This window comes from Colletotrichum phormii, assembly GCF_030913505.1.
Source record: "Colletotrichum phormii strain CBS 102054 chromosome Unknown BDP81scaffold_4, whole genome shotgun sequence".
In the NCBI taxonomy this organism is placed as follows: Eukaryota; Fungi; Ascomycota; class Sordariomycetes; order Glomerellales; family Glomerellaceae; genus Colletotrichum; species Colletotrichum phormii.
Genome location: NW_026851446.1, coordinates 453,922 through 947,306, shown reverse-complemented (window position 1 = coordinate 947,306; position 493,385 = coordinate 453,922). Strand labels below are relative to the sequence as shown.

Sequence of the window (493,385 nt, the reverse complement as noted above, 5' to 3'; positions counted from 1 at the left end):
CCTTAGGTAGGCACGCTGGCACGGTCGGTACTTGGAGCGCTGACGACGGTTGATGCCGAACAATTTACTGAGGTGGGGACAGCTTGGCAACCAATGACCCGACGGTAAGGTACCTACCAGCCTTGGGATTGGGGCACCTCGCCAGATGGGAGATGGAGGGGCGACGAAGGTGCCTGTATGAAGTCCACTGACGCTCCTTCCCTTACCTAATCACTCACGTGCCATCAGTGGACCCGGGGGTACGGACAGGTACCCTCATCAGCCTCACAGTGCTGGTTCTGAAACCGATAACCCTACACATCAAGTGGCGCAGTGCGCGTAAAGTGGTCTTGGGTAGCAAGGGCACGCGTTAAGAAACGCGCGAAACGCGTCCAGCTTCAATTTCTCTGAAAATCGCGGGGCTGGTAGCGCACTGCAGTTCGACTCCTGTCGGAATGGGAGAGTGGCTCGACTACTTTCGTTACTCCTTCAACATCACCATGATCACCTCCAAGCTGCAAACTCAACCCGGTTTCTGATCCGTCAAACATACACATGAAGCTCAGTTAACCTTCATTATTCTGTCCCTACTGTCGCAATCCCTATCGAGACTCTCCCACGATTCATTGGTCACTGTCTTCACTATCGCAACCTCGTCTTTGCCATCGCACTTCCCCGGCTCTCCTTTCGCCGCGCAACTTGCCTCCGGTCCATATAGGATCTCCCGAGCGGATCTCTGCACACCACACCTCGGAAAACTCCAGCTATCACAATGCCCCCGAAAAAGAGACAGTCAGACGCTGTGCGTCGCAAATCGCGACAGAGCGATATTCAACGTGAGGATCCTGCTACCCAGGTCGCGCAGGACGGGTGCTAACGAGGAGCAGCTGGCGATCCGATCCCTAATCGAGGAAAGCGACGCTACAGACCAGGAACGGTCGCTCTCAGGGAGATCCGGAAATACCAAAATGGCACCGACCTTCTGCTGCGGCGTCTTCCCTTCTCACGCCTTGTACGTTCAGACGAATCCAGTCAATATCCAAGAGCTTCACACGCTAACTTTCCCAATAGGTTCGCGAGATTGCTGAGTCGGTGAGGCCTCGAGGCGAAGCTATGCGGTGGCAGTCACAAGCAATACAAGCACTGCAAGAAGCTGCCGAGGCTTTCTTGGTTCACCTCTTCGAAGATACCAATCTCTGTGCGATCCACGCTAAGAGAGTCACCATCATGCAAAAGGATATTCAGCTTGCAAGGCGGATACGCGGCGTGTGGGGCGGCCTTGGCTGAGCTTCTCATGGTCGACGAGGACTACCGATCTATGGGGCTCGCTACGGGCAAAGGGGACCGAGCCGCCGTTGTGACTACCCTTGCTCGCGGCTATTCGCTCCCCTGCGCTGGGTCCTTTCCACGAAATGTATAATTTCTCTGGCTTCTGTTTCTGTTTTATAATGGTTGTGCGGATACCCATTCTGGGATGGCGGTTTCTTGACTTTTCTTTTTTTGAGGGTGGGGAGTTCGAGGCGTTGGCGATGCTTCTTTATAACTTGAACCAAGCTAAGCGATGCGCGTGTCAACACCTAGTGGGATGACCATGCGGTGTGACATGGATAGATGAAAGGTTACGTTGATGGGTAGAAAAACGTCAAGGCAATGACGTATCATACCTTGACGCCCTTGAGATCCTTTAAAATAGGCACGAGACTTAATCATCAATATGAACACTTACAACAGTGGCTAAATTGACGAAGATCATATGCCTCAACGTGCGGGAGAATTGACTCGAATGTGGCGTATCCGGGGTAGTTATGTTGGAAAATTACCTGAATGAATTGGATGTGTTCAACTGTACTTACGTCATTCACAGGGTGATACAATGCACCTTATGTACTCTGGCAAAGAAGAGCAGCTTAGGTGTAGTAGGTGCCCACGGCACCTAGGCTAGTAGTACCTTACCTAACATAAATCAATCAATGTAAGGTACCTTAGAAAGGTGCACATAATAAGCGTGCCAGATAATCCGCCGACTCTTCGCTTGTACACAACCCGCTGAGTCTCCCTCGTCCCTTCCCCAGATGCAACGTTGATCAACTTCGTTTTCCATCTGAGCTCATTCGATTCAATGAGCGGCCTCCTTTCAGCAAGATTCGCCGGCCGGCGCCTGGCTTGGCCGATCGGCACTGGCGTTTGCGTTGCGTACTCGTTGGTCTACCGACAAACGCCTGGTAACTTTGGCTCTCATCTCACCTCGACCGCGCCGTCCCCCAACCGCGTGCAGCATCACCGTTCATATGGAAGCTTGAATCCAGAATCGATGAGGCAGCTTTCGCGCGGCAGCATTTATGGTAAAAGATCCCCCCCCCCAAGCGGGTTTCTCATGTTGGGCGTGCCTTGTTAATGCTGCCATAGGATTTGGAGCTGGACTTCTCGTCGGCTTCCTATCGCACACTCTGGTTTTACTTACCGGCCTAGCCATGTTCACCGTTTATGTACTTGCTACCGCCCCCCAGAGAGCTCACTCGTCAGGTTATGATTCTTTTATTTCCGTGCTAATAATCGTTTTCACAGCTTGCGCATCGATACGGCTTGGACTTGCCCCAGCTTCTCGGTTTGAAGAAACATCTAAACAAGGCTATTCTGACGAAACCTTTCCACAATGCTGTATTCCGACTATCTTTTGCAGCTACCTTTACTCTCGCCGCCTTCGTCCGTTTCTAGGCCTGGTAGCCTCAGAAAGGCTGCGTTTCCCGTGTCAACCACGCTAGGGTCAAAGGGTCATTCTGGAAATAGTCCTTCGTTTTCTGGAAGATGTCCGCGTTGTGCTTGTTGAGCCACGCCTTCTCTTCCGCTGTCAAGAGACTGGGCTCAATCAAATTTTGGCAGTATGGGACCATAGTGACGTGCTCGAACCCTAAGTAGGGCTTGTCGCCAAAGGAATGCTTTGTCTTGACTTCGGTAACCATTGCGACGTTCTCGATCCGAATGCCATATGAACCGTCTTCGTAGAATCCTGGCTCGATCGACACTACGTTGCCTGGTGCAAGAGCGACTTCGGCAAACTGAACTCTAGTGCCGATACCGATGGGCCCCTCATGTACGTTGAGGTACGACCCAACGCCGTGACCAGTTCCATGGCGATAGTCGAGGCCCTCTCTCTGAGGTACAAGCAAAGTCAGTTACCCATCTCTGCGAGTCAAGGCTATGATTCAACACATACCCATAAGTGCTGGCGAGCCAAGCAGTCAAGCGCAAAGCCAGTTGTGCCCTTGGGAAATATCGCGGTGTCTAATGCAATATTTCCCTTGAGCACCAAGGTGTAGGCGAGCTTCTCAGCTTCCGTAGGTTGTCCAAAGTGCAGGGTTCTCGTAGTATCGGTGGTTCCATCGAGATACTGAGCACCAGAGTCGCACAGGTAGATGGAATTGAGGTCGATGGTGCTGCATGCCCCTCGCTCCGGCTTATAATGAATCACAGCGGCACTAGGGAGAGATTAGCAAGAGCCAGGAAGGTTGGTTTCACATAGTGTTGCCATGGCCCAGGCAAAGTGATGTTCACCAGAGGCAAGAGAAAACCGAACTCACTTTGCGCCAGTCGAGGAAATGGTGTCGAATGACAGGCCGACGTAATCTTTCTGCTTTGCGCGCAACTGTTCGAGCTTATCGCCTGCCTCAACTTCGTCCAGCTTGGCTTTCTTGGCTACAAGCTGGTCTTCCAGCCAAGCAAAGTACTCGATCAAGGCAGCGCCATCGCGAATGTGACAAGCTCTCATGCCAGCCATCTCGTTCTTATTCTTGACAGCCTTGGAGTCCCCGATAGGACTTCGTACCTCATCAACTTGACCGTCTCCGCCCAGGGAGCGCTTCAATGCCCAAGACGCCTTGTTGGAGATCATGAACCTCTGAGATGTCTCTCCAGTTGCTGGCTCGGCTGACTTGACTTCGGAACGTAGAGCGTTAATTGCATCGAAAATGGCTTCGTAGGGCTTGACAGCGACGTCATTATCCGCAAGATAGGCCTGGGTCTCTTTTCCGAGCTTGGAATCATCAACGTACAGGGTTGCTGAGTCGGGAGTAACGATTGCGTATGAGAAGAAGACGGGATTGTAGGGAATGTCGTCGCCGCGGAGATTGAAAAGCCAGGCAACCTCGTCAAGCATTGACACAACAAAGGCAGGCGAGTTCTTCATTTCCAATTCTTGGCGTAAGTCCTTGAGCTTGCTCTTGACATCCTTGCCATTGAATCTCTCGGGCAACACTTTGACGGGGTTCTTGGGGCGAGCCGGGCGGTCAGTATCCCACACGAGGTCTACCAGATTTTCATCCAAAGGAAGAAGATCACGGCCGCCAGATCTCTTGACCTTTTCAGCGAGCTTCTTGGCTATGGAGCCCGTGATGAGTTCGGGGTCAACACCGACAACCTTGCCGCCAGTAGATTGTTCAGCAGACCATTCTTGCCATGTAGGAACATCTTGGAGACCTTGCTTCAGCAGTAACCAGTTTTGATCAAGCTGTTTAGAAGCCTGGTTGAAGTATCTTCCGTCGGTAGCCAGCGCAGCCTTATCCAAGGTGACGACTGCGCAGCCGGCAGAGCCACTGAATCCAGAGATGAATTCCCGGCGACCGTCGCAGCCAGCGATGTATTCGGAGGCGTGAGAGTCTTCGGAGGGGATGACTACCACGTTGAAGAGGAGGGGATCAGCAACAATACTACAGCAGCGCAATCGGGTGAAGATTGGCTTGCGGTGATTTATCCATACCGTAGACGTCGACCTTGCGCTCCTTCATCAGCTCCCTGAGCCTCGAGAGGCGGCTGGTAGTGTCAATCCGCTCCATATCTCGGGCTGGGACTTGGTGTAATGCTCGATGGCAAAGGCCAGGAGAAGAGATATGAAAGCCGGCGGACGATGGGGCGGGCGAGGCCCAGACGCTGAGGCTATTTGTAGGAAATCGGTTGCTGGTTCGGCAGACGAGACGAAAGGTAGGGCGAAGATTGATCCAGAGCATGAGGAGAGGATGCTCGAGGAACGACCAGGACGGTGTAATTTCTCTAAGAAGCGGAGGTTAAGGCAAAGGTGAATGGAATACCCAATGTGGCTTGACCTGCGCGGGGGCAACTAACTCCACGGGCAGCAGGTGACTGTGACGACTCCACGTCCGGAGAATGCTGCAGCTCAGGTAGGTACCTACCTGACAGTGGGCCTTGACGACAGGTACAAATGCACAGAACCAGCTCTTTCCACATTCGACGGTGCCCCGCACCAGCTCACGTTCAGGGAGAGGGGCAGATTTCCGTGACTGCCCGCCCGCCCTCAAGACAGCGGGGAGTGCGAGCATGTGGCGTGGTAAGGTGGGTAGGTACGAAGTACCAAGGCACCACGTTAGGGACCTATGCACTTTAGGTAGGTAGGTAGGTAGGTAGGTGGATAGGCACGTAGGTAAGCTTACAGAGAGACAGTCTGGTGCCTTCCCACTTACCATGACTTGTTCATCTCTTTAATTGTATAAACAGGAACTTGAGCTGATTCTCACCAGGGGAATTCTTTTGGATAGGCGTTATTCCCTTGTAACCGGTTTGGAGCAGAATCAAGGCAGCAAGTCGAAGCAACACCAGGTTCTCTGTAGAAAAGAGAACAAATAATCTGCAACCATCTAGAGCATTCATCTTGTTGATTTCCCAGTTTTTTTGTTCTTCTTTTTTAGTAGAAACCATTTCTTTTTCTATTCCTCGCGAGGTTGATTTGTCCAATGCCTCTGAAGCTCGTGTCACTTAGTCCTCTAGGCGACCCACCCGCATCTTCTCCGAGCTTTCTCACACTTCACTTTGGGTATTCGGCCTGCATTTATGTTTACCCATAGCCTCAACTTCAAACTGTGCACTCAGCAATACGAATCCTGACCTCGCACGCCGTACTGCGCCCGCCTTCTCACGTCGAAGAACGTACTCATTTTCGAGGATACACTTGGGTATCAACATGAGAACAAAACGGACCAACATTTGAGTGCTTCATCATTATACGCAAACATGGAGCCCCAGCTGCCATCTACTATACAAGAGGCAGAAGCCGTGAGTCTCGCACCCATCCTCGACAAGATAGCGACGATGCTGACAGTCGCGTCACAGTTAGTCTCGGCTCTCTACGAACCGTCGTCCCCCGAAACCATTGCGCGCATCCAAGAGACGCTACATCGCATGCAAAGATCCCCTTCCGGCTGGTGGATCGCCCGTGATCTCTTAGGCTCCGCCGATGACAAGGTCAAGTTCTTCGGTGCCCTCACCCTGATTGTCAAGCTGAACACTGAAAGGTTGTATATTTCCTTTCCAAATTCGACCAGCACCACTACTAACATCGAGACTAGCTCCTCACTGTCAAAGGGCGATGCTTCGGAGTTGTTACAAAACCTCATAGGCTGGTTTGTAAGGTCACTGGACGACGGTTCTGGTGCCATGGTCGTTAGGAAGCTATCCTCGGCTTTGGTAACCTTTTCCCTATGCTTTCCCACCCAGTGGGAGCTTTGCATCCGCCACCTCTGTTTCTCCTTGTCTGAGGGTGTAGCGTTGTCTCAAGACAGAGTTGATGAAACCATTGATTTATCAAGCGTCCTCCAAACACTCCAGCCTCGAAGCCTTCAGGCCGCACTATGGTTTTCGGGAGCACTGATAGATGAAGCAACGAAAGTGGAAATGAACTCGGCAAAACAGTGAGTATCGCAGTCTTCGTGGTCCTATTCTTTTCACTAACGGCGCGGTAGCATGGGTTTGTATGAGAATCTCATGCGCAATGTTCCAGACGCCATGGTTCTCATGTCTCACGGATTTTCATGCCGAGAATCTCCAGGTCCAATGAGCCACAGCTTACAGAAAGGCACCATAACTTGTTTACAGGTAGGCAGTCATCTCCGCCCAATAGCGCGAATGCCTCATTGTTATGGACCAGTCGCTGACCACGTGTTGTCTAGTCATGGGTTTGGTTTTCTCAGAGGGTGTCAGCACACAATGACGAGCTAGTCCATTCTCTTCGGGCACTGGTACAGCCTACGATCACAGCTTTGAGCGACGACGAACTGTACGAAGTGGCCGTGGAGTTGCTCTCCGAGATACTTTCAAACTACTCGGGCTTCTTGACAGATGATCATTATGAGTCTCTCTTTTCTCTTTTCGAGACCCAGTGGTCTCATGAGCGATACCAACGTCTTGTCCAAGGGGACTTTGACTTTGATTCCGTCCAATTCGGGCAGCTTATGATCGCTCTTGGCGATTCCAAGGTTGAGAATCTCATCCACGGCGTGGATGCCCGCTCGTCGCGTTTTATCGCACATCTTCGTGGGCTCCTTTCGGCCCAAGGATATCCTGTCAGCGAGGACAAGATCTTCGTTCCTGCCCTCGAGTTCTGGTCCACCTATGTTGAGACATTGACAGACTGCATTTACTCAGAGGAAGAGGGCTCAAAGGCATGGGTCTCTACGGCTACCTCCCACGTCCTGGAAGCTATATCGACCGTTTGGCAACGAATTGCATACCCAGCTGCCAATGTTCTTGCTGATTGGGACTCGACTGACCGCGCCGGTTTTGGCGATGCAAGGAAGGATGTTGCTGACCTTCTTCAATCGACCTTCACCGTGACTGGACCTCCCTTGATCTCAACTTTCGCCAACCTGACTCTTCAGTCGTTGTCACCAAGTGCCTGGTCTAATCTCGAGGCTGCAGCGTTCTGTCTGGGGTCTCTAGCCGACTGCGTAACTGGAGATGCCAGATGCGACGAAAGCCTCAGAGCTGTTTTCTCCTCGCCCCTGTTCGACCTTCTTCAGACATCGGGCGATTCCATGCCAGGTCGCACCCGCCAGACCTGCATATTCCTGATTGAAAGATACTCTGATTACTTTGAGCGCGAGACCCAAAGCCTTCCAGCTGCCCTGAACTTGCTCTTCTCTGTCCTCGCTGATCCCTTACTGGCTGGGCCGGCCGCAAAATCCATCTTACAGCTTTGTTCGTCGTTACGTTCCATCCTGGCATCTGAGGCTAGCGCATTCCTTAGTCAATATCAAGGCATTGCTGCGCAAAGCCAGCTGGATTGTATGGCTGTTGAGCGGATTATGGGAGCCATAGCCGCTGTCATCCAAGCCATCCCAGACGAGGGTACCAGATTCGATCATCTTGACTTCTTACTCTCGTTCGTCCAGAAGGATGCTCGCCTATCGATGCATCTACTGTCCTTACCTAGACCTCAGAGTGACGCATCAGGCAGCGGAACGGACATTCATCGCTGCTCGACGCTGGGCGACCCGTCGGAACTTCCCCTTCACATGGCCTTGAAGGCTTTGAGATGCCTCATAGGCATTAGTAAAGGTCTGCAGGCTCCGGGTGACGTGCCTTTCGATCTGGATAGTGAGAAGGATATGCCAACGACCGACGGCAGCTCCAGACTCGGTCAATTGCAGTCTGGGATTATGTCAATGATAGTACAGCTTCAGAGAGCGTTTCCACAAAGCGACGAAGTTTCCGAGAGCATTTGCACCATTTTTCGATCGGGGTTCTCAGAGTCGGACGCTGGTCCTTTCGTTTTCCCTCCAAGGCTGGTATGCGACTACCTCACTGAGCAGACACCTCAGACACCTCGAATCGGCTACTTTGTGAACACTGCTTGTTCATTTCTCAGCTCATTGAGGAATATGAAGAGTGGCGACGTGGACGAAGTAAGAACGAAACTTCTCCGATGGGTCATTACTCTACTACAGCAACAACCAGGTAAGGTCGTGCTTGTCTTGATTCCAAAGCCATGCTGACAGTATCGATGGAATAGAGCCAGACAACGATGTAGAATTGGCGCAGAACGGCATCGAGTTTACGAACCGCTTGGTCTCGCGAGAGCCTGGTTCACTTTTCCGTCCGGATTGCCTTCCGCTTACCGAGTTCTTCTTCATCTATGCCTTGCGGATACTAGAAGGGCGCGAACCACTGCCTAAAGCTGCAGCCGCGGATTTCTGGGTTCGTTCGCCAATGCGCAACGTATAATCTTCAACTGTACTAACCAGCACCAGGCCACATTCATGACTCTGAAGCCCACAGATGCGACGATAGATCACGCAATAGCTCAGTTAGGCCCGTTGCTAGCTCAATCTATTATTCGTAACATCGGCGGAACTGCCTCAAGGAGCGAACTCGACAGGCTAAGTGAGCCCCTGAAGAAGATGGTCAGCAACCAAGCCAAAGCTCGTACTTGGCTTGAGCAAGCCTTGTCGGACCCATCATTCCCAAGCCGGCAGCTAGCTGGCGATGAAAAGGCGGTGTTTCTCAAGAAGATTATGAAGTGGGTTTGATTTTCTTTATGAAGAGTGTGAAAAGACTATGGGAATTTGTCGCTGACCATCTCTGACAGTCTTCGTGGAGCGAGGGGGACCAATCAGGTGGTGCGAGACTTTTGGCTTGCTGCGCGAGGCTCAAACTTCGCCTATGCCTCGTGAAGAACATGTTCCAGAACTACAATGCCTCAACAACCCGTCGGCCTTCCTCCTACAGTCATAAATGACTCCCATTGACGGTGTTCAAGGTTGTGGTTCACAGGAATGAGAAGTGATGGTACATTATATTACAAATGCTTTACAGCATGACAGGCTACGAGGCGCCTCACCGAGCAAGTCCTGGGACAGAGCAAAGGCTTCACAGCCCGGTGGCTTCTCTTACTAAGACCATGGTTTCGTTGGCATTAAGGCGGGCCTTGCTGGCACCCTTTGCTTCGACAGCATCGAGATAACGTCCCTCGTCAACAGAAAGAAGCTCCATGTAGCGCTCACGGATTCCGCCAAGTCCTTCAATGACAGCCTTGGAGACGGCTTGTTTAAGATCTCTGAGTGACGCATGGGAAAGAGATTCGGCGAGCTGAGTTGGGTTCCTGGCCTGAGCATCAAAAATAGAGAGGATCTCCAATAGGTTTGATACCCCCGGCCGGTTAGTCGGATCATAGGAAACATTATTAGAGGAGTCTGTAAATGCACTCATAACCTTGGCGTGGATCTCTTCCGGCGTGTCGGTAATAAGGATACGTGACCTCGGGTCCTTGGCCGATTTCGACATCTTCTGGGTTGGCTGTTGCAACGACATGACCCGGCGTGTCGGGGCTACACCTCATTAGGAATTCGTGCCCTGAAGATAGATGACGACACGAAAGATGGCTAGACAAACTCACACGTGATGGTCTCGGGAGATACCAGGAGAGGGCCGAAGTTGTGGTTGAAATTTGTCACACATTCGCGAGCAAATTCCAGGTGCTGTCTCTGATCATCGCCGACGGGTACATGAGTGGCCCTAGACAAAACATTAATCAAGTGCGTTGCCCCTAGTTTCCATAATAGCTGTAGCTGGCGGGTGAACAGTATGAAGCGCTTCGGAACAATGTCAAGTAAACATACCGGTGGACGAGAATATCGGCAGCCTGCAGGACGGGATATGAGAATAGACCTAGCTTCAGCGAGGCTTTTGCGCCTTCATCGAGGATGGTGGCATCAGTTGAGAGCGACAGCTTGCTCTGTTAATAAATGTCCGGTGTCAGTAAGTTGTTCTATTGATTACGGAACGGCAAAGTATTAGACCTTCCATTGTGTCATTCGTGACAAGTAGCCCATCGAGGCTGTACAGCTCAAGATCCACATGAGCTCAGAATGTGCCGGGACCTGATGTGTGATTTGTTAGTATCTTCGGGGTCAGAGCGGCTATAGTAACGGAGGGATGAGTGCCCAAAAAAACGGCTTCGTATGTATGTGTGTGTATGTGTGTGTAAGTGTGTAAGAGAAAGATATAGAGAGGTTCGTCGTAACATACAGACGATTGATAGAACAAGGTCGAGCGTTCAGGGTTGATACCTGCAGCCAACAAAGCTGCCAGTGTTTCCCGTTTCCATTGCCTCAGCTGCCCTGCCTTCTGAGGCACAGTGATAGCGTGCAAGTCGACGACAGAGTAAACAAGCTTGCAGCTTTCAGCTGGCTTGCCTTGGAGCTGCACCCATTGTCGGATCGCACCGGCGTAGTTGCCCAAGTGCGGCGTTCCTGTAGGCTGAATGCCCGAAAAAATGACTTGGTGGTTCCCAGTTGACGCGTCGCGGCGTCCGGCTGGAACCTTGAGCCGGTGGACTGCCCGCCTTGAATGCTGCCACATGAGAAAGAGCCGTGTTAATGTTTAGAGTAGAGAGGCCTGGCTTTAATGGTTAATTTGACTCGAACTAGTACTTAAGCCGGTACGCTTACTTTATGATCTCAATGATGGGCAAGAACCGGAGGCGTCGGGAGGTATAATCGAAATCACATATGGCCACAACCCCCGAAGATTGCTGCAAGCCCAATGCCAGGTCACATCTGCCGTTTTGTAAGTTCAGGATCGTTAATAAACATGAGCCCACTAGCCTTAGAAGTAGAGGTTGAAGAATCCAGCGCATGGGGCAATGGACCGCTTATTGCTATTCAGTCCATATTGCTATAGCGGGGCGCAATGGACTTTGGGCGCATGGCGTACCTGGTTACCTTAGCCTCAGCCTCTTCCGGGGGACGGTCGAGGGCCCTGTCAGGATACATAGCAAGTAGATCGAAGGCGCGCAAGCCCATGTGAACACAATTAAAGTAGCAGTCTGTGACACCATTCGACGAGAGCCAGATTTGATGTTTGCTGATTTACAGAGGACAAGCTCACAACAGGGTCCCTTTTCAACTATTTAATACACAGACAGAGCCTTCTATGACCTTTTTCTCGACCGCCCTCAATCGTCTCCTCCTCAAGCACTACACACCAGCTTACACGTCGACCCATGGGTGGCCCGGTTTCTCAGGCACTCGCGGCTGCCTTCCTCTTGGCCGCCTCGTCTTTCTTCCATTGGGTCTGAAGGAACCGCCGCTCACCCTCTGATCGCTTCCCACTGTCCTTATCGAACCGGACCGTGGCCAAGAACTCCTCCACTTTCTCAACTGTATCAAGCTCCCGGTTTTGACCAAGGTGTTTCCACTGCGAGTCGATTGCCTCAGTCGCCTCTGGATCGATGGCATCCATAGCCTTGCCGACACCTGGGAAAAGATTAGCACATTAACATTTGTATCAAATGAGCAAGTATGACCCTGCTCGCTAGACGTCATGCTTTGTTGCAACCTACCAAGCCTTCCAAAGTCCCACACATTGGCCTTCATACCAATGCCGTAGTATGCGTGCTTCTGGAGAAAAGCTAGCCACAGCTGGACCGTCTCAGGGTTTCCATCACGGATTTGGACGAGACGACGCATCGTTACACGCTCGAAGTTCTCCTGTGACTTTTTGAAAATGAAACTACTCCGGGGAACCGTCCATCTTTCAGTGATTCGAGGCAGGGGCACCGGGCCGAACGCTGGGAGCTTCAGGTAGTACGCTGCGCGGAGGGCAAAGTCGGAGAAGAACTCGAGGTTCCTCAAACTGTATGAGCGCAATTGAAGGTCGCATGAAGGAATTCCGTACTCGGCTTCGCGACGTAATGGCTGGAGATAGAGTGCCTGGACGCCTCGAGGGTATCTTGGTTCGTTTTCTTTCGTCTTTCCGAAGAAATGTCCCCTTGGAGGCGATAATCATTAGTACCATCACTGCACGCAATATGACCCGGTTGGGGCGAGTGCTTACACAGGGTCAGACTCGCTCAAAGCCTGCGGTTTTCTCTTTGTGTCGAAATCTTTCGAGGGTTGCGTCGCTGAGGTTTGCGGCGTCTCTGTGTTGAGTGAACGAGTCCATGATGGTCTCAGGGTGCCCTGTAGAATTGAACAGTCAATGAGGGAACAGCTTCCGCCGCGTCCACGCAACGTAAACGCCGCGGGAGAAGTACCAACAAACCTGTAAATGTGACCGCACCAGGCAGCGGGCGGTTGGCCTCAACAGTGTCGGAGCGCGCATCTTCTTCACATTCGTAGCAAGATTGATGAGCAATGCTATGCTGTTGACACGCGGAAAGGGTCGAGTATGGATCTCCACGGTAAAATCTCGAGGTACCCGCAAATTATGCATATGTGAGGTAAGCTGCATGGGCATTATCGTATTTCGAAAAAAATGCTATCCACTTTATTGAATACCATCACTCTATGCATATGTTGATTTGTGACCTCCCTCTACTCAACTCCATTACATTTGCTTCACTGGGTGATTCAGATGGAGCGCTATATAGCATTCCCAAAACTGGTTGATTGTAAGGTGGTGATTGGATTTGATACTATGTCACTAAAACATTTCCATCACTCATGTCTTGCGTTCTTTACACCAGCTGCATGGAAGTCCATATTTAATTGATTTGCGCGACTGTCTATCAGCCAGCGACTTCGGGTATCACAAAATTTAAAAGAGACATGTCCAGACACGAAAAGCAAAGCGTGTGCCTGGCTACTGGCGGCTGCGCCGACGGCGCTCAACCAATTTCTTGTAAAACGCCTTCTTGCCGCTCGCCTTCTTCGTCTGGATCGCCTCATATTTGGATCTGAACTTGCCCGATGCCTTTTCTGCGCTCAACAACTCATCCACAAGGGTCTGCTTTCTCTCCTTGCGCGTCAAGCGGGCGCTGTGGAACTCGGTCGGGCCCTCGACAATGCGTCCGACATGAGCGTAGCGAGGCACCTTGGCCTTGAGGGATTCCTTCTTGTAGTGGCGCTTGGAATCGATGGCAGTTCCTCTCATGTGAAGAATCTGGAGGTCTCGCTTCAGCTCGGGATCGTTGGGATCCGTCTTGGGGATGCCAAACCAGCCCGGGCCGGCATTATCTTTGGCAGTCTGTCTGTTGTTAGTGTACAGGTCCATTCAACCTTGCAAACAGGGCAGAGTGTCGTGGGAGAATCTCAAGTCAGAGTAACTATGAAATAAATGATCATTTTGGCGTGGCAGGTAACCCAAGACGGGCACCGTCACCACATCAAGAAAATAAAGCAGGGTTTGCTTCTCATCAGAAGAGGTGCGTGATGGGGGGATAAGGAGTAGAAATTGCTCAAGGCGCCGCAACGTACCTTCTTCTCCGCTGGCCTAGGATCGCGAAGCATGATGCTTTTTGAGTCTTGTGCCTTGGGCTGCACCTTTGAATCCGCAGTTGGATTGACAGGTACGGCCTTGATGGCAATCAAGGCGCAATCCTTGGGCCGTGGCGGCTGCTTCGTCGCAAGGCGACTAGCCGCTTCTCTCAGGAGATCATCAAGACGCCCATCGCACAGCTCTGGCATAGCGGTAATGTGCGATTGAACCGTGGGAGCTGAAACGGGACTCAGCAGTGTAAGGAAAGGGATCGAGAGGAGAAGATTGGGCAAATCGGCTTTGAAGTAAGATTTTTTTTTTCCGTCTTTAAAGGTCTGGTGGGGCAGTGGGACTTGACACGAGTGGACGCACTGGATGGTGAGTTGAGGCGCGTCGCCTCGAGGTGGGTACCTTTGGCATTAGGTAATACTCATACCCGCAGGACTGTTATGTAAGCTTGGAATCATGAGAGACCCGCACACCCGCTGGCCAGCTTGCAGCCTCGCATTGAAGCAAAGCACTCATTGACAGTTACGTCGTGCCTCGATCCTCAGCCACGTCATCGGGCACATGCCGCTCTACGTAATAACCCATGTGTTTTGTCCACCTTGGCTTCAACCAAGAGCGAAGATAGAAGACTACAGCATATTTTGGACGGCTCGGCCTTTCAAGGGCTACGTGATGGCGAGGTCGCAGGATGCCCAATAGGCGGCTAAAAGGAATTCGGTGTGCTCTGAGAATCGAGGCTGCCTGTCGCCCCTACATTATCAACTTACCTACCACCCTACCTTACCTGACCTTTGAGTACCAAGTACCTTATGCTACCATGCCCAATGGTCAAGTGCCCAATACCTCTAGTACAGGTTTACCTGACGCGGCGGTCGATTACCTACCAAGAACGAACCTTGGATTGTTGGGTATCATCTCAAGTCTTTGTACGGATAACCAAAGTATCTCGCTTGAAATACCCGGGGCACGTTGACAGCTCAGGTCCCCAAGGAACCTGAACCTGAGCACGTAAGGTGGTAAGGTGAAGGAGGAGGTATGGCGGCGCTACCTACCACCTTGCGGTCAGGCCTCGCCTAGTTAGGTAGGTAGGTAGGTCATTCACCTAGAGGTACCTGCCTAGGTACCTTAACTACCTTACCGTAAGGCATCTATAACCAACCTTGATCATTGAGGTGCCAGCCTCCATCAAGGTACCTTGGAAATGTACTACTGATACCTAACTGACGCTGCCCAAGAGGCCGTTACATCGGCACCTCCACGTAGCCATGCTCCTTGATGTTTCCTCACGGTCAGCAAATTGGCCTTACCGTCCCCACGATAAGAGGACGGTCAAGCCCACTCACCTTACCTACCGTACCTATAGGCGGTAGCTAGTGTCGCGTTCAAGTTCGCCCGTCGCAAACATCAACCGGATTCCAGTGTTATCCTTTAGGTCACTGACGTCTAGTCATCTACTCGCCCACCTCCCATCTTTACCTAACTCCAGATCGCTCTATCTTTTGTCCTTGGCTCCTTGGGATATCTTGTCTACAGGCAAGTACCAAACAAAGGCATCCCATCCCGCGGCTCCAAACCAAGTACCTAGGTACCTACCTTGCCCTAGGTACCTTACCTTGGTACCTACCTGCCTTGTGTCTCGCTCTCTGGTCTTCGCTCCACCGTCCTCCCCAAGGTACTCTCAATTGCCCGTAGTCAGTAGCCCGTACATCACAGTTCCACCTCTGAGCATCTCGTTTGCGTAGGTAGGTATCCCACCACCCCGAGCCGAGACGCGCCAGAGCACTGATCGCAAGTCTAGAGTAGAGCAATACCCTTCCGACGGACGACCCGACAAACCCCACACACCATTGATTCGCGGCTCTCGTCTTGCCCACCAATTCCACGCTTCAATCAATCCTTAAACACCATAGGTACCGTCAGTCATCGCTGGTTCTCGCGACAGCTACCATGGACCCTCAAAATCAACCTGGCTCTCACGCCCAGCAAGGTCGCCCGCAGCCTGTATATGATACGTCTCATGGCGGCCATTATGGTAAGCGGAAATACAGCCCCCTCACCTCTCCTCCCCGATCGCGCGCAAATGCGCGAAAGCAGCGCGCTCTCGACGCGAGCTACGTTCTTCACTTCATCTCAGCCTCGTCTTACTGCCGGTGTGCTAATATCTGTCTTCAAACTTAGGCGCGAGTGCTGCGGTTCGTGTTTCCTCCTTGCGACTCGCAAACGACGTCTTCTACAACGAATGCTATACATTTCATGAGCCGTTTCTAATTATTTTCACAGCTGTCAGCCCAGGGTTTCGCTCCCGCCGAACTTTACACTGGCCCATGGGCAAATGTGCGGTCACAATCTCATCCCCTTTGAAATCGGCCTAGAGTCGACTGACGCGCATTCTCCACATAACAGGTTCATCAAGGCTTAACCGGCCAGTACAAGGACATCTTGACAACCTACTGGCAGCAGACCATCAACCACTTGGAAAGCGACAACCATGACTACAAGCTGCATCAACTGCCCCTGGCACGCATCAAGAAAGTCATGAAGGCTGACCCCGAAGTCAAAATGATATCCGCCGAAGCACCCATCCTATTCGCAAAGGGTTGCGACATCTTCATTACAGAACTTACGATGCGTGCGTGGATTCACGCCGAAGAGAACAAGCGGCGCACTTTACAGCGATCTGACATTGCGTCTGCCCTTGCCAAGTCGGACATGTTTGATTTTCTTATTGACATAGTTCCCCGTGAGGAGGCTTCCTCGCATGCCAAGAGAACAGCAGGTCAGACTGCTCCCACACCCCAAGGCGTTCCAGCCCAAGCGACTCCCCAAATGCCCGGCCAGCATGGTTCCATGCCACAGCCAGCAAACCATTCGTCCTCCTCGCATCCCATGGCGGCCACTGACTACGGCCTCGCTGGCCATGCTCTTGGGCCCGATCAGGATTACCGCCAAAATCCCAATATGTACCCTGGCCAAGTACAGCCTGGTCCCTCCGCCCCCTACGGACAAGCCCAACAACCCATGTATGGCGAGATCGAGGGCATGTATGGCTATGGGGCTATGCAGCCACAGCAGGTGAGTATTTGTCCAGTATTGATGACTTGCTACGCCACGAATGGGCTGACAAATGTGGTAGCCGCCTATGTCCAACGAGGAGTTTGAGTAGACGATGGGCATCCGCAGCGCAAGTGTGTCTCAAACGGCTGTCTTCAGTTTGTCCCTCACAGGTAACGCAAAATGAGAGGCATGGTTATCGTTTCGATTTGGATCTGGCGTAGCGGCGTTCAAGGCATTTTTAGCGACGAGAGCCATGATGACGGAACAGCATCGAATCTGCCAGTGCTTCACGATGGATTGATCCTCTTGAGTAATTAGCAGGGTGCGGGGGTGGGAAAACACGAGCTCCATATGTGAGTCTAGTAACATCCCGCAGAGAATACAAATGGTTGTTTGCTTCAGCAAGACTCGGATGTGACGTGTGTTGGTATGTCGAACCGTTTACTCCTCCACGCCCTAGGTTCTGTAGGCAGTATGTGTGAGGCAAACGGCTCTCACTTCATCATACCGAACCTGGATGAAAAATTGGCGAGAGGAGCGCTGCGCGTGGGACCTTGGGCATTCGAGGTAAGCCTGTAGAGAAATTAGTGTTTGAGTTTAGGAAGATCACCGGTATCTCGAGCCTTACTTTTCCAGCAGGATGGGACCATTCAATGCATCTACGCGACCAAATTTCTTGTTGCGAATTGAAATATCAAAAAATTCGTCATGGTTGTCAGACTGCATCAGGTTGATTGTTTGTTGGAGTTCGTCCAGGTTCTCTCGTAGCATGGCTCCGTTTTCAAGACTGTCGACGAACTCGGTGAGATATTGGACGTCTTTAGCTAAGGCTGCGACGGCATTGGTGTTGATATGCTTGACATCAGGAGAGAGTGGTAACGCCTGCACAACGACATACGTCAGTAATAGAAACAACCAATTGAGCCTATCCTCAGCATCAAGAAGCTCACAAGAATCTTGTTGGCGGCATGACTGAGTGCATCAAAGTATATGAGCTCCTTGATCTCTCTTGGCAAGCCTAGCAGCGTTGAGTTCATGATAGTCGAAAGATACCGGGTCATGGTCTGCATGTAGCTGCTTGGATCGGGAGATGTAGTGGTCACCATCCTGTATATCATTGTCAGTTGACATCAACAAGGCATTTCCTTTCCAGTCGAAAATAGTCTTATTCCACATACCAGTCATATTCAGCTGTATCCACGAGGTCATCGATCTTTGAGTTGACAAGTTCGAAAATACGCTTCTCGGCTGTCTTTTTATTGTTTCGGAATTCTTCGGTAGCAACAAGCGTGACTGGACCGCCGGCTGACGTGGACGATCTTGCCCGGATGAGAAGCTGCTCAAGCTCCTGGCATGCGGCTTCAAAATGCTCGAGATTGATGAGAATTTGCACAATCTGCCCGAGATACTGTGAGCTCAGCCTCTCGACGAGAGACTTGCAAACCTTCTCGGTCAGAAGTTCGTCAAGCGACTACAAGTTAGTGAAGAGTCAGTTCCTTTCCTCAAGCTGTACTACTCATGTTACTTGCCTTGCGAAGTGTGTCATCGATGACATTTGGATGCTGGAAGTGGTCATCGGAGAAGAAGTAGAACTGATTCAAAAAGTTGCGAATGTCTATGCAGCAAAGAGGGTACATCTGCGAGAATGGCAAGACGCAGGGGAAGCTGAATGATTGTCAGACACTTGAGCCAAGTCAAAATCAGATATATCGCTTGCTTACCTGAGCTCCTCGAGCGATTTTTCTTGAGAAAACCAGCTGACGTTCACCACTTTCTCATACTCTTCACGGGTATTGATTGCCATGGGCATGTAATCGTCCGTTGACACAATCTAGGATGCGTTAGCCACCGAAGACGATTCATATGCGTTAAGGATTTCGTACCTCTTGGAAGTCTTCGCTGAAACGACGCTTCAAAAGCTCTGCATACTTATCAAATAACGTAAGCAGGAAGTTGTCCAGCATTGATACAGAATAGCCCCAGCCCTATCACGAGTTGAATGTCAGGAAACGTCTGTAGAGAGGACAAGACTCAATGAGACTACATACCTCCATGGTTTGGATGAAAAGAGCTATGACGCCTTTGATCTTGAGTAGTATTTCGGCGTTGCTGACTTCATTGAGAGCCTGAGAGGTCAATGTGATAGCCGTGTGACACATTGAGTCCCATAGCTCGTCCACCTAACTAGATTTCAGCACCAGCACAAAGGGATGATGGGGAGGAAGTCAGCCCACATCAACTGCAGAGCGCAAGTTGGGGACGCGTCTCATGGTCGCCTTCTCGATGATGGCAAAACCAGCAATGCCTTCGAGGAGACTGCTCAGTGAGGATTCATCCTCTGCAACGAGGTTCACCGTGCTGGGTAGCAGTAAATCTTTCTGCTGGCGACGGGTTGTAGCATATTCTGCACGGAATTTCTCGCTTTGACCCAGGGCATTGTGGATGTGAAGGCACTCGAACAATGGGGTAAAGTCAACCCGTAGCTCCTCGTTGTCGAGCACGTCGAACTCCTCGCTTTCGTCAAAGACCAGCTCGATTGATGAATTGAGTCTGAAGTTGTTGAGGAAACTGTCTCGCTCCACGCGTTCTCTCTGTCTCGCCCTTCTAAGTTCAGTATGATAGAACGCGACCTCGCCTAGGAATTGGGAGGTCTCGCGGATTCGAAACAGCCAGGTATTTAGATCGGTCATGACGGCTTCAGAAATGATTTTCTGAGATGCGGGTATCGATTTTTGGATCACGTCGGCCAGTCTGTGCTGAGTAGCATACTTGTTCTGGATTGTCGGGATCAGATGCTCATTCTGCAAGTCCTCGAGAGATTTGAGCGCCGCGTAGTACTTCTTCGTACGGATCAGGTCATGGGCATGATTGACAGCGTGGAGGATCTTGAGTGACTCCTTCAGGACATCCGAAGCGTCGGCGATGTTCTGTCGAACGGCTCTCGTGTTGACTAGAGCTTGCTTTTGATCAGCAAGCTTCTCGGTGCTGGCCTGGATTGACTGGTTTAATCTGAGGATCTCTGCTGTGAGAGTGACGGTGCCTTCGCGCACGTTCTGAAGTTGGTTCACGGAACCTAGAAACTCCTCGTGCTTTGTCAAGCCTATTCTCTCGATATCGGACTCTCTGTCTTCGGCATATCGCACGAGATTTTGCATCAGGGAAGGGGTTCGATTCGAATGCGAGGCATCTTTGAGGACCGGAATGAGCTGGTCGAGGAAGTCTGTGTCGGACGAAGTGATGATAATCTAGAGCGACTTCGAGTTAGCTCGGGAATGACGTAGATTCGATTGGTATCACGGCTTAGACATAACCTGTTGGACGGCTGCGCCGTAATCATCGTAGGTCTGCGGGCGCCGGGGCATCTTGTTCCATGCCTTGCGCGGCACGCGTTCTCGTTGGTGTAGACTAGACACGGAGTTCGTTTGATCGGTAGGCGGTAGCTGTTTGACTTGTAGAAGCAACTTCGCGGGGCAGGCTGGGACTCGGCAAGTCCCCAAGGTAGAAGCGGTCAATCTGAGGGCACCTGGCGGGACTGGAAGAAGAGACGAATGGGCCCGGGTTGTGTCTGTGGCCCTTTGGTAAGGTACGAATAAGGTAGGTACCTGGCGTGCCAGGTAGGTCGATAAGCTAGCTCCACCTGGCGGTTGGAGATGTCGGAATGCTGAAGTGCGAGGATTGATGTGTATGCGGCGCAGTCCTGAAGAGGCTCCCTTCTTCCCTTTCGGACTAGGCTTGGTCAGCGCCGCTAATGCAGGTGCTCGCATGGGAAGTAAGGTACTCCGTACCCTGGCAGCACCACATTGACGTGGGTGACCTTCCATCCCGGGGCCGTGTCCTCCGCAGCCAAGGACCTTGTCTCCCGGTCTGCGGGGTGGGTGGATCCCCGTCCCTCACAACGTATCTCCAACTTCGCACGGGGCAACGGTTATCTCAAGGTCATCACTAGCGAATAGTGAACGGTGCCTTACTCTTCTGGTCTTCCCACGTCTATCCCGTCAATCTCGATACTTTATCTTTGAGGAACTATCACCTTGGCCCGCTCACTATATTTCCTTCGGGAGCCAGGCAGGAACATCAACGGCATCTGTAAACACTGAGATCTCTCTCTCTTCATATCGTCGCCCTCGACTTACACACCTCACAAGAAGACAGGCATATGACGGCAGCACGATTATGTCGTCTGTAGCTGCCTTAAATTCGGTACAGACGATATCACCTCCAGCTGACCCAAGTGACCCCACTTCACAGTCGTTCAGAGGAAGGTACGAGAGGCCATGAACTGGTTCATGTGCACCTCAAATACCTCAACCGAAGTGGCCGTTCCTAGATCGCCTTTCTACGCTACCTTACCCTCGTTTACCTTAGGATGATTGGAAGACTAAGAGAAAAAGATGCCATTCCCTCCGTAACTAGGTCGACTTGAGATGAAGTTCTTGAGGTAGGTAGGTGGGCACCTAAGGTAGTTGAGGTGAATATGTAGAAACCCAAGCAAGCAGTTGCCTGCCTTATCGGTGTTCTTTCCTCTCCAGTCAGTGACGACTTCCTTCTGCGGTGGGCAAAGGAAGGAAGCCCCCACGCGACGCGCCTTCCTGCTTTCCATAAGCTGCCCACCCACCAACTGCCAGATAGTTGCTTCCTTCCCCCGCTGCCATCAATAAGGGCGGGCTCTTTCCTCCTTGAGTTGCGCTGACCCAATGTCCACGTGCGCACACTTCACACCACAAGTTTTTCCACGAGACCCCCATTTCCATACACATCCCTCCTACTTTCACATTACCTTTTCTACCTGTTCATCCTTGTCGGCACAGAGCCAACGCAACCTCATCTTGTGCTGGAATTTCCCTGTCGGCCTCTTTCAAGGTGCAAATCATTCGGTTTCGTCCCAACTTTGTGTCTTCTGCAGAAGCACAGCTATCTCGAGGCCAAGCGAGAGAGTGCAATCTTCTACCTATCGCGTGTTCACGCAAGTCTGTCAGCTCTATCCATCATCCCCTGGGTCTCGGTACTTCGGTTTTTTCCTCTACTGCCCAGAAGCCACTACATCGTTTCTTTCCCCTCGTCTTCACATATTGGGTTGAGTACCGACATTCGGTGAGAAGCATCACGACAGACAACATGGCCCACAACCACGAGAACGTCATGTTCAACCCCTCTTCACCTCACTCCTCTGTCGGCGGTGCCGATTCCTTCAAGGGAACGCCGGACACAAGATTGACAGCCTTCTCTCCGGAGGAAAGCGCGACTAGGTCCTCGCGTCTGCTCAAATCAATTGCGCAGACCTCGCCAGAGACCACTCCTTCGAGGTTTCCCTCGAGTGCCTTTGGAAGTGTCATGTCCAGTGCCGACAAGGACCCTTTCATCACTACAGAGTCAAACAATAACCTTCAGAAGTTGTCGCCGACTGCCTCTACTTTCCAGCCCTTCTCTTCGCCGCTGGACAGGAACACTGATTTCACCAATCTCGACCGAGACAGACAGTCAGTTTCCAGCGTCTTTTCGGCCGGGCTTAGAGATGTTGGTGAACTCTCGGAATGTCTCATCATCGGCTCGCAAACCCGAAACCTTGGCATCACCGATCTGAATGCTTGTCTCATGGTAAGTGCTCTGTCTCCCGTCACGCAATATCTTGACTAAAGAACTCTTAGAAACTTCAGCGCCTTGGTCTCTCGGTCCAAGAGCCGAGACAAATTTTCCACAGAGGAGGGCGAATCTCTGTCCAGTTCAGCGATATTCGCGATGCCGTTCTCGTCCACGACAACGTTTATCGAGTTGAAGCTGAATTTGAAGTCAACTATCTATCTAGTGTTGACTTTTCAGAGGTGTGTCTAGTTGGATCCCTAACCAAAGCCTCGCAGCTGATATCCGAGAAGCTTGCCATCAGGAGCCGTGTCAAGTCTGGGGTTTGGGTCGCCATTGTTGCCCTGGCTATTCCTCCCTGCCCGCTCGACGTCATCCGCACTGAAGCAGTTCTCAAGCGCATGATGCAATCGCGGGGACAACTCCTCGCATACCATGCCCAACAGAACAACGACTCTTCGGTATACAGAGCCATCGTCCAATTCAGTGACCAGGCTGAAGGTGCCACAGCTGTGGTTGTGTTCAACAACACGATCGTCGAGGTAAGCTCACCTGGCGCTGGCAAGTTGAACGGGGCCGGTTTTGAACGCGAGCTAATGGTCTTTCAAGGGAATCCATGTCACCTTGTCACTTTTGGATGGAAGTGAAATCCCTCATGCCACTCAAGATCCCCAGGAAGGCTCAACCGATGACCACAGCCCCTCCTTGCCTGGCCACGATCTGACAAGCGCCCTTCATGCCCTGTCTCTCTCCAAGCAAGCTAACCAGGTGCACCTTATGCCCCAAGGAGCGCCTATGCCTGTTCCCGGCTCGCCGTACCCTCCTCTCGGTATCCAGGTTTCCCCTTTGGCGATGTGGCCCATTCTATGCCAGCCGCAGTTTCAGCCGAGCACAGCATACGTTCTGAATGGTGGTCATCGCCTCTCGGCGCCTCCGTCTACATCCAACTCGACGGGGTATCAGCTCACAAACCATCTTTTCTCGCAGTCTTCCCAGGGCATGTCGATGATGGGATCGATGTCACCCGGCTCCAGAACTGAGCCCCGAAGACAGAATGCAGCCAGGGTCAACAGATCACCCTACTATAATGTTGCTAGCCACCACAACCATGTCGATGTCAACCGCATTCGTGAAGGAACAGATGTTCGCACCACGGTGAGTACTGTGTCAATGTCTCTGGACGCTCAGACTGACAATGGTCAGATCATGCTTCGCAACATCCCAAACAAAGTCGACCAAGCAATGCTCAAGCGGATTGTTGATGAATCTAGCTGGGGTAAGTATGACTTCATGTATCTCCGGATCGATTTCGCCAATGACTGCAAGTAAGCAATACCGCCAGCCTCAAAACTCACCATGGATCAAGGCACTAATCGCGGTGGACTCTACTAGTGTCGGATACGCTTTCATCAATTTTGTGGACGTAAGTAGGACCTCGGAGAATTCTGTGATATGTTGCTGACATTGTGCCATAGCCGTTGGACATCATTGATGTCGGTAAGCCCAAGCCTTGCGTTCACGACAGTGCTGATCATCAGGATACAGTTTGTCAATACCAGAGGCAACCAGAGATGGTATGTTGAACGTAGTGATCAAGCTAGATGACTTTTTGCCAGCTAACATCGATACAGGAACTGTTTCAAGAGCGACAAGGTCGCTGAGATTTCCTATGCCAGTGAGTGCCGCGAGATAGGATAAGTGTCAAACCTGCCTGCTAACGTGCTCTCCCAAAGCCATCCAGGGCAAGGATTGCCTTGTTCAGAAGTTCAGAAACAGCTCTGTAATGCTCGAAGCAGCGCATTATCGTCCCAAGGTCAGTGAGCTTCCACTCAGAACGCGAGGGAGTTGAAACTGACCAGAATGTAGCTGTTCTACACCTCCAATGGGCCCGTCCCAGAACTCGCGGGAGAGGAGGAATCCTTTCCGGAGCCGGACAACCAGTCCAAGATGAAGCGAAGCTGCGAGAATGCAGAACACGTTGGTACGGCAGGATCATCAAGCGCTTGCTGGGCCATGCTAATAAAATCCTCATAGGGCTTTTCACGCCCAACGCTGGACAGCATTTCCGCGACGAGCAACGCCGCAGACGGTCGCAGTATGACCGAGGCACGAGACTGGCCGCCCTCGAAGAACATGACTTCGAAGCATCTATGCAGCCGTACATGTATCATGCGTAAGGTAGTAGACGGTGTAATCTGGAAGGCAGTTTCAAGGGATAATGCAGGTTGAGTGAAGGTACTGGCATCGCAATACTACTACGGGGAATCGAGACATTGAAGTTCTGTCCACATACATGGGGCTCCAACTTTGATTGTTATATACTGGAGCTTTCTGGAAGCGTCATGAACGTGTAATCATTAGTACCTAGCTATTCTCTGCTAAGATATCATGGCTGCATAATTTCTCGGCCGTGCCAAGTATGTTCCTGCGCTTTGTCTCATGCCATTGACAATATTTCCTACTTGCCACGATGCTGCGAACACTACGCAGGCCAGGGCAATTGGTAATGGGGGCTCTCAACCATCAGTGCGACGACAAGGATGTGAGAAACCCAACGCAAAGTCAAGTCCAGTTCGGTAGCAGCTGGGGATTGGTAAGTCCCATGTGAGTGAGATATTTACTCTGGTAATGCTGGGAGTGGTTTGCGAACTGCGGATGAGACGATCCCAAGAGGTTGGTTTGGTAAACGAGCCTCAGCCTCTCTCTCTAGTGGCGAGTCTAGGAGGACTCCAGCCGAATGAAGTGGATTTTGGGGTGAAAACCCGCGACCATGCTGCATTACATTATTCGATGTTAGGGTCGTCTCTTCGGCGATACAATGCTCGCCAAAGTCCAAGGATGAGCCTCGGTAATTATCAGCAGAGTCATCCTCGGGGATTGTATCAACTAGGTGTGTTTGCGGCATCATGATCCTAGTGGGGCCACATTGGTTGCTCTCTGGGGGTCCGTAATTGTAACCATCTTCTGATGCCGGCGTGAGGAGCCTTGCTGGCGTGCCCGGCAAGTTTTGCAACGCGCCAGAATCCCCCTTTAGTGAGCCTCTTCCACCATGGCCTTCTTGATCGCACGGCCGGCCAAAATTGTCATATGCGGAGGTGTATGTGTTCTGAGCAACAGGTTCTGGTGATATGCCAGGCTCAGGATGGTTCAGGTTCGAGGTTCGACCGAGATCAAAAGAACCAGCTAGGATAGGTTGTGTCATTGCTCGGGAGAAGATAACGAGAATGAGGCATGATAGCAGGAGAATGGCCTGAACGATAGCCATTCTCTTCTGGAAAACAACTTCGTCGGCAAGAATGTTGAGCCGAGAGCTAAGTGCAACGGTTTCCCTCTGTGACTGTTCCCGCTGGCTCTCTAGCGCAATGACAGTCGATTGCCATATCTGATCATACTGCTGGCGAACGGTTCGCAGTTCCGAGAGTACCGTTTTGTTGAGACTATCCAGGAAGATGTCAATTCTAGACAACTGCTTCCTCTCGGCCAATTTCTGGATCTCTTGTAGGTAGCGAGATTGGTCCTCAATGTACCTGAGCGACAGTGACACATTTGACTCCAAGTACTGGAGGCGCTTGCTAACGGCTTTGAAGAAGCTCTCTTGGACAGTAGGGGATGCAGGCGCTGCCGTTGAGTTGTTCTTGTTTCGGGACTGGACGGTGGCTTGTGCTGTCTTAGTGGAAGACGTGCCCGACATCGCAGTGTCTCCTCCTCCTGGCCTTGGGTCGGTGTATATGCTGCTTTGGTGTGCACCTGCAGAAACAGACTTCGCCGAGGATGAAGTGTATGGTTCGTCAATCTGATCTGTTTGGTTTGCAGGGGCAAATGCCGACCTGTCCTCTGAGGTACGTTTGGCAGGATCTCCGCCCCGAATTCGATCATACGTGGATGGTTGGTAGCCTGACTTTGCACGATCGCTGGCCTGTAGTTCTGGGTCTAATGGCCTTGTTTCTGAATGTGGCAGTGGCATCAAAGGAGGGCAAGTCGGGTTCTCCCAATCCAGAGGCGAGAAGATGTGGCGTGGCATAAGCAGGTTTGGTGTGGTGTCAGATGCCAAATCTGATGATCCTCCTCTTGGGGGGGCAAATGTTGTATTGTCTCCCGTCTCGGCGTTGGTGGCAGAGCTAGGCAACTGGCCGACAGGCTCTTCCACCACTTCTTCTTCTTCAATCGGCGTCTCTTGGTCCTTCCATGACTCTAGCATTCGCGTGCCATGTACACGTAATAATGAGACAGGACAATAGAACTCATTGCCGTAGTGGGTCAGGAACTCTATCCTGACGTATTTGGCCCAGATCAAGGGGTTTTGCACAAGGAAGGGCTGGATGTCCCGCGAATTCTTGGCCTCGAATGTGCCCAAATCTTTCCACTTGTCAACCTTGACAGGATACCTGTCGCTCACGCTAATTCGAAAGTGCCGTACCATGCTGGAAAAGAACTCGAAGTTGGCCAGCACAACGGTGTCAACCAGAATATCGTCACTAAGCTCAACAATCACGAACTTGTTTCCCGCAGAGCATTCCAGTAGCATGTACGAGTCCTTGTTCTCAACCAAGATGGCCTTGGCATTCTTTGCCCCTTTGTTGGTCTTAAGAACCGTTGCGCCTGCGTCGAAAGACGAGTATGAAAACCTTTCCTTGCAGGTCTTTCCAGCATCTTTGCTCCGATAGTACTGCGTCCTGCCGTCGTCGTAAAGAACAGGCTCTTGCTGTTGATCTGAAGTTGCCACGTCTGTCGGGATGGCTTGGGGTGCTGATGCAATATTGCTGATCTTTTCAGACACAACATCGAAATTCAGGTCAATCTCCCCATCGTCGATACCGAGACTGTCCAGGCCCGAACTCCTGGCTGCTCTGTCATGCTCAGTCGCGCGCTCAACTGTTTTCCGGGCCTTGAGTTCCGAAGGGTCTTGGCCAGCCTTGCGGAGCATCATCTCCTTCCATTCTTCAAAGGACATGAAAGGCCTCGGTGTGACTTCATCGTCGGTCGCGGTCTCCGTGAGAGACGGATTTGGGTTGTCGTTACCGGTCCGGTCAGATGTCGGCACGTCGGTGACAGCGACCACGGTATCTCCAGCGCTCGGCGTAGTTTTCAGGGAATTGTCGGGAGGCGGTCTTGTGCTGTCGTTTATTGGTGTCGAGCCATCGCTGATAGCCTTGCTGCCTGGCCAGCTAGTTGTCAGACACTGTTGAGGAAGTGTGTGCGTGATGTAGTTGATCGTCTTGAACTGGCAAAAGGCGATCTGGGTGTTGGTAGGTGTGGTGTCTAGTTCGTCGGACACGTGGCTCGCCATTGAGGTGCTGAAGAGTGCCAATATCGACGTGACAACTGGGAGACGCCTAGCCCACGGTGCCTGGCAATGAGGCCACATGTTGCCGCCGAGCCGAGTTCGACGATGGCAGTGATGAATATGTAGCCAGGGAATCGATCATGATCTAGGAGAGGGTGGACGTTGGGTATCGAGCTTTCGTGCTTTCGTGCTTTCGTGATGTCGGTCGACCAAAAGCCGGTACCTTCTACGCTGCAACGCGGGGCCGCTATTGCAGTTTCGAGAACTGATCGTAGTGGGTTGGGTAGCACTTTTGAGTAAGCCGTTTTTAAGTCTCTATTAAATTAAGCACATATTTAGGGTCAACTATTTGTTTATTTTCTCTGCCCTATTGCTCATAAGGCGGTGCTCAATACGTGATCTACAATATAAATACGTAATATAAGTGGATACTCTCACTATCTTAATAAAGTTTAAAAAGAATTAGATTAAAGTGCATTATATATATTATATAACTATAATAACTAAAGGCCTATTAAAATATATAGTGGTTTTGTTTCTAGCTTTATAAGCATAAAATTTCAACCTTAAAAAGTAAGTAAGTTATTTATTATTTATATAATAGCGCGGGCCGTTAAGGACAATAATAAAAGTTAGTTATTAACGTTAGCTATAAAAATTAAAAGTAGCCTCATTTATTAAAGATATTTTAAACTATAATTTTAACGTAAAAGCTTTTGAAGAAAAGGCTAGTATAATTAATATTTTTTATACTAGAGCTCATGAAAATTCTTTCTATCTTTATTATATTTTAACATTTTATATTTTATGTAAATATTTTATTACTTATAAGTAAAACTACCTTATAAGCATTAGGGTAGAGAAACTAAAACAATTGAATAAAACTATTGAATAAAACTATTACTTAAATAAATATTATAATAACGTACCTGCATAGCGAGTGGGCCACTTTCCTCTACCTTTCTACCTTTTATGTAAGTTAATTTAGCTACAACGTACAAAATTAATTAAAACTACTCATCATCCTCTTCCTCATTACTGTCCCAAACTACTTCACAGGTTCGTGCGTTATGTCCAGTCTTTCCGCAATTGCCACATCGTCGCGCGCGTGGTTCAGCGCCTTCCGTACGACCCTCCTTCTGAGGGTTATTCTTCCCTCCAACATCAACACCACCCTTTTGTCCTTGTAGTGCCTCTGCTTCAGCAGTATTAAGTGACCCTCCAAGACGTAGTCGGGTCTTTTTTGCCCTCCGGCGCTTACTTAATACCTCTATCCCCGTACGAAGCTTACGGTTCTCAGCCTCAATAATAGCAAGCCTATGGGCTAACTTGCTAATACCTTTGGCCTGGAAGTCAATTACTTCGTACATTGCTGTTGGTGAGCTACCCTGATGTGCTTGGATCCTCTTGTTAAGGGATGTAGCACTTCGTACGCCCTCTAGTGCTGTAGTTGGTGTCTTTGCGTCCCAGGAGCCTTGGCTGCTTGGCCGTGAGGTTGAGGGTGTTGGCGTCTTTGGCTTGAAATCCAGGCGAGAAATGACTACTTCTGGGTCTAATGGTACAAGGCCTGCCTGCCTAAAACCAGCTCGTACGTTGTTTTCGCCCATTGAAGCAAAGAATGCTGCTTTAAAAGCAGGAAAGAAGTCGTCCTTTGTACTATGCGAAATCTGCATCCGCATCATCTTCTCGATTTCCTTGCCGTACGAGTGCTTTAACGGGCTAAAACAACCAACGTCAAGAGGCTGAAGCTCGTGCGATGAATGGGGAGGCATGCAAAGAGCGATAATGTTTTGTTCCTTGCAGTATACTTTGTAATTGTGTTTCGCACGAGTGCAAACCAGCCTTGTATAATCGTAGGATCTTCAGCTAAGGCCCTCTGATAGTCGATTCGACGTCGAAATCGCATTTTCAATTGGGGTTGTCGTCGTACGAAGTTCTCTGCCCATCGGGGTCCAACACGCGTCGCGTCGCGCTTAGAAAGGAGTCGGTCGGCCATATCTCGTACGTCTTCTTGTCGCGGGGGAAAACCTCGATTAATTAGGTCAATAACGCATTCAAGAATCACCTCCTCTTCAGATATAGTCATCTTCATTGAATTTGGACGCGTCTCGCCTCGTACGACGCGTCCAGCGCGTCGGTTTTGGATCGACGTTCGAGGGACCTCAAAGGTAGAAGCTGCTTTTCGTATAGACATTTTTGGGTCTTTTTCGATAGCCTGGATGGCAAGGATGATACGACGTTCAATTGAGGTAGATTGCATGTTCGTACGTGGAGGAATGTTAGTGTAAAGGTGAAAGAGGTAGAAAGAAGGAAAAGTGGCCCACTCGCTATGTTGGCCCACTCGCTATGCAGGTACGTTATATATTAATAATAATTAATACTTATTAATAAGTCTAACCTTCTCGGGCTGTCACAGACTCGCTGTCCTAGCCCCCAACCTTGAGGTTGGTGTTGAGTAATCCGGTGGCCGGGTTACGTAAGCCTGAGGCTGGATAAAAGCCTGCATCCTGTATTCTGTCGCGCATGTCCAGAAACGTAGCTCCTTGAGCTACGTTTTGTCAACAAGGCCTTTACCTGCTTAGGATAGAGCCTGCCCGTAGCAATAGATTGTCTGATCCGCCTGCCCAGCATCCACCTGCCAAACAACCTGCCTGCTACCGTGACACGGGCTTAGCTCCTTCTTTGGCTAAATTTATATTATAAATCTTATAACTAACGTCAACGTAAATGTATTAATAAAATAGTATAATGTCTTTTTGTATTACAAGTTTTTTTTTAAACAACTCTATTAATATTACAAATAATTGGGCGCGCGCACGCTTATATAATAATACTAAAGATTTCCGGAAAACCTACTTAATACGGTTCATTATCTTAGTATATAATACGCTATGCCTATATCCGGGTAATCCAATTTAAGTTAACTAGTTCAGCCGTATTTATTTAACAGATTATAATATTTATATAACGTATATATTACTAATCAGCCTATATAACGTATTAAAGATTTTAAGTTATATAACGTATAGTTTATATATAACTAGTATATAATACGAAATTATATTAATTTATACGTATATATATAAGCTATATACTACTCTACTTAACCTAGATACTAAGCGCATCTATAATAAAGGATTAACCTTAATCAGCCGTAATGCTAGCCGCCTTATTATGTATATAGGACCTTATAGGTACGTACCTATTGCTCGTGGTCGCTAATAAATAGTAGAAACGGTAACTACGCCCTGGTTCGAACCGGGCATCTATAGGATTCGCTAAAAAGCGAGCGTGCATAGGCGTAGCCTCACTTACACCACTAAGCCACGCAGCCATAAATATAATAAATGTAGTTAGTTAACCTTATTATTATTATTAATAATAAGGTTTAAATAATAAGCTAATAATTAAAATAGCTCTTATAAGCCTCTCTAAATAATAATAATATTTATAATAAAAAGGAAATAATTTTGTTAAATTTAATTATTTATACGGGCTAATTGTAAGGAGCTGGCCCCTAGGCTTATTTAACGTAGAGGTGCTGTCGATTAACTATTCTAAGCTGAGGAGGAAAAGGAGGAATTATAGGGGTTTGCATATAGGTATAGTATAATATACCTAGACCTGGTAGTATATTACGGTAGAATGATAGCTCCCGCAAAGCCGGACATCTTGACCAGCTCCGGCCTATAATATAATTAAATTTAATAACGTGCTTAATAAGCGAGTGTCGCAACTGATTGCAGCTGTAAGATAAATGCAACCAAGGAGCAACCAAGGAGCAACACTAAAAACATAAAAACAATCAAGACTTCTCCGAATCCTGTTCCTCAGACATTTATTCATTAAACTAACATGTTCGCGCATTATGGCCAGTGTTTCCGCAGACGCCACATCGCCGTTAAGCTATTTCCGTCCTCGGCCGGCGACCACTACTCCGACAAGTTTCCTCCCCAAGCTGGGCTATTGCCTCCCTCTGGGACTAAATGTCCTCTCCCTCAGCTATAGTAAGGCTTCCTCCTTGTCTGAGACGGGTTTCCTTAGCTCTCCGGCGCCGGCTAAGTAGGTTCTTTTCCTCCTGAAGGACTCTAATCTCAGATTCCATTAAGGCAAGCCGATGCATAATCCCTACTGCCCCCTTTGTAAACTGGTCAACAGCGTCGTTAATAGGCGTTGGGGAGCTGTTGTGATGACGGGAGATTCGATCCTTAATTAAGGTAGACTGAGAAGTAGCCTCAGTTGGGTTGTTTGGTATCTTAGAAACCCAAGGAGCTGGTGACCCAGGGAGTGATCCTGGAGGTGTTGGAGTGTGTAACTTCACGTCAAGCTTCAATAGCACACTCTCTGCACTTAAGGGGACAAGCCATGCTCCTCTGGAGCCTCCCCGGATGTTTTGATCTATAAGTGCTTTCGTGAAAGCCTTATGGAATGCAGGGAAGAAGTCCTCCTTCGTAATATGGGTATTACCCCGTCGCATCTTATCCTCAATTTATCGACCATAAGCCTTCTTTAGTGGCCTAAAACACCTAACGTCTAAGGGCTGAAGCAGATGAGACGAATGGGCTGGCATACAGGGCGTAACGATATTGTTTTCCTTACAATATAACTCAAAGTCGGCGGCATGGTGACTTTCGTACCCATCGACGACGAGGAAGCGATAACTGCCAATTACACGCGGTTTTATATGCCGATCAAAGTGCTGGAGCCAATCTAGGCCTCTTTCGTTTGTTATCCACCCGTTTTCAGATGTTGCGATGACCCAGTCGCGTAGGAGACCTGCTTCCATATACCAGGTAGAGAGGTGATGTTGCCCTATAACGATAATGTACGGCGGGACGCTATAGCCCAACGAACTGATAGCCTGGATAACTATAACCCATTCGCGGTCACCAGGCTGCATCATCTTCGTATTTGAACGCCTTTCGGCACTTATAACAACCACTCCGGATGCAATCTGGCCCATCATAAACCCAGGCTCATCAAAGTTATAGATATCGGAGTCCACGATGCCGTACTTCGCGATTGTGTTTGCTATAAGGCGAAACCACGCGTTTATCGCGTCTGGATCTTCGCATTAGGCCCTCTTATAGTCATACTTCCAAAAAGAACGCGTTTGGAGCCTTGGTTGTCTCTTAAAGAAGTTTGAAGCCCAGCGCTTGCCAACCGGGGGCGCGTCGCGGTCAGCAAGCAGACGATTGGCCATATCTTCCACACCACTAATCTAGGGAGGAAATGATCGGGAATCCAGATCAAGAACATACTCAACCAGCTTCTCTTCTTCAAGCGCTGTCAAGTTCCGTGAGTTAGGTATCGTGTCGCGTCGTGATAGAATGCCCTTCATTCGCCGATGTAGCGTCCTAGAGCAGACTGAGTATATCTTAGCTGCAGCCCGAGCGCTAAGATTTGGGTCATTTATGATAGCTTGAAGGGCTAGTTGTATTTGGGATTCTTTATTACTTAGCGCCATGGTTTGTTGTGGAAGAAAAGTCATCGATTGCGTTGTTATGCTGTAGCTGCAATTGGTTGCGACACTCGCTTATCAAGCACGTTAATCCAATATAATAATTAGTTATTATAGGTCACGGTCGGACAGCTTCTTAGCAGAGGGGTATACGTACGGCTCTAGTAAGGCAGGAGATCTTAACCGGGCTCTAACCCGTAATATCACCCTCCTATCCCCCTCTAACGGCGCGCTCACGGCGCTAACACCAGGTCTTTATTATACTTTGTTATTAGGCTATAGCGGTATTTATAAGGTTTTATTACTTTTATATCCTAGAGCGCCTCGATAGACTCCTAAGTTCGCTTTATATATCCTTGCTATTTTACTAGTACCTTTCATTAGCGCTGTTGTCCTCGATGCTTCTAGGTAGCTGCATTAATACTCTCGACCACCTAAACCTCTTCGCCTTTATCATCTAGGACTAGAGGCGGCTGGCTGTTGTCTGTTGCTTATCTGGGCAAAGGGTTATCGCCAGCATGCTTTAGCACGTCGACATGGAATCATGGGTTTAAAGTACTCGGTAAATCGAGCTCGACCATATACGGCAATATAACCTTCGTAACGCTGTACTTATAATATATCTAGTCCAGCTTCTTATACGGCCTAGGGGACCTATAATGCCCTATGTGTAGCTAGACCTTATCTCCTACTTCTAGTCTTTCCGTTGGTTGGTGCTTAGTATTAGTAGCTTCCTTGTAACGCTACTGAGTTATAGCGAGTATTGACTGGGCTATATTTATTATATCCTAAAGTTTCGTAACTAGCTTACGTACGGCGTCCTCTTGGGGGCCCTTAGGGTCCATCGGGGCCGCCTCTTTAACTATAATAGGTTCTAGATAGTATCCGTGTTTTAAAAATAAACTATTTATCCTAATAGTGCTATTATCGCGGTTATAAAGCGCTAGTTAGGCTGCCGGAAGGTTCCATGCCTAGTCCTTTTATGAGTAGGTAATATAGTTATATAAGTAGGCCTAGATCTCTTAGTTTATCCTCTCTAGGCTTTCGTTAGTTTATAAGTAATAAATAATATTTAACCGCTACTCGACCTTTAATAATTTATAAAAGTACTACTAAAAGCGGCTTATCTAATTACTCCCTCTATCGCTTATAATTAATATAAGGATAGTTATTATAAAAATAATAAATAATAAATAAAGAAACGTTCGGTATAGGCCTCGGCCTCTATACTCTCTATCGGCTCAAGAGTTACGCCTTTAACTAGTTAATTGATAATTATTTATAAAAACCTCTTAATCTTATCTATAAAGGGTAGGTCTATAATGAAATCTATAGTAAGGTCGTTTTGTAAGTATTATAATATTAATAAGGGTTTTAGGAGTCCCTTTCGTCGCTCTCTCTAGATATGGCTTTATCTATAATTATCGTAGTTACGGTAGAAGCGTCGTACTAGTCGCGACTAACTAGGCCAGTAGAAGTATCTTTTAACTAGCACCAAGGTATTGTCTCTTCTTAGGTGGCCGCTAAGTACTGAGTCGTAGGTACTCTAGATAATATAGGTACGTACTTTATTATTAAGATCTTTACTACCCGGTACCTAGATTCGGGTTTTAAATAGTAGTCGGTTATTATTATCGATTCTATATTCAGTAATCTAAACCCTTAGCTTAAGGCTCAGAGGGAAGCTTCTTTCTTATTATTTCATAATAATATAGACCTATTAATAAACCTCGTCCTACTCCTAAGTCTGATTTTAGAGTTGCTAAAGTTCCTCGTTATTAGTAAATATTAGTAAAATAAGATATTTTTCTTTATAAGAGCTATAAAGGGTCTAGCGATCTCTAAATGTATTAAGATAAAGATCCGGTAGTAGTTTGTAAATCCTAGGAAGCTTCGGACTCCTTTAACCGTCTTTAATATAGCCTACTCTTTAATTATTTATAACTTCTTAAGGTCATAAGAGATACTAACCCTAGCTATTATTACAAAGCCTAGGTATTTAACTATTTTAACTAAGAATTCGCACTTCTTTAGGTCTAGCTATAGGCCTACGTTAGCTAGCTTACGTAATACTAGCCGGACTTTTACATTATAATCTCGTTATAAGCCGCTTAAGTAGATTAGGATATCGTCCATATATACCATTACAAAGTCGTCGAGGTATTCTCGTAATATACTATTAATGTACCGTTGGAACGTAGCGGGGGCCCCTGTAAGCCCGAAGGGTACAACCAGCTACTTAAAAAGGCCACATCTAGTCCGGAAGACTGTTTTATGCTCCTCTCTTTTAATAATTTGGATCTTATAGAACGCTACTATTACGTTCAGTTTTATAAACCACTTAGTAATATTAATAATATATAGTATCTCTCAAATTAAGGGGAGGGGATATCGGTCGTACTTTATAATTTTATTAAGTACCTAATAGTCTATATAAAAGTATATCCCTCCGCCCGGTTTATATATGAATAGTACTAGGGCGGAGGCTTTGGAGCTACTAGTACGGATAAATCCCTTATCTAAGAGGTCTCGTAAGGTCTTATAAAGAGTAAGGAGTTCCTCTCGTAATATACCGTAGAGCGGTCCCTAGGGTAATACGGCCTTATTACCGTCATTATCCTACTTAACAAGGATCTCATAGTCGACTCTAGGGCGATATAGTAGCAAGTTAGTAGCTTCGTCGGGCTAGAATAGCTTACGGAATTTAATAAGTATAGCTAGGAGACGAAGGGCCTCGAGGTTTACCTTCTTTATTCTTTTCGTAAGTGCTTTCGCTAGGCCAATAGCTCGGATTTCGTATATTAGGCTTTCTTTACTTTACTATTAACGTACCTGCATAGCGAGCGACGCATCATAGCGAGCGACGCACGTCCTCCCAATTCTACCCTCTTCATCTTTAGGTCACCTTTTCTCCACGTACGAACATGCAATCCTCCTCAATTGAAAGTCGAATTACCCTTGCCCTCCAAGCTATTGAAAAAGACCCGAAAATGTCTATACGAAGAGCTGCCTCTATCTATGAGGTCCCTGAATCAACCCTCCGCCACCGACGCGCTGGACGCGTCGCACGAGGTGAAACACGACCAAATTCGATGAAGATGACTATAACAGAAGAGGAGGTGATTCTTGAACGAGTTATTGACCTAATCGATCGAGGGTTCCCTCCGCGACAAGAAGACGTACGAGAAATGGCCGACCAACTCCTAAACGCACGCGATGGGACGCGTACTGGACCGCGATGGGCAGAGAACTTCGTACGACGCGTCCCTGAATTGAAAATGCGGTTTCAACGTCGAATCGACTATCAGAGGGCCTTAGCTGAGGATCCTACGATTATACAAGGCTGGTTTGCACTTGTGCGAAACACAATTGCAAAGTATGGGATACAGGATAACGATATCTATAATTTTGACGAGACTGGTTTCCTGATGGGAATGCTATCGCACGCAAAGGTTGTTACGACTTCTGACCGTAAGGGAAGGCCTCGTACGAAACAGCCTGGCAATCGAGAATGGGTTTCTGTCATTCAGGGTGTATGTGCGGATGGCTGGGCGCTGCCTCCGTACGTCATCGTAAAGGGCAAATATCACCTCCTCTCGTGGTATAGTAATGGCCAATTTCCAGCCACATGGCGTATCCATCCAAGCGAAAATGGATGGACGACAAATGATATTGGCCTAGATTGGCTAAAGCACTTTAATCAGTGTACAAGGACTCGTACGAAGGGCTCTTATCGCCTCTTGATCCTTGATGGCCATAATAGCCATAAATCGACTGACTTTGACGAATACTGCAAGGAACAAAACATTATTGCTCTTTGTATGCCTCCCCATTCATCACACGAGCTTCAGCCTCTTGATGTTGGGTGCTTTAGCCCGTTAAAGTACTCGTACGGCAAGGAAATCGAGAAGATGATGCGGATACAGATTTCCCATAGTACAAAGGATGACTTCTTTCCTGCCTTTAAAGCAGCATTCTTTACTTCCATGGGCGAAAATAACGTACGAGCTGGTTTTAGGCAGGCAGGCCTTGTACCTTTTAACCCTGAAGTGGTTATTTCTCGCTTGGATTTCAAGCCAAAGACGCCAACACCATCAAACTCACGGCCAAGCAGCCAAGGCTCCTGGGACCCAAGGACACCAATTACAGCACTAGAGGGCGTACGAAGTGCTACCTCCCTTAAAAGGAAGATCCAAGCACATCAAGGTAGCTCACCAACAGCAATGTACGAAGTAATCGACTTCCAGGCCAGAGGTATTAGCAAGTTAGCCCATAGGCTTGCTATTATTGAGGCTGAGAACCGTAAGCTTCGTACGGGGATAGAGGTACTAAGTAAGCGCCGGAGGGCAAAAAAGACCCGGCTACGTCTTGGAGGGTCACTTAATAGTGCTGAAGCAGAGGCACTACAAGTAGAGAAGGGTGGTGTTAATGCTGGAGGAGAGAATAACCCTCAGAAGGAGGGTCGTACGGAAGGTGCTGAACCACGCGCGCGACGATGTGGTAATTGCGGGAAGCCTGGACATAACGCACGAACCTGTGAAGTGGTTTGGGATAGTAATGAGGAAGAGGGTGATATATAGTTTTAATTGATTTCGTACGTTGTGGCTAAGTTAACTTATACATAAGGTAGAAAGGTTTGAGAGAGTGCGTCGCTCGCTATGATGCGTCGCTCGCTATGCAGGTACGTTATTTCTTTTTATATAATATTATAAAAGGGGCTCCTAGGAGCAAGCGGGCGGCTCTAATTTAGTATACTTGTTCTAGCTCTTCTTTAAATTTTAGGTATAAGTCCATGCTACCTTTCCTATACTTTATCCATTATATTACGGTATTATATAAAATACGGTTCCGCTCTATCCATGGCTTCCCTAGGAATAAATCGTTACCGAGGCCTCGGACGGTATATATAAAGATCTTTTTATTATAACTAGCTATATACTTCTAGGTTAAAGACGACTATTTTTATTACTTTTATAGCGCCTATAGCGTCGCTAAAGCTACCTAATAGCCGCTCGGAGCGGTCTATTATTAATAGATAGAGCTTATAGGTAAGATCGTGGTTAATAAGGTTATATAGGTCACACCTAGTATCTATTAATACGTCTATATAGGTGCCTTTATATATAGTTATAGGTAATAATTATTATTAAGTTATTGCTTATACAATACTTAAACTTCTTCCATTCCGTAATATCACTAGGCTTAGCCTTTAACGCCCGATTTTACGTTAGAGTTACTCTTTTCCCGAGCTTTCTTTTACCTTAGAGCTCCCTTGCTCCTCTATAGTACTACTATCGCTACTCTCCTTTAATTTTGGGTTCTTCTTAACCTTCTTAGTCTTAGTAGAGCCTAAACTAATTAGTTTAAGATACCGTAAAATAACATAACCGATCTAATTATAATTAAAGTACTTATGGTTATTTGTTGGAAAGGTAAATCTTTTACCTTATTATTTCCCTTATTATTCATATTACGTAATCAATATATCATATTAATATATAAGAGTAATAGACTAATATATATATTGATCACGTAAGCAAGATTGGTTATGTAAGCTTACGTGCGCGAAAAAGGCACTGGAAGGTAGTAGAATGCGCTGGAATTTACTTGAAAGGTATTACGTATTATGATTACGCATCCACTTACGTATAACGTACTTTACCAGTCAGCCGCGCACTTTTTCCATGACGCGCTTTGTTCTCAGCCACTTAAACATTTGACGCATAATAACTCAACAACGGCAATGTCAATTTACACCCAAGAAGACAAGATCATTCTTACTATTGAGGCGATCCGAACGACACGCGCTGCCGGCCAGAAACTAAGTACACGACGCGCTACGAAGATATACAGTATCCCTGAAAGCACCTTACGCGACAGAATAAATAATCGACTACGCCGCGACCATACCCAGCCCCAATAACATAAACTTAATCCGATCGAAGAGAAAATACTTCTCCAATACGTTATTAAGCAGGATTCCAGAGGATTTCCTCTACGACTCGCTAGTATAGAAGATGTAGCGAATCTCTTACTTCGGACGCGGAATAGGACGCCCGTTAGGAAGTACTAGGCTAAGAGGTTTATTAACTCGCAGCCGACTCTAAAGACTAAATTTAATCGTCTATATAATTATCAAAGGGCCCTTCAAGAGGATCCAGAGGTTATTTCGAAGTGGTTCGCGTTGTTGGGCAATATGATGACCAAGTACGGTATTAATAACGAGGACCTATATAATTTGGACGAGACCGGCTTTATAATAGGCGTTATTACCGTATTAATGGTCGTTACGCGTACCGATAGACGTAGAAAAGCGAAATCTGTCCAGCCTAGTAACCGTGAATGGGCTATAGTTATTAAGTGCATTAATTCGAGGGGGTAGTGCATCCCGCCTTTCGTGATCGTTCGAGGGTCCTATCACCTTATCAACTAGTTAACGGAATCCGGCTTCCTAGGCGACTAGGTAATTAAACCGACTATTAATAGATAGACCGATAATAAAACTAGCCTAGACTGGATTAAGCATTTCGATAAGTATACTCGGGCCCACGTAAAAGGTATCTATCGGATGCTTATAATCGATAGGTACGAGAGCCATTTATCGGCCAAATTTGATGAATACTGCAAGCAGAACAATATTATAACTGTTAATGTACCTCCGCATTCATCTCACTTACTCCAGCCATTGGATATTACGCTTTATTCGCCATTAAAACGAGCATACGGGGATAAGATCAACCTATTTATCAAATCCTCTGTCAACCATATTACGAAGTCCGAGTTCTTCGTTGTCTTCCGTAAGGCCACAACTAGGTCTTTTCAAATGAAAATATTAAATCCGCCTTCCGCGGAGCTGGTATTTTACCGTAGGACCCAAATCATATAATTAGGAAGCTCGATATGCATATACGGACGCCTACACCTCCTATAACCGACCCCTCAACACCACCAGTCTAGCAATTGCAAACGCCCTCTAACCGCCACGAAGCGCTCTCACAGTCCAACTTTATTAAAAATCGGATCTCAACCTATTAGGGAAGCTCTCCAACACCAATAATCAAGGCAGTTACCTGGCTAGTAAAGGGTGCGCAGGCAATGGCGCACTCGATCACTATTTTGACGGATCAGGTACGCACACTTCAGGATACTAATGTGGCGCTTGTTAAGCGGCGGTGGGCGAAAAAAACGCGTGTGTAGCTTGGAGAAGCACTTAGTATAGATGAATCCTAGGTTATTTTAGAAGAAAAGAGTAAAGGGAAACGCCTAGCGCCTTAAGAAGGTAAAGAAGGTGGTCTATCGAAGAAGGGTCGGTCGGCTTAAAGGCGTTACGGTATATGCGGCAAGACAGGCAATAATACGCGAACGTGTTCAAAAGATGGAGAATCGTCTAGTGATTTAGATGCCGATGAAAGCTAATTAAACTTTTACGTTCTAGTTATATAAACTTATAAGATATTTGCGATGTCGGGAAAAGTGCGCGGCTGACTAGTAAAGTACGTTGTATTTCTTAAATATTTAGTTTAGTATTTCGGCTATTCACTTGATTACAAGCTTACTTTTTATAATCATCTTTATATATGTAATGTTTATAACATACCTAAAACCCCTATAAAAACGTTTTCATAATAATTTTTATAAGTTAATATAAGTATTAGATTTCATAGGTAATATTATAATACTTAGAAGGGGGCGGTTAGTTTTAATATCCGTATATGTTAGGTTATATAGGTTAAAAAGGGGTTATTATAGCTAGAATCGAACCGATTATATATATATACTAGGTAGGGGCGTTACTAGGCTTATATTACTAAGCTACATAGGCATATTCATATTTATATACATAATAAATTCTTTTTAACTTTATAAATATAAAAGATTAACCTTAACGGTGTTAGCTTTTAAAGGAAGTTATATGATATAGTACGTAGTCTAATGTTACGACCCAACATGCATAACAAGGCCAGGGGGCCCACCCCGCAGGCCTGCGGCGGCTATCTACAAGATATATATAGAGAACCCGGGAACTCAGGTGACTCCTTAGGGAACGGAAGAACTATAGTATATGTTACGTGATAGTAAGGAAAGTGAGCATACGATAAGGTTAGAGTGAGCGCTTACTAGTATCTAGTTAGTGATCACTAACGAACATGGTGATTAGGTAGATAAAGGATATGTTCAGGATCAGGGCTTGTATATAGGATGGACTTAAGCCGGGCTCAAGGATATATTTCCTATAGCTTCTTCAGTAATTAACATCGTGTTAGATATTATAATCGCTCTTAGCTACCTTCACTAAGAACCCTTGATAAGACTACGATTAATTACCGAAGCCTTACCTACCTTACGACTTATAGATATAACCTACCTGAGACTATTTAACTAAGTATAATAATCATCTGATTATTATATCCGGGCAAGAAGATTATTTTTAGTTAAGTATACTCTAAACTATACAGCTAATTAAGTCTCTACTCACCATTACTTACTAAAATCTCCTACTTGCTCTTTCGCCTCTAAATACTAAGTTATAGTGGCCGTTTACTTATATTACCCCCTATTATCTTCTATCTATTAAGAATACCAGATTAGCTCCTTATTTACCGGTTTAATAAAGTCGGCGCCTAGGTAGAACTTAGTTAACTAGGATCCTATAAGGAGCCTATTAAGTTCGACTTATTATAGCTTCCTGGCGGGCGGCCTCGCTTATGGCCAGTCGAGCCTTAGGTACTACGTATTATAGTAATTTAACGAGGTAGCTAGCTTTTATTAAGGTAGTATAAGCTCCGTAAGTACTAACTATATAACGTTCTTTAATCTACTATAGAGAGAGGTAATGATCTTTAGGTCTAGGATCCGATGGTATAGATTAAAAGAAGATATCTCCCGAAGCCGCCACCGTAGGTGAACCTCCTACTTATTAAAAATCGATAATTCCGTTCTTTTTAAAAAGATCTTATAGTAGCACGGGATACTAAGCTTAACTAATATAGAGTAATTATTACCGTACTCCCCGATAGGGGGTGGAAATGGCCTCTTCCTAAAGGGCATTCATTATCTTATATATAAGTTAACTTAGTATTATTTAATAATTAATCTAAGATACCTTAATAAAACTATAATCCGAAGTTCGCTAAGATATTCCAACCGGGGACTAAGACATTCTTAGCTAGTAAGTACTTCGTCCTTTATATAGGCCTAGCGAAAATATAGCTCCTAATTGCTAATTATATCCTTTATAACGTTAACGAGCCGATATAAGTAACTAAGACTATTAAGAAGGTAGCCCTTGATATTATTATTATTTAACTTAATACTAGACGTAATGCGAATACTAAAGTTTTAATCCTGGCGGATAAATTAGCGAGCCTATTATGCTCTTATAAGTAAGTATATAAAATAGAGGTACTATAAGATCGGGCGTTCGTTATCGAACTCGCTATAAAGCTTCTTTTATACTTTCTTAAAAGATTACTCAGTTTTAGTAAAAACAACAAGCTTTCATATAATAAATACCCTACGATAGGTATACGAAATAGCTTGGTCTACTATAATATTAATATAGGCGCGGTCTTCGTCGCTTAGCTCCGCTATTGCCTATGTTACCGAGCGAGGATCCTCTTTATTAGACCTACTGCTATTATTATTATTACCGCCGGCTTTAACCCACTTCAGCTTAGCCTTTAGCATAACGTTAAAATTAATATAGTGGATATAGAGTCATTATTAGACCTTAGGGAACTTCTCGTTTAGCGCGGCCTTTATCTACTTATCATAGTCGGTAATAATAACAATAGGCTAGCGTATTAAGTGTTGGTCGAGGAGTTGGCGGATGCCTATTAAGAGAAATCAAAAGCCCTTTAATTATTAGTTATTAATAAGACCGAAAGCTGTGTTATAGACGGATCCTAAATATATCTACCTAGTTACCTAAAATAGCGGGAGCTTAAAGTAGTTAGTATTATATATGTTATTAAAGCTTATCATTTTAAGGAACCGCTTCTATATTTATAGATAGTAAGGGAAGGTCTACATAAGGCCGACTAGGCGGTTCGGATCATTATTCACCTACTTTATAATGTATGAGATCTTTCGTTTATTAAATAACTTAACTAACGCCGTAGTTAATAAGTACCTATTTAGCCGTTCCTACTTCACGCGAGCTTATACGTTATAGATATCTCGCCTAGTAAATATAGAACTTAGGAACTACTCTTGGATAGTAGCGTGTATATTATATGCCCAGATCCCAGCCCATCGATTTATAGATATAACGACATCCTTAACTAGCTAGTCTAGTCTACAGTAAGATAGGTATATAGACGCTTAGAGGCTATCACCGTAATTATATTAATAGTGTTCTAGGTTAGGGTATTACCGTAGAAGCCATTCCCCTCTTTTAGGGACTTAGTAATAAGTTGCTATTTGTATCCGTATTTACCAGACCTCCGATATCGAATACTAGCACCTTCCGTTGGCCTCGGGTCCCTAAAGCGATTGTATTAAAATAAATATCTTATAAATCGACCACTAGATTTATGCCTATTACGTCGGATAATTCTAAACCTATTTTCCTTAATAAATATATTTACTTAATCAAACAAGGCTTTAATTTAAGTATAGGCTCTAGTTTATTAAGGACCGATAGGTTTAGAATTTCGATTAGGGGAGGAGATGACATTTTATCGCTTTCGGGGGGTTGGAGGCCGCAGTTTAAAATAAAGTCGGACTTAAAGGGAGATTCTCTGTTAGGCTAATAAGACTAGTTCCTCGGGGAGGCGAGTAAGGTAGCGGGTACGTATACTCACCCCGCGTTTATTATTAGAGATAGCTTCCTTTAAATTATTAGACAAACATAAAAGTTAACTTTTCATTTATCCCTATAACTCGACCGATAAGACTAAGAAGAGTATTAAAGTATTCTATAAAAAGCTCGGAAGGCTAGGTAGGTTAAGGTAATACTATTTAGGTAGGCGAAGGACTTTGCTTAAGTATAATTCGGGGTATAAATATAGGCTAGAAAGTTTATGTGCCCCTTAGGAACCTACGACGAAGGTAGAGTAATAGTCCCTCTAGAGGAGGTGGCACGTTATGCTTAGTTAAGATTCATAGTAAGGTGGTCGGTTATGAAGATTATGTCCCTCGGGGGAACCAGCGGTCGAGATAGAGGCTGGGCTTTATGACGGGATAATATAGTTAATAATACGTAAGATGGTAGGTTTCTTGTAGAATCCCTAGCGGGAGGTCGGAAATGAGGTCCTATCATTTATAATAATTATTTGCGCTATGGAAATTGCTAATACTAGGCCGGCTAGCGTCTAAGAATAGGGATAATGGTATATTACTATTATCTTGGCGTTAACGTTTAAACGATCGAGCTTCGTCTAATGAGCTATTACCTCTAGTTCGGCAACGTAAAGACATGCTAATAGTAATTGTAGGTTAGTTATTAAAGTAGCCGCGAATGTACTTGCTCTAGGTCGGTAGAAAAGGCAGTGGTACATTTGAACGTAATAGCAGAAAATGTTTATATTAATAATAAAGATTCTAGCTAATAAGGGCACCAGACGGCGGCGCCCGTATAAGAGCGGCGCCCGTATAAGAGCGGCGCCCGTATATTAATTACCTTATTGATATGACTAAAGGCTTTTAAAAAAAGACCTAATATAATTAATATAGTAGTATTATTTAAAGCTCGTTAAGACTTTTTATATTTCTTTATATTTTATTATTTGTAAATAAAACTATTACATAAATAGGATAAAGTAAATATTATAATATATATTATAATACATATTGACTTATTTAATAGTATTAATTAATAAATCTACTGTTACGGCCTAAACAGTTGGTCCTGTCATGGCGTAGCTATATAATGCAGAACAAGGGAAAATGATGTGGAGTCATCATTATCGAAGCTTTTGATTTGTGCCACAGTTGGTTGCCTTGACCTGCTCGTAACATCTACCTCTTTTAGGCTAGGTGCCCTGTTTAAGTAGCTTAATACTGAAATAATTGTAATTAATAAAAATGAGCCTAAAGATTAGTTTAAAGCCATTTAATAATATAAAATCTACCTGAATAAAAACTATTGATATTGTAAATAACTAGGTTAATCTAAATTAAAGAATTTAATAGATCGATATTGAATTAAATTATATTTATAATTCTTTTAATACAGAGGTATTGTATTATAAAATACAAGGTATTTAATAAACGTATATTAAATTTTTAGTTCTTTTAATTATTCTAGGTATATAACTACGTAAAGAAGCTTACCCTTTTTAAATATATTTATATTTAATTACTTTTCAATAATATTTATTAATACATATATATTTATCTCTACAGTTAAATTTAATAATAAAACTTTTTAAGTTACATAGAGCTTTTATAAAAAACCACCCTTTTATCTAGCTGTATTACTAATTATATCCTAAGTTCTGTATTATATAATCCCTAAATAAAAAGATGATAAGTTATTTATTTAGTTATAATAATAATAATATTAAAGTTAAAGCCGTTTAAAACTACGCCGGTATATCTTTTCAAACTTTTAGCCTATAAAGTGCTAAAATTGTAATTAATATACTAAAAATGTCCTTAAAGGCAATTATAATATCCTAATATATTAATAAACTTCATAGCACTACAATACTTCCAAAGTAAGTATAAGAAACTCGTTTATAAGCTATTAAACTATAAATAGATCTCATTTCTTTTCTAATATTTATAATACCTTAAATTTTATTATAATTAGCCGATTACTTAATACTATAGGTAGTTAGCATATATAATATGTTAAATAATCCCGCCTAACCTATTAGGCCCACCTATATTTACTAAGTTCTATACTTTAGACTTTATTTATTATTATTTAAATATATACTATTAACCTAGGTCTATAAATAGTTAAATATTTATACTTATACGTAGTATAGACTACAGTAAGAATAGAAAGAATCCTTATAAGATTTAATCTTAATAGTAAATATTAATTATATTAGCATTTTCTTTAGATGCCTTTATATCAATATTAAAATTTAAAATATCTTTAATAAATATAAATAAGTCCTCTCTATTCATAGGCCGTTTTTAACCTTTGTTAATAAAATGAATAATTAATCTTTACTATTAACCTCAATGGCCCGTACCGCTATATAAATAACGTATTTATATAGCGAGCGACGCACTCTCTTAGACCTTTCTACCTTTTATATAAGTTAATTTAGCTATGATGTACAAAATTAATTAAAACTATATATCACCTTCTTCCTTATTATTATCAGTATCTTCCGTACGACCCTCCTTCTAAGTATTATTCTCTCCTCCAGCATTAATACCACCCTTTCTATTTATAGTACCTTTACTTTAGTAGTATTAAGTGACCCTCTAACACGCAGTCGGGTCTTTTTTGCCCTCCGGTGCTTACTTAGTACCTCTATACCCGTACAAAGCTTACGGTTCTTAGCCTTAATAATAACAAGCCTATGGGCTAACTTGCTAATACCTCTAGCCTAGAAGTTAATTACTTCGTATATTAGTATTAGTAAGCTACCTTAATATACTTAGATCTTCTCTTTAAAGGAGGTAGTACTTTGTATACCCTTTAGTACTATAGTTAGTGTTTTTGGGTCCTAGGAGCCTCGGCTACTTGGCCGTGAGTTTGATAGTGTTAGTGTCTTTAGCTTGAAATTCAAGCAAGAAATGACCATTTTAGGGTTAAAAGGTATAAGGCCTGCCTGCTTAAAACTAGCTTGTACGTTGTTTTTACTTATTAAAGTAAAGTAAGTTGCTTTAAAGGTAGGAAAGAAGTTATCCTTTATAATATACAAAATCTATATCTATATTATCTTCTCGATTTCCTTACCGCATAAGTACCTTAACGGGCTACAGCACCTAATATTAAGAGGCTGAAGCTCGTATGATAAATGAGGAGGTATATAAAGAGCAATAATGTTTTATTCGTTATAATATTCGTTAAAGTCAGTCGATTTATAGCTATTATGGCCATTAAGGATTAAAAGGCGATAAGAGCCCTTTATACGAGTCCTTATATACTAATTAAAGTGCTTTAGCTAATCTAGACTAATATTGTTTATTATTTATCTATTTTCACTTAGATAGATATACTAGATAGTTTGGAATTGGTCTTTTTCGATAGCTTAGAGGGCAAGGATAATTCGACTTTCAATTGAGGAGGATTGCATGTTCGTACGTGGAGAAAAGGTGTCTTAAAGATGAAGAGGGTAGAATTAGGAGGACGTGCGTCGCTCGCTATGATGCAACGCTCGCTATACCAGTACGTTAACTTATTTATTCGAATTATATTATTTGGTTTTTGAATTAAAAGTTATATATTAAGTTAAGCATATATTTAGGGTATGTAATATGTATTACATAATTAAATTACGTACTATACTATATAATCTTCTTGAAAGTATAATCTTATTAAGGTTAATCTTTCACACTTACAGAGCTAGAAAAAACCCTTTATATAAATTTGAATACTACCTTATTATTTATAAATATAATTATTAAATGAACTTATTAAATAGTAATATAAACTAACTAAGTAATTAATTAAGTAAGTAGTTTAACAGTAAGCTAATTAATTAGCCATATTGATCTATATTCATGTATTTAATATATTACTAGTATTTAGTAAGCTTATTTAAGAATACTAATCGTCCTAGATATATTTACCCACCTTGGGCTTAATCAATTTAGCTTATTTAACATCTTAATTATGATAGCCTACGAACCTATATTAATACAATAGAATAATATTTTCTATACATCCGGTATTTAATTGACTAAATGACAAATATTATAACTATATAATGATGTCAAATATAATGTACATGCATAGCAAGCGGCCCACTTCCTTATCATACTTAAAAGGGCACTTCTTCATTCGTTTTTAAAAAAATCGAACCTTTCTTTAAAAGAGTTGGAACTTAGAGTTAGGGCTACGATAAGAGTTATATATTAATAAAGAATATATCAAAAACCATTAATCTATTCCAACCCGTATTTTTACTTACCTTTTCTTATCGGAATAGATGATAAGGTTTCTAAGAGTTAGGGCTACATGATAATGTATTAAAAGTTTTTTGTATGAGTATGTAATCGTTATCTAAAGCCAAGTACTGAACTTTATTCATTTTAAATATAAATTCGATTTTTTAAAAATAGATAAAAAGTGTAAAATTTAGTAAGTTAATATTAATTTTAAAATTATATTTTAAAAAACTTATTTTACAAAGATATTTATATTAGAAAATATTACTTGAAAGACCTTAAAAAAGGCTCTTATATTAAATCTAGCTATTTATATAGTGGTCTTTTTCTAGCTTTATAAGTATAGAAAATTAACTTCAACGGGTTCAGGTTTAAAAGTCTTCTATATAATATAATACGTAATTTAATTCCGTAATATATCTAATATACCATATGTATACGCTTAACTTGATATAATATAATATAAGTAAAAAGTTACTTATATAGACTGGAAAGATTAATAATAAAAGTCAGCTATTAAAGTCGGCCATAAAGGTCGAGGGCGGCCGGAGATGTTTTTACCTTAATGTTGATATAGAGGTTTCTATTTAGCTATTTATATATGTTAATATCAAGAGGCTTTATTTTATATATATTAAAATAAATAAAGTTAACTGTTCAAGTATATGTCTTTAATGTAAAAATATTTTTATAATAGAAGGTTAAGTATATTTATATAGTAGAAGGTTAAATAAAAGGTCGGATAGAAGTTAATAAAAGGGAATAATAATCGGAGTTCGGTTACCTGTTAATGATTAAGTATATTGTATAATATACCTAGTTTCCTGTTATATAATATGCTATATATATTAGTGCCCAGGTAGATACCTCTATTGAGGGTTATATTGATATATATTATAAAGTATAATCAATATTAAATAAACTAAAATGCTTATAAAAAATAAATAAATTAATTAAATTGAATATTGATTTTTTAATAAGCTTTTAATAATAAATTTTTAACTGTATTAGCTCTTTTCTATAACCCTTAGATTAAAATAAGAAAAAAAACATTTTTAGCCGTTTTCAATAATTATAATTAACTTTAATAACCGACCTTTATTATTAATTTTCAATTTAATTATTATCATATAAGCTATTTTTAATTCCATATTACTTTATATCTCCTATATTAAGAATATCATATTATATATAATATATAACGTAGTTTACTAGTTAGCCGCGTATATTAGTTAGCCGCATACTTCTCCTAGCCTTATAAATATCTTATAAGTTTATATAACTAGAATATAAAAAATCAATTAGCTTTTATCGGCATCTAAATCGCTAGACGATTCTCTATCTTCAAAATACGTTTATATATTATAACCTATCTTACTATATATACCGTAACGCCGTTAAGCTAACCGACCCTTCTTCGATAGACCACCTTCTTCAACTTCTTTAGGTACTAGACGTTTCCCTTTATCCTTTTATTTTAAAATAACCTAAGATTCCTCTATACTAAGTACTCCTCTAAGCTATATACGCGTCCCTTTTACCCTACGGTGCTTAACAAGCGCCACATCAGTATCTTAGAGTATATATACCTAATCCGTTAAAATAGTGATCAAGTGCGCCATTACCTACGCACCCTTTACTAGCCGGTTGACTACCTCAGTTATCGGTGTCGGAGAGCTTCCCTAGTAGGCTCAGATCCGATTTTTAATAAAGTTAAACTATAAAAGCGCTTCATAGCGGTTAGAGGGCATTTACGATTACCAAGCTAGGAGTATTGAAGGGTCGTTTACAAAAGGTAGAGGCGTCCATATATACACATCAAGCTTCCTAATAATATAATTTAAGTCCCATAGTAAAATACCAGCTCCGTAGAAGGCAGATTAAATATTTTCATTTATGAAGATCTTATTACAGGCCTTATAGAATGTAACAAAGAACTCCTCGTACTTAGTAATATAGTTGTAGAAAATTTAATAAATAGGTTAATTACATCCCTATATACGCGTTTCAAAGGCGAATAAAGCGCAATATCTAATGGCTAGAGCAAATGAGATAAATACGGAGGTATACTAATAGTTATAATATTATTATACTTACAATAATCGTCAAATTCGGCCGATAAATAGCTCTCATGCCCATTAATTATAAGCATCCGCTAGATACCCTTGACGTAGGAACGAGTATATTTATTAAAATACTTAATCTAGTCCAGGCCAGTCTTATTATCGGTCCACCTATTAATAATCAGTTTAATTACCTAGTCGCTTAGAAAGCCTAATTCCGTTGACTAGTCAGTAAGATCATAGGACCCTTATACGATTATAAAAGGCGGGATGCACTACCCCCTCAAATTAATATACTTAATAACTATAGCCTATTTATAGTTACCAAGCTAGATCGATTTTGCTTCACTATATCTATCGGTATATATAATAATTATTAATACGGTAATAACGCCTATTATATAGCTAGTCTCGTCAGAGTTATATAGGTCCTCATTATTAATACCGTTTTTAGTTATTATATTACTTAATAATATAAATTACTTTAAAATGACCTCTAGATCCTCTTAAAGGGCCCTTTAGTGATTATATAAATAATTAAATTTGGTCTCTAGGGTCGACTACGAGTCGATAAGCATCTTAGCCCAATACTTCTTAATAGGCGTTATATTTCGCATCCGAAGTAGGAGACTCGCTATATCTTCTATATTAATAAGCCGTAAAGGAAATCCTCTAGAGTCCTGCTTAATAACGTATTATAGAAGTATTTTCTATTCGATCGGATCGAGTTTATATTATTAGGGCTAGGTATGAGCGTGGCATAATCGATTATTTATTCTATTATATAAAGTGCTTTTAGGGATACTATATATCTTCGCAACGCGTCGTCTACTAAGTTTCTAGCCTGCAGCACGTGTCGTTCGGATTGCCTTAATAGCAAGAAAGATTTTGTCTTTTTTTAGGTATAAATTGGCATTACCATTGTTAAGTTATTACGCGTTGAAGATTTAAGTGGCTGGGAACGGAGCGCGTCATAGAAAAAGTGCACGGCTGATCAATATGCGCGGCTGACAGGTAAAGTACGTTATCCGTATTTATAAATACTTTCGATTATTAAATCTACACTTATCATATTAAGTAAGTAATTTCTTTTTAAAAATATATTTATTAAATTAAATAGGGCCTTAAGCATAGGCTCTAACTTATTAAGTAAGGACTAAGAAGTTTATAATTTTAATTAAAAGAAGAGAAAATAATTTTATTTAAATAGGGTTTAAGGTACAAATATAGGCTAGAAAGTATATATGTATATATATATAAGTTATAGGTAATAATTATTATTAAGTTATTACTTATACGATACTTAAACTTCTTCCATTCCGTAATATCACTAGGCTTAGCCTTTAACGCCCGATTTTACGTCAGAGTTACTCTTTTCCCGAGCCTTCTTTTACCTTAGAGCTCCCTTGCTCCTCTATAGTGCTATTGTCGCTACTCTCCTTTAGTTTTAAGTTCTTTTTAACCTTTTTGATCTTTTTAGCCTTAATAGGGCCTAAATTAATTAGCTTTGGACCTTATATGATAATATAACCGATCTGGTTATAGTTAAAGTACTTACGGTTATCTTTTATATGCTATAGGGTATCTTTAGATGAGGAGGAGCTACTATATTAGCGACGTGCCTTTACCTTCTCCTTGCCCTGGGTACGGCTGATGCCTGACATTACTATGTCTCTATCTATATCTCGTTAGTTGGCTCGTGGTACCTTTGGACGAGATAGGACGTCTTTAGATGCCTATTAAGGTAGGCGTTCAAGCTTCGTAGCGAAGTCTTGAACTTTGAGAAGCCATTCGTGGTAGTCGTCCTTAGGAAGCTCGATATAAATCAGACCTCTCTTGAGTCGAGTGCTAAGTGCTCCTTTAAGGAAGGCTATCTCAGCCTTATTTACCTAGTCGGCACCTCTAGCCTCAGCTAATATTCGCTTAAATTAGGGAAGGAAGGAGGATAAGGACTAATTATCTCATTAATAAAAGGTTCGTAGTATAACTACTAACGTGGTTCATCAGTCAGTCGGCCGGACCAGTCAGCCGGACGTTTTTTTCTAAACACACTTATGTCCAAACCACTTAAACCTTTAACGCGTAAAATCTCAACAACCATAATGCCAATCTACACCTAAGAAGATAAAGTCATTCTTGCGATTGAAGCGATCCGATCGATACGCGCTGTAGGTAGTAACTTGAGTATTTCACGTGCCGCAAAGACCTACGGTATCCCGAAGAGCACCTTAGCCGATAGGATGAATAACCGACCGCGACGAGAACAAACTTAACCCCAACGATATAAACTCGATCCGATCGAAGAGAAAACACTTCTCCAATACGTTATTAAACAGGATTCCAGAGGATTTCCTTTACGCCTTGGCGGTGTAGAAGATATGGCTAATCTCCTGCTGCGAGCGCGTAATACCGAGCCTATTAGTAAGCCATGGGCCAGGCAGTTTGTGGACTCATAGCCTGCTCTGAAAACAAAGTTTAATCGTCCATACGATTATCAAAGGGCTCTTCAAGAAGACCCAGAGGTTATTTTAAAGTGGTTTATATTGTTACGTAGTATGATGACTAAGTATGGAATCCAAGAAGAGGACTTATATAATTTCGACGAGACTGGCTTTATGATGGGCATGATTACCGCGTTAATAGTAGTAATACGCGCCGATCGACGCGGCAAAGTAAAGTCTGTCCAGCCGCGTAACCGTAAATAGGCTATAGTTATTGAATGTATTAATTCGGGCGGGTAGTGTATCCCTCCGTTCGTGATCGTTAAGGGCATATATCACCTTGCTAGTTGGACCACGGAATCAGGTTTTCCGGGCAACTGGGTCATCAAGCCCACTGTTAATAGATGGACGGATAATCAGACGGGTCTTGACTGGATTAAACACTTCGACAAACCTACTAAGAACCGAACTAAGGGCGTCTACCGGATGCTCATTATCGACGGCCATAAGAGCCATTTATCGGCCGAATTCGACGATTACTGTAAGTAGAATAATATTGTAACGGTTGGTATGCCTGCACATTCGTCGCATCTATTACAGCCATTGGATATTGCGCTTTATTCGCCTTTGAAACGCGCATACGGTGATGAAATCAACCTATTTATCAGAGCCTCCATAAATCACATTACCAAGTCTGAGTTCTTTATTGCCTTCCACCAGGCCCACAACAAGGTTTTTAATGAGGAAAACATCAGATCTGCTTTCCAAGGCGCTGGAATTTCACCATGGGACCCAGAGCATGTCATCAAAAAGCTTGATGTGTTTTTACGGACGCCTATACCTCCTATGGCTAACCCTTCAATACCACCACCTTGGCAGTCGTAAATGCCATCTAACCTATAACAAGCCGTCTCGTAGTCTAACTTTATTAAAAGCCGGATCTCTGCTCACAAAGGAAGCTCACCGATACCAATTATTGCTGCAGTTGAGCAATTGTTAAAGGGTGCGCAGGCAATGGCGCACTCAATCACTATTTTGACTAATCGGCTTCGTACCCTTGAGGATGCGAATGTAGCACTTGCTAAGCGTCGGAGGGCTAAAAGGTCGTGTGTGCAGCTTGGAGGGGCACTTAGTATAGAGGAATCTCAGGGTTTGCTGGAAGAGAAATAAAAAAGTAAACGTCCAGCACCTCGAGAGGATGAGGAGGGGGGTCCATCAAAGAGAGCCCAGCCGACTCGGAGACGCTGTGGTGCGTGTGGTAAGACTGGGCATAATGCACGAACCTGTTCCAAAGATGTCGAATCATCAGGAGATTCTGATAGCGATAACCAATAATTGACTTAATGCGTTGTGGTTGAGAAATACTAGATGTTGTTGTGGACGTGGGAAAAAACGTCCGGCTGACTGATGAACCACGTTATAGAACTAATATTTTAACATTCTATTAGTGAAACGTCTCTACCAACGTTCAAGGCTATATTAAGATTTATCATATATATTAAAATACTTAGATCTTGAAATATAAACTAACTATATAAATAACAAAATAACAACATAAAATATAATAAGGTCTTAATTATTATATATTAAATAACTAATTTCATTTATTTTTATTAACAAAAAATAACTTTTAGCTGTTTAATTAGCTAGTATCTGATAACGTGGTTCATTAGTTAGCCGGCCGGACCAGTCAGCCGGACGTTTTTGTTACGACCTAATATGCATGACTAAGACTAGGGCCCGCGGCCTGCGGCGGCTATCTACAAGATATATAGAGAACCCGGGAACTCAGGTGACTCCTTAGGGAACGGAAGAACTACAGTACAAGTCACGTGATAATAAGGAAAGTGAGCATACGATAAGGTGATCACGGTGATCAGCTAAAGTGAGCGCTCACTAGTATCTACTCAGTGATCACTAACGGATATAGTAATTAGGTAGATAAAAGACATGTTTAGGATCAGGACTTATATATAGGTTAGACTCGAGCCGGGCTCTAGGACAGACTTCCTATAACTTCTTTAGTAGTTAACTTCGTATTAGATCTTACGATCGCTTTCAACTATCTTCCCTAAGAACCTCTTTAATAAAACTACGATTAATCACCAAAACCTTACCTACTTTACAAATATAACGAACCTAAGACTACCTAACTATATATAATAATCATCCGATTATTATATCCGATTTTACATCCGGTTATTATATTCGATTATTATTATTAATAGTTCCGCAACCTCAACTTTTGTAAATATACCTCATTATGACTTGCTGGCCGTAACACTTTAATTGCTCCTATTTACTAAGTTAACCCTACGAAACTGCTAATAGTAAGAACGACGACATCTTTTAAAGCCACCCTGTCTACCTCTTCTAACGACTCAAAGGGTAAAGCCCCCTATGCCTACTAAGACCCTAGACAAAGAAATGAAGGACATAATAGACTTAAAAGAAGAACTTAACTTTACCTAACTATAAGGTTTATAAAGGCCTATAAAAGAAGACTAAGAAGAACGACTTTAATATCGTTATTATATAATAGATACTTAATAATGCTATTAAACGATTCGAAATCAAGACTTAGAAAGCGAATTACCTTATAAAAAAGGTTAATACCCTCTATACTACCTTTAATATTATTACTACGCCGCATAATAGACGAGAGAAGCTTAAACTTAACTCACTTTAAGCCTTTAACAGAACCCTAGGATAACTCAAGGGATTCCTTATATAAGTTAGAGCTTATTGACGTTTCTATAGAATAAACTTTAAGGACGAAGCCGAGAAGGTCATCTATACCGCCTCCTTCTTAAAAGGGAAAATTCTTATATAATTCGAACCATATATTACTGACTTTATAATAACTTATAATTAAAACACTCTTAAGCTAGAGACTCAAGGCATTTTTAAAGGACTATACGGATTTATAAACGCGCTTCTATTTTTATTTTAAGAACCAGATAAAGAACTATAATATAAGCGAGAACTCTCTAACCGTCGATAAAAGGGATTAACTTTACTCTATACCGCAGAGTTTAGACAAATCTATGCCCGACTTAACTACTCCAATAACGCTAAGATCTTCATATTCTATAAAGGACTTAAAGAGAAAGTTAAGGATAAACTATCTAGATAAGATAGAACTAACGACTTCTTAATATACGTTAAACTAGCTATTAAGCTTAGTAACCGACTTTATAAATAACGAAAGGAAAAGAAGTACCTTCCTTAAGCAAATACTGGAAAACGCTATTAACTACGCTTTTAAGAATAGAACCGCCCTAAAAACCATTAGTAGTAGAACCGACAAACTCCGTCTTACGCATAGTATAGTAGACCAATAGACCTCAGCATAGCTAAACGAGAACAACCATATTAAAAAAGTCTTTAAATGTTTTAATTATAATAAGTTAGGATATACATTCAGAAATTATCACTTACCTAAGAGAATTTAGTAGCGACCTATCCCCGAGAAGTAGATTAGGATCGCTATTAAGGAAGTCCCTTATAAATAACTCTCCTAGACAGTATACTATAACGATAATTATCTTATTTATTAAGATAGTAAGGAATAAGTAGGATGGTATCTAAAGAAACCGCTAAATACTATACGATTAAGGTACGATATTATATTATTACCTGTTAAGATAGTGGCTATAATAATTAAGAAAGATAATATCTCTACTAAGTCTATCTATACAATACGACGAATCCTAAATAATAAGTTCTAATAGAAGGTACTCGAGCAGCTCAAAGACCTTGATTACGAATATAAAATCTAAACCATTAAGGAACAAGACCTCGATTTCGAAATAGATAAGAATAAAAAGATCGACTTCAAAATAGATAACTAAGAATCGGTCTTTTGGTTCTAACTTATATATATTTAATAAAAGTAAAAAATCATTATATAATTTAGACGAATCTTACGACGTTATTTGATAACGTGTTTAGATAGAGATCGATTATAAGGCACCGCCTAGCATTAACTATACCAGTACTAAAGAGGATTTGATAAATCCCGGTATAAGTATATTTATCTATATAACGATAATTAAACGGTCGAACTTTATAGGACTTTTAACCGTAAAAAGGATCCTATAACGCCTTATGTATCTAAAGATTACCCCTTATTCGACCCTAAGGATCCTTCTTGTAAGGAACTCTTCTAGGTAAAATGCTTGGACGATAGGTGCCTTTAGTACCTCTTACTTAAAAAGGACTCTCGATTCTATCTATAAAAAATCAACGATAAGCTAATCAAGGACGTTTATATAGATGAATAACTTACGAGCTAGATACTACTATCCTTTAAGGATAATAACTAGGCGACCTTCAGTTCTAACTTAAACTTCCCTATATAATACCTAAATAGCGAATATATAGAATAGGACGACTATAAACACGACTAGTGCCAGATCCACTACGTACCTAAGGCAAGGGCTTAGAGAGAATATTAAGAACGAATTAAACAGGATATTAAATAATAAAGACGGATAATAAAAAACTAAAAACGGTAATTAATAAGAACCAAAAGGCGGAAAGTAATGACAAGCGCCTATACTTAATAACATGTCTTAACGACGAATATCTAAAAGTAATACTCTAAATAAATAGATATAATATACGTGTAATTATCAATAGCGGCGTATAAGAAACCTTTATATTACTAAAGATAGTGAATAGGTTAGACCTACTATAAATAAATAAATGAAAACTATATACCCTATAGAATATAAAAGAAGAAAGAGTTAGGCATAATAAAGGACGTATCATTCGGGAGACCGTATACCTTATAATATATATTAATAATTATCTGAAATAACTCTCGTACGATATTTTAAAGATCGGAGATATCGACGTTATCCTGAGAATCTTATAGTTATAGAAATATAGTTTATAAATAAATTAGGTAAATAGCTATAACGTACTTTACCAGTCAGCCGCGCACTTTTCCCGATATTGCAAACATCTTATAAGTTTATATAACCAGAACGTAAAAATTCAATTAACTTTCATCGGCATCTGAATCACTAGACGATTCTCCATCTTTTGAACACGTTCGCGTATTATGGCCTATCTTACCGCATATACCGCAACGCCTTTAAGCCGACCGACCCTTCTTCGACAGACCACCTTCTTCACCTTCTTAAGGCGCTAGGCGTTTCCCTTTACTCTTTTCTTCTAAAATAACCTAGGATTCCTCTATACTAAGTGCTCCTCCAAGCTACACACGCGTTTTTTTCGCCCTCCGCCTCTTAGCAAGCGCCACATTAACATCCTAAAGTATGCGTACCTAATCCGTCAAAATAGTGATCGAGTACGCCATTGCCTACGCACCCTTTACTAGCCGGTCAACTACCTCGATTATTAGTGTTAGAGAGCTTCCCTGATAGGTTGAGATCCGACTTTTAATAAAGTTGGACTGTGAGAGCGCTTCGTGGCGGTTAGAGGGCGTTTGCGATTGCTAGACTGGTGGTGTTGAGGGGTCGGTCACAGGAGGTGTAGGCGTCCGTATATGTACATCGAGCTTCCCAATTACATAATTTGGGTCCCACGGTAAAATACCAGCTCCGCGGAAGGCGGATTTAATATTTTCATTTGAAAAGACCTTGTTGTGGGCCTTACGGAAGGCAACGAAGAACTCGGACTTCGTAATGTGGTTAACGGAGGATTTGATAAATAGGTTAATTTCATCCCCGTATGCGCGTTTCAATGGCGAATAAAGCGCAATATCCAATGGCTGGAGTAAGTAAGATAAATACGGAGGCATACTAACAGTTATAATATTGTTCTACTTGTAGTATTCGTCGAATTTGGCCGATAAATAGCTCTCGTACCCATCTATTATAAGCATCCGATAGACACCTTTTACGTAGGCCCGAGTATACTTATCGAAATGCTTAATCCAGTCTAGGCCAGTTACATTATCAGTCCATCTATTAGTAGTTAGTTTAATTACCCAGTCGCCTCGGAAGCCGGATTCCGTTAACTAGTTGGCAAGGTGATAGGACCCTCGAACGATCACGAAAGGCGGGATGCACCACCCCCTCGAATTGATGTACTTAATAACTATAGCCCATTCACGGTTAACAGGCTGGACAGATTTCGCTTCACCACGTCTATCGGCACGTATAACGACCATTAACGCGGTAATAACGCCTATCATGAAGCCGGCCTTGTCGAAATTATATAGGTCCTTATTATTAATGTCGTACTTGGTCATCATATTGCCCAACAACGCGAACCACTTCGAAATAACCTCTGGATCCTCTTGAAGGGCCCTTTGATAATTATATAGACGATTAAATTTAGTCTTTAGAGTCGGCTGCGAGTTAATAAACCTCTTAGCCTAGTACTTCCTAACGGGCGTCCTATTCCGCGTCCGAAGTAAGAGATTCGCTACATCTTCTATACTAGCGAGTCGTAGAGGAAATCCTCTGGAATCCTGCTTAATAACGTATTGGAGAAGTATTTTCTCTTCGATCGGATTAAGTTTATGTTATTGGGGCTGGGTATGGTCGCGGCGTAGTCGATTATTTATTCTGTCGCGTAAGGTGCTTTCAGGGATACTGTATATCTTCGTAGCGCGTCGTGTACTTAGTTTCTGGCCGGCAGCGCGTGTCGTTCGGATCGCCTCAATAGTAAGAATGATCTTGTCTTCTTGGGTGTAAATTGACATTGCCGTTGTTGAGTTATTATGCGTCAAATGTTTAAGTGGCTGAGAACAAAGCGCGTCATGGAAAAAGTGCGCGGCTGACTGGTAAAGTACGTTATCTAATAAACAAACTTAGTTACTAAACGACCTAAGAAACAGGGTGTAAAAGTAACCTAATTTCTATCTATTATACTTTATAAACTAATAAAAGTAAGAAGAGCTTAACGAGTACATCGATAAAAAGCTCGTAAAGTGATATATTAGACCCTTATTATTACCCGCTAGAGCACCACTTTGTTTTATCTTAAAAAGGGGGAAAAAGAAACTGAGACCTATAATCGATTATAGACGACTTAACGCAATTACTAAGAAGAATTACTACCCCTTACCCCTTATTACTAAACTTAGAGATCTATTATACGGAGCCTAGTAGTTTACTAAGATAGATCTTAAAGAAACATTTAACTAGATCCGAATTAAGGAAGGAGACGAATAGAAAACAGTGTTCCGAACCTGTGAAGGGCTCTTCGAGTACCTCGTTATACCCTTTAGACTCACTAACATACCCGCTACGTTCTAGACGATAGTAAATTATATTTTTAGAGAACATATAACGTGGTTCATCAGTCAGCCGGCCGGACCAGTCAGCCGGACGTTTTTTCCCACGTCCACAACAACATCTAGTATTTCTCAACCACAACGCATTAAGTCAATTATTGGTTATCGCTATCAGAATCTCCTGATGATTCGACATCTTTGGAACAGGTTCGTGCATTATGCCCAGTCTTACCACACGCACCACAGCGTCTCCGAGTCGGCTGGGCTCTCTTTGATGGACCCCCCTCCTCATCCTCTCGAGGTGCTGGACGTTTACTTTTTTATTTCTCTTCCAGCAAACCCTGAGATTCCTCTATACTAAGTGCCCCTCCAAGCTGCACACACGACCTTTTAGCCCTCCGACGCTTAGCAAGTGCTACATTCGCATCCTCAAGGGTACGAAGCCGATTAGTCAAAATAGTGATTGAGTGCGCCATTGCCTGCGCACCCTTTAACAATTGCTCAACTGCAGCAATAATTGGTATCGGTGAGCTTCCTTTGTGAGCAGAGATCCGGCTTTTAATAAAGTTAGACTACGAGACGGCTTGTTATAGGTTAGATGGCATTTACGACTGCCAAGGTGGTGGTATTGAAGGGTTAGCCATAGGAGGTATAGGCGTCCGTAAAAACACATCAAGCTTTTTGATGACATGCTCTGGGTCCCATGGTGAAATTCCAGCGCCTTGGAAAGCAGATCTGATGTTTTCCTCATTAAAAACCTTGTTGTGGGCCTGGTGGAAGGCAATAAAGAACTCAGACTTGGTAATGTGATTTATGGAGGCTCTGATAAATAGGTTGATTTCATCACCGTATGCGCGTTTCAAAGGCGAATAAAGCGCAATATCCAATGGCTGTAATAGATGCGACGAATGTGCAGGCATACTGACCGTTAAAATATTGTTCTGCTTGCAGTAATCGTCGAATTCGGCCGATAAATGGCTCTTATGGCCGTCGATAATGAGCATCCGGTAGACGCCCTTAGTTCGGTTCTTAGTATGTTTGTCGAAGTGTTTAATCCAGTCAAGACCCGTCTGATTATCCGTCCATCCATTAGCAGTGGGCTTGATGACCCAGTTGCCCGGAAAACCTGATTCCGTGGTCCAACTGGCAAGGTGATATGCGCCCTTGACGATCACGAACGGAGGGATGCACTACCCGCCCGAATTGATACATTCAATGACTGTAGCCCATTCACGGTTACCCGGCTGGACAGACTTTGCTTTGCCGCGTCGATCGGCGTGTGTTACCACTATTGACGCGGTGATCATGCCCATCATGAAGCCAGTCTCGTCGAAATTGTATAGGTCCTCCTCTTGGATTCCATACTTGGTCATCATGTTGCGTAACAACACAAACCACTTTGTAATAACCTCTGGGTCTTCTTGAAGAGCCCTTTGATAATCGTATAGACGATTAAACTTTGTTTTCAGAGCAGGCTGTGAGTCCATGAACCGCCTGGCCCATCGCTTGCCAACAGGCTCGGCATTACGCGCTCGCAGCAGGAGATTGGCCATATCTTCCACACCGCCAAGGCGCAAAGGAAATCCTCTGGAATCCTGTTCAATAACGTATTGGAGAAGTGTTTTCTCTTCGATCGGATCGAGTTTATGTCGTTGGGGTTGAGTTTGTTCGCGTCGCGGTCGGTTGTTCATTCTATCGGCTAAGGTGCTCTTCAGGATACCGTAGGTCTTTGCGGCACGCGAAATGCTCAAGTTACTACCTACAGCGCATGTCGATCGAATCGCTTCAATCGCAAGAATGACTTTATCTTCTTAGGTGTAGATTGGCATTATGGTTGTTGAGATTTTACGCGTCAAAGGTTTAAGTGGTTTGGACATAAGTGTGTTTAGAAAAAACGTCCGGCTGACTGGTCCGGCCGGCTGACTGATGAACCACGTTAGACATTTTCGTTATTATATATATCGACGACGTCCTTATCTTTTCCCCTAATATAAAGATATATAAGGAATACGTCTATAAGGTATTTCAGAAACTCTAGGATGCGAAACTCTTTACTGAACCTGATAAATACGAATTCTATATATAAAGAGTCGACTTCCTCGGATATACGATCATACCCGGAGAAATCCATATATAAGAATCAAAGGTAGAAGTAGTTGAGGACTGGCCCATACTATAGAACGTTAAGAACGTTTAAGAATTCTTAAGATTTATTAATTTCTACCGACGATTCCTTAAGGACTATATAAACTTAGTTAGACCTCTTAATAACCTAATATAAAAAGACACGCCATTTATATAGGACGATAAATATAAAGAAGCATTCGTTAAGGTTAAGAACATAGTAGTTTTAAAACTAACTACTATAATCCCAGACCCAAGGATACTATTCGGAGTCGAGACCGATGCCTTAAACTTCGCCGTAGGGGCGGTCTTAGGATAGATAATAAGACGACTAAAGAAAACTTCATCCTTACGTATTTTACTTTAAAGTATTCTATAGAGCAGAATTAAATTAGCAAATCTATAATAAGGAACTAATAGCTATAATCGAAGTATTTTAAGAATAGAAACTATAGTTATTAAGAATTAAATATAAAGTTAAGGTCTATATAGACTATAATAATCTTATAAACTTTATAATAAACAGGAACCTAAATAAACGACAAGTTAGATAGAGTGAATTAATCTCTAAATTTAACTTCCAAATTATCTATAAAAAGGGTTAGAGAATAGTAGAGCCGACGCTCTCAGCAAAAGACCTGACCACGAGGTTAAGGTCCTCAAGGAAAGATAGATTATCCTTAAACACAATAACGACGGTAACCTCGTACCTACTACGAAGCTCCTTATGATAGCTAGAAGAATCAATACCAGCCCGACTAAAAGAATAACTCCTAAGCTCATCATAGAAATTCATAGTGCCCGGGCACACGGTCACCAAGGCGTTACGAAGACATAGAAACAGATTCAACAATATTATAACATATCCGCAACACGAGCAGTAGAGCTATTAGGGACTACGATATCTATAAGAAGAGCAAGAATAATCGCCATAAACCTTATAAAGAACTATAACTACTACTAATATTAAAAGAAAGATAGGAGTTAGTCTTATTAGACTTTATTATTAAACTACTAAAATCTAAAGAACCACTTATAAATATATAATATAGTAGCATCTTAATTATTATCGACCAATACTCTAGGTTTATATACTTTATACTTTATAAAGAAGTAAGTAACGCCGAAAGTTAGCATATACCTTCCTTAAGATGATCATTTATGACTACGGCTTACTTAAGGAAATTATATTAGAGATAAGCTATTCACCTCTAAGTTTTAAAGATCTCTAATTTTATAACTAAATATAAATTATAAACTATCGACCTTCTTCTACCCATGAACCGATAAACAAATAAAAAGAATTAACTAGATTCTCGAAATATACCTCCATTACTATATAAACTTCGATTGGAATAACTAGGTACTATTATTACTGATAGCTTAATTCGTATATAATAATATAATTAATAAAAGCACTAAAGAATCCCCGTTCTTCTTAAATTACGGGCTTAACTTAACCGCATATAAAGAAGTATATATAGAACCATATACCGTTTAGGCTATAATAGACGTAAATAAACTAAAGGAGATCTAGAAGAAAACAGTCCTAGACCTCGAGTTTATATAGTAGCGTATAAAGAAGAACGCCGATAAGATAAGGATTAGAGGGCCAACTTTAAAAAAGGGGAATAATATATATCTCCTTTACTAAAATATTAAAACAAAACGACTAAGTAATAAGCTAGATTATAAAAAACTTAGACCTTTCAAAATCATTAAGAAAGTCTCGAACGTTAATTATAACTAAGACTCCTAGATACTATAAAGTATTACCCGATATTCCACATCTCACTCCTCGAGCTAGTACTACGAGGCTCTTATACGAATAATTATGTTATTATAAAATCAAATTAACTAAAATATAAAGTCGAATAAATTATCGGCTATAGAGTCAGAAATAAAACACAAGAATTCCCAGTTAAATAGAAAAACTACGGATATAAAGAAAATATATAGGAACCTATTATAAACCTCTAGAACTCTTAGGAACTGCTCTAGGAATACCGAAGTTAAAGTCGAGTATAGGATCCCTTAATAATACTATATCCTAATTAACTATACTAAATACGCCACTAGACTAAGCCTCCCTAGCTACAGTAGATTCCTCGGACGGACCATCACCTTTAAGCAAATTAGGGATCGCAACTTTAATAAAGATTCGTCTATCTTAGCTTGTTCCCGACGCAAGGCTTCGGCTTGCTTATAAAGGAGAAGCTCCTCTATTTCCTCTTTACGCTCCAATCGATTGGCCTTTATAAGAAGACGATCTACTATATACGATTAGTTAAAACCAAAAAAAAACCAAAAAGAAGAAGAATAAGAAAACCCATAATCGTAAATAGTACTAGCTGCCGTATCATAGGAAAGACCATGATAAGTACATTTATAATACTTTGACTTTCCCTTTAATATCTTATATATTCGGCCCGACGACCGATAGTACGAACAAAGTATCTCTATTTCGAACCTATGCTCCTTTATGTTACGAGCAGGTCAAGGCAACCAACTGTGGCACAAAGCAAAAGCTTCGATAATGATAACTCCGCATCATTTTCCCTTGTTCTGCATTATATAGCTACGCGCCCACAGTGACAAGTTGCGGCGGGCGTAACACCTAGCTGGCCGTAACATTTACCTATAAGAGCATAGTAGGCTCGCTGTTTTATCCGCTAATATTAAAACTTTAGTATTCGCATTACGTCTAGTATTAAGTTAAATAATTATAATATTAAGGGCTACCTTCTTAATAGTCTTAGTTATCTATATCGACTCGTCTATGTTATATAGAATATAATTAGCGATTAAGAGCTACGCTTTTACTAGGCCTATATAGAAGACGAGGTACTTACCGGCTAAGAGCATCTTAGTCTCCGGTTAGAATATCTTAGTAAACTTCGGATTATAGTTTTATTAAAGTATCTTAGATTAATTATTAAATAATATTAGCTTATAGGTAAGGTTATTAATACCCTTTAGAAAGAGGCTATTTCCACCCCCTATCGGGGAGTATAATAATAATTATTCTATATCGGTTAAGCTTATTATCCTGTACTACTATAAGATCTTTTTAAAGATGGCCGAATCGTTAACTTTTAATAAATAGGAGGTTTACCTACGGTAGCGGCTTTGGGAAATATCTTCTTTTGATCCCTACCGTCGGATCTAAGACCTAAAGATTGTAAGGTCTTTCCGTGGTAGACTAAAGAACGTACCATAGTAGGTTCCTATATGTCACGGACTGGAGCCCGGTTGAGATCTCTGGCCTTGCCGGAGCCGCACGCACACCTCTCTGCTGGGAAGCTGTCCGACCGCGACCTGTAATAACCGATTATTACATTGGATTGTTACATTCGGTTATGCTGCAGGCCGGAGCCGGTCGAGATTTCCGGCTTTGCCGGAGCCACCATTCTGCCGCAGTACACCGCCGAGTCCGGGCATGTCATGTCGTAGCTGTACGCGAACCCCTGTAATTCCTCCTTTTCCTCCTCAGCTTAGAATAGTCAATCGACGGCACCTCTACGTTGAACAAGCCTAGGGGCCAGCCCCTTACACTATAGAACTTGCACTACCTTAGTAGGGCCAATAATCTCGATACTAAACTACCATAATATATAATAGCCAAGGCTCGACCGGCCGTAAGCGAGGCCGCCCGCCGGGAAGCCGTAATAAATCGTCCTTAGCTAGGGGCTTATAGGGGACCGGCTAACTAAGTTCTAGATAGGCCCTAGACCTATCTTAGCGGTAAATAAGAAGCTAGTCTGGTGTTCTTAGTAAAGGAAGGATAATAGGGGGTCGTGTAAGTAGACGGCTATTATAACCTAGTATTTAAAGGCGATAGAGCGGGTTAGAGATGGTATTAAATGACGGCGAGTAAAAGATTTTATAGCCACGTTATTTTAAATATTATTTAGGTAATCTATTATTATTTGCCGCTATAGTTAAGGTAACTAAGGGTAACGTGGTTCATCAGTCAGCCGGCCGGACCAGTCAGCCGGACGTTTTTTCCCACGTCCACAACAACATCTAGTGTTTCTCAACCACAACGCATTAAATCAATTATTGGTTGTCGCTATCAGAATCTCCTGATGATTCGACATCTTTGGAACAGGTTCGTGCATTATGCCCAGTCTTATCATACGCACCATAGCGTCTCCGAGTCGGCTGGGCTCTCTTTGATAGACCCCCCTCCTTATCCTCTCGAGGTGCTAGACGTTTACTTTTTTATTTCTCTTCCAGCAAACCCTGAGATTCCTCTATACTAAGTGCCCCTCCAAGCTGCACACGCGACCTTTTAGCCCTCCGACGCTTAGCAAGTACTACATTCGCATCCTTAAAGGTACGAAGCCGATTAGTCAAAATAGTGATTAAGTGCGCCATTGCCTACGCACCCTTTAACAATTGCTCAACTGCAGCAATAATTGGTATCGGTGAGCTTCCTTTGTGAGCAGAGATCCGGCTTTTAATAAAGTTAGACTACGAGACGGCTTGTTATAGGTTAGATGGCATTTACGACTGCCAAGGTGGTGGTATTGAAGGGTTAGCCATAGGAGGTATAGGCGTCCGTAAAAACACATCAAGCTTTTTGATGACATGCTCTGGGTCCCATGGTGAAATTCCAGCGCCTTAGAAAGCAGACCTAATGTTTTCCTCATTAAAAACCTTGTTATGGGCCTAGTGGAAGGTAATAAAGAACTCAGACTTGGTAATGTGATTTATGGAGGCTCTAATAAATAGGTTAATTTCATCACCGTATGCGCGTTTCAAAGGCGAATGAAGCGCAATATCCAATGGCTGTAATAGATGCGACGAATGTGCAGGCATACTGACCGTTACAATATTGTTCTGCTTGCAGTAATCGTCGAATTCGGCCGATAAATGGCTCTTATGGCCGTCGATAATGAGCATCCGGTAGACGCCCTTAGTTCGGTTCTTAGTATGTTTGTCGAAGTGTTTAATCCAGTCAAGACCCGTCTAATTATCCATCCATCCATTATTAGTAGGTTTGATAACCCAGTCGCTAGGAAAACCTGATTCCGTGGTCCAACTAGCAAGGTGATATACGCCTTTAACAATCACGAACGGAGGGATGCACTACCCGCCCGAATTGATACATTCAATAACTATAGCCCATTCACGGTTACCCGGCTAGACAGACTTTGCTTTGCCGCGTCGATCGGCGCGTGTTACCACCATTGACGCGGTGATTATGCCCATCATGAAGCCAGTCTCGTCGAAATTATATAGGTCCCCTCTTGGATTCCATACTTGGTCATTATGTTGCGTAATAACACAAACCACTTTGAAATAACCTCTGGGTCTTCTTGAAGAGCCCTTTGATAATCGTATAGACGATTAAACTTTGTTTTCAGAGCAGGCTGTGAGTCCACAAACCGCCTGGCCCATCGCTTGCCAACAGGCTCGGCATTACGCGCTCGCAGCAGGAGATTGGCCATATCTTCCACACCGCCAAGGCGCAAAGGAAATCCTCTGGAATCCTGTTCAATAACGTATTGGAGAAGTGTTTTCTCTTCGATCGGATCGAGTTTATGTCGTTGGGGTTGAGTTTGTTCGCGTCGCGGTCGGTTGTTCATTCTATCGGCTAAGGTGCTCTTCAGGATACCGTAGGTCTTTGCGGCACGCGAAATGCTCAAGTTACTACCTACAGCGCATGTCGATCGGATCGCTTCAATCGCAAGAATGACTTTATCTTCTTAGGTGTAGATTGGCATTATGGTTGTTGAGATTTTACGCGTCAAAGGTTTAAGTGGTTTGGACATAAGTGTGTTTAGAAAAAAACGTCCGGCTGACTGGTCCGGCCGACTGACTGATGAACCACGTTACTATATAAGTTCTTTTAAAAAAACTATTTTATTAAGTTTAATATTTTATACTTATAAAGCTAGAAAAAAACTATTATATAAAGTTAAATAACTATTAAATATTATAGTTCTAGAGTGATTAGTAGCAAGATAGGAAATTAAAATAAATAGTCACGGGCTCTATCCCCGAGAAGGCCAAGGACGACTTACTACTCACGCTCGGGGCCGATGGGTACACACATTTATGGATAGACTTACTATCCGCCCGACCATATATTCCTACACTTATGTTACGACCCAACATGCATGACCAAGACCAGGCCCTGCCCCGCAGGCTTACGGCGGCTACGACACGCCATATATGCAGACACAGGAGTCACCCCAACGGAACGGAAGAACTATGGACAAGTCACGTGATGATAAGAAATGACCGACATACGATAAGCGGTCCATGATATGGACCGACAGGATAAAGGCGGTCCACCCCTGTAGGACCGACAACACGATGTCGGTCCCAACCACAAAGGAACTGTTCAAATAGTACACGGGACTTGTATATAAGGATGGACTCGAGCTGGGCTCTAGGACAGACTTTCCATAGCTCTTCAGCAATTAACTTCGTATCAGATCTTATGATCGCTTTCAGCTATCTTCCCTGAGAACCTCTTTGATAAGACTACGATTGATCACCGCAGCCTTCCCTTACCTTACGACTTACAGACATAGCTTCCCTGAAGCTATCCCCGACTACGAATACTGTTACCAGTTCCGCAGCCTCAACTTCTGCAAACAAACCTCACTACGACTAGCTGGCCGTAACAACTTATGGGGAGGGCTCCATTTTCAACATTTCTCTTACTCATAGACCCGATTGCGCCATCAACCCACAATAAGACATGATGGCAGAGAAGAAAATGTCTGTCTACAGAAGCATGCCTTGATAAAAAGACTTTTGAGGCCCAAATCCCACGTGAAATTGTTTGGCTTGAGCCTCTTTCCTCATTTGTCTCCCTGCAGCTTGCTTTGTGGCCGATAAAATTCAGATCGATATTACCCGCTACCAGTGTTCGTAGGCAGTTTTTGAACACGACTGAGCCATGTCCGGAACCACCCACACCCACGACCGGGACCCGGGTCAAACGAGCCGTAGTCCGAGCCCCGTCCCGAAAGCCAAGCCTTTCTTTCGATCAGTGCCTTTCCAGATTCTCGTCGCTTGTGGCGTATCTTTCACAGCCCCTGGCATGTGGGATGCCCTGGGCGGGCTCGGGGCCGGTGGCGCCGCTAAGCCATATGCTGTAAGCGCAGCCAACGCTCTTGGTATGACTTCCACTCCAACAAGCTTTGTTTGATTTCTTGGCTTGATTCATTAACTCCCCTACGAAGTCTATGGCCTATTCGCGGTCGTCTGTGTCGCTGCAGGCGCCATCAACAACCGTATCGGTCTGCCGTATGGGCTAGCTTTGGGTTCCATAGGCTACCCGCTCTACGGAGCCGGCTTGTATACGAATAACGTCAGTGCCAACACTTGGTTTATGTTATTCGGTAGCGCTCTTTGCGGCATCTCTGCTGGATTTTTCTGGGCAGCTGAGGCCGCCATCATCATCGGCTATCCATCCCCCGGAGACCGAGCATTCTATCTCGCTATCTGGCAAACAGCCAAGGCTGCAGGTCCCATCGTGGGTGGTGCCATCAACCTGGGCCTGAATGCGAACCGGAAGACCACGGGATCCGTCTCGTCATCAACTTACATCGTTTTCATTGTCATCATGTGCCTTGGTCTTCCCATTGCGCTGTGTTTATCACCTGCTAACAAGGTCTGGCGCAAAGACGGAACCGTCATCTTAACACCGAGAGCTCCAACATGGGGGGCAGAGTTCAAGGCCGTCGGGAAGCTGTTCACCAGCCGCAGGATCTTGCTACTACTGCCGGCCTTCTTCATAAGCTACTTCTATAACGGTTTCATGAGCACTTGGCTCGCGACCTATTTCACCGTGCGCTCGAGGGCGTTTTCGAGTTTCTTCACCAATTTTGCGGGCATCTTCAGCTCCTTCATGATCGCCGCGCTGTTGGACAACCAGAGGATCCATATCAAGAGCCGTGGCCGTATCGCATTTGTTTCCATTGTCTTTGTTCTCGTGGGCACATGGATATGGGCTACCGTACTACAGAAGCAGATCTATGACGCGAGTGAGCCGCCTGCTTATGACTGGTTTCAGGGGGGGTTCGGAAAGAGTTATGCCCTCGTTTTCTTCTGGCAATTTGGTGGCCAGGCCTTTCAACAATTATTATACTGGCTCGTCGGCCAGTATGCGACAGATCTTTCAGACTTGAGTCGTCACACTGGCATTTTAAGAGGTACAGAGGCTTTGGGTCAAACTGTTGCCTGGGCGTAAGTCATCCCTATACTTCTCTCCCTCGTTGAATCTCTATACATCACCAAAACGATTCTCGGATGCTGACAATGTACCACAGTATGCAATCCGAGGGCAACGCCAACCACTTTGTTAGCATTGGTCTCAACTTTGGCATAACAATTCTCTGCGTCTTTCCCACCTGGCTGGTGCTGTCTGCACTCGAAGGAAGCCACGAGGAGAGAAAGACTAGCCCCGAACGCCCCATAGATGATACTGAAGAGGAGGAGATTGGAACAAAGGCAGCGGCCAAGTAGGTGCCCCAAGATCGCACAGATACGCACCCAGTGGCTTGGGGAATGGATTCAACTCCTGGCAGCTACCAAATTCGGACTGCCCATACCTTCTACGCGATACCCCAATATTAGATAACGCACCAAACTTGAAGTTTTGGTTCCTTATGAATGAAGACGTGGTTTTGTTCCTTCAAGGCGTGACCATTTCCAAAGATGCGATTGGGGGCACCGCATCTTCATCAACGATGTCGGTAAACCGCGTGAGGTTAACGCTAGCTTGATCACGGTGATGAAACGAACCAATTGCCTTCAAGTCAGGCAATGAAAGCTAGAGTCCACAGAAGCATTCATCGTTGGCGATGCTGCCCTAACTAATGGAATGCAAGCTGCAAGGACGGGTGGCTAGGCCGATGGATATGGCACATAATGATCAAAAACCTGGACAGGGGTAGAAATTATCAGTTCTGATTGTGCTTTATTGCACCATCATGTGGTATATTTCAACTATCTCTTTTGTTTAACGCCCATCCCAGTTTTCCTTGCCGTTTCCCGTTCTCTGTTTCATAACTACAATGCCCAAGTATCCAGATTAATCACTCTGCAGTGCGGCTCGCTGCCCGTCCTCTGCACCAGTTGTCCCAATCGAAGGACCTTCTCACCGGCAGCTTCAAGGGCTGCCATGGTAGCATCAACCGTGGCCGCATCTACCGCAGCCACCATGCCCACGCCAGTGTTGAAGGTACGGACCATCTGGTATGGTTCCACGTTACCGCCCGTCTTGAGCCATCTGAAGACAGCGGGCATTTCCCAGCTGGTCAAGTCGATCTCGGCAGCGAGATGCTCCGGCAACATGCGAGGAACATTGTCAATCAAGCCGCCTCCGGTGATGTGAGCCAGGCCCTTGACGAGGCGTTTTTCAATGACGCCACGCAAGCTCTTGACATAGATCTTGGTGGGTGTCAGCAGGCTCTCGCCCACCGTCTTGCCAGCATCCCACGGAGCAGGATCGGTGTATGCGAGACCCTCGCGTTCAAGAATGCGGCGGACCAAGGAAAAGCCGTTGGAGTGAACACCACTTGAGGCCAAGCCCAGCAGCACATCTCCGGCGACCATGTCATCTTGACGCGGCAGTCTTTGACTGTTGATCATGACGCCGACTGCGCAGCCTGCAGCATCATAATCATCCTTTTGGTACATTCCAGGCATCTCAGCAGTCTCGCCGCCGACAAGTGTACATCCGGCATCGATGCAGCCTGCCGCAACACCTTCGACAAAGGCAGCAGCCGTGCTCATCTCCAGTTTACTGCAGCCGTAGTAGTCCAAGAACATCAGAGGCCTGGCACCCTGGACAACGAGGTCATTGACATTCATGGCGACCAAGTCGATGCCCACGGTATCGTGCTTGCCCATTTGTTGAGCAATCATAAGCTTGGTGCCAACACCGTCAATAGCTCCGACGATGACGGGAAGTTCACCATTTTTCAGCCCAAGGCCGCACTTGGCCAAGTCGAGCTCACCACCGAAACCTCCAATCTCAGCATCAGCTCCCGGCTGCTTGGTGGAGCGTACCGCTTTCTTGATTCTCTCAACGAACTCATTGCCCGCATCGACGCTGACACCAGCTCCAGCGTACGTCAGAGCTTCCTTTCCCTGCTGCGACCGGAAGGCACGATGGGCAATATCCTTGCGATAGTACATCTTGTCGAAATCGATGAGCGTGAGACCTTGCTCATACGCCTTCTTCACGGCGGCTTCGAGAGAGTCGGCAGTGGCGTTGACTGCAATAACACGGCCGCCTGAAGTCTGTAGTTGGCCCTGTGGGGATAGCTTGGTTCCTGCGTGGAAGACAGTGATATCCGGCGACGATGACTGGTTGACCACCATGGGCGTACCCTTTGCATAGGAGCCAGGGTAGCCACCCGCAGCAACGACTACAGTGGCACTGTATTTGTTCTCAATCTTGATGTCGACACAGTCAAGGCGGGCCTCGTGAGCCGTGCAAGCCATCATGATCTCGGCGAGATCCGTTTCGGAAGAGAGGAGCGGAAGAACAGTCTGCGTCTCGGGGTCGCCGAATCTAACATTGTACTCGAGTACCTTGGGGCCTTGGCTGGTGATCATGAGGCCGGTGAAAAGAATGCCACGGAAGGGATAGCCGGCCTTGCGCATTCCGGTGATGGTGGGCTGGATCACATCCTCTTCGATCTGGCGGATGAGCTCCTTGGTAGCGATGGTCGTCGGAGCGTAGCAGCCCATACCTCCAGTGTTGGGACCTTGGTCACCATCCCCGATTCTCTTGTGGTCTTGAGCGGGAGGGAGAGACAGAGTGTGAGTGCCGTCGCTAAAGGTAAGGATGCTCAACTCGTCGCCGGTCAGGAATTCCTCGATGACGACCTCGTCACCGGCGGTGCCGAAAGCCTTGTCCACCATGATCTGCTTGAGGGCATCCTTGGCCTCTTGCTTGGTTTCGGGGATGATGACGCCCTTACCGGCAGCGAGACCGGTGGCTTTAATGACGACGTTGTGTGACACTTGCTCAATGTAGGCGACGGCTTTCTCGTAATCGGAGAAGTTCTCGTAGGCGGCAGTAGGAATGTTGTACTCTTTCATGAAGTCCTTGGAGAAGGTTTTGCTTCCTTCCATCTGTGCTGCTTCCTTGGAGGGTCCGAAACAAGGAATGCCGGCGTCACGGAAGTACGCCTCAACACCGTCGACGAGAGGAGCCTCGGGGCCAGGAACGACTAGATTGACAGATTGGGCCTTGGCGAGCTGGACGAGGGCGGGATAGTCGTCGGCGGCGATATCCTCCACATTGGTGGTCTTGGGACAGGTGGCGGTACCTCCATTGCCTGGAACCGCAAGAATGGAGACGACACGAGGTGACTGGCTGAGCTTCCACGCAAGCGCATGCTCGCGGCCTCCGTTGCCAATGAGCAAAACGCGCACACTATCGGCCGAAGTCATGGTGAGGACGGGATTTAGAACGAGAAGCAGCACCGAGGGACCTGGAGAAGGATTGATCAGCCTCAAGGTAGAACACCAAGGAGCATAGACAGACACGAGACTGAGGAAATCGATCTAGCGGGGGGGGTAACGAACGTGGATCGCGTAATTAAACGTCCAGGTATGAGCACCAAGCGTGAGAATGGCCGAAGATGCAGTGAGAAAGAATACTAGAATGTGCCGTCTGTCTCATACGTGCATAAGAGCATTGGTGATGACGGACGGATGGACGATGATTCACTTTCGAGGCGACTCAGTGACGTGAAAAGTTTCTTTGCTGCACCTCCACCGTCGGAGGGGGGGAATTTGGGAGACCTGAACGAGGGGCAGCTAATAACGGTTTACTGTTGCGACGCCGGCGCAAGGAAAAAAAAAATGGGTTGACTGCCCCTCCAACACTAATTTGGCCTAGGGCGGGGTGACATGGATGGGTCAATAGGGAAAGAAGAGGGTGATTAAAGAGCGCGACCGGGATGGATTAGCGCGAGAATTTCCAGCGCAGGGTGCGAAATAACCCCCGCACCTTCCCTTTCTGTCCTCCAGACAGTGTCTGTCACTGTCAGTGTCATTTCGACCGTGTGGTGAGCCACCAACCTCAGGGTACCTACTTTCAATGAATGAGGTAAGGCAGACAAGGTAATCTGGCAGGTACCTTACTTTTGTTACAACGCTGTCGAATGCCATAAGGTATTAAGATAAGGCAGATATTGACAATGCTCCTGCTTAGGGAGCCCAAATCCCAAGCCAATCGGCACAGAAACACAAACGTCTGGTCTTGAGAAATTTGATTGTCCTTAGTCCGATGTAAAGCAAAATGGCCAGTTTCAACCGCGTGAACATCTAAGGTATTTCTCCATCCTGTAGACCTAAAGAACCAGCCGAGGCAGAACAGACTGTTCCAGCTCGTCGACACTGCCACTGCTAATTAAGAGCGCATACTCGTTGTACGCCGCATTGAGTATTACATCCCGACTGCTCGCATTTCCCCATGGCTCAGCGCCATCTGAAGCACCCGCGCCGATGACTTTTCGATACCACTCTAGAGCCAGGTGATGCAGACCGAGCATATGGAAAGTTCTCGCCACACCGAAAAATGCCTCCCTCCTCTCGTCCGGCGTTCCGGAAAGTTTGGAGTGACAGAATTCAAACACGCAGGCGAACCCTTGCATGATAAGATACTGACGATTATCAGCCTGCCGCTTGAGAGCGTGATGGATGTATCCTAGTCCGACGCTGAGACTGATCATGGGATTCAAGGGGTCGAGAGTTCGTGCTCTGAGGAAGTAATCTAACGCAAGGGCTCACATGTCAGCCCAGGTCCCTTTGGAAAAAAAGTCCGTTGTTGGTTTGACTCACTCAGTGCAAAAGTGTAGCTAGTCGAAGTGAAGAGAATATGCCCGTAAAGCATCAGCAAACAGGTATCGAGCTGTTTGGCCTCGGCAGTGCTAGTACGATCACCGACTGAGACATCATAGCCCCTGTCCGTCTGTGCCGTACCAAGGTGAGAAGCGTCAATGATCTTGATCTGGCGCAATATGTATTTCTGCGCAGGCCCTGAATTGTACCATGACGCTGGAGACTGGCATAGTCTGCATAACGCGGCGAACATGCGGTATGAATCCGAGTCTAGCTGCCGTACCTTCATAAAGAATCTAGCGACAGCTACACACATCTCCTCGTCAGAAAGATATATGGCGCATGCTGTTTCATCATTCCATCAGTCAATCATGCATCTCGAACAGCACTGGAGGAAATCTGGCGTACCCGCCCATGCGACATGGATCAAGAACATGTAGTCCTTGGAGTTGACGAACACGATGGAATCTCGAGCTGCTTCGCAGACTTGGTAGGCTTCCTCGGCACGGTTGTCGAGGGCAAGACTGATGGCGTAGTCAAGGAAAAGTTCGAGCCATTCGCCGAAAGGAATGCCCCTATAGCCGTCGTCCTCGTACATCACGTTTGTTCTCCTCTCGTCTGTGAGGGATGGTGCCATATCTGTAGAAAATTAGCATGAGTACATAGGTAGAAATTGATCGGGAGGCGATCAGTTGCATACTCTTTGACAATCTTTCCGCCAGTTCAGAAAGGCCAGGCTGAGTTCGGGATGAAGCGCTAAACACAACATCATTGGCAGCCCCAAGAAACTTGAGGTACTTGTCCCAAGGATAGAACTTCCTGAAGGATCTAAACTCGCCCACAAGATCGCCGGCAGCGGCCATCCATGTTGGTATCAGGGAGTGGTCGCCTGCTTGTATCTCCTTCTTCAGGCTACGCACGACTTCGTACCGCCTAGTGAGCTCATCGGCCCGGGCCCGTTCCTCTTGCATCCGTTGATCGGGAGCTACAAGCCTCTTCGGGCGATATCTGGGACGAACAATTCCGGTATTCGCAGGCCGACGCTTGTATTCCCGTCTGCGCCGGGATTTGGTGCCATCAGCCAAACCGGAGGCTGATAAACGGTGATTTCCAATGCCACCCATATATCCACGGCCATCACCAGTCATCCCCCCTTCGTCGTTGATGCCCTGAAGGGCAATGGCCTCAGTTACGAGAATGTAAGCTTCCTCTTCCTCCTTTTCTTTTTCGTACATCGTGGCTAGTTCAAGACGAGCGTCGATACTGGTCTCGTCGACTTGGATAGCCTTGAGAAGGCAGTCCTCTGCTGCAGCGTTGTCGGATTTCCTTAGGTAGCAGCGGCCGAGTTGAAGCAGTAAGGTAGCGTCTTGTCCGTATATGGAATTTCGCAGCAGTTCGTAGTAATCCAGCGCCTCCTGGTAGCGTTGGACAGCGCAGAGTTCATCTGCAATATCTCGAACGAGGTAGGGAAAGTCCTCAATCGCTGTAGCCGTTGCAGATTCATTCGGATCTAACCACTGTAGATGTAGCTAGCAGAGTATCAGTGAATGCTTGAGACATCTTGAGTCACCAGAAGACCATAGTGAACATACATTCGATTCCTCCTCGTCGCGGATCTTCAGCCGATAGAGAGCAAGACGGGCCCTGAATTCCAGAGGCAGTCCCAGGCCATAGGCATACATGTTGTAGGCAGAAGGGTCGAAAGAGGGGAGTTGAACACGGCGAGAATGGTCACGATCCCACTCCCTATCGTCGAAACAAGCATCCCACGTTTGATCGTTCGGTCGTCCGAGCAGCCAGCGTGAAAGCGACTTCAGATCTGCAATGGCGGTTGCGAAGTCTCCAGCGCAGGCGAAGAGCTCCACGTAAATTCCGATGTCGTGCCATGATAGCTCTCCCCCTCCTTCCTGCTCAGTACCTCGTGCGTGTGCAAAGTACGTCTTGTAGGCCGAGACAGCCTTCTGGATATCTTCTATGCTCTCAGAGTCGCTGCAAGCTTCGGCCAATCGCCGAACGACATCTATGTCCAGCGGTCGGCGCTCAAGGACGTAGGTGAACTCAGTTATAGCCTGGGAGAAGAAGCCCTGGCGGTGGCTTGCTTCGGCTCTACCTAGTCTCGCTTCGAGGTCTGTTGGTTGAGCCTTGATTGCAGATGAATAGCACATGAGAGCAGTCTTGAGAGCGCCGTCTTGACCCTCTTCGGCAAGACTCATGGCAAAGGAGGCACAGTCCATCCATACTGGGAAGTCTTTGGGCCTTAGATGAGCAGCAATGACCATGGCCATCAGCGCCTGGTCGTTGGCGCCTTCTTCTCGGAAGATGGATGCTAGAACCGTCCATGCCTGATGAGTTTCGGCGTTGATCCTGATGATCTCGAATACAAGATCCCGAGCGAGGGCATAGTTTCCACTGATAAACGCCTGATTCACACCCGCAAGACGAAGCTTGATGTCGCCTCTGGGCTCAGCAGCCTTTCGGGGACCTCGGATGGAGCGCGAAGCATGCTTGCTCCTCGATATCGGTTGAGCCTTCCTCAATCCTCTGTCATCGTCATCAATGCCGGTGCCAACGCTGCCCCCAGCAGTTTGACGTGAAGAGAGAAATTCTCGTACGGACTGTTCCCACTTGGCGATATCGCCTCGGAGCTCCATTTCATCTGAATCGGCATCCGAAACGAAATCCTCCTCTTCGTCATCAACGTGGGCATCGTCTCCAGCCTCGGCTTCTTTCCATGTCGGATCCATGGTGGGCAGGCTAGACGAAGCAGACCGGTGTTGATATGTTGGAGGGGCCGAGATGCTGACGCTGTGCGAACTAACTGGTCTGCTGGAAGAGGTAAGGATTGCAAGTGAGAATGATGCTCAAGATCAGCTGTCTCGTCAATATTAGTCTAGGAACGTCCTGCCTTGGGATCTCTTTCTTTTTTCCGCCGATAGAAGATGTGGTCGGAAGAATTCTCAAAAAACAACCAAGCTGTCTTGGGTTGTCAGCAAAGGTCCGGTGTTCCCTGCGAATCGGGTTGTCGCGCGTGCTAGAATTGACGGATTGACTGCGAAGTGGTGTAGTCTGTAGATGGTAAAGTACAAGCTGAACAGCTCTAGTGGAAACGCCACCCTGCCGTTGACAATGAGAGCAGCTGCGCCTCGGGAATCTGGGCAGAATAGTGTGTCCGAGACCGAAAGTACCCAATGAACCTTGGAAAAGTAAATGAAGAGGTCGTCGTAGCTGCCGGATACGAAGCTGATCAAGCACCTCAAAAAGGCTGAAAGAAAGACAACGAACGGTACGTGCACCTAATACCCGTTTACCTCACCTTTTGTATTACCCCACTCAAGTTTTGTCTGTCAGGTAATTTTTGACATGTCTTCGCCAACAGCTTGTTTTCTCCGGCGAGTAGCAATAATGGCAAGCAATAGTACCAACGAAACTAGATGCACCCTCAATTACATATCGGCATGTGTTTGTTGTTTGATTCTTCCAAGTATTAGGAATACTTGAACTTTTGCTTCTTTCACATAGAATCTTCTCAAATATTGGTCACAAATGCTGGTTAACAGATCCAGGGGTACGATGATGACATTCTAGAACAGAGAATTTACACCAGCACACTCGACGCGGGCAGCCGCCCAAGACACCATCGCTCCTTCTCAAACTACCAGCAACGTCTTGTGCGCAGCCGGACACGTTGTGTTATCTTCTTATATATGTACAGAAGCACAGAGTGAGCGAAAACCAACCCTTGGTAAAAGTTTACCTACCCCCCGGGTTACTACCTGAATACACATCCGCGATCTTTCATGCTTATACCCCCTTACTATGCTTGTTGTCTATCCAACAATACATCGATGCCTGTGGGCGCGTGGGTGCGTGAGTGCGTAAATGTGTCTGTGTGTCCGTGGTGTGGTAAATGGGTAACAACAACCGCACACATCTTCCTTGCGTCAACCGTCATATCCCTTTTCAAGCAATCTTGCCATCATTTTTGGCCTCTGTTCAAGTAGTGTCAGCACTGTTGCCTCAAAACAGCTGGCTCAAAATAGTGCTTACCCTTCACTTGCTCAAAAACCTTGAGCATCTTCCGCCTAGCTCCGAGGGCGTTAACTCCACGATCCTCCAAAGCTTTGTCGTCGAGCTCGATCAACTCATGCCACTTCATGTCTTTGAGATTTTCAGTGTACTTGTGCAACCGCAGGCTTCTCAACCAGCTAGGGATATCCTGGAGAAGGGTCGGGTCTGTCGGGTCTTCAGGCGGCTTTGAGCTACCTCTGCGGCCCCGGGGAGATCGGCCACGGACCATGTCGGAATGGTCTGAAAGGTATCCTTCGTGGTTCCCTAAACCTAACTGGCCCACATTGACTGAAGGAATGCCATTGTTGAGAAGAGGAGAGGCGCCATCATAGGCGCTGAGGAAACCGTTGTTTTGCGGAGAAGCGAAAGCCATGGGTCCGAAGCCACCAGGCTGCATGGCAATGCCTGGCGAGCTGGGTCGAGATCGATGTTGGCCGAAGCCCATGTTTTGTGCCTGCAAAGCAATCATCTGCTCGCGACTAAGCACCTGGCCATGCTCGTTGATCATGACCACGTTGGTGTTGGGCATATGCCCACTATGAGGCAGACCCTGCTGGCCTGGAGCGCCTGGGGCATCGTTGGATCGGGCACGGCGATATTTGCGAACATCATCGAGAGCGAAGCGGTTGTTGACTGTCGACAAAGCTGCTAGTTTCATCGCGGTGGCATTTGCGACCATGTCAGCCTGCGTGCCGCTGGTATTGGCGTTGAAATTCGCAACGAGCGGAGTATTGACCATCGATGCCCAGTTGCCTCCGCTTGGGTTGTACGGGGACAAGAGAGGAAGGTCTGCCGGCTTATCATTGGTCGTCAAGGTGGTGTTTTGAATGTTTTGGTTGCCCGAGATCTGGGGCGGGCGAGGAGATCTTAAACCACTAGAAGGGGGCGGCTGGACAAACTGGCCCATCGGGGGTTGACCACCAGGGGCTTTGGATCCCTGATCGCCTCCAGTCCACTGGTTTTGGCCATTGGAGTCGTGGTTGTCGGCAGGGCCCGCGATTGTCGGGGCAGCCATGGACTGACGAGAGTCACCTACAGCACTGTTGCGGTTGGACGAGGGAGGGTTGCCAGTCTGCTGGGTGAACTTGGCCTTCTCCGTCGCAATGGCTGCGGCGGCGTCAGGAAACATTGCATTGATGGTGGAGGGGTCGAGTCCCGATTGCCGTTTGCCGGTCGCAGTGCTCGAGGGGCGGGCGAGCGAGTTCCTGGATGGCTCGACATTCAGCTTGTTCATGGCGTCGCTCAGGCGGTTTGACATTGGGTCTGGGATAGACACGTTAGCTGACAGCCAGCAGGATGGCAAGAAGTGTGTCATGAGGCTCACCTTTGTCAAAGTTGGCTGGGGACAAGACGCCCGACATGGGGTGGCTCTTGCCCATTTGCTGTAGAACCTGAATGAAGAATCGAATCTGAACCTGGGTGGTCTGCTGCAGCAAGGCGTACAGAGCAGCAGTGCGCTCGGCCTCGCTGAGGACCCTGAACCACTGCTCAATGGCACTCAGTTCATCCTTGAAGTCCTGGTCGAGAGTGGCAGCGGCCATTTCTTCCAAAGTCGTCTCATACTGATCGATATCGGCAATCCATTGTTGCGCGATCTTGTCTTGGGGATCGGTATCGGGGTTATTATGGCCTTGGCCCTGCTGAGAGCCGTAGAAGTCGGATGACGGACGGATCCGGCTTGAGGGAGATGCGTTGGAGAGCGCAGCCATGTCGGCAGAAGCCCGAAGGTGGCTGTTGGTTCCCATAACTCTCGAGGAGGGGGGGCGAAGAGACGGGTTCGTGTTGGCCTCCGGGGTGCTATTGCGGTTTCCCGCAATGTGGCTGCCAGACATATTGAGCATTGTCGACAGACAGCGCAATTATAGCGAGGCAGGAATCGCGCTGGTAACGGCGGCGAAGTTGATGTCGTGAAGACGGTAGAAAACTGGCAGGTGGCAGATGAAACGATGCCGGCGACCAGTGAAGGGCGTTGTGTCTTTGTGTAGTGATGGAAGGGGGGTCGGCCCGGGCAAGGAGGGACCAGCGCTGTTTCGAGATTTCGAATGACGGTAACGTCAATCGAATCAGCAGGCAAACGAGCCTAACCTCTCTGACTCTGTGACTTGAGTCGAGAGTGGGAGGGATGGACAGAAGCTTCAGCAGCTGTCGGTGCAAATCCAAGTTGGCGATCACAGTCGCTTGTCAAGAAGTCCAAAGGGTCCTCCTGTTGACTTGGTTTGTTCAAGTGAAGACAATAGCCCTGAACGGCCTGTTCTTTTTTCGTGTCTTTGGCTGCGGCAGAGCTCAGACGGCGCAAGTAAGGTAATGAATCGTAGGGTACGTATTCGCTGCCCAAAGCTCCTGCAGAAACCTGCTGACCTCAAAGGAGTCGGGGATTAAGTCTAATGAGGACCTGCTGCTTAACACATGTCTTTCCGAATGGATGACAGGGTCTGGTTATCGGGCCAGGATTTCGGGTTTTGGTCGAACGAGTAGAGAGAAGGGTCGAAAGAGACAGTGGCCGGTGGCGCAAGCCGGAGTCGCTGGTATGGGAGTCGAGGCGAATGGCGGCGTGCTTTGTTCTGCTTTTTTCTGTGTACTACCGCAGCGAGGAACGCGGACGGCGACAACAGCGGAGGCGGAAGAGATTGGGGGTGGAAGCGGAGTGACGGAGGTAATGCACTTCTGGCAAGCGGGCAGAAATTATTCAACAAATGCTGCTTCCAGGCAGGTAATACGATATTCAAGGCTGGCGTCGTCTGAAAGTATTACCCAGATGTAGGGGGTGGTGGGAACAAAAGGGGAACGAACAAAATTCGCTTCTCGAATTTGCAGGAGACGTACTCATTCATGTACTGCTGCACTGCGGGAGAGGAGGGAAAGAAGAGTTCAGCAACGTGGCGTGGTCGCTGCTTAGTCACTGGTTTGCCGCAGTTTGTCCTACCTAACCTTACTCCGTACCGCCTCAGGTAAAGTGCCTCAAACCCGTACTCCGTAAAGTCAGTATCTCAGGTAGGAGGTACCTACCTGAGTCCAACCTCGAGACGCAAGATAAGAGGCATGGGAAGCTCTGGTCCCATTACGAAGTGTAGGCAATACACGTCTTTGCTGAGATCTTACCACTGGTTCTCGATGAAGGTATACCTAATACCCATCAGCCAGGCAATTGCTAGTTGCAGCTTGTTGACCACATTAGTTCTACGTCTCTCGGACATGAAGGCATAAACAGCGGGTATTCCCAACTTCAACCTCAGATCCTTTCAGAGAGCTATGCGTCTCGCTCCGGGCCCCCGCCCTCTCTCTCACACTCCCCAACCCCATTTACTTGCCTGGGTCTTGATACAAAAATAGACAAGAGGGAACGGCCTAACAAAGATGCCGACCCATCGAGTAAATGTCACTGTTTCTATATATAGGGGCCTCATTCAATAGAGTTCGCGGAACGCCTCACTGATCGGAGAATAGACGCCGACTAGCATTGACTCCTTGAGGTTCATTTTGAGGTTGTCAGTATGCGACAATGCCCCTGGCGACAAACGCCGCTCCTCCTTTACCGGTGAACCGTTAAATGGTATTGCGAGTACTCACTTACCGAGCTGCAACTTGACAACGGAGGCAACTCATCCATGTTGAGCATTTCCGGCCCACGGACTTGGTGCTAGCAAAAGTACCGCAGTTAAGGTACCAAACATGGTGCAATATCACCGCGATTCAATGTCACGACTTGCTGGACTGGGCCTTTCCGAAGTTTGCCGGGAGACTATCGTACCGCAGCAAGACGGGTTCGTGGAATGCCTTCGACCCTAGTATCGCACTCGATACCCGAACAAACTGGACCATACACGGAGGCACATAGAGCCGCCATGGAACTGGAGGTTTGGTATTATCCGTTGTTCATTGACCAAATTCGACATTGGGCAACTGTAGGAGGCTGGCGTAGTGTTTTTATCTACTTTGTAAAGATCCTCGAACTGGTCTGATATCGCACATCACGGTTCACCTGTTGGGGCATGGCTGATGGACGCAGAGTAGAGCCTCGCTGCACCCATCATCTCGTTGCCAAGACCCTGGCAGGGTCATCTTTTTCTCTTGTCGGGCGTCTTCGTGTAGACCTCAAAGCGGCATGTGCCCGACTTTCGTGGCTTGGTAGGGATTCCGAGAGGGTTAAACTGTGGTTGATTCGTTTGCTGGCTCTTTCAACCTAATTGCCAGTTCCATTTGATTCCCTAGTGCCCCAATGCATCGCAGCCGTGCTGTAGAAGAGACCAATAACCATGCGTCCAAGTTCTCGTTTATGCCGTCTCGCGCTTGCCCTCCTTCAGCTCCTTCTGTAAAATTTGTCAGCAACCGTTGTGAATGTAATCGTCGTAGTGGGATTTCGCGGGTGCTGTTCTTCGGAGGGTTCGTACCAGGGCCTTCATGGTGCCGTGCAGAGCGTGACGATGGTTACGGCGGAACTTGGGGTCGGTACCCTTAAGGGAGGGGTATCTCGACGTCTTGGGCTTCTTGATACTACACGAGAGAAAGAAAAACTTCGTCAGCAAAAGGACATCTCGGGGAATGGTGGGCATGTGAATATCTGAATCGTACCCGTTGCGGTGCGCCTTGCGCGACTGGTTGTGCTGCGAGGAGTTCTTTGACTCTGCCCTCAGAAATTAGCTGAGCTCATCCGGAGCGAGCGACGAGGCTCGTAGAATCGGGCTATCATGACATACTGGCCATTGCTGCGGTCGGAAGGTGCCCCTGACGTTGAATACTAAAGCCTGGAGTTCGTGATGCGGTCGGGGAAATTTCGAGTATTAGGATATCGAGGCTGGCCGTGGGGTGGTTTGGTGCATGCTAGGCTCTGCGGTGTTGTGGGTCGAAATTCTGTGCCCTAATGGACTTGCTGAGCCACGGTGTGGCTGAATCGAATCGCGCCACTGCCTTACCTACCTGAGGTAAGGCACCTTGTATGAGTGATTGGAGCACAGTGTGCCAAACTTTTAACTCCATACTTTACTTCAGATTGTCACTGCATGAATGCCTGCATGTCTTGACTGGTAAGACTGCAAGAAGGGCTCACCTAACCCAGACAGCTACTTACCTTCCATCTGTTGGAATGTTACATTTCTCTTTCGGGTTGCCATCACGGAAAGTCAAGCATAGATAGGTATTGCAAGTTGTTTCTGATTCGCACAATACGATAATTCCCAAGACTTTCTTGACTCTAAGGTATGTACTTCCAAGACATCCTTGTAAGATCAAATATGATGAACTGAAGTATTGTTTACTCTATCCTAGCTCTCTCAGATTGTCGATTGCCATCTCTCTTGCGCCAACCTCATGTAGTGCCCATGCAGTGCTCTCGTGTTCTACCCTTGTTACGATACAGATAAGTCCACATCTTTGCCCGCGACTCGGTCTACGCCCTATCAGGGATTATCCCACTTCGCTATACACGATGTCGAAAGGTTCACCGCCCTTGGCTTCTTGACGACGTTGTTTAGTCAAATGTACGCACTTTGCCGCTCTTCTCTCAAAGAGGTTTGATGGCAGACGCGCTACGAATGACATCGGGGCTCCGTGCAAAAGCCTGCAGCCGCTTCGACCTCAGCGTCCTGAGGTAGCGGAAGAAGAGGACAAACAATAACTCCATGCTATTCCTGGATTAGCGCTCTTACGATATTTCAGGTTGCATGGTATCGTGCTTACCGCTCCTTTGTCATCATGAGGATGCCCTGGACAAGAAGACCCTTGAGAATCTGTGGTCCCATGCCCTTGAATAGACCAGAAACGCCCTCTCGCTCCAAAATGAAGTTCATGACTTCGATGAAGCTGCCGAAAGGCTTGCCCTTCCTTTCAGGCGGTGGCCTCGACTGCAAACCTACCTTAGCTACAATCAGGGGCTGTGTGGCAATCGTTGCAAGTGACTTGGAGATAGCACCGAGAACTAAATGAAATTCAGTCAGAGCCGGCCAGTGAGAACTGTACAGACAAGGAGGGTTCAACAACGTACGGAATGCCTCCCAGGGCTTGAGGTTATTCTTGCCAGGAAAGATGACTTCCTTCAGCCTCTCGTAAGCTCCGTAAGTGATTGCAGGATTCACAACGAGCACCAAGCTAGCCTTGAGACCCCTCCAGAGCCCGAATGGCCCATCCTCTCCATGGACGACTTCCCGCGCAGTGTCGACAAAGCCTTTCCTCTCGGTCTTGCGCTGGGTTTGTTGCCTCGTCGTGATGACGGCGACGGGAATTGTACAGAGCTGGGCTACAGCGCCAGCGGTTGCGCCGAGACTCAGCTCGATGAGTGTCGAAGGTGGTGCCGAAGTCTTGGCAGAACGAAGGTAGAGGGCGCGCACAACGGAGTACCAGTAAAAGTATGCAAAGTTGGTAGACGCGACGCCAAGAAGAGAGCCACTCATGCCGGCGTAAAGACCCTTGGCACCATCCTCAGCAACAATCTTGCTCAGAGCATCCCAGGTAGACGAATAATGGGGTTCGACGGGATCGGAGGGGTCAGTCGCTACTGCGCCGGGTTGCGACTTGACTTGGACCTGGAGGCGCGTCTTGACGCTTTATCAAGGAGAGGTTAGCCAAACTCGATTACCATGGAAGAATACGACAGGAAAGAATGGATTTCGAGGCAATGGGGAAGACAAGTTATGCGAGCGTGTTGGTATCGCGGCAGCATCGTTTCTCTCACATGTCAAGCGGGTAGACTAAAGCATTGGCAAGCACGGCACCGGAAGCGCCAGCAACTGCCTTGCCCCAGGGGGAGATGGAGGCCGATTTCGACTGGGCAGCCATTGTATTGTTGCCGTGTTCAGATTGAAGAAGCAATGCGTTGGCACACAGATCAGAGTTCTCTTCGAGGCGTTTGGTCGAATAATCGGGTCACGAGTAGGGAATTGTCGCCCACAATGTCGGTGACGGTGACGGTATCGGCGTTGTCGTCGGCGTTGGGGTTCTGCACCGATCAAGATCCGAGGCAAAGGGCGGGACGGGAAGTGGTCAGGACAGGGAAGCGGCAACGAACGAGCAGCGATAACCAGCAACTACTAGAAGGATGCGCGAGCGCGAGAAGTGGCCCAAGATGTTACTGACGACGAAGACATATATGGTTTACTGTGCGCTGGTCGGGACGAAGGGTCCAAACTGAGAAGGCCGCCCATGGGGACTGACGTGCCGGCCACTGCGCCTGCGCGGGTGCCGGGAGTGGCACTTGAGTCGACGACCTCGGCCCTTGGAGATGACGCTAGAGGCCCGCCATATGCTCGGTTAACCGGTGAGGTCACCTGGTGGGGTTTCGGCACAACGAATGCTTAGGTAATGCATCGCAGCGACTGACCAGCGCGCTAGGTAGGTACGTTAAGGTATTACCTGGCACCTTTAGAAGGTACCTTACGGACAGTTTATTTGTGGCACGAGCCGGTACTGGCGCATCACGTGTTCGAAAATGCTTGGGGAGGATCATGGATGCGAAGCAGCATAACGGCTCCGTACTAATAAGGTAGGCGTCAGTATCCGTACAAATATGTGGCTGGCCCTGAATAATCGTCGCCGGAGACATTTGATTAGCCAGACTTGGGCATGCAAGAGCGGAGCAGCGGGGGGGAAGGGTTCAGCGGTCCTGGCCCGGGCCCGTGGGTGACAAAAGAGACAGGTTGGTGATGGCCTAGGGCCGAGGTGATACAGTCAGTCTGGCTTCAAATGTTTCATTTGGCCAACACATCCAGATAAGGAGAGCTGTCCACTGGCATTCACCACAGACGGCACCTAGTTTGGCCCATGGTGTTTACCATATTGCGGAAAAAGCCCATTTCCCCTTCACTTGGATTAATCCACCAAGAGTTGAAATGATAGAGGCAAGTTGAAACCCGACGGAATAGCGCCGTATCGTAATCTTAAAAGTTGCCGTCCACCATGTTTTGTGCTTCGCGTGCGGATACTCGTGTAAGTCCTCGACAGTTTCCGAGCGGCATCCACAGTAGCGTGAGTAGGTAAGGCAGGAAGAGAAAGAGGAAGAGGAGGGCGCCCCGTATCTTACCTAAGATACCTAGGGTGAGGTAAGGTAAGCTCTAATCATAAGGTATTAGTAGTCTACTCCGCATGTTCGGGCAAAGAAAGCCAAGAACCTATCTGTACAGATGCACAGGTTTCTCTATAAAATTGGTGGGTAGGTATTGTATTAGGTACTTAGCCCATCCCTCCTACTGTCCTCGTCCAACGGCAACAGGTAAATGGACGCTACCTTCCCGTTCATTGTTCATTCCACCCCTCTAGCGCATGTTAACCTCGAACCCGCCTTCTTTCCTACCTACCTTACAGAAAACCCATGGACCGATATCAAGCAGGCCACATCTTGCCCGTCAATCCGCATTCTGGTACACCAAGGTAATATAAGGTAGGTAGGTAATCGTACGGAGAGTCCTTAGGCTCTTTGAAGTTCGCATTGCCCTCCAACGTTTCTAACGTTTCCGTCGCACCCATTTCGTAAGCTTAGGTTGGTGTTGACCAGGGGTAGGGGTACATAACGGTAGACGCTTCTGATTCTTTTCCCAGCGTTTGCTTCGCTCGCTCTGGCGCCTGGCTTGCTTCAACCCGACTCGAGCTGGTTTGGTGAGTGAACTGAACGGATCTCTCCCACGCTCCTACAGTCCGATCACGTCTCCTAAAACTAGCTATCTGGCTCGTTCCGGTCTTGGTCTTGAGAGCAATTAGGCCCCGTTTCAACATTTTGACCTGGCCGGCCCTTGGCCGCCCGACTCTGTACCGTTTTTGGGTTTTGCTTTGCACAGCCTCAATCTGGTGCCCGCTCTCTGTCGTCTCACCCCACGACGAATAATGCATTTCACGCTAAGACTGCGACGCCTTCCCCGCGCCCATTCTCACTCATAAATGCCCTCGCCGTTGATACCGACGACATCGCGTTGGATCTAAAATCAGAATCATAACCAGGCCTGAGGTCACGAGGAAGTTGGGAGAAACTGTGATAAAACAGTAGTCAGCCAGAGACATACAAAGGCCAGCCCTTCTACTCAACCTGCTCTCGCTCCACTCACTTCTTCGAATCTCGACTTGTTTCCCGCCGTGTCGGGTCTCGACGCATCGATTGCCTTACCTTACTCGTGACCTCGACATTCGACTTGAATAAGTCCTTGTTCTGGCCGCTTGTGTAGGATTTCGGGTTTCCTTGTTCAATTACTGTTGCGCAGTCGGCATTATCGCCCTGACTTGACATTGACGGCTGGATGCAGTTCCAGTAAGCTGCTCATTAGCGGGAAGCATGGAAGCCAAAGCCATCGTGAGTGAGTCTCCAAGTCACAGCGCGACGCACCTCAGAGACCTGCTTCAGCTGACCAGTGTTGCTCGGTATTTAGAGAGAAGAGGCCCTTGTGGCTAGATCGACGGGGCGTGAAGCTTTGAATCATGCAATTGCCGCGGCCGACTTATACATGAAGGCAGCACACGAAGCTACCTCACCAGCCGACCGCTCTCGTTTCCGGAAAAAGTGCGCAGGTCTCATTTCTCTCGCCGAAAAGCTCAAGTCGTCGCCCAAGACCGCATCTTCGTCTCTGACCCAGACGACGGCTGCGACCATCACCTCTGCGTCTAATCCTAGCTGCCATGTGCGCCATGTACCATCCAACGAGAGGACCATTCTTCTGCGCTCATCTCGATTACATGGCAACATTTTCCCGCCCTGGCAGGCTGAGCCTAATGATGACAATTTCTCCCTATCTCAGGGCCAAAATGTTTTCTCGTACGTTCGCATAACCGCCACATCGGCTAGTCAACTTATACATAAACCAGAGACCCTGCAGAATACACAATGTCGGCCAGACAGGAGTCCATTCTCGAAGCCTGGCAACGCCCCGTGGACCAAGCGAGAGAAGATACCATAGACGAGGACTTCATGCATTCAGAAAGCGACTGTGATCTCGTACAGGATGTCACGACTGATTGCTCAGTTGTGGCCAGTCTATGCGCCGCCATGAAGATTCTCCAAGGTGGCAGACAATCGGTCAGTCAAGAGTGATACGCACAATACCGTTGATCACGCCCGCTTACCAGCCTCGTCAGATCCTCAGCTCTATCATGTATCCCTACAACCACCAAAAAGGGCGACCTATGATCTCCAGGAGTGGCAAGTACATATTTCGCATGCACTTCAACGGCTGCTTCAGACAAGTCGTCGTGGATGATCGGCTGCCTGTCTCGCGGAACAACCGCACCTTATTCGTTGTTGATCGCAAGAACCCCAATCTTCTGTGGCCAGCTTTGTTGGAGAAGGCTTATTTAAAGGTACGCGGAGGGTATGATTTTCCCGGCAGCAATTCGGGCACCGATTTATGGGTCATCACCGGTTGGATTCCCGAACAGCTGTTCTTGCAGAGGTATGTGGAAACCTGCATGTGAAACCCGGCTCAGGGCAAGACGACCAACGGCGAGAACTAATGCCAAGACGTAGCGAAGACGTAGACCTTGAGAGCGAATGGGACTTGATCAAGGAGGCATACCATGCCGGGAATTTGATCATGACCCTAGGAACCGGTCGTTTGACTCAGTCGGAAGAAGACGCCTTGGGTCTCGTCGGCGAGCACGACTATGCCGTGCTGGAGATCGATAGCTCGCCCGGCGCCCGTCGTTTACTTGTCAAGAACCCGTGGTGTGATGGTCTCGTCTGGAAAGGCGTCGGTTCATCTGGAATAGTCGAGCAAACGGCCGCCGTGTCGTTATCAGACACACTGGTTTCGATCGAGCCAAGGTCCTCCGAGCATACCAGGCCCGTCGGGTCCTTCTGGATATCAGTGGAAGACGTTGCGCAGAACTTTGAGTCCATGTATCTCAACTGGAATCCGGATCTGTTTACACATCGGCAGGATCACCACTTCACGTGGCGCGTGCCCACCATAAACATGACGTCCTCTCTTGCCTACAATCCGCAATACTCAGTCCTGTCACATACGGGACAGACCGTGTGGATTCTGCTGAGTCGACACTTTGCGGACGAGGAACTGGAGATTGCGCGGAATAAGTCTGCCTCCTTATCAGCGGTCTCGAGACAACTTGGCTTCACAAGCATATTCATCTTTGAGAGCGAAGGCAAAAAGGTCCAGGTCAGGGAGGGCTTCGTCTACCAAGGCCCTTATGTCGACTCGCCACAAACGCTGGCCAAGTTCAAACTTCGCAGTGGAACGCCCTACACCATTGTCATGGCCCACCAAGACCTCCCGCTGGACCAATATTCGTGTACGTTTACTCTCTTCTCGAAAGCACCTCTCGAGGTCAAGCCAGCCGAGGAAGCCATGAGCCACTACCAAGAGCTTTCGAGTGCTTGGACCAGGAGAACTGCTGGAGGCAATGCGTCGTCCATCACCTACTCGCAAAACCCGCAATTCAGCATCTCCATTCCCCGTGCCACGCCCCTCTCCATACTCCTCTCGTCTGGAGACCGAGAGGTAGCCATTCATGTCGATCTGGTGTGGGCACACGGGAAAAGAGTCACATCGATCGGGGTCAAGGATGTTGTGGCCAGCTCTGGCGACTACCGTAGAGGCAACGCTCTTGTCCAAGTCCCTCTAGTGGAGCCTGGCACATATACTATTGTCTGCTCCACGTGGGAGCCGGGGCAGCTCGCCGACTTTGGCATGCGCGTAGGGTCTCAGGTGGAATGCCAGATTAAGCCCGTATTGAGCGATAGAGCCGGTCTTTTACGAACTTTGGCGCCGGCCTTCATCTTTAGCGAAGGAGAGGAGAACAAACGAGCCTTGGTTACGGTATCGCGGTTGTCCCGGGCCCAGGTCGTGGCACGGTGCCCGCTGCAGACTGGACGAAGTAGCCAATCCATTGCTACGACGGCCGTCCGCGTCTCCCTCGTCTACGGCCGAGGGCCGCAGGAATCGGTACTCGCCATGTCAGGCGGCGGCGAATTCCGGGAACTGACCATGGCTATCCGGACACCCGAGTTCGACCTTGAGCCCGATCGTCTCCGACAAGACAAACTATGGCTCATTGTGGAACGGCTCGGGAGTCAGCAGGGTCGTCAGAGCATCGAGGTGGAGGTACTGAGCGAAAACCCGGTTCATGTTGGCGACTGGCAGATGGCTGATTCATAGTGGCCATGGCACGGGTTGGAAACTAGACGAAGGCCTTGGTTCGTCGCCACAAGTGGAAGGCACAATTGTAATGGCCCGGTAGATACCTAAGCCTTGCTCATAGAATTTACTACGGATCGGCAATGCCCCTTCCTTCCTCTTCTCCTCCGTCTCCACCTCTCCCTTTACCCATCTCTCTCGAGGCGATGAGTATAAAAGCAGACAAAATCGAAGGGCAAAAGCGACTTGCCAAGTAGATGCCCAAGTACCCAAAATGAAACAAAAGGGATCTTTCCGTGAATTGCCGCTTGAACAGAAGGCGACCCCTATGTCGGCTCTTGTCAAAGACAGTTTGTGACTTTGCCTTCTTCTGGCTAGTCATCACCCATCGAGAAAGAGAGAAGAGAAAAAGAGGAACAGAATACCGCGAGAAAAGGGACAAAACGTGACGTGACGCGAACGACTCGTCAATGTGGTATATGATCCACCGCAACGCCAGAAACCTTGTAAAAAGGCAGAAACAATCCCCCGTCATGAACTCGTGCCGTGCCATTTCAAACAAGCTCCAAAACAAGTACCAGCCCTAGACAGCCGCCTCCTCCCAAGAAAAGCCAAAACCAAAGAAAGGCTGGTGTCAACCACCTTCCCAACCTTCGCTCGCCTCCCCCTCTCGGAACAAAAGAAAGGGGGAAAAAAAAAGGTTCGAGAACGACAGTGATATTCGAAGACTCACTCCGAATATCCTTCGACTATGTACATAAAACCTCGTTCCTTGTGCTTGTACCAGCATATCGACAAGAAGTGGTCGATGCCGAACAGGCGAGGAAACAGAAAAGGAAGAAAAAAAAGTATTTACGTGAAAAGTATCAGCCAGTCTGATCGCTCAGCTGGTAGACAGGTCCTCCTCTGCGCCGTCGGCCGCGATTTGGCCCATCTGGTCTCTGTGCCAACACATCTCGCAAAGCAGGGTCGTCCTTATCCTTGTCCACATGGTGTACCCGGACATGTCTGCATAATCGATTAGTTGGGTCCCCGGAAAAAATTGATTGCCTGACAGCTGCGCCGAGTTTGTAGGGAGGTCGAGTTGGTTAGGATGTGTGACAGGCGTGGGGGATTATCTTACCTCTGAAGATTATCTGGCCGAGGATACTTGTGCTCTCGATCAGGACAAAAGGGGCATACATACCCCGGAGATTCATGCACAAGCCCGTGCCTGATCATCTCATTTTTTCTCTTGAATCCCTTGCCACCTTCACTCCGAGGGCAGCCTTTGACGGAGCAGTAGTGTGGCCGAGCAGATGAGTGTACGTTCGCGTGCGAGTTGAGTAAGTACTGTGTCTGGAATGGTGCCGCAGTGCAACCCGAGAAGTTGCAGATATAACCTGCCTGAGGATTTGTAAGACCGTCGATACTCATGCGATCTGCCACGGAGGTGGCGGACGTTGACGCAGTCTGATCAGTGCTTGCGGTTTCTGCCGTACTGCTACTATAGTCGGTACTCTGTCGGTGATGGCCACCGCTCGATGAAGACGGGTAGTAGTAAGGACTGACAACGGCCATGGGGTGTGCGGGCGACGGGTGCTCTCTACGAAAGCCTTCATTGGGTGAGATCGGAGGTGATGCATGGCCCATTGGCAGTCCGGCTGGGAGTCCGGCTAGTGAGGGCAGTCTGGGCATATTGGTAGGTGGCGACCTGGGATATGAAGCATTGTGTCGCGCAGAACCCATATCATGCTCAGGACTTCTGGCAGTATCTGCCAGGCGTTGCAAGTCCCCAAGCTGTGATCTGATAGATGGTAACGGACCATGACCGCCGCCATCAGATTTTGGGGAGTCCAGAAGTGGAGGAAGACCACTGGGAGCAGACTGTGGAGGGCTCATCGGGGACGTGACCTCGGCCTGGCAAAGACTAGTTGCGGAACGATGAGAAGTGTACTTGTCCCCGGCAGAGTAAAGGACGGCTGGGGAAGCTAAGCCTAGACTTGGCCGATCATCGCGAATTGGCAACACCCGACTACTGGCCCCCAAAGGCAATGCCTCATGTTGAACCCGGGACCTCTCTCCTGAGCGCGATTGATCGATTTTGAGTGTCCCGACAGCGGGATTGGTGACTGGGACAGAGGATTCGGGAGCGCCAGGTGAAGTGAAAGCCAAAGCGCCGGCAGCGAGGATTTTGAGATCGAAAGGTTCCGCCGATTTATTCATGTCGCGCTCAGGAGAGGTTGGGGAAGACGACTCAGATTCGGATCCGTTGTCAGAGGCCAGGGGTTCAAGAGCAGCGGCCTGGGCGACGTCTGGCGCTCTGCCGTTTCCGAGGTGAGCCACTAACACAGCATCGCCTTGGATGGGTTCGACCTTGTGACGACCGCGGAACGACTTTCGGCTAGGGCTGAGAGCAGGCGGAGGACTGGGTGAGGGCTGAAGTCTGGGGCGGTGAGCTTGCATTTGTGGGCTATCGTGAGGAAGGACGTCATCGGGGTCGTAGCAGTCGCTCGCAGCTGTGTGGTGCAGATGGCTTTGAACAGCCGACGCAGTCATATTTGTCGCTACCGGAGAGTGTCGTGGCTCACAGCGCAAGCAATATCAAGCCGCCATGGGGCAAGTTGAAGGGTACGGGTCGTAGCAACGACGGGTGATTTGCGGCAGAGACGGCCGCAATGGTTGCAGTAACACTGACGGCAACAGCGGCGAAGAAGGGTCGACTTTGGCGAGAGCGGTAAGAGAAAGATGATTGTCGCGATGCGCCACGAGGTATCCGTAGATTGCGCTTCTATGGTCCCTGTTTGCGCAAGGCGGCAGCTGTTGGGGCCGAGGGGAGCGACGAAGACAGCGTCGCTACGAGGATGATGAGATCGGAAAGTAATAGAGGGAGAATTGCGCGTCGCGAGAAGTCGGCCCCGAGACAGCTATCGCCGCCGTCGTGGACTCCGAAAGAAAGCAGCCGATGAGGGAGTCGAGAAGGTAATACCTATGCAGGTGTAGGTTGGAGGACTTGGAGGGAGAGCGGACTGGAAGATGAAGGGCGGCCGGGAGTTGGAGGATGGGATGCGGCGACGTTTGGATGTCAAAGACGGAGGTCGGTGTGGCCTCGAGCAGGGGGTGTGGGGGAGAATGAGGAGCAAGCGCGGGAGTCAGTCGGGTGCGTGATTCTTTGACGGATAAAAGAGGGCGCCCAGGGACGACAACCATGCAGATGGATGCACCAGGCCGAGCGAGGGTAAGCAATAGTAAAGTATAGAATGGAAGTTGAGTGAGCGGCAGCGGCAGCGGTAGCGGTAGTGGAAGCGGTAGGACGGATGGGTTGGTCGATATCTGGGTCCGTCGTCGGACGGGGTACCGGTGAGGCAAGGTCAGGAATCCGTACCTAGGTGAGAGTTGTTGGGTGAGGTAAGGTACAGACGAACAGCCTCGTCTATCTTAGACAACAAGGTAAGAGATGAAGCATCAAAGAGATTGAGGGGAGCGACAACAGCACTTCAGAGTCAAACAGGAGCGAGTTGTTCATGTTGCAACAGGGACTACGGCACCGGGAAGGTATTCGGTTCTTGCTTCTGCAAGGTATTCAGCGGGAGGGAGGCTACTGCCCTTTGCTGTTAGCGCATAATTTCTTGGAAGCGTATGAGAGATTCGCCCAGTGCCACAGATAGATTCAAGGGACCGCGTGACCCTAGCGATGAGCAAAAGCGGATTTTGGGGGGAGGGGAACGTGGAGGCGAGAGAGATGAAGAAGCCGAGTCACCAAGAAAGTGGACATGGGATAGACGGAAGCGCGCATAGGGGATTGGGGGCACACGGCACACCTTCAGATGGCGAGACGGGGTAAGGTAGGTATCGACCTAGGTATTCATAGTGTACGGATACTTAGCACCTCGAGGCACTCCGTAATGTGCACGAAATAGGGAAAGGATACCTTGGAATATGAGGCTAAGTAAAGGTCAGGCAGTCCGCAGGAGTACCACCAATCCAATCCATAGGTCGAGGTACCTTACCTTACTTCACAAAGTACAGATACCTACAAGCAGGTAGTGAGGCACAGATTACCTCGAGATATTTCGGTGGTAGTACGCAGTAAATGTAAGTCTACGTATCTTTTCCCCTTTCTCAGCCGCCCTCTCTGCCCCCTCGGCGCTCTTGCCCAATCTCTTTCTCCTTCTCATCCATCCTGTCATTGGTACTCCGTACCCCTCCCTGAATGCCTACCCGTTGCGCCTCACTTTTAGGCTTGGGAAACCACGTTTGGTAGGTACAAGGCGAGGCGCCGCTTCTGAGAGACCAGCATGGAAATGGATGGCCAAGCTGGAAGGGTCGCGCTGCTAAGCCAGCAGGGCAATGCTGCTATTAGCATTCACTGGGTGGGCTATAGATAGGTAGGTTGAAGAGCAAGAATGCCTCATGCGATGAGACGTGCAAGAGCAGATTGCTGTGCCTCTATAACAATAGTATTACATCGATGATGAGTGGAGGGACACTGACTCCTGAGCCTTGTTTAACCAGGGTAGCAATGTGCCAAGTCAGGTGTATGTATTTTCGTCGCACTCCTGCGCCCTCGACGTGGGCATCCTCTAGAGGTTTAATCAGAGAATCGTCTCAGCGTTGACTGGACGCCGACGGCTTTCTTCATGGACTTGGTTCTTATGTGCTACCTAGGTAGACGGGCTTATCTCGGCAAGGAATGAACCCAGGGTTGATTCAGCGCCGAGCTAAGAGGTTACCAAGAACCTGGAGCAGCAGTTTTCGCACAAACTGACAAAGCCGGGCATGCAATGCTTTATTTGTGTCTAGCGCGGGGACAAGATAGAAGGCGGGGAAAGAGAGAGAGAGAGATTGATCTGATCTGATCAAGTGATATTGTGACAGGCAGCTGAGAGAACTGGTTTCAATATTACACTTGTCAGATTGTCCCCCAGCATCGATGTGCACTCGCGCACTCATGATGCTGGTGGGCTCAAGGATGAGAATGCCGCGGCGGGAACCCTAGACGGCGATTGGGGAAGCTCCATCGGGAGTGGACTTGTAAAGTATAGGTATGTGTACGGAGTATGAGCAGGATGGGCAGTACGAAGTAGAGGTACTTCATGTCGAATAGGGGTCAAGATGGGATGGAACGGTCTGGGGGATCGGATGGCAGTATTGTCACAAAGGGAAAAACTTGGAGTAGGGGAGGGGAAGACCACCCTTCGATGTTCTAGTAATGCCGAGTAATAACATCGGATAAGGAATTTCCCACAGCAAGAAAGTGCTTCCTACTGTACGTTGAGAGCAGCATCATTCTATTTTTCTTCGGGAAATTGGGAAGACACTCAGGTAGTCAGTCCTCGGTCCTTTTTTTTTCTTTCTTCATCCTTGGCTCTGAGCAACGCACAGTCGCGGAAAGACGGCACCGCAAGTCCATGATCCACTGGAAAACAGCATCATGCGCAAGGGCGAGAAGGAAGGAAACGGCACCATTGTGTAAGGTATACTAGAAAGCCGGTGGCTGGTGGACGAGCACAAGATGGATCGTGGAGGAAATGAGGGCTGACAACGACCGGGATTACCCCAAGGTACACGGGAGGTACATTAGGTTCACTAGGTTCAGCACCAGAGCATTCTACACCTCATTGTGAGCGGAGTGGAGTTTTCGCATAGAGTAAGGTACTCTGGAGGCACTTTGAGCATTGAGCCTTGAGGTCTACCGATGGTATCTCACAAGTTCGCAACAACTTGTATTCGTACTCCGTACACTAACAGGAGGTATTTCATTTTCAAGCGTGTCAATTAGCCGCACCCAATGCAATGGATGGACGAACGGGACGGAAGTGGAGGCTCAATCCGAGGCATGGGGGCCATGTCCCTGATCATGACAACTTACTGGCCGTCGGCGGGCCAGACCCAAGCTGGAACTTGGAAGCCCTACCTTCTTACACTCTGTATCACTTCACGAGTCACCATACCTGACGATCCCCCGACCACCCATCTTTCCAGATTCGTTTCTTTTGCAATAGGTACTCCGCTCTCCGGCAATGTTTCCGTCAATGAGCCTTTCCAAACTGCCTTGTTGCAGTGCTGTGGAAACTCAACCTCTACTTGAGATGATGAAGAACTTCGAACGGAAATGAAAAGATTTGGATGAAGAATGCGCTTGGACGTGGTGTGTGTGTGTGTGTATATTCTCTTGTGTGTGTCCAAGTAAACAAACACTTCCAATTGACCAAAACATCAAGTCATCCGCCGAGCCACCCCGCGCCTTAGCCTCGCTCGCACCTTACCGTAATCACTGCATTTGTCTGCTGGTTCGAACTCTGTCTGGTAACCCTAGGCATGCGTGTTTTTTCTCTCCCTCTTTGAGTGTCGTTTGCGCCTACCTTACTGCAAATTGGCAGGTGCAGACCAAGATGCCGGGCTGGTGCGCAGCTATTCGGACGGATACCTCATGGCATCGTTCGTTATTACCCCACACTCGATGAAGTGTGCTCCTCTCCAAGTCCAACATTTTAACCCCTCACCCAAACTTCCATGGAAGACCTACCACTCGCTGCATCAATCTAGGCGGTACCCGCCATTCCCCCCTTCTGTCCAATCGTGCAACAGGACAGCAAAGAGCCCCCCCTGCCGTGCCACCAATGCCCGCGATTGATCCATGCGTCCAAGCCGCTAAGCCTCTAAGCCTCAATCATCCATACATGCAATCGGGCTAGAGCGAGTTAGCTGCGGTGGCTTAATTGGCCAGGTTCAAGGCGGTCAAGCAAGGGGACCCTTCTTTTCGCTACTTCTCTTCTTTGCGGAGTAAAGTACCTATACTTCGTGCTTTACTTCCAAGGTAGGCTTTCATTGCCTATCAGGGAGTCGGGATAGGGAGCTAATCACCAATGCCAGAATTGCAACCAGCAAACGGCGACAGTCCGGCCCTGGACTGATAGTTCCAAAATTCCATCTGGTGTCGCGTGTGATAACAAAAACCTCGGCTAGGTTATTTCTTTCCCTCCCTTCCTTTCCCAACCTACTTTAGCTAAGGAGCATAGCGCGGGGTACTTCAAAGGTAACTCGAGGGATTGTCCATCTATAGTCACAACGGATACCATCACCACACCACAAACCAACGAAAACGATACAATTCGACTTGAGCACTAAGAGAACAGGGCCAGACTGACTGTCTGGCTCCATCATATTGTCTTTTGTCGCCAAGACGGCGGCTGCCCAGGGCATTCTCAGTTCCCCGACCGGCGATAGGAGGGACTTTTGTCCCCTACCTTACCCGTCTTACCCCAGACGAGGGGGGTTCTTCAGCAAAGTGGTCCCCGGTTTTTGGACTGAGGTGGTGGCACGTACGAGCGGGGGATCTAGCTCAGGGTGGTAGGGCCACCACCCACAGACACTCACACACACCTGGGTAGACAGAAAGCCAAGGTAGGTTTCTAGAAGGCGCCCAACCATTCCAGCCCTTTTCAAGGTTGTGAGCTGTCAGATAGTCTGTCAACTTTGTACTTGGGTTATATTCGTAGGTCCATCGGGCCATGTGAACTATCAGGACTTTGTTGGAAGCCTCATTGGACACCAACCCAGATAACAGATTCGAGACCTCTCCTGGCATGAATTATACCCCTGTGTGTTTTACTCTCATTGCGGTCCCGGGCACTTAAACTCGGAGCCGCGGCTGTTCAACTTAGTTCTAACGCAGCGTGCTTTTATTGCCCGCCAAGTCAATCAACATGAGCCGCAGCCATCAACTCAACGCCCAGACGAGTTTGTCAAGCCTGCCTTCCATCTTGTCGCTCTTTGATAAAGAACAATCCGACGCATGAAGTTAAAGGTTAAGGTTAAACCACATATCGTAGGAATTATATCCGTAAAGAGCAGAGAGACCACCACCCTGCATACCTCTACCCTGCCATCCGCGCTTATCATTTCTATCTGCCGATTCCTAGTCAAGTTCTAATTCGGAACCGTACCCAGAATATGCCATGCCGGTCTTCCATCGCCATTCCCCAGGTACACTACAACAACCGCTGCCGTAAAAGACGTTTCCTTCATCGCGTACTTGCACGTCTTGTCTAGTGAAGCGCGAATAGCTCCGATACAAAACTACTTTAGGTAATTGCACGGGGAAGGCAGATTTTGTTCCTCTTTTTCACTTCGTCTCTATTCGTGCACGTCAACTGCCCGCCCTGTGTACACGTCCACTCGCACAGTGATGCTCCGATGAACGACAGCGGTAGCGGGGCCGAGGTGATTGGCCCAGCCCGCATACCAACTGTGCCTCACCACACCTCACCACCACATCATCCATCATCGCCAAGGACCAATACGATTGTGTTTTTTTTGGCTGCGTGCCTCGGCTTCTTATTGCTCCTCACTACCTCTGCTTCGAATACTACAACCGCCCGCGACCTTGGACCATTCTCATCTGGGAGTTCTCGCACCTCCGTCAACGCCTTTACTGCTTCGTGAGCCAGTTCCAAATACACCCGAACGAACCCCGCAATGTCTACCTCAGGAACCATGCGCGCCGTTGTCTTCAACGGACCGCAATCTGTGTCTGTCGAGCAACGCCCGATCCCTACCAGTCAGTTTGCACATACTTCCAACCCCTGATGAGCTCCATGTCAACCTTCAGTTGTCGCTGACCAGTTCCATAGTCCAAGACGATGGCGACGTAATCGTCAAGGTGCAGGCAACGGCTCTATGTGGCTCGTAAGGCATTCCCAAGACCAAAGTGCTCCTGTTCCTTCCTTCTCACACACTTCCCAGAGAGCTGCATGTCTTCCGGGGCCACCAGCCATCTGAGACAGGCTTCATCATGGGCCATGAGTTCACCGGTACAGTTGTCGAAAAGGGCGCTGCTGTGACCTCCTTGGACATTGGTGACAGGGTTGTCTCTCCCTTCACCTCGTCATGGTAGGTTCTCTTCACTCTCCTGTGCCGAATAATTTCCCAACATGGTTCTCTAGCATGCAGTGCTTCTACTGCAAGAACGGGTACACATCCCGTTGCGTTCGTAGCAAACTCTTTGGTTGCGGTAAGCTGGATGGCGGCCAGGCCGAATACGTGCGTATCCCTGATGCCGACGGAACCGCCATGAAGGCCCCAACCACCATCTCCGACAATGCTCTGGTTCTCATGGCCGATATTTTCCCCACCGGCTTCTTCGGTGCCAAGTCTGGCTTCAACTTGCTCAAGGAGGAAGAGAGATCAAATGCCACCGCCGTTGTCATTGGATGCGGACCCGTCGGTCTCTGTGCCGTCATTTCGGCCCTCGAGTACCGTCCCAAGCATCTTTTTGCCATTGACAGCGTAGACAGTCGCCTAGAGCTTGCTAAAAGTCTGGGTGCAGAGCCCTTGAACTTCATGACTGATCGTGCAGGCATGGAGAAGCGGATCAAGGAGGTGACTGATGGCCGTGGAGCTGATGTCGTCATTGAGGTTGTCGGTCTGAGCCCAGCCCTCAGAACTGCCTTCGACATCACCAGACCATTTGGTGTCATTGCTAGCATTGGCGTCCATAATGGCGAGGTTCGCATCGATCTAAACCGTGAGGCTGCGGTTCGTCTTGCTGACACATGACCAGATTCCATGGACCGGGACCGAAGCGTATGGGTGAGTGTGATATTGACAACTATTCGGAGGATCGATGGCATGAATGGTGCTGATTGCCTCCATAGCAAAAACCTTCGGCTGCAGATGGGCCGATGTCCTGTCCGGGCTATTTTCCCCGAGGCTCTCGCCCTCCTGGAGAAGAAGCAGGACAAGCTTGGGTGAGTGCTGACCATACCCCATGGCCACGTTGATTCCCACGCCATTGGGGCACAATATTCGCGCCCTCAATCCTTCTCCTTGTCGGAACTGACGTTGGTTAGGTTTATGTTCGACCGCATTATGCCATTGAGCGAGGCGGTTGAAGGATATGCGTTATTCGATCAGATGAAAGTTCAGAAGGTTATCTTCACTCCTTGATTTGGAGCATAACCCTCGTAGCCACAAAATCTGTCGCCTCCCTACTCAACAAGACAGCAGGAGAAACATGGAGTCTGCGGTTGAGATGATGGAATGTTGAGATAGAAATAGGATCAATGCCTTAATTCTGTCTTGGCTTGACAATACCATCATGAATGAGGTAGTAAGACACGGTCGAATCATCGTGGACCACGGCAAGGAGTAGCCTCTTTTGGCGGTCTGCACCACGCCAATCCCGCTTTCTGGATCTATCGATGGTGCTTGCTGGATCAAGTGGTCGTGGTAGAGTGTCGATGGAGTCGAAAATTGTAGCGAAAGAGCTCAGGGTCCATTGTTCGCTTAGATGCACTGGGAGAACCCACTCATATTCGGGCGCCTGGCTCGAACGCTTGCTGTCCATCTCCAAAGCCTCAATTTGTTCGTCTGGATGCATGTACAGCCTATTGGGCGGGAGGCCGGTGATGATGGGACGCGATCGGCTTTTCCCGTCACTGCGAACTTCAACATTAGTCCAGTCATGCTGATCTCGGAGGTTTCCAAGGACCAGAGCGGTAAGGTTGGTAAGATGTTCTGCGGCTGCCATTGTTGTTGTTTGTGAAACTTTGACAAAGTGTTGGAGAAAATGAAGTTTCTAGGTCGCAATGAGTGTTTGGAAAGACCAGAGTCACACAGGAAGATATTGTGGTTATGATTACTGAAGAGTTCTCAAGGTTCTCAAGGCAGGTGGCTCCAACAAGAATGCCGGTATGCCAATCAGATGTGCCCCTTGACCGACGCTTCGGTAGGTCCTCGATAAATGCATATATAGCACTCGATGCATTTATGTATGTACTGATGAGGTGCCCTTCGAGTCGCCCGCTATGTTCATGTACAATCGAGCTCAGGAAATTCAATTCCATTATCCGTACCAGGACCTCAATCATGTCACGTACCTACCTAAGGCAAATCTACCACCTGGCCTAGCTTATGGATGCAGGCGGGAGCGAGCCAGAAGAGTTGCTCTGACAGGTTCACTCGTCTGCTGCTAGCCCAGCGCAACTTCTATGCCGAGCGGATGGATGCGGTCATCGTCATAAGTAGGTCTCAAAACGATCCGAAGTGTGCATAACATCCATGACTTGTCAAAGCCACACCTATGTTTCCCATTCTCCAGCCCCGCTCTGAGGCTTGTGAATCTTCATGTCGTTTCTCTTCCCAGGCCAAGCTGATCTTTAGCCAGGCACACAACAACCAACGGCTTCTAACCGTCACAGTTGGCTTGTCTCACTTGAATCATAAAAGGAATGGCAGGTGCCGATGATTGCAATACTGGTCCATTCTGCGGTATTCCTGAGCGAAAATATCGTACTTCTCTCAGCCACTTGAACAGGAGTAACTAGACGTTGTGATCGTCATGTATACAATAATGTCAGAGCTTGAATTTCTGAAGTCCACCGGCAGGCCGGTAACTCAAATTCAAATGCTCTTAAGAGTTGAGACAAGAGTCCAAGGCCGACTGGAGCAAAGCACAGCTCATCGGCATCCACGGTCCACAGAACTTCTGATAATCCTGGTCAGCCTACGTAACCGACCGAAATGCGAGCCAACCAGCACCCAAGGTTTGGGGCAAGTGCGTGCACATCCCTCTCGGATCCCGTCATGAGTACGTACCTGATGTCAGGTTGTTTGGCTGTGTCGGTGACCTCACTGCGCGCGTATGGTCATACAATCTGCAGTGGCTGTGGCCGTGCAAAGTAACAAAGTGTATTCCTGGTCCATCGTACGCGTATTGACGTAAGGGTCCAGATTTGCGACGGCTGTTTAGTGGTTCCTGCCCCCAGATCACTTGAACCGGACACCAGCGTTTCCATGCGGACCAGTGTCTATTGGCTACAACCGAAGGTAAACGGGACTCTAGCCTCTGATAGACTGACAATGAAGCAGCCTGAGAGCCTGTCATGCCTGGACGGAGTACTTTGGCCGCCCCCCTTCGGGTGCACAGGCGTACCACTAATCCACCACACTCAGCAGGGCAGGCATAAACGGAGAGTCCAATCCGTCCGTCAATGGAAATCCAATGTTCCTTCACAAGGTCGGTGCTTAGCGTCTAATTCTATTACGCATTTCGCATGTCCCGCCCCTTTCCACTACCAAAGGTCTAGACTCAGCCCGTCTCTTTCCCCCCAAGAACTCTTTGGCACTTTGCTATATCCTCCGACCCTGGCTCATCATTGTGGCTTGTTGTTCTTCCTTTTCTCCTGCTTTTCTTCGACATCGGCCCCCACATAACACGTCTTTGACACTCCCCGTACCTTGATTTATTTCTTTGATTGAATTCTCCGAATCACTTTTTCACTCCCACGCAGCGCCACCTGCTTTCCCATTTACCAGGCCGGACATTCGAAGATACCCTTTATTACTTTACCCCCGCCGTCCTTCGTCGCTACTTCCCGGACGCAGTCTTCTGCCACCTACCTTACTCGACCTCGTTGGTCGCTGTGTTAGTGCCTAATATTTGACCTCACCTCAACAACACCCGGCGATACATCGTTATTCGACAAAACATACCTTGATCAGGATCTTTCTGTTTTCGACGCCTTATCGAAGTTGTTGTCCATCGTTCTAGCCAGTTTCCAAGCCAGAACCTGATAATCGAATCCGAATTCGACTCAAACTACTTACGCAGTCAACCACACGGGTGCCATTTTTACGAATTACAACCAAATACACAGCGGGCTATACTGAACAACCTTGCTATCCCCTCCGGCTCAGCAGCAGGAAATACATTTCGAGGGACCGAAGGCCCCAGAGGCTTGTACGTCACAGGGCAACGAAAGCTTCTGCAATCCGCCGCGATGTCTCGCCCAGATTCTTCGCTGGCCGGCAGCGAGAAAGAAAGGAACGCGCAGCTGGATCACCCCAATTCTGATCAATCCACAACCGAGACGAAGTTTTCCGACAACAACAATCATACCGATGAGAACAAGAAACAAGATGTCGAAGGAAGAATACCAACCAGTGCCGCCTCCGCTACCGTGGCGACCGCAGAGCACGAACTATACGAACCGTACGATAACGGCTACCACTTCCCACCCGCACACACGAAATCGCAGTCCATGAAGATTGGCGCAAAGGCATTCTGGAACTACACATGCACGCCCCTCGGCTTTTTCGTCGTTCTTTACGGCTTGAACGTCGTTGCCTGGGGTGGAATGCTGTTTCTGCTACTTTGCAATGCATCCCCGGCCATGTGCTATCCGACATGCAACGATATCAACTCTCCCCGGCGCAAATGGATTGAATGGGATTCCCAGATTTTGAACGCTCTGTTCTGCGTAACAGGTTTCGGATTGGCACCATGGAGATTCCGCGACTTGTACTTCTTGATGCAATACCGCATCCTGAAGAAACCTGAGGCTCTTGGCCGGCTTGCAGGCATTCATCGCGGATGGTTCCGCCTGCCTGGTTCTGACCAACTCCCAGTCCACATTGGCCCCGAGAACGTCACTGAACTGGCAAACGAGCATCCAGTGTTGCACATCCCGCACCCCGAGAAAGCTATTCCAAACGCGCCCCTCACTGGTGTTCGAGCACCCCCAACGGCAATCTGGAAAATGGACTTCGTCATCTGGTTCAACGTGTGGAACACGTTTTTGCAGTGCGTTCTCTCAGGCTTCATGTGGGGAATGAACAGATTCGATCGACCCAGCTGGTCCACCGGTCTCTTCGTTGCGCTCGCCTGTTTGGCGGCTGCCATAGGAGGCTTGATGATGTTCTTTGAGGGTAAGAAAGTGAAGAGCATTGAAGGCGTGCCGCTCAGCAAAGAAGACGAGGAGCGTCTGTCAAAAGATAAGGAAATGGGGGTCCACCATTACAACAACATCAAGGACAAGAAGCCCAAGGAAGAGAAGTAGGGGAGAACGTGGGTTTGGGCTACAGATGAGATACCTATACACGACGAGTAATACATTACGCAATGACAACTTCGTCCGCGGACAATGACAACTGCAATCGCTGCGGTGCTGCAACACTCCGGCTAATGATTTTGAGCCACTGATAATTATACATTATTGTGTAACCTGTAGGGTTCATGTCGGAAAGGCTTATGCAAAAGAGAATGATTGACGGTGATGCCCTCCTGAAGTGTGTCGCTTGCAAGGAGGCTTTGCTATTCTAATCCGATTCGATGAGCGTTGCTGGCCCTTTGCAAACTGACTTGGGCTACTCCTGACTTCTTCACAATAGCAGAAAATGACATGAGGCTATTCTTCTTGATACCCAGAGGAATATCCACGTTGTTGGTCATAGATTGAGGGTAGCTAAGGTACCTTACCGTACCTTAGCTGGTCAGAGTCTCACATGGACGCGTTACTTGCTCCGGGACACTAATCAGCCTCAGGTACCTACCTACCCAACCTGGACGCGGAGTGGAGGTCAGAAGGTGCATAGGCACGGGGCCGCGGGCGTCCATTTCAGGGAGTAGGGTGGGTTGCGGATGTGCCATTGGCGATGCTGAGGTACTCTGACACCTATGCGCAGCACTGGAGGTACCCGAGGTACGAGCCCGACCACCGGCGCCCACCTTACCCACTGATAAGCGGCTCGTTCCATCGCCCAGCTCGACACCTCCGCCATGTCCAGAGACGACTACAGCCGCTACGAATACATCAACCTCCATTCCGACCGTCGAGAACGATTGTGCCGCCGGCCGTTGACCAAAGAACAACCCCTCTTCCTCCAGCCTCTTCCTTCAGCGCTTTTCCTCGCAGTAGGCTCATTCAATATCGCAATTAGAGGGCACTGGATAGGATACGTTTGGTCCTTCATCATCTCTCCTCTTACAACTCTACCCTCCCGTAGTCGTCACGCCGGTCAAGTCCGACAGCTCACTCAACATGGCTTCCCGGGCCCTTATCCCCCTTCTTGTCGGCATGATGCTGTTAACAGGCGTCTGCAATACCCTCCTCACAAAGTATCAGGTACGTTGGAACTCCTTGGCTCCTAGAATCTAGACGCTAACTCGGCTTCTTCCCCAGGACATGCAATGCGTACGCAACTGCGATGCGAAGGACCCTACGAAACGGGCCTACTTCAACCAGCCCGTCCTCCAGACGGCACAGATGTTTGTTGGAGAGATGGGTTGTTGGCTGGTCATCGGTTTGATGAACCTGTATCGTCGCTACGGACCCGGAGCCGACCCCTCGTCTAACGGCTACGAGGCGGTTAACACGAATGATACCGATGATGCAGGTGCTCCTCTTGTTGGCAGCGTGGATGGACACCCGAAGCCCCAAGAAGAGGAAGGTGGTGCTATTCTGCGCGGGCCTCGCATCTTGCTGTTGGCGCTTCCAGCCATCTGCGACATTCTCGGCACAACGCTGATGAACATTGGTCTTTTGTTGGTTGCGGCCTCCATCTACCAAATGACTCGCGGCGCCCTCGTTCTTTTCGTCGGAGTATTCAGCGTCATATTCCTCAAGCGTAGACTCTTTTTGTTCCAGTGGATGTCTCTCGTCGGTGTTGTCACGGGCGTCGCAATTGTCGGCTTGGCTGGTGCCATCTACCATGAGAACACAAACGAGGCTGACGTCGAGGAAGGCTCTCCCGAGTCTAATGCCTTGTTGACTGTTGTGGGTGTTCTTCTCATTGCTGGCGCGCAGATCTTCACCGCGACACAGTTTGTTTTGGAAGAATGGATCCTGGAAAGGTCATCCATCGAACCTATCCGTGTTGTTGGGTTCGAAGGTCTTTTCGGCTTCACTGTCACTGTCATTGGCATGATTGTCTTGCACCTAGCTATTGGCCAAACCGACGCTGGACGCTACGGATACTTTGACATGGTTGAAGGCTGGAGGCAACTCACCCACAACAGAGCCATTGGAATCTCCAGCATCCTGATCATGATCAGCATCGGGTACGTTTATCCATATTGACCTGACAAGCAGGCGTCTTACTAATGTGCTTGGATGCAGTGGCTTTAACTTCTTCGGTCTCTCCGTCACCAGAAGCGTCAGCGCTACCTCGCGATCTACCATTGACACGTGCAGGACTCTATTTATCTGGATTGTCTCCCTCGGACTGCGCTGGGAGACCTTCAAGTGGCTGCAGGTTGTTGGATTTGGCCTGCTTGTCTACTTTACCTTCCTCTTCAACGGAATCGTGCAACCCCCCTTCCAATTCCTTGTCCCTGATGAAGAGGTGGAGGAGCTTCTTCCGGAGGAGCCCATCGAACACCAGTAAAGAGGGGGGCGCATGGTGTGTTATGCTCAGCGGGGCTGCGAATGGCTCCATGTTGTATTAGGAGTTTATGTTCTGTGTTGTAGCTTGAATTAGATTAGGGATACGGAAGCGGCTGTATTTTAGGCGTACGAGAATTGGTTACTCAAAGACATGGCTCGGTTGCATTACACACATCGTCTCTATTGTGCTCCAACTAAGACCGAATAAGGAAACCCGATGCAATGTTTCCCAGTAGCCCTACAAAGATTTCCTAACTTCTTGGCTGAGCGGTAGGTGTGAATGCTGACAGAATTGAGGGATCAGCTGACAGTGGACTGACAGGTATATGCCACTCTCACGTAGTCAGATGAAACCCGATCGCCTGGTCAGGCGCTGCGATCGACCCCAAACGAAAACCGTCCTATACACCAAGAAACGCCGCCTGTATGCAAGGCATCATGATGCCTTTGCCCCCCAAAAAAGAAACCCGACGAACTGAAACTCAAACGCCATATTCCCAAGATCGTACCCTTTCCCGCCAGGCAGGGAAGCTTTGCTTGTCACGCGAAAGATCTAGGTGACGTTGCAGAGAAGCTCAGCCTCGAGTATGAATTTGCCCTCCTTGTACTTCTCCGTAGCCTCGTACGCTTTATCATACTTCCAGCCAACGACATCCTTGCACTGCTTACAGGTGATATCACGTACGATATGTCGTCCGGTCGTCATGTTTCGTTCGCTCGGCTCGCCCGTCTCGATGTTGACGACGCTGTTGAATAGGTAGGCTTTGCCATGCTGGCCTCGGAAGTTCTGTTGGCGACACACCCGTCAGCACGAGGACGTGGACATAATGTCTGCTTGCAAACGGTCCAAAGCTTGCTGGAGCATTTGACGTTGTGCAGCAGCAGCGGGAGGAGGGAATCGAATGTCCTAACGTACCCGGCTTATGATGTCTTCATGGTTCGACAGATGCGCCTTGCATGTTTTGCAGCCGTAGACCTTGTTGCTGTTCAAGTACGTGTTGTACGCCAAACCCATCGTGTCCAAAGCCTACTTCTACGTAGGCAGGATACGGCGGGAGACGGAACAGTTGTATCTGACTGATCGTGAGGCCTTGCCACGCGGGAGCGGCAGGCAGCTTTGTAGTTCGTCCTGTCGTCGATAGAGCTCTTGCAAAGTCGCAATAAAGAAAGATGGCTTTCTCCTCGTAGCACTCGACAGAAGGGTAGGGTGAGGATGACGTGAAGGGGAGTGGGAGGGTTTTTCGGGTTGACGTGTCAGGTGTCTTGAAGTTTGGAAAGGGACGTAGTCAGGCAGGCGGGTGTGCGGGAGACGGGAAACGGGAGGGGGGGATAACATGTGCCAGGCCGGATGGATGCGGCGAACGCTCAGGTGAGCAGGTGAGGTAGAGATAAGATAGCCCGCTGAAGCGCGCGCGCCGTGGACCCTCCTGAAATCACCAGTCCGATGTGTGACGGATGTCAGCAACGTTCGAGTTTCTTGGAATGGGGACCGAGCTAAGCTGGACCTCGGAGGGAAGCACTGGGGGCCGGGTTGGGTCACGGTTCGACAGTGTCTTCAGTTCAGCTCAGAGACCTGTTAGCTATCTCGCAGTTTTCGTCTTAGGCCGTCAGGATGCAGATTCAAAGACCTGGCCACCAAAGAATGCGGAGGACGGGGGCTGGTTTAGCTGACAGAAGGTAACGGGAGAAGGAGGGGTCGGTGAACGAGCCGGGATGGTCGACAGGGGACCTGACACTTGGAGTGCACTGGTGACATTCCGATGATACCTTAGGTAAGGCAAGCAAGGTAAGGCCATTCATTGCATACGGTACCTATCTGGAGGTAGTGACGTACCTCGCTCGGGTTTCTCCTCTATATCTTTTAGATGCATGAACTGTGTGATATCACATATACATAGAACTACGGTCTAAATCGATCCCCTATATGTACATTGAACTAACCCGTTGTGCCTCGATCCTAAGATAGATACGTAGGTGCGGTAACCTCATCCGAATAATTCACCCTTTACTCGTGTCTTAATCGATGTGGCTTCGCATCATGTGGACCTCTTCTTGCGCAAACGCGCTTGAAGCTTCATTGTGTCCCTGCTGCAATTATGAGACCATGTTCTGTCCGTCTTACCACGAGAAAGCCTCCTCGTTGAAGTCAATGGCCGAGTCGTGCTGCCGATCGCGAACGGCGCGGCGCACCTCGTCGCTAAGAGCGCCAGGACCGCAGACACTGATGCCCATGGTGCCAACCTGCGACTCCTGCTCAGCCTTGATGAGCGTCTCGATGTTGGGGCGGCCAGGGAACATTTGGACAGTAGACGAAGGGCTGTGAATCTCCTTGGTCGATCTTGGCCGACTGACGAAGAGCATGATACGGAGAATATCTCTGCGTTTCTCCATCGCCAGGATCTCCGTCATCCAAGGTCGAATCCACTCAAGATGCTCGGGGCTCTGGATGGTCCAGATGAGAATAACCTTTCTCGCGGCGACAGTTCCGTTCGCATAGCCGGCGACGAGATCGCGGACGTGAGGTACTTGATGAGTAATGCCAACGCCACCAGCAAATAGCATGACGGTACCATAAGAGCGCATGCTGTGCAGTCCACCATAGGGTCCCTCTACCATGCATGTCGTAGTCATCTTGCCCTCGGGACAAGCAGCGGCCTTGCGATACAGTGTGTCGGTCATTCCGGTGCGGGCGCGAATGATGAAGGACATGGTAGTCTTGCGCAAGGCGAGAATGTCTTGACGGTTAAGAGAACCCTTCTCGGCCATAGGATCCTCAGCCTCCTCACTCCAAGCGACGGAAAAGGGATGAGACTGCAACAAGCTGAGGGATGGCATGTACATGTAGGCATGCTGGCCAGGCCCAAAGGTCCAGGGTCGAGCCATCGTGACCGTAACACGGCATGCGTTGCCGGGAAGAGCTTCAACAAGAGCCTTGCTGCCTCCGTGCCCGACGTTGCCGTAAAATACCCTCCAGGCACGCCAGACGCGGTCACCGGCCCAGAAGATGATTACGGGCCACATATACTTGAGCTGGGGCAGAGCCTTCATCTGTAAATGGTACCAGGTACCAACGACAGCCGTGATGGCAAGCAAAATGTGAAGGAGCTTGAACGTCTCGTAGAAGGCGTGTCTGATCGGGCTAGAAGCCTGGATTAAGATGGACGCGAAGGCGCATGTAGCCTTTCATCGAGGTTAGCCTCAGTGTTTTTATCTCGTTTTACTTGGGGCCTTTTTTCCACTTACAACAAAACCGAAGAGCAAGAAGGGAACGGTCGTTGCTGAGGTGATGGCGGTTTGCCAGCTGCTCTTGTTGGCGGTGTTGGCCATCCAAGCCAGGGTGTGCGCAAGAGCTTCCAGAACGACAATACGACCGAACCAACGATGCAGCAAGTTGAAAGTGTCGAAGGACATGCCGAGCATGGGAATCAAAGGGTTGTTTCGGCCACCCATCAGGAACAAGGGAATCTGCATCCCGGTTAGCGTCATTGAATGAGTGTTGTCTCAAGTTTGACGAGCACAAGTTTCCCTGGTGTCTGAGACTCGATCTCTAAGAGAAGGTGGATGCGACTCACCATATTCACAACAGCCAAGGTACCAGTACGGTTTCTAAGCTGCGAGGCGGCTGCGGCAAAAGAGCCGGCGAACGGGATGTTAATCACACAGAAAGCGATGTTCGTGGCGAAGTAACCGGTCAGAAATAGCAGCTGGAGTCGGCTGGGCAGGGTGCCAACGTTGATAGCAGCGCTGAGCTGAATTTCGCGGTTGTGACGTTTGCTCATAACCGGAGCGTAGAGGATGTTCTTCTTCATCCAGGAGACCTTGGAGTCCGACTGGGCAAAGTACCGCTGGTTGTCGTTGTTGAGACAGGCGACGGTACGAACATATCTGACGATGACGGTCCATACTCTCCAAATGATGACGGCTGCGGCAATGGCAGCGCAGATGTAGTACAGATAGTTGGAGAGGGAGACATTCTCGTTGGCGGCATCGATAGCCGCCTGTTGCTCCTCGGGAGACTGCTTTGCGCCTCCAGCGGCCATGGCGAAGGTTTAGTTCGAAGATGTGAGAGGCTTAGACCGGAAGGTAAAGAGAGAGTGTGTGGTTTTGTTGACCTGTCGTCGTGATTGGTTGTCCTACTTCCAATATCCCCCAAGTTGCACAGCAAGTTTACCGGGAGTCGAAAGAGAACGTGGCACGTTTGCGCGTTATCGAGAGTAAATCGCCTACAAGGAGATTTGGTCGATGCAGTCGATCAGACACTAAGTCGTATGTGTTTATTTGTTTTGAGTTTTCGTTATTATTTCCCGTCTTTTGGAAGATATTTCGAAGCCGGCACGATGGGTACTTCCAAAAGGGGTGGGCCGGTGGAAAGAAGCGTCAAAAAGTGCAGTCAATGCAGAAACGGAACTGGCGTCAGTGGAAAGAGAATTTGGACGTCTTTGGGTCAGAGACGTCAGCTGACAGCCCAAGTCTGGTAGGACGAGGGAGTTTGTGAAAGGGAAGGACGAGAAGGGAACAAATGGCCGTGGAGTAGAAGGAAGGAAAGAGAGGGGAGAGAGAGCAGAAATTGTGAGGAATAAGAGGCGAGAGATATCAGTGATGTAAGTACCAAACACACCACTGAGGTAGGTAGGTATTTCGTACCTTGGTCTGGGTAACTAACAGGACGGGAATGACTGGACTGGACCTGCGCAAGGCAAAGGGGAGTCCGACTAGGAATTAGTCGACCCCGGGCCCCAAGATGGTGCGTTCCTGGATCCTCTCTGGGAGGGCTGCACCGTGTGGGCCGTCACCCGAGAGGGTGTGGGTGGAGGTGTATGAACTGATACGGCCCAGTTGATGGAGACTAAAACACCGTTTTCCACAAGACAAGGAGGGGCTGCTCTCTCCGCAAATGTGGATGTCCCCAGATAGACAGAGAGGAAGCGCTTCCCAGTCGCTCCGAGGCACCACATCCACAGTTCTCCTAGGGTACGAAGTACATGTCATAAGAGGCGAGAGCAGGGTATCAGTTACGGATATTCCACCCGATGGCACTGGAGTACGGATACATTCACAGTGGGCGCTGTCAACCTGGAAACAGAGAACACATGATATTACGCAAGATTCTGGCCAAGTCAAGTCGAGACGAGGCGCGGCCCTCGGGACATGCAGGGCAGGGCATGACTGTGCGATTGTAGGGTGCATGTTGACAGGCAAACAGGGGTGGTCTCGGCAAGGGAGTTGGACTTCCATATCGTACACGGCATTGGTACGGCAGTTGAAGGGGAGGAGAGAGTGTGTGCGCGCCGCGCGCGTGGGTGTGCGTGGTGTGTGTGTGACCGCAGCAGCTGAGAGATCGGATTCCTTAGTAATAAGAGGAAGGGCCATAGAAGAGGCAAAGAACCTAACAGAGCAGCAAGGGCCGCTGACAGGTACGGAACGACATTGAGGTGAGAAAAAGAGGACGACAGGCGGCAGGGATAGACGAGGCGAGGCGTTGCCATGATTAAAGGTACGTACTGGCCGCAGCAGATCAGGGAGCCACGACGCAGGGGCTCGCATGCGCAAGTGGTGGGGTTCCAGGTTCAAGGTTGTCGCCCGAAAGGCACGTATTCGGATGTACGTACTATTTTTCAAGTCTCACCTCACTTTCCAACTTTCCATTTCCATTTTCGAAGGGAGACGACGACAACTTGACAAGGCACGCTGACGCAAGGCAAGGGCCTCACTACCCCTTTTGGCCTCTACGATGCCATGGCTGCGTGTGGTCTTTCCGGCCCTTATCTGTCTCCAACATAACTCTGTCGGTCTCTTGACTCTTCCATACCTATGATGCGTGTCTTACATGGCTTCGATGGCACCTAATGCTGGCTAAGCCTGGCGGTTGTGAAGCTGATTGGCTGTGGGATTGATTCGTACCTTGCAGATGGTGAGCTGGTGTCGTGGAAGGGCCAATGCTGGGCGGATAGTCAGGGGCCAGCACTTTACACTTCACACAACCTAACGCCATCAACGACGTCCCAGTTACCACACCGCACACACACCGGGTCAAGGCTCATTTAACAGTGGTGTCGCCAACTCGCCGTTATTCATAGTGCCAGCAGCCATGCAACGGAACACATGGCTAAGGTTGTGTGCCAAGTAACAAATATGCACTTCTGCTGTAAGACACGGCACCCAAAAGGAAGGGTATCCGAAGAGGGGAAACCTTATGGCGCACCCATTCAGGGGACGATTTCAGGACTGCCTCTCTTATACGATGTATCCGTAGCCGGTGTGTCTTTTCTTAGACCTTGACTCTCTAGACGATGCAGAGGCAGGGGCAACAATGGTAGTCTTGTGACTCTTGTCTGTCCTCGCGGCTTCCATCTAGACATCGATGGCCTTTGCGAGTGTTCCTGGACCTTACTTACTCGGTCTGACACGGCTAACTGTACCGACAGGACGTTCTGTTCAGTGGCAGGCTGGCAGCGAGAGAAGGAACTTGGGAAGAGGAAAGAAAAAACAACTTGGTGGTCCACTTTTCCAGAAAGCCTCTGAAACAAGCCGCTCTCAAGACCAAGGCTACGTTAAGCCAAGTAGGGCAGGGATCTGGTGGGGTTGCTCACGGGGCTACCTAGCCGTGCTGGACTGCTAGTTTGGTCAACCGGCCGGCTACGAATACCTTACTGCGTAAACAACCGACGCCCTACCCATTTTTTCCCCATCATCCCACCAATACTGCAAACTTCTGACTTGGCGCTACCAGCCTTGATCTCCGAACAGCCAATCTGTTATTACGACATGCATCCAATTGCGCACTTCGAAATGGGAAGATGCAGGAGCTGGTACCTGTGCGTCTCGGTCTTGTCACACCAAGGAAGCACCGGTGGAGGCCCGCAACCACCTTGCAGTAGAATATCTCCATGGCTCCGAGACTGAGGGCTTGATCCAATCTTAGAGACCGCATCAAGGACACATCCAGGAAACGCTCCCACACCACTACACAAGGAGTTACCGAATTCCCCGTCGATCGGGTCCGCGTCTCATCCGTATCGTCGTTGCCCACTGTCTTTGCGCTCTTCGTCCGGTCTTCTGACACTGAACCAGGCGCCAGATCACTGCACAACATCGTCACATTCGACTAAAACAGCCAGAACGAGCGACTCGCCGCCCACTTTACGCCTGCCTGAAGCAACCCGACCCGATCTATTCGGTTATACTTGTCCCTCTGCGACAAACCGTGTCGGGGATGTGGTCTGGCACACCGCGGGAGAGTGGGGGTTGATGCACGGCGGAAGCCAACGAGAACCAGGGCATTGCACGACGCAGCATTCTCCCGAAGGAGCGGCGTGGCGGCGTAGCTTTGGGGCTGATGCGAGATGCGAGCAAACAATGAGAACAAACCGCGATCGGTCTCAATTGCTGTCCGAACCACTGCATGATATCGTCATCTGGAGTCACACAGATCCCCCGCCCGCCATGTCGTTGTCAACTTATCTCGCCCGTATTCCGCTAAAGATGTTTTCCTCTGCCAAGACAGTCCATGCTAGATGTCGTTCTGTACACATCGTATCGGTTTTACTACGGTAACCTTTTCGTGTTTGCTTACTGTTTAAGTGAGCGAACTTCGGATCATCGCCACCTGAATTGCTGGCCGCATGTGGCGATGCTATCGACGCGAAATTTCAACCGCAATAGAGAATACGTCCTGTGTCTTACGGGTCTCCGAGGTTTCTTTTTATCTCTTGTTTCTCTTTCTTGCTTTTCTGCCTACCTAGTCTACCGTCAGACTCAGCTCCGAGGTTTCAGTGCCCACGAATCCCGGGGAAATTTAAAGGAACGTACCTAGGTTAGCTACACAACGAAACCTGCCGCCGTCAATCGTTCTTTGTAAGTCGAATGCGCGCTGCTGGGCTGCCAAAATATCGACATTGAGCCGCAGAGAGCGAAAAGGTCTCGCTGCTTAACTCCAGCCGCCAGGTCGGTTTCTAGTGTGACACTGCTCGGAATCTGACCGGCGACAATAAGTGTTTGCCATAATCTCTCTGCTGGTGTGCACCCCTGGCAATGCGCGTAGACACGATACGCCAGAGTCCTCTCGCCATAGGCTCTTGGGATGACGGCGTTTCAGTCGGGTAAAATCTCTGAATTTTGCATGATCGATGAACATGGGATAAGTCACCTCCTCGGTCCTCGCCCGCGCGGGCCTTGACTCAGACGACACAGCGAAAGAAGAAACGCCCCAGCCTCAGTCGGTCGGTCTGCGAATACATATCGCCGTTTGTCACGGCCATGCCGCCGTCGTCATTGGATCGCATTCTGAGACGAGTGCGGTGATAGACTCTAGAGATCTGAACAAGTCCATTCTATCAACGCAACACTGGCGAACAGGTCGTCTGCCCACCCATCCTTCTTGCCGCCTTATCACGACCGATCCCTGGTTCCAAACGTGCTCACCATCGAGAAAACATGGAAGTTTCATGCCATCGTCACAACGAAGCATGCGAGCTGTGGTGTGCGTAATATGTTGCGAATCATCAAGTGCAGAGTCGTATGAGTCTCCTGTCTCGAATTGTGGCCTAGTAAATCGCTGCCTCCCTTTGCAGGCTCTCGCTCTGTATCCCTGAGAGTGAGCATACCATCAGCTTGCCATGCCTCAGCTTTGAGGTCTCCTAACCGCCATCTATCATCTACTACTCAAAGACTGAACAAGCTATCTCAAGCTCTCATGCTAGGTTCCCGGGAAACCGCTAGAGGGACCAAGCAGGCCCGTAGGTCCCTGCAATTTTTGTACGAGCACGCGACACAATGTCATTGACAGCATGCTTGTACGGTTGGTTATCTAGTACGCATTTCAGTAACTCACGCGGTACAGAATACTGCCCTATTCAAAGCCTCCAGCAAGGTTATCATGATCCACTGAATGGGCCCCAGTGCCCGCCGTTGGCCTCAATGATCTACGGCCGTTTCCTGGTGTTTCTGATGGTCATCAATTGCTCAAATGGCCCGTTTATTCGCCGTGATGCCAGCGCATAACCAAAACATATCGCCCTGACAGGAAGCGCATCACGTCTGCTACAGGTACTTTGTCTGAAGTTGTGAACAACCCAAACCGTCCGATTTCGACAAACGTTCTTCCGTCAGTCGCCGTTGGACCTCACCTTCAGATCTCACTGTGACTGCTTCTGTACTACCTGCCAGCTCCTGGAGTCCCGAGTCAGAAGTCCTCCGTCTCAAAGGGCTTATACAGATGCGTCTACAGCCAATCACTCTGGAAAGTCAAGATGTCTTGCTCACGCTGCCACGGGCCTGCCGCACCATTACGAGAACGTCGGATAAGCAACTCAAGAGACGATTGATTGGAGACGAAGGCGACAGAAGAAAAAGAACGGTGAGGTCCACATTGGCGACAACCCTATGCCATGTTCCCAGTCGTACCTCCACACATTGGCAAGGATCTGAAACGCAGCTGATGGCTATTTTGCATCCTGTTGACTCGCACAAAAAAATCTACTGACATATCCATGCCCAATGGGCTGGACTGACATGGCCAATCCAATCTACATGCCGCAGTCGTCATTAAATTCCCAGCTCATCCTCGTCGTTGAAACCGCAGTCATTAAGGGTGGCCTGCACGCCCAAGTCCGCCAAAACCTTGCGAGACCATGTCTCGCTGCTCCGGATAGCCCGCCGGCACCCGTCCCGTTTCATGGCTCCTGCAACATGGCTTCCCAATCGGGACTTGCCCAGAACTCGTGGCCAGTTCTCTGGGCCCATGCCAAGCTCGTCAAGTCCGTCAATTCCATCGATTCCAGCGCCCGAGTCTCTCTTGCGGCTGCCATGATCCTCGCTCTTTGCTCTCTTCCTTTTCCCCGCCAGTCGCCGGCCCACTTGGTCACCAATTGACTCACCCGTCGGTCCGGGGCTTGCTGTTATTAGAGGTCCGGTTTTGTCGGCTCCTTCCGTCGTCGGATCCGGCTCCGATCGATCCGCGAGAACCCGGACGTCGTCTTTGCCATTGCTATGTCTTCCGCTTCGGCGCCTAGGTAGAGCTCCTCGAGTGAAGTGTTCTTGCCTTCTTGCCAATGGGCTGGTTGCAATCCATTCGCTGATGCCTTCTTCCCACCGAAACCCTGAAAAGTTGCCATTGGCTACGACCATGCCGTCTTTCTCGGCCAGGTCTTCCTTCAACGTCTCTGCAAATACCAGATCGCGTAAGTCGTCCGTCTTTTGGGCCAGAACAAAGGCACCATTGCTTCTCAAGCATGCAAAACCTGGCTCATCAAGCGTATCGATGAGTTCGCAGAGTTTGGCAAAGTACGAGTTGGATGGCTGGCCGGTGGCTCTGCCACAACAGTGAGCAATCGAGCAGGTGATGTCGACCGTGGTATCGAGAAGCTGGCTGTCGTTGTTGCCCGTGTTTGAGGCTCTTCCCATGCTCAGAGCGTGTCCGAAGCCGTCGATCGCCGCCTTCAGTCTGACCCGCGTGGCATCATGCGCCGCTTTGGGGGATGATGATAGGAACAATGCCAGTAAAAGGGGATATGCGGCTTCCTTACTACCGACGCGACTTCTCACCAGTCGCAGTGCTTGATGAAGGATGTGAACTACTACCCTCTGGGTTCGACTTCTGTGACTCGCACTGATACTGGGTGCAGTACTTCCAAAGTCCTGCGAAATCATAGCCATGGCTGACAATGCACCAAGTACACTCATCAAAGTGAGCTTGGCAGATTTTGATTCCGTCGTGAGCCCCGAGGAACGCCTTTGACGTCTTGGGTAGGCGTTCATACACAGTATTGCAAGTCCGGTGGATGCAAACTCGGTTGCAGAAGGGCGTGCTCTATTTTCGAGTACTGCGGAAGCTGCTATACTCCATAAACCCCCAAAGCCTCTCCCTGAGACCATGTCGACGGGGAACCGTTTATGAAGCAACAATAATGGAAATATTTCGAGCAAGTGAGATTCCACAATCGGATCGTCTGCAAGGTCTAACAAATAGGCTGGTAGCTGGCTTTGCCTGTTCACTTTGGATGTCTCTCTTGGTTCTGGGGGTTCGCTGTAGAGGAAGCAAAGCAACGCGTCCGTGAGGTCTGCTGTTTCATGGAGGAATTCCATAGCCTTGCAATGGTCGATCAAGATGCGAACAAATGAGACATCTAGCAGACCTTCCCCAATGACTCCTTTCAGAAGATGGACAGCATGTGCCCGAAGAAGTGTGCGCAGATGACTCCAGCCATTGTCGGTGCCTCCAAGGGTCTGTAGCTCATCGTATACTCGTAAAGAATAGGCCATCCGCTTGATTGAGGAAACCGGGCCGTTATTCGCGGTCTGGGACTTCTCCCAGTTCTCAATCTCCGTCGCGCACTGAGGCACTCTGTTGAGACACATCGATAACAACGACTTCTTGCCGATGGTAGGATGGTTGAGTATTGTCGAGCGTAGCAGAGTGTCCAGGTCATGTAGTATACCCTCGTAAAGCTGATACCTCCCCGGCGATAATGTGCCTCTGAGGCGCGTTAACTTGGACATGGAACTATCCAGAGGCCCACGCCTCGCAGTCTTGGGGCGCATACAACTGCTTTCTGTCTCCAGGCACTCTGCTAGACCCATACTCGGTGATGTTGTGATATGGCGTCTGACTTTGCGAAGAATTGGTGTTGAGACGCTAGGCATTCCTGAAGAAGAAGGTTTCGGTCTCTGACGAAGATGGCTCTTGGATGGGATGGTAGGCTTTGATGACATGTTGTTGTCGTCTTCCAAGAAGTCAGCCAACTTCCTGGAATATGTACGGCGCGGGCGCTGTCGCTGCGTCCTGGAAGGGTTCGAATCGTCCACCAGTTTCGGGTTTTTGGCCGTTTGGCGATCCAGCGCATTGTTGAGGGCTTTATCCCCAGGTTCACTCTGTTGTCCGCAAGCAGCTTTCTCAGCTATCACGATCTTCCGCAGTAAAGCAATCCGCGACTGAAGAGGACGTAAGAGTCTTCGACATCTCGAAGAAGTCCAAGATAGACCTGAGTGACTGGGAGGTCGGGCACCATCTCTTTCTGCCCGGTTCTCGCCTCTCCGAGTCTCGTCGCTAGCCCTCGCCATCTCTCTTCACCAGTCCCCCCACTTGCGCCAAGCCCAATACTCTGTAGTCGATAGTGGTGGTTTTGAAATATTGGACAAGAGATGTTATGGCGTATAAGATATTGTTGATTTATGTTGTTGGTGGACAGCGAATCGACTCTGCTGCGTTGCTTGACCAGTGTCGATGTCAATTGGTGACGGAGACTACCTTACCCAAGACTGAAGCCACTCAATGAGTAGTATAAGAGGAAGCCGAGTGGTAAGCAAATGCTTGAAAGCTCAATAATGTGAGTGCGAAGTAAAGATAGCCACGGAGTCAAGCAAAATTGAATAAGTGTGCAGTGTGCTGAAGTCGGGGACTCAGCTTAAGGCATACTGAGCAGGGTGGTGAGTGAAGCCGGGATGGGATATTTCCCATCACAAAGAATGTTTACAAACTCCCTAATCGGGTATGGTGTGTACATTGACAAGGGTATCTAAGTGTAGTCGCCAAAAGGGATAAAATTGCGTAGTGCAGCGCTAATAGAATGGTCACGTGTCTGACCCACCCCAGCTTGAGAAACCTGGAGCCCCAGAGTGCCTTACGTAAAAACGGCTGAAGGGAAGCATCTTGTAATTCTGGTCGTCCCCACCATGCCCGGTGAAGGTAATCATAGAAACTGAGATCTCGACATATATCTTCAAAAGTGTGTAGTAATCAATACAGATAGATGCTGTGAGTATGTTACACTTGGATAAGCATTATAGAGTATATGGCTCTTGACAGGGATAGGAGGCGCAGAAAGATCCGTACCTCACCTTACTATTTGGTGGTGACTTTTAGTGAGGACCGGGACCTCGCTACGGGAGGCTCTGTCAGGGCTCGTTACCTTCCGGGGCAGCTTAGGGAGAACCGACGACGACTGACAGAGCTCCCCCAAGCGGAGTGGGCCCGAAAAAACCGACAGCTCCAGCTTTGCCGGGCCGGTGCATTGCCGTCAATTGATGAATGACAACGCGACTTTTTTTCTGCCGTGAATTTTTTTCCCCGATCGTTCCCAAAAGGCACTCTACCCTCTCACCTTTCCTCTACCACCCCCCTTTCGATCCGCAACTGGCCATTGAGTTGGAACCCTCATATTCTCTCTCTCAGGCCGATTATTCCCTTCTGCCACCCGTCACTTCGGAGCTGCGCATCCATATTCCACAGACCGCTACTTACACCGTTCTACCCTATATTAATTGCGTATCTGCATTGATTTGTGCGATTGCTCAATTCTTCCCAACCCTCTCCGCTTCGAAGCTTCGATTACATATCTATCCCCTCCCAGGATTCTCTTCTCCGTCAAGACTATATCGGGAATCAAAACTCCAGTTCCCCGTTGGTTTTTCGCTTAAATCGAGTACCAATGTCCCCATCCGACCAACCCAAAGGCAAAGGTACAAAATACCCACGAGCAAAACCAATATACGCATTGCAACACTGGAACAGTTCCAAGCTAAACGTTGAGTCTTTTCAGAAAATGCCGAGAAGGAGCTAGCGCCCCCCGTTGAGGCGGAGACCGAACTCCAGGCTGAGGGCGAGATCGAGCAGGGCCTAGACGGTGAGTAATGCAAGCTTCCATGGAATTGGGATATCTAATGCTGATGCATAATAGCCTTGGTCACCCTTACGATCAAGCTTCCCAAAGAGCCCCGTCAGATGCAAATCACGGTTAGCTGTGCTTAGTCCACTCGCGAATACGTCCACTGACCAGTTCTATGCAGGTGTCCCCACAAGAGCAGGTTCACGAAGTTCGACAGTCCATCATCGACCTCCCTGTGGCGTTCCAGTACACTTGCTTCCACCTCGAGCACCACGGCCAACGTATCAATGACTTCCTCCCGATATCCGAGATCGAAGGCCTGGTCGAGAGCCCTGAGGTCACATTGGTTGAAGACCCATACACCGAGAAGGAGGCCCGTATACACCTCGTGAGAATCAGAGAGCTTATTGGTGCCGCCGGAGACCGCACCGACGCCGTCCAGGGTATTCTTCCCGGTCTTTCTCTGCTTGACAGTGTCCTGCCGCCATCCGAAGAACAGACCAACGGAGAGCAGACAGAGGCTGCCAAGGAGACAAAGGAGGACTATAGCTTTGGGACCCCGGTTCCCATTTCGACTTTGCTGCCTCCTGTCGAGGAGGAAGAGGCGCCCAAGACGGTCAAGACCATAACTCTTTCACCGTGGAATCCGCCTCCTCCCCACCTGAAGCAAAAGGGACACCTTTTGTACCTGCTTGCTACTACTAACGAGGGTGAGCAACATCAGATCACAGCCCACGTCGGGGGTTTCTTCATCAACAAGTCTTCCAATGCCAAGTTCGATCCTTTCCCTCGCCCAGCACCCAAGGCCGCTTCCAACCACTCCCTTCTCGGGCTCCTCGACGACATTTCGCCGTCCTTCTCGGCGTCTTTCCTCAAGCTACAGGAGTTCAACAACCGCAAGGACCCTCTGGCGACCTTCCAAATCACCAACGCGATACCCTCTGCGCCATGGATCGTGCCGTCAGCCAACTCTCCCCTCTCCGCTCACACCCCTGACTGGACACGTTCCCAGGAGACGTATCTCATTGCGGGCGCCGACAACACCGACACGCTGAGGGACTGGAACGAGGAGTTCCAATCCGCAAGAGAGCTTCCCAGTGAAACCGTGCAGGACCGAGTCTTCCGTGAGCGTCTCATGTCTAAGCTCTTCGCCGACTACAACGACGCGGCTACTCGCGGTGCTGTGCTCGTCGCCCGTGGCGAGATCCCTCCGCTGAACCCCACGGAATGCAAAGATGCCCAGATTTTCGTTTACAACAACATCTTCTTCTCTTTTGGTGCTGATGGCGTGAAGACCTTCACTTCCGAGGGAGGCGATGAGGCAGCTCGTGTTGCTACTGGCAAGGACGTTGCGGGAGTCAGACTAGTGAACCAGCTTGACATTGATGGTCTCTTTACTCCTGCCACGGTCGTTATTGACTACCTCGGCAAGCGCATTGTTGGTCAAAGCATTGTCCCGGGTATCTTCAAGCAGAGGGAGCCTGGTGAAAACCAGATCGACTATGGTGCCGTGGATGGCAAGGAGAACGTTGCCGCGGACGAGCGATTTGCTGACGTTTTCTCCAAGCTGTCTCAGGCTATCAAGGTCAAGAAGCACGCTGTCTGGGACAAGGATGGCAAGCGGTTCGATCTTGAGGCCAGTGTGGAAACCAAGGGCTTGCTGGGAACCGACGGACGCAAATATGTCCTCGACCTGTACCGTGTGACGCCTCTGGATATTGACTGGCTCGAGGAGGAGGGCGATGTCGAGTACCCCCACCGTATGGCCGTCCTTCGCCCGGAGCTGATTGACTCGTATGGGAGGAAGAAGATGAAGGCTTGGGTTGACGAGGAGCTGGCACGCCGTGGGCAGAATACCAAGGGCGCGACTGACGAAACCCCGGCCGAGCCCAAGAAGAGCAAGGATGCCTCTGCGAAGGAAGAAGACAGTGATGACAGTGACGAAAGTGACGACAGCGAGGAGAGTGAGAGTGAGAGCGACAGTGAAAGCGAGAGCGACAAAGAGTCGGATGCCAACAAGAAGGAGATCAAGGCGGAGAAGTCCAAGACAAAGGAGGCAGAGGCACCGAAGGAGTCGAAGGATTCGAAAGATCACATCGACCTCTCCAAGTTCGCATTCTCGCTCAACCCCGACGTCTTCAGCGGCCAGGTCCCCCAGACCGATGCTGAGAAGGAGGAGATGAAGAAGGACGAGGAGGATGTTCGCCTTGCATCTAAGTACCTTCGCGACCAGGTCATTCCTGACCTCGTCCGTGAGCTCACCGATTGCGACATCAGCTTCCCCATGGATGGCCAGTCCCTGGGTCGTCTCTTGCACAAGAGAGGTATCAACATCAGGTACACTGGAAAGGTGGCACAGCTCGCCTCCGAGCCTCGCCTGCAGTGCCTGAAGGATATTTGCGTCCAGGACATGGTCGCCCGTTCCTTCAAGCATGTCGCCTCAAACTACCTCAGACACTTGCCGGCTCCTTTCTCATCAGCCTGCATCTCTCACCTTCTCAACTGCCTCTTGGGTTACAAGCTGAGCCCTAAACCGGCAGCCGAGTCCGACGCTTTCCTGAAGTCGCTGTACTCTGATGCTGATCTGTCCTTTGAGAAGGTCACCCCGGAGTCTCTCCGCGAAAGCATTTCCCAGGAGACGTTGAAGAGATTCCGGTACAAGCTCGATTCCGACTTCTACACCAACCTTAAGCCTCTGCAGGTGCTTCGTGAGATCTCTCTCAAGCTGGGTTTCCAGCTGCAAGCAAAGGAGTACAACTTCACAGACAAGCCGGTTGAGCAGGCTCCTGCGACCAACGGTACCCCTGCGACCAATGGACAGACAAACGGCGAGGGAAACAAGAAGAAGAAGAACAAGAAGGCGGCGACGAAGGAGGCGACTCCAGCAGCCCCGGCTCCTCCTCCCAACACCACATTCACAGCAGACGATATCGTCAACGTTGTGCCTATCGTGAAGCACTCATGTCCTCGCAGCACTCTTGCAGAGGAGGCCTTGGAGGCTGGTCGCATCTCCATCATGCAGAACCAGCGCAAGCTTGGCCAGGAGCTCCTTCTCGAGTCCTTGTCTCTGCATGAACAGATTTACGGCATCCTTCACCCCGAAGTCGCCCGCGTCTACAACACCCTGTCTATGCTGTACTACCAGCTGGATGAGAAAGAAGCGGCCGTCGAGCTCGCCAAGAAGGCCATCGTCGTCTCCGAGAGGACTGTTGGTGTCGACTCTGCCGAGACCCTGCTCAACTACCTCAACCTGAGCTTGTTCCTCCACCAAGCTGGCGACAGCAACGGTGCGCTCATCTACGCCAAGCACGCGCTGAAGCTGTGGAAGATCATCTATGGCGCCGACCACCCCGACTCCATCACAACCATCAACAACGGCGCCGTTATGCTCCAGCACCTCAAGGCGTACCACGAGTCCCGTCTGTGGTTCGAAGAGTCCCTCCGCATCTGCGAGAGCGTCTTCGGCAAGAACTCTATCAACGCCGCCACTCTCCTTTTCCAGCTTGCCCAGGCTCTGGCCCTTGACCAAGACTCTAAGGGAGCCGTCAGCCGCATGCGCGAGTCCTACAACATCTTCCTTGGCGAGCTCGGACCCGAGGATAAGAACACCAAGGAGGCCGAGAGCTGGCTCGAGCAGCTGACGCAGAACGCCGTGTCCATTGCCAAGCACCAGAAGGACGCGCAGGCCCGTCGTTTGCGCGCAGGCATCCGCTTCACACCCAAGGGTGCGCCCTACCAGGCTTCCGCTACTGCCCCCAGCGTGTCCGCTGGACCTAGCAGCAGCTCGCCGTTGGGTAACCCCTCAGGCATGGACTCGCGCAGTATCGATGAGCTGATCAAGTTCATCGAGGGTACTGACCAAAGCAAGCCTTCCAAGGGAAGACCTAGCCGAGGCAACCCTAAGAGGAGGGGCAAGTCTTCGAAGTAAAGTCTCCAAGCTTCAAACTATGAATGATCGGGCCAGCGGTTTCTCTTTGGCTGTAACGGACCAGGCACTCGCGTTTGAATCTTTGAATCTTTGAATATTTGAATCTTTGAATGTTTGAATGGATGGCGATGGCGCCTAGGCAGGCATCTGTACTTGTAAACATTCGGACGGGAGTAGGAAAAGCATTGGTCGGTGCATCTGTGGATACTACGACGTATATAAATATATATAAGTATCACGTAGGAATGGTGGCATGAGCGGGTGGAGCCCTTCAGAATTAAACTATCTTCACTCTCACGTATGCTCTTGATTTGCACATTCACTGTAGCACATCAGGTTGAGGAGGAGGCGTTGGCTTTATTGTCCTGCCAAAAGCGGCTCATCATTGCCTCAAGAGTGGCCGTTCATGGCGCTAGCTACTGACAATCCCCGGCCAACAGGTGCGTGATATGACCCAATACTTTGGAACCCCCTAGATTGAATGTCAGTCAAGTAAACAAGTGTGTAGGATTGCGTTGAAAAATACTCACTTTGCTAAATCGAAACCTTGGTCTTCTTCAATTTCGGGTGGGTTCGACGGCTCACTCGGCGCCTCCCGTGATGATTCCTTGTGTTGTGACCTTGTAGGGCTAAGATTTGGTGACTTCGCAGGAGGTGGACTGCTACTTTGCGGTATGCCGCCCAAAGACGGCTTAGATGGACTCATGTCGAAATGAGCAGCAGGCTTCAAAGGGGTGCTGCCGATATCTGCATATTTCCAGAAGGGCGCTGGTGAACTGGTCGGCATGTGCTGGCTGGGCCGCTGTGCGGTGCTTGGCGGCGCCAGTCGGGGATGAACACGGTGAGGGGCCGGCGTAACGAAAGACGCGCCCTCGTCTGGTAGGTAGGATGAGGTGAGTGTGGGTGATTGATCGTGGTAGCTGGTGGAGGGAAAGCTGTTGGATGCAGATGTACCGCCCTTTCGCGGCCTCGGTAGAGGGCTGCCATCAATGGTCATCGCAGTGCTCGGAGGGGCAAGGCGGCGTGTGCTGCGATCTGGAGTCGATTGCACGGCGGCTAATGAGGAGCTCGGAGGTGATCCTGTTACGGATACCTTCCTCTTCCGCGCCGACGCCGGCTCTCTGGCATTCACGTCCCTCGGTCCATGTGTAATGTAGTTGAGCTGGTTGTTGGGTGATGATGGCGCGGAAGAGCCTCTGTGGCCGCCTCTCCCGCCCTTATATGCGCTTCGGGTCATCTCTTCCCGGGCCTCTGGGACAATCTGCCATTTCATGCCCTTCCCAGGCTCGTCTGTCGACCTGGCAACCTTGTCAAAGGCCTTATTCAACGACAAATTGTGGCGAATCGAATTCTTTGAACCATTAGTAAGAGTGAGTTAAGAGGGGGATCTGGTAGCATTGAGCCTTACTTGCCAACCAGCAGCCTGCTGGTGTTTATAATATGCATAGTTGTTCATGATGAAGTTGTAGATACCATTGAGATTCAGCTTCCTTTCGGGCGTATTGATGATTGCCTGGGTGATCATTTGCGCATAGCTGTACTGAGGCTTGATGTGTTTGTTCTCGTCAAGGCTGAGATCAATGTCGTTGGTGGGGTTCATTAGCAGAGTGCCTGAGCTTGAGTAGTGTGGTGACTTGTGTTGCGACGGCGTAGGCTTGCCGCGGATGGCAGAAGGAGGGGTTCCGGGCCGCTTGTAGTCTGCCGGAGCCGGCGCAATCGGTTGGCGAAATTGGGAGCCACGAGAACTTCTAATGGTCGAGCCTAGGGCTGACGATGGCTCATCCGGCAGATCCATTCTCGGTTGAGGACTCGTCATCTGTTGACGCGATAATCCAGCCCTCTTGAGGTAGAGAGGATCGATGTGTAAGGGGCTGATTTCGGTTGGAAGAACGAAGATCATCTCCGTGCCACCGGCTTCTAAAACCTCACCACCCTCTAGACGCCTCAGACTCTTTTGCTTCATGGGGACATTGTTAACCTTGACACCATTTCTTCCCTTGACCTCAAGGAACCAGATTTCTTCCTTGGAGCTGAAGTAAATACGGGCGTGCTGTCGAGAGATCATCTTGCTCGGGCCGAGATCGATGTGAATGAAGTCTTCGTCGTCCTCGGTGACGCCCTCGGATGGGCGTCCAATATTGACGATCAGTTTTGTGATGTAGAAAGTCCAGTCCTGGGCCGCGATCTTGGCGTAGGCCTGAACACCGCTGCCATTGGCTTCGTGTATCGAGTTCGCATGATCCTTGCTGGCTTGGGGCGCGCCCTCCTTGGGAATTTGAAAGTGCTGAACTACTTGCGCGAGCAGCTGATCATCGTCGCTAACAGGCTGAGCCGACTGGTCGGCAGTGAGGTTGGATTCGTCATCGTCGGCGGGCTCGGTAGGCGGAGGGTCATCGACCTGGTCGAAGCGACGTTTCGTCAGTCATCGATAATCAAAGGGCCGGAGTGTCAGAGTGAGGGATGAATCAAATTACCTTCTTTCTGCGCTTTGCTGGCCGAGTTGGGGAGCTGTCTTCTAATCTTGCGGGGGAGGTATCGCGGCGAGTGTCGCGACGAGTGCGCTGAGAGCGCTTTGCTGAGGCGGGCATGGTGGAGGAGCCTCGAGCATGCGGCACCTCTGTGCGAAAAGGGCCAGAACAGGACGGAAGGCGGAGCGCGGGAAGGTATAAACAATGGCGGGCGGTTGATTGAAGTAGTTGGTCTCAGACGTGTAAGGAATGAAGGAACGGGAAAGTCGTGTCTCGTCAAGTCGTGAAGGGTGAAGGGCTGGATGGGCTGGTTCTCAAGTCCGGTGCAGGCAAGTGCCACAAAGAGGTATGGTGTCTATATAATTTCTGCGACAATGTGAGACGGGGGTAAGGTGACTGTAGTAAAAATTTGGCGCTCCTATGTGGAAGGAGAAATGGTAGTAGACGTCGCGAGGTTGGTAAAGGTGGGCGGGCGGTGGTGTTGAGCCGCGCTTGCGACACGCTCTCGGGATGTATGGTAGAACAAGGCAACTAGGAACGTTGCTTGTAGAGAAGCGACTGCTATTGTTGTGATGTCCGTTCCAGTGACGCCACTGAAGGTAGGAGAGTGGTAGGTCTTCCGTACTGGAAGGTATAAGATAATGAAAGGAAGATAACCCGAGTGGTGGGAGCTGAAGTTGTGTGAAAGCCACAGTTGGATGTGCAAGGGTTTGAGAAGGTGTCGGTCGCGAAATTCTGGTAAACGCGTCGCTTTTTTGGGAGAAGGGGGAGGCGTTAATTGGTAACACTGCACTGTACGGGGCCTATGGTAGAGCACCTCAGTTGAATGGAAGGGGGGGTGAGAGGGGGGGGCATAAGGAGGGGGGCGCGGCCCCAGCCCGTCTCCTAGCACGTACTCCGTAAGGTAGGTAGGTATCTTTGCTGATCGGCCCGTGCTCTTTGCTCCACAGCGCACCTCTTTCCCCCCCATCTGCCCTCCCATTTTCCATGTTTTCAGGTTATCCTGCTGGTCGGGCTACCACTTCACGCGTACAGTGTCATTGAAGTTCACTGAACAGTACGACGCACCGAGAATCTGGCTGCCCTGAGCTCAGGTGAACCTTCCCAAGCATTTTCTTTGAGCCCTCCACTGTCCCCTTCAGCTCTCACACACCTCATTTTCAGCAACCTACCTACGAACTGGATTCCATCCCGTACGCAGGTCAGGGACCTTCATGTGCCCAGAGCCACCTCCATCTGACGTAATGACCTCCACTTACATAAGGTATTAAAGTCAATACGGAGTACGGATACCTCCAAAGGTCCAATTAACAATAAACCGTCCGCCCTGCCATGTCCTAAAGCCAAAGCTCTGAACACCAGTCGATATTGGGGGGTTTTGGACCAGCCCAACTGCTTCTACCTACCCCTTGCTAATATGTCTGAATGGGCCTTGGCCGGTCCAACACCATACTAAGGCGCCTCATTCCTTGCCTTGGTGCAGCGGCGCATCTCGCTCGCCGAGGTTGACTCAAACTCGGCCTGATGACTTGTGTATGACCTCGAAATGGGAACCCCGATTGGCCCCCACTCAAGGGGGAAGAGACTGTCTGCTCCCATTTTCGTATTTCTCCTTGTGCTGGAATCTAAAAACCTCCGTGCTGTGAGACAACTCGGACGCGTGCCAGCCAGCTTTCCTATCCTAGATGCCTGCTGGTGGTGCGCCAGCTCAGTTTCTGCTAACGCTCCCTTGTTTTCAATAAGGACCAACATGGTTTCGCCCTTGATGAGAAAACCATTAGTCCATTCACAAGCCGATCATGAATCACCTACCTGCCCATGAGCATCTACGGATACCTAAGTTGCTTACCTCATCGTGATGTGGAAAATCTCGCTCCTGAACTGTGGTCAGTGGTAAACAGGTGCGGCCAGACGAGGTGCACTGATAGATTGAAGACGGGACGGTACAGCAGCGTCCGTTCCCTGATGGGGTCGGATGCCGTCGCCGGTCGCCCTAAGCCCGGCCCACGCCCAAGACCTACCCCACTACCCGGGTTCACTTGACGCACTTTAACGGCCCAAATGGACCTGGCCATGAGATTGCAAAGTCCAAGTTCCCGTTCCGTTCCCTACCAGTTCCGGGATCCATCCGCAGTAAACCCCCGGCTCACTTTGCCGGACCTTCCATGATTGGTGCAGCCTGACATAGCCTTCTCGTCGGGTAGTAATCCAAGCCAAGTCGGGACAAAGACAAGATGCACGAAATCATCACTCTCCAGCTAGGCCAGTTGAGCAACTATGCAGCAACTCATTTCTGGAACACACAGGTATTCAGATATATAACTTTAGCACCGACGAATCCCATGCGTCTTAATACGACACACACACGCTGACCCTGTTGCCCAGGAATCCTACTTCACCTATTCCGACCAGGACGAGTCCCCGGTGAACCACGACGTCCACTGGCGTCCGGGTGTGGCCCTAGATGGCTCCGAGACCTTCCTCCCGCGTACCGTCGTCTACGATCTCAAGGGCGGCTTCGGCTCGCTTCGCAAGATCAACGCCTTGTACGACGCAAGCCAGGAAGAGGCACCTGCTCACTTATGGTCCGTAAACCCGCGCCCATCTTTGATCTCCAGCCGCCAGCTTTTCCTCCCAAAGTACCCTAGAACCAGCCATCTAACATGTCATTGTCGGCCTCAGGGAAGGATCTGCTCAAGTACACAAACAACCTCTGGTAGAGCCAAGCGCCTACCAGCAGAGTCTTGACCGCGGCACGCCTGCGCCGAAGCTCACGTCCTCTGACGTGCGGTACTGGTCCGACTTTTCACGCGTCTACTACCACCCAAAGTCTCTCAATCAGCTCTACGACTATGAGATCAACTCCTCCATCAGGCCCTTTGACAAGTGGTCCCTGGGGAGGGAACTGTTTGATTCTCTAGACAAGGAACATGACATCGTCGACCGGGATTTCCGTCCCTTTGTAGAGGAGTCTGATCAGATGCAAGGCCTCCAGATCGTGACAACTATAGACGACGCTTGGGGAGGCTTCGCGACTGACTACGTAGAACGCCTGCGCGATGAGTACGGCAAGACGACGATTTGGGTCTGGGGACTGCAGACTCCTGTACCCGCTGCGCGCATCGTGAGTTTCAAAGATCTGTTTGCGCGCTTACTATCCCACGAGTTTTGCTAACGAAAACGCCAGGACCAAAGACGCCTCCAACTCGCCAACACTGCGAGAACGGTTAAGGATATGTGTGAGCACGCCTCGATGCTGGTTCCCATGGCTCTCCCCCAAACCCGGTTGAGCTCCAACCTCAGCATCGACATGCAATCACCATGGCAAACCACAGCCCTCCTGAGCACCGCCATGGAAACAGCAGGACTCGCTTCCCGACTCAACTCAAGCAGCTCAGGCAGCGGTCTGCAGGCAACGCTCGGCGAACTAGTAAGTGGGTTGAACCTACGCGGCCGACAGACCATGAGCCGCCTACAAATGAGCATCGTCGATCCCGCCTCGGAAACGAAACAAGACATCCGCGCACCAGAGTCAGCTTCCGGCGAGGACGAGGCTGGCGAGAACACCAAGCTGGACACGGACTTGTTCGACATCCTCCGACTCAAGTCCACTCCTGGAAGAAGGAATATGAATGGCGGAAGCAGCGGCAAGCCTCACCTTTTCGGGCAGACAATCACTACACGTGGTTCACAGCAGGTCTCGGAACAAGACGAGAGCGAGGGCGGCGATGGCAGGCAGCGGCCGAGGGCTGCGCTCGTAGAGACCAGCACACAAAGGTATTTCAGAAAAGACAGCAATGATTATAATCTCAAAGTCCCGTACTTCGATCACTAACTGTAGATGGCAGGTATCTCACCGATAAGGGCTTCCCCATGCTCGACAGTTTCCCCGAGATTTACCTAGACGGAAGCGGCAAGCCGTTGAGCGAGTCGTTTGGCGTCAAGACCAGTCTTTCTACCGACACTTCAGTGTCTGCTGCGCTGAATGCTCTGCGTACTACCGTTGCATCCTCTCTTGGTGTGGAGGACCGAGAAGACATTAGCAATGAGCTAGCCGACTTTGCTGAAGCGTATCGAGAGGGATGGTCAAGTGGCAGCGATGACGATGATGATTGAGGGAACTTGACACTGCTCTAGTCAATCCTGACTAATCAGTACGTCAGGCCAACGGCTGAAGGATGGAGGAATCCTCAGATATTGGGTCTCACATCGCATCACCTCGGTTACATCAGCACTTAGGTTGGTCTGGCACAGAGGTACAGATGCCAATACTCAGGGGCCCTTGGATTCACAAGATATCAGAGCAAGGCAAGGGCAAAGTTGGGGACAAAGCATAGTCAATCCTCTAAACCGATGGTATCTAGTATCCAGCTGGCCTCGCCTTGACCCAGTGGTCTGCCCGCGTGTGGGTAGAGAAGCATAGAGAAGCATAGAGAAAATGAATCCGCCCCGCATTACAAAGCGTACGTGTCCCAAAGTGCATCCTCGTGGGCGACAGTGTTGTTCCTGATGCTCTTTAGCAGTCTCCGCTCGTCTCAGGCCAGAACGAGCTACCTACCAAAGCCCATAAGACATATCAGGTATACTGTTGCTTTTTCGTTTGTGATTTCCACCTAAGCCGGGTTACTAGAAGGGGGGTCTTGCAAATAACGCGGACATAATGGCAGCAGAATACTGCCAGGTCGTCGATGGATATCTTTTTTTTCTTTCTTTCCCCATCCGCCCCCCTTTTCTTTTTTTGGTCTATTTCGCTTTCTCTCTCTGGGTGTGTTATCCAGTTTTCGGTACGGTACGAGACAGTCCGCGTTAGAGAACGTCAAACTTGAAGAAGTGAATTGGCCTATTGGTCAGTGGATCAGAGGCAAAAGATGCTACCAATGCTGACGCAGTAAGACATGACTCTTAATTAGGGTCGAGCATGATGGTATGGTACGCTTGCGTCCAAAGTCCATACTCAACCGGCAGCCGTGACGGAAGCTTGCTGGCGCTTGGCGGGTGGTTCTTGGTTTTCCTATTCAATGTGTCAGCCATGCGCTTACCAAAGCTTCGCTGATCTTGCGATGAGCCCTCCGGCGTGGCCGTGAACTAAACCAGTGCAGTACCTCTGAAGCACTCCTCTTTTTAATCTGTGCTGCGCCATTCGCATTCGGGTTGGCGTTCGGATTGATGTTCGGGTTGACACGCTTCTTCTGAGGCTTCTGAGGCTTCGTTTCGTTGGGATCAAAGACGTCGTCGGGAAGGTTGAAGCTGTCCTGAACTTAGCGAATACCATCAAAGGGAGCATATCTGTCTGTATCGCCTACCTCCGCACATGCTGGACATTCAACGAGTTGAGAGTCGCATCATACTTCTCCCACTGCGTACATAGAGCTTTGAAGTTCTCGACCTGATAAGACAGATCAAGTGATTTCGCGCCTAGATAGTCAGCTTCCATGCTACTTTGAGCCAGACAGGGGGGGAAGCGTGAAGAGCCCGGGTTTCGAATTTCTTGTCGTGAGCGGACTTACCGTCGCTGAGGGTCAGCCCGATGTAGTGCGTGGTGGTGAAGACGTCGGTGTAAGGGTTATGCTTCGGTATCTGACTGAGAGCATTGGACTCATCGCCTTCCGGCTTGATTCCTTCCATCTTCACTCCTGGCTGTGTCTCATCTTCAGTCTTAAGCCCAGGTATGTCATTGGATTCCGTCTTGAGCCCTGGGATGCTTCCCAATTCGGGTTTCGTGTCAACCGTTTCCACTTTGACCCCTGTCTTGACCTCCTCCTTGACCTCTTCCTTGATGTCCTCTTGTTTGATGTCGCTGTCCTTTGCTAGGAACGAGAAACTTCCAGCTTGAACCTGGGAAACTTCTCCCTCGTTCGCACATCTGTGCCGACGCTCGTAACCTTTGTTGAATGCATGGGCCAAAGCTATCGATGCGTGCTGTTCCAAGCCTTGAACCAAAACACGGACCTTGGATTCCACATAGCCTGACCAGATCTTGTGTGCTTCCTTGTCTGTGCTGGCAGTGATGACTGAGATGTAGTACTTGTATCCCTTGGTGAAGAAGGTATGCTTGACAAACAGATCGCTCCAGGGGCTTTTGCCCATCATAATGTTGTCGGTAATGTCGCACCCTCTGGAGAGCTCTTGCGAGATGACAGTCATTGCTGACCGGGTAATGTTGTAAGTGGCGCACATGGAAGGGTAGGCGGGGGTGATGACGGGCATGAGATGGAACTGATCTCCCTTGTACAACTAGATGCTGAGTTTAGCACATACGGAGCCAGGGTTAGGGAAGTAGTGAGTGCAAACCTTGGGGTTCCAAACGCGGACCTGCAACGGGCCGGGTTCCACGTGCTTCAGAAGGACAGGCTGTGGCCATGGCCAGCGGCGCATGATGTGGAAGAATTTGTTGACAATTACAGAGCTTGCGGCTTTGGGGTATAGTTGGCAGACGCGGGCAACCAGCATAGCCCAAGCCACGCCACCAGGAAATCCCATGATGTTGGCGTAGATGGCCCGGCGCTGTGCCCAGAGCTTGATAGCACGCAAGGCCAACTTGAAGGTGGTTTTCTCGGGAACCAAGCTGAGAATCTCGTCTGTGACTCGTGTGCCATTAAGCGATCGCAGCTCCGCCTCGTCCAGCCCTCGAAGCAGGCTGGAGTCCTGAACACTGAACTCCTTGTTTAATTGCTTTAGCATGGCAATGCGAGAGAAGATCAGGTCGATGCTGATGCCGGAAAACTCGAATTTGATAATCGGAACGAAGGCATCGGCTACGACAGCCATGTCTGTAATTGAACCAGGAGGCGCCATTTCCTTCAGCAGGTTGGGGAAGATTTCGAAGTAGTCGGCGCGGGTAACGTATTTCGGGGCGACGACGAGCGTGTCGATATCGGAGCCAGGACCAAAGACGCCCAAACGATAACTGCCATATGTGAAGATCTTTCCCCTGGCATCTCTGATGAGAGCTTCGTTGCCTGCCTCCCTCTTCCGGGCCACTCGTTTCACGAACTCGTCGCATATCAGCTGGAGATGTTCGAGAACATCCTCTCTATATTCAACCACGCAGATCGTTAGCAAGAACAGGCATGAAACATCCAGTTGTCTGCCAAAAGATGGAAAACTTGCCTCTTTGCGGTATCCGCAGCGCTCTCGAAGGTATTCTGCTTCCTCAACTCTTGCAAGAGCGTTTCCTTAGCTTGGATTTCCGCCTCAGTGGGAAGAGCAGTGGAGATGGGCGGCGTCACGCCCAAAGGTCTTTCCTCGCTAGCCATGACTGATTGTTGCTTTGGAAGAAATAGAGACGATAAGCAAACACAGAAGGACTGGCCTAGCTGGAGAAGCGACGGTTGGGCGAACCTGGCGATGGAAGGAGGATAAGAAAAGAAGATGTAATCAATAAAGGAAAAGGTTGTCGAGAAGGAAGCTTACGCTGCGAAAACAACCAAGCCGAAGTAGGCGTCGCTGCGATCACTTAGCCCAAACTAGATGGTCGCCAAGTACCTTGCAGCTGAAGAGCTTAGTACCTTTCACCTCTGGGACGCGAGGCACAAAGGTCTGAGTAAGGTAAGGCAAGGTATGGTAGATGGTCAAGGTTGTTCAAGTGGTAACCCGGGAAAGCAGGCGCGTCTGCACAGTGGAGAACAGACCTAAAGCAGGCAGACTTCAATTAGCCAATGAATGGTAGTACAACCGACCCACACACTTTCTATGCTGGGCAGTGGGCCTTTCAAGTTCAGGGTGGTCAATGTCATCACGACTCAAAGGCACTGGGCGAACCTCACTATCCTATCAACTGCAAGATGGCGTCGATATATCTATACGTACCTTTATAAAAAAGTGGTAATATATTATATATTACGTTAGCCCCATTTTCCTCATATCCGCCTACAAATAATGTAGAATTAGAGCAGAACTACCTAGAGAGAAACTGGAGACGGTTGTACGAATGCCATGTAGCAGTTGATTGGATAGCTTCACTAGTGCACTCAGGCTCTCCAGGTCACAACTTCAACGAACCCCATCGTTTAAAGCGAGGTACCATTGGTGAGTGATATTTTGGTCAGTCCATGCGCGTGCCGAATAAAGTAGGGTATGTATGCTCCAGAGTCACTATCATTTCAGATAAAACGCCTTCTCCAGATGCCATCATCGATCCAGTACTGCCGCCTTCGACTCTAAACAAGTAACCACGCCAAACCTCCTAAGATTCCAATGCCGCCAACCATTTCCAACGTCTTCCAACCCTGCCATCTAAAGTCGGCATTGAGCTGAAGCAAACCCAAAGGATCCTGATGTCTTGCAAGCCCCCAGTCTACGCCAGAGCCTGTACTGTGTCTCCTCTTCCGAAGGGACTGCCGACGTTCACCCCTTCCTTTAGTTCTTGTCAACGCCATATCTGCGCTATCACCGCCAGAAGTAGAGCGGCCATCTCTCCAAGCTTCCCTCGACAACATAGCCGCGTGCTCCCATGCCCTACGCTCTTGCACCCGCTTTTCGTTGGCCAGACTACGTTGTAAATCTGCCGCCCAGTTCGTGAGTTGCACCCGGCAGAGTCGTTCGTCACAAGTAGCATAGTTTTGAACGCGACTCATGGCAAGAGGCGTCAGTGATCCGGCTCGAGGACGCATCAACCACATATCCCTTGAACCTTCTGACTTCGAGGCGAAGCCGGAGACGTTACTGGGGCCAGGATGACGAGTGCGCCAACCCAAAAGCTTTGCTGCTGCAGCATGGCGAAGCCAAGTTGCGCCATTCGCGGAAAATATGTTTTCCATTAGCTGTGAGAGATCGGAGGGCACAAGAGGTTGCACGTATTCGGAGCTCATGAGCAGACTGGCGTCCATGACCTCAGAATCTGATCCCAACTCGCTAGAAGCAGCATAGATATGTTGTTCTCCCACACTAGTCGTCGAGGGATCGAAGGAGAACAACCCGAGGCCAGCCTCAGCAAATTGTTGGGCAATGTGTTTCTTGGTTGCCGCTGTCTGCTCCGATGTCAAGGTGTCGGCATGCGCGATGAGTGGTATGATGTTTGTCAGGGCATCCAGTTGACGGAGATAATGTATATCAGTCGCGGACAGGCCTAAAAGCACTTAAGTGTTTGTGCTTTCAACTCTTGATAATGTAGGCTCTTACCTGAACTGGGGATCATGTAGAGCACTGCGTCAACAAGTAAGCCGCCACTTCCACTGATTGTTTTTAGAACATCGGGGTCCTCTAGACCGTCGAGACGACTCTTTTGAAGGTACGATTCAATGTATTGTGAGACTTGGCCCACAGTATCTGTAGGCTATGATTCCGTTAGCTCGTTGTGTCTCGTGGAAGATGGAAGACTCGCAGAACATACGCGACATGTTTCCTGATATCCAGGCGTATCAACAAGACATATGTTTCTGTCTAATACTGTGTCCTCGGGTTGACTCGGAGTGGGCGCAGGGGATGTAAAGGCCGAATCTTTCCACCAGGACGGGTACGGCTTGGTGCTGGCTAAAGTCTCCGTGATCTGAAAAGTGCCCTGAGATATTGGAGGACTATTCGGCATCGTCTTTTCTGGCAGGAAACCTTTGGACGCCATTGCTACCGGCACAGTAGGATCAACGTGTACAATGTGCGAGCAAGTTTGTGTTATAGTTCGGATCAAAGCTGTCTTCCCTACGCCTGGAAGCACATGTTTTATTAGCGAATGCATCATTATTGGAGGCAAGTCATCATTCAATACCTGATCTGCCAGCTACGAGAAGCTTAAGCCTGCCAAGGCCCTTCCCAGCTTCTGTGAAGGGTCTCCGACTTAGGACGTTGATGGTGGGCATAATGAACTGCTGAGCAACCTCGCCACTGTATATGCTTTGGGGGCGACCAGCGTCCGACGTCCCGAAGGCACTCATGACAAAGCTTTCCTGGTATTCGGAGAGCGATCCAGCTAGCGAGGTGGGCCGCGACGAAGAACTGCTGATAGCGGAGCATGGTCCTGACACGCCATAGAGTATGGGTGTCATAGGTTGAGACAGAGACGGTGGAGGAGGCGTCTGTATACCCGCTGGTGATGGATTGCTGGTACAATTTGGCCGATGAGAAACGACATCATGGGGTTGTAAAGACGATGTATATCGCGGAGTAGGTGGTGGAGCTGTGCCAGATTCACGTTTCTGCGCTGATCCGTCGCCGGGGGTCGCGGATGTAGCTTGTTTCCGCTGTTCACGCAGTCGATGAGCAGAAAGGGAATGCGATGGCAAGGAGGCTTCCATGGTAGCTTCGTCGGCGAGGATGAAGGACATTTGTGAGGCGGTAGATTGTGAAGCCGAAGCGAGGCTTTCGGTGGCCCCATCACCTGAGGAGACATTCCCCGGGAACGAGTCGCATCCAGCTAAGGGTCGCATATCGACGCGATAGTATCATCAGATCGTTACTAGTTGGAGCGTATATGTGGTTCACGTTGATATTGGAAAAAGCTTCGCAGTAGGGCTTTCAAGCGCCACCTATGCATCTAGTAGCGTTGACGGAAGGCCAGGCCGAGATAGTAAGGTAGGGTAGGGAAGTAAAGTAATCTGGAAGGTTAGGTAGTGTCGTTGACCGACGACACGAGAGGGGTCCGATGGCGATAAGGTCATCCCGCAAGGGTGGAGAGGCGATAAGAGGCCCAAGTGGAGCGAGTGACTCCTTCTGTACTAGTGCGGGGTGATAATGGAGAATGGGGGCGGCGGGAAACAGCTGGTCGGTCACCAGTCCCTTGCCCACGCGCCGAACCTAGGTACCTAAGGTGAGAGCCGTTGATTTGCTTTGCCTTTATAACGCGCTAAGTTAGGTACACGTTGCCACAGCAAGAAAGTGATGTTGATTTTAATACTATGTACCTTGGCATTTATTTTTCCTAAAAATATATACATATTTATTTTATCTTCTTCTTTCATTATACTCTTAAAATCAAGTTGGACTTTCTCTAAAATCTGTCTCAGTTGTAGCTTGGAAAAATGTACCTTAATACTGCACCGGTACGGATACAAGATAGCAAAATTGGGTAGTAGGTGGTGGGGTCCCGGTCTCCTCTTCACGTCTCCGCAAGGTGCAAGGTCGACCGACAGGCTGAATGCGACCCAACAGTAACCACGCCGCTTCCGCACCACTTTCTGTCGTCACTTCTTTCAGCTCCGACAACAATTTGAACAGACACTTGGTTATCCGCACTGCACTATTGCTTGATCATACCATTAGCAGTTGACCACAAATCACACTGTTGATTCCAAGCAAATCAGATACAGAGTTTTCAGGCAACCTTACTTGTCGTGCGAGCCCCTATCGCAGCACACATCTTGAGCCAGCGCACATCGCAGCTCTCTATTTTTTCCCTCTCCCAGCCAGCCTCGTCGACGCCTGCCTCTACGATCTCAAGCCGAGCCTCAGAACCTTGTTCTTCGGACCCGTTCATAACGGCGAAACCCTTCCGCACTACCCACATCCTCAACATCATTGTCAGCTCCCACCAGCAGACATGGACGGCAAGAGACACCCAAGCTCGTTCCAGCAGCTTGAGAAGCTTGGCGAGGGCACCTATGCCACTGTATGCCCTTTCAGTTCCACAGCTTCATTTGTTTAGAGACTGACTGTTTATTTTTAGGTATTCAAAGGTCGCAATCGGCAGACAGGAGAGCTCGTCGCCCTCAAAGAAATCCACCTGGACTCGGAAGAAGGCACCCCCTCGACGGCGATAAGGGAGATCTCGCTCATGAAGGAGTTGAAGCACGAGAACATTGTCGCCCTTCACGATGTTATTCACACCGAGAATAAGCTGATGTTGGTGTTTGAATACATGGATGGTGATCTTAAGAAATACATGGACACCCATGGCGATAGAGGCGCCCTCAAGCCTCACCAGATCAAGTCGTTCATGTATCAACTGCTGAGAGGCATCGACTTCTGCCACCAGAACAGAGTTTTACATCGAGACTTAAAGCCCCAGAACCTCTTGATTAACGGCAAGGGACAACTGAAGCTTGGCGATTTCGGTCTTGCTCGCGCCTTCGGCATTCCCGTCAACACGTTCTCAAACGAGGTGGTCACGCTGTGGTATCGTGCACCAGATGTCCTTTTGGGCAGCAGAACGTACAACACTAGCATTGATATCTGGTCTGCGGGCTGTATCATGGCGGAAATGTACACGGGCAGACCGCTGTTCCCTGGCACAACAAACGAGGACCAGATCATTCGCATTTTCCGCATTATGGGAACCCCAACCGAACGAACCTGGACTGGCATTACGCAATTCCCCGAGTACAAGCCCACTTTCCAGATGTACGCCACCCAAGACCTTCGCCAGATTCTTCCTCAGATTGATCCCACGGGCATTGATCTGCTCCAAAGAATGCTTCAGCTACGCCCCGAACTTCGCATCAGTGCTCACGAAGCCCTCAAGCATCCCTGGTTCAACGATATCGTCATGCAACAGCATCAGCAGCAAGCTTTGCAAGCACAAGCTAGAGCCTACCCAGGACAAGGGTCTTACGAAAATTACTGATTCTCGAGCTTCGAACCGCGGCTAGGCGCCCGCATGCATTTGTGGTTTAGGGGTTTACAGGAACGGGGATCTGCTATGCATCATAGGCATTGGCAGCGATGAGTGATAACTTCATGGTGGAGGATACGGCATTGTTGGCAGGCTTTGCCAAGGGGCATTGCGGGCGTTACTGAGGACTGCGCTTCTTTCGGCGTTGTGTGCGGAATCGAGGATGATTATGACAGTCGCGAGTATTACTCGCAACCAAGTAATAAAGAATGCATTCCAAGAGTTCCGCTTATTGTATTTTTAAAAGGTGTGGAAGATTATACACATGGCGTGCCCTCTATGAGCCGCCATCCAAGTCGAAGTGTCATTATTCTTTGTGAACCAGGCTGTCATCTACAGGACTCTTGAACTGCTTGTCCTTGGGCTCGCGCTCCCATGTCTCGGCGAGAGCGTATGCCGGGTTGTCTCGAGGATAACCCGCACTTATCCTCAACTCTTGTACCATGTCTCTGACAGTCTTGGCGACCTCTATACGCAGCTGAATCGCTTCGGGATGGTCCTTCAGGGACTCTAGTACTTCACCGACGCTCAATGGTTTGCCTCGGGCCTCCACCTCTTTCTGCACAATGCGTTTCCACTTTTGACGCTGCTCTTTGAAAGCCTCGCCCACTTCAAGGGCCTCGCCGTAAAAGACGCGGATCTTGGCGCCGATGCGTGGAAGGAATCGCAGCCATTTCCTGTCCTCTGGCATGATGTCTGAGAAACCGTCAATGAACATGGGAACGAGCTGGGGAGCCGGGTCGGATTCGAGGATCAACCGTGAGACACCCCACTTGAAGTATCGGAGGGTCCGTTCGGGGTTCTGGTGTGTACAGCCTTCTGGGAACACGTGAACCCACGCGCCGTGTTTGCTTCTGTAGAAGGTGGGCGCGGAGAAGGTCTCGTTGTTCCCAGCTTCAAAGGCCGCTTTGAAAGGGAACAGTGCTCCGGGGCCGGATACTAAGCGAATCGCCTGGGTCATGGTGGGTTGGAATAAGCCGCCATAGGGTGAGTGCAGCAAGCGATATGTCGGCAAGACCTGGCCGAGTGTGAAGAAAGTTTTCAAGGCACTGTTATCTTGTTAGGGGTAGCTCCTCGTTATCAAACTGAAAGATGGTATTACTTACGGGTTCTTGAAGCAGATGTCGTGAGCACCTAGACCCCATCTCGCGCTCAGAGAGTACATATTGTATTTGAGCGGCAGCACACCCCAAATTAAGGGGTCATCTAAACTGTTGATTCAAGATTCATCAGCTCGACACGAGAGACAGAATCTTTTCTAAATAACTCACACGCTGATGTGGTTTGATACTACAATTGATGGCTGTCAGTCATGACTTCGGTCATCTTAGAGAAAAAGGAAAACGGGCAAGAAGTACCAGTGATGAGACCACGCTCAGGGGTCTCTGCTCGACGCTTGTCTAGAACTTCTAAGAAACGAGCTTGGTTCTCGGTCTGAACGTCATGAAAGCTGTATAAGAAGGCTCGAGAGATGGCACCAGTGAGGCCCATTATAGCCGAAGACGCCATCCGCCATGGCAGACTTGGCTCACTCGGCCTCTCCTCCAAGGCTGTCATGTTTTCCTACGAGTGTGGAGCGCGTGTGAAAACAGTCTTTGACCTTCCCCGGCCCGAACTGGTGAAAAGAGTGAAAGGGATGAAAAGTGACCGAGTGACAGTAGGTGACACGGTGATTGGAGCGAATCAACCGCGTCATAAATCCACCGCTTCGGGCCAATGACAAACACGTGATTAGGAAAGGTAATTGACAAAAATTTCACACGCCGTGTATGAACAGTAAGAAGAAGATCGTATATGCCATTGGCATTCCGAGTTTGGCCGTCGATTGGAATCAAGATGAGAATCGAAAGAAAAAAAAGCTGTCTGCCTTACATTAGAGTGGGTCGTTGTAGAACGATCATCTCGCTAAGAGGGTAGACACGCTCGATATGTGCATATGTATCCGTACCGCGGACACGGCTCAGCGCGCCTGGGCCATGTTCCCTGTCATTTGGAGGTGTCTTTCTGCTTTGCCTAGACAATGGTATCCTTACCTGCCTCAACTTCCTTACCCACTCATCTATTCAGATACCTTGCTTTAGTACTTGACTTCTTCACAATCGACTACTTCATTCCTCAAACCAACCAAATCGATAACCCAAAGTCGTCGAACAGCAAAGCATTCATACTACGCCTGTAACGTCAGGGTTGACAACCTTTTTTGGTCGATTCTTGCAGATTTATCTGTATCGCCAAGTTCCCCGTCACAAGCAAAACCATGGCACACAGTAAGCCTCAACTTTCAAGACGACCCCCCTATATGTATTTGCTCATAGTTCTAACGGCATCTAGGCAAGCGAAATACGTCGCGTGCCGTCTTCACCTCTTACGAGCGTGATATGGCCAAGGCTGCATGGGCATCTAACTCAGCCCGTTTGTCGCGAGACTCTTTTCTCCCCTTTGGCTCCTGCTATCTCTGCCTTGAGATAGCCAGGGACCCAGTCTCATGCAGTCACGGCGATATTTTCTGTCGAGAGTGCGCCGTAGCCAACCTGCTCGCGCAGAAGAAGGAGATCAAGCGCGAAGAAAAGGCCCGGGAGAAGGTTGAGCAGGCGACCTTGGAGGCGCAAGCACAACAGGATGCCGAAGCCCAAGTACGCGCTGTCAAGGACTTTGAAAGTATTCAAGCAGGGTTGAAACCGTCGTCTGCTGCGACGGCATCTTCCTCATCCAGTCTACCGACCAAAGTGACGGCCGTCGAGGGCGCCGACGCCAACCCCACCAGAGACATTCAGGTTACAAAGAGGAAATTCATGCTGGACCAGGACGAGCTGGACAGAATCGCCAAGGAGGATCGCACGAAGGCCAAAAAATTGATTAAAGACGAGAAAGTATGCTACCATCTACCCTAAACCAAGGTTATGCAATTGTTCCATGCTAATTCCACTCAGGCATCCAAGGAGAGTATACCGTTCTTCTGGACGCCATCGCAAACACCGGACGCCAATGCAGCCCGTATGGCAGAGGGTTTGGCAGCCGCTCCCAAGAAGATTAAGCTTGCGCCCATCTGCCCGGCTTCGGCAGACGATTCCCGGCACTCCTTGTCACTCAAGAGCCTCACTTCGCTCCAATTCAAAGAAGAGATCGACACGAAAACCAATGCCAGCCGGCGCATCTGCCCATCGTGTGTCAAGACACTCGGCAATGCCTCGCGACCTCTCATGGCCGAGAAGTGTGGCCACGTCATTTGCCGCAACTGCGCTGCGAAGTTTATGACACCGCAAGAAAATGCTTGCTATGTTTGCGATGCTAGGCTTCCGGCAGCCCGTCCAGACAGCAAGCAGAAAGAGCCCAAGCAGGAGTTTGCTGGGTTGATAGAACTCAGATCCGAGGGCACTGGGTTCTCCGCTCGAGGAGCAAGCAAGGTTGAAAGGAGCGGCGTCGCTTTCCAATGCTAACACCATCTTGCCCATGACCTACACATCATGGTTCATATGAACTGGAGACGGCACCGTCCATGCGCTGTTCGTTGAAATGACTGTCTTGCATGCCTGAGCATGCTCTCAGAGACAGTTACGCAGCACTGAACCCTCGTAGCCTCGGAACGACGAGAAAATGAACAGAAATCCTTTCATCGAAGTCTGAAGAAAATCCGTCTCATGTGCTGCAACTTAACATCGCGCGACTGTCTCCGTAATAAGGACACCAACAGAAGACCAAGACGAATTACAAACGTGTGAATGACGCCTTTGGATACCATCGTCAGGCCATGGCTGAAGAAGCTCTTGAGCACTTCGCCCTGGAGCCCGGCGTATAAGGCCGTCATTCCGTCAGTTCTGGCAATGGACAAGACGATGGCGAGCACGCTATTATTAAGCGCCTCCTTAGTCTTGGCCAGCGCACCTGGAATAGAAGGCTCCTTGCCGAGGTCCTCGGCACGAGGTCTTTCTTGGGAATCGGTACTCCTCCGCGGCGAAGCAGTACCACGCATCTGCAGTCTGGCCTTGGCCGTTTGTATGGGATAGCTGATAATGGTCGCAATGGATTTGCTCGCAGCAGCGAGGAGGAATATAGTGTGGGTGTTGTGCGTGACTTCGTCCGAGTCCGGTAGTAGAGTCTTTCTCAACTTGTCATTGAGGAAGAATGTGATGCTAGGGTTGATTGTCAACAGCAACGACGCAGAGTAACCGGCCCAGAGACCAGCCACGCCGTTCTCTGCGCGAATCGACGATAGTATCTCCCAGACCGACGCGTCCTCGCCCCCTTCATTGCCCTCAATCATCGCCGATGTCTGTTTCCGCGCGACCACGTTCGCAATGGGCGTCGTGCAGGCCCTCGCACAGGCGCCCGCCAACGCGCCCACCGCCAACTCGTCCAGGACCGACAGCCGATTTCCACGCGAGCGACGGCGCGTACCTCGAAAGTACTCGTAAAAGAGAAAGAAGAGAAACGAGTCCGCGATGGACTTGAAGACGTCTTGGGCGAGACCCGTGTAGAGCGCCGATATGCCGCCTTCCTGCGCCGTGATGGCCCTCATGGCTTGCACCACGCCCTTGTACTGGTCCTTTTCGGATATCGCGTCCTCGCTTCGTAGCTGCCGCTGGACTTTGAGGCGTGTGGTGACGAGGTCAAGGGGATACACTGCGGCTGTCGAGAGGGCGGTTCCCAGAGCGCCTGCGAGGGCGTGGCCGAGGGCATCGAGGACGCCCGCGGGCGCCATGGTCTTGGAAGAGTAGTATGCGATTTGGAAGGATGGACGAGTCTGGTTCAACAACGAGGAGTAGTTATCATGCAAATGTAACCAGAAAAACAAAGAGGCGGAAGACACCGCAGGTCGGCGCAGTTCAACAGATCCTTGTTGTTCTATGCGACGCGTGGAGTGTAGACAGTATATAATGCAAGACGGATATCATGTAAGTGGCAAGGAGCAGAGATCAACGAGCTCAAAGATCGAAGACGGAACCCCTTCGTCAATGGGGCAGATGTGTAGGTAGTACCGAGGTCAGCTCGGCGCCGATAGTGCTTGCGGTCACGGCGAAAATCCGGGGTAAACTAGCCTGGCTACAACGACGTCATCATCGCGTGAAAGTGTTGTAGCGGCGCTAATCCGCAGACGGGGGTAGCTTTGGATGCGCAGAACAACAGACCCACCGCCTTTTCAATCCCAGCTCTATATCACATGCCTCACAGTTGACGGTTCGTGTCGTTGGATCTGGATGGCATTTCTACGCCACGGCACGCGGGGTTCAACTTCATTATTGTTCCTCATGCTTTCATGAACTGGAAATCGCAGATCTAAGTTTTTTTTTTTTTTTGACTTGTCATTCTTTGCGTCTTACATGCGAAACGCATCCTTCATATGTATACACACATTCGCTGCTACTTCGCCATACGTAGCGGCGAGCGAGAGACCTAGTGCAGAAACCACCAAACGCCGCTGCTGAAACAGAAACCAATGAGCAATTCGAGAAACAGAGAAAGGGGGAAGAGAGAGAAGCAACTTCTTTCCAGCTGCGACCAATTGGTATACCGCCTAAATTCATAACGCCGTCCGTCCTTGTCGTAAAAATTGCAAGAGGCCGCTCCATCCCACAAGAAAATCCAACGGTACCCCCGGCCTGACAAAAGTGTCTGGAGAACATGATAGGTGAGCTTCTTCCCCACGCTCACGCCATCACCACCCTATCCTCTGCTTGTTACAGACGGCCGTCGCTGGGGGTGGCTTTGGATGCTGAAGCTGGAAGACCTGCGGGCGCCTCCAAAGTTCACGTCCTCAAGCTCGCCTGGCGCGTCCTCCGTGTCGTTAAGTCCCGGATGACCATGTGGCAGTCTCTGCGCCCCAAAGCCGTTGACTTTGAAAATATTTGTCCTTCCACCATTCGTCGCCATTTGCAGCTGCTCGTGAAGTCGAGCGAGTTGATACTGCCTCTTGATAGGAATGAGCACTGGCTGCGGCACCACGGGTTGCGGATTCCAGTGCGCCAGCGCACTCATAACAGCGGCCGTCTCTTCGTCTGAGTCGACCGGCCCGGCGTTGGCTTCGTCTTCGTCCTCTAACGGGGCATTGGCGTCGAGAGCAGCCTCTGTGATGATTTGTTGTCAGTGAAAATTCTCCCTAAATTGTTCAAGGGACCACGTACTCTGCTGTTTGGCCTGGTTCTTCTTCTGGTACGCCGCCAGAAGCATGTCGTAGGGAAGAGATCTACCAGCAACGGCGCGTTTTGCGCCCATGCTATGACTCTTACACGTAAGAGATCTTGCGCAAGGCTGTCCGTTGGGCAACAGAACACCACATTGTCGTTCAACATCCACGGGACCTATACCTAGTTAGAAACCAGAGATGATTCCCGCTGACACCACATTCCATACCTTTCGGTTTCGGGGCCTTTGGTTTTGGTTCTTCCTTCTTCTTTTTCTGCTTAGGCCCCTTCTCTGCGTCCCCGTCCGCTTTGCGCTTCTTGCCCTTGCCGGTATCGCCGTCCGTCTTCTTCCCCCCAGTCTTCTTTGCGGTTTTGTTGCCGGTAGCCTTCTTGCCGTCGCCGGCATCTTCGTCGCCATCGCTGTCATCGTCGCCCTTGCCATCCGGATCCTCGTCTGCCTTTCTAGCTTCCTCTTCACGTGCAGCTTCCTTGGCTCGCTCGCGGGCCTCTCTGGCCTCTTTTTTCCGCTGCGCCTTCTCCTTCTTCAGCTTGAGACACTGGGCGATGTGGGCCTTGGCGGCTGTTTTGAGGATGCTCTTCTTGCAGTGCTTGCATTGTTGTAGGTCAGGGGTATCCTCCAGCGGCCGGCCAGTAGCGAAGGCTTCGCGCGCGATGTCATCGAGGGGGTTAACGACGGGCCCGGGAGAAGCGACTGATATCGATGCGGATTCGTCTTTCTTAGATTTCTTATCTTCTGGTGGTAGTCACATCGATCAGTCCCCAAGTCTAGCTTTCGTCACGCGGTCCAGGTCGACTCACCTTCGACAATGCTTCCTTCTCTCCAGTTTCCAGGCTTGTTATACTTGGGCGCAGGTTTCTTAAGCTTGATAGGGCCATCGGGCTTGTTTTTGGGGTCCCTCTTCGATGCGACTTTGATCGTCTGCTCGTCGTCTGTATGCACAAGCTATGGTCAGCGTATTGTCACACCTACGTTGGAGTTCGAGAAGCGGGCGCATTACTCTTTTTAGAATCAGAAACAGCGGCCATCGTTTCTGTAGGCTTCCACGCCTGGTGAGGTGGTTTGGTGCGGTAGTGGCGGCTGAAAGCGATGCGATCGCGATGGAGGGGTCTCTAAGGGTGATGTGGGTGGCGATGGGCCACTTTGGCGACGGAGACGCGAGATATCAATGTCCGGCGATGAAACTCTGCCCGTGAGGGTTACTTCATGGCAGAAGACTTGGAAGGAATCTTGAATGTCTCATCGGATAGCAGGCAATACTGATTTGATGGCTGATGGAATAATTGCGATGCGCCGCGCCCTGGCCCTGTCGTAGCCGTCGAATGTCGTCGTCTGGCCGCCTTTGGTTCGGTAAGGTAGGAAGACGGGGGCTGTCCCAGTGGAGGTCACGCGTGGGAGCCTCGGGTCTCCACATGTAAGAGCTCATAGGCCATCTCCCGCTTGGACCGTGCTAGTCGACTGTGCCCCAAGTCATTACGCACTGTTGATATATCAGAATATCGTTCCTCACCTCCACCCCGAATATGGCCGAAAGAAAGGACTATTTGTTTTTCATTTGCCACCTCACACCAAATGGATATTGTGAAGAACTATCACAGCACAATGTACTCAAGTTGTCATCAACATTGCGAAGTGCTGATAGTATTGGAACTCATCGGCTATATCGTCGAGGATTACCTCGTCAAGAACTCTTGCAAGTCACCACCTACTTGGTCTGCCGCTCACCAAGTTGCTCCCGGATATTTCTCACACCTAAGATTTCATCAACTTGTCATGTCATTTTTCATGCAGCTCGGGAGAAGATATCCGCTTCAAAACCGATGGTATCACCCAGCCAGACCTAACCGCTGCTCCAGACCCTTGCAAAGCCGTCAAAACCAAAACCCATCCTTATACCCAATCCCGTTGCGCCATTTCCTTTTTCCGGTTCCCCCGTCTACCAGTCGTCTGCCAAAATTCCAGCTGCCCCAGTTCTCAGCACCGTGTCTTCGTGTGCTCGCATGGCTTCCATCATCGATCGTGCGGCCAACATCCCCATGTCGCCCCAAATTGTTTGGATGATTCCCAACGCCCATTCCCAGTATTCTTTGGGCACGCCAGGAGCGCAGCCCGCCACTTTTAGATGGAAGAGCAACGCCGGCAGTCCTGCTGATCCAGCTCCTCCTCCGCCGGGACTTTCCACTGTTATTTGCGCCGGTCCGTCTAGGGCCGGATGTCGCCAATGTGTCGGCGCACTAACAAGTATATCCCTCGCCAAATGTCGAATCAAGTTCAAAAAGTTGTCCCGCGTAGCCGCTGATACCAGCGATAAACTGGACACCGGATTCTTGTTCGTCAGATCCAGCAAATTCTGATTGACTAGAATTCGGCACCATCGGTAGTAATTCCAGATTCGAGCGGTCCAGACGTCATGGTATTTGTGGTATTCGCACTGGAATACCGCCTTGGGAGGGAGATGGGTAACGTGGACGGTGCGGTAGATCCAATCCCCCTCCGGCCCATTCTCCCACGAGGCCAAATCTTTATCAAGATCTAGAAGCTGCTGAATCACGCTGGCCGTCTTCGGTTTTCCATCACTGATGACATGATTGTGAATGATCGACGATGTTTCAACGAATCGAGCAATCAGAACGGCTAGGTCGGTCGATGGTCGGTCGATGGGCAGCTGGAGTTGCGAACCGTAAGAAACCCAGTCGTAAAAGTCCGGTGGCATGGGCATGCCAGCAACGTGTAGAGGAATGAACTGCAGAATAAGTCAGATTCACGGAACAAATCAAATCATCAGGGGCAATTACCATTGAGAAGCAAAGCTGCAATAAGGCTCTGAAGCCTGCAAAAGGAGCACTAGGCATGGGACACCAGCTTCTCATCAACGCAGCTCCGCCCATAACGTGGGCGTGTACGGTGCTTGTGGAGTGATGCGTTCCTTTCACGACCTGTGCGATCGAGAAGCCAGGTTAGCCAACATGAACAACAGTAACAAGCAAAAGACGCATGGCCCTAGTAGAGAGAAGAGAGTGGGCGACGAACCTCAAACATGGCGAGGGCCACCACGGCCCTCATCGTCACATCTATGCTCGGTGTATGCGGAGGCCGGATCAGCTTTCCAGTATGTCGTAGTGCTGAGCCATACTTCTCTCGCGCAGTAGACATCATCTTGGGGTTACCAGTCAGGTTGTGCAGGCCAGCAAGGCCAACAGCGCACATGACGTCTTGTACTGCTGGATGCCATATCCACCCCTCAGTGTTCAAGTCTTGGCCGTTTTTGGGTTCATCCGGATGCCCTATCAAGTACCTATTGACGTAGAACTGCACGCCCTGTTCCTCGAGAGTGGGACCAATCTGGAGTGTCGGAGGGCTGGACTCGCGGTTGTGTTCTTCCTTGACAGCTGGGAGGGCTGGTGGAGATGAAGAGCCTGCAGAGCGGTGCGTCGACGAAGGCGAGGCGGAAACGGATGCCGAGCTTGAGGCCGGCGAAGGTACGTTCGCGGCTCCTGATCGTGATGCAGCCCTCGTACTATTTGGCGAGCCCTTCCGGCTGTAAGCGGGCGAAGAAGCAGGCGGTGACGGAGCCGTCGAGGCCGAGGCGCGCTCAGCACCATTCTCAGCACCATCGGTAACTCCCCATTGAGCATGTGCTTTCTTGATAACCTTGGTGCTTTCATCGCGGAACATGAGCGAAAGTTGATCTCGATACCCCGGGCACTTCTTGCCCACGCGGATGCATTGTGAACATTCGGGTTTCACTTTGTCGCACTATGACGGGAAACTTTGTCAACAACGGACCAGTTTTGGGCGATTTTGTCCAGCGAAGAAGCTGAAACCTAGAATTGCCAAGCCAGAGCCTTTTTCCAAAGAGCCGTTCGGGGGTTTTAGGGGATCATTGCTACACACCTTAATGCGACGGGTTCGGCAGTTTTGACAGCCCTGAGAGGCCTTGCCGCAGTAGACCATTCTCGAGGTGGATGTTTGAAGAACCTAGGTCTGGTAAGACCGCGGGATCAGAGAATGGTTTTGTTGTTGGCTTTAGTGGTTCGTTAAAAAGAGATGCAAGCAGGTTTAGGCGCTGGAGCACTCGGTCCATCACGAGTCGTTCGAAACACAGCGTGATGCCATCCGAATCCCGCTGCCTCAACCCCGCGGGCAGAGAATCAGGACGGGCGAGCGGTTGTAGGAGCTCGACAAGAACGGTCAGTGAACCGATGTCTTGCGGATGTGCCTGGAGATTGAGAAGTAAGAGGCTGCGAATTGCGGGCAGTGGGCGAGGCGAGAGGAAAGGATGGATAGATGGGACCGCGACAAGTCTTCTAGGAAAGAAGGACGGCCGGTGCGTCTAGTAGTAGAGGACTGGGGGGTTGCTAAGTGGAGGTTTTGGGAGCTGTCCCAACCTTGTACCACGTTTGCGCGGAGCACGAGCAACAGAAAATGAAGGGGTGAACAGGCAAGAGGAACAGCAGTATCTGTAAGGTAAGATAGGTACTTCGTACTAATGAGCCCTTGAGCCCTACGTATGCGGGATGAAAGGCGTTAGTTGAGTTCAGTGAGAGAGGGGAACGCAGGCGACACAGGCTTGGAAGCTCCCGTCGCGTATCCAAATGACACTAGGGCCGGGGTGGGACAAAGCAGCTGAGTCGTCAATGCTTGTGAAGCCTGTAAGGCAGGGCGGATGGAAGGCTTGAGTCTGAGTTCTAGGCTTTTTAGAGTGTCTTGTTTTCCGCCTCGGTGACTAGTCTTCCAGATTGTGATTGACCAGGCTGAGAGAGGATAGGTGGGCTGAATCGATGGCCATAAACAGGAGAATCAAGGCAAGGTACGAGAAAGGAAATGCGAGTGAACAAATGAGAAGAAAGCGGATTTGGAGGTAGGATGAGAAGAAGTACGGCATTTGTGAGGAAGGGAAGCAGTGGTGTGAATGTTCGTACACTCTAGACGCGTATCCGTAGTCTGTACTGTAACTAACTGTACGGTACCTCACGCTAGGCAAAGCAAAGCAACCCAGACTCAAGTATCCTTACCTTTGGGATACCTAGCACAGGGGCAAGTTATGCTCCTCCAGCAGCAGATCCAATGCTGGAGAGAGAAGTGGGCGGGACCGGACCGCAGACGTCAGAGCTTTGCATTAGCATGTTCGCTGCGCCTGTACGAGGTAAAGGCTGTGCGGCAAGACAACATGAAGCAAGGTACCTAAGCAAAGTTAATTGATAATCAAACCATGGACGTACGAATACCTGTCCACTTGTCGATCGGTGCCCGGTGGGAGAGGCTGAGTGAGGAAGAAAGGGGGAGGGAGACTGGAGTCAGAGTGATATTGGAGACTTGGGGACTGGACCTTGGCTGCTTCGCACACTTCGCACTTTCAGACGCAGCGTGGCAGCGAGCGCAGCAGTGTACGAAGTAGCTCGGACTTGGTAGAAAGCTCCGGGAGAGTGCAGCGGGATCTGTCATCGAATCCCGCCCCAGTCTTTGCCCTTGTCACCCGATCCCAAAGACCCAAAACCCTCGTTAGTGCGGTCATTGTATCCAGTACTTTGGGGGATCCCCATGCTGCTTGGCTCAGTTGACTGGACCTCTATAATTCCGTACAAGGAAAGATCGCTTGAGCCACCGACCTGCTATGTATGTAATGTATTCGTGAGGCACGTACGAAGGAAGGTAGTAATTATGTCAGAATCCCAGTAAGGTACTTCCATAGAACGACTGTAAAGTTTCCGAAAGGTCGGTCACAGAGGTAAGGTAGGCTGCAGCAAGTTGTTGGATCCTCCCACCCTCGTTTTACTGTAGTCTTTCCAGATAACCCTAGGCATCATCTATGATATTTAAGCCGTGGGCTGGTTGTGAGCCAAAGTCCTTTGCCCTTCACGTCGACTGCTTACAGATAGGACAGATAGGTACTGCGCATAGAATAAGCTTGGGCATTGTCCGTTTTGACGTTGATGACGTGGGGCTCGGGCCATCGACACGAATATCTGACGCAGGTGCCCGTAGCCTAGACCTTGGGTCGAGTTCCATTGGAAGAGTAAGTACGGAGTAGGTTCTTCAATACTCAACTTCTCTCGCCTTGCACTATAGACTCGATCATCGTACGGACGATCTAGCCCACGGCGTGTAACAAACAGTCATGCAGCGTGGCAGCCCGGAAACCTGCAAGTGATGAGCTCAACACTCGGACTCAGTACCCCAAGCCTCTTTGGCATACGATATGTTCTTGCCACTTGCAAGGGTAAATGTGTCAAACGTGGGCATGCAGGCACGCAAGCACGCTCCATTCTTCTTCTTCTTCTTCTTCTTCTATCTGACTCTTTCTCGAGCAAGCCAAGCAGGCCAAGGTATGTACCGCTCACCTACTCTAGGCAGGTGAAAACGCCCTCGACTGAGGATGGAGGGCATGTTCCTGGCACTGGGCACACACAGAGCTCGCAGTTCAGCACTATCTACCTACAGCACAAGGTTCCGTGCCCCCTTCGCTGGATCACCATGTAAAACGTGCGTGGGGTGCCAGCGGTAAGTTCCTAGCGTGGCCCCCTCTGGTGCTGCCAATCAAGACGATGCAGACGGCAGCCCTTACCTTGCCTGTATTCGAAATAGCGCCTGTGCAGGAAACATTCCCCCGGTTAAGCCGCGTCTCGGGGGCCGTAACTCTGTGCCTTGGTTCGTGCCATGTGGCAATGGTCCCCTTCACCACTGAGTGCAGTATCGTCTGGATAAACTACCGTACCGTACGTAGGTGATTAGTACAGTAGCAAAGCAATAATTGTTAGAACAAGTGATAGTGCTGACAATGGCTACTATTCGACACCAGCACACTCAAGTACTTGTACTCCGTACGGGTTCTTGACAATCTTCACCTCAGAGATCAAGCATGCCTGAACCAGGTACGAGGTACGGCTACCTACGGTGTGTACCATAGCGAGGCACATTATTCCCGAAAGTTGCTGGCCGTGCTGCCCGGGCAGTTCTCCGTTTCCCGTCAGAAAGTGGACCATCAAGATGAACGGCCCAATCTCGATCAATCATCAGGCTCCTCCTCAACTTGCACCCCCGGCTCGTCCATCGGCTTCCCTCCGCCTCCCCTTACGGCACGAATAGCACCCCGAGAATTTCGAACCCGCTGCCCGCGCATCGGGGATGTGCTGCACCAGTATGCTGTCACGGCCGAGGGTTGGGTGTGCAACATGCAGGCCCGTACAGTAGGCATGCAACACAAACCAAGTTGCCATCTGTACGGATATCCCGTAGTACCCTGTGGCTACACGTTTACCATCAATCCCATGTTCATTGCTGGCTGCAGTGTACACCCACAATCTCATCAGGCACATTCTCTCTTCTTGGTTGTGTTCATGGGATGGCCATGCCGTCGCTCTCGACATATTCTGTTGCGCGGCACAACAACTAATGGATTTGGAGACCTGCTCGGGGGCACCGTATCTTGAGACTCATCGAGACTCAAAGTGGTGATGATGTACCAAGCAGAACCTCGATACGTTGCTGTCTTAAGGATCTCATCGGACACATATCAGAGCCTCGTGCTCGCAGGCTCTTCTTTGTCGCACTTGTCTCAAAGTGTAAATCCACTCGTCAAGGACATAGGTAGCAGGTAGAATGCCACTTAAAGGCCGATCTCATGGTACCCGGCTGGTGGTTACGGATCACCGCCTAATGACGAACTCTTGACAGGGTTGGTTTGGAATCATCAACGGCCGTTATTCCAGACTCGGTACTGTCTAGGATGCTCATCTGCAGCTGTATCCGTATAATTGTGGCAAAACGTGTGAATTAATAATTGAAGCTCAAAAGGCGGAACCCCCGATATGGCTCAGCTCTGAGTTGGGTAAAGTGTACGACCGTTCCAGACTTTTTAACATGCAGAGAGACATTGGAACCAAAAGAAACCATACCTACCTACTCCGCAAGCTCCGTAAGCATCACTGATACAGCCTAGTCATGTGTCACGGGCATGCTTTGCCTGCCGTGAGTCTTGCCCCCCCCTTTGCCCATCCGCATCGTCGGATTCTTGTCGTATATTCCTACCTGAACTGTAGCAGGCCATGTTGCCACAAAAGTGTGTAGAAATTAGACACCAAGTCATTTGCTCCGAACGGAGACTTTAGGGGTACGATAACCGTCGACTGGGGCCGAGACGGGGCATCTCTCGGTTGATCAGTTGAGTTCGCAGCGATGTTCGGGGCGATGTTCGGGGCGATGTTCAATGTTCCAGCGGTCGGAACGACACCGCTCAGTCAGTCCAAAAAGAACGAGGTGGAGCGGAGGAATACTACAATCGGACTTCGCGATCCTGAAGCCTTCCACTTTTCTCTGGGGCTTGTCGTCTGTCTATGACTCTATTGGGCTGCCTGGTATCAGAATGGATGGACCGTAAGACACTTTTCGGAAGCTCCTCCGCCTACCCCATCCAAAATTTCCCAAACAATGTACATCAACTTCGTTTTCACTCAAGATACCTCGCCTCAAAGGCCTAAACGACATTCATGCTGCCACGCTTGCAGCTCAATAAATCAGCGTACATTGAAAATAAGACAGCATCTGCCAACGAAAGCTTTCCATCTTGCCGAAAGTTTCTCCGGGCCAAGAGAACAACCCCGCCAAACGGGTGCATCATTCACCAAAAGGGGCCGCCCACCTTCCCCTGCAGCATGGGCCCCGGTCTCTCTCTCTCTGAAGCATTTGAGCGGAACTTCTGTGTAACCCGCGATCCAGAGCAGACAATCTCCCCGACTCGGATCCGGTGAGAAGCAGACGTGGCCCTGCATCTGCGTATATCTTGCCCTATGAAAAACGGGTATGATATACAAGGGGAAGAGATGAAGTTAAAATGATCGACAGTGAGTTAACCGTATATTTCCCGGCAGAGCGGCCTTTTGGTATCTTGTACGAAGCACAGTGAGTGAGTGAGTGGTGTTACCTGACATCTGATGGACAATAATAGGCTTTGCCCCCCATTCATATGCTCTTTCCGGGTATGTTCTGTACAGGTGACAGTCCCCAAACTACTGCGTGCAAGTCCTACCTTGCCATATCCAGTCGTGACCAGATCCTATAGATTTCATCTCTAATCACCTCGTGGCCGAGGCTCCTCTGTAAGTTTTGTCAGCTGCAGTTTCAGGACCAGCTGTCAAACTGGGAGAACGAAAGCTTACTGGATGGAAGGTTTTCCCATAAGATGTCGGGACATACCACATGGAATTCCGAATCATGACATCCTCCGCGGCAAATTGCAGCGACGGATAGTCGCGTTTAGCTCTCGCCATGTAACACAGAGCCAGCAAACCCCAGTCTCCCGATCTCTCGGCCGGGCCCAGGCATGTCTCCGGGTCCGCGAGCGGTGACAGCGGAGACAAGGTATTGCTGCTCGCACCGCCCTCAGTACTCACTGTCGTGCGATTCGGGGCCGGCGTCGGATCCGTCATGTTCGGGTTGTTGTCTTTACCTCCGACGAGGAAGAACCAAGTCTCGGTCCTGTTGTACGCTGGTTCCATGACGCCCGGTTCACAGAAACGATGCCCTTCAAACTCGGCGTCGTAATCGACGAACAGAACCTTTGGGGTCGTAAACCTTGAGTTGACGGCTTCGATGGAACTCCTCAGTTTCTCGTTGACTGCCACGACCATGTCGTTCATCCTCTGGCGTACGTCCTTCTTGAGTTTTGGCCCCTGCCACCAGACACCGAGAGTACAATTGTCGCACTCATCGGTCTCCACGCTGAAGAATCGAGCATAGCCAGTCACGGTGATGATGAACCACGGCCGCTTCTCCCACTGCACTGTGTCCAGTATTTCCATAATGACCATCTCCAGCCGCTGCGAGAAGTCCGAACTCTCGATCTGATCGGTGACATACTGCAGAGCTGTCTCGCAACTGCCAGAGTTGAAGCTGTAAAAGCGGAAAATGCAAGCATTCATCACAGAGAAAAAGCCCAGGTCGTTGCCCCCGATAGAGAGTACCGCGAAGTCAGCGTTGACCGACTTGTTGAAGCTGTCGACCTGGCTGTGATCGCCACCCGATAGAACATTACTAGTGGTAGACCCGGTGCAAGACAAAAACTGAAATGTTGCTGTTCCTGGGGCTTGGCTTTCGGCCAGGTCGGTGAAGATTAAGACGGGATATGCGTGAGATCCTAGCCTGCATTCGTCCTCGACGCCATCAACGCCGGTGCCGATGCCGGCACTATACGAGTCACCAAACGCAACAAAACCAGGCGCCTGTTGGGACTGTCGGTGGTCATTCCAGAGTGAGTGCTTGAAGTAAGCAGGAGAGCGCGCTACAGAAAGTCTCAGTAGACCGTCTGAGAAGCTACAGTATTTGTAAGGGATTATGGAGCCATGCCTTTGTCAGAAGAAAGCAGTATATGTTGGTCTCTGGTATAGTCTCCGGAGTAAAAGACTTGTGGCACTGCGGAGGCCAGTCTAGCTCCCACCAGCCAGCATAGCCCGAGAATAGTAAATGATGTGAAAAGCATATTGAAGTTCGCGGCAAGACAGAAATGTGAATGATACTAGATCACCGCGCGCCAGAGCGAACTTTGATGTGTGAACCCAGATCCATGCATTCGAGGTATGGTTCGAGTTGCAGGAAACACCGAGAAGAGCAAACAAAGACATGTAGTCTAGAAGTTGTAGATAACGGTAGATATATTTTAGAGACAGCGGCAACGGATGCCGGGCGGCGCAGCGTCAGCGTGACCGACGATACGCTTATCTCAGCCATTTTAGCTCGTTGGGAAGGAATGGCGCTGGACCAGTTACTTGGACGAATGGCTGCACGAGGGATATTTCCGACCGATGGCAGGTCCTCCCATTCATGATTCCAGGCACCCAGAGGTTGTATCCCCCACCCTCTCAATGGGCGAGATATTGCAGGTGACACAATTGTCATCTTATCTCACAATCTATCTACCTAGGTATATCACTTCTTCTATTTCCGGCGTCATGATCCCGGAGGCGGCTCCGAAGCCGGGTCTTCGCCGGAGTGGACGGGAATTGCGGCCCCTTCGGCCCGTATTAGTCCGTCGCATTTGTTGAGGTCGGTTATAACGGAATCCTACCTACAGCTCAGGCTACCCTTTTGTCGTTGATGTAGCTTCACAAGGGGCTGTTCAACGCGAGGTCCAACGCTTTCTTCCTCGGACGCCATGGTGTGCGAACAAGGGGCATTGGTCATTCTTCGGTCCATCTCTTCATCTCGACTTCTAGCTTATCGGCTTCCCGACTTGGCTTGCATGTGAAAAGAGGAGCTACGGTCTTCTAGTGTCCTGGCGAGACAGCTTTACCGTCGCAAATTGCAAGCAGCGACATGCACATTTTCGGGAACATCTTGACAGCCAAGGCCAAGCTTCGACAGTACAGGGCAGTTTGCGGGATGGCGTGTCCGGGGCCTCAAGTTGGTGGGTGAGGTGGACTGCGCACATGCGTCCTATGCAAAGCTTACCTCCCTTGGCTGCCAATTCGTGCATCGTGCTGTAAGATATTAACTGTTGATATTCGGAAATTTTCCCTTCGACATTGAAATGGTAACTAAGGATGAGATGGCCAGATGCTAAAAGGTCGAGACCTCTGAAGTGGTACCTTGGGAGCGGGTATTGTATTCGTGGGCACCTTCCGAGAACCGATCAAAATAGCCCAGTGACGTAATCGTACCTATCGCTGCTTCCCGCCCAGCCTGGTTTCCCGTGACTGCATTTCCAACCGCGCTCAACGTCATAGCTTCCTCCTCATCCCAGACTCGTCCACCCCGCCAGCTGCTGATCGCCAGATCCCGCCTCATTACCTTCCCCGTTAAACTAAGGTAGATGCAGGCAGCACAGGGTTGACTTGGCAGATTGGTGGACAAGATGACGACCTATGCAAATCAACTCGCTAGTTCCAGGCCCGCTCGTTGGCTGGTCTTCCCCTCCATGTGCCACATCAGGAGCCACCGTAACTCGTCCGTTTGCGCCAGCTTTGACGTGATCTCGTCTAGTCTCTCCGTGCCGGGTTGTCTACGGCCAATCCAACGTCGTAGATGAGCTCATTTGCATCTGTTCTAACCTGTCGTGCCTTGCCTTGCTTTGGCCATGTCCAAGCCACCTTTTTTTTCTTCCTCGTTTCTTACCTGCGGCAACGATACCGACCACAGTAGAACCAAGGTGTGGCTGCTAGGATGTACATGCCTGGAGAACAATGGCATTAGCCTGGTCAGACCCCTCATTCCTATTCTCGCGCGTCACTTTGGGCAATCCGGTGGCTGCGAGGCATACGTGTGCCGCTAGCTGGTCCAGCATGACGGGATAGTTGGACAATTCAAGGCCAAGATATATCTCCTTCTGTCTCGAGCCGTCGTACCCGTTAGGTACGTTACCGCGTTGTCTCTTGCCTCGGGAGGGCAGAGAAGTACTTGTCTACCCCGTACCTGGCCATCCCGTCTGTTGCGTGCCCACCTCAGCCGTCCAGGTTGACCACTGTGATGTATTTCCAGGTATCAGAAGCAGGCGGGGATATTCGAGGCCCAAAAGACGTCAGACCTGCAGGCTGCTTGCTATTCGAGGCCTCCCACGTTTACCTTAAAAGACACCTCTTTGCCCAGTCTCACCCCGCCTTCTTGGAATTCTCTCTTACATCTAGAACATAAACAACAAATTGTCGATACTGTCCGGAACACTCAGGACTAAATATCCAATCAATTGTGCGGATTACAAAAACACAAAGGCTTTCACACCAACCCATAGTATTCACCGATCAATATGGAGACCATCAACAACATCGCGGGCGCGGCGAGCAAGGCCATCTGGGGCACAAACGAAGCCAACCAAGAGCCCGTCTCTGGTGTCAAGGGCAACACTAACCAGGGTGAACCGTACGACGCTGGCAATATCGGTATGCGATCACCATGGAGCTTCTGCTTTAAAACCTAGCTTCACATAACACCGATTCTGACTCCCAAGTAGAAGACCCCGTGAACAAGGAGAAGAAGGCCAACGTGGCCGACGCTCACGCCTCTGAGCCGGCGACTGGATCGACAGCAACAACGACCACTGGGCTGTCTACCACCACTGCCCCAACCACAAGCACCGGCACTGCGACGACTGGCACAACCGGTACAACTGGTACTGAGACCGGAATCGAGCACAACTTGACCGACAGGTCGCGTGCTACCGAGGAATCCACTACGCGCAAGGCGACAGAGGAGTTGTCCCCGAAGGACAAGGAGGAGATCGGCAAGCCAGAGCTCAAGCACACATCACCCAACGAGGTCCCCTCAGCCGACAGCGCCAAAGGGAAGACTGAGACGCGAGCCCCCAGCGATCCAGCCACCGACCCTGCCCCTAAGGGTCAAGATGTGAACAACAGCGCGTCCGGCCCGACTACTGGTGGCGATAAGCTTGACGGCCCAGGTCCGAGACCTCTGGAGGCCGTTGCCAAGGAGCGTGGTGGTGATGCCGGCAATGTCAAGGGATCCTCAAAAGGTGGCCTTATTGGAGGCGAAGAGTCCACGACTGGCACCGAAGAGAAGAAGGACGAGGAGGACCCCAATGCAAGCCACGGCGAGGAGGGCACAGGTGAGAAGCTCGTCAAGGCTTCGGGACTGGCCGCGGATGGCGGCGACTTTGATGCGACGAGGCCTGGTGCCGGCCGCGAGGCGGAGCGTAAGTGTAGACCCGGAAAATATGGTGGTAACATGGTAAACTAACACTTCGTTCAGGCCTCCTAGATGAGAAGGATCCTTCCCATGCTGCGGCCAAGGCATCTGCCAAGTCCGGCGCCGACAAGCCCAGTGACAATACCAGTGACAATACCAGCGAATCTCACAGCTCCAGCACGGGCACTGGCACGGAGAAGGAGAAGGAGAGTCTCAAGGACAAGATCAAGGCCAAGCTTCACCGTCACTAGGAGATGGGCGTGTCGACTTCTCTATAATCTTGTCCATTTTGTATCATCAACGACTCCTAGCACCAGCGCCGGAACACGATCATGACGGCTGTTTAATGATTTGTAGCACCGAATGATTAAATTAATAAAATACCAACGTTTAATCATTCTAGTTGACATGTATATGATATATGTGCGTGAAGCACTCTTACTGAGATATTTAAATCGTGCTCTTATTATAAACGTCTAGGAGACAAGCAAATACGAAGGAAACCCGTATAGGCAGACCAAAAGCATTTACATTGACTTATACAATCATCAACACCTTTTACGTCTCATCCCATCACCGTCCCTACGCCATCCGCATTCTCCTAGTTGAGGTTGATACCCAATACAGCCCGCGCATGGCTCGCAAAGCCTTCATAAACACCAAAGCTGTCTTCATGAAAAATTTACCCCTACAATGCCGTTTTCGACAGTTCAAGGAGCCGACATACACACCCATTCAAGACGACAAAACGGACATGGACCTCAATGGAACAATTCTCAGGGTCTTTGAATCTGATTGATATTATAAAAAAAGCCACGACCTAACAAGGAGCGTGATGGCAAACCGGCCGTACTGGCTCGAGGTTCCCACGTCCAATTCCAACATCTGCTTACATCGTATGATGCCAGTGACTTCTTTTCCCAGCTCGACATATTTCATCCCAGAAAAAACCCATATATCAAGATGTCTCTTTCTCTCTCTCTCTCTCTCTCTCTCTCTCTCTCTCGTTCACGTTTCACCAGACGCCGTTTGAGCTTTTTTTCATTTTCCGGTTTTTTTTTCGGTTGGCTTTCCACCCCAAACGTCAGGTTCCCTTCATATCTTTCATTTTCCCTGCTGGCTCGCGTTCATGTCGAACATATCTGCGAGTCAAGTCGTTCTTTTCCAACATCGCCCTTGCTATGGTATGGACGGGAACCCGTCGGCCAATATGCAGGAGCAGTGGGCTTATTAGTCCCACGTCGTTATATCATCCAATCTCCCCATGTCGGTTGATCCCTTTTGAACAAGGAACAACCGACATCATTCATCCTCTTCTGCATGGAGCAGGTGTCTCTATTCGGCACTACTCCGTCGGATTCATCGTCCATCGGCTAAAGAGCCAAATTGGCGACCTATCTCCTCCGCGCTCACCGGTTGAGAAAGCTCTGAATCTGACCACCTGATATGCAGTTGGCACCTAAACCAAGCTCTGAATTTTCATCACAACCACGGCGGAGCGCCTCAAAGGGCTCGGGCTCATGGTGTTGATGGACACCTCGTGCGCCTCGAGTATTTCTTCGACGCGTACAACGTCCAAACCTGTAGCAGGCCCCCCTGATCATGCTGGGATTGCCGGCATGAATGAGGCATGATAGGATGCTGTCTCCATTCGAATAATCGCCGATCATAGGAAGCCAGATTCAGCAAGAACTCTGTATCAGAGTTAGTAAAGGTGAATCAAGGTCTCCGATTGAAGTCCCGCATTGGACACCCAGTGCTACGTACCTCACGATCTTTTCGTCTTCGCGCTCGCGTGGTTCCACTTGCAAGCTCTTGTCGTACATCTCATGCACGTCTCCAGCAGCTTGCATATTACTTATTATGTAATCTTGCAGCTCCGGGACAGGCTGTAGTGAGTAGCCAACAGCTTGGTACTGTTGGATGTCACGGATAACTTCCGCCGTCTTTGCCCGCTTGGCAAAGTTGATGAGGTTGGTCTTCTTGATAATGGACGGAATTCCGTCCTCAATGAAGGTCAAGTCGGTAAGGTAAACACCTGCAAGGGCGGGAATGTTAGTACCGGCTTTGAGGGTTCTTTCGCAGGTAGTGAAAGAAGCAATGTTACGCACCGAAGAAGGGAATACAAGGCGGGTTTGCCACGTGCAAAGCCTCTCTGTACTCGCCAAAGTTCTTTGTGCTGGCCATGAGCTTTCTCATGGTTTCCAATACACCCTGAGTTCTTTGTGGTACTTGATCCCAAGTTCTCTTCAAGCGAGCAATAGGCGCTGTTCCGAGAGCTGAGATGATTGAGGTTAGGGTGGAAAAGTTGTTGAGACTGCGGCATTTCTGTGGACTGTTAGCTTCAAAGTTCATCCATGGTAGTAGGTTTTACTCACGTCGGCGACAGAAACGAAGTGCTTGATCACGATCACACGCTTCTTCACATCCATCTGAGCCAAGATCATCTCCGCCACCCAATTCGTCATTTGGTTGGAGTGCAGAATGAGAGCCTTGACATTGGGTGCCGGTTCCGGTTCTCCTTCGCCCACCTTCTTTTGCCATGTCTTGTTAAGACATTCCGTGGGCTTAATCTTTCCATAGAGCCTCGACTCGATTATGGTGAGCTGGCGAGCGAATTCCGTGACATCGATATCCAGGAACTTGAGCTTCTTCATGTTCTTGGGCATGATGGGCGATGGCGTATTTTGGTTGAGCGTCTGGACCATACGGCGAGCTCCAGCTTGTTGACCACTGAGCCGTTGGTCCAGGACTGCCATTAGTGGCGCAGAGCCTGGTGTCTCTGTAGACTTGACCGTGTCCCTCGCGAAGGTGTAAACATCTCGGATGAGCTGCTTCGATTCCTCGTTATGCTCTTCCATCCAGAAGTTATCGAACCAACTCTTCAGAATGTTGACGACACGGAAGCGAATGAGTTTCTGTTTCCTGTCTCGCCAGGCCTCGAAATCCGATTGTGAGAGACCTTCAGGTGGCTGAATACCAAAGCGATTGACAATCAGTTTGAAAAGATCTTGAGCGGTTGTGAAGGACCTGTATGTGAGCAGGAAGGTGTTGTTGAAGTTCGAGTCAAGCTTGTCGTGTCGTGTCAGTTGCTCGACGAGCGCCTCCAACGTACCGCCCTTGACGATGGGCGGCGTCAGCTTGTTGTCCCAGGCAAGATCTGGCTCATGGTCCAGTTTAAGGAACTCGGGCGTATCATCAACAGGAGGCATGTTGCTCTGAGGGTTGGGGTCGTCACCCAGAATTTTCTTAACCTTTGAGTAGTCGCCTCCTCGAAAGTTGCCAGTGGTCTCTCCCTCGGTAAAGGATTGTGAAGTGATCATTGGGGGTCGCGATGCTGAGGGAGTGGTTCGTGATTCCGTGCGCTGATGGGGTCTGTCGTACGGAGCAGTTTCTCCCCGACGGAGTTGTTCGCGCTGCATAGCGTCTTCTCTCTGTCTCGAATCGACTTGTTGCTGCATGTTAATTTGCACCTGTTCAGACAACAGCTGTAATGAAAAGCCGATGTGCGAGGAATTCGTCTCGAGGGCCTTGGCACATTGTCGGACATAGTCCAGTCGGTTCTCGAGGGCCTCGCCTCGAACCTCGGCCCATTCGTCAGCCAGGGGCCCGGCCACGGCCTGGCACCCTAGCAGCAGGTCTGACATGTTGTCATACAGACTCTGCTTGTTGGCGGCGAAGTCTGCCAACTGGGGCGTTTGGAAACTGTTGCCGAGGGATGAGAGGTCGATAGACTCGATGAGTGCAACCCAGGGCTTGAACGTCTCCAAGACCTTGCCTCCAGCCAAACAGACATTGTTGCCAATAACTTCGTGCTTGAAAGGTGAAGTGATCTTGTCCGCCACAACCAAATTCTTGTCCAGTTCTCTTATGCTGAAAACAAGCATCCGTTTGAGCTCGTCCAATCTCTCGAGCTGCTTGCCATCTAGAATTGCCGTGGGCTCGACCACGCCCTCCTCGTCTTCCAAGAAATTCGCAGTGATGGGATCGCGGGTCCCCAGTCCGTTATTCTGCCAGCTGCCGCCAGTAGAACTTCCGATGACAAACCCAGGGAAAAGGCGCGGAATCTCCTCTCCTCGTTGTTGGCGGGCAATTTCGACATAGCTGAAAACGCCAAGTAGCACTCCATCGGCTTCCTGGAGACACTTCTGTACAGATTCGGCATTGGGCCAGTCAGCAGCAGCGATGTGAGATGAGATTACGAGCTTCGAGAATTTTGACATCATGTCTCTGAAATGAGGATAAAGGGCCTTGTTCGTAGAAATAATGGAGGGCTGGCCGGAGTGATTATCGGTCGTGCCAGATCCAGCAGCTAAAAGTAGTCTCAGGTGGTCTGAGATGTCCTCTGCGCGCGCAACATATTCGGAACGGTTGCCACTGGTAATGGCATCGCGATAACGGTCAACAGCTCGGCGCATGTTGGAAACCAGGCGTGTCCAGGTTAGCGGTGGTGCTGAGCCATCATCGAAGAAGGAACGAGGCACGGTGCTGGTGGGCGGCGTGTTGTAAGAAGTGCTGGTGAACGAGGTCGCCGATGCAATCATTGGGGTTGCGTTGGGTGCCAAGTTCGGGTTCAGGTACGTGCCGTCTTTCTGCCGGGTGACAGGTGCGGCACCGTTCATAGAGTCCATCGAAGTGGAGGGTGAGAGCATTTCGCTACGAGACCGACGATTACGAGGCTATCATGCACATGTACAGGTTAGCAAAAGCTCCCCACGGTGGTGCGGGCTTTGCGGCATGCGCTCTTACCAAAGACCCACGAGATGCGAGCATCAAAGACTCGCCCTCCAACTCGGATGCGGAGTTTGCTTCAGAGTCTTCGTCTTCATCTTGCGTCAAGCCCCTAGCCATCATCTCTGGTGGTGGCCGTGTCTTCTCGGGGACATTGACGTTTATCCGGTTACGGGGTCCCGTCTCATTGGTAGATACTGGAGACTCCAAAGGCAATTCCATGCTTCGATCGCCCGTCATCATATTGTAGTAAAAGAGGCGCCCGTCGGGGGTTGCTTGCGGGATCCAGAAGTCGGCCCTTGATTTGTCGCCGAGATCCGTGCCTTCGAGCGGGAGGCCGGTAGAGTCGTCCAGCTCCGATTCGTCATCTTCTTCCAGCTGCTCGTCGTAGACCTCCTGGTTGTCCTCCTCATCGTCAACATGGTCAAGGTCGCCGTTCTGGTCATGCTCGGGGATTTCGTCGGGACTCGTAACGATTTGACAGTAGTTACTGGGGAACCAGCCGCGCACACCGTTGATAACACCGTCCCACCATCCGCTTTCCAGCTGTGTTATAACTTGAATAACGTCTCCTTCGTGGAAACTGAGACTCGTGCGGTCGTCGGCCTCGTAATCGTACAAGGCGCGGACGTACATGGTGCCGGGCGGGGCAGTGCCCGCAATACCGTTCATCATGGACGAGGAGGAAGTGATGGCCTGTGAGTAGGGTGAGAAGGCGTGGCCGACGTTGGATTGATCCAACGCCGGTTGGGAAGGGTAGTAGTAGTTGGTAGCGTCGTGATTGAGGTTTTCGCGCGAAGGCTTTTTGCGGGAATTGTAGTTGTTATTCTGACCCTGGAATAGTGCCGGCACTGCGGTCTGTGTCATCAGCATGATGAGGCGGTCGCGCTGATAACCCAAGGAGGGGAAAAGGGTCAAGTCATGATCCGGGCGCGTCTACTCTGTTGTTGCTTGGACCTTTTTTCGGCGGGGGTCGGCGAGGGAGGTTTGTTGAATCGTCAATCGTAAGAAGTCGTGAAGAAGAAAGCAGAAGAAGGCGTAGGTAGTCAGATGGGAGGGAAGCGACAAGTTGTTGAGTTGCAGAAACCCACAATCCAGGAGTCGCAGGTTTGGAGCCGGGGGGGGGTAAAGTTGCGGGGGCGACGTTCGTCTCGTCTGGCAACAGGCGCAGCCGTGTGTCGACGAGGTCGGTGGATTGGATAGGATTGGATAGGCGCAGGCGCTGGTGCCGGCGCTGACACTGAGGTGGACAGTCAGGTCGCTGTCTGGGTCGGTTGTCGCGTTGAAGAATTGGAAGTTCGAGCGAGCGAGCGGTCGCGACTCGGAGAGCTCACTGGTGGGATGAGATGAGAGAAATCAGTCGGCGGGTAGAGATGTGTGGGATGCGAGCGACGATTCGCCGGATATTTTTCTCACGTCGTCGTGTGTGCTGATGCTGGTGGACAGTCGGGACGGGAGGGGGGACTCGGGAGGGGAGAGGGGGCATGAGAAGGAGGATCGCCTGATGAGGGAAGGCCCCCCGAAAGACCAATGTCGCCTAGGCGATCTCTCGGCGGGTGTATCAGACCGTCTCTGTAAATGCCTCCCCTTTCTCACACTCTTCTCTTTCTTCTCAGGGTGCGCGACCTTTAGTGGTTGACGGCCAGTGTCGAATATCGTGCAAGCATCACGGCAACCGTTGGAGGGGTATCAAATGTATAACTAGATAGTAGATACGGATACCTTTGAACAAGGTATGGTGAACAGGTGTCTATCGTCCTCGTCCTCGTGGTCGTTCTCGTGGTGGTTCACTGGAGGTAGTGGTCAATGGCTGTATGTAGGCTGTGTGGGCGGGCTGCAGAGTCGAGGGGATTCGTCTGGCGACAATGGTGGCACGGGGGTCAACGGTAGGGTAGGTACCTGAAGGAGGATATTAAGCGCGATAGTAGGATGTAGTGTCTGTACCTCCAGATGCTTAATAGCCTAGCGATAACAAAGGCATGAAGAAGTCTCTCTGGGGGATGGTCGTTGGATGCCCGCGGTACCTCGATGGCGGAAGCTTAACAGCCCGGGGGGTGGTCAATGAGACGGACGGGACTGAAGGATTGCAACAAGAGGGGGGGGGCAGCCACGCTGCACGGGGTACCAGAATGGGGACCTTCCTCAGGCTTGGTGCCAGTGTAAGCCTAAGCCTGTAAGGTGAAGGGAGGTTAGGTAAGCTGGCTCCTCCCGTCCCGTCTTGTCTCTTTCCCTCGTGCTTTTTCCAGGATCCTGCTTGTCCGTCTCGTTGGGGCGGGTCTTTGAGTGCTCTTCTCAGTCTCTCATTGGCCAAATCTGTACCAACCCCTCCCCCTCCCCCTTGGAGGAAACACAAGGTGAGGAAGTGAAGGACAGTGTGGGTTGAGGTAAGGCAGGGGCATCAGTATGGAAGGCACTTTGGTCAACCTCCAGCCAGAATGAACCGTGAAAGGCGGGCAGAGCTTGAGTAGGCAAGGTAAGCCCGGGACGCGTGTTTGGCATTTAGGTGTCCTCAGCCTGTTGGCGGTTCCCTCCGACCATTGGATGTCTGTGTTTCTTCCCAAACCATGTTTTGAACAAGCAAGGCCGAGTCCGACTTCGTTTGGGTGGGTTGATTTCTCTCTGCGTCGCAAGCTGCGTCCCTGACAATGACAATCGACTTTCGAGATGTCCCTCACTGTACGGAGTATACCATTCAGATTGGCCTATATCTTACCTCAAACTGTCTGCAGGTTTGCTCGAAACAGAGAATCCTCGGTCAACTTTCCCAGCGAAACGCATCTTCCACTGTCCACAATACAGACGGGACGGAACGCAGACACTACTTAGTTTTGCAAACAACGATATCCATATCCCACGAGGCATCCCAAAACACCTTACTTTGCAGCTTACGGAGTACTACTTCCATTAGGTGTCACCTACCTTCCTTGCCTGAGAGAGAGCACCGGACGCAACGGGAGCCGGGAGCTAGGCCTCAGAAAGGACACTGTGCGGTCGGCAGGAGAGAAAGAGTGCAGGGGCCACCATACACCGATGTGGAGCCTGGGCACGAGCTTGACCGACCAAGAAGGAAGGAGGAAGGAGGAGGAAGGAGGAGGAAGGAAGTCCAGGACTAACCCGTCGAAAAGGCAGGTGGACCCCGCCGACCTGTTCAAATTTCACCTCATCTTCCATTTCGACCATTTCTCACACGGCCATCTTCCACCGCACTGTGCTCGGTTTACACTCGACGTTTCCAGGACGACAGATCACTCATGAATCCTCCGAATCCGAGTCCTCGTCTGTTCCCACATTGTGCTACGCGCGAGGGATCGTCCATGGCTTGATGATGCCAAAGCTGTCCATCCCCTCCTGCCACAGGGCAACGAAATGCGCGCGCTATCTACGTGATGATGCTCACCTTGACTCATCCAGGGTATCAAGTGGCATCCTCAAGTGTCCAGTCTCGCTCGCCATCCTGCTGCCCTCGAGAGTCGAGCGCCAACATGAGGTGTGCGCCAGGGACGGTTCAGATCCAGGCGCCGGCCTCAAGACGTTCCATCCCAGCCTGACCTCCTGGCTGCAACTCCAATCAGCCCGCACTCACTCTTCGTCTGAAGATGATGAAGGCGAGCCTGCGTTCACCACCTTGATATATCCCTCCGCGCCTGCCGACGGCTCATCGACTATCCATTGCCGACCGGGAGTAAGATGATGTCGCTGCCGTTGCACTCCGGCAAAGTATAAACCGGCTCACCCTGATCCGCCTTCACCCACTTCGTGTCCGGCCACGACGGCCCGGGAGAAACCACCGAGTGTATTGCAGCCGAGAGGAAGGATATGGGACATCGTATCGCACTTGATCCAAGCTTCGCCGCCGGAACAGCATTCCTCATGACGGCGATCCTGTGTGTGTGTGTGTGATTCCCTCTTGGCTTCTTCGTGTGCGCCGCGCCATGCCGTGATAATCAGCCGGATTGCCCGTTGCTTCGATGCCCATGCGTAATGCGCCGATGATGGGCGGTCATCCAGGACACTCCCACGCCTGACCGTACTCAGTACAAGGCGAGTGTCGGCACCATCGACGCCCTGAATCCAATCGATGAAAAAGGTTACTATGCTTCCGTTAGACGCTGTTGCTTCGTCGTAGTAGTGGATGAGGGAGGGGGGCTGGTGTACTGTACCTTACATCGAGGCCGAAGCAGGCGGGTCGGGTATTCCACTGTCGAGATACTCGGGAGAGCACCATCTCACACGACTCGCTGTGTATCTTGTCTGAGAAAGGTTACAGAATAGCTCCAGAGGGTATGGCTACCTACGAAGTCGAATAATAACGAACCCTCCCTCATCCACGCGTTCGTGAACGGGTTACGGTGCGGGGCGTTCCGTGAGTGAGGGGTGCAATCCGTGAGGAAAGAAGAAGAAGGGAAAAAAAAAAAAAGGGGTCGCCATCCTTTTCCCAGAGAACCCCTCCTGTGTTGCAGATCGGGACGATGTCAGATGTTCTCACGAGATTCCATTGCAACAATGGGCTCGGAACGAACCAGAGGTGATCGGTAGGCCGCAAGGTAGGCGTCCAATGCCAACACAGGTGGTCAGGCCGGGGCCACTGGCAGAGAGGCAACCTGCCATTTTCCAGTGCTTTTTTTTTCTAGAAAAAAAGCACACTTGCGAACCAGAGAACTCGAGCAGTGCGGTTTCAGGTCGTGATTCGTTCATGTTCCGGGGCCTTGGACCGGCGCCGCGATGACACTGACGCCGCTGATCCCACCTCACATCACCTCCCCTCCAGTCCATCGGCTATCCGTATGTAGCGTATGACTGTGATGTGACTTTGCAGATGTGATGTGCAATAGGCCACCCGTGACCCGACGACGCCTTATCAGGAACAAAAAATCCAGTCGTCAGGCACGCCGCACCCGACGTCAGGGAAATACCTACCTACCTACGTGCCTACCTACCTATCCGTACGTACTTCGTACTTTGCCAGTCCGGCTCAATGATCGTCAGGGGCCAGCTGCTCATCGCCTTCAGCCTCCCGCCGTGCCCGCCACAAGTTGCTGATCTGCAAGATGCTCGCTCGTCGGGTCGTTCTTTAGACTCTGTCAATGGTGCATCAGTGACTTTGCGAATCGAGCACGGAGTACGGTTAGATACAAAAGTCACCCAGTATGAAAGTTGCTGGTGCCAGCATTCCCCTTTACGCAAACCACATGTTCTCTTCTCCCTCTTGGCCCGCTACACTTATTCAGGGACCAGCACCGAGACCGCTATGATTGCTCGCCTTACTTTCCAAATCGCCTCACGGAGTCACGGTCTTTGAGAGGCAAATAGAAACTACGGAAACACTAGAAGAAGAAAAAGGTCCAAAGGGGGTACCCGGGACCAGCGGATGCCGGGAGGGGGAGGGGGGGGGGGGGGCATTCAAAGTACCTACGCTGACGCAGTAGGTATTAAGGGTAGTCCAGAAGTTCTGATGGCAACCCTTGAGCATGCTATTAATTAGACAGGCCCACCACACCTCCTCCACCGCGACCGTTCCAACAGCCATCCTGGAGCCCTGGGCCCCCTGGCACAAACGCGGAGCGCAAACAGGCACGCCTGACGCCGCACTGTCAACGGGGAACCGGTTGACCGGAACCCGTGCCGCGGCGCGAGGTGGGCTCTGACTCCCTCCGTGCCCAGGCATGGAGGCGCGCTCCATTTTAGCTGTTCCTAGTGCCCCGCCATCCTGGAGGGTTTCTGAACTCTCTCTAGCTTTTTTTTTCTTTCCTTTCGAACCCCCCCCCCCTCCATACGGATACTTTGGAACTAAATATCTTCTTTGCGATATCCTCGTCCTTATTTAGGGGTAAACACGAAAAAACGAGAGTGAGAACCCGTGGAAGGCGATACGTGCGCCGGGATTGTCCTATAAGCGTTCCCATATGGCAATCGTTGACGGCTCGCCCCAACAACGGCACCCAGCGCCTTACCAACATCAGACGAAAACTTGAAGACTGATAGCACATGGCTTATTATTGCAAAGTCAATAGAGGGGTCAATGAACGAGAGATTCCCGACTCGGCCGTCCCGGTCATGTATTTTGTTCTGGCTTGGCAGGCCTTGCCCTATGCCGAAGCTTCAAATGAAGGGCACCGAAAGCCCGGGTTAGACTGGGTCCTGGGCTCCTGGCGACATGTTCTCCTCCCGGCTTCCTTTCGTTGGCCTGGACCACTTCTGCTTCTAGATCCTCTTCCGGCGTCCGCTCGTAGGGTTAATAGATTGCCAGGTAGGCGGCGGGGACCTGGCTTGCCCTGGGTTAAGTTGGATTCGAAGGGCCCATATATTACAAGAGAGGGACTATTGCAGGTGGTAAATGGAGTGCCGGACTGGGGTGCATGTTAACCTGGTTGAGCGGTGGCCGGAGACGGAGCTGGACCATCGAGGGGAACTCTGACTCTCTGAGCCCGAAGTTGTATGCGATACAGAGTAAGGCAAGTACGGTGTACGATATCCCCTCAAGGTATCGGGATTCTAGATTCCCAATGCGCATATTCGTCGTGGCAGACACGTCAATGCGTTGGGAAATGGCTTTGTCGGTGAGGCCCATTGCTTCCAGATTCATCGATCGAGCCAGCAGCACGTCTCCCAAGGCTAATCTGGCGTGCGCTGACGCCGACGCCGACACCGCGGTGACTTGCGGCGTCAGGGAGAAATGGTCGATGTGAAGCGGGTGATATCGTGAGCGTAAAAGAGAATAGAAGAGGGGATGTCCACTCTCTTGCTGCGACCCAGCAGTCGAAGCGCAAGTGTTGTTAGTTGGCTCCCCACAGATATGACAGGACTTGCCCTTTCGGTTCTCTAACCCTTGAAATTCAACATCTGTCCGCCATTTCGTGTACCCACTCCGACATTTCGTCGTTCGAGACCGACAAGGTGAAAGACGCGCTTACAAGGACTCACCGCATCGTTGGTGCTTGACAGGCGATGGGATGCCCCTCTATCTGTAGAGTCCAGGGCTCTGTATCCGTACATACTCGATAGGGACTCGGTTGAATGTGCGCTTTTGTCCCTGCAGTTCGAGGGCCCCGGAAGCGCCAGTTCACGATATCGACGGGGGGTGCTTGAGGGCGGTGACGCCCGGAACGGTGAACTGTAAGTACAAGCGAGCGAGCGACGGACCTTGCAAGGTCTAGGATGACAGTACCCGTAGCGCAGCATGATGCGTGACAGCGAATTCTGGGTCATCATCCATGGGTTCAGACTTCAGAGAGGGGGAGGGGCGCGACGGTCGAGACTCGAAATTCAAGGTGGACGTCTTGGAGGGGGAGGGACCGGAGGGTGACAGCGTAAAGGCAGGTTTGTGGCGCCAGGGATGCGAATGAGAGAGCCGAAGAATCGACGAGGCCGATAGGGCCAGAGCGGATTCCGAGGGAGTTGTGAGGATTTCCGTACGGATACCATGTTTGACATATCGTGACATGCAAATGATAATCGCAGTGGAGCGTTGCTCGATTTCCCCTAGACTTCGGCGGGTTGGCGACATGGACAGGTCAGTAAGGAACAGATCCGTAATGACGGGACATTTGCAATGGAAGCATTGGACCCAGTCATGGAAGGCGTGTAGAAAATTGTGTAACTCGCTTGGACAAGAGAACGGGATCGAGAAACAATGTGGCACATCCATGATACCTACCCCCAGGGCCCTGACGGTTCTAGGATGGACCGTTTGGGACCGCAGGCCCGGGGAGAACAGGGGACGGGGCGTGTTTGGGTTGTAATTGTATCAACATGATGAAATGACTTGGGAGTATGCACAAGTTACAACTCGTGAGGTGGAAACTTGGTAAGTTCGAGGGACAAAATACTGTGCCACCTTATGGAAAAAGGAACCGGCCTCCGCCGCACTTGAGAATCCAAACCCACCTGGAGGTTGGAGAAGGGGAGGAGGTACGGATGGAAGGTGGCAGTAGCACTGGCACCAGCGTCAGTTTCTATCCCTCATTTTTCTACGGATAGTAAGGTACGGAGGGAGTACTTGCAACTTGCAAGAGCACATGAAAACCCTTGACGAATCTCTGCAGTGCAAATCTATCTCAGCGCAACAGGGACTCTGACGGACATAATAATACCTAACTACTAGGTACCTGATTGAGCAAGGGGTCTAGAGGAGTCAGAGCAGAGTTGGAAAATTTTTCTCAGCCGTATCAGAAAGCGGGAGGCAACCTCAATTTCCAAAAGCGAAAAGGCCAAGGGAAAAGAAAGCAAACAGTTGGGTCAGAATGGCAACATAAAAAATAAGAAAAAAAAGGAAAAAGGGGGGGGGGGGGGGGGGGGACGAAAAGGGATGAGACTCATGAGAGAAAGGAGGGGGAGGGGCACACTTGTGACTATCCATGGACCAAACTGGCACATTGGCCAGCAGCATCGAGAGTCGAGACAACGACGTCGACATCATCTCGTTTGGCGAAGATCGCGGGAGCGCTTCCGTGGTCCGCGATGGAGCCGTGGGTCGGTTGTCGCCTTTCTCATTCCACTTGTTGATTATGCCCAAATCCAATACTCCGTACTCCGTGTTGTGGTCTGTGTTGCGCATAGCGGCATGGCATGGCTGGTCATGCTTCGTATCATTTCAGATCGTCTCGTCGTCTCCTTTTCCATCTGCTGCCGGCGACCACGACCAGAGCCCTGTCTCTGGAGCCCTCTCTTTCCGCTTGTTAGTCGACTAATGTAAACAGTGGGAGATTGACCCGCTTGCCCGGATGCTTGTTGCAGGTCAACCGTCTGGCAGTCGAGCAAAAAACTGCTCCCAAGGACCCAAGGACCCAAGCAGGGCTATTGAGCATCTTGCAGCAAAACAAGTCCCGACCGCTTCAGACCTGACTGACCGCCTTTGAGGAATGAAAGAAACGAAGAAGCGGTCGGGCATTTGGCATCCCGAGTGATAGTGTAAGTGGCTCTCTCTCTCTCTCTCTCTCTCTCTCTCTCTCTCTCTCTCTTTCTTTCATAGCCATGGGCCTTTCAACAGACGTAGACGTGTCTACGGACAGGTGACCGTAGGCTTGTCTCATCAAAATGATGATTCAGGTGCATCCCAAATCGAACTGCAAGAAAATGCGTCCCGCTCTCTCGGCCGGGTACTAATTCGCGGTACGCACGCGGCAGCGGTGCGGGTGCGGGAAGCGGTACGGGTTGACGGGTATCCCAAACGCAAGTCTAGCCCAGCCAGCCCAGCGCAGTGGTTCAATTTTCTGTCATTCCTGTTTTATGCTCCCAGCGCGTCTGATTGCGTTTTGTCTCGATCGTGGTGATTGGTCAATGCAAGCCGAGCAGACGCGGCGCGTGAAGGCCGCGTTCTCGAACCACGTTTGAAATGGTGCAAGACCCACACGAACGCCGTGGTCCGTGGAATTGGCCGTTTGGCGTTTGCTCATCCAGCCGTGTGCCAGCATCCACCCACTTCAGACCTGCGACGGGCCCCGTATGGATAGTGTACTCCGTAGAACCGTTTTCCCACATCCGGGATGCGAACACCAGCAACAGGTGCATGTGAGCTGCAGCCTGAGACCCGCGGCGAGCAGATGCGAGAAGAACGGCGGGGCGGCCTTGGTGTGGGACTGGGAGGATGTCTTAGTGCACATATTGGAACACATCCTCAGCTACTCCCTGCTGGTTCCCACAAAGTGCACGTGTATTGGACCGCGTACTTGCGCTTGAGCTCCTGCACGACGGAGGTACACAGGGATACCTCTGCTCACCGCCGTGAGTGACAGGATGGGTCTCTGTCCACGGGAACAAGCATGTATTCCGCCGGCGCGCGTTAGTGCAGCTTGTCGAGACACGTATCATCCGAGTACCGGATGCACCCTGGCTGCGCTCATGTACCGTCCGGGGACCGGGAGACGGGGTCTCTGCCCATTGGCTCGAGGTAGGGGATGCCCGGTAGGAATTTGTTGCTAATCCCAACTTGTCCGTTGAGCATCCCATCCATCCCATCCCATCCCGTTGGACGGTTTTTGCCAGCTAGGTAGGTACCCTCGAAACCTTGGCCAGCACGACCAGCTGCCGGCTTCATATGGCGCGGATAGAGCCTAGGCAAGTACTGATTAGCAGCTGTCCGTACGTATAGGCATTATGGTTCTGTACGAATATCGCTAACCTGTACGTGATATGAGTTAGAGTGTTATTGCAAGACGGTTCAATGACACAAACAGTGATAGAGGGGGAGGGGCCGATGACCAGCTAGGTGGGGGGTTTGTCATACTGATGAGGGGTGCTCTGAGGAGTCGGAGACACGGGAAGGGATGTTAGAATCATTGGATTCTGGAAGCTGTGCGAGGCTTCTTCGCCAGCCAGGCCCTTCGCGGCTCGCCCTGGTTCACATCCTCCCTTTCAAGTTCCGGAGCCGGGGCGAAATTGCCAACCAAATAGGCGGTCCGGGTTCTAGCGAGGCTAGGCCTGGAGGGGCAGCGAGCTGCTGGGAGTTGAAGCTGTTCGTAACTGCAATTTCTTTTCCACGTTGCCTCTCCTCAAGACTCGGGTTCTTGCGCGACGGTAATCTGCGAACTTCTCTCGGTAGCCACCTCGGCGACGTCAGTGCTCGTTAGCATCCGCCTTCCTATTATTGTGTAGGCAAGGCATGTTGTTTCGCTTGATCCAGAAGCAAGTAATGATGAACCAGAACAACATAGTCATGTCATGGCCTAGTATGGAGATGATGCATGCAACTGGGGACTCGAAGCGACTAGTCGTCTGTCATCTTGCTTTGAGCAACAATGTCATGTCGTTGCATGCCTTATTATTAGTAAGGTGAGCGAGCTATGGGACGGGACGAACTGGTGAAGCGGGTACCATGCATATCTTGACTTACCTTACCTCTCAGCTGCCCCGACTTGCGTCTCTCACCGCACACCTCTCATCATCTCATCTTTCCTCTTTTTCCTTCTGGCTGGACTGGCCTGAAGCCTAGAGTCTCTGGAGTCCTGGACAGCTCAATGATGATGACCCAACCGGCCACATCATCGTCCCTGGATGATTCCCATCACCAAGCCCAAGGCACTTGAGACCAGCACATCAGTGCTTGCCTTAGCGTCGCGTACCACTGCCTTGGTCCAGTCCACCCCGAATGGGACCCTCCCCTAAATAGCCCGGAAGGCCAGCGCCGCCTGCCATTAGCCCGTGTGCCGTCGTCGTGTATAGTGCACTATATGTGTGTCTTCGTAGGTGCTCGACCGTCGACAGGCTCTTTGCCACGGGCTCACGCCCCCCCTGGGCGTCTTGACGCACCCCAGCAAATATCCTTGAAGCGTCCCATAACCCGGCCATCCGCCCTCTGGCTTTCCCTGCCATGTTTCTGTGGGCACTGGGCACCGGGTTTGTGATGTCTGGAAGTGGCTAGTTGTGTTCCGGACGGATCGGGTACGTGCCAGGCCTTGCAAATATCGTGCGCTCCATTTCACCATGCCGCGGCACAAAATTTGAGCGCTGTGGCTACGGTTGGGATGATGACAATGGCGGGACGAATAGTTGATACTTCGTGCAGTGGTATGGCACACTGCGCGAGCTCAAGTATCTTCTTGAAGTTCTTGGGCTGTTGATGGCTTGATGCCTCTGTGCTTGAAGCAATCCATCCTCGTGGTTGCTAAATGTAGACATACAGATCGTTAGCGGCCGCGAGAGAAAGCTGAGCCCCCCGGTCTGGCGACAAAATTTTACTGGCAATCCCTGAATCCTGTAAAAGTGCCATGTCGCGTCGTGTTCGCAAAGGGGCCAACCGATACGGATAGACAGTGATGACTGGACACTACGGATGCGCTGTCCAGCGGGATGGTGAAGTGAGCGTCAGTATCCGTACGAATAGAGCAGAATCGTTCTCCCTCTCGAGCTCGAGTGGTTGGTATTTGCCCCGATCCGTTCGTTTGTCTCTTGACCCCTAAGATTGTCTTGGATGGCGATGGCGATGGTGATGGCGAGCCGCGACACACGACCCAGTCAGATTCCTCGCCTCTTATGTGTCAGACGAGATGAGGGTACTATACGGATACAATGATGCATACCTCCATGGTTCTGAGAAATTTGATGGAGATTGGACAAAGGCAAACGTTTTAATTGCGCTGGCTAGTTGGATGGATCGTGGAGCTGGCTCGGAGGTTTGGTGACTTTGGTCCTCGGTCATGAATATGATGTGGCGAGGTGTAGGTAATGTAATGCTATGGAATACTTTTAGACTCCCGTCGACTCGTGCTGTAATTGAATTGAGACATTTGAAGGCTGAATAAGAAGCTGAAGCTGGATGTTGGAGCTGAAGTTGGATGCCCTGCGTGATGCAGAGTGGCAGAGAATGAAAGTGTTTCCAGAAGTATCTTGTGGGGAAATTCACGGTTGAGAGTGACTTCGAAGTGGGATCGTCGGTGCCTGCTTACATAGCTCCAGCCCTCCCTTCCCGTTCCCTACCAGTCTATCCGTAATAGGGGAGGTAGCTAAAAAAGAAAAAAAGAAAAAAAAGAAGAAAAAAAGAGTGTTTGCATTCCGCCTCTGACATAACAGCACACCAGGCACTTGGGGGATTACAGGTAGAAAGACGTAAGTATGGAGCCAGGAATGGCTAACCGACCTGAACCTTACCTCTCGTCATCTGCTATGAAAGGGAGGAGGACAGCCTGGACAGGGTACCTTGTGGAGTACGTACCTCCTTCCCTGCTCGGAGTGGTTTTATTTTTGTGGACAGCATGCGTGTGCAGCGTGCCTTCTCTGTGCAAGTGTGCATTGGTGCCAACAGCATTGCAGCGGCCTCGGTCTGGTCCATCTACGGAGTACGTACCTAAGGTCGGTTGACCTTGACCTAAGGCACGAACACAACGACAGCGAAAGCAACAGCAGCACGACAGGGTCTACATGGAATGACAGTGCAGCTACTGATTACTGCGTAGTACTTCGTACAGGAGGAGGAGGAGCAGCAGAGGCACAGTGGAAGAAGACGGGAGGAAGGGAAAAGAGGAGGCGGAGAAGGATGAGGACAGACTACCTAATTACGAAACCGAAGCCGATGAGAAGACAGATGTATCCGTACCTTACCTAAGAGCCAATCAGTGGATGTGTACCTTCCATAGTAGAATCTATCACCTCTACAGTCTATCCGTACAGCAGCTTGCCGTCCCTCCTCTTTCTCATCTTTTCACCCCTCACTTTTGATGGTTCGTTCGTGGTATCCTAACTTCCTATAAGTTGTAAGCAATCTTACAGCACAGCGCAGCAACGCAACGCAAGCACCGCCGCCGAGGCCCCCCTCATCTTCTCCCGAGTCTGCCCCCCCCTTCTATTCGTATCGTGGCGGGTTGCCCCTCTCCACTCCCACTCACTCGTGACCTCCAGCTGGCCGCGGACGTGGACACTGACGGCGTGGTGGTCACTGGTGCACCTGCTTTTGCGGCTTGCCCACCACGCTCGCCCTGCTCGTTCGGGGTTACAGGTTGGCTGGTTGCCGGTTGCTGTGTCACTGGCAGGCCGCTTGGTAGACGACAAGGGGGTCGGTCCTCATCCACTCATCCACTCCCACCTCAGGGCTCCCCTTCCCTCCCCACCACATCCTCGGCCAGCAGGCCCATGACCCAGCACCGCACCTCAAGTTCGAATACCAACTCACACATCCCCCCCCCTTGCTCATTCTAATGGAGCCGGCCCAGCAGGCCCAGGTCGGATCGGTTCTGCTGTTCTGGTGCCCGGTGAACAAACAATGGAGCCCGTTCCAGTTTCCTAATCCCTCCCTTCCCGTCCGTCCTCTTCCCCCCTCCCCTCTCTGTGATGTGTGCATTGTGCAGCGCCCTCCCACTCCTCTCCCCCCTCCCCCTCCTTCATCCATCTCTCAGCGAGTCGCAGTGGGGTCCAATGTGCTTGGATTAAGATAAATAAATAAAGATATATATATAATAAAAAAAAAAGAGGGAAGGGAAGACCTATAGCCGGATGTACCTCTCAGGTTGTTCCGTCGACCTTCCTTACCTGTGCTTGATGCTTGATTGCCTGAGAAACCTCACACTTTAGGTACATCACCTTAGGTACATCTGATCAGCTAGCTGAGGTACCCAACCCACCTCAACTTTTCCCACCTTAGCTATCTAAGTACCTCCCCTCAGGTATTTACCCACCTGGGAGAGAACCATCGATAGAAGACATCCGGCAGTACGTACCATGCAACTTTGCTGCTGCCCGCCTCTTTCCCGCCTGTTCCCACTGAGGTGAGGCGGGAGAGAACACCCAAGAGACGGGGAAAAAAGGTACTTCGTTCAAGGTATCACTTTTCCAGCTTCGGGGGCCATCGTCGTCCTCCCGGTCAGGGCTCTCTCTCCCCTCTCTCGCTCTCTCTCTCTGCGCCCTGTCTGGCCCCCCCCCCCCCCCCCCCCCCCTCTCTTTCGTGCTCTCTTGCGCTCCCTCCCCCCTCCCCTCCCCTCCTATCCAATGAGTCCACCCCCTCCAATACACCAAGTCCCTCCCACTGTCGCAGTCCAGTGTCCCCACCGTTCTCACCAGAGACGCCTCTTTTCCTCTTCTTCTCCCCTCCTACTTTTTCCTCGATTTCCCCCCTCTTCCGTTTTTCTTTCCCACTCTCGTGATCATCATCCATCTCCAACAACGCGCGCACTCTTCGCCTTTCCCGGCCCATCATCACCACTCAAGCGCGCCTGTCGCCTCTAGACACGCCGCTTCAACACTGGCTACTCGCCAGCTTTTTCCCTTCAACCACACATACGTCCTTCCTATGACCAGAATATCGAACCAAATGACCAGCAACATCTACCAGTCTAATCAAGACACACTTTAAACTCCACGGGAGCGCGCCGAGCGAGGAGGAAACCCTAGGAGCCGGGCGATTTCAACCATCGTTTTCAACAACAAGAGAGCCGTCGTGCACATCGTCCAAGTCGTTACATCTGGTCGTCGCAGTCGCAGTCGCAATAGCCGTCGCCGTCGCAGCAGCTGGCCCAGCCACCCGACATACCTTCAAAAAACGCGACCACCACCCGCACCTTCAAGATGCCTGGCGCAAGCGTCGCAGTCCTTCCGACGTCAACAACATCGACGCCGGCCTCACGGAAAGCCTCACTCGCACCCGAACGCAAGTACAAGTGCCAGTTCTGCAACCGAGCCTTCAGCAGAAGTGAGCACCGCAGCAGACATGAACGATCCCGTAAGTGCACCTATTCTCTCGGAACCCCTCTTCTCCCCTCCTCCTCCTACATCCCAAAGCTTCCGCTCGACTGGGAACCCCTCTCGACACTAAGCAACCCCTCCTTCCGACCCTACCTCGATGCATCATGCGACAACAACTCGCCGCAAAGCAATACTCGCTCCCAGTCAGCTCATATTTGGTCATCTTGCTAATTCGACTCCTATTAGACACCAAAGAGCGCCCCTTCAAGTGCATGAAATGCCGCAGCACCTTTGTCAGACGCGACCTTCTCCTTCGTCACGATCGTACCGTGCACGCCAAAGATGGAGGCGTTCCTCTTCACAGCGATGGCAAGAGACGTTCAGGCCCGAAGACGAGGGCCATCGGCGGCCCGGCCAAGACACCCATGCTTGACCAGTCTGCGATAGATCAGATTGAAGCCGCCTCTCACGATGGCACCTTCGACCTCGAGACAGCTGCCATGCTGGTTGCAGACTTTCAACACAAGGCCGCCGCTGGCGCACGCGCAGGAGGCAGTCCATCGATGCCCTACTCGTCACATGCCATGGACTCGTCTGCCACGTACCCCTCAGGCGCCATTCCTGTTCCGCAGTGGGAGAGCTTCATGTCTCAATCGTCAGAAGCAAAGGCGCACTCCATCGCATCATCAGCATCTGGCTCTTTCGAATCTCAGCAGTCCTTCAACAGCTCTAGCACCATGCAGCCTCGCAACGTTCAGCTTCCGCCCATCAACGGACAAACTTGCAACGGCCTCGTCCCGGCGCTGCAGTCCATGATCAACTCATTGCCAAACTCTGAAGCCGGTACGCCTGTGCCGCAAAGCCCTTTCGTCACCGAGGCGACGTTGTCAACTGCTGGATTCCGGGCCCCTCAGGTTGCAAGTGACGACGAGCGCAACCAGATTCTCGACAATATCCGCGCCCAAGACACTGAGCATGCTATCCCCGATGGTTTCCGCCTCCCCAACCTGGCCTCCTTGAACCGATTTCTGTCGACGTACTTCGGGCTGTTCCACCACCATCTCCCATTCCTGCATCCTGCATCCTTCGACTCCACCAAGGTCTCTCCGTCTCTGCTTCTCGCAGTGCTAAGCATTGGTGCGCTCTATGCGTTTGACCAGGACCAGGCCTACATGCTGCACATCGGATCCAAGGTGCTCGTCAATCAGTTCCTGCAGAACAAGGAGAACTTCAGCTCGCGCAAGTGTCCTCTGTGGACGATGCAGGGTTCGCTTCTCAACATGATCTTCGCCAGCTGGAGTGGTGACCCGAAGGGCCTCGAATGGGCCTGTTCAATCAAGAGTCTGCTCGCTAACATGGTTGCGGGAAACCGCTACGAGCTCAAGCTTCGTCAGGAAGCCCGCACTAGTACTCAACCTACCCGCAACGAGTGGATCGAGGATGAAGGTTGCCGGCGCACCTACTACGCAGTCTACATCTTCTTTGGCCTGCTGACCTTGACGTACAACCACACACCAGCAATCAGCTTCAACGAATTTGAGGATTTGCAGCTTCCTTCCACCGAGGGACTCTGGAACCTCAAGGTCACCGATGAGGCTTCTTGGCATGAGCATTTGAAGGCGTCGCCTGTGGTCACTTTCATGGAGGCGCACGACAACCTGTTCCAGGGAGAGACACTCAGGTACAGCGCGTTTGCGTCGCGGGTAATGATCAACGCCTTGTTCCTCGAAGTGTGGTACCACAAGCGCAGTCCCGAGGCACTTCAGGATGTTGTGACCGAGTACAAGCTCAGACTTGCGCTGGAGACGTGGGAGAAGTCCTGCGAGCTCTGCGAGCCTGAGAACGTCTCGGTCCCACTGAGTGCTCCTCACAAGGGACACCCTCTCATCTTCAATGCCAAGGCTTTGTACCGGAACGCCAGAACTCGGTTGGAAGTCGATCTGAAGTCCGTGCAAGAGGCGCTGCGCTACCACGACTCCTACGAAGTCGCGGCTGCCATGTCAGCCGCGCGGGATCGCGTGAAGCGCTCTAGTGAGATGATCAAAGTCATTCAAGAATGCTACAACTGTATCGAGATTGCCGTGGTCCAGGGTGTGCGCTGGGTTGCACGAACTTCGCCAACAAACTGGAGCGTCGAGCATGCCTTGTGTGGACTTGACCTTATGATCGTCCTCTCACTTTGGCTCTACCGTCTGGAACATGACGAGGAGCCAGCCACAGAGGAGGAACTGGCCATGTACAACAAGGTTCGACAGCTTTTCGACAAGGACCTCGACGAGGCCTATGCATCCCAGCTTAGCTCTGTTGTTGCCCGTCTGTGGGGCAGCATGTTGGACGAGGTCGTGGTCTGGGGGTAAGTGACTGATAAGTATCCTTCAACAAGACAACAATGCTGACAAGACTTCACAGAATCACCCGACTTATGGGAGAATCCTTCCGCCTGCACGCACAAGCACTCGTCGGCTACCAGGTCGAAATGGAAGCTTCCTCGAGCGTATCGACCCCTTCGATGATCTCACAAGGGGCCGATGAGGACAGCGTGTACTAGTTGCAACATGATTGAACGATTTCCTATGTCTCCCTTCTTTTTCTCGCGTTATTTCCTTGCGCTTTTTTCTCCTTGGCATATACCTCTTCGTCTGACGGGTTGATTCACGGCGTAACGGATCTGGAGTGGGTTCATCGAACACTCCCTCTCGGTCTGAGGCTTTTTCCCCTTGACTTTGCAGGGGACAGGCGTCACAGAAGAGAGGTTTCTGAATTTTGGGATGATTATTACGCGTATAACCGGCCTGCTCAGCTGGTCATTTAGTATCTTGTTTCCTTGGCTTGGTTTTCCTTTTGAGCGTCCCAGCATTGGACATGGTCACGGCAACAACGGGGGGGACAGGTAAACGGTGAAGGGTGGGGGGGCATTGGGTTCGGCACGGATTCCTGGGCAAAGCAACCCTAGGACATTGGGATAATTCGGGCCCTGCTCACGCATCCCAGAGACTGCCTCAGGGCACTGTTGGCTGGTCCAGGGTGGGCTTGGTGATGACTGTTGCGCGTTTGTTCTATTAGCTCATACTAATGTTTTGTGCTGCTGATATCCATTTCATCTTTCTCTTCTCCTTCGTCCTTTTCCTCTGCTGATATTGCGTCTGCTTGTTGATCTCTACTCTGTTTTCTCTCCTGCTTTGTTATGCGCTGTTTCCTATCATTGCTATCTTTCGCTTCGCTTTGCTCAGATACCTTGTTCGATATACAGATTGCAGTATTTGCTTATCCTGGAAGTTACGTCTACTCTGATTTGATCGTCTGCTGTGTAAATTTGTCGTGGCATGAACGGATTGTATTGGATACGGTTTGCTCAGAACGGCTGGCTTGGTGGTGTCTACTCGATAAGAGAAACACCAAGCCTGGCTTAATGAGAGACGGAGAGAGAGAAAAAAGGTGTGGAGCTGGTTCTTGAGCATAAGTGTATAAATAGTTTCCTGTCCGTTAAGCATATTTTAAGAATATCACTTCTCATTGGCATTACATGCTCAGCTTTCCTCGATGTTTGACTGAGGCGACACCGAGGTATTTATTTGTTATGTGAGTCCTACGCCTTTGCTTGATTTTAACATTGCGTCAGACATTCCACCATCCGCGCTAGAGGGCCTTTCCCCCTCACCATAAGAAGTCTAGGTAGTTGGGTGACAAAGAAGCCCGAGTTTGATGTTGAGCGTGAGCCACAACAAAGAGAGGATGAGGTAGGTTGAGCGGAGCTGGGGCTGGACGCTAACCGGCAGTTTTGGGGGTTTGAGACTGGAGTGTCCAGAAGACGAGCGGGCGTACTGCGGGAAGCCAGCGCAGCCATGGGTTTCGTTCGACGATTCTAGAGGGAGTAGGATTGGGCGAGGCCCTCGAGGCAGCGTCTCTTGACAGATGTTGATGATGGACTTCTAGCCGCTGCTTGACGAAGGATATCACGATGACATCCCGTCTAGATTCTCGTGTTCTAACATTCTAATAGGAAATGCCCAAATGTAGTTACAAGGCTTCTATGCCCTCTTACATTCTAAACTTGGATGTTCTCGCCAACCGAATCCCGACTGCACTGTCACTCAGTTTCCGCCGGGAAGCAGCCATCTATCATACCAGAGCCTGGTAGTGCAATAGTCGAGTAAGGTGGATCAGGACGAGGTGGAATTTGGCATAGCCAAAGTGGCGGCAAGACGGTTTCCTCATGAACTCCACGATATGCTGAGCCTCCGACAGCTGAACTGTAGCCCCAGAGAAAGAAGCCTCTGGCTGAGAGGCATCGAGGCATCGAGGCATCGAAGCACACAATATACGGCACGCCCATAACTTTTCGACGGAGCAATTTGGAACCAACGGGCCAAGGGAGCTGCTTTTCATTGTCTTTTGCTCTCTGAGACAGCCGGCAGTCCATCGGCGGGGTCTTCTAACCTAGTGGCTTTGGCCTCTCACTCACCCCGCCCATGCCTAGACTCTAGACACAGTGAGAGAGTATTACTACGGTACTCTATGATCCGTCCAATCCCAAGATAGGGTGCGGTGTGTTGCGCGGGTTCCTGCAGGGCACACGATACGACGTCGAGGCGACACGACGTAACACCACATGTGGCTGGCCGCCGCCGCCGGAACGAAAAAGTCCAACCCAGCCCAACCCGAAGAGAACTGGACGGGGGAGACACACCCACTCTCTCTCTCTCTCTCCTTCTCTGGAAGTTTCTCTGCCCGTTCTTACCAGCGAATTCCCTTCTTTGTCCCATGCGGTCCTATTCTTACCCGCTATGCGTTTCAAAGCCGCTTCTGGTATCACGGACGGGAAGCTTGAGACACCATCGGTTAGTCATGGCCATATGGTAAATCTTTGACTTCCAACTCCTGCTTTACTCCACTTGAGCAACGGTTGACAACGATGCCGTTATGTTCGAACGTCGAGGCAATTCCTTTGTCTGTCTTTGACCTTTTGCCAGCCCCCCCCCCTCCTCCCTGGTGCTCCTGACTTCGAGTCCGTCTGTGGACCATGCCATCTAGGGGGTGGTCGAGTGTGTGTATGATGGATACCTACATTGGGCAAGTTGAAGGGAGGGTTGTATTTTCGGCTCCGTAGATGAAGCACCCCGTCCAGCCAGAGGCCCAGGCACGATGGTCTGGTTGCACTGCATGGCCCTCCGCTCTTTGGAGCTACTACATAGTCAACCGATGATCCTGCCCCATCCTTCGTTTCTTGTATCTGCCTGCTCATCCGCTTGTTGTGTTGGTGTTGTTGTCTTCCTTCCTGTGTGCGCCCATCTTGCGCCCGTTGCTCTGTCTGTTCTTCCACTCGCCCCCGTCGTCACTCACCCCGTCTGAGCGTCATCCTTTGCTTCACTTGCATCCTGTCATCCCTTGGCCTCTCTGCATGTCTTGACTGTGTCACAGGCGTGCTCGGACTGGCTCTACTTCTCTGTCAAAAAACTTTGGATTTCTTGTACTACTCTGGCAGTAGTAGATATATTCGCAAACCCAAGTCACTTACACGATCCGCAACGACCAACAATCTTTGCCTACAACCACTTTGTTTATACACATATATCCCGTTACAAATCACCATGAGGAACCCTACAACAATAACAACAACAGCGTGCCTGCTTGCGGCTAGCTTGCTTCCCTCACTTGCACGCGCAGCCTGCGAATGCGGGTATGCCACCAACATCACCGGCACCATGGAGGTCTTCACCGACCTCATCGAGACCGACTTCACCAAGGTCAAGAACATTACAAACAACACGGACTGGGCCCGTCAAGAGTTCAACAAGACAAACACAAACGCCCGCGGGCCCCTGGGAGAAAAGTTCATGACGGAAAACGTCGCTTCCGTCCACGAAGGGTCGAGCTCGTACGGGCTCAGCTCGACAAAGGCGGACGCCGGACTGCAGCTGCTCGTCGAGAGCGCCACGACGAACGGCCTAGTGCCGGGCGCGGAGGTCGACTCGGCGCGTCAGGATGTGCAGTACGGTTCTTTTAGGGCGATGATGAAGATTCCGGATGTTGCTGGGACGTGTGCTGCCTTCTTCTGGGTACGTTGCCATTACCCCCCCCCCCCCCCCATGTGCCCCTTTCCAACTGAAAGCAGGTTCACTAACACCAGGAACAGTATCACAACGACACACAAGAGATCGACATGGAGTTCCTCACTAGAGAATTCAACTCTTCAAACAACACCTACCCCGTCAACATCGTCCTCCAGTCCCGCGCCTCACTCGAAAAGGGCTACAACGCCGCCGGCACAGGCAACTTTTTCAAAGTCAACCTCGGCTTCGACCCGACCGCCAGCTTCCACGAGTACCGCATCGACTACCTCCCCAACGCCGTCACCTTTTACGCCGACGGCAAGATCCTGGGCTCCATGAACGGCAGCGCCGTGCCCACGGAGGGAGGGCACCTGATCCTCCAGCACTGGAGCAACGGCAACCCGTTCTGGTCGGGGGGCCCGCCTAAGCAGGACGCCATCTTGACGGTGGCGTCGGTCAGGGCTTACTTCAACTCGACGCTCGAGGCGCGGAAGGCCGACCACGAGGGCCGGTGCGCGGACCCGACGGCGCCGGACGCCGTGTGTATCATCCCGGACGCGCCCGACTTCTTCTTTACGAAGCAGACCAACATGACCAACAACCAGACCGTTTCTGGTACGCCCGGCTCGGGCGGAGGGGGTGGTGGCGGCGATGGTGGTGTCGCGGCTGCTGCTGGGACGGTGGAGGCGCCGTCGTGGTCTCTTGTCGTTGGCTTGTTTGTGTTGGGGATTTGGTTCATCTGATCTTTCTTCTCCTTCTTTTCATTACCGGCAGGTTGGGTCTGCTCGGTCTTTTCTTTTTCGGACAATGGGAAGCTTACGCACTCTCATTGTTTACCGGCATAGCATAAGGCGTTTAAGGGTGTTGTGTTTTGACCTGAGAAGGAGGGCAGGCCGTCATACGATCATGCTCTTCGTACATCAGATGATGTTGTTTCTCACCTACTTACGATGCCCACGAATGATATCCACTTTACGTTTCTTCATACCTATATTCTGTCATTTGAGGACTTGACCATCACGCTGTGATATGCCAAGGGACTTGGTTCCCCAAGTGAACCACCGTTCTCATGATGGGGCGGGTGTCGCCAAATGTGGGAGCGGCCTTTGACGCAAAAAAAGAAGCCGATAGATCGGATGACCAAGGAGTTCGTCGCAGAGAGGAACGTGTCTCTTCCATTCTCACCAACGACTTGCCAAAGAGGTTGAGACGTCAGCTAATATTGCAACACTTCTGAGACCACCAAGAGCCCAATAAGGCGAAATCGTCGTCGTTTCGCGCTAGGAAGTAAGCAATGGGTTTACCACATTTAGTCGAAAAGGCCCGTCATCTGACTCCAGCTTTTGACAGGCAGACGATCTAACCCACCGGCAGTCAAAAGAATGTCTCGCGATTCCCCAGGAAATCGCGTCTCCAAAAAACTGTTCCTTTGGAGGGGGATCAGCCGCCCGCACATGCATGCCCCTTTAGCCCACTCCATACCCCAAAAGAAGGCACATGGACAAGGAGGGATCGACGCCTAACTGGCCTCTCACCGTCCGCCTCGGAGGCTCCCGCAGCTGTTTGGTAGCGTCGCCGGGAGTTGGGGCGCAACCTTCATTAGGTAGTCTGTCGAGTGAGCTTGAAGTCTCTTCATCCATCCCGGGGGGGCCGGTGATCGTTCCTACACCCCACAAAGGGTTCGAGAAAAGAAGCCCGGGCCGAGACATTGTTACCCCGGGTTCTGTGGTTCTGACTTGCAGGATCGTGCAGATATTGGTAAGTTGGCTCGGGGTTGAGTGCCGTGCGTGCGTTGCAGATGAATATCTGGACGACTACCGATACATACCTCTTCGAGTCGAGCACACTGTCTACATCCGCCCTCACCCTCTCCTCTTGCTTATTTGTGACTTGGACGAAACTAGGCGTGAAAATAACTGACGCTGCTTTCTTACACTCCACCAGTTCTTGAAAACCAAAGCACAACACCTCACCCCAAACCACGAGGATGAGCCTTATGGGGGTCTGCCGGACGGAACGTGGAGACCGTCTCGTCCATAGAAAACAGGGCAAGACAACACGACCATTGCTAGTGGGGTCAAGAGGCGAACTAGTCCCGCCTATCCATGTCGACGATTCCGTCATATCCAGCCGTGCCAGCAAAGGGAGAGAGTCCAACACATCACACTTGCGCGTCGCGGTACGGGTACTGGGCTGTTGATACCAAGTTCGAGCCACCCAATAGTCACCTGTAGATCCTGTTGGAGGGCAGGGGGGGTCCCCAAAAGAAAACTTGCACATGGCCACCCTGGCTAGCTAGAACGTAGTCACGCTTGTTGACGTTCCAAGGTACAGTGCCCATCAAGCTTGAGACCTGACAGGACGGCCATCTTGGAGAATAAAAAGGGCTTGCATCGTCATTTCTTTGGGGGAAATAGCTTGAAGAACCCCTTGGCCTCCAGAGAAAACGCATAGAACAAAGCACAGCAACACATCAACGTAGAAAAAAAAGAAGAAGCCATGACGAGACCAACCCTCGACATCGTTCTCAAGAACAACACGGGCTCCGCCAACGCCTACGCCCACGTAACCGGCCTGGACCTCAACCGCAACAACGCCATCTTCCTCCTCCAAGCCGACGGCGTCACCGGCTACTACCCGAGTTCGCCCTCGGACATCCTCCAGGACGTCGGCGCCGACACCGCGATCCCGCTCGGCGCGCCGGGGTCGACCAAGAAGCTGACCATCCCCCAGATCGCCGGCGGTCGCATCTGGTTCTCCCGGGACGGCCCGCTCAAGTTCTTCCTGAACCCGGGCCCGGCCGTGGTGGAGCCCTCGGCGACTAACCCGGCGGACGCCAACTACAACCTCAACTGGGGCTTCTGCGAGTTCACCTTCAACAGCTTCCAGGTCTACGTCAACATCTCGTACGTCGACTTTGTCAGCATCCCCGTGTCCCTGACGCTCGAGAACGACGCCGGCACCGTCACCAACGTCCAAGGGTTCCCGAGCAACGCCCTCGACACCATCTGCGACAAGCTCAAGGCGCAGGATGCGGCCGACGGCGCGGGCTGGAGTAACCTCGTCGTGCGCACCGCAGACGGGTCCGCCAACCTGCGCGCCCTGAGCCCCAACTCGGGCATCGTCATGAACCAAAACCTCTTCAACGGGTACTACCAGCCCTACGTGGACGCCGTGTGGGACAAGTATCGCTCCGCCGACCTCACCGTCAACACGCAGGCCGAATGGGGCGACGTCGCGGGCCGCGTAGGCTCCGATAACCTCTTGACATTCGGCAACGTCGGCTCCTTTGCCCAGCCCGCCGCCCGCGACATCTTCAGCTGCAGCACGGGACCGTTTGGCGGGTACCCAAGCAACCAGGCCGAGATGGGGGCCATCGGCGCCCGCATCGCGGCGGCCTTTAACCGGTCGACGCTGCTCATCAACGACCGGCAGCCCGAGGGGGAGAGCGTGGCCAACTACTACAAGGACGTCCGGACGAACCACTACTCGCGCATCTGCCACGAGGTCAGCCCCGACGGCCGCGGCTACGCGTTTCCCTACGACGACGTCAGCTCGTCAAACGGCACCGACCAGTCCGGGTCGCTCTTCGACGGGAACCCGAAGCTTCTGACCGTTGGAATCGGCGGCGGCGACAGTACGACTGCTGCTGCTGCGACTGAGGCTGCGACAAAAGAGGCTGTAACTGCTCCTGCGGCGACGTCAGAAAAGCAACCGCAAAAGGAACTGTAAGTGATTGGCATCCGTATTTCGATGCAAGGCCCCTCCTCCTTGATAATTTGGAACTTTGTCTAACAAGTTCCCCCTCATTCATAGCCGCCGGAGCAATACCAAGAGTAAGAGGCAGAGGCTGTGGGCCCGTGTGAAATCCTTGGTGTAGGTCGATCGATTGATCGATTTTTGGATTGCATTTTGGCGTGGATATTCGTAGATACCAGACAGTTTGTGCGCATATGCAACCATCACATGTCACATATCATCATTCTTCCTTAATCAAATAACGAGCTTAAGATCCCAACCAGAACTTGCGCTCCGTATTGTGCGCTGTGTTGCCGGCGGCAATGCTCCGTATGTCTCTGCCTATGACAGTCGTTCGGGCTCCATCCAAGGCTCGATGGGGGAACACCAATCCTGGCGGCGTCATCGCTGTTGAAACTTGAACGAATAGTTGCTGTTTGTCTCAGACAACATCCAGGGCACCGTTGCTTTTTTCTGCAGTAGTAGACCAATGCAGCGGGAGGAAACGCAGCTTTTCGTCGACTCGGACCCGGTCTCTGGTGACGAGGCCTCCGAGAATACCCAATCAATTGTACAGAGCATAGACAGAAGAGCAGGCAGATACTTTGCATCCGTATGTCTCTTCTGCAGTGATACCTCCTCTGACAGCAGAAATGGTTCGAGAACCTGGACAGGACATGGTTTCGATTCAACCCTTTTTTCCCTCTGGAGCTGCGACAGGGAAGCGAACCCGACAGATTGCCAGATCACGGCGTGCCGCCCCCGGAAAGCGACCAGTCACCTTTCGGCGGGCACCGCAGACTGCAGAGTCGCAGAGGAAACTTGGAAGAAGCGAGGCGTGTGGGCGTGGCATGCAGGTCTGGGCCGCTGTCTCCCAGTCTCTCTGTTTCTCGTGGAGCCCACCGGAATTGGACGAAGAACGGGATTGGGAGAGACCGTTAGAAATCAGCATGCAGCCGGCAGCGGTAGGCTGTACTCGTACTAACTTCATAGAAAGGGCTGGGCTTTTGGCTGGGAAAACGGAGCTAAAACATTTTCAACCCTGGCTGAGCTCCGCTGGAAGCCCTATTCGATGCATGCCGCACGCGAGCCGCAGCCATTCCCGTCGGTGACATGGGCGAGACGTACGGATACTCGTACGGAGGGAGATTCGTACGTATGCTTTCACTTTGAAGGCACTCCATGGGTTCAAGTCTCGACTGGCGATAGGTGGCGACGAGTCACAAAGACCGTAATACGGCAGAGGATAATGCCGGAGCGAAAGGGGCGCAGACCGACGATCGATCGGGGACGGCCGTTGAAACGTTCCCGAGAGATTCGAGAAAGACGGAAAGGCGGCAATAGGGCCGCGGACCGCGGACGGATGGTTTGTAATTTGCTGCTCGACCGTTGGGACCGGTGACAAAATGTCTGAAAAAGATCAATAAAAATGCAATATGGATCAAACCTCGGCACCTCCCAGGGCTCCAGAAGACCCCAGGAGGCCCCAGTTCGGCGCTCACGAACTGTCCGTCACTGCAGTAGCTCCTCCGAGGGGTTCCAGTCCCGCGAAGCCCCCGGTCGGTCGTTTGTTCCGAAAGGGCCTAGACGCGGCCAAAAAGACGATGTGCAACAGTGCAAACCCGCGGATAGTGAAAGTGCTGCTGCTGGTCTGCTGCAAACCAGAAGATGACAGCTGCTGGTGCGGTGTGCCGGTGCCGCGGAGGGGAGGCGAATAAGGCGATAACGCACACACATCCCACTCTCAGGTCATCTCTCCGTCCTTACAGGAGGAGGAGGCCAGGCTTAGGCTCACTCTCACTCTCACTCTCACTCTCACTCTCACTCTCTCCTCAACTCTCCGTCTCCTCACTTACTCTCCCACATTTTTCACTCTCTCATCCTTCAGTCGTCCAGACCCTTTCGCGGCTCGCCGTACGGATACCTTCACACACAACAAGGCGTGCGTGTGTGTCTGTGTGTGCCACTTACACGCTCAATATCCAATTGCAGACTGCAGCCGTTGTCCCTCCTGATCGACCACATCAAGGAAACCTGCCACCCCTCCTCGCCGCCGCAGTCCGTCATCTCGCATTCTCGACCCCCAAAGGACCCGGGAGGATTCTCCCGTTGAGAGGATGTGACCGCCTTGTTTTTTTTTTTCTCATTCTTCCATCGGGCTGCCCGCGGTTTGCTCCCCAAATTAAATCTTCTGCCCGGTCGTCTTGGCCTCGCACCTCCCCGCTTCGATCGCCATTGCATAACGGAGTAGATCCAGTGTCATGATCTGATCTGACCATGGCACCCACATGAAGCGATCCATCTCATTACTCAGCTCTAACCTAACACTGGTCCCTTCTCAACTTCGCATCGTGGCTTTTTTCTTGTTGTTGGTCTTTTTCTTCTCGTCCTCACGGCTGCTCTGGGCGAGATACCAGTGTCTCCAGCATGGTATACTGCGGTAAGCCGTCGAAAGGCTGTTCCAATTGTCGTGAGCGTAAGATCAGGGTAAGTTCCCTATCCTTGGTGTAGATATTCCGCAACTCGTGCAGCTAGGTCTGCCCTCGTTGTTGCTTGCCAAAAGGCTCTCGTTTGGCCGCGAGTAGGCAACGTCTTCTCCAACGGCGGGAGAGTCCTCTGACTTTAGGCTAATGATGCCGCCAATAGTGTGATCAAAAAGAGCCCGGCTGTGGCCAGTGTGAGAAGCGACAGCAACAATGTCCTGGCTACCGAAACCTCGTCGACCTCATGTTCCGAGATGAGAGTTCCCACGTCATCAAGAAAGCCGCCAAAACGAAGGCAAGGGGCCGCTTAAAGAATGCACAGGCCTCGAGTGCCGGATCGTCTTCCGAAAATGTAGTAGCCAGCACCGACCCCGAGAGCTCCGATCCGAGTCCTGGAACGGCCGTGAAGACCGGCGTTCGGCGCCAATATCCACCTCGTCCCATGGATACCACAATGATGACCATCAGGCATCGGCCACGTCAGATCCAATGGTCTTCCTCCTCCTCCGATAGCGATGACGACGAAGACGGTCTATTGCCATCTTCTCCAGAAGATGGGCCCTGGTCGACGGCTCCGCAGGCAAGGCCTTTGTACTCTCTGTCGCCCTCATACCAGGAACGTGGCACGGCCTTCTTCTTTTCTCGCTATGTCTCCATGGACGAGAATGCCTGCCATCAGAACTATGACTTCATCTTTGATGTCTGGCGTCCTGCCAGCATGCTGCCCAGTCGACAAGCGGACGGCGTGATGGCGAGTGTTGCCGCTGTCGGCTTGGCCGGCCTTTCACACTTGACAATGTGTGCTGAAATGATGGACTGGTCCCGTCGGAGCTACGGTGCCGCTCTAAAAATGACAAACGATGCTCTGAGGGATCCGGTTGAGGCAGTCAAGGACACCACCATGTTGTCCATCCTCGTCTTGGGCACCTACGAAATGTTGAGCGGTCGTACGAACCAGACAGTGAGAGCATGGCAAAACCATCTCAACGGTGCCTCCGCTCTAGCCAAGATGCGGGGCCTCGGCCAGTTCAGAACCAGAGCAGGAGCACGAATGTTCATGATGCTGACGCAGATCGTCCTCATCAACTGTATGCAGAGAGACATGCCCATGCCGCAGTCTCTAATCGACCTCCGGAACCAGCTGGGTATGCTTTCGGGCGGAACTGATCCTGGCTGGCGATTGTCCGGCCCTATATACAAGGTCATGCAGTTGCGGTACGAAATCAACAGCGGGAAACTTAACCAGACGGCTGATATCATCAATCAACTGTCCAACGTCGATCAAGACTTCGCGGATGTCATTGCCGATTTGCCTGAAACATGGAGGTACAGATCCGTGAGGATTACGACTGCACACCCTGCCGTATTCGATGGCCATCGCTGTGATGTATATGCCACGCTAGGACTGGCTGCAACCTGGAACGGCGTCCGATCGATAAGAATGATGGTACACGAGACCATCCTTGGAGAGCTCTTCAAATGCTTCCAGGGTCAACACATCATGCTTTGGCCGTACGAAGCAAAATTGCAGCTGGCAAAGTCTGTCGAATTGTTGGAGAAACTTTGCGAAACAGTGTTGGCGAGTATTCCTCAACATTTCGGCGTCGTCAACTTCAGAGACGCCATGTTTGGAGGCGGCGGCTCAACGTCAGCCATTGTTCCAGCAACGAGATCACCGTCTCGAATTGTGCGGTCTCCTTCAATTTCTGCATCGTCGTCTTCGCCGTCGTCCGTGGCCGAGTCAGCGCCTAGCCCGAGGGTTTTCAATGGCCCAACTTTGCAAGACCCAACCTACGCAAAGGGCCGCAGTAACGATGCCGAGCGGTTCATGACTCTCGCCTCCGCGAGCAATACAATCGTGTGGCCGTTGTACTTGGTTGGCGTGTCATCATGTTGCACGCAAGTGGTCAAAGACTTTGTCGTCGACCGATTGAAAGCAATACTCGAAGAGTCGGGGTTGATGCAAGCTCATGGAGTGGCACTCATGGTTCGGGACAAAGAGGTGTATATACCGTGGTCTGATGTATCCTGGAACCGGATGCCACAGACACATATACCGTCAGACTTGATCGTGTAGAGCTGGAGAGCTAAGTGAGGCGTGGACGAATCGCTTGCTGCCTTTGTATCAATAGACATATACATAGATGGTGCGCAGATGATCCGGGTAGCCTTGAATGTGCAGTGAAATGGTCAAAAGGGGTATCATGTCTTTTCTTCGTCCCGTAGCCTTTAAACTATATCAGCGTCAATTCGGCCACGATAACTCACCAGTTATCGAAATTGCTGAATCCACCACTTTTGAACTTCTTCTTGGCCGGCTCTTCCCAAGTATCCAGGTCGGTCGCCCCCGTATCTATGGCAGTAGAGCCCTGCGACTTCAGATACTTGCCCACGCCAGCATCGGCACTCCCGCTGTCCACAGTACCGTCGGCTCGGATTCGCTTGCCCGTCCACGTTGTCTTGTCGTCTTCCGTGCCTCCACTCAATGCTATTGCCTGCCTCTTCTTTTCCAGATTATCGGTCTCGCTCTTTTCTTTGAGGAACTCTTGGAACGGATCCAGATAAACCACCACGTCTTTCATAACAATCTTGTTGAGGGGTCTGTCGGACCCGTCGGTAGGAACGTCTTCCATCTTGGAAAGCACGTCGAGTCCGCCAACAACCTTGCCAAATACAGTATGCTTGTTGTCCAGGTGCTTCGTTGGCCGATAGATGACAAAGAATTGGCTAGAGTTGGTATTCTTGCCTTTGTTTGCCATACTGAGGATGCCGCGGGCATCATGCGTCAAAGGTCCATCGAACTCGTCTTCAAAGTTCTTTCCCCAGATGCTAGTGCCGCCCTTGCCTGTTCCCGAAGGATCGCCTCCTTGGAGCATGAAGTTCTTAATGTTTCGGTGGAAGGTGACACCCTTATAGTAGCCCTTCTGGGCTAGCCTCGTAAAGTTCCATACCGCGCGAGGTGCGTATTCGGGATACAGTTCGATGTTGAGGTCGCCCAAGTTTGTCTCTATACGAACATATCCTCTGATCTTGACCCGTTTCGGCTTGAGCATGTACTCTTCGTCAGTCAAGAGTGCCCGCTCGCCACTTGTCTCGGGCGTGAGGCCTGTGCTGGTGAAACTGGCGGCAGCTCTGCCATTGGTGTAGACCGCAGCATTTGATGGGATCTTCTTCTCCATGACCATGGACTTCCTTTGTGCTGCCGACACCGCCTTCACAACGGCACCAGAAGAGCGGTTGACGTCGCCTCCATCGCGTTCCTTCCGCGCTTTCTCGACAGCCTCCTTTGCTCGTAGAACCTTGTCACCGATCCTGCCGAGCGCATCAATGTTGACGTTACCATTTTTCCGCTCCTCCTCTTGCTCCTTGCTTAGGATAGCATCCTCACCATCCTTGAGGTACTTGAACTGACTCAAGTCTCTGCTGGCTGCGTTCTGGGGGTCCTGCAAGGTAATGATATCCGCTCTTGTGAACTTTTCATCGTCAACGAGATCCTGCCAGTTCTTTGCCTTGATATTCATTCGTTCGACGGTCTCCCAGGCGAAGACGTTTGCATAGGTTCCGTGTCGAATCGCAACAATGTGGGTGTTGTCAGTGAAGACCTTGAAGGTGACAGGATCGATCAGATCGCCTTGGCCATCGCTTAAGCCTGCGCTCCTCGAGTCGGTCTCGGCGTTTCTTGAAAAGTTGAGCTTGATCAGGTCTTTGGCGTTCAATGGCTCGCCATTGACAGGATTTGTGTTGTGTTTGTCCAGCCATGAGCTGATGATTTCGACGTCGAAAATGGTTCCATCCTTGGTGCAGACCGGGTTCTTGAAGGGCTGGAGGCTGGCGGCGCAAAAGTTGAAGGGCAACTTGCGAAAGGTGCCTCGTGACCGCGCATTGACATTGGCGCCGGCGCTGGCAGAGTAGGCATCCGACGATGACCACTCGGAATGGGTGATGTAGAGTTTGTCCGTGTTCTTGCCCATTATTGCCGTCGAAGGGTGTTGGGTAGTAGGCAGAGTTGGACGAGGCTGACAGACTTATGATGGCGAAATCGCGATGTGGAAGAGGTGCGTGTGTCGTCGAAGCCTCGCCATACAATATTCGCGGAACCCAAAATCGAGCGAATCTGAGTCGTGGAAACGCGACAGGAATCTTCACCAGTGATCGTGCAGGAGCGACGACTAGCGACACCCTGGCACGGCGATTCCCGCCATCGGCCCCAGCGGGGTAGCTGCCGTGCGGCGACACGGGCGTGACGGGGTTGCACCTTCTATGGGGCTGAGGCAACCTGTCCTCCCTACCTTACAGGTAGGCTCCCTTACCTTCCGGTACCTAAGCTACTTAGTCTTAGGGATACCTACCTCTAAACGCCGGAAAAAGGTACCTACGTTTCAACTAGTAGCTCAGTGTAGAATCCAGTAGCGCAAGGTTCCTAGATGTACTGGCCAATGAAACTCTCCAAGTATTGGAAGTTCCAGCGGTAGGCGTACGTACCTCGGAGCTTGGCGCGCACCTCCCTCACGCTGCAAGTTTCGCGCAAGGTCCGTTTCCTGTCTGCCAGCCTGGCACTGACAGACTTCCATCTGCTACAAGCTCCCTTCGACACTGTCTCCGTGCAACGTATCCGAATTGGCCGGATTTGCTGATTTCCACGATCTGCCAGCGCCATTTTTCCAACGGTACCCAAGTCGCATGCCCTCTTTCGGTTCGGCATGCTATACGCGATCATCGTCTTAGCAACATCGTCGTAGATAGAGCTGGTTGGAGCTTGACACCTTAGGCGAGCATCACGAAGCGATCGCCTTCTCCCGACTTCTAGTCTACCAAACCTTAAATACCTACTGTCCGTCGCAGTCTTCCTACCTACGGTAGCTGTCCTCAAGATGAAGGCCTGGCTCTATGCCTCCGTCCTGGGCATGTCCCTCTGGGCGGCTAACGCTCTAGAGGTGAAGATGGTAAGACTCCTATCCCGAAGCAACGATTGCGATATACCTACTGTAGTGCAATTGGAAGCTAATGTAACTCCGCTCGCCCAGGACCAAACGGAGGAAAACAGACAGAGATGCTCAGGTAATCCCGATAGTGTCTAGAGAGCTAGATGTTCTATTCGATACGATGCTGATAAAGGTTCAACGCAGGCATGTACAGTCGCAGCGCTTGGGGCGGACCTGTCGACCCTTACATCAACGTCATGTTTATCCCGAAGGAAGCGGCAGCGGACCAGGACCCTACCGTGAGCTTGGTCATCTTCGAGTGGAAAGATGAGGACTTGATCGGCGTTCGCGAGACCCCTGATGCAGAGAATGTAAGATGCCCTCGGAGGACTGGCTCGAGAACAACTATAACGGGTGACTGACACTCCATTTCATACAGAAAATTGGTATTTGCCAGGAGGCATTCGTCAAGAAGAACTACTGCAACGAGACGGACATTGGCAAGTTCATCATCGATAAGGAAGCCACAACCAAGTCGAAGAGCATTATCGAAACGAAAGCCATTCACCTCAAGGAGCCCCAGAGCACCAAATACATGATCAAGAAGACAGGCTATTACTGCGTCCTAACCGATAAGTTCACTGCGGGCGAGTTCACTGCTGTTGTGGAGTTCCGTAATGCCTACGGCGAGCTGCCCGCGACTCAAATCCCGAAGCTGCCTTTTTACGGAGGAATCACCATCCTCTATGCTTTAGTTGCCGTATTCTGGGGCTTTTTGTACTATCAGCACCGCCATGATATTCGTAAGTCAGAAGGCGCAGTGCAATTGTTACCCGCCTAATTAACAATCACAGTACCGGTCCAGAACTACATTACGGCCATCATCATCTTCCTAGTTGTGGAGATGCTCTTGACATGGGGCTTCTATGGTGAGACTCCCTTTCCTCGGTTGCAAGAGATTAAATTGACCCCAAACAGACTACCTCAACCGAAATGGTGCAAACATTGGCTCCAAGGTGCTGCTGGTAATAGTAGCCATCTTGAACGCCGCTCGCAACTCATTCTCTTTCTTCCTACTGCTCATTGTCTGCATGGGCTACGGTGTTGTAAAACACACGCTTGGGCGAACCATGATCTGGGTCCGCTGGCTTGCGATTGCCCACTTCGTCTTCGGGCTCGTGTATGCGATCACCAGCTTGTTGATTACCCCAGACGCTGCTGGTAAGCCGTCATAGCTTTACATATTCCAAATGATTCGGAATGTTGTGGACTAACATAGTATAGGGCCTTTCGTGCTTCTCATCGTCCTCCCTCTTGCAGGTACACTTACCGGATTCTACATCTGGACACTGAACTCCCTGAACTTCACGCTCAAGGATCTGCGCGAGCGCAAGCAGCATGCAAAGGAAGCCATGTACAAGAAGCTATGGTGGTGTATCCTCCTCAGCATTTTCGTCATCTTCGGCTTTTTCTTCTTCAACAGCTTCAGCTTCGCGTCAGTCAGCGACCCCGACTACGTTCCCTTCCACTGGAAGTCGAGGTGGTTCATCCTCGATGGATGGCTGAATCTTGTCTACTTCGCCGACGTGGCATTCATTGCCTATGTCTGGAGACCGACGGCGAACAACCGACGCTTCGCCATGAGTGACGAAATTGCACAAGACGATGATGGCACGTTCACTATGGCTGATATTGGCGGCGTTGATTCGGACGATGACGACGAGGAAGCCCAGTTGGGCAAGAACAACACGACTGCTCCATCAACCACTTCTGGCCACGGTGGCTCATCGGCCGCACCGGCGAGCATGCCCCAACCCCAGCCACAAAGACACATTCCTCGTGAGTCTTTGGATGGAGAGACCATCTTCGCAGTGGGAGAAGATGGCGATAGGTTCTCGGATGATGACTCTGATGAGGAAGACGCCAAGCTTGTAAGCAAGAAATAGACGGTGGGCATTTTTGGGTTTCCGGGCATTAGGCAAAAGCAGCAATTGCGTAATTGCAGTGTAAAGTATGCACTTCAAGGGCGGCGTTGGCGTAGTTCACTCGGTTTCCGTCATTCGGGAGAGAAACTTTTTTGTCATGTAGAGGTGGGAGGTACCACATTGTCAATCATATGATCGCAAATAATGCTCATGAGTCTGCTCTCGTTTGGTATCATCTTACAAGCGGTTCCTAAAAGTACACGACAATTCTTACACATCGCCGCCAAAGCCGACGGGACGCCTCTTTCCATCGTTCTCAGGCAAGATGGCCATGGCCTTGTATACCTTACCCATCCCACCAGGGCCACGGTCGACAAGACGCTTCCAAGCACCCTCAATGGCCTGCGCCTTATCGGTGGCCGCCTTGGCCTTGACTTGCTTGATCAAGACCTCGGCACGCTCTTTGATGCCCATCTGACCCAGGAATGCGCCCTGGTCGACGGGCCCGTGGACCTCGACACCCTCACTCGCGATCATCGCTGCCTCGGCGATGGCGGTGAAGTCGACGTCGGCGCTCAGGTCGACGAGGCCCGGCTCCGAGAAGGGACTGACGCGTCGGTGGCGGCGGATGCCTCTCAGGGAGTTGATGGGGACGGTATCGGACGTGCCGTAATCCAGGATCAGTGCCGCGCCGGAGGGCCGGGCTTTAGGGTGCTGCTTTGAGCCGCCGATACGGCTGGCAAAGTCGGCGGCGTAAATGGAGGCGTCGGGGCAGATCTCGGCTACGGCGTCCGGGACGGTGGCTTTGAGGCGGCGGTAGCGGGATGAGGTCTCAGGGACGTAGCGCGAGTGGCGGGTTGAGCTTGTGGCGAGCGTCATTTGGAAGTCGGGGATCGGGTCGCCCTGTTCTGATTTCGGTATGTTCATTGTTGCGTGGGTTGCGTCTGGCGGGGTCGGTGAGACGAGCATCTCGCGCCATTCGATCTTGGGCCCTTCAGCTTCACGAGGGGGGGTTCTCGGGGTGGGTTGTCCCGGTATGGGTTCTTTGGGTGCGGGAGGGGGAACTTTGACGGCTTGAAAGGCGTGGATGGGGAGCGCATCGAAGAACTCGTGTGCCACTATCAGGGGCATTTTCTCGGGGCCTGGGGATAGTGTCAGTCTTGATAACTCTCCCAAAAAGGTCACAGATTTCCCATGCTTACTTTGAGGAATGGACTTGATGGTCTCGGTCCAGACGATGGGCAAGTTGGTACGCTTGCAAACGCTGTGATATCCAACTTTGGATTCGGTCATTGGCGCATCGGGGCCGCAAAGGAGGTTCTTCTGCGCCTCGCGGAGCTGAGGGCTGGCCTCCACCATGTAGATGGCGTCGATGCTTTGCGCGAAACCCTTGAAATTCTGCATCGTCTGCACGTGGGAATGTTAGCCGTGAACTGTTACCCTGCCAGAGGGACCCAAGTCTACTTACACGAAGCATATCGTCCATTAACGTACCGCGTCCGGGGCCGACCTCCATGATCTCGACGCCCTTGCTGGGCTTGCCCTGGCTCAACCACTCTGCGACGAACCAGATACCAATCAGCTCGCCAAATATCTGGGAAATCTCGGGCGACGTGACGAAGTCTCCTTTTAAGCCGAATTGGTCTCTGTTCTCTTCGGCCAGACCCGTATAGTATCCGTCAATATCGCCGGTTAGACACATGCGCATGTAGCTCGCGAGGGGAATGGGACCGGTCATCTATGGCATGATTACGTTAGAAAACAGCAATTGAGTGGCCGGGAGATCGTGGGCGCATACTGAGATAGCCTCGGCCAGCTGTTTCGCCAACGGCGTGGACCATTTCCTCTCCTCCCCGTCCCGCCTCGATACCGTGTTTGAGAAGCATCTTGAAGCATGCGCTCTGCTGGTCCGCTGCGCAGCGCGGGATATGGCAGCGCCTTGTAGGCCACCCAGCAAAGCTCTTTGACGAGACAATCGCTGCATCTTTGCTTATTTCCACGTTTTGTGCGGTCTTCTCTATTCTGTGTAGCTTCCTAGACTTCAAATCATGTGCGGGTTGTCGGGATCATCGCGGGATTCCTCAAGAAATGTAGACGAGTCCTTGGTAGCACATGCGCATGTGTAACCACAATTCGACAAAAGGAATTATCGTTTTAGGCGAGGCAGGAAGACCTTGTATGATGCTCGACTCGTTTGCTTCGTTCGTTCGTTTCGTTTTCGGCTTCGGGACGTGAGAGTTTCCAGTGACAAGTCGGGGTGCAGGAGAAGCTTCCGGAGCTTTGTCTTCAAGCCAAACTTTTGGGGTACGATAAGATAAGGGGACTACCTTAAATGCTCCGGTAAAGCTTTGGTTGACTTGCATGAGCTCCCGTCGCCAGGTCTCCGAGAAAAAACAAAAGAATGGGACAAAGTCGGAGCAGGGCAGCCGCCGACTCGCCGCGCCTGATCCCTGCGTCACTGCACCACCTAAACGGCAGCGCGATTACAAGCTCGTGGACTATTCCTAGGTTGCATACTGATACCTTCAAACCACAACGAGACTGCTACACTCAAGTCACCCGACAAACCCCTGGAGGACGAAGACTCAGGACCAATCAACATCACATGTCTTCTTAAGTAAAAGGAGCTTTTCTATCTGTTACGACCAACCCACATTCACGCCGACAATGGCAAGCAACGCCAAGTCGAGGTGGGCAGATAGCGAGGAGGACGCAGCCCTGGAAGCAAAACTGAAGCGAGAAAAGGAGGAGAAGAAGCGTCTGAAAGCCGAAAAAGCGCGCAAAGCAGCCGAGGCGGAACGATTGGCGCAGCAGCCGAGGGCGGCGAGGAGCAGCAATGGCACCGAGAACAACAACAGCAGCGACGGCGACGACGACAGTCACAACACACGGCCAGCGAAACGGCGCAAGTTCACTCCCGACGCGGAAGACAGGACAGCAGCCAACGGCGATGGTGGCGCTGCACCGCCAGATGCCAAAGAGAGCGCGGCGAAGCTCATGCGCTTCCCCGTCGGCCACTGGAGTAAGTGCCGGAGCGTGGAGAACTACGACAAGCTCAACGATATCGAGGAGGGTACATACGGCTGGGTGTCGCGGGCCAAGGAAGCTTCTAGCGGCAAGGTCGTTGCGCTCAAGAGGTTGAAGATTGAACCGAGTGATCGCAATGGGCTGCCGGTGACGGGGTTGAGGGAGATACAGATCCTGCGAGATTGCAGCCATCGCAATATCGTCAATCTCGAGGAGGTTGTGGTGGGAGACGACACTTCAAAGATTGAAAAGTATGTGGATCAATCTCTTTACCAACCTGGTTTCTTGTTGTGGCATTGCTAACAACAAAGCTGCAGCATCTTTCTAGTACTAGAATTCGTCGAACACGACCTCAAGAGCATCCTAGAAGACATGCCCGAACCCTTCCTCCTCTCCGAAGTCAAAACCCTCCTCCGCCAACTCACCGCCGGCGTCGCCTACCTCCACGACAACTGGATCCTCCACCGCGACCTCAAAACCTCGAACCTCTTACTCAACAACCGCGGCCAGCTCAAGATTGCAGACTTTGGCATGGCGCGGTACGTCGGCGACCCAAGCCCGAAGCTGACCCAGCTCGTCGTGACGCTGTGGTACCGCTCGCCCGAGCTGCTCCTCGGCGCCAAGGGTTACGGTAAAGCCGTCGACATGTGGAGCGTGGGCTGCATCGTTGGCGAGCTCCTGACGCGGGAGCCGCTGCTGCAGGGCACCAACGAAGTCGACCAGGTGACCAAGATCTTTGAGCTCTGCGGCGTGCCGACGCAGGAGACGTGGCCCTCGTTCCGGAGCCTGCCGAATGCGCGGTCGTTGCGGTTTCCAAAGACGCCCAACGCGACGGGGTCCATGATACGGACAAAGTTTACGACGCTGACGAATGCTGGGTGTAAGTTGCTCAACGACCTGCTCTCGTTGAACCCGGATTCGAGGCCGTCGGCCAAGGAGATGTTGGAGCACAAATATTTCAGGGAAGATCCGAAGCCCAAGAAGGAGGGCATGTTTCCAACGTTCCCCAGTAAAGCTGGCCAGGAGAAGAGGCGAAGACATGAACCGAATGCTCCCGTGCGTGGGCAGAATGCGGCAGACCTGAGTGACGTCGACTTTAGCGGCATCTTCCAGGGCAGAGATAAGGAAGAGAAGGGTGGCGGATTCTCACTTAGGATGGTGTAGAAGAGTTGATAGTTCATACGGCCATGCTATCAGCCAGTATCATCAATTAAGCTATATATCAAGATAACACTCATAAACGTCCTGAGTTTACCTATATGCGGAGTCATATTTTGCCCGACCATGCTTCGACACTAAACGCCGCCCTTTGTGTTGTGTAAAATGACCACCGTAAATGATTACCGCTGGACTCTTGTTCCTCGCTCTTGTTAGGCCCCCAAAGCAACTAGATATTCAAATATTACAGATGAAATTTTTTTGTCATTATAGAACATGTCATTAAAACATGCCCACTCCCGCCACAAACCATGTGAAACTGGCCACCGTGACGATGCTCATACCGACAGCCATGCCGAGAGCCTTGCTATCGAGACCAGACGCAGCAGAGCACGTTGCGCAGTTCCACTCGTTCAGGGGCTTGTATTCTTGAGCCTTGTACATGCCGAACTTGAAGCTGCTGGAAACGTCCAGATAGCCAGGCTGAGCGGTAGCACTGATGCTCGATTCCGCGTCGTAAATAACAAGAGTGTACTCGTCGTTTCGCAGCGGCGCTGAGGGGTCGGTCGCCTGCACGCTCGAATCCCAGGTAAAGGAGGCGGGCTGAGCAAAAGTCATGTTCTGTGTCAATGTCCAGGTCTGGGCCATGGAAGAGCACGAAACAAGGACATCAACGGCTGTAGGAGAGGCCTGAAGGTCTGTGTAGTTCCATCCCCAGGTGACGAAGTCTCCAATTTTGTAGAGGTTGATAGACTGGGCCGTGGCCGCTGGCGTGACCATGGTAATGCCACCAGCCGGGTCTGTGTCGGCGAAAGAGGTCGCCTTGGACTTGCTGGTGCCGGTCTTGGTGCCAGTGCCCTTCTCAGTGCCTGTAGGAAGCTTTGCGGTGTTGAGGTTGGTGGTCTTCGCGCCGCCAGTGTTCGTCTCTTGTGCCGTTCCTGTTGCCGATGCTGTGGCCCCAGTCTTAGCATTTGCGGTCTGGGTTGCGGCGGCTGCTGAGTAGAGTTAGCCATAGAGGTTCACAAACACAATGTGACAACGGGAGGGTCCCGGGGAAACGTAGCACGACATACCAGTTGAGGATTCATCATTTTGCCGCACAACCAGGGCATCGACATCTGGAAGCCACTTGGGCCAGGCGGAGGCCAGAGGAGTAAAGACGGCAAGGCCGAGAGCGAGAGACTGAACGACCTTCATTTTGACGTGGGAGGAAGTAGATTCTTGGTGAAATTTGCGAGGGGGTGTTGAAGATGAAGACGAGGTTCCTAGCGGGAGGACGTCGTCGAGGCCTTCAAAAGTAACCAAATTAGGTCAACAAGCGAGTGCAGTCAGTCGAGAAGGGCGTCCTTGATGCCTTTCGATATTCGGTATCGAGTTGTCGTGGCTGAGATGGTGTTGGATCGTGGCCACCCCTATTTTCGCACGGTAAATTCGCAATAACAAAACCCGGGGGTTGTCGTTGGGTTGTTGACCTCGAGTAATTCAGGAGCTCGGGAGACTTGTGTTTGGTTTGTGAATTCCTCCTCTTTCAATAAACGACCATAAAACGAGCGGGTTGAATCAAGCGAGTGTCGATATTTCGAATTAAACAGCAAAAAAGCGGACGTGAAGAAAGGGCGTTTGAATTGCTGCTGGGAAGCAAATCACATCAGGTTGGGAGGAAAGAGGAGTCGACCAGGAGAGGGAGGAAGTAGAGTACTAGGGGCACCAGCAGACAGGCTAACTAAGAAGGCGCTGGAATGGGAGGAGAGATTTCGGGGCGGGTTCAACAGGAGGGAACGTGGATGGGGCTCCGATTGATTAGGTTTGGTGGATCCACAGCAACCAAGGCCCATCCCCCGAATGTCCAAGTGACTCTCCGGGGAGAAGGGGGGGAATTCCCAGCGTCTCTTCGAAGCTCCAGGGGAAGTTTGGCCCTTTGGGTGGTGGCCCAGCGGTGCGAGTTTGGCTAAGGCGCGTTAAGGTAGTGACGGAATCATGGCACGAGCAAGGTCGTAATCCGTATGAACGAAAAAAATAACAATAAAAATGGGAATGCAGGGCAACGCGATGCAGTAGGGTACCTAGGGAACAGGGGCGAAGCCTGTTAGACCACACACCAATGCATTGAAAAAAATGGGGTGGCACAGCACAGCCCGGGCTGAGAAGAGGACATCGGACCAAGTCAGCAAGGGAATCCAGCCAAACAGAGGGCTGGAAACAATATTGTCGGCCGGGGCATCCAATGCAGAAAAAATAAACCTGCATACCTACGGAATACATCTAGAGGCACGAGAGGATAGGTTGTGACAAAGTCACAATAGACAATGGTCAGGCACAGAAACAGCCCGGCCTTCTAACTTCTTATGCCACCTCACCCAACAGCAATGAGCCAACCGCCAACCGCCATATTCCAACCGTCTTCCAGTCTCTTTCTCTCTTTCTACGCAGTACCAGTACCTACCTCCTTGCACTAAGGATCTTTAGTTCTACCGCTTAGCGTATCGACATGCCGTAGGCCTTCCTCGGCTTGCATCCCCGCCACCCCAAAGCGTTGGTCCCGACCTCTTTTTTTTTCTTTCAGCTCAAGAGCGAGGCCTACTGGCAAGTACTCAGGAAGACCTCAGTTTGTATGCATGGCAATTGGAAGAGTCCGAACCGTGTTATACAATACATCAATGCAAGGCGTATGGGTAATCAGAGCATATCCAAGATTCATATACCTACCTTAAGGTACCTTAGAAAGGAAGGAACGGACGTGAGCGTCACTGACTTGGAGGTTGGCCGCTGGCGACCTGGTGGTGCATCGGGTTGAGCAGGTGGGATCCACCCGGCACATCGTATTCCTTCCCCCTCGTGTTGACATCCTCTAAAAATAATTACTCTGGGACACGCGCCTCCACATCTTCAATCAATCATGAGACTGAGGCGAGACCGATAGCCAGCCGCTTATATCCGTTCATGATGATTTGCAGCCATTGCGGTATCGCATTCTGATGAATGATTTCTTCTGAATAATCAGACAGCACATCTACCTGAACACATGCCCGAGACTCCAAGCCGCTATAGCCATCGCCACCCTCAATGTGAGGTGAGCATCCCGTCGGATCTCCTCACGGGTTCCCCAACCCCCGACCCGAGTAGGTAACAAAGCCACCAACAGAAAATTCCGTCGTGTTGTCCAGCAGGCTGTGTTAAGCCAGCTTGGGTTTTCACAAGCATAGCCAAGCCGTCTAGCTACATACACAAGGCCATGAGGGAGTCATCGAGAGGCTCTCCGCCTCTCACAGTTACGGACCTTAACATGCTGGTGGCTCGTAACACCACGTAAGAGTTACCTCCGCTCAGCCCGAAATCCCGTAGGTACCGACTATGCATATCCGTACACAGTAGTCAGTACACAGTACAGAGAAATGAGGACTTGGAATAAGGTAGTCAGCGTTCGCTGCTTGGCCTCGGTGATGCAGGGTCGCAGGGTCTTGGCCCGCTTTGCATCAATTCTCAGCAGGTTTTTGCGTGCACATCATGCCTACACAGAGTCAATTTGCCGTGCCAATCTTTCGTCCTTGCTGGACCGTTTTCGTGCATGCGACCGAGCGAGCCTGCAAGTTCTGCATTAATAATTATTAGTGGCATACATTCCGACTAAATGCAAACTTCTCCCGTCCCGCTGGGATCGACGTTCAAAGTCTGGATGCCCATGTCGTGATCCCTGGGACGGGTGCTACAATCGACCGGGAGTTCCCAGCTTCGTGCGGCGAACGGTTCCGTCGTTGAAACCGTCTCTTTTTGGCGGAACCTCACCAAGAAACTGACTGCACCAGTTATTCAGTCAATCGCTCCAATGTATCAAGCAGAGCCCAATCGTGCCAATGTGGGTGCTTCTTCAAACCCGTCCCTGTACTCCGAGACATAGAGAGGTTCAGAAGATGGCACAAGGTGATGAGTTATCAAGACCTTGCCTGATGATGAGTTGATACAACTGGTTCTAGGACATTTCGTATGCTAAGGCAGCTTTGGCTCCGTCAATTAAACTGAGCATCCCTCCACATAACTGGGAGCCACCACGCCATCAACAACGATCCGTTCCTCGTCTAATTTGGATATACATGCCAGTCAATATCGCCGTCACAAAACCAACCCTTCCATACTTGACTAGCTTTCGATGCATATCAGTATAGCCTCTAGCAAAGGCAACGGTGTTTAACAAGTCAAGGCTCTTGTACGGTGCCAGGGTTTTGCGTCTGTACTGCTTCGGAATTTTTCCAGTCGTGTTCGTGACTGTAAACTTCAAGAACCAGAGTATCGCTACAATGGCTCTCTCGCCAGACCCAGGGGCCCCTTCATTGTGTTGTGTCCAGTCAAGGTGCTTCCGTTCTCCGACATTGAGTTTGAGTAACAAGGGACGAGGTTCGGACGACTCGAGACTTCCCGCCGGATGACGTGCCGCCTCCAGGGACCACCGGCAGTCCTTCTCTCATCCCCGGGAACTGCTGACCTGGATGGATGCTGGATTGCACTTCAACTCACCCAACGATGGGCAGATGAGTGGAGCACGAGCCACCACCTTGGGTTCGATGAAGAGAACGAACTGCCTGAGGTGTGCGCCACAGTCTGTTCTTATCGATAAGATGATAAGGAAGGACCCACAGACACTGTGGCGCCCTCCCCGGCAGGCACCCCAAGTACCTATGTACCGCTCTCTTGGTGCCTGCCTCACCTGCACCTGTCCGTCCGCGACTACCTCAGCATCGCGCGCCAGAATTATTTCATCAACTCGAAAATTCTACTGACCTTGGTCAATTGGCTTCGAGGAGTATACAGAAGCTATGGCGTCTACAAATGATTCCATGGTCTCCATCGACCGGATTTATCTGGACACCCTCATCAGAAGGTAAGACCTTCCATGCAAGTTGTACCTAGCTCGCGCTAGCAACCGAGCCACTCCCGGCACGACCTACGAAGAATACCTCACGACGAAGGCTAATTACTCGAACAGGGCTCAATTAGTATGTCTTACACGACTGTCCATCCTTCTTCTCTTCCTTCATCCTTGTAAGGATCGCTGACATAGCCTGCTTCAAGAACGCCGACAATGATCCTAACTCGAGTTACCTCACCGTTACGATTACCCGCGCCGAGCATGACATCCTTGTGAAAAAGGCCCGAGAATTCGGTATGCACACAGAATATACGATGCGCAACTTCTTTTGGGCTTCAAAGTCCCGGTCGTTCTCTAGTTACTGACTTCTCAATAGCAAACTTGCGTCGCAACCTCATGCGAGGTGGTGTAACGGAAGCTACCCTTGCTGTAAGTTGAGGTCTCCACCTTTGACCCCAGTTGACGATCCCAGCTAAGCAATGAGCTTCTAGGTATTGACCTGTGACGAGTCCAACTATCAAGAGGATAATGTTGGAGAGCAGACCACTTCACCATCCGAGGCTCCTCAGAACGAGACTCAACGCCCAGTCAGCCAGCCACGCGTGAAGGCGGCCACGGCTACGCGGGGAAACCAAATCTCAAGCCGACCTACGATTCAGCAACCCGTCAAGCATGAGTGGGCTGAGGAGGAGCCTGTCACCCTCGATGAATCTGAGGCGACGATTTCTCCCGTTGATCCTGAGCCTAAGCCTGAACATGGGTTTGGGAATCAAAATGATGCCCAGTTGCCCATGCGGCCTCAGTTCGAGCGCTTGGCCACCAGGACCATCTTCATCTCGAACCTCGCCGAAGGCACAACTCACGCTGATATCGTTGATGTTGTTCGTGGTGGTCAGCTTCTGGACATCTTCATAAGACCCCACGACCGGAATGCTCATGTGTCTTTCCTACATGGCACGGACGCAGCGGCCTTCCTTGAGCATACCCGGCGCCATGATCTGTACATCAGGCAGAAGAGAGTAAGCTACGCCGTTCAGTTTCCAGCGTCATGTGTGACTGATGACAATAACAGGTTGATGTTCGATGGGCTGATCGACACTTCAATTTGCCCGGTCATGTTGCGAGCAAGCTCGGCACTGGTGCTACTCGCAATCTCATCATTCGGCGATGCGACCCGAAGCTCACTGAGGAGGAGATCCGCGATGACATGGAGCACATCCACAACTTGATTGTCATCGCTGTCAGTTTCCGTGGTGGAAGCTGCTACATCAGCACGAACTCAGTGCACAATGCCATGTTTGCGCGGACCTGCATGATGAGTCGATTGTGAGTCGTACTCTTCGTTGGATATAATTGCCCTAGAAACTTACACGTCAGCAGCAAATACAAGGGATCTAGGATCGAGTGGGGTGTCGATGAGTGTGCGCAGCCCTTGCCAGCCGAACCTCAGCGAATCCAGACTCAAGTACCCCCGAACAGACGCCCAATGAATCCTATGGCCAACCGTTTCGAGCTTTTGAAGTTAGACAAGGCTGAGGAGGACGAGGAAAACATTCGGCCGGAGTTTCACACCAGCTCCCGGCTGAAGATTGTGGTTTGATGATGAATAACGAAGTCCGGATTCCGTACGATTCCCAGCAGACTTGAGATTGGGGGCGAAGTTTGACAGCCCCCTGGTATATATGTTGGTCGTTCGAGCCTTTGAGTCTTTGTTTTGTTGGTATTTTGGGGGAAAAGTCCGCAATGTTTCTTGGCGGGAGGGCAGTAAGGAGTTCTAGAGATACCCTACGCCTTGAGTGTGTTTGCCATTTTATTACAGGACGCGTTGTCCGCCAGTTTTCGATTCCATCTGTGAAGACGGAGTAGACCTCTGACCAATTCACAGTATGGTCGATTCTTTAGCATCAATGAAAGCATCGATTAGCGAAGTACCACTCGTGACTGTTGCACCTCTGCCTACTTCCTATATAACAGTGGGACGTCTCAGTAGAAGGCTATTCAGTCTACTCCTCTTTCCTGGTCTGATGATGAATCGCCACAGTTGGAGGTCTCTTGCGTTCTCGGTTTCTCATAGTTGATGGTCTCTGAGTCTACGTGATGTCTGATCTGCTATGACAGAAAAGGCACCGGCTTGGCTCTTCATGAGTACAGGACCGACGCCTCAATAGGTAGGTTCGAATCCTGTACCGAGCTCCCTTCCTAAGATGAATTCCCTGTGTATTCCATGGCTAGATGGTATATAGGCCACAGGTTCGAAGGAGTGAGCATCTCCCCAGCCCTATCCGACTCGGCTGGGGCCACGTAGCCAGGTGGTTAAACTGGTAGAAGAAACTGGGACGCCGGTTTTTCGTAGGCATGGGGTTCAACACCCCATGACCGAGCTTTTTTTTTTTGGTCAAATTGTCCATGTTTTTTATATGCTGGCCCAGCCTGCTGTTCTGGTGATGGGCCACAAAGTGCCGAGACGTAGGTCATGCCCCCATGAATCATCCATACACATTGCCCGTGACAGGTAGTTGGTATCACATCTTCTAATTCTCTATCCCACACAGCTGTAGCTTCGTAGCCCTTCCATCTCACATTGTGGAAAAGTGTCCTGGATATTATATAAGCAGTGAATAGAGAGAGCAGTCATGCCTTCCACGTCTGAACACCGTCAAGCTTATACCTTCCTACCAGGCTCCGCATCATTCTAGACAGAAAGACCAACTATCACATGGATTGGTGGGAGACCAGAAATAAGTCGTATACCTCATTGATAGGGTGAATTCCAAAAACAACCCCAGTCCACATATATTCTCCCGTGCCGTGGTTACTACCCAGCCAAGTCACAAAGCAAAATATATCCCTTTCATGAAAACACACCAAAAACCACATCCTCCTCAGACAACATTCCAAGCCTGGTCAATAGGCAAACTAACCCCGTTAACCGTCCTGGCCTGGTCCGTCGCCAAAAATACCACTGACTGCGCGACCTCGAGCGGCGTGATATTCGGCGTCGACTCGGACGCCTGCGCATGGAGCGCATGAACGGGCTCAACCTGCGCGTAGGCCTCGGCATCGAAGATCTCGTCTCCTTTTCCGTTCCCTCCGTGGCCTACGGCAATGGCCTTGCCAATACGCGAGTCGATGGCGCCGGGGAGCACCGCATTGCACCTGATGCCCTCCTTGCGGAAACGCCATGCCACGTTCTTGGTTGCGCCAATCTACCATCTCAGGGGTATCAGCAATTATGCTTCCAACAGTCTCCTGTCAAGAGGTTTCCCCAGTGAAAAGATCCATGGGTGAAGAAAAAGGAAAGGGAATCACGAACAATACCGTGTTTGCTGCACGTGTACGCTATCCCAGCCACGGCCCCCGAGACGCCAGCCGTGCTGGCGACGTTGACGATGACGCCCGACTTCTTCTCGAGCATAAAGGGGATCACCGCCCTCATCATCTTGACCGGGACAGTGAGGTTGACGGCCATTACCCGGTCCCACTCCGAGTCCGTCACGCCATCGGCGCTGCTGAACGATCCCATCACGCCCGCAACGTTGACAAGCAAGTCGATTCGTCCTCTATACTCGTTTGTCAATCCATCGTGTCTCCTATCATAACCCTCCCCCCCTCCATCCTTTTAACTCAAGCCCCTTAATGAATAGAAAAAAAAACTCACCCAAAAGAAGCAACAGCAGCATACACCCCATCCTCACAAGCCCTCGCCTCCGTGAGATCGGCGCGGTGGAAATGGAACCGGCCGTGATCCGCCTCCTGGAGTAGAGCGTAGTTGAACTCGCGCGCGTCGAGCCCGCAGACCGAGTACTGGTGCGCCAGGAGAAGCTGGGCGCACGCGAGGCCCACGCCCGAGCCGCACCCTGTGACGACGGCGACTTTGCCGAAGCCCACGGGGTCGATGGTCTTGGGCGGAATAAAGAGGGCGTCTGGGGAGGTGGTGAAGAACATTGCTGGCTAGGTAGCGCTCTTTCGTTCTCGCAGCTTCTTCTTTTTTTGCGGTTGTAGAGTGGAGGGTGAAATACCGAGAGTAGTTTGACGACTTGGATATGGTTGCTTGCTGTAAGCGTGAATCAAACTTTCTGGCTGGGAACTGGTTTTATGTTCGTTTCTATGATTTAAATTCCTCTACAATCTATGGTGCGCTGCTCTCTTACTTCTTATGCCATCTCGTCTCTGAAGCTAAGTGGTGTCATCGGCGTGCCCAGAAGACAACCACACCTGAACGAACCTTGGATGATTCGATGGGAAATCACGGCGCACACGGAGTCCTGCTATAACTCAGCTCGGTGTATCTCGTCCCAGACGTCTCAAAGCAGGCTTCTGCTGGTACTGCTATGCTCCCCTTGGTCATGTGGCTCATACCGAGAGAGGTGAAGAGGCAAATAAGCGAAATAGAGGACCAAAGAACTGTCCCACGCAGCATCAGACCACTTTTCGATCGGGGTAACGAAAGCATACTTGCCATCCTACGGAGTACCTTGGCTGGTATGGACTCATGGACGAGTTCACCCTGACAAGTAGACCGGTGCGGGCCGCTCTTGAATTATCACGCCACGGCGCACGGCTGGAAACGGGATGACAGCCACGTGGGATTGCGCGGGGGCGGGGTTTCAAAGGTGAGCCCATGTAGGTATTAAGGCGCTTCTCCGTCACCTCGAGCATTACCATGTCAAGTGTAGACAACGTGGCATATTTACTATCTGAAGCATTGGACCCAATGACTGTTGCGAAACTGGTAAATGAGGTGTGTCCCAGGGTATAGTTTTCCTGCCTCGATATCCCATCCTGCACCTTGGCCCTTCTCCCCCAAGCAATGCTTTGCCACCTTAAGAAACGTTTGGAATCCCATCAACCCGTCGCAATGCAACACCGAAAGCAAAAGAAGTATAAAACACACAAAACAAGCGTATACCCCGGGAAAATTGCGCGATGAACTCCTGCATTCCTTCTCGCCTGTTCACCCCGATACTGTTCAATGAAGCCGGCTGGACCCTCACTTGCCGTTATTCGCAACTGATGCCAAGTAGCCAAGCAGAAAGCTCCGATCAGCAGGAGAAATCGGTGTCTGACTGCCGCGACGGGACTCTGACAGGCCCTCCGGAGCACCCTGGCCGCTTGCAGAGGCCAGAGAAGCCACCCGGGATCGCATGCTGCCGTCCGGAGCCATCATCTCTCTGGCCTTTCCCTTATCCTCAGGAGCAAAGCCAGGCCCGGGGTTAGGCGATTGGGGCTTGCCGAAGAGCGAAAGGAGCTTCTGCCTCTGTTCAGGGGGCATCTGTGACTTCTGCTGCAGCCCGGCAGGTGCCGGGAGAGCGGATGCTGACGGCGGGCTGGCCAAACTGGCCGGCTTGTCGACCCCGAAAACCGAGGCCAGAGCAGGCGCACGAGGGCCAACAGGTTTGCTCATGTTCTCGGCTCGCTGGAGTATCTGATTCGGGTGCATTTGAGGCGAGTGATTATTATATATGGTGGAATTGTTGTTCGCGCCTTGGTGATAGAGACCTCTGTTCTCCATCGTTCTCGGGCTATAACCCCCGATAGTCTGAGGGCTTCTGTGCTCTTGCCTGCCAAGCTGAGATTGGAGTGATAAAGCTTGAAAGGGTACTTGGGACGTCGGATCTGAAGCGCTTTGAGGTGGTCTGCTGAGAGGACTGCTTGAAACTGGCTGAACTCCACGGAACACAGGACTGGGAATCTCCTGATTGCTCGTCTTTACGGTTGAGATTCCCTTCAAGAGAGCAGCGCTCGCGGTAGTTCCAGGTAATTCGACAGGCTGATTGACAGGCGGGGAGCTGACTTCAGAGTTCTTGAACATTGAGAGGAGAGCAGATCGATGCGCAGGATCGACAGGCTGCTGGGCCCTCATGGATGGACTTCCCTGGGGATGGGCTGCGCCTGCTCCCGGAATGCTGGGCGGTTGAGGATACACCTGAGAAGCTCCATTTCCATGAAGCTCGATTGGTGACTGTCCCTGCCCCTGAGGTGCGGATCCGTAGGGCTGCTGATTGGCCTGGCGAGCCTTGTCCGGACTAGCTGTTCTTGTGTCCGACTTGAGCACTCCCAGTAAAGCCATTGAGTGGTTCGAAAGCTGGTTGCTAGGCGGCTTCGGCTGATACATCATGCTCTGGCCTTGCTGCTGGAAGTGTGCTTGTTGGTACTGAGCATTCGCCATGGGTTGGTTGACAGTCCCCTGCGCGTGTTGAGGGGGCGGCGGGGGTGTGCCGTCGGCAAACGCATTTCGGTTCAGCAGAATCTTTTGGGCTTGAGGCGGCAATGGCTGTGGGTGCCTCAGGGGTGGCTGTGGCAGATGAGCAGGGCCACCCATCATCGCAGGACCGTACTGTCTGGCTTGAGGATGAGCCGAGCCAGCATTTCCAGGCTGCTGGAACGCCCAGGCCTGTGGTGTCCCATCTGGACCGATGGGGAAAGCCGGCGGAGCTTGATAGCTCGCCAGCGGTGCCCGTTGCTGAGGATGATGTTGACCATGAGGGCTTTGAGGCTGGGGAGCCTGTCTTATAGTATGATCCAGGGGCGTATGAGGGAGCTGCGAGACTGGAACTCCCTGAGCGACTGCTTGATTCTTGGCTTGAAGGATAGCGAGCAACGATGCACCCTTATCTGCTCCAATATCCGGAGAAGCTGGTTTCGATGTTGCTTGCGCTGCCGTCGGATGAACCTTGAGTAGACGCTGCAATTCCTGTGTTGCACCTTCAAGAGTATCGAGGCCTGGCGTCCGAGTCGATACGTCAGTCGCGGGTTCGGTTTGCCAAACTTCGTCTTCAGTGACAGGCTCCTCGTGAAGAGAGTACGGGTTGAAGTGCGCCTCGTTGGCAGCCTTGACAGCATCCTTTCTCTTTTGCTGCACGACCCATTTCTTCAAAGGAACCAGAAAGGGTGCAACCATGTAGAACTTGTTTGCGTTGGCAGCAGCGGCGGCTTCGTTTTGAGGCTGAATTCCTTTCTTCCGAAAGGCAGGTAACTCAGATAGTTTATACCACTCGATCTTGCTGATCTCCTTTCTCGTTCGCGGCTCGAAGTGGGTGTCCATCGGTACGTCGCGGAAGACATATAGTCTCAACTGCTGCTCTCTCATGGTGACCTCGATGTACTTGACGTCGTCTCTGTTCTTGGGAACTAGGCCAGCAGCGTGCAAATCGTATCCTGTCTCCTCGTACACCTCACGCACGGCGCATTCAAGATCGTCTTCGTCTTTGTTGATCTTTCCACGGGGAAAACTCCAGTTGGCGCCCTTCTTCCAGCCTTTGACCAAGATTGTCGAGTCCATAGCCTCATTGAGCATGATGGCTCCCCTCACAGGGACTCGAGTCTTGTACTGCAGGAACTCCTCAAAAGCCTTTGTATGATTCTCGACCGAAAATGGAGCTAGCAAGGGACAATGTTGGAAGATTCGAAGACTAAAACTTCGAAGTGTCATTGAAGGAAGCGTGGGGTCAAGGGGTCGGACGAAGTCTTCGTAGAACCATTGTGCCTCCTCTATTTGGAAGCAGATGCGAGCAACGGACGACAGGTCTTCTTCAGGTAGGTTGATGATGAATCGGACACATAGATCGTCCAACCCTATGTACTGTTAGTCCTGCCGCATCGACTGACATGAGTTGATGGCGCAAGGCTGCGGTAGCTATCACCGCAAAGCTTCCAAGGTGTGGGGTAACCAACAATCCTCTAATTGCATCTTTTCTTCGGCCATTTTGCGCGATGGCTAATAACATGTCCCAGGGACAATGTCTCTATTTTAGTCAGGTGTACCTGGTGAGGGAGTGAAGGTGGCGAAAAGCTCCTGGCAACGAGTCTGTATTGAAGTCGAGGTCGAGGTGCGGAGCGGTTGCATGGTACGGAAGGAGAGGCTTGGGGGTTGGTCGGGCTCGAAGCTTTCCGCTTGCGACCGGAATGCGCGTGCTGCAACGAGAATCGGCAGCGACGGGCAATTCAGCGGATCAAGGTGGAGGAAGTTGCGGGACAGGTATGGCTTCCTAGGGATGTGGTGTGTTTGTTGTTTGGAGCGGGTGCGCTGACAAGCGGCCTCTCGGATGTGGTGATGATTTGGAGTTTTGAGTGAGGTAGGATGCTGAGTAGTGACGGCCACTGCACTCTTTGTTGACGATGGCAGATACTGCAACGTCAGGCAACTAAGGTAAGGAAGGTAAGGTAGCTGCTGGCATACCCGTGGACCCGTTCCTCGAGATGCCTGACTGGACGTGGCAGATGCCGTGGTGGTCGCAAGCTGTTAAGCGAGCTCGTGATTGGGCGTGCCTTCCCCAGCTCCGCACGTGTCAAAAAGCGCACTGTCTCATCTCGCGGCAAAATGGTGGCAGCTACAGTGCGCATGGAGTTCGCGGTCAAACTGTGATGACACAGCCCGCCTCCAGCTTGTCAAACCACATCAGATCAACACCTTCGCTTCCATCCGGTCTCGACCGGTCCCTGTCAGATATATGTTGCCTCAACTGTTGAAGGAATTAAGCATGCAGGTCAACAGGCAAGCTCCCTCAATGGCTTTTCATCCTATTACAATTTTCTCTTGATGGAATGCACCCGAGAGGTGGGAGCTTCCTTGACACAAGGGGCGAACTTTGAAGATTCTGGAGAAGGCACAGCCACGATATGGCTGTGCACGCACATCACTTGCCACACTTGCGTGGCTGGACACGCCGTCAGTACCGAACCTCTCTCACCCATGCCGGCGGGTTTGTTCTCACACTGAAGTGCTGAGTCTGCTGGCATGACAAGTCCTGGGAAGTGTGCTGCATTGCATTCAATTCAGGGCCATTGAAGACCAGTCGCGGCGCACGCTCATTGGAGACCAGCCAACTGGCCGCTGCAGCATGATGTGAAACGACTGCGGTCTAGCCTGCTCAGACCCCACTGAAGAGGCCTCTCGGAACTGAGGCAAGTGCATTGGCGTGCAGTGACCGACAAAATTACATCATGATGGTAGTCTGGTCCCCTGACTTGTCAAAACAGGAATTCTGGGCGCCCAAGGGACCAACCTCTTGTAGTGCAACTTAGCAGCCACGCAGTTTAGCTACGAACCAATCTACGTAGTGTGCAGTGAACGCAGGAGGCAACTTGATCTACCATACCACCCATACAAGCCATCCATGCCATACCTTGGCAGCTCGGACCTTGCCAGCCAGCTTCCCAGCTTTTTTCCTCAACACCTTACCTACTTATATCACCAAGACCGTTCCTCTCGCTCAGTTGCCGCAGCCTTCTTGGAAACTCTTGACCCTCAACACCCTTACCTCCAGAATCACCTACTCGCTTGCTTAAGTATTCTTACTTCAACCAAGAGTACACAGGACCGCATTGCGAAAGGCTTTGACATCAACGGTCCCGACGAGCCTGTCTCTGTCTCAGTGCGCCACTCATCACTAACAGTGACTGGGAAACACCGTTCTTTCCGGCACTCGCCCACAACCTACCGGTCCGGCACTTCATCAACAATACCACTGCAAACATGGCCAGTCTTATCGCCAAGTGGGTCAGCAAGAAGATTCTTGCTGAGAGGGTTGAAAACAAATTTGGCCGCGAGGTATGTCACCTTACGCAGCATGGCATTTGGGCCCTGCGCTCACCCGCGAGACTGTGGATCCACAAACAAGAGTACCATACTGACCTCATCACCAGGACCCTTATTTTGAAAGCGTCCCCGCCACCAGACTTGATGGTTCCCCCAACGGCAAGGTCAAGAAGCGCAGAAAGGCCTTGCCGCCTGGCCTCTCCAAGCAAGACGGCGAGGTCTTGACCAAAGTCAAGAGAAGAGCCTACCGTCTCGATCAGTCGCTTTTCAGTTGCTGTGGTGTTAAATTTGGATGGGGTAGCGTCATCGGCTTGGTTCCTGCGTAAGTACCTGTCCTCCCCTGCTGCTGCTACTGCTGCATCACCCCACACTCCCCATTCGGCTTATCGACAAGACAACAACTAACATCATGTTGACTGTAGTGTTGGTGATGTTCTCGATGCTTTCATGGCCATGATGGTGTTCAGAACCTGCTCTAAGGTCGAAGGTGGACTCCCAAACTCGGTCAAATCTCAGATGATGTTCAACATCATTATCGATTTCGTCATTGGCCTGGTCCCATTCGTGGGCGACATTGCCGATGCTGCTTTCCGCGCCAACACCAAGAACGCCATTCTCCTCGAGGAGCATCTGCGCGAAAAGGGAAGAAAGAATATGAAGCGCAGCGGAACACCCATTCCCGCAATCGATCCGAGTGAGGCAGATGAATGGGATCGCTTGCAAGGCGACCGCACCCCGCCCGAGTACGTCAGCCGTGAGCCTTCTCGCAATGGACACATGTCAGCAAGTCGCCATGAACGTGCTCCGACTGCTCCAGCCGCCGCTGCAGTTAGAGAGGAGCGCTCTGGCGGTCGAGGCTGGTTTGGCTTTGGAGGTCGCTCGAGGGTTGACGACGATGTTGAGGCGGCTCGTGATCCCAGGGACAGACCCGCTCGTCAATCGCGTCGTTAGACTACCGGCTGCTCGAGGAATTCTCTCACAAGAGGAAGAGTCGAGGGTCAGAATTGGCGATGAAGACAAATGGGTAACTCGTCGAAATTCGCGGTGGCTGGGAAGCACGCCCAGCGTTTGCGTGTACCTGATGGATGGTCAAACTTCGATAGACTCTTGGTCTATCTGGCTCTAGATGCTTATTTTATGAGGACTTGGACGACGAAGATGAACATGACACGATACCTTTTCTTTTACATACCCACGCTGCTTTAGTTGCACTGTCAGAAGCTTAATACAGTTCACAAGAAAATCAAGGTCTCGCAAAAGGGTTGACGTGTACATGACACATGAACTGTTTGGATCTGGATGTGAAGCCGACAATCGGTGTCCGTGCCAACGGTCAAATTGACGATCAGACTGGTGATGGTAATTCCGCCAGTCCGCTTCCAACGCGTCGACCCGCAGCCGAGAGTCATACAGTCAGGATTTGTCGATGCTTAGACGAGATTACATGGCTGATGAGTCTTGGATGGGCCACTTGGGTTCCACTGAGCTGGAGCTAGGACGTGTTCAGTTTATCAGATCTGATCTGATACCTGACATGGAAGTACCTAGGGGCAGGATGGGCTTGGAACGCGTCGAGTCGTAACGCCGAGGACGGATCCAGCTCAAAGAGGCGTGTGCAGGGCCGGGAGATGGAGCTTGGAGTAGGGAATGGGATATCTGGAACGTGTGTGGCTCGGCCGAAGCTCTCGAGTCTCCGGACAAAGCTTGCTCTGGTTTCCCGGCCATGACATCGTGTTGCCTGGTTGGCGTGCCGGGGGTGGAACGCAAGCGGCCACCTCGGCGTCGTAGCTCGACCCAACTTACAAATGATGAGCATGTTGAAGAGAGAAAAAATGGCCAAAAAAGAGGGCTGGGCCTGGCATATCCCGTTCGGGACCACAGTTGGTAGACTTTTCTGCGCCAGGTCTTGGGCACTTTGCAAGGTCTGGAAGTGGAAAGGCGAGAAGCGAGACAAGATCCTTCCACTTTGGAACGAAACGCGCCGGCGATGCCCCTGGAAGACGCGCTTTTTAGTGGGGTGGAGGGGAGACGATGGCGCGTGGATTCAGCTTTAAGAGCACCAGGGGGCAGTCAGACCAGCTTCCCAGTACTTCCACAGCCACCTGCGAAGAAAGGTACGAGGCTCGAAGTACCTAAGGTACTTAAGGTGGAAAACACGAAAACGCGAATATCCCTGCCCTGTGCTCAACGCGTCCCACTACCTAGCGCTCGGTGCTGCTTGCCCGCTACATAAACTCTGCCTTTCCAGAGTTCCTCTACCAACAACAGACATCTTCTTCACTCCCAATCACGACCATACCACAACCAAAAGACAGACTCCCGACCTCAATTACTTCTTCCAAAGTCTTGTCTTCCTCCTTTTGCATTCAATCACCCTCATTCTTCCTCCCTCGCCGCATTTCACACACTTCCGCCATGTCTATCGAAGTCACACCGTCCAAACAGGTAAGTAAACGTCACCACTCGGGTTCACCCGAGCTTGACTCTAGTCCACGCGCTTTCCGCAATCGCAATCGCTAACAACTACTTCTCCAGGCCGCTGCTGCCCTCGACTCTTTCAAGATGGAGTCCCCCGTCAAGAAGCTCAACTTCAACCCCGCCGACAAGGAGAACCAGCCCCTCACATCCGACGTTGCCACCGCAACCGAGAAGACCTTTGTTCAGACGAAGCCCGCACAAGAGGTCGTGAAGAACGAGAACAAGATCGTTGTCGCTCCCGGCATCAAGGAGCAGGAGAAGGATGAGCCTCTTCTCCAGGAGAACGGCCAGCGTTTCGTTCTCTTCCCTATCAAGTACCATGAGGTATGTGAACGCGTCGCAAGACGCGTAAAGTGGTTTGCTCATTGAACCTCGACTGACTCCCGACTTCTAGATCTGGCAAATGTATAAGAAGGCTGAGGCCTCTTTCTGGACCGCTGAGGAGATCGATCTCTCCAAGGATCTCCACGACTGGAACAACAAGATCAACGATGATGAGAAGTACTTCATCTCTCACATCCTCGCCTTCTTCGCCGCATCCGACGGCATCGTCAACGAGAACCTCGTTGAGCGCTTCTCCGGCGAAGTCCAAGTCCCTGAGGCTCGCTGCTTCTACGGTTTCCAGATCATGATGGAGAACATCCACTCTGAGACCTACTCCCTCCTCATCGACACCTACATCAAGGAGCCTGCCCAGCGCACGTACCTCTTCAACGCCATTGACACCAGTATGTTGACTTCACGCATACCAATATGAAAGCATCGCTAACCCATATCACAGTTCCCGCCATTCGCAAGAAGGCTGACTGGGCCTTGAAGTGGATCAGCGACGATAGCTCGTCCTTCGCCCAGCGTCTGGTTGCCTTCGCCGCCGTCGAGGGTATCTTCTTCAGCGGTGCCTTTGCCTCCATCTTCTGGCTCAAGAAGCGTGGTCTCATGCCCGGTCTGACCTTCTCCAACGAGCTCATCTCCCGTGATGAGGGTCTTCACACCGACTTTGCCTGCCTCTTGTACTCTCACCTCAACCACCGCCCTAGCAAGCAGGTCATTGAGGACATCATCGTTGACGCCGTCAAGATTGAGCAGGAGTTCCTGACCGAGGCTCTGCCTTGCGCTCTCCTCGGCATGAACTCCAACTTGATGAAGCAGTACATCGAGTTCGTTGCCGACCGTCTCTTGGTTGCTCTTGGCAACGACAAGGTCTACAAGTCTTCCAACCCCTTCGACTTCATGGAGAACATCTCCCTTGGCGGCAAGACCAACTTCTTTGAGAAGCGCGTTGCCGACTACCAGAAGGCCGGTGTGCTCAACAGCACCAAGAAGGCGCAAGAAGAGACCAAGGTTGAGGGAGAGAATGGCGGCGACTTCGCGTTCGATGAGGACTTCTAAATCATCGTAGAGCGCCTGAAGTTTCTGTTGGTTCTTTTCCCCATATACCCCTTGTACATTGCACACGCATGGTGCTTTCCAGAGCAGCGTCTTTTCACACTCCACACTCAAACCCCCTCCCCTCACCTGAGCTTGAGGTTTAGAGCTGTTATTCCTTTTTCGTACATACATGGCGTTGGCGGGGATCGTTTTACAGGGAGTTGAAGGTTCCCAAGGACTGGTTGGATGACTGCGGAAAATGGGGCATGAATATCTTTGATGGATAATGTACCGCATTGATTCTCTTTTTAGTAATCGCACATGACATAACAACCAAGCGTTTCTCTTTTATGATGTGATCTGATGCATTGTATACCCCCGATGGCTTCTCCGGCAGGGCTTTGTGATGTTGCCACTTTGTCAATATTTTCTACTTTTCTTTGCCCTGACCCCTTGGTGTATGCGAGTCAACCTCTGCAATACCTTTTGAGGCCCTGACCCCATGGTGATGCCTTCTTCATGATGTGTCTGTCTATTGACCACAACTCACCCAACATATCCACCCAACATCTTTACCCAGCAGTGGTATTGCGTCTCCCACTCTTGACTGACTACCCCATTACCCAAATCCTAGTCCTCATTTCTTGCCCTTCTTCTTCTTCTTTCCACCAGCACCTCCACCACCACCCCCAGCAGCAGCAGCCTGAGGTTTCTCCACGGGCGTCGCCGCGCCGCCCGCCGCCGCCGGCGTGTCCTCCCCCGCTGCGCCTGCGGCGTCGGCCATCGGCTCATCCAGCGTCGCCGGTTTCGAGGTGGCCATTGTGCGGCCCAGGGCGCCGAGGCAGGTGATGAGGCGCGAGACCTCGGCGGCCTTTGTGGTGCGGTATTTGAGGGTGACGCCGCTGACGGGGTCAAAGGTTTTGATTACGAGGGAGCCGCGCGGTGGTTTGGCGTCTGTCATGGGGGCGTCTTCTGCGGCGGAGGCATCATCGGTCTTGGTCTTTCGGGGTTTGACTGCTTTGATGGAGTACTTTGTTGTGATGCGAGTCTATTAGAAGCGTTTAGAGGTTAGCTCCGAACGTTCGCCCCCCCCCTTCGTCCATAGGTTTGGTATGGTAGATGGGCGAGTGAGCATGGAGATGAACATACGGTTGTCGGACGGGCTTGGAGGAGCAGGGACGATTGCTCCAGCCATTCCTGGCTGGTCTTGTAGGTCGGCATTGTGATGTGAGGGGGGTGGGGGTGGGTGAGAGGAGAAAAGGCCACGGCCTTGCGCGGTTGTTCGGTCTGTGTGTGCGCGCGCGACAGATGTCGACGATAACGGAATGCCTAAGTAACTGCAGTTCGGTTCCCTCGAGCAGTTCGGTTCGACAAGTATTCGCTAGGGTGTCATGCGCGCCGTGGTGGTCGGAGTGACGTTTGGTGTCGTGGAGGTGGCCTGGCTTTGGTGGAGGATGCAATTTTGGTGGGGTTCCGCCATCCTTGGTAAGTTAAGGTACTTCCGACCTTGCACGCTGGCGAGGGGCAAGTTTAAGCCGCGCACAGGAAGCACACTGGGCTCTACCCCCGAGCTCTACTTCACAATTCTCATAAGCAGAGTTCAGAACCTGAATATTCCCAAGGTTTCAACAAATTCATTGATGTCGAATTTTTTTTTTTTCAACGGATTGGGTATCTTGTATCCTAGACTCCGAAAATCATTGACCTCTCCAGACCGCCATTTCACAGCTTCTAAATTTCCTACGAACCGACCGCTTCATGCATGAGGATCAGGTACCCAGAACAGCACATCTTGATCCGCCGTCGCAAAGAAGTTGTACCGCGGGTTGAATGCCAACACCGCCGCCTCTCGCTTTTCCTCCAATACCCAGGTGGCATCGAGGGTCTTGGTCTCGTTCTGAGGCGGGGTCAAGATATCCCAGACCAGGACATCCTTCGGACCACCGCTCAGAACGTAACGGCCATCCACAGAGAAGCAACAATCCCCGCTGCCTTCGATTGTGGGCTGGTCCGTCTTCGACATACTGCCATTGATGGTGGTTGCTGTCTCGCCAGCCGCCAGCCGCCGGGTTCCGCCCTCGGGCTTGCGCAGGTACGCCTTCAAGCTCCCGTCGAAGGCATCGAGTAGGAAGTGGCCGGGGCCGCGAGTGCCGACCAGTATATGCTTGCCGTCATTCGAAAATTCCAGCTTCGTCCAACCCCTGACTACAAACTGTGAGTCCACGTGTCTGCCGGCGTCGACGAGATCGAAGGTCGCAAATGGCGCCTTGTCGTAGTTGCGGCAGTCATATAGTAGAACGCTTCCGCTGCTCGTACACGCGACTGCAAAAGTCTGCCCCGACGGGTCGTATGCCGCGAGATACGGAGAGTTGAGGTTCAGTTGACCGCACCATTGCTTCGTCGAGATATCCCAGAGGCGCACAGTATTGTCCTGGCCACAAGAGATGAAGTTATCAGCTCCTGGGTGTACTGTAATATCTGTGACGCTCTTTTCGTGGCCCTCGAAGTATCGGATGAAGGAATTGTCGTGGGTAGCCAAGTATCGGATCTGGTCTGGTAGGCATTAGCCATTGTGTGGCGGTGTGAGGGTAAGAGCGCGCCTACCATTTTGCTTCGTACTCGCGTAGATGATGCTGGAGCTCGTATGTGTGAACTTTGCCAGCTTAACGCCGTACTTTTTGCTTAGCAAGTTCTTCTTGTGCTCACCGTCCTTCACGCTGTAAATCTGGATAGTCTCGTCGCTCTCGGAGGTCATGAGAAGCTCGCCCGGGTCGTCGAAGTCGAGGGACAGCACGTGGGGTTGCGGACGGCCATCCTTGATGTCTGATCTTTTAAAAAGCTGGAGACTAATCAGTCAGAGAGCTCCCAGTATGGTTTTCGGGCTTTTAACTCCTTACCTTTGTTGGGCGGAATGACGATATGACTTCGCTCAACGGTGTGGTATTGTTGGTTGCTAGAGAGCGCGTGATGTTAAGCGAGTTTCCGTTGGCCGGGGTCGACTCGCGATGGTCCAGATCCATCGGCATCGAAGCCATTATGGGTTCTTTCAGTATTCCCAGGGCTCTACTGGCTCGGAAACCGGCGTCTCAATTGATTCTGTCGCGAGCTGTGAGCAGACGATGTACTCGTCGCAGGATATGAAGTTGGCGTGAGAAAGATCAGAACGCTCCTTCACAAGTACAGTGGATAAGTGCAGTCGTTCCAAGGTTGCAATTGTGGTTTTGTGGACGGCAAGTCAGACCGCGTTTTGTCATGCGATGCGACTGGAGGAAACCAAAGAGCTTCCCCAATTCAGTTTCGCGGGGTTGTGGTACTGAGGGAGCTGACTGCGCCACAGTTCTTGCACCACCCCAGGGGTGCTTAGGGGAAGTGTTCAGCCACACCTTACAACAGTCGTTGATAATGCGCGACTTCGCATTGGAAACTGACGTCCTGGCAATGAACCAGCTAAGTTGACGCCCCCCTTTTTGGTTAGGATCTGGGGTACTACCGAATACCGATTCAGGCCGCTATAGCCCGCGAACCCTGCCAATTGGGACCTACAGCCGCCGGGATCGGCAATGGCTATCCACGGCCGTATTGACTTTGAGCAAGAAAAATCCCAATTTCTCTTCCGCGCGCGGAGCTTACTGAGAGACCTGTAGCCCCGGTAAAAGAGTCAACCCAGTCACGTCAACCCAGTGCCAGCCCGACAGAACTCAATCCCTATCGCAATCACATCGCCAATTTCCTCTCTAGAGTTGCGCGCATTACGGCGAACGGATTCTTGACAGGTAGACTATGTAAGAATCTGCCCAGACCTTAGCATCTGTCCATGGTGACTGGCTATCAGCCTGCCACGACGTCAATGTTGCTGACCCGCGCTGTTCCGTCATTTTAGGTACTAGCATTCCGAGATCGCGGTGTCACTCTTTTCTCTTTCTCTCTCTCCTTCCAAGCGAAACCCGACTATCATAGGAGTCGCAATCACCAACTACCAGCATCTTACACCTCACCGATACCCATTTCATTCTTATCTTTGCGACAAGACCAATTGACACAATGTCAACAACCCTTGGGCAAGTCATGGCCCGCAGTTCGACATCCGCAAGACCAGCGAAGCTAACCTTCGCAACAGCGCCTTCATCGCCGGCGGCATTGCCGCCTGCGGCGCTGTAACGGCCACGCATCCCTTCGAGACTGTCAAGATCCGGTGCGTCTGATAGCGACGACGCTCGCTCCCTTCCCGCTCGCTCCCTTCCCGCTCCCTGCCGCCGGCAACGCGCTGACCCCTCTCCCCCGACATATAGAATGCAGTTGCAAGGAGAACTGAAGGACAAGGGACACCAGCCGCATCAGTACAGAGGCCCTCTCCAGGGCGTGTCTGTTATCGTGCGCAATGAGGGCGTGAAAGGAATCTACCGCGGTATCGGCTGCGCGTACATCTACCAAGTCCTGCTCAACGGATGCCGTCTTGGATTCTACGAGCCCATGCGCGAAACCCTGTCGACTCTCATCTTCAAGGACGGCAAGACGCAGAGCCTGGGCATCAACATGGCTTGCGGTGCTGGATCAGGAATCATGGGTGCCGCCGCCGGCAGCCCTTTCTTCCTCGTCAAGACACGGTTACAGAGCTACTCTCCCTTCATGCCCACCGGCACACAACACAAGTACCGCAATGCCTGGAACGGTATGACCTCAATCTACGGCGCCGAAGGCATTCGGGGACTTTACCGCGGCGTCGGTGCGGCTATGATTAGGACGGGTTTTGGTAGCTCCGTGCAGCTTCCCACCTACTTCTTCGCCAAGCGGAGACTGGTCCGCCACTTGGGTATGGAAGAGGGTCTGCCTCTGCATCTTGCTAGCAGTACCGTCAGTGGTTTCGTTGTTTGCTGCGTGATGCATCCTCCTGGTAAGTTCCAACCCACGATTCACGTGCGTCTCCTCGCGTACTAATACTCGTGGTAGACACCATCATGTCTCGTCTGTACAACCAAAACGGAAACCTCTACAAGGGCGTCTTCGACTGCCTGGCCAAGACCGTCCGCACTGAAGGCTTCTTGGCTATTTACAAGGGTTTCCTGCCTCACCTGGCTAGAATCCTTCCCCACACCATCCTTACCCTGACCCTGGCGGAACAGACAAACAAGCTGATGAGAAAGTTCGAAGACCGCATCCTGCCTTCGGCTACCATCCAAAACCCATGATCAACCATTGATCTTGTACCTATTAAATCAGCGTTCCTTGCATATATGGAGTTAAAAATGAGCTAGGTAGACGGGGGTGGAAATGTCGCGAGCCGGGGATCGGCTTCTAGAGAACATACGGGGGGTAGTTAGGATTGTGGTGAGGCAGAATACGGGTCAGAAATCACGCTAGACAGGCCGGCCGGGGAGGGTGCTTTGAACGCGCATCTTTCTGTTCGATCTATCCATATATAGACCGTTCGCATCCATAACATAGTTTCCCTGCAGTGCGCTTCCTACTGTCGTCAATGTCCTCCCCAATCTCACCCTTCCATCGGGCATCGCCCTGTGCGTCTACATCCATGCCGCAGACGGCACACGCATCGCCGTCGCTCTCTCTTGTCAGTTTACCACTGGTGCGTACGACATTGGCGACGACGGAGGGATAGCTCTCCTCCACCTCCTCAAAGTACCGCGCCATCACGTCCTCGATACTGAGTTCCTTGTGCGAAACAACAGCGTTGCTGCTGGGCCCCGCTTCCTGGGCGAGGTCCTTAAGAGACGGTATCAGACCCGCATATGTGATGACCTCCCGCCTGAAAACGTCTCGGAGGAGGTAGTATACTGGAAGCATCGTCTTCTCCGCCCCTTGTACGCCCTCCTCGTCCTCCGTGATCTTCTCCTCTCCGGCACGAGGGAACGTCGTGACGGGAACAGGGCCGTCAGCAACCTGCCACGGCACCGCGAACCCGCGGCCCTTGGCCGTCTCGGCGAGCGTCAGCTCGGCCAGGGCGGTCGTGGTGCATCCCAGCAGCAGCGCGTGGCACTCCCTCTCCACGGCCAGCGACAGCAGCAGATTCCGCACCAGGAGCCTCATGATATCCACCCGCGACGTGACGGACGGCAGGGCCTCGAGGAGAGCCCTGAGCTGCTGCGCGGGCGCGAGGCCGGGCTGCAGGGCGGGGAGGACGGACCAGTCTATCGTGTCCAGCTTGAGGGCGTCGCCCAGCGGGACGATTTGCATCGAGAGGTTGGGGAACTGGTCCTTGTACTTTTCGAAGAGCAGGCTTGCCGATGAGGCCGGAGCGTCTGCTGCGGTGTTTGACAGGTCTGTGTCGATGTGGACGGCGTGCACCTCGTACGCGACGCGCAGGTTCTTCTCCTTGAGACCCTGGAGGTTCTTGTCGAGCACCTGGACCAACGAGGCCGACGAGGGGCCGAGGGAGAGGCCGAGGAGGTACTTTGCTCTTACGTCGGGCGTGCTGGCTAGCTTGTCCTTTACATCGCGGTATGGCTGGGCGAGACGCTTCACGACTCTTTGGACAATGTGCTGCTCATAGCAAGTCCTGCGTGTGTGCTCAGCTCTCTGTAAAAGTTTGGGCATGAAGCATATGCAAATGAGAATGCTTACTCGCAAAGAGGATCCTTTCTCACTTTCAAGACGGTCGGCGTCTTGCATCGCCTGCATGGGCGAGGTTCCGTAGTGCTGCTCATGATGGCGGGTCGGGCCGCCAGAAGTGACGTCGAAGTACTAGGGCTGGTCTCAGATGTGGTTATTGAATTTGGAAGCAGCCGTGTCAAACTTTTCTCGAATATGAGAGTTGTATCCTGTAGTGCGATCTGATAAATATCCTGGTGGAGGTGGTGCAGCAGTTGGGTGTAGATGTTGAAGAGTGAGAAGGTTCCGCCACCATGGTTGACTCAGACTCAGTCTTTCTTTGGTGTGTAGTTTGAATTTTTTTTTCGGCCCAACTCATCTTTCTCCATCATCCCCCGCGACAATTACCCAACGTCTGTTGAAGTGAACATGCGAGGTAAGCGTCCCAGAACCTTGCAGAGTAGACATTTTGTAATTCTTAGATTTGTGAACTATTCTCGGCATCATCAAATGTTGGATGAACAGCGTCGTTGTCTGCTATATATGCGCATCCTTCCTCTCTAGGGAAGATAGCTTCCAGCCTCACGCAAATAAGACCGATAAGTAACGATGATTTGCATAGCTGATTACCTAATGCTATATTTATGTCTTTTTTGACCGAATCACAATGTTCTAGTCAACTGATGTGAGTTCTCAACATGTAGCACTAAGTGACTTGTCCTGTCCCACCGAGCTTCCAGTTGAACTCAACTCAGAGTCATGAAAAGATGCAGCCTAGGGGGTGCTTCTCAAAGGATATACGGTCTTTCGCCCAAGCATTCTTCAAAATATTTCGTCCCTCAGATGCCACTGTCTTCGCCTGGTCTTGCGTGCCCCAGCCTTGCACTGTCGTGCCAAAGCCGATGAGATGGACGGCGACATGAAGTAGTGTTCGGAAGGCAAAGTCGTCATCCACTGCGCCATACCCCTCGACGAAACCTTGGATCAACCAGACACCAGATTCCATTTCTTTGTACAGCTTCAGTTCGTATAGTTCCGCAATCATCTGGCCTAGGTCAAGGGGCCTGACTGCAAGCTGGCACATCTCCCAATCGACGACAAGAAGGTGGCTATGCTCATCATCCCAGGGGTTACCCTCTAGCAGAATACTAGTAAATTGTGAGTTGTATAATCAGAGTGAAGGTGTCTGGAACAACTTACTTCCCGGTCCAAAAGTCGCCGTGGATGACTTGCAGGTTTTTATCGTCCACCATCATCTCCCTTTTGACGCTGTCCACAATGTCTGCAAAGATATCATTGCAGTCCCCCAGAATATCTGGGAATCGAGTGATGGAGTTGGGGAGTCGTTCATAATTCATCCATTGCTTAAGCGTCTGCATTTCCTTGTTTCCTGCGGCGAGATCGCGAAACTTGAGCTGCTCTTCCGAGTTGCTCCAGTCATGGAATGACCGCAGCCACATACCCACAGCTTTACCAATATCGAGGCATTGTGACTTGACTGATTCCAAAGTTGTTGATTCCGAGGTTGACGCTGCGAAATACTGAATGGCATAGTTCTTGAGGCTTCGCGGGCTAGGCTGGTATGCCTGAACCTGGGTGTTGGTCTCTTCATTGAAGTAGAAAAGCTTCGGAGTTGCTACGCTAAACTTTTGGCCGGAGTATGGAGGAAACGCTGAGAATTCTCGCAGGCAGGATTCCTCGATCCGCTTCCTAGTATCAGCCATTAATCTCCTTTCAATCGAGTGTATAGAAACTCACGCATCTTGATGTGGGAAGTTTGAAGCCGGGACTCTGGGCGACAAAGCCCTCACCATGCTTTATGGCTACCTCGACAGTCCCATCAAAAAGCGGCTGCTGCAGCTTCACATGAAATATGAAGTTTGTCGTTCCTCCACTGAGGAGGCGGGCAGACTCGAAGCAGTATGGCGTACCGGCCAACTCCGCCTTGACCTCACGAAGCACACGATCGGAGGTGCTTTCTTCTGACATCACGATTATAAAGCCTGCAGACGAAGCTGTTGGAGTAATTTTTTTTTTGTCACTTGTCGAAGGGAAAGCGGGGATAGCCTGCGATATCTGGACCAAGTTGGGGAATGAAGAGGATGTGAAGTTGTCCTACGTAAATGGCAGTTCAACAAGTCGTGGGAAAATAATGAGCAAACAAACGAAGGAAATGACGACCTTTATCTGAACGTCGCCGGAGACGCTCTTTCCATTCGTTATCTTCTAACTAATCGACCGGGGCGTCGCTTTCCCTTCAAACGAGTCGGAATGACAGGGCAGCAGCAATCTGCAGCTAGACGGCAGATGACTCACTCGGCGTGAACTTTCCATCTCTTCCATTACATCGCGAAGTCCGCAGCCCTCAAAACACATCGTCAAATGAAAGACCACAACAGGCCACACACTTGCTAGTTTACTATGCTCGCAGTTATGGAGGAACATTTAAGTTGAAGGCATACCTGGCGACGGAGGATTGCAGATCTACTTACATAAGCTTGACTGTGCCCTGGGGTCCTGTATTACATCGAGACGACTGGTCATTGGCACGAAATCTTTAGTATGAAGCGGAAGTCTATCATCTGAATATGGGTCACATCTTATTTGTGCGACTCTTTGGAGGTAAACGTTCCCTCGCCCTATCGCAGAGTCAATGGGAAATTGGGTTCTCCGTTCTGGAACAGGCACGAGAATTTGGGACTTTCGTATTAGACGAGCTCTTTTCCGAGCGAGTTTTGCAAGGAACGACAAGAGCACCGTTCAGTCCGCCTAAGTGTCTCACAATATAGAGGTCGAGGTCGACATGCTCGATAGCTTCTATGAGTGACAGAACTTTGACCTGCGAAGGCGCCACGCCCAACCGGAAAAAAGTTGCTTTGCGAGGCATGTGAGATGATCAACCACGTACACTCACTGTCCAGGCCCAGCAATGGACAAAGCATGCCGAGTCCCAAAACGCCATCTACTTCCAACGACCCTGGCATAATCTAAACCATAGCAGATCCTGTAAGCCCTGGAGGTTTCCTATCGACTAGATTGTTCTATACCTTGCTGGATATAAATAGAGGCCATGGCATAGCTAGCCACCGTGCCACCGTTTGGGAGGCAAGATGGACCAATGCTTCTTGCGCTAGTCGTGACTTCCATGCAATCTATAGGCAGAAGGAGGAGGAGATTGAGGATGGGCAGCGGGAGGAAGTGGAACAGTAGTAGTTCCCCTTGGCAGTGTCAGTAGATCAAACGACACATGCAACTCCAACCCCCAGTCTCCTGTCAATCGGTCCTCATTCTGCACAGACCAGAGTCACGGTCTCACCGTGGTTATCGACTTGGCTTGAGACGGCATGAAGTATTATACCTAGTCTCTGTCGGGACAAACGGATGAGCGACTGGAAATTGGGTGGTTGGGTAGTTCCAATTCGAGTTCAGCCACAGAAGCAAACAAGAGAAGAAGCGGCCAACCACCGGGCCGCACCGGGCTTAGACACTAACATATGCCAGATCCAGATCTGACTGGGGTTTGAGCGCCACGGGAGAGCGGTTCGACAAGCCGTGGGCGAGGAAGCTTATCTGAGCACTTCACCGCTCTTCCCGATGGGTTTTGTGGGCGGCTCTAGAGAGACGTTGAACAATATTGCATGGGGATGCTCTGGGACGGACAACTAGCGACAAAACAAACCGTGAATATGCTAGCTCTGACAGCTCTCTACCGAGCGAATGGACGTGGGATGGCGGGATATCAGGGTGATCCGTCTCGGAGCCGGGCTCACACAGCATGAGGTCTTGGCAGGGGACCGGGACTGCTTTGCGCGAGTTGAAAGGGCGGCAACTATTGAAGCTGGAACATGACGTCGATGCGGGAGTGGAGATGAGCGTATATCCGTAGCTTACTCGGATGAACTGGAAAAAAGAGACGGACCGCATGTTGTGCATGGGCAATGGGCTTGTAAATAGAAGAGGGATAGAATGTAGTTAAACCACGGACGTACGACGCCTGAGCGCGCTCGGTCGACGAGGTTGAGGCCAAGTCTGGGCGCCTAAGAAACTAACGCGCTTCGGATGTTGTTTGATTTGGAGAAAGCATTGGGTGTAGTGTGATTTTTTGTTCTCCTATTCCATACGGAGTATCCAGTTAAGAAATGTAAGTTCCTATTTGCGTCAAGCAAGCGCCCTGCTTATTATCAACGTGGTTTGCTTGTGATATACTCCGTACGGATAGCAGGGTTAGAATAAAGTCTGAAAGCGAAAGTCAGGAACGGAAAGAAATGGAGACTTGGGCAACATGTTCGGACCGTCAGAAACCAAGGTGCCGGGGAAAGCAAAACGCAACAGTCGGGACTTTGTCTCTTGCATCACACATGGCACGCCGCACGAGGGAGTCAGGGAGGAGGGCATTGAGATGGGACGAGATTCTTCTATTTGGAACAGGAAGGCGACCCACATGGGAAACAGTGAATGGCCAATGCAGCCGAGTGATCCAGAGTGTCCAGGTAGGGCCGCAGGAGCGTTTGTGGTGAGACGGCGGTCGCGACCTACCCCTTTTCCTACCACCTACCCGTACCTGGACTTTGTACCCAATGATCCATATTCGTTCCTGACTTTTTTCATCGTCCATTCGTGCCTAGTCCACTGCTGTTTGGCAAATGGCTGGCAGGCGGGGACTGGGAGACTTGGAGTTGCATCCCAACCACTCGATCAAACAGCTTCGGGGGTGAAACGGGGCGGTGCTGGTCGTTCAGTGCTTCACCCACTTCTTGGCCCGCCACTAGCCTAGGTATGGCCCTATGCTGATTGATGTTGATGGTATTCGTACTTTTTACTTGGAGGTTCCTGAGGCTCTGCACCAAGGAGCCAAGTACATCTGACTGTTCTGCAGCTCAAACGGGTGAAATGCCGTGTTCTCTTGATGCTTTTAGCCGACAAGCAGGAGGCCTACAGATTGGATCAAGAGACGGGAGTCAGGCACATGCATGTACCTTGTGTAAGTATTCCACACTTCCATACAGTAAGGTACGCTCAAGCGCTCAAGCGCTCAGATGCCCTCCATTCCCGACCACCTCTTCCTTGTCTCCCAAGCCTGTCACCTCCAAAAAGACATGCTCTTGTTTCTTTGAATTCAGACACCGTCAGCCACTCATATTGGAGCCGGTGAGCTGACTTGGAGTCCTCTCCGCAGAACCCCTCACCAGGCCCCATGAGGCACTTTGGGAGATGTGGTCCAGAGCAATGCGCGCCTGCAACCCGCTGCGCTTCTTTCTGTTCTGCCCGTGGGGTCTTGGTTCGTTGTTCTTGTTTTAGTGATCCCACTCGGGTGTACTTGAGTTGAGCACTGGCTCGTTGTACATGATGATTAAACCAGCAAGAGAACCGCAGTAAACATAACACTATATACTTTGTACCAACTACATCCAAAGTACCCATCTCTCCCCCCCTGGACCAGAGTTACAATATCATCTCATCAACAATGCCAACCTGGTAGGTATCCGTACTAATGGTCCAATGCCACTGCAATGCATTAAAGAGAAAGAGACCCCACAAACTAATTTTGTCTTCTCTGCGCCCATTCGTCCACCATCAGATGGCGCCTCTGATCTCTCTCTCTCTCCAGCTTGATGCAATGCGCCCAGGAAGTTCAGGTCCAGGAACCTTTGGTGCCTCTTCTTTGCCTGCGACATCGCTGTGCCGATCAGCGCCCCTCCCCTCAAAGCTTAACTCTGACGGGCCGCCACTGCAATTATAATCACCACCAAAATGTACCAAGATTGGGTTGGGGCCGAGACTTTTAATTCCAGACTTTTTTTCGACTCATCCAATGTTCCCGTAGCTGTCCCGTCACTCGTCACCGCCATTGGAGCTCTTTTCGGCATCGTCATTGTCACTCACTCCCGTACAACCCGCACCGCACCGTCCGCCTTCTCCTCCATCTCTCCTCTTCTCCTCCCCTTCTATTCTCTCGATTTGAGTCGTACCCAAGAAATCCATCACTTTGCTTAGCCACAGCTTCATGATCCGTCCCCACGCCTTGGCTCTCACAGTGCACCTCGCCTCCCCCAAGTAAATAGCCGGCACTTGATCTTTCGTCAATCCCACCATCTGCACCAGCTTGCGGCTTGCCTCCGTCACTCTTTTGAGGTATTTGACACGGCGCTACGGATACATAACCACTACACAGTACATTATTGCGCAGTCCACCGACCCTCACCGCATCTTGACATTCCATTCTTTATTAAACACCATACCGCTCTACCCGACCTCCGTTACACACAGTTCTTCATCCCCTTGCTGCCATCACTTGCCTCTCAAACTCGAGATTCGTCTCCTTTCCTTGGCATCCCAAGTTTCACCACTCAAATACCTGACCTCTCAACCCCCCGGCACAAGACATTTACACACGACACGCCCGTGCGAAAGGAGTCAACGCTGAAGCTCCTCCTTCTCTGCTGCCCCCCCCTTTCCACAACAACACTCTGCGCGCGCGCGACCTGTCTCGTCCCGCCTTGCACACTCGTTTCTTCCCATTTACATTTGTGTCCAAACACATTTTCGGGCCCATCTTTGGTTTTCGCAAGGGCAGCAATCAGCATAAACAAGGCCCCAGTCGGTCCCAGCAAAACTACAACCGCAATCGAGCAAGGGCACGATAATAGAGCCACCACCGACGCGCGACTCCCACTCGGTATATCCACTTCCAGCCACCTCGACTTCTTTTTGCCTCGTCCAACACCCGATTTGACCTTGCAGAAATCCTTTGGCCTACCTTACCTACGGATACCTGGACTAATACCCGGAGACCCAACGCTGCCGGCATTGCTTAGTCGCATCACTTGCTCACCCGCCGCCGCCGCCGCCATTTTCCACAAGTCTCTCGTTCTGCGGCAACTTTGCGTCTTTACCCGTTCCGCCCCCCGTCATATTGCTTCCCTGACGGACTTTTTTTTTTTTTTTTTTTTTGCACGGGAACCTCTTTTAATGTGCGACTTTACGCGACTGCCATCCTACTTACACCCACGACCATACGATACGAATTAATATCTTCACCATGACGACCATGGCCCAGTCGCAGATTCAGCTGCCCACGCCGCATCCGGCACCAAGTTTGGACGTCACCATCCCACCGTCCTCGATATCTCTGCCCACCGATCCCAATTCTCGACTCCGAAGCCGCTTAGCTCTGGACACTTATTCGTCACCTGTCAATCAAAATGGTAGTTTCGAGTTCGACCGCGTCGTGAAGAGCGGCTACCTGCAGAAGCGCACGCAGAAGACAAAGGTTCGTAGGGCCCGGCTCACAATCCTTCCAATTTGCGCCTGAAGACCGTCCCTGACCAATTGAACAGACGTGGAAGTCAATTTACTTCGTTCTCCGACCCAATTCACTCTCAATCTACCGATCCGACAAGGAGGACAAGCTACGACACAAGCTGTACCTCGCCGACTTGACCGCCGTTGCTTTGCTCAAGGACCCCAAGAACAAGAGGAAGAACGTATTTGGACTCTTCTCGCCAGCGAGGAACTACCACTTTCAGGCTAGCAGTAGCCACGATGCGGAGGAATGGGTAGATTTGATTAGGAGTCATGCCCGGATTGAGGAGGAACATGATGAGCTGCTCCTCGCAAGCCCAAATGGCAAGCGACAATCCTACGTGGTGGTTGGCAGATCCGCCCAGGCCGGAGGAGAGATGGCTCGAGCCGAGAGACTAGGATCAAGTTCTCCCGAGCCGTTGGAGCCTCCAGTGCCACGCTTTGTCGGTTCAACCCATCGACGTCCATCGCAGATGGCGGATACCGCTGGGTACTCTGGCAACGAACTGGCCTCGCATTCGGACTTCTCGGACAACGAGATCCAGCGGATACAGGGCATGTCTATCGAGGACTTGGCGGTCCAGTCGCCAGGCAAAGGCTCCCAGGACCGGCCAGGTCTCGACCGTAATGCGAGCCAGCTCAGCGGTCTCAACATTGAGCAAGACCCTGATCGCGTTATCTGGCAGGGCTGGCTTTGGTTCCTCCGCAGCAAGGGTGGCGTGAAGCAGTGGAAGAACCTCTGGGGTGTGCTCCGGCCACGAAACTTCATCCTCTACAAGGACGAGTCTGAATACACGGCGCAGTTTATTCGACCAATGTCAGCAATAGTCAATGTTGTTGACATCGACCCGGTCAGCAAGACCAAGAAACACTGTCTACAGCTCATTACAGAGGAAAAGAGCTACCGATTCTGCGCCCACGACGAAGAATCTCTGATTCATTGCCTGGGCGCATTCAAAAGCTTGTTCGCCAAGAGGCGAGAGCTCGAAACGCGGGGTCCTACAGGAGGAAACCAGCCCACTACGAATGCGGCATGAAGCTGCAAGTCATTACTAGGCAACCTACAGGATTTTCTTTTTTAGCGGGAGTTTTGCCACAGCCTTTTTTTCTTTTGTTTACGAAGCATGACGCAACGATATATACTTGGGACTCTACAGAGTCGAGAAGGCGGGGGAAAACGCTTGCCAGCAGCTTTTCGACTTAGCTGCAGCTACGGTCAAGAGTCAAAAGGACAGTGACTCGAACACTGGTGGCATTCCTTGGGAGAAGGAGATGGAGAATACCAGGCTACTCGGGGGGAGAAAGAAGCCTACCAGCCAACCGCTTTGTGTTAGTATACCCTACCTTAGTGTGACACTATGGGCAGACTATGACTGCCGACCGTCTCAATATGAAGAGGCGGGTTACGTGTAACGATGATAAATGAATCAGTATTCTACTGCATTTCTTGGCTTGTCGTTGTAGCTCAGTGATGGGAGGGTTTTTGTCCTTTGACCAGCCAAATGTTGCTCAGGTGGACGCCCCCTGAAAGCCAGGAATGTGAAGAAATGACCATTCTTCTTCAGGTCATTGGCAAGGCACAGCTTTCCTCTGCTGACATTGGATCTAACAAACCCTCTCAGCAACCCAGACCAGGCAGGTGTTATTGACTTGATGATCGCTCTGGTCGAATTTGACCAATGGCGTTGAAGAAATTAGTTCTCCAACTTTAAGATGGTGGGAGGCTTCGGCACTAAGAATTACTGTGTACCTTAATGTGTATGAGGGGGAAGGGGGGGAAACGCAGAGAAAAAACGGGTGTGGCGAATGAGAGTGGCGCAAACAACCCAGACCCCCGTTTGTCCCAGCACCTCCAAGCTCCAGCCCCGGTCGGGTGACGTGGTCCCTCTTTTATCGGACGGTCCTATCGCGCCGCGCCCCGGCCACACCAACCTCACCTCACCTCCGCTGCCGGTTCCTCTCCAACTCCAAGTCTACGGGCTTTGAATGCCACCCACCTTCCCTCCAAGCTTCTGAACTTCTTTCTTGTATTTTTGACGACACCCACATTGCATCTCCCCCTCTCGTAACCTTGCAAATGGCCTGCATTGTTAATGCCGTTCCTGGCCGAGACAGGCGAATCACACGCCGCAACGGCCATGTGTCCAGCAAACGGCTTACCCCTGTCTATGGCGGGGGGGAACCTGACGAAGAGAAGAAGGCGTCTCGGCATGCTTCTTCTCTGCTGTTGGTTCTTTGAACGTATTGGATCAACAACATTGAACACTGCTTTGAGAGGAGATATGTGTGTTTATTTGCCGTCGAGTATAGGGGTGTTCATGGGTTGTTTGGCTCTTTTGCTCCTTTGACTTCTACTGTTAGGACGATGGCGACGGGATACGACGCTGTTATGAGGAGGGCCTTGGCTGGACCTGCTGCGCCGACTCTATTCGTCCGAAGTTCTACAACTTTCTTGGGGAGGCGCTTTTGACAAGTGTGATTGATTGATGCTCCATGTGAACGAGACTTCTCCAGATGGGAGGCCCCTCTTCCTTTCTGGAGGCGATTTCCTCTCAGCTCATAGTCATAGAGATTTACGAGCAATGTTCAAAATGGGGCAGGTAGGTCAGGTAAGGGTCGCGTGCTGTCACCTCGTCGCTGTTTTTGAATGACTATATCTCGTTCGACTCACCCACACCTTGTTTCGACCAAGGGCGAGCTTTCTCCCTCTCCAAAGGGTTGTATCGCTGGTCTCTGTTTGACCCTGCAGGTAGTCAGTCGCCGTTTCTGTCTCTTGCGGGTCTTCCCTCAGCTGCTCTTCTTTCGGGGTTCCATCGCAACGTCCTCGTGAACTTTTTCGACACCTTTCTATCAGGATGCTTCATATCTGATCGACCTTGACCCCCCCCCCCCCCCCCCCCCCCGGCGTATTATACCACTCGTTTTGTTCTGCTTCTGGCTACTTATTAGCACTAAAAGTTGGCCGTCCCCGGGTGTCTGACTTGGTGACGCTCCGAAAGACTAGAGTTTTGCCTAGTATCCCTATATCGACATACGATCTTAGTGATTTAGAGTAAGAATCTTGCTCGTGGGACGATATAACAGCACCGCAAAATTCACAGTACCGTCTTTACACAAGCCATATCAAAAACCGCCAACAATGAGGCCCGTCCTCATCCTCTGGGCCGTCTGGTCCCTCATCCTCCCCATCCTCGCCCAGAAACCGCAACTCCCCCTCTTCTCAACATCCCGCTGGATATCAGACTCCTCCAACGCCCGCGTCAAACTCCGCTGCATCAACTGGGCCGGCCACATGGAAGTCAACCTCCCAGAGGGCCTCCACAAGCAACCGATCGAGTACTTCGCCGACTGGATCAAGCTCCAAGGCTTCAACTGCGTGCGCCTCACCTTCTCGACAGACCACGCCACGAACCCGGGCGTCACCGTCCGCGACTCCTTCATCAACGGCGCCAAAGCCGCCGGCGTGCCCGAGGCCGACCTGCTCAAGCTCCACGACCAGGCCCTCGTCCAGAACCCGTTCCTCGCAGACGGCAACGTGACGCAGCGCGACGTCTTTGGTAAAATCATCGACGTCCTCTGGGAGCGGGACATCATGACCATCCTCGACAACCACGTCAGCAAAGCATCCTGGTGCTGCAACCTCGACGACGGCAACGGCTGGTGGAAGGACGCGCGCTTCTACTGGGCCGCCAACTCGCGCTACTTTGACACGGACGACTGGCTCGCGGGCTTGCAGCAGATGAGCCTCTGGGCCAAGACCAAACCCGGCGTCGCGGCCATCTCCCTGCGCAACGAGCTGCGCGCCACCTGGACGCAGATCCCCTTTGCAGCGGACCAGTGGTACGGCTACGTGACGCGCGGGGCCAAGACCGTCCACGAGGCGAACCCGGACGTGCTCGTCATTGTCGGCGGACTCAACTCGGCCACGGATTTCACTCCGCTCCGGACAAAGAGCCTCGATACGAGCGCGTGGAAGGGGAAGAACGTGTGGGAGGCGCACAGCTACAGCTTCACAGTCACGACGCCGAATTTCGGGGACTGCAACGTCGAAAAGGCAGAGTACGGCGCGCTGTTCGGCTTCGTGCTGGAGCAGGGGAAAGGGTACACCGGTCCGCTGTTCTTGTCGGAGTTCGGGGCCGCCATGCAGGGCGGGAGTGAGGATGGGCTGTCGGCTGAGGAGCATGCGTACTTGACTTGCCTCGTGGGCTATCTCGAGGACAATGATGCGGATTGGGCGCTGTGGGCGATTCAGGGGTCGTATTATGTGCGGAACAAGGTGGTTGATTTTGATGAGACGTGGGGTGCCATGGACCACGAGTGGAAGGACTGGCGGAACGGTAAGTTCAAGGGGCTGTTAGGTAATATTTTTGCTGTTACTCAGGGGCCTTAGCATGGCTGCTGGGAGGGCGAGAATGTGGGAACATATGAGATGTCGGTGTTGGGGATCGGGATGAGATATATAGATCCTGCCCGGGCGTCGGGCGATAGTTGGTTATACCACTTTAGTATTGATGTTGAAGTTGAGGACCGCGCCCCTTTCTTGTTTGGGCGAGGGGTTTTTGTACTATCAAGCATCTTGATGGGCGGCGATGGCCCTTGCATGTCGAGAACAGCCAGTATTTGTCGCCACGCATTCGAGCCGTCGCATCGAATGATCAGACTGATGTAAATGATAGGTCGCCTTTGGGATGTTGTCGTCCGTTCACGCTTAGTAGAGATGGAGATGTCGATGAAAGCGATTGGAATAACTGGGTATCATGAATTTCTACCAATATCTAGTCCAAAGAGCTGGCCAGTTTGCGGGTCTGGGCGAAGACGCGCGCCTGAACTCTCGGCTGACGCTGGCCGGAGACCTACCTCCCTAAGAGGTCTCCTTTGCCTCGTCAGCCTTGGCCTCTTCGACTGTCTCTTCCGTCTCTTCTTTCTCCTGGGCTTCTGCGGGCTTCTCAGCCTCGTCGGCCTCCTTGGCTTCCTGAGGCTCTTGGGTTTCCTGCGGTGCCTCTACCGGCGCATCGTCCATGGCCGTGTCCGCTCTATCTGCTGCCGCCTCGTCGTCTGGCTTGCCATTGGTGAGCTTGGTTTCTTCGGCTTTGCCATAGATGTAGTCCTCCAGCGTCTTGAAAGTGGCTTCGAGCTCCTCGTTGGTAAGAACCAAATCAAACCCGTCCTTTAGCTTCGAATCTTCCTCCCAGTAGGGAGCAGCTTTGCCAAGGGCGTCCGCAGCCAAACCGCCCTTCTCCGCCTTTTGGAAACGTTCTTCCAAAACTTCTTTACTTGGTGGCAAGATGAGAATTGTCCGTGCTGAGTAGCCAAGGTCGCGAGTTTGTTGGATAGCCTACATTTCGTTTAGTAAAATTCCAGCAGTTGGTTGGGAGAGAAGGGAGATGTCTGACCTCGCTGTCCATGAAGGTGACTGGGACCTTGCCCCCCTCGACAACCGCTTCCAAAGCCTTCCGGCTCGTGCCATAGTCCACCTCGTCTATCGTAGTATACTCCAACAACGCATCGCCGTCTCTCAGTACATTAAAGGCCAGCTTCTCGACAAAGTGGAAGTCTTTACCATCAGCCTCGCCTTCTTGCGGCTTTCTTGTAGTGTGCCGAGGCACGTGTGTGAAGGCTCCAGGACGCCGGCTTGCCAGTAGTTGAAAAAGCGTCGCTTTTCCTGCACCCGGTGGTCCTGAGAGTATAATTGGGCGCTTGTCTCCAGGGACGTTTTCAGAGTTCGCGGCTTCCTCGGCAGCCTCGCTCTCGTCTACATCGACCGGTTCCTCAAAGATGGCGTCAATCTTCTCCGGATCGTCAATCTTGTCGAATAAGGCCAGCCTTGATTTGCCTGCTATCCGGAGAGCGCGCCAACTTTTACTCGCTTTGCTTTCAACAATGGCCGCTTTGGCCTGGTTGTCTTTCGCCATACCCATGTCAAAGTCGTCGTCCGCAATCTTCCCCTTGAAACTCTCAAGCTCTGGTAGGCTGTATCTTTCCGGAGCCTTGAGCTTCTTCATCGCACGCTCGTCATCGCCATCATCCAGGAAACCGAGGGGCAGAGACCCCATCGGCGTGGCCCTCAATCGTTTCTTCGTTGTTGTACGCTGGGCTGTCTTTTTGGCCTCGTCAAATATCTCTGGAGATACTGCGGGCAACTCTATTGACGGGCAGTTCTCCGATTTCCAACGGATCCAGTTCTTATCCCTGGCAAGGACCGTTTCGACCATCCGACTGAAATACGGGCCGTCAACGCCGTGCTTGAGGTACTTGTCGACAATTGTCTTCTTCATCTCCGTTGCCCACTTCGTCTGTCTTCGTGTCAGCCTGATCTCATAAATGTCGCAGGAATAGTACAATCACCTACATCTTCTTCGGTAAGGACCTGGCCAAGGTAGATCACCGACTTGTTCTGAGCGTTGCTGGCTAGTTTCTCCTTAGTTTTCGGGGAAAGCGAGAGAAGGAAATCCATGATAATCAAGGCCTGAACGAGGATATGTCTGCGGAAAGAGATGTCGCTCATCTAGGACAGTCAGTCTGAGAGCCACACAGGATGATCGGTCATAGCTTACCTCTAGTTCGAACAGGTCTCTGCTGGTAAGGTATTTGGGATTGTATGAGTTTGCCAAGTCGCTCTCTTCCACATCTGCTCGTTTCCGTTTGAAGCCGCGTTGGGCCTCATCTACCGCTTTCGGCGGTCGCTGACCCTGCTCGCTCTGGATCGCTCGAAAAGATGTCATTGTCGCTTCTAAACCGCGCTTGAACTCGCTCAAGTGCGCAGGATCGAATAACCTCTTGGGTTGGCTGAATGTCTCCTGCAGAGACCAGAACAAGGGATACAGCGCATCGGGCTCGAGCGGCTGATCATTTTGTGCTGGCTTCTTCGCGTCAAACGAGACAGCCTTTGGCTGAGACTTTGACTCTGTTTCCTTGGCTCCCGTCTGGCTGTCCACGTCCATCTGCTCGGGTGTTTCCTCAGCTTTGGCACTCAAATCATCAAAGACTGTGGCGTTCTCGGTGTGGTATTCTCCTCTCAAGTTAACAGAACTCTTGTCTCCCAGGGGAAAGCTCTGGAACATGAAGATGAACACGCGACCGCAGAAAGCAGTATCCTCAGCGCGGGAGAGACGTCGTAGGAGTTCGTTACAGCTGCGAAGGATCACCAGTTGCTTTTGCTTAAAATGCTTCACGGTGATCCTCTCGCGCCTCGACTCAAGAAAGTCGAAGATCTTGCGGCATCCGGCGATTGTTTGGCTGTCCAGGAGTTCTTCTACCAGCCAGAACAGCAAGGCTGGATCGCATTTTCCGTCGTCGGAGAGCACAGTCAGGAGGTCGAACAGGTTCCAGACCTTGACGAAATCTGGGGATTCGATGGGCGTGGTGGCCTAGAGAAGCAGGTTGTTAGTCAATTGATGAGCCTGGCGGGGATGACTGAGTTCGACCTACAATCAAATTGCTGAACACATCTCGTACGGCAGTCTCGATGATAGCAAATTGTTGGGCTTTGTTCTGTATCGTACTGCCGACCCCATTCTCTTCTGAGGCTCCCGGGACCACAAGCACGCGAGCAAGCTGGTCTTGCAGATCACCAAAGTCTGCCTTTTGTAATGCCGGTTCAATGGTAGGTGTAGATTTGACCTCCATCGAGCGAGCTAGAAGGTCGTCTAGCAGTTTTGCAAATGCAACGACCCCGGGCACCTCATGGCGCTGAGGCGTGACGGCGGCCGGCATCTTGCGATCGGTCGAGGGATTGCGCTTAGTCGTATAGAGGCGAGGAAAGCTTGGCTATATGTGCCATGTGGCGGTAGGCTCGGCCGGTCGAATGGACGTCGCTTTCGTTCGGCCCAGGAATGCTGGGGACTTCGTTGCGGAAAATGTGTTCGTGATGCGCAATGCTGCCGATTGAAAGAAATCACGATCGGAGCTTCAGTTGAGGTCCGCACGTAGGTAAGGTAGGTACGTCGCAAACAACGGGTAAAAGTGACCTTGAATTTGAGTAAGTGGGTCCACCCAGCTGGCGCTACCACACTGGAACACGCTCCTTCGCCAACTTCACAGCGCGTCTATGAGACACCCACAGGCACCTTGCGACTCCCATCGGACCAGTAAGCAGCCCTGCAACTTGCAAGCAAACACTGGGGGAGGACTGATCGCGTCGGCTCGTCGCGTGGGGGACCTGCACACCAGTCAACTCACCTCCATCTGAAAGTGCGACTTGCCCGAAAAGCAAGGCTGAAATTTTTGAGTGGAGGACGAGCTCTGCATTTCGTCACCTTCAACAATTGCGCGCCTGCGCATCGAATTTTCCACAGCAAACCGATACCCGCCTTGTCTTTCCTCACCAGCATGCAATCGCGCATATTGGCGTTACGTCTTGTTCGAAGCTGAATTGCACCATGCCGACAGCCAAGAGGCAGAAGAAGAGCAGCGAGGCTCAAGCTGCGCCGTCAACCCGATCTCAAACAAAGGCCACCAGCGACCGTCCAACGGTTGCCGACATCGAGGGGGAGAGCGCATTCGCTCAATTGGCAAAGAAGCACTGGTTGAAGACGACAAGGAGCAAGAGGGCGGTCAAGGTCAAGGTCAAGAACGATGTTCTAAAGCAAGAGATATGGGATGTTTTGGAGCGTGATGGCTTCCCGTATAAGTCTATCTTGACTTTGGAGAGCTTGCAGACTCTCGAGAGGTATGTGCAATGGCACTGATCTTTGGATATCGACTGATACTGGCGTCTCTTAGCTACCTGTGGCCCGGATACTCCGACGATTCCTCCAACCATCATGTCCTACTGTTGGTCCTGCTGGCAAATGTGAAGCGCCGCGAACAACTCGAGGCATGGAGCATATTCGAGGATCGACCAGACGAATTCTCGAGCCTTTTCCGCCGAATCCTATCCCTGACTCTCGACCAAACACTTTCGCCCGCGATCCGGACACACTTGCTGTCATTCTTGATCTCAGCTTTTCAGAGCTTGGATTGCGCGATTGTGAGAAAAGAGTGCGCACCGTTAGTCTCCATTTCAATATGGCACAGTTTGTCGACAGAAGAACTACGCGAAGAGAAGCTCGAGCAGCACGCGCATGTGAGAAAGGCGTGGCGTGCTGCAGGAAAGAGATACGACGCTGCCGACGACGCTACGAAGGCGAAATTGCGATTTGATCGATCATGGCTGTACAGCTTGGTCTTGCACTTTCTCAGCTTGATTTACATAGAGAACGCAAAGCCAGGTAAGAATTTTCGTATACCTAGCTTGGGGAATGAGAGGCTGACGCGAACTAGACCAAGTCCTATACTGCGAGCGCTTCGTCGAGTTCTTGACAGACTTGCAAAGCCAGCTTCCTACTCGACGTTATGTCAACACCCTCTTACTTGACCTCCACATCCTCCCTGCCATGCGTCTATCGCCTGTCTTCAATGACGAGGAAAACAGTCTTCTGCGGGATCTGAACGCGCTACTCAGACATTACACCTTTTTCACCATTGACGACCAAACAGGCGCACAGCTGAGCCGAACAGAAGCCTACGACAAGCACTGCGCAAACTTGTCGAGGCTTCAGAAAACGTCATTGAAGCATTTCAAGGAAAAGCTCACTGTATTGGCGTTGTCGAACTATGGCTCCATCGATAAGAGAGATGAGCTCGCCGGACTTCTGGAACCCCTGACCGACGAAGAGATTGTCGAATTGGCAGGCTTGCTTCGCCTCCGGACGACATACCCCGACTCTTTATCAGTGAGCATCGACAGAAAATTTATGCTAGAGGCGCTTCTCACTACATTTGAACGGCGAAAAACCTTCCAGGAAATCGCTCGCGACATGGCGATGGTCCCCACGGAACAATCCTTGTTCGAGAACAACGTGATGAGAACCGAGAACTACGATGGTTCCCACCCCCTCGCTTTGCCGAAACTGAACCTGCAGTACCTTTCAGTTGGCGACTTCCTCTGGAGATCACTCGTCTTATACCGTGCCGAGTCATTCTACGGCATCCGAAAAGATGTTGAGTCCGCCATTCGTCGCCTGCGACCTGAAAGTCGTAGGCCGGGTGAAACCAGCTTCCAAGGGTTCTCCAAGATGGCCTTGCCGACTTCAAAACCTTCAATCCTAGAAGTTGTGCCTGCCCTCGTAGGAGACGATAAACCGTCATTGGTTCGAGCAGAAATTTCTATTGATGTCCGTCGTCTGAACGATGGTATCAAGCGCGAATGGGACTCGCTGAGACCAGACGATGTAGTCTTTCTTCTCGCCATTCAGGCTCCCGCCTCTCAAAGCGCCACGAATGGAGATAGTGCACACTCAGAAACCGAGAAGCTTGGGATCATCTCAATTCGATCCGCCGAGATTATTCAGATCACTGACGACAAGGGTAAGGCGGTTCGAGATGGTTCAGGGCACTACGACAGCCGTCGGAGGTTCCAGTTGAGATTAGATCCCAGGACATATGCAGCGGATGCCGAACGCTCATCTGCAAGCCCGCCTGAGGCATACGAGCGGATCAATCTTATCATGCGCCGCAGCGGAAGGGAAAACAACTTCAAGCCCGTGTTGGAATCTATCCGCAGCTTAACGCTCTCAGAGGTCCCGATTGCTTCGTGGTTCCATGAGGTTTTCCTCGGCTACGGCGACCCTGCTGGCGCAACTTATAAGCAGTTACCGAACCGCATCAAGACCATCGACTACCGCGACACCTTCTTGGATTGGCAGCATCTTACTGGGAGCTTGCCGGGCAAGATTGTAGAGCCGAGTGATGATGTTTCTGGTAGCTTTGGCCCTCCCTATGTGTTGGAGACCACCGAGCGCCAAGCCGTTGAGCCCTCATCAAAGCCATCCAAGAAGCGTCGCCGGGACACTGAGCCTGCCTTACTGGCTGAGGTAGAGACCGTGAAGGTATCGACCTACAAGCCACCAAACACCGGCCCATATCCTGTCGACGCGCCGAAGTTGAACAAGGTGCGATTCACTCCGGCACAGATAGAAGCGATCACATCAGGAACGCAACCTGGTCTCACAGTCATCGTTGGTCCTCCTGGAACGGGCAAGACGGATGTCGCAACGCAAGTCATCAACAACATCTATCACAACTTTCCGGAGCAGAAGACGCTCTTGATTGCACACAGCAACCAGGCGCTCAACCAGCTGTTCGCAAAGATTGTGGCTTTGGATATTGATGCCCGTCATCTACTTCGTCTGGGACATGGCGAGGAAGAACTCTACACAGAAGGCAGTTTCAGCAAACACGGCCGTGTCGAATCGTTTTTGGAAAACCGGGATAGATACCTGCTGGAGGTCAACCGTTTGGCGGCCAGCATCGGCGCGCCTGGTGCTCACGGTAATTCTGCCGAAACGGCTGGCTACTTCAACTCGGTGTACATCGAGCCAGCCTGGACCAAGTTCACCGAGATGACCAAGGCGGAAGAGGCTTCGGCCGCTGATATCATCGGCGCTTTCCCCTTCCATCAATTCTTCTCGGATGCGTCGCAGCCTCTCTTCGCACCCGAGGCCGACAGGGAAAGCGTCCTCGATATTGCTACCGGGTGCTACCGCCACATTGCAAAGATCTTTTCTGAACTGGCTGACGCCATGCCATTCGAGATTCTACGCCGAGACAAGGACAAGGCCAACTATCTACTGACCAACGAAGCACGAATCATTGCCATGACATCTACTCATGCGGCAATGAGACGTGGAGAGATTGCTGCCCTTGGATTCCACTATGACAACGTCGTCATGGAGGAAGCAGCTCAAATCACTGAGATTGAGAACTTCATCCCCTTGGCTATGCAAAAACCAAAGAAGGGCCAAATGGGCCTACAGAGAGTTGTCCTCTGTGGTGACCACTTCCAGAACTCCCCAGTCATCCAGAGCATGGCATTCCGGCATTACGCGAATCTGGAACAGTCGCTGTTCTCGCGACTTGTCCGCCTTGGAGTGCCCACTATCAACCTGGACCAGCAAGGCAGAGCTCGACCGTCCATCGCCAGTCTCTACCAGTGGCGGTACCCGAAACTGGGCAACCTGCCGCACGTGGAAAGCGAAGGCGAGTACTCTGTGGCGAACGCTGGCTTCAAGTACGACTACCAGTTCATCAACGTGCCCGACTACAAGGGGCGTGGAGAAACGGAGCCAACCCCCCACTTCATCCAAAACCTCGGAGAGGCGGAGTATGCCGTGGCTGTGTACCAATACATGCGCCTTCTAGGCTACCCGGCATCGAAGATCAGCATCCTGACTACTTATGCTGGCCAGCGAGCCCTGGTGAAAGACATCCTGGCCCATCGGTGCGCCGACAAGGCGATCTTTGGCATGCCCAAGATTATCACAACGGTGGACAAGTACCAGGGCGAGCAAAACGACTGTAAGTTTAATCAATAGTGTGCAGAATGGATCACCTGTATGGGAAACTAATTGTTCTCTAGATATCATCTTGTCGTTGACCCGCACATCAAGAGTCGGATACCTTCGGGATATCCGTCGCATGACGGTTGCGCTCTCTCGCGCTCGTCTCGGTTTATACATCCTTGGTCGTCGTGAGATATTCGAGGCATGCTACGAGCTGCGGCAAGCATTCGACCAGCTCTTGGCTCGACCCGATAAGCTCATGCTCGTCACGGGCGAGCTCTATACAACAGACAGGCCGACTACTGAAGATATCAAGGCTGAAGTTCCCGGGGAAGTTTGCATGGAAGGGGTGGAACATCTGGGCCAGTACGTGTACCAGATGACCAACACTAAAGTAAAGCAGCTGCAGGCAGAAGGTACGATGGCCGGAGGTGGAGAGATGGAGATCCTTGAGACTCCGCTGGAAGTCGTAGACGAGGTGGAAGAAGATGGGAATGATGCCGTTGAGACGGCCCCTGAGGAAGTTGAGGAGTGAGGAGCAAGCATGGCGAGCCGTGCTGATGAGACACAAGGACGATGACTGAAGCAGTGTGGTCATACAGCAGGATAATGATGGGAATGGCTCATTTGTACAGTGTTTACGGATCTCAAATGGTAGACCCAACTACAAACAGGTGAGAGACCTTGACGAGCAACATGTTTGAAGCAACTCTGTGCCATACTATGCCCCCTTTAATGACAAAGCTTGCGTGTGATTCCTTAAGCACGTGCACGGAGATGTGAGTTACAGAGTGGCACACAATGGCTATTCTAGAAGGATGGGTGGAATGTTTTGAAGGTGAAAGGGACGGCGATCAAACGGCCCTGGCCGACTTCTTTTTCTATAGATAAAGCAGAAAGGATAGTTTATGTCCACGCTCCTCTTGGTAGCTATCCTAGATACGGATGTGACCCTTTGGTAAATTGCCTTTACGTGAGAACAGCCCAGATACACGGCGCCGTTGGCGGGATGATGTGTAGTCAGCGCTCTGTACCGACCCTTATCCGTAGGTTACGGTACCTTCCATTACAGGTAGGTAGCTAGCTACCTAAGAATCTAGAGCCCGTCCAACCAGTAAGCACCGGCTGTTTGGGGTCCGCACACCATGTACGGTGACGACAACCACTGCAGCACTCACTGGTGCTGCAGAAAAAGGGTGTTTCGAATATGATGAGCAGGGACGCGCAGGGGAGCAGGGAAGACGTCAGGTCAGCTAAGTAAGACTCACGAGCAAATCCGTAGTACCGTACATGCAAGTCACTGGAGGCGGCAGACGGCAACGGCGCAAATGGGTCTGTCAGGCTTTCGTCTCGAGTCTGGAAAAGGTCTTATTGGGCGTACGGTTTGGATGGAGGGGCAGAATGATTCGGGGATTTTTTTATTAGTATTTTGACTGTTTCTTGGATGGGAGTGACTGCATATGGCTCTGAGTCAAACGTATGAGTGAGTGTTCTGCCTTTTTTGTGAGTCTGCGTGTCATGATGCTGAGACTTGTGCCACTGGGTTTTGGCAGCAGGCCGGGAAAGCAAGGCGAGGTTGGCCAAGTCGAGGAAGAGGAAAAGTCTAACGGGAATAGTGTGGCAACTGACAAACGGAGCTTTTACGACGACGGGAGAACGAGGTACCAGTGTCTTGTTACTCACCCAGGAGGAAGAAGAGAAAGAAGGATGACTGGTCTGGGACTGGGTGACTGGTAATTAGACAACACAGGCAACACAAGAAAGGACGAGCATCGCCCCAAACTTGCTTGGAGCAAACCTGAAGGACGGGCAACAGCTCTCTTCAGTGCTCCACCCCTAAAATAGTGTTCCCGTCCGTTAGCGCGCTCGCGCTACCCCCCCGTCCAGGGCAGGAGAGAGTCCCAGTAGCAACTTGGGGGGAGAATGAGACTTTCTTCCGCTTGTATCCGTATGGGAGGAGGGTAATAGACGAGGGGAGCACGGGTGACGGGGAGCTTGTAAATTCGGACATTGGGCAACATTCAGGCACTGGGCTCCGTGAGTAACCTCATTTCTCTTCCCTCAAGGCGCAAGCTCACCTGTGACTCCCCGTCTCTCTTTACGAAGGCTTGTCTTCGTTCGCCTTAGGCCTGGACGGTAAGGACGGGTTACAAGCCGCGGCGACGGCGGCCCCCCCCCCTTTTCTCTCCCTCTCTCTCTTTCGTATGACGTCTAAAGCTGGCTGTTCGAATGAAGCCCAATCGATTAGAGAGAGGACGCGTCTGACACGCGCGCGTGTTGCCACTTATTCTTTTTGGTCCAACATTGCTCTCAACAAGCTGTAATGATCAGGGACTTAAGCTGAAAAGTGCCGTCAGCGAACTTACCATTTTGAAGGTAGGTGCTGGAGGCAGTTTGCTCTGAAGTAGGTAGATGGGAGTGGGCAAAAGGTTGGGTGAGAGAAAGTGAAAGGTTGATGGATGACACGGCGCGTACCCATGTCGCGCCACGCCATGCCATGCAATCAATTAAAGGGAGGAATGAGGCTGCCGATGAAGTCACTTTTGTCACTGTTCTAGACTTTCCATCTCCAGACGACTCCTGTTCCCGCGGCGCAACCCCCTATTAGCTCACAGCATGAGGTGGCACAAACTCAGGGGACGATTTCGTCCACGGAGGCACGCCGCAAGTGGTTTGCTTATTCCTTGTGACCAGTATCCGTAGTGTAAGGAGCAAGCAATAAGGAAGCCTGCTTCGTCTGTTCTCTCGGCGTTGGACGGTTGGACCTAGGGCTTATGTTGAAAAAGCCGTCTTCTCTTCCAGATTTACTAAGCGAATGGGGGGGGGGGTTCACCTCTCTACGGATACCCAACTGAGAGACTCGCAGATCTCACGTACGAGATTGACGGGGGGGCCATTGAGGCCGACAAGGGCACATTTTGGTCCCCGGAAATCCCATGTCATCTAATCCCACTGCGTGCGCATTTGCCATTTAGCCCGAACCGCGCCCTCTTGTGCGTTGACGCGTGCGATGGGTGATTGATGGGAAAAGAGATGCCGATCCGCCTGACGGTACTGGGCCCCTGGGGTTACCACACCCGGCTCAACATGAAAGCCGTCGACTCATCAGAGGAGCGTCAAAGCGAAATCAATGAGTCTTTGTGTGTTCGTACACTACCAAGTCAGCTCACTACCGAGTGAGCTGACTTGGGAATTATCGTGACTGCTGTGGACAGCTGTACGCAACGGGAGTTTCTTAAACCATCGGACTTAAGACACCGGAGGCGATGCCGCCGAATGCGAATGAGGTGAGTGGTTGGCTGGGTTTCCGGGGGGAGCGGGAACGTTCGCCTCGTCCGGAGTGGTGTTGGATTCTCCCGCACTGATTCGCGGTGGCAACTCTATTAGAAAAAAATTACTGCAACCTGCCGTGCTGTTGCACGAATGGCTCGCTGGCTTTGGCTGAGTGAAATGAGCCGTTCCTCTCTGTACGGATACATACTATTGGAAGTCGGGAGTTGCGAAATGACAACACTCCCTAGCGTTGATAACAGTAGCAGCTGTTCTTGAATTCCATTGATGCTGCCCTATTCTGGAAGTACGTACGGCATTGCGAAAGAGCATACTAATCACGGGGGAAAGAAGGAGGGCAAAAAAAAAAAAAAGAAGACACAACGCACGTGTCAGCCTCTATCCGACGCCGAGCAACTGCAGGGGTACGAGCTCGGGCAGGGTAGGGATGTTTGGGGTGGCCCTTGTCCAGCCTTGCTCGCCTCTTGTGTTCTGGTTCCTTGTTCGGGAGACAAGGGTCAGTGTTTGAAACCGACATTCAGAACCAAATTAAAATTTCCCCCTTCTCTTTGTAAGAAAAAAAAAAAGGTGATTGTTGAAGTTGTCTGGAATCATTGTCTGTATCCGTAGTAGGCAATAGGGAGGAAGGAAAATGGAAGGCTTGGTTACGGGTTGCCGGGTCAGGTACGCGGGTAGATTCTCGAGGCATGGCTGCAGAAGCTTCCAATAGTTGTGGCCACTATTGCGCCCTTTTCATACCTATGAAGAAGAGAGACAGAGGCCGCGTTGACCACAATCACGGGTATTGCATATATGTGTGTTTTGCTATATGTACAGCCGGTACCGTCACGGCAGGCGCCAGAGCTGCATGTTGCAGTAGCTGGTTGTTAGCTGGTGGTCGTCACTTGTTGGACTTCGCTGGGTCTGAACTTCTGAAGTGCATTTCTCAGCCGGAGGCCCAGCGAGGTGCGAGTTTGGCATGGGAGCCCCCCGATAGCAAGCAAATGGGACACCTCTCATCTTGCTGGGCTGGCGTTGCATGGCAAGAGGGTGAAGCAGTTTGCAGGTGCAAACCCAACTCTACCCTACCACCTACCTACCTTACCTAATCTTAGGTGGATGAGTCGCGGATACCTGGAAGGAGCCCAACTGGAGGGTCGAGCCATCTCCGTCAGGAACCTTGGTTGTTCGGCTGTCTGGGAGCCTATCCACCGACCTGGGCATCTGATAATGGCATAGGTTTTCACTCAACACCCTTTCTCCAATTTCCAGCCGTGGAAACTCGAAAGACTTTTTGACCTTCCCAAGAATGTGGCTGGAGGACTTGTTCGACTCCACCGGTCGGCATGCAAAGCTCGCACTTCCACACAGCCTGCCGCCAGGTGCCGAACACCGGAGTTTCACGATGATTTGTACAGCGACTCTGGGGCAGGCACAGGTTGGTCGGGTGAACGTTGCTGCGAGAGAACCCCGATGGAGGCGAGAGTGGGAAGGAGCAGTATCCGTATGGAGACAGAAAAAGCAAATGGCAAAAAAAAAAAACAAAAAAAAAAAAAAGGACAGAAAAGGGTCTTAGAGTTTGCTGCCCAGATTGTAGAAAAGAACAAGGGTTTGGCCCCCCAGCATCTCCATGAATAACCACATCTGCTACCACTGTGCCACTGTAACTCCTCCGTGTCGTATTCAAGCCAGCCGGCGAGTTAGAGTGAGGACAACCTGAGGTAATAACCTGGAATTGACGTGGTGCGTGCCCTTCCGTGGTCTGTATCAGTCTTGTTGTATCTCCATGTACCCCAAGCTAAGGTGCGCTTGAGACCTGAGTCCGGTCCAGGTAGAACCGGAAGTTGGGGAAAAGGCATGCAAGTAATCAGACCCAACACCCGGCGCGTCGGAGGGACGACAAGTCGCACTCTTAGTATCCATATCGTAGTCATCTTCCACTAAGAGCGCCCTGATTAGGCAACTTGCCAACGTCAGGCCATCTTGGGATGATATCATGATCCAGGCGCGATGTTGATATGAAGTTGCGACCTTGGTATTACAGATACTCCATTCAGCCTTTTTCTTTCATCTTTCGATTCTGCATATTGCAGAATACCTCCTCTAGACCATGGTGAATTTACGTGCAAAACAGAAACGAGAAAGGAAGTAGGGGCGAAGCAGCCAGCCAGCCAGCTAGGCACTGTTTGTGCATTCTTTGTGCCTGCTTTGCCCCATGTATCAATCCCTCTGTACATCCAAGACAGGCTGACCCAAGAATACCTTACTCTACACTTTTCTGGGCTTTGAAACACAAGACAAAGACAGCGTGTGGCTCAGTCAGGCAATAAGAATAAATAAGAGTATGAAGTCAGCTGGAAATATGAGGCTGATTGAGTTGACTCTCTACTGACGGTGCCTCAACTTCTGGTCGCCAACCTGGTGATGGCTACCTAGGTGATGACAAAAGTAAAAGTGCCCGCCCTTAAAAGGGTGCTTGAGCAACCTCAATGGGGGGGGGGGGAGGATAAGCCGCCAGACTGGCAAAACGCGATAGGCAAGTGTGGCAAAGATAAATCGAATGGAAGGTCCCTTCCGCGAATGGAATCCACACTGTCTTTTGTGCGTGGCAATTGCGGGTCCGATACCGTGTTGATAAGCGAGAGATTTGGTTAGCAACGCACTGTCATCCCGCCAAAAAAAAGGATGGGCCAGGGCCCTTCTTCACTGGGGTACGGATACCCGTAGAGGTTGGGACTCGGAGGGAGCGTGGGTGGTTCACCTCGCCTGAGTGAAGTGAATAGGTCTCGCTTCCATGAAATACCTTAGGTGCCAACATCCATAGGAGAAAGGGTAGAAAAATAAGGTGAAGATATGCGAACGGTCAGCTGTTCAGAAGGAGTAGTGAATGGTGCCCGAGGTGAGGTGGTTACGGAGAAACCCAAGCCTCACCTCAGTGCCTCCATCACTGAATTGGCAACACTTTCATCTGTACCTGGAAGGTGAGGGTTGAGGGCGAGGGCGGGCAAAGTGAATGGAGAAAAAGGTCTGAGGCGGGTGTGGGCGCGGCGCGGGCTTATGAGGAGGTACTTAAGCCAATGTACCTTTTTCCTGGGTCCTTCCCTCCCACTCACACCCAAGATCCACGCCATAATATCTCGTTGCCCAAAATTTTTTATGGTCGTTTCTCCTTCTAAACCTACCACAAACACCGAAACTGGTCCAGGTGGAATAATTTTTCCTTCACCAGAGACCCTTTCTGTATCGACAGTTTCTTCTGTAGCTTCCCCTTCAGAAGACGACTCTCCCCTCCTCTGCAATACCCGCCGGTCAAAGGACACATTTATTTGGTTCCTTCCAAGACCCGTTGCGTAGGCAGACAGACCTTGTTGCCCCCCTCTCCACCCCCATCGCCTAGCGACTTCCTGCCGTCAAGGAATCCACGAACACTCACCCGCAACAACAAAAAATCTCTCCTCCCGCATCCACCTTTTGGACCGACTCGACTTCGCTTTCTCCGAAACGATCCGATCCATCACGTTGCGAGGATTTTTTCTTCTTCGAGTTCTTCTTGACACAGTCATTCATTATTGAATTTCTGCGATCCGTCACAACCACCCCCAAAGCGAATCTGGGATTCGGTATTCGAGCCATCGTTGCAGTTGTACTTCAACAACTACCCGACACCGACGTCAGCTTCGTTTCGACACGGTCCTTCATCAACGCTACTCTCTACACGAACAGACGCGCTACGACGAGATTCCACATATGACTTCGACTGCCAGCCCTCAGTCCAACCCGGCGCCCACCCCTTCTGCTGCGACTTCGGCTCCTTCATATGCTTCCGCTGCCGGTGCGAACAAGAAGCAAGCCTCCACGCCGCTGATTGCGACGGGATCCAACCCACCTGTGGTGGTCGGTGGCTCCTCTGCGCAAAATGCAAAGCCGTCTGCTCCGTCACCAGTAAATGGACGTCCTCCTGTCACACCTGCTGTCCCTGCCGTCCCTGCAGTCGCTCACGGCTCTTCCGCCGACAACATGAACGGAAGCGCACCCGATCACGCTCGCAAGAGCTCCGTTACCCTTAGCGCCAACGGCCCCAACAGCTTTGCTCCCAACGGCGGCCCTGTCGGTGGTGCAAAGCCCGGCATTCAGTTCGGATACAACTCTCCTGCTGTCGCACACAGCACCCCTCAAGCTTCGGCTGCTCCGATCCCCATTCCCGGATCCAACCAGAGAGTGCCTTCTCCTGCGCACTCTCCCTCTCCTATCCCTCAGCCTTCTGCTAGCGGTGGCCGTCCCCTTCGGGCATGGCTCAACCCAATGCGATGACTTTTGGCAGTCTCGGAAGCGATGGCGATGTAAGTGATTCTTGCCCCGTCCTCTTCGGACACCCTGCTCGCGTTCGCGCCACTGACTTTCAATCTTCTTCCCAGCGCCACATGAGACAGGCCTCTACTCCCCAGAGCCAGGCTGCTCTTCCTGCGATGCCCGGTCAACATATCCGACGCGAGTCCGGCGTTTCTCAGCACAGCGACGCCCCTGGCCCTAACCAAGGCCCGGGCCGTGGAGGTTTCCAGCCTCAGGGCGGCCGTGGTCGTGGCTTCAACCCTCATCAGCCCCCGTACCAGGCCAACATGGGATTCCCCCCGAACCAGCAGCAATACAGAAACGGCCAGGGTCGTGGCGGCATGCCGCCTGCCTTCCACCCCGGAAGACCCATGCAACCCTACCCGAACTCGCCTCAGCCGGCCCGAAGCCCTGCTTTGGCCCATTCCCAACCCGGCCATTCGCAGCCCGGAACTCCGAACATGCCTCCGGCGCAGATGCATCCCATGCCGATGCCAGCTCCCTCTCCTCAATACTACCAGCAGGGCCCGCCTCCCAATGTAATTCCCCCTCCCTTTCAAGATGTTTGCGTGCCGTCGAATTTGGCTGCTTCTTTCATTCCGGCTTTCAAGAGCAAGAAGAAGAACCTGAAGCAGTGGGAGAAGTCTTCCTACTTGAAGTCGAGACATGCGGATTCCTCGCATGACTTGCCGTTCGACTCCAGCAGACCTCGGCGCTATAACAAGCATGGAGAGCAACTTTGGGCCGACCCCCGGTTGACCCCGAGTTACTGTCCAGACTTGGGCGACTACGGCATCACTGAGCTGGCTTACATGTCGACTGAACCTAGTGGCATCACTCAACTCTCTCGTCCCCCCGTTCCCCCTATTGATCTTTCTCCTGAAAGTGGTAACTACGAAAGATTGCTAACTCAAACAAAGGCACAGTACGGCTACCCTCCCCAGGCGAACCACCAGTTCGACCAGTTTGGCCGACCCATCTACTACAACCAGATGGGATACATGCCCTCTCCTGGAGCCCCCCCGGCTTTCCAGCCTGGCTACGCTCCTCCTGCGTTCCACCAGCCTGCGCCGACTGCCATGTCCCGCACCTCGTCTCACTCTGAGCGTCCCTCCTCCAGCACTGGCCAGCCGAGCCAGCCTGTTGTTGTGTCCGGTACGCCCCAGCCCCAGAACGCACAAGTCAAGACACCGGTTGTCGCGTCATCTGGCAACTTCGTTCGCCCCAAGAAGAGTGCTGCCATTGTCATCAAGAACGCTGCCGGCGAAGCAGTTGACTTCAAGAAGAGCATCAAGACGCCGTCGTCGCCTGCCCCTCCCATCGTCCAGCAGTCCAAGACTCCCCCTATCGTTACCTCTACACCTACTCCTCCCCCCAAGTCCGCAACGCCCTCCCACGTCCGCACCGAGAGCCAGGCCACTCCCAAGACTCGTCAAGAGATCCAGGATGAGCTGAGAGCCAAGATCCAGCAGGCCAAGGGTGGTGAAGACAAGGCGAAGGAAGAGGCCGATGCCAAGGCCAAGGCCGCCGACGAAGAGAAGAAGGCTGCCGAGGCCAAGGAAGAAGCCCGCAAGGCCGAGGAGAAGACAAAGGAAGACGCTCGCAAGGCTGAGGAAGAAGCCGAAGCGAAGCGCAAGGCTGACGAGGAAGAGAAGGCCAAGGCCGCTGCCGCTGAGGAGGAGAAGAAGGCCGCCGAGGCTAAGGCCAAGGCGGAGGCCAAGGCGGAGGCTGAGAAGGCGGCTGAGAAGGCGGCTGAGAAGCCTGCCGAGAAGCCCGCTGCCGCTCCCGCTGACGCGGAGGACGAGGTGGAGCGCATGATTCGCGAGATGGAAGAGGAAGATGCTCGTCGCGAGAAGGCGGCCGCTGAGTATGCCGCCAAGAAGAAGATCGAGAAAGAGGCGCAGAAGAAGCTCGACGATGCGAACAAGGCCACCAACGCTGCCGAAGCTGACCGCAAGCTCCGTGAGGCTGAGCGCGAGATGGAGCGTCTCGAAGAGGAGAAGGAGAAGAAGCGCGCACAGGGCGGAAGCACCCCTTCCGTCGCCGATTTGCTCGCCGGAAAGACTGGCGACAGCGAGCCTGCCAAGGTTGGCGATGTTGCCGACAAGCTTTCCAACCTCAGCATCGGCGACTCAAAGGCATCGACTCCCACCGAGGCTTCCGCTCCCAAGGCCACTCCCACCGAGAAGCGCGGCCCCAAGCCGTCCCCTCTCAACTTGGCTCCCCTCAACACCAAGCCTGTTGAGCCGCCTCAGCCCAGTGCTGCTCTTCAGTCCTTGAAGTCTGCCCGCTTCTTGACTGTCATGAACCAAGACCTGTACCCTGCCGGTATCAGCTCGCCCAACCCTGCCTTGAACGCCGCTGTCGCTAAGAAGGGCAAGACATTCAAGTACGATGCTCAGTTCTTGCTCCAGTTCCAGAAGGTCTTCACCGAGCAGCCTTCCACAGAGTTCCACCAGCAAGTCAAGTCTCTCATTGGCGACAACGACGGTTCTCGTTCTGCTTCTACCCCTCGTGCTGGCTCTGGTCGTGGTGGCTCCCAACGTGGCGCCGCTGCACCCCAGGTCGGTGCCATGGGCAGCTTCCGTGGTCCCTCTAACAACGTCCGTGGTACGACTTCTGCCGAACGGTTCGCTATGGCCAATGCAGCTATGGGCTCAGGCAGCGGCCCCGTTGGCAACATGGGCACTTTCCGCCAGTTTCCTGGTCCTCAGATGGTGAACCGCACACCTTCTTCCTCCAACATGGGACCCAACTCTCCCCGGACCCGTTCCGCCAGAGGTGGTGGCAGCAGGCGTAACGACTACAACGCCAAGGATGCGCAGGCGGCCAAGACCATGCCTCTCACGGCTGGCATGGAGCTCAAGCCCATCGCCGTCTCAGCTTCAGGCTGGAAGCCGACCAGCGTCGGCAAGGGCCCCTCAGCATCAGGCCCTACTCCTGGCGGCGATCACATGGATCCTCAGATGGTTCAGCGCAAGGTCAAGGCTGCTCTCAACAAGATGACACCGGAGAAGTTCGACAAGATTGCCGATCAGATTCTGGCCATCGCGGGCCAGTCCAAGGACGAGTCCGACGGCCGCACTCTTCGCCAGGTTATTCAGCTTACCTTCGAGAAGGCCACCGACGAGGCTCACTGGGCTTCCATGTACGCCAAGTTCTGCAAGCGTATGCTTGACACGATGAGCCCTGAGATCCGCGACGAGAACATCAAGGACAAGAACGGTGTGGTTGTCAGCGGAGGTGCCTTGTTCCGCAAGTACCTTCTCAACCGTTGTCAAGAGGAGTTCGAGCGCGGCTGGAAGTCCAACCTGCCCGCCAAGCCCGAGGAAGCCGACGAGAGCAAGCCCCAAACGAACGAGGCCGCCATGCTTTCCGACGAGTATTACATTGAAGCTGCCGCCAAGCGTCGCGGTCTTGGTCTCGTCCAATTCATTGGTGAGCTGTACAAGCTTGGCATGTTGACGGAGCGCATCATGCACGAGTGCGTTCGCAAGCTTGTCGACTACGAGGGTGTTCCCGACGAGGCTGAGATAGAGTCTCTCTCCAAGTTGTTGAGAACCATTGGTAGCAACCTTGACGCTTCGGAGAAGGGCAAGGCCTTGATGAACGTCTACTTCGACCGCATTCAGCACATGATGGACATGCCTGAGCTTCCCAGCAGATTGAACTTCATGCTGTTGGATGTCTTTGATCTTCGCAAGGCTGGCTGGGCCTCCAAGGAGGCAAACAAGGGTCCTAAGACTCTTGATGAGATTCGCGCAGAGGTAAGACATCCAGGTCAACCATCCTTTCCCAATTACTGTGTACTAACTATTCGTGTAGGCTGAGGCAGCTGCTGCCCAGAAGGCAATGGAGAACCAGCGCGGCGGTAGCCAACGCGGTCCCGGTGGCCGTCCCAATGTCGGTCGTGGCGATTCTCGCAACTTCTCCTCTGGCTACATGCAGGCCCAATCCAACCAAGTCGGTATGGACGACTTGCGCCGCCTGAAGGGTTCGACGAGCAGAGCTGCCAGTGGCAACATCTCTCTCGGTCCCACCTCCATGTTCAGCTCTCGTAGCAACAGTGGACGCAGACTGGGACCTGGTGGCTCTCTCGGCCGCCCTGGCGAGGACTCTGGTGCTTCATCCCGCACCGGCACTCCCCCCACCACCCAACACCAAAACGCCTTCAGGTAAGTTCTTCACCGCTTTTGGCAATCAACATGGTCAATGACTAACCACCGTTGTAGTGCACTCGCCAACTTGGACAGCGAAACCCCGGCTTCTCCTCCTTCGACTGCTGCCTCTCCCGCATTGTCCAAGGCTGTTCCCGACTCTGCCGAGAGCAAATGAGAGGAGCCGAGTATTTCCTTTTCCGATAAGTCATTGCATTTAAGCAAATAGACAGGGGCGGGGGCTGTTTGGTGCATTTACACAGAGGGTTCTCAGAGTTCGTGTTTCAAAAGTTAACCCTGATCTTTGCTGCGGACCATGATACCTCGAAAGAATACCGACATAGACGATTCACACTGAGATGACCTCTCACCAGGAAGAGAGGTTTTCCATTTTCGGAATCCGGATGTTTCATTTTCCACATTCGGCCCTCTTCAACCCGATCGCATCAATTCATGATGCGCTCAGACGCAAAACACACAACGTGTTTTATTCCTTTTCTAATACGAGTTCACGACGCTTTATGGGTCCTCTTCTACGTGCCTGGCTGCGTGGGGTAGTAGTAGTTGGGAAATGGTTGAATGCAGACAGGCCAGACGTACGAAGGAAGAGACGACCCCGGGAGAGTCCATCCAGCAACGGAGAGCTTACGCGCACGTTATGAGAGTGCGCGAATTTTGCTCTTTATAAAGGCGGGACATCAAAAAAGCATACGCAGGAGCGTCGGCAAGGTCGTGATCCTGTTCCGAATGCAAAAAGGGGATTTAGGGATTTGTTCAGAAGAGGATTTTCGTCTTTTTTTCATCCTTTTGGCCTTGGCTTGGTCATCACTGGCAGGTCTCTCGACGTCACCAACACTTCTTTTTTGAGCGTGGTTTCCCGGTCATGGGAGGGAGTGGACTGGTCCCAGCACCCATCTCTGTCCACTACGAAGGCGGAGAGGTGCTCGGTGAAAGAGCCGGGACTCTGGGTTCAAGTTACTGGTCGCCAACAGTGGCTTGTCCCCTTGGTCTAGGCATCTTCGCCGGCGAAAAAGGGGACTGGTGAGGGGATTTACCGACCGGGCGTGGAGGGACCTAATGCTTTCTCTGACTTTGTACATTTAATTCGGCAGCGAGCTTGCCAGTGGACCTAGCCTTAAAAAAAGAAGAGACTACATAGTTCACAACCTTTCCGTGTGTTTGTCATCTGTGACTGTGTATGTGTGACGTGAAGCCAAAGCCAGGACGACTTGCCTTGGTCAATAATCCCATGCTGTCCTCATACGGAGGGAGCACTTGGCTACCGGCCATCTTTCGCGTTGCGATATCGATGAGCGGTTGAACTCCTGATCTCCAGGGTGTGAAAGTCATGAATTGTGTATGCAGTGACAGGAAGGAACATATCGTATATCACACAAGCACTTTGAAAAGATATTAACCACGTTTCCTACGGTAACAACTACGAAACATATCTAGAGGCTAATTTTGCCCGCCTCGATTTCCCAAGTCCAACCGAAAACTCCGGGCTCTCCAACTCCTCAAGTCATCATCCTCCCCTAAAAGCAAACTCAAATACTAGGCCAGAACCTCGAAGCCAGCCTCCCCTCCATACCAACTCCTCAAAGGGTTCCGTCATGTCCAAAACTTCCCATCCCAATCATTATCAGCTGTCCTTTGCGCACTCACCCCATGCGGTGTGGTGACACGCGCCTTATGCTGCAGCAAGAAGCTTGTTGAAGCCCAGCTTGGCAAATAGAGTATCCATGGCGACCCATTGTCTACCACACTTGTCGAGATACTTATCCACCACGCTCTTGACAGTGCCGAATCGAACGCGGTTGTGCTCCGCCATCGCGAGAACCTTGTCCTTGTGTTCGCGTGGCATGTCATTGCCGTTCTCCGCAGAAGCCTTGGTTTTGGCCTTGTCAACGTCCCAGAGACTGGCGTAGTATATGAGCTGGTTGTAAATGGCCTTCTCGGTGTACTCATAGCGCATACGACCGAGACAATCCCGCGCAAGGCCCTTGGGGCCCAGACAACGCGTGCCGTAGACGTTCATTTGGCGGGTGCGCATGCCGCAGGCGGAATCGTCGCAGACCAGCCAGCTCTCGTAGTAGCGCGCTGTCTGAGTCCGCAGGGCGTGTTCAAGCTGGGCCACGATCGATAGTATTGAGATGGTGGCACCGCAAGAGTCGCAAAGCACCCCTGATGCCGAGACGCGATCGGGCTGTGCGAGCAGACCCTCAAAAACGGAAGTCTTCTTGCATGCCCTGCAGCGAAGGGAGAGACGGGCACACTCGGCGAAGCGCACTTCGTCGGGAATTTGGGACTCCATGGGGTGGATCTCGACATCGCCGCCTCCGCTCTGTTGCTGGTCCTGGACTGACTTGTACCTGCGGATGTCCAAGCCGAGGCACTCTGCAAGCTGAGAGCTCGAGGTTCCAACAATATTCGCGCAAAGACGCTCGACTGGTGGGAAGATTTGTTTGCCAAGGTACCACTCGACATCTGGTGAGAGGCCGGAGTCAGCCTTCATGACATCTGGGGGAGAATAGGCTCTCTTCGGGGCAGGGTCGGAACTCTGAGGATCGCCGGTGATGACATAGGAGATAACGTCGCCACGGCGAACATTCTTTCCCTTGGCAATTTCCCTCAAGGCAACCTGGACCTGGGGCATGGAGTCCGCGTTGGGATATTCTGTGGGGGCCTTGCCGAGCTGTGTGAAGATGATGTACTTCTGCACTGGAATAGCCTGCTCACGCATCTTCCCAGAGATCTCTCGGAGGTATTCGTGGATGCGTGAAATGGACTTCTCTGTCTCGTTGCCGGACAGAATCTCGTCGAGGATCTTGCTCGAGATTTCCTTGGACAGGCCACAGTACTCACGACGCTTCATGTCGAGACCCTTGACCTCCATCTTCTCGATGAATTTGCCATCCTTTTCAACCAAATTGATAGCAGCGTATTTCTTCTTGGCCTGGAGCAGGATACGGCGGAATACATTGTCAATGTCGATCTCTAAGAGTTTGTACCGTTCGTTGACGGCCTTCTTGAACTCTTGGCCGACCTTGAAGGCATCGGATACGTTCTCGACGTTGGCGTTGATCATAACGGAGTCAGTGTCTCCGTAGATGACCTGGAGCTGGTTGCTTTCGGCGAGCTCCTTGGTGCTGCGCAGAATCTCACGACCCTTGTACGTAGTCAAGACGGCAAGAGGGCGGGCGTAGAAACGGGACTTGGTGTAACCCAAACATCCGTACATGGAGTTGGCCGTAAGCTTAAGCGCAAGCTGCTTGATGTCCCAGGTGGCGAGCTGCTCTGGAGTTGCATTCTTGTCCTTCATCAAGGACTTGACTTGCTTTCTTCGGCCAACAAGTGTGGCAATGAGTCTGGGCAAGATGCCTTGGTCTTGATCCTTAGGGACCTCGGGTACAGCTTCTTCATCTTGTTCCTGTTGCGTGAGTTAGCATTTGACTTTGAAGTGAAGGTGAAATAAATCATGTGCATACCATAGTGGATCTATCCACAGTCGTGAAACAGATGTTGTACTCCTGGATGATGGAAGGGTACAGAGAGTTGAAGTCCATGACCAGAACAAACTTGTCGTAGAGACCCTTCTCAGGTTCAAAAACAAGACCTCCCTTGTACTTGTCCTTCTTTTTCCCGTCGCCCTCCTCGGCCTCATTCTCTTCCTGGGCCATTCTACCCCTGTAAGTCTGCTTGTCAGGGCAGATGTACTTGTTGCGGTGGAACTCGTGTAACAAAATGTACTCGTTACGCTCAGCGCGAGTTCCAGTAAGGGTTCTCGCCCATGAGTTACCGGCCAAATTAGTGAGAACCTTGGTCAGGGGAAGAAGCTGGACCTGTAAAGCCAGCGCAGTGATGAAGTGGGTATCTGCCTCCATGTGTGAGACGTAGTTCATCATGCCTTCCTTGGACTGGGTTGCCCATGTCTTGAGCGCAGCTTCATTGTCGATGTCCTGCCTACGGTTGTTACCCGGCAGGTATAGACTGCACATTTCTGTCAAGCTCCAAGATTGACACTTGAACATGGCAGACTTTCCAGCATCGTTGGCCAGGTCGCAAAGCAAACGACCAGCCATGACTTGCCTCTCGGCGAAGACATTGCCACCAACCTTGTTCATGGAAGCTGGCCATTGCGTTCGCTTGAGTCGACCAAGCCGAGACCACTGGTGTGTCTTCTTCTCGTGAATGCGGTTGAGCAGAACGCTGTAGTCGACTCCCTCCAACTGATGTCCTAGGATTACGTCTGGGTCCACGACATCAAGCTGAGCAAGGAAGAACATGAGGATTTCTGACTCTTGACGGAAGGTCTTGATGAGGCCTCTCTTTCTGTCCTTCGCCATGCTCTCAAATCCAAGAGGGAATGCTGTCCCATGAGGACGGATGAGGGTGAATGTCCGGCAGGGAAGCTTCTCAGCCGGAGTTGGATCAGCCAAGGAAGTCTTCTCGTAGATGCGGGCGCTGATTGCCAGAATCTCTTGCTTGTTGGCCTTGGGGTTGAAGGCAGTACGCAACGCGATACTCATCAAGGTCAGGGGAGGGGTATCGAGGGTGTCAGAGTCGCTGAGCGTGGAGACCATGTTCGGGTGCTCGACGAGCACTTCAAGCTTGCAGTGAGAGGCATTCTTGAGGGAACCAAAGTCGGCATCGGTGATCTTCAGCCAGCAGGGACCCATGATGTTCTTCCACAGCACGAACTGCTCGAATAGCGCCGTGTTCGTGCCAAAGATACGCGAGAACGTATTTCCAGTGGCCGTACTGTCAATAACAGGTTTCGTGTAGGGATACAAACACTTCAAGTACTGAGCCTCCTTTGGAATGCCCGGAAGCTCGAATGCGTACTTCCTTGTGCATGCCTTGATCTTGTACATGCCGACATTCATCTTGGTCATAAGCGAGTCGACCTCAGAGTAGACATCCATCATCCCGACTTCCTCGCTTGTCTCTTCTCCACCCTCGAGCTTCGTCTCGCGGGGAAGGAAAAAGAGCTTGCGGAGAATGTTGTCGACCTTGACGAAGCAACTGACATACAAGCCAGTCTTCTTGTTCAAGACTTTGCCAAAAAGGCAGAGACTGCCATTGACCTCGGTGTAGTCAGTCCAGAACATGTTGAGACTGCCGTCCTCCTCGATAGCGTCCTTATAGTCTATTTTGCCGACGGTTCTAGCCTCCGCAGGAGAGCTTGAGACAACGTTCAGCTGGTCTGTAATCTTGTTCCATGCTGACGAGTCGACTGATGGGGCAGCAGGCTTGACCGGAGAGGAGCTCAAAGGTGTAGGGTAGGGGTCGGGCTTGACCAGTTTCTTCGGTGGTCTTGACCCTGTGATGTTGACACTAGCAGCGGTGACCGCACCAGCGTGGGCAATCTCCATCATGACATCGTCTTCCTCATCCAGGGGCTCTGGCTTGACCAGTGCCTTGCGCTGGGCTACTTTAGCGGCAGGTGATGATGGCGCGGGGTCCTCGGACATGGGAATATCGTCCACAGTGATCGGAGCGGGACTATCGTCTCTATCGTCGCCCATAGGGGGCAAGTAGCCATCATCGACTGCTGAGTTGTCGAATATGGGAGATGATTGTCTGTCATCCACAGTCTTTGTTCTCTTGGTGAGGCGCGTCCTAGTCTCGGGGGCAGGAGAAAGCACACGGGCTCGGCGACGTTCGGGGGATCTGTTACGCTTGGCTGATCGGGACGCAGGAGCGGGGATGTTGGCGTCGACCTCGCCCAGGAGATCAGCAAGGAAAGCATCGTCTTCTTTCGTTTTGGCGACCTATGACTTTTGTTAGAACAATCTTCCTCTGGCTTTGGGGGCATCTGACGAACCTTTGGCTTGGCTTGTGTCTTGGTTGTACCCTTTGTAAAGTATTCGCTGATGTCTCTGTCATTTGCATCTCGCTTGGCCTCTTCCTCTTCGCGCTGCTTTTTTGCTATTGACAGTCAGCACGACAGAGATCTCGCAAGCATGTGAAATTGGAGACTCTGCTCACAGGCTTTGCTTGGCCTACCGCGGCCCTTCACTGGTATATCCTCATCGCTCTCCGAGTAGTATTGGGGCTGGCGATCCCACTCCTCTCGACCATCGTCGGCATATCCCTCGCCATTGTCGTCGACAACGAAATCGTCTTGATCCAGACGGTCTCGGATGATCTTCTTGTACTGGTTTTCGTCAACCTCTTCGTAAAGCTCGTCGACCTCCTCGACCTCGTAGTTGGCCCTCTTGCCGGATGCTCGCAGAGCCCGAAGCTCGGCCAGCTTTGAGCGTCTGTCGACCTTGGGCATGGTGGGCAGGGTTGATCTGTCGAGTATGAGAGGGAAGTTCAATTTCTCGAAAGGACACTCAATTCATCGTATAGAGCAAGAAGTTATTCGGCACCGGCGATAGGTACTGAAAGATTTGGCGTGTCAAGGTGTGTTTGTATCGAGGAACGGAGTAGGCCTGTTGTGGGTGGGTTAACACAAAGCACGGGATTGATGTGCACTATAATTTGGCCGTTCAGCCAGGGGCGGCGCGCAATGAAAGTCGCGTTCGTGTTTGGCGACGCGTTTTTGCTTAATTGCCGTCGGGCCAATTGGTTGAGTCTGCACTAAACACAGCAAAGGTGGGGCATTCATAAAGAGGATCGCCCCGCAACCAACGTCAATGTTCTGCGCGACACGCTAAGCCACCTACCTACCTTATGCAGGACGCCCCAACGACGCAGGCACAGGCAAGCTCTCCGATAAGATAAGAGAGCTTGGGCAGTTGGTCGCAAAATTTCCCGGTAGCGCTTTCATGATTGAAGATCCATCTGATGATACCTACCTGAGTACATTACGGAATACCTTAATTGCGAATAGCTCCAAGCTCACATCACCTTCCGCCGCAAAATACACTCGAGGATGCTATCCTGCAAAGCGTGCCTTACACGGGCGCTTCAGCCGTTGTCAGGAAGGGCCTCCTTCTCCGAATTATCGTCTACTCTACCCATCCTTCAACATGGCCCGCCGGGCAGCCAACGCCGACTCGCCCATAGAAAGGCAACACCCACAACGTCCGCGGGCCGGGCTTTCTTGAAAGAAGGCCAGGAAATAGAAAAAGGTACCCACGGCGGCAGCGAGGAATTTGCAGAAAAGAGAAGGAAACAGAAGCTGGACTGGGCTGTGTCGAAACATCTCGAGCACTTGGAAAACCCCTTCAACATCGCCAAGCACGTCGAGGCGACACTCGAGAAGGGTCGTTTCGATGAGGCCCTTCTGCTTGTCCAGCGCGCCAGCGGCAAGGATACCGACCTCGTAGTGTCCTGGAACCACCTCATCAAGTACCAGATCATGGAGTTGAAGCGTGTCAACTATGCCATCACCCTCTTCAACGACATGAAGAAGCGCGGCCAGTCACCCAACGAACAGACATTTACCATCATCTTCACCGGTTGCGCAAAGTCCCGCGAACCAAAGGCTGCCAGCGCCAAAGCCCTAGCTCTGTACAAAACCATGCTCAAGGAGGACGCAAAGATCAAGCCCAACTCGATACATGTCAACGCCGTGATCCAGTGCTGCGGCCGCGCAGGCGACGTCGAAAACATGTTCACGCTGGCCGATTCGACTGACGCCAAATCCGGTCGCAAGAACACCGCTTACACGTACACGGCCATCATCAACACGCTACGTGCAGAGGCTGAGAACCAGGACAACCGCAAAGGGCAGTCTCTCCAACAGCATATCGATATGGTGGAACAGACGATCACGCGGTGCAAGCACATCTGGGAGGAGGTCATGCGCAATTGGCGCAACGGCAAGCTGGAGATTGACGAGGACCTAGTGTGCGCCATGGGTCGTGTTCTGCTCCTCGGAGGCAGTAAGGACAGAGGCAAAATTATGACCATGCTCGAAGAGACCATGAGTGTCCGGAACTACAACCGCACGCCCACGGGCGACTACGCACACCGCATCAACGACGAGATGAAGGGTATCAGCGCGACCGGCAGCACCAAACGCAAAGCCACGGTTCTCTCACCAAAGATCAAATACGCCGTACCGCGCTCCAACACCCTTTCCCTCGTCCTCGCCATCGTCCGCGAGCAGAAGCAGACCAAGCTGGGCGTGAAATACTGGGACCTCTTTGTCCACTACTACGGCGTCAACCCCGACACGGATAACTACCACCAAATGATCCGTCTCTACGAACGCAGCGGCTCGAGCAAAGACGCCGCAAAGGCCGTACAGCAGATGCCCGCCGACAAACCCGTCCCTCCCATCGTCTACCGCCGCGCCCTCTCCGCCTGCATCAACAACAACATGAGCCAAAACGCATTCGCCGACGCCACATCCATCCTGAACACGATGCTCGCCCATGGCGGTGTGCAGAAAACACCCGTGGACGTGCGCGCCCTCCTCATCTACATGAAGGGTGCCATCATGTGCCACTTCAACTTCCGCCAGATGGACAAGGCGGGCGACACCCAGGGAGCGAAGCGCGGCTACGGCCAACAACTCGCCGCTGCCGTGGAAAATCTCTGGACGCCCTTTTCCGCGGCCAAGGAGGCCTTGATCAAGTCCCAAGGCAAGCACGTGGCCCGGAAACGCGCCGAGGCCGTCGAGGACCTTGCCGACCTCGCGCGCAAGATGATTAGCGCCGTCGACAAGGTCGTCAACGAGAGAGCACTTGCTTCCGACGACGAGGCGCTCATCAGCCTCAAGGAGAAACGTAGCAAGCTGAACCGGTTCGCGGTCGAGTTTACCGACCCGAACCAGCGTATAGAGGATGCTACGCCCGCAAAGAAGGACGAGCAACAAATGTTGGACTTGTAAATTATCCTTACCATGAAATGTACATTACCATGTAAGACACACAATGTCTAAGCCATGGATACCTAAGATATAGAACGACCGAAGTCTCGTCACATCGATAGAACAATACCCCAATCCCAATGCACCTTTCTGAGCTTCAACCGTGGTCCGACGCCATTCCTCGAAGACGCCCTGAATTGCAGGAAAAAGGAGATGAAATAAAGAAAAGTGAAGAAAAGGCAAAGTCTCTTTGGTCTATTAGTACACTTGCCCTCCCTGAATGATGGAGAGAGATCTGCGCCCTCTCGAAAAGAACCCTCCCCTACTTGCGAGAAATGCCTCCGATCTGAAATTCTCCCCCCTTTATGAGGAGAACCAACATACACATGAGTCGCCTAGGTATTTTCGTTCGTTTCCCAAGCCCGCTCTCGAAATCTTAACGCCCAAGTAGAAAAAAGAAAACCCGAATTTGTAGTGTGAATAGGGTGTCTTTTTGTGTGTGCCTCCGTCATAATTCGCCCGTCTAGCACCGGAACGTTTCCCCATCGTCATCTTCGCCTCTCACTCATCGCCTGCCGCCACGGTTGAAGTTTCGTCCTCTACGGTTGTTGTTGTTGCCGTTCCCGCCGCCGTTGCCGACATTGCGAACGAGGTCATCGCTGTACAAGCCGCCGTTGTCTTCCTCCATGGCCTCGGGGAATCCGTTCATGCCGTCGACAAAGTTGCTCGAGGTCGAACGGGTGTTGGCGGGGCGGGTAGAGGGCTCCTTGTAGCCGCCGGGCTTGGGGTAGACTTTGATGATGCGTCCGTCGGCCTATAGTCCACTCTCAAATCAGCAAACAACTCCAAAGTGCGCCTGCCATCGCCTCATGCAATAGCAGGCTTCGGATGCCGGGCACTCTTACCGTCTGGTTGTTAAACGTGGAAATGACCGCATCACCACCCTCCTTCGTCGCAAATACCATCTCCGCCAGAATCAGAGGCGTCGTCTTGATGATCCGACAGCTCAGCATCTCCCCGCCCACAGGCGTCATCGCGCTCTCGATATCCGCCGCCGTCGTCCCCGGCGCAAAGTTCTGCGCCATCACCGCGAACGGACCCGCCAGCCCTCTGATAGAGAGGCCCTGCCTGATCGCCGGTCCCGTAGGCACCACGTTCGCGACAGAAGTCATCTGGACGTCGGCCATGGTGCCCGAGCGCTCAATCGCGGCAGCCACTCTCGCCGCCTTCTGCTCGGCGCGTCGGTCGACTCGTCTGTTGTTGTTATTGCCGCCGTTCGAAGCCGCGCCGGGCGCGGACCTGCCTCCTCCCGGCGCAGAAATGCGCGACGCGAGGCCGCCTGCACCGGCGCTGTTGCCGTTGTTGTTCCGTCCTCCTCTGCCGCCGCCATTGTTCACCGTTCCGTGGAGGTCGTGTGTCCAGTCGCCGTCGATGTTGCCAACAGGAAGGGGCTTGGGGCCAAGGGATGCGGTGCGGGGCTGATTCCAGGTGAAGAGAACATTAGCGATTGCTTCGCTCGTCGGTTTGTTGAAAGCTAGTCGTGAATGACAAGGTGAGAGGTGCATACCTTCTTCGTGATACCGACTCGGCTCGCCAGCGACGGTCCCGCACCGGACTTGAGCTTGGAAGGCGCGCTCTGCCTTCTGTCCTTGGAGAAGATCTTCTGTGCCAGCGCCTCGTTCTTCTTCCTCTCTCGTCCTGCGAAGCGAAGCAAAATGTCGCTCCGGTCAGCGATCCATTCTAAACGGGCGGCGTCCGATGACGTGGTAAGAAAATGGCTCTACCTTGTTGGATGATCTTCTCAAAGTCGGTTGCTACCTTCGCCATGTTGATTGATCTCCTGGGCAAACGGTTCCGGTCGGAGCGAGATAGGATGAGGTTGAGTGTGGTGGTCGCAAAGGTCGAAAATGTAGGGGTGTCTGCAAGACACGTCTGGTTGCAAGATCTTGGGTAGAAAAGTGATGGGTTGAGAAAGGAGTGAGAGGGGGACTAGGTAGAATAATGGGTCGCCGATAGGTTCGTGGCTGTAAAGAGACACCTTGATTCGAGAAAGGCGGGCAAAGACAAGTTGAAGAATGGATGAAGTACCTTGCAAAGACCCTGACGAGCATGAGACAGAAAGTTACCTTAACTTGAGGCTGACCTGGGCGCGTTGGTTTAGAGGGTGGACCATGGCCCATGGGAGCGTGTTCCAAGGGTCTCCACTCGATTGGACGGTTCGGTACGTACCTATTTCTCCAATGGGGCCGTCTGCAGTCGGAGCTCCCAAGTCACTAACACCCACCACCGCACTCACGGGTGTGGCTTTCATTTTCTGAACGTCCAACGCCAACACTGAGCCACGGCATTATTACTTTGTTTTGGTTTAACTGTTACTTTACAAACAGCCACCGTATTTGGGGACCGAAAACTACCTACTAGACCCCCCAGTGCCTTTCCCATGTCAATAAACGAACAGTTGAGCTAATTAAAGAAAAAAAACGAAAGCCAAAAACTCAGGAAACCTCAGACCGCCCTTCATAGCTAAACCTCATCCATATCACTGTAGTCCTCACAAACGTCCCAGCTGGCCCCGTCGTAATATACGGATGTCTCAGGCCGGTCTCCGGGGAAGGCCAACTTCCGGGTGTGATTGTAGGAATAGTCGAGACAAGGAATATCAATGTGTGTGGTGAACGCCAAGGTTTTTGTCTTCCTTTGGAGCGCCGTGCCACCTGAATCAACTCGCTGGCTGCTGGTGTCATTGCTAGTAACGGTTTGGCCTTTGTCTTCGGAAATAAGATGATGACGTTCGGTTGCTGCATTGAGGAGAGGATCCATGACCAAAGCATTTATTGAGGTGATCCGAGGTTTGGGAACGTAATCTGGCGGGTAGACAATGTTGTATCCGTTTTTCTTCGTAGACTCGAGTTCTACGGCCATGTCCGGGATCACAGTGAGCCGGCCTGTGTCCATCGTCTCTCTATGTATTTCGCGAGTGATTGTCGAATTATCCGTCAATGGAATAGCACTCCTCGACAGCCATTCGCCGTATTTCTGTTTGGTCTCAGCCTTGCCTTCGCTCACATTGCGTGGCAAAGCCAGACGTTGTTGATGTTGCCTGTCGTCGGATTGTTTTGGGATAAGGATTGCGTCTGGAACACTGTCCTTCTCCGGTCCAGCTACAGTAGTCTCACTCCCCCAGTCTTGGCTGCGTAAAGAATCAGCATCTGTTCCATGTGACCTGGTACCTATGCCATCTTGCGAGGCAAGACCAATCAATTCCCACGTCTCTGCGGTATGAGGGAAAGGTCCATACTTGCCAAAATTCTCAGCGTACGATCTCAATATGTGCTCTCTCGTTGACCGTTCAAGCTTCTCCAAGGAAGTGTGCGTGGCATTCCCAGCGAGTACCTCTTTATTTCTTGAATCAGTCGCCTCTGTGCTGGCAATGCCATCTCGAGAGTCGGACTCTTTAGGAAATCTGCTCAGCGCGGTATTCACCACGGGTATAATTCTGTTGGACATCTCGACTTTGAAGACAGTAGAGGGTGGATTGGGCGCCTCGGTATTCACCACCGGTAAAATTCTGTTGGACATCTCAGCTTGGATGACAGCGGAGGGTGGATCAGTCGCCTTGATGGTCGCAGCGAGGTTCCCAAACTCCGCCTTGGCTTCGTTGGCCAGCTCAAGAAGTCTTTTCGCCTCGACTGGTTGCGGTTTTCTGGACTCCAAGTGTACATGCTGATCAGTGGAAGATGATGGCTGTGACGTCTGCTTTTTCTTGCCATATTTCTTGGCCAATGCCGATGTGATAAAATCCAGATCTGCTGCTGCCGAACCGTCTGCCAGGAGTTTCTTGGGATCCAAGGATCTGGGTCGCTGGACCAAAGCCAATGCTGATAGCGACACATCGGGAACTCGATCTTCAAGGGCATCTCCTAGATCAAGGGAAGGGGGTTGACCATCACCCTTCTGCGTTTCCAGTAGCTGGGGCGTATGCTTTCCTGGGCAAATGGGCGGTTCCACCGTGGGTGGCTCTCCAGTGATGATCACGCACTCCTTTTCAAAGTTTCCTGATGCCCGCACCTTCGGCAGCTCTGGAGCGACGAGCGAGGCAGACAGATGTCTTTCGCGGGGTGACGTATCTACGTCACGAACCATCAAGGCGGTGAGAGCCTCCTCAGACTTGATGCATCTCTTGAGCGTTTTCCGGCTGCTGGTACCAAATATGTTTCCGAGGCTTCGGCGTTTGAACAAACCTAAGTCGAAATTGAAGTCAGCATTCAACAGACAACAATCAAGGAGTGGGATGCCTTCAATCGCACCTTTCTTTTTCTGGGATAATGTGACATCGTCCTTGATAGTTGCGGAATTGTCGACCTGATGCTGCTCGCCTTCGTCGGTCTGCGAATCGGACTGACTTGTTGAGGAGGCATGAGCTGCCCTGGCAGCCTGTCCTTTCCAGGCATCTTTTCTGCTGAAGGTCGGCATACGGGAAACAGTTTTGTGCCACAAGATGCTCAAGGACGCGCGGTGTCTGCTTCTTGTGCTGCCGTTGAGTTTGAGACTGGGCTCCGAATCGGAGCTTCCTTGCGTTGACGTCAAGTCTTTCTTCGGGGTTACCTCCGAGGGGCGTTTGGCTTGAGGTCTCGAGGAGGGTTTGGATCCGATAGCATCCCTCTGCTTCGTTACCAAGAGAGGATGCGCCATGGCTATCTTATGAGACGTTGGCCAAGAAATTTGCGGATGCTTGAGGTAACAGCAGCGAGGACGCCGATGAGTGGCCCCGTTGTGGGTAGATGCTAGATTGTAAAAGCAACAGAGAAATCCAAAGAACCAAAGGTTGTTGTCTTAGCAATGGGCGCCAAAGCTGGGTGGGCAATGATGGAGGTGGTCGAAGAGAGAGAATGTGAATGCAAAGATGTCGAACAACAAGGAGGAGCTTAGCTCAACCCTCTCCGCAATGTCATGGAAGGCGAGAGTGTACCTAGTTAGTAACTTCCCTGTTCAAGGAGGATATGGGAGGACATGTGAATACAGAAGGTCCTATTCAAAGGAAGCACCCAACAGCATGATGTACAGGAACAGACGTGGGGGCTAGGGTGTCTGTCAGTGCTTCCCGAGACGCACAAGAACTCTGGCAACATTGTACTGAAGAGACCACATCACCGGCCCCTTCCTAAGGCTGGGAGTTGCGAAGAGCCATACAAGTGTCGAGTTAAAACCTGGTATCTTAAACATTGATTGAGTAGGCACACATGATCAGGTCAGCAACTTCTTTCCCCTTGGACACCATTGTCACTTCCACATTAGTCAAACAACTTGCAAAGCCAACCTGCTGTATCCGGAACCCTTTAAACCTTAGGAACAAAGGTAGGTAGGTAAGTAGTTAGGAACGGTGTGTGAAGAGGACGTGATCTCGTATGTCGTTGCTGGCTGTCGAGCCCTTCCTTCCCTTTCCTCCACCGTCGAGGCCGCCGTCCCCGCCAACCCAATATCGTCCGCCAATTTCCTCTCATGCATCGTCCCATCAGAGCTCCCGTACATGTGTATGTTTCGTCGTCGTCCCTTTCCAGCCCGGCTTTGAACCTCGTCTTCTTCAGATGGTCCCCTGCAACAGGTCTCCCTTATTGGGGCCACCGGGTATCTTCTTCGTCCAATTGCCACCATGCGTTCAGGGGTTGCACTGCTGTAGTCGACCTGGCGCAAGCGAATGCTGTAGCATCGATCCCCGGGCTGTCCTAACGTCACCTCCCATAGTCTCCTGTAAGGGATAGACTGATAGCCCTAGGATGCGAAGGAATTTTAATGCGCACTTCAAATCACTTTGATCGGAGGTCGCCCAGCCATCAATGCCAGGGATTCTGGCTCCCCATGAAGCCTTCTTCGAGCGTTCGCTCCTCGAGGTTGCGAATGAAGTCTCGGTTTCCTCTTCCTCCTCCTTGCTGCGCTCGACTTCCACGTCTACCGGCCCTATTAGCCGCATTGTCCATGCCTGCCATCCCACCGTCGGCACCAGGGGGGTAGTAAGCAGGGCTAGGCTGCAAACGGATCGGCTGGCTCGGGTCAAGGTGACTAGCCACGCGCTGGATGGCGGCTGGAATACCGCTTTGCTGCTGCTCCATGGTTGAGGCACGTTGGCGTGCCGGCCGCATGCCCTGCTGAGGATACAGGCCAGGTTGTTGGGATGCATTCGCATAAGGTCCAGGAGGCATCTGCGCCGGCTGCTGAGGCATGACAATTTGACCATAGGCGCCTTGCTGCTGGGCTCCGTAGGGCGGCGGCTGGGCTGCATGACTGTTGCTAGGAGAGTACATTTGTTGGTTATTGTACATGGGCGCCTGCTGAGGGTGTGTGGGTTGTTGATATTGAGCAGCCATCTGTGCATAGGCCCCCTGTGCCGCAGAGTTCGCTTGCGCCTGGGCGGCCTGTGCCCTCTGCTTGCTCAATGCTTCGGCTTGCTGCTGCTGCTGGGTGCCTGGTGCTGGAGACCGGTTCAGAGAGCTCGACTTCAAGTTCATGGGCGGGACGAATGGACCGGTGAACTTCTGCTGGGTGATGAACGGGTGGAGCTTGGCCTGTTGCGGTGACCAACGTTCCAGCGGGTTGATATTGAGCAGACCCCGGACGAAATCGATAAAGGCGACTCTGTTGTTCATTTCTACACGCTATGTTAGCACTTGTCCCGACTGTTGTGCAGTACCTTGGAAATCTTACCTCTGTCGATCTCGCTCTGCTTCATGTTTTTGCGTGGCATAGGGTACGACTTGATGATCTCCGGCAAAGTGTTCGCTTGGAAATACTTCTTGCTGGGCTGCTCCTTGGTCGAGTGCTCCCGAGCGTACTGCTCCATGCTCTTCAGCTGGTATGTCCGTCGTCCGAACTCGTCCTGCCTCTTCTCAAAGAACTCGCCGGCTTGCTTGCCCATCTCGATCATCCAATTTTGAGGGTTACCAAGCATGTCAACAATGCGCGAGACTTGGTTGTACTCGGACGACCCGGGGAACAAGGGGAGGCCAAGGAACAGTTCCACTACGATACAGCCGAGCGACCACATATCGATGGCCGACGAATAGGGCAAGCCCAGCAGAACTTCGGGAGACCGGTAAAACCTGGACTGAATGTAGGTGTAGACTGTTTGCCGTTCGTCGCATGCTGAACCAAAATCGATGATCTTGATGATGGGGCTCTCGAGGTTCTTGAGAAGGATGTTTTCGGGCTTCAGATCGCAATGAATCAGCCGTGCCTTGTTCAAAAGGGCCAGGCCATTGAGGAGTTGTTGAGCAAAAACGCGGACGAGAGTCGTGCTTAGACCTCGGAACTGGTTCTGCTTAATCAACTCGTAGAGGTTGACACTGAGGAGCTCGAAGACCAAGCACAAATGTTGCCGGTGAATGAAGGTGTCTTTGAGTCGCAAAAGGTGGTGGTCGTCGTTCTTGTCGAGCTTGGTGTTGAGCTAGCAGACTAAAGTCAGCAATTCGTTGTCAATCGTGAGCAGGAGAGCCGCCTTACCAAGTCCAGGACAGAGACCTCCATCATACTCTGGTTGAAGTATGCCGTGCGATTTTTGATGACCTTGACGGCAACAACTTCTTGAGTCTTGAGGTTTTGACATTTGACAACTTGGCCGAAGGTTCCCTGGCCCAGAACGTCGAGAATAAGGTACCGGTTCCTAAATCACAAGTTAGCTCGAGTACTCGACTGAAGGCGGCGAAAAGGTGGCGCCGTCGGAACCCTAGACGTACTTGTGGCCGGCTTCCTCTGAGCCCAGAATGTCGTTCACATAGAGGATATAGTCGCTGTCTTCGTTGTCGTATCCATCGTTCTTGACACCCTTGCTCGGCTTCGTGAGTACTCGGCGGGGGTTTCGCGACGACTCGTATTTGAAGTTCGGGTTGCAGATCCTGTAGGTAGCAGGAAGATGCACCGTGAGCGCTTGGAGAGGCTAGAAAATGTAAGTAGGCTGCGTTTTTCTGGAGTGACCCGGCTAGGGGAATGGGCTTACGCTGATGAATCCTCCTTCGGGGTTCGCACGGCGGAATGGAGGTTGAGAGTTAACCTTGGGTCGAAGGTCCGTCGGAGCTCTGATTTGTCTGAATTCGGGCGCAGGACCTCGAACCATGGCTTGCGGAATAGGGCGGCGGGGTGACTTGGGGTCGGTTGCAAAGGCGCCGTCAATGTTGGCAACGACAGCGGACGGGTAGCCGTCATGGGAGGAACCGTACGGCGCGATCGGAGGAAGCTGCGGGGCTTGTTGACGGCCACCGTAGTGAGGACTATGGGGCATGTAATCGGGCTGCCTCGTCGGAGACTGTCGTTGGCCTGGAGGCGACGAGAACTGACCTTGCGCCGACTTTGGCGCATAAGGCGAGGTGGGGGATAGTGCCTCCATTGGCGAGTACCGTTGGGCAGCAGCCGAGGGCTCCTGAGGAGAGTAGAGGGTGGATGAGCGGCTGCCGGAGAGGTGAGACTGGTGATGGGGCCTCATGGGGTATTTCATGCCGGCGTACGAGTCCTGAACGTCGTGCATGGGGATGTCGCCGTTGTTGTCGCGCATCTGGGGGGTGGACATGGGCGAGGCGGCGGCACTTGCAGCGTGAGAGGATATGCCGCCAGGGCTTTGATACTGGTCGTGCCTGTAGCCGGCAGAAGGCTGGCCTTGCGGACCTGGTTGACCGTTGTACTCCCCACGAGGCATCTGAGCGCCGCTGCCATTGTATCTCCTCGCAGAGCCGGCCTGATCGGCGTAGCCCTGCTGCCACTGGGAGTCCATGGCGGGCGGAAAAGCGATGTTGACTCGAAAGAGGAGATGATGCAGTCGGTCGGGATCGGGATGAGTTGCCAAACAGACGGTTGGATGGTTTTGGTTGAAAGGTTGGAAGGGGGAAAGGGCTGGCCGAGCGCTTTAGCTGATGTCGTCGGTGGTTTCGACTGGACGCGTTAAGCGGGCGAATGGGGCCAGGCTGAACTGGGCGTAGTAAGGTTGAAAGGCAAGTTGCAGGAGCGAGCGCAGACTCGCAGGTAGAGCAAGCCAAGGGAGGTGAGTGAGGTAAGGTTGGCAGTAAGTGTCGAAGGGTCGACCAGGTGTGTGGACTGCGTTGCTCGTGTCTGATGCGGTGCCGGTATTGTCGCGGTTGGGTGAGGACGGGGATGTGAAGGGTTGGTTACCTTACGTGAGAGTTCAGGTAAGGTATGGCCGGGTGAGTTTCCGTCCAGTACGAATAGGTAGTGGAAAGTGGAAGTAGTGTGTGTGGACTGGCTCAGAGTCTGTCTGTCTGGCAAATGCAGAGGCAGAGCGCAGAGTGCAGACCAAGGACCAAGGACCAAGGCGCGCAGAGGGAATTGACTGGAGGGATGCAGTCGAGCTCTCTGAGGGTGCCAAGGAGAGGGATTCGGCAGAATTGGGCTGACACGGCCCAAACTCTCTTGGTGGGAATAAAGTTCGGAGGGGAAGTTTTGGGTGGTTTTCCCTAAGAATTCATCATGACAATTCAAAGACGGGCGCGGGAAGGCTGCAATGGAGTAAGGTAAGGTACTTCAAAGACGAGCCTTTGACGTTGACCAACAAGTATTTGGTGTGTGTTGTTTTCCAACGTGTAATCGGGATGGGAAAAGAGGGCGATTGTACGCAACCTGGGAAGCAGGAGGAGGGGGGGCGGAGGGGAAGGAGTGTGGACGACGGGGTCGGGAGAGAATGCGCGCGACGACGGGGGGTGGAGGAGGGGAGGGAGGGGGGGGATTTGTGATGGCCTGGTGGAGCTTGGGAGGTATAAGTGGGAGAGGATGCGAGTGTTCCGCGGGCCACGATGGTCGCTTGCGACGCAGGCCTAAAATGGTCGGGCAGGGAAACAGAATACCTACGGAGACGCAGTAATACGCAGTAGACTTGACTGAAGTGGCAGAAGGCGCAAGTCACAACTTGACGCAAGGCGGGGCCTTCCGCTTGATGAGGTGGGCTTTGGAGCCTTTGGGGGAGAGGGAGACAAGGTTCCTCAAGAAACTACTTCTCAGATAGGCACGTAAGGCACCTAAAGCAGGCAAAGTACCTCAGATCTGGGGGGAGCCATGTACAGAACCTTGCCCTGCCCTCTGGAATCAAAGGGCCCTGAAGTGAGTGCGATATCTACGCGCAAGGTACTCCGTACGGCACCACGAAAAGAATAAATAGGCAGTAATAATACGGATAACAAGTAGAAACCTAAGGTACCTGGAGAGCTGTGCAAGGCAGGACAACATAGCTTGCGAGTAATCTGAAAAGCAATTACCATTTCCCAGCACACACAAAACATACACACACCACGCACGTACACATACCATGGATCAAGGTACCTGAGAGTAGGTAAAGCCAAGCACCCAAGGTCGAGGAGCAAAGGAACGCTTGGAGACACGGCGAGGTGCTGGCTGTTGTGTACCAATGCCAACGGACGGGAGCAGACCTGTCCCCCGTCTCACATGGCCTCCACCTAAAACTGAAGTATTTACACTATTACCTTGAGGCTTGAGGCAGTAAAGGGCGGTTTGAAGAGACATGTCCGTATGACAATGACGGGAGCGACGTTGGTGACCAAGCGAAGCAAGGCAAAGCAAGGACATAATCAAGCCACCTGCACCATGGTAGAAGATTGTCCAAAAGACTCACCCATTCACCCAACAGAGATGGTCTGGCAAGAAAAAGATATCAGACAGTGAAGACTGTCGAAGGGGACATTGGGGGCGAGGACGAGTACTTCGTCGACAACAAAAATGTCCAATCAGAGGCTGAAGACCTGGCAGGGTACCCAGGCAAAAGTACGTCAGGTTGGCATTGGGTTCGGGTTTCCAGACCTGACAGACCAAGGTTGGCCGGTGCACACTGCGGCGAATGCGCAGCGTGGTACCAATGGAAAGTACGACGTACGGCGGTGGAGAGCAGGGCAGAAAGACAAAGATGCTGTTCAACACATGTTCAACTCATGCCTCACCAACACCGACCTGCGTCACCACCACCACGAACATCAACACCTGTGTTCTGTACTGCCCATTCTCTCCCACTCGCGACATGGTTGGAGCCCAAGCAAAGTGATGCAATGGGTTCCCTGACCTGACATCAACAGACCAACGGCCGTGACCGGTGACGGGAGACGAAAACGGTCCTGTGTCGAGCTGACAAGAACATTTGGAGAGAAAGAGGCTGGAGGCCGGGCTGAAGTATGGATCCGATATAATGCCCCCAAGCTCACTCTCAGTGGCTGCAAGCCCGCAAGTCTGCGAGCTGGCGACGACAGCAACGACGATGTGGTGGGGTTATGCGTGACGGAATTCATGGATTCCACGGATTCCCCAAGGACCCCCCAACAGACATCGATGCTGTGAGCCTTGAGCACCTCACTCAAGCTAGTAGGCACCAAAGCGAGGTCCATTTAATTGGGATTCCTGTCAAGGCTGCCAAGTATCCGCAGAGTTTTTTCCAAGAATGATAACAAACCATCTTAATCATAGTCATAATCAGCTATGATGTATGGCGAGAGGCGAAAAAGTGCGCCGAGCATAAAGTGGTGGGCTTGGCTAAACCCAGCCCAGCGTGCCAGACGTTCCGAGTATCCGTTCTCAGCCATAGACAACAGCCTTTTTGCGAGGGCTTGCGAGTTGCGAGTGGGAAAACTGAGACGTCCAGGCCAGCTCTGGGTCCGGACTGAGCAATGCTAGTAATAAAGCCAGAAACCATTTCAATCCGTCCCGCCTGTTCATCAAACAAAAGGGACCCTCTCAGATGGTGAGATGGTGGATGGATCGCTGTTGTGTGTTCCAAAAAACAATGCAGATGAATACCACCAATCGACGGCATATTGGCTTGGCTAAGTATTGTCTGCTTGCCACACCAAGGTAAACATATCTTTTGGTCTCGCTGACTTTCTCGTGTTTTGGTTCTCTTTTTGCTCGTGACATGTTCGGAGCCGAGTACAAGGTCGAGGTACGTACATTGTCAGTCTGAGATGTTCCATCACCTCACTATTTTCTTCACCAGTTCGCTCTTGCAGGTGTCAATGGGCCAACTTCCTTCCCGGACATGTTGCGCAGTATGCACTTGCAGTGTGCAGACAGACTCGCAGAGTACTTACCTTCAAGTGGAGAATACAGAAAGCCACCAAAAAAAGGCAGGCGCTGCGGAACTCCACAAAATGCGAGTCCAATCCCACGCCGAATCCGTGGTTACCTTTTCTGCCCTCAGTTTTCAAGCACCTTCCATGTTGTGAGCTTGGAAGGTGCACCTTTAGCTTCCGCTTCAACTCAATTCATGCCCACAAGCAAGGACCTTTCCTTCATGCTGATAACACGAAATACTTAGAGCGAAATGGCACTTGTCTATGCGGTAAGATGAAGAGCAAGAAAACATCACAGTCTCGTCCTAAAAAAGGCATCAACAGAATTGCCTAGCCGCCAGCGGTGGGGAGACTGTTCCACAGCTCCACCAATTGACGCTACTGCGCTAAAAACACCTCCCTTCAGGCTACCTACCTAACCGCGTAGCTTCGCTGATGACGGCAGCAGCTTCCGAGGCCAACCCCGGTGGGAAAACACCGGCCTGAACGAAGGCTCGCGGTTTCCTGGGCTAGGCAGGAGATGAATAGTCCCACTCAGATCATGGAATGCGCAGACAATATCATTTGGTGACCAGAGTCGCCTGAAGCCAATTGCGTTGCTACTCTCATCATTCACTTTCAATTGTGCTTGGTAGCGAAATTCCTACGGACAGGTGGACGTCCATTGGCTGACGCACCTTGGCAGTCCTACCCCAAGCTCATGTACGAAGGAGCCGTACCTGCCCTGTGCTTTCCTCCTTCCTCAACTCGAAATAACCTCGGGTCCATCATCAGTCCACCCCACTATCACCATCAACGACCTAGACTTCATCCCTCTTCCCCATCCCAGCTCCCGCCTTCCATTTCACTACCGCAACGCCGGCATCGAATCCACCGTACTTCTTTGAAGCCGGATTCCAATCCAAATTTCGGAAGAATAGGCCAAGTCAAAGTCACGCCCTGAAACGGGGATTCTCTCACAATGCTCTTCATCGGTCTAACAGGCTCCATCGCAACGGGCAAGTCAACCGTTTCCTCCATTCTCTCCAACCCTCCTTACTCCATTCCCCTCATCGACGCCGATGTTCTCGCCAGGAAAGTCGTCGAACCCGGATCAAATGGATATGCCGCTATCGTGAAGCACTTCCTCCCCACAACCCCGGACCTCCTCGTCCCGGTCTCAGAGACCATGCCCGAGGCCGGCCCCGACGGCAAAGGACGACCACTCAACAGACCCGCCCTCGGCAAGCGCGTCTTCGGAGACACGGAAGAGCTCAAAAAGGACCGTGCCGTACTCAATGGTATCGTTCACCCGGCCGTTCGCTCTGAGATGTACAAGGCCATCCTCCGCGCCTACGTCACCGGTCACTGGGCTGTTCTCCTCGACGTTCCCCTATTATTCGAAAGCAGCCTCGACCGTCTCTGCGGCACCGTGCTTGTCGTTGCCGTCAAGGACCCCGAGGTACAGATGCAGCGTCTCATGGCCCGCGATCCCCATCTCAGCCGCGAAGACGCCGAGAACCGCGTGCTCAGCCAGACGGATGTGAGACTCAAGGCGCGGAGATGCGAGGCCAGAGGTGAGGGCAAGGGCGTCGTACTATGGAACGACGGCTCCAAGGAAGATCTGAAGAGAGACATTGGCGAGGCTATCCGTCACGTTCAGGCCTCCAGCCCAGTGTGGTGGAGCTGGTTGCTCCTGGCGTGTCCACCAGCGGCAGCAGCCCTCGGGGCCTGGCGATTTTGGCAGAATGTCCGCATCAACAAGGCATGGGCGGAGCAGGAGAGAATTGAGAAGGCAAAGTTGTAGGCCGACTCTCGACAACCACAGTACAAGCACAATCCCGATGACCACATCCCCGGGTTCACTCGTAATCTTGAATGAAGGCAAGTGTCTCACGGGTTTTGGCTTCACGAATGAGCTTCATTGCCCCGTTTCATTGGTGCGGTATCGCATGACCGGGCATCGGGAGGCGATGTATCACTTGGCCTCTTTCCTACGAACGTTGTTTCTGCCAGAAGCAGGTTTCGGGCGACAGCGTCATGAAATGCTTCAAGAAGGGGTTCAAATTCTTCGAAGTGAGGGCCAGTATAAAGGTAAATAGCACTTGTCATCCGGTGAGATGGCTCCCCTGCAAATGTTCACACTCGACTTCTGTCCTTTTGAGAGAGAGAGATATTCTCCAGATACATCTGATACATAATGAAACACCTGATGAAGACTCTCATCCGCGCAAGCTTGGTGACTGTTTTTCTAACTCCCCTTATGTCGATGAGATGGTACTCGGTGACGACATGTCCATTTCGTCATCTTTACCAAACAAAAGGAATCCTACGCCGTTATGTGATGGTCAACTGTACCACCACTGCGAAGTGTACTTACATATGGCGTCAGGACCATCCCCCCTCCCAAATCTCACATGTCCAAAACCACAACGTCCTGCTGAATCAGACGGGGAGAAGATTGGCACCCAGAGGCATCCAATAGCAATGCTTTCAGGCGTTGGCAACGATACGTACTTCCAAGACCCTCCCGTCAGCCGGCCTGCAGGATCGAAGATGACGGGTTGGCCACCAAGATACCTTAAGTACCGCTAGCTCATCAGTCGTCCTCACCAAACGCTGGCTAGTCCTTCAAAGTAAAAGAGAGCCGCGTTCATCATACAGACAATTTCAAGAGTTGCAAATACGAATCACTCGTCAAACGTCAGCTTCATTCAACAGATGCCTCGTCTGTCTGGTCTTGCAGTCTTCTCTTCTGTACTCGTTTTTCGCTTTCCATCATTTCAAGGATTTCCCAGAAAAAAGAACTACCTGCACCTCCCACGCACATGCATAAAGCCCCTCCACTCAACCAACCACATGTCGTCCCCACCTGCTCCTTGGTCATCCAAGCCACACGCACCGTTCTTCTCTTAGTAGGTTCATCAAAGTCTGGTGCCTGGTCGTAGGTATCTAATGGTGAACCCCAAGTATCCGGGAGACCACCACGCGCTTAGAAAAGCTCGTGTCCGAAATATCGTAGAGGAAAATAAATAAAAAGTCATAAACTCATCATCCAACAGATTCGTCATGCTGAAGAGGTATCCATGATAGAACAAAGCAGCAAACTTTTTTTTGGCAACGAAACAGCATATCAAAAGTCTGCCCTCTGCCCTCTGACAGGTTGAGAGAGAGAGAAATGACTGCACAAGGAAAAGTTCGTGACTTGTGGGAATCACTAGGCCGTAGAAGGAAGATATGAAGAAGACTGAGAAACGTCCCGGAAAATGCACATGATGTCCCCTTCGCATCCCCAGTGCTCACACAAGAGAAACTGACATATGCCCCTCATCGCAGATGATAGGAGAGATTGAGAGAGAGACGCCTTGGCAAGAAATGATTTTTTGGAAAACATGGGAGATGCGTTGGTCATGCCATTTTGCCATCAAAAAAAACAACATTTGGAAAGAAAGACTCCACAAAAGCAACCCCTTGGACCTTGCAACGCTGTGGGTGCGACCGCGCTCGATGCGCTCTGTTCGAGTAGAATGCAACGCTGCGCACTCCAGCTCACCGGCTGGGGCCACGTCGTGAATTGCAATTAGCCCTGGTACCCGGCGAACCCGTTGTTGAAGTTCTGTCCCTGGGGTCCCTGAGGCCACTGAGCGTTGGGTGGCTGTTGACCACGACCATAGCCTCCGGCACTCTGCGGTCCGCCGTATCCCATGGGCTGCGCTCCATAACCGGCCGGGGATTGAGCGGCCGGGCCACCGTAGTTGCCGTGCTGACCTTGGTATTGACCTATTGGATAAGATGTAAGCTTGGGTCCCGTCCGCATCTCTCATCTATGGCTAAGAACTTACCGCCGTATTGAGGGAAGTAGGCAGTCGGGGTGCCGGGGTAACCTCCGGGTCCGGAAGCGGCGCTTTGCGGGCTGTATGCCTGCTGCGAGGGGTCGAAGCCGGCCGCGGCGCCGCCCTGAGGGTTCGGGGTCTTGTCCTTGCCCCACTTCGCACAGAAAATGTCAGTGCGTATTCTTTCTGAATTGGCTTTGGGGGTAAACTCACGCTGCACTTCAACGGGCGTCCATTAACATTATAACCGTTCATTTGGCAGATTGCCATGGCCGCACTCTCGTGGCTGTCCATCTTGATGAATGCGAATCCTCGGTCCGCCTGGAATCGAGACTCAACCACAAAGCCAAAGTTCTGAAACAGGGGGACCACGTCGTTCGGCGTGGTGTAAGGGGTCAGGTTGCCAACATAGCACGTCGTTTGCCACGACGGCGTCTGGGCAAGAACGACCTCGTAGCTGGCAACGCCATGAGCCGGGAACTGGTGGTGACCGAAAGGCGTCGTAGGCGTCAGGCCCATAGCCTGCATTGCCTGCTGCTGCGCAATAGACGGCTGGCCCTTCTGGTTCGCCCAGTTGCAGCGGATGGCGCGCGAGCCAAGCCACTCTCCATCCATGGAGCTCAGTGCCTTCTCGGCGTCCGGGCGGTCTCTGAAAGCGACGAAACCGTATCCGCGAGATCGGCCAGTCTTCATGTCCCACATAACGCGAGCCTCGGACACGGAGCCAAAGGCAGAGAAAGCCTGGGTCAGAATCTCGTCGTTGACTTCGTTGCTAAGGTCGCCAACGAAGATGTGGAAGTGGTTCGAGGTATCCTCCTTGCTCGAGGTGTTGGACTGGTAAGCCCAGTTGACGCGGATTTCCTAATAACCAGTCAATTTAGACTCGCAACGGTAGGGTGAGGTTCTCGTACGGATTGGTGCACACGTCTTCCGTTCAAGGTCTGCATAGCGCGCTCGGCCGCACCGGGATCATCGTACTCAACGAATCCATAGTTGTAGCCCTTAGACTGTCGATACACGGTCAGCTATATCGTGGATCACATAGACATAAAGTTTGCAGTGGCCAAGCCGACAGCTGTCGGCTCCACCATCAACAGCATCTTCATGGGAAGTTTTGTACATGGCAGTAGTATACGCACATTCTTGTCGGGAATAATCTTGACATTCTGAACGTGACCAGTAGTCTCGAAGATCTGACGCAAGACATCCTCGGTAACGCGTTGATCCAAGCCTCCGACGTACAACGCCCGCTTATTAGGCTCGGGGGCAGCACGGCGGCCGAATCCCCCAGCGCTACCGGGCGACATGACATTATCGACACCAGACATGGGCGAAGTAATGGCAGTCGGGATCGGGTTGTTGTTCTGCGGGATATGGAGGGGAGGCGGGGGCATGTGCGCCTGGTTCGACTGGCCATTCTGGCCGTTCTCGTAGCCGGGAGCTCCAGCGTTCGGCTGGGGAGGAGGGGGCAGCTGTGCCGCGTTCGAAGCAGGTCCGTTGTCCGCCATTGCGTCGTTTAGTTATGCTTGAAATCGATTGTGTGACAGGTAACTCTGGAAGCTTGGAATTTCGTCGATTGCCAACAGCAATATGAGAGACGGCAGAGCAAATAGCTAGACCACTATAGCTCTAGACTTGACTTGCAAGATGCGGTGTTTGCCCGAGTATGGCTTGGAACGGTAGCGATGTTCGAAGAGCAACCGACCGCCTGAAGCTTGTTGGTTGTGGCGTAAGTAGAACTGCGGGAGGATTTGGTATTGAAAACTTGTCCCGAGACTGACGTGACCCTAGAAGCTCACAGCAAGCAAGCAACGAGGCTAAGAGAGCGGGAAGCGGGAGGCGGGGAGCGCACGCGCGAGAGAGAATATGTGTGAGTGAGAGAGGGAAAAAAAGTGGCGGGCACAATTAGGATGTCTTAGCCGAGGGCGGCTAGGACGATGTCGAGTCTTTTTTTTTTCTCTTTCTTTTCTCCTGGTGTCTGTTCTTTGCGATCTATCGGTAGAGGCAGTCGAAGTCGAGAATGGAACGATGTGACTTGGCCTTGGAAGAGGAAGACAACGAACCGAACCGAAAGTCGACAGGAAAAATTGTGGACGTGGGGACGGTACTGGCAGGCAAAAAGGACGTCGACCCAACGTGACAAGAGAGACGCTTGAGCGGATAGAGAGACAAGGGGAAGGGCGAATGATAAGAGAGATGCCGAGAGAAGCTCCAAAGTAGTGTACTGTGCAGTGCTGTAGATGAGATGACAGGAGACTCGAAATGATAAGCGGAGGCGAGCACCAAGGAAACAGGCGTGAAAAGAGGACTGGAACCCCCTGAAAGGAATCACAACAAAACCCGGTCCGAGAGGAGAGAGAGAGGAGACGACAGGAGAGAGGAGAGAGAGAAACGTTTCCTGAAGACGTCGAGAGGAGATTCTGCGATGGGGAGGGGAGAGGGGAGCAGATGGAAGGAGGGAGAAGAAGGAGGGCGGATGAGGGGGACATTTGATCATGGCGAGACCAGAAACGAAATTCGCACAGCCCGCGGGACCCTGGCCACCTGTACATAGTGCTGGGTAAGTGGTGAGGTGGTAAGGCAGGGAGGTGCAGGACAGGTTCAGTTGGAGCTTTGCCCGCAATTGCCTTGTGTGCTGGTAGTTTCGTACCCGGCTTGCCCAATTTGTACCGGGTGTCAAGGTAGGAAGGGAATCCACATCCAAGGCATCCCCACTTACTTTTTTTCTTTTTTACATTGCCCATGTACAACTTGGATGCGAATTGCTGCGCGTTACTGCAAAGCTTCTACAGAAATGTACATGCGTCCCTCCCTGTTGCCTCACCAGGCTCGCCTCGCCAGCAAAGCAACAAGGGCAGCCCATTCGGCGCCCACAGCTGGTCCCAGACCGTGGGATTGGTCTGTTGAAGGTCTTCGTTGAACCCTGTGCCAGGCTCTTGCTTGTCCAGCCGTGCCTTTCCACTGGGTACAGCTGCGCACTATCCCCAGTCGGCCAAGGGTGGCGCTACTAAGTAAGATACGGGTGGCTGTAGCTGGTCCCCGGCGCGAGAGGGGCGGGTTACCTATTCACGCCATTCTATCCTTTTTCTCTTTTATTATTTTAATTCGAGTCCGTCCACATTTTCGGCTACTCTTGTCTATCCGTACGTGCGGTCATCTGGTGTCGAGTACCTACGAGTCTCAGCTAGCTGCACCCGGATCACTTGGTATCTACTCACTCAACCTTCTTTACCTTGAAAACCAACGGGTGGGCTTTCCGCTTGGTCAGGGCTTCTGGCGTGAGGGGAATTGGGAGATGGGATGGCAGCAAGAAAAAAAAAGAAAAAAAAAAAAAAAAGGGGGTGTTGCTGCAACAAGTAGATGCTTAAGCGACTTGCGCTAAACTTGCTTAGGCAAGGAGCGAAGCCTGGGACGGCCGCTGACAACGTGGAAGTTTGAGCATTGCACCATCACAGACGTTGGATGGCCAATTCGACTTTCTGCGCCAGACGCGAGACGAGGCAGGCCCTGTTAGAGCTACCTAAAGTAGACAGGACAGGCGACTGATTTTGACATTTCGCGAATCAATGGGAACATCCATTGAACCTGAAAGTCGGTCATAAAGAGATGCACATATAGGCTGCATTGATCACACTCTTGATTGGGGCGTGGATCAACGTAGTTACAAATGCGTCGCTGTGAAATGAAGATTGCTGCTGCCAACAGGCCATATAAGATGAGCTCTCATCAAGGTTGAAAAGCCAGTGCAAACAAACAGAACTCGATTCAATGAGACCCTGGCCTCGGAGTTGGATAATGGCAGCAAACGCGTCGCTATAGGAAGGGTTCCAAGCCTTTGAGTCTCAATGCAGGAATCATGACTGATCACCGTGCCATATGATGTGCCCGAAGGAAAGGATATCCCAGCTATGCCTCGGGTCACTCCCTGCTTAAGCGTCTTTCAGGCTCACCTGCTGTGTGCATTAGAAGTAAATTGCTAGCCATAATGGCACTTTCTTTCAATTGACTAAAGAGCCTCCCAGGATTTCATCTCATGCCTCACGCCAAGTCGCGATCGGGGGCGGCACTAACAGCCTCAACCATGAGATATAAGCATTTAGCGTGAGTAGACCACAACACCAATGCTCAACCTGTTGCAACTGAACAATCAAGAACAGACGGCCGGGGACTCACCTTGGTATATGAACCAGAATAAGAATCCGTCCCGCTTTCAGAGAACGGCTGACCGACAACCAACTCCATGTCATCGGGCTCATCATCACTGATTACTTGGTGGCTTGGGGTGTCTCACAGCTAGACATTCTCTGACCTACATTATGTAAAGTCACAGCAAGCTCCAGCATGCATAAAGACCCCCAAGACGCTAGAGTTCCGAGCATCAATGACCGGGCATGTGGGTTACGAAACTTATTGTTGCAGGACGCAACCAATTTCCCGGGAGGAGGGCTCCCGGCACGATGGGACGAACGATGTCCTGGGTTAGCTCACCGGCGGCAGCAATAGGGTTACCCATACCTCCCGACGGTGGGCTTGGCCCTTGTCTTCCGCATCCGCAACAACGTCCTCCGAGAGATCGAGGAACGTCTTCCACATGTGGACTGGTTGCTGTTGAACGTGAAAGGGCATCCAAGTCGCCGTCTGGAGACCCAATGTCGGCAAGATGAGTGTTGACAGACTAGCTTGTGTCTGTCTGGACATGAAAAGGTACGCAGACACAGGCAGACCAGACTCTTGACGATGAGAGCCTCTCGCAGGAGTTCACGGTCCCCAATGAGCCTTCCATCCGACGCAATCGGGTTTCAAGTCAGCTATAGAACACCCTTTCAGTAGTCGAACTCATCCCAAGATTCCACGTTGGTCGTGATCTGATGCATGGAAGAAAAGGTGGAACCAAAGCCAGAGAGACAGAGGGGAAATAGAAAGAGGGGAAAGTGCCCTACCGCTTCGAGCTGGCGCCTGCTTGCTTCCCTTGCGTCCACCCCGTGCCGTATGACAGGTGCGGGGTTCTTTCCGGGGCTCACAGTGCATTCAATGTTCTCTTCCTCGTTGGCGCTAGGAGCTGTGATTGCTGTGGACGTGGCGCAATTGCATGGCCACAGCAGCCCGCATCCGCGCTTTGGCTGTCTATTGGTTGAGCCTCATGATGTGTCTGATTGGTTAAGACTTCGCGCTCGGGCTTCAGTCTCGCTTTCCATCTCAATCAACGACAGAGAGAACACTGACTGCCCTGACTGACCTTAGGTACGTACTGCTCCTCGGGAAAGAAGGCTGGGGACCTGGGCTCGTCCAGACGTCAAACATTGACGTTTTGATGCTTGTCAAAGAATTGACTGCAACTTGAGCAACCATCAAACAATTCATTCTCACCAAATCAACCTCGATCATCCCACCAACCCATGTAAAGAAGGAGTCATTGACGGTCACATTTTCACTCACTCTTGCCGCTGCCAAAGAGTTTATTCACATAATCTACGGATACACCTGGCCTCTCTCAGTCTCGTCAACCTCGTAATACCAAAAGTAACACATCCCCTTGAACGGCCGACTGGCATCTATCATTATATCGCACCAGTTTAACTTGGCGTACCAATTTTTCCGTCTGAAAGCACGCGTAACTCCTCGGAAAATTGGTCATTAAACATATAGCCAGTGGTGTCACATAGCCGCAATGGCAAACTCCAAGGCGGCGACTTCTGACTCTGCGGAAGCCCTGCATGGACTTATTAACGATGTGGTTTGTACACCTGCCTTGATCACATAAATTTGAATGCAATGACTGATCATATCCGCAGTTGATTCAAACAGGCAAGGCATTGAAGTCTCTTAGCAAAGATGGCAGGCATCAATTCCAGGCCCAAGCCTCTCTGCAAACAAAGATGCCAGAGATTATCGAAAACTTCCACTGGAAACTGGATGATTTAGAGAGCGAGATAGTAAGTCGAAAATGAGATCCCTTTCGCACGCCTAGTAGTAACACCGACGGCAGATACGGGCCAAGGCTGCCTTGCAAAGAGATCTGGATCGGTTCCAGCAAGCAAGACAACCGGTGCAACTGCCTGCGCCAGTCGAGGCGCAAACCAAATCACCCATGGCCATCGACCTCGACTCATCATCTCGGGAGCCAACCCCTCCTGAGAACGAGCCCAAGATCACGGAGGCTACGGGCCCTCACCGGGTCCCTGCAGAACCGAGCACAGCACCATCCATGGCTCCGTTCCCGGACATGGGCGTCAGCTTCCAGCCAGCGCCAGAACCCAGTCCCCAAGTGAAGCAGGAGATGACGCCCGCGCCACCCGCTGCACCGCCGGCTATGATGGCCCCCATGGGCGAGATCAAGCAGGAGATGAAGGCCTCGCCGCCAAATTCACAACCTCAGCCGTCAGGTGCCCCAGAGGCGCCCATGGACGACTTGTTCGACCTCGGTGGCGATTCTGGAGGCGGTACTGAGGGCAACAACCCAGAGTTCCATTTCACAGATATGACCTTCAGTCTGGCGCCACCCAGTAACGAGGCACCAGACCAAGCCCAGGCACAGGATGCGGCCATGGACATGTCATTCGGTTCCGGTGATATGGGCGGCGACCTCTTGTCACTCGATAATCTCCTTCCTCCAGATAATGCCACAAAACAAGAGACTGGCGTAGCTCCGCCAGCATCTGCAACAGCTGTGACAGCGTCTACAGCCGGGCAAGAGAAACCGGTGGAGGCCAAGATGGAGAAGCAGGAATCAACGAATCTCGACGATCTATTCAAACTCGACGGTAACACAAGCATGGAGAACATGGATCTCGACATGAACATGGGCGGGGACGGGGGCGACGGCAACAGCTTCGATGATATGTTCTTCGGGGACATGACGGAGATGGAGCACGGCAAGTTTGACGATGCCTTTTTTGGGATTCAGTAAACACGGGGTTACTTCGAATTGTCGTTGCCGGACCGACTTTGTTTGGATTCGTGCTTCTTTCCATTTAGTAGGCGTCATGGAGATACATGATTATCGGTTTTGGCACTGGACCATGGGGAAAAGGGGTGGCCTACTTTAGAAAACCGATTTGACCACATCTACGCACCACGAGTATTGCAGGCCCCCAGAATGGCCCTTCGAGCAAGCTATCGCCCAGATATTTCCTAAACAAAAAATGTCATCGCAAAATCCCGAGTTAAGCATTCCGTAAAGAGGGTTGAAGGACGAAGCTATAGTTCTGACATCTGAGGGTGTTTCTCACATACACGCAACCATCGTCTAGACTTACAAATGCTTGCTCTCTTGACGAATGACGGGGAAATCTCAACGTACCTAGCCTCAAAGGGATCTTGATCACGGTGATACGCGCATCTTAGATAGCTCAGTTCAAGTGTTCGTACCTCGGCGTGTGACTGCGAACATCATCACTTCAATCGGAGTTATCACTTTCTATTGAGATAACACACAAACATAATGACAAACAAGAAGATCAAAGAGCGCCATTCAGACAGGAAAGATAATGGCAGCAGGGTAGGAGAATGGTATTAAGCGCTTTTTTGTTTTCATAACGCTGGGTTCTTGGCTGAGTTACATGCAAATCTATGATTTCAGTCCGCACTCCAACCCCTCCAGGAGTTCAATCCTCGTCCTCGGAGATTTCAACATACTTTGGGTTCACCTCAGCCATTGGAATTACTCCGTTCCAAGACGCCAAGCCAGCCCTCTGTAATTGGTTTCGGGTTCGAGGGGCCAAATCGCCCGACTGATTTGGTGGGCTGTACAGATCTTCCATCTGGATGTCTAAACGATAGCGTCGGAAAGCCTGTTCGAGCCTAGATCCGCGAATTGGAACCCAGGCGTCGCTTTTCGAGCGACAGGCTACGCCAATCCTCACGAGGTCAGTGTTCATCCGCTGGACTTCAGTACGCAAGGCAGCGTCTGTATCCACGAAGCCACGATCTCCGCAAAGCATAAAGTCTGCTGGGCTCCCCGTGGCCGCAAGACCACTGATGACCGCAGGATCACCGATGACCTCTTTTCCCTCCAGGACGAAGGAAAATTCGAAAGTCTCGAGGTTTTTAAGGCGCCGAAGTTGGTCCTAGCGACGACTATTCGGTAGCCCAGACCACTCGTACTCCATTCTAATCATCTCAGCCCGGCTCGTGGGGTGAGCCAAGTTGTCTCGAATCGGCAGGTCTACTTTAAGCCATCTGAGAGCGGTACAGTGGGAAAGTATGGTCACTGTTGCCTGTATATCCGCGCCATTCCTCCATAGAAAGCTTAGCCGAATGCGGATCATCTTGATCATTCGACGCCGTGCTGGTATCATGGAGCCTATAAAAATCGCTGTTTGTTGGAAGGAATTAAATTTGAAGGTATTTCCCTGTATGTTTTTAGTCCTTGATATTACTCGTCATTCAATCATGGTGCAAGGAACACTCACGCTGTAGAATTCTGCTTTGGCCAGGAGTTCCTGGTTGAGCATTTTGCAAGTCAACAGTAAGCTGGTGAAGGCGTGTACGGCGGTTGGATGGCGCTGGTGTTCTACTCCATCTGTCTCGGTGATGATCGGGCTAGCAGCGTCCTTGAACTTCCTCGATTCCCCCGTAGCTTCCATAGGTTCAATGGGTTGTATCTGTAAGATAGCGAAGTTGTATACTTTGATACGAAGCTACAATATTGCATTAGCATGTGGTTTTTGTCACCATGATTCAGGACCTACCTCGCGCGGCAAACCACCGAATGGCTTCGGCTCCGTCTTGTTTACAGCCGGCTGAGACGCACCAGCCGTCGTGCTCGTCTGGTTTGCGATGACCTGCGTCATGTTATCTACCCCTTTAGACATGGACGCAACTGCTTTGGCGCTGGCCTTATTCTGTCCTAGATCCATTGTCGATGCGCTCTTCGTCGAATGTATGTTTGAAGCGGCGGGATACGTTATTCCGAGGTGTTAGTGCTACGTGGTGAAGAATGATGGGAAGTCGGTTGCTTGGAAGATGGCAAAATCGGTCGTATTGTAGCAGAGGGGGGTTGGATGCGATAAGGTTGTAGGATGAGATGGCGTGAGCGACGACTAGACATATTGAGGGAGCCACGAGCGTACCTAGCTTTGTCAAGTACGAACGAGGGTGTAGGGTGCAGGGCGCCTCGTGCCTCCTCTGGCTTGGAAAGGTCATTGCTCGTCACGACTGAGGTCCCCTCTGGATAGAGTAGGTCCACCTCGTGGTGGCTGTTACCATCTTATTCTCCACGCGAATTCGAGAAACGCATGGAGCAGGAGGCAAATCTGCGCCTTGATAACGTTGGCGGTGTCTGAAATGAGAATCACCAACGCAGCTGTGGTCTAGAATGACCGGGAACGGGATAGCACTTCAGCATCATCCCGAATTTGAACGCAATGTCGGGTACCTGCATTCAGTCCAGCGAATTTGCATTCTTCAACTTCTGTTTGACATGATTCTCTAGTATACCTACGTAGGCCAATTTTGGTATCTGTATTGTGTCGTGATGTAATGCCGTGAAGGATTCCTAGTACATGCCCAATGCTGCCATGCAAATGCGAGAATTTATGACAACTGCCATCCCAGCGTCCCTCCATCCCAGCGGAGAGGGACTCTTGTAGTCGATCAATCAGCCCTCGCAGGCCAAAACCTCGACCTCCTAATCGCCGACTTCATATCATGTCTCTTGGGCGAGACCTTCGGTGCCCGTAGCTGAGCTAGTCCCCAGCATCAGAAGATTCTGCAGTCTGAGAGGGACCTGAGCGGCCGTCAATAAGGGCCCTCCTGAGAGTTTCTGCACCTTAGCCCGTCTGTTTAATTGTCTAATAACAAGCAAACGGGGGCAACGATAACATCCGCACTGAATTTCTACAAAAGAATTCGCACAGAGCAACGTCTGAACAGACGCGGAAAGACTTCAAACAAAAGGGCGCAAAAGAAGGGAAACATTGGACAGGGATTACTCACCACCTGCTTGACTCCCATTCCAAGATCCAGCCACAGCAGATCTTGAGTCTCTCTCTGACGCTTCGTGTTTCGAGAAGCTTGTACTTCTCGTATTCCTTGGCTGGCAAGATGCTGGCAAACCACCAAGGAAATAGTGCTGGATCGTTAGGGCATTCCCCATATATAGCCAGCATTCGTTGTGCCAACCACGGCACGCTCTGTTGCCGCATCCGCTGCACAAAGGAAACGCCCAAGGACAGAAGTTCGCTGGTCGGCATTGTTGAGAGATCCTCCGGTGTGGTCGTGATTGGTCTCGGCAAAGTCGAGTCTTCGCTCTGATGTGTAGCTGCGCTTTCGTATCTTTCTAAGGCTTGTTGTGTCTCGGTTGCCTCTAGATCTTCTTCCTCCGCGATCGATATGTCGTCAAGTCGTTCAATCTTCCCCACCAAATATCCATCCAGAATGCCGTGTCTGGTAATTCTAAAACGCGATATGCCAGATGTCTCGATCAGACTCCTGCCATCTGAAAAGTATTCGGCATTCACAATCCGTAGCAGAGTTCCGTATTGCACAAAATGTGTGTCATTGGCAGTCCGAGGTCGTTGTGGAAGCACCATGCCGAAGGTCCGGTCACCTTCCAAAGCTCGTCGTATCATTAGGCGGTAACGCGGCTCAAAAACATGGAGGAAAGTAGGCATCATGGGGAATGACAATGTACAAACGAAAATGGGAATGTCAAACTCCCGATGTCTGTTCATTGCTTCCGCCGCCAGAGCATCTCCTCTTGTGAGAACGGCATCAGCCCAAAAAGTCTGAATGATGGTTTTCAGGCTCTCATTTGACGGGCATGATTCCCGGTACAGAAGAGGACTGACTGATAACCCTCGTCGACAGATCGGGCAGTAGGAGGAGTGATCCAACACGCGATGGAGGCACGACCGACAGAAAGTGTGACCGCAAACTGTCGTGAGAGGATCGTAGAATAAGGCGTAGCAGACCTGGCAGTCCATTTCCGTGCGTACGGATTCCTTTACTTTGGAGAATGTCCTCGTGTCGATGGAAGTAGCCTCATCTCCCAGTGATGAGACTTCGGCAAAAGTGACAGTTGAGTTATAATCTAGCTCGCCTGTGTCTGCCAATGTGTAGACAGCGAGCAATGGGCCTCCTTTGACAACCCTCGACACTTCCTCGTTGTCGTCGCTCGTATCTGACTGCCCGGCATCCGGGTTTTTGATGATGACGTGCGTGGATATCTCGGCTTTGGTGCTCGTCTCTTTCGCCTTCTCCATCTCGAACTTAAAGTTGTTGACTGCCTTGGTGAGAATGACATCAACGCCACAATCGCCCACGGCATGATTCCTCCCACATTCCCCATAAGGGCATTCGAAGCCTTGTAGTCTGTTTGGCGTAGCGGGATATGATATATTTTCTCGGGTGTGTGTTTCTGGAACACACCGTTTACAGAGGCTTCGACCGCAAGGCAGTGTAATCGGCTCTTGGAGAGGGTAGGAGCATTTTCGGCATTGTATCAAGCGGATGACTTCTCGAAATTGGTCGCCCTCCAGTGGGCGGTCGACAGTGCCATGATCCTTTTCGTCCTCGGCTTCGTGTACCGGGTTGGACGTCAGGGCCGATGGTCTGCTCTCGACGACCCGGGGTTGATCGGAGGACATGAAGCCGTCTGCACCAGCTCGGTGCTGGCACAGTTTAGATAGATGTTGGTAGGCGTTCGCGGCCGGTTCGTTTCGTAAACCACTTTTTCTTCCCAAGCGCAATCCTGCTCTCGTGGTGTATAGTGGGCGTGTCGCCCGTGTGTCGAGATAGTTAGACGAGGTGCCGCCGAGATCGAGAGGTGGAGGATGGCTGTATGTTTCGTGTAGCCACCTGAACGTATGTAAGATCCAGCAAAAAAGAGACGGGGGGACAGTGACCAGGGGTCATATATGCGGGATCACCAGGGCTGCAGAGGTTCCAGAAACGAGCGGATCTCATGATGCGCCTGAACGAGATCAAAAGCGGACAGGAGAAGAGAGAGCGGCAAAGCTAGTAGACCGAGGGCCGGAGCTAGAAGCTGGAGAACTGGCGGGATGAATGTACCGGGCCAGTGTCTGTCGCATAGAAAGGGTACGTTTGGGGGCGCGAAGGTAACGATGGTGGATAACGACTGGCAGGCGTCATACATTTAACGTCGAGTTACCAATTCGCTGGGCGGCTGGACGGTTTAGGAGGGGTGCGTTCGGGGGATGGTGTGGCCGTGCAATGAGGTCAATGAAATTGGAGAGAAAGGCAGACGGTGGACGGCGATTGGGGAGCCATGGGAGCCATGGGAGCCATGGGAGCGACATCAGCAACAAACAGGAAGAACAATGAGAGGAAGCAGCAAGAGAGCCACCCCCGGACAGCGCCAGGCCCGGCGGTCCATGTCGAGAGATTCCAAGGTCATGTCAAGTACCGGTACAAGTTGCGAAGTTCGCGGCAGGCGACGACGCATGGGCGGGCTCTTGTGGCTCTTTTTCCCAGATGCCCTGGACGGGGCCCCTTGCGCCTAGACAGGAAAGGGTTTAGCGGGATGTTGTCAGTAGCCAAATTCCTAGGCTAGTTGTGACGACACTTGGACACCACGGGGTCCAATAGAGAAGGACGAGGGAACCTGAAGCGTGAGTGCGAGAACGGGGGACCGATTTGGGACAACACGGCTTGGTTGAGCCATCAGTTTGTATTCGTGCCTACTTAGCCCATTTCTTGCTAGATTTTCCCTTCCTCAACGGCTGCGCGGCGGGTTGATCGACGACTGCTTACCTTACCTTGGAGCTACGAGCTGCCTTAGGTTTTTACCGGCACTACTCTGTAACTGTTCTTCTGATCTGCAATTTCCAGTAGCTGGAAACTTTGTGATATTTGTGGAGCAGCGTTTACGCACATCTAAACTCGGTAGATGTCCTAGATCTTCAGCTCATATCATGTGCCCAAAGGCGCTTTACCACTTTTTGCCTCTTGCCTCGAATTGAAGGGCGTCTCTTTTTTCTGGGTTGTCCCGAGAGGAAGCCTTAGAACTTAGACGACCTGCCTTGTGTGCTGTGAGTTTTGCCTGCCTGTCACCGATAGTTAGTACTTGCAAGTTACAGAGATATCGACCAGTGGTATGACGCAATTCAGTATCTCGTTGCCCCTCTTTTTGGATTTCTGACTGCGGGCTTCCTGGAAGGTGCACACGCTGTCGGGACTGCTTACCTCAGCAGGACATGAGGATGGCCCGCCTCCACGAGTCTCTGCATATTGAGGTAAGGTGCGTACCTGGGTAGGTATGCTCTTGACTGTTCTGGTCCGAATCCCGGCCGGGACATGTTGCTGGGCAGGCGATCTATCTACTTTACGGCAAGACACAAGCAATCTCTCGCATGTCGTGGGAAAGATTCAGTAACTGCAAATCTGCAAGGGGCTCTACGTCTCCCAAACCGTCAAACCAACAATTTCCGAAAGGCCAAAATCCGCAATACCACGTACTCCGTACCTAGGTATTCGTGGCGGCCGCAGCCAGATCTCGATGCGAACGAGACCCAGGACCCTGACATCAGCAAGCATGGCCATTCACCACGCTTGATCCATGCCGACAAGTACCGTTACTTTGCGAGTACCGCTGGGCGGACGCCTCTGTCTCTCATCAAGGAAACTGGAGGCAACAATGTGCCCGTGGCCCGTATTCCCACACAAAACTGTGTTTTTTCCTCCCACCTCGATGCTTGAGTCGGACGAAGATGAGCCTTCTGGAAAGTGATCGCAACTGCTTTCAACGATCCCTCGAGATTCTATTGTGGCCGGCAATCGGCGCTAGCGCCTGCACGTACCCAAGACAGCGCAAACCTGCCCGGACAAGCCAGGGTCCAGCGTTTTTTTCCAGCGCCTTGTTCGCTACCGCGCCCACTCAGATGCAGCTCAGCTTCTCAGATCCAGTGCGTCATGACACTTTGCTACTTTTCGCCCCTGCCTCTCTCACCTCACGCCCGCTGAATTCTGTACCTTTCGCTCAACATCGATGCTCTGGACTTGGTCTCTAATTTCTTCTCGGCAATCTAGGCATACTCGTCCTATTAGGCCTGAGAAGCGCAGGCCTGACTTATCCTTCGGGCGACCGTGTCTCGGATCTCTCTGTCTCCCAGTCTCATGGGCATCTGCAACATGACATTTTGCCCAACTCGGTTTCAGCTCTGTCAAGTCCCCATTGGCTCAGGACCCAGTCCTAGACTCCCATAACTCCTAGTCCTGGTCCTGGTTACTAGTCGCCAGCCTCGGGTCTTGACTTTTGACTGATCGCAGTTCTTACACTACCTATACTATTACAGAGTAGACCACGGGGCTGCTCATCACCCACGAAGCCTAGGCAACACTGACCTCCCCGAGCAACTAGCCTCTTTGGTCGAAAGGCGAGGACAGCAGGATCTCGATTCAGCCTTGCTCGAGCAATGTAGTGGCGCAAAGTCGTGAGACTACTCGCATACCGCTCACTTCCTGCGCACTAGCCGGCAGCTGCTGAGCTTCTTTTCTGGTTGCCACTCATCCAGTCGGCCACCCGGTCTTGCGCCTGTCCCTGGCCACAGACGCCTTGCATGGCCGTTGCCGCCGTCAATCATCTTCACCTCACAAATGGTCAGACTTGCCGGGACCGCGGAACCTGGCTTGCCGGTACTAAGTGGTTGTTAGACGCGCTACTACCTTGCGAGGCAACGAGAGTCGTTTGATGGCTCGAGTCCAACTCTAGAGTAGCGCGAGTCGCACCGCACCTATGCCCGGAACAGAAGTGCGAGGCGAGAATCTACCGAACATCAAAGCCTTTTACTGTTCCGCAGTCTTAGCTTCTCATTGGGAGTTGTCGACTAAATCCTCAGCCACAGGTCAGAATATATGTTAACTAATCACTGCGGGCGTAAGTTCCTGTAAGACTGTGGTTACACGACAAATTTCAACTCCATGGTCGGAAAATCTGCATAGTTCGGCCAGAAGAGAACAATGTCTCGGTACAACGAGAGAAAAGGAGAAGAAATTGGGAACCAGTCGGCTTTGTGGCTAACATCATGCTGCATATATTGTATCATTTAGTCTCTGTGCAACCTCACCTCTCTACCTAGTGGGGTATTCGTACACGGGATCGCCATATGGACTCTGCAACTGAGCTTCCAGTTTTAGAGCAGATCTTCGGTTCAGGACCAGCCAGTTGACCCCATCTTTTGCCCATCAACCCCTCGAACCCCTCCATTCTACCCATCTTAAAGGGTAGCATAGATGCCGCCATTTGAACCCCACTCGCCTCTTTTCCCCTCAGCAGCGTGGAAAAACGCAACCTAATTCGAGAGTTGAAGCTGTGGCTTTTGCCTTTCCGTTGCCCAGCCGAGTCTGTGCGATTGGGACAACATGCCACAATAACGCGGCAACGCGTTCCAAACCCTTGCTTACCCTCACCGACAACTCACAGAAAGAGGAAACTGTCCATGTGACAGTTTATTGACATTGAGGAAGCTTTCGGAAACCTTTCCCTTTACCTTTTTTCACATCTTCTCTTCTTCTTACTCTACCAATTGTGACCGACACTTGCGGACTTCAGTCCTTTTGCTATAGCTTTGCTCCAAAAGCCAAGTCATCGAACTTCCTATTCAACAGCTTTACTCATCGTACACCGCAGCTCTTCTCCTCTCGCATCACTTTCCCCAACATCGTTAAAACACAGTTACTCACCCCACGTTCGTCGGTATCTTTAATCCTTTTGAACGAAAACCCTTGAACACACATAGCCCATCATGTCTTCCCTCGGCCTCCCCTCCCCCGAACACCGCGCCAAAATCATTGAAAAGTTCTCGGAGCTCATCGACGCCATCGAGGCCCACCCGGCCTGGAGCCCGCCGAACCCCCACAAGGGTCTCTTCCACGTCTGGGACTACGTCAACCGCTCCCGGTACATCATGACGGAGCTCGACCACATCCGCGACGGCGAGCCCGTGCGGTATCCGGAGCAGATCCCTCAGCAAGATATTGGTTAGGAACATTTTTTTTTGTTTGTCAAAAACTACAACCGCGTATCCTACTCTCAAGCCCAGTTGCTATCCTCTCAAGTTGATATCTTGCAATGAGATTCCTAGGAAAGAGATGTAGCGTCGGACCCCGTACCCGAGTTACCTACCCCCCCCGAGCCGCGCAAGTGCGCGCGCGCGGGCCAAGCCGGCGGCACGGAGAACTTGGAGGGGAGACACAAAAAAAAAAAAAGAGGAGCCCACAATCGCTGACATGGACGATCCCAGGCGTACCAGGTCGCAGCGGCCCCGACGCCGCCGCCGAATCCTTTGTCGACGTCTGCGGCCGATCGGCGACGGTCAACGAAATGATTGCCAACCCGAAGCTGCTCACCATGATTGGTCTCCCGCAGGTGGATTACGGCAACGATATTGTTTCGAGATCGCAGTCGGTTGTCGATGTCTTGAAGCAGCAGGCTCTCTGAAAACAAAAAAGAGTGTGGGATAGAAATGGATTACAAGCAGAAGAGGAAGAAGGGGGTTACATCGTCGACGACACACACACACACACACACACCGGAAATGCAACAAAAGCGAAATGGATTGATTTGACGTTTGGTCGAGGATGCCGTCAAGGAGCTTGGATAATGGGAAAAATTGAATTTACTACGGATAGAGAGGGAGACACAAAAATAACCGTGAGAGGAAGAGTGCAATTTTGAGAAATACTACATGTAGACTTGACTGGTACGGAATTGACTTCACACAGGTTGAAGATTGATACTTTGAGATTCTGAGGCTAAGTCACTTTCTCTGTCATGCAATCGATGACGATAGGGTGTGCCATCGCAACATTGTCATACTGATATGTGTTTGAAGAACAGTGTTGTAATCCTACCTGACACAAAAGATAAACTTGAGCAATGCATATTTCGTTGCCAGCGACGGCCGCTTAGCATTGCGGCATGTGTCGACGGTGGGAATATCATTACGCTATTCAGACCAAATACAGTATGGAATACACCCCGGGAATGGATATTCGTACCCATACGGATATGCCCCTTTTGACCGTTTCCAACCTTTCCAAGAAAACAAAGCTGAGAACACACTCATAACCCGAAATGATACAGTTTCCACCTTGACATGCTGTCTTGTCATCTGGTGCCAGCCCATCGGCCACGCGCAGACGCTGATTTGTTCAACGCCAACCGTCTGCCAATGTTGCCAAAGCAGACGCAGCTGCAGAACAAGACGCTGAGCATCCAGATGCCCATCTCTATGGTTTCCTGGCTGGCGAGCCCTCCGAGTGTGATGGGCTCCGAGTAGGCCCGCTCCGACTCGTTCCGGTAGGTCAGAGATGAGGGTGTAGGCATCACATCTGGGTTGATGCCGAGGAGTACCGCCGATCCCGCCAAGCCAACAGCGGCCGAAAGCAGAAATCCGGGTTTCGAACGGTCAATCAAGTACCACAGGAATGGGTTGACCAGCGCCAGTGTGAGAGATACCTGGAGGGTAGACGCCCAGGGAAGTTTTCGCTGCCCATTGTTAGTGTCCCAATTCATGTTTCACTTGCACGCAAGGCAACTTACAATGGCGAATACAATGCCGACAAAAGCGCCTATGCTGCGCACAACCACAGCCCAGTCCTTTACAGGACTGGCATCTTCTGGAGATGGGTTGCCGCTCGTCTCCTCCGAAACTGCCTCCTTTCCAAATGTGTCCTCCCACACGCCGTCGAACCAAGGGAGCAGGCCGCCGAGGCCGACACCAGACAAGCCCCAGAATGTAAGGTACTGCCAGTCATAGCCGGGCTTTATCATACTCTCGACCTGGAACGACGAAAATCTGTGCTCGTTTTGCAACCTCGTGACCATTAGTCCGTATCCCATGCCGATTACAAAGAGCAGTGCAATGCGGGACACATTGAACAGGGCCGTGGTTGCTGTCGAGGGCGGCGGGGTCTTCGCTCCACTTCGGTACGAAGACCGTCGGCGCAACAGGTTGGAGCGGTCCTTCATAAGCTCAAACGTTGTGTCGTCAACGTTGGCCCTCTTGATTGGTGTTTGCGCCCCAGTGCCCCAGGGGGTATCTGGCTCATCTCGGGAGTCTCTGCCGTATGTGGTTGGCGAGTAGATTCCAAACAGCGTCGATGCGGTCATGTTAAGGACCGACTGAGCGCGAGGTATGGAGCCAGACTCCGAGGATGTCGTCTGGGCATTTTGTAGTCTAGACAAGTCGAGTTCGGGGTTCGGACTGGGGGAGGACGAGTCTTCTTCTGGAGGAGTCGGAGCAATGTGGTTCAGTTCGAAGGGACGGCGAGGAATAGGCCTTATAAGACGGGGGCCGTCGTCGGACATGTTTGTAGTTCGTGGGGTAGCGGGGAAGCAAGGGAGGTGTTGGAGGCTATAGGACACGATCAGTCAAAGAGCTAGTTGACGAGGGGGTGTAGGGCTCAGTTATGTGCTCACAGTTAGGTAGAAGCGAGGGTGCAGGCTCGGGCTCCGGATGGCAGCGAGGTTCAATGTCTACGTATAAGAGTACCCAGACGGTCCCCGCATTCGACTGTGCAAGAGGTATTGTTGTCGTCACAGGTAAAGTTCAGACGAAGAGGCAAGTGTCTCGCCTCACGTGGGCTACGGGGTTTGCCTCGAGCTAAGATGACGAGAAATTCGGACGAACAGAGGGAGCTGGAGAGAGATTGGAAGAGTCGTGGTTGCGTAGTACTATAAGGCAGCCAGGGTCGTATATTTTGTTGGGAAATTCGACAGGTAAGCGTGGAAGGTGAGAGGTCGAGGTTGAGTTGGTTCGGAAGAGCTGATGCAAGACAACCCTGCCACAGGATGTCGTGTAGTTTGGTGGTGGGTGGAGTGGAGGGATAGCGAAGAGAGGAAAGAACCAATATGCCTATACCGGGGAAAGAAGCAGTCAAGATGACCAGCTATAAACAGACGTGAGTGACGAAAATGGGCACAAGGCGTTAGGTTAGGGTGACAGGAGTGAAGGAGGTGGCGACGGCGGCATCATCTCTTAGAGGTCAGTTCGCTGTGGCTTGCTGGCGTCCGTGGCAGGCGAGTACCGTAAGCAATGGAAGGCGTGAGGGTCTGTTCTCAGCGGCCGTGAGTCTGCTGCATGTACGAAGAATGGCTGGCGTGTAGGTATTCTCATGCGCGTCTTTGGTCCGGAACGACGACGGCTACGACCAAGGACGAGACATGAACGGTAAAACAGATGCGGGCAACAGACGAGAAGAGGGGAATCACAGCGTGATGGTGGTGTGGTCTCTGCGTTGTGTGGCTTGGGGGAATGAACAGCAACGGGTAAGCAGGTTGGAAGAGGTTGTTGCATGGAGTTACGAGAAAGAGAAAATTGAGAAGAGGGGAGTGGAGGAGGGCTGGGAACTGGGGAAGTAGGAACATTCACATGTCTGGACTTTGCGCATTTGCATTGCCGTTTTGCAGGGACGAAGTACATTTTGTTTTGAGTGCGGATACTCGGTTTTGTAGGTCGTATATGTATACTCCGTACTTTGCCTCGTACCTGGGGTACCTTCATAGGTAGTAGCTATGGAGACCTACCCATGTTCTTGCGGCTTGCCTGCACCGCACCGCACCGCAACATGCCTCTGTTTTCTGCATTCATACCTACATACCCACGGTACTTTAGTCGCCTCCAACGTGCAAGGCTTGCATTGCCTTCTCCTCTCCAGAATCTGTATGCATATGCACCACACCTGCCGTTGACTGGACCGCCGTTACAGTCGTTGATAGGTACATCAAAGTGGTGCTGATGCTGATATGCTGCGTGACCACGGTGACCAAACGGACTGTGGACCGTAAGGCAGCTTCCCAAAATTTCTGCACTTTTCGCACACACCTTTTCGTACCTGCACACAATTAAACAGTCTTTTCCCCCCGCTGTTGAGCATTGGCATCCCTCGGATTGGTGAGGAGCGAAAAGAAGGACGCCCGGGCATATGAGCCGGAAGCTAGGGGACTCCAAGTCCCGCCAAGCCCCAACTGCATGCAAAAGCTGTGTGTCCCGGTGGAGCCACATGACTGGGTGCAAGGAGCGTGCAGCATCGTGGGAGGTCCCCTCGACCACCAGAGTTGGCTCCTGAAATGACATTCTTGACCTGCTGATTCGCCGCTACCCCACACTCTGCTAGCCCGTCACCCCGTCACCCCGTTTCGCAGGAGCACCAGTGGTACCACCTCACTGATCGCTCCCGCCCAGCCAGACCGATACCTACTTGGTACACAAAGTGGCAGCGGATGACCGCGTTTCTTTCTCTCCAAGTGCCTTCAAAATCCACCCGTGCGGTCCCGTGACCGTACCAGCTAGCTCTCCGCTCTTTCCTTCACCTGAGAATCGGGCTTCTTCTCCACGCTCCCCTCTCCTGGCGTGTTCTAAGAGCCGCGAAACTACCTACCCTTGCAGGTGCGACCGACCGCCACCCTTACCTCCCTGCCAGCTTAGCTAATGCTTGATACTCGGCGTAAAGAGGGGCTGGCCCATGATATTTGACCGTTTCCGAGCAGTCCGCGTATTCAGACATGTTCCCTGGATCAAATCACAGGAGAACGAAGGGGGGAACGCGATGGAGATGAAAACTCGCAAGTTTGAGTCATGACTAAGACTCAATTGCTAGACTTGAGACTATGCAGCCCAGCAGGATTCTCAATCAGGGCGAGGTAGGTACCGAAGGCCCCAAGGGGGGCGGGGGGAAGCGGGAAGACGGCGATAGCCTTGCTTCCCGTGGGCCGTCATGGTCTAATGTCTCGCCGGCTAACCCTCGTTTCCCTTTCGAGTCACTATTTCCAGAGACACCAACATGAAATCCGAATTATATCACCTATTACTCAGGCATTGCACGCCTGGAGCCACGCCTGTGAAGGAAACTTCGAACACGACTCTCGACACGCTTGTCCCTTCTCGTGTCCCTGGGTTCAGTCCACGTCTTGTCAATTTATTCCATTCCCCATGTTGCACTAACTAAGGTGGTCAGCCCGTTCTGCAAATATCTCGGACTTCTCAGCTTACCACGCGCCCATCACTACTAGACCAACCTTGATCCGAAGCCGTGGCCAAGATCAACCCTCGGACCTTCAGCCCATCGAGGCCGTCGACGCATCTAATTGTAAACGCCCGTGCCAAAGAACAGAACTGGGGATTGGCATGCAATCTGCAGACTAATACGAGACACGCCTGATGCCGATCAGCGGATTGCAGCACGGGCCAGTTTGAGAAATCAACGACGCGACGCCCGGCAACGGCAAGTCGGAGCCGTCTCTCCGACCGCCGTTTGACATCCACACTTCCATTCGGTCGGAATGGAACTCTACAATGCCCGACGACCACGAATTGACACGGGAATTGCACGGATATCTTGAATTATCATTGCTATTGCACAGTCGTTGTAGTTTACTCTTCATCGTCGTCATCCTCAGACTCATCAGAGTCCTCATCCACCTCGTCCTCGCTCTCCTCCACTCCCTCTGGCCGAGGAATCATCGTGAATGCCGCTACGCACGTGATGCGGTTATTGGTGCCATAGGTTCCTAGCAACTTGCCAGCCTTCTCACCCTTGCCGGCGGTGAGCTCCTTTGCGCCAATCTTCCATACCCGCAACTTGCCATCACTGCTGCCAGCAACCACCAGCAGTGCCGTGGAACCGCCCTCCTGGACTTGCAGAATAGCCGTGTCTTTGATGCGGCCAACAACACCATCTTCCTTGCCTCCGATCTGAGCGACCAACTTGGCGCTCGACAGAGTCTTGTCTTCTGAGTCAGGCTTCGTCAGGTCGTCTGCCTTGGTAGAGAAGAACAAGACCCGTCCATCCTCGGTGCACACCGTCAATAGACTCGATTCGGATTCGCCGTCAATGGTGACGTAGGATAGGTCGTGAATCTTTGTCTTTGCGTCGGGCATGATACGGCATCTGGGAACACTGTCCATGCCAAAGACGATAACGTCCCGGTCGAATCCAACCGCGAATTCATCCTCATCATCTGTTTTTCCCCAAACTACTCTCCGTCCCTCTCCCGTCGAGTGTCTACCTTCTCCTACCTCCTGCAACATTTTGCGACTGAAGTTCAGAACACCGGCCTTCTTGCCAGTGACAAGATTCCACAGTCGCATACACCGCTCGCCTTTGCTGACGCTGATCATCAACTTCATGCTGGGGTGAATGGCGAAGTCGTTGACACCGGATGGCGCGCCGCCAAAGGGCGCAGTGTCACCGCTGGGTCTGCCCGAGGCCTGGGCTATCGGTGCCTTGATAGTCGACAAGACGGACCAATCCCTCGTTCTGGCGACGGCGATTGTGGAATCCTCGCTCGAGGAGAGCAGCTTCGATCGGGTAGGGAATGCGAGCTTGGTGATGCTCGACGAGTGGTGTAGTAACGTTCCCAGCTCTCGGTTCTTGGGGTTCTCGAGAATCGGGCGAGCGGCGACGGCAGAAAGGGCGTCTTGGTTCTTGCGGTTCGGGGGATGCGCTGAAAGGTTGTAGAGGTTGATGCGCTCGTCGGTGCTGCCAGATGCCAGCAAGACCTTCTGGCCTTGGCCGGGAATAGGTGCCGAGAGAGGCGACAGGGCGATGCAGCGGATGGCCGAGGTGTGCGCAGAGAACAGGAAAGTGTCGGCGAACTCGACCTTGCCCTCTGGCTTGATCGTCGCTGTGATACCATGGAGGACTCGGTCGTAGGAGCCGGTGACAATCTGTATCGTCACCTCTTCGGCGGGGCCCGTCAGAGTTGTTGTCTCCTTCGCATTGGACGCCTTAGACGCTTTCGACGGTCTGGAAGCAGAGCCATTGGTGTTTGCCTTGGTCTTCTTCGAGGGCGCTGCCTTGGATGCGGGAGTCGCCTCCACGATCTCAACTCTCTTTCTTTTGGCCACCATTTTGATTGTCTTCGTCGTCGTTTCTTTAGGCCTGCGTAGGTTTTCTAGCGTGCAAGATCAGATCAAAAAAGTTGCAGCTCTGCAGCGCAAAGCGGCTCGACACCCGGGCAAAGAAAAAAAATTACCTTATCGACTCGATCAACGTCTTATCGTTATCCGATATCGATAAAACGACGTGGGTAGCTGAATCTACCCCACCAACGAATCTGGGTCTCTGCCTGACCGTTTACGGGATCAGACGAAATCCCACACTTGGTGCCATCTGGCCCGCACCTTTGCTGCAGCTGTCCAACCAATGACAGCATTTACGGTGCATTTACCCGACACTTCCCCGACTGCATTGCGAAACATGGAACAGGATGTGCCAGGGTCTTGGTTACTTCCCAAGGCCGTTATGCCAGCGCTCCACCACTAACAGCGGCCGAGGGACACTCCATACCTGCGAACTACGCACTACGCATGTCCAAGTTCAGGTCCAGCTGGATGGCAACCTAGAACCAACTCATCCAGGACGCCAATATACACCATCAATACCATCGACACCCAAGAATGGCTTGATCGTTCCTTGCTCGGGTCGCAAACGCTCGTCAATGCCACTTTCCCTCTCCTGTCACTCCCGTGCTTTCTCACCGTCTAGCATCTCACCGACCTCAACCTCCCGCTGACCCACGACGCCCTCAGTCTGACTAAATACTCCGGACGGCCACAATACCTACCGACGACACTTCCCCGAAGCCATCTAGCCGAAATGGCATCCTACGGCCATCATGTGCCTGCCGCAGCTCCTCGAGCTGCTCACCCTGCCACCTATGGCGCACCAATGCCTGCCCCTGTGGCTACGGCGCCTGCTGGCACCTTCACGCCCGGAACGAAGATACAGGTCGGAGGCCACAGGGTGGTAATCCAGAAATACCTATCCGAGGGAGGCTTCGCACACGTCTACCTGGTTAAGCTTCCGAAAGCCGTCGACGGCACCGATATGGCTGTCTTGAAAAGAGTCGCTGTTCCCGATAAGGAGGCTCTGCGCAGCATGCGAATCGAGGTCGAAACCATGAAGAGGCTCAAGGGCCATCGACCCATCGTCACATACATCGACTCCCATGCATCAGAAATGCGAGGGGGAGGCTACGAGGTGTTCCTACTCATGGAATTCTGCAACGGAGGCGGACTCATTGACTTCATGAACACGCGTTTACAACACCGCTTGACCGAACCCGAGATCCTCCACATTTTTACCGACATAACGGAAGGTGTCGCCTGTATGCACTACCTCAAGCCACCGCTTCTTCACCGCGATTTGAAGGTCGAAAACGTCTTGATCCTTAGCAATGGTTCCCAGAAGCGTTTCAAGCTTTGCGATTTTGGATCTGCTGCCCCGCCCAAACCCGCGCCCCAGACCGTCGTCGAATGCAGACTTCTGGACGAGGATGTCCAGAAGCACACCACTATGCAGTATAGAAGTCCAGAGATGGTTGATGTTTATCGAAAACAGCCCATCGACGAAAAGTCAGACATTTGGGCTCTGGGAGTTTTGTTGTACAAGTTGTGCTACTATACAACACCTTTCGAGGATCAGGGACAATTGGCCATTCTCAACGCGAGCTTCAAGTATCCCAGCTACCCTGTGTTCTCGGACCGGCTGAAGAAACTTATTGGTAAGTACCCAGAAACCTTGGCCACCTCACGGTAACTAACATAGCTAGCATCCATGCTGCGCGAGAGTCCCCAGGCACGACCAAATATTTACCAGGTCCTCCGCGAGGGATGTGCAATGCAAGGACGAGATGTTCCTATCCACGATGTAAGTCCCTTATTCCACAGACATCACGACTGTTCGTTTGACTAACACTTGTACAGATCTATGCCGGAAAACAGCCTTCAGCTCAGCAGAGCCGGCCTTCTGCTACAGAGAAAGCCCAACCAAAGGTCGGCGCCGTCTTCTCCCCGCCTGCTCAGCAGAAGGAGGCCATTCCCGACATCGTTCCTATGAGAAGAGGAAGGCTGCCGGCTGCTAGCCAGCAACCTCAGCCTGCCCAAGCGGCTAAACCGAGTCCGTCTCCTATGAGGGTGACAAACGGAGACCCCTTCGCTGCTCTAGATGCGCCGGCTGCTGCTGCGGCGGCGGCGCCATCCACAGCTGTGGCTACAGCTGTGGCTGGAGATGTCGATGAATTTGCGTCTAGATTCCCGCCTGTTGATCAATTTTCCATCCTTCATGAACATGGTACAAAATTCAGCTTCGACTCTCATACGCCGCCCCCAACACAACAGCAGAGAGTCCCGGTCCCGAGGTCTGCCGACAGGTCGGCGGATCAGTTCCCGATATCCCACTCTCCACCCAAGAACCCGGAGCAGGCCAGACCGAGAACTGTCGCGCCGGCAGTCACTGCTTCCTACCCGCCGCCAACGGTCAAATCGCCTCCTCCAGGTGCGGCGGGACTCACCAAGACAGCATCTGCTCCCCCAAAGCCAACTGAGATGAGCAGGGCGCACGCCATCATTAACAAGAACCCAGAACTGCAGGCGATTTCTTCACAGACCAAGCCGCAGTTTCAGCCTCAGCCACAGTCGTCGAGATATGTGTCAACTGGGACAATGACAGCTTCCCCTCCACCTGAACACCAGCCTCCGCAAGCGATACCCGTGTGGAAGGTGCCAACGACAGACCATCACCGGTCTACGAGCCTTCCTCGTCAGCAAGACCAGGCTCTACCGTTGCGCCCAGGAAATGAAGAGGGATCGCTTCCTCGCGCTCCCTCATATCAGCTGCGCCCAACGCACGTGCGACATCCGTCGTCTTCTCGACCGTCGCTTGAAGGAGGTCGGCCAAGTTTGGAGCTGCTCGATGCAAGTGCTCAGTCGAGAAGATCCATTGATGGACGCCCGCGGCCCGTAAGCACTCATTTGGAATCTAATCTAGATTTCCTACGAGAGAAAGAAGGCTCTTCGAAGGCCCTTCCTTCTCCCGGTCTCATGTCCCCCAACAAGTTCCCCGACAGGGTGCCATCTCCTGCAGTAGCAGAGCCGGAAGAGGAAGCCCCTATCGAGTCCAACGTGGATTTCTTGCGCAGTATGGAAGAGTCAGACTCAAAGAAGCGAGACTGGCACTCTAAGCATGGCAAACGCGGAAGTCTTGGCTCTTTGTCCGGGACGAAGAGTATGTTTGCTGGCAAGTTTGGAGATGCATTCAAACGTTTCGAGGGAAACCAAGCACCACCACCTGCCCGGACCCCATCGCCGCTCAAGCAGCTCGACCGGACTAGTGCATTGGACCCTATCGAGGGATCGGAAGCCACCGATGGTCGAACCGACGACGGTAAAGGCATGGAGGAGACCGAAGAGATGACGCCGGCAATGAGACGTGAGGTGGAGCGTTTGCGCCTTGAGGAGGAAGAACGTCGCGTTGAAGCGGCGGCGGCAGAGTATCGTCAAAGATTCACCAACCAAGGACCAGGTTCCGGCGGCCCCGGATCGCTGCCGAAGAGCATTGGTGGCGTTTCTCGGGCTGTCAGTATCCAGAACCGGGTTCAAAATCTGTTGAGCGAGGGGCAGAAGTCTTCAGTCCAAGTTCCGCGCACTGCTCAGGGGTATGGTATTTACACAGATACATCTTCGCCCACCGGCAGAGACAAGCAGCTTCCTGATATCCCTAGGAAGCCAGTGGGCGGCGCCAAACCTCGCCCAATGACGCCGTCAAACTCATCAGATGTTATGGTCAATAAAGTACGGCCCTCTGCAAATGAGCCCGTTCCAACAGCGGGACGGTCTACACCAGGACCGAGGCCAGTCGCACCTCGCAAGCCAATGCACTTGAACAGCTTGCCGACTGGCGGTAGACCGGGCTCGCCACCGAAGCAGCCTCACCCATCGCAATCCATGTCTTCTGAGCATCTCGTAGGTGTTGGACTCCCCGGGCGACCGGTGCTGGAGATGTCAGCCAAGGAGAAGGATGACTACGTCCAGGACTTCTCGAAGCGATTCCCCAGTCTGGGCTCGATCGAGATGGTGGAGAGAGACCTTGCAGCGGAGGCGGGCGAGCAGCGAACTAGCAGATAGAAAGGCTTGGTTTAGCTGACTACAACATCTACCAAGCCGTTATAGAGACGGAGATGGTTTGGCTTTGTAGAATTGAATATATACACTGGACAAGCGAGCGCATGGATCGTCACGGTTACTTGTTTTTTTTCTTTCATTGTGCGAACAGCGCTGTGCTGAATCGAGGCTCCCCTCTCCCTTCCGATAGAACCCTTTCTTGTACATATAATTGCCGGCGACGTCTAGTAGTTGGAGAAACATTTGCAACCCGAACCTTGGTCTCATTCTTTGCTCGACTGTGTGCATTCGTTCCCTTTTACTTGAGTTTCCACGGTAGTATATTAGTTGTCAGTGTAACCCCGCTACATTCGTTCCAATGTGAGGACTAAGGCTTAGCCTCACACTGCGTCCATCCTGTACCTAAGGGTTTGTGTGACCTCCTAGTCAAGTACTTTGCAGGTCATGTAGGTGACTCTTCACGAAGGCAAGTAGAACGTTTGTTAGGAAGTGTAAAAATTCAACATTGGTATCTTTTAGTATAATGACATCCCCCATCCTCATCAAAGTACTTTTTCGAGTGTTTTGTACAATCTATATGCGAGGTTCGCCTCCTTTTCAAATGTTCCACAGCCATGCTTTGTCTACCACAGGCCAAAGAGAGGAGAAGAGAATCTCGTCGTCTTTCTCGGATGTAGAATCGTGGCTACTTCGCCCATCTAGAACAAGGCACGAGCCACCCGCTTGGGGAGGTTGGCCCAGGTCTTGACTTCCTCGGGCTCGTCGGAGGGGTCGGCTAGGACGACGCCCGACTTGAGGTCGACCTCGCGGAGGGGCACATACAGGCGCCAGTCGCGGGAGATGAGCTTCCAGAGGAGGTAGAGGAAGATGACAATGGGGGCGGCGAGGTAGGCCTGGAAGAAGGTCGTGGCGTCGGGCTGCGCGTTGGGAGAGGGCTGTGATGGGGAACGTTAGCAACGTAAACTTTGTGATACATGTGCCCACTAAGAGTGAAAAGGAAAAAAACTTACGTAGAGAGCGTTGTAGAAGGTGGCGATGAGGCAGATGATGTTAAGGAACAGACCGACGCAGCTGCCCCACATGCCCCAGGGGTTCTTGTAGGGGATCTGGTCGAGGGTGAAGCCTTGGAGCTTCCAGGCCATGCGCATGCGGACGTGGGCAAGGCAGATGGAACCCCAGACGAAGAAGTAGGAGAGACCGGAGAGGGCGAGGAGCCAGCTGAAGACGGTGCTGCTGTCGGCGGACTCTCCGACGAAGGCGAGGAGACCGAAGGCGATCTGGATCAGGACGCACCAGATGGGACGGCCCTGCTTGTCAACGTAGGCGAGGAAACGGGGGGCCATGCCGCGCTCGGCCATGGCCTGCATCGTACGGGTGGAACCGAAGGTGCAACTGTTGGCGACGGAGATGACGGCAATGGTGATGACGGCGTTGAAGATGGAGGGGAGGACCTTGATGCCGGCATCCTGGATGGCGAGGACGAAGGGGGAGGCCTTGGTGTTGGCACCGGAGGAACCCAAGAGACGGGGGTCGTTGGCCGGGACGATGAGACCGAGGATGAAGAGGTTGACAATGTAGAAGAAGGCAATACGCCAGAAGACCTGCTTGCTAGCCATGGGGATGGCCTTGCGCGGGTTGTCGGACTCAGCAGCAGCGAGACCGACGAGCTCAGTACCACCAAAGGCGAAAGCGGCGACGACAAAGACACCGGCGAAACCGTTGAAGCCGTTCTGGAACGCACCCGGGTCGTGCCAGTACTTGGCACCGAGGTAGCCCCTGTCGCCGACGCCACCGCAGTTGATGACAATACCGAGGATGATGAAGCCCATGCAGGCGGCGATCTTGATGAGACTGAGAACAAACTCGACCTCTCCGTATCCGCGGACGCCAAAGACCTGGATGATGGCGAGGACGACAAGGAAGACGGCAACCCAGATACCCATGTTAAGATCATCGCGCCAGAACTTGATCGTAATGCTGGCGGCAACGAGTTCGAAGGGCAAGACGGTCAACCAGGCGATGGCGTAGTCCCAGCCCATGGCAAAACCCCTCATGTGAATGTTAGAAAGGGGGCGAATAGCGAAGTCGTGTGATGGTACTCACCAGGAAGGATCGACAAATCGGCAGACGTATGTGTAGAAGGCACCTTTAACGGGGTACAAGACAGCCATCTCAGCGAGGGCTTGGGTAGTAAGCATCAACATGAATCCGACAATCATGTAACCGATAACCTGTTGTTCTTGTCGTCAGTCTTGACCTTCCAATGCGTTGTCGAGGGCTTCTTACCAAGGCGGCAGGGCCACCACTTCGAAGAGCACCACCAGAACCGACGAAAAGACCAGCACCAATGGCACCGCCTGTAGTAAAGAGTCAGCAAAACTGCGAGAGCTTGGAAAGAACAGTAGATTATAGAGAAACTTACCGATGGCGATCATCTGCATGTGTCTGTTCTTCAGGTTCCGTTGAAGGGGCTCCCCATCTGTGAAAACTCCAACCTCCTCATCGCGAGATCCCTCGTAGCTACCATTGCTGTTCACCACAGGGTCCTTGGCGTCGTGCTTGTCGTCATCGACGGCGGCAGGTTGGTGGTGCGACATATTGACGACTGATACCAAGTGAGTCTGGCTCCTCGAACTCGTTGTTGGGTTTGGAGAGAAACGAGGTAACGAGGAATGCAACCTATACCACGAGGGTTGGCGCCAAGAGGCCCTGGTATATATATACACACAGAATAGCAAGACAAGCCTGGTATTCTTCAGTTTGATGGACAGGTATCAGCGTTTGATGCCGCGCACTCTGTCTCTCCCCCTGGCCCAGCTTGGGTGCAACAGAAGTGTACCAGTGCCATGGGGTCAGGACTCTGGCCTACCAGTCCCCGGCAACGCCGTCCTCCTAATCCCGTTCTTCCGCATGGATGGCAGGTCGTATGTGAGGCCTAGACCCTAGACATCTCGGAGGAGGTGGACAGGACAAGCTTTCACCGACGATAAGACAGTTGCCCCCAACGGTACTAGAGCCAAAGCAGATTGGTTCACGACCCTCGATATGCGAGCGAGCCTGGGGGTGGTCCCATTGTCACCCGGCACGGCATGCGTATTGCTCGACAAGGGTAAGCCCATTCGTCTTAGCCTGGTTTTCGGGCGAAGCTTACACCAATTGGTAAGTGAGGTTGAATCGACAGAGATGGTCTTGATTGGCCCGAGTGAGTTTGATATCTTGGCTTTCTCGGCGATACTCTAGGGTCAATCATTCCCCCGGCGGGCCTCCCCAGCTTCCTGAGACCAGCCATCCCTTGTCTAATACCCCTGCACGAGTGATAAGCTGGGTGCGAATTGCAGTGGTACAGATAAGGAAGGTAAGCAGAAGGTTGTCCTGAGGTCTATGAGAGCTTCAAGCCCAAGGCCCAAGGGTGGCATGCTTCAGCAAGCTTTGGTTCTGTGTGTTTGGGTTTTCGTTCCTGGATCTTTTGTCGTGCCTAGCTGTCATCCCATGGGCGCTCCTTTGGTGTTCCAAATAGTCAATGTCATTATTCAATTGACTTCGAGTGTAGCGACTGCCGTCGTCGTGGCTTCAAAACGGCAGGGCTATTGGCTTCGGCCTCTAGGCAACAAGTAGTTGACACTCCGAGGAAGCGCGAAGAGCATCTCTGGTGGTGAAGTCCCAAGTCCTAAGGCACGCGATCTTCGTACGCCAACAGACGAACGGCCGAGTAAAAGGTTGCATGGCGCCTCCACTATCTGGCAAATAATTGCCGCATTCCTTTCGTCAGGCTCATTTTGTTCTAGAAGACTGTCCCATTTAGACCCGGACAGATGACTGACCAAACGCCCCGGTTCATTGGACAGCAGGTGAGGCGTAGCGTCCCCCCCAATGCGAACGAGTATGGCGCCATGATCTGACTCGGGGCGAACGCAACTAGTAATCATAATTCTCGTACCCGTCGCAATCTCAAATAATAATTGACAGCATACAATATGTGTTATCGCGATGGGATGGATAGCCCTCTCGGTGTCGAGAGGTGGCAAGAAGTGATCCGACAGGATGGAAATTGAGGTGATCATCGCCTGAAGTTCTTGGTCCCTTGGATGCCGAGACAAATCAAGCTTTGGCGGCAACTGAGTTTAGAGATATCATTGGCCGGCTTAAGGCCAAGCATTTGAGGGCATCTCTTGGAGTCTTGGTAGTCCTAGCTTCTTGACCACCCGCACTTCCTCTCCATCGCCCCGCCCCCATTCTGCTGCAGCACTTTTGTTCGAAATCGCGTCCAGACGATCCGGTGAAGCGTGCGATTTCTGGCCTTGGTGCAGGTGACCGATACTGCATCTGGTAGGACCGTTCCCGCGAAGGATGATGCCTTCTTCCTGAAAAGGAATGTGTCATTTTGTCACCGAACCGTCGATTGCCTCTCGGTTACTCTGCCCGTACTGCGTAGTGTAAATCGAGTCTCCGTGGGGATCTGGGGTAGTCGCCCTCATTTCGCTCTCTGCAGCCACCATCAGGCATCCCCCCAGAAGTCGTGTTCGCGTGGCCCCCCCTCGTCCCAAATTGAAACAAGGGCGATGGAACACTTGATCTTTGCACAAATTTGGTACCTTTGGTGTGAAAGTGCCTGTTATGTTGTTTCGCTCGTCAATCGCGGTTGGCGGCACCTGGGTGCTGTAATCATCAAGCGAAGCGCTCGTATCTTGCTTATCCGTTTCTACCACCTATCATATCGGATCACGGATACGTTCAGAGTGTTATCAGCTCTACCCCCTGTTGTCGCAGTGGCCGGACTCGCCGAGAAGATGGAAATGGTGCGCAACCCCGCGTCAGACGACAATCTTCTACGCGTTCTCTGTGCAGCTATCGGGCGTCCTAAGGCGCCAAGGTCGCCAAGGTCGCCCGAAGATGCTCCCCGTGGTGCCATGCAGCTCAGAGCTGTCACATCTTCAGCTCCATCCCCAACCTGTGATCGTTCTCATGCAATAGAAGCCATCCTGGTGCCAATCTGGACTTTCTGTAGGCCAAAATCATTCTAGCGCTCTTCTAGCTTCCATCAGGCCGGCGGTTGTGTTCCTATTGGCGGATGTTGGATGATAGCTGCTGCTATGTGATCTTGCAGCTCCCGTCGAACGATCCGCAGCACGAAGCTTTGCACGTATCCGTAGCTATCCGTCGTGAGGGCTGAGATACATCCGAGGCGATCATCAGCTCACCGTCGTCAAGTGTGCAAAAGTCACGCCGTCTAGCTTAGGCAGGCTAGGGGCCTTGACCTGTCCCTGCTGGTACATGGCTAGCCAGACTGCATCACCATTGACTGCTTCCAAGGCTTGACGTGCTTCAGCGTTCTGGCTAAGTGCTTCGCTCAAAAGACCCAGCACTTCGTCAAATATCTCGGTGTCAAGACGAACATGTGAAACGATAGCTGTCAACATGCGAATGACGGAATCCCAGATCTGCGCAGATTGAGCGAATTTGCCCAAGCCGCCTGATACCGAGCCCTTCGTTATCTCTGTGGATTGATAGCTTAGCCGATCGCTTCCTGTCATGGGGGGAACGACGATTCCCTGACTCGTAGTCGCGGCGGTCTGGCCTGGCCTAGTACTCTCTCGGTGCGTACTTCCCTTGCCTCGAGACTGGATAGCCTCTAGCTTTTTCTTTCGACACCACTTTCCCAGCCCGTCCCACCACTCTGTCTTGATTCTGGAGGCTAGAAAGTCTCCGGCGGTGGCGGAGAGCGCACAGAGGGCATCGCAGGCTGAAATGGTGACAAACGCCTCCTCGTCGTAGAGCCGGGTGATGACCACCGGCCACACAGCATTGATCAGCGGCAAAAACGAGTCTTCATCGCCTGAAAGAGCTGGAGATACGGTGGCCAGTAGATCGAGTAACGACTTTCGCAATGTGGGACTGGGTGAGGTAAGATAGTGTTGGGTCAAGCCGGTGATTTTCTCCAGTAGGGTATACGTTGGTGTCTTGGGTGGTTTCTCCTTTTCGACTTCATGGTTCGCAGCGTCCTCGTCGGTTTCCTCTTCCACGTCATCTTTGGATTTTTGGTCCTTCTCACCCCAAGGCTTTTGTGGATGACCATCCGTCGAGTTGTTGACATCGTCGATCGAGGCTTCAGTCTCTCTTTCCTGACGTCTCTTCAATAAACTGACAATGTCGTCAATCGTAACGTGACTGCCAGCGGCTTTCTTGTGGCTTTCTGGTCCATTCTGTCGGCCCTCCAAAAGAAGTCTATCAGACTTCACACCCTGTTCCACAACTTCTTTGAGCACTGCAAACAGACTTTCGACAAATACTGGGTACCCATGGTAGTTGTCTAAGGCTGCGAAAATGGAAGCCACGACATCGTCGAGGTACGGCAGCAGTCGCGACCCGGTTAGGCGAGTGATCATCACCAACACCTTCGTGGATGCTGGCGAGATATCGAAAGTATTGAGTCGCAGCGAAATAGAGTTGATCATGTAGTCGACGTTCTCAATAATCAGTTCGGAAACGCTCGTATACCCGCATGATACAGCTAGAATGTTCAAAGTCGTGATTGCATGCTCTCTTAATTGTGAGCTCGCAGAGCCAAGGAACGCCGTCGTCGGATACAGCACGTCAATGAGTTCTGGCCTGAAAGCTTCGCCTGATCGAGATGCTGCAAAGGCGGTCACTTCAAGTGCTGTAGCCTCTAGCCTCCAATCGATTTCGGTTAGTTCGGAGTGCGAATCGAGCAAAATAACGGCAAATGAATACAGTTCCTGGAAGGTAGATTCGGGATCGTCGCCCCCAGAGCCCAGGGAAGAGAAGTCCAGGAGATCATCGAGCTCGTTAGAACGAGAAAAGGCAGTCTTGAGGAGTTCGAAGCTCAGCCAGAAAGAGGCTATCTGAGCATCTCCCACCGAGTCCCTAGCGTGGTCTAGCATTTCGGCAGCAAGTCTGGTCTGTTGCGAGGCGGGTCCAACGTTGGAGAGCAAGTCGATCATGGCTGACCTCGTTTCGACCTGACTCTCTTCGCCCAACAAGACAGTGGGATATTGCTTAGAGGTATCTCCTGCTCTCACAATGTCTTGGTTGTACCATGAGGCATCCGGCGTTGTTTCGTCCACGATCTTACTAGGCTTCGCTCCAGTTACGAGAGACGTAACACTGTCCCTTAGAGCCGCCGCTATTGACTCGTCCAAAAGTGAGGAATCAAGCTGAAGGCTACTGACAAGAGCCATGCCCTTCATCAGGTTTCGAACGGCGGCCTGTTTCTTGCTTTCATCGGCAGACTGCATGATTCTGGGCAAGCTGGTGATCCAGTTGTAACAAGTGACCTTCACGGTTTCGCCAAGTTCAGGATAGATGATGGCCAAATCCTGCAGACTTGTACCGGTCAAAGATGTCGTTGGATGTGTTGGCGAGATGACCATTGCCGTCTCCATCAATAAGGAGGAGCAATTTTCGAGGGAGGTATGACATTCGTCGAGAAGTCCAAGGCAGAGGGCTAGCAGCGCCTCACGCACGTCTAGATTATCGCTTGTTCGGAGTTTCAAAACTGTTGCCAAAGCCAGCTTGATCTGTGATTTTGTCGCGTTGAGCCATGATGAGCTCAGTACCACCCCTTGTTCGGCCTCCGGGGGAGTGTCTGAGTTTGGTCTTGCGGTGATGCTCCGGGTTCTGACGTCGCCGAGAACTTTTACTAGGACCATTCCCAACGACTGGATAGACCCGACCAAGACGCGCGTCTTCTCTCGTTGGGGCTGGGCAAGAAGTTTTGTCAGGCTAGAGACGATACCAGGAAGGAATGACGCAAGGGCGGCATGATCCTTGATGCTCGTGTAGAAGCAGCTAAGGGTACGCAGAGCCTCGAGCTGTATAGCTGGTGTTCTTCCATCCGCTGCACACCCCAGGAGTACCGTGATGGTATGGCCCAGAGTCGGCACCAATTTCTCCTCGGTCAGAGCTGCTGTTGCTGTGCTGGACGTCCCAGCCACAGTGATCAGGGCAGTCAATGCTCTAAGCGATTCAAGCTCGGTTTCCTCGGGCAAATCGTGCTCCCCCTCTCTGCCAGGAACTCCTCCAACGATGAACGTGAGAAGTATCAGGAGCTGCTGCAAGATCTGGGGCGAGATGTTGGACTTCCAGCCGTGAATAATGATAACGGTGAGACACTTAATGGCAAGCTCGATTAGGCGCTTGGGGTACTGATCGTGACTGCGGAAAATATGAGAGAGCGGGAAAAAGACGTAGTCGGCAAGCTTTGAGTCCAGAACGGTGGCATCTCTATTTACTTGGTCGTTCAGAATGTGGTACAACTCGTCCGTCAACTCAGAGAGTTTTATGAAGGAAGACGAATCTCCTTGTTGCCGGACTGCTAGCTGACTAATCGAGACACAGCATGGTTTGAGCTGAATGAACTGGTCAGCATATGATTGATACATCCCAAGGTATACGAACCTGCTGGAAGAACTCATTCCGGGCTGGATTCGCGTTGGCGGGATTGGTTGCCATTACGAGGCAGAAGGTGAGGATTTCAAGCCAGCCTCCAGCGGCGCGTGACTTCGCAGTGGAGACGTATCTGATCTAGTACAGTTTATCGTCGGGGCTTGTGAGGTTATGTATAACGTCAAACAAAGAGAAGGTTGTGATGATTCGCGCGGTTACTGGTAGTTGAAGATGGAAGCTCTGTCGTTCACCTGCGCAACTTCGACTCAGGAAACGCCTGCCTGACAAGACAATCCTAAGGATTGACAGTAGAGTAAGGTACCTTGAGGTAAGGTAGGCCCAATCGGGTGGCTTCCTTTCAACAACCCTCGGTGATGAGCTCCACTAACAGCCGACTGTTCAGGGCCTTTGGCGATTTTGGCTCGCTAAGGAAGGTGGCAGCCCCGCAACAGTACAGCAGAGCTGCCCCCACCAATGCGCTTCCCCTCCACTAGGTTACGTCAATTTCAATTCTTGCGAGAAAGGAAAGCAAGTGCATCTCGAGACTCTCAGAAACTCTGATAAGCAGGAAGCTTTCAGCTAGGAGGAACGATCGAGTTTTTCACGAACTGCCATTATCTTGTAAGACACGGCTTCAATAATTCACCATGGCCCCGGCTCCTTTCTCTTGCACGGTGCATCCTTTCGATTCCCGAACCTCTCATTCCAGCGCTTATGAAATCGGCCCATCTGGAGCATCAAATGCCCTCCTCTTCATTGGAGGTCTCGCCGATGGACCTCATACCGTTGGCTACACTAAGGCTATAGCCAAGCATCTTGAGACGGCGGCACGGGACTGGTCTGTGTTTGAGATTCGGATGAGGAGCTCCTTTTCTGGCTACGGCTTCTCAAGCTTGAAGAACGACGTTGAGGACATCTCGGCTCTGGTGAGGTATCTCCGAGGTATCGGAAAGAAGAAGATCGTCCTGATGGGCCACTCAACTGGATGTCAGGTATGTTGTTGCAGTAGTCTCGAATCGTTACGGGACTCAGCTAACCTTGATAGGACTGTATGGAGTACACAAAGCACAAGGAGGACCCTGTTGATGGCTTCATCATGCAGGGCCCTGCATCTGACAGGGAGTCTATTGAGGACTTTGTCAAACCTGACTGGTTGAAGGAGAGCCTAGAGCACGCAGAGAAGCTGATTTCCGATGGAAAAGAGGGCGAAGCGATGCCCAAAGATCTGGTGCCAAGCTTCTTCTCAACACCCATGACGGCCTACCGTTGGCATTCTTTGGCAGCTAAGGGGTGAGTGGCCATAATGTTCGACTTACGAAACAAGGTGGATGGAATGCTAATCTCCAACATAGGGGCGATGATGATTACTTTTCGTCCGACCTCGAAGCGTCGTTCGTCTCCGAGGTCTGGAATCATTTCCAGCAGCCCGTCATGGTCCTACACTCTGCAGAAGATGAGTTCGTGCCAGCCAAGATCGACAAGCAAGCTCTGATAGACTCGTGGAGGAAGACAAACTCCAAAGTCAACGAGCTATCTGGCTTGATTCCCGGAGCAAGCCACACTGTAAAGAACCCAGAATCCCAGCAGTGGCTAGCAGAGCGTGTGGCTCAGTTCATCCAGCAAGTATGAAGATAGACTCGGGACGGACCGCATGAGCTTAGGCCTCTAGCTGAAAGGGACATTTGTCTTCACTCATAGCCAAACACATTTTATAAGCGACATTCTCGAGATGGAATCGAAGACATTGCACAGGATTACTAAAGCAGCACTGGTCTAAGCTTGGTCATAAGCTTCCAAAGTAGGTATGGATTTGAACAATGGAAGCCTGAGTTGACAGCACCCCACTTCCCCGGAATAGGGAGCGAGGTCGGCGATACCCCTCCGAGACCCACTGCATCGGGGTCACCGGCCCGTGACGATGCTCAATGCAGGTCGCCGACCCCAAGTGGGTGGATTATGCTATCACGGACACCGCGAATACTTAATCCCAGGTGAGCTCGTAGACCAGCCCTTATCACATTGGTCAACATCCAGAAAGACTATCTCAAACATTGTCTTGACTTCAAGCTTCGTATCAACCCATACACCTACATACACACTGTCGCCTCTTGAACTTGATACCCTCACCGGTACCTCTCTTTCAACACACCCTTCATTACTTTCGCCCACAATGTGCTTCGGAGTCACCTGCTCGACTTGCTGTAAGACGATTAAACCAACCCCACCACAATTATCAAATCATTGCAAACTAACGGCATCCAATAGCAAAGGCAACCTGGCGCGGCTGCGGCCAACACATCCCGTCGGCGCTGAGCAGCGTCCCCGAGGACCAGTGGTGCACCTGCACGCCAAAGGTCACCGTCAACGGCAAGGAGTATCCCCCGGCAGGCACTGTGTCGATTCCCGGTATGTCTTGGTTGACCAGCTTGTTCGGGGGCAATTCGAATGACAAGTCGAAGCAGGGCACTAAGGGAGAGCTGTGAGAAATGGGAGAACCTGCACTTTTATTTGGAGGTTTGCTTTGGCGGGGAGGTTGAACCTGGTGTACTAGTACGAGTTGACACTTGGCGAGGCGTTGAGGGTGGTGCGTGAGATGAGCGGCGGCGGCGTAGAAAAACATGAGTTGAAATCAAAGATATGATCCCGTACCAAGTTCCGGCTTCATGAGAATATGAGGCCCTCCCAAGTCCCAACTCATCCAGATCGAGCCTTTCATCACCGGCTGTCAAGTTACCTCAAGGTATGGAGGGGTAATCGATGTTGATGCCCTGCCCCTCACGTCTCATTTGGGGTCCCTCAGTGGGTTATCCTCACCTGAGCCCCCGTTCCCGGGCTAAAGCACCCTATCGGCGCCGGCGCTTGACTGGTCATTTACGAATCGAAACCCTCTGATTGACCAACGCTATCGGGGCCCGGGACGGAGCTGATAAGAGGTACTGGCGTCGCTCATGATTCGAGCCTACTTCCACACGTCTACCTCATCCTGTCACTTTCCCAGAGCAACGACGGGTTCATGTTATAAGAGTAACAGATCTACAACATGTTACTTCTTTCTCCCATCTTCTTGGGAGCAGCATTTGCTGTCCTTGCTTCGGTATATCTCATTCGCTGCATCTTGTCACCGTTGTGGAAAGTTCCCGGCCCGAGGATATCTGCCTTTACCTCCCTTCTTCTGAAATGGCATGAGCTGCAAGCAACGAGGACAAAGTACATCCACGCACTTCATCAGCAGTATGGCCCAGTTGTCCGTATAGCACCAAGCGAAGTCTCGTTTACATCGTATGAAGCCGTCAAGGAGATCTACTGCTCTGGGGGCAGCGGCTATGACAAGACGGAGTTTTATGACTTATTCAAAGTCTATGGACGGAGGTATGATGAGGAAACCAACCTTGACGCCTGAACTCAATAAAAGCTTACAAGACCAGGACCATGTTTACAACACTGAATAAGGAAGATGTAGGGCCCCGGACGAGCCTTGAGTTTGGGCTAGAATCGTAACTTACGACATGTTCCAGCACGCGAAGCGCAAGAGAATCATTGCGGACCGGTACGCAAACAGTAACGTCCTGCGACCTGTGCCCCTAAGCGGAATCCAGGAGAGGTCGCAAAAGTTTATCAACCTGTGCGAGAAGTCGGTGGGCAAGAGCCACGACATATTCGTATGTTGACCCTGTTCCAATTATCCCTACGCGGCTTCCTGACTGCTCTTACAGATGAGCCTTCACTCCTACGCCTGTGATTGCGTTACACATCACCTGTTCCATCCGTACGGCAGTAACTGCCTCGAGAACGAGGCGGACGAGGAAATGATGCACCAGGTCGCCGCTGACGACAGCCTGCAAAGTGAGTACACAGGTCTGGCGGATGTCTCGCCGTGAGCAAAGCTACTGAAGGGCGCATCAAGTAGACTAACCGGTTCTCAACAACACAGATCGCCTCGTTCAGCACTACAGTCCCGCGCTGCACAAGCTCCTCTCTCGATTTCTGTACTTCTTCGCCAAGCCCCGCGAGACGCCCCTCGCCGACACCTTTGTCATCGAGTCCAGCAAGAAGCCCGACCCGGCCGCCTTCACGCTCCTCAGCCGGCTGCACGACAAGGCCAGCCAGGGGCTGGACCAGCTCGACATGGCGGGCGAGTGCCTCGACCACATGGCGGCGGGCATCGACACGACGGGCGACGGGCTGTGCTTCCTCATGTGGGAGCTCTCGCAGCCGCGGTCCCTGCGGTTCCAGGAGACGCTGCGCCGCGAGCTGCGGGAGAACCCCCGGGTCGCGTTCGACAAGTTGCCGTTTCTCGATGCCATTGTGCAGGAAGGGTTGCGGTGCTTTCCTGCCATCCCCATGTCTTTGCCGCGTTATGTGCCCCAGGGCGGGCGGGTGATTGATGGGTATGCAATCCCCGGGAAGACTATCGTCAGCTGCCAAGCGTATTCCATCCACCGCATCAATGAAGAAATCTTCCCGGAGCCGGATTTATTCAACCCTGATCGTTGGATGGAGCCATCGGGTGACGCGGAGAGGAAGCGGCTAATGTTTGCGTTTGCCAACGGAGGTCGAGGATGTGTTGGCAAGCAGTGAGTACCTCCATATTCCAGGGTAAAGATCCCATCTGTTAACAAGGCACCTTTACCAGTCTGGCGCTCGCCGAGATGAAGACTCTGTTGACGGACATTTACACCCGTTACACGACGCTTCCTGAGACGTCAATGACGGAAGAGTCGATGGCCATGTCGGACCAACTCATCTCCTCGCGACCCCTGGGACAAAAATGTTTGCTGCGGTTTGTCCCCGTTGGCGAGAAGCGGGAATGATGGGTTTTCGAGGAGGAGGAGGAACGGGAAGATGTCAAAGTTGCATAGCGTGTGTTGCATTCAGCGTGAATCATGGATGGCATATCGCGTCTGGGCGTTTCTGCAAGTGTTTGATCATTCCGGGACAGGAGCACGGGTAGGTAGCGTGAGTGGCATCTGGGGGTCTGGGGCAGGAATGCTGAATCAGTAAAAGACAAGGTGCCTCGACAAACGAGACAGCTTGGCAGATGTGGTTGAATGGACATGATACTCCGTAGAGGGCTAATACCAAGTCACAATCCTGCCGGGAAGATTTCGTGGTGATTCGGTTCGTTGTTGTGCGGCGTGCCTGTACGGCCCTGCTTGGGGAAACCACACACATTTACGTGGACAAGCCAGGCTTTCCGCTGCCAACTACCCTGCTTTTGGATACCTACCAACCTTGGCCCAACGCATTCTGCAAGTCGAGAGATGACTTGCATGGCAATGACTGGCTCGGCTTTGGGAGCCGGCGTTAGGCGAGGCGAGGCGAGCGAAAAGGAATGGCGGACAGCAGGCTGCATGCTGCAGAGACGGGACCAGAGAGATCCACCTGATGGCGAAACGGGAATTCCTGTTCCCCATGCTACTACGTTGGGTATTCTTTTTTGTCGCTTATTTTTAGTTTTACCTAGGTACCTTTGATGCCCCCGGATCCTTTGGAAAGCTTCCCTCCCAATTGCGGTGCGAATTGCGCTTTCATGAAAGCGGGAAAGGCCGTTGATTGGTCCGTTGCCGGCGCGGAGCTGTCGCGGTTTCCCCCCTTCCAAATGCCAATGGAACTCAGGAAACGGCGCCAGGCTTTTTAGGCTTTCCCCCCCCCTTTGCTGTCTCATGTATTGCCTGATGAAGGCAGAAGGTGTTGGAATAATCATCAGAGAAACAAACGACTTGTGAAACACATCTGAGGGTGGAAAGAACACAGAGAGAGGGTACCTTAAGGTGGTTTGGCCTCTCGTTGTTGCGCCGATGCCTTGTGGTATTTAAGTGTCTACCTACTTTGGGTATCGTCATGGGGGACGACACAAAGCACAGGAACGTACAATGAACATTGAGGCCAATGAAAATCGAGGCCAAAGAAAGGCCGGGAAACGTGCAAGGCAGCAAGTGGAACTGGCTGCCCTGCCCGGCTGCGTGTTGCATCTTGGGACACAGGACTGGTCCGGTGGCGCCGCGGGGAAGGTCAAGGACGACCTCAAACTCGGATTTAAGGCTCGCTTGCTGTTCTCGCTGTCTGACAGAGCGGCTCCAGGGGGTTTCTTTGAGTGGTGGCGCAACTCTGACAGGCACGAGGCAAGGGCCAGCCAGCGTGCCATGCTGCCAGCCCGCCAGACTTCCCGCCCCCAGCACCCAAACCTTGAGTGAGGTGCTCTTTGGGGGGGGCGCCTTAGTGAATGAGGTGCTGTGGCGGCAGTGAATTGGTAGGCAAGCGCCCACCAGTTAGGTCCACTTTGTTCTTTCCAAGGATTTTTATTTTTATTTCTAGGTAACTACTTCTTTCTGGTAGTTACTTTTTCATGTGTTTCCGAACTTCCTGTCCTGCCGCCGCCGCCACCACTACCACCACCACCCTCCGACTCACTCCACTCCACCTCAGCCTTTTCCAAAACTCTGCGCTCACTGCCCAGTCATCTCCGTTTTCTCCTCTTCCCACCCACAAGAAAAAAACGCACAAAACCCTCCGCTCGGAGATCCATCGAGCACATCTCGCAATTATCTTAAACCCACCTTTTCGCAATCGCAGTTCACCGCCCTGCTTAGGCATCTCTGCATCCTCGCGTCCTCCGCGGTAAAATCTTCCCAAGCATACAAAACCTCTTCCCTCCCCCACCCCTCTCCTGAGAACGTTGCCACTTTCCACACCACACCCCGCCACAACAACACAGTATCGTCAACATCGCCAGCAGCCTCCTCTCTCGTCGCGTTCCCGACCACCGAGTCTTCTTCCGCGAGAGTTGAATATACAACACCACCCTCACGCGGTACAAGCCACATAGCAGTTTATGTATCAGCACGACAATACCACCGTCTTCAGACACTTCGTCCCCAAGCTGCAATCATTTCGCATAGCGAAACCTTGTAGCCCCAACATCAGTTCCGTTGGCTGAAATCCCCGAACCCAGAGGAGTTCATGAATTCTCGACAGCAAAGACGATCTAGTCTCGCTTTACCCTATGTTCATCAAAAGAACCCTTGAGCATTGAGTCCGCCTTCTTGCTCCCCTACCAGCTTCCTCGCCAATCCGTCGATCCTATACCAACACGACCTCCGGCTTCTTCATGCTACTAGCCCGCCTAACCGACAGCACTACCAGCTTCGCATCCCGAGCCCTTAACTTCCAGATCCAAATAACCTCCTAAATCCAAAATACTCTTCCAAGACTCTTCTTCAGTCCACCTACTACCAATACCGCAATCATGGCTTCCCTCATCAACGTTCGTCGCGACGTCAAGGACGCTTTCTATCGCTACAAGATGGAAAAGATTGTCACCAAGATTGAGGGCAAGGGCAACGGTATCAAGACCGTTGTCGTCAACTTGAGCAGTGTCGCTCAGTCTCTCGCCCGTCCCGGTGCCTATGTCATCAAGTACTTCGGCTTCGAGCTCGGTGCCCAGACCAACGTTGACCCCGCTGACGACCGCTGGATTATCAACGGCTCGCACAACGCCGCTAAGCTGCAAGACCACCTTGATGGCTTCATCAACCGCTTCGTTCTCTGCAAGAAGTGCAAGAACCCCGAGACCGACGTCAACATCAAGGATGGTCGCATCCTCCTCGACTGCAAGGCCTGTGGCCAGCGTTCCGAGGTCGACCTCCGTCTGAAGCTTAGCGGTTACATCCTGAAGAACCAGCCGAAGAAGGGCAAGAAGGACAAGGCCGAGCGCAAGGCTGCCCGCCGCGCGAAAGCCAACGGTACCAAGGAGAATGGAGGAAGCGGAAGCGGCGGAGAAGGATCTGAGAACGGCTCCAACGATGCCGACGACCAGGATGTTGGTAGTGATGACGAGTTGGAGAAGATGAAGAAGGAGGCTCCCGAGATTGACCATTTTGAGACCCAGGAGCACGAGTGGGCCGTTGATATGAGCGAGGAAGCCGTCAAGGCTCGCCAGGCTCAGCTCCCCGGCGAATTCAAGCAGAAGCTCAACATGGGCGATGACGAGGACGAAGATGGCGAGGCCTCCGGCAGCACCGTCTACGACGAGTTTGGCACATGGATCCAGGATGAGGCCACTGCGAAGGGCAGCATTGACAAGGTCGACTCGATTGACATCTTTGTCAAGGCCAAGGAGCTTGGTATCGAGACCAAGCACCGTTCCGTCCTGGTTCTGGTCCAGACCATCTTTGACGATAACATTCTCGCTCAGGTCCCCAAGCGCGCCGGCATGATGAAGCAGGTATGTTCACATCGTATGGACCAATGACTCATAACCTCCCTTGACTAACTTGTCCCTTTAGTTCGTCACCTCTGAGCGCCACGAGAAGGCCCTCCTCGGTGGTACCGAGCGCCTCATCGGCCAGCTCGCCAAGGAGCACTCCGACATCTTTGACAAGGTTATCAAGATCCTCCAGCTGTACTACAACCACGATCTCCTCAGCGAGGAGGTCGCCGTCAAGTGGGGCAGCAAGGCCAGCAAGAAGTACACCGATCTGTCCACCTCCAAGAAGGTCCGCAAGGCCGCCGAGCCCTTCATCAAGTGGCTCGAGGAGGCCTCGGAGGAGGAGTCGAGCGAGGAGGAGGAGTAAATGCATGCGCGTACCTGACAAAGAAATTGGGAAGCAATGTCGGCATCTCGGTATGCCCGGCGTTCACTTTGATTCGCATGTCTTGTCTGGCAGCATTGTCAGAACAGTCCGCTCGTTTTCTTCCCCCCTGACTCCTGTCTCATTCATCGACTGAATGTCTCCGTTAACCTGGAACATCTCTTGTCGGTGGACAGGATGTCAAAGTACTTAGGTAGCACACATCTTGTAGACTGCAGCAATGGCAAATTATCCACTCTCACTCTATGACTGGCACATGTGTTTCAATGTTTATGATCTATCTTTGTCGGATTCTGGTGCCAACTGGTTTGTCCTTCCGCTGACGTAAAACTTAGGTGAAAGCTGCAACGTCCCGCGCGCCTCCCATGCGGGTAAAAGATCTAGTAGTAAAACTCAATATCTCCTCCGCCCGCAACTCCCATCGAATAATGTAATCGCCAAAGCCCATAACCTCCATGCTTGGGAAACCCCCCACCCCCCAAAAAATGCAGAACACCGAGATCTCTCGGCCTCCCAAAAAAAGTTCAAGCAGCTGCTGTCAAATGTCTCTCGCCAGTCGATTCCACTTCTCCTGGTTGTGGTATACTTCAGGCGCTCCCCATGAACTCGGCTTCGCCAAAACCACCTCTACCATTGATCTGCCGCGCCACCTGTCGATTGCGCCAAAGTCGCGTCTCCCCAAGGAGGGATGTTGACATCCCAGGCGCCTGGCATACTCTTGCTGCTGCTCGAGGTCTTGCTCATCTCGGTCGCCGTCGGGCCATAGTTGACTTCGCCACTTGTGGTCTCGGGGCCCCATCCGGCGCCGCCGCCAGCCGAAACCCACTGATCGGTCTTCTCCTTACTTCTCGAGCTCTTCTTTGAGGATTGGGAATTGTGAGGGCTGTTTTTGGCCGTTGGGCCGGCATTATTGTCTGTTGTCCAGGCCGAGTTGCTGGCAGTTCCCCACGCGTCGCCCTTGGATGCATTCTTTGAGCTCTTCTTACCTCCGTTGCTTTTATTGGACGAGTCACCGACGGGACTGTTGGTCGAAGGCCCAGCGTTGTTGTCCCAGCCGTCATTGGTTGAAGGCGGCGGCGGCGATGTCTTCTTCGACTTGTTCGAGGTATTCGACACCTTACGTTCCGATCCTGAGTAGCCAACATTGTTTCCCTGGCCATCCCAGTTCGCAGCAGGCTTGGCTTGACCACTGGCACTTCGGTTGCTCCCATTACCATTTTGGTTCTTGTTTGACTTCTTGGAGCCAGAATGGTTCGATCCAGTTCCCCAGTTGTTGCTGTAGTCGCCTCCAGAGTTGGCCCAGGCATCGGCCGACTGGTCGTTGGAGGCTCCCCATCCATCTTTGTTCATGGCTTCGGTGTTGTTGTTATTATTGTCGGTGTTGTCCCAAGTGGTACCATTCGTCGTTGTCCAGCCATCGCCACCAGAAGTTGTCTGGGCGTCGTTGCCCTGGGTGTTGCCGGATGTCCCCCAAGTATCATTGGCCTGGTCAGTGTTCGTGGTGTTCCACCCACTGTTGCTTCCGCTGGCCCCAGTCGCTCCCCAAGAATCATTGTTCGCATCACCAATCTTGGTCCAGCCTGAATTACTGCCCTTGTTGCTCCCCTTGTTGCTCCCCTGGCTCTTCGTGGGAGTGTTGCCCCAAGCAAGATCTGGATGCTGGCCACTGCCCAAGGGCTGCCAGTCTGTGCTCTTCTTCGATCCCCAGGAGTTTTTGCTTCCATTCTGCGATCCGTTCTTGTTCGGAGTAGACTTTTTGCTGAGGTCGCTAGCAAAAGCAGCCCATGGGGTATTCGGATTCACTGTCAAATTGATGTTGATAGGGGAAGCAGGAGCCACGTTGTTAGGGCTCGCTACCTTTGCCAGAGGCGAAGGGGCCTTGCTTTGTTGAGGACCGACATTGGTATCCCATCCTTGTTCCTTATTCTTGGCACCTGTCGATGCCGTGTCTGCTGGAATGGCTCCCGACATAACAGGCTTTGGAGATCCCTTTGGAGAGAGAACTTTAGGAGACATAGGACCCCACCACGACGGCATCTGCATCCCCATCTGCATCGGGTCGACTGGCGCCATGACTGGCGGTCCTCCAGGCATACACGTGACTGGCATAGAGCCCCAGGGAGAGTGGCCCTTGAAGTGGGCATCTCCGGGGTTTGCAGGATTGGCGAAGCCGTGGAAATAGGGGTTCTGCAGGGGATGGGGAACACCCATCGGCAAAGGAGCGTTTTTCGGGTCGCGAGCAGGATATAGCAAGCCGTAGGGGTTACCGTAGGCTGGGCCATGATAGACTCGGACGACACCGTGCTGAGGGTCGTGGAAAGCATTGGGTCGAGGATCTTCGACGCCCTCAATGGTATGCTCAACTTGGACGACCTCCGCGCGGATGGGCATAATGAGATTGGGACGGCGTAGGTGAGGAGACAGCGCAGCCTCGGGCATTACTTTCTGAGGCTTGTCGAGCTTCTTGGTCTCATTCGCCTTCGCTCCTCCATGCTTGTTCCGAACTTTCTTGTCCGTAGGGCCGACGTTGTTGGGTTCGGTGTCGGCTGGGGCAGCGCTCTCCTTGGTCTTGGCCGATTTTTTGACACCGTCCTTGGTCTTTTCTTGCGTCTTCTTCTTCTTGGGGGGTGCCGGCATCTCCTCCTCACTCTCGTCTGTCTCACTTTCGGACGAAGAATCTGCTACCTTCTTCTTCTTCTTCTTGGCGGCCTTGTCGCTTCTCTTCTTCTTCGACTTGGCCTCCGATTCAGACTCAGATGTGTCGTCTGCCTTATCCGACTTCTTCTTGTCTGCTTGCTTCGTGGTTAGTTGGATCTTTATCGTATGAGAGGCCGGTACTCTCGTAAACACAGTGAATCTCGAAATTACCTTTGGACTCGGCTTCTGACTCTGCAGCCTTCAGTGCAGACTTCGCTGAGGCCTTCTCAAAACGGACCTTCTTGGACCCGGAGCCTGAAGAGTCCTTGCTGCGATTGGCGCGCGGGTATGTGATCTTGACAGTGTCCTCCTCGGATTCATCGTCAGTGGAAATCTCGACGCAGATCCGCTGTCTGCTGCTAGACTTCTTCCGCCTGCGCCGCTCAATAGAGTTGCAGTATTCCTCGACGCTGACGCCAAGTGCCCACTCGCATAGGGTAGAGCTGCGGGCGCTGCGCGTCATGTTGGAGGTTGACTACCGAGATGCTGTCAGTGGGAGGTTCTGTACTGTGAATGCAGTTCGGTCGTCGACGAAGGCTGCGAAAGACTTCCTCCTCGATTACTTCCAGCAGTAACTCCAGTAGAGAGCTTTAAAGAAGAGAAAGTACGGAGTTTGTTTGGCATTTCTGCACTGATGGACTAACTGGAGGCGAAAGGGCGTGGAGGCCAAGACGGTAGGTGAAGCCAAGTCAAAGTAATTACCTCGCTCAGGTTGGGAAGGAACCGCCGGATTTTCGTACCTGCCTAAGGTAAAATAGCCGGTATCAATGGCCACTGGACTTGAGGAAGGCTCAACCGTTTACAGGAGCACATCCAACAGTGAGCAACAAACAAAAAGCTCCAATTTTTGTTTAACATCATAATCTCAATTTCATAGATGTTTGATTTCCTGGCGCACTCGGTCATACCTCATTGGCTATCTGACAGCTGCAGTAGCCGGTTCAGTGGTATCGCTTTACTTTTTCACGCATACAGAACTGTTCAGGCAAATATGATGTCTCGAAAACTTTCTTATGAGGTTTGCAATCTACCTAGGTTCGGAATGAGGCACCTAGCCACTTTCGAGCCATCGCGAAATGGCCCCAGGGATAGACTTATTGGCCTACATCCAAACCACGTATCGAAAGCTGCCTCCAATTCTGATTTCAACTGCAACGTTGGCGGCGTGGGCAAGAGCATTCTCTGGCCTGTCGACATAGAAAATCATTGACTTCATCCTCCTCTCCTATTCATCCCATTCATCCCAGTCTGATATCCACATCATCCTCGGGCGAATGACCTAAACACCTCCTCAAAGCAGAAAGATGACCTGTGCTAAAGAGCGTTCTGATATCTTGTCAGTGGTCAGAAATGTGCCATGGATTGCGTAGCTTACCTGTCGACCTGAGGACCAATGACGAGTTAGAGGGGTCTGAATGGCAAAGTGCCGGAAAGTAAGAATCATCTACTATGATCAGCAATGGGTATCTCCTCAATCCTTTGGAAGACTCACGAGAACATCTTCTCCGTTTCACCGTTCCCCCCGATATCTTCCAATTCATCTCGCTCTCGAGTTGATTTCGCTTGGACCGTCAGCAACTCATCTCTTTTCCCTTCCAATTGAGGTGACATACCGTTGATGAAGAAGCACCTCAGTTGGGCAAACGAACGGCGTAGAAGTAGCCCTCGCTGGTTACATACCAACGGCAATCGCCAAGGTTGTCAATAGTGAAACGATTGCGCTGGGTCCAGTTACCGTCAACCTCTCGAACGGGATAGTAGCGGGATGGGTCATCATCCGCAGGCTTGAAGTCCTGGGGCTCGAAGAGGCCATTGGAATAGGCAAACTGGGCCTGCTCCATGGCGACCTCTCCGGCAGTCTTGCCATATCCAGTGACATCCGGAGGAAGATTGCTATTACCTGGGAAGACGGGCATTCCACCTCCGCCCATGTTAGGAGGCATGTTCATTCCCATGTGGGCACCCTGGAACATGGGAGGGCCGCTGAATCCGGCGGGAGGAGCCTGAAGCATCATCGGAGGCTGCATGCCCATGCCGGGGTGCATAGCAGGCTGCTGAGCCATGATGATGGGAGGCTGAGGGGGGGCCTGACCAATGTAGGTGACGTTGTGGGCAGGGGGCGGCTGCTACAATCTCAAGTCAGCAAATTGTTTCTCGTAACTTTGGGTGAGCTCAGTGAGATGAAAACGAGATGGTGAAGTGAAGCAAAGAAATCCAGGTGCCCGATGAATCACATAAGCCGCTCGGCCAAGGAAGTGCTGGGGACTTGCATAATAATGAACAAGAACAAGAGGCGCGCCAAGCAGAACTGGAGCAGGCTTTGGGGCAACGAAAGAGGCCACTGGCAAAACCTGAGCATGAGGGAGACCGACATGATAGACAGGAGGCATTCCATTGTCGAAGCGAGGCACGTAAACGTGCTGCATGGGGCCGTAGGTGGTATCGGGAACCGGCGGCTGGAAGTGAAGACCACCAGCGGGCGGAGCGACGTTCTGGTAGTCGGCCATGTTGACGTAGGGAGGCGCGGAAAGTCCGTATGGGTTGAATTTGCCGAAAGGCGCGAATGAGTTGGTCTCGGTGATGTAGGCAGGGTGCGAGGTGGAGGGTATGAAAGGGTTGAAGTGTGGGTGAGCAGCCTGACCGAAAGGTGCGGGAGGGAAGTGATGGCCGAGATTGACTGAGGCAGAGGGATTGGTTGAGGTGTGGACGAAAACACCGCTGTCTGCACCCGCGTCGCTTTCGTGGGTGTTGAAGGCAGGTGCGGTCGAGTTGTCGGTTCCCTGGGTAACGGGGAAGGAGACACCTGGGTTGCTGCCGTCCTCCTTGAAGCGCACCTGCCGCGGGCCGGTGGTGTTGGCAGCCGACTTGCTCTTGGGAGACTTCATGGCGGATTTGCTGGACTCGATTAAATATTAAAGTCGACGCCGAATCTTGGTTTCTTGAGTATCGAAGTCGTGTTTGTTTCGATTGGTTTTTCGAAGTCGGAAATCCAGGGGTAGAGACCAAATGCCAGGGGACAAAGCTCCTTTGTGGGTGAAGAGCTTTGATGAGCTGGCACTGCTCACTTCATCACAGAATTGATGGAAGATGAAGTTGATGAAAGGATGTGAAGAAGAAGAGATCTGAAGAGTGGTCCAAGGCAAGAACTCATTCTGATCTCTTCACTCAGCCGCACGAAGATCCACTGCGGCTTGAGATATCACTGCGGCTAAAAGCTTTTGATATACCAATGGCCCGCTCCGATGAGGTCTTGGTTGGCTCTTTGTCCCTGAGGCCGAGGGAGGAGAAAAGGGGGCAGGTCATTGCAAGATCTCCGGTGTCTTCACTGGGAAAATGGAGCCAAACAATGGCCAATGTTGGGATGCCAAGAAAGGGGGTAGAAAGCGAAGAGTATCTAGGAGACAGTTTACTTACAACATCGACAGCGTATCTCTGGCCATCCCATCCGAAGCGATAGACAATTGGCGGATCCTCGTTATCGTAGTGTGCCTTCGAGAAAGGCCAACATCCACACATTTTGGCGATACCTGGAAGACAGCTGGGAGACGAAATGCAGAAACGAATAAGATTGTAGTGGTGTTGGTCGACCGTTCAGGTCCGAGTACGGTGATGTAGGAGTAAAAGGTGAAGCCAGTCGGGAGTGGGGTCTGAAGCAACGTTTGATATTGGCAGGACCGCTCTGGAGTCCATTTCTAGGTACGTGAACTACCAATGACGCATGGGATGGTGATTTCTGTTCATCACTCTGGGCCTTGATATGCCTTAATACAGGAACAAGCCTGTATCGTCTCTGAAATAGACACCAGGTCACAGAAGATGCAACGCGGCACAACTTCAGGATTATTAGGTTATTAACGCGAGCATCATTACAATGGTAAAACAACCGGAACGCAGATGCCCAATTGGCCAAGGCGTGCGAACATTCAATTCCGAAGCACGATCAATACTCGTGCCAACACGTAGCTAAGCTACCATGGATGAGAAAAAAAGAACAATGCGCGGAGTCTATCAGAGAAAATCCTCCCAATCGTCGTCCCCGAGATCTCCGTCAAAGGAAGCTTCCAAGAGTCTGTCAATGTCATAGACTCCTGCCAGAACAGGGTGGCTGTATGGAGCGTATACTGTTGCAGGCAAACGCTGGCCTACCAGCTGCAAAATTCCGGGTAGTTGCTTGATCAAGTTGCGCTGCCACAGCTACTGAGTCGTTAATGCTTAATTGACAACCCAGAACGCGATCTGTCAGACTTACCTTCACCATGGCAACAGTGTTTCCTTCTGATTTTCCTAGTTTCTTCACCGCATCAAAAGTACCTTTGCTGCAAAGGTCCTGCGAGGCCTTCCAGTTCGCTGCAATGTCAACATTTTGCTAGGCGTCGACCGTCACGTAAGCCCACTCATCATCCATTGCGTCGAGATTGTTGAACCAAGTCTGGTATGTCCTGGCGATGGCGATTTTCGGAGGAGCGGGCTCGGATTCGATAAAGTCGTCAATTCTCTCGAGATAGGTTTGCTTGATGTTCTCCACGCTACCGCTCTTTTTGTTCGTGACCTTGTAGTGATACTCGGACATTGTTTTGATAAAATCTTTGAAGTCGGTCCACACTGGCCAAGACGACTTCTGGAGGATCGACTCGCCATTACCGTCGAGGTAAATCAAGACCACGTCAAAAGACTGGTTGGCGATTAGAGGGGAAGTACTCAATCGGAACATTTTCGCCCGGGAAACCTCTTGGATCTAAGGGATGGAAGTCAGCGGGTTTATTTACACCAAGGTCAGCAGACATGTTTGACTTTTTTCTTCAAAGAGAGATGCGATGTCCGCTTGTCGTTCCCAAGGCCATCGAGCTCGCTTACTGGACTTGGACCTTCGGCACCATCATCGCTGCGAGCTTGATCGTCGATCTCGTCAATCTCCCGAGACAGACATTCGTGCAAGGCCATCAGCCCATCATGCGACAACGACCGTATCGTCCGTTTGAGTTCGTGGTCTCGGGTGCTGAGGAATTCGGAGAGATAGCTTGTTTCTCTAGGTAGTGGCGACGAGGTATCGTAGGAGAGAAAGTGTTGTCCACCGACATCGTTGTAGACGTGAACTCCTATTGATACTGGGTCGCATGTATAGTGGTTGAGATACTTCGATCTAGCTCGTATGTTGTCCAGCTCGAGATCGATCAAGCTTGTCGCGAGTTGCCGAATCGCTGTGGAGATATCCATCTTCCACAATCGTCGCCGTAACTGGAAGTGAAGAACGATTCCACGTTGAGCCTGCTACGAGAGTTTCAGTGAAGTGAACCAAATAGAAATGGTATGTTGTCTGCTGCTACTCCATGCCAATGTTGTTCTCCACTACGTTATTGGGCTTGCGAGGAAAGGCAATCGGTAGCCTGGATAGAGCCTGCGGTAGTCAGATGCTGCTCAGGACGTCCCTTCCATTGCCATTAAGCCGGCAGGCCAATCCAAAATGGCAACATCCATCTGGGATACTTGAACGTAGAGGAAACGTGTGATGTTGTTCTTTTTTGACAGGTACCGAACGCCCACTTCCACCCAGTGATGCGGTCTTCTAATGCTCCTTCCTAAATACTGTACACGGGTCCACATGAGGAGAGATCGTCCGTCACAATGCCCAAGACTCCTCTGAGGCGCTCTAAATTTCCTACTCAAACAACAGATAGAAGAAGCTCGCAATGGCGAGCATCATCGTCCACAGATCCAATGTGATCCATGGGCATAATGAATAATCATTATTGGCGGGGTTCAACGGGGACAATTCGTCAGGTTATGTCGTAAATTACAAGGTGGCATGCTCGGAAGTAATAGGCTCGGGGGCAGAGAAGAAAGTACTGCGAACAACCTGCGGAAGTGATTAGATATGCAAGGTCAATAAACTTCTGAAGACGGCAACTTACAGCCCAGGCACCGGCCACGGAGGCCACAACACCACCAGAAATCAACATGGGCCGCACACCCCTTGTGCTCTTGAAAACCATTCCACTAAACAAGCCAGCCAAGATCGTGTTGGCTGAGTCGTGCTTTCCTCTGAAGTAGCCGATACCCGCGCTGAAGAAGTTGTAGGTAATAGCAACGACACCGGCGGAGTTACCCAGGAAGGGGCCGCGGCGGGTGACGGCGTTAAGCACCGAGTTGAGTCGTAGCTTCGGCGGCTGGTTGGCAGATCTCCTCAGACCCTCTTGCAGTCCCCAGGCTCCTCCTATCGACAAGGCTGCCAAGTATGTGACTCCAGTTCCGTAGCAAAGGTCATCCGTAAAGCCTCGGGAGGGGAGGGCAGACTGGCCAGGGACATCCGCCAGAGCCGCATCTTCGAGGGAAAGATATTCGAGTGTGTCCTTGTTCAGTCCAGATAGGGGGTGTAGTTGCGCGGGGTCGGCAAAGGATGAGCTCTGAAGAAAAGACTCGACGCCAGATCCTGCTGAAGGGTCGAACTGTGCTGGGGTGTTCTGGAAAGTGGTTGTGGGTTCGGGGGCCGGTGAAGACTGAGAAGCACCGGCGTCCTTCTGAGAGGACTTGCGACCAGAAAGAGTATCCCAAAGCGACGACATGGCGAAGGTTGTGGACGTGGCGGATGGATGAAGCCGGGGATCGGAGTTGGACAGTGGACAGGAGATGTGGGCTTGCAGGCCGATGATGGAAGCTGTCGAAAAAATTTGGGCAGACCAATCGCGACTTGGCCCGTGCGTTCGAAATGCAGTAGAAAGTGACGGATGCAGTTGCATTGGCACTTTCAGACGGACCCCACTTATCCGGCCATCTTTCGGAAAGCTCAAGTTGAGATTCTCCGGCTTACCTCATCGTAGCAGTTCCTTTAAGCTCTTGCAATGAGTCAGCAGTCAAGGAAGCCCAAGAACTAGAGCTAGCACGTTATCTTACATAATCCTACAATCTTCTTCAATCCCCCCCCGAGCTGGAGCACCTAGGGAGGATTGTGCTGGCATGGAAAGGCTCCACTCAATACCAGGCAACGACCTGGGCAGCCGCCCGAGACAGTGTTTCCAGAATTAGACGGGCAAATAACGACGTGTCATCCCAGTTGCTGCTAGGACAGGTAGTATCTGCAGTTTCTTGTGGCTCAGCCCCTTGGGTAGCACCGTTGGTCGCTTCTTTCCGAACCAAACCTTGGTAAACTACATCTGTATAGCAGAGTCTGATTTGATCCTTTCGTAAGCAAGACTCTGCAGGATCAGTCTCAGATCCAACTCACTGCCGCTCGATTTCTTGCCTGCTATGAGGCCTAAATTTGAGCCATGCTGTGGGCTTCAAGACGAGCCGAAGGACTTCCTGTGGTACGGTGATGGGACAGTAGCACCGGGCAGAAGCTGGCAAAACAGCCTGCCTGATATGCAAGTTGCCGACGAGGAGCCGTTGTGACTCGTCAGGCGGCGCAAACATGCAGGAAGTTCATATATGTGTCACTTGGAAACGGGAACAGAAGAGTTAGTGCCGTGCTGCGCCGTCTTGGGGTCGATTGAAGTAATTAAGATGGAGGTTGGTTGTTGATTGCCTGCTCCTTCGGGTAACACAGTTGCTCAAGGGCTGTCCTCGTCTTTGACTGAGCACACTATATAAGTGACCTGTTTATTGCCTTCCCTTTTGCCATGCTTCTTCGTTGCTGCAATTTTTCTCTGCTCCTCACATTAATATCAGATTTGGGAATCGAAAAGATCTTCATTTGCATAGAAGCACGACACTTACACTGTATGAAGCAGAGCCTTAAGCCCCGAAGATGCTTAACCTCATCAGCATGGGCGTTTGGGCCCTTCAGGTTTGTGACAAGACAGTCGCCCCAATCAGTCAACTCTGCAAAGTTAGATGATCTAACACTGCGCTTTCCATAGGGCATCATGGCTATCGTCGTCCTCGGCCTCTCCGTCGACCTCGTCAAGGGGCAGAAGATTGGCGACGCTCCTACAACTACGAAGTACAGCACGTTTACTGGCGGCTTTGGATTAGCCGTTGCTGTGCTAGGCTTAGTATCAGTCTTCATAGACGCCATTCCGGCTCTCGTAGTGATGGCCGCGGATGCCCTGAGTGGAGTCTTACTCCTCGGTGGTGGTATTGTAAGTCGATCGATGATCATACCATGTACTTGCTATTAACAAGATGGCAGGCTTTCGCCATTGGGCTGCGCGGTGTTGCGTGTAAAAATGACGATATGGGAGACATTGGCAACGACATCATTAACGGTGGGGGATACAAGGAAGATGGAAAGTGGTATCTTCCAAAGGACTCAACCAAAGAGTTCTTATTGGAGAGGTGCAAGAAGGCAACCGCAGATCAGGCTATGCAATTTGTGACGTTTGGATTTGCCCTGACGACTATTGTTCTAGTGTTCCTGGTATGGAAGAACGGTCGTGGAGGCCGAGGTACTAACTACGTTTGACCGCTTGAAGGCGTAGTCATAGGTAGATAGAGCTGCCAAAGCTACCATCGAGCCGGAACCCGCTCGCTCCCATGTCAAATGTTTGAGGTAGTCGTGTTGGACCTTCTCTTCAATGACTTGGATGATGAGAAATCAAAGACAATATTGAAGCAGTTTAACGCCGCCTCAGGTCCGATGGCAGCTATTTGCACACGACAGTGATGTGAACGTGGCCGTGATATCGACTTGTGAATCAATCTGCACGTCAAGCACCCCTTTCACTGAGGTAGGAGGATGGTTTTGCATATGCCTGAACTGAAGAATCAGATAACGCGTAGTGTAAGGTATCCTGGTACATTGAACATTTTTGCGCAACGTCGGCAGGTGGAAATATTGCGGCTCCCTGGAGCCGTGATGCTCTTCTACGCGCATAGTCTATGTCGACTGAAAAACGGAAATGTCCGTTTCGCGCTGGAAGGTTCCTTTTAATAATTCAGAGTCATTACGAAAGGATGTTGAGACCACCCCACAGTCAAATACCAGGAAGAGTCGTCATACTCGGCTGATAAGGAAAGGTGTTCACATGGGATTTACTTTAGGAGGCCGGGAACGGAAGAAAGTCCAAGGAGATCAGGACAACCCTCAGCAAGCCGCATAGCGGAGCCGCCATTCAGACCAAAAACATATGTCGATGTAATTTGATCCGGATTGTAGTAAAGAAGAAAAGAGAGGACAAGTAGATTGGCATCGCGAGAAGAGATTTTTATGGTTGGTGAGGTGTGGGGCCAGTCGCAGTCCTGCCCGCGCTAGCCCTGTCGCAGTTTCTGTTTCTCCGGCTCACGCTGGTCTGTGCTTCACATGCAGCTGGAGCTCCACTTGCCGCCAGAGGCCTTGTCTAGTACCGCTACCATGACGACACAGCACATCTTGCACGAATGGAGGTAGTTGTACACCTCAAACCGACGCTGTGATTGATGATGGCAGGCAGGAGCTGTCGAGTGAGCTTCCAAGGAACACGCCCAAGTGTGTGTGCTATGATGACGCGCGCCGCACCAGCATCTTTTGACCCCCGAGGTCGACATCACTCACCTCGGGTTCAGGGTGGCTGATTGTCCTGTAACATCACAACAATCAGCATCAATCATCCAGCCATTTCACCAAGATAAACATGGCGCCGGTGCCCTTGGAACCGGAAGTGAAGTGTGTTTGGTCCATCGGATTGAAAGCCAACAGTCTAACATGATATTCAGGTACCTGCCTTTGAGCTTGGTGGCTGGCCACGCGCTTGCAGTGGCAATTCTCGGCACCACTGTCGCTCGAAGCCTGTACAGGTCATATCACCACTTGCCGCCATCTCAGGGAACAAGAGCAAGACATGTTCGCCGTTCAGCTCTTGCGCCGTTATTTGCAGGTTTGGCACTCGTTAGCTTGTCTCTTGCAAGTTACTGGGCCTCAAGCTATGCAAAACTCTCATATCGCGTTTGGGCAGACCAGCGTGGGCTTGAAGCTCCAGTTCGGTTTGTTTCATCTTCTGCAATTTCTTTGTCCGCCTTACTCATGGAACCTTAGCTTCTATGGCGATCATGGAGTCGTACCAAACGAAAACGCGACCCAAGTTTTCATTGGCCGCTGGCTAAGTGACACTCCAATCCACTTGGACGCTCTCGAGATCATTGCCGAGAAAGCTCGTCGGTTCTGGTGGGGCCAGCAGATCGAGCTCGCAACGATGTCATGGAGCTTGCTGCTGGCCGTCGAAGGCAGACGAAGGAGAATCCCCTCTGTCTGGGCCTACCTCGGACTAGCACACCTTGTCAGCCTTTCATTCGCCCAGAACCTCTTCTATCTCGCATTGCTTCTTACTCCGGCTCCGACTACTACAGCAGACGACAGCCATCCTACCTCTACACTAGGACGCATGCGCAAGAGACTCTTACCTGTGAAGCCTGTCAACTGGACGCCACACCCGGCCTTGCTCTTGGCATCATTCTGCTTTGCTTACGTTCTGATATACTGGGCTCCATCGACAACAGGCACGGCGACATTTGCCCGCATCGCAATCTTTGGGCGACTTCTGACGTTTGGTCCTATTGTCATCCCCGCCGTCGTTCCAGCTAGTTGGGGCACAGTGTACTCTGATCCTCACGGAGCATATGGCATATTCACTGAACTCTTTCGCTTTGTATCCACAGCGAGTTTCGCCTTCCACGTCAAAGGCACCGCGCTTGCTTTGCTTTACAATGCGCCAAATGCCCACTATCATCGTCATAGCCGGTTCCTACCTTTCGACATAGAGAAACGCTCGACGTGGGAGCGTACAACAACGGCGCTTGGAAAAGTCTTGGGATCGGCATCCGATCATCCTGTTGTAGCTGCTGTGGCATGGGACGTTTTGCTCAGCGGAGTCAGCCAAGGGTTATGGGCGGCTACACGTGTGTTGGATGTGAATGACATTCTAGCCGCCTCTACTCCGTTCGCTCCGAACGATTCATCGAAGGCAAAGCCACAACCCAGACTACTGGGAGGAAGTGACAAAACAAAGCCGGAGTCGGAATCGTCCAGCCACACCAACACAGTTTCTACGCGACGCAGGGGTAATCAACATGCAGAAAAGAGCAAGCCCGCAGAAATGACAATTTCAGAGACGCCTGTGTCTAGAAGCACCCGCCGAGGCCATACCCTGAAGCGTACGGCAAACCCCGAGGAGGCACCAGAAGATGCATACGAGCCGAGCCCTGCGGAAAGCCGCGCTGCTGTCGAAGGCGATGAACTCCCCGATGGCGATGTGGACTGGGAATCTGCAGCGTTGGCTTGGGGCCTCACAGCCTTGGGAGGCCTTGGATCTAGCAGCGCTGGTGTTTTTGGGGCCGAGTGCACATCTCGATGAGCCCTGGTTGGATCAGCAGTGGCACTGGAATTGCCGCTCTTTCTAGGTAGCACATACTCGAGGTTCTTTGTCTGAGCTTGCACCTACATCTGCACGTCTAGATTGGCTCGACTATGTACTAGGCAGATTTGACGACGGCCAGGATGGGGTTTGGCAGCCGTCCGGCGATTGTCACTGTGGTGGCAGCGGCGCTCCGGAATTGGCTAGGTCTTTGAGATAGATTTCACCAATCGATGTCCTTTCAACGCACACGCTCGGGCAATTATTCGATCCCTGAGCCCGAGAATCGCTGCTTACGATTCTATTGAGTTTAAGGTACCTGGCACTAAGTGAGACATGGCGGGAATCCAGACCTACAGCGCTAACCGGCCTGGCCGGTACCATCAAGGACGGTTCGATTTTTCTCAAAGAACACATTTTGGGACGGCCAGACTGCAGAACAATGAGTTTAGAGATCGGGTCGAGACCGTCTGGATCAGAGGAGAGCAGGAAACATCGGAACCCAGTGGCATTACTATCGGCCACAAGCGAGGGAGCTTGACCAAGAGCAATGGCCAGGCCACCAGACCAGGTGTTTTTGGAATGACGTCGCCCCGCATTTGAAGAAGACCCCCGCATACAGCCGGAGGCGGACGCTGCGCCATCCAAGAAGCCTCCCACTTTGAGCACGCAAGGTAGCATCGGCCTGGAGAGTCGATCTCCGGCCCGTATGGTGTGAGTGGTACCTTACCCAGCGCGTTGTTAGTCCATTGGGAAGCTGCCCTGCATATGGCTCACGGGTTGTGAAAGCAGCGGCTAATGAGCAAAGCCCAACGATGCAGGGTCCTGGAAAGGTCCTTTGAGCGACACGGATCCCACCGTCTTGGGTCTGCTCAACGGTGCTATTCTTTGGGATCGCCACATCCGTTCCCCTCCCATGTTGCCAAGTCTTCTGGCTTTTGTCACACCTGGTTAAATACCATTCGGCTCCCCTGCCATCATTCGCCTCTTTTAATTCCCTCAGACAAGCCAACAGCCTACAACACCAATACAGAGATACCACACCTCTTCAATATCAGTCTTCACCTATCCGAACACCTCAGATACCCAGCCAAGCAGTCCTAAGAGTATCAGCCACCGATCTCATCTTCTGCTCTCCCATCAAACCACTCCTCAACAGCTCTATATTTCATCAACACTTTCGCAATGGCCATCCGCGATCACTTCCGCCGCCGCAAGTCCATCTCCGAGCCTAGCCAAGGAGAGCGTACCAGCTCAGACCCAAAGTCCCCGGCTCTCCGCCTCGCAAAGACATTCGGATGGCGCTTAGCAAAGGAGGAGAAGCCAAAGAAGAAGACCGCCATCAAGGAGAGGGAGGCCGACCCGCGCGAGAGGCCCTTCAACGAGACCAACCTCAGACACCAGGAGATTCTCAACGGCTTCACCATGACGTTCGGGAAGGGCCAGCGCCAGATGAGTCGCGATGCGCGGTCAAGTTACTACAGCATCAACGTCAGCCCTGGCACATCACGCCACAACAGTGTGGACGTGGACGATAGCCCGCTTCGGGTGAACCCTCTGCCTCGCGAGAGCCAGTTCCGGTCCGTTCCCGAGGAGGATGAGAGGCCTTGAGGTTCTCGGCCCGAGAGCTTTCAGCTGCTCTCGTCTGACATTCTGCCTTCCCATCTTTGGGATCGAGAGACAACCGATTTCGGCGTCTCAAAGCGTTCTTTTCCGGCATCGCCTTGGAGTTTTGGATTGAGAATTTCCGGGAAAAAGGTCACAAAGGCCATTGTGTTTGAGCCAAAGTTTTTGAATTTTATTACCATAATGCGGAGCTTGGATTGGGAATGGTATTTTGCTTACTGTGTGAATATGGCAACACTGCTCACTGGGATATAACAAGATGTCACTGAGGCAGGAACTACCCTGACCTCGAGTTCGACGATACACATGAGAAATTCTACTCCATTGATCACACATCGTTCCAAGTGGCAATTCACTTCGCCTGTGACCTCTTTCTTGCATGGAGGAAGAGACAAAGAATATGAGGTTTCGAGAGCTGTACTAAGTAGAATAAAGGTTGGCATGTTACCCCACTACGAGTTGACAAAGGATTGCTCAATCTAGGCCATTCTCGGGGTCGCCTTGCTTGCCAATCATATTACGGTTGCTTTTATTGCCAATCGACTGAATCTTCATGAGATGTTGCCACTCAGACAAGCTTCCTTGGATAGCAAAGAGTAAGAACATCGATCCAGGTCTTGACCGCTGTGGTAAATGTTGCTGTGGTCCTACCTTTGCTGTTGTTTTGAAAGTATTTGTAGTTGAGCTTCTTAAAGTTCTGTCACCAGTGAGGCAATCCCTGATGATTTTAGCCTTTTGTTTGTTCTCAGAGTAACACACACGATGTGTTGACTTGCCGAGCAAAAGCTGGTGGCTTGGGAACAGAATCGTTATCCAGATACGGTCCTCTTATGCGAAATCACAAGGGCAGGCACCTCATTTAAGGTGAACTTATCCAACTTTAGTAAGCACATTGGGGATGCGATTCCCCTGGACTATTAGCCTGTAACCCATCCTGCCGTTGCAATAGATGTCATACATAGGTAGGTAAACATACACTCACTGTGGCCGAAGCTAGTCCTCCTGATGAAGCACTTATGATATCAGGTACCAAACAGCCTTGATACTCTGTCACTAAGCCCTTTCTTGTTGAGCAGCACATCCTCTTATATACGTTCTGCCCATCCCAATGAACTTACGTTGTACACATAGTGATTTCCTTGGCCCCTGGTCGACCTGTTGCCCTTCCTCAAAGTGGAACTTCAAGAAACCTTTAATAGCGTAGTCATCTTGAGCCTCACTCGAAATAGATCAACACATAATAGCTAGTCTACTACTAGGCACCTCACTTTGTGTTGACAAAATGAAGCAGAAGGTTTTACACAGCCGAGCTGCTTTAATCCATCTGCACGTTACTGATAGATCCCATCAATCCCGTCGTACCTGCCTTGTCGAACAAGCGACCCCATCGTACCTGCTGAATAGTCGATCCCATCGTGCCTGCCAAAAACAAGCATCATATCCCATCTCAGCTCAATGACCACATCTCCCTCACTCAGGGCCTTTCTCACCTTGCTTTTTACACCTCAATCACAAAAAAGCAGGATTGGCTTCTCCCTCCCGTCTTCTTCCACGACAAGGAAGAACAACAGCTTCAACTTACAACGCCCACCTACCTTCTACACCCCCGATCAAGTGCCTTCATTCCCACCTGCGCATGCGCATCTCACCTCACATTCACATCACATCTATTACCCCGGGACATCTGAGGAATTCTTTGCTCCTTTATGCCTAGTCCTGAACGTTTAGCGCTACACTCACCTTACTCCCTCCGGCCCAACCACTTGCGTTCGTACCTACCAAACCTGTAGGCGAATTTTACCTCACGCTCACATTTATATATCATTACCTTTGGGCCCTTTGGGCCCTTTGGGAAATCCATTACTTCTTCATACTTGAACAACAGCTGAGCGCACACGATACGTCAACCTCCACTTCCTACGCTTTCCTCTCAACGGCCCCGTTCGTGCCTTCCTCCGTCTCCTCTCAACAGCCTTGTTCATACTTTCAACACACACATCTCACTCATGGGCTTGTACTAAATCCACTACACCCGGCACCTTTGAGAAATCCTTCCCCTCTCCACACCTCACCGGTACCTGAATGCACAGGCTAGACCTCTTGACAGCCTCGTTCGCACCTCCCTCAGCCCTCCTCTAAACAGCCTCGTTCGTCCCTTCCGCATACGCACCTCCCCTCACTGGGCTTATATTATACCGACTGCGCCCGGGATCTTTAAGTAATCTCTCCCCTCTTCATACCTCACCAACTTAGGTATCGACAGAGCCCTCTTCTACCTTAGTTTCTCACCCTACCGGGGCTCGCATCACATTATATATTCTACAACCGGAACCTTTGAGAAATCCTTCTCTTCTTCATATCTCACGGACGTGGGCATCGACTGTGCCCCCTCCTACCTTACATCACACCTCACTGGGGTCGCATCACATCACATCTTCTACGCCGTGACCTTGGAGATATTTATTCCTTCTTCACACCCACCCTACACACTTGAGTGTCAAGACAAGATTGCCCCCTTCCTCAGTGCATCGCGTACGACAAAGAGGTAAGTTTTCAGAATGAGAGTGGACGATCATTTTCTCTTAGCTTTTGATTTTCTACCGTTCTTGACTGCACTCGCCGTATAGGAATCCTGATATCCCAGCATAATTTATCTCGATCGTTACCCTATGACCCTTTGCTCTCTTGCTAACACTAAAGTCGTACAGGTCGGCTTTGACAGAAACCACGAGTTGTGCGTCGTCTTCACGCAGGAGCGATCGTTTACAAAGCCATTATCAACGGCTAAACAAGCTTACGAGGGCTGCAAAGCGCGCTTTATCGGCCCCGGGCTATATCTCCATTTGAGACGTATATCTGCACTCTTCCGATCAAGGGCACCTCGGAATCGAATATCGACCTTTGTGCCTTTTTTTTCTCCCGCTTGCATATAGCGCAGATCTGAGTCACTTCCAATCGGCTATTCGTCATAACTTCAACGCAATTCATACAAAAGCTAGACCACTTCAATTCGGAAGCAACGGCAGTCGGTATCCCTTTCAAACCCAAGACTGCTCCTTTCCGGCAATACATCTCCAGTGTCTCTACGCCTGGTTACTGCACCGAGCATACATCATCAAAGCGTTCGACAAAGGGCACATTGATTGTCAAATATCGTACACAAGCAAAGGAAGAGAATCAAGCGAATTGACAAGATGGCCTTGGGTATGGACTCGTGGTTCGTCTTGAAGTGTCGGAACATCCACAAGCGCTTCGAGCTGTGCCACAACACTCAGGTGATGCTGCAAGCCCTGGAAGACACCAAGACAGCCACCATTGATATGGCTGAGCTTGGCCGGATGCTTCGTCTGAGCCCCAAGAGACGTCAGGCCATGATCGACACTATCCGAAAGTGCACAGAGAGAATGACAAAGCAGAACAGAAACAAGCAAGACGAGACAAGAGAATGCGCCTTGCTCATTCACATGTGCACCGAAGTCTTGGAGATTGCCAGTAAGTACTTCAATACCCCGACAACCTTTATGCTCTATACGGGATTGTTCTCTGGAATGTCAGCGTGGAAAGGTCAAGGTTGAAGCTGACTCCTGTGGTGTAGACCGCCCTTCTCCCACGGTCTTTCCGTTCATGAAGTTGCCTCGTGAGATCCGAGCACGAGTGCTTCACATGGTTGTTGAAACCAGCCAAAAGGCCTGCAGAATGCCTGCCCTTAAGCGCATCCAAGACAAGTATCGCTGCAACTGTGCCAACCCCGAGGCAAGGTTGTGGACTCGCATGGCCAAGCAGCAATTCAACATATACAAGACTCTGGGAGCAGCCCTGAGAGACGAGTTCTTTCAGGTTTACTACAGCGAACAGACTCAGTACTTTGCCTGTGGCTGCGAGCTTCTTGGCCAGCTGGAGGCCAACAGCAACCTGTTCGACCACTTGCGCAAGGTTGAGATTCACTGGTGCGGTCCTAAATCCGACTTGGCCTTCCTCAAGCTGGCTAAATGCCCCAACCTCAAGGAGGTGACGATCAAGATCTCCAAGGCAACGACTGCCATCTTCAACAAACGTGAGGAGATGATGAGTGATCACTTCCTCTTGAACTACAAGATCAAGCGTATCACGGACAGCCTTGGCGCCGACGAACTCCTTGCCATCCGAGGCATCTCAGATGTTGACGTTCAGCATATTCAGGCTGCGCAGAAGCTTCAGCTGACCGAGTTCGATCGCCAGGGTCTGTTGTCGGCTCTGGAAGCGACTGTCAAGCAGCCGAAGCAGACGAACACTACCCGCCCTACTGGTACCTGGGGAATGTATCTTCACTGAGGACTGTGGATTGGTCTCGTGTGTATCAGGGTTTTGCGGGATGGGAGTACGAAGTCTAGACTCAAGCGAAGCAACCGGCCATTAGGCTGGCAGCTTTCTTGAGACTAAACGAGAACGAAAGGGATCAGATGTTTTGCTTTTGAATTTGCTTTTACAAAAGTTTTCCTTCTTGCCTCTTAGGTAGAGAGGTAGTAGATACGCACACAAAATGGAAACGATCTCTGCATGAAAAGGAGGGTACTAGACGAGGAGATATGACAACAGATAAATTACGCAAGCCTTCACATGGAATCAGAAGGTTACGTACTCAAAGAGCATTGCCTGGGGTTCAATCTTGTCTCATACTACCGCGCGCGAGGCGTGGTGTATCCGGCTCAAGATCAGAAGACGAGAAGGCTGAACTGATCGAGCTATGGCAAAAGACGGCATCAAGTTTGCATGTGTGTGATGCGTTCCGTAGCTGAGGAAGCTTCCTTGCCCTGACCTACCTCTGTTTCTGCAGCAGCCCAATATGCTCCGAATGAGGTATGAATATCATGGAGTGACTGGCAGTGCTCGAGTAGCGATCTTCTTCAAGCATCAAGAGCTGCGCCGCCGTTTGCGACGGGATCTTTTGGTAGAGTGCAAACGACGTCTGACGGGAAGATGGGCGAATGGAGAGAAGAAAAATTTCGAGCCGTGAGAAAAATAGGCGGTGCGCCTTCTTGGCCGTCAGCGTGGCTGCACTGGCCAGTACAAGTGGGTCACACTGTGTTTCCCGGTCCACAAGACTCCAACGGGACTAGCATGTTGGCGATGGATTGATGCAGACCATTGGCGGCAATAGCGGGATTATGAGCGTCCCACACGGTGCCAATGACGAGGGCAGAATGACGGTGCTCGGGTTCGTGCTTCTCTCCCCCACAATGTCGCGTGTTGGCTTGCCAAAAGGGGGTGCGTCGTCGACATCCAGCAGGGATCACGGAAGGGGGGGGCCTGGCCTGTTATCTCGCGGCTGCCCTTCCATCCCATCTTAGCAGTCACCAACAACTCGCTTGCTGACGGTGATTCCCACCAAGTGTGACCCCCCATCCATCTTTTATCGATTTCCCCAGGGTCTACGTACGGATACCTAATGTGCCAATGCAGTGCTCTGCCGCTCTTCGTAAGTGCGCGCAAGTGTGACTGCCTTCCCCTTTCCGCGGATTCCCTCCACTCCCTTCCTCCAGGCTGACAGGTCACAGGCTGAGGAATGAGATCCCAAGACCATGGACGGGTCTCTTTCCGTAGCGGCACCTTGGCAGCGCCAGCCCTGTCATCCGTCCAGTTCTTGGCCTCGACCGTTGCTGGCATTATAAGGGAAATGGCAGCCGCGCTCGCATGCGCGTCTGACGGGGTCGACAATCAACCCGATTCCTTTCTTGGATCCTTCGCCGCTTGACTGTTTCTCTCCGAAGCTCCCCTTCTTCATCCACTCGTGTCTCTATTCTCTCGTGGTGCCATCTCGGACTTGTGACATCGCGAGTCTTCTTCTGTTACGTTCTGCAACACGTCCCCGAACGGCCCGGAGAGCATTCCCACTAGGCGGAAGAGAATGCGGTTTCCCGCCAGCTGCAACCGCCACCACCAGTCAGAGCATTGAGATCGCGCGCCGTACCTTATCGAGTGGTTCCTTTTTATCCCTCCTAGCCCCCAATGATTCGCATCTTTCAGAGGCTAGCTGCCTCTGCCGGGAGCTCGCCCTTCTTTCTCCGGACCGTAGCACGGGTTTCTCTCTTGATACTGCTTCTCTCAGTCGTCTACCAGTATTTCGTATTCGGTACGATTTAAGCAGTCCCATTCTCCAACCGCCCCACCAATTTAGGGTCCTGGACAAGCTTAAGCTTGAGTCAAGAAGCTGACACGAGATGCAGGTCAACATGATCCCTACAAGTGCAACGCTTTGCTCTCCAACGGCACCTGGCGCTCGCGGCCCGGCTCAAACTTGCCGAGAGACGTTTTTTCGAGATGGGAACCCGCCAATTGCAGGATGCGCGAGATGTCCCGCGAGGATGTCTCAGGCTGCTTCTCCGGTCGTCACCTGGTTATCATTGGAGACTCGACCATGCGCCAGCTCTACTTCGCTGCCATGACACGACTTGACCATCATGTTGCCGAGAAAGCCATTCTTGACTTCGCCGTGTCAGAAGACAAACATCAAAACCTAACAAAGGATGTTGAAGGCGTCAAACTTGAGTTTATTTGGGACCCTTGGCTCAACTCCACCAGTCTCCATAGCCAATTGGCTCGATTCAGGGACCGCCCCAGATCCGCCGATTACGAGAAACTCGTTCGACAAGAGGGAAGAGATTCACCAGCGCTCATCGTCCTCGGTACCCCAGGTCTGTGGGCGGCCCGTCAGGGCGGTGACCGGTACTTGGAGCTCTTCAGAGAAGGCATCAACGTCCTCATGCCGTACCTGCGCAAGAGCATCGACGAATTGATGGTGTACCCCCAGAGCAACTCACAGTCAGCCTTTGAAGAGCTCTCGAACCATGTCCTTATGGCACCCGTGCCTGTCCCAGCCTACGATATGCTTACCACGTCCCGCGCGCGAGCCATCACTCCCAAGAGGATTGACGCCATGAACTGGAACTTGGAGCACCTGGAGCTGAACGAGCACTCGCACATCGCATGGGCCTACAATGGCATGACCGAGGGACACGACGACGCTATGCTTGAGGATGGTATCCACTCGGTCGACATTGTAGCAGAGAGAAAACTAGATGTCGTCCTCAATGCCCACTGCAACGCCGGTCTGATTAGACGAGAATACGCCAACCAGGTCACTTGCTGTGTGCCGTATCCCCCTCTCCGTCGGATTCAGCTTCTGCTGCTTGGTCTCAATGTGTTGACAATGCCAATCCTGTTCTTGAGTCGGCAGCAGGATGCTTTCCCGTCTGCCCGAACGTCCCGCTTCATGGATACTCTTTTGGCGTTGGCTACCATGCTGATCGTTGCGGTATACTGCCTTATGGCCGACCGGACTCACATCTTCGCGAAGCAGGACAAGTACTTCGACATACCCGACTTTATATCACCGTTGGTTGGCCTAGCTATTTTCGCAGCGCTGTCAATTCGTTTCAAAGCACCCGTCTTGTCGTCGGCGAAAGGGCTGACTACGACGTCCTTTCTGTCCCGGGAGCAAACAGACGAATGGCGAGGCTTGATGCTGGTATTCGTCCTACTGTACAAGTACCACACGGCATCCGAGTCCTTGGCGATGTATAAGGTACACAAGTTCCTCATGGCGACCTTCATCTTCTTGTTCAGCTACGGTCACACGATGTACTTCCTCCGCACCGAAGACTTTTCGCTGCGCAGGGTCGCGTATGTGTTAGGTCGGCTGAACCTGCTAACCTGCCTCATCGCCTTCATGGTATCAAGCGAATGGATCATCTACACTGCACCGCTGTTGACGTTTTGGTTTGCTGTCGTCTACACAACATTGGCTTGTTTTAAGAAGTCCAACAGCAACCCTGTTGCATTCTTCGTAAAGGTTGTTGTATTTGCTGCAGGGACTTCGTACTTGGTACAAAGCACCCGTACACCTGAGCGTTTTCTTTTAATGCTCAAACGGACTTGTGGAATTTACTGGGACGTAAATATCCTGCGCGCCCACTTTGCCATGGACCGCTTCATCCCTTACTTTGGCATATTTACGGCGGCTGCTACGCACCGAGTCTCAGTCCTCAGGCGTCGTCAGCATGGCATCAACGGCCAGGCTTCCTTCGAAAAGATCAACAACGCACTTGACCGTGGGTTGTTGGAAATCACGTATCCAGAACAAGACGCAATTCCGGTGAAGCCGATAATGACCCTTTTCGCCGTTGCGTATCTCATCGTTTTCGTCATTCTTGCGTTCATCGCCGAGGTATACCACAACAACCAGTCTTACGACACCTACCACCCGTATACGAGCCCCTGGTTCGTGCTGTCGGCCATCATTACGAGGAACTCTTTCCGGAAGTTGCGAGATCTTCAAATACCGCCTGCGGCAGCTCTTGGAAGGATGTCGCTTGAAGCCTACATTCTGCACCATCACATATGGCTTGCGAGTGACGGAGCTGGAGTTTTGAGGATTGGAAGCGGAGGCCGCCTACCGAGGGCAGCTGAAGTAACCATCATTGCTACTGTCTTTCTTTGGGCCTGTAACAGATGCCAGAGTGCTACTGGCCGTATTGTTCAAGGTTTGACAGGAGTAGAGGAGAGAGAGCAGGCCGAAGAAGTCTCGTTGGGTCGCACCCTGCCGGTTAAGGACGGTAAGACAAGTCCTGTCCCATGGCGGTCGGCAGCAGCAATGGAGAAGGCGACAGAAAGAGGAAGGACGAAAGGCTCTTTTGTGTCAAACAGTGCCTTGCGGCTGAAGTTTGTGGGCTTCCTGGCTTTGCTGTGGCTTGGTAATATGACTTATGGCGTATGATGGGCATTGTACGACAATTCCGGGTTGGAACCGAACATTCCCTCGACCCGGAATGACGCAAGGCAAAATTTCAGTATTAATGATTACACGAGGCGACGCCACAGAGTTGCAGATGATACACTTACTTGTTGTCCATCAGTGAGTCGCATTGAAGTAGTATGCTGTACTAAACAGGGACAGGGATGAGGGGCTTCAGCTGTGTGTTTCGAGTCTGCTCCATCTACCCACACAAACATCAAACTCCAATGTGGTCTTTGGAAAACAAGCTTCGGCTCCCCATTAGCCAAGCTGTCATCGGTTCAGGCGGAAAGCATTTATGCTTTGGTCTAGGACTTGGCATCTGCGTCGGCTCGAGCCTAACTCAAAAAACCACCTAATTCTCCGATTCGGGTTGGTGTTGCCGGATGACATTTCCAGAGCCGCAGATGCGTCTGGAAATTGTCCAACGCGCTCCCAACAGCCTTTACAATCTTGAGGTCTTCTGATTGGCGGCTTCCTTCCTGCCTGGATGCGATCTTTACTTGGCGGATGATCATGGCGAGGGCAATCCTACGGAGATTTACAGATAGCCACCGGCATCACTCGCGACGAGTTGCCAAACTCTACGCATTGACGTGACACCATCCCCTGCTGACTCGTAAATGGAAAGAGAAAACACGGGAATGGACCACAACCCCTCCTCCCTTCTCGGCCTCTCCCCTGTCTCATGAGGCTCTTCTGTGATACCGTTTCGCGTGGGATCGCAAACCCGCCCAGGGTGGCTAGAGGACCGAAACTCGTCCCTTCCGTCAATGGGATGATGGCTGCTTTGACAGGTGCGGCATGGGACGGTTGGGACGGTTGAGACGGCACACGGCCGGCGTACGGGCATGTCAAGTTGTTGTCAAGGTTGGATGGCAGGTGAGGCTGGGTTTCCTTCTTACTATTCTATCAGAGTCGTCCTGATTTTGGGTTCCGTTACCCCTCTCTGGGACCAGGACGTCCTTCCCCCCTTTGCCTCGAGATCACGAAATGCCCCCTGAATCCGAAGCCACCATCGTGTGTTCTTCTCTTCCTGACTGCGGCTTTACTTACTTGTTAGGACCGGGGTCAAGGGTTCGGGAGTTTTACGACGAGACGATTGTCTACCAGATCTGTCAGTCCGTCCATCTACGACTCGGAGGCCCCTCCCTCTTCCTCAGGGCATTCCATACCAGCCACGGGAAACGCAACTCCCGGCAGCAGGAGGGATTCATCGACAGAGGGCGGGCATGACCATGAAGCTGTTTCCGGATGGCGAGAAAGATGGTTTGGAATAAGGTTAATATACATATGCAGTCCGCCAGCACCCTGTTTCTCCTCTCATTTCCTGCGTTGCAACCGATCAGAAGAGATCAACAGATTATGCTCCGATAGAGTAGATCTCTTGGCTCCATTCGCGTTTACTTTCCCTCCTATTATGCCTTCCTTTCTCTTCTGCGTGAGCCCCAGGAGCCACTTCTAATTCTCCCATAATTCGATTCTTTACGGTCCTTTTCCATCCATAATCATAACCTTTCGAGTCGGCTGTGCCTTGAACACTCGCTGCTTTTTAACCCTTCGTTTGTAAATCCTAATCGTTTGTTTGGACCTTTGGAATAAGCCATGCATCTCAAGCACGTTATTACTGCCCTGGCGGCGTTCAGCTCGTTGGCTGGGGCGGGTAGGTCTCGACTTCATCTTGGACTCTTGACTGCATGGTCATGCTGACTGTCGTGTCTTCCAGCACCTGCTCAAGATGCAAAAGCCGCGGACAAGGGGCAGGGTCAAAATCAGAACCAGAACCAGAATCAAGATAAGAACAATGCTAAGGGGAACAACAATAACAACAACGGCAAAAACAACAACAGTAATAACAACAACAAGAACAATGGCGACGTGAACATTATCCAAAACATCATCAAGCCCAACATCATCGTGGTCCAGGAGAACCTCGACAAGATCAACCAGCTGCAGAGGCAGAACGAGAGAGAACTCGCCGCACTGGTGCAGTCTCAGCTCGCGCTTGCGACACAGCTGCAGACCGTCAAGGATAACATCCGGATCAACCACTTCAAGGCACAATTTCCTCAGGCGGTGAGTCTTTCCTTATCCTTCACATATGTTGCCTTGATATGACTGGCACCGAGTATACAATGACGATGAGCGCAAGACTGACTTTGGATTAAGAACATCATCATCGTCACTGTCACCGGATTAGTCGATAACAGAAATCAGGGGCAACAGAACAAGCGATACCTCGTCAACCAGCTCCTCGCAGACAACGGGCAGGCAGGGAAGCAGACGCTCGTCATGGTAACGGACCCAACCAACCTGGAGATCTCAACACAACAAGCAGCGTCAGTCCAGGCAAACGCCTTTGGCGCCGCCCGCGTGCAACTTGGTTCTTCTGCTTCGCCCGCTGGATCCAACACGTCCGACTTCAGCGCCCAAGCCGTCGGGTCCGATGCCGCTCCCGCCGACAACAGCCTCAGTCTCGCAGCCTTCAATCAAGCTGCGCCCTTCGGCCAGATAGGTCAGAGCATCATCCTCCCCGCAGGCACACAGGCGCCGCAGCTGCTCTCGGTCCCGGATCCAGCCGCCATTATCCTGCCGCAGCAGCAAGGGCTCTTCGTGCAGAACGCGGGGACCTTTTTGACCGACTGCGCGACATCCGCTGCTAACGCCGCCAACGGGAACTCGGCGCTAGCCGGAGCCGCGGCGCAGATTTTCTCGAGCTTTCAGCAGATTGCTGCCGCGCAGCTGGCGGGGTTGTCCGGGCTTGGTATCTTTAATGGCAATGGGGGCAACAACACCGCGCAGACACCACCGCGGCCTCCTGCTCAGGCCCAGGGCCAGGGTCAGAATCTTGGAAGTATTGCGGTTGGAGCAAACCAGGGAGGAGTACAGCCGCCTCCCGCCGCAGCAGCTCAACCTCCGGCACAAGTCGCGACGCCACCGCCTCCCCTTGCTCAGGCCCAGGGCCAGCAAGGCGGACAGAACCTTGGAAGTATTGCGGTCGGCGCTAACCAGGGACAACCTGCTCCCGCTGCTGCTGCTGCTCCTGCTGCTCCCGCCGCGCAGCCACCCGCTCAAGTAGCCGCGCTGCCGCCAGCGTCGCAGAATGCTCCGGCAGCACAGCCGGGAGCAGCCATCGTCGATGGGGCCAACCAGGCTATCGCACCAGTGCAGTTTGGAAAGAATCCCGGCACACCCCCACAAGCGGCGCCGGCTTCGGCACCGCCGGCAGCTGCTCCGCCTCAGGGAAATGCCGGGTCCGGAGTGGTGATTGTGGGATCGAGTCCCGGAGGCCAGAGCGTCACGCAACCGGCTCCGGCTCCACCTGCGGCAGTAGCTGCTGGTGCGAACCAGGCGCAACCTGCTGCCCCGCCTGCGCCAGCTGCTCCGGTGGCGGCGGCGTCTGCGGCGTGATAGTGTGAATGGGATGATGTATGGTACTTGGGAACGGGGTGAATTGGAGTTGAGGGCAGGTAGTTGGCTGGCTGGTTGGATCTACTTGGATCACGACGGGCGTTGATGATAATGAAGGATTCATGAGTGGAAAGGATCTCGCTGTTGAATTATATTGCAGGAAACTCCATGACAGGATGTGTTCTGTACAATTTCGAGTAATATCAACTTCTGGAAAATGTGAAAGATAAATAAGTTCAGCGCAAGCTCCCGATTACATAGATGGCCACGAGTACTTGAGAGACGAGACTATGGCTATGACACCTCTCAACTCATCCGTTGGGTAAGGTACCGAGAGATTGGTATCAAGACCACGACACCATACAATTACCTTAGTAGGTACTCAAGAAAGTGGATGAACGTCCATAGACACTCATGTGAGCGGTAGAGAGTGATGTTACCAGGACGATAGTGAAATCAGAGTTATTAGAGAGGGGCAAGGTAGTTGACTAGATTGCTGATTAGATTGTAATTGATATAGCATCATCGCAAGCTCCAGAGGGGCCCATGCCACCGCAACTTGCGGTGCAGAAACCACAACTTTCCACCGTCATTGAGTTGTCGCCGATTGAGCCCGTCTAGATTTATGGGCTCACAAAGTTGAGCACTGGATGCATTGGATCTCTCCAGAGAGACCCCGACCAATCGAAAACGACCCCTGCAGGCTTTCTCGCATCGAGTGGATCCTAGCGTCTCGAGAGCGAGGGGTCCCAGCCGGGTCACAGCCAACCGCTGTCCACGAAAGCGGCTTAGTCAGTTGTCCCCGCCGAAAGATTTCCAGCCGTGAGGCGAAGAGGGTGCGCTCCGATCCCACGTGACCATAGGGTAAGCGAAGCCCACCGCCAAACTCGCAAATTTCCTTTCACCCACTCTCGAGAGTCTATCACACCTGACCGAATCTGTTCGTCAGCCATCAACCATCGACATCTAGGAGCAGCCTTCGTACGACAGTTGCCCAGCATGTCGCTCGTCTCCGGGGAGAAGTGTTCGTCTATCCCAGCGCCCCTCTTGCCTCTCGAGAAATAAAATCGAAATGTTTCTCCTCGAGAGAGAGCAAGTTTCCGGAATGGCGATGCTAACTGTTTTGGTGCAGCGAACTTCCAGTTCATTCTCCGTCTTCTGAGTATGTACTCTTTTCCCACGCCGACGACAGCAAACCCTACTACATACACCACACCGATCACACCCCGAACATGAAATTTCGAGAAAAAGCCGGCACGAGAATTGAAAAGAGGAAACAGGAGATGGCTAACGGTTGCTCGCAGACACCAACGTTCGTGGTCAGGAAAAGGTCATGTACGCGCTCACCAAGATTGGTGGTGTCGGTCGTCGTTACTCCAACATTGTGTGCAAGAAGGCCGATGGTACGTCTACGAGAAAGCCCTATTTTCTTCTGTTCCACGCCAGCAGAATCCGCACACGAGGACTGCATCTTTGGCGCTAGGAACAGGAGAGCTCGAAAACATCCAAGGAGGACACGAAAGACTAACCCAAACCCCACAGTCGACCTGAACAAGCGCGCCGGTGAGCTCACCTCCGAAGAGCTCGAGCGTATCGTCACCATCATCCAGAACCCCACCCAGTACAAGATCCCCGCGTGGTTCCTCAACAGACAGCGCGACATCGTCGACGGCAAGGACAGCCAGATCCTCGCCAACGGCGTCGCCTCCAAGCTCCGCGACGATCTCGAGCGCCTCAAGAAGATCCGCGCCCACCGCGGTCTCCGTCACTACTGGGGTCTCCGCGTCCGCGGTCAGCACACCAAGACCACCGGCCGCCGCGGCCGTACGGTCGGTGTGTCCAAGAAGAAGGGTGGTTAAGCGTGTGGCTTCTGATGATGAAAATTTGGGTCGTGCGGTGGCAAGGAACAATAGGCGGCGTGATACGGCTGGTTTTCTCTCCATCTCATCACTCGTGATGATACTCTACTGCTGCATTACAACAAGGGGATTGCTATTCTGCGCAGGATGGTGGCGTCTCTAGATAACGAATCGGAAGAGTTCCATCATACCAAAACAACAAAAAGCTAAAAAGGACTCGGCGTTTCTGGGTGACGACGTGACGTGATTTTACAAACGATACAAAAATGACAACGGGTTAAACTCAATTGCACCGTAATAGTAACCGGCTAAGAGAACCATAAGAGCGATTTCTTCACAGTAGCCACGAAATGCTGTAAATCCTAGTGACATACCGTATGCCATACGCTACTTGAAGGCTATCATTTCAAAAATCTGTGCGACTTCCAAGCGAAGCGGATCCCGCTTCCTGATCCGTGTGGAGGCAGAACCAAGGAGACTCAACTCCACACGGGAAGCCCGAACCCCAGCCGATCCGGTCCGGGTTCAACCTACGATTCAAGATGACATATCAGCATGCTCGAGCATGTCCGTAAGCACGATGTGCTGCTCAAGAGCTTCTTGTTGAAACTTATTACAAAATCATCATCGGGCCTTGCAAGGAAGGCAAAGGGTTGGTCTCATCCAGCACAGTAAAGTCAGTCGAGATTCATCAACAACAGACTTGACTCCAAACAATGAAGTGCCAAAGGGGAAAGAGGAAGGGGGAGCAGGCTGGTGTGTGTGTGTGAGAGAGAGAGGGGTGAAATCGAAACCCTCATAGGGACCAGGGGCGCAACTACTCCTTCGAGGAAGCAACGCCCGTTGTCGATGGTGGCTTAACGGTATAAATGTGCAGTTTCTCTCTCTCCAAAATCGGTTGGGGACTCCATTTGATTATGATATTCGTGAATATATTGCGTCAAAAGGACAAACTCAACTAGTCACCAAACCATATTTGTCCCATGATCACACGTATCGTTTTCGTCGTTGGCCCAGCTTCATATAACAGCTCGTAAACACCAACCTCACTTTCCTCAGGAACGCTCACATCGGCCGGAGGGCTGATCATGTCGTGAAATCTAATTTCATCACGAAATCTACGAAAGAAAACCCTTCGTCTAAAAAGGGGGTATATCGACAAGAGAAACAGCATAAGCCCACCCTCGCCACCACCACCGTCTCACCCAGGCCTGACTTTTTTTAATCCTCATGAATAACAGCCATATCCAAAACCTCAACCCTTCCCATCCCCTTCGTCTCACCCGCAATGAAATCCCCCAAACCCTTGAACGCGCCAGGCTCCACGAACCCGACAACCTCCCACTCGCTGCCCAGCACGTCCTGGCTCTCCACCTGCTCCACGAACCCCAAAATCCGATCCTTGACAGTGCCAGGCTTCTGCTTCGGTTCGTCCCCATCGTCGTCACCTCCTGCCTTCTTGTTGCCACCGCCGGCGGCAGCAGGCTTCTCCTTGACAGCCTGCTTCAGCACGCTCGTCGCGCACGTCACCCGCAACCTCATCCGCGCCCTCTGCACAGGGATAGGCTGCGCCGCAATCAGCGCCTTCATCGCCTCCAGCGCCTGTGACTTGGCCGACTTGGTCGTCGTCACGCCCGTCCAGTGGAACCCCTTCTCGCGGGGCTTCGCCTCGCCCTCCTCCCCGCCCGCCGGCGTCCCCGCGCCGCTCGCCGTCTTCGATCCTCCTCCGCCAGCAGTCTTCTTCCCACCAGGCCCGTCGTCTCCGTCCCCGCCGTGCGCCGCAGAGCTCAGCATATCAAGCGCCTTCTCAATCATACCCGTCGTATACACCCTCTTCGTCCTCGGGTCCACGAGCCGACTCGCCACGATCCCAATCACCTCATTATGCACCCGTTCCGTCTGCTCCGCCCTCTCCTTGCCGCCAACCTGCATCTCCCCCTTTTTCAAAATCTCCAACACGATATCGTCCGTGCTCTTCCCCTTGCCAAACGCCTTTTCCAAATCCTCCTTGGGCGCCGTCTGGCCCTTGGAGACATTGAGAAACACGTTGGGGATCTGCAGCACGTTGTCGAGGTCCGTCTCGATCCCGGACCGCCACTCCATGACTTTATTCTTGTAGCACGCAATCTCGAAGCGCTTCTTGCCCTTCTTCAGGCGGACCATGGACACGTTGGTCAGCTTGATCTGGTTCGAGGGTTGGTTGATCATCCGCGACATTGTGGCGGTTGTGGCGGGGTTGTTGGTTTTCGATGATTGTGTGAGGTGTGTAGAATCGTTTGTAGAATGGTCCTTCGCGAGACAGGCAGTGTGTGGTTGTTTACGGCGACGACGAGAGAGTTGTTTGGGTTCGTCGTTGTTCGGTGACGTGAAAAGCAGTCGACCAGAAAAGTTTTGGCGGGGTAAAGTACTGGTGTGGTGCAGCTGCGATGAGGGGCAGCAGGTGGTGAAATATGTTTACGGCAGGTGTTGCTGGTCTGACGTTGTTTTAGCGGATACCAAGCCAGGAATTCTGCAGCTAAGGCACCTCAGAATGCGCCGGTGACTAATACTGTCATTACGACTCATCTCCGTTACAGCGGCACAGCAGCAGGGTCGGTCCAGATCGACACATGCATATAGCACAGCACTATCGGAACAGAACACCTCAAAGTTTTGCGGGAAAAAAAAGTCATATTCTAATAGCATAACTAGATTCTACTGCGCCGGGCTTAAAATGGCGCTATCGGTAAACCGGACGACTGGGTCCTCCCGTATTGACAAACTCCAATATGCCCAGTCTTGTACTACGAACCAATTCGAGCGTTCACTGTTACAACAGCATTCCACACGCTATTCAATCTTCGTTTCGTACATTGCTCATTACTGTGAGTGCATTTACGCAGCCCACTCACCGCCAAGCCAGCGGTTGAAGAAGTCGGACGAGGCCTCGGGCTGGTCCATGGGGACCATGTGTCCGGCGCCGTACAACTGCATGAAGGTGAAGTTGCCGCTGGACTTGACCTTTCCGTACTCCTCACCCTTGCCAACGGTAAGACCCTTGACCTCGGCCTTGTTGAAACCCTTCTGGCCAGGCCACTCAAGAGCCTCGGTCCAGGCACGGTTGCCGAGCCAGTTGCAAATGTAGTCAGCATCGCCAGCGTAGATAAGAACGGGGATCTTCTCGAGAAGGCTGGGAACGATGCGGTGGAAGGGCTGGAACCAGTCACCGGCGAAGAGGAAGTTGCGGTTGATGTCAAAGTTGCAGCTGTCGTAGCTGTCGACCTCGGCACCGAGAGCCTCCTTGACCTCGTCCTGGTTGAGGTACTCGCTGATCCAGCCAAGGGCAGAGTAGCAGAGGTTGCTGCTGTCCTCGCACTTGCCACGGATGTCGTAGACGTTCTGGCCGGTGCGCTGGTAGGGGCCGATGAGGGCGTTGTTGCAGTAGATGCTAGCGGGGACACAAGACCAGACGCTGCCAGAGTCGTAGCAGTTCTTGATCAAGCTCTGGCAACGGGGGAGAGCATTGTCCATGGCCTGGCACTCGCCCTCATCGAGAACAGCCTTGTAGCCACCCTCGCCGCAAGCCATGGGGCGGTAGTACCCGTACTGGGTCCAGCCGTCAGTGAGACCGTTGCCGATCAAGACACTCTTCAGGTTAATGTTGCGATCCTCGTGGGAAAGAATTTCAGAGGCGAAGACGGGGATGTAGTGGCCGGCGTACGACTCGCCAGCAATGTGGAAGTCCTGCTTGGAGTACTCGGGGAACTGGTGGAAGAAGAGGGAGAGAAGAGCGTAGACGTCCTTGCCGGCAGCGACCGTGTTGGAGACGGAGGAACCAGAGTAGGAATAGCCGACGTTGACGGGCTGGTCAAGGAAGATGACGGAGGCGTTGTTGTTCCACGACCACTCGTTGTTGACAATCTTGAGCTTCTTGTCGATGGAAGCAGGGCCGAGCTCCATGAAGAGACCGGTCAAAGAAGAGCAGCCAGGGCCACCGTTGAGCCAAAGGACGACGGGGTCGTTCTTGGGGTCGTTGCGGGACTCGAAGAACCCTGCGATAAGGTTAGAAACGGCTTCAGATGGACAGAAAGAATGGAATATGTCGGGTGGGATAGCTTACAGTAGAAGAGATGCTTGTCGTTCTCCTCATCATCGAGGTAGCCGCTGTACTGCTTGACCTTGTCGACGCCGAGAGCGGCGGGGTCGACGTTCTTGGCGCGAAGGTTGAAGTTCTTGAGGTCACCGGCGATCTTGCGGTGCTGCTGACCATCCTTCTCAACCCACATGCTCTGGACATCGGCGCCCTTGACGACGTGATCCCACTTCTTGTCGGACTTGCGGTGGTGAGGCTTGGGCTTGGTGGCCTGGGTAGTCTTCTTGAAGGACTCAACGGCCTCGGGGGCGAGGAGGGTGATCTCGTCCCAGACGGCCTTGGCCTCAGAGGTCATCTTGCCAAACTTGTCCTCAAAGGCAGAGAGCCAGTTCTCGCCGGTGGTCTTGATGGAGTCAAAGGGGCTATCCTGGCCGCCGAGGACTTGCTGGTCCAAGGCAAGGGCGGTGGAGGCCGCGCCGAGGACGAGGGCGGAGGTTGAGAACCTCATGATGGGCGAAAACAGCTCGATTGATGAGCTCTGATAATGAAATCGAATACAGATAAGATGAAAAGAGATGATTATGGGGAGGGGGAGAAAGTAAAGATGGCGGAGGAAGAAGAGGGTGGTGATGGAAGGTTGGATGAGTTTGGGAGGAAGAGGGAGCTCGGAGGAAGTATTACAGGCGGCAGGCAGGAAGCTCGCGGACGTAATAAATGAAACATGACGGAGGCGGGCGGGTTGGCTGGGTGCTCTGCATACTCTGGGTGCTTGGGGGTGGGGAGAGAGACTCAGAGGGCAGCGGAGAGGTGCACAGCTTGTCACTGCTGCTGCCATCCATCGGGGCTGGGGTGCGTTGGCCGAGCTGGGTCGCGCTACCGCTGTCGCAGGCTCGCAGCAGCAAATGGATGGCAACGACACAACTCGAGCAACAGCTCAACACAAACCCGTGGACCACCCTCAATGCACAGAGGTTGCTGTGGGGAGCTCCAGCTCGCAATGCAGAGAAACGACTGGCTCGTGAGCTCCCCAAGGGTTGGCCAAACGATAGTCGAGAAACACTGTCCACCTGATCCCCGCGCCTCGGACGCTAAAGATGGGAACCTGCCTGTTGCAGATCTGCTGCTAACAGACTCTCGCCCATCTCCACGCGGCCATCTGATAAGGCGGTACGTTCCTCCACCGGTCACTCGCTCTCGCCCGCCCTGCTTCGTCTGCGTCATGTCAGGTACCGCCGTACCGCCCGACAAACCACCTCAGGCACCACCTCACAATCCCACGACCAGGAACCTGTGCCGCGCGCCGTGCCTGGCCCTGGGACCTTTTGCTGCGGCGTATCCATAATTATTCCTTGCTGATAAGCCGATACCGCTTTCTCATTCGCCAGACTTGTCCCAAACCAAACGGGGGAGGGATCTCACCTCCAGGCGAACCCGACATTGAACGCTCCAAACGCAAACAACCCAGACGTGCCAGGCTGGATGCCCCAGCAACAAAATTTATCTTCGTACTTTCGGTATACCGAGGAGCTTGAGGGAGGAAGATGGCCGTATTCATAATTGACTTACTCCGTACCAAATAGAAGAATTGCCTCGCCGAGCTGCCGTTACCCAAGCCTCAGTTGCTTTTCTGTGATACCTCATGCTGCGTTGGAGCTACCTATTCTCAATGACGCCGGCGCAGCTCCAGTCAAGAGCCCCCACCAAATGCCAGCGAGATGCAGCTGGCATTTCGTTTGTCCAATGTCTTTTGTGTTATTTACGGATACTGTGCCCATCTACTCTCAGATGCTTCAGGCTGTGCCAGTCCAGAAAACCACAGTTCGTCGCGGCCGAGACATGACTTCATGTGGGTGGGTCCTTCCCAAGACGTGGGCGAGAACCTCTTCGGCCGTCCGGATGGATACCCACCCATCCATCCACCAAGGCCATGTCGCTCCGCCCGATCAACTCAAAGGCTATTCAACGCAGACCTGCCTTGCCATAAGAGTGAGGCGTTGATCTGTTATGTTCACCAGTCTATTTCCTCGATACGAACAACACCTAGCGGTCGCGGCGAACATATCTCGGTGCACATCAATACTCCGTCAAGTCGATCCATCATCGTAGTGAACTTGTTAGGATTTGCTATCATCTACTATGGGCTGTCGGCCATTTCTAGCCGCATGCCGTCACATTCCTACTCCCTCAATCCCATGGTCCGATAGCACACCCACTAGCCAGACCAAAATATGGCAATGCCGCCATTGTTGCCCAATATCAGACCGTCCCTTGTCTGGCCCAAAGCTGAAATCGTCACAACCTGCCGACTTGCCCAGAACGCCGCCTCCCACCCGGCCTGCTTTTGAGCAGGCGGTCGAGGCCCGGAAGAACAATGTCGTAGGCCTTGCCATCCAGCTCATGACTTGCGCGGCCGTGTCCCCCTCGTTATCGTCGCCAATGTAGGCGAAGCACTCAAACACCCAATACGCATTAACTCCATCCCCAATACTGTACATAAATAGCGAGTTCCGTATACTGTGCTTTACAACTCTTTTGTTCGACTGTGGCGCTGCGCCCGTCATCTCGGATCGCGATTAGATTAACAACTCTGTGGTGACTCGGGTATATCGATCGCTGGGACATCTGCGTGAGTCACCACAGTTGTGGCTTTTCCTGTGCCAGTGCCGCGCCATCTGAATGTAGCTGCCAGAATCGGCTCGGCTCGCTCGAACCTCCTATGATTCGTTAGGTAGCTGTGTCGGCCGCCGACATGGACGGGCTCGACGCTCTGTTGCGCCGGAAGAACTGGAAGGCGTTCATGCGGAATCTACTAGATTTCTTCTTCACCACCTTGCCGCCTTCTGTCTTGCCCAAAGACCCGTTTGACAAGTGAGAGCCGTTGGCATCGTGGTCCAGGAACGCAGACTCAGGCTTGGCTTCGGCGAACGGTTTGGGCTCCGAAATCGTGGGCACACCCGGAAGCTGCTCCGTCGACTCTCTGCTGACAATGCTAGTGCCTTGAGTGCTTGGCGATAGAGGCATCTTGCCGGTGGTGGCGCTTGTAGCCTGCGAAGCCCAGTCCCCGGTGTACGGGCCCGTAGTGCTGCCGTCCGTCGTTTCGCTGCACCGCTGTTTGCCGTTGTGACCGTGATGATTGTCTGGCGAGCTACTAGCCCTGTCCCTGCAGTGGAAGGGATCGCTTGCTGCGAAGTCGGCCACCGAATCAAATGACGTGACGATGCCATTCACCTCCTTGGGGTCTTCCGGCTCCGGCATGTCTGTGACTAGCGCTGTTGTGTGCTCCGAGCCCGCTGGCTCGGGGGAAAGCCCGCCATCTTCTTGCTTCGAGTCGTCAAGCAGCGGAGGCGGCATGGTAAGCTCGGCCAGAGGCGTCGTTACCCGCGGGGTCATGGAGTCTCTGCTTCCTTCGGGCCCGCCAGCCAAACTCATAGTTCGTGGGGAGAAGGCGCCATCGTTGCGCATAAGTCTCTTGCGGATGGGATCCTCCTTCGCCTGCTCTTCCCGAATCCGTTGCTCGAAAAGACCTTTATTGATTTCGAGCTCGTCAACAGTGTATTTCATCGCTGGCAATATGTCCGCCACTCCCTGGAAGAGAGGGATGGCGAATAGATTCATGAAGCTCAGCTGGGCCTTAGACAGTGAGATCAGGTCCTTCTTCGGGGGCGACAGAAGAGACGACGTAATTTCCAGTTCGCTCTCCATGGAAGCCTGTCGAGAGAACTCATCCGAGAGAATGTACATCCACTTCAGTGCGGTTTCGTGCTTCCTTGCCTGCAAGCCGTTGAGTTAGTTGCCAAACTTTGAACATGAGAAACTGTTGATCACTGACCACATTGCTGATGTCTGCACATTTGATGAGCAGTGAGCATACGAGAGCCTTTTGTTCCTCCTGCATGCGACCATTCCAACCATCCGTTGTGTTGTCAACATCTAGTTTGTCCTGAGTATCACCGAGCCTTTTCATGTAATCAAAGTGCAGGCCCATGTCCGTGGCGAGGATGGAGCTGATCATGAGGTGCCTCATCTTGGAATCTTCGAAAGCGCTTGGCCAATACCTTCGAAGGATCTGTGAGTAGGCAGCGCAATGGAACGACTCGAGTACTGATCGGTCATTGTACAACTGTGCCAGTGGGGCATTGAGAGTGACCAAAAATCCGTTATTGACACCAGGGTGGCCGACATCATGTCCAATCGCCGTGATCAACAGCGTCAAGCCGTCGAACGGATGAAGCAGCTTCGCCATTGGGGAGCTCTGCGGGGGATCTTGATCCGACAAGGGATCGGCGGGATATGGCGCGAGAATACCAATACGAACCAGGAAGTGGAAAGTAGCCTGCAGGACATCGACAACATGGCGGAAGTTGTGATAAGGGACAAAATTATTGTATGCAGCCCGGCAAGCGACCAGGAAGCTTATGAGCTGGTCTACTCGGATCGTCAGTAGCTGTCCGCATATGGCTGATGTAGGCGCAATGTACTCACCTGTCGGTATCCGCCAGCGATCCAACTCGGGCATTGTCAAAGCATGCTTGAACATCACCATGGCCGCAACAAGAAGCTCGTCATCTGTGAAACTGTGCGCGCAAAAGTGCCACTGACCGACGGCGGCAGCGACAGCAGCTTGGCGATCGGTGGAGACGGCAATGCTGACATTCGAGATCCGATCATCGTCAGAGTCCGCTCCTGACCGGCAAATGCCCCTCATGAGTCCGGATACCATGGCTTCCCTGAGATAGGAAAACGGTTTCTCCTCATTAATCCCGACCCATGACCGTTTTCTGCCGCGGCGTACTTCAAGCATTTCCTGCTGTTCTCGGGCCGCATCCTTATGTGCCCGATAAGCATGGATTTCTAGACTCGTGATGCACTTGAGGTGTAGAGGACTGATGATGACATCCACGGCTCCTAGATCCAGGCATCGAATGATTAGGCGTCGATCAACTGATGACGAGGACTTGGGTTTCGCATCGTCGCTAGCCGGAAATGTTGCGTTGCCATCCTCAAGAGACGAAAAGCTAACGATAGGTATCGGCACAATCAGCTTTGATAAACTACGGAGGTGCGACTCGGTCATGATCCTTTGTAGCAATTTGAGACCGTACACATCCTCCTCAGGAGTGTGGATGTTGATATCGGCAGTAGTCGGGCGAGAGTGCGGCGATGGTGATCTAGACCGGGACCGGATTCTGGGTAGCCGTTCGTCGTGGGGCACATCAATGAGAACCAAAGTTGGCGTGAGGTCCATCATGGACTCGTCGGACAGCTGGAATAGCGTAGATATGCAGGCCGATCCTGTGGAACAAAGATAAACTGAACAAGTGGTTAGTACACGATGCCACGAGTGTATGGTATTCAGCCCGAGCCTACCTTCCCCAAAGGTGTCCACTAGCAAGTCTGCATCTTTCTGAATATCGTCATTCTCCCGCACGACGGGTTCGGTAGCGTCTAATGGCTGATCATTGTGCGCATTAGGTCGGATAAGCCTGTCCTGGCGAACCTGACGGTTCACGTAGACGACATGGCAAGTGGCATTGTCCATCATGGCTTTAGGGAGCAACCAGTCTCGCGACCGGAGCGCTCTGGCCACTAGGGCAAAGAGGAATTACGAGCGTAACGATGCGATTGACCAAAGTTGCGATTGTTGAGCTTTTGCAGCGGGACAAGTCGAGGACGGCGACCCAGTCCTGTCGAAAAGCAGCACGCAACGCCTTTAGCGTCCTAGTGGATGCGCAATGCGCGACGAAGGATTCAATGAAGCAGGCTTCGTGATAAAGTCGTCGAGATTGGAAGGCAAGTGGTGGTCGGGAATTGGACCAGGAGTCTCATGAATGGTATTTCACCAAGTGCGGGCGACGAAGCAGCGGTAGCGCGGTGGTTCCGACGGTCACCAGAATTGGCATCGATGGTAGTCGCACGAAATCGGATTGGCCGAGATCATGGACGTGATGTTTGCTCGTAGTGTCGAGGCGTGTACGGATCCTTTTGGGTTTTTGTGTGAGTAGGGGCGATCGGGAGAGGGGGGGGATTTGTCGTTTCGCAGTCAGTTGCGGGTACTGTCGCGCGGAAAGTTCGCATGTACTCGAGGCGAAGGGTGGAGGCTTCGGTACGCTGGCGCTGTTGATAGCGAGCGAGGTCTTTGGGTCAGTCTGGCATAGGAAGAAGATGAGAGGAAGAAAGAATTGCAAAATTGGGCGACAGAGAAGCGGAGCACAAGAGGGAAGCGACGACAAATGGACGTGATATCATGAAGGGTAGGCTACGTACAGCAAGGGCTGGGACGAACGGGCGTGAAGTGGGAAGAAAGGAAAGAGGGCGACTGGGCGGCCAGCTGGGACGGGGAGGATTGGAGTTTGGGTCCTTGGACTGGGACTTGGGAGACTGGGACTGGGAGGAGGAGTACGAAAGTACAATGGACCGGGTCGAGTACGAAATTGTTAAGCAACGCAAGGGGGGGTGGGTGGATGGGCGGCGGCGTGCCAGGTGCGAAAGAGGGCGAGGGTGAGTGGGAGAGCCAGGTACCTACTGCGTAAGGTAGAGACGGGGACGGGAGGAGAGACAACGGGAGAGAGAGACACCTAGGCAGTCCAGGCTCAGCGCTGAGTGGTGGTTGCAGTTGCAGTGTTGCGGGTGCGGGTACGGGTGCGGTGCAGGTGCAGCAAGCAGTCCCGGGCAAGAGAGGTAAGGTACCTACCATACTCAGTAAGTACCTAGCAGCAGCAACAAGCAGCAGGAGCAGGCACTGGGAATGTGTGGTGTGCATGTGAGGTGTGGAGGGTGTGTGGGTTGGGTGGGTAGGTGGGCAGAAAACACCACAGGCGTACCGTACCGTACGCGGTAGGTGCACAGGTGACGACGGTACCTACCTACCTGGGTAAGGTAGAGCGCACCCCCAAATGGGCTCCAAATGCTGCTTGCGAATAAAACAGACGGGAAAAGGAAGGCAGGCGAGCGAGCGAGCAAGTGCTAAGATCAGGCAGATCAGGTAAAGTAGGGCAAGGTAGCGAGTACACACACTACCTTCAGGTTTGCCTTTACCTTTCCACCTCACCTCACGTTCACCACTGGGAGCCCCGACTGCCATTCCTCAGCGCAGCAACGCAGCTCAGAGACCATGGAGGTTTACCGGGCATGAGGAGGTAAGGTAGGTCTTTGTACCAATTACAGAGTATCTGCTGTACCTAAGTAGGTGTTTCCTCCCAATGGGCCATGGCTCCCCTCCCGTCAGCCTACCTACCCAGGTTTTGGTGACAGAACGCGAGTGCAAGTACATATGTGCCTACATACTTTGCCCAACAAAGCATCGCGGGACAGAACAAGAAACAGAACTCGAAGCTCTCCAAACTGTGGAAAAGCTAGAGGAGTGTAACTTGACACCGGGCTAGCATGGTAACATCCACTTCCCACAGAGTCTTTTCTTCTTGTGCCCTGAAGTGGCGACGTAGAGTTTGAGCGAATGAGTAAGTGAGGTGGGGGAGGCGACTGAGTCCTCGGCACTAAGAGTGTTTATGGTGTTGGCGCCTTTTTTTATTTCTCTAGTCTAGACTCTGGAGAATGGGGTTTTTTTTCTTCGTCCTCTTCTCTTTGCCGGCAGTCTAGCACCGTGTCACTCCATCTACCAGGCGTATGCAGTAGGAACGAGGAATAGCAAAGCATGAAGCGCCCCGGTCCGGTGTCAGTAACAATATTACAGAAGCAAAGGGATTGGCCAAAAGAAAAGAGGCGAGAGACAGGAGAGTAAATTGCGAATGCGGATGGGATTGACAGAGGAGCAGAAAGAAGAAGAAGTAGATGGTGGTGGTAGTGGTAAGTAATGTGGTAATCCAATGGCAGGCAGTTGTGACTTGGAGGTGTGTGAGAGGTGTAAATCTGTGTGAGGTGTGTGGTGTTAACATGTGTGGCCTTAACCTATGGGTTGTGTTTGGAGTTGCACCGTATACCTGAAGCCTGAAGGGAAGGAATGGAAGCCATGGAAGGCGTCGGTTTTCCTTCCCACCAGGTACGAATACCTACTTTACACTATATCCGTAAACTCAGGGAGCGAGGTCACTTCGAATGGGGTCTGGCGTGGTCTCGTCTGCTGTGGGTTGCGCCTGTCTTCCAAAGCCAAGGATTGACTGGCGCCGCGAACTTGGGAGGAATGGATGGAAGCAGAGACCAGAACCAAAAAAGAATCTACCGGGAATGCAGACGACAATCCAGACATGGTAAGGTGGGCAGTACATGGCTTCTGCTTGCTTTCTCGCCCATAATACATACAGAAAGAATGGAAAAAGAAAGAAAGATGTTCAGTCGAAACCCCACGAACCGACCCAGTAACGCCGAATAAGGACAGGTAGAGACAGAAACAACTCCAGCCGAAATAGTTCAGCCCAGCTTGGCCCAAATATTCCACAATTTCGTGCTGTTTTTTTCTCTTCCGACTCCGATTCCAGTTTCGTGAGTACGAAGATATGTAAAGAGCCTAGGTTCACGGTTCACTGAGGCCTCGAGACAGGAGGGTTGAATGTGACTGCAACGCCATATGAGCCAGGGCATGGCTGGGCTTCCAAGCGACATGCTTCAAATTACCGGTACCGGTACCTACCCTACCACCTTACATTTGAGTGAAGAAAGGGGCGTTTCTTTGGGAGTCTCTCTGGTGACGGTTGTGTCTGCCTTTCTCTTTTCTTCTCGCTTGGGAATCTGGCGCAGATGCAACAGAAGCATTCCCTCCGACCCAAGATTCGTGACAAACAACAGCATGCCAAGACGGGCAGCTTCAGACCCGACCCTTGTTCTTGTTGACTGTATTCTGCAGAATATAGCTGTGCCGAGCATACACTGGTCTTGCGCAGGTACTCGACATCAACGCAACTCGACTCGGACAAAAAGTCGACAGAAAGCAAGCACGGGAAGCAGGCCGACAAAGCGGACAATTGGAGACAGATTCTCGATCGAGTTATCTGATAGGCATCCGTACTGAGACGCCCAGAGCAAAGGTGACGGACGGCTGGCGCTCGTGCTGAATGGCTTGCTGGGCAGCTGGCTGGTAGAAAATCAAATGCTAGTGGTAGGTATTCGTAGGCTGTAGCAGCGCAGGTAGGCTCTTGTCAGGGCCTGGGGTGCGAGGCAAGGCGGAAGGAAGACTTTGTCGGACTCAGAATGTCAGATCTGGATTTAGACAAGCCCAAGCCCCTGGCAGGCATGGGACGATGACGGAGGGGGGGAGGGAAAGATGCCTGCAAAAGGGTACCTTGTCCCGCAGTGGCTGACCATCCTGCGCATCCGTTCCTGTGGGTGCCGGTGGCTGTCAAAATCGCGCCCTGCGCTTGCTCCAGAAGCTGTGAGCGCGTCAGCCTTTCGACATTGGTGAAACGACTGGTGATGGACTCACTTGATTAATTGATGGAGGGATATGTGGTAATATGGATGGGCGAAGGGATTGGTCGTGGGAGTTAGTAGTGAGACTGTAGTGTGAGGCAATGCATCAGTGATCGGCCGCTGCAGTTTTCGGGCTGGTGGTGCTTATCTCGTGTGTGTGTGTGAGGGGGGCAGCAGGGCAGCAGCTCGCAAGCAAGGGGGGCCAGCAGCGGGGGAAAGGGACAGGGCCCTGCATCCAGTCTTCTGGCCGCCTTCTCGAACATCGATCGAAAGTGTGGAAGCCCACGAAGCCTTCTTCGGAGCCACTTTGCCATGCAGTCGAGGGGCGCACCGGGGATGGCGACTGGAACCACTGGGAACAGGGTTTGCAGGGGAGAAGCACGTCAAAGGCAGGCCGCAAGGGCAAGGGTGTAGGGGGGATCCAGTGTTCGTGGAAGGTAGTGCATCCGTACCCCGGTACCTTGACCAATCCCGTCAACCACCTCTCTGCTTGTATATGTGCCTCAGGCATGACATTGGATCTATCCAGGTCGAGGTACCCAAGTACCTCTCCCATTCCTCCCCAAGGGCCCCAAAGCCAGTGGAGGTAAGAAGCACCCGACCTGGGTGGGCAAGAAGGGGTGGTGGAAAGAAGCACCTGGGCGTCTGCGCCGTGGCACACCGGCACCCACCTTCCCGCCCGCCGCCATCTCTGACTGGCGCAACCATCTGCTGGATGACGCCTTGGTGGCTGCTTCCATTTCGATTGCGCCTGCGCCTGCGAGCTGCGAGGCGTGCCTGCCGTTCTGAGACGCGTTCCTCGAGACCTCAACACCTAGCAACTGGTTCCTTCCATTTCGACGACGGGAGTCGACGCACTTCAGGCAGGTGCACAGTCAAGCCACCTCCCTCGGTGACTAAGGTCGGGCATCGGAAGGTTCCCAAGGTGACGAACCCAAAAGTCTCGCTGTCGCAGTCGCAGTCGGTTCGTGGCTTCCATTCTCACCTTAGCTTGTATACCAACCGCGGTAGACGGGAGGAAAGATACATGTTTCAATCATCAAACCTCAACCTTCAACTCAGCAACCAGGCGGGTGGGATGGCTCAGGTACTCGCACACACACACACACACACACACACACACACACACGCAGCCCGACTACTGGGAATGTACGGGAATGAGCAAGCATTGAGACGTCCTTCTTCCTCCGCCGTGCGGTCGGTCGCCGTGCGGGTGTCACTGTCAAACTTCAAAGCACGCAACGCAAGCACGCAGATGAAATTTCTCAGAGGGGAACCGAAACATCTGGTCCAGAACTCAGGTCTCCAGCCGTCAGTCTCCAGATGCACGTCGGCTATCCGTAAGCGCTGTCTATCTTTTAGATACCCTACGGAGTACACAGTAGTCACGGATGCTGCATGCGATTTTTCCACGACATCCGACCTTCAACTTCCAACGCCCCCTGGTTGGACCCTGTTTGAGTCTGCCACTGTGCCAAAGGCCCCAAAGAACCGTCTTCAATCTTTCATCTTGGGGCTCTTCCGATGCGTCCCCCAATCAACCTGAACAGAATACGCAACCTATGGCCCTGAGAAGCGGATGCAGGATTCAACTCCATACTACGGATACCTTACGCATACCACACTTCAGCCCACCAGGTCGGTAACTTGGGCTTGCAGTGCTCCACGCACATGCCGTGGCATTCTGTCGTTTCCCAGGCTGCAAAGTGAGAACTCAAACTGCCTGCTGCGTGCCGCGCGCATCCAACCACGATTTCCAACAATCGCTTTCTAGGCCGGCCGGCTTGCACCGCTCTTTGGTCTTTGGTCGCCTGTCGCACTCTCTTGCGACAGTTGACTATCAACCTCTTAGTTTACCTGTAGGTTATGCCCTCAAGGTGGACGCCCTCGTCTCAAGTCGCCGTCATCACTCACGCTGCATGCGTTGAGTTCTGTCCGCCACAACTACGGATACCTTGCGTTCGGCTTTCGCTTCAACCCTGCAACCGTACCTACATAGATTGCCCGCCATGACACTCTCTACGTGCAGTTGCCCTGTGCGCGCCTCCCTATCAGCCATCCATTCTGTTCATCACTCTCGCCCTCGGTATGTTTTACCAAAGTGTATGAAGATACCTACACATCTGTGATCTAATTACTTCGTATCTCCCTGTCCAAAAGGGTCCCGTCCTTGAGAAGTTCGCGACTCGCACTGCCGATCGTCTCCTCGTGCGAACTGGGTCCAGCTGCCACGCAAGGAATCCACATGTTGCCCACTCCTCTCAGCACGCAGCAATCATGGCAAACAAGGCCTGTGGCCCTGTGCCTGTTCTTGCCTTGATCGCAGATTATTACCCACATGTCGCAATATCGCCGATGATCCATGATCCATTCCTTCTTCGTGTCTTCCAGAAGTAATGGGGAGGCGGAGAAAGAACAAAAAGAAGCCTCACTCTGTATCGGTCCGTACGACTGTCTTTTTCTTTTTTCTTTTTTTTTTTTTCCCTGTGGACTCCGCATACCTTGCTGGTAAGGTACGTCCCTGGCTTGTCATACGCCCGAGTTTGCCCTGTCCCCGCCCTGCCAGACTTTCTCGTGGCTGGCTGAGCGTTCGACCCCCATCCCACTTGCACACACCTCTTACAATGAGTATCCGTACACCCGCAAGATTCGACGAAGCATGCCTACACTCATCCGTAGGTTCGCTCTTCTTGATGGGCGCCGTTGCCTGGCTCAACATCAGCAACATGTTGACTCAAGAAGAACGTTCAACTTGATGTGAAGTGACTCAACGCGGTAATCAGACGGTAGGGAATCTACCGCTTATCTCGCACGTCCGCGGACGAGCACCAGGACTGCAAGGACATTCCGTGCAACTGCGGCTGCAAATTCGCAGCTATCTGCAGTAGTCAGTCGAGGCCCTCTCCCTCAAAGCCTGCACCGCCGAGATTTGATGTTCCCACAACTGGGTACATGCTGCAGAGCGCTTTCCTCTCAACGAGGACCCTTCCCATTCATGGTTGGATCAGAAACACTTGGTCACATTTGTCCCAATCAAGATTGATGGGTTCTCATCACCACTCAACCTCGCAATGCGCTACTGCAATCGTTCCCACAGAGGTGGCCGTGAGGGGGGGGTTACTGTCTCGCTGATGCTTTCCGGGTGATGACCGAAGCTCCCCTTCTTACCTGCACGTCGGCGAAACACCGGTATCGAGGTCTGCTTTTCAGAGAGGGCTGATGAGAGACACGGTCCTTCTTTCGAAGCCAGCGTGTCACGTTTCGCTTCTGAGCCCGCCACCCACGACGCACAAAGCCAGATCGGCCCATGTGGCCTTACCCGACCCTTCTGAAGATAGTAGAGTGGACAAACATTACACCGTTTGCGACCAAAACGGAGGGGTCGACGAAGATGTCGGACATGAAAACGATGAGCCGATGCAAATTTGAGTGCTTCCCATCTTTGAGGGCAGAATCTTGACCGACACCTCCGCTGCGCTCGGTGAGTCTTGGTCCTTGGCTTGCACACGATGCCTGTCCATTCCGTCGACCTTCCTTATAGAGCTATAGCCTCTCTCTCTTATCCGTCTCCCTGGCCTTGAGGTCAAGCCAGTGATATCTCATACTCTGTAGCTGTTCCGCTGTCTGTCCATCCAGATCATTTCACAGGTCACATTCGGCATCCTTGACAGATCCATGCTACTGGCTGCTCGAGTGTGCAACCAGCCAGTCGCCAAGTAGGTATGTGTGTGTGTGTGTGTTCTGGAGATTTATTCTTAGTGTGGGATGGCTTCAGCTCCTCGGCCAAAGCTCTTCGGCTCCTTATGAGCTTCGCCGTGGACACTGGATGGGAGTTTCGCTGTCTGAGGCGAGCAGCCCTCCTGGTCGTCCGCAGGCAAGGCGGGTTCCTTTTTACCTTCTTCCAGCCACCAGATGCACTCCAGTCGTATCACCCCTGCAACCATGGTTCATCTCAGCTCTTTGCCTACTTGCCAATAGAATTCCAACCCGCCCCCGAAGATGGGATCTTCCAATCCCCTTCGACAAATCGCTGACGTGGTTGGTCCATGTATGGAGTACAAAGCAGTGTCCTGAGATAGAGGAGCCCCTCTGTTGAATCCATCCCCTTACGACCCCCTCTCTAGCAGGTATATTCTGTACTACGGTGTCAATCCGACCACCCGACATGTAAACTATCCGTTCTCTACTTGTCTAACTTGGGGGCCCAAAGTAACCCATTGATGTTTCGACTCTGAATGCTTCTCGAAGGAATCTACCTTTGACTCTATGCCCCAGGGACACACATCCTGTGTATCCTGCTCGGTTGTGCGGAGTCATGAGACTACTAAAACAATGACTGACATGAGTTGACAGCAAAGTTAACATGACACCGGTTCCCCGTCTACTCAGGTGCCCCGGCCGTGGACCTCACTTTCGCGACTGGGTCGGCCTCAACGCCGCGCCCGCAGCTCTGCGCCCGCGCTCTCCGACGACATCTTCTACCGGCCGAAATGCCGCCGTCCATCTCCCGCACCTCTAACAATCACCCCTTCATGATACCGAGGGGGGAAGAGAACGTAACAATCCAAGCATTCTGACTATATTTCCGCAATGGTGGCAAAAGACCTGAATAAGAGCCTCACTTGAACGACTCATGATCAACCTTCCACCGCCCGTCTTACACTCCTTTTTTTTCTTCCGTGAATGGTCGCCTCGCCCGCATTGCTTGACAGTATTACCGTCCAAATTTGACCAGATTAGTCCTATGAGCTTCCGGGTCGGCTTTCTCACCCAGCACCGAATCCCTTCTGCCCTCTTACTGGACATGACTTCGGCGCATCGCACCATCCTGAGAACAACGCGCGCGCCTTTCGTTCCTGCACGCTGATCACCATTCCCGCTCATACCGCTGATAGGGCAGGCAGATATCGCCATCGCCCATGCTTAATTTTGGTAGAAGTCTGCCTATCCAGAATGCTTTCCCCCTTCTCGTGCCTCGCGGGCTGCCAGACGGGACCAGACTACAACCCCATTATCCCACCCTCGGTATTCACACTTGGTCGCGTGGGCACCAAGGGCAACTTCCTCGGACGAGTAGTTCCGTTGTTGCAGAGGAAGTACTGGATGTCGGTATAATATTAAGCCTTACGGCACGGTTGCGCTTATGCTTTCAACCCTGACAAAGCGACATGAGCTTGCAGGTGAGCGAACAGATGCCGAGGTCACTGAAGGACCCTAGAATGATTAGTATTCTAGGAATTACTGATGGCTCGTCACCCGTAGACTACAGTCCGCGTTTCAGCCCTGTCCACTCTCACTTACAGTACCCGAGCCCTCCAGGATCCCTGGCACCACGAACATCCCGTGGGGTTTACACCGGAGCCTTGTCCGGAGAAGTTACAACCCGACGAACGGACTCAGCCCTGTCACGTAAAGAAAAAAGATGTTGCCGCCCTTTATTTGAGAATAGCTGTCTATTACTCCGTTACCCTTACTCGAAAAAGAGCGGGCTTTTCCAAAGGAAAGCCTGTCCGGTTGATTATGCTTGTAAAGTGGTCATTGTCCGTGCTTCCTGGTCCAAGCAGAAAATAAAGGGACTGGAACAAGTTAAATGGAGTAGTCCCCTCCCCCTCAATTAGAAACCCGCACCTTAAGATCGCCCTAACTATGGATGGCACATCCGATCAAACGTCTCATACTCCCATGCTCCCTTTTTCCCCCCCTTCCTTTTTTTTTCTGCCCGGTCTTGCACTTACCTCTTGTCTTTTTAATTCATTAGCTTGTTCGTCAAATTGAAGAGCGAGAAATGCTAAATGATGTCGGAATCCGTTTTCCTCGGATTCGTGTACTCTAAATAGCCCCTAGCGCGTTGCATACATGATGCAAGGTACGCTGCATCACGAACGCGACGTGGTTCTTTACTCAACGGGCCCGGTCAAGGTTCATAGGTAGATCTCTGTACGGATACAAGATATAGATAATGTGTTCCCACGGCCCCTCCGAACGAGGTTTCGGGGACATGTTCGTTTGAGAACTGGGGTTCACGGCGCGGATTCCGAGAAAGAGAGAGGAAGGGGGCCTTGCTCTCAAACCCCTGGTCTCTCTCCATCTCTCTACGGAGTATTTCTTTCGGTTCCATGAACCCCCATCTCACCCCACGCCCCCCCCCCTTCTTCTAAGTTCTCTCCCCGTCCTTCGGGGGATCGGTTACTAGTTCAGATGTTTAAAAAAAAATTCTCTGTAGGTGAGAAGGCGGTCCTTTGATAGATCGGCTGTGCTAGGATGATTTTCCCAGAGACGGGAGGCCCGGGGGTTTGAGAAAAAGGTCGTCTGTGCCGCGGGGTGGTTCGTTCACCCAGGTTTGCTAGCAGTTGGTTTGTTGGGGGTTATTTTACACGACGTACAGGTTTTTAGTCGACATGGTGTGAGCATGAACCGGTGTGATCAGTGCTCGAGATCTAGAAGCACTCGTGAGACGCTTGACCAAGGGGAACCAACGGGAGAAGTTTCTTCCTTTTTCGCTTTGGCAGGAATTTTTTTTCCTTCACCACCTCGCGTGTGCGATAATTCCCCCGCTGCATTGGTGGCCTAGTTTGCGGTTGTGCTCTCTCCTTTTTAAATCGCAAACATGTTGTAGTTCTGTAGAGTCGAATGCTCACCGGAGTATACACACCGGAAAAGCGCATAAAGTGAGAGTGCTTGCTTGCTTTGCTTTACCGTGGGCTAGATCCGCTCGACGATCTGAGGGTATTTCCTCTGTTTGAGTGTTCTTGTTACATCTTGTAATCTATCGTGCTGGTAGCCGGTAGACGGTGAGGTTCGAGCTTTGGACAGAGTCCAAGAAGCCGGGCCGACTTTTGCGGTGGTTTGGGCTCTGTCGTACGAAAGGATACATGTGACGGCGAAGCCGTGTTTCGTCCTTTGACATTTTGAGGATGGCAATGAATTGGGAGAGTAAAGCTTTGGGGGTCATTCATGATGGATGGACTTTGGAGGGGCATTTGTCGCGTATGGCTTTCCAGGCTCATGGTGAGATCCAACTGAGATGAGGTTGTCGAGGTTCGATGGGACTTAATCAGCCAGTCTATATACCTTTCGGAACCTCTCGTGTATGTCGTACTTGCGATCACCTTACGTTGGCAAGAGCAAATGCATGTGTGATCGACTTATGGCCGGTCAGAGCGCTGCTATCCAGTGTAGCTATCGACCATCGGTCTCTCGGCAAGCTCTTGTGAGGAGGGGAAAGTCTCAAAAGGGAACACAGACCATGACAGGATATTTCCCTACTTGTGATTAGCAGCGCCGTTGTAGCTTGACATGCGGAAAGAGTGGTTTATCTTCCCCCCTTCGTTTGCCCTCTCGTCAGAGATTCCACAGAGAAGGCAGGCGTATTCAAAAGGGAAGAACGTGGATGGTAAGTAGATTACAACAGCACACGTGGAAACGGGTCGGAATCACGCACACAAGGAAGAAGACCATGGAGGAATGAATTCTTGATGTCTGCTCGTGGACTCTCACAAATCCTCGGATGGATCTTGTCTTCGACCCAGCCCCATAGGTGCGTCTCGTGTTCTCCAGCTTGTCAAATTATACATAGGACGAATAGTGAATATGCTGAGCTAACTACCTTACTCTCTATATAACTTATTTGCTCTCTATATAATATGGGTTGAATACACTGAAGATAGTAGACGGGAGTCTAGGAATATGGTTCTAGGCTGTAAGATGTAGTAGGCCTCGAGGACGTGTAGGATTTGCATCCTGCGGGTGACGACAATGAGAACCTATTTTCTTTGACCCGCCGAACGGATAACATCACGTCTGAAGCCTTGAAGTTCCCTGGCTTCGACAGATAGAGTGCGGGTCCGACGGGCTGGAGTTGCTGTGGAGGACTCTCTTATACCCCAATCCGTATACGCCTTCAAGAGGCCGACGGGCCAAAGGCAATAAAGTACCGAGTGGACTCTAACAAGTTCATGTTGAATGAATCATAGTCTTAGTACCGAGGGTAGGCCAGAGAGACAATTTGAGAACGTAAACTTTCTAATTAAACAAGACTTCTTAAAGGGCAGCTTTTAAAGCTTGTACTGTCACCTTCGTCATCACGTTTACCTAATGAATGATGTTCTTACATATACCGCCCTATTTTGATAATTCGGAATTAAACTAAAACGGCAACAATATCACTCACTACCTCTGAGTTATTCTTGAAGGAACACTCAGAAGAACATGGGTGCTGGGCTCTGGGAAAGCTGGTCCCGGCAACGAGGCATATAGACATCGCTCGAACCTTTAAGGACCAAGCCATAAGGTCAACCAGGGAGGGACTCGTAGTACCAGGAGGTATCGCCGCGGAAAGTCACTCTGAGCAGGACAATGTCTGCGCTTGCCTGCACTTTGCCACCCCGCAACGAAGCTTTTATAGCTGCTTGCCAACTCCACGGAAAGAGCTGGTTATAACGTAAGAGGGACGCCCAAGCTCGAGTGATATACCCGCATAACCAGGAGGCAAAAGGACCTGGAGGCCTTACTCAAGAGTCCGCAGATCTTTGAGGGGTATGCAGTCTCGATGGCAGTATATTTCCTTCTTTCTTCTACTCTGAAAGGTCTAAAAATGGCCACATCTCAAGTATCTTCACACCGCAGAACGACGATACTTACAAGTAGATTCTAGCATCCCAGCATTCTCTATGACAGAACAAAATCATTGTAAGCAGTGGAAACCTAGTGTCACCGCTAGACTCGAAAGCCAGAGTTCCTCCATAGTCATTCTGATACGTGTGAAGTGCGGTCAGCAGTCACAGCTTCCACCACCGGCACCTGCCTCGCTCCCTTCATCCCATCTCCACGTCCCTCCTTCCTCGACACGGTTGTCCAGTCAACGTACCTACCTACTCAAGGGATCTCATCATCGTTCCTGTCACCAGCACCCCCGGCCATTTGGCCGAGTGGTTTCGACTCTGACGCAGAGTCGACATAATGAAATACTCCAATGAAGCCGTGCTGGTCCGAGGGGCGCGCTGTTCGAATCCGAGCAGGGGCGTGAATTATAAGGTCAGTCATCACCAGCCCTTCCTTCTTTCCTTTTTGAGCGATTGCAGATATTTTTTTTCCTTGTAGGTGTCGATGTATGTAGACATGTATGCTCTGGCCGTGTGACGAAGGCGATGTGCTTTTTAACGTGCCTTTAGGCGAGTAGAGCCGTTACCGAAGCCCGTATCGCATGGATTCATATTTAGAGCATCCTTTCCCCCTTTTACGGTATAGATTCCTATGGCCGGCCGCAGGTTCGGAACTGAAGAACTGAATCGGCTGTTCTCTTTTTATGGCTGCTGAGTATATCGGGAGTTCCCTTATGCACACCCTTGATCTCATAAGCTCAAATATCGTGCCTCGCCTACTAGGAATGCGCCCCAAAGAAGATGACTGGCTTCAACCGGTATACTCCAGCTATTTGTCGCCGATGACCATGGTTGGCATGTGAAGAAGCATGTCAAAACATGAGTTTGAGCAGGCTCATTAAGTATGATCGAAGGGGTATGGAAATAGGAATCATCAGGAGAATACTTTGATCCCAGTAAAATCCACCCTTTACATGTTGAATCCTTTGCATGATGGAAACTCCTGATCATATTTGGTAAAATTCAGGAGGGCACGTTCATGACCGAACAATCTGACAGGGAATTGGTACATTCAAGTGGGATGAAGCACAATATGTTTGAGCCAAATCTATCTCTAGCGCTTCATATCTATTGTAGTCACAGTCGTCAAAGCACAACAAAGCCAACATTGAGAGGACTCGGGGTTCTAATGTCTAGAGCTTACCCCACCCCAGCAAGTGACACATGTTCAGACTTCTGGTACAATAGCAGCTGACTTCACTTTCCGGTCGACGGAATCACGGGCAATCGACTCCGCCGCATCCCTGTCACCCGCCACTGCAGCCTCAATGACAGTAGCTCTGAATTGCTCCCTCTTGGGCCTACATGAGTGATTAGAAGTCATCTTAGGTATCGAACAGGCGGCTAGGTGTACATACTCGAGATGCTTTGCATCAATGTAACGAAGCACGCACGTCATGATAATGACGAGGACACCGATGGCAATGGCTGACTGCCATGCATACTTGTCTGTTTGAAATGTCAGAGCCATAATCATCATATTTTGAGTCTCTTGGCTTACAATACGGTGCTTGAGTGGCTGGCCACACCAGAACTTGCGACCAGGCGGAGATGGCATAGTATCCTGCAATGGCGACTCCGACGATGAGAGTCCTCGCCTCGGGGTCGTGGGGCAGGATGTCAGCCAACCATGCAAAGATGAGAGGCGCGGTTCCCATTGCCGTAAAGAGGATGAAGTTGGACGCGTAGGCTGTGGCGAGCGGTGTTGTGGTTGGGTGTGAGGACCAGACACTCATCGCAATGCAGCATGCGATGCCAATTACAGCTGTACACATTGTCAGGCGGGCTGTCCTAGTGTGGGGATGTGAAGGGATACTTACCCTGAACAACGATGAGAGTCCATCTTGTCATGAACAAGTCCGACAAGATTGCCCATATCCAGACTATAGGTCAAGTCAGCCTTGGCTCTTCTCAGGGACTCCAAAGGGTTCAAACATACCAAACACAACATTGATCGCACTTCCACCGATGGGAATCGCATTCACCTCGGACGTTGACCATCTGGGGGTTCCATCCGGATTCTTCAAGGCCTTTAGGAACAGACCGAAGTAGTTGTTGCCATACGACAGGAGGACAGTCGCAATATACAGAATGGGTACGAAATAGATTACCCAACTCTTAAATGCGCGCCTGTTCCTAGTTAGCTCTTTGTCTCTGGGAGAAAAGAATGATCGGGGGTCATCGAACCTGGCAGCGGCCCATGTCATCTTCTTGGGCTCTGCTTTACCATGGCGCTCCAGCCGCTCCATAGCAAGCTCAGCGTGTCCCTTCTTGAACCAGAACGCGCGGGGGTTGGGGTTATTGGGTGTATCGGGAAGAAGGAAGAAACCCGCAGCGCCGACGCATACGGTCATGATGGCATTCACGACGAAAAGCCAGCGCCAACCGGCCATACCGTGTAGTCCATGCATGGAGCTCCTAATGGCAACCTGCAACGCGCCCGACATCATGGAGCCCACCGCCTGGCACGAGTGGTAGAAACCCATGCGCTTGGCTAACTCGGACGGGGTATACCAGTGCATCAGAAGAGTCATCATGCCGGGCCAGGCACTGCTCTCGCAGAGACCAAGTAGGACGCGGAGCGCGTATACCTGTTGCGCGTTCTTGGCGAGGGCGATCATGCCTGTGATGATGCCCCATAGGACCTCGAGGCCAGAGAGCCAGTAGCTCGGTCGCACGTAGGTCAGGATGATTTGGGAGGGGATGAGCATGATGCAGTAGGCGACGTTGAAGTACGTTGTGAAGCTGAGATGAGAGGTTGGTTTATGAGGGTTCTAAAGGTCTGTCACTGGGGTTAAACGTACTAGTTGAGCTCATTGCCGTAAAGGTTGAGGTCTTCTTTCATGCCTGAGACGTAGGCGTTGCTGATGTTTGTCTGGTCGAGGTCTTGGTACCAGCGTTAACCAAACCTGCTTCTTGAATTCGAGTTGCTCTGTCACTTACATTTGATGACTAGGAGAGTGAATTAGCTTAAGTCGCATACACTAAGGATTTCATAGCTATTCACCCTGGGAAATGCAACCGAATGTCATTAAGAAGATGTCCAATCTCCTGACAAGCTTCCTCTCCTCTGGCGTCCGCTCATGGCGTGCCGCGAAGGCAAGGCTGCCAAAAATCATGTTGTCAATTGGCTGTTCAAAGATTTCCAACGTCTCTGAATGGGGGACACCGCAGGTAAGAACACTGATGCATGGCGGCAGGCGCAACGTTCTCCCGCCAGGTCTATATAAAGCGCCGATCGTCACTTCTCTCACTGCCCAACGCCAACGGGACGCGTTTTCCAGATAAGACAGGGAAGGTTTCCCGGTACACTATTACCCCATGTTTTTTGAAAGCTGTCTATCTCACGGTCTTCACTCCGACCCCGGCTCAAGTTGCAGAAGTTCCGTTATCACCTGATAGGGAGACGTTACAGTGTCGCTGGGACCTGGAGATAGGTTCGGGAAAGAGGGGGAGGGATGCCGGTGCACAAACGCGGGCCGAACTCTTATTGGAGCGGCCTTGGCCGCCCGATGAGCGGCGGGTCCTCCGACGACCGCAGATATCCCGGGGCTGGTAAGCTGATAAGCAGTTTCGCCTCCTGTTACCTAGATTGCTTCTCTTAACTTCTTCCTCACTGGACTTTGCCGTTTGGCGGCTGGCCAGTGCTCTTGAGAGACCTAAACCTGGCAACGATTTATGGATGTACTCCGTAACACGTGCTCTAATCGGTCTTCGGGATATCCTTACTCTTGTCACAAAGTAGATCGGACCATCATGATTGTGTCACAAAAGAATACAGCATCTGTGCGCGTCTACTTGCAGCAGCTGATGGATCCGGTTGCCATATTCGGTTCAAGACATGAAGGTGGGTTGAGAAGTTGTGGCCCCATCGGTGCGGGAGCGGAGCGATGTTCGCCGCCAGAGGATCGGAAGGGCCTCCGACTTCGTCCCCACCTGCATGTACCCGATATACCACAGACAACACCGCTCAGATTTGAGCAGAGGCTGAATCATGGCTATCGTCCGGCTTATCTCGCTCAAGTTGATCAAGTTACAGATATCTTCCCCCGGTTTCGCAGAAGCCAGGTTTGGGAAAGAATGTCTACTTAGGTAGCCATCAGCGGAGATTGCCCGCTCATGATGAACTTCTTTTCGTAAGGCCAGCTGTCGCGTACGCGGGCGTTGATGTATGTTCCGCAAGTTTAACTAAACTTGCTTACTCTTGAGAGTCAACTCATGATGACTGGTCTTCCTGTAACCAATCCCTGCATCTCGTTCTGGCAACAGACGACTAGATCATATCCTTACCTCAATCATAACGATGAAGCCCTCGTTCCGGAGACCGCAAAGTATGTTATTATCGGCTCAGGAATTTCGGGCGCATTAGCAGCCTTCAAGCTGGTTGAGGGTGGTGTAACAGGATCCGACATCGTCATACTCGAAGCAAGGGAAGCAGCCAGCGGCGCCAGCTCTCGCAATGCAGGACATATCCGACCGGACGCCTTTCGCGGTTTCACGGTCTATAAGTCATTCCATGGCGAGGAGCAGGCCCTGAAGATCATCGCCAACGAGAGGACCGTGTTCCTTGCAGTCGACGACTTCATGAAGAAGCACAACGTCCCCTTCGATTTTGTCCCGACAACTACATTCGACGTTTGCCTGACTCAGGACTTTGCAGACCACAATGCAAAGAGCTTCGAGGCATACCGGAGCGCTGGCGGCGATGTTTCCCACATCAAGTTCTACCCTGCCGAGGAAGCTCGAAAAAAGACCGGCGTACCGCAAGCTCTATGCGCCTACGAATGGCCGGCAGGTTCTGGTCATCCTGCTAAACTGGCCCAATGGCTTCTGACCGAATGTGTTGGAAGAGGCGTACAGTTCCTGACCCATTGCCCGGCAACCTCAGTGACACAGTCACCATCTGGTGCAGAGCAGATTCTCTGGGATGTCAAGACACCACGAGGTACAGTGACGGCGCCAACAATCATCCACTGTACGAACGCCTTTGCACCACACTTGCTGCCGCAGCTATCATCCCTCGTCACACCAGAGCGCGCGCAAGCTCATGCTTTCGTACCTCCTGCGGCTCTCACCGGCAGCAAGGTCCTGCAGAGCACCATCTCTCTGCGTAGGGGCCTGCGATGGTTCTACTCAGTCAATCAACGCCGTTCAGACGGCGTCATCATCCTTGGATCCGCATCAGCTAGCCCCAAAGTCAGTCAGGCGGCGTATGCGGAAAGACAGACAGCCGACGACAGCCAGTTCAGCGCGGAGATTCGCGACGATGCCGTCGCCAACTTCCAAGACTGTCTACCAGCGTGTAGGCCAGAGAATTTGCGCCACGGGGAGGGACTGCAACACACATGGACGGGTATCATTGGCATGACGCCCGACTTGGTACCCTTCATCGGGAGAGTTGATGGCTCCCCAGGGCAATGGGTGTGTGCTGGGTTCAATGGTCATGGTAAGTCGTCAATGCTCTTGTACCAAAATGCCCCTTTTCTGACTCGATGGTCCCATAGGTATGGCAAGAATCTTTACGTGTGCGTCGGGCCTTGCAAAGATGATTTTAGGCGGAACATGGCGGGATACCGAGTTGCCAGAGTGTTTTGAGATGACCTCGGAGAGGCTCGAAAGGTTGAGAGAACAACAGCGAAAACAGTCGTCCAAGATATGAGGGCAACGGGATACACAGAGGAAGGGTTCAATCTTGTGATGATAACCGAAGCCTCAACGCCACGACAGCATGCGATCGTCGAGGCAGGTTTCAATGACCTAAAGTAGTTTTATTAGGTAATTAGATGTTCGTACTTGAGGAGGTTGAGGCGGGCACAGCGGGGTTCCCTCGGGAAACACGCACGGACCACCGCAGTACTGCGAGCGGTGTGACCGCGCATCTGCATGTACAACGGCAGAATACCAGAATTTTGGTTCCTTCCAATCTTTGCGCACCAAAGCCCAACCTGACTTCTTCATACTTCTTTTGACTTCCGTTACAGCCTGAAAGTACTATACTTGGCCTCTCTTCGTTGTAAACAATTAGAACTGGCACACGATATCCAGCTGTCTCTCAACTAACCCTAGCAAACCTCGACCCAGATTGTAACAGTCACGATGCCTCCAAGCACCAACATGGTCCCCGAAACACCTCCGGGTAGAGGTATCTCCTCTCGTCTGTTGACGATGAAGTTCATGCAGAGAGCTGCTGCTTCGGATACTGCGCCGGAACCTTCTCCCGAAGAGCCTTCATCCAAGCGGCGCAAGTTCCAAAACTCGCCTCTCTCTGGCGACTTTCACTCCTTCGATCAGACAGCCGTTCAGGCGGCTCTGAAGCAGCAAGAAGCTAAGCGCTTGTCGGCATTAGAGGCGTCTAGAGCAGAGCTTGCGGATACGCACTGGGTTCTTGATGGTGATTGGGGCAAGTCTACCGAGACAGAGAATGCGCCGCCCAATATCGTCTATGTAGGATACGCCGACATTGATGTTGCCGACGGAGAGGAGGAAGCCACACCCACAGCTCAGGTCGGGAGAATGAAGATTGAGAGCAACAAAAAGAAGGCTACCAAGGTGATGCCGAACATATTGGTCTTGCAATAGCCTAGCTAACTAATGTCAGAATGCCAAGAAGGAGACACCCAGAAAGACGAAGCACGAGTCGAGCGATTCCGATGGCTCTAGCGAATCCGACGACTCCAGTGATGGATCCAGTGACGACGATGAAGCTTCCTCCTCAAGCGACGAAGAGGCTTCGATGAAAACACCTCCGAAAGCCGTGAAAGGCCTCGCGTCTGGCGGCCAGGGGCGCACAAGGGTCAATCTCCAAGCGAAGAAATCAAGCGAGTCTATGAAGGCCAAGGAATTCCGGGAGAAGCGAATGAAGAAGGAAATAAAACTGAACAAGCTAGCATCTATCTCCGGCGGTGCTACAGGCGGCTTCTCCGGAGCAGGAAAACCGAGCGCGCCCTTCAACTGCCACAACTGCAACAAGCCGGGACACAGGGCCGCCGACTGCCCACAGCGACGAGGAGGCAAGCGGAAGTCGTTTGATAGATCACGATGAGCCTCTGTCTTGCGCGCCTTTTCATTTTCGAGATACCCTTTATGCCCAGATCGGGCTTGCTTACCCGTTCTTCTATTCCTGCTTTGCGAAATGGGAGCGAGGTTCTTGTCGGCCTTACGACAGGCTCCCGCCTTGCGAGAGATCACGGAGGAAATGGGTTATGGGATTGATTGAAGAATCCTGCTGGACGGATATTCGATCAATGCGACACGTAGTTACGTATTGCCTATCACGCCGGTTTACAAAATCCCGACATGGACCGGCCACCTTAATGGAAAAGAAATGACCATCAACTACATCTCTTGTGCTGCCGCGGAAGCCACCTGGCTGAACGACGGTCCGGATGCTAACGAAATAACTCGGTCTGGTGGAGCTACGCGTTATAAGCTCTAGGATCAGATCGACTTGAATGAATTTTAGTATGGAGTGTCTCCCGAGCCAGGCACCAGGCTACGTACAGCTGGCTTGCCGTCTGCGCATGTACTGCCAAGAAGTCAAGGTTCGTGGAACAAGCGCAACCGTTTGCCCGGCTTGCGACACAATCTGCTTCCCTTCGTCAATCGTCTTCTTGGGGATGGCAGCCGGGCGAAACATTCACAACTGCGGATGATCAGACATGCAGAAACCCTGTCGACACGTTTTTGCTACATCTCGATGGGGATCTAATGCGTAGGCCGGCCTTTCGATTCTTAGCCTCCTCGGACACGGGAAAGAAGCCCGCACGTGAAATGTCGATCTTCTGCGTAGTCAAAGGCGGCTCGCTCAAAACGGCACCACGGAAACTCTGGGGGTTACGAGCCGGCGCCCCGGGAAACCTGAACTTTGGATGGTGGGGTGACATGCTTTGACTCGCAAAAACCTTCCATCTGTTCTACCTATACCAAATCTCGTGTACTTAGGGATCGTGTTGTCCTCACATAAGCAAGCTTACATCTGCTGTACAGGGTACCGTAAAGAACGGTCGGCGGCGACGCAGTCATAGCTGCAACCCTCTTCTTGGTTGTCATTGCCACACCACGGAACCGACGAGTGTCACAGAAGTTAACGCTTAACGCCCCAGGAGCTGTTTGTGTAACATAGCTGTCAAGGAGTAATCGCCTCGCATCAAAACATGGAGAGCACCGTCACGACCTATGGATAATCACAGCTTGGAAACACACAGCTTCTCATGCTAGGCCGATGCAAAAGATCTTGATCGGCAGATTGGCTCGATGGTCAAGTGGCACTGGAACGGTGGGACATCTTGGTGCAGATTGCACTTTAACTCGCAGTTGACGACCGTTATCATAGCCAGGGCTAGCACTCCGTAGCTCGGTCTCTGTGTGGGTGCCACTTTGACGGGGACGACGGCGAGGGGAGGCTTTTTCGTTTGACCTGATATCAGGCAATCGGACTTGATGCAGAACAATGGGACGCAGTCGTTTGCGAATCAACTACTTCGCCTACGATATCGACCGCGGCTCTTCATGTCTTGAGCTATGAACCTCAATTGGGGCTGCTCGAGATTACTCAGATTGTCCATCAACTTTTCTCCTTAGCGAAACGAAGCGCGGGGCGCGATCATCATTACAGACCGGGCTTAGAGGGTGAGGAGCGAACGATCGTGTTAGTCCGACGTCTCGGCAACATGACTACTTAGTTCCGAAAGTGTGCAACATCGTCAGACCTGACAAGGGACGGTCATGTCTTCCTATTGAGGATAGCGCGGCCGCATCTTTGCTTGCGAGCTAGGCGAGCGGGCCTCATTATTCTCGCAGTGAAGAGGGGTTGACAAGAAGGAATCAACGTCAGGCGTGAGGGGAGGAGTAAAAGGTAACATGGTCAGCAGCGGTCAGTTATTGACGGGCGGCGGTCTGGAAGATGGACAGGTCAGGCCGTGCCTGTTGCGGGTTCAACAAATACTCAAAGTGGGCGCCCGGGAAGACGGAATGACTCGCCGATCCAGAACGACGGACCAGAAGATCTTCTCGGTGCTCACACACTTGAGTCCCAAGAAACGATAGACGGCTTGGTCGAATCGGTTGCCCTCGGAGTTTCTTCCGACGGACACCAGTTCGCCCAGCTCGCCTTTTCCTGTCACCCGGAAATATGCAATGAATCGGTTCTGGAATCGGGGGATTTCGAAGTCATTGGCGCCTTTAAGGTTTGATGGTCAGAGCAGCTGCGGGAGACTCACTCGTGGAAGCGAGGGCGGGGCCATGGTTACATGGTCTGTTTCTGTTAGCGGACAACGATCAGTTTCGACTTTTGTGGATATCTAAGAAGGCTTGCACAGCTTGTTTGGATTTTGGCCATACGCGGGCGTTCGCCGTTCCACCCGCGGATCGCTTGCTCGAGGCACCAGGAAGGTCACTGAACCTACACAGTACGGATTCTTACAACTTCTGTCTGACGATCCCATAATAAGAGCCGGTATCAACACGAACTGTGGGTTGCGCGATCTATACACCTGCAGAGTTCAAACCCCCTACAGAGGTGCAGACCGGGAGGCTGTGGAACCAGTATGAGATCAACAATCAATGCGATGTCTGCTGTCTGTCAAAACTGACTAAAACGTCTACGAAGTTCAGGTATGCCGAGAAATCCAGTCGGCCATGCATGAGGGCGGCATGGCATCCCGCCAGGCGGATCGAATCCGAATCGCCGCACACAGGTTGGGGTTGCATAGCTAATGCTCACTAATCTGTCTAGGCTTACATGGCACACGTGTGCTGGTGTCCGTTGCTCCAGTCGAGATGTGAGTGATTGTGGGTTGGCATGCCAATAGATCCAGGCGATCGCCTCTTATGTCTGGTTCGAAGCATGTGAGCAAGATAGTGCGGCAGGCTAGGTTCGTCCAATGCGAACAGCAGCACACACAACCACCACGGTGGCTCCATCCATGCACGAAGTTCGCAGGCGTGGCCTACCACGGCGGGCCCTTGCCTGAAGTGGTCAGTCGAAGTCGACAAGGAATATGTAGTTAGCCTAGGCGGCGCTGACAACAGTATTACACGGTGATAGCTTGGGTATTTCGAGCAGACAGTCCTGGCGATCCAAGTTTGGGGCTTCATGGGTATGGAACATGGGATGTTGAACCATGATAGTACAGTAAGTTGCCGACGACCCCTCTTTCACTCGGTAATCCAAGTTGCATCCCTGATGGAATGACAAGTTGATCAGCTGAACTGACTATATTGCGAGTTGCTTACAACCCGCGCAGTCTTGCTTATCTCGACGTTACTCAGGCTCTGTTACTTTCGAGTTGACATCACCGTGAGCCAACCAAGTCCGAGCTTTTCAATAAGTTTAGTAGTGCGGTGATGACGGCCCTGAGAACCCAAAAAACGCAACCAGATTGCCGGGAAACGCGCAGGACAAGGGGGGTTGTACGTTTTCTCCCCGAACGGCGAAACATTCGCATGTGCACCCCCTTGTCCACCTGTCTCGCCAGTTTTTCTTCTTCGGCGATTGACACCCGAAAACTGCAACATCCGACTACGGGCTCAAGGGCTTTCTCACTCTCCCTTGTCACCGCCTTGCCCTTGATCTTGCTCATCAGCCAACAAACCCAACTGGGGCTGACGGGATCTGACAGGGGGGAGGGAGAACCTCAGAAACATGCACCACGGTCCCTTTTGTGAGGCTTTCAAGGAGTGGTCCAGCATTCTGTACCCCCAACATCGCCACGTATTCTTGCATTTCAGCATCAACTTTCCCATCCCGCGCGACGGTCGACGACTCGACGTCCGGATGGCACCCTGCTGAAGACGGGTGGGATCGAGAATAAGAAAGAACAAAATCGACCGCAGGGCGAGAACAGATTGTCAGGGGAAATTACCAGAGACAGCGGGCCAGCCCGAGTTTACCGTCCGCGCCCATTGCTTCTTTCGCAGAAGAGGCCTTCGATGAACTATGGTAGAGCGAGAGTATGATCAGCAGTGACCCTCAATAAGACAACTATAATGAGGCGAACAGCGGTATTTGCACCAGCAACCAGTCAATACCGAGAGGCAATGCGTGGCATGTTGGAAAGAATAGCCCGAAAACGACCCCTGTACTTCGTACAACATGGACTTGCCCAATAGTTACACCGGTGACCGCGGTGCCGCGGCAGCTCTAAGGCCCCCTTGTCGCCGCCCGTCCCTTTTTTCCCCAGGCCGGTCCGCTCCCGCCGGTCCGCGTCCACAATCCCAAGAAATGTTCCCCAAGGGAATGTCGATATCATTCGTTTTTTATATCTAATCATCCCACCGCCAAAGACCCGCGGCGAAATTGGGTTAAAGGGGAATAAGACGCGAAACCATTGGAAGCAAGCCACCCGATGGCCGACGCAAGACTTTCCTGCACCCCAAAGACGGCGGCGTTGCTTTTACATCCTGGGGCCCTACCAAGGGGACTACTAGTAGCATCCTACATTCCGGTGGACGGATACGGAGACCCGATGTTTGCTTTCCGAACCCGCGAACCACGACTGGACTGACATGGCATGGCCCCCAAGGATTTCTCTCTCTAACCTCTGACATTAAGATGCGGCTCATATAGCACCGGGTTCCTGGCTCATTGTGTACCATCAATAAGCTGCGCTGGCTACTCTCGCCGAACCACCGTGTGTGCCTCGTTTCAAAGGGACCTGACAAACGCTTCTTTTCCCACGTGGAGCCATAGGCGGCTGGGGTAACCCGGCGACGAAGCCATAGGATCCCAAGAGAAGGGAGGGTGTGATGGGATTGAGGCTTTCACGGCTTCCTACTCAGGAACAGTCCCCCACTGGCCACTTTCAAATTGGCCGTGTTGATCACTTGTCTGAAATGACTCTCGATTTTTTGGTCTTTCCCTGCCAAGAGGGCGGATGCCGGGGATGTAAGTCAAAGGCCCGACAAGAGGTATGTCACGTATATCAGATGTCATGCTTCAAAGCCAGCTGAACCTCAGCACATCCCACGCCTGAGTTGTGGAATGCGAATAGGACATGGAACTAGGCAAGGGCTTTGCGTCGGCCTTGCGTGCGGCAATACGGATACGTTCCCAGGGCAATAGGATGGGCTCAGCACATTCCAGCTTTACAAAGATCCCGCCTTCGAATAGCTTGGATACCTGGACAGTGGTAGACGGAACGGGAACGACAGTAGGCGGATGTTTCAGAGACGGCAGCCCACACCTTCGGGTCTTCCGCAGTCTCAAGTCTCTCTTGACTGACAAGCCGTCATCAATAGGTATCATGTCATCAACTTGTTCAGCTGTAACAAAAAATGGGGCCCGTCACGTTTGTTGCAACAGCGCCAACCCATTAGCACAAGCAGCGGCTGCCCGGTTTGTCGCACCTTGTGGCCATGTTCTCGCCGATGCCGTCTTCTCCGGCTCTTGCCATGATCTTCTCCAACTAGATAGAACCCATGGTTCCGTCACTCTGAACCGAAGATCAGGTCAAAGGGCAAAGCGGAGGCGGAGACGAGGGGTGATTCGTGAATGACTGCAACCACTGCCGTTGCCGCTGCCGCTGCCGCTGCCGCCATGATACCTTACCCTACCTTGTCCTTACGCAAGCCTACCTGCCTGGCAAGGTAAGTCTGACTGACAACTGTGACCTTCCCAGCAGAGCAGCGCAAGTATATCCGCAGGTTGGATTGCCCAGACTCAAAGATCAGCAAGCAGCGTGTCCGCTTCCGTCCATGGTTTCTAGAGTCCGTCTGGCCGGTACCTTGGGTCGCACGGCGGTAGCGTTGCGGCGTTGCCCTGCGTCCCCACAGGCGGGCACGGTCCCTTTCTTTGGTTCTGAATCTGAGATTGCCGGTGGCGGCGGTGATGGTGGTGTTGATGGTGGTGGTGGTGGTGTCTTTCATGGTGAGGTGAGGTGTTCGTTCTGCTTGCTGTAAGTTGTAACTGCTGCTACTGCTGTTGTGACATGTCCATTGAGTTGTTGCCGCTGCCCAGTCGCCATGAGTCGTGGCATTATTCGCGTCAGATGAGTGAGATGTGAGGTGTCGTCTGTAGCAGTAACACCCCGAAAGAGATCTCTCTCCCCCATCTCGCCTCGCTTTCTTCCCCTTCCCTCCCCTCCCCTCCTTCCACCCCCCCCCCGCTGGACTGGACCCTCGAAAGTAAGGTAGGTACTTGTCTTGCCGTGTGGTCACTGCCTGGTGACTGGTCCAAGTAGGTACCCCACCAAACTTGTCGAAGGCAAGCACGCTGCACACCGGTCAGCGCTGTTGCGGCAAGTAGTACTGCGTAAGGTAGGTACTAACAGTGGAGGTCAAGACGACGAGAGACCTGTGTCATTGGAAGGTGCAACTTGAGCCAGACGATTCCGCTCTTTCCTTCCGATTCCCTGCACCTGCTTCTTTGCTCCCCCCGCCTGCATCTGTACTGCACGCACAGCAAGCCAACCCGCCAGCATCTTCCCGGCCGCACCCAGTCACGAATTTCTTGTCCTCTCTCCCACCTTCTGTCCTCTGATTGCGACTGACTGCGACTGCTAAGGTACCTTACTCCGTCCCCGTCCCCGGTCCCACGGCTAAGTTCTTGCCTCCATTACCTCTCCAGGGCTGGATTCCATACCTTCCTTACCTATATACTCAAGGTACCTTAGTTACCCAAGGTATTCTTACATGTACCTCCAAGTCGATTCCTGAGTCCCGCGTCTTGACACTTTTCTCATTCACTCGCACTCGCACCAACAAACCAACCGACTTGTATCCATCCGTACCTTACCTTACCTACATACTCTGCATACCGCCTCTTATTTGCAGGCCCTTTTTTTTCTCCTTCTTTATTCACTTGTTGGGCTTGTTTGCATCTTTTTTTCACCCTCTGCCCTACCTTATTTCACCTTACTCTCTCTACCTGAGGTGTTCCAACTTCTCCAATTCTCCTGTCCTGGCTGCATCTGCTGCATGTTGCGTCCCGTAGCCTCCAACCTGAGCCCGCGCCAGAGCCTGCGACGAATCCACAACCGCCCGACATCATCCACGTCCACGTCCGCGTCCACGTCCCTGTCCCTCTTTCTCTTACTTCAAAAGTGGCGTTCCTCCCCCACTAGCCATACACGCCCTGAGCTTTGGTCTCTTTCAACGTGCCAGGCCATCAGCAGTCGTCTCCCGAACCGTCTTGCTGCAGCCCCGTGCCGTACACTCTGCTCTGAAAAGTCGCCTACCTACACCACCATCTCGTCCCGTTCTTATACGACCTCCCGCTCCATTAGCAGCAAATCCACTATCTCATCGCACACAGACCACGGCAAACAGATCGCTGCCATGCCCAACACCGATACCGCTGCCGCCGGGCTTCCGGCTGGCTTCTCTATCCCTCACCGCGAGCCGAGGCAACAATCCGTCGAGCGGGTGACGGATCACCTCGAGACCCCCTCCCTCGACGATCGTACCTACCGTGTCGTAAGGTTGTCCAACAAGCTCGAGGCCCTGCTGGTACACGACCCGGAGACGGACAAGGCCAGCGCTGCCCTAGACTGCAATGTCGGAAACTTCAGCGACGAGGAGGAGATGCCAGGAATGGCCCACGCCGTCGAACATGTACGGCCCCCTCTCCTACCCTCTGCCAAGACTGAGACTCTACCTACCCTTCCCCCTACGACCGACCGCTTTCCCGCCCCGGTTCCGTTACGCTGACACTTATATGCGCAGCTGCTGTTCATGGGTACCAAGAAGTTCCCCATAGAAAACGAATACTCACAGTACCTCTCCAACAACTCGGGTAGCTCCAACGCTTACACTGGCGCAACCTCGACCAACTACTTCTTCGACGTCTCCGCAAAGCCTGCCAACGATCAAGAGCCAACAGCCGAGAACCCCTCACCTTTCAAGGGAGCACTCGATCGCTTTGCCCAGTTCTTCATTGAGCCCCTGTTCCTCGAGTCGACCCTCGATCGTGAGCTGCGCGCGGTGGATTCGGAAAACAAGAAGAACCTGCAGAATGACCAATGGCGACTCCACCAGTTGGAGAAGTCTCTTTCCAACCCGAAGCACCCGTTTTGCCACTTCTCAACCGGCAATCTCGAGGTTCTCAAGGAAGATCCAGAGTCCAAGGGTGTCAATGTCCGCGCAAAGTTTATGGAGTTTCATGACAAGCACTACTCGGCAAACCGCATGAAGTTGGTCGTTCTGGGCAGAGAGCCTTTGGATGTTCTCGAGACATGGGTTGCCGAGTTCTTCTCCGGAGTTCCCAACAAGGATCTGGCGCCCAATAGGTGGGAGGCTGAGGTGCCCTTCCGCGAGAGTGAGCTCGGTATGCAAGTCTTTGCCAAGCCCGTCATGGACTCTCGCGAGCTGAACCTCTTCTTCCCATTCCTCGACGAGGAGAAGATGTACGAGTCGCAGCCCAGTCGCTATGTGAGCCACCTGATCGGTCACGAGGGCCCTGGTAGTATCATGGCCTACGTCAAGGAAAAGGGCTGGGCCAATGGATTGAGTGCCGGTGCTTACCCCGTCTGCCCGGGCTCTCCTGGTATTTTCGACTGTCAGATTCGCCTGACAGAGGAGGTAAGTCCTGCAATGCGATACCGCTTTGACGCTCCCCCACCTCGAATGCTGACGAACGCCACAGGGCCTCAAAAACTACAAGGAGATTGTCATGGTCTTCTTCCAATATGTTGCGCTTCTTCAGGAGTCGCCACCCCAGGAATGGATCTTTGACGAGCAGAAGGGCATGGCAGATGTCGATTTCAAATTCAAACAAAAGACTCCGGCAAGCCGATTTACGAGCAAGATCAGCTCTGTCATGCAGAAGCCTCTCCCGCGGGAATGGCTACTCAGCGGATACAGTCGGTTGAGGAAGTTCGATTCCGGGTTGATCGAAAAGGGCTTGGCGTGCTTGAGACCAGACAACTTCCGTATGACTATTGTGTCACAAAAGTTCCCCGGTGACTGGAATCAGAAGGAGAAGTGGTACGGTACCGAATACCGCCACGAAAAGATTCCCGAGGACTTCATGGCCGAGATCAAGAAGGCCGTCTCAAGCCCTGTGTCGGAGAGACTCGCCGAGCTTCACCTTCCTCACAAGAACAACTTCATCCCCACGAAGCTCGAGGTCGAGAAGAAGGAGGTCAAAGAGCCGGCTCTGTCGCCGCGTGTCGTCCGAAGTGACGGCCTCGCTCGGACGTGGTTCAAGAAGGATGACACCTTTTGGGTCCCCAAGGCCAACCTGGTCATCAGCTGCCGGAACCCTAATATCTACTCGACCGCGGAAAATGCTGTCAAGGCAAGATTCTTCACCGATCTGGTTCGCGATGCGTTGGAGGCGTACTCGTACGATGCCGAGCTTGCAGGCCTGCAGTACAGTGTCTCGCTCGACGCCAGAGGTTTGTTCCTTGACCTTAGCGGGTACAATGACAAGCTGGCGGTGCTCCTGGAGCAGGTTTTGATCACGATCAGGGATCTGAAGATCAGGGACGAGAGATTCGACATTATCAAGGAGCGCCTGAATCGTGGATACAACAACTGGGAGCTTCAGCAACCGTTCAGCCAGGTCTCCGACTACACGACGTGGTTGAACTCTGAGCGCGACTACGTTGTGGAGGAATACCTGGCCGAGCTGCCTAATATTACCGCCGAAGACGTCCGGCAGTTCAAGAAGCAGATGCTTTCGCAGGTTCACATTGAGTCTTATGTGCACGGAAACCTTTACAAGGAGGACGCTCTCAAGCTTACAGACATGATCGAAACCGTCTTGAAGCCCCGCGTTCTCCCGCGACCCCAATGGCCAGTGATTCGCTCCCTGGTCATCCCCCCTGGATCGAACTACGTATACAAGAAGACCCTCAAGGATCCGGCCAACGTCAACCACTGTATCGAAGTTTGGCTCTATGTCGGTGACAAGGGCGATAGAATGGTACGAGCCAAGACGATGCTCCTAGACCAGATGGCTCACGAGCCAGCCTTCGACCAGCTTCGAACCAAGGAGCAGCTCGGTTATGTTGTCTTTAGTGGAGTCAGAAGCTTCTCCACCACTTACGGCTTCAGGTTTATCATCCAAAGTGAACGGACACCCGAGTACCTTGAATCGAGAATCGAGGCATTCCTCAACCTGTTCTCCAACACGTTGGACAACATGTCTGAAGCAGACTTTGAGGGTCACAAGCGCAGTCTGATTGTCCGGAGGCTCGAGAAGTTGAAGAATCTGGACCAGGAGAGCAGCAGACACTGGGCCCAGATTGCCAGTGAATACTACGACTTTGAGCTCCGTAAGTTGTCAAACATGTTTGTCGGAAATACAAATTACTAACGTCCAATAACAGCTCAAGAAGACGCTGCGCACATCAAGACGCTCACCAAGGCCGATATGTTGGAGTTCTTCCAGACGTACATTAAGCCCGGCTCTGCAACGCGGGCGAAGCTCTCGGTGCACTTGCGCGCACAGGCTACGGCACCGGCCAAGGAGGGCGCCGAGGCCAAGGTCAACGGCGTCAGCAAAGAAGACGAGTCTCTGCCGACAAGTGATTCCCCGCCGGTCGTTATCGAAGATGTCCGCAGCTTCCGTGCCAGCCTTGTTGCGACTAGCGGAGCGCGGCCTGCCAAGGATTTGACCGAGTACGAAGACACTGATGCCAAGCTATGAGGAGAGAAATGTGGTAGGAGGTTGTTCAAGATATTCACGCACACATGGTCACACACACACACACACACACACACACAGGCGGCGTTGAGACTTTCGGGAGTGTTTTTTAAGACGCATTTGCTAGAGAGACAACAGACTCAGTGTCACTGTGTTGTCTTCAGTCAAACAAGAGTTGGGAGAGACATAGCCGTCGGAATCGGACCCGGGGTGTACAGGCATTCATGGATTGGAATATAGGGAGCATGACGTTATGAGGCTTCACGACATAGGATAGAACCCTAATAACTCCAAGGCCCCTAGTTCCGTGTGTCCACATTGGCAGACGGAAAGGAAGACTACCTCGTCCCATTGGTAGCCGAGGTTGCTTTTGGGACAGAGAAGTCGAATAGAGAAAAAGCTCTTGCATGTTATACCTCTAGATTTGACGAGATGTGATGAATACTCCGGATAACAACTACCGAGGATCCCCTGCTTGAGGAAGCAATCTGTACGAGTCAGCCTGAGTGTCCGGGCGGGTATATCTTTGGCTGGGTATATCTTTGGCTGGGTATATCTTTGGCCGGGTAAGTTGAAAGTGAGACTGTCAAGGGCATGATGATATCTTTCGCATGACGGTATCTAAACTGGTTATGGGTAGTATACAGATTGTCGAGTTCCAATTTACCTTGAGTAGAGGACGCCTTTTCCGAGAAGAAGACATTGCCATCTTCTCTGCTCATGGACAAGCTGACGTCAGGCGGGACGGAGATGTGAGCGCAGTGGGGCTGTGAGGGCGCTTGGACATCGGATCTGGATGGCACTGATTTTTTTCACAAAAAGGTGCACCTCAGTCGATGCCAGTCGTTCCTTCCTTATTACCGTTTTTCGGGAAGTTGAGTGTGGGGATGGCGCCTGAAGTGCAGGAAGGGAAGGAGCACAAGATCTGGGATCTGAGAAAGACCTGATTTTTTTGCCCTCTTCCTCCCCCCCCCTCCCCCCCCCCCCCCCCGCCCGTCCCCCTCCTTATAGGTGCCTTCCCTGTAAATATCTTGACCGTCTCTTTTTTATTTTGTTTTATTTTTTATTTTATTTTGCAAGTGTTGAACGTTCCCTCCCGGTGGGGAGTCGAGAAAAAATTTGTGAGTTTTCCTCGGTCCCATTTTGGACGAATTGGAGTTGGTGTGAGTGATTCTGCTCTTTTATCCTTTTCCTAGCATTATTACCTATGAATATCTGAGTGGACAGGACATCTCATTTGGCCTTCATTAGGGCAAACAAACCCAATACTAGGTGGTGGAAGGAATTGGAGTGTTCTTCCCCCAGACGTCTTCCATGATTGTGCTATTACAGCATCTGTTCAGACGGAGGGAAGGAACATGAACAAGTTCAATGACATCCATCACTTGTTCTCAGGAAGGAGCCTCCAAGCCGCAGTCGCCCTGGGTGCTTGGCAAGTCATTCATCCAATCGTCAGGTCAGCACGGGCCAGGCCAGGCCACCCACCCCCGATCCTAGACCAACATAAGGTAGAAAACAGAGAAAGAGAGAGGGAGGGGGACTGAGATGCTTTGGGTTGTGGAATTGGTCTAAAAACTCGGGCGTCGAGTCTCTGTCCCGCACTGACTAAAATCCAAATAGAAAGTCCGCATCCAGAATTTGTTGCCTTTGCTGCATTGGATTGATAGGCCCCCCAAAGGGCGATGAAGTTACTAGTAGCAGGGCAGTAACAGCATTACCTACTCACTCTGTATCTACAAGGTACAGTACGCAGTAAAAGGTGAGGTGCCGTGCAAAGTCGTGACAAGCAGATGTTATGACCTGACTTGAGTGAGACCTTGACCTTTCAACCCACACACCTCTCTCGGTTCAATCCGTTTAGTCTCTCTTACCACTCTTCCTCGCTCTTTCCCATCCCATCCCTCTGGCATAATAAGGTAGGTAGGCCACAAAGTAGACACGCAAGGCACTGGACTGGGGGCATCTCTAATCTGCCCCAACTCAAACACACCCACATCCGTTCACCCTCCCGTCACCTGCTCACGTCCCTTTCACACACCTCTCACCGGGACACCGACGTACTGGACAAGAGCACGGCGCATTTACAGCACAGCACAGCACAGCAAAACACTGCACACCTCAGCCTCTGTCGACCAGTTGCAATTGGATTGCTGTTGTCCTCACCTTACCTTACCTTACCTTACCCTCTTTCACTGTCTGCATCTCTTTCCATCACTTTCTACTCTCCACCCCACAGCCCACCCCCAAAGTGCAGTCGTCTGTCTGGAGGTCCTCAGCTGTAATTAATTCTCTCTCCCTCCCCCCGACAGGACCTGCCACTGCACTTGCACTTGCACCTGCACCTGCACACCCCCATCGGCTTTGCGGCTTGCCCTACCTCACAGAATTATAGTGAGGTACCGTCGATTCTTCCCCACGAGGTCCAGTGCTGCTCACCTCGAACCAAGTCGAGCCGGATCCTCTTGTGAACCCGAATCTGGACCTGGATTTGGCTGCACCACACATGCAAGACGCTCTCTCCCACCACCCTCTGTCACCGCACCCAAATTTCCCCCGCTGCCATCTCGGAGCTGCACAGGCAGCTCACCTTCACCACGTCTTCCTCAAAGAAGAGAAAGATCTCTCGCAACCAGACGCGCACCGACGACACATCTAGTCCATCGTCTCCCGACACCGTCCTGCCGTCGTGCGAGCCAAACGACGATCCCGCCTTCTCCTTCTCTGCCGCCCACTCCACCGACGGGCTGTCGACTCCTACATACCTTCGAGGCGACTCATACCCAGCATCAAGTCTACCTGCGCGCCTGCAGACTGGCTCCCTGGTCACTGCCGAGTACGCTTCGAGCACAGCAGCCTCATCACCCTGTGGTGTTGCCGACCTGTCCATTGACAGCGACCGAGGAGGCGATCTTTCTGGCACAGAGACTGGCACTGCGCTGACGTCCCATTCAGCCAGAAGCCGGTCTCCCTTCAACGTCTCCCGCCGTGCCATCATGACCAGTGATGCCAACCCTCATCAGCGTTCCTCCTCTCCCTTGAAACGAAGAGCCTCCAGTATGGATGCCGATGCTGATGTCAGTATGAAGGAGGAGGATGTCGAGATGGCCTCCACCAACCAGCAGCAGCAGCAACAGTCAGCTGAGGATGCCGAGTCAGCCCCGACTTCCTCCAACACTCACTTGCCCAGGGCCATGAGCGTCGACCTGCCCGATAATGTTGCAAAAGGAGCATCCAGCAAATCCAATGACAAGGGTACGAGTATCTACGGTTGTGAGACTATATAAAAAGGCTTTTCGCTGACCAAGGGTTTCCCGGTAGATCTCCCCCCTCTCGAAGATCAAATCAAGACCATCCAGACCCTCCTCAAGGCCTTCAACGACGAACCCCCGAAAGTTGGCGATGTCGCATACGTTGTGTCGAGATCATGGGTGGAAAAGGCTTTGGCGCTTGGCGGCGACCCCAAGTCTGCCAAGAAAGAGACGACAAATGAGCCGCTAGGCCCTGTGGACAATTCGGATCTCATTCTCGAGGTCCTGTCCCAGCCCGGCGGTGACGACTTTGTCCGGATGAAGCCTGGTACTGGCATGGAGGAGTGCGAGCTCTTCCCGGAAGACGCCTGGACGCTCGTCTCGGAGTGGTACGGAGTCGGCGAGGGACAGAAGCCCATTGTGCGCAGTGCTATCAACGCGGCGCCGGACTCGACGAGCGAGAAGAACGTCATGTTTGAGCTAAACCCGCCCGTCTTCACAATCCACAGACTCTGGTCCCTGTCAAGCCCTATCAAGATTAAGGACGAGCTCAAGAGCAAGGAGCCCCTCGTCCTGGCCCGGAGTGCCACTACACCCTACAACCCGTTCTATAAGGAGCTGAAGGAGCTCACCGGGGCATCTCTGGATCGTAAGATGCGGGTATGGCAGCTTACTCAACAGCCTGTGGCGCAAGAGTCGTCGCCCAGGTCCGCCCTCACACCGCCTGATTCTCCAAACCCGGACAAGGACGGCGAGAGCTCGTCGGGCCCCTGGCAGCGCATGCTCGTGGAGGTACAAAACTTCACCAAGGTCAATGGCGGAGACCGACAGGTAGTGCCTGCGGTGGACAACACTACCAACCCCAACTACAACGGCAACTCGCCTCTCTCGGTCTACGGACTGATGCAGGACATGACTCTCGTCGTTGATGAAGAGATCGCGAAGAACTCATGGGTCTCAAACTACTTCAAGGGGGGCAAGAACGACAAGGTTCTGGCATCCAGAGGCTCTGCCACGAGCCTGAAGGCCAACAGCAGCGGAAGAAGCAGCCCTGCTCCTCAAGGGCCCGTCACTCGAGGCCGAACTCAGCAGAAGAAGAAACCTGGCCGGGGTCTAGGCGCCGTAGGCCTTCAGAATCTTGGAAACACCTGTTACATGAACTCAGCCCTGCAGTGCGTCCGCAGCGTAGAGGAGTTGACAAAGTACTTCTTGACGGACAAGTACAAGGAGGAACTCAATAAGGGCAACCCTCTTGGTTACAAAGGACAGGTAGCCATGGCTTATGGTGGGCTTCTCAAGGAGATTTACAACGAGTCGAGAGGTGCAGTCAGTCCTCGCGACTTCAAGAATACGGTCGGTCGTGCTCGCGCTACTTTCCAGGGCTGGGGTCAACAAGATACCCAGGAATTCCTTGGTTTCCTCCTCGACGCCTTGCAAGAGGATCTCAGTCGTATTCACAAGAAGCCTTATATTGAGAAGCCAGACTCGACGGATGACATGATCGGTGACGAGGAAGCCATTCGCAAGATGGCCGAGGAGGTGTGGGACATCACTCGGAAGCGCGACGACTCCGTTATCGCAGACCTCTTCACTGGGTTGTACAAGTCCACTCTCAAGTGCCCGACGTGCGATAAGATCAGCATCACTTTCGACCCTTTCAACAACCTGACTTTGCCGCTGCCCATGGAGGACATGTGGAGCCGGCCTGTCAAATTTTATCCGCTCAACGATGTGCCTGTAAAGTTTGAGGTTGAGCTGCCCAAGCACAGCGCCATTGAGTTATTGAAGAAAGCGCTTTCGGACAAGACTGGCGTGCCTGTGGAGTTGTTGATGGGAGCAGAGGAGTTCAAGGGCAAGTTCTTCAAGGTCTACTCCGACGCCACCTCAGTTTCGGAGGAGATCCAGTCCAACGATATCCCTGCTTTCCATGAGCTAGAATCGTCGCCGACCAACTACCCTCCTAAGCAGAAGAAGATGGGTACGCCCAGCTCGATGCTAGAAATCAGCGATGAGCCATGGGTTGACCCTCGTACTGAGCGTATGCTGGTCCCTGTTCTTCACCGCAAGAAGACGGGCAACACTTACCGATTGAGGGGAGATGACATTGCATCGCCCCCTCACTTCATTATTGTCACGCCCGAGGAGGTAAGCTTGACGCTAGCTTTTTGTGACACTCGTGTGATACTAACAGCATCATAGTCCCGCAGTGAGGATGCCATTCGTCGCAAGGTTCTAGAAAAGGTTGCAACGTTCTCTACCTGGTCCGATTTTGAGGAAACCGACGAGAGCACAGATGCAGACATGGTCATCACATCCCAGTCAGACGCTGATTCGTCAGGAGACAGTAAGGTTGTCTCTAACTCGGTAGAAGGCGAGGATGACTTGGTCAACGTTTCTGTCGGCGCAGGCGAGCAACAGCAGACCCGGCGACCTGCCCTGAAGCAATTCAACGTTCGCCGCCCCAAGTGGGCGGATCCCAAGGAGTACCTTCCACCTCATCTCCAGAACCTGTTCGAACTTAGCTTCTTCGGCGAGAGTACTGACTATGGGTTGCCCGTGGGCTGGAATACGGTGGACGACAACAAGAGTTTCCGTCTTCTATCTTCTCGCGCCCCGGAACCTCCCAACGAAGAGTCGAACAGCCCTGGCTCCACGAACGGTGCAGATAGTGAGCACGAGAGTGTCAGCGAAGAGACTACTCCGCAGTCTGTTGAGGAGCAGACTCGCATGGCAGAGGAGTCGGAAGAGGACGAGCCCGTTCGCGTGATCAAGGTATGTATTCACCATTCAAACGGCAGCATGACAGGCGGCAGAGGCTAACGTTAGTTACACAGCCTATGAACCGAGGAAGAGGCAATCACAAGGTTGGTGGAGCTCGCCGAAAGAACAATAAGGGCAACAAGACCTATGGAAAGAAGGGCGGCAAGCGCCGCGACAGAGAGAACCGAAACAGCAAAGTGCAGCCATTCCACGTGGTCGACGTTGAGCCTCAGCCGTCACCTGAGGACGACGTCCGCGGTGGTCCGCTTGTCCGTCTGGACGAGGGTATAGTCGTCGATTGGTCTGAAGAAACTTGGGACTTGGTCTTTGGCAAGGAGTCATTGCGCGACACTGACGACAACCGCGGCTCAAAGACCTTCACCGACCCGGAGGAGCTCAAGGACCCTATCTTGGAACAGAAGCGTAAGTCGCGGATGGCTAGGAAGAAGCAGGGCATCACCCTTGAGGAGTGCTTGGACGAGTTCGAGAAGGCCGAAGTCTTGTCTGAGCAGGACATGTGGTACTGTCCGCGCTGCAAGGAGCATCGACGTGCTAGCAAAAAGTTCGATCTCTGGAAGACGCCAGACATCCTCATTGTTCACCTGAAGCGATTCAGCAGTGCTGGCTGGCGCCGCGACAAGCTTGACGTTTTGGTCGATTTTCCCATCGAGGGTCTCGACCTTCACAAGCGCGTTCTCTGCCAGGAGACGGGCAAGGAGGAGATCTACGATCTCATCGCCGTTGACGATCACTTTGGTGGTCTCGGCGGTGGCCACTACACTGCTTACGGACGAAACTTTGTCGACGGCCAGTGGTACAACTACAATGGTAGGTTAACTCTTACGGAATATCATATCTTGTACTCACCATTTCCCAGATACCTCAGCCAGCAAGACTTCGCCCGAGAGCGTCGTTACTAGAGCGGCCTACCTGCTCTTCTACCGGCGTCGGTCCGAGGGCCCACTGGGCGGCCCTCGCTTCAAGGAGATCTTCGACAAGTTCGACAAGGATGGAGAAGACGACGATGAAGAGGATACCGATTCGGGGGAAGATCAACGTCTCGTCGGGGGCTCCTCCCTAACTGGATCGTCGAGACTTGGGACCGGAGCCGAAGCAACTCACCCGCGCGGAAATCGTGGTTTGGCTAGTAACACAATGTCCACGGCCAACGCGGGTGCAAATGATGAGTTGCCACCTTATGAGGGTAGCTCCGGCACCAATGTTGGTAGCGACAACATCCAAAACAGCATTGAGGATGAGGGCATCGGCATGACGGACTACAACGGAGAATCGACTGCGTTCTCAGCTACGCAGGGCTGGAATTGGAATTCCTTGGACTCCGCCGAGGGAACCAACAACTCTCTTGGTCTGGACGGCTACGGCAGCGACGACGCACAACCAGACTCTTCAGACGAGCGCGAAGTTGGCAACGACACTGATATGCAGTTCGATGAGACCATGGGAGATTACGAGACCGCCAATGATGAGGCGCCTCCGCCGCCCGACTTTGGCGCTCAGGTTGGACTGTCAGAGATCCAGACTGCCGCGTGGGCCCGTCAGAACAATGCCGAGGTCATTTCTGTGCCAGCTGCCGATGACGACGCCGCTTCCACAGAGGCAGCCGAGATTCACCTTGACGATGACGCGGAGCCGCACGGGCAGACTTCTCGGACACACTAGTTCCTGCCGACGGATCTGCTAGATGATGGCGACGTATTGTGATTTCGAGGAGAGAATGTTACCCGCTTCGGCACCGCAGAGGGAATGAAGAGACGCCTAAACGTATACCAAGACGCGAGCACAGCAAATGTGATCATGGGTCATGAACAAGAACCAGGGGGGGTTGGTTCATGGAGCGAAGGAGGAATTACACAAAAACAAAAGCAGAAAGGATACAATGAGGCGTAAATAGAGATAGAGTCCCCCTCATGCCCTGGCATATACGAGGCTAGTCTTTCATAGCCTCGTTGGTTTTTATTGGAGTATCGGTTGCATGACGGCACGTGTGTATGACTTTTGATTATTACGTTACGCTATAGGAGGATATGGCAAACTCGTAACAAAGTGGCTGTGTGCCTCGCATGTGAATAGTGTGCTTTTGGGAATGATGCTTTGGAGTGGTTGTCGACTGACAGACTTGGTGACAGACCTGGCCGACCAAGGTCTCCATTCTAGGGTACCTGGTGAGAGCGGATTTACAGCAACACTGCCGTGACTCCCCAGTACGACATTCCGCCTGGTCCGTGCTCTGTGGGTGGGTCTGTAACTCGGTCGACGGGGCATCAATTCTTCCCGACGAATGACAGCAGGTGTAATCAATTGCTTCAGTGAACACCAAGCTATCCCCAGAAACCCGAGTGTCGAAGCCGCCCAGGACCGGAATCGAATTGACGACCGCCGCCCCCCTCCTCCCCCCCCTCCGACCCCCGAATCAATCCCCCACTACTCAATTGAGCCAGCACAACCATGTTATCGGCATCCAGACGAGCAGCGACGAGCGCCCTGTCGCGGCAGCTCCGCGTCGGCGCCTCGAGACCCTTTACCGTGTCGGCGACGGTCCGCACGACCGAGAGACCCGCCGTCGTCGAGAAGAACGAGGCCGCGACGCCCCAGGTGGCCGACAACACCGTCCCCGAGACGGTTGGGCAGGCGCCGAACAGGTCGCTTGTTTGGTCGCGTAGCCAGAAGGCTCGCGCTGAAGCCATGACTGGGCCGCGGTTTGAGCAGACTGATTTCTCCCTTCAGGTGAGTTAGCGACCCGGGATGAGGAATGAGAGATTATAGAAAGAGTGGAGGAGAGGCAGAAGGGGAGAGAGAGAGAGAGAGAGAGAGAGAGAGAGAGAGAGAGACTATGGAAAGCTTGGTGCGATTGAAAAGAAATTGGGTGACTGACGTTTTGTCGACGACAATTATAGCCACAACCTCACTCTGCGATGGAGCTCGTGCACAAGGAGCCCGTCCGGTGGACTCACGCCCGCGTCGTGGCGTGCGACGGCGGCGGCGGACCTTCGGGCCATCCTAGAATCTTTATCAACACTGATAAGCCTGAGATTTCGAGCTGCAACTACTGCGGTCTTCCTTTTGTATGTATATCCCCCCTTCAATCTCCGGCATCCGCAATTGGGATTCCTGTCGGGAGGGGGCTGTTGGAGAATCGGAGAGCTAATGTTGATGAAATACTAGGCCAACGAGCACCACCGCAAGCACCTCGAATCGCTCCCCGAGACGTCGTACCCCCTCGCATAGAGAGACAATTTCCAGCCGTGGAACGGTGGACGATGGGTGGTAGACGGGAGGTGACAGCAGCAGAAGGTGCGGCAAGCATCAAGGACGAAATGACGATAAGAGAGCGTCAAAAGCTTTTGGTGCGCTGTGCAGCGTGGGCTGAGCTGCGGGTGTGTAGATATAGCAGGATCAGAGTTGCTTCGGGTCAAACCAATTTCACAAATATTTTTTTTCCAAGACAAGTAAGAAGTTTGCGAACCTTGGGTTTACGATGCGTAAAGACAAACGTCTTCTTCAATGTGCTTGGAGCACCGAGATCAGAATAGCTTGACCTCTTGCAGGGCTGCTGTTTGATGCATACTTCCCGGCATTTGCGAGAAGGAAGTTGATGAGATGGCATCACGGGTTGAAACCAAAACTCATGACCTTTTAGTTTTGTAGGGGGATTGATTTGAAAGACACATGAAAAGGTTGCATGAGGTCGATGTGATACAATTGACATTCGTTATCGTGCACTGGAGGAAGTGAGATTTGGCTTGGATCTTACCATGATATGCACCGCCAGCTTCTGTAGGCAAACATCAATCTCGAGGGGGTAGATTAAATACAATCATTACAGAAGACAGGAAATTGTTGTCAATGGATTCAAAGATGGCAACTTGCCTAACTCACGGGTCCGAGGTCTCATACCTTTTGTAAGGTGGTAGGTACTCCTGCGTCTTTGCGTACTTTACCTACCGGGAGAATCGTCCAATCTGCTGCTTCCTCAAGGTAATCTGACCTCACTTTATCCATCAAACCTGCCCCACCAGATTGGAGACCAGCGCGCGCCCGCATCATTTTCCACCTCCAAGATCTGCCAGCAATGTCTCCGACACCTCACAACAACCGCAACCAGACCTCACAAACGACGACCCTCCTCATCCTCTGCTTCATCATCATCTGCCTCTTTCCAAACCTATTTCACTTTCTCTGGAACCTGCCCCTCACAGCCCTAGGCTACGCATTTTCGACAAGCAGCAGTAGCAGCAGCTCACCAACCCCACGTCATACCCCACCACCAACAACCACAACCATGACGGGCTCCTGGTTCCAAAAGCAGTTCTCCCTGCCCGCCCGCTCGCGCGGCTCCTACCTCATCACAGACGAGATCGTCGGCGCCCTGCCCGAGCTGAAGAACTACAAGGTCGGCATCCTGCACCTGTTTGTCCAGCACACGAGCTGCGCCCTCAGCCTCAACGAGAACTGGGACGACGACGTCCGCGCCGACATGAGCGATGCGCTGGACCGCATCGCGCCCGAGGCTGGGCCCAAGGGTCAGGAGCTGTATCGCCACAGCGCCGAGGGTCCTGATGATATGCCGGTGAGTTTTTTTTTGGGGGGGGGGTTTCCGTTTTGTCCCTCTGGCGGTTGATTGTAAGTGGCTCACGTCGTTCTTCCTCTTAGGCTCATATCAAGAGCGCTCTCGTTGGCGCGAGTGTTACTATCCCGATCAAGGATGGCAAGTTGGTAGGTCCAATCGCAAAAGGTCGAATGCCCGATTACAGCTCACTTACATCACTCAGGCCACCGGAACATGGCAAGGCATCTGGTACCTGGAGTTCAGGGCCAGCAAGCACCAGCGCCGCCTCGTGGCCACCATCCAGGGAGAGCCCAAGGCGTGAGTTTCTTAGATGTAGTAGATAGAATGAGAAAGAAAGGAAAAAAATCGTCGATTCCCCATTGAAACAGCGAATACCAGTCTATTTGGTATCGATGCAAATATCGAGTCAACCCTATTGTACAGTCCCACCGGTCTACTTATGGCACTTTTGTGACCTACGCCAAAACGCCTCGCCCCTGATCCCTTTTCGTGAGAAGCTCCCATCCCCCCTTCTGCGTACCACATTTCGCGAAACTCGCAACTCGCAGCTCTTACTTTACTGCTGCTGCTGCTGCTGCTGCTGCTCGCCGTTCTCCTCTTCATCTCCCTTAGCCTCTTGCATGTCCGTGTCGTCGCCGCTCGCCAACACTTTGATTCTCGGGACGTATCCTTCCGGTGCGCTCGCGCCGGGCGTGGCAGCGACGATGTTACCGTTTTCGTCGACGAACTCAAAGTTGTATCGGCTGAGGAGATGGGGAATCGCGGACAGCTGGGGGCCGTATCTTGCCGTGTTGTCGTAGAGCTCGAACAGGGGGACTGCGAGGAGCTTCATGTTCTTAGGGACGCTAAGCACCTCTGTTGTGGGACACGGATTAGCAAAGAGTGTTGTTGTTGATATTGTCAAGGGTTTCGTAAACGTACTGCTCTTGGGCAACTGGATAAAGTACAGCTTCTTGCATTCCTTTGGCCGAGTCACATGCGCCGGGACAAAGGGGTACATGAAGGTCTCAAAGTTGGGCCGCCACCACTGGGCCAGACAATCGCCGACCTGCCAGTCGGCGGGCTCTTCGCCCTCGCCGATGCGGCCGACGGGGGCGAGGCGCTCGTCGAGGCGGGCCTTGAAGCCTTCGACCTCATCGTCCTCGGGGCGGAGGTAGTCTCCGGGGAGCTTGAAGAAGGCGTTTGCGATTTGCAGCATGAGGATGTGCGGGTGGTTGTGCTCGTGGCAGACGAGGATGCCCTCGCAGGTGCGGCGCATGCCGTGCTGGGTGTAGTGCTCCTCGAGGCGCTTGAGGCGGGCGATGACGGACGGGTCTTCCTCGGGCTGGGTTTCCTTGACGCCAAAGGTGTAGTTGGAGAGCGGGTAGAGGCGGATCGTGTCTGGTTGGTTTGAGTTGAAGGAGAGGGGGATGATGGGCGCGTGGCCCGATTGCAGGGCCGTGGTTGTGATTGTCGACATTGTTACTGTGTTCGCTTTCGGTGTGTTGTTTTGTGATTCTCGTGGGATGTGTACGATGGCGGGGATTGCGTGTAGGAGAGTTTGCGATAATCAAGTTCGGTCTTGGGAAGAAGGCGCGTTGGACAGGGCTGGGAAGCTGAGCTAAAGCACTGAGGTGTTTGGAGCTTCCACGATTCGACTAGGAGGCGGGTTAGCGAATAAAGAAGGCGGTCAGGGTTGGACCCCTGGTACCTCCGGCCCCACCTCCGGACTTCCTTCACCGAGGTGAGCGGCCCAAGTCCAACGACACATCGTGCTATCATGAAGCATTGGCTGCATTGATCCCACCACTGTTGCTGCTTCACACCCATGTCTCATAGACTGAGCCTGTTGAAGCAGTACGTTTGACTGTCTCGGGCCAAATATGTTACGATGGCCGATGAAGGACTTCTCTGCGAAAATGAAAAGCGAAACCATTCACCGGGGCAGCCGATTAGCTATGCCTCGAAATCTTCTAAAAATCTTATCGATTCCATCACCTTTCATTTTGCGTTTTAATACCTATATGCGAGCCCTGTTGAGAGAAACCCTAGGGTAGAGCTGATCTATCTGGGTTGACACTCATTGAAGCATCTGCTGGTACACCAGACACAAGGCACACGACTGAAGTAACACGCTTCAGGTTTAACAGTTCTTTAATGACATGAAACAACTAGATAAACTTGACTGCAGGAGTTATACTGTAGCTGAGTATACGTTCGAGGGCATTTTTTGAAACTCCAACCCTCCCAGCGTAAATAATCCATGAAATAGATTTGGGTCCCCCTCAGTCACACAGTCTAGGTTCTTTTCCCCTTACCCGCCATTATTTCCCTTCAGTTCTCGCAGGCGTGTAACGGCTCTGGTAAGCACGAAGAGAGCGTATAGGCCATGCCCATCCATGTTTTCTCTAGCCTTCCGCTTTATCGACATGCGCATACCTCAGCGATTATGCAGTTGACGCCTTCCGCCGCGTGTCCAAGATTCTTCCCTACCATGACCTACCCCTCCGACCGCGTCTGAGCCTAGGTACCTTGTTACATGGCATGTATGCCACATCGGATTTGTAAATGAGGGAATCGAGGCAAGAATAAAAATGGCCTGTACTCTGCCATTTACTATCTCGATTGTTAACGCAAGCCTTTTAGGCTTCTTATTTTTCTTATCTAATCCGTACATCGGTCTACCTAGGCAGTAGATATTTTTTGCTTTCCGGCAGGATGGCCCTCTTCATGTCTTAGCCATGGCCGACGCCAGCAAATCAGGGACTGGAGGAACAAAGCCTATGCGTGCAAGTCTTTATGACGACCCGCCTCTATCATGTTCATATGGGAATCCTCCTCTTCCAAATACCACATGGGCGCTGGAGCAGAAGCCCCGACTGGTGCACCGAATCACCACAACGCAAGGTGGAGCAGTTGGAAGACAGATTCGCCTTCCGTCACATTCTGAAATCAAATAAGCAGTAGCGCCAGCCTCGCTTCTAGTAATACCATTCGAAGAGAGAGCTCGTGCCTCTAAAGTTTTCCGGGCTCTTATTACTTTCCTCTCATGCCGCCCACCACATCTCTTTCCCCTCTTCGTCCATCACTCCATCCTTCACAACACAGTCATCGCAGTCTCACCTGGCTTCAGCATCTCACTCTTCTACCAAAGCTCACATCAAGACATTCCTGTTTTCAACACCTGTGAAAGGCTTTCATTGCCTCGGTCTGATAAGTTCCACCTTGTTCTGTCGAGGACCAGCAGAGGAAACCGGGGGTTTCCTTGCCTGTGGCTTTACTGATTTCAAATATTGCCCTCTGCATCTTCTTCTCTCTCCTCTGGTTGAGAGTCTTGTGAGAAATTGCGCCTCTCTCTCTCTCTCTCTCTCTCTCTCTCTCTCTCTCTCTCTCTCTCTCTCTCTCTCTCTCTCTCTCTCTCTCTCTCTCTCTCTCTCTCGCTCGCTCACTCGTTGCATACGCCACTTTGCAGACGAACTTTCCCGCAAACAAGACGAGGCACACCTTGGGGTTTCCCCTTTTTGGGGCGAGAAATGCTAAAGAACTCTGGCCTACAAATCAGTTCGTGCTAGTTTCACTTTATATTGCGTGTTGCTAACTCAGATGGACTCGCAGACTACCGACTCAGTCATCAAAAACGAAGCGTTCCGCCCATCAGTGGTAAAGATAGAGAACGATGATCTTGCCGCGAATTCTATGAGTGCTTTGGCTCATCAGAGGCTCAACGATGCCAAGAAGAGTTTGGATGCTACCGAGCTTCGCGAGGTGAACGCCAATATAACCCACCTCTTGAGTGATATGCATTCGGCCTTGACCAGCATCTTGGATCTGAAGCGCGTGAAGCAGTGGCGCGACAACATCGAAAAGCTAATACAAAAGTAAGAGACCACAAGATGCCGCGATTCGTCATCGGCGTTCTTGGAGACACCGGTTCTGAAAAGAGCTCCCCCATCAATGCAGTTTTGGACGAGGAGCGAGTTGTTCCTACCAACTGCATGCGTGCATGCACAGCTGTGATCATGGAAATATCGTGGAACGACTCCGATAACCCGAACATGGATTATCGCGCCGAGATCGATTTCATTACCCAGGCTGAGTGGACTGCCGTGGTCGCTGCCCTCCACCGCGACATCCTTGACAACAGGGGGATGCTTTCTGTGGATATCAGGAATGCGGACAGTGATGCTGGCATTGCATATTCTGTCTTGAAGGCTGTCTATCCGAAGCATTCTGACAAGCAGCTCAGATTTGCCACCCCCGAAGTTCTTGCAAACTCCGGAAAGGTGCGAGAGGTGAGTGATAAGACAAAGGTGGTGAAAGAAGCGGAATGCGCTTCTTTCTACACCAAGATCCAGGTTTTCGTAGATCCAGAGAGTAAGCGTAACGTGTCTGGCGCAGAAGTCGAGGATGCTGAACCTCAGGAGCCGGAGATGGCGTACTGGCCTCTGATCAAGGTCGTGCCGGGTTTTCTGAAGTCAGAAGTGGTATCTACCGGCATGGTCATTGTGGATTTGATACGTATCGTTGGTTTCCCGAGGCAAGTTTCTCATTAACGTCAGCGTAGCCCCGAGGTCGCCACACCAATGCTACTCGCGCTACCGTTGCCACCAAGTACCTCAAAGATTGCTCAAGACTGTGGGTGGTCGCCCTCATCACCCGCACAGTTGATGATAAGACGGCCAAGACTCTTGTTGAAGATCATTGCACACAGCAACTTAAGTATGACGGAGCTTACAACAACATCACGTTCGTCTGTAGCAGAGCCGACGATGTATCCCTGGATGAAGCCGCCCCGAGTCTTGGCATCGTGGATTCCATGGAGAAGGAATAAGAGCGAAGGAGAGGACTTAAAGCTGAAATTGAGCGCAGGCAGAACGATCTGAGGACTCTTGAAGCCCAAAACTAGGTGGTTAATGATACAAGATTGCTAGCTCCCGCCAGTAAGATACACGTATTTGAGGTACACAATCAGACATAAGAAATACGCTTCACGTTTCACAGTTTCTCGAGGATATGAAAGAACTAGGTAACTTTGAATGCAATGAGCTAGACTATCAGCTAGGTATGCATTCGAGGGCAATGTTTTCCTCCTTAGTCGAGTAAGGTGGCACATCTCAAACGATGCAGTAACTTTCTATCTCATAACTTTTTGAGACTTCAACCCTCCCAGCGTGACTGAATCCATGAAATGGATATGAACTGCCCTTATCAATTCTTTTTTCCCCTGCCCGCCATTTTCTTCTTGAGTTCTCGGAGGCGTGTAACAGCTCTTGTGAGCACGAAGAGGGCGTAAGGGCCGTGCCCTTCCATGTTCTCGCTGGCATTCCGCTTTATCGTCATATACTCGCTCCTCTCTTCTCCCTGCTCTCCGATCGGAACAATGATTCCTGCATATCTGCAGAGAATTGCATTCAAAATCATACGGCAGGTTCTGCCGTTGCCGTCTCTGGAGGGGTGAATTTGGACAAATTCGAGTGAGTACTTAGGAGCGATAGGAAAAGGATCTATGACGCCACGTCTTTCGGCGAGTTTGATGTCTGCTTTGAGGTTCTCGCAGAACTCTTTCATCTTGCGCGGTACGAATTGCGGAACCGTGAACATAGTTGAGCCAGCTCCGACCGCGACATCCCGATAAATTCCACCGTATTTCTCAGGTGCAACATCATCTACTCCCTCTGATGATCATCCTCAGATGCTCGAACCGGCCAGCCTTTGGATATAATGGAGCGAAGATTGTGACGCATGATTGTTCGTTCTTCGGGGCTTGAGGGTGCGGTGATAGAAGCTCGGGGGATGTCAACGTCGAATAGATCAAGTAATGACTTGCGTCGATGAAGTTTTTTCTTCGGGGAAGACATGCTGAGAATCTTTAAATGGTAATTATCAAGGGTATCTCCGAAACCAAAAAGCGTAAATCAATCTGTGAAATATTATTCTGCGGAGACGGCTTACCTTGGTGGACTGATCAAGTTTTCTGTTCTCAAGTGATGTGTAAAGAAGAGAGAGGAGTGGGATTTGAGTTTGGAGGCGAGGTGCACTTGAAAAGAAAGCAAAGGGGATTTGAATTCGTTAGGGAAGGAAGGAATCCTCAGGGTATTGGTATGGTGCTTTTTGGGAAGGAGGCATTATCAAGAAGCCGTTGCTACTGCCGAAGGCTGGGGCGCGAAACATGATGCCGGAGGTCTTCGCTATAGAACCTACAAGGCTACCTGCCGTCGCTAGCAAGTCCTGCCTCACAACATCCCCTTTCGGAAAGCGTAGCTCTAAAGTAAAGCAGTGGCGTATTCAGAGGTGCGGCAGGCGCCCACGACTTCGACGAGGGTAAGCCCTGTGTGTCATGAACATCCTGCTTTGAGGAAATCTAATATGCAGCAGATCTTCTCAAGCCTATGAAGAATTATACTGCTAATGATTAGGACTCGGCCTTCAATGGCCGCTTGCCTGAGAAACTTACGACACTTGCCGCTTCTTGCAAGCAGCTGATTGAGTCGTTCCACGAGCGCATGAAAGACAGGCGATTTCTTGTCGGGAACAACGACTTAGTAAATGGGTTCCTTGTCGTGATTTTGGCTGCACAGAAGGAGAAGCTCGCCCCTATCGCCAAGGAGCATCAAAAGCTGGTACAGAGCGCCCAAAAGGACGCCAATCGTCTCTTCGGTCCCGTTTTTCGGGAAGCCATGATTGAAGCCTACCAAGGCTGCGTCGACTTGAGAGGTGAGTGTTGAGAACCCTCGAAGGCATAGAGGCATGGAGCTAACCAAGCTCAACCCAGCAGGAACCAGATCTTTCATCCTCATGAAGGATCTCATGAGGGAGAAGGTTGGATCCCAGAAGTCTATCATGTTCAAGACCGCCGCCGGAGATGTGGAGAAAGCCGCCAATGCAATGCTTAGCGCCCTTGAAAAGGCGATCCGCGACGACACGAATAGGGTTGTGAACGCCATGCAGGAGGACTACATCGGCCTGATTGGAGAGGTGGCTACCACGGCTGACAACCGCGCCCGAAAGGTTCTGAGCCCCGTACTTCATGAGTTCTACATGAAGCTGAATGACGCCCTGACTCCTGCAAAGGAGGAAGCAGTCGCCCCTGAGCCGATCGATCTTGAGATCGACGTGGGAGATGGCAGTGACGATGAGTACCGGCCGGACGAAGGCATGAGCGATTGATGACGGGACAAGGGAACTTGCAAGAATTGTGATATTGGAATCTGTCTCTGGTCCGTGTGGAATGCGGGATATGGATATTCGAACTGGCTGCTGATGGTACTTGCTCCTACTATATCAAAGCACGTTGAGTTGGGGTATGAAGATTCTGAATAGTCACAGGGAAATTGCACCTAGGCACTGAGATAGGATTCTGATAGCAAATGAATGTATGAACAAGGGAACACTGCGCAGAGGTGATGAAGCACATTGATCGGGCGGCAATGACAACTAATTTGACGGTTTGCAGTTGCTTCTCAATCGTTGGATTGTGAGGATGAGCAGCGGTCACTTACATGCGAGCTCGTCTTGACCCGTCCTTGGCCTTTTCAGCTGACAAGTAGTTTCCCCTCCATCTATTGTGAAAGCCATCAAAGTCCCAACAGGAAAAAGTACCTTTTCCCACTTGAGCGTAGCTACAGCCGGCGTTACTGTGCGCAAACACTTGCCCTCGGTCTCAAACTAGATGCTCCTATGCCAAGCCAAGCACAACTATAGAAACCTACCTCGGGCATACAGCAATATGCAAAACACCTCGTTACCTCCTCATTCTCCTGGGAGGAATCGACAAAAGCCAATAGATCAACCCATTTACATCGCCAGAGCGCCAAAGAAGACTCGGTCGGATCCGAGCGCCCGGCGGCCGAAGAGGCCGTGTGCCCGGATAACCCTTGCAGGCAAGCCGTTGGACACGGCGGTTGCAGTACGTAGCACGGCAGGTATGACCGCACCGTGCAGCGGTGACAGCAGTGGCATCCCGTTTAGAAAACTCTCCGTTCTAGAACGCCCCGACGGGACCTTTTCCTCTCTGCAGCAGGTAGGCGGCATACATGTGTTGATGGGAAGTGCAGGGCAGAGCAAAACAGAACGGAGTCTGGCCAAAGGAGAAAACATGACTGCTCACACCCGGCACTGGGAAATTGTGTCTCCTTGGTTGGTTGTCCCTATGCTCGAGAGAAGTATTGTGTGGCGTTGGGCTTTCCCATTGGTGTTTTAGTTACTCGTTCTCTTGGAGATACACCGCCATAAGCAACCGCCACTTGTACGTTGCACTCGGATATCAAGTGGCATATTGCTCGGTGTGATCAAGGCTCATGGCCTTTTCCACCCCCCTGCCGCCCCCACTACGTACATAAGATGCGCAATATCAATGCGAGCAGCGAAAGTACGTACATTCGCCGTGTAAGCGAGAAAGCATTGCATCACCGCCTGCGTAAAATAAATTGAACAAGAACACAGGCAGGGATGGGATGAGTGGGACCATCTGTTGAGAAATGCGAGCCATCAATAAGCCCGAAAAGCAAGGCGAACCGTAAAAACGTGCTGGGAACAAGCGGGCCGAAAGTGGAAGAACCTCAAAGTCTATTTTTTTCAGCTTTGGGGGATCCCGTGACTACTCGTGGAGCCCGATGTCCCCGTGGAGGCATGGAGGGAAGAGGTCACGGGGTTCCGGGACCGGTGAGAGGAGCGGCCAGTCATGCGCCGCGGGGGTGGACGGCCTCGTGACACCCCAAGAGCCGGACTCGGTCAGGGAAAGAAGGCCAAGGTCCGGCGGAGGTGGTGGCACGAGGGGGGGGGGTTCGACGTGGGAGCGTTCCCTTGCCCGAGGCAACCACTTGGCACCACTTGTTGGCCAACGAAACCTGGGCAGGGCGGCAGGCGGCACACCACATCACCCAAAGAATGCCACCTTATCTACGGGCGGAGGCGTCTAGGAAAGTATGTCGGAAAGTCAAATTCTATGCTTCCCAGTTTCCCACCCCATCCATGCTGACGACCTTGTTCCGTCGTGGGGTCTTTCTTTGTTGGGGGACCTTTGACGTTGATATGCTCCCCCTCTCACCTTTCGAGTTGTACAACGATATAGCTTGCCAGTGCACGTTGCATGGCATCCTTTAAGCCCGCTCGTCTTTTGTGTTGGAGGGGGGTTGCGCGGCTTCTCGTCTGAAGAAGAAGAGGCAAGATAGTCAAACATAACTTCAACCAAAACAGACCCCGCGTTATCAGCGAAAGCTAGAGCCTAAAGACATCGTTCTCGGGGATGCTGTATGATATGTTTTGCTGGAACGGTTTGGCAACTTGCGATTTGTGTTTGTGAGTTTGTGAGCGGCCGTCTCGAGAGGGTGGCCTGTAAGCGCGTGTAAGTGTCATGGAACGACCCGCAGTTCATGACTGCCCATCATGCGCATTCATGGCCGCAATCCACGGCGAGCTGTGAGAGGTTTTGATTGACTGCGAGCCTGAGAGTGTTCAGTGAACAAGGCGTTGCCGGGTGCCGAGATCGTTCGTTAGCTTGAGGGTTGCAGCAATCGTTACAACAGTGGCTGCCAGGCTGGGGGTTGAGTTGGGTTTTTTTTGGCCTTCTTGATGGATTGTCAGGTCAGGGTGCCAATGTCATTGCCAGCGCAGTGCCATTGTGGAGCTGAGAGCAGTCCAAGTCTGATGTTGGACGGGGATCGGCGGTTCTGGAAGTTTGAATCTCTATGGGAACCTAATGCGACTTTTTCATAGCCGGACGCAGCGAGAAGGCGAGTCTGTCGGGCAAGTGAGGGCTGGGTGACTGGCAAAGAGTCTAGAGAGACAGCTCATGGCATGGCTGAGTGACTGAGTGATGGAAAAGCACATGAAGAGATTTCCATATGCATATGAGTGCTAGGGTGCCAGAATGCAGCGAGAAGGGACGGGGTGGCCGACGGTGGATGGAATTGATGGAGTTGGTCCAGGCATTCGTTCGGCCGTTCAGAAGTTCAGCTCTCAGGTCACTGTTAGTTGCGGGCTACCGGTAAGGTACCACCACAAAGTGCCCGCACTTGCCGGGTTCCGACTCCTAATGCAGGTAATGGAAGTTGCATGGTTCGAGAAGAGAAAAGAGAAAAATCAATGAGCAAATTAGACATGTTCTGGGGGAAAATAGCCACGTGCCTGTCTTCAAGAAGCAATTCGATGTGTGGTTCGGTGAGGAGAGCGCCGTTGATACCCGAATGACATGGGGCGTCCAACGTCCAACGTCGAGGGTCGAACGATGCGTGGGATAGTATTGCATAATACGGGAGCAGGCGCAGACCGTTGCCACCTTTGTTTACCGGGCGTATGCCATGACTGAGGCGCGGCAGGTAAGGTAGTAGTAGTAGTAGTAGTAGTTGTTGCTGGCGCTGACCTGGATGCTTCTGTTGGACGGGACTGTTCTCGATGTTATGGCTGTCATTGCTGTACGGAGTAGTATACGGAGCATTTGTAGTGTAGATGCCCAAGTACCCTTGCCGATGACCCCCATGCGACTCGTGAGATGGCATGCCGAAAACTATGCGCCTGGCAATCACACCCTAGAATTGGAAGGCGGCATGGCGCCAGGATCCGCGCCCACCGAAAGCACCGAGAAAAAGCAAACCCCTGGCAGACAGCCCTCTTGAGGGTTTTTAGGCCCTTGAGCTCTCGAGAGACAAGAGCGACTGTGAGGCTTGACTCTTTCCAATTGGGAGGGAGAACTGGCACTGGGAAGGGACGAGGCAGGCGTGGGAGGCACGGAGGGCAAGGGGAAGGGAGAGGGGGGGCTACCTGCCTTATTCACCCCTGTCTACTTGGCAATGCCGGTACGTACCTGCCGCCCACCCCGAGATTCCAAGAATCGGAAGCCCGCGCGCGCCCCCCCCCCAAAGATTCCATTTGGCTTTCCATTGCAGAGAGACGGGGGAGACAGAGGGGCGGAACCTCCCAAAAAGGCCAAGTCCCACGTCTTTTTTCTCTCGATGGTGAACCACGCATCCGACCCGACCCAAAATCCAGACGGCGGGGATCGGGGACACCATCTTTGAGGGTGTTCTAGGCCTCTCAAGTACATATTCCCGCCACAACCACCACAGAGATACTTGTTGATTTGCGGTCCCGGATCCTGCTCCTGGCCTTCTGCTTCTGCACCGCCCAAAAGAATTAACCCACATCGCACATCATTCGGCCACTTGGACCGACCACACACACACACACCACACACCACACATCACACACCACATACAACAAGCGCACCCAAGCGCTTGACTCCCCACGCACAACTCATCTCTCGTGTCTTTCTGCACAAACTCCCGCAGACGAGGCACCAGTTTCTCCATTTCTGTCTTACCTTTGGGGTCTCGCTTGGATTGACCTGTGTGCTTGTCCAGTCCAGGTTGTTGTCTCGTCCGCTCCTGGCAGTTTTTTATCTAATCTTTTCTATTTACCTCAGATTCTGGCCTGATTCGAGTCCACAATACACACACCCCTCCCCGGGCCCCCGACTTTCCCATTGATCATCTCTCCGCGGGGAAGAGAGACACACACACACTGGACGCACACACACACACCACACAACCACACACATTCGCACACAGAGAAACATTCCCCAAACGCGTTCATCTGCAACCTGAACCTCTTTCTCGACTCCCGCTGTCGCCCACCCCAGTGTGTCTCTGTCAACACCCTTTGCGCCTGTGCGCCTGTGCCTCTGTGCCTATGGTCTGGACGCAACCGTAAATCGCCCATCCCGAACAAACATTGGACGCCGCCGACCATTTCGCCGCAACCTCGACCCAGACGCCTTGCGTCATGCCCACGCCCAGGAACCCATTGGCCCACCTCCACGCCCCGATTCCTGACCCTCGTCTGTCTATCCGTCTATCCCCTAGTCGCCGCTACCGCTGTCACTGGCATTCTCCGTCTTGCAGCCTCTGCCTCTGCCTCTGCCTCTGCCGGCCTTGAGCGACATGGTCGACATGGACGATGCGACGAGGCTCATCGGAGACCTGCATCAGAAGCTAGCCGACCTCGACCACAAGGTTGCAGCCTACCGCCAAGACATGGCCCTCGAGTTCCATAGATACTCCCACCAACTGCTCCAAAACATCCCACAACACACAAAGGCCGAGGTTGATCGTCAAGTTGCCGCTTCCTTCGACAACTACCCAGCTCTGCGTCCTGCCCTCGGCCAGAGTCTCAATACTCCCCTGCGAGACATAGGCCTGCCTGACTCACCGCCGCCACCACAGTCCACCCAAGACACCGAAAACCTCACCGAAGGCCACAGCAACCCCGGCAACCCCCGCGAACCTCCGCCGCCGTCGTCCACGTCCACGTTCACGCCCCCATCCGTCCTTCCCCATGCCGGCACTGCTGCCCTAACCTCCCCCGACAGCGTTTATGACCGGGAAAGGGATAGGGGTTTCCACGGTCTCTTCACCCCAAGCTATCTGCCCCTGCTGGACAGCTCACACGAGGCGCCTACACCAGCATCAAATCAGTTGCCGATCCCACCGCCAATTTCAAACTCTGCTGCTATTCAAGACGACATGGGTCGTCGAAAGTCCAGTCAGACTCATGAGCAGCCTGCGATCCAGGTGTCGGTTGCTGCGACTCAGACGCCCGAGAGGCCGAACCACGAACGCCGGGCGACTGATGACACGACGTCTTCTGGAGCTTCGGAGCAGAGCGAGTCCAAGGTGCGCCGCAGCGCCTTGCGAAGAAGTTCGAGTGGAATCAAGCCACCCGCCAGCCCTAGGCGAGTGCGCTTCGAGTTCGAAGGAGGGGAGGTGCTGCCTACAGCCTCGCCCCAGTCATCGGAGCCGTCCCTCGTACAGTCGCACACCCTTGCCAACTCGAAATCACCCCCTCCGTCGGAAGATGAGTCAATGAGTGTCGAATCCTTGCTGGGTCCAGACGAGGACGACAGCGGCCCGCCGCCAAAGAAAGTCTCTTCTTCACAAGCACTTCGCGCCCTTTCTCGCGCTCCTTTGGATGCTAACACGGTTTGGACTGTTGTAAATGCCGAAGCCCAGGATAAGGAAAATGGAAGTATGGCAACATCAGATTCAGAAACGTCATTGCAACCGAGCGATAGTGTTGGAACTCTGCCGAAACCTCAATCACCACCAAAAACCACTTTAGTGGAGCGCAAACGAGCCCCAGAGCCATTGCGTCCTGTTTCCCCAGAGAGAGTCAGCCGGAGGGATGATGATGAGGAGGACAGTGATGGCAGTTCTTCAGATGACGGCTTCCTCGCCATGGCAAAGCCGAAATCCTTTGCCAACAAGAAAGCGATTCTTTCACCGTTATCGCGCTCACCAACAAGAACGGCCACCGCGCCTTACAGCCCTACTCGAGACAAGTCCGGGTCGCACAACGATGACAAGCTGGTGACACAAAGCGATGAGCCAGAGGACGAGGACGACGAGGACATGTTCCATTTCGAAGGGCTTAGTGCGCCACCAAAGCCTCGAGCCCGACCAGCTCCGATACAGGAGGAGGAGGAAGAAGAAGAGGAAGAGGAGGAAACTGCATCGAATGAGCCAGTCACCCAGACCCTATACTCGACCTCGCCTGCTGTGTTCATCCCGAAGCCGGTTGAGCCAGCGATTCCGGCGCATCTCATTTCAGGTTCGGTTGGGTCTTTCAGAGGCCGCCCTGTTATCATGCCTGTGGTTAAGAACCCCGACGTATACCAACGGGCAGCCTCGCTCGGCGATGTCAGCAGCTTTATTGGAGGACTGGACGGTCGCAGCGGCGTTGACGATGGGGATCTCAGCAGCTACCGTGCCAGTGTCGGGCAGGCATTGTTCTCGGGAACTCCTCGAAGTCTGACGGAACGAATGATGATGGAGGAAGCACAGAGCCAGAGACGGGCGGCAGCGCAGCGACCTCAATAAGTGCAGCGCGTCACAGCGCTCAACCCCCCTTTCCCCTGTTTATGTATATGTTACGGGTATGGGCCAATTGTAGAGTTCCGGAAGTCTGTACATAGACTATTCTTCGGCGTTTAGATGCATTATGGCTGGGCAACTAGGAGGGAGTGGCATGCCGAGGCCTTTGGCAGGACGGTTTTGGAAGGTCTGGGCCGGTGGCACAGGCATCATTCGTACATGGCATACCCGCATCATGGTAAGGTAGTTTATAAACAACAAATCCAATGCCCACGGGCTTTTGAAAGAGACTGGAAATATCCGCACTGCTTGGAATGGTGAAACGTTGAAGTGTGGATTGCCGTCTCAACCCTCGTTACGGTTAACGGCGGTGGTGTTTCTCTCGGGCTCTGTCAGATCGGGCTGTTGGGACCCACATCAAAGCCCGGACCCGAGTTGAACGTGTGGAAAAAACCTGCGCCGAGACTCCGGGTCTCCCGCCCAATCCCGGGCGCATCCAATCCTGCTGCAGATGATTCTCAGGTGGTGCAGCTGGGGCGCGCCAAAGAGCTCCCATCCATCGACCCTGCAAGTCGTCCAACCACTCTTACCATCGTCATCGACTCCAATCGCACAACCACCACCACCACCACCACCACCGCCTCTCCCACAAGCACAGCGCAATCACAGTCACAATGGGCGGCCTCAATCTCGAAGTTTTCAAGGTACGAGCTTGAAATTCTGCAGGAAAACCCCCAGTCTTCAGTCGCAGAACTTCATGGCATTTGATTCTTTTACTGACTATGGCGCCACCACCAAATAGTTTGGCATGTATGTCATGTTCCCCATCGGCGTCATGTACTACTTTGGCACGAACCTCGACAACCGATTCGCGGTGCCCGAATTCTGGCCAAAGGCCGAGCACTCCCACAAGATCCCGTTTGATCGCGACGAGATCAAGAGCGAGTATATTCGTCTGGCCAAGAGGCAGCGGGCGTTTGACGAGGTCAAGAGGGAGAGGGAGGCTAGGGAGGCTGCGCAGAACCCGCCTTCGAATGCGGAGCAGTCATGAGGGGGGTTCGATGTACGGCTCAAGTGAATGAGGGGAAAAAGGCGAAGGCACATTCGATCTGGATTCTCGCCGTGACTTGAAACTTTGAGAAGGACGACTACCGGGGGACTGACTGCCTTGCGAGAACCGAGAGGAGATTCGCGCTGTATCATATGGGCGTTTTTGGGCTGTCAAAAGAAGAACGTACTTGGCTTGGGAAATTTGTCATGCGATTGACGCGGAGTTTTTGGGCGGAACGGATATCATTCCTTGGGGGTTGATTTGGATTCTCGGGTTGGACCCCAAACAACGCCCCTCTGAGCATTCTATCCTTGCTTGTATTATGTGGTTCTTTTCTACATGTTGTACACAAAAAAATATGGTATCCTACAACAAAATGTACATCAACACCCAAGGGTCAGGTGTGTATATGCACCCAACATCTACGAGTCGAGGTTCTCCTCAATGCCGGACCACTGCTCCTCGGGGATGTCTCCCCGCGTGGGGTTACCGTACACAGCCTGCACCTCGGGAAACTCCTGCAGCGCAGCCAAGAGCTCGCTCAGCGTCGTGGCCTCGAGCCCCTCGTCAATCTTGACCTTTGTATCCTCGTTGGCGTTCCAGATGATTTCGGAGCTGAGCAGCTCGAGCTCGAATTTGGGGCCTACGCCGTTGACGACGGCGTTTGTCATGTTGGGCTGCGTCCAGACGACGAGGTTGCCCTCCTCGTCGGCCTCGAGGTCCTCTGCGCCGCACTCGATGGCGTCGTCCATGATGTCGTCGACGGTCACGGGAGAAGGGCCTTCTTTTGCGGCAAAGACGACGCGGCCTAGGCGGGTGAAGAAGAAGGTGGTGGCGTTGGCGGCGCCTTTGTGTTTCTTAACGAGGACTTTGAGGTCTTGGAGGGAGCGGGCTTTGCTTTCGGTCTCGACTTCGATTATGAGGGCGACGCCGGGCGGGAGGATGGCTTCGAGGGTGAGGGGTTCGAGGGAGGCGCCTGAGGCGGAGCGGCCTTGGCCTCGGGCGATGGCGGAGTCGATTACGGCTTTGGGGACGCCGTCTTTTTGGGGGGGTTTCCCAGGTTAGCCATCTGTTTGTGTGTGTGTGTGTGTGTGTTTCCCTGATGGTGGATGAATGCGGGCTGCTTGTTATGAGGTAACCAACCTTTCTTCGCATTCGCGACTGCTGTGACGAGCTGGGGATTGTTCTCGGTTCCGTGTACTACGTGGGATTGGTAAGCTTGTGTGCGATGCGAGGGCCGGTGATGCGATGGGGGACGCACGCCTGGAGTAGAGGGCAATCGTCTTTGAGTGCTGGCTGCGCATGTTATTCTTTTGCGCGTCGGCAGCGCCCTTTTTGTGCTTGATCTTGGACCACTTGTTGTGCCCGCTCAGTACGGCGGGCGTCGTTGAGAGCGGACGTAGGCATTGGCAGCAGAAAGAAGTTGTGGTGGGCTGAGCTCGAGGTCTGGGAACGGGGATTTGAGGGACGGCGACGGCGATGCGCGATGCGATGGTCCAGACGGGGCCGGAGGCGAACGGGCGCATGATTGATGACAGAGAGGTCTCGGTGAGGATTGCGCCGGTGGGTTGTTCTCCGGGTCGGAATTCGGGGCTGTCAATGGCTCTTCTGGTTCATGTCGGTTCATGTCATGTTTCTTTCTGCCCGGGACACACTTTCTGCCACACGGACGGCGGGAGCGGTTGGGAGCTCGGAGCTTCCTCGAAATTTAAGTGGGACCATCCGGAACGTCTGATGTGTGGCTGATTATTGGTTAGACCCTTGACTTTCACAGTTGACAACTTTTGAGGTGGTATGGCTGAGCCACAGCTGGCGCCTCGAAGCGATATGTCATGGCTCTTGTTCCCCCCCTATGGAGAGAGCTTGGGACAGACCCGCCGTGGGGGGGGGGGGTAGCCGCCCCTAATTCCATGGGGCTCACTTTACCTTAGACCATCCCGTACCTGACCGCGTGCCTGTCCTGTCCCTCAACCTCTCCCCAATAACCCATCCCACCCTTCGACAACACATCCGACGAAAAGGGAACAACAATATCCATTGATACAAAACACCAGAACCACCCACGTGTGTGCGCTCGACGGCGTAACCTCACACACACAATCTCTCCGTCGTCCCCAATGTCGTCGACAGGAGCCCCCAATGGCTCCAACGGGGACCACGCGCAAGCAGCTGCCTCGCCGAGGCCATCGACAGCTGCATCGGGACCACCACCACAACCGCCCCCGGCCGCAGCGACAGCTACCGCGGTAGATTCGTCCGCGACATCGACCCCCGAGCTCGACGTCCCGAAGCTGCAGTCCCTCCCGGCCGAACAACAGGAGCTCTTTCTCCTGACCTTTGTCTCGACCCTCTCCAAGCACGTCCTCAGCCTCCCCGCCGACGACTGCACCGCCCAGCAGTTCTACCTCAAGAAAGAGATCTTCCAAATCATCAACCTCCCCTCGCCGCAGCCAAGCCGAGTCGTCAGGAACAACCTGGGAAAGTGCCTCGCCCACATCTTTGGCCATGGCGATAGGAAGCTCCTCTTCGAGACCATCAACGATCTGATTGGCATCATCTCGGGCGCCAAGTCCAAGGCCGATGCCGGTCCGCGCACAAAGCACGCCGCTGTCGCCTGTCTGGGAGACGTATATGTGTCCGCTGGCGACAGCGCCATCGGCCTTCACCAACTGGCCTGCGCCACGCTCATCAAGCTGCTCAAGTCGTCGTCCAACAATGCCGGCCTCCGTGCTGCCGTCTTTGTGTCCCTGGCCAAGCTTGTGAAGATGGTGGAGGGGAGTGTAGACGAGAATGTCGCCAGGGATATCTTTAAGCAGTCGCGCAGCTTCGCTACTAGCGACAAGGGCTCGCTCGTCATCGTTTCGGCTTGTCGGTGCCTGAGAGCCTTGGTTCGGCACACACCGTACTTTGAGAACTCTAGCGACTTTGAGAAGCTGCAGGCTGCCATATGGAAGGTCACTGACTCTTCGTCGTCGCAAGTGAGGCACGCCGCCGCGGAAGCGCTGGCTGAGGCCATGGTGCGCGGTTATTCAGAGACTGGAGTGGCGGAAGGCGCTCCCGTGACATCAAAGGCGTCCAAGAGGTTTTCCAAGAAGCCCATCAAGCGCACGGGCACAGCGGCCAGCATGGTTGCTGACGAGGACGAGCTACCGACGTCGCGGCCTGGCAGCCCTGCTCCCGGTGGAAAGAGGACGCAGGATCTTGCGCTGTCTCTGACGGAGATTCTCAAGATCTTATCGACGCAGTATGCCAAGATGCCGACGCCCAACAGGGCGAGAGCCGCCATTGGCGTGTGCTACGGCAAGGTGCTCAGAAAGCTCGGCGAGAAGACGGTGGAGGCGAATTACCTCAGGATCCTCGAGAGCTTGACCATTGACATTTTGGGACAACCCAACATTCTCAACAACCGTTATCGTCTTCTCATCTCGAGGCGCATTGTTGATACAATCCTCCAGGATATCATTGGAAAGAAAATTCTGGGTGAGTCTGGTCAGACTGCGGCGGCCAAGTCGATTGTCAACGACATCCTTAAGAACTACCCTCAAGCCCTGACGGAGCGGCCCGAGCCGTCGAAACATACCCTCATCGCCGCCCTCGGCGCCGTGGCAGCGCTCATCAACAACTTGGGATCCGCTGCGAACAACTTTGCCGAGTCTTGCCGCGACGGTCTCTTGCAGGTTCTCCAGCACCCCAGCTACTCAGTCCAGGTGCACGCTTCAGCATGCATGAAGGCTTTTGTGTTGGCTTGCCCACAGCAGCTCCTGCCCTGCTTGTCGGTTTGCATGAATAGTTTGAGCAGAGAGCTAGCTCTTCTGACGAGTGGCCGAAACTCTCCTCGGCGATGCGTAGGATTTGCCCACGGTTTGGCGGCAACACTAAGTGCCAGCCCCGCGCGACCTCTGCATGGTTCCGTTGACATTAACAGCCGTGTCCTCACCATGGCTACTAACTTGCTGAAGTCGAGCGGGCAGTCTGAGTTGAGGGTCTCGAGTACTCAAATCCAGGTCGCCTGGATCCTCATCGGCGGCTTGATGTCGCTCGGACCGAACTTTGTCAAGATTCATCTTTCTCAATTACTTCTTCTGTGGAAGAATGCGCTCCCGAAGCCGTTGTCGAAAGACAACACTGCGCACCGGAGTTTCCTGGAGGCTTCTTTCTTGACTCACGTCAGAGAATGCGCTCTGGGATCTATCCTCTCGTTCCTACAGTTCAATAACCGCTTGTTGACCGTCGATGTCTCCAAGCGCATAGCAACGATGCTCCAAAACACGTCCGCATTCTTGCGAACGCTGCCTGCGAGGAAGACCACCGACGACGTGGCGCAGAGGCTGACGCCGGCATTGCAGCTTCACGATCTCGATATGATGGTGCAACGTCGAGTTCTGCAATGCTACATCAAGTTGGTCAACCTCAGCCCTGCTGGAGGCAGCGAGGCCCTTTTACAATCCAACCTTCTCACAATCGCGATATCGCTGTTTGCGGACCCGGAAAACTATTCGGTCAACTCTCTCAGTGCATCGATCGCGAATGCCGCAGCCACGTTCGAGACTGTTTGGGATGTTGGCGACAACTCTGGGTTCGGTATCACAGGTCTCATTTCCGGGTTCAAGATCAAGGGCCTGCCTGGCCAGCAGGACAACTCAATTAGAGGGAACGCCGCTTGAACAGGATACTCCAGAAGAGGCTATTGACAGATTATTGCTGTCGCCAGTCTGTGGTACCTTAGAACATGACGCATCTCTTTTATACGTCGGCGACACCGCCTCGGAGCCGACGAACCCAGATCCACCAGCCACGGAGGTCATCAACATGGCTATCCAGCTTTTCGCGTTCGTATTCCCGCTCACGCCCCCCAAAGTACAAGAGAGCGTTCTTGAGCAGGTCAGGACCTTCATGTCGGCTGGTCCTCTGCTGAGAGACCCTGGAAGGAAGGCAGCCATGAATGTCAATGTCTCAGTTGCCATCTTGTCGACATTACGTGTGGCTGTGAAGGAGACTCAATCTTCGCCTGGCAACGTCACCAATCTGGCCGTGGAGAGGCTTCTCCAGGACATGCTGCGGGATTTTGTCATTGACGGAGATCAGTATGTCCGGAGCGTTGGATATGCTGCAGTTGCTAGGCTTTGCAATGCCTGTGGTAATGCCTTCACCAACCACGAGATCAAGTACCTTGTCGACACCATCGTCAGTAACCGAGAGCCGAGTGCTCGCGCTGGCTGTGCCATGGCACTCGGATCCATCCAAACCAAGGTTGGTGGCATGGCGGCGGGCTACCATTTGAAGACTATTCTCGGCATTCTCATGTCTCTCTGCAACGATCCTCATCCTACCGTCCATTTCTGGGCCTTGGAGGCACTCGCCCTGGCTTCAGATGCTGCCGGATTGAGCTTTGCTGGGTATGTGCCTAGCACGCTCGGAATGCTGGCACAGCTTTACGTCTCTGATACGCACCACCCGGAAATCTCGTCTGCTATTACGATGAACCTCGAAATGGAACTCTCTACCCCTGCCGCCATCACGCGATGCGTCGACTCTCTCATCAACGTCCTGGGTCCTGATCTGCAAGACTCGACCAAGTCGAGGGAGCTTATCCTTGACCTTATCAATCAACTTCAGGAGGAGGATGACTTGCTGGTGCAGCGTGCCACTCTGAGTTGTTTCGAGCACCTGTCGCTTTACGCGCCGGGATATATGCACTTTGATGACTATGTCAAGTTGCTCCAGAAGTACCTCAGATCAGAGTATCCGATCTTGCGGGACGTCGCCGTCGATGGCCTGTACAACATCATGAAGAGAAACCCCAATGACGTGATCAACGCTGCCGAGAAGGGCTTCGAAGATCACTTGTGGCTGGTTCTTGATACTGCGCCGACACACGATGGTATCAGAAACATCCTGAGGAACTGGATGCGACAGACTTGTTTGACTGACACTGGTCTGTGGCTTCAAAGATTTCAGACTGTGCTCAAGATGACCAGGGCCAAGGCCAAGGAAGAGTCAGACGTCGGGACCAAGAAGTCGGGCGGATTGCCGGACCTACAGGACGAGGAAGTGGCTGGCTTTGCAGGCACCGCCAAGGATGATCAAGACAACAAGGCCGGGGCTGAAGTCGAGCCTCTTCGATGGCAAGTTACGACATTCGCCATCAGCTGCATCAACGACATGTTTGTCTTGATTGCGAAGGATGTGATGACGAACGGCGAGTCCGCTGCGCAGGTGGCGCTTCAGAATAGGATCGGTGATGTTGTCCGCATGGCCTTCTCCGCGTCCACGTCTAGTGTCCTGGAGCTGCGCGTGTGGGGTCTCAAGATCATTGGGGCAGTCCTCAAGATGTTTGGACGGACACCCGACCCGGACTTTGATGAAGCCATGCTTCTCGAGCAGTACCAGGCTCAGATCAGTTCCGCGCTCACGCCCGCTTTTGCCGCGGACTCGTCCCCTGAGCTGGCGTCTGAAGCCGTCAACGTCTGTGCCGGCTTCATCGCCACAGGCATCGTTACGGATGTTGATAGAATGGGTCGTATCCTCAAGACTCTGGTGTCTGCTTTGGAGAACTTCTCCAGAGAGAACGAGAATGCTGGCATTGGCGAGCTGAAGGGTCTCAGCTCCAATGCGCAAGTCATGGTCAAGATGTCCGTCTTCTCGGCCTGGGCAGAGCTACAAGTTGCCAGCTCGGAGCAGAAGTACCTGCTCAACGTGCTGAAGCCTCACATTGGAACATTGACGCCGCTGTGGCTGGAGTCGCTGCGAGAGTTTGCCCGCTTGCGCTTCGAGCCTGACATTTCAATGACACTCGGACCCCCCTCGCTATCAGGCAGTCTCGATACTATCTACGCGGCCCTGAACAGAGAGACGTTGCTCAAGTTTTACCAAGAATCATGGCTCAAGCTCGTCGACGCTATTGCGAGCTTGATTGAGCAAGACAGCGAGTTTGTGTTTGATGCTCTCGATGGGAAGGCGTCTGAGGGGCTGAGCACGAACGGCCACACCAAGGGTCCTGACATCAACTACCGCGACGAGCCTGTTGCGTTCTTCTTCGTCCTTTTTGGAATCGCATTCGAGGCCCTAGCCACGCGCCCTGGCCAAAGTGACTCGTTGGCTACTCAAGAGCAGAACCTGGCTATTTTGCAGGCCCTCAAGAAGATCCTCCACCCGAGTGTATCCGGCCATGCGATTTACAGAGAGGCAATCTTCTCGGAGACTATGGATCTGCTCGATAGACTGGTCTTGACGGAAGGACTCGACGTGCAAGGCGTCATTGTAGAGATCGCGAGGGCACTCTGCGTCTCTCACCCATCGGCACGCAAGAAGGACTCTGGCGATGACGGCGATCTATCAGACGACATTGACCAGCTTTTCGAGCTCACACGCATCATCGTCCTGGTCCTCGCTGGGCTGCTTCCCAACCTCACAGAGGTAAATCAGCCGGGCCGCCACCAAATGACGGAGGAAGCCGTGCTCCTCATCCGCTCATCCCTGAATGCGCTCGTTGACGCTGCCGAGGTCTTCCCCTCCATCATCAAGACCGATCTTCACGCCTGCATTATCCACATCCTGGCCACCATCCTTTCAACTCCCGGATGTCAGGAAGTCATCGTTCCGCAGTCCCTACCCACCCTCAAGCGCTTCGTCGCGAGCATGACAAAATCCCGCAGGGCGAGCAGCGGCGAGGACGGTAGCGGGCCGTCGCCCACGGATGTCCAGCTGCAGGGCTGCCTACGCCGGTTCCTTTCGATTTACCTCAACGCACAGAAGCGAGAGGTGCCTACATCCCTCACCTGCGTCAAGAACTGTTTGCTCGCGAGCACCATCCTGTTCACGGGCGGCACGAACCACCTGGCGGCGAACGATGCTCTTGTGGCAAGATACCTCGATGAGGTGGTTGATTGCCTGACGGATCGCATGGTATGTAGTCATCTGAAACTTCCCTCAATGTTTCGATATACGTGACTAACCCTTTGATACAGACGGCCAAGATCGCTGCCAACTGCATCAGGTCGCTGCTCCTGCAGGGCAACCCTACACCGGCAGACCACACCATTGCGCGCTACCTCCTCCCGCGCCTCGTCGCATTCGTGACCAACACGGCGCCAGAGGACCCGGAGAACGCCCGCTCCATGATTGCGCACTCGCTGAGCCAGTACGTCGGCGTGGTACCCCGGGACCGCGTCCCCGTCGCCATGGCGCTCGTCCTGCCCACCTGTCTCGCGCGCGCCTCCTCAGAGGGCGAAGACTGCTATAGAGACACCTCGGCGCGGCTGCTGGAGCTGGCGGCCATTGACCAGAACGCGTTCCGCACCGTCGTGGCGAGCATGAGCGACGGGCAAAAGGCCTTCCTTGAGGAGGTTATCCGGTGGGGACGGCAGCAGGGGCCTACGGAACAGGCCGCGAGCGGGGCGACGGGTCAGCCGAGCATCGCGTTGAAGATGGACTTTGGAGGGTGATATGTGATCAAGTTTTTATGGTCACTTTTTTCCATGGTCCGTGACGGGGAAAAAGTTGCAGAGGTATATGCGAGTAGTAAGAGGAGCAACGTGAGAGGTAATGCGACGTTGGAGGGGTGGCATTGGAGGGGTGACATTGGAGGAAGATGGCATTAGACAAGATGCGACTGTTGCTGCCGGGTACACTTACCTGCAGGAGACCCAAAAACAGATGGAGAGGTTTTTCAAAAGTAGATGTTACAAAAGAGCAAGAATCATGCCGGCAAAGACTATGAACCGAATTCGTGTTTTTTCCGTTCACTCTCCTAGGGGATGCTGAATTCCCATTCGTTGCGATATGTCAGGACTACGGAGTACTGGATGATGGGATGTCGCTAGCCAGAAAGGGGGGGCCAGGGATTAAAACGCATCCCGTCAACTCGGATCTTGCGTGACCGCGGGCTTGGAAAAGAAAGTATGATGTCGGTTCCCGTACTTTTTTCATCCGGCGTGGAAGATTCGAAAGGGGATTTGAGATTCTCATCCGGTCTGGGCTTCTCAAACGAGCTGATATTGCTTTTTCTTTTTTACTTCGAGAAGGAGGGGGGTGATGATTTACGTGCAGGAAGAGAGAGGATGGTGAGGGAGGACATGGCGTCACATTACAGGGCTTCCCCCATTGGGAGTCCAGAATCAAGAATTCAAGAAGTGTGGCTTTTCGTGTAAAGAACCATGCTTCGGCCGAGACTCGTAAACTTCTCTGATGGGGCTCTTTCCCAAATCTTGTTCCTCTTTCTTTTCTGGAATCCAATCCCAGATTCCGTTGATCGTTTGCTCTCCTTACGGATGCAGAGACGCGTCCCCGTAAAAGCCACCGTTTTCGTGCAGAGCAACCTTACATAAAATACCTAGATATAGACGAAGCAGAAGGCATGCCAAGGTAGCAATGCAATCCGTATCGCCATGCAGTAACTGTACAGCTTTTTTTGCAGGGGGTTAAAAACCCAGCGCAAATGCAGGTAAGTAACCGCGTGCCGCCCACCCACACCCTCCAAGCCGCGCCGTGCCATCGATTTCATCGGCATGAGACCGGGGACATATCATCGGTTTGATTCATCTTTCCTGTACCGGGGGTGAGGAGAACGGATCATAGGAGAAGCAGGCGGGTAAGGAGTGGATGGATGTACGGATAGATGGGAATTTGGACTTTGGGGATACGTATCGAAGTGTACCTTCGACGTAAACGGCTCCTTTCCTCTGAACTCGGGCGTATGGATCTGATTAACTGCCAAAATATGTGCTCATGAACTTCTCCGTCCTCAGAGAACCGGATGTATCGGTAGATGTTGGATGTTTGCTATACCATCTCTCCAGCCGGGCTCGCTTGTCTCGAAGCCGAAGCCGAGGCCAAGGCAATGGCAGACATACACAGGTAGTTGCATGAACCCTCGTCCAAGCTTGACGTGTTGATGTGACGAGGCCAATGCCACCATTATGGATTTCTCTTTCTTTGGCCTAGCATGGGGCCAGAAGCACCGGCTAGGCTTGTATCCGTACCGATAAAGTGGTCTGAAGGAATACGCAGTATGTAGCCATGCGCAAGCGCACGGCGGGTATTGGCGACGTGGCTGTTCGTCCAAGGACCATCCAAGAGACAAGACAGAAACCGGGGTAGAGGGGAAGTGAGGGGAGAGAGTGTGGGATCCCTTGATGCTTATCACATCTCATACAAGTGGGCATTACCAGCACCAGCACTCGGCATTTCCAATGCCAACAGAGGCCAAAGACGGTGTGCTGGGATCTCCTTCTTGCATTGTTGTAGAGATGAACAGGTGGTCCGTAATGCAGAAAAGCAAACGCATGTTTGCTTGCTGAGCCAAGGACAGAGCAGATGGGCATACCATTGGCTCTTCTCAGCATCCCACCAGCAGCAGTGCCACCACCACTACCTTCCGGGAGCTGCCGTGAATCAAATGTGGGTTTGTGGAAAATTGGCGGCGGCGGCGCGATCTCGGTCGGTATTGCATTCGCTGGTGTGCCACGGCGAGGAGAAGGAGGTGATGGATCGATATTCTCGTTGAATCAGATTCTGACAGTTCGTCATTCTCCAGTTCCTTTCCCAAATGTATCCCTTCCATTACCCGGAGGGGCCGAAGACTTGTTGTCGGGGAGGCGGACGTCGTCGCCGGATTCGAAGCGTCCACAAGTCCGTGATTACGACCGCATATTACGGGCGTTTGTACGTACAGTCGGGCGGCATATGCATAGCTCTCCGCTCTCTTCACTCCATGTCGCTTTTCCTCCACAGCATTCTTGCTTTCCTTTTCTTTTTTTCTTCCTTCCACTTTGCAATCGCCTCACGGGACGAGCCAGGAGTAGTTATAGATCGTGCAGGTGAGACAAAGGCTTCGGTCGGCCTAACGGCTGTAGAAGACGTTAGCCCGCTTCCAAACAGGCCCCTCCACACTTTGGCAGCGTACCCGATGGATGCGGCCTTGACATGGCGGATAGCCGCATAATACCTGTGGCCAATTCTACTGACACTAGGCTGGTGTCGGCTCAAATCAGAGGGGTTCTATAGTCCGTTCACAGGCGAGGGGCGTACGAGTATGTCATCGAGCATCTCAGCCGCCTCTGGATGCATTGCCTGCCGCAACTCGGGCCTCGTAGCAATCTAAGAACCGACTCCGGCATAACGCCTAAGCTCTCATCTCTTGTATCTTGACCAAGTGTCGACCAAGCTGATACTCAAGCGAGGTAGTTGATCCGGTGAACAAGATTAGTCGGTGGGAGATTTGACTGTTGACAAGCTGATACTCAAGTGAGGTAGTTGATCCGGTGAACAAGATTAGTCGGTGGGAGATTTGACTGTTGACAACGAGCCTTCTTCCGCATCTGGACGCGTGCTTGTCACTCGCTGATCTGGGGCTCCAATCTCGGTATCCAACCAACCAGAGCCCCCAAACTTCATCAGTCGCTGTGTCTAGCGCAGGATGCAGGATGCAGGATGCAACGACTGCGTTGGCTCTATCGATGTTGCTTGGCCCGAGGCTGCGTCTGAGCCGTACACGCTGTCCGTTCGCTCGCAGATTCGTCTCGGCCATCACGGGATTTAATCAACATGCATCGAGTCGCCCATGTTTGCCTCATACGTCCAATCGGGAGACTTGGAGTGGTCGATTCGATTAAATCGTCAAAATTGTCCGATTCCTGTCCAATTACATTATTGGTGATGGATTCTAAACTCCATCGGGCAATGAGCGGATGGTGACAACATCCACAATGCCTGCTTCGTCAAACATCGTGACCCGAAAGAAAGTCCGGGAGTCCTAGCTAGCACAGGAGGGGTCTTGCGATTGCAAGAGTAAACCATGAAATTTCCATCTCAATAGAGGCGCCTCGCATCAAGCGCCTGGAAACACGTCGTCTGGTGCGTATTCACTGGGTGGCAGCACCGGGTGGCAGCACTGGCTGAATGAATGCCTTTCTGTCATCCTTCTCTCTCCTTGGACCCTGACTTAGAACGGTATTTGCTACCATCGACAACTATTGCTTGCGGTTGACGAGAAGACGACGATTCGCCAGATGGCCGACTACTACTCGAGCTGGTCGTCGTCAGTGACGTGGGCTTCCCGCTTGACCTCTTCTTTTTTGACGGGTCGCCGCTCTTCTTTGGACGAGAAACCGGATTTTGTGGTTGTCCTTCGGTGATTCCTTCGTTGGTCAGACGTGCCTCGATCTCGTGGCCGCTCAAAGACTTTCCGTTGAGTGCCTTGACAGCGCTTAGTGCGGTATCTGGCGTCCGGAACGTCGCAAATGCATGGCCGCCTTTTCTTTGGTTGTTGGAGCCGCGAGGGATATCAATTCTTTGAAGCTCTGATTTGCTCGATGTACTTTGCTGGATAAAAGCCCTGATCTGGTCATCCGAAGTGTTGCGACCGATACGACTGACAACAATCCTTCTTTGTTCAGTAATGACGGTTTGGCCAGGGGAAGTAGGGTACATTCCACTGTGACCGTCGTACCACGCGACTGGCTGCTGAGTGTTGTAATCTCCTTGACTAGGATTAAAGGTATTCGGATCCCACTGCAGGATACAGTATGTCAGTAAGCCTATCTTCAATGAACCCTCTCTTGCCGATGGTCCTACCTGAGGATATGATGTTCCTGGATAGGAATCATACGGGTAGGGACCAGCTCGCTGATAGTCTAACGCTGATTCGTGTCTTTGCGATCTCGCTTGCGTAGATGCTGAGTTTTCGTTCACCTCGACGTCTTTGATCATGATGGGACTTGATATGTTGCGATCGTCAAACATGATCCGCCTGCCGTGAAACACGCCCTCTTTCAGGCGATCTCGAATATATGTTAGCGAATGGCTTGACGTTGCCAGCCGGCCGGGTACACCCACCACATGCACCGTGGAAATTGTGTTGGCCCATCACCCTAATCCAGCCAGAGGTACTGGGCCCAAAGATTTGAACATGATCAACAACACAACCTTCGCGGAGCCAATCCTTGAATTGCCTCCAGTTTGTGTCGAAAGGCAGCTGTTTCGTCTGTCAGGATATCGATTCATTTGCGGCGTAGCCGGTGTCACGAACGTTTGCTATGGGTATGTAAAAGGTTCCGGTTTCCAGACCGGGAGGGACCATTTGCGGTTGCATGTTGACGCGGGATGACGGGAAGCAACTTCTGACACGGACTCTGTCCAACGTTGGACGCCAAACGTCTTGACCTGACTGGTGGTTGTGTGACGGTGTGAAGAATCAAGCAGTGACAGGATCTCGTGGGACACAAGATCCAGTGATGAATCACAAAGCCTTGGCCGTCCTCGAATCGACTCGGACAAACAAAGGGAAGAGATGATGTTTTGCGGTGGTGAGGAGAGAACAATGGAATTCGTCTTTTATATTGGGTTCGTTCTCTCTATCATCCACGTTTCCTCGTGGAGGAAACCACTGAGAAACCAGGTCATCAGATGGCCAATGAAGAGAAATTCTGGCCCTTAGATCGAGGAAAGGGAGTTTCCTGCTAGTGCTGCCCCCGGGTTATCCCAGTCTGAACCGGTACTTGGCAGGCAGACATTCCATCTTCGTTGGAAGTAGTCGTCCTGGCTTGGGTATCCGAACCCATGCTCTGCGCTTCGGGGTTCCTTGTCTGTGCCAACCAACACATCCGCTGGTGAATCGGCCGAATGGTCAGATGGGGTCAGAAACGATCTGGTGCCGACTACCCGCAGTGCATCAGCGCCAAAGAACGTCGCAACGCAAGAGGTGAAATGCAGCTCGTTAGATCGTGCCACTGAGCTTCTCCCTTGCAACGCATCGTAAAATGACAGCCACCATGTGGGGTCCAGCTTGATGCAAGTTTGTTTTGGGCACAGTCACCTATCGCGCGCATAAGCTCTTTGGCCATTGTCGGGTCGAGTAAGACGGGTTGCTATCATTATCGAGTCATCCGAAAGTATGTGCCGTGAACCTGGTCATTGGAGGCTTCGATGTAAGCTGCGGCTCGGCAACAGACAGATTTTCTCCCTTGACTTTGCGTCGAGGCCAAAAGAACGAACGAACAGGGTTACATTTCTTTTGGTGATAGCCAAAAAGGCTTCCCTTTTCGACTGACTCGTCCCGATCCGGAGAGGGAGCTAGGGACACCATTGAGAGCAACGATCAGGGACCATCGGTCTCTCAGATCGTCCATGAACAGCTCAAAATGCTCATCAAAATCCGAATGCATTCTGAACCTTTGCCCTTGATCATCTATAGCCAATGGCAGGTTTAAGTGATAGGCTCGAGGGGAGCAGGCTCGGACTGAGAAAGTTCCATTATAGACAGATCCCTGCAATAAGTTGGTGCGATGCTGCGCCGCTGTATGTAGCATGCACCTCCAACACATTGTGATGCCTGGGACTACGGGTGGTCGATACAAATTGGCGACAGTTGAGAGAGAGGCCGCGGAAGACAACATCCACTAAGCGCGGTGCTGGTAAGCCACGTCAACCTGTCAGAATGACAGACAATTCCTTGGGGAAGCGCCGGTAACTACCATAGTTGGAGCGACAAGCAGAGCAGCGGTCAAAAGTTTTGCACGATTTCGTTTGAGGCCCTGTCCTTGTAGTCATGTCGCGGCTGTCCGTGAGAGATGCAAACGCTTACCACTAGCAGCCTTTCCTCGCGAGGGCAGTTTGCACAATGTGGCTGCGGCAGTGGCATCCTTGGAGCTTGGTAATGACCACCCCTTTCTGTATCAGGTCGGCGCGGATGCTATATCCATCATCGCGCTCGGCTGCAACAGCGTGCAGCCGCGGGTAGCTGGGAAACCAATGAAATCTGCGCGACATCCACAGGTTTGGGGTCTGTCTCCGGATGGTTGGTCGGGGAAGCTTCTGGTGCAGCCGTCTAGAACCAAAGTGGTGGCGCTGTAATCGATCAAGTCCTTTTGAATGAGAAGGTACCGTCTACTTCGGACATGTCTAGACCGGACAGGTCCTCGTCGAAATCGTCCAGTACAGGCGCCTCCATTTGCGTCTCATCCTTGCCAGTGGTCATTGTCAAATCATTGCGCTGCGCGTCTTGCCATGGGGCTCCGGAGTCCTCAGCGTCTGTAAGTGATGCCATGAGATGATGCTTGTTATCTCCCAGTAGGAGAACGGCAGAATCTCCAGTCCAGTCGAGCCATGATGCTTGAGGCTTTCCCAACACCTTGGCATCGGGTAGCTGCCCTCTAAAGTGAACCGTCTTCGGGCCGTCGGACAAGGGGTCCCAGACGAATACCAAACCTGCGTAATTGTCTCCCTCACACGTAACCATGAGCACTTCGCGCTGTTTTGGGTGCCAGGAGAGGGCAGAAATTTGGCTGTGAAAGATGAGAACGGCGCGCAGTTCAGATGACGCCAGATCCCAGACCCAAACAGTGCTTGGCCAGTCCTCCAAGGTGGTAGCCAAGAGACTGGATGACGCATCAAAGACGGATAAGGTGCGGGCTGGCTTAGTATCGACAGTGCCGTTGCTCGCTCGGGCCGGGGCAGATACGGACTGGGTCGCGCGCGAAAAGGAGTGCTGTGAACCTGATTGGGTCGTGGCGATTTCCTCTTGCCAGATCTATCCTCACTGTGTTAATCTACGCCAAAGTTATTGCTCAAAGGTAGGTTGTGTCACCCACCTGAACGGTATCCCTCGGGACGATGGTTGCAGGATGCTCGAGTCTCATCGACTCAGCAGCAGACTTGGTTTCTAGAACGCATACGCTACGGGTGTGGTCGCACACTGCAATGCGAGAGCCGTCTGGACTTGCTTGGCAGTGCTTTACCCCCGCGCCGAGTTCGTAATGCTTCTCGTCAACCGTCCATGGCGAGGGTCCAGACCACGTCTTGAAGAGGTGGCCGTCGGGCGTGTAAAACAGGATCTTGTGTCCTTGAGCTGCAGACTCCCACATGAGAAGCCAGCGGCCGTCTGGGGTCCAGGTCAGGCCCTGAGCATCGACAGTATCGGGCTGCCAAGAGCGAAGGACTTGTCGTGTCTTGGGGCGGTGGATACTGGCAATATCTTTACCAGCGACACGTGTGAGGATGGCCAAATGTCCTGAGCCGGGACGAAGCGCAAAGCCACGAGAAGCTACACTAGCTTGGTGGAACTTTGGGTTGCTAATCTCGATGGTTCTCGAGGTGGCGAGGTCGAAGATGGAGAACTTGAGGCCGTAGGACGAGCACATGAAGATCTCGGTATCGGAAGCGCCGAACTGGACAAAGGTGGGCTTCAGATTGGGGGTTGCGGGGTTTCGTATGACGCCACGATAGCCTGGACCCGAAGCCGAGTAGATGAGAACCTGATCCGAGAAGCAAGCGAGAATGCGTCTTGAAGAAGGTGACCATCGTAAAGCGTAGACAGGGCCGAGATTGGACGACAGCTTGACGCTATGAATGTTCTCCAGGGTTTCGACAGATCGTACACTGACACTGGTGGGCGACAAGGTTGCAATTAGGTTACCATCAGGACTTGACGCGCAATGCGGCGATGCTGTCGATGATAAGCCTTGAGCAAAGAATGGACGAGAAGATGTTGAGAGCCTTACATTTGAAGATCCTTGAAAAGTGCATGATGCATGAGGTTGGGAATTGTGTGTGTTGGGAGGCGCGAGTGTGATAAGAAGCCCAGGTACGGTACTTTACGTCAGGTACCCAAAGACGAGCCTGGCTTGTTTAGGAAAGTCTGAGACAAGGTAAGTGAAGTCTCCCGAGTATTCCTTTGGGAAGTATCAATAAACGGGTGTTTCTGCGAAGCAGGGTTTCTTTTTTGCCTTAGGTGAAGATGAATTGGGCAAGCGTTCCTGAGTCTCGGCAGTGGTGGAGTGGAGTCTTGAAGAAAAGCCGTTGTTGCAATGGAAGGAAACAAGGTTGCCTGTCTGCGTCGCGGTTGTTTACATTGCTTCCTGTTTGGGACTAGCGCTGGGCTCTCTCGCCTGTGGTCGCAGTGGCCGGGCTGTCTCCGGCTCCATGGAAGTTGCCGGCTGGACGACGGTGGGAGAGGACGCCGGGAACCAATCAACACTGCGCTATTTCGCCAGCACCTGCCAACACCTCAATCGCCGCCGAACCCCGCCAGAGTCCAGACATCCTTCGCCCACCTCCGTCGGCCCCGGTGACCTGTGCTTGCGCTTGTGCATACGCCCTTCAGCGGCACTGAGCGGCTCTTTCCCCCCCCACTTAGTCTCACTTTTGGTGCAGAGAAGTCGCATTAGTGTTGTCTATCAACGTGCTTACCTCACTCACAAATAGGTAATCGCCACGCTTCTGCTGACTCACAGTATCACATATCTCATCGTCGTGATAGCAATTTCACTCTTCACTCTTGAACTAATCCGAATTTCATCCATCTCATAGCCTCCTTTTCATCTCACCAACAATCATCATCACATGTCAGTGTCGTATCAACCATGGGAATGAGCAGCGTGTGATTGTTCCTCTTGTCTCTTTTCTCAGGCTCATCTCACCCATCGCCTCTCACTCACATTTCCTTATACTGAGATAGAGCGGCATGAGACACAGCATATCATGGCCTCGCACTGCCTTGCGCAGCAGCGGCCAACTATCACAGCGATGCAGACCATCACAGTCGGCATGCATATCTCACACGCAGACGCAGACGAGGTGTCTGAACGCGGCTGCCGCTGCAGCCCAAGTCACACCGAGCTCCCAACACCAGCCACTCACCACCCGCCGGAGTCTCATCAAGGATGCGAAGCCCTTCTCCGACTTCCTCACCGATACCTTCCACCGCCAGCACGACTACCTCCGCATATCCGTCACGGAACGTTGTAACCTTCGCTGCCTCTACTGCATGCCCGAAGAAGGCGTGCCGCTCTCCCCGACGAAAGAACTCCTCACCACCCCGGAAATCGTCCTCCTCTCCTCCGTCTTCGTCTCCCAGGGGGTAACCAAGATCCGTCTGACGGGCGGGGAGCCCACGGTGCGCCGCGACATCGTCCCGCTCATGCACCAGATCGGCGCCCTCCGGCCCCACGGCCTCCGGGAGCTGTGCCTGACCACCAACGGCCTCTCCATCCACCGCAAGCTCGACAGCATGGTCGAGGCCGGCCTCACCGGCGTCAACCTGAGCCTCGACACCCTGGACCCGCACATGTTCCAAATCATGACCCGGCGCAACGGCTTCGACGCCGTCAAGAAGAGCATCGACCGCATCTTTGCCCTCAACAAGGCCGGCGCCGGCATCAAGTTCAAAATCAACTGCGTCGTCATGCGCGGCCGCAACGACGCCGAAATCGCCCCCTTTGTCGAGATGACGCGCGAAAAGGACGTCGAGGTCCGCTTCATCGAGTACATGCCCTTTGACGGCAACAAGTGGAACAAGGGCAAGATGCTGGGCTACGCCGAGATGCTCGACGTCATCCGCGAGACGTACCCCACCCTGGCCAAGGTCGAAGACCACAAGAACGACACGAGCAAGACGTGGCACGTCCCCGGGTTCGCGGGCAAGATCGGCTTCATCACGAGCATGACGCACAACTTTTGCGGGACGTGCAACCGGCTGCGCATCACGAGCGATGGGAACCTCAAGGTCTGTTTGTTTGGCAACACTGAGGTCTCGCTGCGGGATATCCTGCGAAAGTCCAACAATGGCGAGCCCATTGACGAGGCGGCGCTCGAGGCGATGAAGCAGATTGAGATGGACCGCCGGCAGGGGCTGGCGGACGCCGAGAAACCGCTGGGCGCGGCGCTCAACGAGGCGGAGCTCCTGGACGTCATCGGCATGGCTGTCAAGCGGAAGAAGGAGAAGCACGCGGGTATCGGGGAACTGGAGCATATGAAGAACAGGCCGATGATCTTGATAGGTGGGTAACCGCGGCCCCCTTTTCTCTCCTACACTCTTGGTCTACTGGTTTTGAGGGAAAGATTGCCTGTTTGGATTTTTTTTTGCATTGGGCCGGCGTTGGATACCAAAGGGGATGGTCGAATGGCATACTCAAGGGGGGATTTTACACGAAACGAATACATGTATGTGTATATGAATGGAAGGCTGAATCATTAGTTTATCTAGATTCTCGACCGCTCCAACCTTCCCGTCCGCTCTCTTCTGCCAGGTTCTCAAAACCAATGTTCATGAGCACGCCCATCAGCTTGAACCCGGCACCTTCACGCCGTCCTCTAGGCGCGCCAGGGGTACCCATCCACCTCCTCGCCTCAACACATCACAACTCCCAACTCAGACTCTTCTCCTCAACCACCACCCGCCGCAACGACGACTCCTTCGACGATAGCAAGGCTAGCAACAACAACAAAGAAAACAAGACACAAACCCCCAAATCATCCCTAACACACATCTCCCCCACAGGCTCAGCCCACATGATCTCCATCGCCACCAAACCCCCCACAGCCCGCATCGCCAAAGCAGCCTGCACAATAACCTTCTCCTCCCCCTCCCCCATCAACCTCATCCGCGCCTCCCAGATGAAAAAGGGCGACGTCCTCGGCACAGCGCGCATCGCAGGCATCATGGCCGCCAAGCGCACCCCCGACATCATCCCGCTGTGCCACCCGATCCTGCTCTCCCATATCAGCGTCGAGGTCGAGCCGGCTAGCAACGCCGAAAATGAGACGGTGATTTGTGTCGAGGCGACGGTCGAGTGTGAGGGCAAGACGGGGGTCGAGATGGAGGCTTTGACGGCTGCTGGGGCGGCGGCGTTGACGGTGTATGATATGTGTAAGGCTGTTGATAAGGGGATGGTTATTGGCGGGTTGAGAGTTGTGTTGAAGGATGGAGGGAAGAGTGGGCGGTGGGAGATGCCTTGAGGGGATGTTTGCTTGTTTGTGAAGATCTTCTATCGTTTGATATGGCTGAAAGGGGGTTGAAGTTGACAGTTGGATACTCGCAAAGTTGTATAGGAAAGGAGTAGAAGATGTTGCTCGCTGTTGCTGAATTTTGTCGTAGAGCAGATCATCTCGGGACAAATCCCATTTGGAGCCAGACCAAGGTACCCCCAGATAGTAAGAGCAAAATAGCAAGTGGCAATCCCAAGTCAATCATAAAAACACCCCAGATGGCATCCAGAAAGCGAGTTCAAGCAGAAGAATAAACTCCTTTATCCACCAATAATTTGAAAGAGTATCCTGAATCCAGGTGCCTCGCCAAATAAATACTGCCTCGAGCACCAAGGTAGAAACCAGGCCTCGAAGAACCATATCAGTTCACACCTGGCCACCTACCTCAAACTTCACTCCCCCTTCGAAAGAAGAACACTGCGCGTAGCAAGAACAAGACCACAGCCCCAAGGGGTCATAGCAACCACAATCAGGTGACATCCAAGGCGGAAGTAACAAACAAGTCAACGGCACAAACTCCCCCTTTACTCCCTACATCAATGAATATACTCCGTTAAAGGAGTGATAAAAAGAGAAAACCAGGTCTCGTAGTCTATATCACTCACTACCAAGTACCTCGCTCTCAAAACGTATGTATTGCACAATATAGATAGAAGCAGCGTGCCCTCTAAGATGTGGGTGCTGCCAGAAGGCAGTTCACCACGCTGCAAGATCTTTGTGTGCTGGAGTTCACCATGTTGCCTTGAATCTACTTATAGCTGACTACCTAAGATATGCATTGTCCGCGTCGGAGAGCGGGCACACAGAGAGGTCTGTCGCGCACTTGCCAAGGAGCAGTGCAGATTGATCAATTGTTGTATTGTAGAGATGAAAATATATACTTTTCAACTGCAGCAGAAAGAGGCAACGGTGGCGAGAGGTAAGATAGCTCGGCGGCACAATCATCATAGCCGGGCTCCATTTTCTTTTTATACGTTTCTTAACCAAATCAATGTCAAGACAATTCGCGCGACGCTGTTGCTCAAATCTTGTATCGTATAAGCAAGCGGTCACCTTTTAGTAACGTTTCGTACCAGAATGCGGTGAACTAGGACACCAAAATGTGACAATTTGCTATGGAGTTGGGTATAGCTACAATAAAATGTACTCCGCCACTCTCTCTTTCTCTCTTTCTCTTCCATCTTTATACAATCTCACTTCAGTCTTCCTCTACCTCTCCCCTCCCTCTCTCCCATTACACATTCTCTTCGTCCTCAAACTCCCCACAACTCTACGAATACTCAGCCTTAATCTCCTTCCCAACACACATCGCAATCCAATCCGCAATCGCCATGTTCGTAATCATAGGATTCACTCCGCTCGCGCTAGGGAACACACTCGCGTCCGCAACAAACAAATTCTCCGTACCCCAAACATGGCCCTTGGGTCCCACCACGCCCTCATCCTCGTTAGGCGCCATCCGACACGTGCCCATCTGATGCGCAGACGAAAAGATCGCCACGGGCGGCGCGTTACCCACCCGGCGCAACTTATCCAGCCACGCAACGAACTTGGGATCGTTGACGCCGTCCAGGATCGCCTCGTCGCCGCTGTCTTCCGAAGCCGATGACGCAGCGGCCGCAGCTTCCTTCTCGGGAAGCTCGGCGTGGTCCTCCTTGACGAACGGCTCGAGGCCCGGCAGACCGGCGTGGATCTCCGTCGCGCCCTCGACGTAGCAGATCTTGCAGAGGGCGACGACGCCCTCGAGGGTGTTTGCGCGGTCAAAGTCCGAGACGACGTAGTCGATGCGGGGGCGGCCTGAGACGGGGTCCGGGTACACGCGGCCCGGGTCGCGGTCGCGGGTGAGGGAGATGAAGGCGCCAAAGTGGCGGAAGCGGAGCTCGCTGAGCTTGGCCTGGAGGCCAGAGTGCCAGGGCATGCTGGACAGGATTGCGTAGGGCTGTGAAAGGTGTTAGTGGACATATTTGGCTTGCAAAGGTTTGGAGCTGGGACGTACAATCATGCAGGTTGGCTCAAGCTTCACACCGTGGCCGGCCTTGTCGAGATCCTCAAACGAGGAGCAGTAACTCGTGATGATACCGCCTATGTGCACTTCACGTTAGTAACCAGGACACAAGGACATATGACGCGTTGTTGAGTCACTCACCCTCCCATGGCTTGCAGTCTTCCTTCCAGTAACCACCCACAAAATTGCAGGGGTGCACGTAGAGATTGCGTCCGAGGTGTCGGTTCTAGACGTTATGTCAGTCAAGCGGACGAAGAAGCGCGCCATCGGGTAACATCGACTACTCACCGTCAGACCGCTCCTCGACAGCACCAAGGGACTCGAAACCGATCCAGCCGACATGATGACCTTCTTGGCCTTGATAACAACCTGTCGTGTGGTCCGCTGCTCCAAAGGCGCGCTGGTGCTCCCATTAGCACCCCGCGACACCCATTTTCCAACCACACCCGTGGCTCGCCTGGACCCGCTGGACTCGTCAAAAGTAACCTTCTCAACCTCGAAGCCCTCCATAAACTTGGCCCCGGATCCCGCCGCCGCCGGCAGCCAGCTGACAGTGGGACCCTGCTTCTCCATCGACCCACATCCGAGATGGCACTGCCCGCAGTAGTGCTCCGTTCCGCCCGTGTTCTGCGGGGCCGTGGTAGCATGCCACCCGAGCTTCCGGGACCCGTCCAGCAGCACCTGGTTGCGGTGGTTATGACGGACCTTGTCGGCGCTGACGCCCATGAAGTCGCAGACCTTATCGAGGCAGTTCTGGAATTGGGGCGAGGTGAAGAAGGGCAGGCCGCGCTGCTCCGACCACTCCTTGCGGACGAACCCTTGCGTCTGGAGACTGACGCTCCAGTTGACGGTGCCGCCGCCGCCCCAGCAGCTTCCGGCGACCATGTTAAGTGAGTTGTCGTCGCTGGTAATGAAGCCGCCGTTCTCGTACAGGAACGAGCAGCCGGCATCCTGCGACATGGGGAGCTGACTCGGAGAGTAGTAGTACGACTTGTCGACAACGAGAACCTTGTGACCTGCCTCGGCCAGGACCTTGGCAGCGACGGCTCCTCCGCAGCCCGATCCGACGATGACAACGTCGGTCTCCACGACGGCTGGCGAACCGGCCGACTCAAATTGCATAAAGTTGAAATCGAAACCCTCGCCGTGCGTCTGGAAGTCCGGCATGTTGGTGTAGTCCGTCAACTCTATGAACAAAGGGTTGGTCTGCACGGCGGCCTTTTGCGCCAGGAGACATATTGACTTTGATAGTACCCTGATTGTGGGGAGCCTGGAAGTCTGCCAAGCCTTCAAAATCTGCTCACGAACTTCTAGCGGTTGAAGGTGGACTGGAGTCCAGTAACCGGTGAGAAACAGCGTGCCGGCGCGCGTGCTGTCATTTTGGTCAGTTGCGGTTCACGGCGAACATCAAAAGTGAAGCGTCGTGCTCGCGTTCACAAATCATCATCACTTACCCAAGAGCGCCCATCGCGCCGCCGAGCTGACGTTGCGCGCCGGACGGCAGGGCCGCAAGTGTCCTGGTGATGCTCTCGATAAATTTGGGTTCCTTTGCGGGGTTGTGCGCCATGTACTCCTGGAACTTTTCCTCCGAAGGCGGTTTCTTCATGGTGTTCTGGGCGAGTTGGAGCGCGGCCGCATATTCGGCATCGGACACTCGGATCTGGCTCGTCGTGTCTGTGAGAGTGGCTGGTCGCGAGATGGGCGGGAGGACCGCCTCGAGCAAGGACATCAGAACGGTCCATTGAGTCTCGTTCCAAAAATCGGTGGTCGGCAACGCCGGAAGCTGAAGCTCGACGGCGGTGCTAGGAATTGTCTTTGGCAGAGTAGCCATGATGGAGCGGTTTGAAGCGTGATGGTAAGTAAATACAGAGAGATGAGAATAGTAATCAAAGGGGAACGGGTCGGTGGTACAACGCGATACAACGTGAAAATAGCTTAGATGAGAAGGGGTAGAAGAACAATGACAACAACAAAGTTACGCAAGGTCGGATGAGGGGCAGCTTTGGAGTTAGCTATAGTTCCAATTGACACATGAGCGATGAAAAGGCACCTCGGAAGCTCATGCTCGACTGATGTCAGGATGTGTGTGTGGGAAGGCAACGGGAAAACGAGTCGTCGTTAGCAACCCCCTGCTGCTCGCATGGTGGTGCTGCAGGGGTTCGTGTTTGCCATGGATGCGGGGTCTGTGCGACGAAGCATCTCAATGGATCTCTCCATAGCCATCTCCTCTCTCTGACTCTCACCCTCTCCTTCGTTCTGTCTAGCTATCTCCTCAGGCAGATGGGACCCTACTCCCGATCCGGTATGCTATTGGAGTGGTCAAAAACTCAGCCAACCGCCAGCTTTGCGGCTAAAGATTGGACACCATGATTAGCTCTGAACCGTCTCTTTGTTTGTGGTTGCAGAATCCATCAAAGAGGCGTCTCGGACCTATGATTTCCCCTACCGGACCTGGCCAACACAAAGCTGTCAACACCATAAATGTGCAGCTTTCTCTCTGCATTGGCGGGGTACGGCGCTACTGAGCGGCACTTGGGCGCATGTAACCCTCTCAACCCGGGCGCGAGTGGCGTAGTGCGGGAATGGGGAGAGTTGAGAGAAGCTGCTTGAGGCGGGGAACGGGGACTTAGGCTCGATGGCGACGGGGCCTCATCGGAATCCGATGGTTTCTTCATCAGTCATCACCAAACAAAAGTCCCTTTTCGACGCCATATTCACGGTATCCCACTGCATGAAGCAATACTGAAGTGGGAGCAAAGAGACGCCCGATGCGGCATCCCACTGTCGAACGAATAGAGCCGCGGCTGCTGCACGTGTTGCCTCATGCTAGACCATCTCAAGCGTCTTGGTTTTGAAACGACACAGCCGCGAGCTTATGTTTGTCGATAATTCAGCCACCATGGCCCCAGATGATGGACAGGTTGCCGGACTCGCCCGTTAAGCTTGAAAGTGCACAGCGACGCCGACAGGAATGATGCTGGGTTGTCTGCTGCAGATCGTACGTTACCGTGGCTTGGGGTGAGATTCTTAGATTGTGGGGCAGATCGATGATGCGTCTCATCGACTCGGCCGGGGAAGCATTGAGCCTCGGCTCGCATGGACTGATTGAAACGGGCAAGAAAACGCATATGTTTCCCAGCTGTCCTTGTCATGAACTTGTTTGTTGGAAGCTGCATCGAACGATCCTTTGGCATGACCACGATCTTGATCCGGAGCATCGCGAGTGACATCGCCAGAATCGAATGTTGCACAAGTTGTACGTTTTGTAGGAACCAGGCCCGTCGTCACGGACCCGGCATTGGGCGGCCCGCCGCCTCTTCCGTCTCAAGCACAGCCGCTGTAATCCATGGCTGACAACTTGCGGACGACCGGCGCCGTGTGCTGCGCCGACGCATGAGCCAAGGCATCAGTTTCCGGTCCGGCGCTAGAGAGAACGGCGCGGTCCGGTCCTGGGGCATCCGGGTCCGACTGCCGGTGGCGCATCGGGTCTGCCGCTTGGCACCATCAACTTCGCCGGGGGTCTACGAGCCCGGGCGAGCGGACATGTAAGCGGCGAATCGAGCTAACACTGACAGCAGGCGGACGTGGCCCGGTGGGTATGGTGGCCAAAAATGCAAGATTGGCTCCCCCTCAAACCTGCAGCTACAGGCCGCGGCTAAACCTGACGTGGACACTTTTCAGGGTCCAGCGGCGGGTCTATCCATCCGTGCAAGGGGGGCTGGGTGTCATCTGGCGATGGGCGGTCTGGCGGCCAAGAGGGTTCAAAGGGGAAGCTGGGGCCGGGATTTGCCCTTGAAGCCGAATTTGTTGGGGAAAGGAAACGAGAACGACTTGGAAAATGCATGTGAGAGTCGATCTGCGAAGAATTGTTGACTGACGGCGAACAAGGCGCGTAAGCCAGCAAGCTCTTCCTGGTCGGCTGATTTCCGTGTTGCAACTGCGGTAGGCAAAAGTAAGTATCCGTACGAAGACAGAGAGCATGGGAGACGACTTTGTTGTAAGTGCTTGGTTGATAACATGTACAGCGTACAGAGGTATTACACAAGAGACTGTCGTGTGAGTGCTACCGCCGACGCATTATGTCATGTCTGTGTACGTTGACGCTCCTTAAGAGACTTCAACATGTACTGCTAATTAGTACGAGCAAGCTTTGGCATCATAAAGCAATACACTCTTGTCCATTCCTGCCGAGTAGCCCGTCTGCTCCGAACTCGTGTGACAATACCATCATCAACAGATGACGGAATCTTGGTCGCGTACCGCATTGAGAAGCACGGGGGGATGGCGAAGATCATGGCCCCTTGTCGCTCACATGCCAAACGATGGTCATTCAGCGACTTCATGATGATTAGATAATGGGAGAAAGAGGGTCCTTGCCTTCAACAAGACCGTCCGTAATCGAGAAAGGTGGAAATCAAAAAGAGGGAAGAAAAAAAAACTTCGATACGATGAAGAGAAGATTGACAGAATTGGGCTTAGCGTTCCCCCAACAAAAAGGACGAAGGTCGGGTAGCCATGCTCCACGGCGGATGGACACTTGATGATTCGTGACGTGGACTACTTCATACGCGTTAGTGTGTGACACCAAAAGCCCACGCTGACGTTATCAGGAACTGCGTCCAACAACGGAGAGTACCTGTCGCATCCCCCACTAACCACCCACAACGGACCAGGGGCAAGTTGCAAGGGGTGTCAGCCTGGGCTTCCAGAAGGACGGCGATGGCCACGGGCCCCTGACAACCCGGCTGCAAGTCTCCAGGATGAGAATTGCGTTGCGCAGACTTGACCAGACTCGTGATTATCAGTTGCAGCCCTGATCAGGACTTCAGGAGTCCGGAGCCCCCGATGGGGTTTTGTAAGAGTCGGTTGTCCTTGAGGCCTTGCCCAACATTGATCTCATGGTGATCTCTCTCGTAGCCATCGCATAACGTCCGACGTAGCGTGACCCAAGGGCACTGACTGGGCACAAGTCAGTGAGTGCCACTGCGAGTTCTGATAATACCAAAAGAGGTGTCGAGATTGGGCCGGCGAGAGAAAGCCGTGGCCATATCCCGAAAATAGAGTTGGAGCTGGTGTCCAAAGCTCCCAATGCGCCATTGCCGTTGTCGGAAAGACAGATGTCTGGGACTCTGGGCTGGGCAATGGGTTCCGGCAACGTCCCCAAGCAAGATCCATGCCGCAGCTTTTCAACCGTTTCAAAGCGCCTGACGAACTGCGCACATCGGTGAGTGAGAGGCTGCGAGGTATCGTACGGAGTACAGACGTACGGATACAGGCTGCCGCGGCGCAAAGACTTTTTTTCTCTCTCGTTCAACGTGCGATGCTTAATCGGTTGAACCCTTCTGGGACATTTGCTCCGGGGCGTGTAAACCCGTTCGCAGCCGCATTTCGGCGTTGCCATATCGCCGCCTAGTCAGTCGCAAATTTGCAAGAGTGGTCGTCGACTCGTCGTCTTCTTCAAGGCTCGATTAAGCTGTTGGTTTCCCCCCCCGCCATTGGTCTTGGTAGCTTGTATCTTTGGCGTTGCTCGGGCCCATCCTGCAAATCCCCCCCCCCCATGCTTGCTTGAGGTGCCAGGATGGGCTTTAACGACGGAACAAGGATGATGTCGAAAGAAGCCGAGGCAAGAACTGAGGAATTTGGTCATTTTAGAGCAGGTTGAGCTTGGATGGGAAGATGGAACCGAACCGAACCCACCCCCATCCATCCATCCATCCATCCATCCATCCATCCATCCATCCATCCAGTGGTGCCAATGTGGTCGAGGCCGTTTGCCTTAACATGAACCGGTGATGGTTTGCAGTGCCTTTCGTCCGTTGTCAAGCTTCGAGCTGTTATTCATGTGCCTCTCAACAATGTTCAAGGTTGGTGTACCCAGCAAGTATCCACCGGCACTAGGAGGTACATACATACCTACTCTGTATGGAGTATGCCCCGGTCTTTTGTCTCCAGACAGCTGGTCACTGTCATCACTGGCGAGGAAGAACGGAAAGAACATGTGCCTTTAAGAGCTTGGCAGGACCTGCCGTGTCGAATCGACGGCTGCGGATGTCAGTGGTGGAATCCACATTGAGTAGTACCTACTACCTCCCGCGGCCACCCAACAAGCCGGGCAAGCGCGCACGAGAGACTTGCGACTTCAGGAAGGCGGCGAGGGGCCATGTGCGCCTGCATTTTCCCGGCATATTTTGGGGGTTTGATCCGTCCGTTGTTGTCAGGTACTTTGGTACCTTGCCTCAGAAACCTTACATGATGTATTCCTTCGCAGGAGGGGAGGAAGGCACCTTGGATCTCATGCTTTCCAGATTCACCGATTGACACCTACGTGAACTACTTGGATTCTCCCAGACTTTTATTCTTCCTGTCTGCTGCTTGAAGAGTCGTGAGGGGGCATGGTTATGTGTGGAAAGGTACATGAAAGTGACAAAGTACGTGCTTCAACGTCGCATAGCATTGAGAAGCTAGTGCGAGCAGGACGAGACATGACAAGGCAAGGCAAGACACCACGACATCAGATACCTCATCTCCCACCAAGCAAGAGAGTACGGATAGCCATCGTCACTCCGTGGTCTGGGGCAGAGACAGACAGCCGCCTTGCCGTTGCCGTTGCCGTTGGCCGTGCCGCACCTGACACCTCCCGTTGTGCGGGTGCCTTTTGCTTTTCAACTAAGCAGAAACTTGACGTGCGTGCACTTTGTGTGGTCTTGACTTGCATCACATCGTCTCGCCTCGCATCTCATCCGTTCCGTTGCCGTTGCGCCTTGGCCCCAGCAGCATTGCTTATGACTAAAGCCCGAGCAAAAAAAGACAAACTTCTTTCCACACTCTCTCCCTACTCCGTACACACTAAGTGCCGAGTGAGCCCTGATGAAGACACTCCCCGCCAGATCCATCACTTAACCCGGAGCTACATATATACTTGGTACTTGGTGTGCCGGGGTGGAGGGGGTTGATGAAGGGGAAGGCAAGGCACGGTATCCGTAAGGCAAGGCAAGGGAAAAAGGTGGGAAGGGAGGAGCCGCTGGTCTTAGTCTCAGCACATTTATCCACACCTCTCTCTCTCTCTCTCTCTGGTCTCTGGGTCACTCTCTCTCTCATCCAGAATTTCAACCTTCCCCTTCCCCATATTAAGGCCTCGAGGGTCCCTTCGCATTGACCTTGTCGTTTGTTGTCCCTTCTTCCTTCTCTATTCCCTTCTTCTCTCCCAAGCTCACCCGGCACTCGCGTCTCCTTCGACAGCCCTTCGTTGGACAGGAACGTTGTCTTGGACTCTGTCTCGAGCCCTCTCTTTCGCCAGACCACTCTGTGCCACTCCGTCTGAGAGAAAAAAAGAGTTTCCATCTCTCTCTCTCTCTCTCTCTCTCTCTCTTGTCCTCTCTTCTCTCCCACGTTCGTCCACCACCTCTTCCGGACCGAACCGCATACCAGTCGCTCGACGATCGAACCGACTACCTACCGTCTCTTCCACCACCGAGCCAATACCCGAGTGTGTTAGCACTACAGCTGTCAGTCTTCGTGCCGAGACATTACTGTCACAAACGACTTTCGAACGTGCGTGCGTTGTTGTGTGTGTGTGTCTAGCTTGCTTAGCTTGTCACTCCAATTGCCGCGACTCAGCAAATTCCCCAACGCCCGAGCAATTAACATTGGCGGGACCGCAACTTTTTCCAAAAAACCAAGCCCCAACTCAATTGGTCAATTAACCCCCACCATGGTCGGCGTCACCGTGCTCGGCGAGCTCCCGTCCGCCTCCCTCTTCACTTTCCCGCCCGACGGCGCGCATATGGCCATCCCCCCACCTTTCCCCGGTTCCATCTCCGCCGCGCCCCCCGTCGAAATTCCCGACCACATCTTCACCGCTGCCCTCGACCCCAGGGTGCCCATCACCATCGCCGCACTGTACGCAGTCACCGTCAAGCTCCTGAACAAGTACAACAACTCGACCAACCGTAAGCCTTGGGGAATCAGCAAGACCAAGCCCTTCTTCGCTTTCGTTGTCTTGCACAATGTCTTCCTCGCCGTCTACTCGGCCTGGACTTTCTGGGGCATGCTCGGCGGCATGCGCAGGAGCGTCGTGAGCCCCTTTGGCCCCAATGGTCTGGCTGCCACTGCCGACAGCTTCTGCCAGCTCAACGGCAACGGAGGTTTCGGCGCCGCCACTGTCTACAACGAGACTGTCGGTTACTGGTCCAGCTTGACCGGCAACAACGCTCTTGGCTTTGATGGACGCCCCAGCCGTGAGGCCACTGGCAGAATCTGGAACGAGGGACTCGCCTTCTACGGCTGGATCTTTTACCTGAGCAAGTTCTACGAGGTTCTCGACACCTTCATCATTCTCGCCAAGGGCAAGCTCAGCTCCACCCTCCAGACCTACCACCACGCCGGTGCCATGATGTGCATGTGGGCTGGTATGCGCTACATGTCCGCCCCCATCTGGATGTTCGTCCTGGTTAACTCCTTCATCCACGCCATGATGGTAAGTTTTGCGCCTTTCTCGCTCAATTGAAGTGTTGCTAACAGTCGCCTAGTACACCTACTACACCATCACCGCTTTCAACATCCGCGTCCCCATGGCCATCAAGCGAACCCTCACCACTCTCCAGATCACCCAGTTCCTTGTCGGAGCTACATACGCCATGGCCCACTCTTTCGTGTCTTACACCGTCCCCGTGACTGTTCACACTGCCAAGAAGGGTGCCGATGCCATCACCCAGTCATCCACCAGCACTGCTGCCGAGACCGTTGCCACTGCCGCAACTGGCGCCTTTGAGGCTCTGAAGGATATGGTCTTTGGCGCTTCTGCCAAGGTCGCTGAGGAGGCTGCCGCCGTCTCCGTCTCCGTCGCCGCCGCCGCCGCTGCTGCTCCCCCTCAGCCCGGCTTCGTTGCCGAGACCATCTTCGTCACCCAGCCCTGCGTCACCACCAGCGGCGAGACCTTTGCCATCTGGCTCAACGTCCTGTACCTGGCGCCGCTTACCTACCTGTTCGTCATGTTCTTCATCCGCAGCTACATCCGCCGCAGCACCGCCGCGCCCAAGGGCAAGGGCAAGGCCCGCCGCGAGAGCAATGTCACTTTGGCGGAGAAGGCTGGCTGGGACGCCGCTCGCGAGGTCAACCGCGAGATCTACAATGGTTCTGCCTCGTACAACGTCGAGGGCAGCCCCAAGCGCGCTGGCAACGGCAAGGCCAAGCACTAGGGAAAGCTGGCACGCATGGATCGGTCCTGATCAAGGACGTAATGGGAAAAAAAAGAACGGAACAGGGGAAACACGGCTGGAAGAGAAGCCTGAGAGAGAGGTTCTCGTGGAGGCGGCATGGCGTTTGATTCAACGGCGTTTTGAGCTGGGAAAACATGATTGGGGGTAAAGCATTTGCATCACCCGGAGCGCTCGTTATCTAGTCGTGACCGTCTAGTGTCTTGCATTTCGCGCGCAGGGTAGATAGGGCGAGCCGGTTGTCATCCATCCGGTATAAGTATGTATAGTCATCATCAATATCAAGTTTACTTATTCCACTTTGATGCGTACCGATCTTGGTTCAAAAAGGGTGTTTGTACCCTCCAATCTGGAACAATACGGCAGAGCCAAGACCATATCGTGGTCATTTTAGTTATACGTGAGTGGTATGTATACCTTAGCTCAGCTCGTCGTCGATTCACATCCGGGGGTATCGAGGCAGATGGTTAACGACACGCTCCGGAAACGGAAAGCGGCGATGTGAAAAAGCCACCTCGTGTTGACGACGAGGCGGCGGTGAATTGTGGGGTTTGGACCCGAGCTGTCGGGTCCGATCCGCCGGACCATCTTTTCCGCAGTTTTTCGTCGTCTTCCGGATGCGGGTGGGGCCAAATCGGAGCTCACTCCGATGCGGTCGGAAGGGGGGGTGGGCGTACCGAATGCGTGCCGTCTTCAGCCTCTTTTCCTTCTCTTCACCCGCAGATCCACCTTGCCGATCTCTTGATCGTGACTGCCTACTGTCTCTGGCTTTTCTGGGGAAAGTGTAGTGACTCACTTTGAAGATCCGAGTGTTTTGAGTCAACCATGCGCCCAGGTCACGCGACAACAGTCGTTTGCTTCAACCTCACAACAGGCCGACAGGGTAGAAAGGAGTGATGAGTCCTCGACAACCTTTCTGGTTCTGTCAAAGCGTCTAAGCCACCACGACTCTCTCAAGTAAGGAACAGGACGGACTTTGAGGTGTCTGGGTCGGGGGGGGGGGGGGGGGGGGGGGTGGGTAGAAGTCGATGTTGCTGGAAGCATGTCCGTCTAACCTGCGACATGGCAAACAAGAGCTAGCAGCATATCATGGCGGGGGAATATGAATCGGAGATGACTTCATCTTCGTCACGGTATGGTCTCTATTCTCTTGCTTCGAGCAAGCTTGAGAATGAGCGAGTTCTTGCGTGCCTACGCCGGTCGAGTCACCACTGCAGTTTGCAACACGAATTCGAAAACATACCCGATGCCAACGGGCGCAAGGACACCTCGAGAAGTATCGACACGAAACGCCATGTCGACGATTGCATATGAATGTCAAGTACCTAGTTTCCTCTTATTGTCTTGGGGGAACGTTTCGTCCCACTTGGGCACAACGCCGCCAATTGAGACGGGAATGTCTCGGCCCTTGGATGGGGGAAAAAAGAAACACCTGGTGTGGAATTGTGGATTCGTGGGGTGGCATAGGTATTCGTTAAAGCCTAAGGTAGCCTTTGCAGATCGGTTTTCGAGATGTCGCCGCGTTCGTCCAACTTTGTGAGACTATCTGGCGTGTCTCTCTCTCGTACGGCCACAGCCGCCCTGGGCTCTGGGCGTTGTTATACACTTGGCTCATCATCTCTTTCCGCACATGAATAAAACTATTCCCAACACCACTTGTCGTAATATTGCACGCACATGTGCTTCGTATCGCCACAAAGATGAATCAGCCTGTTTAGTATACCACAAGTGGTAAATCGGGTTGTAAGTAGCATGAAGGCCAACAAGGTGAACGCGCTTTCAATGCTTCAAAACTTTGTTTCTGCCGCCACAAGCCTGCCTATATAACGCTCCTGCAGAGCTATATTGGCTAACAGCCCCCCTTTGCTAAGACTTGCTTAGCAAGCCTGGCTCGATTCTGTAGCACAAGGCGGAGAGGCGGATAGACGAATCACCATGAAGCTTACGGCGATGAATCATTCGCGTACATACACGTATACGCTCACCTACGTGCCTAGATACTACCATACACACGTATGCAAATGTACATACACGCCCCTCTCTCTCTCTCTCTCTCTCCGCGTGAAGGCCTAGCTGGGCTAGTCTCCTAAGCTCGAGCTCCTCCCCAAGCTCACCCTCGAGCTAAATCGCAACCGCACCAGGCGCGCGGAGACTAGGTAGATATGTTTGGCCTCACCTCCTCTTCTTCTTTGCTCACCGTGACCTTGATTTCCATCTGGCCTTGCTCACCTACTTTCTCGTGAGGCTCCTTAGGAATTTTGGGGGGGTTTACTAAGTCGCCTCCACTTCGAATACCCGCCCATACATCATCGTGTTGCCCAGCCTAGCCTAAGGTAGTCTTCCCAGTTTTAGTCAAATCCCGCCCTTCCTTTGCAGCAGTCTTATAGGAGGCGAATCTAAATCCTCAAGGAGAGGGTGGAAATATACATTTAAGATAGGAGTGCCTGGTCGATGGAAACGAGTCAAATAGTATATGAAGAAAGACACGTGAAATGTGAGCAGTCAGATGGCAAAGAGACAACAAGATCTGAGAGAGAGGAGGAAAGGAATGCATCCGTGTAGGGTCCGACGTCGATGTCGACGCTAGGCTACCCTCGGCTCAAGAACGATGACCACCACCACCACTCAGCACAACCACCGACCGCTCACTGCCACCACCAAACGACCCTGACCTGACCTGACCTGACCTGCCTTATACCGCACACGACCTACCTCATGCTGACCGATTCCACTCCACACACAGCTCAACGACATCTGACCGTTTGAGCGGTGAGTCAAGCATCGTAAAAGGAATTAAGAAAAACCCTCCCAAGTCTCCTATCGAAAAAGAAGGACATCATGACCTTTTGATGAACGTGTAAGCAACAGCTGCCATGTCCTGACAAAAGGGTTACACCGTGTATAGGAAACGTTGAACCTAGTCGTTGCGGCGCGAGCCCGTAAGGAAGAAGTTGGAGCTTTCTGTCACATGCCTACTGGCGATGACTATAGAATCTCACTCGTCTTTTCTCTAGCTGTAGAGTCCCTAGACAAGAGGCCACTTGGATTCGCGAGCTTGACAGCTAATCGTCTCATCATACTTGATGTGTGTGCTAGGTCTACCAGAAGTAACTATGCAAGCCACGGGTTTCTTGTTATCCAGCTATTCGGACTCACAAGACCTTGACAACACCACTTGTCAACGCTCGTGTCGTATTCAGCAGTGTATACCCAAAAGACCATTCCCACTCCGAATGACAAACACCTTGATTCTCGTCTCCGTGGGAAACTATATATGACAAGACCTTGAGACTAGAATGGCCGAGGCCTGCTGATTTACCAGACATGTACACCGTCGAGCAATAGCCTCTTGGGCCAACGGGTACCAGGGGCAAGATGTGTGTTGTTCTCATCCACCAGTAGGCTCACTCAAACGGTTTTATAGAAGCAAGGTTCCGCATGCCTTCCGGGTCTACGCCGTATACACGCGGAAACCATCAAGTGCCAACCGGTAAGCCACCCAAGAAAACTCCAATATTCACGCCCCCAGGCAAACATCATACACCACACATATTATCAGGCACAGATAAGGCAAGGTTTGGATCATGGGAGAGTTTGTTTGCAATTGTTTGTATTTCTTCTTTCGAGACCTCAAGAGGGTGAGAGTGGCTGGACTCGGCCGCAGGCGCAAACAAGGTTGGCTGCAACGCCCGCCCCGTCCGGGTTGTTTCCTCCCCTTCCCCGTCCCTCCTCTCTCGGGTCTCCAATCCGTCAACCAATACGGTGACGGCAACTCTAAATACACGCAACGCCGATCCCATGAAGACGTTCGGCCGACTTGCTCCGCCCTCTCGTCTCTTTTCCCTTCCATCTCAGGTGTAAGATAAGTCATACCCCCGGATGGAGATCCGAGTACGCGGGGGCGAAAAGCATGTGGCCGTCACATCAGGGTATAGAACCTTCAGAGGGGTATGCCGCTAAACTCCATACAAACTGGAGTGTTGTGAAAAATTAAGAGCCCGGTGTGTATCGCTTTCCCGTAAAACAACCCCTTTTCCATATGCGATGATATGGGGGAGTTTGGCAAAAAGCCAAATCCGAGTCTTTGAGTATCCGTTCCAACGCCACGCTGTAAATGCAAACCAGAGTCCAAGCCAATTCGGCTGGGCTCGAAAACCGATGAGGCGTTCTATTGTAGATGAAAGTGATAATGGGTGACGCATAGTACAGTCCATTAGTGGGTATCGATGTGTGTCGAAGAGGTTTGTTGTGTGTGTTGTGTTTTTTCCATGTCTGGTATCGTCGGGGCGGTTGGTGAAAATCGCCACCGTCGTGTGAGTAAGTCTATGATTCTATGGTTTCGCTCTTCATTAAGGCCGTGAGTCGTAATCCGCAGGGTGTGATGATACCCTTGTACTTTCTTTTTTGTCTCCGATGCATAGTGTGCATTTAAAAAGTGCTCCAGTTCCAGTCGCGAGGGACGCTGGCAGCCACCTCGGGGCCCTTTGTAGGCGGGAGCATGCCGGGCATCATCGGGGCAATGGGGCTCGCGACGATGGGGCTCGACGGGGTGCCAGAGGAGTCGGAGCTCTGGTCGCTACCGCTGCGGCTGCCGTTACGGCTCTTCCATACCTTAAATTCGGTGAAGCAGTGGAAGCAGGCGCGAGCGAGGGCTCCTCGGGGGTTGTAGTTGCAGTCCTCATCTAGAGGGATGACGTCGGCAGAGTGGGCGCCGCAGAAGATGTTGCCACAACGGCGGCAGTGATGGCGGCGGTTCAGGGCGTTGAACTTGCGCTTGCAAGTCGGGTCGTCGCACATGATGGACTCGGAATCAGGCTATTGGATTTGTGTTAGTTCTATAATTCGAGGCAAATAATTGAGAATGTCGCAAGAGCTAACATGCCTTCCAGTGCTTGCGGGTGGGTTCGCCAGCGACGTCGGGGAAGAGCTCAGGGTCCAGCTCAAGGTCAATAACCTTGCCACTGTCGCCAGTAGAGCGGCGCGACAGCTTGGCTCCGAGAACGCTGAAGCCGGGGAGGCTGATGAAGCTGCTGTTGGCGCGGCGCAAGCAGAGCAGATCCTCGCCGTCCAGGTCCTCGACCTTGGGGGCGCGCGGCTTCTTGGAGTGGTGCTGGTTCGGGCGGAGGACGGCGGGTACGTAGACGGGGCGAATCGACTCGGTGAGGCACGACTTGGGCGAGGTGGGAGAGCCCTCGTGAGGAGTGCTCAAGGGTGATGTGCGGTTGCGGAAGGGCTGGGGTTGCGGCACGGTTTGGAAAGACTGGGATCGAGTGTGCGTGAAGTGAGGGCGATCCTGGGGGTAGAAGGAGGGGCCGCGCTGCTCGGCGAGGGTAGGCATTATGAGGTCGGTTGCCATTGTGTCGAAACCGTGGTGGGATTGGTTGGTAGGTTATTGCTGGTGTGTAAGTGAAGCTTGGCGGTGAAGGGTGCAATACGTTCTAGGTATTGGCGGCGCTCGATTGCTGGGGTTCGACGAAGCGCGTGGTTGATTTCTCGTGAGAGTCGGCGATAGGAAGCAACGAGGATTTGTTGCGACGGAGTGTTTTGTATTAGAATAAGAGAACGAGACGTGGTTGTGGCGTCGCGTTTATTCGGAAATGCTCCGTATTAAACCTGGTGTAAACCGTTGGATCGAAGCGTGATGAAGAGGATCGGTGGAGGGATGGGTATATTTGTGGTTGTAATCGCGTTGGTTTTCGGTGCGGAGATAAGGATGCGCTGTGCCACTGAACGAGGTCGTACTTTGTCTTTTTGCTTGTGAATGTGAGGTGTAAGTGAGGTGAAGATGACCTGATCGGGAGTGGTGGAAGAGGAGGCAATCGCAGCAAAAATAAAGATGCGTGCGTTGCGATGGAGGGGAGCGGATTGGTGAAGTAGTTTGGGCGGGATGCTTGGGGTCTAAATGGATGGGACGAGACTCGGGGGTGCGGAATGGGGGGGGGGGGGGGGGGGGTAAAGGGGGGCGTGGGAATGAGGGACCAGCAGCCTTGAGGGCGATTCAGTCATGGAGGGGGGTGCGCTGTAGGTAGTACGTACCCCAGTATAGTGCCTACGCGTACGAAGTACTGCGTATAGGCGGTGGGTGGAAAGGGAAGGGGGGTTCCCTATTAGATTTATTCCTGCGGCAATTGGCGGAAGGAGTTGCCCGCCCTCTTCTTCACTTGCCAGATCATCCACAGTGGTAGACGGGACAGAGAGAGAGAAAGAGAGGAATGGGAGGGGGGCGTGTCTCTCACTCACTTTCTCTCGTTCTCTCAGTCAATCTTTCTCTCTCTCTCATTCTCGTCGTCACTCTCGCCTCTATCCGTACCTATCTGCTTCAAGAGACGTGGTGGGTGTGAGAGATGAAAGCCGTAAACAGGACACACACCCTCTACCACTCTTTCTGTCTCTTTCTATCTGTCTTCTCTCGGCATGGCTTTCCTTCCTCTGTGCGTACGCAGTATGTACTCCGTACTCTCTCCTCCAAAGGTGGTCCATCGTCACTTTCTTCTGCCCACAACGCTTTGCCTCGCCGTTTCTCTGGTTTCGCTACCAACTTATACACCCACCCGTTGCTGAGTTTAAAGTTTTTATTTACCTCAACTCCAACACATACAACCTTCAAGCCAAAACCATTATCGTGACCCAAACAGTACACGTATAAACCTACAATACTCACTGCCGTCCTCGTGAGAAACTTCAAAAAGAAGCACATCCAGAGCAGCTCTGGCCACCCACACACCACCTGGTTAGTAGTCAGTCAAGGGAGCGCGGTCCCAGGGTGTCGTACCGCAGAAACGTGAGGCGCAAAGGCGGCGGCCACGATCATCGCGGCGACGGCGGCGACCGCCCTTTCGCGCTGCAAGGAATCCCCGGAGTCTCTCTCTCTCTCTCTCTCTCTCTCTCTCTCTCTCTCTCTCTCTCTCTCTCTCTCTCTCTCTCTCTCTCTCTCTCTCTCTCAGACTCCCAGTCCTTTTCCCCCCTCCCAATTCCGCGCCGTGGTTCCACCTCCCCCGGAAGGCCCTTCCCAAGTAAAATACCGCCAAAAGAGCCAGAGCCACAGCCAAAAAAGAAGAAGCCCAAAGGCCAGAGTAGGCCAAGCGTCTCCTAGCCTGGAAGCGGCTTAGCCACCGTCCTGGTCCTGTCGCCGGGTGGGCAGCGGCCTTCTACCCGGGTCGTGGTTGGCTGTAAAGAGGTCCGAACCCTTGTCCAACTCAGGACGATACCCCGGGGAGCCACCAGATCCTTGTCTCGTCCCAACTGCCACCGTAGAACGGATAGCCTCCCGTGCCTTTGGCTCTCACGGCTCTGGGGCTCTGGCTTTGGCTCTGCTCGTGGAAGAATGTGTTTCCACAGTGGCTCTCAAACTCCCTCCTCCGAAAGTGCCCTCCAAGCCTCCCGCGGTTTCCTCTCCTTTCCTCCCCTAGCCTCCACCAGTCCTCCTCCTCCTCCTCCTCCTCCTCGCCTTCTTTCTTCGCTCCATTTTCAGCACGCCCCCCCGGCATTGTCTCTCTGTTGCTCGCTTCAGCTTCTGTGCGCTCCTCCGGCTTATTGTTCCCTTCGTCTCGTCTTGTCCGTGACCATCAACCACCCCCCATGCCATGCCATACCCAGTCGAGAAAGCAAGGTCCGAGGTTGCTTTGCTTACAAGATTCGAGAAAGGGAAAAAGGACCCTGAAATTGGAAGCGGCTATTCTGTACGTAAGGCGAATGCCCTGTATCCACGCCGCTAGCCCGCGCTGCCCACGTCGTTGAATGAAGATCGCTGGGAACCTCCTTGACGTACGGGGCTGCTCGCGTGTCTTCAACTCAGTCTCCTTCTTCTTGTCGCAGTCAAGCCGCCGCTAATACCCCCGGGATACCGAACCTATCCTTACAAACGGCCTCTGTACCTTCCTCTAAGGTTTAGTTCATAGGAACTCTTGGCCCTTTTGCAGAGCTTCTAGACGGGCCAAGCTCGTGTCATTCGAGATCACGGGCTTTCAACTGCCCCAGCTTCCCAAGTAAGTGACTAGGTTACCCAGTCCCAAGGGTCTCGAAGACGAGTGTCTGTACTCCGTATTGCAGAGAGCAGAAAAAACAAAAGAAAAAAACACGGGATAGAGAAAAAAGCAATAATGCTTCTGTAGCGCCTGTAGCCCGTAAATTAGCGGTGGGTGAGAAAGCTGTCGGGGTGAACCTTTGAGACACGATGGCCCTCCAAAAACCCACTTCACGTCGCGCTCCCGCCTCGTCACTTTATTGCCTGGCTGGTACCAAGTTACGAACTACTCCAGTTCTCCAGCCATTTTTGACACTCCGGAGAAAGACCGCAATATCGCCTTGGCTCTTCTCTGGACGATGGCCGTTTTTGGCGTCTGCTTGTAAGTGCCGGCAGCTAGAGCCTAGGTGACGACGGCAACTACCTACACGAAGGGTGGGTAAGTTAAATTTTCTCAACGTAATAGCTGCTCTTGGGTTGGTCCAAGAAGGTTCATGTTTATTGCCGCTTCACGATGCGGCTCCTCTTCCACACTGCGGTTGCTGCATCGTCACCGCCGTGGCCCGAAATACACATTGCCAGGGGCCGTCGGACAGAGACCGATCTGGACTCTGGTGTGTGTACTTCGTACCTTTTTTTTCTTTTTTTTTTCTTTTTTTGCCGGCTGCCGCCGGTATCGCTTTCACGCTCGCATCGACCAGGCGGGCTCGTCAACGCATATCGGGATTCGGGGATCCTTCCTCCACTTCTTCCATGGATGGGGCGGCTCGCCGTTCGCCCAGCGTGAAGCAGGGGGGAATGAACCGAGAACTCACAGGGACATGGAACTCTCGATCTTGTGATTGCTCGTACGTACGCAAAACATCGAACTGCCATTTCTGTTCTTGAGTATAGTGCTGTCCGGAGATGTCCTTGCGGCTGCGTTCATTTAGTAATTTGCTTGTGTCTGGTAGCTTTGATGTGATGAGTAGGTTGATGCTGGTTGTGCTCTTGAGCACATTTCCATGCGGTGATACTGTTCCCGACAGGAATCCTTCTTTGGCGGCGATCCGCCCTCCTCCCCTCCCCTCCCCTCCCGATGCGTGAATGCGTGGATGCGTGCGCGCATCCATCCAGACGTCCATCCTGCAGGATACCTTATGCGTGTGCACCGCGATAGGCGGGACCCAATGGTCCTGTGCGACGTCGGAACGCCTGGTCTGAGTGCCCCTCTTGGTGATGATGGACAGGTCAGATTTGCTGCATGTTAGTCGGCCGTGACCCAGAAACCAGACCCAGGCCCAGCAACAGGAGTTGCATTTCGACTACTCTCGACTCTTGGGATTGTCTCGAACTCGAGCCTGATGCGGCATGCAAACGCTAACCCCTGCTGCTTGAGTTGCTTGGTTGTCCAATGAATCAGCTCACGAGGCGTGAAGTTGGCCTGGGCCACAGGTACGAATAATGCTAGACCGCTGCGAAGCGTACCGCCTGGAGTCGCCCTTGTTCTTCTTCAGACTTTTAGCAGACGTCGAGAGCGGTCGTGACGGGGGAAACGCTGAAGTCTGAACAACGGGAAAAGGCGCCAAAACCCACCGCCCATCTGCTCAATTGCTGCATTCGGCCATCTGGCCGGGGTCTCTCTGTTTCTCTCTCCCTCTCCACATTGTGGGGACTCATCCTCCACTGGCACTGGTCGACTGGACCAGACGAACGCTGTTCATTTCCAATCGCCGTGACTCGCTGTCTCCTTCTCCGATCTCCAGCCTCCCCAGTCGAGGCTTGTTGCTTGTTGTTCGCCTGGTTGGCACGGTCGAAGGTGTCCGTCATTCAAACTGTGGTTTATAGCTTGTGGGCGAGGGTGGCTTCGCTCCAGCCTCCAACACCACTTCTGAAATTACCATGCTTCAGCCTCCGTGATGATTGATGCACCGTCCACTTTGCCAGGCTGAAGACGACGTGTCGTCTGTCTGTCTTGGAGCTGCAGCAACCACAGCAAGTGTGCCGTCAGTTGCCAACGGGGTTGCTGCGGGGTGTGTGGCACAACGTCGGTGTGCTATTTGCGGAGGTGATCAACCACATGGCAGAGTCTGGCAGTCGCGTTTGCGGTGTCGCTGCAATTCGCCGCCAGCTTTGTGGCTCCCGACCGCCGTCCAACGCTTGCAAAAGTGACAGGAGGCCGTTGAGACTTGAGTGGCATGCCAAATTTGTCCGCAGTGCGCAAGTCGCAAGCGCCTGCATCTTGATGACGAACGCTAGGAGTGTCCTGCTCTAGCCTCTACCCAGTTTGTTGATCTCGACAGGCTCTGCCATCAAGACTACGTCTTCCGGGACCACAAATCATTCAATTTCCAACCCAATACGTCAGGTTCGCTATGGTTCGGATTTCCAGTGGCCCATCAGGCCGATCTGGCGTGTCGGCCGAGTGAGAGAGGGACGGGAGTTTGTCTCATTGGCCCCCCGTTGTTTCGTGGCCTGAATTCACTCCTCCAACGTTCGCAAAGACTCCGAGATGTACTCTGTAACTCGCAGTGTGCTGTTAGGGTCCGTGGAGAAGTTGTCTCCAAATCCGAGTCATTTCAACAACTGAATATGACGCAGGCAGTGCAACCTCCGATTCTCGTTGATTTCGGCCAACGTCCATCAATTCCTGGAAGAGTAAAACCCAATCCAGCCACAGATGAAAGATCTGCTCCGAAAACTTGACAAGTGAGAGAAATCGACAGAGGTCGACGTCGACACCCCACCGCGCCTATTGTCTGCGAGGAAGCCCCGGAGCTTCAGCAGCGAGATGCCACACTCTGATGGAGATTGAGGGGTCAATGGGCCCTGTATCTGTATCTGGATCCGTGCAGCGTCCGGAGACGAAACCCAAAGCAACGCGAAGCGAAGCTTTCTTTGAAGCAGAGGTCAGATGGGCAACTGAGCCAAATTGAGAACATGGTGCAGGAAGAGGATCCAGAAACTTCAGCAAGAGAACCGCTCAGGTGGAGCTCTTCCACTCTCGCTCCCACGATGCTCGGCTCCAGAACACATCCAGAAGCCTGGAGACAGTGGCCGTTACGGAACCGCTTTGGCTTGGCATTTGCAAATAGGTTGCTCAGAGGGCCCGCCCAAGACGGCGCTTCAACGTTTGCGGTCGAATTTCTGTGGTGCTGAGAGATATTGCCATCGAGACAACAGGCTGAGCCGCTGAACGGCCTGCCGCCTCGCCCGAGCTGTGGATAGGGCCGCGGTGTCCAGTGCAAGTGTGGCGGGGATCCCAGCAGGCAAAACGGCTGCGCAGCATTGACAATGGGGGAAGCCAATGCAGCTCCAGCTCCAGCTCCCGCTGCCCACCCCTCTTCTCCTTCTTCTTTGCCACAGCCTCGCGACGCCAGTCTGTTCGTTCGCTGTCGCCGAGCGCTAGGACGCAGGAGACGTGAAGAGTCCCCGGAATCTGGCCGACTCCACAGCCTCTCCCGTCCGTCCACTGCACCTCGGTGGTTTTCTGGCTGTTGGCTTCGGGCGTCTTCCTCTTCTGACAGCAACGTCCGGCCGAGGCTCAATGCCGGCACCGACAAACCGACCATGCCTTTGACGGGGAGGCGAAACGCTCCACGACGACGAGGCCGCGGTTGCATTGCTGACGGAGCGGAGGATATGAGACGCGAGCGACAAAGACCAGAATGCGCTCTCTGTCAAACCTGCGCCACTTGTTTCCGTGGCACCACGAGGGCGACGACGACGATGATGGCCGTGACGACGACGCCAGCCAGCCAACGGCAGAAAAGAAAGACACCGACATTTCAGTTGCTGAGTACCTGTTTATCCCTGTAAGATGATAGGGTGACTGAGTCGGTCCACTGCCAACTCTGTCCTGTTCGCGGCCGGCAACATCAAGATTCGATAGACTTTTTGCAGGTAATGGTGGATACTCCAACTGCGAAGCAAGCGATAGGCTTGGAATATTGGGGTATCCGTAGACACAGATTCATGAGGGAAAAAAAGGAATTCTCCCTGAGACTTATCGCTGCCCGGTGGCTGTCCGTACCCCTTTGCCCAATGGCACGGTTGGTGGCCGGGAGAAAATAGTCAGTCCAGGATCCCAGGGCAGGCGTTTCGCCGCCATCAAAGATGATCCCTACAGGTCAATGGCTCGCGTGTGAGCGACGTGGTCTTCCCCGGATTGAGGTTCAAATGAGACATGTCGTCGTTAAACGAGCCTCATCTCTCTCTTCCCGATGGCAGAGGGTCCTTTTGAAAAGCCAGGGGGGTTGATCAACCGGAGATATGTCAAGCAGGAAGCTCCAAGGGCAATGTTGGTTTCATCGATAACAGAATCAGGTGAGGCTATCCGAGGGGACGGGACCGGCTATGGGCGTTGTGGATTGTCGGTGAGTTTTGGATTGGGGTCGCATCGGCAGTGATCCTCACGCCCAGGAGGGCGGGCAGCCAAGCAGACGATGGCAATCGTAAGATGTGAATTGTGAGGCCTATTCTTCCGTCCGGCCGTCCGGGGGGGCGGTTTCGTAGAGGCAGAGCGAAAGAAATGCCATGCAAATCTACGAGAGGTCGTTCGAGTCGGGCCACAAAAAGACAAGGTGACAAAGTTGAGGATAGAACCGTCTCGCTGGGAGGCTGACTGCGTGCCCGTGGTGGTGAGGTTGCGGTACGTACCTTGTCGTGCAAGGAGAGGGCAGGAGCGAATCGAGATAATGAACCACTTTTGTTTACAAGAGCGAGCACAGACGCGCTTACCCCATTTAGGTATCCTTGCTGCATGCCATGCTTCAACATCCCTGCCATTCATCAATCGATGCAGGGTCCTCATCTCTCATTGGCTGTCGTGTCTGCGCCGTTATCGCGAGCTTCTGATTGGTCGCTTACTCAATCCATGGTGACGCACTCTTGCCTCAGGCCAAAGACGTAGGGCGTGCAAGGCCACCAAAAAACCTCGGGGCGTGCAGGGAACAAGCTCCGATTCCGGGTCCTTCACTTTCCTCACCACCTCACTTCGCTGTCGAAGCGCGTTCGCGGGCTGGCGAACGCCTGGCGAGCGAATAAGCAGCTGGCGCAATACAGGGCGCTCTACGGCAGCCTGCAGAGCTAACCAGGTCAAAATAAAAGTTAATAAGTACGGTAGGTATAGGCATACCTTCAACTTATAACTAAAGGATTATTTTAATTAGTTATAATAAGGAATCATATTATATAAGCGTCTATTATTTTACTTTTTTATTTAAGAATAATAATACTATTATTATTTTAATTTTAATTCTATATAAATAATTATATTATATTTTACCTTATATACCTTTTAATTATCTACTTTATATAATTATTTACGTTTAATTATTTATAGTTAATATCTTTTATTTATTTACGTAATTACTTCCGTTTAATTACTATTGAAAATGTAAATCTTTTACCTTATTATTTGCTTTATTATTCATATTACGTAAGCATATTATATATCATATTAATTTATAAGAGTTATAGATTAATATATTTTGATTACGTAAGCAAAATTGTTTATGTAAGCTTACGTGAGCGAAAGACGGCACTGGAAGGTAATAAAATGTGCTGGAATTTACTTGAAAGATATTACATATTATAGTTACGCATTCACTTACGTAAATACTTATTAATTATAATGTAATTAATAAAATCATAATTAATAAGCAATGGAAAATTTTAGTGGGACATTTCATGCCTATATAAGGGCATCTTTTACCTACTTATATCTTTTGTTAAGCAAGTAACTTCTTATATAGTAATACAACTATATACTCTCTTTATATTTATTAATCTCTTTTATATACGCTTAACTACACCTATATTCATATATTCTTGCTTCTATATGAATATTCATCTTTTATTCTTTTATAAAAATATTACTACCTACCTTTTAAAGCTATTGTGCCAAATATATAGATTTAATTATATAAATAACAATTATTATAAGAAACTCGATTATTAAAATAATAATCCAGAAAAGACCCGTATTTAACCCTTCAATTAATTAAAGCCCTTAGATTACCTATGATAAGTAATATCCCTATTATTGATTTCATACCTGCCGTTACTTCAGTAGAAAAATCCATTTTAACCTGGTTGGCTCTGCAGGCTGCCGTAGCGCTCGACATGTGACGTCGACTCTGCCGGCATCCCTCGTCGGCGCAGTCGGTGACGGCTCGCTCACCGCCTAGTGACATTCCAACCTTTTACAGCGAATCGCAGACAGACCGCAGCAGCACACTGCGTACGGAGTACAGCTGGCGCATTCGCTGTTACTGCTTTGCTTTGCTTTTTTCATGCCACGTTATCCCGGCCGGGGATTTGATGCCGCCCAAAAGAGCGTTTGAAGTTGCTATCTATCGCTTTCAAGTTTCCGGCATGGCGGAGGTTCATCCGTCAATAATCTGAACGTTCAACCCGGTTCCCCGAATAGGGCAATTGAGAGACAGGAGGGAGAGATTGCTGGACAACGAACGGGACGACAGTAACCTGAAGTTCTGAACCGGATAACACCCCCTCCCTCTCAATCCGACAACAATGCCAACGACGACGACCACGACCACGACCACGACAGCGAAGAGCAAGTCACCGACCGCTCCATGTCAAGATGGTGTTGCCAACCTGCTGCCGCCGCCGTCGTCGATCCGTGCAACAACCCTTTCCTTCGCGTACACTGCGCCGCCCGGGCGATCTGCTGCCCAACCCATTCTTCCCCCAGGCTCTGATGTAAGGGCGAGAGGTCTTGCGTTCCCAAAACGCTTCCCAACTTCCGCGACGTTCAAGGGGGATTTTCACTGATCGTCCGCGCGGGAAGGGGAAGGAATGTGCGTGAGACGGAAGCGCCAGCTCCATGCTAGTAACTATTTTCCCCGCGGAGACACCAATCGCGCAGCCAGTCACCCCCGAATTCCCAAATTCGAACTCAAACCCTCCAAGTGCTGTCCAACATGAACCCTGCCACCGGCATGATGCCCGGCTGGCCCGCGCTATCTTACCCGACGCCGGTCGCACCGGCCGGGAAGTTTAGAAAGAGAGAGAGAGAGAGAGAGAGAGAGAGCCTCGCCCCCTTTTCCATGTTGAACATCTTCTTCTTCTTACCCTTCCGTCGGGGCCCCGGGGGCTCGGGTAAGGGTGCGCAAATCCTGAGCAAGGCGCCAATGACGTACCGGAGGGTTGCTCTTCTTCCGCTCTAGGAAGGCTGACACGGGATCGCTTTGGGGTCAATCGAGATTCAAACAATGGCGCCAGTGATTTTCCACGCCTCCCCCCCCTCTTTGACTCCAAGAACTCCAACTCTCTTCCAGGCTTTCAGCCTGTCTCACTGACTCAACATGCTGGACAATTGACGACAAGAAACAAGAAGGAACAAGGAAGAGAAATTCCCGCGATTGTCGGTTTCTGGTGGTGTGTTTGGCCCTTTGCAAAACATGACGTCGATGCCGCGCGAACAAGCTAGACACCAAATCCCTAGGCGCGGTCCCTCGACGATCAGGATAGCCCCCGGACGAAACGTTTGCAAGGATCTCTCAACCTTTCGATATCGATAACCTCGAGGGAAAACAGTAGGTACGTATCCTAGAAATGTTGGAAATAATCAACGCACAGAAGGTGTTTTGGCCCTTTTGATTGTCACTCTCAAGCTTTGTTCAGGCCGTTATCAGGGAAAGACTCGAAAGAGCCCCGACAAGCTGATGCTCCATGTGTGCTTTGATTGGTTCTGCATCCTCAAAGCATTGTTTCCTGATTGACTGAGCGGAAAGTGACAGGTAGGATTCTGCCTCATGGGAATTGCTAAACTCTGATAACGGAAGTTCCGTCCGCTCAGCGCTGCAACAATTAAGGTTCATCTAATGCCTCGTGTTTCTCCATGTGTGTGTGTGCACGGCCGGAATTAGTCTAGAATGTCTGACCCTGAAATGAGCAAGAGCGCGCAAAAGGCTATCTGCCCAGAAGGTTGTAGGTTGTAAATCATACCCATGGAAACTACGAGTCTATCTTGTTGCACCTGTGGGTTTGATCTCCTGCACCAAGGCACCCATCTTGCTGACAAGACTTCCTGGTAACATTTGCTGGCAAAGTTTACAGATATCGCAAGGCTTTGGACTCTAGACGTGAGTATCCAAGGTACACGCCAATAATAGTATCAAATCTCCAGTATACTGCCCAAGAATAGGCCCGTTGCTTCTAGCCAGCGGTCTGCACTTATTCTGTTTTGATTACTCAAAGGAACGGGGGGCGGATGAGGTATTATGACTGAATAGGATGGTGTCGATATATGAGCCCACGACGAGTCTCGAAAACACGAGATTCTAGAGCGAAGCTGTTCTAATCAACTTTTGTTCGCAATCTGAACAATCTGGGTTACAATGGACGAGACCAGAAGCACCGTTCATGCTGGAGATGGGCCACGTCTTGCCGCCGAGGAAGATAGCTTTATAGCTGATGAACCTCCTGTTTGCTTGTTCCGATGAGTGGTTAAAGAGGGAAGGCGTCATTATCACTGCAGAGAGTGCGGAAGGAGAGAATATGTTGACAAAAATGGTTACAACATCGCATATGTACGACCGACGTTGACAGCACAGCATTGAGGGAGCTGGCCAATGGTACGGTAATAGTTGTCGAAGGAAATACATGGCTTTGAATAATATTGATCTCTGAAGTTTCTCTTGATGATGTATTAGTTGGGGAGTTGATTGAGTCTGAGGTGGACTGCCTGCCAGTATCGGGTACTCTTGTTCGACGTTTTCCCGGGACGAGACTTGATCCCTCTGATGTTATATTTGTTGCTCTTCGTCATTCCCTCATCATCAACCATTTATAGATATAGCCGGACATGCCAAGTAAGACCGACCATTCATCACTCCTTCATCGTCCTGTTACTATTCCACAACTCCCTAAACACACCTCCCGCCCGATCCTTCAACACCCGCGGCGCCCCTTTCTCAACTACACTACCCTTATCCATGACCACAACCGTATCACAATCCAGCACCATATCCAGTCGATGAGACACCATGAAAATCGCATACCCCTCAAACTCCCTTCGAATAATCTCCTGCATAACAAGGTCCGTAGCCCGATCAACGCTCGAGGAAACCTCATCAAGCAAAAGGATTCCCCCTTCAGTACCACCACGTCTCTTCACCCGCCTCCTCAAGACCGCCCGAGCCAGACAGAACAGCTGCTTCTGCCCCTGGCTGAAAGACTCCGCGGTGAGCTCGGCGCCGATACCCCCTCGCTCTTGTATCCCCGCGAGTAATCCAACTTGCTCTAAGACCTCGAGACACTCCGCCTCGGTCGCTTCGTCGAACGGATCGAGGTTATCTCTCACTGTCGAGCCGTCGGGGAGGAAGATGGCGTCCTGCGATACGGCTATGATGCGGCGCCGCAGAGTATCGCGATCGACCTTGTCGAGCGGCACCGAGTCCACCACAATACCACCCGCGCTTCCTGACAGGGTCTCCATAAGGCGAAGTAACAAGAGAATGAGCGATGATTTTCCGCTCCCTGTTCTTCCGCATATCGCTACCCTCTCGCCGGGACTGATCGAGAGATGTAGATCCCGAATGGCTAGATCGGCAGGTGGCTTCTCCTCGCCCCCTGAACAGCCCAGGTGGTCCCTGGAGACTCCATAAGACGCCGATACTGCCTTTATCTCGATCGCGCCTTTCTCAGGCCAGCTTTCCTCGGGCATCATATCTTCGTCGGGCCCGGTCTCCGGCGTCACCGTGTCGCTAAACGTCTTTAAGCGCGCCACTGCTCCTATACTTGTTTCTAGCATGGTGTACGACTGGACGATTGTAGTCAGGGTATCACCAAAAGACATGAGAGTTACTAAAGATGCTCCAGTGAATCCAGAGCTGGCTCGCAGTTGCGTCGCCAGTGTCACCACGATGGTCGCAAGACCAGCTACGAGTAGCTGGAGTGCTAGCTGCAGCCAGCGCTGGATGATTGCGAGCTGGTACGCTGGTCTTTGGCTGGTGTCGAGGAGGTTATTGTTGACTGTGATGCCCGCGGAGATGAAACCAAGAGCTCTCAGCGTCGCTAAACCCTTGAGAGTGTCAATGAAATGGGAACTGAGAAAGTGTTAGTCATTTTAGCCCCAAGGTAAGAAGACCTCGAAACGACTCACTAGAGAGGACTCTTTAATTCGAGCTCCAGAATACGCAACTGCCTCGAAGTCCGAAGGTAAAACATTTGCACAAAGTACAGAATCGCCGCAAGAAAGGGGTAACTAATCGCCAACCACGGCGACGAGACGGCAATAACGACAGCCATGCCCACAGCGGCGAAAAGCAACACGGAGAAATTGATCAGTGCCATCGGCAGCTCGCTATCAATCAGCGCAAGATCCTGAGCAAACAGGTTCGTCACCGTCCCCGTGTCAGTCGTCGCAAAGAACCTCAAAGGCGCGCCGACGAGCGTCCGCAGGGCACGTTGGTGTAAGCTCGACCCGGACTGCGAAATCATGGTCTGCGTGTTTATGAAGACGACCACCATCAGGGAACCCAGGCACATGATCTGGAGAAGGGCGTAGATGCCCATGTAGAACGCGCCAGAACGCTTCGGTGTCTCGGCGGTGATGTCCTCGGACCAGAATTTGAGCCAGACGGTGGGGAAGTTCATGCAGAAGGCGTAGGCGCAGCACCAGAAGATGAAGACGGCGATTACCCATCTCGCCATGCTGCCAAAGTAATGCCTGTAGACTGCTACATCGCCAAGTTGACGTGCCTTGTCTGGTTCTTCCGCCAAGTCGGAGACTTGAGTCACTGTTTGCGCTAGGGGTGCCTCCTCAGGCTAGTTTGCTGCCTCACTCTTTCCTTCAGGGGTAGTCTCGGCCTCTTGGATCTTGAGGCTTTGGACGTATTTGCCGTTGGTCTGTAAGTCTGCGAAGGATCCCTGTTCGACTACAGTACAGTCGACACCGAGTGCGATGATGTGGTCCGCCAGTGGTAAATGACGCACAGAGTGCGTGCACAGCACAGCCGTGATGCGCCTCTGGCGAACGATGCCTGCGTTTCCGAAGACCCGGCTGAAGACGTGCTCTTCGGTGGTCGCGTCGAGGCCGCTCAGAATGTCGTCCAGGATGAGCAGGTCACATTCAAGGTACAAGGCGCGAGCGAGAGCCACTCGTTGTCTCTGCCCACCACTCAGGGTTAGCCCGTTGCTGCCGATTTTGGTGCGATCGCCTTTGGGTAGGGTTGCAAAATCGGTAGACAACATCGTGGCGTCGATTACTTGGCGATATCGTTCAGGGTCCAGTCCGGAGTGGCCAATAATATTGGCTTCTATCGTGCTGTTGTAGAGGAATGGAGATTGGTCGCAGTAGCCTACCCTGCAATGGTTGACGTTGAAAACCACGTTGCCGAAATGAAATGGGATCTCACCGAGGAGACCTTTCAGCAGTGTCGACTTGCCGGAAGCTACAGGCCCTACGATGATGGTGAGGGAGTTGGCAGGGACGAGTACGTCGACCTCGTCCAAGACGTACTTCCCCTCAGCCCACCCGAACGACGCTTGCTTCACCGCGATCGACGAAGCATGCAGTTCATCGGGTTTCGTATCACTTTCCGAACTTGAAGAACGCGGGGCTACGGGCCTTTTGCGGTAGTCGATGCGGCTGTCTTTATCTAGGTACGCCTGAATACGACCCAAGCAGGCAAACGCCGAAACCAGTTGCGGAATGGTCTGGAATAGGCTGCCCAACGGACCGGCCAAGAGCATGAGGTATGCCATGGAAGTGAAGATGCGCCTGACGTTGAGAGTCTGAGAAGTCACAGCAAAAGCCATAACGGGGCCGAGCTGAGAGGGCGTGTACGCGATTGTCACGGCCGCGAGGAGCATCAGGCGCCATTTTCCACCTACGCTGAGTTCCTTGAGGCGGAGATTATGGATCAGGCTCTCAATCGGCCCAGACATGGCCGAGATCTTGAGTGCTTTCATGCTCGAGATAGCTTTGGCAGTGACCCCGACTCGCTGCTGGATAGATTCCATCCACAATGTCTGGCGTTTTCCTGTGAACTTGGCGGTCACCATGGAGGCTGCCGCGCAAACGATAACGACAGTGACGGGGGCAACAAAGGCCGCGCCAATTTGCCTTTGCAGCAGCCAACACGCCAGCGCAACTTCGACTGTGTTGGCCCAGTACTCGTGGATCGGCTGGAATCCATTCGTGACGCGCTCCACGTCGGCGTTCATGAGCGTCAAGGCTGCGGAATCGTCTGCGGCGGACAAGCTGATGACGGTTGTTTTGCGGTAGACGGCCGAGACCAAGATACCTCTTGCCATGTGGACGAAGCGCTCTTGGAAGTACCAGTAAATGGAATTGGACGTAGCCATGCCAACGTAGATGAGAAAAGCAGCACCAATATACCCGTACCCCTTGTTCGGTGATGAAGCGCCCACGGGCTCCTGGAGGTAGTCCAATAGGCTCTCAATCATGAGGGGCTGACAGAATTTGAAGCCCATCTGACAGAGTCGTGGAACGATCGAGAGGATGAATGGTCCTACAAGCGTCTGTGTAAGACCCCTGAATAGAGCATGCCTGTGGCCCTGCGCTTTGTTATTCTCTAGGAGAGGCCCGAATTTGGCGTACAAGACTTCGGCTGACATTGCTTCGTCGAGCGCATACAAGTCGTCGAGGATGAGAAGCTTGCGGAAGCCTCTGAGAAAGAGGTCATTCACCCAGAAGTAGGTTGAAAGGCTGATGATACCGCTAGTCGCCTCTGGACTTTGCTGCTTTTCGGAAGCTGATGCTGGTTTTTTCTTCCGGGACTCGATAATGAGAACGACAACTTTCAGAATGACACTCGCGATCGATAGGCGAGCTTGGCGAAAGTCATTCGCAGAGTCTGCCGAGAGCCATTGAGTTCTCGTACGGGCGATGTCAAACAAGACGGTGATTAGGAGGTATACGCCGAGCAGCATCGACGGCCGTGGTGAGCGGGCATGCTCCAAAAATGAGAGAAGAATTATTATCAAGGAGGCAACAAAGTTTAGTGCATCGGATGCGAGACCCAACTGTGACGACCAGTACGTGCCACGACATGTCAGAATCAGATGGCCAAGTTGCAGGCCACTGTAGGCTACAAGGGCGGACTGTGAGAATATTAGGTACTGTACAGTCACCGGTCTTGTCGTTGCTTACAAGTTTGAGGCATAGTAAAACAGTTTCGTCAACTATCCTTTGTTTTTGGGGCAATTGAAACAGTCGCGGCAATGAACACAAAATCAGCACGGCTGCCGGAATAATTGCCAAGACGGCTTGCTCGAATCCGACGGTAAAGTCAAAGTCATCACGGCATCCGTGGACGACTGGGCCCAGCGACCTGTCGTTGACACATGAGGAACTCATCGAGATGCTGCCAGTGCCGGTGTATGGAAAAGATCGCTGAAAGCGCGATGGCGCAAAGACGAGACGCGTCGCATGAATCAAACAGAAACGAATAAATTTTTGAAGAAATGTACCTTAGTATTAACAAAGTCCCTTTATCAACAAGTCGCCCCTTGTGCGGCGTAGCATCAGCCCGAGCAAGTAAGCATCATCTATTTGGCTGCTATCGCTCGACATTTCAATTCTCCACACGGAACTGTGCCCCTTGGGCAAGGAAAAAAAGTCCACATCCTCAGACCATCAAAATACGAACAATAAAATTGCTTTACTCCTCGCTTTAGCAAGGGCAAGGGAAAATACAGAAGTTGCATGGAATAGGGCAGGGAATGATGAAGCAGAAGCGTCCGGGACAAGGCCCGCGGCCATCATCACCGCCGCGAAGGCCCATCTCCATCTGCTCTGTCTGGGGCTGCGGGCATTGGGGATCTTTTGCGCGGCGAGGCTGAATTAGTACGAGGTTCGACCTTTATGGCTATGAGATGGGGGAGGACTTCGTGCTCACCCATGGGTTGGTAAGGGGTCGGCTGTTGGGCGTCGCTCAATGTGGAAGGAGAATCTGCACGCCCAGATGGGGCAACTTGGCTAGATTGGTCCATTACGCTGTCGGAAGTCGGTGACTTTTTATTGGCGATTGCGCAAAGACGAATGCTGTTCTCTGGTAGCGAAAAAGATACGATTTAGGTCTTTCAGAGATGAGAAATGCTGTCTGGACTTAGAGATGTTGCCGGGGTGAGAAAAGCAAATGGCCATGACGCAGCCGCTTCCGAAAGCGATGGGATGACAGCAAACCAATGGGTGGCTGTGCAAGCGTCACGTGCAGATTCGATCAGGTGATCCTTATCATATTACGAAGGCAGCCAAAAGCTCCTAAAACGCGACTATCAGTAGGAAATTTGATCGTAAGCGGGCTGTATACAAATTATTCTGTATTACAAACGTGAGGGGATATACGATCCTCACGATGGTTGAGTTCTCATGCCGGTTGGTGGCTGCACATTGCTTCTGGAGTAAATTCCACATCGGACGAATGAGACGGGAGCCGTCTCGGAGGTCCGACCGGCCGGTCGGAAGCGATTCTCGGCCCCGAGACCCACCCTCTTGCTCCGTGCCCGGTCCGGCCATTTGCTTGCCACGGCATTGTCTGCGCTCAATCAGTTTGCTGCTCCTCATCCTAACATGAATCCCTTGTGAGATTAATTAGAGTTCAAATTGAGAAGCCTATTGGACTAGGTCAAACCAGATACAACTTGTTGTTTTTGCTCCAACTCACTCCAAACCGTGCAGTATGCTTGCCTACCTCTGTTTCGACAGAGACTTTGAATAGAGGATAGCGTAGCCCATCTTTCTACATACTGCCTAGATCGCACATGTAAACGCCGGGTAAGAGATGATACACCAAGATGAAGTGGATGCGGGATCGACAAATATACAGGACGTAGGTGCTCATTCGTCCATACGGTACTCAACCCCGGACCCGTTTCATTCTAATCCCGTCGGACAGTTTCAAAATAAGCCTCTGGTTGCATTGGCTCTCGGGGCGATCACTGACTCGCCATGCAACTGTACAGAAATACCTACAACTGCGGAGCGACCGACACAACAACCAGGCAAGGATACAACCCCCTTTTTGCTATTTTGACAACTCCCAAGAGTTGCTGAACCATTCGAGCCATTCGCATGCGGGGGCACCCGCGCGAACAACTCACCATCGTCAAACCACTAGCCATCGTGGGGGGTTGGCGACTTTGTTTTCGTAGGGCGCTCTCGTCCTTCTAAATAAAGGCAGCGTATGAGACGCGGACAGCATCCCGCACCATGGTTGAGAGAGAGCCAAGAGAAGGACAAGAAATAATTGAAACGTTCATCGCCAAGACCAGCGCGAGAGGGCAGCCACAAGCTTTCTCTCGCTCTCTTACTCTTTCACCGCTCATAGTAGATCCCCATCACTTGCTAACTAAGCCTACTGTAATTGTCGCCAGCATCCTTTCTACCGCCCTTGGAAACCGATAATACTCCAAACCTGCCAAGGTGCAGCCAAGGTTTTCGGGCCACCAGCCGATTGAACCGCCAGACGTCCGTGGTCGAGCCTCAACTGGCAGACCTCCAAAATAGACATGATACTCCTGGCTATTGTCAAAAGCGTAAATAATAGGATGTGGATAGGGGAGACGAAGGCAAATGGGCTCGTTGTGAATGAAGTATATAATCGAGACGAACGAACGCACAGTCTCAGTCTCATCTCTTCACTAGCTCATCATCACACAACAGTCTTCAGCTTCGACTTCATCCGATTCAAACGCCTCGAACTCATCCAATCTCCCCGCAACTGCCAAACGCCAGGCTCCTTCAAACCCCCATCTAAATCAGCAACCATGCGTGGCACCTTCTTCACCGTCTTCGCCCTCGTGGCCGCCGTTGCCGCACAAGCACCATACACCGGATCTTGCTCTGATACCGCCTGTGGCGTCGAGAGCGAGAACTGCGATGCCCAAGGCCGCCAGTGCTTCCCGTTCCCCAACATTGCTCCAGCGCTCCGTGAGGGCTGCGTCTGCGGTTCTGGTTAAACCGGCATACACAAGAATTGGAATTTCATAGGCGTGAGTACGGATCACTCCCCCGTGAAGCGTCAACCATCATCTCATACTCGATGCAGGTTTGGGGATCAGACTCGGCAAAGATCAAAGCGGCAAGGCGCGCATTAAAAAGACTACCAAAACCTCACTTGAAATGGTTCGGTGGAACAAGGCATTGGAGCATGGCACATGAGCGACTACTTTGGCGCTAGGGACATCGAGTACACCAACATTGTTACTTCTATGGCTAGATTTGGGCCCTTGATTACTTAGCGAATTCATTGCATTTGACATTCCAGATGTTCACTGAACGAGAGAGAACCCCGTGCTTCGCCCGGGCTCGAATCTTGACCTAGTTCTGCAAGTTCTGCATACATTATCTCCTCTAACTGGCCAAACTTCAAAACTCCATCGTCCGCGGATAGGAGCTCGCAACCATCGTCAATCAGCTTATTATGGCCTTGTGATATATTGCTTCGTAAACTACTGAATGACTGTGAATAGAGGCGAAAGACGCGATTCGTTCGCAGACTGTTTTGCTAGCTGTTTGAGTCAGTTTATGCCCGAGAGAAGAGCTTGGCGTTGCTTGACGGACATCATACCGAGCCAAACCGCCCAGCCCGGGGCCGCACGAAGCCATACTCTTAGGAAGCTTGTGTCGCGGGTTTTCCAGAAGGATGAACCTGGCTGATCTCTTGACCTCGAATGCGGAGAAGACCGTTGTGGGATTCAGGAGACGAAGACACAGACCTTGAAGTTTACTTTGCCATTCCCATGGCTCAGATTTTGGTGGATGTTCAACTACGCCGTCGGCCAATGATTGCTTGTTCTTTACGTTCTTTATTGAAGGCAATTAACTGCTCGGTTGCAATGCACAACAAACACCTGAGCGATAACCGTTCCTCTGATCTCTACACATTTGGGAAAGGCTTGCTGCGGAACCAACATGGTTAGACTTAACTGAATGGGTGTAAATATTAAGAAACCAAGGCCGTAAGGGCTTGTACGCCCTTGCTATCTCTTCAAAGACCGGCTCTTTCAAGTCTCGACATCTGACCGAGATCCCATGACCTTGCTCAAGTCTGTCTCAGCGGTATCCCACTCTCTCCGGATGACATCCTTCACCCACGGTCCCCGAGGCTTAAGGCCAAACTTGAACTCAGAGGGCGCCGTCATGAAGCCGGTTACGCCCATAGCCATGCTATCGACCTTCTCCAATGGTACTATCTCAAAGGCCCACAACAGACTGGCGAAAACCATGAAAGCGTTGTCGAGAGCCACCCGCTTACCCAAACAGCTCCGTCTGCCTTGGCCGAACACAGGCAGGGGCAAGTCAGTACGCAGGTTACCATCCAAGTCCAACCATCTCTCTGGGATAAAAGCTCCCAAGTCTCCAACCTCTTCACCAAACGCCTCTTTATCTCGCCCAATGGCCCAAGAATTCGCAAACAGTGTTGCCCCCTTAACGATGCGCTTGCCATAGATCTCATCCTCTTTTTCGGCTCTCCGTGGGATACTTCCCGGTGAAACAGGTCGCCAGCGCATGACTTCCGACACCACAGCATCGATGTAAGCCAACTTCGTCCGGTCCGCAAAACGTGGTAATCGCTTCCTGCCAACGAGTTTATCCAGGATGGCCTGCGATCGCGCCACGAAATCCGGGTTCGCGTGCGCAGCGACCAAGAGCCAGAGCATCTGCCGCGGGCCAGTCTCCATACCGCCTTGAACGCTCGTTGCGAGGGTGAAGGCCAGTTCTATTTCCGGCACGGGGCCGGCCTCGGCGTACTTGGCGGCCACAGCTCGCGCCTGCTTCGTCGCGTTCCAGCCGGGTGAATCCGTGCCCCTTTCTAGAAGGCGGAGATTTAGTCCGCTCTGTGCTTTGAACAGGCTGTCCGCAGCACGTCGCCAGGGTGATATAATGGCCGGGAGATGTCGGAGGGGCGGGATGAAGTCGACTAGGCTGGGGTTGGCGGCGACGTAGGTGACCTTTTCGTGCACGCCTATGACTTCATTGAAGAGAGCGTCGCTGTAGGACGGAACTCGGATACCATAGTGCAAGCCTAAAATGACGCTGGCTTGTGTGCGCTCGAAGTGGTGGTGAATGTCTGTACTTCTCATGGCTATACCATCTTTGCCTCCTCCTTCGGTGGCATTCAGTAGGTCGAGTAGAAGCTGCTTCGACTCCAGCTCCATCAACGGCTGGAACTTCGGCGCAGCAACGGATCCAAGACTCGGACTTAGCATTCGGTGATGTAGCCTTAGGTGGGCATCATAGTTGTGCATCAGAGTGAACCTCGACTTCCCCGGACCCGCTCCGGTGATCATCTCCATGCTCACAGAGCTCGGTCTGTGGCTGTAGTACGCGCTGCGTCTCCCAAAGAGTTCCGCTGCTGCTTCGGCGGTATTGAGCACCACCATGGGAACGAGTCCAAAGAGTTTTGTCGTTGTGACTGGACCATTTGCGCTGACCCATTCATCCCAGTTCAGAAGCGGCCTTTCCAAAGGTGAGCGATGAAGGTCGCCAATGATAGGGAGCTTGAGGGCCTTTGGAGTCGATCCATCACTCTTGGCTATTCTTGATATTAGAAAGAAGACTGTCAGTAATGCGACCGCCGTCAGTATGGCTGCGGTTAAGTCACTAGCCATGTTATCATCCAGACGAATCACGGTAAAGAGTCGAGACTGAACGTGGAGAGATAGCAACAGGACGAAACACGGATGGTGCAGACAACTCGTTTATTAATAGTGATCGCACCATTCGCCCAAAAGACACCTGCATTTGAGTGGGGTCAACGACGAAATCGCAGCTAGGCATCTTCAACCTTCAGATCAAGATACAATGCCGGTCAGAATCTCACCTGGTCATTGCCTCACGCCGCAAGGACAAACATACGCATGGAACCTACTCCGCACGTCATAAGTAAAAGGCTAGCAGCGTCTTCCCAGAAGGATTCACACTAGCCGGGGGCGCTGCCTCGCCGGCCGTATGAATGGCTGGTTGGGTCGGACGAACTGCCAGGATCTACTGTAAGCTCCGCTCCGGAAGCAACACCAAGCGGGGCCGAACCGTTCGGACTAGCGGCCCGTTTCGACCGGCGGATGACGGAAGCGGGGCCTGCCTGAACGCTAGCGCACGCACCGATAAGCCGGGGTAACAACTTCAAGGCACGATGATGGGATCTCAGTCTTCCTCATCAGGAGTGACTATGTCTAAAGTGGAGGGTCGCGAACAGTTTTCCATAGAATCTTGAGACGGTAACTCCTATGAATGCTAACCTATGGTCATAACAAGGAAATGGGACCTTGATACTGCTGTATCTCAACGTTTTGCGCACCTCATTCCTCTGCCTCCGGCTTCTGCGCATATACCACGTGGCTGCAACCGTATTCTGTTAGAGAAAGTCCATGATCCAGACTTGTAGGCAATGGCGGGGACAAAAGACTCACAACTCAAAATAGGCATGGAAAGTCTTCGACTTCAGTTCGCGACGGACTTCGGCGAGAAGAACCATCACTTCCTCCTTCGTCCACCCGAGGACACCAGTAAAGAGCCTGAAGGTAAAGGCATCTAGTCCATCAAGAACTTGCATCACGTTGATCATGCCGCATTCCTTGTAGTGGGGGTCCTTGGGCCAGTCCCCGATTGGGATCTTGTACTTTTGGTGGACAACATTGACGTAATCACCGGCCTCCCTGACCCAGCCCTCCAGTTGAGGTCCCGGGTTAGGATCGCGGCCTACAATTCTGCAGGCCTCGAAGAACTTATGCAGCCACTTCCAGGTCGAGTGCTGTTCAGTAAGTGAGCCATCATCGCTTCTATACTCCAAGTCGTAGTCCTGGAACTCAACCCAGCCGCCCGGAGCCACGTTTCTGAGTTGAATCAGTATCCGAAACTTGAACTTATCAAGTCCTTCTTGGAAAACTTACTCGTAGACACTTCTCATCAGTTTGGGCCAGTCTGCAATGGAGGATGTCATGTATCTACTGAAAACGAAGTCGAATTTGCGTGTGTGGACCCAGGGACTCTCAACATCATCAATCTCGAACTTGACGTTAGGCAGGACCCTGACCATCGATAAGCACGGCAACCTAGTTGGATCGGGAGACTGATATGCTTACCAAGTCGGTTGGATGGCGCTCAAATCGTTTCCCAGTATCTGCCGGATTCCGTGTTAGTCCAAAGACATTACGGCCTCACTGGTCTTGTCTGGGTTTAGAAGCTCACCTCAGCGTGCGGGAGCTCTTCGGCTACCTGCAGAGCCCCTGATATATGTCAGTTCATGGTACTACCCGCACGTGGACTCTCTTAACTTACAGACTCCGGTACCGGTTCCAATATCGAGAACTCGGTTGATTTTGCCCTTCTCAAAAGGGGCCAAGTAAAGTTTGTCGCCGATGGTTTTTACCATGAGCATGTGGTTGAAGTCAAGACGGTCACTCTCGCTCTTTGAGTGAATGGGAGTTAGCTCTTGCCTCAAGTATCAGAATAGTAATTGGGATAGTCGTGCCTCATCGTTCGGACCCCAATACGCTGATTATATTTAGTCTAGTGTAGAACGTTGGGCTAGGGCTAGACCTACTTCCAGAGCGAAAAGCGTGGTAACGACGACCATGCTCCGTAGGGTAGTCAACGACGCTTGAAGATAACGATGCCGTATACGAGGACCTGAATCAATCTTTAGCTTCAGCATAAGCTTCTGCAAGTTCGGATGCTTACCAACGACTATCAATGGTCGATGCTGTGTCGGATCCCTGGTAATGAAGTTAGAGCAAGATAGGAATCGCGTAGACTTATGGATCACAGACAAGGCCCTCGTCGTCGACCTCAATTTCACCTGTCTCATCCTCGTGTCCACTTTGGGGAGATCCAGGTCCGGTCGGAGAGGCAGTCTTGGACCTGGTAGGTGAGGCAGCCTTCGTGCGCACAGGGGACCCCGATGCGGGTGGGTCGCTTGGTGATCCGGCCATATCGAATATTTATCTGGGCAGCGTTCGAAACCTCGGTCCCAAAAGTTATGCTCAGAAGCTGTGTTGCTTGCAAAGACTGAGAAGAGTGGTTGTTGAGAAAGAGCGCGCTCGACAGCTACAGTTGTACTACGGAGAATTTGTACTCAATTGGTTTCTCCTCTTTCCGCGGCCCCCTATAGCTTGCGAACCCGTTGTTGATGCATGCACAAACGTTCCATTTCCCAGAACCAACGTATCAAATACGCATGTGTCTAGGGGGCAAAGACTAATCATCAGCTTCTTAACGATCTCATAGCGGGGGTTGTCAGGCTGTCGCAACCCATGCCCGTTGGTTTGAGTCCAATAAAACGAATCTGCCCCAACCTCCCCGGTCTTCATGTGGGTAATGTGATGGAAAAGCAGCAAGCCACCTCATGCATGAATCAGCTCAAAGAACACTTCTTCTACCGCCCCCCCTGTTGCTTGGGGCAGAAAACCGAGGGCCGAGTCCCCCAAATGGAAGGTGAAGAGACAACAAAATTCGAGCCTCCATAGCGGGAATAAGCACGTTTTATTTTAAGAAAAGATCACTTAGATGGTGCTTGAGACAGATTCAATTGGAGTCTTTTCGACTAAGGTACACTATACCCGTTCGTTACATGTATTCGCTGCGTCCAGCTAAGCTTCCGCCTCTGGTTTCTGTGCATACACAACATGGCTATTTGATTTCACAGTCAGTCAAGGAACAGGGAATCACCAAGGTTGGAAGCACCAAGGAAGAAACTTACAATTCCATGCGAGCATGAAAGGCTCCAGTCTTCAACTCATTCCGACAAGCCGCTAGCATCACCATAACCTCCTCCTTCGTCCAGCCAAGTACGCCAGTAAGGAGTCTCAAATTGAAAGCTTCCAAACCATCCAGGATTTGTACAAGGTTGCAGAGGCCGAGCTCCTTATAATGGGGATCCTTGGGCCAAGTACCAATCGGTAGCTTGTACGTCTCATGGGTGATATTGGTAAAGCCGGCCTCCGTGACCCAGTCCTTGAATAGGGGACCCGGGCAGGGCTCACGGCCAATCTGCCTGCAGGTGCTGATAAATGTCTTGTTCATTTTCAGACTTTCGTGCTCATCGGTGATGGAGCCATCGTCGGAGCGGTAAAGGAGGTCCCAGTCTTGAAATTCGACCCAGCCTCCGGCGTTGGTGTTGCTGTGGCGACTTGTCAGTATCAGACTTTAACGACGCGATATTTGAGTGCTAACTTGTAAATATTTCTGATCAATTTGGGCCAGTCGGCGATAGCACCGGCCATAGACCGGCAGAAAATGTAGTCAAACTTGGTTGAGTGCAGCCAAGGGCTTTCGACATCGTCGACCTCAAATTTGACGTTTGATGGCACCCTATCAAGCGTTAGAAACTATCCCACAAATGTAGCCAATATTTTCCTCGTACCAAGTTGGTTGGTTTGCGCTCAGGTCGTTTCCGAGAATCTTTCCAACCACTCAGTCAGCTCTTGGTCTTCAGTTGAGCCATAACTCATTTTTGGAGGCTTAAACGCACCTCGGCGTTGGGAAATAAGTCTCCCATTCCCATAGCCCCTGTATTCTTCGTCAGTTGATCGGAGCGGGAGAGATGGGAAGAACTGGAGCCACTTACAGATTCCAGTCCCAGTGCCAATATCCAAGATGCGGTGGGTCTTGTTCTGCTCAATTGGGGCTAAGTACAACTTGCCAATGGCCTTGAAGATCAAGGTTGAGAGGAAGTCAAGACGGTCCAGCTCATTCTATTTCGATGCCATTGTCAGTATAGTCACGTCGCTGATCTGGATCAAATGTGGCAGCACCTCATCGTTGGGAGCATAGTAAGCTGCTGTTTGTTAGCCAATGAGAATGATATACATCGGCGATAGTATACTGACCTCCACCTCGGAAAGCATGATACCGACGGCCATGCTCCACAGGATAGTCCACCACACTAGAAGCCAAAGAAGCTGTGTAGGATGATCTGGCTCAAGTTGTAAGTTTAATGTCTGGGAACATTGGGCGAGGCGGAAGTCTACATCTGATCATCAATCGTTGAGGCTCCGTCGCTAACCTGACCCCTTTGTTAGCAAGGTCGGTATTCGTCCATGTCCATACAAAGAGACTACCAACACTGAGTCCTTCGTCAACCTCAATATCGTCAGTAACTTCATCTGTGACTCCGCCTGGGGGCGAGTTTTGCGTCACTGGTGAAGCAGTCTTTGACCGCGACGGACTCCGATTGTTCGGAGACGCGGTTTTTGACTTGGTGGGGGATGCGGCCGCCGGAGGAGAGGCGGGCACAGGCGATTGAGCGCTTGGTGATCCGGCCATGATGGATCGCGATCTACTTAAAGTGTCTGTTAGACCCTTCGTCCCAAGAGTTCGGGTCAAGCGACGCAATTCAATGAAACCTGGAGGTAATGAAGAATGATTAAAACGGAGAACACCGGGGAGAAAGACTCCGTGGGAGGCAAATCAAGCCAGACGATCAGCGAGCTTTGTACTCGCTGTTGGTTTCCCTGCATCCTGCGGGCTCCCGGCCGTTGGCACCTCGATGTTGGTGCGCGATATGTGTTCTTCCATGCAGAATGTGCAAACAAACGTGCCATTCATCAGCTTTGCTTGCATATCTCCGGGGTTAGAAGCAAATCAGAGCGTTGCCAATGGCTCTAGCAGCGGGCCATTCGCTGTTGGTTGCAGTCAGGCTTTGTTTAGTCGAGACCAATGAAGACTGTATGCTCCGGTCTCCCCGGTCTTGCGGTGGATACTAAGTCCATCTAATCCGGAGCGATGCATACACCAACAGGCGTACCCCTCTCCATGGACCATGAGTTGTCGTTTTTGAAATTCTTCCGAACAGCAGACAGGGGACAGTGCCAACCGAAGCAGGCTGAGTACAACATGGCTCTGCCTCTCGATAATGTCGTAGGGCTGTGTGGTGTCTGGGAATATGCACTAATATTGATTTCAGTGAGGTAAGATAAGTAGCTTAGAATTTTACTCTCAACATCAGCGTACAGCCAGCCTCAACGACAAGGCTATTGAAATCATTATGGTATATGGATATCAATGATCACGTCCCCCTCTCAGCCGCCCACAGCCCGCAGATATTATTCAAGACAGCCTGGTCATGTACCTTTCACAGGCAGAATGGATCTTCATGCAGTTCGTGACTTCTTACTATAGCTTCTGTCCATACACTACATGACTATTGGTCTTGTCAGCCATATTTGGTCTTCGTATCTTATCCTTGATAGTTCAGTACTCACAATTCACCATAGGCGTGGAAGGCTTGCGACCTCAGCTCTTGGCGAACTTCGGACAACAGTGTCGACACCTCTTTCTCTGTTCTGCCAAGAACCCCACAAAACAGCCTCAACGTGAACGCCTCGAGCCCGTCTAGGAGCTGTATCAAGTTACCCAAGCCGATCTCTTTGTAGTACTCGTCTCTAGCCCACGGTCCGAGGGGCACCTGGATCGTGCGATGCAACGATATTAGTGAATCCTGCATCCTGCACCCAACCCTCTAGCTTCGATCCAGGGCATGCTTCAATACCACAGAGCCTGGCTGCTTCCAGAAAGTCACGATCCCACTGGTGTGTCTTGTGATGGGGTTGTAGGCTTTCGTTAAGGGACGAGAATTCAAAGTCATAGTCCTGAAACTCAACCCATCCACCTGGCCGAAGATTTCTGTGCAAAAGAAAGAACATCAGAAATCCAACGTCGTGTCGCTTCCATTCGGTGTCACATACTCGTATGCTCTGCTCATAAGTGTAGGCCAGTCGGAAAGAGATCCAGCCATGTAGCGGCTGAAGATGAAGTCGAATTGGTCTTCATAGAGCCAATCACTTTCTACATCATCAATCTCAAACCTAACATTGGATGGAACTCTTATAACTATTAGCCATACATTGAAGAATTTTGAGGTAGTAGGAGTTGGCAAATCCTACAGCCTTGGTTGGACGGGGCTCAAGTCGTTGCCGATGATCTGCAGACTCTCAGCTTTCGGCCGTACGATCAGATCCTAGTAGCACAAACCAGCGCGTTCGGGAAGGCGTCGCCCATCTCAATAGCCCCTGCCAGTCATAAGCTTGAATATTCTGGGAGATGGTGTCTGGAGACTAACAGAGACCTGTGCCAGTGCCGATATCAAGTACTCGATGCATCTTCTTCTCGTCAATCGGGGCTAGAAAGAGTTTGTATTGGAGGAATTTCAGGACGAGCTCGTGATCATAATCCAAGCGACCTAGTTCATACTTGCAGAAACAGGAACCCCTCGTCAGTACAAGTAGCTCTCTTCCCGTATTACGATTTGCATACCTCGTCGTTGGGAGCAAAGTAGGCCGTGTCATAGTCAGCAGGGTCCCCAGGTAGTAATAAGTTGCAGCGGGAGATTCAACACACTTACATCCTGCTCTAAACGCATGATATCGCCGCCCGTGTTCTGTAGGATAGTCTGTTGCGCTAGAGGTTGCCGACTTGGTGTACGAAGACCTGCGTCGTTAGCTATAATCGCGTGGGGCGACCCAAGTTCTTCATACATCCGGTCGTCAAGGGTCGAATCATTGTCCTCCTTGCAAGTATAAGCTGACTGTGGTGCGTCTATAATAGAGTGGTTTATAGACAACTTACACTGTCGTCGATTTCAAGTTCAACACCTTCATCACTAGTGTCCGAGGCAGTACTCATAGGGGAAGCGGCGTCGGATCTGTCCGAGGAACCTCCTCCAGGGGCGCTCATCTGGACTGCCGGCCCGGTGCACATAGAGGTTGTTCCGAGCGACTGGATCAAAAACAAACAAATGGGTCTACACAGTAGCAAAACTACCGAGATAGTAGGGAGAAACACTCGCGAGGGGGCCTCGACCCGGCTTCCATGGTTTTGTATCCGATGATAACGTGTGTCTCTTGCATATCACAACCCAGGCAACCGCGATTGAGTCTGTTGGTGATAGAATCATACAGCATGCAGATAGATGGCCCAAGAAAGAACACCTAAAGCCCTACACCGGTCGTAATCCTGCAGACTCCCGAAGTCGGGAGCTAATCGCTGGCCCGCGATTTGGCGCTTCGCTTCCAACGGCTGGGCACTGTCGTCCTTGGCTACGGTGAGACCAATCACGTCTTTGTGCGTTGATCGCCCCTGTTTCTAATCTGGATCGTGTTGGGCGCATGACACGGCCCAACTTATGTCGTGGACTGTTGGAAGAGGGAAAAGAAACAGCATGCATACTTAGTCAGGGTCTGACGGGAGGGGAAACGAGTTGGAAACTTCAATCTGTGCGGGCCTTAGAAGCCCGCAACAGTGCTACCATCTAAACGACAAGACAATATCAGCATATTTTCAGTCAGCTGTAGGGGAAGCCGTCACATACCTACTCAGAGAGCTTTTTCTCCTTGCATCTCGTTCGAGGTCACCGCCGCCTTGTCCGCCAACGTCCACTGAATACACCAAATCCCAGGTGCCTTCGGCGAGAATTCCGTCTCCGAAAGTCTGGAAGTAAGTAACCTCCTCAAACCCCGCTCCTTCTCAGCCGACTCAAGAAGTTATCGGACTGTAGCTCGGACAAGTGTACGCCGAAAAGTGCTGCATATATCGGAGCGAGGTCGTGTGGTCCGCAAGGCCTAGCATCTCCGCTGGCCCTGCGTTTGTCCAAGAATCCATTCATTACTGTCTTGATAGCCTCTTCCACAGTCAACCCACTCATCCTGACTCTGAGGTCGCTGTCTTCATTTTCGCCGCCTTCGTAATTGACTTGAGTAGGTGCAGTGAGGTTGATCGGGAGGTCCACGTCTACAGTGGCTTCCCTGACTTGCTTGGCTTGTTCCTGATCGAAGTAAGGGCCACTAATGTAGTTGGCCTCAGTTGTTGAGTTGATCCGTCGTTGCGCATCGGGATCCTTGGCTTCTTTGAGGAAATCGTGAATGAGAACTCGGATCTTGTATCCGAGAATTGGGTCGGTGTTTATAGATGAGGTTGTCAACTTGGAAGACGTCGATGCTGGCGCTTGCGCCGCGGCCAGCTTCTTTTTGTTCGCTTTCGGCATCTTGGACTTGATCGGAGGAATTTCCGTCATGTAGCTGAGGTCTAATGTTCCATGTCTACTGTTGACTTTATATGTAGGCTAGCAAGAGGGGCCAGTGGGCAACGGCAGGGCGGATGTGGCAACGGAGATGTTGCGAGACTTTGACTTTTTTCAGCACCTAGAATTCACCTCTGTCTCTAGGATACAACGTGCACTCATCAAGGTTGTCGGCCAGTCCTTTCCCTGGTTCTCTGCTTCAAGAGTGGGAAAACGTTCTACTTCCTTGACGTTGCTTTTGAAAGAGAGCAGGTGGTGGGACTTAGACAATATAACCGAGAATAAAGGAAAGGTGTATCTAAGTACAGCACCGAAAGTGAGATGCTCTAGATATGAGAGTCGGGAGTGCGTCATGGTTCAAGTATGGTCGGATTTGCCATTCACATCAAGGACTAGCTAATCGGTGATGGATTATGTCTGTCTATTTGATTGCTTCATTATAACGCTTGGATCTGATCTTGACCAAAAGCCAAACCACTGTTGTTCATCAATCTCGTGAGCACCACTGACCACGGCTCTACAACGAAGGAGGTCTCATGTCGAAAGCCTGCGAGGCCCATGCCCAAGCAACCTTGCCCTCCTCATATCCGTACAAAGCATGCTCATAGACCGTGACCTTCCCATCCGGACCATTCTTCTGCAGATTCTTGTTCTGCGGCACGCCCGAGATAGATAGCCTGACGGCGATCTGCTGCTTCTTCTCATCAACCTCGTACTTGAGACCGGCGATGACGGGCAACAGGATCTTGCTGAGGAACCCCACGGCTCCTAGCGCCGGTACTATGTTCCCGTGCATCGAGATCGTCTCCGCCCACAGCGCCGGCAGCACGGTGGGCACGGTGCCGTCGTTGTAGCTGTAGATGTACTTGCGATACAGCGCCTCGATCTCGGCGGCCGAGATTGGGTTCTGGGAGGTCTTGGGCGCGACCTCGGGCACGGGGCCGACACCTCGGCTCTGCTGGTTCGCGACCTGGTAGAGGCGCGCAATCTTGCCGTTCTCGAAGAAGACGAGGACGAGGTCCCAGACTTTGGCGGGGGTTCCCTCGGGGGCGTCGCTTGTGGTTGTGATGAGGCGGGCGCCGAGGGAATTTGCGGCCTCGTTGACGGTCCACTGGTCTGCGCTGAGGTGGCTGCCCTTCTCGGAGGTTAGGGTGAGGCGGTTGATGAATTCGTCTCTGCTTTCTGAGTTTTCGTTGTAGGTTGCCCTCACTACCGGTTGGAGGTGGTTGTGAACATCATCCCACTTCTTGTTGTTCACTGCGTCCAGGACGGCCTGGAAGATGGAAACAATGTCTAGGGTCGCCATTTTGGATTCGATGGGAGGGTCTTCTTGCTTGAGTCTCTGGTTTTCTTCTTTCCCAAAAGATGAGTGTGGGTGCCTGCTGTGATCTGATAATCTGAGTGGCAGTTGATACAACGCTCGCCATTGTTATATATCCGTAGATGCATAGTCTTCTCGTACCTCTGGCTCGTCATTCTCGCCAAGAGCAACCAAGAGACTTCGGTCTCGCAAAGCTGACGCTGAACGGGCGTTATAGACGTGTAAGTCGGACCGTCGGCAAGGACCGACGGGCCGATCTCGCTTGCCCGCCATCACAATTGGCCAAGTATACTAGCAGGCCGGTTGCAGAGCCTCATTGTGTTGTTTCCTTATTCGGACAATAGGAGTAGTCTGTACCGGCGGGGGTGGGGGCGGGTCCCGGATGATGCAGTCCTTTTCAGTAACTTTTCACCGAGCCCACGGGGAGGAGATCTTCTTAAAGGAAACCCACTTCCAGTCTTTACTGATAGAACTCTATTATACTTTCCCAAGCTTCTATGAATTGCTTTTGCATGCCTACTAGTAATTTCCTTTCACCTGTACGTGTAACGTAATCCTACCTCTGCTCATTATGTAAGTTTACCACTACTTGTGGTGTACGTCTGCTCGTACCCGTACTGTAGTCTGACTTTAGCTGATAACGTCATCCGGCAAGCCTAGAAATACACCTGTTTCTCATCTCACCAGTCATGCCGAACAGACCAGGAGGGTGACAAGTTGGAAGATATCGGCCGCCTCTATGATTTGGCAGGTGGGTCGCCCGAAAGCTCGGCCCGTTACTGGTGGATCCCGGCCTCGCACCGGCCCCGCCTCCGCATCCGTCTCCGGCCGGCATCCCGGCTGGGTTGCGATGACTTCGGCTCCTACGATGTCAGGTCGGTCGCTTGCTTTGAGTCTCGCTGAAGCTTCGGTCAAAATCAAGAACGAAAATTGCCCATGTCTGAACTCTTGAATGTGGCGTCCATCGGCTGTCTAGGTTGCGTGTGCTGCATCTCGAAGATTCACCCTGCAACGGCGCTTGTCGCTTCGGCGTAGCAGACCAACCAACATTATTACTGGCTGGTAGCAGCAATCGAATTTCTTCACCGCATTCAACGAATCGCAGCGGGAAAGAAAAAGGGTATGCTGTTCCGTGAACGACTACACAAGCTAGTGCCCCACGTAAATGTCGCCATGCTCTCTGGAGACTTCTGGTCGGGAACGTTGTGGTTGACGTTGCCCTGGTTACAAACTCCGTGATTGATCTGAGTTCGTACGGGACTTCAATTACATTGGTTGTGAGGTTGTGATGAGTCTGTGACACAACCAATGAGGAGCACAGTCGCATTTCTCATCCTAGCAGGTCTCTATTACCGTGTCGCAATTCATCAATGCTGTTGCCTGATTTAGGCACTGCTGAACCGCCTGGTTCGTTTTCCTTGGTGCCATCGCTTGGTTTCAGTTCCATGCATACCTAGTATGTTGTGCTCAGTCTTCGAAACGAAGACCTTGCCTGTCAATGTTGATAGTTGATGTATGGCCTGGAACTAAGAAACAGTGCATACGCGCTTGCGGCATAAAACCCCACGTTGCTTCTGCGGCCAGGCACGCCGAACTTCGTCTGCTTTCTCACCAACAACCGACTCATCTTCATCGCCGGAACACATTGCATCTGAAAGTAACATACCTACCGAAACTTACACGTCTGAACAATAATCATGGCCGCCGCTGTCGAGTCTGCGCCCTACACTGGTCCCTCTCCCGGCGAGATGATCGAAAGCCACACTCTGGCACAGGAGATCATCAATCGCAACAATGACGCCTGCCCCATCCTCGACTCTCATGAGCTCTCTCTCTCTCTTCTTCGACTTTGTGAAAGACCCATCACAGGCCCGCGCTGTGCTCGAGACTCGTGGATTGGCCGACGAACCCACCAAGTCTGGAAGTCTTGTGGCCTACGTCATCTCACTACACGGCACCGACAAGGCCGCGCTCACTGATGATGAGATCAAGGTTCTCAAGGAATGGTTTGAGAATGGCCAGAAGCTTTGAAGGAGATGAAGAAACGCCCAGGGTGGGCTTGGCATGTTCACATATCGATATTGTACCAGCGGCGAAGGGGCTTCTTTTCGACGTTGCAGCAGTTATTCTGTGGGCGGTAGGAGCTAGCTCGACTGAATGCTTGTGCAGTGATCGAAACTTGCCGGGTATTCAATAGATATTCACATCGGTGGCGGCAGTGCCTGGACTCAAAACTTAAGCTTAAACGTAGTTTGATTACAGTACCAGCGGCAGCTTTTTTTATGATCCCCGGTATCTACCATTTTGGCCTTTACGCGCCACGCAGGTCGAAGGCTGGCGAGGCGGTGGAAAGAAAACTCAAGCAAAGGTAGACAGACTATGATGACTACTCGATCGAAGCCAGGCGCTGACCATCATTTCGAGGGACTCATCCGATCGTGCAGTCGTGGCCATGTCTGCGATCTCGTCGCAAGCTGCCCACGCATCGACAATAGTCAATTGATACAGTCAGCTTGGTCTGCTGTTGTATCGTCGATCGATAAGTAGGAGTGCCCGAGCTGTGAATCTGCAGCTTGACGAATGTGCTGCTGAAAAACACTCAGCATCGATGATCAAGGAGAACAGAGATCTCAGTGCCAACACACCTATGTCTTTGACAGGCGTCTTCGACGCCTCAATCATACATGCGGGCGATACCAGGATGGTCCTAGACCTGTCGATCCTCGCGGAAGAACGGCGTTTAATTTGTTGGAATGCGATATAGGATTCATCTAGATCCTGCAGGTGGCAGGCATGGACACCCGAGAGTTGACCATCCTCTCACCAACAGTCACCCGGCTCAAGCCGCCCACGCTCGACTTGATGCCAAGGAGCCGGTCTCGAACAGCAGCCGGGCGGGCGCACTCGTCCAGCCCTGGCCGGTGTTCAACATCTGACTGTGTCGGGCTCAAGCCTCAGAGTTCACCATGGCGTTTACGCTCTTCTTATCGTGCGCAAGACACATGATCAACCTCACCTACGGTGTAGATGGTACGAGCAGCTCCCTATCTCGACAAAATTCTGTCTCACAGAACGGCTGGTCCAAGTATCTTTTCAACTGTCAATCTCCTCCAGGGCATGGCTGCCAAAGTGAGAAATCTCAAATGGACCCCAAATTCGGCATCGCGGATCCCCTCCAACGGTATCCAATGCCTTTCCCCACACTCGTCCTCGACCAAACCACACCAGATCGTGTCTCGATACCGCGACCCAATAAGACGCCGCGAGGCACCTAGGCGGATTTGAGTCTCGGTCACATCCGCAGGTCGCCCCCCTTCTTGCTTGATGGCGAAAGTGGCAGACATGTCAGACAAAGGCATGCTCTCCTCCGGAACCCCTCCGGAGCCCATTCCGTCCAGGACCCCGGTTTCGTACGCCGACCAATGTGGGAGTGAGAGGCCTGTCCGTACGAATACAGGCTCCTCGCGTGTCCCCCACAGAATGTTTCGTTTCAAAGTGGGATGGGAGTTGGAGCACTGCGGACCTGCACAGCCACCAGCACCACACCACTGCGGTCACCACCACGTTTGTCGAGGAGGGAAAGTCTTGTCGGGAGGGCACGCATCTTTGCACGGACAGCAAGCAAGATGACATGCCCGCCATACCACCCCACCATCCTCTTTGGGCGACTCAGCCGCAACTCAGGCTAGTATCCCTGCGAGCTGTAAGTGGCAAGCCACACCCTCCCTGCCTGTCTATGGTTGTCGTTGATCTCCTGGGTTGATCCCATCAAGTCAGTTCAGCATCACCTTGGCTTCCCTTCCCGTCCCCTCTCTTTCTTGCGTCTCCGAATGCCGACCAAGGGGTGCGACATGGAACGTTGCCATTGCGAAGAAACTAGACTTGGCCCGCCAAACTCAGCTT

The 493,385-nt window shown here is 52.0% G+C and overlaps 143 protein-coding genes and 1 pseudogene across 144 annotated transcripts; 66 read left to right on the top strand and 78 right to left on the bottom strand.

Moving 5' to 3' along the window:
- Positions 1–635: 635 nt before the first annotated feature.
- BDP81DRAFT_161017 (histone H3-like centromeric protein cse-4) lies at positions 636–1,400 on the top strand. The gene is made up of 3 exons (XM_060582031.1): positions 636–815; positions 867–991; positions 1,051–1,400. The coding sequence occupies exons 1-3, from the start codon at positions 752–754 to the stop codon at positions 1,264–1,266; spliced, it is 405 nt and encodes a 134-aa protein (XP_060448898.1). The 5' UTR covers positions 636–751; the 3' UTR covers positions 1,267–1,400.
- Positions 1,401–2,705: 1,305 nt separating this feature from the next.
- On the bottom strand, positions 2,706–4,808 carry BDP81DRAFT_312485 (metallopeptidase family M24; the record flags this gene model as incomplete). Its single annotated transcript, XM_060583809.1, has 4 exons — positions 2,706–3,131; positions 3,194–3,455; positions 3,558–4,647; positions 4,733–4,808. The coding sequence occupies 4 exons, from the start codon at positions 4,806–4,808 to the stop codon at positions 2,706–2,708; spliced, it is 1,854 nt and encodes a 617-aa protein (XP_060448897.1).
- A 1,189-nt stretch (positions 4,809–5,997) lies between these two features.
- BDP81DRAFT_311595 (armadillo-type protein) lies at positions 5,998–9,290 on the top strand (the record flags this gene model as incomplete). The annotated part of the gene is made up of 7 exons (XM_060583732.1): positions 5,998–6,039; positions 6,097–6,278; positions 6,333–6,674; positions 6,726–6,858; positions 6,933–8,718; positions 8,774–8,958; positions 9,012–9,290. 7 exons carry the CDS (start codon positions 5,998–6,000, stop codon positions 9,288–9,290), a joined length of 2,949 nt encoding a protein of 982 aa, XP_060448896.1.
- BDP81DRAFT_419726 (tryptophanyl-tRNA synthetase) lies at positions 9,267–11,359 on the bottom strand. Its single transcript, XM_060589794.1, has 6 exons — positions 11,211–11,359; positions 10,789–11,157; positions 10,560–10,640; positions 10,380–10,495; positions 10,157–10,275; positions 9,267–10,088 (listed from the first exon to the last, which is right to left on the bottom strand). Exons 2-6 carry the CDS (start codon positions 11,119–11,121, stop codon positions 9,631–9,633), a joined length of 1,107 nt encoding a protein of 368 aa, XP_060448895.1. The 5' UTR covers positions 11,122–11,157; positions 11,211–11,359; the 3' UTR covers positions 9,267–9,630.
- A 222-nt stretch (positions 11,360–11,581) lies between these two features.
- Positions 11,582–12,905, bottom strand: BDP81DRAFT_367921 (ribosomal protein S10 domain-containing protein). The gene is made up of 4 exons (XM_060586551.1): positions 12,805–12,905; positions 12,598–12,722; positions 12,104–12,531; positions 11,582–12,017 (listed from the first exon to the last, which is right to left on the bottom strand). The coding sequence occupies exons 1-4, from the start codon at positions 12,862–12,864 to the stop codon at positions 11,782–11,784; spliced, it is 849 nt and encodes a 282-aa protein (XP_060448894.1). The 5' UTR covers positions 12,865–12,905; the 3' UTR covers positions 11,582–11,781.
- Positions 12,906–13,147: 242 nt separating this feature from the next.
- Positions 13,148–14,277, bottom strand: BDP81DRAFT_419722 (Fcf2 pre-rRNA processing-domain-containing protein). Its single transcript, XM_060589793.1, has 2 exons — positions 13,959–14,277; positions 13,148–13,728 (listed from the first exon to the last, which is right to left on the bottom strand). Exons 1-2 carry the CDS (start codon positions 14,166–14,168, stop codon positions 13,345–13,347), a joined length of 594 nt encoding a protein of 197 aa, XP_060448893.1. The 5' UTR covers positions 14,169–14,277; the 3' UTR covers positions 13,148–13,344.
- Positions 14,278–15,915: 1,638 nt separating this feature from the next.
- Positions 15,916–17,131, top strand: BDP81DRAFT_391012 (histone-like transcription factor and archaeal histone; the record flags this gene model as incomplete). The annotated part of the gene is made up of 5 exons (XM_060587493.1): positions 15,916–16,000; positions 16,147–16,160; positions 16,249–16,302; positions 16,372–17,040; positions 17,102–17,131. The coding sequence occupies 5 exons, from the start codon at positions 15,916–15,918 to the stop codon at positions 17,129–17,131; spliced, it is 852 nt and encodes a 283-aa protein (XP_060448892.1).
- Positions 17,132–17,516: 385 nt separating this feature from the next.
- BDP81DRAFT_458449 (exocyst complex subunit Sec15-like-domain-containing protein) lies at positions 17,517–20,384 on the bottom strand (the record flags this gene model as incomplete). The annotated part of the gene is made up of 10 exons (XM_060593413.1): positions 17,517–17,595; positions 17,651–17,904; positions 17,973–18,129; positions 18,201–18,493; positions 18,552–18,687; positions 18,744–18,853; positions 18,906–19,007; positions 19,071–19,202; positions 19,257–20,267; positions 20,334–20,384. 10 exons carry the CDS (start codon positions 20,382–20,384, stop codon positions 17,517–17,519), a joined length of 2,325 nt encoding a protein of 774 aa, XP_060448891.1.
- A 1,753-nt stretch (positions 20,385–22,137) lies between these two features.
- BDP81DRAFT_311741 (RNA recognition domain-containing protein 2) lies at positions 22,138–24,776 on the top strand (the record flags this gene model as incomplete). Its single annotated transcript, XM_060583748.1, has 12 exons — positions 22,138–22,617; positions 22,668–22,850; positions 22,893–23,141; positions 23,209–23,754; positions 23,803–23,924; positions 23,992–24,022; positions 24,075–24,092; positions 24,145–24,173; positions 24,231–24,274; positions 24,333–24,412; positions 24,466–24,580; positions 24,634–24,776. 12 exons carry the CDS (start codon positions 22,138–22,140, stop codon positions 24,774–24,776), a joined length of 2,040 nt encoding a protein of 679 aa, XP_060448890.1.
- Positions 24,777–25,216: 440 nt separating this feature from the next.
- Positions 25,217–27,886, bottom strand: BDP81DRAFT_458447 (UNC-like C-terminal-domain-containing protein; the record flags this gene model as incomplete). Its single annotated transcript, XM_060593412.1, has 1 exon — positions 25,217–27,886. One exon carries the CDS (start codon positions 27,884–27,886, stop codon positions 25,217–25,219), a length of 2,670 nt encoding a protein of 889 aa, XP_060448889.1.
- Positions 27,887–31,121: 3,235 nt separating this feature from the next.
- Positions 31,122–31,217, bottom strand: BDP81DRAFT_t90 (annotated as a pseudogene). The gene has a single exon. The product of its transcript is annotated as a tRNA-OTHER (tRNA).
- A 37,713-nt stretch (positions 31,218–68,930) lies between these two features.
- Positions 68,931–70,857, top strand: BDP81DRAFT_479002 (major facilitator superfamily domain-containing protein; the record flags this gene model as incomplete). The annotated part of the gene is made up of 4 exons (XM_060594872.1): positions 68,931–68,947; positions 69,182–69,348; positions 69,415–70,420; positions 70,504–70,857. The coding sequence occupies 4 exons, from the start codon at positions 68,931–68,933 to the stop codon at positions 70,697–70,699; spliced, it is 1,386 nt and encodes a 461-aa protein (XP_060448888.1). The 3' UTR covers positions 70,700–70,857.
- Positions 70,858–71,128: 271 nt separating this feature from the next.
- BDP81DRAFT_342280 (phosphoribosylamine-glycine ligase) lies at positions 71,129–74,037 on the bottom strand. Its single transcript, XM_060586040.1, has 2 exons — positions 73,778–74,037; positions 71,129–73,683 (listed from the first exon to the last, which is right to left on the bottom strand). Exon 2 carries the CDS (start codon positions 73,640–73,642, stop codon positions 71,246–71,248), a length of 2,397 nt encoding a protein of 798 aa, XP_060448887.1. The 5' UTR covers positions 73,643–73,683; positions 73,778–74,037; the 3' UTR covers positions 71,129–71,245.
- A 510-nt stretch (positions 74,038–74,547) lies between these two features.
- BDP81DRAFT_391003 (RNA polymerase III transcription factor tfiiic) lies at positions 74,548–77,781 on the bottom strand (the record flags this gene model as incomplete). Its single annotated transcript, XM_060587492.1, has 5 exons — positions 74,548–74,969; positions 75,038–75,382; positions 75,446–75,676; positions 75,738–76,566; positions 76,630–77,781. The coding sequence occupies 5 exons, from the start codon at positions 77,779–77,781 to the stop codon at positions 74,548–74,550; spliced, it is 2,979 nt and encodes a 992-aa protein (XP_060448886.1).
- A 1,216-nt stretch (positions 77,782–78,997) lies between these two features.
- BDP81DRAFT_446622 (SAM domain-containing protein) lies at positions 78,998–80,937 on the bottom strand (the record flags this gene model as incomplete). The annotated part of the gene is made up of 3 exons (XM_060592087.1): positions 78,998–79,026; positions 79,085–80,368; positions 80,430–80,937. The coding sequence occupies 3 exons, from the start codon at positions 80,935–80,937 to the stop codon at positions 78,998–79,000; spliced, it is 1,821 nt and encodes a 606-aa protein (XP_060448885.1).
- A 2,439-nt stretch (positions 80,938–83,376) lies between these two features.
- On the bottom strand, positions 83,377–83,806 carry BDP81DRAFT_391001 (ribosomal L29e protein family-domain-containing protein; the record flags this gene model as incomplete). Its single annotated transcript, XM_060587491.1, has 4 exons — positions 83,377–83,412; positions 83,494–83,596; positions 83,675–83,726; positions 83,800–83,806. The coding sequence occupies 4 exons, from the start codon at positions 83,804–83,806 to the stop codon at positions 83,377–83,379; spliced, it is 198 nt and encodes a 65-aa protein (XP_060448884.1).
- A 323-nt stretch (positions 83,807–84,129) lies between these two features.
- Positions 84,130–86,293, bottom strand: BDP81DRAFT_419673 (mitochondrial carrier domain-containing protein). Its single transcript, XM_060589792.1, has 4 exons — positions 85,770–86,293; positions 85,083–85,639; positions 84,779–85,016; positions 84,130–84,723 (listed from the first exon to the last, which is right to left on the bottom strand). Exons 1-4 carry the CDS (start codon positions 85,871–85,873, stop codon positions 84,603–84,605), a joined length of 1,020 nt encoding a protein of 339 aa, XP_060448883.1. The 5' UTR covers positions 85,874–86,293; the 3' UTR covers positions 84,130–84,602.
- Positions 86,294–88,134: 1,841 nt separating this feature from the next.
- On the top strand, positions 88,135–91,550 carry BDP81DRAFT_160630 (PALB protein). The gene is made up of 5 exons (XM_060582029.1): positions 88,135–88,370; positions 88,447–88,829; positions 88,880–89,090; positions 89,150–89,463; positions 89,538–91,550. The coding sequence occupies exons 1-5, from the start codon at positions 88,353–88,355 to the stop codon at positions 91,183–91,185; spliced, it is 2,574 nt and encodes an 857-aa protein (XP_060448882.1). The 5' UTR covers positions 88,135–88,352; the 3' UTR covers positions 91,186–91,550.
- A 480-nt stretch (positions 91,551–92,030) lies between these two features.
- On the bottom strand, positions 92,031–93,702 carry BDP81DRAFT_446619 (uncharacterized protein; the record flags this gene model as incomplete). Its single annotated transcript, XM_060592086.1, has 2 exons — positions 92,031–92,172; positions 92,288–93,702. 2 exons carry the CDS (start codon positions 93,700–93,702, stop codon positions 92,031–92,033), a joined length of 1,557 nt encoding a protein of 518 aa, XP_060448881.1.
- Positions 93,703–99,507: 5,805 nt separating this feature from the next.
- Positions 99,508–101,155, top strand: BDP81DRAFT_160585 (alcohol dehydrogenase GroES-like domain-containing protein). Its single transcript, XM_060582028.1, has 7 exons — positions 99,508–99,706; positions 99,780–99,834; positions 99,892–100,038; positions 100,092–100,653; positions 100,709–100,737; positions 100,803–100,895; positions 100,998–101,155. Exons 1-7 carry the CDS (start codon positions 99,625–99,627, stop codon positions 101,092–101,094), a joined length of 1,065 nt encoding a protein of 354 aa, XP_060448880.1. The 5' UTR covers positions 99,508–99,624; the 3' UTR covers positions 101,095–101,155.
- A 60-nt stretch (positions 101,156–101,215) lies between these two features.
- Positions 101,216–101,677, bottom strand: BDP81DRAFT_390996 (tRNA-splicing endonuclease subunit Sen15; the record flags this gene model as incomplete). The annotated part of the gene is made up of 1 exon (XM_060587490.1): positions 101,216–101,677. One exon carries the CDS (start codon positions 101,675–101,677, stop codon positions 101,216–101,218), a length of 462 nt encoding a protein of 153 aa, XP_060448879.1.
- A 2,251-nt stretch (positions 101,678–103,928) lies between these two features.
- Positions 103,929–104,987, top strand: BDP81DRAFT_312099 (uncharacterized protein; the record flags this gene model as incomplete). The annotated part of the gene is made up of 1 exon (XM_060583774.1): positions 103,929–104,987. One exon carries the CDS (start codon positions 103,929–103,931, stop codon positions 104,985–104,987), a length of 1,059 nt encoding a protein of 352 aa, XP_060448878.1.
- Positions 104,988–105,968: 981 nt separating this feature from the next.
- BDP81DRAFT_311835 (uncharacterized protein) lies at positions 105,969–107,313 on the top strand (the record flags this gene model as incomplete). The annotated part of the gene is made up of 3 exons (XM_060583756.1): positions 105,969–106,052; positions 106,110–106,987; positions 107,046–107,313. 3 exons carry the CDS (start codon positions 105,969–105,971, stop codon positions 107,311–107,313), a joined length of 1,230 nt encoding a protein of 409 aa, XP_060448877.1.
- Positions 107,314–107,865: 552 nt separating this feature from the next.
- On the bottom strand, positions 107,866–108,327 carry BDP81DRAFT_312454 (Yippee/Mis18; the record flags this gene model as incomplete). The annotated part of the gene is made up of 2 exons (XM_060583805.1): positions 107,866–108,099; positions 108,229–108,327. The coding sequence occupies 2 exons, from the start codon at positions 108,325–108,327 to the stop codon at positions 107,866–107,868; spliced, it is 333 nt and encodes a 110-aa protein (XP_060448876.1).
- A 1,103-nt stretch (positions 108,328–109,430) lies between these two features.
- BDP81DRAFT_390992 (ferric reductase like transmembrane component) lies at positions 109,431–111,352 on the bottom strand (the record flags this gene model as incomplete). The annotated part of the gene is made up of 3 exons (XM_060587489.1): positions 109,431–110,492; positions 110,556–110,777; positions 110,885–111,352. 3 exons carry the CDS (start codon positions 111,350–111,352, stop codon positions 109,431–109,433), a joined length of 1,752 nt encoding a protein of 583 aa, XP_060448875.1.
- Positions 111,353–116,648: 5,296 nt separating this feature from the next.
- BDP81DRAFT_419656 (uncharacterized protein) lies at positions 116,649–119,723 on the bottom strand. The gene has a single exon (XM_060589791.1). It carries the CDS (start codon positions 119,367–119,369, stop codon positions 116,856–116,858), a length of 2,514 nt encoding a protein of 837 aa, XP_060448874.1. The 5' UTR covers positions 119,370–119,723; the 3' UTR covers positions 116,649–116,855.
- Positions 119,724–120,736: 1,013 nt separating this feature from the next.
- Positions 120,737–124,841, top strand: BDP81DRAFT_446611 (clustered mitochondria-domain-containing protein; the record flags this gene model as incomplete). Its single annotated transcript, XM_060592085.1, has 4 exons — positions 120,737–120,767; positions 120,848–120,931; positions 120,986–121,041; positions 121,095–124,841. The coding sequence occupies 4 exons, from the start codon at positions 120,737–120,739 to the stop codon at positions 124,839–124,841; spliced, it is 3,918 nt and encodes a 1,305-aa protein (XP_060448873.1).
- A 390-nt stretch (positions 124,842–125,231) lies between these two features.
- BDP81DRAFT_311823 (fork head domain-containing protein) lies at positions 125,232–127,429 on the bottom strand (the record flags this gene model as incomplete). Its single annotated transcript, XM_060583753.1, has 4 exons — positions 125,232–125,313; positions 125,372–126,192; positions 126,250–127,239; positions 127,316–127,429. The coding sequence occupies 4 exons, from the start codon at positions 127,427–127,429 to the stop codon at positions 125,232–125,234; spliced, it is 2,007 nt and encodes a 668-aa protein (XP_060448872.1).
- Positions 127,430–129,543: 2,114 nt separating this feature from the next.
- BDP81DRAFT_390988 (misato segment II myosin-like domain-containing protein) lies at positions 129,544–131,425 on the top strand (the record flags this gene model as incomplete). Its single annotated transcript, XM_060587488.1, has 5 exons — positions 129,544–129,615; positions 129,695–129,894; positions 129,992–130,433; positions 130,497–131,086; positions 131,158–131,425. 5 exons carry the CDS (start codon positions 129,544–129,546, stop codon positions 131,423–131,425), a joined length of 1,572 nt encoding a protein of 523 aa, XP_060448871.1.
- Positions 131,426–132,013: 588 nt separating this feature from the next.
- On the bottom strand, positions 132,014–134,663 carry BDP81DRAFT_160483 (Poly(A) polymerase central domain-containing protein). Its single transcript, XM_060582027.1, has 6 exons — positions 134,420–134,663; positions 133,601–134,342; positions 132,817–133,543; positions 132,613–132,724; positions 132,412–132,556; positions 132,014–132,320 (listed from the first exon to the last, which is right to left on the bottom strand). Exons 1-6 carry the CDS (start codon positions 134,563–134,565, stop codon positions 132,264–132,266), a joined length of 1,929 nt encoding a protein of 642 aa, XP_060448870.1. The 5' UTR covers positions 134,566–134,663; the 3' UTR covers positions 132,014–132,263.
- An 805-nt stretch (positions 134,664–135,468) lies between these two features.
- BDP81DRAFT_458430 (heat shock protein) lies at positions 135,469–137,178 on the bottom strand (the record flags this gene model as incomplete). Its single annotated transcript, XM_060593411.1, has 5 exons — positions 135,469–136,071; positions 136,105–136,274; positions 136,430–136,583; positions 136,641–136,951; positions 137,013–137,178. 5 exons carry the CDS (start codon positions 137,176–137,178, stop codon positions 135,469–135,471), a joined length of 1,404 nt encoding a protein of 467 aa, XP_060448869.1.
- Positions 137,179–138,779: 1,601 nt separating this feature from the next.
- Positions 138,780–139,802, top strand: BDP81DRAFT_446607 (PHO system negative regulator; the record flags this gene model as incomplete). The annotated part of the gene is made up of 2 exons (XM_060592084.1): positions 138,780–138,848; positions 138,906–139,802. The coding sequence occupies 2 exons, from the start codon at positions 138,780–138,782 to the stop codon at positions 139,800–139,802; spliced, it is 966 nt and encodes a 321-aa protein (XP_060448868.1).
- Positions 139,803–139,979: 177 nt separating this feature from the next.
- Positions 139,980–141,675, bottom strand: BDP81DRAFT_160456 (acyltransferase). The gene is made up of 4 exons (XM_060582026.1): positions 141,209–141,675; positions 141,122–141,140; positions 140,957–141,061; positions 139,980–140,899 (listed from the first exon to the last, which is right to left on the bottom strand). Exons 1-4 carry the CDS (start codon positions 141,405–141,407, stop codon positions 140,158–140,160), a joined length of 1,065 nt encoding a protein of 354 aa, XP_060448867.1. The 5' UTR covers positions 141,408–141,675; the 3' UTR covers positions 139,980–140,157.
- A 432-nt stretch (positions 141,676–142,107) lies between these two features.
- On the top strand, positions 142,108–143,287 carry BDP81DRAFT_446605 (RING finger domain-containing protein; the record flags this gene model as incomplete). The annotated part of the gene is made up of 3 exons (XM_060592083.1): positions 142,108–142,117; positions 142,182–142,720; positions 142,781–143,287. The coding sequence occupies 3 exons, from the start codon at positions 142,108–142,110 to the stop codon at positions 143,285–143,287; spliced, it is 1,056 nt and encodes a 351-aa protein (XP_060448866.1).
- Positions 143,288–143,374: 87 nt separating this feature from the next.
- On the bottom strand, positions 143,375–144,720 carry BDP81DRAFT_160445 (mitochondrial carrier domain-containing protein). The gene has a single exon (XM_060582025.1). The coding sequence runs from the start codon at positions 144,547–144,549 to the stop codon at positions 143,461–143,463; it is 1,089 nt and encodes a 362-aa protein (XP_060448865.1). The 5' UTR covers positions 144,550–144,720; the 3' UTR covers positions 143,375–143,460.
- A 791-nt stretch (positions 144,721–145,511) lies between these two features.
- BDP81DRAFT_390982 (SCA7, zinc-binding domain-containing protein) lies at positions 145,512–147,016 on the bottom strand (the record flags this gene model as incomplete). Its single annotated transcript, XM_060587487.1, has 5 exons — positions 145,512–145,912; positions 145,970–146,146; positions 146,199–146,723; positions 146,789–146,920; positions 146,989–147,016. The coding sequence occupies 5 exons, from the start codon at positions 147,014–147,016 to the stop codon at positions 145,512–145,514; spliced, it is 1,263 nt and encodes a 420-aa protein (XP_060448864.1).
- Positions 147,017–147,924: 908 nt separating this feature from the next.
- BDP81DRAFT_312657 (uncharacterized protein) lies at positions 147,925–149,195 on the bottom strand (the record flags this gene model as incomplete). The annotated part of the gene is made up of 3 exons (XM_060583827.1): positions 147,925–148,731; positions 148,784–148,924; positions 149,019–149,195. 3 exons carry the CDS (start codon positions 149,193–149,195, stop codon positions 147,925–147,927), a joined length of 1,125 nt encoding a protein of 374 aa, XP_060448863.1.
- A 5,655-nt stretch (positions 149,196–154,850) lies between these two features.
- Positions 154,851–156,612, bottom strand: BDP81DRAFT_160383 (SGNH hydrolase-type esterase domain-containing protein). Its single transcript, XM_060582024.1, has 3 exons — positions 156,330–156,612; positions 155,144–156,264; positions 154,851–155,081 (listed from the first exon to the last, which is right to left on the bottom strand). Exons 1-3 carry the CDS (start codon positions 156,460–156,462, stop codon positions 155,010–155,012), a joined length of 1,326 nt encoding a protein of 441 aa, XP_060448862.1. The 5' UTR covers positions 156,463–156,612; the 3' UTR covers positions 154,851–155,009.
- Positions 156,613–158,721: 2,109 nt separating this feature from the next.
- Positions 158,722–159,868, top strand: BDP81DRAFT_390979 (uncharacterized protein; the record flags this gene model as incomplete). The annotated part of the gene is made up of 3 exons (XM_060587486.1): positions 158,722–158,854; positions 158,926–159,624; positions 159,681–159,868. 3 exons carry the CDS (start codon positions 158,722–158,724, stop codon positions 159,866–159,868), a joined length of 1,020 nt encoding a protein of 339 aa, XP_060448861.1.
- Positions 159,869–161,283: 1,415 nt separating this feature from the next.
- Positions 161,284–165,221, bottom strand: BDP81DRAFT_458425 (RasGEF domain-containing protein; the record flags this gene model as incomplete). The annotated part of the gene is made up of 5 exons (XM_060593410.1): positions 161,284–161,311; positions 161,385–161,655; positions 161,729–161,945; positions 161,996–164,296; positions 164,367–165,221. 5 exons carry the CDS (start codon positions 165,219–165,221, stop codon positions 161,284–161,286), a joined length of 3,672 nt encoding a protein of 1,223 aa, XP_060448860.1.
- A 1,612-nt stretch (positions 165,222–166,833) lies between these two features.
- Positions 166,834–167,566, top strand: BDP81DRAFT_160347 (uncharacterized protein). The gene has a single exon (XM_060582023.1). It carries the CDS (start codon positions 166,994–166,996, stop codon positions 167,459–167,461), a length of 468 nt encoding a protein of 155 aa, XP_060448859.1. The 5' UTR covers positions 166,834–166,993; the 3' UTR covers positions 167,462–167,566.
- Positions 167,567–171,058: 3,492 nt separating this feature from the next.
- On the bottom strand, positions 171,059–172,050 carry BDP81DRAFT_160298 (uncharacterized protein). The gene is made up of 2 exons (XM_060582022.1): positions 171,260–172,050; positions 171,059–171,167 (listed from the first exon to the last, which is right to left on the bottom strand). Exon 1 carries the CDS (start codon positions 171,991–171,993, stop codon positions 171,499–171,501), a length of 495 nt encoding a protein of 164 aa, XP_060448858.1. The 5' UTR covers positions 171,994–172,050; the 3' UTR covers positions 171,059–171,167; positions 171,260–171,498.
- A 7,286-nt stretch (positions 172,051–179,336) lies between these two features.
- BDP81DRAFT_312670 (fungal-specific transcription factor domain-containing protein) lies at positions 179,337–182,001 on the top strand (the record flags this gene model as incomplete). The annotated part of the gene is made up of 3 exons (XM_060583828.1): positions 179,337–179,490; positions 179,700–181,806; positions 181,863–182,001. The coding sequence occupies 3 exons, from the start codon at positions 179,337–179,339 to the stop codon at positions 181,999–182,001; spliced, it is 2,400 nt and encodes a 799-aa protein (XP_060448857.1).
- A 2,814-nt stretch (positions 182,002–184,815) lies between these two features.
- Positions 184,816–186,246, top strand: BDP81DRAFT_403720 (concanavalin A-like lectin/glucanase domain-containing protein; the record flags this gene model as incomplete). The annotated part of the gene is made up of 2 exons (XM_060588890.1): positions 184,816–185,509; positions 185,587–186,246. The coding sequence occupies exons 1-2, from the start codon at positions 185,042–185,044 to the stop codon at positions 186,244–186,246; spliced, it is 1,128 nt and encodes a 375-aa protein (XP_060448856.1). The 5' UTR covers positions 184,816–185,041.
- A 784-nt stretch (positions 186,247–187,030) lies between these two features.
- BDP81DRAFT_160204 (uncharacterized protein) lies at positions 187,031–187,893 on the bottom strand. Its single transcript, XM_060582019.1, has one exon. It carries the CDS (start codon positions 187,781–187,783, stop codon positions 187,136–187,138), a length of 648 nt encoding a protein of 215 aa, XP_060448855.1. The 5' UTR covers positions 187,784–187,893; the 3' UTR covers positions 187,031–187,135.
- Positions 187,894–188,002: 109 nt separating this feature from the next.
- Positions 188,003–189,235, top strand: BDP81DRAFT_458422 (glucanase B; the record flags this gene model as incomplete). The annotated part of the gene is made up of 1 exon (XM_060593409.1): positions 188,003–189,235. The coding sequence occupies one exon, from the start codon at positions 188,003–188,005 to the stop codon at positions 189,233–189,235; it is 1,233 nt and encodes a 410-aa protein (XP_060448854.1).
- Positions 189,236–189,483: 248 nt separating this feature from the next.
- Positions 189,484–190,631, top strand: BDP81DRAFT_160213 (uncharacterized protein). The gene is made up of 2 exons (XM_060582020.1): positions 189,484–190,178; positions 190,228–190,631. The coding sequence occupies exons 1-2, from the start codon at positions 189,732–189,734 to the stop codon at positions 190,351–190,353; spliced, it is 573 nt and encodes a 190-aa protein (XP_060448853.1). The 5' UTR covers positions 189,484–189,731; the 3' UTR covers positions 190,354–190,631.
- A 36-nt stretch (positions 190,632–190,667) lies between these two features.
- BDP81DRAFT_160222 (uncharacterized protein) lies at positions 190,668–191,737 on the top strand. The gene has a single exon (XM_060582021.1). The coding sequence runs from the start codon at positions 190,910–190,912 to the stop codon at positions 191,504–191,506; it is 597 nt and encodes a 198-aa protein (XP_060448852.1). The 5' UTR covers positions 190,668–190,909; the 3' UTR covers positions 191,507–191,737.
- Positions 191,669–193,801, top strand: BDP81DRAFT_311945 (uncharacterized protein; the record flags this gene model as incomplete). Its single annotated transcript, XM_060583765.1, has 2 exons — positions 191,669–191,728; positions 191,888–193,801. The coding sequence occupies 2 exons, from the start codon at positions 191,669–191,671 to the stop codon at positions 193,799–193,801; spliced, it is 1,974 nt and encodes a 657-aa protein (XP_060448851.1).
- A 187-nt stretch (positions 193,802–193,988) lies between these two features.
- On the bottom strand, positions 193,989–195,695 carry BDP81DRAFT_312512 (peptidyl-prolyl cis-trans isomerase-like 2; the record flags this gene model as incomplete). The annotated part of the gene is made up of 1 exon (XM_060583813.1): positions 193,989–195,695. One exon carries the CDS (start codon positions 195,693–195,695, stop codon positions 193,989–193,991), a length of 1,707 nt encoding a protein of 568 aa, XP_060448850.1.
- Positions 195,696–196,595: 900 nt separating this feature from the next.
- On the top strand, positions 196,596–198,592 carry BDP81DRAFT_446593 (lung seven transmembrane receptor-domain-containing protein; the record flags this gene model as incomplete). Its single annotated transcript, XM_060592081.1, has 7 exons — positions 196,596–196,667; positions 196,749–196,782; positions 196,851–197,017; positions 197,086–197,449; positions 197,501–197,575; positions 197,625–197,867; positions 197,931–198,592. The coding sequence occupies 7 exons, from the start codon at positions 196,596–196,598 to the stop codon at positions 198,590–198,592; spliced, it is 1,617 nt and encodes a 538-aa protein (XP_060448849.1).
- A 249-nt stretch (positions 198,593–198,841) lies between these two features.
- BDP81DRAFT_446592 (S-adenosyl-L-methionine-dependent methyltransferase) lies at positions 198,842–200,555 on the bottom strand (the record flags this gene model as incomplete). The annotated part of the gene is made up of 4 exons (XM_060592080.1): positions 198,842–199,713; positions 199,774–199,978; positions 200,040–200,309; positions 200,370–200,555. The coding sequence occupies 4 exons, from the start codon at positions 200,553–200,555 to the stop codon at positions 198,842–198,844; spliced, it is 1,533 nt and encodes a 510-aa protein (XP_060448848.1).
- A 683-nt stretch (positions 200,556–201,238) lies between these two features.
- Positions 201,239–202,762, top strand: BDP81DRAFT_312299 (kinase-like domain-containing protein; the record flags this gene model as incomplete). The annotated part of the gene is made up of 2 exons (XM_060583788.1): positions 201,239–201,849; positions 201,916–202,762. The coding sequence occupies 2 exons, from the start codon at positions 201,239–201,241 to the stop codon at positions 202,760–202,762; spliced, it is 1,458 nt and encodes a 485-aa protein (XP_060448847.1).
- Positions 202,763–203,038: 276 nt separating this feature from the next.
- BDP81DRAFT_390968 (uncharacterized protein) lies at positions 203,039–203,953 on the bottom strand (the record flags this gene model as incomplete). The annotated part of the gene is made up of 2 exons (XM_060587485.1): positions 203,039–203,751; positions 203,830–203,953. The coding sequence occupies 2 exons, from the start codon at positions 203,951–203,953 to the stop codon at positions 203,039–203,041; spliced, it is 837 nt and encodes a 278-aa protein (XP_060448846.1).
- A 3,589-nt stretch (positions 203,954–207,542) lies between these two features.
- Positions 207,543–209,548, top strand: BDP81DRAFT_403713 (uncharacterized protein). The gene is made up of 7 exons (XM_060588889.1): positions 207,543–207,629; positions 207,735–207,744; positions 207,821–207,911; positions 207,994–208,046; positions 208,109–208,636; positions 208,690–208,943; positions 208,998–209,548. Exons 1-7 carry the CDS (start codon positions 207,565–207,567, stop codon positions 209,215–209,217), a joined length of 1,221 nt encoding a protein of 406 aa, XP_060448845.1. The 5' UTR covers positions 207,543–207,564; the 3' UTR covers positions 209,218–209,548.
- A 491-nt stretch (positions 209,549–210,039) lies between these two features.
- On the bottom strand, positions 210,040–211,719 carry BDP81DRAFT_478977 (uncharacterized protein). The gene is made up of 3 exons (XM_060594871.1): positions 211,276–211,719; positions 210,931–211,177; positions 210,040–210,823 (listed from the first exon to the last, which is right to left on the bottom strand). Exons 1-3 carry the CDS (start codon positions 211,560–211,562, stop codon positions 210,500–210,502), a joined length of 858 nt encoding a protein of 285 aa, XP_060448844.1. The 5' UTR covers positions 211,563–211,719; the 3' UTR covers positions 210,040–210,499.
- Positions 211,720–212,288: 569 nt separating this feature from the next.
- On the bottom strand, positions 212,289–215,777 carry BDP81DRAFT_419602 (uncharacterized protein). Its single transcript, XM_060589790.1, has 2 exons — positions 215,292–215,777; positions 212,289–215,192 (listed from the first exon to the last, which is right to left on the bottom strand). The coding sequence occupies exons 1-2, from the start codon at positions 215,320–215,322 to the stop codon at positions 212,608–212,610; spliced, it is 2,616 nt and encodes an 871-aa protein (XP_060448843.1). The 5' UTR covers positions 215,323–215,777; the 3' UTR covers positions 212,289–212,607.
- Positions 215,778–216,657: 880 nt separating this feature from the next.
- BDP81DRAFT_403710 (PH domain-containing protein) lies at positions 216,658–218,414 on the top strand. The gene is made up of 3 exons (XM_060588888.1): positions 216,658–217,167; positions 217,263–217,477; positions 217,578–218,414. The coding sequence occupies exons 1-3, from the start codon at positions 217,093–217,095 to the stop codon at positions 218,104–218,106; spliced, it is 819 nt and encodes a 272-aa protein (XP_060448842.1). The 5' UTR covers positions 216,658–217,092; the 3' UTR covers positions 218,107–218,414.
- A 1,156-nt stretch (positions 218,415–219,570) lies between these two features.
- Positions 219,571–221,022, top strand: BDP81DRAFT_312004 (ribonucleotide reductase; the record flags this gene model as incomplete). The annotated part of the gene is made up of 4 exons (XM_060583767.1): positions 219,571–219,600; positions 219,691–219,957; positions 220,028–220,361; positions 220,415–221,022. 4 exons carry the CDS (start codon positions 219,571–219,573, stop codon positions 221,020–221,022), a joined length of 1,239 nt encoding a protein of 412 aa, XP_060448841.1.
- A 616-nt stretch (positions 221,023–221,638) lies between these two features.
- BDP81DRAFT_469087 (signal recognition particle 9 kDa protein-domain-containing protein) lies at positions 221,639–222,479 on the bottom strand (the record flags this gene model as incomplete). The annotated part of the gene is made up of 2 exons (XM_060594515.1): positions 222,151–222,479; positions 221,639–222,049 (listed from the first exon to the last, which is right to left on the bottom strand). The coding sequence occupies exons 1-2, from the start codon at positions 222,220–222,222 to the stop codon at positions 221,639–221,641; spliced, it is 483 nt and encodes a 160-aa protein (XP_060448840.1). The 5' UTR covers positions 222,223–222,479.
- Positions 222,480–222,615: 136 nt separating this feature from the next.
- BDP81DRAFT_367832 (WD domain-containing protein) lies at positions 222,616–224,224 on the bottom strand. Its single transcript, XM_060586550.1, has 3 exons — positions 223,899–224,224; positions 223,606–223,840; positions 222,616–223,554 (listed from the first exon to the last, which is right to left on the bottom strand). The coding sequence occupies exons 1-3, from the start codon at positions 224,034–224,036 to the stop codon at positions 222,758–222,760; spliced, it is 1,170 nt and encodes a 389-aa protein (XP_060448839.1). The 5' UTR covers positions 224,037–224,224; the 3' UTR covers positions 222,616–222,757.
- A 1,067-nt stretch (positions 224,225–225,291) lies between these two features.
- BDP81DRAFT_446582 (mitochondrial carrier domain-containing protein) lies at positions 225,292–226,187 on the top strand (the record flags this gene model as incomplete). Its single annotated transcript, XM_060592079.1, has 2 exons — positions 225,292–225,892; positions 225,949–226,187. The coding sequence occupies 2 exons, from the start codon at positions 225,292–225,294 to the stop codon at positions 226,185–226,187; spliced, it is 840 nt and encodes a 279-aa protein (XP_060448838.1).
- A 220-nt stretch (positions 226,188–226,407) lies between these two features.
- On the bottom strand, positions 226,408–227,660 carry BDP81DRAFT_390959 (uncharacterized protein; the record flags this gene model as incomplete). The annotated part of the gene is made up of 2 exons (XM_060587484.1): positions 226,408–227,512; positions 227,578–227,660. 2 exons carry the CDS (start codon positions 227,658–227,660, stop codon positions 226,408–226,410), a joined length of 1,188 nt encoding a protein of 395 aa, XP_060448837.1.
- A 489-nt stretch (positions 227,661–228,149) lies between these two features.
- Positions 228,150–229,743, bottom strand: BDP81DRAFT_342197 (phosphotransferase). Its single transcript, XM_060586039.1, has 3 exons — positions 229,303–229,743; positions 228,745–229,250; positions 228,150–228,692 (listed from the first exon to the last, which is right to left on the bottom strand). Exons 1-3 carry the CDS (start codon positions 229,531–229,533, stop codon positions 228,302–228,304), a joined length of 1,128 nt encoding a protein of 375 aa, XP_060448836.1. The 5' UTR covers positions 229,534–229,743; the 3' UTR covers positions 228,150–228,301.
- A 4,702-nt stretch (positions 229,744–234,445) lies between these two features.
- On the top strand, positions 234,446–236,359 carry BDP81DRAFT_419588 (PH domain-containing protein). The gene is made up of 2 exons (XM_060589789.1): positions 234,446–234,814; positions 234,882–236,359. The coding sequence occupies exons 1-2, from the start codon at positions 234,584–234,586 to the stop codon at positions 235,881–235,883; spliced, it is 1,233 nt and encodes a 410-aa protein (XP_060448835.1). The 5' UTR covers positions 234,446–234,583; the 3' UTR covers positions 235,884–236,359.
- Positions 236,360–236,812: 453 nt separating this feature from the next.
- On the top strand, positions 236,813–237,737 carry BDP81DRAFT_419587 (uncharacterized protein). Its single transcript, XM_060589788.1, has one exon. It carries the CDS (start codon positions 236,940–236,942, stop codon positions 237,192–237,194), a length of 255 nt encoding a protein of 84 aa, XP_060448834.1. The 5' UTR covers positions 236,813–236,939; the 3' UTR covers positions 237,195–237,737.
- Positions 237,738–237,745: 8 nt separating this feature from the next.
- BDP81DRAFT_160028 (cellulase) lies at positions 237,746–239,471 on the top strand. The gene has a single exon (XM_060582018.1). It carries the CDS (start codon positions 237,986–237,988, stop codon positions 239,234–239,236), a length of 1,251 nt encoding a protein of 416 aa, XP_060448833.1. The 5' UTR covers positions 237,746–237,985; the 3' UTR covers positions 239,237–239,471.
- A 236-nt stretch (positions 239,472–239,707) lies between these two features.
- BDP81DRAFT_458407 (guanylate kinase) lies at positions 239,708–242,559 on the bottom strand (the record flags this gene model as incomplete). The annotated part of the gene is made up of 5 exons (XM_060593408.1): positions 239,708–240,181; positions 240,240–241,139; positions 241,196–241,351; positions 241,401–242,213; positions 242,275–242,559. 5 exons carry the CDS (start codon positions 242,557–242,559, stop codon positions 239,708–239,710), a joined length of 2,628 nt encoding a protein of 875 aa, XP_060448832.1.
- A 665-nt stretch (positions 242,560–243,224) lies between these two features.
- Positions 243,225–247,701, top strand: BDP81DRAFT_312648 (intron-binding protein aquarius; the record flags this gene model as incomplete). The annotated part of the gene is made up of 4 exons (XM_060583825.1): positions 243,225–243,514; positions 243,568–244,055; positions 244,108–247,182; positions 247,244–247,701. 4 exons carry the CDS (start codon positions 243,225–243,227, stop codon positions 247,699–247,701), a joined length of 4,311 nt encoding a protein of 1,436 aa, XP_060448831.1.
- Positions 247,702–254,397: 6,696 nt separating this feature from the next.
- BDP81DRAFT_159985 (uncharacterized protein) lies at positions 254,398–259,191 on the top strand. Its single transcript, XM_060582017.1, has 5 exons — positions 254,398–254,776; positions 254,852–255,304; positions 255,686–258,532; positions 258,591–258,940; positions 258,998–259,191. Exons 1-5 carry the CDS (start codon positions 254,726–254,728, stop codon positions 259,098–259,100), a joined length of 3,804 nt encoding a protein of 1,267 aa, XP_060448830.1. The 5' UTR covers positions 254,398–254,725; the 3' UTR covers positions 259,101–259,191.
- A 1,132-nt stretch (positions 259,192–260,323) lies between these two features.
- On the bottom strand, positions 260,324–265,370 carry BDP81DRAFT_159980 (putative DNA polymerase alpha catalytic subunit). Its single transcript, XM_060582016.1, has 4 exons — positions 264,914–265,370; positions 264,750–264,853; positions 262,411–264,696; positions 260,324–262,352 (listed from the first exon to the last, which is right to left on the bottom strand). Exons 1-4 carry the CDS (start codon positions 265,203–265,205, stop codon positions 260,613–260,615), a joined length of 4,422 nt encoding a protein of 1,473 aa, XP_060448829.1. The 5' UTR covers positions 265,206–265,370; the 3' UTR covers positions 260,324–260,612.
- A 435-nt stretch (positions 265,371–265,805) lies between these two features.
- Positions 265,806–267,713, top strand: BDP81DRAFT_458403 (uncharacterized protein; the record flags this gene model as incomplete). The annotated part of the gene is made up of 1 exon (XM_060593407.1): positions 265,806–267,713. The coding sequence occupies one exon, from the start codon at positions 265,806–265,808 to the stop codon at positions 267,711–267,713; it is 1,908 nt and encodes a 635-aa protein (XP_060448828.1).
- Positions 267,714–268,200: 487 nt separating this feature from the next.
- Positions 268,201–269,812, bottom strand: BDP81DRAFT_159975 (uncharacterized protein). Its single transcript, XM_060582015.1, has 4 exons — positions 269,477–269,812; positions 269,260–269,390; positions 268,598–269,170; positions 268,201–268,506 (listed from the first exon to the last, which is right to left on the bottom strand). The coding sequence occupies exons 1-4, from the start codon at positions 269,517–269,519 to the stop codon at positions 268,258–268,260; spliced, it is 996 nt and encodes a 331-aa protein (XP_060448827.1). The 5' UTR covers positions 269,520–269,812; the 3' UTR covers positions 268,201–268,257.
- A 284-nt stretch (positions 269,813–270,096) lies between these two features.
- Positions 270,097–270,534, bottom strand: BDP81DRAFT_419578 (uncharacterized protein). Its single transcript, XM_060589787.1, has one exon. The coding sequence runs from the start codon at positions 270,521–270,523 to the stop codon at positions 270,188–270,190; it is 336 nt and encodes a 111-aa protein (XP_060448826.1). The 5' UTR covers positions 270,524–270,534; the 3' UTR covers positions 270,097–270,187.
- Positions 270,535–273,523: 2,989 nt separating this feature from the next.
- BDP81DRAFT_311362 (kinase-like domain-containing protein) lies at positions 273,524–276,447 on the bottom strand (the record flags this gene model as incomplete). The annotated part of the gene is made up of 5 exons (XM_060583716.1): positions 273,524–274,335; positions 274,392–275,130; positions 275,187–275,346; positions 275,420–275,619; positions 275,680–276,447. 5 exons carry the CDS (start codon positions 276,445–276,447, stop codon positions 273,524–273,526), a joined length of 2,679 nt encoding a protein of 892 aa, XP_060448825.1.
- Positions 276,448–280,253: 3,806 nt separating this feature from the next.
- Positions 280,254–281,954, top strand: BDP81DRAFT_419575 (dephospho-CoA kinase). The gene has a single exon (XM_060589786.1). The coding sequence runs from the start codon at positions 280,716–280,718 to the stop codon at positions 281,538–281,540; it is 825 nt and encodes a 274-aa protein (XP_060448824.1). The 5' UTR covers positions 280,254–280,715; the 3' UTR covers positions 281,541–281,954.
- Positions 281,955–281,956: 2 nt separating this feature from the next.
- Positions 281,957–282,492, top strand: BDP81DRAFT_159910 (uncharacterized protein). Its single transcript, XM_060582014.1, has one exon. The coding sequence runs from the start codon at positions 282,008–282,010 to the stop codon at positions 282,326–282,328; it is 321 nt and encodes a 106-aa protein (XP_060448823.1). The 5' UTR covers positions 281,957–282,007; the 3' UTR covers positions 282,329–282,492.
- An 821-nt stretch (positions 282,493–283,313) lies between these two features.
- On the bottom strand, positions 283,314–285,074 carry BDP81DRAFT_390946 (RNA recognition domain-containing protein; the record flags this gene model as incomplete). Its single annotated transcript, XM_060587483.1, has 5 exons — positions 283,314–283,513; positions 283,576–283,720; positions 283,780–284,427; positions 284,478–284,573; positions 284,706–285,074. 5 exons carry the CDS (start codon positions 285,072–285,074, stop codon positions 283,314–283,316), a joined length of 1,458 nt encoding a protein of 485 aa, XP_060448822.1.
- Positions 285,075–288,876: 3,802 nt separating this feature from the next.
- BDP81DRAFT_469073 (uncharacterized protein) lies at positions 288,877–290,930 on the top strand. Its single transcript, XM_060594514.1, has 3 exons — positions 288,877–289,300; positions 289,359–289,499; positions 289,553–290,930. Exons 1-3 carry the CDS (start codon positions 289,235–289,237, stop codon positions 290,471–290,473), a joined length of 1,128 nt encoding a protein of 375 aa, XP_060448821.1. The 5' UTR covers positions 288,877–289,234; the 3' UTR covers positions 290,474–290,930.
- A 1,017-nt stretch (positions 290,931–291,947) lies between these two features.
- Positions 291,948–292,424, bottom strand: BDP81DRAFT_390943 (uncharacterized protein; the record flags this gene model as incomplete). Its single annotated transcript, XM_060587482.1, has 2 exons — positions 291,948–292,205; positions 292,257–292,424. 2 exons carry the CDS (start codon positions 292,422–292,424, stop codon positions 291,948–291,950), a joined length of 426 nt encoding a protein of 141 aa, XP_060448820.1.
- A 1,074-nt stretch (positions 292,425–293,498) lies between these two features.
- Positions 293,499–295,154, bottom strand: BDP81DRAFT_311396 (ATP-dependent protease La domain-containing protein; the record flags this gene model as incomplete). Its single annotated transcript, XM_060583717.1, has 1 exon — positions 293,499–295,154. One exon carries the CDS (start codon positions 295,152–295,154, stop codon positions 293,499–293,501), a length of 1,656 nt encoding a protein of 551 aa, XP_060448819.1.
- Positions 295,155–299,270: 4,116 nt separating this feature from the next.
- Positions 299,271–299,965, top strand: BDP81DRAFT_446565 (uncharacterized protein; the record flags this gene model as incomplete). The annotated part of the gene is made up of 2 exons (XM_060592078.1): positions 299,271–299,505; positions 299,769–299,965. The coding sequence occupies 2 exons, from the start codon at positions 299,271–299,273 to the stop codon at positions 299,963–299,965; spliced, it is 432 nt and encodes a 143-aa protein (XP_060448818.1).
- Positions 299,966–300,634: 669 nt separating this feature from the next.
- BDP81DRAFT_311522 (insulin-induced protein) lies at positions 300,635–301,837 on the bottom strand (the record flags this gene model as incomplete). Its single annotated transcript, XM_060583727.1, has 2 exons — positions 300,635–301,015; positions 301,070–301,837. 2 exons carry the CDS (start codon positions 301,835–301,837, stop codon positions 300,635–300,637), a joined length of 1,149 nt encoding a protein of 382 aa, XP_060448817.1.
- A 3,064-nt stretch (positions 301,838–304,901) lies between these two features.
- Positions 304,902–306,380, bottom strand: BDP81DRAFT_390940 (WD repeat domain-containing protein; the record flags this gene model as incomplete). Its single annotated transcript, XM_060587481.1, has 1 exon — positions 304,902–306,380. The coding sequence occupies one exon, from the start codon at positions 306,378–306,380 to the stop codon at positions 304,902–304,904; it is 1,479 nt and encodes a 492-aa protein (XP_060448816.1).
- Positions 306,381–307,128: 748 nt separating this feature from the next.
- BDP81DRAFT_446562 (uncharacterized protein) lies at positions 307,129–310,436 on the top strand (the record flags this gene model as incomplete). The annotated part of the gene is made up of 3 exons (XM_060592077.1): positions 307,129–308,035; positions 308,084–308,181; positions 308,238–310,436. 3 exons carry the CDS (start codon positions 307,129–307,131, stop codon positions 310,434–310,436), a joined length of 3,204 nt encoding a protein of 1,067 aa, XP_060448815.1.
- Positions 310,437–310,926: 490 nt separating this feature from the next.
- BDP81DRAFT_159781 (amino acid permease) lies at positions 310,927–313,254 on the bottom strand. Its single transcript, XM_060582012.1, has 5 exons — positions 312,856–313,254; positions 312,720–312,790; positions 312,537–312,664; positions 311,444–312,482; positions 310,927–311,368 (listed from the first exon to the last, which is right to left on the bottom strand). The coding sequence occupies exons 1-5, from the start codon at positions 313,028–313,030 to the stop codon at positions 311,132–311,134; spliced, it is 1,650 nt and encodes a 549-aa protein (XP_060448814.1). The 5' UTR covers positions 313,031–313,254; the 3' UTR covers positions 310,927–311,131.
- A 591-nt stretch (positions 313,255–313,845) lies between these two features.
- BDP81DRAFT_159779 (uncharacterized protein) lies at positions 313,846–314,743 on the bottom strand. The gene has a single exon (XM_060582011.1). It carries the CDS (start codon positions 314,492–314,494, stop codon positions 314,018–314,020), a length of 477 nt encoding a protein of 158 aa, XP_060448813.1. The 5' UTR covers positions 314,495–314,743; the 3' UTR covers positions 313,846–314,017.
- On the top strand, positions 314,744–315,538 carry BDP81DRAFT_159778 (uncharacterized protein). Its single transcript, XM_060582010.1, has one exon. The coding sequence runs from the start codon at positions 314,993–314,995 to the stop codon at positions 315,452–315,454; it is 462 nt and encodes a 153-aa protein (XP_060448812.1). The 5' UTR covers positions 314,744–314,992; the 3' UTR covers positions 315,455–315,538.
- Positions 315,539–315,622: 84 nt separating this feature from the next.
- BDP81DRAFT_312025 (HEAT repeat protein) lies at positions 315,623–318,902 on the bottom strand (the record flags this gene model as incomplete). Its single annotated transcript, XM_060583769.1, has 2 exons — positions 315,623–318,799; positions 318,849–318,902. The coding sequence occupies 2 exons, from the start codon at positions 318,900–318,902 to the stop codon at positions 315,623–315,625; spliced, it is 3,231 nt and encodes a 1,076-aa protein (XP_060448811.1).
- A 581-nt stretch (positions 318,903–319,483) lies between these two features.
- Positions 319,484–320,465, top strand: BDP81DRAFT_311686 (uncharacterized protein; the record flags this gene model as incomplete). The annotated part of the gene is made up of 3 exons (XM_060583742.1): positions 319,484–319,828; positions 319,882–320,126; positions 320,189–320,465. The coding sequence occupies 3 exons, from the start codon at positions 319,484–319,486 to the stop codon at positions 320,463–320,465; spliced, it is 867 nt and encodes a 288-aa protein (XP_060448810.1).
- Positions 320,466–320,610: 145 nt separating this feature from the next.
- Positions 320,611–321,638, top strand: BDP81DRAFT_159753 (uncharacterized protein). Its single transcript, XM_060582009.1, has one exon. It carries the CDS (start codon positions 320,755–320,757, stop codon positions 321,283–321,285), a length of 531 nt encoding a protein of 176 aa, XP_060448809.1. The 5' UTR covers positions 320,611–320,754; the 3' UTR covers positions 321,286–321,638.
- Positions 321,639–321,802: 164 nt separating this feature from the next.
- BDP81DRAFT_419550 (cytochrome P450 3A13) lies at positions 321,803–323,945 on the top strand. The gene is made up of 6 exons (XM_060589785.1): positions 321,803–322,205; positions 322,262–322,292; positions 322,352–322,495; positions 322,550–322,679; positions 322,768–323,410; positions 323,470–323,945. The coding sequence occupies exons 1-6, from the start codon at positions 321,877–321,879 to the stop codon at positions 323,645–323,647; spliced, it is 1,455 nt and encodes a 484-aa protein (XP_060448808.1). The 5' UTR covers positions 321,803–321,876; the 3' UTR covers positions 323,648–323,945.
- Positions 323,946–326,082: 2,137 nt separating this feature from the next.
- On the top strand, positions 326,083–327,409 carry BDP81DRAFT_390934 (domain found in IF2B/IF5; the record flags this gene model as incomplete). The annotated part of the gene is made up of 2 exons (XM_060587480.1): positions 326,083–327,060; positions 327,122–327,409. The coding sequence occupies 2 exons, from the start codon at positions 326,083–326,085 to the stop codon at positions 327,407–327,409; spliced, it is 1,266 nt and encodes a 421-aa protein (XP_060448807.1).
- Positions 327,410–327,785: 376 nt separating this feature from the next.
- Positions 327,786–330,587, bottom strand: BDP81DRAFT_403686 (uncharacterized protein; the record flags this gene model as incomplete). Its single annotated transcript, XM_060588887.1, has 2 exons — positions 327,786–330,216; positions 330,296–330,587. The coding sequence occupies 2 exons, from the start codon at positions 330,585–330,587 to the stop codon at positions 328,055–328,057; spliced, it is 2,454 nt and encodes an 817-aa protein (XP_060448806.1). The 3' UTR covers positions 327,786–328,054.
- Positions 330,588–331,755: 1,168 nt separating this feature from the next.
- BDP81DRAFT_446555 (uncharacterized protein) lies at positions 331,756–333,009 on the bottom strand (the record flags this gene model as incomplete). The annotated part of the gene is made up of 2 exons (XM_060592076.1): positions 331,756–332,247; positions 332,497–333,009. 2 exons carry the CDS (start codon positions 333,007–333,009, stop codon positions 331,756–331,758), a joined length of 1,005 nt encoding a protein of 334 aa, XP_060448805.1.
- Positions 333,010–334,490: 1,481 nt separating this feature from the next.
- BDP81DRAFT_446554 (uncharacterized protein) lies at positions 334,491–335,338 on the bottom strand (the record flags this gene model as incomplete). Its single annotated transcript, XM_060592075.1, has 2 exons — positions 334,491–334,859; positions 334,979–335,338. 2 exons carry the CDS (start codon positions 335,336–335,338, stop codon positions 334,491–334,493), a joined length of 729 nt encoding a protein of 242 aa, XP_060448804.1.
- Positions 335,339–335,915: 577 nt separating this feature from the next.
- On the bottom strand, positions 335,916–336,684 carry BDP81DRAFT_390930 (Tim17/Tim22/Tim23/Pmp24 family-domain-containing protein; the record flags this gene model as incomplete). Its single annotated transcript, XM_060587479.1, has 2 exons — positions 335,916–335,978; positions 336,034–336,684. 2 exons carry the CDS (start codon positions 336,682–336,684, stop codon positions 335,916–335,918), a joined length of 714 nt encoding a protein of 237 aa, XP_060448803.1.
- Positions 336,685–337,698: 1,014 nt separating this feature from the next.
- BDP81DRAFT_159658 (marvel domain-containing protein) lies at positions 337,699–338,605 on the top strand. The gene is made up of 3 exons (XM_060582008.1): positions 337,699–337,904; positions 337,978–338,199; positions 338,250–338,605. Exons 1-3 carry the CDS (start codon positions 337,866–337,868, stop codon positions 338,520–338,522), a joined length of 534 nt encoding a protein of 177 aa, XP_060448802.1. The 5' UTR covers positions 337,699–337,865; the 3' UTR covers positions 338,523–338,605.
- Positions 338,606–339,960: 1,355 nt separating this feature from the next.
- Positions 339,961–341,385, top strand: BDP81DRAFT_458388 (uncharacterized protein; the record flags this gene model as incomplete). Its single annotated transcript, XM_060593406.1, has 2 exons — positions 339,961–340,018; positions 340,118–341,385. 2 exons carry the CDS (start codon positions 339,961–339,963, stop codon positions 341,383–341,385), a joined length of 1,326 nt encoding a protein of 441 aa, XP_060448801.1.
- Positions 341,386–342,177: 792 nt separating this feature from the next.
- BDP81DRAFT_159605 (uncharacterized protein) lies at positions 342,178–343,040 on the top strand. The gene has a single exon (XM_060582007.1). The coding sequence runs from the start codon at positions 342,571–342,573 to the stop codon at positions 342,994–342,996; it is 426 nt and encodes a 141-aa protein (XP_060448800.1). The 5' UTR covers positions 342,178–342,570; the 3' UTR covers positions 342,997–343,040.
- Positions 343,041–346,205: 3,165 nt separating this feature from the next.
- Positions 346,206–347,322, top strand: BDP81DRAFT_390926 (uncharacterized protein; the record flags this gene model as incomplete). The annotated part of the gene is made up of 2 exons (XM_060587478.1): positions 346,206–346,503; positions 346,607–347,322. 2 exons carry the CDS (start codon positions 346,206–346,208, stop codon positions 347,320–347,322), a joined length of 1,014 nt encoding a protein of 337 aa, XP_060448799.1.
- Positions 347,323–348,825: 1,503 nt separating this feature from the next.
- BDP81DRAFT_159575 (Cas1p-like protein) lies at positions 348,826–351,854 on the top strand. Its single transcript, XM_060582006.1, has 2 exons — positions 348,826–349,120; positions 349,215–351,854. Exons 1-2 carry the CDS (start codon positions 348,997–348,999, stop codon positions 351,761–351,763), a joined length of 2,673 nt encoding a protein of 890 aa, XP_060448798.1. The 5' UTR covers positions 348,826–348,996; the 3' UTR covers positions 351,764–351,854.
- A 4,256-nt stretch (positions 351,855–356,110) lies between these two features.
- BDP81DRAFT_403678 (40S ribosomal protein S18) lies at positions 356,111–357,514 on the top strand. Its single transcript, XM_060588886.1, has 4 exons — positions 356,111–356,216; positions 356,325–356,354; positions 356,497–356,595; positions 356,735–357,514. Exons 1-4 carry the CDS (start codon positions 356,192–356,194, stop codon positions 357,049–357,051), a joined length of 471 nt encoding a protein of 156 aa, XP_060448797.1. The 5' UTR covers positions 356,111–356,191; the 3' UTR covers positions 357,052–357,514.
- Positions 357,515–357,896: 382 nt separating this feature from the next.
- Positions 357,897–359,558, bottom strand: BDP81DRAFT_419528 (SBDS protein C-terminal domain-containing protein). The gene has a single exon (XM_060589784.1). The coding sequence runs from the start codon at positions 359,266–359,268 to the stop codon at positions 358,273–358,275; it is 996 nt and encodes a 331-aa protein (XP_060448796.1). The 5' UTR covers positions 359,269–359,558; the 3' UTR covers positions 357,897–358,272.
- Positions 359,559–359,925: 367 nt separating this feature from the next.
- BDP81DRAFT_478949 (serine carboxypeptidase) lies at positions 359,926–361,902 on the bottom strand (the record flags this gene model as incomplete). The annotated part of the gene is made up of 2 exons (XM_060594870.1): positions 361,151–361,902; positions 359,926–361,082 (listed from the first exon to the last, which is right to left on the bottom strand). Exons 1-2 carry the CDS (start codon positions 361,629–361,631, stop codon positions 359,926–359,928), a joined length of 1,638 nt encoding a protein of 545 aa, XP_060448795.1. The 5' UTR covers positions 361,632–361,902.
- Positions 361,903–363,765: 1,863 nt separating this feature from the next.
- BDP81DRAFT_159517 (3'5'-cyclic nucleotide phosphodiesterase) lies at positions 363,766–366,805 on the bottom strand. Its single transcript, XM_060582004.1, has 4 exons — positions 366,491–366,805; positions 365,606–366,433; positions 364,953–365,548; positions 363,766–364,894 (listed from the first exon to the last, which is right to left on the bottom strand). The coding sequence occupies exons 1-4, from the start codon at positions 366,663–366,665 to the stop codon at positions 363,848–363,850; spliced, it is 2,646 nt and encodes an 881-aa protein (XP_060448794.1). The 5' UTR covers positions 366,666–366,805; the 3' UTR covers positions 363,766–363,847.
- A 1,871-nt stretch (positions 366,806–368,676) lies between these two features.
- BDP81DRAFT_419523 (uncharacterized protein) lies at positions 368,677–369,148 on the bottom strand. The gene has a single exon (XM_060589783.1). It carries the CDS (start codon positions 369,013–369,015, stop codon positions 368,716–368,718), a length of 300 nt encoding a protein of 99 aa, XP_060448793.1. The 5' UTR covers positions 369,016–369,148; the 3' UTR covers positions 368,677–368,715.
- A 10,927-nt stretch (positions 369,149–380,075) lies between these two features.
- BDP81DRAFT_159448 (major facilitator superfamily transporter) lies at positions 380,076–382,619 on the bottom strand. Its single transcript, XM_060582002.1, has 9 exons — positions 382,151–382,619; positions 382,087–382,095; positions 381,948–382,029; positions 381,331–381,888; positions 381,083–381,273; positions 380,964–381,026; positions 380,645–380,908; positions 380,502–380,592; positions 380,076–380,444 (listed from the first exon to the last, which is right to left on the bottom strand). The coding sequence occupies exons 1-9, from the start codon at positions 382,260–382,262 to the stop codon at positions 380,312–380,314; spliced, it is 1,503 nt and encodes a 500-aa protein (XP_060448792.1). The 5' UTR covers positions 382,263–382,619; the 3' UTR covers positions 380,076–380,311.
- Positions 382,620–383,250: 631 nt separating this feature from the next.
- BDP81DRAFT_159458 (FAD dependent oxidoreductase) lies at positions 383,251–385,077 on the top strand. Its single transcript, XM_060582003.1, has 2 exons — positions 383,251–384,589; positions 384,648–385,077. Exons 1-2 carry the CDS (start codon positions 383,362–383,364, stop codon positions 384,800–384,802), a joined length of 1,383 nt encoding a protein of 460 aa, XP_060448791.1. The 5' UTR covers positions 383,251–383,361; the 3' UTR covers positions 384,803–385,077.
- Positions 385,078–385,239: 162 nt separating this feature from the next.
- BDP81DRAFT_390917 (uncharacterized protein) lies at positions 385,240–386,185 on the top strand (the record flags this gene model as incomplete). The annotated part of the gene is made up of 2 exons (XM_060587477.1): positions 385,240–385,692; positions 385,742–386,185. 2 exons carry the CDS (start codon positions 385,240–385,242, stop codon positions 386,183–386,185), a joined length of 897 nt encoding a protein of 298 aa, XP_060448790.1.
- A 7,232-nt stretch (positions 386,186–393,417) lies between these two features.
- Positions 393,418–396,733, top strand: BDP81DRAFT_312643 (peptidase M16 inactive domain-containing protein; the record flags this gene model as incomplete). The annotated part of the gene is made up of 4 exons (XM_060583822.1): positions 393,418–393,693; positions 393,805–394,659; positions 394,724–396,359; positions 396,414–396,733. 4 exons carry the CDS (start codon positions 393,418–393,420, stop codon positions 396,731–396,733), a joined length of 3,087 nt encoding a protein of 1,028 aa, XP_060448789.1.
- A 2,990-nt stretch (positions 396,734–399,723) lies between these two features.
- Positions 399,724–404,418, top strand: BDP81DRAFT_446540 (ubiquitin carboxyl-terminal hydrolase; the record flags this gene model as incomplete). Its single annotated transcript, XM_060592074.1, has 5 exons — positions 399,724–399,982; positions 400,019–402,123; positions 402,178–402,750; positions 402,813–403,566; positions 403,616–404,418. The coding sequence occupies 5 exons, from the start codon at positions 399,724–399,726 to the stop codon at positions 404,416–404,418; spliced, it is 4,494 nt and encodes a 1,497-aa protein (XP_060448788.1).
- Positions 404,419–405,145: 727 nt separating this feature from the next.
- BDP81DRAFT_159344 (zinc-finger domain-containing protein) lies at positions 405,146–406,076 on the top strand. Its single transcript, XM_060582001.1, has 3 exons — positions 405,146–405,483; positions 405,654–405,821; positions 405,922–406,076. Exons 1-3 carry the CDS (start codon positions 405,205–405,207, stop codon positions 405,982–405,984), a joined length of 510 nt encoding a protein of 169 aa, XP_060448787.1. The 5' UTR covers positions 405,146–405,204; the 3' UTR covers positions 405,985–406,076.
- A 962-nt stretch (positions 406,077–407,038) lies between these two features.
- On the top strand, positions 407,039–407,627 carry BDP81DRAFT_311660 (uncharacterized protein; the record flags this gene model as incomplete). The annotated part of the gene is made up of 3 exons (XM_060583739.1): positions 407,039–407,326; positions 407,410–407,472; positions 407,529–407,627. 3 exons carry the CDS (start codon positions 407,039–407,041, stop codon positions 407,625–407,627), a joined length of 450 nt encoding a protein of 149 aa, XP_060448786.1.
- Positions 407,628–407,882: 255 nt separating this feature from the next.
- Positions 407,883–408,899, bottom strand: BDP81DRAFT_367749 (cleavage and polyadenylation specificity factor subunit 5; the record flags this gene model as incomplete). Its single annotated transcript, XM_060586549.1, has 2 exons — positions 408,248–408,899; positions 407,883–408,181 (listed from the first exon to the last, which is right to left on the bottom strand). Exons 1-2 carry the CDS (start codon positions 408,783–408,785, stop codon positions 407,883–407,885), a joined length of 837 nt encoding a protein of 278 aa, XP_060448785.1. The 5' UTR covers positions 408,786–408,899.
- A 2,299-nt stretch (positions 408,900–411,198) lies between these two features.
- Positions 411,199–414,640, top strand: BDP81DRAFT_403669 (uncharacterized protein; the record flags this gene model as incomplete). Its single annotated transcript, XM_060588885.1, has 5 exons — positions 411,199–411,597; positions 411,661–411,810; positions 411,870–412,055; positions 413,722–414,019; positions 414,078–414,640. 5 exons carry the CDS (start codon positions 411,199–411,201, stop codon positions 414,470–414,472), a joined length of 1,428 nt encoding a protein of 475 aa, XP_060448784.1. The 3' UTR covers positions 414,473–414,640.
- On the top strand, positions 414,640–415,974 carry BDP81DRAFT_419495 (uncharacterized protein). The gene has a single exon (XM_060589782.1). It carries the CDS (start codon positions 414,975–414,977, stop codon positions 415,503–415,505), a length of 531 nt encoding a protein of 176 aa, XP_060448783.1. The 5' UTR covers positions 414,640–414,974; the 3' UTR covers positions 415,506–415,974.
- Positions 415,975–419,172: 3,198 nt separating this feature from the next.
- Positions 419,173–421,540, top strand: BDP81DRAFT_419491 (uncharacterized protein). The gene has a single exon (XM_060589781.1). It carries the CDS (start codon positions 419,242–419,244, stop codon positions 421,174–421,176), a length of 1,935 nt encoding a protein of 644 aa, XP_060448782.1. The 5' UTR covers positions 419,173–419,241; the 3' UTR covers positions 421,177–421,540.
- Positions 421,541–421,844: 304 nt separating this feature from the next.
- Positions 421,845–422,221, top strand: BDP81DRAFT_390910 (uncharacterized protein; the record flags this gene model as incomplete). The annotated part of the gene is made up of 2 exons (XM_060587476.1): positions 421,845–421,874; positions 421,973–422,221. 2 exons carry the CDS (start codon positions 421,845–421,847, stop codon positions 422,219–422,221), a joined length of 279 nt encoding a protein of 92 aa, XP_060448781.1.
- Positions 422,222–422,643: 422 nt separating this feature from the next.
- BDP81DRAFT_446533 (transcriptional regulator-domain-containing protein) lies at positions 422,644–423,747 on the bottom strand (the record flags this gene model as incomplete). Its single annotated transcript, XM_060592073.1, has 3 exons — positions 422,644–423,260; positions 423,365–423,421; positions 423,483–423,747. 3 exons carry the CDS (start codon positions 423,745–423,747, stop codon positions 422,644–422,646), a joined length of 939 nt encoding a protein of 312 aa, XP_060448780.1.
- Positions 423,748–424,338: 591 nt separating this feature from the next.
- On the top strand, positions 424,339–430,665 carry BDP81DRAFT_446532 (armadillo-type protein; the record flags this gene model as incomplete). Its single annotated transcript, XM_060592072.1, has 3 exons — positions 424,339–426,811; positions 426,948–430,126; positions 430,189–430,665. 3 exons carry the CDS (start codon positions 424,339–424,341, stop codon positions 430,663–430,665), a joined length of 6,129 nt encoding a protein of 2,042 aa, XP_060448779.1.
- A 1,671-nt stretch (positions 430,666–432,336) lies between these two features.
- Positions 432,337–433,193, top strand: BDP81DRAFT_159248 (uncharacterized protein). The gene has a single exon (XM_060582000.1). The coding sequence runs from the start codon at positions 432,536–432,538 to the stop codon at positions 433,040–433,042; it is 507 nt and encodes a 168-aa protein (XP_060448778.1). The 5' UTR covers positions 432,337–432,535; the 3' UTR covers positions 433,043–433,193.
- An 831-nt stretch (positions 433,194–434,024) lies between these two features.
- On the bottom strand, positions 434,025–435,352 carry BDP81DRAFT_159227 (uncharacterized protein). Its single transcript, XM_060581999.1, has 4 exons — positions 435,249–435,352; positions 435,056–435,194; positions 434,795–435,000; positions 434,025–434,731 (listed from the first exon to the last, which is right to left on the bottom strand). The coding sequence occupies exons 1-4, from the start codon at positions 435,309–435,311 to the stop codon at positions 434,135–434,137; spliced, it is 1,005 nt and encodes a 334-aa protein (XP_060448777.1). The 5' UTR covers positions 435,312–435,352; the 3' UTR covers positions 434,025–434,134.
- Positions 435,353–436,844: 1,492 nt separating this feature from the next.
- BDP81DRAFT_159220 (WD40 domain-containing protein) lies at positions 436,845–438,821 on the bottom strand. Its single transcript, XM_060581998.1, has 3 exons — positions 438,718–438,821; positions 437,809–438,662; positions 436,845–437,747 (listed from the first exon to the last, which is right to left on the bottom strand). Exons 1-3 carry the CDS (start codon positions 438,740–438,742, stop codon positions 437,076–437,078), a joined length of 1,551 nt encoding a protein of 516 aa, XP_060448776.1. The 5' UTR covers positions 438,743–438,821; the 3' UTR covers positions 436,845–437,075.
- A 317-nt stretch (positions 438,822–439,138) lies between these two features.
- Positions 439,139–441,002, top strand: BDP81DRAFT_458373 (molybdenum cofactor biosynthesis protein A; the record flags this gene model as incomplete). Its single annotated transcript, XM_060593405.1, has 3 exons — positions 439,139–439,162; positions 439,210–439,283; positions 439,748–441,002. 3 exons carry the CDS (start codon positions 439,139–439,141, stop codon positions 441,000–441,002), a joined length of 1,353 nt encoding a protein of 450 aa, XP_060448775.1.
- A 254-nt stretch (positions 441,003–441,256) lies between these two features.
- BDP81DRAFT_390903 (Molybdopterin cofactor biosynthesis C domain-containing protein) lies at positions 441,257–441,952 on the top strand (the record flags this gene model as incomplete). Its single annotated transcript, XM_060587475.1, has 1 exon — positions 441,257–441,952. One exon carries the CDS (start codon positions 441,257–441,259, stop codon positions 441,950–441,952), a length of 696 nt encoding a protein of 231 aa, XP_060448774.1.
- A 1,300-nt stretch (positions 441,953–443,252) lies between these two features.
- Positions 443,253–445,818, bottom strand: BDP81DRAFT_446529 (GMC oxidoreductase; the record flags this gene model as incomplete). Its single annotated transcript, XM_060592071.1, has 5 exons — positions 443,253–443,921; positions 443,979–444,064; positions 444,129–444,213; positions 444,276–445,359; positions 445,442–445,818. The coding sequence occupies 5 exons, from the start codon at positions 445,816–445,818 to the stop codon at positions 443,253–443,255; spliced, it is 2,301 nt and encodes a 766-aa protein (XP_060448773.1).
- A 3,432-nt stretch (positions 445,819–449,250) lies between these two features.
- BDP81DRAFT_159181 (uncharacterized protein) lies at positions 449,251–449,879 on the bottom strand. The gene is made up of 2 exons (XM_060581997.1): positions 449,685–449,879; positions 449,251–449,617 (listed from the first exon to the last, which is right to left on the bottom strand). Exons 1-2 carry the CDS (start codon positions 449,768–449,770, stop codon positions 449,401–449,403), a joined length of 303 nt encoding a protein of 100 aa, XP_060448772.1. The 5' UTR covers positions 449,771–449,879; the 3' UTR covers positions 449,251–449,400.
- Positions 449,880–450,664: 785 nt separating this feature from the next.
- BDP81DRAFT_159167 (uncharacterized protein) lies at positions 450,665–451,513 on the bottom strand. The gene has a single exon (XM_060581996.1). The coding sequence runs from the start codon at positions 451,326–451,328 to the stop codon at positions 450,834–450,836; it is 495 nt and encodes a 164-aa protein (XP_060448771.1). The 5' UTR covers positions 451,329–451,513; the 3' UTR covers positions 450,665–450,833.
- Positions 451,309–453,500, top strand: BDP81DRAFT_367735 (GNS1/SUR4 family protein). Its single transcript, XM_060586548.1, has 2 exons — positions 451,309–452,463; positions 452,516–453,500. The coding sequence occupies exons 1-2, from the start codon at positions 451,699–451,701 to the stop codon at positions 453,182–453,184; spliced, it is 1,434 nt and encodes a 477-aa protein (XP_060448770.1). The 5' UTR covers positions 451,309–451,698; the 3' UTR covers positions 453,185–453,500.
- A 4,130-nt stretch (positions 453,501–457,630) lies between these two features.
- Positions 457,631–458,558, bottom strand: BDP81DRAFT_458369 (FYVE zinc finger protein; the record flags this gene model as incomplete). Its single annotated transcript, XM_060593404.1, has 2 exons — positions 457,631–458,017; positions 458,085–458,558. The coding sequence occupies 2 exons, from the start codon at positions 458,556–458,558 to the stop codon at positions 457,631–457,633; spliced, it is 861 nt and encodes a 286-aa protein (XP_060448769.1).
- An 896-nt stretch (positions 458,559–459,454) lies between these two features.
- BDP81DRAFT_419474 (uncharacterized protein) lies at positions 459,455–460,062 on the bottom strand. The gene has a single exon (XM_060589780.1). It carries the CDS (start codon positions 459,897–459,899, stop codon positions 459,576–459,578), a length of 324 nt encoding a protein of 107 aa, XP_060448768.1. The 5' UTR covers positions 459,900–460,062; the 3' UTR covers positions 459,455–459,575.
- Positions 460,063–463,674: 3,612 nt separating this feature from the next.
- Positions 463,675–464,908, bottom strand: BDP81DRAFT_159137 (uncharacterized protein). Its single transcript, XM_060581995.1, has one exon. It carries the CDS (start codon positions 464,765–464,767, stop codon positions 463,964–463,966), a length of 804 nt encoding a protein of 267 aa, XP_060448767.1. The 5' UTR covers positions 464,768–464,908; the 3' UTR covers positions 463,675–463,963.
- A 450-nt stretch (positions 464,909–465,358) lies between these two features.
- BDP81DRAFT_159135 (uncharacterized protein) lies at positions 465,359–465,995 on the bottom strand. Its single transcript, XM_060581994.1, has one exon. The coding sequence runs from the start codon at positions 465,955–465,957 to the stop codon at positions 465,499–465,501; it is 459 nt and encodes a 152-aa protein (XP_060448766.1). The 5' UTR covers positions 465,958–465,995; the 3' UTR covers positions 465,359–465,498.
- Positions 465,996–469,889: 3,894 nt separating this feature from the next.
- BDP81DRAFT_509075 (ATPase-like protein) lies at positions 469,890–474,506 on the bottom strand. Its single transcript, XM_060595716.1, has 4 exons — positions 474,292–474,506; positions 471,959–474,242; positions 471,277–471,922; positions 469,890–471,220 (listed from the first exon to the last, which is right to left on the bottom strand). The coding sequence occupies exons 1-4, from the start codon at positions 474,496–474,498 to the stop codon at positions 470,002–470,004; spliced, it is 4,356 nt and encodes a 1,451-aa protein (XP_060448765.1). The 5' UTR covers positions 474,499–474,506; the 3' UTR covers positions 469,890–470,001.
- Positions 474,507–474,861: 355 nt separating this feature from the next.
- BDP81DRAFT_159104 (uncharacterized protein) lies at positions 474,862–475,230 on the bottom strand. The gene has a single exon (XM_060581993.1). It carries the CDS (start codon positions 475,131–475,133, stop codon positions 474,906–474,908), a length of 228 nt encoding a protein of 75 aa, XP_060448764.1. The 5' UTR covers positions 475,134–475,230; the 3' UTR covers positions 474,862–474,905.
- Positions 475,231–476,730: 1,500 nt separating this feature from the next.
- BDP81DRAFT_390897 (uncharacterized protein) lies at positions 476,731–477,101 on the top strand (the record flags this gene model as incomplete). Its single annotated transcript, XM_060587474.1, has 2 exons — positions 476,731–476,735; positions 476,813–477,101. The coding sequence occupies 2 exons, from the start codon at positions 476,731–476,733 to the stop codon at positions 477,099–477,101; spliced, it is 294 nt and encodes a 97-aa protein (XP_060448763.1).
- Positions 477,102–477,938: 837 nt separating this feature from the next.
- Positions 477,939–479,834, bottom strand: BDP81DRAFT_419460 (cytochrome P450). The gene has a single exon (XM_060589779.1). It carries the CDS (start codon positions 479,754–479,756, stop codon positions 478,149–478,151), a length of 1,608 nt encoding a protein of 535 aa, XP_060448762.1. The 5' UTR covers positions 479,757–479,834; the 3' UTR covers positions 477,939–478,148.
- Positions 479,835–480,349: 515 nt separating this feature from the next.
- On the bottom strand, positions 480,350–482,081 carry BDP81DRAFT_478932 (methyltransferase domain-containing protein; the record flags this gene model as incomplete). The annotated part of the gene is made up of 10 exons (XM_060594869.1): positions 480,350–480,486; positions 480,558–480,980; positions 481,038–481,175; positions 481,230–481,267; positions 481,336–481,373; positions 481,426–481,555; positions 481,619–481,641; positions 481,691–481,776; positions 481,828–481,862; positions 481,917–482,081. The coding sequence occupies 10 exons, from the start codon at positions 482,076–482,078 to the stop codon at positions 480,447–480,449; spliced, it is 1,113 nt and encodes a 370-aa protein (XP_060448761.1). The 3' UTR covers positions 480,350–480,446.
- A 530-nt stretch (positions 482,082–482,611) lies between these two features.
- Positions 482,612–484,510, bottom strand: BDP81DRAFT_469036 (methyltransferase domain-containing protein). Its single transcript, XM_060594513.1, has 10 exons — positions 484,210–484,510; positions 484,116–484,150; positions 483,975–484,060; positions 483,900–483,922; positions 483,713–483,839; positions 483,617–483,654; positions 483,509–483,546; positions 483,319–483,456; positions 482,846–483,265; positions 482,612–482,775 (listed from the first exon to the last, which is right to left on the bottom strand). Exons 1-10 carry the CDS (start codon positions 484,408–484,410, stop codon positions 482,736–482,738), a joined length of 1,146 nt encoding a protein of 381 aa, XP_060448760.1. The 5' UTR covers positions 484,411–484,510; the 3' UTR covers positions 482,612–482,735.
- Positions 484,511–485,202: 692 nt separating this feature from the next.
- BDP81DRAFT_403654 (S-adenosyl-L-methionine-dependent methyltransferase) lies at positions 485,203–486,850 on the bottom strand. Its single transcript, XM_060588884.1, has 10 exons — positions 486,712–486,850; positions 486,621–486,652; positions 486,488–486,573; positions 486,400–486,422; positions 486,206–486,335; positions 486,118–486,155; positions 486,030–486,067; positions 485,832–485,969; positions 485,349–485,769; positions 485,203–485,287 (listed from the first exon to the last, which is right to left on the bottom strand). The coding sequence occupies exons 1-9, from the start codon at positions 486,841–486,843 to the stop codon at positions 485,529–485,531; spliced, it is 858 nt and encodes a 285-aa protein (XP_060448759.1). The 5' UTR covers positions 486,844–486,850; the 3' UTR covers positions 485,203–485,287; positions 485,349–485,528.
- Positions 486,851–487,408: 558 nt separating this feature from the next.
- Positions 487,409–488,463, bottom strand: BDP81DRAFT_419455 (uncharacterized protein). Its single transcript, XM_060589778.1, has 2 exons — positions 487,640–488,463; positions 487,409–487,578 (listed from the first exon to the last, which is right to left on the bottom strand). Exons 1-2 carry the CDS (start codon positions 488,153–488,155, stop codon positions 487,423–487,425), a joined length of 672 nt encoding a protein of 223 aa, XP_060448758.1. The 5' UTR covers positions 488,156–488,463; the 3' UTR covers positions 487,409–487,422.
- A 215-nt stretch (positions 488,464–488,678) lies between these two features.
- Positions 488,679–489,467, bottom strand: BDP81DRAFT_509058 (uncharacterized protein; the record flags this gene model as incomplete). Its single annotated transcript, XM_060595715.1, has 1 exon — positions 488,679–489,467. One exon carries the CDS (start codon positions 489,465–489,467, stop codon positions 488,679–488,681), a length of 789 nt encoding a protein of 262 aa, XP_060448757.1.
- Positions 489,468–491,179: 1,712 nt separating this feature from the next.
- Positions 491,180–491,513, top strand: BDP81DRAFT_390891 (uncharacterized protein; the record flags this gene model as incomplete). The annotated part of the gene is made up of 2 exons (XM_060587473.1): positions 491,180–491,196; positions 491,258–491,513. 2 exons carry the CDS (start codon positions 491,180–491,182, stop codon positions 491,511–491,513), a joined length of 273 nt encoding a protein of 90 aa, XP_060448756.1.
- Between the last annotated feature and the right edge of the window lie 1,872 nt (positions 491,514–493,385).

Bases quoted from the DNA above. Each gene is read 5' to 3' on its own strand.
- BDP81DRAFT_159181 (XM_060581997.1), bottom strand. From the start codon at position 449,770: ATGTTAAGGCAAACGGCCTCGACCACATTGGCACCACTGGATGGATGG. The intron at 449,618-449,684 runs GTGGGTTCGGTT...CAAATTCCTCAG, and splicing joins GGATGGATGGATGGATGGGG to TTCTTGCCTCGGCTTCTTTC.
- BDP81DRAFT_403713 (XM_060588889.1), top strand. From the start codon at position 207,565: ATGGCGTCTACAAATGATTCCATGGTCTCCATCGACCGGATTTATCTG. The intron at 208,637-208,689 runs GTAAGCTACGCC...TGACAATAACAG, and splicing joins TGTACATCAGGCAGAAGAGA to GTTGATGTTCGATGGGCTGA. The intron at 208,944-208,997 runs GTGAGTCGTACT...ACACGTCAGCAG, and splicing joins ACCTGCATGATGAGTCGATT to CAAATACAAGGGATCTAGGA.
- BDP81DRAFT_159753 (XM_060582009.1), top strand. From the start codon at position 320,755: ATGCTCAATGCAGGTCGCCGACCCCAAGTGGGTGGATTATGCTATCAC.
- BDP81DRAFT_159220 (XM_060581998.1), bottom strand. From the start codon at position 438,742: ATGCACTTTTCAAGGATCTTCAAAT. The intron at 438,663-438,717 runs GTAAGGCTCTCA...TATCATCGACAG, and splicing joins CTTTTCAAGGATCTTCAAAT to CATCGCCGCATTGCGCGTCA. The intron at 437,748-437,808 runs GTGGGTGACACA...CAGTGAGGATAG, and splicing joins TCCCGAGGGATACCGTTCAG to ATCTGGCAAGAGGAAATCGC.
- BDP81DRAFT_159985 (XM_060582017.1), top strand. From the start codon at position 254,726: ATGGCTCAACCCAATGCGATGACTTTTGGCAGTCTCGGAAGCGATGGC. The intron at 254,777-254,851 runs GTAAGTGATTCT...TCTTCTTCCCAG, and splicing joins GTCTCGGAAGCGATGGCGAT to CGCCACATGAGACAGGCCTC. The intron at 258,533-258,590 runs GTAAGACATCCA...CTATTCGTGTAG, and splicing joins TTGATGAGATTCGCGCAGAG to GCTGAGGCAGCTGCTGCCCA.
- BDP81DRAFT_159137 (XM_060581995.1), bottom strand. From the start codon at position 464,767: ATGCAACCGCGGCCTCGTCGTCGTGGAGCGTTTCGCCTCCCCGTCAAA.
- BDP81DRAFT_160585 (XM_060582028.1), top strand. From the start codon at position 99,625: ATGTCTACCTCAGGAACCATGCGCGCCGTTGTCTTCAACGGACCGCAA. The intron at 99,707-99,779 runs GTCAGTTTGCAC...CCAGTTCCATAG, and splicing joins GCAACGCCCGATCCCTACCA to TCCAAGACGATGGCGACGTA. The intron at 99,835-99,891 runs GTAAGGCATTCC...CACACTTCCCAG, and splicing joins GCAACGGCTCTATGTGGCTC to AGAGCTGCATGTCTTCCGGG.
- BDP81DRAFT_160383 (XM_060582024.1), bottom strand. From the start codon at position 156,462: ATGCTTTTCACATCATTTACTATTCTCGGGCTATGCTGGCTGGTGGGA. The intron at 156,265-156,329 runs GCATGGCTCCAT...GACTTTCTGTAG, and splicing joins ACTGCTTTCTTCTGACAAAG to CGCGCTCTCCTGCTTACTTC. The intron at 155,082-155,143 runs GTAAGCTTTCGT...CAAAACTTACAG, and splicing joins ATGGGAAAACCTTCCATCCA to AGGAGCCTCGGCCACGAGGT.
- BDP81DRAFT_160298 (XM_060582022.1), bottom strand. From the start codon at position 171,993: ATGGATGTGCCACATTGTTTCTCGATCCCGTTCTCTTGTCCAAGCGAG.
- BDP81DRAFT_509075 (XM_060595716.1), bottom strand. From the start codon at position 474,498: ATGAGTTCCTCATGTGTCAACGACAGGTCGCTGGGCCCAGTCGTCCAC. The intron at 471,923-471,958 runs GTGAGGCAGCAA...AGGCACCCCTAG, and splicing joins GACTACCCCTGAAGGAAAGA to CGCAAACAGTGACTCAAGTC. The intron at 471,221-471,276 runs GTGAGTCGTTTC...ACACTTTCTCAG, and splicing joins GAATTAAAGAGTCCTCTCTA to TTCCCATTTCATTGACACTC.
- BDP81DRAFT_419474 (XM_060589780.1), bottom strand. From the start codon at position 459,899: ATGTGCTTCTTTTTGAAGTTTCTCACGAGGACGGCAGTGAGTATTGTA.
- BDP81DRAFT_159227 (XM_060581999.1), bottom strand. From the start codon at position 435,311: ATGCAACCGCAAATGGTCCCTCCCGGTCTGGAAACCGGAACCTTTTAC. The intron at 435,195-435,248 runs GTTCGTGACACC...CAGACGAAACAG, and splicing joins TTTACATACCCATAGCAAAC to CTGCCTTTCGACACAAACTG. The intron at 435,001-435,055 runs GTGGGTGTACCC...CATATATTCGAG, and splicing joins CAATTTCCACGGTGCATGTG to ATCGCCTGAAAGAGGGCGTG.
- BDP81DRAFT_161017 (XM_060582031.1), top strand. From the start codon at position 752: ATGCCCCCGAAAAAGAGACAGTCAGACGCTGTGCGTCGCAAATCGCGA. The intron at 816-866 runs GTGAGGATCCTG...AACGAGGAGCAG, and splicing joins GCGACAGAGCGATATTCAAC to CTGGCGATCCGATCCCTAAT. The intron at 992-1,050 runs GTACGTTCAGAC...CTTTCCCAATAG, and splicing joins GTCTTCCCTTCTCACGCCTT to GTTCGCGAGATTGCTGAGTC.
- BDP81DRAFT_419656 (XM_060589791.1), bottom strand. From the start codon at position 119,369: ATGGCGAGGGCTAGCGACGAGACTCGGAGAGGCGAGAACCGGGCAGAA.
- BDP81DRAFT_160028 (XM_060582018.1), top strand. From the start codon at position 237,986: ATGAGGCCCGTCCTCATCCTCTGGGCCGTCTGGTCCCTCATCCTCCCC.
- BDP81DRAFT_160204 (XM_060582019.1), bottom strand. From the start codon at position 187,783: ATGTGCAAGTTTTCTTTTGGGGACCCCCCCTGCCCTCCAACAGGATCT.
- BDP81DRAFT_419523 (XM_060589783.1), bottom strand. From the start codon at position 369,015: ATGTTAACACCACACACCTCACACAGATTTACACCTCTCACACACCTC.
- BDP81DRAFT_403678 (XM_060588886.1), top strand. From the start codon at position 356,192: ATGTCGCTCGTCTCCGGGGAGAAGT. The intron at 356,355-356,496 runs GTATGTACTCTT...GGTTGCTCGCAG, and splicing joins GTTCATTCTCCGTCTTCTGA to ACACCAACGTTCGTGGTCAG. The intron at 356,596-356,734 runs GTACGTCTACGA...CAAACCCCACAG, and splicing joins TGTGTGCAAGAAGGCCGATG to TCGACCTGAACAAGCGCGCC.
- BDP81DRAFT_159135 (XM_060581994.1), bottom strand. From the start codon at position 465,957: ATGAGGACCCTGCATCGATTGATGAATGGCAGGGATGTTGAAGCATGG.
- BDP81DRAFT_469073 (XM_060594514.1), top strand. From the start codon at position 289,235: ATGGCAAACTCCAAGGCGGCGACTTCTGACTCTGCGGAAGCCCTGCAT. The intron at 289,301-289,358 runs GTTTGTACACCT...TCATATCCGCAG, and splicing joins ATGGACTTATTAACGATGTG to TTGATTCAAACAGGCAAGGC. The intron at 289,500-289,552 runs GTAAGTCGAAAA...CACCGACGGCAG, and splicing joins ATGATTTAGAGAGCGAGATA to ATACGGGCCAAGGCTGCCTT.
- BDP81DRAFT_403710 (XM_060588888.1), top strand. From the start codon at position 217,093: ATGGCCAGTCTTATCGCCAAGTGGGTCAGCAAGAAGATTCTTGCTGAG. The intron at 217,168-217,262 runs GTATGTCACCTT...CCTCATCACCAG, and splicing joins AAAACAAATTTGGCCGCGAG to GACCCTTATTTTGAAAGCGT. The intron at 217,478-217,577 runs GTAAGTACCTGT...TGTTGACTGTAG, and splicing joins GTCATCGGCTTGGTTCCTGC to TGTTGGTGATGTTCTCGATG.
- BDP81DRAFT_159605 (XM_060582007.1), top strand. From the start codon at position 342,571: ATGGCCATCCGCGATCACTTCCGCCGCCGCAAGTCCATCTCCGAGCCT.
- BDP81DRAFT_367832 (XM_060586550.1), bottom strand. From the start codon at position 224,036: ATGGCTTCGATGCCGATGGATCTGGACCATCGCGAGTCGACCCCGGCC. The intron at 223,841-223,898 runs GTAAGGAGTTAA...ATTAGTCTCCAG, and splicing joins CGTCATTCCGCCCAACAAAG to CTTTTTAAAAGATCAGACAT. The intron at 223,555-223,605 runs GTAGGCGCGCTC...AATGCCTACCAG, and splicing joins CGCGAGTACGAAGCAAAATG to ACCAGATCCGATACTTGGCT.
- BDP81DRAFT_160213 (XM_060582020.1), top strand. From the start codon at position 189,732: ATGCAGCGGGAGGAAACGCAGCTTTTCGTCGACTCGGACCCGGTCTCT. The intron at 190,179-190,227 runs GTTAGAAATCAG...ACTCGTACTAAC, and splicing joins GAACGGGATTGGGAGAGACC to TTCATAGAAAGGGCTGGGCT.
- BDP81DRAFT_159910 (XM_060582014.1), top strand. From the start codon at position 282,008: ATGGTACTCGGTGACGACATGTCCATTTCGTCATCTTTACCAAACAAA.
- BDP81DRAFT_342280 (XM_060586040.1), bottom strand. From the start codon at position 73,642: ATGACTTCGGCCGATAGTGTGCGCGTTTTGCTCATTGGCAACGGAGGC.
- BDP81DRAFT_478977 (XM_060594871.1), bottom strand. From the start codon at position 211,562: ATGTTCTTCACCACCTCCCCAGACGCCCTCTTTATTCCGCCCAAGACC. The intron at 211,178-211,275 runs GTGAGTTTTTTT...AAACGAGTATAG, and splicing joins GCTGCTGTTGCTTCTTTTGG to AGGACGAATCGACTTGCTTG. The intron at 210,824-210,930 runs GTTCGTGATTCC...CTGAGATGGTAG, and splicing joins CGTGCAGCAAACACGGTATT to ATTGGCGCAACCAAGAACGT.
- BDP81DRAFT_160456 (XM_060582026.1), bottom strand. From the start codon at position 141,407: ATGACAGCCTTGGAGGAGAGGCCGAGTGAGCCAAGTCTGCCATGGCGG. The intron at 140,900-140,956 runs GTAAGTAATACC...ACAAGATAACAG, and splicing joins GACATCTGCTTCAAGAACCC to TGCCTTGAAAACTTTCTTCA.
- BDP81DRAFT_159975 (XM_060582015.1), bottom strand. From the start codon at position 269,519: ATGGCGAAGGTAGCAACCGACTTTGAGAAGATCATCCAACAAG. The intron at 269,391-269,476 runs GTAGAGCCATTT...TTCGCTTCGCAG, and splicing joins TGAGAAGATCATCCAACAAG to GACGAGAGAGGAAGAAGAAC. The intron at 269,171-269,259 runs GTATGCACCTCT...ACCTGGAATCAG, and splicing joins GAGTCGGTATCACGAAGAAG to CCCCGCACCGCATCCCTTGG.
- BDP81DRAFT_419575 (XM_060589786.1), top strand. From the start codon at position 280,716: ATGCTCTTCATCGGTCTAACAGGCTCCATCGCAACGGGCAAGTCAACC.
- BDP81DRAFT_160347 (XM_060582023.1), top strand. From the start codon at position 166,994: ATGACAATCGACTTTCGAGATGTCCCTCACTGTACGGAGTATACCATT.
- BDP81DRAFT_419550 (XM_060589785.1), top strand. From the start codon at position 321,877: ATGTTACTTCTTTCTCCCATCTTCTTGGGAGCAGCATTTGCTGTCCTT. The intron at 322,680-322,767 runs GTGAGTACACAG...TCAACAACACAG, and splicing joins CGCTGACGACAGCCTGCAAA to ATCGCCTCGTTCAGCACTAC. The intron at 323,411-323,469 runs GTGAGTACCTCC...CACCTTTACCAG, and splicing joins CGAGGATGTGTTGGCAAGCA to TCTGGCGCTCGCCGAGATGA.
- BDP81DRAFT_419673 (XM_060589792.1), bottom strand. From the start codon at position 85,873: ATGGCTGCCCAGTCGAAATCGGCCTCCATCTCCCCCTGGGGCAAGGCA. The intron at 85,017-85,082 runs GTACGTTGTTGA...AATTTCATTTAG, and splicing joins CAAGCCCTGGGAGGCATTCC to TTCTCGGTGCTATCTCCAAG. The intron at 84,724-84,778 runs GTAAGCACGATA...ATCCAGGAATAG, and splicing joins CTCATGATGACAAAGGAGCG to CATGGAGTTATTGTTTGTCC.
- BDP81DRAFT_159167 (XM_060581996.1), bottom strand. From the start codon at position 451,328: ATGGAAACTCTTTTTTTCTCTCAGACGGAGTGGCACAGAGTGGTCTGG.
- BDP81DRAFT_159458 (XM_060582003.1), top strand. From the start codon at position 383,362: ATGATGACTGGTCTTCCTGTAACCAATCCCTGCATCTCGTTCTGGCAA. The intron at 384,590-384,647 runs GTAAGTCGTCAA...ATGGTCCCATAG, and splicing joins TGCTGGGTTCAATGGTCATG to GTATGGCAAGAATCTTTACG.
- BDP81DRAFT_159658 (XM_060582008.1), top strand. From the start codon at position 337,866: ATGCTTAACCTCATCAGCATGGGCGTTTGGGCCCTTCAG. The intron at 337,905-337,977 runs GTTTGTGACAAG...CGCTTTCCATAG, and splicing joins TGGGCGTTTGGGCCCTTCAG to GGCATCATGGCTATCGTCGT. The intron at 338,200-338,249 runs GTAAGTCGATCG...ACAAGATGGCAG, and splicing joins TACTCCTCGGTGGTGGTATT to GCTTTCGCCATTGGGCTGCG.
- BDP81DRAFT_403654 (XM_060588884.1), bottom strand. From the start codon at position 486,843: ATGTGCACCGGGCCGGCAGTCCAGATGAGCGCCCCTGGAGGAGGTTCC. The intron at 486,574-486,620 runs GTATGAAGAACT...CTAACGACGCAG, and splicing joins TCGACCCTTGACGACCGGAT to GTCTTCGTACACCAAGTCGG. The intron at 485,770-485,831 runs GTATGTGACACC...TCTTTTGCACAG, and splicing joins CTTATGAGCAGAGCATACGA to AAATCTTCGGCCAGGTGGAT.
- BDP81DRAFT_159248 (XM_060582000.1), top strand. From the start codon at position 432,536: ATGGGCATACCATTGGCTCTTCTCAGCATCCCACCAGCAGCAGTGCCA.
- BDP81DRAFT_419722 (XM_060589793.1), bottom strand. From the start codon at position 14,168: ATGCCAGAGCTGTGCGATGGGCGTCTTGATGATCTCCTGAGAGAAGCG. The intron at 13,729-13,958 runs GTACGTTGCGGC...AACAACAGACAG, and splicing joins CTAGGCCAGCGGAGAAGAAG to ACTGCCAAAGATAATGCCGG.
- BDP81DRAFT_419495 (XM_060589782.1), top strand. From the start codon at position 414,975: ATGCTCCTATGCCAAGCCAAGCACAACTATAGAAACCTACCTCGGGCA.
- BDP81DRAFT_160483 (XM_060582027.1), bottom strand. From the start codon at position 134,565: ATGGCTAGCGAGGAAAGACCTTTGGGCGTGACGCCGCCCATCTCCACT. The intron at 134,343-134,419 runs GCAAGTTTTCCA...GGTTGAATATAG, and splicing joins GCTGCGGATACCGCAAAGAG to AGAGGATGTTCTCGAACATC. The intron at 132,557-132,612 runs GTAGGCGATACA...AGTTCAGGACAG, and splicing joins AATGTCCAGCATGTGCGGAG to CTTCAACCTTCCCGACGACG.
- BDP81DRAFT_419578 (XM_060589787.1), bottom strand. From the start codon at position 270,523: ATGCTTTGGTCATGGATCCTCTCCTCAATGCAGCAACCGAACGTCATC.
- BDP81DRAFT_342197 (XM_060586039.1), bottom strand. From the start codon at position 229,533: ATGTCAGAAGAAAGCACCTCCGATCGTGTGCTTCGTGAGGTCAAGGCG. The intron at 229,251-229,302 runs GTGAGTTTCTAT...GATACTAGGAAG, and splicing joins AACTTCCCACATCAAGATGC to CGGATCGAGGAATCCTGCCT. The intron at 228,693-228,744 runs GTAAGTTGTTCC...ACAATTTACTAG, and splicing joins GGCGACTTTTGGACCGGGAA to TATTCTGCTAGAGGGTAACC.
- BDP81DRAFT_159778 (XM_060582010.1), top strand. From the start codon at position 314,993: ATGGAACACTTGATCTTTGCACAAATTTGGTACCTTTGGTGTGAAAGT.
- BDP81DRAFT_159517 (XM_060582004.1), bottom strand. From the start codon at position 366,665: ATGATGGACAATGCCACTTGCCATGTCGTCTACGTGAACCGTCAGGTT. The intron at 366,434-366,490 runs GTAGGCTCGGGC...CCACTTGTTCAG, and splicing joins AGTGGACACCTTTGGGGAAG to TTTATCTTTGTTCCACAGGA. The intron at 365,549-365,605 runs GTGAGTACATTG...CGATCCGAGTAG, and splicing joins TCGCTGGCGGATACCGACAG to ACCAGCTCATAAGCTTCCTG.
- BDP81DRAFT_159104 (XM_060581993.1), bottom strand. From the start codon at position 475,133: ATGGACCAATCTAGCCAAGTTGCCCCATCTGGGCGTGCAGATTCTCCT.
- BDP81DRAFT_159781 (XM_060582012.1), bottom strand. From the start codon at position 313,030: ATGTCGCACCACCAACCTGCCGCCGTCGATGACGACAAGCACGACGCC. The intron at 312,791-312,855 runs GTAAGTTTCTCT...TCTTTACTACAG, and splicing joins CATGCAGATGATCGCCATCG to GCGGTGCCATTGGTGCTGGT. The intron at 312,483-312,536 runs GTGAGTACCATC...CATTCACATGAG, and splicing joins CGATTTGTCGATCCTTCCTG to GGGTTTTGCCATGGGCTGGG.
- BDP81DRAFT_419491 (XM_060589781.1), top strand. From the start codon at position 419,242: ATGGTCGACATGGACGATGCGACGAGGCTCATCGGAGACCTGCATCAG.
- BDP81DRAFT_419460 (XM_060589779.1), bottom strand. From the start codon at position 479,756: ATGGCTAGTGACTTAACCGCAGCCATACTGACGGCGGTCGCATTACTG.
- BDP81DRAFT_159344 (XM_060582001.1), top strand. From the start codon at position 405,205: ATGTTATCGGCATCCAGACGAGCAGCGACGAGCGCCCTGTCGCGGCAG. The intron at 405,484-405,653 runs GTGAGTTAGCGA...CGACAATTATAG, and splicing joins AGACTGATTTCTCCCTTCAG to CCACAACCTCACTCTGCGAT. The intron at 405,822-405,921 runs GTATGTATATCC...ATGAAATACTAG, and splicing joins ACTACTGCGGTCTTCCTTTT to GCCAACGAGCACCACCGCAA.
- BDP81DRAFT_367735 (XM_060586548.1), top strand. From the start codon at position 451,699: ATGGTCGGCGTCACCGTGCTCGGCGAGCTCCCGTCCGCCTCCCTCTTC. The intron at 452,464-452,515 runs GTAAGTTTTGCG...ACAGTCGCCTAG, and splicing joins CCTTCATCCACGCCATGATG to TACACCTACTACACCATCAC.
- BDP81DRAFT_159980 (XM_060582016.1), bottom strand. From the start codon at position 265,205: ATGCCCAAGGTCGACAGACGCTCAAAGCTGGCCGAGCTTCGGGCTCTG. The intron at 264,854-264,913 runs GTGAGCAGAGTC...GACTGTCAATAG, and splicing joins CGGTAGGCCAAGCAAAGCCT to CAAAAAAGCAGCGCGAAGAG. The intron at 264,697-264,749 runs GTTCGTCAGATG...CAAAAGTCATAG, and splicing joins AGACACAAGCCAAGCCAAAG to GTCGCCAAAACGAAAGAAGA.
- BDP81DRAFT_160222 (XM_060582021.1), top strand. From the start codon at position 190,910: ATGACAGCTGCTGGTGCGGTGTGCCGGTGCCGCGGAGGGGAGGCGAAT.
- BDP81DRAFT_159448 (XM_060582002.1), bottom strand. From the start codon at position 382,262: ATGATTTTTGGCAGCCTTGCCTTCGCGGCACGCCATGAGCGGACGCCA. The intron at 381,889-381,947 runs GTACGTTTAACC...CTCTCATCTCAG, and splicing joins TACGGCAATGAGCTCAACTA to CTTCACAACGTACTTCAACG. The intron at 380,445-380,501 runs GTATGTACACCT...TCACTCATGTAG, and splicing joins ATTGATGCAAAGCATCTCGA to GCCCAAGAGGGAGCAATTCA.
- BDP81DRAFT_419588 (XM_060589789.1), top strand. From the start codon at position 234,584: ATGACGACCATGGCCCAGTCGCAGATTCAGCTGCCCACGCCGCATCCG. The intron at 234,815-234,881 runs GTTCGTAGGGCC...CCAATTGAACAG, and splicing joins AGCGCACGCAGAAGACAAAG to ACGTGGAAGTCAATTTACTT.
- BDP81DRAFT_419726 (XM_060589794.1), bottom strand. From the start codon at position 11,121: ATGTGGCAGCATTCAAGGCGGGCAGTCCACCGGCTCAAGGTTCCAGCC. The intron at 10,641-10,788 runs GTATGTTACGAC...ATCACACATCAG, and splicing joins CCTTGTTCTATCAATCGTCT to GTCCCGGCACATTCTGAGCT. The intron at 10,089-10,156 runs GTGAGTTTGTCT...AATGAGGTGTAG, and splicing joins ATCTCCCGAGACCATCACGT to CCCCGACACGCCGGGTCATG.
- BDP81DRAFT_419587 (XM_060589788.1), top strand. From the start codon at position 236,940: ATGCCGTTCCTGGCCGAGACAGGCGAATCACACGCCGCAACGGCCATG.
- BDP81DRAFT_419528 (XM_060589784.1), bottom strand. From the start codon at position 359,268: ATGTCGCGGATGATCAACCAACCCTCGAACCAGATCAAGCTGACCAAC.
- BDP81DRAFT_469036 (XM_060594513.1), bottom strand. From the start codon at position 484,410: ATGGCCGGATCACCAAGCGCTCAATCGCCTGTGCCCGCCTCTCCTCCG. The intron at 484,061-484,115 runs GTAGACTTCCGC...AACTTGAGCCAG, and splicing joins TCAACGATTGATGATCAGAT to ATCATCCTACACAGCTTCTT. The intron at 483,457-483,508 runs GTACGAGGAAAA...AACGCTTGATAG, and splicing joins AGCGCAAACCAACCAACTTG to GGTGCCATCAAACGTCAAAT.
- BDP81DRAFT_159779 (XM_060582011.1), bottom strand. From the start codon at position 314,494: ATGATCACCTCAATTTCCATCCTGTCGGATCACTTCTTGCCACCTCTC.
- BDP81DRAFT_160630 (XM_060582029.1), top strand. The intron at 88,830-88,879 runs GTACGTTCGCAT...TACATAAACCAG, and splicing joins CAGGGCCAAAATGTTTTCTC to AGACCCTGCAGAATACACAA. The intron at 89,464-89,537 runs GTATGTGGAAAC...GCCAAGACGTAG, and splicing joins GAACAGCTGTTCTTGCAGAG to CGAAGACGTAGACCTTGAGA.
- BDP81DRAFT_367921 (XM_060586551.1), bottom strand. From the start codon at position 12,864: ATGCGCGCTCCGACACTGTTGAGGCCAACCGCCCGCTGCCTGGTGCGG. The intron at 12,532-12,597 runs GTAAGCACTCGC...ATCGCCTCCAAG, and splicing joins TTGAGCGAGTCTGACCCTGT to GGGACATTTCTTCGGAAAGA. The intron at 12,018-12,103 runs GTAGGTTGCAAC...ATCTTTTCCCAG, and splicing joins GTGGGACTTTGGAAGGCTTG to GTGTCGGCAAGGCTATGGAT.
- BDP81DRAFT_419455 (XM_060589778.1), bottom strand. From the start codon at position 488,155: ATGACGGAAATTCCTCCGATCAAGTCCAAGATGCCGAAAGCGAACAAA. The intron at 487,579-487,639 runs CTACAGTCCGAT...GAGGTTACTTAC, and splicing joins TCGGCGTACACTTGTCCGAG to TTCCAGACTTTCGGAGACGG.
- BDP81DRAFT_159575 (XM_060582006.1), top strand. From the start codon at position 348,997: ATGATTCGCATCTTTCAGAGGCTAGCTGCCTCTGCCGGGAGCTCGCCC. The intron at 349,121-349,214 runs GTACGATTTAAG...CACGAGATGCAG, and splicing joins CTACCAGTATTTCGTATTCG to GTCAACATGATCCCTACAAG.
- BDP81DRAFT_160445 (XM_060582025.1), bottom strand. From the start codon at position 144,549: ATGGCGCCCGCGGGCGTCCTCGATGCCCTCGGCCACGCCCTCGCAGGC.
- BDP81DRAFT_419602 (XM_060589790.1), bottom strand. From the start codon at position 215,322: ATGGCCGAAGAAAAGATGCAATTAGAGGATT. The intron at 215,193-215,291 runs GTTGGTTACCCC...AACAGTACATAG, and splicing joins AAAGATGCAATTAGAGGATT to GGTTGGACGATCTATGTGTC.